At 37.0% G+C, this 576,716-nt stretch overlaps 3 protein-coding genes and 2 pseudogenes across 3 annotated transcripts; 4 read left to right on the forward strand and 1 right to left on the reverse strand.

Moving 5' to 3' along the window:
- Positions 1–15,160: 15,160 nt before the first annotated feature.
- Positions 15,161–16,705, forward strand: LOC132272389 (G-type lectin S-receptor-like serine/threonine-protein kinase LECRK4). The gene is made up of 3 exons (XM_059773547.1): positions 15,161–15,734; positions 15,894–16,416; positions 16,459–16,705. The coding sequence occupies exons 1-3, from the start codon at positions 15,161–15,163 to the stop codon at positions 16,703–16,705; spliced, it is 1,344 nt and encodes a 447-aa protein (XP_059629530.1).
- A 27,999-nt stretch (positions 16,706–44,704) lies between these two features.
- On the forward strand, positions 44,705–47,139 carry LOC132272391 (uncharacterized). The gene is made up of 2 exons (XM_059773548.1): positions 44,705–45,203; positions 46,757–47,139. The coding sequence occupies exons 1-2, from the start codon at positions 44,705–44,707 to the stop codon at positions 47,137–47,139; spliced, it is 882 nt and encodes a 293-aa protein (XP_059629531.1).
- A 421,662-nt stretch (positions 47,140–468,801) lies between these two features.
- LOC132275590 (small nucleolar RNA R71) lies at positions 468,802–468,900 on the forward strand (annotated as a pseudogene).
- A 5,963-nt stretch (positions 468,901–474,863) lies between these two features.
- LOC132273219 (G-type lectin S-receptor-like serine/threonine-protein kinase LECRK3) lies at positions 474,864–477,257 on the forward strand (annotated as a pseudogene).
- An 89,262-nt stretch (positions 477,258–566,519) lies between these two features.
- LOC132273220 (peroxidase 24-like) lies at positions 566,520–568,492 on the reverse strand. The gene is made up of 4 exons (XM_059774231.1): positions 568,280–568,492; positions 567,757–567,948; positions 567,280–567,445; positions 566,520–566,923 (listed from the first exon to the last, which is right to left on the reverse strand). The coding sequence occupies exons 1-4, from the start codon at positions 568,490–568,492 to the stop codon at positions 566,520–566,522; spliced, it is 975 nt and encodes a 324-aa protein (XP_059630214.1).
- Between the last annotated feature and the right edge of the window lie 8,224 nt (positions 568,493–576,716).

Below are 576,716 nucleotides of genomic sequence, written 5' to 3' on the forward strand. Positions count from 1 at the left end.
CAGTCAGCTTCTCAACCGACATACAAATGTTCTGGTCAGTCAAATTAGCTGATGTACCAGTATTCTAATCAGCCATATGGTTGGCCAGATGATTATCGGCATGTTCCAACAGTCGATTATCGGTAGACGCCAATAGCCGCTGATTATCTGCATGTTCCAGCAACCGATTGTCGATATGTTCTAGCAGTCGATTATTGGCAGATGCCAACAACCACTGATTATCAGTATGTTCCACCAGTCAATTATCAGCAACCAGTTGCTAATTATTGGCAGACGCTAACAGTGGATTATCAGTAAGTTCCAGCAACCAATTATCTGCAAGTGGTAAATCAGTCACCAACAGCCTATTTTAATTAACAAAGGGGAGAGTTTAATTAGATATTTGCTGAAATGAGGGAGGAGATTAAAGCAATGATGGCTCAGATATCGGCTACCCATAGTCGCCATAATCAAGCCAAAAACTCAGCATATCATGAATCAATTCTTCAACACATTTCTTTGCCATTGACACAAATCCTACAGGTGCAATAGACTACAACAGCAGGGCCTAGCCAGTCAAGTGTAACTACTAGTTTATGCATCGATAATCTGCCACTAATAACAGAAATACCATTGATGTTGATTGAGCCGTATGTAAAATCGACAAAGGTTATTCTACAATGCCCACTAGTTATGCCGATTCCCCCTTAGAGAGAACAATAAGATATGGGGGGCAATCAAAACCGAGGAAGGAACAATCCACAGGTACCATCGACGGTTGCCAGGGGACATATGATTGTAAACCCACAACGGGAATGGGTTAATCCATATACTCCGCTTTAGCCTGATGATAGGGCATTGATTTTAGCCCTAATCCAAGCCGAGGTAGCTAAAGGGCGTAGACGTCCTCACCCCGTGTATAGAAAACCCTATCTTGATCAAGTGGTAAATCAGTATGCCAACCCTTTATCACAACCTCTGTTACATGAGGGGCTGCAGATAACCAGTACCGAAATTAGCCAACCTTGCCGATCTTGGTAGGAAATTTTACCAGAAAATCGGCAGCAAAGTTTGCCAGAATATTATCAGTCATCGACTGCCGATTATTGGCAAGTTCGAACAGTTGAGTATCAGCTGGTGGTAAATCAGCCAGTTGCTCCTATAAATCAAGACAGAAAGTAGAGCAAACTCAACTTGCTCCCATTCAACATGGTTGTTATGAATGGAAGGGTACAAATCGGCTGAAAGCAAAGTGGCTTATGTACCAGAATTCTTCGTCGATTATGACATCTACTAAACGGCAAAAACAATCATCAGCTAAAAGAATTGCTTTAGCTCATTGTCCTCAGCCCAATTTCAAGAAAAGAAAAAAAGACTAGCCAATATTAATTTTAAAAAGTTATTTAGAGCTCAGTTGAGAAAATCGGTTGCGGCAAAATCAGCTAAAAGAAAATTAGCTGAGACAAGACCAGTGGCTGTCGGGGGGCATGTGATTGTTAACCCCCAACAAAAGTTAGTTAATCCATACCCTCTACTTCAGCCTGCCGATTATAATGAGGTCATGCTTGCTGATTAAAGGACTTTTGGGCATGATGCAGTCCTGCCAATTGAGCCAAATGTAAAATCGGCAAAGGTTATTCTATGACATATCTTGACTCCTGCCGATTATAGTGAGGCCATGCTTGCCGATCAATAGAATTTTGGGTATGATGTAGTCCTGCTGATAGAGCTGAATGCAAAATCGGTTGAGGCAAAATCGGCTGAAAAAAAATTAGTTGAAATGAAATCAACTAAGAAAACTCCTTCTAGCACAATATCGTAGAGATAATAGGTAGATCAGCTAGAATGATGCTTCATAATAATTTAATTCCTGCCGATTATGATCATGATTTGCTAGCAGGGTTAGAAAACGCATGGGGGGCAAGTCCTTCATGGGTTTATGGGCTAGCAATATCGGCAAACTTTCTGAGAGTTTAGGAAGAAGCCTAAATCGGCAGATTTGGCTAATATGAAATAAAGATCATCTTAGGGGTGATTCAGAAGAAATAGAGCTTTGGAGCTCATTGATTTACAATCTGATTCCAAGTGACTAGTGCAGCCTTTGTTCAAAATTTACTTCGAATGTACTTTAAATTTCAAATATCTTATTGGCTTGGGTAGTCGATAGCCGATAAGACATTTAAAATTGGGGGGTATTGTTGACACCCTTTTTGGTAAATTTTGTATTAATGATATGACAACCAATTTGGGTATAAATTGACACATGGAAATGGTAATAAAAGTTGCATGCAAAGGTGGAAGATTAGAGAAGCTTTTGAATTAACTAATGGATAGGGATCAAGTGCTAGTATTTATCTGTTAGTTTGTTTTAATTAAATATTTATGTTTATCTCTAGGATTAGTTTAATTTAAATTAATAGCTGATTAAGTGATAGAGTTGTAATGTAAGTAAAATACTTACATATAGGAGTTTGTTTCTATGATTTATTCTATAAATAAACAAGGAGGCATGTTGAGAATGAGGTCCAGCACCCTCATAATCCTTTAATTTATTTGTTTGCTTTCTCAAGCCTTTCCTAGAATAACATCCTTTCTATTTATTCTCTATCTCTATCTATCTCTCTCAATATCTTGTTCTATCTCTCTCTCTCTCTCTCAATCTTTATCTCTATATTTCTTTCATATCTATTTCTCTCCCCTCTCTATTCTCTCAATTATTACTATAAATTATTCATTGTAAAGTCCTTTTAATTAAGGCAATTCTTGAACTCAAAGAGGAGTTTACTATTCTCTTTATCCTCGCATCGCTTGAAAGTCAACCTTTCCAAAGAGACTAACATTGACAACTTACACTCGGACCACAATATTGGTTCTGGCACACCCGCACTACATCAATTTAGAATCAAATCTAAGGAACCGATTTTAGCATCAACAGTTAGAAACATAATAGCTTGCAAAAGATAGCCTTTCAGAAGAACTAACTAATTAAATTTTAAAGTAAAAGACAAGAATTAAAAAGTAGATTAGTTCGAATAAGAACAAAGAATAAGTATATTGAGAAAGTCGCCTTAATTTTGGAGACAAATGGTAACGTGATTGTAGGACAAATGCTAGCTTAGTACGAATGGTTGAATTTGAATAACTTGATTTTCAACTATAACTTGGATAATCTCCAATGACCATTTCCTTGTGTAAGATTAGAAGAGAGAGCAAACACGCACATATATATAAGCACAGAGAAGGGTCACATATACATATACACGTCACATACTTTGATCATGGCTTCTATATTTTTGTTTCTTTTTCTCGCTGCAATTTCAGTAGCAATAGCTCAACAATAAACAAACACCAACATGAGCATAGGCTCTTTTTTATCACCCATTAGTAATTCATCCTTGGCCTCACGTTCTGGCTGGTTCACCTTTGGATTCTACCCATAAGGCAATGGCTTTGCCATAGGTATCTGGTTTGCTGAAATTCCCCAAAAAATAGTTGTATGGATAGCAAACCGAGATAATCCACCAATCTCCGGTAATGCTACATTAGCCTTGAGTCCTGATGGTAATCTCATCTTACAACAATTTCCAGGTGAAGGCCAACTCTTTGTCAATGCTTCAGAGTCTGCTGTATCAGCTTCTATACTTGATTTGGGCAACTTTGTCCTCTATAATTCTAATTCGAAGATCATCTGGCAAATCTTTGATTTTCCAACAGAAACCCTTTTACCGGGATAACTCCTACCAGCTAGGCGTGAACTGGTTTTTGGTGTCTCAGAGACTGATCACTCTACCGGGAACTATAAGGTCAAAATGCAGTATGATGGGAAGCTTGTTATATACCCTATAGGTTTTCCTGATGGACCTGAAGCTGCTTATTGGGCAGGAGATACATACTTTGTAAGAGAAAATTGTAACGACCCCGACCCAAGGGTCCGAATCGCTAACCGGGTCCTTACCCGAACCCGAGGTCAACTAAAGACGTTTCCGTCCTTTCCTATATCAATACTTAATATACGTGTCATCCCAAGGTTTATAAATAAAATAAAATAAATAAATAACAATAATAAATGAGACCATGGCTACAAAGTATATCAAAACAATCTACTAACCTATCAAAACATGTGGAGGAGCGTCGTCCTCCACTTCCTTCCCGTATCCTAAAAAATGTTAAAATAATGGGGTGAGCTAAATGCTCAGTAGGAAGTGTCTAATACACACTACTTACAACCCTGTGAATCCACATAAGGAATAGAGTACAAGTAAATGGGATCATGCCTTGGGGAAAACAAGTAAAACAACGATAATATCAACAAATATATACTTAAGTCGTCTAACCACCAAATGTACAATGTATGCCAATGAAATGCCTTGTCATGCCATGTCGCTCCCTATTTCTGAAACAATACCATTTTAACTTCCCAACCGTTAGTGCAATCTGACTCAAGGCACCTCCAAGGCATCACGAATGGAGGGTTAACTAACTATCCACGACCACAAGGCACCTCCAAGGCGTCGCACCTGGCCTAATTGGCTCAACTATACTCCCTTCTAGACTACACTAACAACACGAACCGCTAGTGTAATGACCCGGTCATTTTTCTTCTTTTCATTTTCAGAAATTTCTTTTTTCGTCTTTTTTCCTATTTCGTCCTTTGTCGTTTTTTATTTTTCCTAGCATAACCTCACTTTTTGCACTTGAAATTGATTCCAGCTTTGCATACATTCATGATATTTAAATTCTATGATATCTACATTTTCACTTTTGTAGAAAAGCATGTTGAATGTTTACTTTTCTTGTAAAGGGCATGAATGTATAACTTTTGGTAATTACTTTAAACTTGAGGGGTTTTTGTGTAATTAAATAAAGTATTTATTTTTCATCTTAGGGACTATTTTGTAATTTAATTTGGAAGATATTTTCAAAAAGGACCTTTTTGCAATTTTCAAAAAATGTGACAAGTGTCACATTCCTAAGGTGCAACTTGTTGATTTTGTGGTGAAACCACTTGGAAGCCTTATTTGATGACACATGGAGGGTAGAGATTCACCCATTTGTTGGCCTAGGATTGGAGCACTTGTTGGCATGGATGGTTGACAAGTGTAGGTTGGATACTTAATCTTGGAAGTTTACATAGGATGGTGACAAGTGTAGGCTTCACAATTGGTCTTGCATTAGTGTGTGTGTGAGAGGTAGTGGAAGAGCACCTAGTGAGTGGAGATCCCCACCACTTTTAACTTAAGGTTTCCATTCTACTCTAATTCATTCACCACTTTCCTCTCAAGAACCCTAAGAAAACCACTATTGAAGCTAAGCTTGGTTTAAAGCTTTAAGCTTCATTTTGGAGCCCTTTCACTCACCTTAGAGCTTTGAACTTGGAATACTTTATTTTCCTCCATTCTCCTCTATAAAACCCTAGCTTGGTTTTCCATTTTGAGCTTTGTTGCATTGGATTATAGAGATTTAATTCTCTATTGAGGTAGGGGGTGTTCTACTTTATTTTCCTAAGTGAATACATTGTTCTTGTAATGATATATAAGTTGTATGCATGACCTATGTTAAATTAAGAAATAAATGACTAATGGTAGCTTGCTTATAATTCACTTTGAACTTGATATATGGCATGGCCATGACTTGAATGTTGTTAAGTATTAATTTGATAGGATTTAAATGAGCTTTTAAATCTAGAGAATTAATTAATTTAAGTTGATTTAAATTCGACTTGTTTGTACCATGCTTGTATTCCAATTTGGACTAGATATATGGCATGGCCATAATTTACTTCTTGTTATATATTAAATTGGAATCATTTGAACAACTCTTGAAATCTAGAGAAATTAACTAGTTAGTCTACTTAATTTATACTTTATTGATCTAATGATTTAGTCATAATTCATGGAGCTTTATTGTGTTTGTATCACATGTCATGACTTGTTGCTCAACTTGTTGATTTTGGAAACTTGGGATATTATCAAGAACTTGACTAGGCTAGGACTTGGTTCTAGTACGGGGGATTGTCTTCCTACATTATAATGCGCACTAGGGGAAAGGTACCCATGGGTTAGTAGCCCTAAAGTGATCTCAAGAGTATAGTTTTAATCCGAGCAATATCCAAGTATCCACTTTGGTTTGATTTCGCACTTCAATTTCCAAGATGATAACTTTGTGAAATTGCATCTCATTATGCTATGTTGAAAGTTCTAATGTACTTTTATAGCATGCATTGCATTATAATGAATTGTAAACCTTGTGATAAATTAAGCATATGCATGCTCATTCCCTATGAATAAACTTGTTTATTGACCCCGAAGTTACTGGGTGTTTTTCAAGTAAAGAAGCAATATTGTGGGATGCGCAACAATCTTAGACTTGCTTGACTACTTGGAGTATTTTTGCTATGTTAGAATATGCACTTGTTAGCATATCTAGTCTCACTTCGCTTATTATGACAAAATATGTATTTATTATTCAAACCATGTAATGTGCACTTAAATTCACCTTTTTATACTCTATGGATGTGTTTGTAATGAGACCAAGGGCCAAACATATTTACTTTAGCACTTGTATACACTTGGTGCATTATTTTGCCTTAAAAGCATACTTTAACTAACTTTGGAGGTTTAGCATATGAGAATCTTGTAAATGAAGAGTATGAGGCCATGAGCCATTATTTTTTTACATTCATTCATTCATATTAAGGTCGTTGGTATGCTCACACACTAGAATCTCCATGAAAACTAGATTTAAACATTCAATTTTGAACCAAATCATCATGGGAATCAAAGTATAGGTTGAACCTTAACACCTTGGGCTTACAACAGGCCTTATAGCAGCTTTTCGAGGAGTTTCGGTTGACCGAAACTCCGGTTCGGTCGACCGAAACTCCAGTTCGATCGACTGATGGCCCAAAATGGCCTATCGAACTAAGCAACCCTTAAAAATCACTGTTTATAAAGTATTCTGTGAGTTTCAGTCGACCAAAACTCACACCACCTCTATTTCAGTCAACCAAAACTCCCCCCCACGGGCCTGACTTCCAGATTTTGTTCCAGCACTGATGGTCCAACTTCGAAAGGCCATAACTTCTTCGTTTCTAACTCAAATTGGGTGATTCTTGAGCCTAAATTCATGATCTTGAAGTCAGATTTCCAATGATACCAACCATGCATTAAAAATCCAATCATAGTGAGAGTTATTCATGTTTTAGAAAGGTAGGGTCAGTTTTTGCTTAAACCGAAAAATGGCGTTTTGAGGGAACTCTTATCCAAAGTTCTTAGAACCTCTTGGAATGTTGTGAAATGATTAAATTAGGTTTTATTCACCTTGTTTGACTTGTTTAGCATCAAATTTCCCTTCTCAATTATGAATTGACCATTTTGCCCTTAATTCAAGGCTTTAGCCGTTTTAACTCTAGTTCCTCCTTTGCTCTCTTTAGCTTCCGTGGCTTCATGGAATGTCACGTTGGTATCTTAGAGATGATTTATATCTCAAAGGACTTTAGTTTCATCTTTTGCTTCCACATTTTGAATCCGTTATCGGGTTAACTTACGGGTCATCACTGACGCACCGGGTTGAAAAACCTAGGTCGCTACAGCTGGGCACCTCCTAGGCATCTGGTTTTCACAAACACTTTTCAAAAAAATCTTTTTCCAAAAGCAATTTCATTTGTTTTTCAAACAAACTTTTCCCTTTACTTTCCCAATGGTAATGCATGAATTATGCAAATCCTTCAATGCCATGACAATATAGAAATTTCATACACATCATTCACATCATTCAAGCATGTTTAAAACATAAATTTCCACACAATATCACATTCTCATATTTCTAAATCATGGCATTTTACATACTTTTAATTCGCAAGTCCAACAACTTAAATACATAAGGCATAAAATAAAGTCATTTATTTTCATAACTACAACATCACTTTTCATAGCAATTTAAAATCATAGGACATATAATTACATCAACACTAAGCATGCTTCTACACCACAAGAATTTAATCATATTCATAAGCTCACTTAACACATAGCATGCCTTTCTCACCTTAAATACCAACAACCACAACAAACATAATCAAGATAATTACAATTAAGCATGCTTAGAGTCAAATTAAAGGAAAATTTCATAAGAAATCTAAGAAATTGTGGATTAGAGCACCCCTACCTTGAATTGATGAAAAGCCCCTATTTTCCCCAAATCCAAGCCCTAGAATTTCAAAATCCCAAGGTGCACCAAACGAGGAATTGCTCCGATCAAATCGAAGATCACGATGCGCTCTTTAATTTGACGCAAATGGCACTTTAAAACTCCAAAAGATGGAGAAGAGATCAAAGTTTGAATCTTTGATGAGAAAAAGAAAAAATAAAAATAAAATAAAGAAATGCGGGAGAGAGAGAATACCTACGGGAGAGAGAGAAAATAGAGACCAAACTTGGTCTCTAAGCCCTTTAAGGATAAGTGGTGGGTCCCACCATTATTTCTTTTGAATTTTTCTTTTCTTTTCAACTTAATTTTCCACCACACTTAATTATATATATACACACATAATAAATTACAACCACACATAACACATTAAATAAATAAATGTGATGCAATTGGACTCAACCAAAACCCCTGTACTCGACAGTTCCGGCAATGGGTCCTACACTGAATCGTCCGGCCCAAAAAACAAAAAAATGTAAAAATGGCAACCTTAGCATTTCGAAGAGTCCTAGACTCAATGAAATGTCCTAACCAACTCTCGGACACAACTGGCATGCCAAACAAGAAAATACAAGAATGCCCTTGCATAAACAAAAAATTCCAAAAAAATGGAAAATGGTGAGATTCAGAAGTGTTACAGTCTATCCTCCTGAAAAGATTTCATCCTAGAAATCTACCTTCCTTAACGAAGGAAAATCATAGCCACACACCTTCCGAGAACACCTCACCAACCACGAGACTAAGAACTCAACAACCTTGTTGCCTTTGACACCCAATGCCAATAGGCAATCATACACTGTTGTCAGAATAATCCTATGATCACCACCCTATGAGGGTACTCATCACTCACAACTTTAAAACACCAGACCATCTGGTACGCCCTACGCTATACTCGACTCAAAACAGATATCGGTCCACTCTGCACTACTACACAAGACTTCGAAGCTCAAAAGAAGAACGGTCACAAGACCCCTGAACATGACAATATCCTATCTCAGCCCATCCTTTAAAAGACATACAAAATCCTAGACAAGGAACCTCATCCATCGCACAATCAAGCTCAAACTCAAATCTACACGTCCCTGTCTAGCCAAGCACTCGCTATCCACCGCATAGCTTTACCACCGCACCATATGACAATCATCATACTAAACAACTTCAAGAAGATAAAACAATAGATTTCCTAATGACTACATAACCATGAGTCATCAAAACAATAAAACATACTATCCTATATTCTGTACACAAATCCCCAAAATAAAATCCTCAATAATCAATGATTATACCACAAACCCCTTTTTTATCAGTCACTTGGTCCTAACACACCCCATAACCCGAGACAAACCATCGAAATCTACACTGTCACACCGACATAACATACAATGATATGCTCTCACTGTCCCTGACTTAACCAAAACAATCATAGACCTTTGACCGAATATTGTGCTAAAGATGGACTGACTCAGGAGGAATGGTTGGCCAGGCCATTCTCATCATCAATCCAATCTTAACATAGACGTCGTTCCTGTCCTCAGGTCCAACCTCAAACACACTCTTACATAGTCCACAAGACAACCATGAGATCCACTTACTATCAATCCATCGTCCTACGTAACCTCAACAACTATACAGTCATATAACTGCTCTAAAAATCCCAATCATACTTTAATCAAACAACCATAAAAAGCTAAAAGCAATATGGCACCAAATACCACAGTCATCAATTAGCATAAAAGATCTCTAATCTCCTCTTAACACCGATACTAGGTAACCAACTCCATAGTATTACTTGATTCAATTCTTACCTCGTCAAAACACATAATATAACTATTTCATGCCTGAGATCTCAAAACCAAAGTCAATCATTCCTATTATTCTTCAACGGAATCTCATAATCACTTTCTAGCTGCCTAACACTCAAACAATACCAACACTTGTCCTCAAGACACTGCTCAAATCATACATCAATAAAAACACCCAAGTACATGACCCACATCACATTACCTAACCATCTTCAAGCTTACAATTTATGACACACCCCTAGCCATCACCGACAGTACTGGACACCGAAAGCACAATCCCTATTCAGCAACTCGTGCCATCAAAACCACTCTCAAAATAAGCACTACGAAAAACCAATGACTTTATCTCCTTCCGTGGGAGTGAGTCGACCAAATTAGCCAAACCTTTACCGATGAACTCAATAACATAACAAATCACACACACAAGTCTGTCCACCCACAAACGTAGACAACTTCTCAATGAAGAATAAGACTTACGACGAACGACGTCGTTGCCAGGACTAGAACAAACGGAAAGGGTAACAAACCCCATTCTCACAAGAGACTGACAACTCGCATATGAATGTACCCGACACCTTGTCACATGCTACACACCAACTGTCCAACTATGGACACCCAATCTCACCTGAGATGAACTAAACTCCTTACACACAAAGAGAAGAACCAAATGGATACCCGTACAGAACTATGAACTAAATTCTAGGAGACTTCGTAACTAACGGACCATTATACACTATTAATAAAGAAACCTTGCATACGATACCCTACAACGCCCATGCTAACCAAAACCAATCAGATCCCTACCACCCATTCGTCGAGTACTAAGATCCAACTCACAACATAACCATCAGACAAGAGCATCAATGCTTATAACATACCAACACTAGAAATGATCACAACCCATTGGACACCACATCCCGTCACTCCCGAATGACAAACCATATGCCAAAAAAAGACACTTTACCACCCGTTCCATTACTACCTTCCTAGACGATACTGTCTCAATCACCATGCACACCCGACTTGTGACCTCAGTCACAACAATCAACTAACTCGTCAAAAAAAAAGGTGCCTATCTAGCAACATCATCCCCACTGGCTCAAAAAGGCTAAACAGTCCACAATCGCCTCGACTAGCGCACAACCCCATCACCTACCTGACAACACATAGCAAATAACTTACAATCTCTAATCCATCCTCGGATTATACCTGAAACCATTCTGCTCATCAGTACTAAACATCATGCCATAACGCTTCTACTACCATCATCCTCGAATGACAACTCAAACTCACGTCTCACCGACTCAACAGGCTACCGCCAAACGATCTCAACTCAAGCATCCCTAGGATAACACCATCATAACAAGAGAGTATGCCTCACCCTCGATACTCCCCATAGTAACCACTACATACCACTAGGATAGAACCCTTGCACGGCAATGCCATGCCGACAGATCCTAAAGAAAAGGAATGAGCACAAAAACCAGAATGCTCAACACCCAACTATCTCCTTAAAACCATCTACAATGTAATCAATCACCAACGCTTAATTGGATACTCCGACCATTCTTCCCAAGACACCCTACACACTCAATCAAAGAAGCCTTACGCCCTAGCGCCAACACCATCACTCTTATTCTTTACCATTCCTCAAAACACCCTTAGCCCCGACAAAAGTCAAATAGGGCTACCAGCTAAACCTACGAGGTCACCCTCGTCCCAAACATTCCAATCGTTAGTCTATCCTTTTGAATTCCTTAAACAACAAGCACTACCTCCTCCTACCCCAGACACAACATGAAATTCAACTCTAGTCCACAGCTTTCAAATTCTTAAACATTATCCATTTAGTAACACAATGCCTACCATCAATTACTTCATCTACAACAACCAAACATACCAATGACTACATACTATTTACCTTATTGTGTAATCCAATACTACACAACTAAAACTGACCACTATACCTCACCTCAAGACTCTCTCGACAACCGTGACAACCTACAACCCCACTCATCAACCGACCAATGCAATCAACTCACCGAGAGTCGATTACCCGCAACACACTCCCGTAGCTATCAAAACATGAATCACTCCTCGATAAACCAGTCCCTAAAACAGATTCTCACAACCCATGAACTGAATCACATCAAACGGTCGGTCACCCAGTACTGGAATGACTGCAGTAAATGCTTACATCACCCTAGACTCATAGAGTCCAACAAGTCCCCTTAACCACCATAACCAACACGGTTCCTTAGACTATACCAGAATACTCGAAATACACATCTACAACCTAAAGACTACACTCAAGACTCTAGTAACCTCTATAACACCCACCACAAACTGGTTTGAAGAGAACCCTTGTACTAAACCACGACCTAAGTCATAAACACTAACTTCTAAAAGTCATACATACCTCACGAAAACCTCACATTGTAGACCTAACTTCCATGATCACAGGAACCCACGCGCTAACACATAAAACTCATACGTCTCCCCCAGGACATCGCACTGTGCCGTAACAATCATTCGAAGGTCGTGCCCCAAGCACTACGCCCTAAAAACAATGAGAAAATTGAAGCAACCTTGTATTGAATAGCTCGATCCATGAGCTAAAGACCTATGCTATTCGTTCGATAAGAACCAACACTCAAAGAACCCTAGAGCAACAGAGCTCATCCCCTACTCAGGTTAAAACCTACACAACCATCAATGCTGTAACAAGTACTCTACCGTACTAGCAACCACCCCATGCTCGTCCGCATAAACACATATAAGTATATAAATATATACATATACCAAATAATTGAAACTCACAATACCATACGAAACATGCTTGCATACCCATGCTCATTACTTGTCACATTAGCATAAAAGAAAATTGAACCAACTGTGCCTACTGCTTGCCACCGTCATGCATCTCATACTTTGCACTTTATCATATATAACATGCTTCCAAATAATATAAACACTTCATTTACATATACCGACAATTTAAACACATAAGCACTTAATAAATAGGTATGCTTTCAAAACTGTAATCATATAAGCAAGTAACAAGTAGGCATGCTTCTCAAAACAACAAACATTTTAACATGCAACACCCTTAAATCACTCAAGTCCCACTTAGGTCAACCCTACTCGTCATCCTTAGGTTTTTGAACCTAACGCTCTGATACTAAATTTGTATCTACCTCGGCCCGAGGGTCCGAATCGCTAACTGGGTCCTCACCCGAACCCGAGGTCAACTAAAGATACGTGTCATCCCAAGGTTTATAAATAAAATAAAATAAATAAATAACAATAATAAAATGAGACCATGGCTACAAAGTATATCAAAACAATCCACTAACCTATCAAAACCTGTGGAGGAGCGTCGTCCGCCACTTCATTCTCGTATCCTGAAAAATGTTAAAATAATGGGGTGAGCTAAATGCTCAGTAGGAAGTGTCTAAGACCTACTTCTTATGACCCTGTGAATCCACATAAGGAATAAAGTACAAGTAAATGAGATCATGCCTCGGGGAAAACAAGTAAAACAATGATAATATCAACAAATATATACGCAAGTCGTCTAACCACCAAATGTACAATGTATGCCAATGAAATGCGTTGTCATGCCATGTTGCTCCTCATTTCTGAAACAATACCGTTTCAACTTCCAAACTATTAGTGCAATCCGACCCAATGCACCTCCAAGGCGTCACGAATAGAGGGTTGACTAACTATCCACGACCACAAGGCACCTCCAAGGCGTCGCACTTGGCCTAGTTAGCTCAACCATACTCCCTTCTATACTACACTAACAACATGGACCGCTAGGCGCCTCCTAGGCATCCGGTTTTCACAAACACTTTACAAAAAATAACTTTTCCCAAGAACAATTTCATTTGCTTTTAAAACAAACTTTTCCTTTTACTTTCCCAGTGGTAATGCATGAATTATGCAAATCCTTCAATGCCATGACAAAATAGAAATTTCATACATATGATTCACATCATTCAAGCATGTTCAAAACATAAATTTCAACACAATATCACATTCTCATATTTTTAAATCATGGCATTTTATATACTTTTAATTCGCAAGTCCAATAACTTAAATACATAAGGTATAACAATAAGGTCATTTATTTTCATAGCTACAACATCATTTTTCATAGCAATTTAAAATCATAGGACATATAATTACATCAACACTAAGCATGCTTCTTCACCATAAGAATTTAATCATATTCATAAGCTCACTTAACACATAGCATGCCTTTATCACCTTAAATACCAACAACCACAACAAATATAATCAAGATAATTACAATTAAGCATGCTTAGAGTCAAATTAAAGGAAAATTTCATAAGAAATCTAAGAAATTGTGGATTAGAGCACCCCTACCTCGAATTGATGAAAAACCCTAATTTTCCCCAAATCCAAGCCCTAGAATTTCGAAACCCCAAGGTGCACCAAACGAGGAATTGCTTTGATCAAATCGAATATCACGATGCACTCTTTAATTTGCCACAAACGGCACTTTAAAACTCCAAAAGATGAAGAAGAGATCAAAGTTTGAATCTTTGATGAGAAAAAGAAAAAAAAAAAATTCAAGAAGAATACCTATGGGAGAGAGAGAAAATGGAGACCAAACTTGGTCTCTAAGCCCTTTAAGGATAAGTGGTGGGTCCCACCATTATTCCTTTTGAATTTTTCTTTTATTTTCAACTTAATTTTCCACCACACTTAATTATATATATACACACATAATAAATTACAACCACACATAACACATTAAATAAATAAATGTGATGAAATTGGACTCAACCAAAACCCCCGTACTCAACAGTTCTAGCAACGAGTCCCACACGGAATCGTCCGGCCCGAAAAACAAAAAAATGTAAAAATGGCAACCTTAGCATTTCAAAGAGTCCTGGACTCAATGAAATGTCCCAACCAACTCTCGGACACAACCGGCACGCCAAATGAGAAAAGACAAGAATGCCCTTGCATGAACAAAAAATTCCAAAAAAATGGAAAATGGTGATATTTAGAAATATTACAAAAATGCAACATTAACTCTAGACTCTAATGGGCTCCTATATGTGCTTAATAAGACAGGTACCAACATAAAGAACATAACCAATAGCGGAAGCTCATCCGTGGGGAAGATGTTCCGTTCAACGATGGGTTCAGATGGTTTATGGAGGTTATATTCTTATAGTTCGAATCAGAATGGTAATTGGACAATTGAGTGGTCTGCACCAGATGATAGGTGTAGTATTAAAGGCATGTGCGGCATTAATGGGTTTTTTGTTCTCATGGATCAAGAGCCTTCTTGCACTTGTCCTCCTGGTTTTGTATACATTAATCAGGGGCAAAAGAATTTGGGCTGCAACAAGAATTTCAGTACAGAGAGTTGTGTTTTCAAGTATGGAAACATAAATTATACAATTTATGAATTGGATAATACCATGTGGGAGGACAGTGTATACTTTACTTATCTGTCCATGACCAAAGAAGATTGTAAACAGGCCTGTTTAGATGACTGCAGCTGCGAACCCACGACATTTCAAAACCAAGAGTGCAGAACACAAAAACTTCCATTGAGATTTGGGAAGAGAAAAGTAGATGACTCCACTGGAACTCTTGTAAAAGTAGGCACTAGGGGATCGACCGGCAGGAATGAAACTCCTACTGTGACTAATCGGGTTCCTAAATCAAGCAAGAAAGGACAGAGAATGGATATTCTAATTATTGGTATTGCATGCTTAACTTTTGCATTTATTGTTCTAATACTCACTGTTGTTATATATAGACATCGCATTGGGGCATATAAAGAGCTTCTTAGTGCACAGGATGATGGGTTAATTGAGGATGTAACCCTGTGATCATTTTCCTATGATGAACTTGAAAAAGCAACCAGTGGCTTTAAAGAAATATTGGGCCAAGGAGCTTTTGGAACAATTTTTAAAGGGGTGTTATCAGATAGGCAAAAGGCAATTGCTGTCAAGAGATTGGAGAAGGTGGTAGCTGAAGAAGACATAGAATTCCGTAATGAGATGAGAGCTATTGGGAGAACCAATCACAGGAATTTAGTCCGGTTGCTTGGCTACTGCCATGAAGGATCCAATAGGCTTTTGGTGTACAAGTACATGAGCAACAGTTCATTGGCAAACTTTCTTTTCAAATCTGAAGTACAACCAAATTGGGATCGAAGAATTCAGAATGCTCTTGACATGGCTAAAGGCATCTTATATCTGCACGAGGAGTGCAATAGACAGATCGTTCATTGTGACATAAATCCCAAAAACATACTCATGGTTGAGCATTGCAGAGTAAAAATTGCAGACTTTGGATTGGCAAAGTTACTAATGCCGGAGCAAACCAGGACATTCACCGGCAGCTTCAAAGGAACAAGGGGATATGTTGCCCCTGAGTAGTACAGGAGCTTGCCCATAACTGCAAAAGCTGATGTTTACAGCTATGGGATTGTGTTCTTGGAGATCATATGTTGTCGCAAGTGTGTTGATATAAATTTTGCACAGAATGAGGCAGTCCTCGCTGACTGGGTGTACACCTGTTTCAAGGAAAATGAGTTGAGAAAGCTAGTTCGTGAGGAAGAGGTGGACGAGCAACAATTGGAGAGGATGGTCAGGATTGGACTTTGGTGCATCCACGATGAGCCGTCGCTCCGCCCCTCAATGAAGAAGGTCGTATTGATGTTATAAGGGACTATAGAAATACCAGTTCCTCCTAGTATTACTACTTCCTTTGGTGTTGTCTAAGTAGTGTTAGGCTTAGTGACACAACAATGGCTATTACTTATATGCTTTGTAATCAAAGATATGATAAACTATCAACATAAAATCTTCCAAAGTATGTTTCCTTTTCTTGCTCATTTCTGTTTAGTGTTGTTATATGTATCTACAAATTCCTGCAATAAAAAAAGAGTTTCTTTGTTGATCTCATTCTATTACAATGTATAATAAATACTTCTCTGCATATAACAAAAGTCTTCCAATGTTACCCCAAGAAGTTGACTTAGTGGTAAAATCATCTGACTTGGGTGCTTACTAGCATCAAGGTCTGGGGTTCGATTCCCACTAGGAACTTTCGACAATTTGGGGCCAATCCTCTGCTGCCATAGTCAGCGACTTACCAATCCAAGTATAATATATAACTATATAATCCTTCATCAACTAATCGATTGTGGGGGCAATGGGGGCATAGCTCAATATCTTAATTAAATAGGTGCAAGATAACTTTTGTGTTTTTGTTTTTTTTCAAAGCATAGTAAATAAAACAACTCTACATTAATTGATATTATCATCCAATACATTTACAATTATCTTCGACAAGTTTTCAGATTTTGAATAAGTCATATGATATATACCATTATTATCTATACTGCCAAATATGTCTTAATCAATATATGAAATCAAGCTATCACTTAATCTCACATCCAATTGCCAATTGATTCTTCACAATATTCATAGCAAGAAAATATGCGTCATCTTTAGACTGACAGTCTGGTGTGAGATTTATATGTACCACTCGCAAGTGTCGTATCCAAGGGACTTGGGTAAAATAAGTTTGTCAACAGATTTCTTAAAATTCAAATTAACTTGTGATAGGGAAAAATAAACCTAACCTATCTTGACCTAACGATAGAGGCAACTAAGTGATGACCAGATGCCAAATCTCTTCTACTTTCGAAAGATAATATTTCGTTATCAAGGATAACGATTTCCATTGGATAAATTCCATGGGATAATGACAAATCTTATTAAGGATAAGATTTCCATGGGATAAGTTCCATGGGATAACGATTATGATATTTCCTCATCAAGAATAAGGGAAGTGACAATAAATAAGAAAACGACTCGGGAATAAGGTACGATGAAAAAACTATTATTAAATCCCTGCCTTCTTTTTAGACCTCTGGTGACTAACTTGATCATTGGAGAGCTCTTGGCAGGCACCACACCGGTGCTGTCAAGGTTCATCGATCTTTTCCTCTTCCTTGCAGGAAAACGACGTCGTATCGGACCGCGTGAATTTCACCCTCAACAGTTCGCGCCATCTATGGGAACGACGATTCCTTTGAATCAATTAATTACTCAATTGGGTATATACATTTGCGGTCTGGTATGGTCACCGAAGGAACACCGTCGCCGGGATCTGGTCAAAGAGTCCGGTGAAAACCTAGACGTCCCAAACGACCAAACATGGCTTGCAGCGTTAGAACTCAAGCTCCAAACTCTGAGTCAGGGTATGGACCAGATGATTCAACAAAATGCAACGCTCCTGCAGCATCTTGTTCCACCGGTTCAACAAAACTTGCCACAACAAGATCTCTCAAATCCAAACGGAGGTAATAAGAATCTTGAAGAGCAAGATAATCATCCTCCCTGAAGTGAGACCAAAGTGGAACAAAGCCAGGTGGGAAACTGACATAGAGAGGTGGTCCACCCATCTCTCCCATAGAGGTCCTGACCTTACGAAGGCACAGCTTTTTGTCTTAAAGAAAAGACAAAGATAGTTACCTATTTCGACTTGCAGATTGAGGATCTCAAGGGGAAAATGGAAGATGTAATGCGGGCTATGAAAAGGAAAGGTCTTGCCGCCATAGACGACTTGGTACAAAGGACCAACTTGCTATTCAGCCCTGCCATTATGAAATGTCCATTGCCTAGCAAGTTCAGGATGCCCTCGTTCGAAAGCTTTGATGAGACCAAAGATCCCCTCGATCACCTAGAAACCTTTCAAGCTCTTATGCATTTGCACGCTATGCCAGATGCAAATATGTGCCGAGCTTTTCCCACTACACTTAAGGGATCGACAAGAGTTTGGTTCAACAAGCTAAAGCCAGGAACCATCAACACCTTCGAAGAACTGAGCAAGCAATTTGTGAGCCACTTCATTGCAGGTCAGAGGCATAGGAGGCCGGCCACCTACCTGCTTACTTTGAAGCAACGAAGGGCAAGCCGATCCAGGAATACATCACCCAGTTTGACACAGAGATGTTACAGGCAGAAGAGGTGGATGACAAGGTGGCTTTGACCATTTTCATCGGAGCACTCCAAACCTTGAGATTCTTATTCACCTTATCCAATAAACCTCCCACCAACATGGCAAAGTCATTGATCAGAGTGCAGAAAAATATAAACGCTGAAGACGCCATGAATGCATGGAAGGGAAAAGAAGGAGAGAACAAGAAGAGGTCAGCCCCTCTCACATGGGATGAAAAGGATACCTGTTATAAGATATCATTCTTCAGCCAAAGTTATAGGCTATATAGTGAGGAGGACTCAGATAGGTATACCGACTAACAGTTGTCTCACAGTTGGAATTAACCTTATCAAGTCATTCAAAATAAAGACTAGGGGCATCTTAGTTCATTATTTCACATGTTATTTCATTTTATAATAAAGTCACCATCACCAGTGAGATGGATGACCCTCAATTCCTACGTAATAAAATATTATGGTTTCAGTTACCTACTTATGTGGTAATATCAAGCTGAAAATAATCTATTTATCTCCTTAAAGGGACGAAGGGCCAACAACACATTCTTCCTTTATTAAAGGGACAAGAAGCCGACTACTCCTTCGACACAGAAGGGTGAAATAATTAAAGCTTCCTTCATTTACTAGAGAGACAAGACGACTATCTCCCGTACTATAAGGGATCATAAATAAGTGTCCTATATTATAAGGACCCGGGCTGAGTGAATCCCGTAATCAATATCCCTGTACTACAAGGGATAGTAAATAAGTGTCCTGTATTACAAGGACTCGGGCTGAATGAATTCCGTAATCCATATCCCCATACTATAAGGGATAGTAAATGAGTGTCTTGTATTAGAAGGACTCGGGCTGAGTGAATCCCGTAATCAATATCCCTGTATTTTAAGGGTCCTGTATTATAAGGACCCGGGCTGAATGAATCCCGTAATCCATATCCCCATACTATAAGGGATAGTAAATGAGTGTCTTGTATTACAAAGACCCGGGTTGAGTGAATCCCGTAATCAATATCCCCGTATTATAAGGGTCCTATAATCACTATCCCCTTACTATAAGGGGTAGTAAATAAAAATCCCTTACTAAAGGGACGAGCTGAGTAAAGCTTGTAAAATTTAATCCCCTTATTAAAGGAGTAGCGACCTAAGTGAAGCTCGTACAATTTATTCCTTTACCAAGGAAAGATTACCCAAGGGTGTCAAAAATAATACCCAAGAGAAGAGTACCCAAGGGTGCCAAAAATAGTAACTAAGGGAAGAGTACCTAATGATACTAAAAATAGTACCAAAGGGTACCAAAAATAGTACCCAAGGGAAGGTCACCCAAGGATACTAAAAATAGTACCCAAGGGTACTAAAATTAGTACCCAAGGGAAGACTACCCGAGGGGAGATTACCCAAAGGAAGACTACCAGAGAGGAGATTACCCAAGGGAAAAGTATCCAAGGGTTAAAAAAAAAAAAAAAAAAAAAAAAAAAAGGTGTTACTGTTCATGTGAACAGTTTCGCGGGAATAGTCCCCGTGGGTACTGTTCCCAGGGCAAGGAAAAAAAAAAAAAAGTTTTTAATGTTCATGTGAACAGTACCACATGAATAGTTCCTGCGGGTACTATTCCCAAGGTAAGAAAAAAAAAATTAATAACATTCCCAAAGCTGGACGAGCAAGCTTGGGAATGGGGGCATCTGATAGGGAAAAATAAACCTAACCTATCTTAACCTAACGATAGAGGCAACTAAGTGCTGACCAGATGCCAAATCTCTTCTACTTTCGAAAGATAATATTTCGTTATCAAGAATAACGATTTCCATTGGATAAATTCCATGGGATAATAACAAATCTTATCAAGGATAAGATTTCCATAGGATAACTTCCATATGATAAGTTCCATGATATTCCCTTATCAAGAATAAGGGAAGTGACGATAAATAGGAAGACGACTTGGGAATAAAGTACGACGAAAAAACTATTATTAAATCCCTACCTTCTTTTTAGACCTCCGGTGACTAACTTGATCGTTAGAGAGCTCTTGGTAGGCACCACACTGGTGTTGTCAAGGTTCATCGATCTTCTCTTCTCTTCTCTTCCTTGTAGGAAAACGATGTCGTATTGGACCGCGTGAATTTCACCCTCAACAACTTGAAAGTAAAATAAAATAAAAAAACAATAATTAAATAAGATGTAGAAAATGAAGAGAGAGGACTAGGGGTATGATTTCACCACTAATGTTGCACCACCAGTCAATTGCATCAATTTATTGGAGATATATTATACATGCATAGGGAATTAATCATGGCTACAAGCACATATTAATTCAGCTGGAAAATAATATAATTTAAAGTTAATCATGGACTATCTTCGATTGGTATAAACCATCTACCTATCTACTTTACTCTAGGGTGTAGCATGGTCAATCTTTTCTAGGCATAATCCATCAAATCTCTAACATTATATTAAGAGAAATACCATTGTGTAATCATCTCATTTGCAACTACAAGAAGCGAATGAGTTGTGTTCAATCACACGATTAAAATATCTAAGACAAGATCGAAAAATATTTGTAATTGAATTAAAACTTGAAAACCGATTTTTATTGAAAAGTCAATTAAAAATCTCATAGATTACACAATCATGCATGATAAAAATTGTTCTCCAATAATTAAATACAATCAAACCAGTGTGCTAAGCTAGGGCTACATCACAACCCTAGCAAAGCGTTTTAGCCAAGTATGACTGGAATTTATTTCTTCATGGTTAAGGAAGATATCTTTACCGCCATGGATCGATCTCTTCTTTTTTCTGAATGCTCCTCTTCTAATCTCAGCCTCAAGCTCCTCTGTATGATGATTCAATATTGTAGAGGACTCTCTTTAAATAATAAAAGATCAGCCCTAAAGTTCCTTTTTTTATATAAAAGACATACATAGAAATTCTCTCAAATATAGACTCCGAAATTCGTACAGACTACCAAGCTAATTTGGACAAGGTAAACAACTGTTTTATGGAATCCTCGTGAAATACAAAATTGTAGCTCTTCAAATTTCCTTTCAGTTCGTGTGAGAATTTAGCTATTTTGACACTCGAGGGGAGAGATACAGCCAGATTACCAAAACGGGGTTCAAGTTGCCAACTTTGGCGAAAGTTTCTTTTTTAGAGAAGGATTTTTCATTTTCTTCTTCTTTCTATTCTCATCAATTTGCAGCTTCTTTTGAACTACTTTTTAAATATAATTGACTTGGATCTTCAACATTGCTCGGTCCTACGGAATGTCATCTTTTAAAGTTCAGAATCACTGGTGTTGACTGATTTTACAATTAAAGCCCAGAAATAAATAAAAATAATAAAACAATGTAAAATCACAAATAAACTATTATTAAGAGAATAAAACATGCAAGTAAAGGGGCTAAAATGTATAACATTTAGCGCCTAACACAATCGCAACGTGTATGATCAATGCCAATGTTAATTGCAAATAAACTAATGAATACACATCATCTCTTCGTGATTTCAACCATTGTTTCCAAGTACAATGGATGTAATGAGGTAGCGAGTGAAGAAACAAGAAGCGGATTAGTTTACTATCATTTGGACCCCCAAACCCCCAAACATAGCATTAAATCACAACAAAGTTACAATATGGCTAAAATTAATTTAAACATTTTTTTTTATTATTTTCTAGGAGATAAGGGCACATTTTGGTAATTTTCACATTCAACACATAAAAGACCATCTATTTTGGTCTTTAAAAAAATTCTTGGTTAATATTACTTCGCAAATCAAATTATAGTTTTGGTTTTTTTTAAATGACAACAACATGATGTCACTTTTCTATTGTCTCATCTTTGTTGTTTTTTTGTCGATGCTTCTTTGTTACAACTGATTTTAATACTTTCTGAAGTAAAAAAGGATGGTAATTGGTAAGTAAAGGACTATATTTATGCATTTGGCATATTCCCAGGCTAGCAAGCGCCGCCTATTCCCACATTTGGGACACAAAATTCTACCAATTTCAGTGCTCACCTTAATCATTTCAGGCATCTCATTTCAATTAGTATCCACCTGAAAATATTCATGTGTCATAAATGAAGATATGTTTTGTCCATTAATTATTTTTAATTTATAATTATTAACTTTGCGATACACATAGCATCGATATATTCACAATGAAATGGTCGATATAAATGCAGAGTCAAAATACAGAGTCTAATGAAGCAACCAAAGCCAAAGAATGACACCCATCCAAGTTTAACAATTCAGTTGGTAGTTTAAAGATGTGTATAAGTATCCATCTAGTCCAATTACTGATTCCATCTTTTACAAACAACAAAGAAAAAGAAATAACACATGAATATAGTGATTTGAATCAAATAAACAAGCTTATAAGTCACAACAAATAAACCCAAGAATATCAAAGATTTATAATTGGAAAAAAAAATTTCTTTAATGAAATGAGATAACAGGCCAAGTGTGTAAATTAACAAGAGATAACATCAGCAATTGAAGCCAAAAATCTGAATTATCTGAACAACAGATAATATGAAATTTCCTGATCACAAATAAGAGAGTTGGTGTGATTGAACACATAAAATAATAAACTATTCTTCACCATGTATAATAAATTTCCTGATCAAAAATAGCAATTGAAGCCAAAAATCTGCTTCTCCTATTTTATTTTTTTTATGTACTTGCATATATGACAAAAGTGAAGAGTTGTTCTAGAGGTCTTTCAGTGTTTTAGTATTTTTTAAAATAATATATATAAAATATCTTTAGCGGAAAAGATTTTTTAAATAGCGAAGAGTTGTCCTAGAGTCTTTTCAATGTTTTACAGAGAGAATAAGAGATTTTCTATATAAAGGGAATGTAGTCTCTTTGTATATGACGAGTTCTATAGAGATATGGCCCCTGCGCTTGCAGTCCGTGTAGTAGTGTGTCCCAACAACAAAGTTCAGTAGGTACTCGCCCTTGTTTTTATTGTCACATATTAAAATACTAAAATCTCTATCAAGTGAAAAGACTAAATTGTCCACTCTACAATTATGGTGGCCCAATCATGTATTATACATGGTAAAAAAATTTAATTATGAAAGAAAAACTGTTGGCCTAAGGATTTTATCTAAAGGTCGATCTAATGTTTTGATGATTACAAACCATTAATGATATTTAAGTACTAATATTTTTATTGAGTAATGTATAGATGATCAATATTCAAACCTCAATGATGAGCTATAAGGTCCATTCAAAGCATTCCAAGTAATGGATACAAAGTGATGAGTTATAAAGTTTATTCCAAGCATTTCAAGCAATGGATTCAAGGAAGCCTTAAAAGTTGCAATAAATCAAAGGCATATCCAATCAAAGAAAAACTCGGACTTTAAAGATCATTCAAGCATTTCAAAAAAAGAAATCAAGTCTTCATCAAACATAAACGATTATGGTCAAAGGATGAAGAAAATGGTAGATAGAATGGTGAGAGCTTAAGATTTGTAACGACCCGGTTATTTGCCTTCCTTTCCTTTTTCCTGAAATTTTACGGATAATTTTTTTTCGTTTAATTTTCTTTTCTGAGCTCTGTTTCGCATCACTTAGTGTCATCTCGAGTGCTCGGAATTGGTTTCTGAGACTCTTTCATATGAATTGACAACTTCCTTTGAGAACCGAGTCATTTCTACATTTTCACTTTCGGACACAATGCGCTATTTCGTCCTTTTCCCTATTCTGTCTTATCTCCGTTTGTCAGTTTTTGGCACAACCTCACTTCTCATGCTCAGAGTTGGTTTTTGATTTCACGTGCCTTCATCTTGAGTGGTTTTCTCGAAATACGTATCTTTACTTTTGCAAGAAAGTACTCTGGTTACTCCCGGTGCCCAAAGGGGCATGGATACACAATTCTTTAGAATCTTTTTCATTTCTTGGGGTGTTTTTCATAAATATCTTTTGAAAATATTTTATTTCAGGGGTATCTAAGAAAATATCTTTTGGAAGATATTTTCATTCTGGGGCAGTTTCGTAGTTAAACCCTTTTTGTAGGGGCTATTGTGCAATTAACGAAAGTTATTGCAAAATATCTTGTCTGGAGCCTAGATCCTCGTACAGGATTTATTTTCACATTTCGTTGGGTCGTGGACTCTTAGAATTCCGTTCTGGTTGTTTTTCTCCAGTTTCAGAGTTTCTGAACCCGGTTGCCGCCGAACTTGTTCGGGGCATAACTTTCTACTCAAGACTCAGTTTTTGACGCCGTTTCTTCCGTTGTTCATATTTTCTCATTTTGAATCTTTTTTGTTCATGGAATTTTGCCGTTTGAGTGCGTCTACTCAAAATCCACTTTTCTAGACCCGGCGGGGCCCTTTCGGGGCACTTTTTGTGATTTTCTATAAATGGGGGGTTTGAAAAATTAAAACATAATTTTCCTCTTCTTCCCCACACGTCCTGGACTAGATCTCACAGCCTTCCATTGCTGCCATCTTCTCTCTTCTCTTTTGGTTCACTTTTCTTTGATGAAAAGTATTCGGCCTTAACGTTTAATGTTTGTCTTGACGCCGCGCGTCTTATGCCCTTATTAGAATCCATTTTCGATGATTTTTTGAGTTTGGGTTTGGAGTCAAGTTGGGTTTTTCATGGGGCTTCTTACGGATTCTTGTTCACAGTGTTGTCCCCGACAAAACCTCTCGGTATCGTTGGATTCGGAGCACTTTCGTTTCGGTGGGGATTTGAAATTTTCATCTCAAATTGAGGTAGGGGATGTACTAGGTTTAAATTCTTGTTATATAGCATGATTGTGATGCTTATACTACTTGTTTGCATGATTAAATATAAAATCTGGAGATTTTATTATTTATTTTTCTTGTACGGGATCTAATTTTTCCGATTGCTCGTGACTTGGTTTACACATGTAGCATGATATTATATTGCCCCATGATATGCTCATTGTCGTGTATTAAAATTAGAGCATTTAAATAAGTACTAAAGCTTTTATTTAATATTTATCTTAGGTAAAAGATTAATTCACATGGCCTTAACTAGCTCGAAATCAATATATGTTAGCATATTATATTAGGCCCTAGCATGCTCTTCAACATAGATTAAATTGAGAGAAATCGGAATTGTTTTGAAATCTAGTAATATTTAATTAATTTGATTAATTAATTTATTCCGGATGTACTATTCACCCCATTGGAATTCCGACTTGACATTCTTGGTATGCATGCTATATGGTTTCACATATATTAAATCTAGAATATTTGGTTAGGTTTTGAAATCTATCATTTATTATTTTTCTAGTATTAAAGTTTAATGCTCATGGCCATTCATCGCATGGAATTCATATGACGACCCAGGTTTTTAGGCCAGCGTGTTCTGTGATGAACCGTAAGGATGATCCGATAACGGATCCGAATGCGGAAGCAAAAATAGAAAATAAGACTTTAAGAAGTCAAAGTGACCTTCCATGAGGTCGTGGAACTCAACAAGAACTGATGTGGAAGCAAAAGATCAAAAATATGACAAATAAACCCCCAGGGGCAAAATAGTCATTTCTAAAAATTATAGATTCAGGTGCCATCGAGCACACCGCTAGAAGGACAACGAAAAAGTAATCAAGATGGACTCAAGAATCGCATGATTCGGAGTCCGGACGAAGGAGAAACGGCATGACGAATAAAAACGAGCACTTAAGGCAAAAAGGGTAAACTGGTAATTATCCAGGAAGAACGGGTGCAACCGAGCACACCGTTGGAAAGACAGCGAAAAATTAGTCAAGTTCAAAAAAAAAATTCACTTGAATCGGAGTCCAGACGAAGGAGAAAAGCCCAAAAGAAGAGTTGACGTCGCGGAGGCCCGACGAGGGGCCATGGCGCACACGGCGCCCATGCACGAGCCCACCGGCGTGCATGCCGGCGCCCAAAGACATGGAATGGTGGCAGCCCTTGGCTGCTGCTACATTTTTTTTGATCTGCCCAGAACTGAGGCTTGAAACGGAGGTCAAGACGAGTTTTTCTGGAAAAACACGAAGAAGAAACCCCCCCTAAAATCGAGTTTTCTACCCGACAGCGTCGATGGAATCCAAAAAAACTCACTGTGAAATCCCAAAAATGCCCCTAGATCAGAACTGAACAAGAGGGTCATAAAGCTGCTAAATGAAAACTGGAAGCTGAAACTTCACGAGGGATTTTTGTTACCAAGACGACATTTTCTCGAAAAACACGAAGAAGAAACCCCCCCTAAAATCATGTTTTCTATTCAACCATATCAAAAGAAGAAAATAAAACTGATGTGAAAGGTCCATAATGCCCCTAGATCAGAATATGCAAAAAAAATGCGAAATAAATTCACAAGAGGCTCAAAACACAAACGATAAGGTTTTGCCTGGAAATGACCAAGCACGCAAATGTAACTTACCTATTTAGACGCGCTACAATGGTCCATGGCTTAAAAATATAGTCGATACAAATCCGACCCCCTAACGGGCAAAAAGGCAAAAATGGACTTGGAATGGAAAACATGGAATCTAAAAAAGTAAAATGACTATTTGGCCCTTGGTCACACTTCATACAAGATTAATAAGACCCTATGAAAGAATGAAAATGGAATTCAGACACCCAATGCAACCATGGTGAAGCAATGACTTACGATTTTTCAAGGTTTTCATAATATTTCATGAAGTTAAAAAGTTGCATAGAATACAATATACATGTCATTGGCCTCCGGCCTCATTTCCATACATATCAAATACATTGAAAGGAGTGTACTTAAGTACACATTCCATACATGGAATCAAATATACATATTTTGACATATAAGTCTACAAAATGACATTTCATGCTAACATTTGCATGAAATGAAAACTTGAAAGCTATACGACATCCAAGGAATGCTAGGCGTCATGAACCAAGTCTTCGTACCTGAAATATGCCCTAGTATCGTAGGGGTGAGTAACATAAAGCTACTCGTAGGAGATGAGCATGCATCGACCTAGCATTTTACAAATTTATCACCTTAAGGAGAAACATGTTAAAGGGGCTCATGTCACCTAACGTCTATGTCCAAGTGAGACTCGGGGAGCATCCTAGGCTACCTTAGAGTCTAAGCAACAAGAATCATGATACACATGCGTGTATGAAACGAATCATGGTTAGGATAATCCAAAGAACACGACAAGAAGAATACTTGAGCATAGATTAACATGAATTGCATTTTCAATACAATTGAACTAAATCTAGAGTAATCCATACAATATGACAAAAGCATATTTGAATACAAGTTAACAAGAATCACATTATCCATGCAATTCAACAACAAAAGAGCATGTTATACAATACAACAAGGTTTAAGTTCTCAAAGCCATCAACTTAGAATCTAAAGCACAAAATAACAGTAGTGGTTCATGCCACCTAACGTCTATGTTATAAATGAATCTATAGGATCAATCCTAAGCTTTATTAGAACGTCAAAACATGATTTTCAATATCGATGCAATTTAACCAACATTGGAACTTCCAATACAACGCATAAAGCACAATTTCACAAAGTTAACATCCTGTAACTTAAAATGGAACGACAAATAAGAAACAACAAGTTATAACATCATCTAGTTATCAACTTGAAAATGAAATGCGAAATCAAATAAAGTGGATACTCGGACGTCACGCCGGATCAGACCGACAACATAGTTACTTTGGGTTACTAGCCCATGGGTAACCTCCCTATGTGCGCACTAGACCATATAGAGGGACTATCCCCCGTACTAGAACCACGTCCTAACCATAGTCAAACAACGACATCCCCAAGTTTCCAAAATCAACAAGTTGTGCAACAACGCATATATCAACAGGAATATGCAAGATAATCAACTATCTGCCAAGCACAACCAAATTTGGAAACCTATACAATACATGCTCTAAGTCCACAACTAATATGATGTGATGAATGTCGAATCTTCAGTGTGCGATTCGTTACACGCTATGTATGGATGATATTAAACACGAAGTGTGAAAATCATTACACAAGCAACAAATAATTCAATAAGGAAAACATATTCTCATGAATATAAACATAACAACTATGTTATCCAATGTTCAAAACATAACCAAATGAATATACAACAAGTCCAAGTCCATGATTTGAATATAGAAACCACTTCTAAAACACAAGTAGATCATAGAGCAAATTGATAGAATTTAAATAGATAAACACAATTAAATTCTCTAGATTTCCGATTCAATTTCAATTAACCTCAATTTAATACATGTTAAAGGGCATGGCAAGGTCATCACCTATATCCATTCTAAAACTCAATTAGGTTGTTGGAACAACAAAGTAGAACTTTAATTAAATCATACTAATTTAATCACCAATGTTCTAAAACAACTTCTAATAGTCCCAAATTAATATATACTAGTAAACAAGTCATGGCCAATACAAATATCAAGTTAAAACCTTAATTAAGCTAATGGGACCACGAAATAGATTTTAATTAATTTTTTTAATTAAAATTTCTAGATTTTTTCAAACTTAACCAAATGCTCTCAATTTAATATATCTTAGAGAACATGCCAAGGACTAATGTAATATCATATTTCAAGCTTATTTCATGCAAGTTACACCTATGTAAATTAAACTTTCACTAAAGTTAAATATAAACTAAAGGTTGCAATTCTCATGCAATTAATCCTAATTTAATACATGTGAACAACCACACCAAAGCTTAATTTTCTAGCATGCCACAATTCAATTCCAAGTTGTATATCACCATGAGAATTAAATCTTAAACAGGGAAATTAATTAAATGAAAGGTTTCAAAACCTCACCAAATATTCTAAATCAAATATATGTGAAGCTATATGGCATGTAGATCAAGAATATCAAGTCGGAATTCGAATGGAGTGAATAGTGCACTCGGGGCAAATTAATTAATCAAATTAATTAATAATTACTAATTTTCAAAACACCTCCAATTACTTTGAAATTCAACTATGTTGAAAAGCATGCTAAGGCCTAATATAATATGCTAACACATATTAATTTCAAGCTAGTTAAGGCCATGTGAATTAATCTTTCACCTAAGATAAATATTAAATAAAATCTTTAATACTTATTCAAACGTTCCAATTTTAATACATGACAATGAGCATATCAAGGGGCAATATAAAATCATGCTACATGTTTAAACCAAGTCATGAGCAACCGGGAAAATTAGATCCCGTACAAGAAAAATAAATAATAAAATCTCTAGATTTTATATTTAATCATGCAAACAAGTAGTATAAGCATCACAAGCATGCTATATAACAAGAATTTAAACCTAAAACATCCCCCACCTCAATTTGAGATGAAAATCCCAAAGGTCCACCAAAATAAAAGTGCTCCGAATTCAACGATAACGAGAGGTTTTGTCGGGGACAACACCGTGAACATAAGCCCCATCAAAGCCCCATCAAAATCATAACTTGACCTCAAAACCAAACTCAAGAAATGGTCAAAACCGAATTCTAATAAGGGGGAAAGGTAGAGCACTGCGAGGGGAACAACAAATGTTAAGGCCGAAGACTTTCCATCAAGGAAAAGTCAACCAAAAGAGGAGAGAGAAGATGGAAGCACCCCTTGGGCTGCCATGGGAGCTCCAGGTCATGCATGAAGAGGGGAGAAGATGAAAAATAAAATATCTCACCCCCCTTTTATAGAATCTCAAAAAGTGCCCCGAACGGGCCTCGCCGGGTCCGAAAAAGTAAAATTTGAGCAGTCTCACTCAAATGGCAAAACTTTGTGAATGAAAAAGATTCAAAATGATAAAATATGAACAACGGAAGAAATGACATCAAAAACTGAGTTCCTAGCAGAAAGTTATGCCCAAAACAAGTTTGGCGAAAACCGGGGCCAAAAACCCTGAAACTGGAAAACATCGACCAGGAGGAAATTCCAAGAATACACAACTCGACGAAATGTGAAAATGAATCCCGTACGAGGATCCAGGCTCAAAACAAGACATTTTGCAATAACTTTCATTAATTGCATAATGGCCCCTCCAAAAAGTGAAAACTGCCCTTATGACCCAGAATGAAAATATCTTCCAAAAATATTTTCTTAAAAACCCCTGAAATAAAATATCTTCAAAAGATATTTATGAAAAATACCCTAAGAAAAGAAAATAATTTCAAAGAACTTTGCATCCATGCCCCTATGGATACCGGGAGCAACTAGAGTACTTTCTTACAAAAGTAAAGATACGTATTTCATGAAAATCACTCAAGATGAAGGCACGTGAAGTCAAAAACCAACTCCGAGCATGAGAAGTGAGGTTGTGCCAAAAACTGACAAACGGAGATAAGACAGAATAGGGAAAAGGACGAAATAGCGCATAGTGTCCAAAAACGAAAAATGTGAAAATGACTCGGTCCTCAAAGGAAGTTGTCAATCCACGAAAAAGAGTTTCAGGAACCAATTTCGAGCACTCGAGATGACACTAAGCGACACGAAACAGAGATCAGAAAAGAAAATTAAACGAAAAAAATTCATTCGTAAAATTTCAGGAAAAAGGAAAGGAAGGCAAATGACCAAGTTGTTACGATTCACTTATATCGTGTTTTTAAATCATGTCTTGGCATGTTGTATAACATATTTAAATTTGAGATCATTTGGATGAATTTCAAAACTTAGAGATTTTAATTAAATGAAATAATTAAAATCCATTTAATAGCTCATTAGTCTTGATTAAGTTTCTAACTTGGAATTCATGCTTTCCTTGACAAGTTCCTTCTCGTGTATCAAATTGAGAATAATCGGATAAGTTTGGAAACTTATATTTATTTATTTCCTTTGTATGGAACTTAAATCACTTGGTTGTATCTAGTATGAAGTGAACTTGTAACTTGACATTGGACTTGCCTTGTAATCTTGACAATTTAATCCCTTAAGTAGATTAAATTTCCCTGTATGCTTCCATCGAGTTAATCATGCCTTGATATGAATCCTTGTTAAACGTGTGAACTTGACTTGAATTTCATTAACTATTACCTTTTTATCAAGCATCGTGATCCCTTATATCTAGGTTTCATTAATGTGTTTAATGAACTTGCTCATTTGTCTTGGAATGGTTTACTTACACATGTGTTGCTTAGTAAGTACTTGAATTATGTATCTTATACTTGTGGTATATTTACTTCAATGAATCTCTTATGCTTTGTATCTTGGTTATAATGTATGTAGATGTATACTATGAATTCTTGACATTTCACATGCCACTATAGTCGATGAACTTAGGGCATGACTTGTATGTTCCAAAATCCTAGTTGTGCATGGAATGTGGTTTAATGCATTACTTGTATTTTGATACAATCTTGACTTGCACAACTTGTTAATTTTGGGACTTGGGATATCAATCAAGAATTGACATGGCTAGGACTTGGTTCTAATATGGGGGAATGTCCTCCTACAACTATAGTGCACACTAAGGGAAAGGTACCCATGGGTTAGTAGCCTAAAAGTGATCTCAAGAGTACAGTTTTAATCTGGGAGATATCCGAGTTTCCACATTGGTTGATTTCACTCTTTAAATTTCAAGTTGCTATTCCTTGAAGATTTAAACTTGTCGTGTTATGTGAAATGCTCCAATCTTGTTTCATTGCATAGATATTATGCCCTATTCGTGTTTCATTGCATCGATAATGTAATTCTTGTTAACATATGTCCGAGCATACTTATTGTCATGTTCTATAGAATGTTCCATCCTTGTATACTTGCATAGATATTATGCCTTATTCTTGATTCCGCGTATAATTTTCATCGTGTTAATTGGTTTAATTCCACTCATGTAAATTGCATTGATAATGTGACCCTTATATTCCATTGTTTTCTTATCGTGTTCCTTGGATTATCCCAAACTTGACTTGTTTCATATGTGTATATGTATCATGATTCTTGTTGCTTATGCTCCATGATAGCTTAGGATGCGCCCTAAGTCTCACTTTGACATAGACGTTAGGTGGCATGAGCCCCTTTGACATGTTTCACCTTAAGGTGATAAAATTGTAAAATGCTAGGTCAATGCATGCTCATCTCCTACGAGTAGCTTTATGTTGCTCACCCCTACGTTACTGGGGTATATTTCAGGTAAGAAGACTTGGTTCGTGATGCTTAGCATTCCTTGGATATCGTGTAGCTTTCAAGTTTCCATTTCATGCAAATGTTAGCATGAAATGTCATTTTGTAGACTTATATGTAAAACTTGTATTCTTTGATTCCATGTATGTAATGTGTACTTAAGTGCACTTCTTTCAATGTATTGAACATGTATGAGATAAGGCTGAAAGCCATTGACATGTATATTGAATTTTTTGTAACTTCTAACTTCTTGTAATATTAGGAAAATATGGAAAAACGCCAAGTCATTGTCTCACCATGGTTGCATCGGGTGTGGGAATTCCATTTTCATTCTTTCATAGGGTCCTATAAATCATGTTTGAAGTATGGCCAAGGGCCAAATGGTCATTTGATCCCGTTTTGTATTTTTGGATTCCGAGTTTTCATTCCAAGTTCCATTTTTGCCTTTTTGCCCGTTGGGGGGTCGGATTTTGTATCAGTGGTATTTTTAAGTCGTGGACCATTGTAGCACGTCCAAATAGGTAAGTTACGTTTGCATGCATGGTCGTTTCCAGGTAAAACCTTATCGTTTGTGTTTTGAGCCTCTTGTGAATTCATTTCGCACTTTTTTTGCATAATCTGATCTAGGGGCATTTTGGAACTTTTACATCAGTTTTATTTTCTTCTTTTGAAATGGTCGCTTAGAAAACATGATTTTAGGGGGGGTTTCCTTTTCGTGTTTTTCCAGAAAATGTCGTCTTAGTGCTGGAAATCGATCGCAAAGTTCAGTTTTCTGTTTTTTTTTAGCAACTTTTTGGACCTCCATGACCAGATTTCATGGAGGGGCATTTCGGGCATTCTACATTGCTTTTTTTCTTTTTTTTTAATTCTCTCACGAGCCACGTAGAAAACTCAATTTTGAGGGGGTTTCTTCTTTGTGTTTTTCTAGAAAAATTCATCTTCTAGCCCGTTTTTGCTCTCAATTGTGGGCAGATTCTGAAAAATTTCATGTAGCAGCTTTTTGGGTCCATCTTGACCTATGTTGTTCAAGGGACATTTTAAGGACTTTACATCGTGTTTTTTTTTTTTTGTTTCTTCTACTATGTCGGGTAGAAAACATGATTTTAAGGGGGGTTTCTTCTTCGTGTTTTTCCAAAAAAACTTGTTTAAGGGTCCATTCATAACCTCAGTTTTGGGAAAAAAATCAAATGTGGCTTGCTGTTACAACACTATTCATACCCAGATTTTTTACCCAAAAAGTGAGTCAATTTTTTTGAAACTTTGAGACTTCATATCTTCATCATCCGGATTCCAAATCAAGTGATTTTTTAGTCTAAGTTTACAAACTTTTGCTTGTCTATCCAACGGTATGCATGGTTGCATCCAATTCTGTCTGAAAAGACCATTTTACCCCTTGCAAAATACCCTTACCGCGTTGATTTGAAACCCAAAAGTCTTTTTTTTTTTTTTTTTTGTAACTTTGACGTTTCATATTTTCTTCATCCGGACTCCGAATCAAGATATTCTTGAGTCTAGATTCATTAATTTTTCCTGGTTTATCTAATGGTATGCTCGGTTGCATCTAGTTTGGTATGAAATGACCATTTCAACCCATGTAAAGTACCATTGCCGCATTGATTTCAAACCCAAAAGTTTGATTTTATGAAACTTTGAAGTTTCATATTTTCTTCATCCGGACTCCGAATCAAGTGATTCTTGAGTTCACTTTCATTAGTTTTTCGTTGTCTTTCCAGCGGTGTGCTCAGTGGCACCGGAATCCATTGTTTCAGAAATGACCATTTTGCCCCTGGGGGCTTAATTGTTATTTTTTTGATATTTTGCTTCCTCGTCAGTTCTCATTGAGTTCCACAACCTCATGGAAGGTCACTTTGACTTCTTAGAGTCTTATTTCTTGCTTCCGCATCTGGATCCGTTATCGGGTCAATCTTCGGTTCATCACAGGACACGCTGGCCTAAAAACCAGGGTCGTCACAAGATTAAATGTCAAAGTTTATTTGAATATATTTTGTGGCCCAAAATTATAGGATCATGCATATTCATTCTAATTCATTTTTTTTTTTTTAAAGGCCTAAAATTTGCTCATAAACTTCATATATGCATTCTTACTCAAGCTACACATAATCGGAAGTGCATAGGACTTAGTTAAATCCATTTTTAGTCTTGAACAGCAATAGAGCCGCCTCCATTCAAAGTAGAGCATGCTCCTTTTTATCCATTAGCCAATTTTAGCTCTTACACAACAATGGAGCCGCCTCCACTCAAGATAAAGCATGCTCCTTTCAGTCCAGTAACTTATTTTGGCTCATGAAACAATTTTTTCAGAAAAGAGCCGCCTCCCATTTTTGGGAGCCGCCTCTACTTGAAGTAGAGCTTGCTCCACTCATAGTGGAGCCGCCTCTTGAATGTAATGGAGCCACCTCCTCTTTTAGGTAGAGCTGGCTCCTTCTAAGGATTTGAATTCCAACAGGAATTTTTGCATTTAATGTTCTCCACCCACCTCTAACAGCTATATTAAGCTTCATATCTCTATAAATATAGATGGTTGGTCTGCTGAATATTAACACCACTTGAAAGAGCATTCAAGAGCCATAAATACTTTCCCTTAGGCATTCATTTACATCATTATATTCTCTCTCATCATCCTATAATTTGAGCTTCATTTATATTCTTATCTACTATAGTTGAGAGATGAAATTGTACATATTTTTTTTGGGAGGGAAACAATCTTGTATTTCACTTATATTACTTCAAACTTGTAAGGGTTGGTGTAACCCAAAAGAAGCCTAGGAGAATGGTGTTCTCCTAGTAAGGAAGAGAAGTAAGGTCTTGCTTTAATTGAAGGTTTGTTCTTCACCATTAAGAAGAAGCTCTAGTGAATTTGGGAAGTCTTAAGGGGGACCTTGAGTCGAGGAGTAAGAGTTTTCGAACCTCGCTAAACCGTCGAGTCATTGTTTGCAATTTCCTTTCTCTATCTCTTTTATAATTATGCGATATATTGCTTAAATATTTCAATTGATTATTATATGATAGTTAGTTGGAAATAATTTTTATAAATTGCAAAAATTGGCCATTGACTCTATTCACCCCACCTCTAGAGTCAATTAGTGGTTAACAAAAACTTTCATTTGTTTATATTCTTTTTCTACTAGATTTTGGAAATTCTTCATACTGTGTTCTAAGTCATAGAGTATGTAGATTGTAAATAATACTATTTTACTTTCTCCTTTCTCTGTTTTCTTAATCTAAATTGGGCGCTGTACCTAGGTCTCCCAGCCATTGAATCCCGAAATATTTTAAAGTTTTCCATTCTTAGGAGTATAAGCAACTAAAATCTTAAAACTATGTTAACAAGTACACGAACAAAATAGTAATTTAAAAAGGTGTGGCACTCGGAAAAAAGTCTGAAGTGTGCCCACCCTATGATCCTAGTTTCAAATCTTCTTCCCTCTAACTCCACTAACTACTAAAATCTCCTTGCGAGGTCAAAAAATGTAGTGCTAATAATAAATAAATACTATAACACAGGCCTCCATTATTTAACTGGTTTAAATAGCTCAATTACCATTTCACCCTCCATATTTATCACCTAAAGCTGCTGATCAACACTTTAGATAAGAGTTTTTCAAAGATCTAAAGAAATAAAAGTAAGTAAAAAAGCCAGCTAAAGAAAGAAACAGGTAATGCAACATCTTAAGATTTATTACTATTATAAGTCTTTTCAATAAACCAAAACATGAAAAATAAGAAGAAGAAAAACGTAATCAAAATTGGTAGATAAATTGCCATCTCTAAAATTAGTAGTATATAGCAATTTTATTTAAAAGTAATAATTAAAAATAATAATAATAAAAAGAATGAATGACATCCATCCAAATTTTCAATTACTTTAAGAATATGTTATGTTTTCGTGTATCCAAGTAGCCAATTACTGGTAACATTTTTTAAACACCTGAAAAAAAATAAAAATAAGAATACTCATGATAGCACGATTGGAAATTTTAATTTTACTTTTTATGATTTTTTTTTTCCAACTAATATGCTACTAGATTAATCAACATTTTAACTTTAAAGTTTTTAGTAAAGAGACACTGGATCATTTGTTATCTCAAGTTAAATATTTTTATAGACAAGCATATAGATAGATACTTGTATAACATTAAAATCACCATAAAACAAAGAATTCTTTAATTGAAATAATATTATAAAATTAAAATCGAAGCCTAATAATAAAAATGATTAGAGAATATAGTAATTTTAAACACACCAAGTGCATAACTTAATAAAAGATAACATCAGCATTTGAAACCAAAAATTTGAATTATGTCACAAGTTGGATTTGTAAACAAAACAGGCAATATATATATGAAATTTCAATTTCACAAACACGAGTTGATATAATTGAATATTGTGGGTACCTACATTTCAAGTCCATATGGCAAACGCCACATCATCAATAATGGCCCACACAGTTCGGTTAAGCAGTCAATGAGTTATGCCACATTAGTAGCGATGGCCCACATAACCTGGTCAACGGTGAAAATTACCATGACATCAATATACTTCAAACAGAAGAACAAAAACTTGAGTTGGGAGTAGGATTCAGGATTTCCTGAGATTTGAGGAGGTTTGGTTTGGTGGCTGAAGTTTAGGGATCGTCGAGTCGATACTCGACCTGACTTGTGGAGAGAGAAATACCATTTTGAATCTCAAGCTTTTAACCCCATCTTATCTAATATTGCTTGATAATTATTTGAGAAATATACTCTTTTAATTATTTTGTTAATTGACCCATATGTGATGTCATTGATGACATTACCCATTTTCACTTGACCTATAAAAGGACATGACCTAAGGCCAAGAGAAAGGTAGATACCAGAGGGAGGAAAATACTGTAAGATTACTTATTTAATTGTGGCGCACATAATTTGGACATGTGACATATTACTTGGTGGCTAAGTTAATAGATATCAATTAATATTATTTATTTTTGGTCAACTTATAATTACCTTTTTGGTAATTACTTATTGGAGAAGTGTTTTCCTTTCTTACTTTTTACTTTGATCGAAAGTAGAATTATGTTACTAAAAGGAAAACTGGTCCTCTCTCTGCCTTTATAAAAGTGCATATCTCCATCAATTATGTATGATTAAGGATACAACACGTAAAAGTTTTATGTCTGCAAAAGGCCAAGAGAGAGAAAGTAGTTTCCGCCTTTGCCTATTGATCAGAGTTGCAGATTGGTTCGTGATTAAAGGATCTCGTCGTTGGATTTAATCTCAACAAAGTTTGATATCATGAATAGAGGTATGTATATCTAACTATATTTATTTATGCGTTATAAGGATGTGAAATTAATTGAAGTTCTAAGATCTAGGAATTTATGATAATTTGTGATTAATGTTTAACACAAATTAATTAGAGTTTGTATGTGGTATCAGAGCCCGCAGTTTTGGAACTCATTATTTTTCCATTATACTTGCATAAATAATATATTTAATTTTAAATTAAAATTACATAATTATATAATTTTAATTTATTATATATTGGGACACTGTTTAAGAGAGATCCGCCTGATAGATCAATTTTTCTAATTCATGTACTCGTTTTTGAATGAGTGTTAAGAATCTATATAATGATCAGTTTATTTCGCTTGATTTCCGAATTTAAAGATGGAAGTTACATGCTTGAATATAGATCTGTTTGTAAGTGATTAGTTTGGTCTCTTTATTGTTATATATATATATATATATATATATATATATATATTTAATGTGATATATTAGTTTTGTCTCTTTTTTTTAATTGTTTCATAAATTAATCAAATATCTTAATCAGTTTTGTTGATTATTATTAAATATAACAAAATGAGATAAAACAAGCCAATTGTAATTTTCGTACACTAATACAGAATGGAAAATTGTATGTTTAACTTGCATAATGATTAGTATACAGTATAGTGGTTATATATATAAGTAGAATGAGACAAAACAAGCTAAAAGAGACATTAATTTTTTTGTGCGCCAGTATACAGTAACGAGACAAGTAAAAAAAAAAAAAAAGATTGTTATCTGGTGCATCAGTATATTGAATGAAATTTTTTATTATGATTCCGCAAATAGGCAATGATGTCTTTTTTGTTTTGTACTTAATTGAATATATGCTTATTAATATATTCTAGAGTATATGTATTTATGAAATTTTAGGACACCCACTAGCAGTTTAATTAATTGACTTTGTAAATTAAATGTGCATAATATGGTGGGTAATTTAATGTTGAATTTATTACTAGATAATTTAATATTCATATTATAGAAAGGTTGGTAGCTACCAAAGTGGCCTAACCATAATGATTAATGGATATTAATTTTAGTGGTAGACATAATTGCAATATTTCATGAATAATTATGCTTATAATTTTTTATAAAATTCATGAATATTGGGTTTATTCAATTATTAGAAATAATTCCTCAAAATGAATTAATTTTCAAGTGATTAAATAAACATTAAGGGGTTGTATGTAATTTTTAATTGGGTAGATATAGGATATCCAAAGGTAACTTGTCTATTTAATTAATTAGTCCATCTCCAATAAAGCTGTATATAAATAAATAAATCTAAGCATCATTTTTTTTTGTATTTTGTGGTTACTACCCAAAGGGGTGCCATAGTTGTACAATGTATTTATTTATTTTTATATGTGTTGTTATCTCAAAGTATTAATGTTATAAGTATTTACCTTATTATGATTATTTTATTGCAGTATCTCTTCCTGTTTCATTGAATTCGCATGCTTCATCTGTTCCAATTCTCAATGGGACTAACTTCTCAGAATGGAATGAGCAAGTTCAGTTCAACTTAGGTGTGCTAGATCTTGATTTAGCATTTTAAATTGAGAAACCTACTGAGACAGCCTAAGTTTTTCAACCCGGTGCGTCAGTGATGAACCGAGAGATGACCCGATAACGGATCCAAAATGCGAAAGCAAAAGACAAAACAACAGTCTCTAGAGATACATCATGGCTTTAAGACACCATTATGACCCTCAACGAGGTCACGGAACCCAAAGGAATTAAATGGGGAAGCAACGTTTCAAAAACGAACAAGATTGAACCTAGGGGCAAAATCATCATTTCCAACTTAAAAGTGGGTGCCATCGAGCACACCATTGGAAAGACAATGAAAAATTAATGAATTTAGACTCAAGAATCACTTGATTCGGAGTCTGAATGAAGAAGATATGGCTTACGGAAAAAGAAGGGGCAAAACGGTCAAAAAGTGCAAATCCTAGATCATCTAACTGGTTAGGAGACCTTCTTAACCGGTTAGGAGGCCAAAAATCATGAGAAAAACACTGCCCATGCACATGTAATCGGTTACGAAACCCCTCGTAACCGTTTACATGTGAAGGAGGCAGAATGGGCAGCTCAAAAACCTGGTAGCAGGGGTTTTTTCGGGAAAAATGGAAATTTGAGGGCCAAGATGACATTTTATGGAAAAACTGAAGAAGAAACCCCCCTCAAAATCGAGTTTTCTACATGACTCGCGAGGAAAATCAAAAAATACGCAAACTGAAATGCCCAAAATGCCCTCCCAAGAAAACTGGTCCAGAGGGTCCAAAAAGCTGCTAAATTTTAAAACTAAGAGCTGAACTTCGGATGAGATTTCCAATACCAAGATGGCGTTTTTTGGAAAAACACGGAAAAGAAATCCCCCCTAAAATCACATTTTCTAAGTGACCATGTGAAGAATGGAATTTATTTCCCGAAGAAAATTCCCAAAATACCCTTAGGTCAGAATATGCAACAAAAGTGTAAAATGAGTCCGTAGGAGGCTCATTTCACCAAAGAAGAAGCTTTGCCCTTAAACGACCATGCACGCAAATGTATCTTACCTAATAAGATGTGTTACAATGGTCCATGACTCAAAAATATGGCCGAAGAAAAATATGACCCCCCACCGGCCAAAATGCCAAAAATGAAGTTTGGAATGAAAACTTAAAACCTAAAATCATAAAATGATTTCGAAATGCCGTTGGGCCCTTGGCCACACTTCATGCATGTTAAATGAATGCTAATGGAAGAAGTTCATACACAATGCACGCTTCGGTGCAAAATAGCATACTAAAATGCATGGTTTTCCATATGTTCTCATCGAAGGCAAAAATGAACATCCTTGACATAAACGTAATTTCAAAAGGAGTTTGGCCATTGGCCTCATGTCATATACATAAAATGAGAATCAAAAAGTGTGCTTAGGCACACATTACAAGTCTAGAAGCAAATATACACATTTGACATATAAGGTTACAAATGGCTTTTCAAGCCAACCTTCACAAGAATTGAACCTTCAAGTTCCCAAATCATCCAAGCATGGTGAGAATCTCTAACCTTGAATCCTGTACCTGAAATATGCCCCAGTATCGTAGGGGTGAGTAACATAAAGCTACTTGTAGGAAATGAGCATGCATCGACCTACGTTTTACAAGTTTGCATGATTAATTATTGTGATTCATTCCACCTAACGTCCATGTCAAAGGTGAGACTCAAGGAGCATCCTAGCTACCTAAGATCATTTATAGCATCAATCACCTCATTCATGCAATTTTAGCAACATAGGGTCATGCTTACACAAAGCAACAACATAGGAGCATGCTTACATAAAGCAACTAACATAGATTCTCAAAGTCATCAATTTGAAATCTAAAGAACGAAAACGACATAACTGATCATGCCACCTAACGTCTATGTTCCAAATGAATCTATAGGATCATTCCTACTTTACATTTAAACAACACAACATGAATGTACTTGATAACATCAAAAGCTTATAATGATTCATTAAAATCATAAAACAAGAATGTACTTAACAACATTAAAAGCTCACAATGATTTATTAAAAACCATGAACATGAATGTACTTAACAACATTAAAATGATTTATTAAAATCATAAAACATGGATGTACTTGGCAACATCAAAATCTACAAAGATCATAAAGCATGGGTGTACTTAACAACATCAAAATCGCCGATAACCAAAACCACAAGTCACAATATAAACATGATTGCTAACTTGAAATTGAATGCGAAAATAAATAATGGAAGACTTGGACATCTAGACTCGGAATTCTGCCGAGATCAATGGTTGTTCCGGGCACTAACCCGCAGGGAAAACCACCCTAAGTGCGCACTATCTCAATTGGGGAGAACTCATACCTCCCGCACTAAAGCCAAACTTTAGCCATATTATAGTAACCATGTCCCAAGTGACTCCAAAATAAATAAGTTAACAACTTATATATATACGAAACTACATCCCATGCACAAGTAGTTTGTAACCACACATTACTTGCTCTAAATCCACAACTACTATAGGATGACAAATGTCGAATCTTCAGAGCGCGATTCGTTACGCGCTATATAGCATCACATGTCGAACCTTCAGTGTGCGATTCGTTACACGCTATGACAATATAATCTAATAGTGAAATCCCAAATTCATGAATCCATTACAAGTCAAAAAATCATGCTTTAACATACAACCATTGTTAAATACATGATCAAATCATTAATGCAATAGAAACGAAATTTTATCAAATAACCAAATTAATTTCCCTAAGCTTCATACCTCAACCAAATGGTCCCTAATTAAAACATGTTATACAACATATCATGGTATCCACATATATTCACTAAAATCTCAAGTAGGACAATGGTACAACAAGGTAGAATTTAATTATATCATGATAATTAAACTTCTAAATTTCAAGCAACTTCAAATGGTCCCAATTTAATACATACTAGTACACAAGTCCTAGTCCTCATGATTATCAAGTTAAAAGCTTAACTAGGCCTAGGGAACCATTAAATAGATTTTAATTTATCATTTAAGTTAAAATCTCTAGATTTTCATACTTGTCCAAATGCTCTCAAATTAAAGTATGTTAACAAACATGCTTAGACTTAATTGAAAAGCATACTACAAGTTCATTTCATGCAAGGTACGGCCATGGAAATTTATCTTTCACAAAAGAAAAATATTAAATAAAAAGCTCAACTCTTATTCAAATAATCCCTATTTAATATATATTAACAAACATATTAAAGTTTAATTTATCATCATACCACAATTCAAATCTAAGCTATACACATCCTTGAAAATTTAAATCTTACACAAAGAAATAAATAATACTAACTTTCTAGATTTAATACAAGGCATACATATGAGTTGTATAATCATGAAAAATACTCAATACAACATACAAACAATCCTAAAACATTCCCTACCTCCATTTGAGATGAAATCTCAAATCCCCACCAAAATGAAACGGCTCCGAATCCGACGAAACTTCTAGGTTTTGTCGGGGACAACACGATCTACATGAACCCCCAAGAAGCCCCATGAAAATCCAAACTTGACCTCAATCCTGAACTCAAAATTTGGTCAAAAATGGTTTCTAATAAGGGGAAAAGGTGCACGGCATCAAGGCAAGCATTAAACGTTAAGGCCAAAGACTTTTCATCAAAGAAAAGTGGATCAAAGGAGGAGAGAGAAAGTGGCAGCCATGGGAGGGAGCTTGGTCGGCCATGGGAGAGGAAGAAGAAAAAGAAATCTGATTTTTTTGTTCTTAAGTCCCATATTTATAGTAAGTCTCAAAAAGTGCCCCGAAAGGGCCCCGTTGGGTCCGGAAAAGTGGATTTTGAGCAAACGAGCTCAAACGGAAAAACTCTATGAACGAAAAAGATTCAAATGAGAAAATATGCACAATGGAAGAAACGGCGTCAAAAACTGAGTCCCGAGCAAAGAGTTATGCCCCAAACAAGTTTGGCACAAACCGGGGCCAGAAACCCTGAAACTGGAAAACATCGACCAGGAGGAGAATCTAAGAGTCCACGACTCGACAAAATGTGAAAATGAATCCCGTACGAGGATCCAGGCTCAAAACAAGGCATTGGGCAATAACTTTCATTAATTGCACAATGGCCCCTCCAAAAGGTGAAAACTGCGAAACTGCCCCAGAATGAAAATATCTTCCAAAAGATATTTTCTTAGATACCCCTGAAATAAAATATCTTCAAAAGATATTTACGAAAAACACCCCAAGAAAGGGAAATGTTTCCAAAGAACTTTGCACTTATGCCCCTATGGGCACTGGGAGCAACCAGAGTACTTTCTTGCGAAAATAAAGATACGTATTTCGAGGAAACCACTCAAGATGAAGACATGTGAAGTCAAAAACTAACTCCGAGCATGAAAAGTGAAGTTTTGCCAAACAAGCGACAAACGGGGAAAAGATAGAATAGGGAAAAAGACGAAACAAGGAAAAGGACGAAAGACGCATAGTGTCCGAAAAGTGAAAATGCAGAATTGACTCGGTCCTCAAAGGAAGTTGTCAATCCACGGAAAAGAGTCTCGGAAACCATTTTCGAGCACTCGAGATGACACTAAGCGATAAGAAACCAAACTCAGAAGGGAAAAGACAACGAAAAAAATTTATCCGAAAAATTCGGGTCATTACATCTACTGCTATTACTGGTGAAAGCCGTGAGGAAGAAAAGTCTCTCCATAAATTTTGGGAGAAATCAAACAGATTGAGTATTATGTTTATGCGAATGACTATTGCAAACAATATCAAAATAACTCTTCCCCAAGCTGATAATGCTAAGGAATATTTGAAAAATATTAAAGAACGTTTCTGTACTGCAGATAAGTCTCTTGCAGGGAAATTAATGGCTGACCTCACTACTATGCATTTTGATGGTACTCGTAGTATGCATGAGCATGTTCTTGACATGACTAATCATGTTGCGAAATTGAAAACTTTAGGGATGAATGTGGATGAGACTTTTCTCGTTCAATTTATTCTCAATTCCTTACCTACTCAGTATGGGCCATTTCAAATTCACTATAACACTATTAAGGACAAATGGAATGTGAATGAATTGGCTAGTATGTTAGTTCAGGATGAAGGAAGGTTTAAGCAACAAGATAATCATAATGTTCATCTCATGACTCAAGAAGGAAAGAAATTTGGGAAAAGGCCTGGAAAAGGCATTAAGCGAGCAACACCCCAAAAAAAGGATTCTGATCAAGCTACTCAAAAGAAGGAACGTAAGAATGATAAGTGTTATTTTTGTAACAAATCTGGACACTTTCAGAAAGATTGCATAAAACGTAAAGAATGGTTCGAAAAGAAGGGTAAGCCTTTGGCTTTTGTATGTTTTGAATCAAATTTAATTGAAGTTCCTTCTAATACTTGGTGGGTTGATTCAGGCTCTAATGTTCATATTTCCAATACGATGTAGGGATTCCTTTCAACCCAAACCACAAATCCAAATGATGATTTCTTGTTCACAAGGAATAGGGAGAAAATTCCAGTTGAAGCCATTGGGACATTTCATTTAGTTTTAGACAGTGGATTTCATTTAGAATTGTTTAAAACTCTTTATGTTCCTTCAATTTCCCATAATTTAATTTCTTTGTCCAAACTTGATGTTGATGGTTTTTCATTTAAATTTGGTAATGGATGTTTCATTTTGTTCAAAAAATCCCAATTTGTTGGTTCTGGTATTCTTGTTGATGGTTTATACAAGATAAAACATGATGATTTATTTTCAGAAACACTTTTGACCTTGCATCATAATGTTGGGACCAAACGTAGCTCAATTAATGAAAATTCGTCTTTCTTGTGGCATAAAAGATTGGGTCATATATCCAGTGAAATGTTAAAAAGATTAGTAAAAGATGGAATTATTTGGAATCTAGATTTTACTGATTTTATTGTGTGTGTGGATTGTATTAAAGGTAAATAAACCAAACACACAAAGAAAGGAGCCACAAGGAGTATAGAGCTTATTGAAATTATTCATACAAACATTTGTGGACCTTTTGATGTTCCATCTTTTGGTGGAGAAAAATATTTTATCACATTTATAGATGATTTTTTACGTTATGGATATATCTATTTGTTGCATAATAAATCTCAAGCAGTGAATACTCTTGAAGTATACTTAAATGAGGTTGAAAGGCAACTAGATAAAAAAGTGAAAATAGTAAGGTCAGATAGAGGTGGAGAATATTATGAAAAGTATGATAAAACAGGTTAATGCCCTAGACCGTTTGCTAAATTCCTTGAAAATCATGGCATTTGTGCTCAATACACTATGCCAGGCATGCCACAGCAGAAAGGTGCAACTGAAAGACGTAATCGTACTCTTATGGAAATGGTTAGGAGTATGTTAAGTAATTCCTCATTACCCATATCATTGTAGATGTATGCTCTTAGAATTGCTATGTATGTATTAAACAGGGTTCCTAGTAAGGCAGTTCAAAAACTCCATTTGAACTATGGACAGGAAGGAAACCTAGTTTAAGGCACTTGCATGTTTGGGGTTGCCCAGCGGAAGCTAGGATTTATAATCCACATGAAAAGAAATTAGATTTTAGAACAGTTAGTGGGTACTTTATTGGTTACCCAGAAAAATCCAAAGGGTATAGGTTTTACTGTCCTACACATAGTACAAGAATTGTTGAAACCGGTAATGCCAGATTCATTGAGGATGGTGAAATCAGTGGGAGTGATAGAAATAAGAATGTGATCATTCAAGAAGTTAGGGTACAAATCGCTTTACCCACAACTTCTAAAGAAATAATTGTTTCTCCAGTTGTTGAACTGCATAGCAACGAAGAACAATTAAATGATCAACAACTCGATAATGAAACTATCACCAATGAAGTTATAGAAGAACCACAAGGAATAACATTAAGACGGTCTCAAAGAGAAAAAAAGGCTGCTATTCCGAATGATTATGTGGTATATCTACATGAATCTAATTTTGATATAGCGATATGTAAGGATCCGGTTACATATTCACAAGCCATTAACAGTACTAATTCTATTAATTGGATTAATGCCATGAATGAGGAGTTGAAGTCAATGGAACAAAATAAAGTTTGGGAACTCATTGAATTGCCTGAAGGATTTAAACAAGTCGGGTGTAAATGGATCTTTAAGACCAAACACGACTCTAATGGCAATATTGAATGATATAAAGCCAGACTTGTAGCCAAGGGCTTCACTTAGATAGGAGGCATTGATTATAAAGAAACTTTCTCTCCTGTATCTAAGAAGGATTCCTTTAGAATTATCATGGCATTTGTAACTCATTATGATTTAGAGTTGCATCAAATGGATGTGAAAACAACTTTCCTAAATGAGAGTTTAGAAGAAGAAGTCTATATGGATCAACTTGAAGGCTTCAGATTAGAGGGTAAAGAACGCATGGTCTATAAACTTAAGAAATCAATATATAAACTCAAACAAGCTTCCCGACAATGGTATATTAAGTTTAATGATACTATTACTTCTTTTGGTTTTAATGAAAATACTGTTGATCGGTGTATATACCACAAGGTTAGTGCGAGTAAGTTTATATTTTTGATTCTATATGTTGATGATATTTTGCTTACTAGTAGTGATCTTGGTTTATTGCATGAAACTAAAAATTATGTCTCTAAGAATTTTGAGATGAAAGATATGGGTGAGGCATCCTACATGATAGGAATAGAAATATTTCGTGACAGGTCACGTGGATTGTTATGATTGTCTCAGAAAACATATTGAGAGAATTCTAGAGAGATTTGGTATTTAACACTGTTCAGCTAGTGTTGTTCCAATACAGAAAGGGGATAAATTTAGTTTGATGCAATGCCCAAAGAATGAATTAGAACATAAAGAAATGCAAAATATTCCTTATGCATCTATTATGGGAAGTTTGATATATGCACAGGTTTGCACTCGTCTAGATATTGGTTTTGTAGTTGGAATGCTAGGCAGATACCAAAGCAATCCAGGAATGCATCACTGGAAAGCTGCAAAGAAAGTCATGAGATACTTATAAGGAACAAAGAATTATATGCTCACATTTAGAAGGACTGGTGACTTAGAGGTTATTGGTTACTCAGACTCAAATTTTACTGGATGTGTGGATAGTAGAAGATCCACTTTTGGTTATTTGTTTCTTATATCTGGAGGGGCAATATCATGGAAAAGCGCAAAATAGTCTATTATTGCTTCATCTATTATGGAGGCTTAGTTTGTAGCATGCTTTGAGGCTACAAATCATGGTTTGTGGTTACGGAACTTTATTTTGGGATTTGGTGTTATGGATTCAATTTCTAGACCGCTGAAAATTTATTGTGATAACACCGCAGCTGTCTTCTTTACTAAGAATGATAAGTATTCTAATGGCATTAAGCATATAGAGCTGAAATATCTTACCATTAAAAAAGAAGTTTAGAAATAACGAGTGTCTTTTGAAAATATAAGCGCACAACTTATGGTTGCAGATCCATTAACAAAAGGATTACTGCCCAAGACATTCATAGGGCATGTTGAAAGAATGGGTCTTGAATGTAATCAAAGTTAACTATTATTTTTTGTTATGGATTGCTTAACAATGCTTATATATATTTGACATTTTGAGCTCATTAAAATGTGTTTATGTTATTTCCTGTTAATTTATGTATGTACATGCATGTATTACTTTAAATGATAAAAACAGGAATAGTCTTAGAAAAGACATTATTGCTAAACCTTTATTGTTTCTTCTCACTTATAGACTATGTTAAATGCGTTACAAGTGTTGTGGTACATGGAAGGGACTATGTCATTTAGTGACATGCAACCGCCATGACTCGCATTGGTAGTTTGTTTACCATAGTATTTATGATGACCAACTTAATACCTTAATTTGATTTATAGTGCACACTAATGACTATTTTACTAAACCACTACAGAAATTATTATATGTGGCAAGTGGGAGAATGTAAGATTATTTATTTAATTGTGGCCCACATAATTTGGACATGTGACATATTACTTGGTGGCTAAGTAAATAGATATCAATTAATATTATTTATTTTTTTTCAACTTATAATTAACTTTTAGGAAATTACTTATTGGAGAAGTGTTTTCCTTTTTATTTCTTATTTTGATGGAAAGTATAATTATGTTACTAAAAGGAAAATTGTGACGACCCTGGTTTTTAGCCCAGCGTGTCCTGTGATGAACCGTAAGGATGATCCGATAACGGATTCGAATGCGGAAGCGAAAATAGAAAACAAGACTCTAAGAAGTCAAAGTGACCTTCCATGAGGTCGTGGAACTAACAAGAACTGATGCGGAAGCAAAAGATCGAAAATATGACAAATAAGCCCCCAGGGGCAAAATAGTCATTTCTGAAAAATATAGATTCGGGAGCCACTGAGCACACCCCTGGAAGGACAATGAAAAACAAATCAAGATGGACTCAAGAATTGCATGATTCGGAGTCCAAACGAAGGAGAAACGACATGACGAAGAAAAACGAGCACTTAAAGCAAAAAGGGTAAACTGGTAATTATCCAGGAAGAACCAAGTGCAACCAAGAACACCATTGGAAAGACAGCGAAAAATTAGTCAAGTTAAAAAAAAAATTCACTTGAATCGGAGTCCGGACGAAGGAGAAAAGCCCAAAAGAAGAATTGACGTCGCGGCGGCCCGACGAGGGGCCATGGCGCACAAGGCACCCATGCGCGAGCCCACCGGCGCCCAAAAACATGGCTGGTGGCAGCCCTTGGCTGCTGCTACATTTTTTTTGATCTACCCAGAACTGAGGCTTGAAACAGAGGTCAAGACGAGATTTGCTGGAAAAACACGAAGAAGAAACCCACCCTAAAAACGAGTTTTCTACCCGACTGCGCAAACAGAATCGAAAAAAACTCACTGTGAGATCCCCAAAATGCCCCTAGATCAGAACTGAACAAGAGGGTCAATAAAGCTGCTAAATGAAAACTGGAAGCTGAAACTTCACGAGGGATTTCCGGTACCAAGACGACCTTTTCTGGAAAAACACGAAAAAGAAACCCCCCCCTAAAATCACATTTTCTAACCGACCATGTCGAAAGAAGAAAATAAAACTGAGGTGAAAGGTCCATAATGCCCCTAGATCAGAATATGCAAAAAAAATGCAAAATGAATTCACAAGAGGCTTAAAAGAAAAACGATGAGGTTTTGCCCGGAAACGACTATGCACGCAAACGTAAAATACCTATTTAGACGCGCTACAATGGTCCATGGCTTAAAAATATAGCCGATGCAAAATCCGACCCCCCAACGGGCAAAAAGGCAAAAATGGACTTGGAATGGAAAACATGGAATCTAAAAATACAAAACGGGATCAAATGACCGTTTGGCCCTTGGCCACACTTCATACAAGATTAATAAGACTCTATAAAAGAATGAAAATGGAATTCCCACACCCGATGCAACCATGGTGAAGCAATGACTTGCGATTTTTCAAGTTTTTCATAACATTTCATGAAGTTAAAAAGTTGCATAGAATACAATATATATGTCATTGGACTTCGGCCTCACCTCATACATATCAAATACATTGAAAGGAGTGTACTTAAGTACACATTACATACATGGAATCAAACATACATATTTTGACATATAAGTCTACAAAATGACATTTCATGCTAACATTTGCATGAAATGGAAACTTGAAAGCTACTCAACATCCAAGGAATGCTAGGCTTCACGAACCAAGTCTTCGTACCTGAAATATGCCACAGTATCGTAGACGTGAGTAACATAAAGCTACTCGTAGGAGATGAGCATGCATCGACCTAGCATTTTACAAATTTATCACCTTAAGGTGAAACATGTTAAAGGGGCTCATGCCACCTAACATCTATGTCCAAGTGAGACTCAGGGAACATCCTAAGCTACCTTAGAGTCTAAGCAACAAGAATCATGATATACATACGTGTATGAAACGAATCATGGTTGGAATAATCTAAAGAACATGACAAGAAGAATGCTTGAGCATATATTAACATAAATTGCATTTTCAATACAATTGAACTAGGTCTAGAGTAATCCATACAACATAACAAAAGCATATTTGAATACAAGTTAACAAGAATCACATTATCCATGCAATTCAACAACAAAAGAGCATGTTATACAATGCAACAAGGTCTAAGTTCTCAAAGCCATCAACTTAGAATCTAAAGGACAAAATAACAGTAGTGGTTCATGCCACCTAACGTCTATGTTATAAATGAATCAATAGGATCAATCCTAAGCTTTCTTAGAACGTCAAAATATGATTTTCAATATCGATGCAATTTAACCAACATTGGAACTTCCAATACAACGCATAAAGCACAATTTTGCAAAGTTAACATCCTGTAACTTAAAATGGAACGACAAATAAGAAACAACAAGTTACAACATCATCTAGTTATCAACTTGAAAATGAAATGCGAAATCAAACAAAGTGGATACTCGGACGTCACGCCAGATCAGACCGACAACATAGTTACTTTAGGGTTACTAGCCCATGGGTAACCTCCCTATGTACGCACTTGACCATATAGAGGGACTATCCCCCGTACTAGAACCATGTCCTAGCCATAGTCAAACAACGACATCCCCAAGTTTCCAAAATCAACAAGTTGTGCAACAACGCATATATCAACAGGAATATGCAAGATAATCAACTATCTACTAAGCATAACCAAATTTGGAAACCTATACAATACATGCTCTAAATCCACAGCTAATATGAATGATGAATGCCGAATCTTCAGTGTGCGATTCGTTGCACGCTATGCATGAAAGATGTTAAACACGAAGTGTTCAAATCATTACACAAGGCAATAATATATTCAATAAGGAAAGCATATTATCACGAATACAAACATAGCAACTATGTTATCCAATGTTCAAAACATAACCAAATGAATATACAACAAGTCTAAGTCCATGATTTGAATATAGAAATCACTTCTAAAACTCAACTAGATCATGAAGCAAATTGAAAGAATTTAAATAGATAAACACAATTAAATTCTCTAGATTCCGATTCAATCCCAAATAACCTCAATTTAATACATGTTAAAGGACATGGTATGGTCATCACCTATATCCATTCTAAAACTCAATTAGGTTGTTGGAACAACAAAGTAGAACTTTAATTAAATCATGCTAATATAATTACCAAGGTTCTAAAACAACTTCTAATAGTCCCAAATTAATATATGCTAGTAACAAATCATGATCAATACAATTATCAAGTTAAAAACTTAATTAAGCTAAGCGGACCATTAAATAGATTTTAATTAATTCTTTTAATTAAAATTCCTAGATTTTCAAACTTAACCAAATGCTCTCAATTTAACATATCTTAAAGAACATGCCAAGGACTAGTGAAATATCACATTACAAGTTTATTTCATTCAATTTAAGACCATGTGAATTAAACTTTCACTAAAGTTAAATATAAATTAAAAGTTGCAATTCTCATGCAATTAATCCCAATTTAATATATGTGAACAACTATATACCTAAGCTTAATTTTCTAGCATGCCACAATACAATCCCAAGTTGTTTATCACCAGGAGGATTAAATCTTAAACATGGAATTTAATTAAATAAAAGGTTTCAAAACCTAACCGAATATTCTAAATCAAATATATGTGAAACTATATGGCATGTAAATCAAGAATATGAAGTCGAAATTTAAATAGAGTGAATAGTGCACTCGGGGCAAATTAATTAATAATTACTAATTTTCAAAATACCTCCAATCACTTTCAAATTCGACTATGTTGGAGAGCATGCTAAGGCCTAATTTAATATGCTAACGCATATTGATTTTAAGCTAGTTAAGGCCATGTGAATTAATCTTTCACCTAAGATAAATATTAAATAAAATCTTTAATACTTATTCAAATGTTCCAATTTTAATGCACGACAATGAGCATATCAGGGGGCAATATAAAATCATGCTACATGTTTAAACCAAGTCATGAGCAATCGGGAAAATTAAATCCCGTACAAGAAAAATAAATAATAAAATCTTTAGATTTTATATTTAATCATGCAAACAAGTAGTATACGCATCAGAAGCATGCTATATAACAAGAATTTAAACCTAAAACATCGCCTACCTCAATTTGAGATGAAAATCTCAAATGCCATAAAAAAGGAATGGCTCCGAATCCGACGAAACTACTAGGTTTTGTCAGGGACAACGCCGTGAACATAACCCCCATGAAAGCCCCATCAAAATCCTAACTTGAACTCAAAACCAAACTCAATAAATGGTCAAAACTGAATTCTAATAAGGGGGAAAGGTAAAGCGTGGCGAGGGGAACAACAAACGTTAAGGCCGAAGACTTTCCATCAAGAAAAAGTGAACCAAAAGAGGAGAGAGAAGATGGCAGCACCCCTTGGGCTGTCATGGGAGCTCCAGGTCGTGCATGAAGAGGGGAGAAGATGAAAAATGAAATATCTCACCCCCCTTTTATAGAAATCTCAAAAAGTGCCCCGAACGGGCCCCGCCGGGTCCAAAAAAGTAAAATTTGAGCAGACGCTCTCAAATGGCAAAACTTTGTAAATGAAAAAGATTCAAAATGATAAAATATAAACAGCGGAAGAAACGGCGTCAAAAACTGAGTTCTGACCAGAAAGTTATGCCCAAAACAAGTTTGGCAAAAACTGGGGCCAAAAACCCTGAAACTGGAAAACATCGACCAGGAGGAAATTCCAAGAGTACACAACTCGACGAAATGTGAAAATGAATCCCGTACAAGGATCCAGACTCAAAACAAGACATTTTGCAATAACTTTCATTAATTGCACAATGGCCTCTCCAAAAAGTGAAAACTGCACTTATGGGCCAGAATGAAAATATCTTCCAAAAATATTTTCTTAAAAACCCCTGAAATAAAATATCTTCAAAATATATTTACGAAAAACACCCCAAGAAAAGAAAATAATTTCAAAAAACTTTGCGTCCATGCCCCTATGGACACCGAGAGCAACCGGAGTACTTTATTGCAAAAGTAAAGATACGTATTTCATAGAAACCACTCAAGATGAAGGCACGTGAAATCAAAAACCAACTCCGAGCATGAGAAGTGAGGTTGTGCCAAAAATTGACAAACAGAGATAAGACAGAATAGGGAAAAGGACGAAATAGCGCATAGTGTCGAAAAACGAAAAATGTGAAAATTACTCGGTCCTCAAAGGAAGTTGTCAATCCACGAAAAAGAGTCTCAGGAACCAATTCCGAGTACTTGAGATGACACTAAGCGACACAAAACAGAGCTCTATAAAGAAAATTAAATGAAAAAGATTCATTCGTAAAATTTCAGGAAAAAGGAAAAGAAGGCAAATGACCGGGTCGTTACAACCTACCCTCCTTAAAGGAATTTCGTCCCCGAAATTAGGAACACACCAGAGAGAACAGAATCATGACCGAACAAAAGGTCATATCAAAGGACAGCTCACAACGCATTGAAAGACAAATCCTGAAGTCTAAAGATCAACTGAAGGAACGCGAAACCAAGAACTGAGGCAACACCTCATACGAATCGGCACGTTAACTCAACGTCAACTACCGAGAGAATCCCAAGACAACGAAACGTTGAAACATGATAGAAGAAGAGAGTGATAAGGCAGTACAAACAGTGACCAGAACCCGCCCACACTAACTCGTCAACAAGGTAGCATGACAGTATAAGGCACTAGTTCATAACATGCCCTAGAAGGGAACTTTTCGATACCAATGACATCAATGTCGAAAATGATCATTACCAAAAGCACCACGGGAACCAGGCATTTGCGAGAGTTGGGGTAGCAAATCCCAAAACTATGACAATGATGACACTGGCACCATACGTTAAGGCCTTAGATCTAGAAGCCACAAAGGAAAAAGAAATGAAACGGTGTCTCCCTGGCACACGTCTCACTCCACCAGACAAGGAAAAGGAAATGAATCGCAGTCGTCTACGCTCACATGAGCCTCACTCGCATCAACCAACAGAACAGACAAGAAGGTTCCCTACATGGGTCCTCACGGAATGAATTTCTCCTATCCAAGGAAGAAACTCGTGAAACAAGAACGCATCCAAGGGATACGACAAATCCTAAGAGAATGCAAAAACCTGACATAAGGTAAACAAGTAGCATGCAACATAGCATAACTATCTACTCACACAAGTAGTAAACAAGTTGCCACATAAGTAAATAGGCATGTTATCAAATCAAACATGTTATCAAGAAGCACACAGACATGTTATCACACCAGAACATGATAGTGACACAGAACATGTTATCAGGAAGCATATATACACAAAAGCAAGCTCAACCAATGATAGATGTCTCAAAACACCTGAACATGTGAACATGTTATCATACAAGATATGTTATCAAGATACAAATGACAAATCAAAGCAAAACAACATGAGCATGATATGCACCAAAAACCCGTCGTCCAAGGTAATCGAACCCGGACGCTCTAATACCACCTGTGACGACCCTGCTTTTTAGGCCAGTGTGTCCTGTGATGAACCGTAAGGATGATCCGATAACGGATCCGAATGCGGAAGCGAAAACAGAAAATAAGACTCTAAGAAGTCAAAGTGACCTTCCATGAGGTCGTGGAACTCAACAGGAACTGATACGGAAGCAAAAGATCGAAAATATGACAAATAAGCCCCTAGGGGCAAAATAGTCATTTTTGGAAACTATAGATTCGGGTGCCACCGAGCACACCGCTGGAAGGACAACAAAAAACTAATAAAGATGGACTCAAGAATCGCATGATTCAGAGTCCGAACGAAGGAGAAACGGCATGATGAAGAAAAACGAGCACTTAAAGCAAAATGGGTAAATTGGTAATTATCCAGAAAGAACCAGGTGCAACCGAGCACATCGTTAGAAAGACAGCGAAAAATTAGTCAAGTTCAAAAAAAAATTCACTTGAATCGGAGTCCGGACGAAGGAGAAAAGCCCAAAAGAAGAATTAACGTCGTCGCGGCCCGACGAGGGGCCATGGCGCACAAGGCGCCCATGCACGAGCCCACCGGCGTGCATGCGGGCGCTCAAAAACATGGCTGGTGGCAGCCCTTGGCTGCTGCTACATTTTTTTTGATCTGCCCAGAACTGAGGCTTGAAACGGAGGTCAAGACGAGATTTTCTAGAAAAACACGAAGAAGAAACCCCCCCTAGAATCGAGTTTTCTACCCAACATTGCGGATAGAATCGAAAAAAACTTATTGTGAGATCCCCAAAATGGCCCTAGATCAGAACTGAACAAGAGGGTCATAAAGCTGCTAAATGAAAACTGGAAGCTGAAACTTCACGAGGGATTTCCGGTACCAAGACGACCTTTTCTGGGAAAACACAAAAAAGAAATCCTCTCTAAAATCACATTTTCTAAGCGACCATGTTGAAAGAAGAAAATAAAACTGAGGTGAAAGGTCCATAATGCCCTTAGATCAGAATATGCAAAAAAAATGCGAAATGAATTCACAAGAGGCTCAAAACACAAACGATGAGGTTTTGCCCGGAAACGACTATGCACGCAAATGTAACATACCTATTTAAACGCGCTACAATTGTCCATGGCTTAAAAATATAGCCGATGCAAAATCCGACCCCCCAACGGGCAAAAAGGCAAAAATGGACTTGGAATGGAAAACATGGAATCCAAAAATGCAAAACGGGATCAAATGACCATTTGGCCCTTGGCCACACTTCATACAAGATTAATAAGACCCTATAAAAGAATGAAAATGGAATTCCCACACCCGATGCAACCGTGGTGAAGCAATGACTTACGATTTTTCAAGTTTTTCATAACATTTCATGAAGTTAAAAAGTTGCATAGAATACAATATACATGTCATTGGCCTCCGGCCTCATCTCATACATATCAAATACATTGAAAGGAGTGTACTTAAGTACACATTATGTAACGACCCGGTCATTTGCCTTCCTTTCCTTTTTCCTGAAATTTTACGAATGAATTTTTTTTCGTTTAATTTTCTTTTCTAAGCTCTGTTTCGTGTCACTTAGTGTCATCTCAAGTGCTCAAAATTGGTTCCTGAGACTCTTTTCCGTGGATTGACAACTTCCTTTGAGGACCGAGTCATTTTTCACATTTTTTGTTTTTCGACACTATGCGCTATTTCGTCATTTTCCCTATTCTGTCTTATCTCCGTTTGTCAGTTTTTGGCACAACCTCACTTCTCATGCTCGGAGTTGGTTTTTGACTTCACGTGCCTTCATCTTGAGTGGTTTTCACGAAATACGTATCTTTACTTTTGCAAGAAAGTACTCTGGTTGCTCCCGGTGTCCTTAGGGGCATGGACGCAAAGTTCTTGGAAATTATTTTCTTTTCTTGGAGTGTTTTTCGTAAATATCTTTTGAAGATATTTTATTTCAGGGGTTTTTAAGAAAATATTTTTGGAAGATATTTTCATTCTGGGCTATAAGTGTAGTTTTCACTTTTTGGAGGGGCCATTGTGCAATTAATGAAAGTTATTGCAAAATGTCTTGTTTTGAGCCTGGATCTCTATACGGGATTCATTTTCATATTTCGTCGAGTTGTGTACTCTTGGAATTTCCTCCTGGTCGACGTTTTCCAGTTTCAGGGTTTCTGGCTCCGGTTTTCGCCAAACTTGTTTTGGGCATAACTTTCTGCTCGGACTCGGTTTTTGACGGCGTTTCTTCCATTGTTCATATTTTATCATTTTGAATCTTTTTCATTCACAAAGTTTTTCCATTTGAGTACATCTGCTCAAATTTTACTTTTTCGGACCCGACGGGGCCCGCTTGGGGCACTTTTTGAGATTTCTATAAAAGGGGGGTGAGATATTTCATTTTTGATCTTCTCCCCTCTTCATGCATGACCTGGAGCTCCCATGGCAGCCCAAGGGGTGCTGCCATCTTCTCTCTCCACTTTTGGTTCACTTTTCCTTGATGGAAAGTCTTCGGCCTTAACGTTTGTTGTTCCCCTCACCGCGCTTTACCTTTCCCCCTTATTAGAATTCAGTTTTGATCATTTGTTGAGTTTGGTTTTGAGGTCAAGTTATGATTTTGATGGGGCTTTGATGGGGGTTATGTTCACGATGTTGTCCCCGACAAAACCTCTCGGTATCGTCGAATTCGGAGCACTTTTATTTTGGTAGGCCTTTGTGATTTTCATCTCAAATTGAGGTGGGGGATGTTTTAGGTTTAAATTCTTGTTATATAGCATGCTTGTGATGCTTATATTACTTGTTTGCATGATTAAATATAAAATCTAAAGATTTTATTATTTATTTTTCTTGTACGGGATCTAATTTTCCCAGTTGCTCATGACTTGGTTTAAACATGTAGTATAATTTTATATTGCCCCTTGATATGCTCATTGTCGTGCATTAAAGTTGGAACATTTGAATAGGTATTAAAGATTTTATTTAATATTTATCTTAGGTGAAAGATTAATTCACATGGCCTTAACTAGCTTGAAATTAATATGTGTTAGCATATTATATTAGGCCTTAGCATGCTCTTCAACATAGTTGAATTTGAAAGTAATTGGAGGTGTTTTGAAAATTAGTAATTATTAATTAATTTGATTAATTAATTTGCTCCGAGTGCACTATTTACTCCATTTGAATTCCGACTTGATATTCTTGATCTACATGCCATATAGCTTCACATATATTTGATTTAGAATATTCGGTGAGGTTTTGAAACCTTTCATTTAATTAATTTCCCTATTTAAGATTTAATCCTCATAGTGATATACAACTTGGAATTGAATTGTAACATGCTAGAAAATTAAGCGTAGGTATAGTTGTTCACATATATTAAATTGGGATTAATTGCATGAGAATTGCAACTTTTAATTTATATTTAACTTTAGTGAAAGTTTAATTCACATGGTCTTAAATTGAATGAAATAAACTTGTAATGTAATATTACATTAGTTCTTGGCATGCTTTCCAACATAGGTTAATTTGAGAGAATTTGGTTAAGTTTAAAAATCTAGAGATTTTAATTAAAAGAATTAATTAAAATCTATTTTGTGGTCCCATTAGCTTAATTAAGGTTTTAACTTGATATTTGTATTGGCCATGACTTGTTTACTAGTATATATTAATTTGGGACTATTAGAAGTAGTTTTAGAACCTTGGTAATTAAATTAGCATGATTTAATTAAAGTTCTACTTTGTTGTTCCAACAACCTAATTGAGTTTTAGAATGGATATAGGTGATGACCATGCCATGTCCTTTAACATGTACTAAATTGAGGTTATTTGGAATTGAATCGGAATCTAGAGAATTTAATTGTGTTTATCTATTTAAATTCTATCAATTTGCTCCATGATCTAGTTGTGTTTTAGAAGTGGTTTCTATATTCAAATCATGGACTGAGACTTGTTGTATATTCATTTGGTTATGTTTTGAACATTGGATAACATAGTTGCTATGTTTGGATTCGTGATAATATGTTTTCCTTATTGAATATATTGTTGCCTTATGTAATGATTTGCACACTTCGTGTTTAACATCTTTCATGCATAGCGTGTAACGAATCGCACACTGAAGATTCGACATTCATCATATCATATTAGTTATGGATTTAGAGCATGTATTGTATAGGTTTCCAAATTTGGTTGTGCTTAGTAGATAGTTGATTATCTTGCATATTCCTGTTGATATATGCGTTATTGCACAACTTGTTGATATTGGAAACTTGGGGATGCCGTTGTTTGACTATGGCTAGGACGTGGTTCTAGTACGGGGGATAGTCCCTCTATATGGTATAGTTCGCATATAGGGAGGTTACCCATGGGCTAGTAACCCTAAAGTAACTATGTTGTCGGTCTGATCCGGCGTGACGTCCGAGTATCCACTTTGTTTGATTTCACATTTCATTTTCAAGTTGATAACTAGATGATGTTGTAACTTGTTGTTTCTTATTTGTCGTTCCATTTTAAGTTACAGGATGTTAACTTTGCGAAATTGTGCTTTATGCGTTGTATTGGAAGTTCCAATGTTGGTTAAATTGCATCGATATTGAAAATTGTGTTTTGACGTTCTAACATAGCTTAGGAATGATCCTATTGATTCATTTAGAACTTAGATGTTAGGTGGCATGACCCACTACTGTTATTTTGTGCTTCAGATTCTAAGTTGATGGTTTTGAGAACTTATACCTTGTTGCATTGTATAACATGCTCTTTTTGGTTGTTGAATTGCATGGATAATGTAATTCTTGTTAACTTGTATTCAAATATGCTTTTGTCATGTTGTATGGATTCCTCTAGACTTTGTTCAATTACACTGATAATGTGATCCGTGGTAACTATAAACTCGTTGTATTAATCGGATTACTCCAACTTTGATTTGTTTCATTCATGTATTTATATCATGATTCTTGTTGCTTCGTATAACATGTTTCTATGTTGTTGAAATGCATGGATGATGTGATTTATGCTAGAAACACTCTAAGGTAGCTTAGGATGCTCCCTGAGTCTCATTTCGATGTAGACGTCAGGTGGCATGAGCATCTTTAACATGTTTCACCTTAAGGTGATAAATTTGTAAAATGCTAGGTCGATGCATGCTCATCTCCTACGAGTAGCTTTATGTTACTCACCCCTACAATACTGGGGCATATTTCAGGTACGAAGACTTGGTTCGTGACGCCTAGCATTCCTTGGATGTCGTGTAGCTTTCAAGTTTCCATTTCATACAAATGTTAGCATGAAATGTCATTTTGTAGACTTATATGTCAAAATATGTATATTTGATTCCATGTATGTAATGTGTACTTAAGTACACTCCTTTCAATATATTTGATATGTATAAGATGAGGCCGGAGGCCAATGACCATTATATTGTATCCTATGTATCTTTTGATTTCTTGAAAAGCTATGAAAACCTTGAAAAATCGCAAGTCATTGCTTCACCATAGTTGCATCGGGTATGGCAATTCCATTTTCATTCTTTTATAGGGTCTTATTGATCTTGTATGAAGTGTGGCCAAGGGCCAAATGGTCATTTGATCCCGTTTTGCCTTTTTGGGGATTTTGTATCGGTGGTATTTTTAAGTCGTGGACCATTGTAGCACGTCCAAATAGGTAAGTTATGTTTGCGTGCATGGTCGTTTCCGGGCAAAACCTTATCGTTTGTGTTTCGAGCCTCTTGTGAGTTCATTTCGCATTTTTTTTGCATATTCTGATCTAGGGGCATTATGGACCTTACACATCAGTTTTATTTTCTTCTTTTGACATGGTTGAATAGAAAACATGATTTTAGGGGGGATTTCTTCTTCGTGTTTTTCCAGAAAATGTCATCTTGGTACCGGAAATCCCTCGTGAACTTTCAGCTTCCAGTTTTCATTTAGCAGCTTTATGACCCTCTTGTTCAGTTCTGATCTAGGGGCATTTTGGGAATTTCACAGTGAGTTTTTTTTTATTCTGTTCGTGAGGTCGGGTAGAAAACTCGATTTTAGGGGGGTTTTCTTCTTCGTGCTTTTCCAGAAAAACTCGTCTTGACCTCCGTTTCAAGCCTCAGTTCTGGGCAGATCAAAAAAAATGTAGCAGCAGCCAAGGGCTGCCACCAGCCATGTTTTTGGGCACCGGCATGCACGCCGGTGGGCTCGCGCATGGGCGCCGTGTGCGCCATGGCCCCTCGTCGGGCCGCCGCAACGTCAATTCTTCTTTTGGGCTTTTCTCCTTCGTCCGGACTTCGATTCAAGTGAATTTTTTTTTAAACTTGACTAATTTTTCGCTATCTTTCCAACGGTGTGCTCGGTTGCACCTAGTTCTTCCTAGATAATTACCAGTTTACCCTTTTTGCTTTAAGTGCTCGTTTTTCTTCGTCATGCCGTTTCTCCTTCGTTCGGATTCCGAATCATGCGATTCTTGAGTCCATCTTGATTAGTTTTTCGTTGTCCTTCCAGTGGTATGCTCGGTGGCACCCGAGTCCACAGTTTTCAGAAATAACTATTTTGCCCCTGGGGGCTTATTTGTCATATTTTCGATCTTTTGCTTCTACATCAGTTCTTGTTGAGTTCCACGACCTCATGGAAGGTCACTTTGACTTCTTAGAGTCTTGTTTTCTGTTTTCGCTTCTGCATTCGGATCCGTTATCGGATAATCCTTACGGTTCATTACAGGACACGCTGGCCTAAAAACCAGGGTCGTCACACATTACATACATGGAATCAAACATACATATTTTGACATATAAGTCTACAAAATGACATTTCATGCTAACATTTGCATGAAATGGAAACTTGAAAGCTACTCGACATCCAAGGAATTCTAGGCTTCACGAACCAAGTCTTCGTACCTGAAATATGCCCCAGTATCGTAGGGGTGAGTAACATAAAGCTACTCGTAGGAGATGAGCATGCATCGACCTAGCATTTTACAAATTTATCACCTTAAGGTGAAACATGTTAAAGGGGCTCATGCCACCTAACGTCTATGTCCAAGTGAGACTCGGGGAGAATCCTAAGCTACCTTAGAGTCTAAGCAACAAGAATCATGATATACATGCGTGTATGAAACGAATCATGGTTGGAATAATCTAAAGAACATGACAAGAAGAATGCTTGAGCATAGATTAACATGAATTGCATTTTCAAAACAATTGAACTAGGTCTAGAGTAATCCATACAACATAACAAAAGCATATTTGAATACAAGTTAACAAGAATCACATTATCCATGCAATTCAACAACAAAAGAGCATGTTATACAATGCAACAAGGTTTAAGTTCTCAAAGCCATTAACTTAGAATCTAAAGCACAAAATAACAGTAGTGGTTCATGCCACCTAACGTCTATGTTATAAATGAATCAATAGGATCAATCCTAAGCTTTATTAGAACGTCAAAACATGATTTTCAATATCGATGCAATTTAACCAACATTGGAACTTCCAATACAACGCATAAAGCACAATTTCGAAAAATTAACATCCTGTAACTTAAAATGGAACGACGAATAAGAAACAACAAGTTACAACATCATCTAGTTATCAACTTGAAAATGAAATGCGAAATCAAACAAAGTGGATACTCAGACGTCACGCCTGATCAAACCGACAACATAGTTACTTTAGGGTTACTAGCCCATGGGTAACCTCCCTATGTGCGCACTAGACCATATAGAGGGACTATCCCCCGTACTAGAACCACGTCCTAGCCATAGTTAAACAACGACATCCCCAAGTTTCCAAAATCAACAAGTTGTGCAACAACGCATATATCAACAGGAATATGCGAGATAATCAACTATCTACTAAGCACAACCAAATTTGGAAACCTATACAATACATGCTCTAAATCCACAGCTAATATGATATGATGAATGTCAAATCATCAGTGTGCGATTCGTTACACGCTATGCATAAAAGATATTAAACACGAAGTGTGCAAATCATTACACAAGGCAACAATATATTCAACAAGGAAAACATATTATCACGAATACAAATATAACAACTATGTTATCCAATGTTCAAAACATAACCAAATGAATATACAACAAGTCTAAGTCCATGATTTGAATATAGAAACTACTTCTAAAACACAACTAGATCATGGAGCAAATTGAAAGAATTTAAATAGATAAACACAATAAAATTCTCTAGATTCCGATTAAATCCCAAATAACCTCAATTTGATACATATTAAAGGACATGGTATGGTCATCAACTATATCCATTCTAAAACTCAATTAGGTTGTTGGAACAACAAAGTAGAACTTTAATTAAATCATGCTAATTTAATTACCAAGGTTCTAAAACAACTTTTAATAGTCCCAAATTAATATATGCTACTAACAAGTCATGATCAATACAATTATCAAGTTAAAAACTTAATTAAGCTAAGGGGACCATTGAATAGATTTTAATTAATTCTTTTAATTAAAATCCCTAGATTTTCAAACTTAACCAAATGCTCTCAATTTAACATATCTTAGAGAACATGCCAAGGACTAGTGAAATATCACATTACAAGTTTATTTCATTCAATTTAAGACCATGTGAATTAAACTTTCACTAAAGTTAAATATAAATCAAAAGTTGCAATTCTCATGAAATTAATCCCAATTTAATATATGTGAACAACTATACCTAAGCTTAATTTTCTAGCATGCCACAATTCAATTCCAAGTTGTATATCACCATGAGGATTAAATCTTAAACATGGAATTTAATTAAATAAAAGGTTTCAAAACCTAACCGAATATTCTAAATCAAATATATGTGAAACTATATGGCATGTAAATCAAGAATATCAAGTTGAAATTTTAATAGAGTGAATAGTGCACTCGGGGCAAATTAATTAATCAAATTAATTAATAATTACTAATTTTCAAGACACCTCCAATCACTTTCAAATTCAACTATGTTGGAGAGCATGCTAAGGCCTAATTTAATATGCTAACACATATTGATTTTGAGCTAGTTAAGGCCATGTGAATTAATCTTTCACCTAAGATAAATATTAAATAAAATTTTTAATACTTATTCAAATGTTCCAATTTTAATGCACGACAATGAGCATATCAAGGGGCAATATAAAATCATGCTACATGTTTAAACCAAGTCATGAGCAACCAGGAAAATTAGATCCCGTACAAGAAAAATAAATAATAAAATCTCTAGATTTTATATTTAATCATGCAAACAAGTAGTATAAGCATCACAAGCATGCTATATAACAAGAATTTAAACCTAAAACATTCCCTACCTCAATTTGAGATGAAAATCTCAAATGCCATCAAAATGGAACGGCTTCGAATCCGACGAAACTACTAGGTTTTGTCGGGGACAACGCCGTGAACATAACCCCCATGAAAGCCCCATCAAAATCATAACTTGACCTCAAAACCAAATTCAAGAAATGGTCAAAACTGAATTCTAATAAGGGGGAAAGTTAGAGCGCGGCGAGGGGAACAACAAATGTTAAGGCCGAAGACTTTCCATCAAGGAAAAGTGAACCAAAAGAGGAGAGAGAAGATGGCAGCACCCCTTGGGCTGCCATGGGAGCTCTAGGTCGTGCATGAGGAGGGGAGAAGATGAAAAATGAAATATCTCACCCCCCTTTTATAGAAATCTCAAAAAGTGCCCCGAACGAGCCCCGCCGGGTCCAAAGAAGTTAAATTTGAGAAGACGCGCTCAAATGGCAAAACTTTGTGAACAAAAAAGATTCAAAATGATAAAATATGAATAGCAAAAGAAACAGTGTCGAAAACTGAGTCTCGAGCAGAAAGTTATGCCCAAAATAAGTTTGGCAAAAACTAGGGCCAAAAACCCTGAAACTGGAAAACATCGACTAGGAGGAAATTCCAAGAGTACGCAACTCGATGAAATGTGAAATTGAATCCCGTACGAGGATCCAGGCTCAAAACAAGACATTTTGTAATAACTTTCATTAATTGCACAATGGCCCCTCCAAAAAGTGAAAACTGCACTTCTGGCCCAGAATGAAAATATCTTCCAAAGATATTTTCTTAAAAATCCCTGAAATAAAATATCTTCAAAATATATTTACGAAAAACACCCCAAGAAAACAAAATAATTTCAAAGAACTTTGCGTCCATGCCCCTATGGACGCCGGGAGCAACCAGAGTACTTTCTTACAAAAGTAAAGATACGTATTTCGTGGAAACCACTCAAGATGAAGGCACGTAGAGTCAAAAACTAACTCTGAGCATGAGAAGTGAGGTTGTGCCAAAAACTGACAAACGGAGATAAGACAGAATAGGGAATAGGACGAAATAGCGTATAGTGTCGAAAAGCGAAAAATGTGAAAATGACTTGGTCCTCAAAGGAAGTTGTCAATCCACGAAAAAGAGTCTCAGGAACCAATTCCGAGCACTCGAGATGACACTAAGCGATACGAAACAGAGCTCAGAAAAGAAAATTAAACGAAAAAAATTCATTCGTAAAATTTCAGGAAAAAGGAAAGGAAGGCAAATGACCGGGTCGTTACAAAAACTGGTCCTCTCTCTGCCTTTATAAAAGTGTATGTACTCCATCAATTATGTACGATTAAGGATACAGCACGTAAAAGTTTTACGTGTGCAAAAGGCCAATAGAGAGAAACCAGTTTCCGCCTTTACCTGTTGATCAGAGATGCAGATTGGTTCGTGATTAAAGGATCTGGTCGTTGGATTTAATCTCAACAAGGTTTGATATCATGAATAGAGGTATGTATATCTAATTATCTTTATTTATGCGTTATAAGGATGTGAAATTATTTAAAGTTCTAAGATCTAGGAATTTATGATAATTTGTGATTAATGTTTAACACAAATTAATTAGAGTTTATAAATACCTCCTATAGAGAGCTCTAAGCTCTCTCTCTCTTAGATGGGTGGTCTTCACAACCCTTAAAGATGGATCAAAGGAGTCAATGGTTTTTGTACATTGCCATCATTTCTGTCTTTCTCTTGCTCGTTTGCTTGGGCTTCCACCTCTCTTGATCCACCTCAGATTCCATCATGTTGCAAGAATAACCTCACCATTTATTACTTTGTTATGATTTAGAACCTACCTAAAAATTAGGTACCTATATTTGACGACTCCACTGGGGAGGTATTCTCGTGTAGATCATGGGAAGAGTCCTTTGTGGACAGGAAAGAATTCAAAAGCCCTTTGTTATTTGGGCTGCAATCTTGAACCCACTGGCATGGAAAATGGAGCTTACGCTTCATACAGTGATCTCACTCCATACTTTTTCCTTGTTTCAAATATTTGTTTTTCCTCTTACAAATATTACTTATGTCAAATATTACACCTTATTGCCTTTATTGTTCTGTGGATCTTCATATCTTTATCACTTGCACTGTCGCTGGCTTAACGAATATTTTAAATGGTAGTACAGAACAATTTTATTATTTCCTCTAATATGCTAGTAGATTAACGAACATTTAACTTTAAATTGTGTTCGGCTGTATGAAATTGTAGTTTTGGAATTAAAATTTTTAGAATTAAAAAAAAAAATTATTATTTTAATTTTTTGACTTACTTTTATTTAATTCCACCAATTTTACTTACCCAAAAAAAAAAAAAAAAAAAAAAAAAAGGGACACAAAAACGATTAATAAGAGTTGAAGTTGGTTAATTGAATCAATTCATGGTTGGTTATGTAGGGACCAGGATCACCTCCGGTCCTACAGTGTCCCATTTCCTCCATTTTGGGTCAATGAACAGTGTTAACCATGTTTGGGTAAAAAATATATTTTTTGGTGTGTGTATGTGTGTATATATATATATGTATATACTATTGAAGAATACCCATTTTGTTCCCTCTGTCATTTCTACTTCCTCTTCCCTCCCTCATTTCAAGTGACATTTGAAATAGAAATAAAATCCCGCCATAGCCTTTGTCTCTCCCAAAATATGAATGAAGCCATTTTAGAAATTTAGTTCTTTCCAAATAGAATGCAGAACCAACGATTATTATGTGAATTAACCTAAAAATTGGATGCTACAAATTGTTTCCAAATAGAAGCAGCGCTTCTGTCAGTCACAATGAAATTGCAGATTTTGATTTCCTTCCAAAAAGAAGCAGCAGTGGATTTCCAAAGCTAAGCGGGAGTGTATTTCCAAATTGAAGCATGAAATCACCTTATTTTGAACCCTAATCAGGTACGATTCATAATTTTGAGATTTGATTTTGAAGGAAATCATCTTATTTCCATAAGAACTGGATGGCAGAAACAAATATATATAGACACAATTTTGGTAAGAAACCCAGAAAAAGAAAATTATTGGTGAATTTGAATTGATCGCTATTTTATTGTGCAGTTATTAGGGGTTTTAATGTTTGTTTGTAAGGAAAAAAAAATGTGAGGATTTGTAGGGTACATGACTGGCCTGGAAAGAGTGTTTTAGAGTATTACAATGTTAAGAAAATGTTTGGTAATTGGGCTTGCATCGCAACATTTTCCTAAGTTGCATCCCAACTTTCTCCTAATAAGCATCCCAAGTTCTTCCTTATTTACATTCCAATATTTTTTTAAACTGAGTCACAACATTTTCCTAACGTACATCCTAAAACCCAAAAAAAAGTAAATTATTGGTGAATTTGAATTGATCGCAATTTTATTGTGCAGTTATTAGGGGATTTAATGTTTATTTGTGAGGATAAAAAATAAGAGGAGTTGTAGGGTACATGACTGGCCGGAAAAAAGGGGTTTCAGAGTTACAATGTTAAGAAAATGTTTGGTTATTGGGCTTGCATCGCAACATTTTCCTAAGTTGAATCCCAACGTTTTCCTAATAAGCATCCTAAATTCTTCCTTACCTACATTCCAATATTTTTGTAAAGTGGGTCACAACATTTTCCTAAGGTACATCCCAAAATTTTCGTAATATAAATCTCAAAGTATTTGTAAAGTATATCCAAAAATTTCGTTAATGTGAATCCCAAAGGTTTCGTAATTCACATCCCAACTTCTTGAAAAAGTACATTCCAAATTTTTCCTAAGGTGAGTCCTAACTATTTTGTAAGGTGACTCCCAGTTGTTTGGTAACGTAAATCCCAAATTTTGCATAATATTCATGTAATACCCCTAGTTTTCAAAAGGCTAATTTCAGAATTTTGATTGAGGATTTTATTGTATTTTTATTTAATTATCTGAATTGTGTGCTTGATTTCTTAATTGATTAAGTGAGTATTTATTTAAGTTGTATTTGTTTATTTATTTTAAAATTAATTGTTTAATTGGTATTTAGTGAATTTGTTTTAAATAAATTGTTAGATTGTTATTTGGTTTAATTATTTGATTAATTGGTGATTTAAATGACATGTTTTATTTTACAGCTTGTATGGATTATTTGTATTAAGTTTTGTGTACTTAGGTGGACTTGATTGTTTTAAACTATTATGTGTGCCGTATAGTTTAGGTTTAGGATTTTGATTAATGAGGTTGGAGTAGCCGATTTACATTGGGTTTAATTAAAGCTTATAGAGGTATGGTTACAATCAGACTTAAGATTGGGAAGCCTATATATATTCTTATACGTTGCTAGGGTTGGGAAAAACCCTATTCACGTACTTGTGTCTTGAGAGGAGAAAAACAGAGAGAGGCTGGAGAAATAAACAGAGAGGGTCTAGAGAGTTTAGTTAAGGGTGTTGCTCGTGGGTTGAGTCAAGAAGCAACAGAGGAAGAAGAACAGTGAACAGAGGATGAAGGAACGATCTTAGGATTCGCCAGAATTTAGAGACGATGTGAAAGGTTTCAAGCCGAAACCTTAAAGGCAAATTTCAGTCTATCTCTTTCCTATAAACTTGTGTTCTGTGCATTCTTTATAGACTCCAGGGTTTAATTCAACTCTTAAAACGGATGGTTGATGCATGTTTCACCGGACTGTAACTTGTGTTATATTTATTTAAACTGAAAATGGTTTCTTACTTAAACTGGTCTGTGTTTGTTTTAAACTTCTGTAAATCAGTTAAAAATTAAAATTGAGGTGTTCTAGGACTGTTGGGACTTATCCTGAACCTTAATAACTTTAAGGAAACTTTGGAACAGAGGTTAGAACTTTACCGGAATCAAGGAAGACGAATAGAGGCAACATAAACTGTTTTTGGTTTTGGTTTAGATTTTTATTGATTAATTCATACTGGAAGGAGAGGAGTTTGTAGGACAATAAGAACTTAAATTGAACCGTAGGTATGTTAAAAATATTTTGGACAGGGATGTTGAATTTCGCCGGAAGCACAGAAGATCACCGGACGAAGCAGAGACGAAGCAGAGGGGGCTCTCAGGGGGAGAGCCGGCTCCCTGAGAGCCGGCTCCCTAAGTGTGGGAGCCGGCTCCCATGAAGAGAGAGCCGGCTCTCCATGGGGGAGAGCCGGCTCTGGAAGTGTTAGAGCCGGCTCCCATGGTGGGGGAGCCGGCTCCCTTGAATAAAACCCCTACGGGGTGTTTTCGGAGTTAAGGGGCTTAAATGGAATTTTTAAAAATTGTTGTGGGGTTTTAAATATTTAAAATTAACTTGATAAGACCCTAAAATAGTTGGTTTATGCTAGGATGCTAATCCTAAGGGGCGTCATGAAACCTAATCATATAATGCGCATGCTGTCCGAGAGGAAGGAGGATTGAGTTGCTATTTGTTTTAGCAAATTAAATGAATTGATATAAAAGGGATTTTTAGGATTTTATATCAATGATATCTAAGACATACTTAAGTATCAGGAATGTTGGTTAGGTTGTGGTTATGGGCAGCATGAAATCTATACACGAATTGGCATGCTGTCAGGGATTTAGTTGGATTTAATTGCTAGTCTTGTTGTATTAATTCAAGTGATCTAGTAAGGAAGGATTGGTTGGAATTTTCTAGTATAATGTTGACCAGTTTATAATTCTAATAATCATTATATCATGGTATGAATGGTAATTGCTGAACTGTTATAAATTCTTGTTCTGTCAATTATATGGAGATGGATGGATTAAATTGTTTATTGTTTTAACAATTTCAAAAAGGAGTTTTCATTATAAATATAGTCATATATTGGATGCATAATAGGATCTTGTCTATAATTGATTTCTATTATGTCTGGTTTTGGATGGATTGGATGTTTGAGTGATTCTGTATTATACATGAATCATATGCATTATATGTACCGGTATGGGACGGTGACATATCAGGGTTGGATTAGATCAAAATGCTAAGTCCTACCCCTTCATACATAAGGAATGGATTAACTAAAATAGTTAAATCCTACATGGATGCATGTCCTGTTAACTAAAACAGTTGAACGACATAATGGATATTTGTTTTATCTTTCTGCACTAGGAAGGAATTTATATATATATTTATGGTACCGTGATACGAGCTTGAGTCTCCTGATCATGGTTAGGGTTCGTATATCGCAAAGGTTTAGTAGCTGGATATAGCTAATGTTCCCTGGTAGGTCTAGGTACTTGGCTGCTGGAAAGCGTGTTTTATATGTCACCTTCTACCCAGGCTAAACTATGTTTTAGGCTAGTGAGCATCCTATAGTGTGTATTTATATATCTATGGACTATCGTAGATATTGCCGAGCTATCTAGGATGTATCTGCGTATCGGGTTTATATACGGATTGTAGTAGGATGGAACTTGCATGTAGGCCTGACCCACCCTTATTTTTTAGGTGTTCGTGAGTACCAGGCTTAGGGTTTGATCTTGGTGATGCAGATACAGTCACTCACTCTTCCGACTACATAGGATTTTCTTTCTTATTTTGGTCTTGGATTTTAATTCTGCAAATGTTTTACCAGTTGGAATTATTAGGGGTTCACTAGATGGATTCCCGAGTTGTACAGATTTGAAGGATTTAAATGTTATTAATTTATTATTTTTAAGTTGAGGATTTTTATTTTAGAATTCTTTCAGTGTTTTGTTATTTTATTCTTACTTCAAATTTTATTCCTACTTGTTTACATATTAATTGTCTAATATCCCTCGGATCTGTGCTCGGACTTGATCACCCATGGCTCTAGAATTGAGGGGTATCACAGTTGGTATCAGAGCACTCTAGGTTCTAGTGTCCTTAGGAGTGTCTTTTGTTAGAAGTCTTCCGCGTTGTGTCTCTTAAAAGAAAAACTTAGAGCCATATTAGGATTCGTTGTACTCTTATACGGTTCATTAGAAGGAGCTCCTTATGTCAATTATATTCCATAATTATGGAATGGTTGACACTAGAAGGAGGATGGGGTCTGCGGCGACAGCAAATCAGACCGAAGGAGTAGAGGAGTACGTTATCGAGTTCTCTATCAGAAGCAGAACTTGGGATTTAAGGTTTATTTCCGGTTGGCACTACTTTTAGAAGTATAAGCCAATGAGGGATATAGGAGTGTGTTTTAGGTCCCCGTATAAAGGGACTAACATGATTTTAGTTATTCTCATAAAGGAGACAACTGAGGAATAGGAGTCCAAAGAGGATTCTAGTGGAGAAGATTTCAACAAACCCAAGAGAGAGGGTATTAAATGTTGAAAATCAAGGATCACGTGAAAGTGATCTTGTTCGCTAATAGTATAGTGAATGATACTCATAGAGTTGAGGTGGATAGTTAACTGTGTGTACTACCTTTAAATGAGGTAGATAAAGGGAACTCTTCAGGGGTTTGGGAATCGGATGAAGTTCTTCTCAGAACAAAGCAAAGATTATATAGCACGTTCAGGGGAGTATGGGGATTAGGTTTTGACGATCTAAGTTGCTTTATACAGCTAAATTAGATGGTTTGTGTCCTGTGTATAAGGAGGATGAAGGTTAAGCCTTTGGCATTTGCTGAGGCAAATGGAGTTGGTTTTGAGCTATGTTTCGAGCTTGGGTGATTACCTCCGAAACTATAGAAAGGAGATTGTGAACCAATCGGGTAAATTTGATTTCTAAAAGAGATTTTCTTTGCTGGGAGGAACGATGTTTTACGTAGGAGTTTATTGTGTTTTATTGTGTGTGCTTTATGTGTTTTTTTTTTCGTCAAGTATCAGTTAATTACCATTTTGGAGGAATAGCGTTAATTACGCTAGGAGTGTAGGCATGTGATCATAGGATTTGGTTAGTATATCTAACTTTAGTCAATCAAATGAACCTAGACATGCGTGGTTGTAATATGTGTTCAGGATGGGATAAGAAAAACCAGCAGTTTTGAGTCAAATGATATAGATTCATTGGATAAGCTGTAACGTCATGCTGGTTTATCGAAGGAACTGGCTTGGATGAATATCTTCTAGGAAAATTTTAAACAGGTGTTCCTAAGTTAGTAAGAGGATTTTGGTACTGGTTTAAGTACTTGTTGGAATGACACCGACTGAGGATAGTAGACGAATTTACTAGTCATCAGTCAATTCTTAATCAAGAATTTTATTCTCATCAGGGGGTGTCATTAGGAGGAGGTGCTGGCGATGCATATCAAGGAGGAGGTAGAGTCACTTATTTGCACAAATAATATGAAATTTTTTTTAGGTTATCGTTCGCAACAAGTAGTTGTTGCTCGAAAATTTTAGACTATTTGGAGGATGAAAAGATTTCCATATGTGGTTGCAGTTAAACGGGATGTTTAATAGACACTTACTTATGTTAGAAAAGTAAGATGTCAAAGACTTGAAGATGAGACCGAACATCTAATATCTGTCTCAAAGTCTGATGTTTGGTAAATAATCTAGATGGACCGTCAGAGATCATTAGATCATTGCGGCCACTTCTCATGCTAGAGCGGGACTGACAGAGTAGTTTCCACGAATTTAGATGAGAGATTACTGATTCTACACAAGGGTCAGGACTCTGGTTGGGAGATCGTTGACTGATAAAATTAAATCAGTTTTATTTTGTCTATTTTGGGAACTAGTAAGATATCAGTTCCTACGAATAGCGCGGATCACGAGACGGCTTAGATGGATAGATGTGGTGATTTACACTTTGCGTTAAGCTTCGTCTGGTGGAAGTAATAGGGAAGAGGATGATCTTATCAACCGGTATGGTAATTGAACCTTCGGTGGTTATTGCACAATCCATTGTGGTTTAACATATGGAAATTATAACACCTACTGTTACCAGGGAAATGGAAGTGGTTAACTTAGAATATTTGAGCTGACCCCACAGGAGGTAGTACCTTACTTAGATGAGTTTAAGGAACTGAAGGAAGATTGGTAGTTATCTTTCTGCTTCTAGGAAGGTCGGAGTGACTGAGCTGTAAAATTCATAAATTTTATGGTGCAGTCAACTGGTTATGGTTTGCATCCCGACATACAATGTTAGTTTTGGTGCGGTATGGATAGGGACATGTACATAACTGTCTCCAAGAGTATCATCTATTAGTAAGGTGGAAAATTGATACTTGGATATCACTGGAGGTTTTAGTCCTTTCTTATATCGAAATGGGAGTAGGACTAATCAGGAGGGGATGGTTGGTAGAAATTACTGACATTTGTTGGAATTTTAATTCCATATGGTTTAAGAGTAGTGGATAGAGCAAGTTCGCTTGTGGACTACACTTTAGTGGAGTTTACTATGGCATTTCTTATCAGTTGTACATTGCGCTGATAACGGAGTTATAGCATGTGGTTATTCAATATGGAAGATAACTGGTGCTATGTCAAAGGAGCTTTCTGAAGGTGTTGGAGCAATAACTATGCTTCGCATCTCTAGACGGGAAATGGGATCGTGATAATCTATTTAATCATGGCAAATATGCTTAGGATATATATCCTAGGTTGGCATGGGTAATTGAAAGTGTTACTTACCATTTCAGATATTATCTGTGCTATTGTTGGCAAAAGGAGGTTCGGGCGACAATGTTTGGGATTTTAGATAGTCGGGTTGTGTCGATCTCTTACTGGTTGGTCCAACATGGAAGCGAGGTTATCTAATAAGACCTTGACTTTATGTAAGGATACATTAGAGAACCATGCTCTCTTTTGCTAATGAGTGCTCATGATTTGGAGGCGACAGTTAGATTTGGTAGGTAGTTGAACTCGTATATGGGAGTTTTCTATCAGGGAAGGGTTGTTTGAGCGGTTTTCCGTATCAGAAGCAATGTGTTTTGGAGGAAAGTCAGTTTTATGTATCGCACTGACTCTTCACGGGCTTTGGTTATTGGTTTCGGCAATAGCCTATTGTTTAGTGTTACCAACTTGTTAAGCGCTGGATGCATAGGACTTTTATGTGTTAGTTCTATGGAATTGGAAGGACGAGGGATGGTTACCCTTCATTAAATATTGGGTAACATTGGATCGTTGCTAGATACAATCTAAGAGTTGCACATTTATGCTATTTCTTAAACATAGGAATCTTGTATATGGTTAGATGTGTTGGAATTTGGGTGGCGCTCATCTAAAGGGGCTGTGCCACACGAAAACGAAAATGAATTTTGCAAAGACATTAATTCAGATTTTTGTGAATTCCGAGGACGGAATTCCTTTTGTTAGGGGGGAAGAATGTAATACCCCTAGTTTTCAAAAGGCTAATTTGGGAATTTTGATTAAGGATTTTATTGTATTTTTATTTAATTATCTGAATTGTGTGCTTGATTTCTTAATTGATTAAGTGAGTATTTATTTAAGTTGTATTTGTTTATTTATTTTAAAATTAATTGTTTAATTGGTATTTAGTGAATTTATTTTAAATAAATTGTTAGATTGTTATTTGGTTTAATTATTTGATTAATTGGTGATTTAAATGACATGTTTTATTTTATAGCTTGTATGGATTATTTGTATTAAGTTTTGTGTACTTAGGTGGACTTGATTGTTTTAAATTATTATTTGTGCCGTATAGTTTAGGTTTAGGATTTTGATTAATGAGGTTGGAGTAGCCGATTTACATTGGGTTTAATTAAAGCTTATAGAGGTATGGTTACAATCAGACTTAAGATTGGGAAGCCTATATATATTCTTATACGTTGCTAGGGTTGGGAAAAACCCTATTCACGTACTTGTGTCTTGAGAGGAGAAAAATAGAGAGAGGCTAGAGAAATAAACAGAGAGGGTCTAGAGAGTTTGGTTAAGGGTGTTGCTCGTGGGTTGAGTCAAGAAGCAACAAAGAAAGAAGAACAGTGAACAGAGGAGGAAGGAACGATCTTAGGATTCGCCAGAATTTAGAGATGATGTGAAAGGTTTCAAGCCGAAACCTTAAAGGCAAGTTTCAGTCTATCTCTTTCCTATAAACTTGTGTTCTGTGCATTCTTTATAGACTCTAGGGTTTAATTCAACTCTTAAAACGGATGGTTGATGCATGTTTCACCGGACTGTAACTTGTGTTATATTTATTTAAATTGAAAACGGTTTCTTGCTTAAACTAGTCTGTGTTTGTTTTAAACTTCTGTAAATCAATTAAAAATTAAAATTGAGGTGTTCTAGGACTGTTGGGACTTATCTTGAACCTTAATAACTTTAAGGAAACTTTGGAACAGAGGTTAGAACTTTACCGGAATCAAGGAAGACGAATAGAGGCAACATAAACTGTTTTTGGTTTTGGTTTAGATTTTTGTTGATTAATTAATACTGGAAGGAGAGGAGTTTCTAGGACAATAAGAACTTAAATTGAACCCCAGGTATGTTAAAAATATTTTGGACAGGGATGTTGAATTTCGCCGGAAGCACAGAAGATCACCGGACGAAGCAGAGACGAAGCAGAGGGGGCTCTCAGGGGGAGAGCCGGCTCCCTAAGTGTGGGAGCCGGCTCCCATGAAGAGAGAGCCGGCTCTCCATGGGGGAGAGCTGGCTTTGGAAGTATTAGAGCCGGCTCCCATGGTGGGGGAGCCGGCTCCCTTGTATAAAACCCCTACGGGGTGTTTCCGGGTAAGTTTCTGAGTTAAGGGGCTTAAATGGAATTTTTGAAAATTTTTGTGGGGTTTTAAATATTTAAAATTAACTTGATAAGACCCTAAAATAGTTGGTTTATGCTAGGATGCTAATCCTAAGGGGCGTCATGAAACCTAATCATATAATGCGCATGCTGTCCGAGAGGAGAGAGGATTGAGTTGCTATTTGTTTTAGCAAATTAAATGAATTGATATAAAAGGGATTTTTAGGATTTTATATCAATGATATCTAAGACATTCTTAAGTCTCAGGAATGTTGGTTAGGTTGTGGTTATCGGCAGCATGAAATCTATACACGAATTGGCATGCTGTCAGGGATTTAGGAGGATTTAATTGCTAGTCTTGTTGTATTAATTCAAGTGATCTAGTATGGAAGGATTGGTTGGAATTTCTAGTATAATGTTGCCCAGTTTATAATTCTAATAATCATTATATCATGCTATGAGTGGTAATTGCTGAACTGTTATAAATTCTTGTTCTGTCAATTATATGGAGATGGATGGATTAAATTGTTTATTGTTTTAACAATTTCAAAAGGAGTTTTCATTATAAATATAGTCATATACTGGATGCATAATAGGATCTTGTCTATAATTGATTTCTATTATGTTTGGTTTTGGATGGATTGGATGTTTGAGTGATTCTGCATTGTACATGAATCATATGCATTATATGTACCGGTATGGGACGGTGACATATCAGGGATGGATTAGATCAAAATGCTAAGTCCTACCCCTTCATACATAATGAATGGATTAACTAAAACAGTTAAATCCTACATGAATGCATGTCCTGTCAACTAAAACAGTTGAACGACATAATAGATATTTGTTTTATCTTTCTACACTAGGAAGGAATTTATATATATATTTATGATACCGTGATACGAGCTTGAGTCTCCTGATCACGGTTAGGGTGCGTATTTCGCAAAGGTTGAGTAGCTAGATATAACTAATGTTCCCTGGTAGGTCTAGGTACTTGGCCGCTGGAAAGCGTGTTTTATATGTCACCTTCTACCCAGGCTGAACTATGTTATAGGCTAGTGAGCATCCTATAGTGTGTATTTATATATCTATGAACTATCGTAGATATTGCCGAGCTATCTAGGATGTATCTGCTGATCGGGTTTATGTACGAATTGTAGTAGGATGGAACTTGCATTTGGGCCTGACCCACCCTTATTTTTTAGGTGTTCGTGAGTACCAGGCTTAGGGTTTGATCGTGTTGATACAGATACAGTCACTCACTCTTCCGACTACATAGGATTTTCTTTCTTATTTTGGTTTTGGATTTTAATTCTGCAAATATTTTACCAGTTGGAATTATTAGGGGTTCACTAGATGGATTCCCAAGTTGTACAGATTTGAAGGATTTAAATGTTATTAATTTATTATTTTTAAGTTGAGGATTTTTATTTTAGAATTCTTTCAGCGTTTTGTTATTTTATTCTTAATTCAAATTTTATTCCTGCTTGTTTACATATTAATTGTCTGATATCCCTCGGATCTGTGCTCGGACTTGATCACCCGTGGCTCTAGAATCGAGGGGTATCACAATTAATCCCAACATTTTCAAAAATTAGCATTTGTTGGTTGAACATATATGTTCTGTTGTGGCAACGAGGATTTTTATTGTCAGTTGTCTGGGATATACTTGGTTGATACATGTAAAGAATTGAAATGAATGAGATATATGTCAAATTTAATTTCTCATATATGTAAAAGGTTTTTTATTTGATTGGTCATACATGTGAAAATGTTTTGTATTTGAGCCATTGAGATAGAACATACTTGGTATGTAGAAGTAAAATTAATTTTTTGTTAATTCAATATGTTATGCATATGTGAGAAAAGGTTTTGTATTTGAGGCGTTCAAATGGAAGGTGAAGTAAATAATATTCAAGACACAACAAACGGACGAAATGTTCCTGTTGTAGAACCGGAAGTGACTAAATGGAAACCAAGGTAAAAAATGGAGTTTGATAGTAAGGAAGAGGCATATGATTTTTACAATGCATATGGTGGTCGAATTGGTTTTAGCATCCAAAAGGAGTATGGCAATAAATTTAATGGAAGAATTACATCAAGGGTGTGATGACCCTAGTTTTTAGGCCAGCGTGTCCTGTGATGAACCGTAAGGATGATCCGATAACGAATCCGAATGCGGAAGCGAAAACAGAAAACAAGATTCTAAGAAGTCAAAGTGACCTTCCATGAGGTCGTGGAACTCAACAAGAACTAATGTGGAAGCAAAAGATCGAAAATATGACAAATAAGCCCCCAGGGGCAAAATAGTCATTTCTAAAAACTGTAGATTTGGGTGCCACCGAGCACACCGCTGGAAGGAAAACGAAAAACTAATCAAGATGGACTCAAGAATCGCATGATTCGGAGTCCGAACGAAGGAGAAACGGCATGACGAAGAAAAACGAGCACTTAAAGCAAAAAGGGTAAAATGGTAATTATCCAGGAAGAATCGGGTGCAACCGAGCACACCGTTGGAAAGACAGCAAAAAATTAGTCAAGTTAAAAAAAAAAATTCACTTGAGTCAGAGTCCGGATGAAGGAGAAAAGCCCAAAAGAAGAATTGACGTCGTGGCGGCCCGACGAGGGGCCATGGCGCACACGGCGCCCATGCGCGAGCCCACCGGCGTGCATGCCGGCGCCCAAAGACATGGCTAGTGGCAGCCCTTGGCTACTGCTACATTTGTTCTGATCTGCCTAGAACCGAGGCTTGAAATGGAGGTCAAGACGAGTTTTTCTAGAAAAACACGAAGAAGAAATCCCGCCTAAAATCGAGTTTTCTGCCCGATATCGCGGAGGGAATCGAAAAAAACTCACTGTGAAATCCCCAAAATGCCCCTAGATCAGAACTGAACAAGAGGGTCATAAAGCTGCTAAATGAAAACTGGAAGCTGAAACTTCACGAGGGATTTCCGGTACGAAGACAACATTTTCTGGAAAAACATGAAAAAGAACCCCCCCCCTAAAATCATGTTTTCTAAGCGACAATGTCAAAAGAAGAAAATAAAACTGAGGTGAAAGGTCCATAATGTCCCTAGATCAGAATATGCAAAAAAAATGCGAAATGAATTCACAAGAGGCTCAAAACACAAATGATGAGGTTTTTCCCGGAAACGACTATGCACGCAAATGTAACTTACCTATTTAGACGCGCTACAATGGTCCATGGCTTAAAAATATAGCCGATGCAAAATCCGACCCCCCAACGGTCAAAAAGGCAAAAATGCACTTAGAATGGAAAACATGGAATCTAAAAATGTAAAACGGGATCAAATGACCATTTGGCCCTTTGCCACACTTCATACAAGATTAATAAGACCCTATGAAAGAATTAGAATGGAATTCCCACACCCGATGCAACTATGGTGAAGCAATGACTTGCGATTTTTCAACATTTTCACAATATTTCATGAAGTTAAAAAATACATAGAACACAATATGATGGTCATTGGCCTTCGGCCTCATCTCATAAATATCAAATACATTGAAAGGAGTGTACTTAAGTACACATTACATACATGGAATCAAATATACATATTTTGACATATAAGTCTACAAAATGACATTTCATGCTAACATTTGCATAAAATGGAAACTTGAAAGCTACACGACATCCAAGGAATGCTAGGCTTCACGAACCAAGTCTTTGTACCTAAAATATGCCCCAGTATCGTAGGGGTGAGTAACATAAAGCTACTCGTAGGAGATGAGCATGCATCGACCTAGCATTTTACAAATTTATCACCTTAAGGTGAAACATATTAAAGGGGCTCATGCCACTGAACGTCTATGTCCAAGTGAGACTCGGGGAGCATCCTAAGGTACCTTAGAGTCTAAGCAACAAGAATCATGATATACATACGTGTATGAAACGAATCACGGTTGGGATAATCCAAAGAACACGACAAGAAGAATGCTTGAGCATAGATTAACATGAATTACATTTTCAATACAATTGAACTAGGTCTAGAGTAATCCATACAACATGACAAAAGCATATTTGAATACAAGTTAACAAGAATCACATTATCCATGCAATTCAACAACAAAAGAGCATGTTATACAATGCAACAAGGTTTAAGTTCTCAAAGCCATCAACTTAGAATCTAAAGCACAAAATAACAGTAGTGGTTCATGCCACCTAACGTCTATGTTATAAATGAATCAATAGGATCAATCTTAAGCTTTATTAGAACGTTAAAACACGATTTTCAATATCGATGCAATTTAACCAACATTGGAACTTCCAATACAACGCATAAAGCATAATTTCGCAAAGTTCACATCCTGTAACTTAAAATGGAACGACAAATAAGAAACAACAAGTTACAACATCATCTAATTATCAACTTGAAAATGAAATGCGAAATCAAACAAAGTGGATACTCGGACGTCACGCCGGATCATACCGACAATATAGTTACTTTAGGGTTAGTAGCCCATGGGTAACCTCCCTATGTGCGCATTAGACCATGTAGAGGGACTATCCCCCGTACTAGAACCACGTCCTAGCCATAGTCAAACAACGACATCCCCAAGTTTCCAAAATCAACAAGTTGTGCAACAACGCATATATCAACAGGAATATGCAAGATAATCAACTATCTACTAAGCACAACCAAATTTGGAAACCTATACAATACATGCTCTAAATCCACAACTAATATGATATGATGAATGTCGAATCTTCAGTGTGCGATTCGTTACACGCTATGCATGGAAGATGTTAAACACGAAGTGTGCAAATCATTACACAAGGCAACAATATATTCAATAAGGAAAGCAAATTATCACGAATGCAAATATAGCAACTATGTTATCCAATGTTCAAAACATAATCAAATGAATATACAACAAGTCTAAGTCCATGATTTGAATATAGAAACCACTTCTAAAACACAACTAGATCATGGAGCAAGTTGAAAGAATTTAAATAGTTAAACACAATTAAATTCTCTAGATTTCGATTTAATTCCAAATAACCTCAATTTAATACTTGTTAAAGGGCATGGCAAGGTCATCACCTATATCCATTCTAAAACTCAATTAGGTTATCGGAACAATAAAGTAAAACTCTAATTAAATCATGCTAATTTAATTACCAATGTTCTAAAGCAACTTCAAATGGTCCACAATTAATATATACTAGTAAACAAATCATGGCCAATACAAATATCAAGTTAAAATCTTAATTAAGCTAATGGGACCACAAAATAGATTTTAATTAATTCTTTTAATTAAAATTTCTAAATTTTCAAACTTAACCAAATGTTCTCAATTTAAGATGTCTTAGAGAACATGTGAAGGACTAATGTAATATCACATTACAAGCTTATTTCATGCAATTTACGACCATGCGAATTTAACTTTCGCTAAAGTTAAATATAAATTAAAAGTTGCAATTCTCATGCAATTAATCCCAATTTAATATATGTGAACAACTAAACCTAAGCTTAATTTTCTAGCATGCCACAATACAATTTCAAGTTGTATATCACCATGAGGATTAAATCTTAAACATGGAATTTAATTAAATAAAAGGTTTCAAAACCTAACCGAATATTCTAAATCAAATATATGTGAAGCTATATGGCATGTATATCAAGAATATCAAGTCGGAATTTAAATAGAGTGAATAGTGCACTCTGGGCAAATTAATTAATCAAATTAATTAATAATTACTAATTTTCAAAACACCTCCAATCACTTTCAAATTCAACTATGTTGGAGAGCATGCTAAGGCCTAATTTAATATGCTAACACATATTGATTTTAAGCTAGTTAAGGCCATGTGAATTAATCTTTCACCTAAGATAAATATTAAATAAAATCTTTAATACTTATTCAAATGTTCCAATTTTAATACACGACAATGAGCATATCAAGGGGCAATATAAAATCATGCTACATGTTTAAACCAAGTCATGAGCAACCGAAAAAATTAGATCCCGTACAAGAAAAATAAATAATAAAATCTCTAGAGTTTTATATTTAATCATGCAAACAAGTAGTATAAGCATCACAAGCATGCTATATAACAAGAATTTAAACCTAAAACATCTCCTACCTCAATTTGAGATGAAAATCTCAAATCCCATCAAAATGGAACGACTCCGAATCCGACGAAACTACTAGGTTTTGTCGGGGACAACGCCGTGAACATAACCCCCATGAAAGCCCCATCAAAATCATAACTTGACCTCAAAACCAAACTCAAGAAATGGTCAAAACTGAATTCTAATAAGGGGGAAAGGTAGAGCACGGCGAGGGGAACAACAAACGTTAAGGCTGAAGACTTTCGATCAAGGAAAAGTGAACCAAAAGAGGAGAGAGAAGATGGCAGCACCCCTTGGGCTGCCATGGGAGCTCCAGGTCGTGCATGAAGAGGGGAGAAGATGAAAAATGAAATATCTCACCCCCCTTTTATAGAAATCTCAAAAAGTGCCTCGAACGGGTCCCACCGGGTCTGAAAAAGTCAAATTTGAGCAGACGCACTCAAATGGTAGAACTTTATGAACAAAAAAGATTCAAAATGATAAAATATGAATAACAGAAGAAACGACGTCAAAAATTGAGTCCCGAGCAGAAAGTTATGCCCAAAACAAGTTTGGCGAAAACTAGAGCCAGAAACCCTAAAACTGGAAAACATCGACCAGGAGGAAATTCCAAGAGTACACAACTTGACGAAATGTGAAAATAAATCCCGTATGAGGATCCAGGCTCAAAACAAGACATTTTGCAATAACTTTCATTAATTGCACAATGGCCTCTACAAAAAGGGTTAACTGCGAAACTGCCCTAGAATGAAAATATCTTCCAAAAGATATTTTCTTAGATACCCCTGAAATAAAATATCTTCAAAAGATATTTACGAAAAACACCCCAAGAAAAGAAAATAATTTCAAAGAACTTTGCATCCATGCCCCTATGGGCACTAGGAGCAACCAAAGTACTTTCTTGCAAAAGTAAAGATACGTATTTCGTGGAAACCACTCAAGATAAAGGCACATGAAGTCAAAAACCAACTCCGAGCTTGAGAAGTGAGGTTGTGCCAACAATGTGACAAATGGGGAAAAGACAGAATAGGGAAAAAGACGAAAGATGCATAGTGTCCGAAAAGTGAAAATGCATAAATGACTCGGTCCTCAAAGAAAGTTGTCAATCCATGGAAAAGAGTCTTAGGAACCAATTCCGAGCACTTGAGATGACACTAAGCGACACGAAATAGAGCTCAGAAAAGAAAATTAAACGAAAAAAATTCATTCGTAAAATTTCAGAAAAAAGGAAAGGAAGGCAAATGACCGGGTCATTACAAAGGGCATTAGTTTTGTGATGTTTTCAATTTTCAGCATTTTTCATTTTCTTGGAATTTTTACCGTTGCAAGGGCATTTTGTCTTTTCCCGTTTTTTGTGCCGGACACTATAGAATGTGCCAGTTGTGTCCAAGAGTTGGTTGGGGCATTTCATTGAGTTCAAGACTCTTTGAAATGTAGGGATGGTCATTTTTACATTTTTCAGTTTTTTCGGGTCGGACGGTTCCTTATTTTTACCGTTACCAAAATTTTTGCATACGGGCATTTTAGTTGGGTCCATTTGCATCATATTCATTTTTATTTGTTGTGTTTCATGTGGTTGTGAATTAAGTATGTGTATATATGTGTATTTGTGGGGTGAATTAAAGATAAAAGAAAAAGAGAAAATAAAAGAAAAGAGGTGGGACCCACCACCATTGATTTTTTAAGGTTGGAGACCATTTTTTTTTAGTCTTATACTCTCAATTCTCTCATCTCTCCTGCTACTCTCTCTCTCCTCCTCTCAAACTCTTTTTTTTCCTTTTCTTTTACATCAAGACTTTGAATTTAGATCTTTCTTTCAGTACTTAGTATTTTCAATTGCCGTTTGCAGCAAATTGAAGCCCACGACGAGGTCTACGAGTTGATCGGAGCCAATTTCTGTTTGGCCACCATTTGGGGGATCTCTAATTCTAGGGTTTGAGGAGGAAATTTGGGGCTTTTCATTCAATTAGAGGTAGGGGTCTCTAATTCTCATTTTTCTTGCACCTTTGTGAACCTTTCTACTATAATCCATGTCAAGCATGTCTAATTTGAGTTTGTTGTTTCTAAATTAATTTACTTGGGCATGTGAAGCATGTTGATTGATGTATTGATGGATATGTATAGAAAACATGTCTAAATGTTAATTTTCCATGCTTTTTATGTTGTGGGTTGGTTAGAAATGATATGTGAAAAGCGTGCCTATTGTGTTGATGAAATGTTGGGATTTCTATGTGAAAGCATGTGAAATTGTGTAGTATTAATTTCCCTATACTCATATTATTAAAAAGGGCATGTGCAATGCATTCATATCAGGGGCATGAAAAAGGGATAAAATGATTTGGTAAGAATGAAAAAGGGGAATTTTGGGGAAGATTTGATAAAAGCGATTTTGAGAAAACCCGGTCGCTGAGGGGGTACCAAAGGGCCGGAGGGTTAATATAGCCTAGAGGGAACTAGGGAGATTGCCCTAGCGTGGTTGAGCTAGCTCGGCCCAAAATGACGCCGCAGGGGTACCAAGGGTCAGGAACACTAGCCAATCCTCCTCTTGTGTCGCTGCGGAGTCACCAAAGGGCGAGTCATATTAACAGTTTGTGAAAGTGATGGATGTTCCTGAAAATTGGGAGTGACATGCATTACATTGCATTCATGACACGACATTTATTTGTTTTGAATTTGGAAATATAAATTGTATTTTTCCCAGCATGGTATGACCCCAATTCCTATTGTCCTATTCTTTGTTTGGATTCACGGGGCTTCAAGAGGTGCTTCTTAGGCACCACCTACTGAGTTAATTGCTCACCCCATTAGTTAACATTTTTTAGGACCCTGGGAAGGAAATAGTTGACGCAGACCCGTCCCAAGCTTAAGGAGGACTTGGAATCTATTTGTCATTTTTGTATATTTATCACACTTTAGTAAAACTTTAAATCGTAGTGAAATGTATTCTTTTGCAAGCCGTGGCCATGTAATATAAACTAGTACTTAAGTTATAATTAGAAGTGAAATATGACTATGTAAATATCTTAAGGTGAATGGGAAAGGAAGCTGCATTTTATATCATCTATAAATGCCTTTTTATTTTGTATAATGCCGTAATTTATTACCGTGAATTCGGCCTTGTTGCAAATCAGGTTTCCTCCAATGGGTTGGCATGCAAAGGGACTTAGTATTTTGTTATTTGAGACAACAGGTAGTAGCCTCCTAGGGCCTGTCGGCCAGCTGATCTTCAGAGCCAGTCGACCCAAACCCCAGGTTTGGCTGATCGAACCCCTTTCTTCAGCCGACCGAAACGTCTACAGTGAAAGTCCTGAGAGCATGTTTTCCTCACCACTATTTCGGTCAACTGACCATGTAGGTCAGCAGACTAACCCTGCCTTGCCAGCCGGCCGATGAAGGCCCATCAGCCGGCTGACTGTCCCTTTTGACTTGTATACTTGTACCTCTTTGTAAGATGGAGTTTGGAATAGTTAAGGACCCTTAGATTTAATTCGAATTGATAATTAAGGATATAAAAAAATGGATGGTTAGATCTAGTTGACCTCGAGTCAGGGCAATGACCCAGGTAACAGTCCGGACTCACGGGTTCGGGTCGTTACAAAATTGGTATTAGAGCTTTAGGTTCGAATATCTTTCGGACGACGGATAGTGGCTTACTGATAAGCGCCTAATATTGCATATTTAAGCACCCTTATTTGCATTAATTAAGTCCATTATTTTATCATATTGCATATTCTAGCTTCGTTTGCATGCTTTTGTTTATTTTCAGGTTGGTTCCCCAAAGAGAGTTAAAAGAGATGCTTTGACGAGTTCTTAAAGAATTAAAGCACGCCGTTGCTAGGGACCTTCATTTTGGCCAAGATTAATGATCCATGGGACTCATAACACTCTATGCAAAAAGTTCTAGGAAGAATTTCTGCGTCTTCGGGCCGAGCCAAATCATTTCAGGTTAGAAGCAGCAAATTGGTGCAAGGCTGTAATAGCGCGGGCGCCGGTTCATTTTCCATCAGACTTTGGCCTCCAATTCTGACCCTTTGTATGTGCAAATTTGGTCTTTAATCAAACATAAAATATGAAGGGCTATGAGTCAGATTTCCATAGACATAAAGTTTGCCTCATTTGGAGTTCGGAGAAAAGAGTAATGTCATTTTTACCAAAGGTGCGCAGAACAGCCTGGCAGCAGTGAAGTTCAACTTTGCTCATCATTTTTGACCCAATAAGCTTGAGAACTGGACTTCTAATAAAACATGGCATACTTATATCTTTGAATTAGCTTTCTAAATCTTCAAACGGTTCATCATTTGGAGTTCGGAGCAGAAAGTTATGGCCATTTTACCAATATAGCTCAGAGCTGAACAAGTTGACTTCGAGCGCTCGAAGGGCTTACTTCGAGTGCTCGAAAATTGGGCAGAATGCTCTACGGGAACCATCATTTCAGCCCACTTGCACCTTGATTCCCTCAATTCTGATTTCTATCTTTATGAATTAGTTGGAGACGTCTTTTGGTAAGAAAAAGAGGGCCTTGTTTAGTAGGGTTTGGTGGAGAAGATGTCTACAAGGTGAGGGGAACCACACATAACATATCATATCTCATTTGGTAAGATGGGTGGAAGGAGAATGTCATACCCCTCTGATCCGAGACACGGGTTGATCAGGCCCAGGCCCAAACCCGAGGGACTATCAAACAATTAAAGTATTTTAAAACCAACACAGATGATAAAACCAATAAAGATAGAATAAAACTGAAAGAAATAATAATAGTAACATTCTCCATGTGTAACTGAAAATTTAAAACTCCAATCCTCCCAAAACATCAAAGTTACAACTTGGGAATCCACTGATGGACCCCTAACTAAAAATTTAACTGAAACTGAAACTGAAAATAGATAATACTAGAGACATCGGGGGAAGTCCTACGTAATCCGATGAAAGTGAGACTGTCCTCGACAAGCACGATCAAGCTCTAAGGCTGGAACCGTTCTGTACCTGAAAAGAATAATAAAGGAGTGGGTCAGACCCACAAGCAAGTTCTAATCTAACTACAATCCATACAGAGACCCGATACGTAGATACACCGTAGACACCTCACAATATCTATCTAGTCCATACGTATAAATATATCCACACTAAGGGACATTCGCTAGTCTATAATAGGGGTCTCAACCTGAATAGAAGGCAACATGCGAATACGCACCCAAAGGTGGGCATGAGTACCTAGACCTAACAGGGTACACCTCAACCTATTATAACCAGCTACTTATCCACTGCATATACGCACCCTAACCAACGAGTCTGAGACTCAAGCTCAACTCGTGGTACAACAAACATATATATAAAGTCCGTCCAAATCCAGGGTAAGCAGTTTAACAATTTATTAAACTGACCTACAATAAACCAACTAGTTAGTCACTCAACTTATTCAGTAGATATGACTTAACTACCATCCGTTAATCCAGGAAGTCATCCAACTTGGTTACAGCTGATCTGACTTAGTCACAATTAGGATTCGATATCTTACAATCCATTCCATTAATCCATTAGGTTAGGTCTTAGCGTTTTGAAGCTAAACCATCCCTAGTAAGCCACTGTCCCATACCGGTGCATATAATCCTCCATATCAATGCCAATTACAATATAGAAATCATAATTTAGTAAATTACATTCCAAAACATTATCCAAATAATTGCAGAAAGATATTTGATGTTCTAGCAATTAAAAATCCAAACGATAATCCATATCATTGCAGAAAGTATTTACTATTTCAACAATTAGCCTCCAAAGCATGCATAGGTCAACTTCAATACATCAATGACCCTATAATGTATTTAGAACAATTTATAAACATATTAGATCCCACTGGAATGCTCAAAAATAAGCTTGAGCAATAAAGTCTTCTTCCATCCCTTAATCGTGTACAATGTGCATAAATTTTATACAGTTTGTTCCGTTAATTTAGAGGTAAACTTTAATCAATTAAAAGACCTCTTAATACCCAAAGTTAACTTCTTAATCACCATGGCAAGTCCCAATATTTTTTTTTTAAACAGTTCCAACACACAACAGCTTCAAACAGTGCATTAAACACCTTCCGGAAGCAAACTGAGCGAGAACAGGTTATGAACAAAGGTGGAGCCGGCTCCAATTTTTATTGGAGCCTGCTCTACTTGGGTAGAGCCGGCTCTACACCTCCTAGAGCCGGCTCTACACTAGGGGGGAGCCGGCTCCCTCCTCCATGGAGCCGGCTCTCTCCCTCTCTGAGAGCCGTCTGTCCGTCTGTGACTTCTGCGACTTTCTTGTTCAATGCCGGCCGCTTCCCATCCATTTTATTTAGTTTTAGACTGTTCCCAAGGGTCTTAACTATGTCTAGTATAATCCCTATGGAGTGTTTACATCAGTTGAAATCAAAAACAAAAACTACAAGTTCCACAGACAAATCATACTTAGGAAAACAACTACTGTAATGAACTTTAAAAAACCGTCACCGAATTTATTCAAGGCAAAGATAAGGTTAAATTGACATATAAAAACATGCTTAATTCAATTATTGATCCATTAGAACCCTAGAGTATGTCTAGGTGCACAGAACACAGGCCAACGGGAAGGAGGAAGAAAAGAACTTGCCTGAAGTTTTGGACTCCAAACTTGTCGCCGTCTTCCCAACGTCCGGTAACCACTGCAACACTATCTAGCCTCCTAATACCTCTGCCCTTCCCTTCTCCTAGGTCCAACCCTAAAATCCCCGTCGAATCCCACACCAAACGAAAGCTGTTCTCTCAAAACCTCACTATGTATCTCTCTGTTTTTATGTTACGCGAGTAGAGTTGTTTTTCCAATCCTTAATAACAAGAAGCATGTATATATATAGGCGTACAAATCCCAAACCCTAATCCTTGTTTAATAGAGACAGAGCCCTCCTTGGCCCATAAACTGACCTATGATATATATATTCCTGGCTATAACTGAAACCCTAATATAACTATATGTGTCCCATACAGTCACGTGAAAACCAAATTAAACAAAACAAAGAAATTTACCACTTAAATAATTAACTATAATTAAATAAATTAAATCAAAACAATTAACTCAAATAAATTAAAACAATTAAATCAATTTACTACCACTTAAATAAGTAACTAGAATTAAATATATTAAATCAAAACAATTAACTCAAATAAATTAAAACAATTAAATCAATTTACTAATTAAAACACTTAAACAATTAAATAATCAAATTAATTTAACTAATCACACATAATCAAATAAAATGCAATTAACTACTAAATTAAAATCCCCGGGATATCCTTTTTAAAATTAGGGGTATTACATTCTTCCCCCCTAACAAAAGGAATTCCGTCCTCAGAATTCGCTCTTACCTTCTTCCAGTATTTCAGGAAACTGCGAGTGAATGACATCCTCCCGTTCCCAAGTAGACTTAGCCTCATTGTGATGACTCCACTGCACACGAACTAATGGGATAACCTTATTAAGAAGGATTTGATCCCGACGGTCGACAATACGACACGGTGGCTCCAAATAAGTTGCATCCGGCTGCAACTCAATCTCCCCAACATCAATATACTGATACCGATCCTCATCGCGCAGAAATTTCCGCAACATGGACACATGGAATACGTTGTGTACGCGGTCCAAATTATCCGGCAGTGCCAACCGATAAGCAACAGCTCCAACTCGATCCGTAATCATGAATGGACCGACAAACCGCGGAGACAACTTCCCTTTTTTCCCAAAGCGCATAACACCCTTCATAGGAGATACTTTAAGAAGAACCTGATCCCCAACCTGAAACTCCAAAGCACGAGTGCGACGATCAGCATAGCTCTTCTGCCTACTTTGGGCAGTACGCATGCGATCTCGAATAAGAGCAATCTTTTCAGAGGTATCCTTGATGAACTCAGGACCTAAGAATCGATTCTCTCCAACCTCCATCCAACAAACAGGTGATCGACACGGTCGACCGTATAACGCCTCAAAAGGTGCCATCCCAATAGTCTTCTGGAAACTATTATTATAAGCAAACTCCACAAGTGGCAAATAGTCCTCCCAGTGGCCCTTGGAATCCAGAACACACGACCGAAGCATATCTTCCATAATCTGATTCACCCTCTCAGTCTGTCCGTCAGTCTGAGGATGATAAGTAGTACTAAGGTGTAACTCCGTACCTAAAGCCTGCTGAAAACTCTTCCAAAATCCAGATACAAAGCTCGAATCCCTGTCCGATATAATAGACAATGGAATGCCATGTAGCTTCACAATCTCTGAAATGTAAAGCCTCGCCAACTGCTCCGAAGTGTAGTCAGTGCAAATAGGCAAGAAATGAGCTGACTTGGTCAACCTATCCACAATGACCCATATGGAATTATGCCCCTTGAAAGAATTTGGCAACCTTTCCACAAAATCCATAGATATGCTCTCCCATTTCCACTCCGGAATCGGTAGTGACTGTAGAGCTCCTGGCGGCCTCTGATGATCAATCTTAACCATCTGACAAGTACTACACTAAGAAACAAAAAGAGCAATGTCCCTCTTCATACCTGCCCACCAAAACTGCCGCTTCATATCTTGATACATCTTATCGCCTCCTGGATGAACAGAGAACTCAGAGTGATGAGTCTCAGTCATCACATCCTTCCTCAAATTATTAGCAGAAGGTACCACTAGCCGTCCCTTGTACCTTAAACCTCCATCAACCCCAACATAGTAGAATGGAACCTCTCCGGAAGCTATCTTTGTGACCTTCTCGACACATTGCTGATCAGTGAGTTGTGCTTGTAAAACCTTGCGAATGATGGAAGGTGTAACCACCATGCAAGCCATAAAAGCATCTGACAACTCATCTACATTCTTTAAAGCATTCCACTCAGTAGTGAATAGAGCAGAAAGACTACCAACAGGTCGGCGACTGAGTGCATCCGCCACCACATTCACTTTCCCTAGATGGTACTGTATAGAAAAATGATAGTCTTTTACAAACTCCAACCATCTGCGCTGTCTCATATTCAGCTCCCGCTGAGTGAATAAGTACTGCAGACTCTTGTGATCACTGAATAATCTGAAGGAATCACCCAACAGATAATGCTTCCAAATACGCAAGGCAAAAACCACTGCTGCCAACTCCAAATCATGTGTTGGATAATTAAGCTCATGAGGCTTAAGTTTCCGGGATCCATAAGAAATCGGTCGCTCCTCCTGCATCAATACACATCCAAGACCCTGCAACGAAGCATCCGTGTAAACAAGATACTCTATCCCGCTCTGCGGAGTAGCCAGAATCGGTGCAGAAGTCAGCTTCCTTTTCAGCTCATCAAAAGCTCGCTGACAGTGTTCATCCCACACGAACTGTACACCCTTCTTGGTCAGATGAATGAGTGGCCCTGCTATCTTGGAGAACCCCTGGATGAATCTCCTGTAATATCTTGCCAGACCGAGAAAACTCCGAATCTCTGTAGGTGATGTAGGCTTTCCCCACTCAACCACCGCTGAAACCTTGGCCGGATCCACTGCTATCCCCTTTTCTAACACCACGTGACCCAGAAATTTCACCTCCCGCTGCCAAAATTCACACTTCTCGAACTTGGCATACAACTGATGTTCACGAAGCGTCTACAAGACTATGCAAAGATGTCTAGCATGATCGTCCTTCGACCGAGAATAAATCAAGATGTCATCAATAAAGACAATAACAAACTGATCCAAATAAGCCCGGAAGACTCTATTCATTAAGTCCATGAACACTACAGGTGCATTAGTTGTCCCAAACGGCATAACACGAAACTCATAAGAACCATATCTCGTGAGAAACGCTGTCTTAGGAACATCCTGCTCCCTAACCCTCAGCTGATGATACCCAGAACGCAGATCAATCTTGGAGAAATATGTGGCTCCCCTTAACTGATCAAACAAGTCATCAATCCTGGGCAAAGGATACTTGTTACGAATCGTAACCTTGTTCAGCTCCCTGTAATCTATACATAAACGAAGTGAACCATCCTTCTTCTTCACAAACAGAACCAGTGCTCCCCAAGGTGATGTACTCCTATGAATAAAACCCTGGCTGAGTAACTGCTGAATCTGATCCCTCAGCTCTCTCATCTCTACCGGTGCCATCCTATAGGGTGCTCTAGCAATAGGCATAGTGCCTGGAGCTAAGTCTATCACAAAATCAATCTCGCGACTAGGTGGCAACCCTGGAATCTCCTGAAATACATCCGGGAAATCCTGTACAATTGGTATGTTATCCAATGACACAGCAATCCCCTCATCCTTTTTCTCCTCCACATGGAACAAATAGGTGCTACCACCTCCTTTAGAACATGGCATAGCTACTACATACATATCTTGACCAGGTATGGTAAAAATAATAAATCTATCAAAACAATCAACTTGGGCATAGTAGTGAGACAACCAATCTATCCCAAGTATCACATCATAAGTGTGCATGTCCAGGACCAATAGATTGGCTAGAAATTTGAGCCTGCCAATATCTAGTGCCACAGGCCCATCACTCTCATGTATAATAGCTGTATCACCCAATGGTGTAGAAATACCCTGAGGTCTAGTGCATACCCTCATCCTTATCCCAGATAAAGCAACAAAAGTCCTAGCTACAAATGAGTGTGTAGCACCCGTATCAAATAAAACACGTCCATGTAAACCATGAATAGGAAACTTACCCTCAGTGGTCTGAGGTGCCTAAACATCCTGTGGCTTGGGGTTATACACCCTGCCATAATGCAACTGCTGTGGTGCCTGTCCCTTAGTTTGTGGCGGTGCCGGTAAAGCTAGATGTGTCTGTCCCTGAATCCGTGGAACCTGTGGAGCTGGTAGAGGCACTGGCGCCCTCTGTCCCTGCTGCACATACTGTCCCTGTCCCTGTCCCTGTCCTACTTTAGGACACTGCCTGGTGGTATGACCATACTCTCCACAAGTGTAACAACTACCCTGGAAAGTACCAAATGGCCTCCTCTGTCGGTTAGCCTGTGGCTGACCCTGTCCTGCCTGTGGTCCCCCATTCTGTTGCCTCTGAATAGGTGCCCCATTCCGATGAGCATCTGAACCACCCTTGTGCTTCTTCCAAGGCTGTTGCCCTTGGAACTTGCCTTTGTCATTCTGCCGGTGACCATTGCCATTCCCCTTTTCAGCTGTTTGGTTAGTAGAGTCTTTATCACCCCGCTTCTCACCACTAGCCTGTCTGATGTCCACAGTCAACTGATACTGTTGTAGCGCGGCGTCTACCACCTGAGCATAGGTAGTATAGGCTGGACTACCTGTAATAGCTCTCTTGATAGACCACATCAGTCCCTTGACGAAACTGTTACGCTTCTTCTCCTCTGTATCCACCTCCTCCGGTGCAAAGAGAGACAAGCATGTGAACTGCTACTCATACTCTGCCACTGTCATGTTTCCCTGCTACAGACTTAGAAACTCGGTCTTCATAGCTGCCCTGACTGCATAGGGAAAATATTTTTCCTCAAAGCAAACACTGAACTCATCATAAGACAATGTCATCCTCTCCTCTGGGGTGGTAACTGACTCCCACCACTGTAGTGCATCACCAACTAGCTTGAAAGTAGCAAGCATCTGATTTTGAACCTCCGTGTACTGAATCAAACGAAGATGACGCTCAATGTCTTGTTTCTACTGGTGAGCTGCTCTCGCATCGGTTGAGCCTGAGAACACAGGTGGACTCCCCTTTGTGAAAGAACTCCTAGCCTTTCCCCAAGAATCCGTCTGAACCACTGGTGCTAGTACAGGTGCCTGCTTAACCTGTGGTTGGTTCCGGAGTGCAGCTGTTAACCCAGCCTCTATAGCCCGAGTAACAAGGTCATTGAGGTGTGGAGGAATCTCTGGATCTCTGTCCCGACCCTGAGTCTGTTGAACTTCCTCCTGCTCCTGAAACCCTGGCATTTGCTGCTCTTCTTCCATTTGTCGACGTTATAGACGTTCCTGCTGTCTACGTGCCGCTCTCCTCTGTCGACTGTTCATGTTCTGTCCTCTTCCAGTGTTAACCATGCTGTTAACATAGAAAGACAGACATCAATACAAGTTTAACCGAACCGTAAAAGAATTCAACGAATCCTAAACATGAGCTCTATAAAAAAACGCTACGCGAAAGTCTTAATACGAAACGTCCTAGAGACACTTGAACCTGGAGTGCTCTGATACCAACTGTCATACACCTCGGATCCGAGATACGGGTTGACCAAGTCCAGGCCCAAACCCGAGGGACTATCAAACAATTAAAGTATTTTAAAACGAACACAGATGACAAAACCAATAAAGATAGAATAAAACTGAAAAAAATAATAATAGTAACATTCTCCATGTGTAACTGAAAATTTAAAACTCCAATCCTCCCAAAACTTTAAAGTTACAACTTGGGAATCCATTGATGGCCCCCTAACTAAAAATTCAACTGAAACTGAAACTGAAAATAGATAATACTAGAGACATCGGGGGAAGTCCTACGTAATCCGATGAAAGTGAGACTGTCCTCGACAAGCACGATCAAGCTCTAAGGCTGGAACCGTCCTGTACCTGAAAAGAATAATAAAGGAGTGGGTCAGACCCACGAGCAAGTTCTAATCTAACTACAATCTATACAGTGACCCGATACGTAGATACACCGTAGACACCTCACAATATCTATCTAGTCCATACGTATAAATATATCCACACTAAGGGACATTCGCTAGTCTATAATAGGGGTCTCAACCTGAATAGAAGGCAACATGCGAATACGCACCCAAAGGTGGGCATGAGTACCTAGACCTAACAGGGTACATATCAACCTATTATAACCAGCTACGCATCCACTGCATATACGCACCCTAACCAACGAGTCTGAGACTCAAGCTCAACTCGTGGTACCATAAACATATATATAAAGTCCGTCCAAATCCAGGGTAAGCAGTTTAACAATTTATTAAACTGACCTACAATAAACTAACTAGTTAGTCACTCAACTTATTCAGTGGATATGACTTAACTACCATCCGTTAATCCAGGAAGTCATCCAACTTGGTTATAGCTAATCTGACTTAGTCACAATTAGGATTCGATATCTTACAATCCATTCCATTAATCCATTAGGTTAGGTCTTAGCGTTTTGAAACTAAACCATCCCTAGTATGACACTGTCCCATACCGGTTCGTATAATCCTCCATATCAATGCCAATTACAATATAGAAATCATAATTTAGTAAATTACATTCCAAAACATTATCCAAATAATTACAGAAGGATATTTCATGTTCTAGCAATTAAAAATCAAAACGATAATCCATATCATTGCAGAAAGTATTTACTATTTCAACAATTAGCCTCCAAAGCATGCATAGGTCAACTTCAATACATCAATGACCCTATAATGTATTTAGAACAATTTATAAACATATTAGATCCCACTGGAATGCTCAAAAATAAGCTTGAGCAATAAAGTCTTCTTCCATCCCTTAATCGTGTACAAGGTGCATAAATTTTATACAGTTTGTTCCGTTAATTTAGAGGTAAACTTTAATCAATTAAAAGACCTCTTAATACCCAAATTTAACTTCTTAATCACCATGGCAAGTCCCAATATTTTTTTTTTAAACAGTTCCAACACACAACAGCTTCAAACAGTGCATTAAACACCTTTCGGAAGCAAACTGAGCGAGAACAGGTTATGAACAAAGGTGGAGCCGGATCCAATTTTTATTGGAGCCTGCTCTACTTGGGTAGAGCCAGCTCTACACCTCCTAGAGCCGGCTCTACACTAGGGGGGAGCCGGCTCCCTCCTCCATGGAGCCGGCTCTCTCCCTCTCTGAGAGCCGTCTGTCCGTCTGTGACTTCTGCGACCTTCTTCTTCAACGCCGGCCGCTTCCCATCCATTTTATTTAGTTTTAGACTGTTACTAAGGGTCCTAACTATGTCCAGTATAATCCCCATGGAGTGTTTACATCAGTTGAAATCAAAAACAAAAACTACAAGTTCCACAGACAAATCATACTTAGGAAAACAACTACTGTAATGAACTTTAAAAAACCATCACCGAATTTATTCAAGGCAAAGATAAGGTTAAATTGACATATAAAAACATGCTTAATTCAATTATTGATCCATTAGAACCCTAGAGTATGTCTAGGTGCACAGAACGCAGGCCAACGGGAAGGAGGAAGAAAAGAACTTGCCTGAATTTTTGGACTCCAAACTTATCGCCGTCTTCCCAACGTCTGGTAACCACTGCAACACTGTCTAGCCTCCTAATACCTCTGCCCTTCCCTTCTCCTAGGTCCAACACTGAAATCCCCGTCGAATCCCACACCAAACAAAAGCTGTTCTCTCAAAACCTCACTCTGTATCTCTCTGTTTTTATGTTACGTGAGTAGAGTTGTTTTTCCAATCCTTAATACCAAGAAGCATGTATATATATAGGCGTACAAATCCCAAACCCTAATCCTTGTTTAATAGAGATAGAGCCCTCCTTGGCCCATAAACCGACCTATGATATATATATTGCCGGCTATAACTGAAACCCTAATATAACTATATGTGTCCCATACAGTCCCGTGAAAACCAAATTAAACAAAACAAAGAAATTTACCACTTAAATAATTAACTATAATTAAATAAATTAAATCAAAACAATTAACTCAAATAAATTAAAACAATTAAATCAATTTACTACCACTTAAATAATTAACTAGAATTAAATATATTAAATCAAAACAATTAACTCAAATAAATTAAAATAATTAAATCAATTTGCTAATTAAAACACTTAAACAATTAAATAATCAAATTAATTCAACTAATCACACATAATCAAATAAAATGCAATTAACTACTAAATTAAAATTCCCGGGATATCCTTTTTAAAATTAGGGGTATTACAGAGAAATAGGGGGAGAAGATAGAGTTCTTGTGACCAAGAATAGGGAGCTCAAAAATGGAGGGATCTTCCAAGCTTCTTCCTTCTTCTAGGGCTTCCATGGGTAACTAATTCCTCCTCTAGGGAGGTGATGAAGCCCCTCCCTTGTAAGCATGATCTAGTATAGCTCTATTTTGGGGATTACAATGTATATTCTATGGTCTTTTCATAACCAAGAGTACTTCATTTGTTGTAATGAATGTTGATATTTGTATGGATGTTTTCTTTAAGTTGATTATCTTGTTTTAGATGATGTCTTATATTAATCATATTGCTTGAGTTTTCATGGTGGTGAGAATGGAGACAAGGTTATGAAATGGTTTAATGGCATGTTGATAAGTACTTTGATAGATCATTGCTTAGGCGATGCCTTTGATGGTTTATGCTTATTTCTTACCTTCATGTGCTTCATCATTTTATCTAGGGCTTGATAATCTTTCATTCAAGTAAATGTGGTTAAGCTACACCTTAGTTAGGTAGTCTAAACATGTTCACCTTTGATGGATCATGCTTGCTTGAGATTTAATGTACATCTTGTTGATTATATGGCAACTATGTGTTGCTATATATTTCTTGACCATCATATATTGTTTTTCCCCTAATTTAGCTCCAATCTAGCATGTGTATAGGGATGGAGGCGGATTCATTTCCCTAGTCCTCTTTACTTGTATTTCATCTCCTTTAAATTCTTGCAAGCTTTTATTTTATGCATCTTAATTTCATAGCTTAAGTGACAACCAACAAATCCTCTATGAACACCCCTATCATTCTAAAAGACTCTAGACACTTAGGTTGCTATAGATTAGCGCAGTCCCAGTGGTTCGACTTACCCGACCAATAGCCCTATTTTACAATGATTCATGCTATTGCGAATGTTGATTTATTATAGATCGAATTCTCAACTGATCACTTACCTAGAAGGGGTAGAGAGTTGACTTGCATTGTCTATGTGCCTATGTGTTAAAGTGCTTAAGTGTTTAAGAAGCATGTGTACTTGTTATCTGTTTAAATGTTTACTGTTTTGAAAGGCATGCCTATTTGCTACGTGCTTACGTGTTTAAGTGTTGAAATTTATGTTGCATGACCATGCATGTGAAATAGTTATATGATCTAACTATGAAAATGAAATGGGAATGAGTTAGAAAACATGTTATACGTAATAAGATGGCAAGCTGTGAGTATGGATTATGTAAGTGCGTAGTGCATGAAATGATAATGAGGATGGAAGGGATATCTAATTTCACCTAATAATTTAATGGACTTATTGCTTAAACTTATGTGATTAGACATGATCATGCTAAGGGTTATGCTTCGGTTACTATATATATATAAGTATGCGTTGCATGTATACCAATGTACTTTTATGCACGTATGCAGTCGATTATGGGATTGTTGTTAGTAAGGTGGGGTACTTGATACGGCATTAAGGGTTGTGTAAGTTTTGACTCGAGTAGGAGAGGAACTCGGTTGCTCCAGGGTTGTTTGGGTGCCAGTACTTGTCAAACTAATGGCGTGGACTTCTAGCTCGTGGATTGAGCCATTTGACGTGTAGTCATCCTGAGTTTCTCAGTTGTATTTTGTGTGGTGCTTAGGGCACGGCTTCGAATGAGTTGTATTTCATGGTATAGTGACTGTGTTGTGTGTGAGTTTCATGCTTTGGTGTGTGGGTTCTGGTGACCTATAACGACCCGGTCATTTACCTCCCTTTCCTTTTTCCTGAAATTTTACGAATGAATTTTTTTCGTTTAATTTTCCTTTCTGAACTCTGTTTCTTCTCACTTAGTGTCATCTCGAGTGCTTGGAAATGATTTCTGAGACTCTTTTCTGTGGATTGACAACTTCCTTTGAGGACCGAGTCATTTTCGTATTTTCACTTTTCGGACACTATGCGCCTTTCGTCCTTTTCCCTATTCTGTCTTTTCCCTATTTGTCACATTATTGGCGCAACCTCACTTTTCATGCTCGGAGTTAGTTTTTAACTTCATGTGCCTTCATCTTCAGTGGTTTCCTCGAAATACGTATCTTTACTTTTGTAAGAAAGTACTCTGGTTGCTCTCGGTGTCCATAGGGGCGTGGATGCACAATTCTTCAGAATCTTTTTCATTTCTTGGGGTGTTTTTCATAAATATCTTTTGAAGATATTTTATTTCAGGGGTATCTACGAAAATATCTTTTGGAATATATTTTCATTTTGGGGCAGTTTCGCAGTTAACCCTTTTTGTAGGGGCCATTATGCAATTAACGAAAGTTATTGCAAAATGTCTTGTTTGGAGCCTGGATCCTCGTACAGGATTCATTTTCACATTTCGTTGAGTCATGGACTCTTATAATTCTGTTCTGGTAATTTTTCTCCAGTTTCATAGTTTCTAGACCCGGTTGCAGCCAAACTTGTTCAGGGCATAACTTTCTGCTCGGGACTTTTTTACGCCGTTTCTTCCGTTGTTCATATTTTCTCATTTTGAATCTTTTTTGTTCATAGAGTTTTGCTGTTTGAGTGTGTTTACTCAAATTCCACTTTTTCGGACTCGGCGGGGCCCTTTCGAGGCACTTTTTAAGATTTCTATAAATAGGTTGACCTAATCTTAAAAATCAGATTTTCAACCTTCTTCTTCCTCTTTGGCCGGCAGCCATGGGAGCTCCTTGAGCTACCACTTTCTCTCTCCTCTTTTGGATCACTTTTCCTTGGTAGAAATCCTTCGACCTTAGCATTTGTTGTTCCCCTGGTCGTGCTCTACCATTACCCCTTATTAAAACCCATTTCTGACCAAATTTTGAGTTTGGGTTTGAGGCCAAGTTTGGATTTTCATGGGGCTTCTTGGGGATTCATATAGATCGTATTGTCCCCGACAAAACCCTTCGATCTCGGTGGATTCGGGACACTTTTTTTTCGGTGGGGATTTGGGATTTTCATCCCAAATTGAGGTAGGGGGTGTTATAATTTAAATTCTTGCTATATTACATGCTTGTGATGCTTATACAACTTGATTACATGCTTGGATGTAAAATCTAGAGATTTTATTATTTATTTTTCTTGTGAAGGATTTAATTTTCCTGGTTGTCCATAGCTTTGTTTAATCACGTGGTATGATAGAATATTACTCCTTGATATGTAGATTGACATATAATAAATCTAGATTATTTGGACAAGTAATGAAGATTTTATTTGATATTTATCTTGAATAAAATATTAAATCATGTGGCCTTATCTAGCTTTAAATCAACATGTGATAGCACATTATAATAGGTCTTAGCGTGCTCTTCAACAAAGATTAATTTGAGAGTAATCGGAGAAGTTTTGAAATCTAGTAATATTTAATTAATTAGATTAATTAAATTGCTCCGAGTGTACTATTCACTCCATTGGAATTCTGATTTTAAATTCTTGATGTGCATGGCATATAGTTTCACATATATTAAATCTATAATATTTGATTAGGTTTTGAAACATTTTATTTATTATTTTTCTTGTATTAGAGTTAATACTCAATGTCGTAACTTGCTTGAAATGTACTTGTATTGTGTTCTTAAATCAAGTTATGACATGTTATATAACATATGTTAACTTGAGGTCCTTTGAAGGACTTTCAAAATCTAGAGATTTTAATTAAATAAAATAATTAAAATCCATTTAATGGTTCTATGCCCTTGATTAAGTTTCTAACCTTGTATTCATGATTTTCTTGATAAGTTCCTTCACGTGTATTACATTGAGCATAATCGGATAAGTTTTGAAACTTATATTTATTCATTTCCTTTGTATGGAACTTAACTCACATGGTTGTGTCATGTATGAAATGAACTTGAAACTTGACATTGAACTTGGCCTTGACATGATCATTGACATAACTTGTTCGTAGAACATTTGGATTTGCCATGTAACCATGATAATTTAATCCCTTAAGTAGATTAAATTTCCTTTTATGTCTCCCTCGAGTTAATCATGCCTTGATATCATGTATCTAGACTTCTTGTATTTTGGTTTCATTAATGTGCTTAATGAACATGCTCATTTGTTTCGGAATGGTTTATTCACACGTGTTGTTTAGTATATAATTGAATCATGTATCTTATACTTATGGTATATTTGCTTCGATGGATTCCATGTGTTATTTATCTTGGTTGTGGTCTATATAAATGCACACATTGATTTCTTGATATTTCACATGCCATCATAATTGAGAACTTAGGGCATGACTTGTGTGTTCCAAAATCTTGGTTGTGCATGATATGTGGTCAATGCATTTCTTATATTTTGATACAATCTTGACTTGCACAACTTGTTGATTTTGGAACTTGGGATATCAATCAAGAATTGACATGGCTAGGACTCAGTTCTAGTACGGGGGAATGTCCCTTTACACTATAGTGCGCACTAGGGGAAAGGTACCCATGGGTTAGTAGCCCTAAAGTGATCTCAAGAGTACGGTTTTAATTCGGGTGATATCCAAGTTTCCACATTGGTTGATTTCACTCTTTAAATTTCAAGTTGCCATTCCTTGAAGATTTAAACTTGTCGCGTATGTGAAATGCACCAATCTTGTCTCATTGCATAGATTTTATGCTTCATTCGTGATTTAACTCCTTAAATTCTAAGTGTTGTATTCTTTGAAGATTTAAGACTCTTTTCGTGTTATGTGGTAGATTCTACCCATGTTTAAATGCATAGATATTATGCCTTGCTCCTGACTCCATGTATCTTCCTTTTTGTGTTTTATGGAATATCTTATCTTTTTTTAATTGCGTAGATATTATGCATTATCCTTGATGTCATGCGTAACTCTTTTTGTGTTATGTGAATGGTTCCAACTTTGTCTAATACCATAGATATTATGCCATGTTCTTGATTTCGTGTATTAACCCTTTAATTGGAATACTCCAATCATGTTAATTTTATTGATAATGCAATTCATGTTAATCTATGTTCTAGCATCCTTTTGTCGTGTTGTATGGAATTATTCCAAGCCTTGCTTAATTGTATTGATAATGTAATTCATGTTAATCTATGTTCAAGTAACCTTCTTGTCATGTTCTTGGATTATCCCAACTTTGACTTGTTTTATATATGTATATATATCATGATTCTTGTTGCTTATACTCCATGGTAGCTTAGAATGATTCCTGAGTCTAATCTTTGACATAGACGTTAGGTAGCATGATCCCTTTTGAACTATATTATGTTAGTCCTAAAAATCTCTAAAGAAATCGAGTCGATGCATGCTCATCCCCTACGAATAAACTTGTTAGTCTTGTTTATTCACCCCGAAGTTACTGGGTGTTTTCCAGGTAAAGAAGCTTTGTTGTGGGATACACAACACTTTTAGACATGCTAGAAGTCTTGAAGTATTTTTGATGACATTGAATATGCACATGTTAGTATATCATGTTTGCTTTTGTTTATTTTGACAAAGCTTGTATCTTTTGATTCCATGAATGTATTGTGTACCTAAGTACACTCTTTACAATGTATTTAATATGTATGAGATGAGGCCGGAGGCCATTGACATTTATATTGAATTCTATGTATATTTTAACTTCATGAATATTATGAAAATATTGAAAATGCCAAGTCATTGTCTCACCATGGTTGCATCAGGTGTGGGAATTCCATTTTCATTCTTTCATAGGGTCTCATAAATCATGTTTGAAGTGTGGCCAAGGGCCAAACGGTCATTTCAAACCATTTCCAAATTATGGTTTTCATTTTTCCCATTTCAAGTCCATTTTTGTCTTTTTGGCCGTTGGAGGGTCGAATTTTGCATCGGTGGTATTTTTAAGCCAAGGACCATTGTAGCACGTCCAAATAGGTAAGTTACGTTTGCGTGCATGGTCATTTCCGGGTAAAACCTCTTCCTTGGCAATTTGAGCCTCCTAGGGATTCATTTTGCACTTTTATTGCATAATCTGGTTTAGGGGTACTTTGGGGTTTTCCTTCCGGAAATAAATTTTGGTCTTCACATGGTCGCTTAGAAAACTTGATTTTAGGGGGGGTTTCTTTTTCGTGTTTTTTCAGAAAATGTCGTGTTGGTGCCGGAAATTGATTGCAAAGTTCAGTTTTCTGTTTTTTTTTAGCAGCTTTTTGGACCTCCATGACCAGATTTCATGGAGGGGCATTTCGGGCATTCTACATTGCATTTTTTTTTTTTATAATTCTCTCACGAGTTACGTAGAAAACTCAATTTTGTGAGGGGTTTCTTCTTTGTGTTTTTGCAAAACAAATCGTTTTGATGCCGAAAACAACTCGCAGATCTGGGAACCTGGTGCGTTTCAGGTTTTTCCGGAAAATGTTCTGATCTTAGGGGAATTTCGAGTATTTCACTTGGAGAATAAAATCTTCTCTTGACATGGTCATGTAGAAAACATGATTTTGGGGGAGGGTTTGTTCATAACTTTTTGCCAAAAAATGTAGTTTAAGCCTTCAAAACCACATTTGAAGTCCGAAAATCTGTGCAGACCCTGCACATGCTTGAAACCCAGAAAGTTGTTTTTTTTTAAATTTTGAGGCTTCATATCTTCTTCATCACAACTCCAAATCAAGTGATTTTTGAGTCTAAGTTTATTATTTTTTGCTTGTCTATCCAACGGTATTCACGGTTACATCCAATTCTATTTGAAAAGACTATTTTACCCCCTGTAAAGTACCCTTGCCGCACTGATTTTAAACTCAAAAGTTAGTTCTTTTGAAACTTTGACATTTCATATCTTCTTCATCCGGACTCCGAATCAAGTGATTCTTGAGTCTAGATTCATTAATTTTTCCTAGTCTATCTATCGGTATACTCAGTTGCATCCAATTTTGTCTAAAAAGACCATTTTACCCCCTGTCAATTACCTTTGCCGCACTGTTTTGAAACTTGAAAGTTGGTTTTTATGAAACTTTGGAGTTTCATATCTTCTTCATCCGGACTCTAAATCAAGTGATTCTTGACTCTAGATTTGTTAATTTTTCTCTATCTTTCCAGTGGTGTGCTCGGTAGCACCCGATTTTATATTTTTAAAAATGACTATTTCGCCCCTGGGGGCTTGTTTGTCATATTTTTAACCTTTTGCTTCCCCATCAATTCTCATTGAGTTCCACGACCTCATGGAAGGTCACTTTGACTTCTTAGAGTCTTGTTTTCTATTTTCGCTTTCGCATATCGGATCCGTTATCGGGTCAATCTTCGGTTCATCACAGGACACGCTGGCCTAAAAACCAGGGTTGTCACATAACCATGGAGGTCAGGTGTGCGAGTGAGTGTTTTGGTGTGACCATAGGAGGTTGGTGTTAGCGACTTAGGTCATGGAGTGGTACGGAGGTTCTTATCGAACTGGTTGTGGTAGGTGTGACAGGGATTGTTTAAGTCACGATTGCAGTCTATGAGTTGCAGATGTGTGTCCTTTGGTATGGTCTGAGGAAGTGTGTTGGTTCTAACAGTAGTGGGGACTTGTTGGACCTTGTAGGTCTAGGGTGACGTAGGACTGATTGCATATGTGGATCATTTCGTGGTTTCGTAAGAGTTTGTTTTAGAAATTGATTTGTCGAGGGGTGATCCCCGCTTTGATGAACTGCAGAAGTGTGCTTTGGGTAATTGACTCTCGGTGAGTTGATTGCATGGCTCGGTTAATGAGCGGAGTTCTGGGTTGATGCGGCTGTCTAAAGAGTTTCGAGGTGGCGTATAGTGGTTAGTTTTAGTTGTGTAGAGCAGGATTGCACTATAAGGTAGAAAGTATCGGGTCATTGGAGTGTTTGGTTGTTTATGGATAAAGTGATAGCTAGTGAGTATTGTGTTATCAAATGAACTGTGTTTTTGAATTTGAAAGTTATGGATTAAGGTTATGTTTCAGATTGTGTCTGACATATCAGGAGATAGTGCCTCGTGTTTGAGGATTCGGAAAGATAGACTGATGATAAGAATGATTGGGATGAGGTTGATCTTATAGGTCTGGTTGATAGGTCATTTGACTTTTGTCTGGGCCAAGAGTATTCTGGGGAACAGTGCGGAGGAGAAGTAATGGTGTTGAACCTAGGTTATGAAGTTCTCTTGTTAGACATGCAGATTATATTGGAATGAATGGCTTAAGTAGTTGGTTAAGCGTATATAATTGGTTGCATCGTTGATGATTTTAAGGAGGCAGTTGGGTGTTGAGCATTCTGAGACTTGTGCTTACCCTGTTTGAGGATTTGTTGGCATGACATTGCCTTGTGGATGTTCTATCCTGGTGATAAATAGTGGTTGTTGTGGGGAGTATTAAGAGTAATGGTCATCTTCTTGTTACGATGGTGTTGTCTTAAGGATATTCGAGGAAAAATCCTTTAGTGGAGGCTTAAAGGTCTGGTGGGATGATAGGATAGAACTGTGGTTGGAATGATTGGCAGTAGAAGTGTTAAGGTGTTGCAGTGTGATGCATAGTGCTGATAAGCAGGGTGGTTTAAGGTATGATCCAACTGTGGTTTGGAAATTTTGAGTTGTTTGTTGTGTGTTGTCAGGTAGGTGATGGATTGTGTGTTGAGGCGATTGTGGATAGTTGAGTTTTTAGAACCAGCGAGGGCGATATTGCCAGATAGGCACCCTTTTTCTTTTGACGAGTAATGGTTCATTATGACAGAGGTTGCTGGTTGGAGGTGATCGATCCTAGGTAGGGAAGGATGCAGTGTCCGAAGGGCTCTGATTGTTTTAGAGTTAGTGTGTCGTGAGCGCTGGTGCTCTTACTTGATTGGTTTTTATTAGCAAGGTTATAACGGTGTATTGTATATGAGGTATTGTGTTGATAGAGTATGACGGTCCGTTTGTGGCGAGATCGCCTAAGTTTGAGGTAGTAGTCCTGTGTGTGTTTCCGGTTTGTTCTCCTCCTTATGCGTAGGAAGTTCAATTAATCTCAGGTGAGATTAGGTGTCCATAGTTGGACGATTGGTGAGTACTGTGTGATAGGGTGTCTGGTTCATTCAAGTGCGAGTTGTTGGTCTCTCGTGAGAGCGGGGTTCGTATTTTTTTTTTATTTGTTCTAGTTCTGGTAAGGACGTCGTTTGTCATGAGTCTTGTTCTCCGCTTAGGAGTTGTGCGTGTTTGTGGATGGACGGATTAGTAAGTGGTTTGTTATGCTGTTGGGGTTCACCGGTAAGGTTTGGTTGTATAGGTTGACTCACTCCCACGGAGGGAGGTGGAGTCTCGAGTTTTATAGTGCTTGTTCTGAGAATGGTTTTGACAGGTGGTATGTGAGGCACGGGTTGCCCAATAGGGATCTTGTTTCTGGTATAAGGTGCTATCGGAGATGGCTGGAGGATGTGTAGTGAACTACAGCCTAAGGATGGCTAGGTGATTTAATGTGAGTTGTGTACTCGAATGCTTTTATTGATGTCTGAATTGAGCAGTATCTTGAGGACAAGTGTTGGTATCATTTGAGTGCTAAGTGGCTAGAGAAAGAGAATTTGTTGTTTTACTGAAGATTAATAGGAATGATTGACTTTGGTTTTGAGGTTTCAGGCATGAGACGGGTGTATTGTGTGTTCTGAAGAGGTAAGAATTGAATCGAATGATGCTATGAAGTTATTTATCTGGTGTGGGCGTTATGAGGAAATTAAAGATCTTTTGTACTGGTTGATGATTGTGACGTTTGGTGTCGTGTGGCCCTTAGCTCGTTATGATTGTGTGATTAGGGCATGATTGGGATCCTGAGAATAGGTATATGATTGTATGGTTGTTGAGGTTACGTAGAGGAATGGATTGTTGGTGAGTGGATCTCGTAGTTATTTTGCGGACTACGTGGGTTTGTGTTTGAGGTTTATACCTGAGGACAGGAACGACATCTGTGTTGAGGTCGGATCGATGATGAGAATGGCTTGGCCAACCATTTCTCTTGAGTCAGTCCTTTTTAGCACGATGTCGGGTCAAAGGTCCTTGATTGTTTTAGTTTATCAGAAGTAGTGAGAGCACAAAATTACGAATTGTGTCAGTGTGAGGTAGGACCAAGTATCCGATAATGGGCCTTGTGGTACAATCATTGATTATTAAAGATCTCGTTTTGAGGATTTGTGACTTGAGTACACGATGATCTGTTTTATTATTTTGATGACTCATGGTTATGTAGTCATTGGGAAATCTGTTGTTTCGTCTCTTTTAAGTTGTTAACTGTAATGATTATCATATTGTGTGATTAGTAGTTGTTGGTATGGTCATGTAGTGGTGTAGCTATGTACTAGGTAACAAGTGTTTGGTCTGTGAAGGACGTGTAGATTAAAGATGAGATTGATTAAGAGATGGACTGGATTTCTTGTTTGGGGTTTAGTGTGTCCCTTAGAGGATGAGTTGGGTTAGACATGGTCATGTTCGGTGGTCTGGCGACCATTCATTTCTCGAGTTTTGGAATATTTCGTGACTGTATAGAATAGACTGAAGTCTGTTTTGAGTTAGGCACAAGGTCTAGTTGGTTTTGTGTTGTGATAAGGTGAGATATGGGTACTCGAATCGGGTTTTGGTGGCAGTGGTATGTGATTGCCTGGTGACGTCTAGTGTCAAAGGCAATAGAGTTGGTGCTGGGTTTCGTGAGGTTTCTCAGGGAAGTGTGTGGTTGTCAACCTTCTTCTTAAGGAGGGTAGATTTCGAGGACGAAATCTCTTTAAGGAGGGTAGATTGTGATGTTTTCAATTTTCAACATTTTTAATTTTTTTGAAATTTTTACCGTTGCAAGGGCATTTTCGTCTTTTACTATTTTTCGTGCCGAACACTATAGAATGTACCAGTTGTGTCCGAGAGTTGGTTGGGGCATTTCATTGAGTTCAGGACTCCTTGAAATGTAGGGATGGTCATTTTTACATTTTTCAGTTTTTCTGGCTGGACGGTTCCGTGTGGGACCCGTTACCAGAATTTTTGCATACGGGCGTTTTAGTTGGGTCCATTTGCATCATATTCATTTTTATTTGTTGTGTTTCATGTGATTGTGAATTAAGTATGTGTATATATGTGTATTTGTGGGGTGAATTAAAGATAAAAGAAAAAGAGAAAATAGAAGAAAAGAGGTGGGACCCACCACCATTGATTTTTTAAGGTTGAAGACCATTTTTTTTAGTCTTATACTACCAATTCTCTCATCTCACCCGCTGCTCTCTCTCTCCTCCTCTCAAACTCTTTTTCTTTATCTTTGAATCCCGCGATGAGGTCTACGAGTCGATTGGAGCCAATTTCTTTTTGGCCACCATTTGGGGGATCTCTAATTCTAAGGTTTGAGGAGGAAATTTGGGGTTTTTCATTCAATTAGAGGTAGGGGTCTCTAATTCTCATTTTTCTTGCACCTTTGTGAACCTTTCTAACATAATCCAGGTCAAGCATGTCTAATTCTCATTTTTGGCCATGTGAAGCATGTTAATTGATGTATTGATGAATATGTATAGAAAACATGTTTAAATGTTAATTTTCCATACTTATTATGTTGTGGGTTTGTTAGAAATGATATGTGAAAAGCATGCCTAATTGTTAATTTTTCTATGCCTATTGTGTTGATGAAATGTTGGGATTTCTATGAGAAAGCATGTGAAATTGTGTAGTATTAATTTCCCCATACTCATATTATTAAAAAGGGCATGTGCAATGCATTCATATCATGGGCATGAAAAAGGGATGAAATGATTTGGTAAGAATGAAAAAGGTGAATTTTGTGGAAGATTTGATAAAACCGATTTTGAGAAAACTCGGTTGCTGAGTGGGTACCAAAGGGCTGGAGGGTTAATATAGCCTAGAGGGAACTAGAGAGATTACCCTAGCGTGGTTGAGCTAGCTCGGCCCAAAATGATGCCGCGGGGGTACCAAGGGTCAGGGACACTAGCCAATCCTCCTCTCATGTCGCTACGGAGTCACCAAAGGGCAGGTTATATTAATAGTTTGTGAAAGTGATGGATTTTCCAGAAAATGGGGAGTGACATGCATTACATTGCATTCATGGCTCGACATTTATTTGTTTTGAATTTGGAAATATAAATTGTATTTTTCCCAGCATGGTATGACCCCAAATCCTATTGTTCTATTCTTTGTTTGGATTCACGGGGCTTCAAGAGGTGCGTCTTAGGCACCACCTACTAAGCAAATTACTCACCCCATTATTTAACATTTTTTAGGACCCCGGGAAAGAAATAGTTGACACAGACCCATCCCAAGCTTACGGAGGACTTGGAATCTATTTGTCACTTTTGTATATTTATCATACTTTAGTAAAACTTTAAATCGTAGTGAAATGTATTATTTTGCAAGCCGTGGCCATGTAATATAAAATAGTGCTTAAGTTGATAATTAGAAGTGAAATATGACTATGTAAATATCTTAAGGTGAATGGGAAAGGAAGCTGCATCTTTTATCATCTATAAATGCCTTTTTATTTTTTAGAATGCCGTAATTTGTTGCCGTGAATTCGGACTTGTTGCAAATCAGGTTTCCCCCAATGGGTTGTCATGCAAAGGGACTTAGTATTTTGTTATTTAAGACAACAGGTAGCAGCCTCCCAGGGCCTGTCGGCCGGCTGATCTTCACAGCCAGTCGACCGAAACCCCAGGTTTGGCCGACCGAACCCCTTTCTTCAGCCAACAGAAATGTCTACAGTGAAAGTCCTGAGAGTATATTTTCCTCACCACTGTTTCAGTCGACCAACCATGTAGGTCAACCGACTGACCATACCTTGCCAGCCAGCCGATGAAGGCCCATCAGCTGGCTGACTGTCCCTTTTGACCTGTATGCTTGTACCTCTTTGTAGGATGGAGTTTTGAATAGTTAAGGACCCTTAGATTTAATTTGAATTGATAATTAAGGATATAGAAAAATGGATGGTTAGATCTAGTTGACCTCGGGTCAGGGCAAGGACCTAGGTAACGGTCCGGACCCAAGGGCTCGGGTCATTACAAGTTTGTAGCAAGGAAGGTGTGAAGGGGACTGACAAACAGGATGTATTTAGAAAGACTTCCCGAGTTGAAACACGAACCAATTGCGGTGCACAAATGGTTATTAGATATGACAAGACAAAGGCAAAGTACGTAGTTTCTAAATTTATAAAAAGTCACAACCATCCATTCATAATTGCTGGATGCAGTCACATGATGCCATCCTAGCGATGAATTTCCTTAGTCCAGGCCATCGATGTTGAGTTGGTTTCAAATTTAGGAGATCCTGCTTGTAATGCATATGAGTTAATGGGAAGGCATGGTGGCAAAAAGCCAGTTGGGTACTTGAAAGTGGATCTTAAAAATTATCTATGGACATGAAGACAAAAGGAACTTCTTCATGGAGAGGCGGCATGGCTTATGGATTATTTTGAGATGCGTGGTTGTGAAGATTCTTCGTTCTTCTATTCCTTGCAACTAGATATTGAGCAAATGATTACGAACATATTCTAGTCAGATTGTAAAATGATCATTGATTTTGGCCAGTTTGAAGATGTTATCAGTTTCGACACAACGTACAAAGTGGTACATGACAACAGACCATTTGCAATTTTCTTGGGTATGAATCATCACTGGGAGATCGCTGTGTTTAGAGCAGCCTTAATGTATGATGAGACAGTGGATTCATTTGTCTAGTTATTTGAAACGTTCATGAAAGTGATGGACAGAAAAGTGCCAAAGACGATTATTACGGATCAAGACGTTGCAATGGCGAAGGCATTGAAGCAGGTGAATAACTTTAATGCATCTCCATTCTTGTATCGTCTCATGCTGAAAACAATCGTATTATTTAGTCGTATTTTTTGGATTTGCATGTTTGCAACAAAGGTATTAAGTATTAAGTTAATTAATCGTGCAGGTTATGCCGGTGACGAAGCATCATTTATGTGTTTAGCACTTCATGAATAATGCACAGAAGAACCTACTATTTCTGTTTAAATGCGTTGAAGGAATAAAGAAGGTCATCTCAAAATTAATGTTCCAAATTGAGGTGGAGGATGATTTTATTAGGGAATATGATTTAATGATTGCAGAGTATGGTGTTGCTGGTAATAAGTGGCTTTCCACTTTATTAGATTTGAGACATAAATGGGTCCTGGCATTTGTTGAGCACGACTAGTCTGTAGGAATGAGTAGCACACAATTGAGTGAAAGCTTCAATGGTCAATTGAAGTATTACTTTTCTAGACAACTTATTCTACTAGAATTCTTCACACACTTTGACAGATTGTTGTTCGACAAGCGGTACAAGGAGTATGAAGTCGAGTATGGCTTGGTGGTGAGGCAACCGGAACTAAAAACAAAGTGCCACATATTACGTCAAACGGGGAAGGTGTACACTAAGGTAATATTTCAGCTTTTCCAGGAGGAGTTTTTAGCTGCTCTTGCGAGCCAGGCTGTTATTAGTTGTAGTGACTTGGATAACAATGGACACCGTGCTTATAAAGTTACTGGTGAGGCCGGGGTGCAACATCATGTGAGTAAGACATTTGAAGATGAATTGTCATGCTCATGTTGTAAATTTGAAAGAGAGGGCTATTTGTGCAGGCACAGTCTGAAAATCCTTAAAGACTGCATATTTGTGAATGAGGTTCCTTCCCGACATATAATAAAAAGGTGGACTAGAAATGCTAGAGATGGCTGGTTGGAGGAAATTGTTTCCACCGACGTAAATTTGGATCCTCAACTTGAGATTAGGCAACGGCATAGGAGGCTTTACCGTATATTGACTGAAATATCGTCCATTGCATTGCACAACGCCGAAGGATATAATGATCTATTAGAAAAAGCACTGCACTGGAAAAGAACAATACAAATAACTTGTTGTTGTAGGTTTGCGGAGAAAATTGCAAGGGGTAAAGTGAAAATAAGGGTGAAAAACAATAGTGGAACAATTCCCATGTCCCTGAAAGTTAAAGATACCTCTAAAGGATGATTTAAGAGGTTGAAACCAGCCATAGAGTTAAATAGTAGGAAAAAGAGGAAGTCAACGAAAGCAATATGCCAGGTATACGTTACTATCGCACGCACAGCTATTTCATTGTTTAACTATTTGAACATGTGAACAAAATAAATTCGATTTCATAACATTATATCCTTCGTCATAAAACACTTGTGAGTGGAAGAAATTAGCAGTTTTTTATGTTTTAGATATCAAATGAAACCGTTGTTTTGGGAGACATCGGTGGCAACGATAGTCCGTCAACCCCGTCCTACGTATTAGTGAATGTGAGTATTATTGCAAGTATATTATATATAAGCAATTACTATTGATTTATGAATGTTGGTTAACATGTTATTATGTTTAAAAGTGCATTGACAGTGTTTATATGAAATATTTTAGGGTACAGAAATTACCGTCGAATTTCTCAATGAAGAATCTTACGTAACACCACCAGTTGTATTCCACAACAGACAGCTTAATATTGGTGAACCATGTACTTCATCAACTAACCATGTAAGTGTGTTAATTAAAATGCATTATTTTCTTTATTTTTCCAAAATGGACCAAATATTTTTTACATCTACACAATATATTACAAAGGTCATATGGGACATATCCTACACCAAACTCTGCCCAGACCGGGCAACTTCCGAAAAAGTCACACTAAAACCTAATGCAAAACACTGATGTAGATCAGTTGTAATATTATCCATTTTCTATTGACCTGGAGCAATAAAATCCCTAAACTCTTGATCGAAAACTGTATGTGATAAAAAAAATATATATATATTGACATCATTTTACCATCACACGAAGGATGAAGAAAAATGTTGATTTCAGTTCCTTTTTCCAGTAACATACTTACAGTTGATCTTCATGAAGTCCCCCAAATAGCAACTATACTCTTCCATATAGAAGAATCTGAAACCTTTGGAATGACGATGTATTCCTTAGGTAACATGAACAATGTTTATACCCAACCACCGAAATCCTATATTTGGACAGTAAATAATCCGAAGTGAATACACAGTTTTCAGGTAAATCAATATCCAAAACTTTTGTCACCCCCAAACCACCTTTTTCTTTAGGAGCAGCAAGCTTCGTCCATTTTAAATTCCTCGTATCTTCATAATATCTTCATCATACCCCAAAATGAAGTTCCTCATTGTCTTTCATATGCCCATAATCATGTATAAAATTCCCTGTCGCATCCTGAATGACAGTGATATTAGTTTTAGTCGTATGCTCTTTAATTTGCTAATGCAAAAACCTTCTGCACCTGTCTTGGTCCTTCATCCATCTAATTATTGTTGTGAGATAGAAGAATTGCTTCATTAGAGCTAGCACATTCAAATTTTTGTTTAATATCCTACTCCTCAATGAAAACATCATTCATAAGATTCTCGGCTAAACCCAATTACACTTGCTCAAGAGACTTCCTAATACCAATAACCTAAAATAAAACAAACCCGAACTTTACAAAAATTCCTATTTTTTACAGCCCTTTTAACCAATGTAAAATAGTACAAAAGCTTATGGATTGGATTCCCACCCATGACTATAAATCAAAGATAATGTTACGAACCACGCCCTGTTTATTCCAAACCAACAAAAATCCGAAAGGCTGTAGACCTTCACCAATGTGCAAAGGAATTTGCACTTGAAGTCCCTTATGATATGTAATGAATGTTGTGGAGTAAGAATAATATGTGAACTTGGAAATACATTATCCCAATCCTGGTTCATAAGACCTTGATCCAACGTTGTATAAACTCTTGTCTGACTAAACCTTTTAGTACCCCATGTAAATTATCTATTATTCAATGGAATATCAGATAAAATGGTGTGGTTAAAATCATATAGCAGTGAATTATGGGGGTTGCCTAAGGCCTCTGTTCATCCTACCTTAATATGTATTGTCAACAATATAAATGTTTCAGGCTAATATTGGCGATCCAGCCATGTTGTCATCTCAATTGTTCAGTATGCCCTCTTCATACGATGAATCAAGTGCTCATCGTTTGGGAGGTGATAAGGTAATCATTTATTCCTTCTCCACTAATGTTTTTGTCATTATTCTCATTATAAATGTGCTGACAGAGAACAGTTTGCAAAAATTATTTGGATTACATTTGTTGTCATTGTGGTTAATTGCAAACACCTGGGTAAGCAAATGTGACGCCAACATCTAGAATGGCAATGATGTTGGGGATGAATTATCCAATTCAGCATCAACTATTTTAATATTGAGAAGAAACTTCTGATGTAATTGACTTATCATTGATTGTGTATATCCTTGTAATCTTTTGGACATATTCAATAAAGTTTATGGCCTACTTTGGCTGCCCTTGTTACCTTTAGCTATCATGTAATTGACCTTGTATTCATTGTGTGCATGCTTGTAACATGTTCCACATATTGAGTAGCACCGTGTTTTGTAAATCCACTGTTCGAACATTACAAAATGTATGTCTTCTTTTAGGTATAACCATGTTTTCGAAGCAAGAAATATATAATAGAATCACTGTCAAATTGGATAGACTATTTGTTCAGAAATATTAATGTAACCCAAGGTACTGAAAGCACAAAAAATGTACCAACAGAACACTGAGACCAACAATGGACTCTTGGCTTAGGCGTTGGCAAATGTTGACCCTTTGTCCTGGGTTCGAATCTCAGTATGAATGAGTGGCAATGTCAGAAAAGAGGTATTCTAAAATACCTCATTTTTCGTGTAATTATTGTTTTTTGAGGGCCTGTTGGACAACAATAAAGTAATATGTACAAAACATTCGTACATTGTTTTACCTACATGGATCAAAGACATCAATCAATATAATATGTAAATATAATCCCAACACAATAACTGGCGATGCTAATGGGGTAGTTGAATATTAATTCATGGATCAGAAATATTAATGTAACTCTAGCTACTTAAAGCTTAAAAAATGTACCAATCAAACACTGAGACTAACAATAGGTTCTTCGTTTAGGTGTTAGCAAATGTTGACCCTTTGTCCTAGGTTCGAGTCCTAGTATCATCGAGTTCTGTACAATAAGAAGTATTCTAAAATACCTCATTTTTCTTCTCTTTTTTTTTTAAAAATTATTTTTTACTACAAAACATTACAAGGTATGACAAAAATAAAGTAATATGTAGAAAACGTGCCTAGATTGTTTTACCTACATAGATCAAAGACATGTTGAATCATTTATGTCGGCAATTGTAAGTGGACAATAGCACATTATTGTACAAAATTTCACTCTAATTTTAACACTCACCTTTGCACAAGTTTCACTATGTTACTTAAAGGATAATAAATGTACCAATCAAACATTTTCCATACATATACATACATAATAGCTCAAGAAATTCATGCATTAAATCGCAATAAATACGTACAGAAAATCCCAATACCTATAGTACATAAAATCACAATACCTATAGTACATAAAATCACATAAAATCAATATAATATGTAAATAGAATCCCAACAGAGTAATAAATGTGTAGTGGGGTGGTTGAATATTAATTGAACTATGGATTAGAATCATAAATGCCTTCAACAACCACTCTCACCCACAGCGCCACCACTTCTGCTATAAATATATGTCATAAGGCTTAGCTAGAAGGACCCACGAAGGAATGTCTTCCTCTAGGCCAACCAATGGTGCGCTACCAAACCATAGAAGACACAAATCCAGCCCCAATTACCCCACCTTTAGTCCCATTTCTGTGCGTCAAGCACCCTCTGTTGCAGATCCTCCCCTTACCCTGCAATACCTTATTATGCGCATAGATAATTTCGAGAGTGACCTGAGTCACCTGTCAAGTATGGTGAGGAGGGTGGATTGGCGCATTAAGAGGGTTGAAGCACTGTGGAATGAAGAGTCTGATGACCAGGTCATGGAAGTTCTCAACTTTTCTGACGCCACAAGCGACGACGGAACCTGATGAAGGACGGCTGTTTTGGAGGCGGTTGGTTGTGAAGGACCCCTTATCGATGTGCGGAAGTTTGGTGTGAAGTAGTGTTTGGAAAGTTTCTGTTTTGCTATGTTGGATTTGGACCTTCTATGTATGTTTATGTGATGGTGTTTTTTTGTATGTTTTTTATTGTATAATAATTATGTATATGATTTACGATATTAAATGATATATGAAGCCATATATATGTATAAATTCACGTTACTATATATATGCATGGGGGCAGTGTGAAAAAAAATGATGAATAAGAATAATATTTGCAAGTGATGAGGAAAAAGGACAGAAAAATTACATACGTATGATGTCTTAAAGTGTGACTAAACTACCATAAATGGGGAGTTAAATGCTGACAATTTGGTTTATAAATTGATAGGAAATGGTTGTCAATTTGCAGTCACTACAAAATCTCTACCATTAAAGCCGTCATAATTATATGGAAAGAGGTATTCTAAAATACCTCCTTTTTGTATTTTTTTCTATGTTTTATTGTAGAAAACATTACAAGGAATCACCAAAATAAACTAATGTGTACAAAATATTCCTACATTGTTTTACCTACATGGATCGAAAACATGAATCATTCACCCTTTGCCCTGGGTTCCAGTCTCAGTATCCTTCGCTGCCAACCTCTAAAAAGAGGTATTCTAAAATACCGGCCTCCTCCTCGTTGAATTTTTTTGGTAAATGAAAGGCAAGGATATAAGTCCATAATCCTATACAACTTATATCCATTATAAATATATAAATTTAAAATTATGATCGTCAAATTTAGATATAAAATTTTATGAAATATAAAATAAAGACTATATATTTAGGATATGAGACAAACAGGGCAACTACTTCGTTCTGCCTGAAATTATACATATGTATTGTAAACAACATCCCAATAAGTACCTAAAAGAATATAAGAAGTACATACATAAATTCCCAACTACCACAAACATAAAATCAATTTAATTTGTATTATCAATCCCAAGAACTGGGGTGGTTGAATATTTCTTCATAGATTGGCTTATAAACATAAATTGGTTCAACCACCAGTCCCACCTATAGTGCCACGACTTGTGCTATAAATATATGAGTTGAGTAATGTTCCAAGCACCCACGAACATCATGTCTTCGTTTAGGCGAACTAGTAATGGTGCACTACCAAACCACAGACCAAGCAGACCTATGCCTAATTACCCCACTTTCAGTCATTTCTCCGTTCGTCAAGCACCCAGTGGTTAAGATCCTCCACCTACACTGCAAGACCTGATCATGCGAATTAACAATTATGGGACTGACCACACTCGCCTCTGGAGGTTGGTGATGAGGGTGGAACAGCACTTGAGGAGGCTTGAAGAGCTATGAAACGCCAAGTTTAACAACGACAAAATTGTCAAAGTTCTCAACTTTTCTGACGCCACAAGTGACGATGGAACTTAAGGAACGACGAAGGATTCAGAGGACCCTTTCTGCGTGGTTGTGAAGGAATGTTTTAGAGGGGGGTGGGTGTCCTTTTGTATGTGCGGATGTTAGGTGTGATGCAGTTTTTGGAAGGTTCACAACCAGTGTTGCTGGGTTAGGTTTAAACCTTGTATGTCTATTTATATTATGGTGTTTTCTTTTCAGTGTTCAGAAATATGTGTGTATGATGTGCGATGTTGAATGAAATATGAAGCCATATATATTTAAAAGTTGACGTAAATATATATATATATATATATATATATATATATGCGTGGGGGCAGTGTTCAAAAAAATAAAGGTAAATAAGCATCCATATATAGATGCCTTAAATTGTGGCAAAAGTACCATAAATGGGGAGTTAAATGGCGACTACCGCTGACTTAAATGGATCGAAAATGGGTGTCAATTCGTAGTGACTCCAAATTTCGGCCCATTAGGGTACAACAGTTGAGAAGGACATTTGACAATTTATTGAAGTATGAATTAGGATGACTACTAATTAGGGCATCTTTTGTGGATTGATTGATTAGGTCTGGGTCTTTATTTAGAATATTAATTCCTATTAACTATGATAAGCAATATATATAATTCATACACAATATATATAAGTCGTTTATTTTTATTGTGTTTGGTAAATTAAAGGTAAGAATATAATTTTATTATTCAACTTGTATAATTCACATCAATTAATCTCAATATCTGCGAAATTATGTATTTCAAATTTAGATTGAAATTATGAATTGATATATAATTAAGACTATATATTTATGATATGAGACCAGGAAGGCAACTATAGAAAGCTACCTCATAATATATATTGTGCATTACATCCCAATAAATACATACTTTAATAAATATAATTCATAGTAAGTATCCCAACATAATCCCAAGCCAAATCCCTTGAAGGTAACCAACATAAATTTGCAACATATACAGATCTGTCTGAAATTAAAACTGCAGACATATAGTAGTTTGTTTAATACATCATAAGTCCCAACAAGCCCAATAACATTTCACTTTCTTTTGGACGTACGACTACTTGGCGGTGGAATTTCAAAGTCATCATCTCCGGAGTCGGAAAAATCTGACAAATCGGAATCCGATTTTAGCTCCGGGTCAATCATTATATTTTTAACCTCTACATCCAGATCCTCGCATGTGTTCATCACCTTTGTCAGTTTCTTACCTTTACGCCATCTTACATTTAGTTGACAGATCTCACGTTTAAGTTAGAAAATGACAGATTCCATATTTGCGGCATTCGAATCTTGTATTTTGAGATACCGTGCTCTATGAATGGTCACCCCGTGTCATCTGCACTCTACCACAATCACAGTCCTTGCACCCACCAAGTCGTTATACCTGATACGTTGCTGAGGTTGAACTGGTTGATTGACGTCTACTACTTCGACTTGACAGTTTGACGTGGACCCAAGCTCGTGCATGTGCCATCGATGAACTGCTTCAACGGCCTCTGCATGGTTATGGTAAGGATAATACTTGCCATTAGGAAACCCTCGTGTCTGTGCTTTCGCTTTGGCCCGGTTCGTGTATATCCCTACTTTTTTACCTACAAAAACAGCGTAATATCAACGTCCAGCCATTAATGTGGACAAACTTTGTGTATGAGTTTCGTTGGATTGGCCCTAGGGTACAATATATAAAACACCCACTTACAAAATATATAGCTATTGAGAAACCATTTACTTCTTTACTACATTGATTGATTAGGGCTGGGTCATGTTAGGTTTATTAAACTAATAATTCCAAGGATATACTTTCACTTCTTTAGTACATATAGCAATATATATGCACTAAATTATAGATATGTCGAGTTTGGTAGGTTTGGAAGTTTATGATTAGGGGTGGGTCATTCAGAACTTAATGAACTCTTAATTCCTTTCAACTACTTTTACTTCTTTAGTACATATAACAATATATATATATGGTAGCAGTGAATTTTTGATATGCCGACTTTTGTAGGTTTCGATTGATTGATTACCTCTGGGTCTTTCAGAATTTATTAAAGTCTTAATCCCTTTCAACTACTTTCACTTCTTTCCTACATTTACCACAATATATAGCAGTTAATATTGTATATGCACTTTTCATTATTATGAAATAGTTTGACTTCTTTATTATAATAATAAACCATATATATATAGTAGTGAATATTAAAAAAATAATATTATATGAAACGTTGTTTCAAAACCTATTTCAATAGGTGTCCTATTAATAAAGAATCACTGAGTAATTTGACTTCTTCAGAAGCCATGCAGTAGCAGTTAATTTTGTATATGCCGATTCATGATGGTATGAAGCATTGTTTACAGATGTATTTAAGTAGGTGTCGTATTAATAACAACCCACCCATAATTTAAAAATAAAAAATAAAAATCCCAAACTTTTGCGTTTATAGAGTAGTGATCCAATGGATAAAGAAACGCAATATTGGATTGACGATGTCATTCGCAGAGTTGTTGCTTTATGCTTCAACCATTTAAAGGACAAGCATGAATGGTTTGTTCTTAATTTTCAGTACCCATACATGACAGAATATATATTTCAATAAAGGTTTGTACTAAAATTTACATATGATGTTGAAGGGAAATAGAACAACTTGGAAATGCATCGTGGACGCTGACATTGTAATGACCCAGTCATTTCTCTTCCTTTTCCTTTTCCTTAAATTTTGCGGATAACTTTTTTTTCCATTGTCTTTCCTCTTCTGTGTTCAGTTCCTCATCGCTTAGTGTCGTCTTGAGTGCTCTGGAGTGATTTCTGAGACTCTTTTCTTTGGATTGACAACTTCCTTTGAGGACTGAGTCATTTCCACATTTTTCGTTTTTCGACACTATTTACTTTTTGTCTTTTTCCCTATTTCGTCATTTTTCCTATTTTGTCTTTTCCCCATTTGTCACTTTGTTGGCATAACCACACTTCTTGTGTTTGGAGTTGGTTTTTGACTTAACGTATCTTCATCTTGAGTAGTTTCCATGAAATACGTATCTTTACTTTTATAAGAAAGTACTTTGGTTGCTCCAAGTGTCCATAGGGGCATAGTTGCAAAGTTCTTTGGGAACTTTTTCTTTTCTTGGTGTGTTTTTCATAAATATCTTTTGAAGATATTTTATTTTAGGGGTATCTAAGAAAATATCTTTTGGAAGATGTTTTAATTCTGGGGCAGTTTCGCAGTTTTCACTTTTTGGAGGGGCCATTGTGCAATAAATGAAAGTTATTGCTAAATGCCTTATTTTGAGCTTAGCTCCTCGCATGGGATTTATTTTCACTTTTTGTCAAGTCGTGTACTCATAGAATTTCGTCCTAGTCGTTGTTTTCCAGTTTTAGGGTTTTTGGCCCCGGTTGACGCCGAACTTGTTCGGGGCATAACTTTTTCTTGGGACACAGTTTTTGACACCATTTCTTCCATTATTCATATTTTCTTATTTTGAATCTTTTTCATTCACGGAGTTTTGCCGTTTGAGCGCGTCTGCACAAATTTCACTTCTCCGGACCCGGTGGGGCCCTTTCGGGACACTTTTAGGGTTTTTCTATAAATACGAGCACTTAAGAGAAAATATCAGATTTTTCTCCCTCTCTTATCTCTTCTGGCTGGAATCCATGGTAGCCATGGCTGCCATATTCTCTCTCCTCTTTTGGTCCACTTTTCCTTGATGTAAAGTCTTCGGCCTTAACATTTATTATTCCTCTCGACGTGTTCTACCATTTCCCCTTATTAAAATTCAATTTTGGCCATTTCTTGAGTTCGGGTTTGAAGTCAAGATGTGAATTTGATGGCGCTTCCTTTGGGGTTATGTTCACGGTATTGTCCCTGACAAAACCTATAAGTTTTGTCGGATTCGGAGCACATTCATTTTGGTGGGGTTTTGAGATTTCATCTCAAATGGAGGTAGGGAATGTTTGTGTTTCCAATGGTTATAAAACCTATATGTTTGCCTTGTATCAAATCTAGAAAGTTAGTAATATTTAATTCTTTGTATAATATTAAATTTTCATGATGATGTATAACTTGGATTTGAATTGTGGCGTGCTAGAAAGCTTAGTTTTAATATGTTTATTAACATATATTTAATTGGGATTATTTGAATAAAATTTGCATCTTTTATTTAATATTTTTCTTTGTGAAAGATTAATTCCCATAGCCATACTTTACATGAAATGAACTTGTGTTATACTATTAAATTAAGTTTTGGCATGTTCTTTAACATATATTAAATTGAAGTTATTTGGAACTGATGCAAAATCTAGAGAGTATAATTATTTTGATTTAATTAAATTCTATCTTGTTTATCAATGGATTTAATCATGTTTTAGAAGTTGCTTCTATGTTGAGATTAAGGATTTGGACTTGTTGAGTATTCACTTGATTATGTTTTAAGCATTGAAGAGCATTGTTGTTAAATTTATATTCATGAGAACTTGTTTCCAATATTGAATATATGATTGACTTGTGTAATGAATTGTACACTTCGTGTTGACATTATGTATGCCATTTTAGACTTGAATTCTAGGACATAGTTTGTGTAGATTCAACCTTACTTGTGCATGTACATTGATTCCTAGACATTATTTGAAATGTATAAGTTTGGTTTAACTTATTGATTTTGCATAAGTTTTGAACTTATTGTCTTTAGAGGCTTGTAAGGATCATGTTCATGTGATGGCTAGGGTTTGCCCCTAGTACGGATTCATGAGTTTCCTAAGTCATACGAAGCGTGCATAGGTAGTACCTTGTGGGTCGTAATTACCCGGAATAACTTATACACGTGCACACTACCTTGCGGGCTAGTAACCCGGAATAACTCGATTGGTCTGCAGCCAAGGATCCTAGTCTTTCCACTACTTGATTTCGCATTTAATTCCAAGTTGTTAATCATGGATTACTTGGAGCTTGAGAATTGATGCTTACTTTGGGTATTTGAATCCTATTTTGTATACTTGAAACTGTATACTTGCTCCTTGTATTTAGATCTTATTTAGTATACTTGAAACTATATACTTGTCTTGTGTATTTAGATCTCATGTACCATGCTTGAACTTGTATCTTTGGTTGTGTATCTAAACCCTTGATAGTATACTTACGCTTTGTAAGTTTGATTTGTGCAATCGGACTTCATTATGTATACTTGTGTCGTATATGCTTGTCTTATGCGTAATTCATTTAATTTAGTATACTTGTGCCTTTATACTTGATTTATAAGTTTTTCATGTTAATTGTATCTTTTGTATATGCATTCTTAGACAATGCATAACTCGTTTAACATGATTTAGTGTACTTGAGCATGTGTACTTGTATGTCGTTGTTCATTTCAATTGCATGAGTACCTTAGGATGCTCCCTGAGTCTCACTTGACATAGACATTAGGTGGCATGAGCCCTTTAGCATGTTTCACCTTAAGGTGATGAAATTGTAAAACGTAGGTCGATGCTTGCTCATTTCCTACGAGTAGTTTTATGTTACTCACCTACGTAGTGGGGACATTTTTCAGGTACAAGAATTAAAGTTGAGGCTCTCATTATGCTTGGATGACTTGTGGACTTAAAGATTTCCATTTTTGTGATGATTAGATTGAAATGCCTTTGTAGCTTTATATGTCAAAAACATGTATATTTGATTCTAATCATGTAAAGTGTACATGAGTACACTCCTTTCAATGTATTTGATATGTATGATTTGTGGCCAAAGGTCACCAACCTTAAAGTTCAAGTGTATGCTTTTAAGTTTCAAGTTTTGCCATTGAAATGTATTCTTTTCTAACTTGAGTTTTAGCATATGATTTTGAGTAAATGTCATGCAATGAGGCCATGGGCCATTGTAATATATTTCAATATATAAAGTACACTTGCGAGCATGCTTATATAGCTTAAAAACATGTTTTTGGTTCATATTCATGTTGGGGTTTGAGACTTGGATGAAGTCTCAACAATTCTTGATCATAGCAGGTTTTTATGGTGTTTCGATCGTCCAAAACTTCATTTTGGTCGACCGATGGCATTTGGAATCATCAAGGCACAGTAAAAATCATTTCCAGTAGCTATTTCTACTGTTCAGGGCCATTTCGGTCGACCGATGGCTTATTTCAGTCGATCGATGGTTTATTTCGGTCTACCGAAGTAACCACACCTCAAAAACATGTTTTTAGTATAAATTTTATTCATTTCAGTCGTCCGATGGCTCATTCTGGTCGACCGGAATAGGTAGATCCCGAGCACAGCTTCAGTTCAGTTTCGACACTATTCTTCCAACTTTGAATGGTCATAACTTCTTCGTTTTAAATCCAAATGGGGTGATTCTTGAGCCTAAATTCATGAATTTTGAGTTAGATTTCCAATAATACCAATTCCATTCTCAGATGCCAATCACAGTAGGAGTATTCATATTTTAGTGAGAGGGTGTCAGTTTTTGCTTAAACCGGGAAAGGGCATTTCGTGGGATTCTTGTCTAATGTTCTTAGAACCTCTTGGAATGTTGTGAAATGAATAAATTAGGTTTTTTTCACCTTGTTTGACTTGTTTAGAGTCAAATTTATTCTTTTAATTGTGAGGTGACCATTTTGCCCCTTGGTTCACGATTTTTGGCCGTTTTGACCTTTGTTTCCCCTTTCGACCTCTTTGAATTCCGTGACTTCATGGCAGGTCACATTAGTGTCTTAGGGATGATTTATATCTCTATAGACCTTGGTTTATCTTTTGCTTCCGCATTTCAGACCCGTTATCGGGTTAACTTTTGGGTCATCACTGACGCACCAAGTTGAAAAACTTGGGCCATCTCAAGTGGTATCAGAGCTCCTTGGTTTGAATACCTTAGATGATGGGTTTGGGTGCATATCATGCTTTTGTTGCCATGCTCTATGTGTTTATATGTTTCATGATAACATGTTTTGGTTTGATAACATGTTTATGTGCTTACGTGCTATATGTGGTATGCTATCCGTTTAGCTTGTTTTAATTCTAATGTAAAGAGCATGACATGTGACGTATGCTAGATTAGAATTGTATATGCATAACTGTGTTGCATATTTAGCATGAAACGGGATTGGTCATCGAGGCACGAGTTGAGGTTGATGGTGATTGTAGTCATAGTTTCGTGGTAGTGTAGGTCGCTGTCAACCTAGCATTGGTTCGAGGTAGGTGTTGAGTCACCTTTTGTTTAGGCTCTCGTGAAGTGAGTCATTTAGCGTTGCCATAGTGATGGATTTGTTGGTTTTGAGCCATGATGAGGTTATGGACCTCTTAGGATCCTTGATTGTTTAGGATGATTCCTCTGGAACTTGTCTTTTTCATGGGTGGGTACGTAGTTGGGAGGGTGCATGGCACTGTCATGTTACCATACTGGCTAGCTACAATTGTAGTTCAGATGGAATCAGGGTTAATTTTTATTTTGATAGGTGTTGTCCTTTTGATCAATGATGATGATGGTTGTTTTGGGGATCAGTCGTAGTGATTGATTTGGTTTATTGTTGGTATGGCTATAGTTGCCTTTTTCTTGAAGAGTTCTTGCGTGATGACGCTTTTGGGATCAAGTCGATTAATTAATGTTTCGAGTAGAGAGAGCATTGCATTGTTAGTGTCACCTCTAGATTCAAAGATGGATTGTTAGAGTCTTACCATTGTGGTAAGGGCTCACGTTTGTTTTGAGACAGGTTGTTGTCGCATTAGTTTTGTAGTCAGTTTATGGCTAGGAATAGTCCTTCCTTTTACCTAGACACTCTAGGACACGATATCCATAGGGTTCATTGTTGCATCATTTTATCTTATGCAATTTCGTTTACTACCATGTTAGTAGTATGATTTATGTTATTATGATGCATGAGTAGGTGGAAGTCTATCCATATTTGCCTTTTTGTCACGTCGTATTAGCATGCCTTCTTTATATACTTAGAGATGCCATGTTGTTATTGCGCTTTAGTGACATACTTTTGTGCTTACGTGGAGACGTGTTGCATGTACCTTTGATTTTTTTTTTTTTATCTATGTGAGTAGATTTACTTCTTGGTAGTTGCATTTCCTTGTCATACGCATGACTTCCAGGTTTGGTTTCCTTTTTGTTCTTCCCTCGGTTGCACATAGTGTGTATGTGGGTTTCTATAATGGTTCGTTGTGAAGTTCCTTGTAGAGGAGTTGTCATATTTGTTTTATTTTGAGCTGTCCAGTTCCCTAAGGTGGGAAGGATACTCCATTTTCGTGGTTGTCATATCGACACTTATGGGAGGATGGGGTTTTTTCTCTTTTCTGGTTTGTGTTAGGGACCTCACAAGGAATGAGTCTCTTTTCTTCATTGCATTGTGCACTGTTTTGGGGTTGGTTGGTCCGTGAGGATCACTATCGTTGTCTTGAGTCCTTGGTGAGGATTTGATGGATTTTGGTTAACTTACTTCCATGTAGGGGGTGAAGTCCTTGACTTTGTTATCTTTCATTTCAGAGATGGAGTCGTGGTGTTGTCTTTTTTAGGACTGGTGGTTCCCTTTCTTTCGTGTCTTCCCTTGGGGAGTTTCTATCGTGGTTGTTGACGGTTGTGGTGCTTAGAGTGAATTGATTGGTGTGAGATCATTTTATGGGGACTTGTGTCCGTACCATCAAGGATTTGTTTAATCCGAGAGGTGAGCTCGATGCTCTTTTGAGAATGTCTTTTGGAGACTTGTTTCCGTTTTGGAAACCTGGAGGTAGTTGACTCTTAGAAGGAATTTTAGAGGATCGCTGTTGGATATAGCTTGTTTGTAGAGTTTCTCGTCCTAGTTATGACTAAGCGTGGTTTTGAGGAATCGTAGTTCCGATAATTGGTTGTGGATTGAAATTGAGGAATTTTGATTTAGCTTGGTGTTGTCAAGCACGGCTTTGAGAGATTCATTTTATGACCATGGTTGTTGGTATTTTGATGTGTGTGCCACTTGGTGGATTTGTATTTTGAGGATTTAGTTATCCGTGATAGGGATGTGGATCTGATGTTTGATTATGGTGATTGGTCTTGTAGTTGATCTGTTTCAGGGAGAAATGTAGGACTTTCAATGAAATGTCTTGTGGTGAGATTTGTTTGATTTCTGGAGGTTTTGATTGCTTATCGGGCTTTGGATTCTTGATCGATGTTATTAATAAGAGAATTTTGAGACGTTAGAGTTATTAATTATTGTGTTGAGGATTTGAGACCTTAATCATAATGGTACCTATGACATTGTTGTCAGAGTTTGGAATTGGCCAGGATGGTCTAGAACGTCTTTGGGCCATATTCCAACTCTCATAGATGCCTGGTTCCCACATTACTTTTGGCCATGATTGTTTTGTGACATTGATGTCATTGGTATCGAGAGTTCCATGGGTAGACCTAGTGGGGGCCAGGTTATGAATTAGTGCCTTATACTGTCATGCTACCATACAAAGTTGTGTGTTGTGGGTGAGTGCTAGTTGCCGTCGATGTTATCTTACTGACGAGTAAGTGTGGGCGGGCACTAGGTACTGTCATTGCTACCGCACATTTGAGTACGTCGTGGGCGGGTTTTGGTCGCTATTTGTACTACCACTTTGTCTTGTTCGGTACCCTGATATGATAAATGGTTATCTTGGAGTTCTCTTGCTGGTTGTTTTTGGATCGGTTTGGAGGTTCAACAGGGGGGACACTTACGGTTGTTGTTTTTCGTTCTTTTGCCTGACCTTGGGTTCTGTGTGTGAGTTCAGACTTATCGTGTGGCCATGTGGTCACTTTTCCTTTGAGAGGTTATCTTGTCATGAGCACGTGGGTGCAAATGACCCTGGTTTATGTGTTCCTTTTAGCTTTGAGGTCGCTGGTATGGCGTGTTGTGTGGGATACTCGGAGATGTACTCCGTAGTTATCCTGGTTTCGCCTTTTGTTGGTTGGGGCTGGATTTTGGGGACGAAATCCCTTTAAGGTGGGAAGGTTGTAATGACCCGGTCATTTCTCTTCCTTTTCCTTTTCCTCAAATTTTGCAGATAAATTTTTTTTTTTCCGTTGTCTTTCCTCTTCTGTGTTCAGTTCCTCGTCTCTTAGTGTCATCTCAAGTGCTCTGGAGTGATTTCCGAGACTTTTTTCTTTGGATTGACAACTTCCTGTGAGGACTGAGTCATTTTCACATTTTTCATTTTTTGATATTATTCACTTTTTGTCTTTTTCACTATTTCGTCATTTTTCCTATTTTGTCTTTTCGCCATTTGTCACTTTGTTGACATAACCACACTTCTTGTTTTCGGAGTTGGTTTTTGACTAAACGTATCTGCGACGGCCGAAGTTTTTCAACCAGGTGCGTTAGTGAGGAACCAAAAAATGACCAGATAACGAATCTGAAATGCGGAAGCAAAAGACAAACAATGGTCTCTAGAGATACAACATGACTCTAAGACACCAATGTGACCCTCAACGAGGTCACGGAACCCAAAGGAATCAAATGCGGAAGAAACGATTCAAAAACGAACAAGAATGAACCTAGGGGAAAAAACGTCATTTTTAGCTTAAAAGTGGGTGCCACCGAGCACACCATTGGAAAGACAACGAAAAATTAATGAATTTAGACTCAAGAATCACTTGATTTGGAGTCTGGATGAAGAAGATATGGCTAACGGAAGAAGAAGGGGTAAAACGGTCAAAAAATACCAACCCAAGATCATCTAACAGGTTAGGAGGCCAAAAATCACGAGAAATACACTGCCCACACTCATCTAACCGGTTATGAAACCCCTCATAACCGTTTAGATGTGAAGGCGGCAGAATGGGTAGTAAGAAACCCTGGCAACAGGGGTTTTTCCAGAAAAAATGGAAATTTGAGGGCATAGATGACATTTTTTGGAAATATAGAAAGAAGAAACCCCCCTCAAAATAGAGTTTTTTACGTGAAATGCCCAAAATGCCCTCCCAAGAAAACTGGTCCAGAGGGTCCAAAAAGCTGCCAAATTTAAAAACTGAGAGTTGAACTTGGGAAGCAATTTCCGAGGTCAAGACGACATTTTCTGGAAAAACACGAAAAAGAAACCCCCCCTAAAATCATATTTTATACTCAACCATATGAAGAACGGAATTTATTTCCCAAAGAAAATTCCCAAAATACCCTTAGGTCAGAATTTGCAACAAAAGTGAAAAATGCGTCCGTAGGAGGCTCATTTCACCAAAGAAGAACTTTGCCTGGAAACGACCACGCACATAAATGTAACTTACCTAGTAAGATGTGCTACAATGGTCCATGGCCCAAAAATATGGCCGATACAAAATATGACCCCCCAACGGCTAAAATGCCATTAATGAAGTTTGAAACGAAAACTTGGAATTTAAAATCATGAGATGGTTTCAAAATGCCGTTTGGCCCTTGGCCACACTTCACACAAGATTAATAAGACCCTAGGACAGAATCAAAATAGAATTCCCACACCCAATGCAAACATGGTGAAGCAAAAACTCAATATTTTTCAATACTTTCATAATATTCCATGAAGTCAAAAATTACATAGGATACAAATTACATGTCATTGGCCTTCGGCCTCATCTCAGACATGTCAAATACATTGTAAAGAGTGTACTCATGTACATATTACATATATGGAATCAAATGTACACATGTTGACATATAAGACTATAACTGGCATTCGAAGCCAACCTTTACAAAAATGGAAGTCTCCAAGTCCACAAACCATCTAAGCATAATGAAGACCTCAACTTTGATTCTTGTACCTGAAATATGCCACAGTATCGTAGGGGTGAGTAACATAAAGCTACTCGTAGGAAATGAGCATGCATCGACCTACGTTTTACAAGTTTGCATGATTTAATTATTGTGATTCATTCCACCAAACGTCTATGTCAAATGTGAGAGTCAAGGAGTATCCTGGCTACCTAAGATCATTTCTAGCATCAATCACCTCATTCATGTAATTTTAGCAACATAGGGTCATGCTTACACAAAGCAACAACATAGGAGCATGCTCATACAAACCAACAACATAGGGGCTTGCTTACATAAAGCAACAACATATAGATTCTCGAGGTTATCAACTTGAAGTCTAAAATGCAACATCAACTAAATATAATAATTTAGCATAATTAGAATATATATTACCACACATCAAGACATAGATTCTCTAGGTTATCAACTAGAAATCTAAAAGTGTGAAATCAACTAAATATAGCTATTTAGTATGGATGTACTTAACAACATTAAAATCACCAATAGCCAAAACCACAAGTCAACAAGGTAAATATGATTGTCAACTTGGAATTGAATGCGAAAACAAATGGTGGAAGACTTGGACATCACGCTCGGAATTCTGCCGAGACCTCAATGGTTATTCCGGGCACTAACCCGCAGGGAAGACCACCCTAAGTGCGCCTTATCGCAATGACTTAGAGGACTCACGTCCCCGTACTAGAGCCAAACCCTAGCCATCTCAACTCAACAATGTTCTAAGATTCCAAAATAAGCCAAATAAGTTCATAACTAATACATATTTGATAAGCGCCGAATATTATATATTCAAGCGCCCTAAATTGCATTAGTAAAGTCCGTTGTATGTTAATTTATGTAGATTATCTTCATTTCTATGTTTTTATGCATTTTCAGGTTCATTGGCCAAAATGGAACAAGAATAAGGCCTTGTGGAATCTTGAGCAACAAAAGGTGCCAATGCTGAATTCTGGCAGCAGTAGAACCTGGACTTTTCACGCCATTTTGACCTTCCAAACTCGAGAACTGGACTTCCCTCATAACATGAAAGCTTTAGAGCTCTGAATCAGCTTTCCAAATCTTCAAACGGTTTGTCATTCGGAGCTCGGAGCAGAGAGTTATGGCCTTGTTACCAGAGGTGCGCAGAACTGCCTGGCAGCAATGAAATTCTGCCTTGATCTTCATTTTCGACCAACCATCCTTGAGAATTGGATCTCCACCAAAACATGAAATATTTAGAGCTCTGAATTATCTTTCTAAATCTTCAAACGGTTCATCATTCGGAGTTCGGAGCGTAAAGTTATGGCTGTTTAACCGAAGTAGGTCTGGGCGGAGCAAGTGAAGCATGGGCATTTTTACACTAAATTCGAGTGCTCGAGGCCTTGCTTAGAGTGCTCGAATTTTGGGCAGAATGCCCTTCGGAAATGGCTCATTTCAGCCCACTTGCACCTTGGTTTCTTCACTTTGCTTTCCTCTTTAATGAAGTGGTTGGAGATGTTGGTTGGTGACCTTTTGGTGGTAGATAAGGCAAGGAAGGCCACACATATCATTATCCCATATTCTACAAGATTAGAGAGAGAGAAGAGAGCAAGGAGATAGAGTTCTTCAAGCTTGAAGAAGGGAGCACGAAAATGGAGGAGGTCTTCAAGCTTCTTCCTTCTTCCATTGCTCCTATGGGTAACTAAATCTTCTCTAGGGAGGTGATGAAGCCCCTCCCTTGTAAGCATGTTCTAGTGTAGATTTTACTTTTGGGATTTCAATGTATTAATGTTGGTGATTTTATGATCTAGAGCATCATATGTGTTGTAATGAATTCTAATGTCTATACATGATTATTTTGAGCTATTCATCTTGTCTTAGATGGTTTCTCTTCCTAATCATATTGCTTGCATTTCCATAGTGACAATGGAAGTTAGATCATAGAATGGTTTTAATGGCATGGAGTTTGAGAACTTTGATAAATCATTGCTTAGGATGCCCTTTGATGGTTTATACTTGATTCTTAACTTTGTGTGCTCTCATCATTTAATTAAGGGCTTGATAATCTTTGGCTTAGGGAGCATGTTGAAGACTACACCCTAGTTTAGGTAGTTCAAGCATGTGAATCTTTGATGGATTATTCTTGTTTTTGATTTAATGAACCTCTTGAGGATAGTATAGCAACCAAGGGTTGTTATGTGTCATGACCATCATTTATGTTGATTTTCCCAATTTAATCTCAATCTAGAATTTGTATAGGGTTGGAGCGGATTCATTTCCCTAGTTTCTCTCTACTTGTATTTCATTTCTTTTTAATTCTTGCAAGTTTCTAATTTATGCAATTTCAATATTCTTAGCTTAAGTGACCATCAAACAAACCCTTATTACCCCTTATCATTCTAAGAACAATTCTAGACACTTAGGTTGCCATAGACTAGCGCAGTCCCAGTGGTTCGACTTACCCGACCAATAGCCCTATTTTACAATGATTCGTGCTATTGCGAAGGTTGATGTATAGTTGATCAACCGATCAATTTTTGGCGCCATTGCCGGGGACTGCAAACGGTTTAGCAACCAAAGTTTAGGGTTAATTTTAGTTTGATTGTGAATATTGTGTTTTGTGAATATTCCTTGTGTGTTTTAATCATCTTTAAGTTGTAAGTGAGATTCTAGGAACTCGAAGCTCGCCGTGGGAATGCTAGCAAATCGTAAGTCTAGAGGATCCCGGGTAAGTCTCTTGACCTTCTAGTTTCGAATTGTGAATATCGTGCATGTGTTAAGCTTAGAAGTAGATAAATTGCAAGCCCTTGTCGTGGCTATTTCAATTGTGTATTTTCAATTCCAAGCATCGGTCCTTGTCGTGGCCATTTTAATTTTTGTCTTGATAATTGAGGAGAAAGGGAATATCATTGTATGTGGAGTTGATGATAAATAATTGTTGTGTTGATTATGTTGTGTGTTGTTGATGTTTAACTCCTAGATGGAGAATAATTATCTCCCAACTCAATTCTACACACCACATGCGTTTTGTGCTTTTTGCTCTAGTAATTCACATCATACAAGAGATTGTCTTCCAACGAGACAATTCTCGGATTTTTATCTAGAGCAACCAAATGAAAATTTCTTTGAACTGGGTAGTGATCCATACTTCAATGGTTACAACTCGGGTTGGGGAGACCAACAAAACTTCTTGTGGCATGACATAGGAAATTCAACCCCACAATCTCATATGCAACCTTTTCAACCCAATGATCATTCTTTCCCGCCCTCTTCTCCTTTTCCACCGTCTCCATTGGATGAGCTAATTATTGCTAACAAACAAATGATGGAGTCTATGCACACGCAAATGATGGACTCCAATAATCAACTATTGGCTTCCCTTGCTAGCATGCAATCCACAGTAGAGTCTATCAATCAAGTGGTACCATATCACCAGTCCCAAGTTAGTGCAATGATAGATGACCAAATATCTCAAATTCAACAAAGGATTAATGCTAAAAATCATGAAGAGGAGGAAACATTTTCATTTGAATTTATGGCCAATCCAAAAGAAAATTCTATGAATGATGAGATTACTCCTAGTAACTTTCATCATGAGAATGAACAAGTGGTTATTACATGTGAAAATGATGAAATGGTGGTTGAAGATCAAATTGTTTCCACTCATAAAATGGAAGAATTTGTGGTTAAAAAGGAGGAAAAAGATTATGAGATTGCATCCTTTAAAACTCCAAAACAACCCCTAAATAATCCTTTGCTTGATGCACCTCCTTCAATGGAGGATCCTCTAAAAGCTTGTTTGGCTCATTTCAATTGTGAGGATTTTAATGTTGACAATTCCATTTCGGAGGTGAATTCTTTGCTTAATATTCATCCACCTATTCATTCTCTTCCTTGGTCAACATCAAATGTATCTCTTTCTTGGGAGCTTGCATCTCATCCCATTCCCTCACTTGAGTTATCTCAGGCTGTTGAGCCCGAACCGCCGGATAAGTGTGAGGAGGATGTTGAAAGTCTGAAGGATAACTTGTTGAGCATTCCCGTGCTCAATATGACCCTTCATAAGTCGTTGCTTGGTGCACCTTCACCTAATCCATATTCCCATAATCCAAATAAGCCCCATAATCCAAAGTTCTTCATTGAGGATGAAGAGTGGGTTGAGGTCTTTCCGCTACCTCTTTTCCACTTTTGTCTTCAAGCTCTTCCCCCTTCGCTTTTAAAAGAATTATCCTATTTGGGGAAGCTTGAATCTCTTAAGAGACATGGTATAGGTTAAGGAGGACTAACCTGATCTCGGTGTGTCTAGCTATCGAGATTTTTGAGGATTAGTACCTGCTCTAACTTCGTCTAGCTATCGACATTAAATTTAGCAAAGCAAGGAAGAAATTCTTTCGATGTTCCAAGCTTCCCTACCTTCTCAAATTGCTCGTGCCTTGAAATTTTTTGGGAAATGGTTTCGAAAAGCCAAAAATTTGATTTTCCTGAAATGGTCTTAAGTTGTGTTCTACATTTTTAGACTGGCTTCTTAGACCTTCTCAACTCTAATTTTCATTCCCGGAAATTTCTATCACTTCCTAGCAATTTCACCGGATCTTGGGAATGCTACTCATGTGCATAATGTCTCATTTGTAATACATTCTTGAAAATTTTCGCAAAATCATCCATGCATTGAAATTCTTGCACTGTTTAAAAATTTTCCATGCATTTAAAATGTTTGAAAATTTTTCAAAATTCCCCATGCATTGTCCCATGCAAAATTTCAATTTCTTTCCATGCATGCAAAGCTTCAAAAATCCATCCATGCATTAGATTGGAATAATGTGCAAAGTTTTAAAATTTTCCATGCATGGCTTGAATTGAAGCTGCTGCTTGCAATGATTTTTCAATGCATGGGAATGACATGAAAAATTTTCGATGCATGGAATGGCATGCAAAGTTTTCAAATATTTTTCCAACTGCCATGCAAAGCTTTAAAAATCTTTCCATGCATGGGAATGGCATGCAAAGTTTTCAAAATTTTTCTAAAAATCCATCCATGCATTGGATTGGAATAATGTGCAAAGTTTCAAATTTTCCATGCATGGCTTGAATTTAGGACTGACATGCAAATTTTCAAAAATTCTCTATGCATGAAAATTTCATTTTTGCAAATTCCATCCAGTTTGCATAAGGTTGCAATGTTTTGAAGCTTGAAAATTTCATTTTTGAGATTTCCATCCAATTTGAATAATGTTGCTATGTTGCATAATGTTCCTCACTTTACAACTTCCATCTCAATGTTGCATAAGTCCATTTCAATGCGTCAATAGCCTGTTCACTGCCTCTAGTTTGAGAGCTCTAGCACCCATTTAGAGTGCTCGAAAGTTCTAGCGCCCATTCCGAGTGCTCAACATTTCATCCCACAATCCTCCTCATTTCCCCGAGCTTACTGATCCAATTTCGAGCACTCGAATTGGCATTTCGAGTGCTCGACATTCCTACCACATCTTGGCCAATCTCACTGCCCAGAGCTCGAGCACTCCAGCTCCCATTTAGAGTGCTCGAGCCTAACCAACATCTCACCACCCAACTTTCTTCCTCTCTCTCTCTTAACCCAAGCAACCTAACCACACACCATGTATGCATGCGACCATGCAGGTGCCACCACAAACCTGCATGCCGAGTGCTCGAACACTCCCTAACCATCAACTTCCCTAACACAAGTCCTCTCGGCTTCAACTTCCACCACCATCAACCCTCACCCCAACCCCAACCCCACCCTCTCGGCATCTTGCATGCACCATCAACTTCCACCACCTCAACCCACAAACTAATCTCTCGGCATCTCCACACACCAACACCATGCAACCCCCATACATGCCCCTCTCAGCATCCTCTATTTTCCCAACCATCCAACCAACCTCACCAAACTTCCTCATCTCACCCCACCATGCATGCCACTCGGAACCTTCACTCTCTAACCACCCACCACCCTTCACACTCAATCAACCCCATCCTCAATTCCTCCACAAAACCCTCATGCATGCCATTCAAAAAAAAAAAAAAAAAAATGGCACACTTTTGGCATTCTTTTGCTATCTATTTTAAACTTGTGGCTAATGTCTGCATTTGTGTTTTGTTTGGATTTTTATCTTGCACTACAATTCAGGTTAGTGTTTTTAATTTTGTTTTGATTTTTCTTAAGAGCCTATGCTTTTACATGTGTATATTAGTTGTGTTTTGCTAGGTCTTCATGTCCAAGTTTGGGGGAAACACTTGCACATTCACATAGATGTAAACCTTTGCCTTCCTCACTCTGCTTGGTATTATTGTTCTTTAACCCTCTCTGTTCTTATTTTCATTTACTTGTCTTCTCACATTGAGGACAATGTGACATTCAAGTTTGGGGGTGCATTTATGCATTTTTGGTTTTGCATTTTTGCTAAGCAATGATATTATAATTTGAAACCTGTTGGAGATGAAGCATATGTTTAATACCTTGTGTATAGAAGCAATTGTGACATTTTTGAAAATAAAGAAAAATTTGAGTTGAAATGATCATGTATATTCAAATTAGTCTGTATAAATGTCTCAATTAGATTCTCGCTGGATTTGACACTCTTTTAAGCTTCACAATACACAGATGCCCATTGGAAACTTAACTGTGAGGCATGCAACTTGATTGACCTTGATCTTGGCCTAGTTAATCTGATTTGATGAACCTAATGGATGAATACTTTTGGCATGAATCTAAAAAAAAAAAAAAAAAAAAAAACTGAGAAGAAAAGAAAATAATGACCAGTTGACATTCGTAGCCTTTCCAACTCGAGCTATTAAGCCCTAGGAGTGTCTCTACACTTAACACCCTAAAGCCGTCTGGTTTGGGAGATGTTGGCCTAACGCTTGCTACAGGAGTTGGTTAGAAAGCTTAAAGGACTTAAACATTGCACGGTCATTCAAAAAAAAATAAACTGGTAATAAACATGGTTCGTTGGAGTTCGTAGCCTTTCCAACTTGAGCTATTAAGCCTTATGGAGTGTCTCTACACTTAATACCCTAAAGCCATCTGGTTTGGGAGTTGTTGGCCTAACGCTTGCTACATAGGTTGGTTAGAAAGCTTAAGGGACTTCAGCATTGCACAACCATTCTATGTTTCGCTTATGAGTTACAATAAATTGTCAATAAGCAACAAAAGTTCTCTTGTAAATAAAATCATGCCTTAGGGACCTCATTTAAAGGGGAATTCAATGATTTGAAAACTTGTGCTTTGGAATTGGAAAAGAAAGTAAAAGCCGCATGTTGAGAATCCAATTCACTTTCACTGAAGCTAGAGTTGATTTCCATTCAAGAGATGATAATTGAGTTATTTATATAGACTTTGATGTTGATGCATGTATGTGGAAATGTATTTAGCCAATTTTTGTATCAATGCTTCATATATGCAAGGTAGTTTTCCCAATAACCCCATCTCCAGTTTTTGTCTGTTTCAAGTTGTATTTGAGCTATGTATCTATCTCATTTTACCATGGATGATATTTTTGTACTAGCATGCCCATGGTTGTCTTTTCATTGAAGTATTCATTGTAGTTTTGCTAAGGGACTAGCAAAATGTAAGTTTGGGGGTGTGATAAGCGCCGAATATTATATATTCAAGCGCCCTAAATTGCATTAGTAAAGTCCGTTGTATGTTAATTTATGTAGATTATCTTCATTTCTATGTTTTTATGCATTTTCAGGTTCATTGGCCAAAATGGAACAAGAATAAGGCCTTGTGGAATCTTGAGCAACAAAAGGTGCCAATGCTGAATTCTGGCAGCAGTAGAACCTGGACTTTTCACGCCATTTTGACCTTCCAAACTCGAGAACTGGACTTCCCTCATAGCATGAAAGCTTTAGAGCTCTGAATCAGCTTTCCAAATCTTCAAACGGTTTGTCATTCGGAGCTCGGAGCAGAGAGTTATGGCCTTGTTACCAGAGGTGCGCAGAACTGCCTGGCAGCAATGAAATTCTGCCTTGATCTTCATTTTCGACCAACCATCCTTGAGAATTGGATCTCCACCAAAACATGAAATATTTAGAGCTCTTAATTAGCTTTCTAAATCTTCAAACGGTTCATCATTCGGAGTTCGGAACGCAAAGTTATGGCTGTTTAACCGAAGTAGGTCTGGGCGGAGCAAGTGAAGCATGGGCATTTTTACACTAAATTCGAGTGCTCGAGGCCTTGCTTAGAGTGCTCGAATTTTGGGCAGAATGCCCTTCGGAAATGGCTCATTTCAGCCCACTTGCACCTTGGTTTCTTCACTTTGCTTTCCTCTTTAATGAAGTGGTTGGAGATGTTGGTTGGTGACCTTTTGGTGGTAGATAAGGCAAGGAAGGCCACACATATCATTATCCCATATTCTACAAGATTAGAGAGAGAGAAGAGAGCAAGGAGATAGAGTTCTTCAAGCTTGAAGAAGGGAGCACGAAAATGGAGGAGGTCTTCAAGCTTCTTCCTTCTTCCATTGCTCCTATGGGTAACTAAATCTTCTCTAGGGAGGTGATGAAGCCCCTCCCTTGTAAGCATGTTCTAGTGTAGATTTTACTTTTGGGATTTCAATGTATTAATGTTGGTGATTTTATGATCTAGAGCATCATATGTGTTGTAATGAATTCTAATGTCTATACATGATTATTTTGAGCTATTCATCTTGTCTTAGATGGTTTCTCTTCCTAATCATATTGCTTGCATTTCCATAGTGACAATGGAAGTTAGATCATAGAATGGTTTTAATGGCATGGAGTTTGAGAACTTTGATAAATCATTGCTTAGGATGCCCTTTGATGGTTTATACTTGATTCTTAACTTTGTCTGCTCTCATCATTTAATTAAGGGCTTGATAATCTTTGGCTTAGGGAGCATGTTGAAGACTACACCCTAGTTTAGGTAGTTCAAGCATGTGAATCTTTGATGGATTATTCTTGTTTTTGATTTAATGAACCTCTTGAGGATAGTATAGCAACCAAGGGTTGTTATGTGTCATGACCATCATTTATGTTGATTTTCCCAATTTAATCTCAATCTAGAATTTGTATAGGGTTGGAGCGGATTCATTTCCCTAGTTTCTCTCTACTTGTATTTCATTTCTTTTTAATTCTTGCAAGTTTCTAATTTATGCAATTTCAATATTCTTAGCTTAAGTGACCATCAAACAAACCCTTATTACCCCTTATCATTCTAAGAACAATTTAAGACACTTAGGTTGCCATAGACTAGCGCAGTCCCAGTGGTTCGACTTACCCGACCAATAGCCCTATTTTACAATGATTCGTGCTATTGCGAAGGTTGATGTATAGTTGATCAACCGATCAATTTTTGGCGCCATTGCCGGGGACTGCAAACGGTTTAGCAACCAAAGTTTAGGGTTAATTTTAGTTTGATTGTGAATATTGTGTTTTGTGAATATTCCTTGTGTGTTTTAACTAAAGACCAGGAGACAGGAAAGAGAGAGTGAAATCTGATTTTTTCACTAAAGACCCCCTATTTATAGAAAAACTCAAAAAGTGCCCAGAACGGGCCCCGTTGGGTCCGGAAAAGTGAAATCTGAGTAGACACGTTCAAACGGCAAAACTCTATGAACAAAAAAGATTCCAAATGAGAAAATATGAATAACAGAAGAAACGGTGTCAAAAACCGAGTCTCGAACAGAAAGTTATGCCCAAAACAAGTTTGGCGCAAACTAGGGCTAAAAACCTTGAAACTGGAAAACATCGTCCAGGAGGAAATTCTAAGAGTTCATGACTCGATGAAATGTGAAAATGAATCCCATATGAGGATCTAGGCTCAAAACAAGGCATTAAGCAATAACTTCCATTAATTACACAATGGCCCCTCCAAAAAGTGAAAACTGCGAAACTGCCCCAGAATGAAAATATCTTCCAAAAGATATTTTCTTAGATACCTCTGAAATAAAATATCTTCAAAAGATATTTATGAAAAACACCCCAGGAAAAGAAAAAGTTTCTAAAGAACTTTGCATTTATACCCCTATGGACACCAGAAGCAACTACAGTACTTTTTCACGAAAGTAAAGATACTTATCTCATAGAAATCACTGAGAATGAAGATACGTTAAGTCAGAAACCAACTCCGAACACAAGAAGTGTGGTTACGCAAACAGAGTTACAAATGAGGAAAAGATAAAATAGGGAAAAGACAAAAAGTGAATAGTGTCAAAAAACGAAAAATACGGAATTGACTCGGTCCCCAAGGAAAGTTGTCAATCCACATAAAAGAGTCTCGGAAACCACTCCAGAGCACTCGAGACGACACTAATTGACAAGAAACCAAACTCAGAAGGGAAAAGACAACGAAAAAAATTTATCCGAAAAATCCGGGTCATTACAACCTTCCCACCTTAAAGGGATTTCGTCCCCGAAATCCAGCCCAAACAAAACAAAAAAGCGAAACTAGGATAACTACGGAGTACATCTTCGAGTACCCCACAGAACACGCCACACTAGCGACCTCAAAGCAGAAAGAAACCCCTAAACCAATGTCGTTTGCACCCACGTGCTCATGACAAGATAACCTCTCAAAGGAAAAGTGACCACATGGCCACACGACAAGTCTGAACTCACACAGAGAACCCAAGGTCAGACAAAAGAACGGAAAACAACAACCGTAAGCATCCCTCCTGACAAACCATCATATGGAACGAAAAATAACCACTAAAAGAACTCCAAGATAACCACATATCAAATTAGGGTACAGAACAAACACAACGTGGCAGTACGAATAGTGACCAAAACCCGCCCACGACGTACTCAAATATGTGGTAGTAATGATAGTATCTAGTGCCCGCCCACACTTACTCGTTAGTAATGTAGCATCGACGGCAACTAGTACTCACCCACAACACACAACTTGTATGGTAACATGACAGTATAAGGCACTAGTTCATAACCTGCCCCCTACTAGGTCTACCCATGAAACCTCTCGATACAAATGGCATCAACGTCAAAATTGATCATTGCCAAAAGCACTACGGAGACCAATATTTTGTGAGAGTTGAGATATGGTCCAAAGATGCCTGGCCAGACCATCCTGGCTAATCCCAAAGCTCTGACAACAATGCTATAGGTACCACTATGCTTAAGGCCCCAAATCCTTAATACAGCAAAACCAAGATCTCCAATATCTCAAAATACCCCTATTAACAGCATTAATCAGGAATCCAAAACCTGACAAGCAAATCAACGCCTACAGAAATCAAAACGAACCTCACAATAAGACATTTCATCGAAAGTCCTTCATATCTCCCTGAAACAGATCAACTACAAGACTACACCAAAATTAAACATCAGATCCGCATCCCTATCATGGATAACTAAATCCCCAAAATACAAATCCACTGAGTGGCACATACATCAAATGCCAACAACCAAGGTCACAAGATGAATCTCTCAAAACCATGCTTGGCAACACCAAGGTAAATCAAAATTCTTCAATTTCTATCGATCCATAAACAACCACTTAAACTACGATTCCTCAAAACTACGCCTAGCCATAACTAGGATGAGAGAATTCCATAAACAGTCATATTGAATAGCGATCCTTCAAAACTCCTCCTAAGAGTCAACAACATCAAGATTTCCAAAACTGAAACAAGTCTCCAAAAGACGTTCTTAAAAGAGCATCGAGCTCACCTCTAGAATCAAACGAATCCTCAATGGTATGGATACAAGTCCCCATAAAATGATCTCACACCAACCAACTCACTCTGAGTACCACAACCGTCAACAACCACGGTAAAAACTCCCCAAGGGAAGACACGAAAGAAAGGGAACCACCAGTCCTAAAAAGGACAACTCCATAACTCCATCTCTGTAACAAAAGACAACAACGCCAAAGACTTCACCCACTACATGGAAGTAAGTCGACCAAAATCTAACAAATCCTCACTAAGGACTCAAGACAACGATGGTGACCCTCACGGATCAGTCAACCCCAAAACAGCGCACAACACAACGGAGAAAAGAGACTCACTCCTTGTGAAGTCCCTAACACGAACCAACACAAAACCCTTGTGGAAACCCACATACACACTACGTGCGATCGAGGGAACGAATGGGAAAACCAAACCTGGAAGTCATGCATATGATAAGGAATACAACTACCAGAAAGAAAATCTACTCATATAGATAAAAACCAAAGGTACATGCAACACGTCTCCACGTAAGCACAAAAGCATGTCACTAAAGCGCAATAACAACATGGCATCTCTAAGTATATAAAGAAAGCCTGTTAATGCCACACAACAAGAAAGCAAATGTGGATATATCTCCATCTACTCATGCATCACAATAACATAAATCATACTACTAACATGGTAGTAAATGAAACTGCATAAGACAAAATAATGCAACAATGCACCCGATAGACATCGTGTCCTAGAGTGTCTAGGTAAAAGGAAGGACAATTCCTAGCCATAAACTGTCTCTAAAACCAATGCGACAACAACCTATCTCCAAACAAACGTGAGCCTTTACCATAATGGTAAGATTCTAATAATCTAACTCCGAATCTAAAGGTGACACTACAAGTGACACTAACAGTTCAGTGCTCTCACTATCCGTAACATCAATCAATCGACTTGATCCCAAAAGCGTCATCACGCAAGAACTCCTCAAGGAAAATGGCAACTACAGCCATACCAATAACAACTAAATCAATCACCACGACTGATCCCCAAAACAACCATCATCATCATCGATCAAAAGGACAACGCTTATCAAAACAAAACCAACATTGATTCCATTCGAACTGCACTTGTAGCTAGCCATTACGGTAGCATGACAGTGCCATGCACCCGCCCACAAACGTACCCGCCGATGAAAAACGCAAGTTCCAGAGGAATCATCCTGAACAATCAAGGATCCTAAGAGGTCCATAACCTCATCATGGCCCAAAACCAACAAATCCAGCACTACAGTAATGCCAAATGACTCATCTTATAAGAGCCTAAACAAAAGGTGACCATCCACCTACCTCAAAACCAATGCTAGGTCGACAACAACCTAAATCACCACGAGACTGTAACTACAATCACCATCAACCTCAACTCGTTCTTCAATGACCAATCCCGTGTCATGCCAAGTATGTAACATAATTATACATATACAATTCTAATCTAGCATACGTCACATGTCATGCTCTTTACATTCGAATAAAACAATGCTAAACAAACAACATACAACATGTAGCACGTAAGCACATAAATATGTTATCAGAAAGCATATAAACACATAGAGTATGGCAACAAAAGCATGATATGCACCCAAAACCCGTCGTCCTAAGGTTTTCAAACTTAGGAGCTCTGATACCACTTGTGACGGCCCAAGTTTTTCAACTCGAGGCGTTAGTGATGAACCAAAAGATGACCCGATAACGGATCCAAAATGCGGAAGCAAAAGATAAACAATGGTCTCTAGAGATACAACATGACTCTAAGACACCAATGTGACCTTCCACGAGGTCACGGAACCCAAAGGAATCAAATGCGGAAGCAACGTTTCAAAAATGAACAAGAACGAACCTAGGGGCAAAAATGTCATTTCCAGCTTAAAAGTGGATGCCACCGAGCACACCATTGGAAAGAAAATGAAAAATTAATAAATTTAGACTCAAGAATCACTTGATTTGGAATCCGGATGAAGAAGATATGGCTAACGGAAGAAAAAGGGGCAAAACGGTAAAAAAATACCAACCCAAGATCATCTAACCGGTTAGGAGACCTTCCTAACCGGTTAGGAGGCCAAAAATCACGAGAAATACACTGCCCACACTCATCTAACCGGTTACAAAACCCATCATAACCGTTTAGATGTGAAGGCGGCAGAATGGGTAGCAAGAAACCCTGGGAGTAGGGGTTTTTCGGGAAAAAATGGAAATTTGAGGGTCTAGATCACATTTTCTGGAAAAACATAAAGAAGAAACCCCCCTCAAAATCGAGTTCGCTACATGCAATTTGAAAAAAATTGAAAAATACGCACTGTGAAATGCCCAAAATGCCCTCCCAAGAAAATTGGTCCAGATGGCCTAAAAAGCTGCTAAATTTAAAAACTGAGAGCTGAACTTCGGAAGCAATTTTCGATGTCAAGACGACATTTTCTGGAAAAAAACAAAGAAGAAACCCCCCCTAAAATCATATTTTCTACTCAACCATGTGAAGAACGGAATTTATTTCCTAAAGAAAATTCCCAAAACACCCTTAGGTCAGAATATGCAACAAAAGTGAAAAATGAGTCCGTAGGAGGCTCATTTCACCAAAGAAGAAGCTTTGCCCATAAACGACCATGCACGCAAATGTAACTTACCTAGTAAGATGTGGTACAATGGTCCATGGCCCAAAAATATGGCCGTAACATAATATGACCCCCCAACGGCCAAAATGCCATTAATGAAGTTTGAAACGAAAACTTGGAATTTAAAATCATGAGATGGTTTCAAAATGCCGTTTGGCCCTTGGCTACACTTCACATAAGATAAATAAAACCTTAGGGAAGAATCAAAATAGAATTCCCACACCCAATGCAAACATGGTGAAGCAAAAACTTAATATTTTTCAATACTTTCATAATATTCCATGAAGTCAAAAATTACATAGGATACAAATTACATGTCATTGGCCTCCGGCCTCATCTCATACATGTCAAATACATTATAAAAAGTGTACTCATGTACACATTACATATATGGCATCAAATGTACATATTGAGATATAAGACTATAATTGGCATTCCAAGCCAACCTTCACAAAAATGGAAGTCTCCAAGTCCACAAACCATCTAAGCATAATGAAGATCTCAACTTTGATTCTTGTACCTGAAATATGCCACAGTATCGTAGGGGTGAGTAACATAAAGCTACTCGTAGGAAATGAGCATGCATCGACCTACGTTTTACAAGTATGCATGATTTAAGTATTGTGGTTCATTACACCTAACGTCTATATCAAATGTGAGACTCAAGGAGCATCCTAACTACCTAAGATCATTTCTAGCATCAATCACCTCATTCATGCAATTTTAGCAACATAGGGTCATGCTTACACAAAGCAACAACATAGGAGCATGCTCACACAAAGCAACAACATAGGCGCATGCTTACATAAAACAACAACATATAAATTCTCGAGGTTATCAACTTGAAGTCTAAAATGCAACATTAACCAAATATAACAATTTAGCATAATTAGAATATCTAATACCACACATCAAGACATAGATTCTCTAGGTTATCAACTAGAAATCTAAAGTGTGAAATCAACTAAATATAGCAATTTAGTATGGATGTACTTAACAACATTAAAATCGCCAATAGCCAAAACCACAAGTCAACAAGGTAAATATGATTGTTAACTTGGAATTGAATGTGAAAACAAATGGTAGAACACTTGGACATCACGCTCGGAATTCTGCCGAGACCTCAATGGTTATTCCAGGCACTAACCCACAGGGAAGACCACCCTAAGTGCACATTATCTCAATGACTTAGAGGACTCACGTCCCCATACTAGAGCCAAACCAAGGCCATCTCAACTCAATAATGTTCCAAGATTCCAAAATAAGCCAAATAAGTTCATAACTTATACATATTACTACTACATAGTAATAAGTTAGCAATATAACTTTCAATTGTGCATAATAAGCATTTCATATCCATAATGCTATGAAATTACAAGCCAACAATATATTCATATTAGAAACATACTCTCATGAATATCAACTTAACCACAATTCTCTTCAATACTTAAAACATCATCAAGTGAATACATCACAAGTCCAAATCCATGGTCTTAACATAAAAGCAACTTCTAAAACATGATTGAATCCATGGATAAACAAGATAGAATTTAATTACATCAAAATAATTAAACTCTCTAGATTTCAAATCAAATTTAGCGCGTCTACTCAAATTTCACTTTTCCGGACCCGACAGGGCCCTTCCGGGATACTTTTAGGATTTTTCTATAAATAGGAGCACTTAAGAGAAAATATCATATTTTTCTCTCTCTCTCCTCTCTTCTGGCCAGAATCCATGGCAGCCGTGGCTGCCATCTTCCCCCTCCTCTTTTTGTCCACTTTTTCTTGATGAGAAGTCTTCGGCCTTAACGTTTATTGTTCCCCTCGACGTGCTCTACCATTCCCCCTTATTAGAATTCAGTTTTGGCCATTTGTTGAGTTTGGGTTTGAAGTCAAGATGTGAATTTGATAGGGCTTCCTTGGGGGTTATGTTCACGGTGTTGTCCCCGACAAAACCTAGAAGTTTCGTCGGATTCGGAGAACATTCATTTTGGTGGGGTTTTGAGATTTCATCTCAAATGGAGGTAGGGAATGTTTTAGGATTAATTGAGTGATGTATTATGTGTTTCCCATGATTATACAACCTATATGTATGCCTTGTATCAAACCTAGAAAGTTAGTAATATTTAATTCTTTGTATAAGATTAAATTTTCATGATGATGTATAACTTGGATTTGAATTGTGGAATGCTAGAAAGCTTAGTTTTAATATGTTTATTAACATATATTTAATTGGGATTATTTGAAAAAAAGTTGCATCTTTTATTTAATATTTTTCTTTGTGTGAAAGATTAATTCCCATGGCCATACTTTACATGAAATGAACTTGTGTTATGCTTTTAAATTAAGTCTTGGCATGTTCTTTAACATATATTAAATTGAGGCCATTTGGAAATGATGTGAAATCTAGAGAGTTTAATTATTTTGATTTAATTAAATTATATCTTGTTTACCAATGGATTTTATCATGTTTTAGAAGTTGCTTCTATGTTGAGATCATGGATTTGGACTTGTTGAGTATTCACTTGATTATGTTTTAAGCATTGAAGAGCATTGTTGTTAAATTTATATTCATGAGAACTTGTTTCCAATATTGAATATATGATTGACTTGTGTAATGAATTGTACACTTCGTGTTGACATTATGTATGCCATTTTAGACTTGAATTCTAGGACATGGTTTGTGTAGATTCAACCTTACTTGTGCATGTACATTGATTCCTAGACATTATTTGAAATGTATAAGTTTGGTTTAACTTATTGATTTTGCATAAGTTTAGGAAAATATTGGGATTCAAATTAGGAAAATGTTGGGATATAAATTAGAAAATTGTTGGGATTTTAAGTAGGAAAATATTGGGATTTTAAATAGGAAATTTCGTGATTTAAAGTAGAAAATGTTGGGATTTAAAAGACAAAAATGTTGAGATTTAGATATACGAAATTGTTGGGATTTAAAGTAAGAAAATGTTGGGATTTAGAGCATCTCTAACACTAAAATATACACCACCACATATACACCGGCACATATGATTTGTAATTTTTTTTCATCTCCAGCAGTCTATTACGATATACCGCTGCATTTAACCAATGTGTAAGAGGTGTGTTTAGTTTACAGTGCCTTTTTACACAGTCACGTAAGCATATTTTTTTGTCTCAGTGGATTGACTAATATGAAATGCATGTTTAGCGGCATACATTTACATGTCTATTAAAGGCGAGCTAAGAATGATATAAAGTCATGACATGAAGTTTGTTTGAAAATTTTACATCTTCTGAACTTTGTTTTTTGAATGTTATTATTACCATTATTATACGACATTATTACTTTATATAATATAAAAAATTCCTAACATATCGTGCATATATCCCTTATTAGTAGTCCACTATATCATGTTTACCTTTTCCTAATTAGTTGTCCACTTTGAAAAGTGAAACCAAATAATCCAATCATTTACCATAATTGGCAAATGCAAATTTCCACAAATACATAATATAATACTTTACAACAATTGCCAAATGGCAGAAATTTCAAATAATCCAATCCATTCATTACCTAGGCTAACCTACCAAACCAGGAACCATATACAGAGACATTGCTTACTGAAATTTTATCTTTTCGAAACAGTACCACAAAATTAAAGGAACTGGACATGGATCCAATCAAATACATCAACATTGCTTACTGAATCTTTTAACAACTGTTGCTTTTACTAATACATCATTGTATCCCGAATGTGTAAAACCGTCACCATAGCCGTTGATCCTTCATCGACACTACCTGCAAAAACATTTTCTCTATTTTACTATCAACCTTAACTTATACAAATCAGGAAGTACTATCATAGATATGCCAACCGAATTTGGATTGGGAAAAGAAAGTAAGGGGTAACGTACTTCATACTTCACTGCCATTCCACATAGACATCATTATAATAATACATAACATATGGAACTGAACAAGTTTGAATCCCCCATTACAAAACTTGAGACAACAATTGCGGACCGGAATTTGGATCAATATTTTCAAAAGACGGACATCATTATAATCATGCATCAATCATGTAATACTCCACAAACCATACTCCAATCATCCCCAAATCCATAGTCGTCTGTCCATTATCATTCTCCACAGCAGTAATTGGGTTAAAATTTCTATGTTGTTTTAGCTTACTATAAAAATACCAAATACTTCTATCATTATCTTTCAACCAACGTACACGAGATTTCTGGGCTACAATAATTTCTTCATCACTGACTGTATAGTGGTAAGCCAGTCTAGCTTCTTCTTCAATTTGGAAGGTTGTATCACTGGTATCATTCAATATTTTGAGCTGGACTTCATCCAAATGGTCCTGAGTTATAATCACTTTCTCACCAATATTACCAAAACAATTCTTGTTCCAATCTTTTATGATCAACTTCACATAAAAGAGCTTCTTCAGCAGAACATGGATTGGATTTCCTAAAACCTCAATATCTCAAGCTTTCTCCCAAGCTTTCTACACCATAGGAGGCATACAATCCTGCATATACCACAACTTGAGCATTTTTAAAGGTTTGGGACCTGCTGCAAAAACTTTGGAGATGTGAATAGCAATTCCATAGTCATCAGAACATGAAGCAGTAATATACAAAGCCTTAGTACAAGGCAGCTTGTCCAACCAACTCTCATTAAGATGCATTTTTAAATTTGTTCAATGTTTGTGCGTTTGTACAATTCATCTCGTTTTGCATTCCCAGGATAGTCGAGTAGATCCAAGATAAACTGTGAACGCAGGGGCTTAGGCTCTTCCTGTATCATATAAAAAGTATACAACAGTATGTTATGTGCTTTACACATTACGACGCATGAAATAAAGTTTGAATAAATAACCCAACTTACATGAAAGGTACTTGATAATTCATTGCCATTCCACAACTCCATGTGCCTCATCACGAATAATCCACAAGTATTTCTAACATCCAATGAATAAATTACATAAATATTCAGTGATTTATAGAATACTAAAATATGTAAATTTTTATCACATTTTCATTAAATAATTATATTTAAATTTAAACTACACATACCCATCATTCTGAACTAGTATTTTCTTTGAAGGCTTTGGTTTGTATGATGGACACTTTTCCCCTATTGCAATCTTAACAAATTGTTTCTGTCAGATATAACATGATCCCATTTACGATTCTATTCAATATGATGTTTCAAAAAGCATGTATTGCTTAATAATGCTAGTAGAAGACATAGATTAAAAAAATATAATATGTAAGCATAAAGTTGTACCACGTAGTCAGCATATATAGTGTATCTATATGGTCGGCCTAACGAACATAGGTACTCAACTGACTTATTCAATCGGTTGACGATGAGCAAAAACCAGTGACTCTCGACAAGTGCAGGAAAGAAATACTGTGTCACAGTGAATCAAGATGAAGTAAGGACATAAAGGACAGCACATACAACCGACTAAAATAAAATTAATGACAAAAAATGAAACAAACCAAATCACACTTCTTCAGCACGTCTACATCGATTTTCATATACTTTTTGTAATTTTCCCACACTTCTTCTAAGGCTACCCGCCGCTCATCAACAGTTTTAAAATTCACCAACTGTTTTGCCACAAGGAACTGCACGACTGTACTTGTGAAGTACTATTTCGTCATACGGTCTCCTCGTTGTTTGTTCAAAACATTTGCCCAAAATAGTATGACTTGAAATAAGTTAACACTTATATTCACTAAGTATATTCATAACAATAAAGATTAATTACAAATAACATGCGATTACAATCACTCACAAAGTTACACACCCAATTCTGGTCAAACAGCTAAGCTATCTTCATCCTTGAAAGGGCCCCACCATACATTTCTACCAGTATCTCCCTGCATAGATTAATTAAAATTAATACATTCATTCCAATGCAATATTATATTAATTAAAAATAAATGCAGATGGAAATATCATGACACATATAGAATTGCAAAGGATTTTGACAAGTGTGTGCTGCAATTACTCTTCATCAAGCTCACGCGATGTCGTATAACTCAACAATTTCTTCTGCTTTATGCCCAATTTGATCTTCTTACCTCTTTTATACATAAACGGAGAGAAGTAATATTTTGTTAGCTTTTTTGTCCTCTTACTTCATCTCAGATTTGCCAAAACTTCATCCTCTCCAATGTCCGTAACATTAATGGCATTTTGAGGCACTACAACATTTATGTCTGCCTGACTACTGGAAGCTGCAACTACTGCTGCACTTAAGTCCTGCTCTATAGCCATGGCAATAACCATATCACCCTCTTCCCTTTATTGGTCATTCATTAGGAGTAAGGTGGCCTGTATCTCTCTCCAATACATCCCCATCAACTGATTCCCCCTCACCACATGTTTCCCTATCCTCCCTATCCTCTTCATCTCTTGGCTCATCAGCAGACTGTTGTTCCTCACCTCTACAATCCTTTCTTAACTTCTTCTTTATTAAAATCTCTATTTCCTTAACCTTTCTCTTCAACGTCTTTGTATTTTTTGCATCTTTTCTTATTTCCTTTTCTATATCTTTAATACAACGCTACATACAAATGTAGTAATTGGTGAACACTAATTGAAATACAATTATGAGGCAGTCTATTCATACATATATCATCATCTCCAGCATTAAAATATTTATTTATCTCTAATGCAGCATTCGACAAGCCTGGCCGTATTGGGACAGACCACATGCAGATGGGCCAACATTGACATTGCTCAGATTTACTGTACCCCAATCTGTGATCAACTGTTCCAAATTCAAATTACATACAATATGCAACTATTGTTCTACCTGATGCTGGAATGATAAAAGAAAGATACACAAGCACTAAAATTTGCAACGTCGCTAACAAATACTACATTACCTGACCATTTCCAAACCCTCTCATCTGTTCCTCCCATTTTAATTGATCACGTACGAGGCCATCATCCCAATAACCTAGGCTATTTCTATCTCCAGTAGGATAGATGGGTACTTCAATTGACATCTCATCAAATAAAGTAGCTATTTTGTATGAAAAAAAATGTAGCAGATTAGGCATGATGCATATTATACATGAAACAATTTAAATTCATAACTTTCAATTTGCAAATGGAGTAAAATTCAAAGTCGTATACCTACAAGAATAGCAACCAACCAACATACTCTCTTTTCAACTTGCCATCACCCAAACTACCAACCACATGGTCCACCACATACAGGCACCAATTATAAGAACTTATTGCTTTGACATTGTCAACGGCCAATAATTCTTGTACATGCGCATGATAATGAACATTTGGGGTTAGTATAGTCGCACATGCGAATAATATAAAGACCCTTTTGAAGTCATCTCTAACTTCACATTCTACAACCCTTTTCATCAATTTGCCTACAGACAAGGACTCCCGATATACTGGCAGGTAAGCCCAAAATGTTATGCACCTCAAACGCATTTATGGGCAAAAACTGACTGCCCTTTAATTTTATGCCACATTTGTCTGTGTCAAAGTGCTCTATCAAGTAGTTGAAGAGTGGAGTCGACAAATGGGAATAATTGAGGTCCAACAAAAATCTGAAACCGATATCCTCCATATCCTTCCTCTTCTCAGAGTTCAGTTTCACAACTATTTCTATGAATTTGGGAATGGAGCTTCTATGGAAACCGGCCTTAATCTTGTATTCTATCTTCTTCTATACCATTCAAAAACTAATAACAATATCATTCAATTTTCAAGTCTATGTTATATGAAATAAATACAAATAATTCAATTTAACGTATTACATTTTTCCTTCTTTTACTTACAACTTTACATCCAGACCTTCGGAACTCCATTTCAAGTCTACTTTTTTCCTCATAATATGAGGCCTTCTCTTCACTGCTCATTATTTTCCATGCATGCGTAGCTTCAGTCTCTATGATGAGCACTGAAAAGTGCGTATTTAAACCCTTTAAGCTTAGGCATTCTCGTACCTTTATCTATCTTACTTTACCGTTTTAGATTGATTTCGTATTATTTTCATTTTCAGGCACTTATCCCGAAAATAAGCTAACTCAGTCAAATAAGAGCAGAAATGAAACAATTCTGGGATGAATCAAAGAAAGGAGCCAAGTGGAAGCCAAAGGAAGAAAAAGGTGGAAATCAACATCTTCGATCGATCTCAGATCAAAGTTCGAACGATCCAACATGATTGATCTCAGCACTTCAAGATGGATTAGAGCCATAATGACATTTTCAGAGATCTCAAAAGTTCAATTGATCCAACATCATTCTTCGATCAATCGAACTGCCTTGTCCTTATCCAAATGATTGATCTTATCTAGTTATACCACCCTACCAACCACCTTTGTCCTTTTCTCAAAAATATCTTCAAAATATTTTAGATATGTCTTTATCCAAAAAGTGCCGCCATTGAAGATTGATCCAGCCTAAGTTCGATAGATCTCAGCCATGTTCGATCGATCCAAGTCCAAGGTTCGATCGATCGAACTTCCTCCAGTGCGAAAAGTTTAAATTTTCAGCTCACAAAAAGTTATCCTTTATCCATTCATTAGGGAATATTTTGTGCACGACCCCAGCTCATTTTGTATGTCATTTGACCTACCTATATAAGGATAACGATTACTTTTTACATCATATCATCATATCATCTCATACCTAGTAAGAACTCTTAGAGAGCAAGCTTAGTGGAGGAGGAGGCTAGAGACGCCATTGGAGACTCTTCATCAACCAAGGAGCAAATCTCTACCATAGAGTTAGCCCTTGAGGGTTGGAGAAGCACTACCATGAGTGGCTAGACATCCTCTTGGGGCTAGAGTTAGCCCCAAGCATGCTTTCTACATCTTGATTTTGTGTATTATTGAGGGATTAGTGTTGTAATACATGTTTTGGCACTTTTATATATATAGATTTTGTTTATTCAATGATTTATGTGGTTTAATGCTTCCAATTGATCATTTCATTCTATCCATATGTCTATGTATGCTAGAATAGATGTTCATGTGTTTGTCTCTATTTCTTGTGTTATTGATGCGTGTCTATGTGTATTAATGCCATAGATCTAGAGATTGTCAAAAGATTGTGCATAAAGGAATGCTCTTGTAATTTTCTAGATGGTTCATGCTCATTTCTTAATGGATTATGCCTCTCCCTTAGCTTAATTAGTTTAATTTCATGTCATTAGCTTAATTGTAGTGTAGTGGTAGCATAGTTGTTAGATAGGAGGACAATCCATGCTTGTTGTTTGATTGTCCATACTTTTGAATGCAAGTGACATATGTCTCTAACCTTGTGGTGTATTTGGCTTGCGAGCTTAATGAAAGGATTAATGACTTGCTAGATATATTATGCTTTTCACATGCTATTTAGACAATATATACTTAATTGCTAGATATATTGTGCTTTTCACATTTTGATTAGACAATGTATGCTTAATTGGTCACCCTTGCTAATTAAATCAACCAAACAAACACACACATCAATATTGCAACACACATTTCCCTCATTAGTCACTTGTTAAGGGTGTAGAAAAACATTGTTTGGTGGTGACCTCTAAACCCCAAGATCTCTCTCTATCTTACTTACTCTTTACTGCATTCAATTATTTAGTTTAATTTGCTCTCTAGTTTAATCAACCAACCAACTATTTGTTTGATCACTCGACCTACTAACCCTAATAGCAATTCCACAACCAAATTCGACTCCAATCCCTTAGGACGATCCCTACTCGCCCTAACTATATTTTTAGTGAAGGTAGTAGTGGCTTTTATAAATGTAAAACTTGGCCCTCGCCTTAATGCACACTCTTAAGCTTGTGGTGTGGCGACACATCATAGTTTTTGGTGCCGTTGTCAGGGATTAGGCAACGTCGTACTTGTGGAATCCATTAGGAATTAGTACTCTTTTGATCGTGTCTTTACTTTGTTTTTATTTTTCTTTTTGTTACTTATTGTGTTTGTTCATCTTTGACAAGGAGCATTGAGTTAGGAGGTAAGCAAAGGAGCATTCAAGCAAAGGAGCTAAGCAAGAAAGGAAAAATTCTAAAAAAATTTTAAAAAATTGCTAAGCTAAGCTATAAATTTGGAGTTAAAGTGCTATAGGACCTTTGTGAGACTTTCTTTACTCAATCCCTTAGTTAAATCATCGGCCCGTGTGGAGGCTTGTTGTTTTTAAATTCTTAGATAAATTGTGAGCCCGCGTAGAGGCAATCTTAATTGTTCTTTGCATCATTGTTGTTAAAGCATAGGAGTATGGAGTATGGTGTAGCGACCCACCACTAAGTTTATGGCGCCGTTGCCAGGGATTAGGCTACGTCGTATTTGTGGAATTCATTAGGAATTAGTACTCTTTTGATCGTGCCTTTACTTTGTTTTTATTTTTCTTTTTGTTACTTATTGTGTTTGTTCATCTTTGACAAGGAGCATTGAGCTAGGAAGCAAGCAAAGAAGCATCGAAGCAAAGAAGCTAAGCAAAAGCATAGAAAAAGGCTAAATTCTAAAAAATTGCTAAGCTAAGCTAAAAATTTTGGAGTTGAAGTGCTATAGGACCTTTGTGAGACTTTCTTTACTCAATCCCTTAGGTAAATCGTTGGCCCGTGTGAGGGCTTGTTTTTCAATTCTTAGATAAATCGTGAGCCCGCGTGGAGGCATTCTTAATTGTTCTTTACATCACTGTTGTTAAAGTATAGGAGTATGGGTTAAGTGTTTGTGGAGGAAGATTCATTGAATTGTTGTGAAGTCGAAGTGTTTGTTTATTCATTGTGTTTATGTGTTTTTATATTGTGCATGCATGGTCGTAGAACACTAAGACCAACTCTTGTCCCTCTTGATTTGCATCTTGAATCCGTAGTTAGAAATCCTAGGGGAAGAGGAAGTTCTAGTTCTACCCAATCCATTACATCAATGGAAGGCCATAACAAAGAGCACGTAGAGGACCTTGGTCACATAGACCAACAAGGTATCCTCTATCCAAATGTGCATCATGAGAACATCCAAGCACCATTAGACATGCTTAGGCCATTCATTCACCAACTACAACAACAACAAGGCCAAGTTCCATTTGGAATGCCAAGGCCAATGTATGCTCCACAACCTCCCATCATTCAAGGAAATCAAAATCAAGGTGCCCACGTTGCACCTCAAATTGTCAATCCTCCACTTGCTTTAAGAGATCACTATGTGCCTAATGAATGCAATGCACCCACATGCATTCAATTGCACCATTTAGAGCACATCACTATGAAATTAAGCCACAAACCATTCAAATGCTTCCTAACTATCATGGACTTCCAAGTGAAGAACCTTAAAAGCATTTGGATGAGTTTCTAGAAGTATGTTCTACCGTAAAATATACGGACATGCCAAAAAAGGTCTTAAGACTTAAACTTTTTCCATTCACCTTAAAAGACAAGGAAAAGTATTGGTTTAACAATCTTAGGCCTTTTTCAATCACATCTTGGGCAGAAATGCAACAAGAGTTCTTGAAGAAGTACTATCCGGTTTCTAAGACCAATGCCATGAGAACCTCAATTCAGGAATTTTCACATGGGGATGGAGAAACATTTCATGAGGGATGGGAACGCTTTAATGAATTGCTTAGGAAGTGTCCACATCAGGACATACCCAAATGAAAATTAGTTTAATATTTCTTTGAGAGCTTATCAGACAATTACAAAGGCATGGTTGATGCTTCCATGGGTGGCTCATACATTGATAGGCTTGAGGATGATGTATAACGTCTTAATGAGAGCATGAGTGAAAATTCTTTGCATAGAACATTATCATCCAAGAATGGTAGAAATTCACAGGATAGGAATAGTGTTGGCTTACATCAAGTCGACCATTCAAATGAAATAGCCGCCGAAATGAAGTCTTTGTCTCAAAGGTTTGATCAATTTTTGATTAACCAAAACTCGGCGAACCAAGTATCTTCCTTCCCTAACCACTCTCATCGTGCATCAAATGAAATATGTATGACTTGTTCTAGTGTTCTTCATTCTACTTCTCATTGTCCTCACGGACAAGTGCAAAATGAACCTAATGAACAAGTCAATGCAGCTTTTGTGAACCAAGGGAACAATCCTTACGGTACTCATTATAATCCAAGTTGGAGAAATCATCCTAATTTCTCTTGGAAAAACCAAGAAGAGGGCTCAAACCCTTCCCAAGGCGGTTTTTAAGGGAAGTACATTCCACCTCCACTTCAAAACCAAGGATCCCAAGGTTATAGACCTTATAAATCACAAGGGAATCAATTTTCTAACACTCATTTTCCCAACCAATCTTATTCCCAAGGAAATGCTAGAATTCCCGCCTTTGAAGAAAAAGTTTTAAATGATTTAGGTACTTTAGAGGCTAACACTCAATTGTTTCATTCCCACTCTTGATCTATTGCGAAGCTAGAAACCCAAGTATGGCAAATAGCAAGCACTCTTAATGCAAGAAAGAAGGGAAAGATGCCTATGAATGCCCCACCTAAGCAACAATGTGTTGTGAAAACCCATTCCTCATCGGAAGGCCACACCATTGAGTATGTTAATGTGGTGACTACCTTGCGGAGTGGTAGGATTCTGGATAATCAAGTTGAAATGTCCAATGGAGAGAGTGAACCGATGCAACCTCAAGTTGTCACCCGTCCCGTTTCACATCCCATTCCTCCTTCATTGAATATACATAATCTTGTGAATGAGAAAACTTCAAAATGTGATTTGAAGAGTGATTTTGAAAATGATTTGAAGAAAGATTTGCCGAAAAATGAGTTTGAACAGATTTTGTTGAAAAATGATTTGAAACAAAGTTATTTAAAAACTTCTTGTGTTGAAGAGACTTCAAAGAAAAATTTGGAAAAGAGTTTTGAACCAAAAGTTCCATTTCCGGATGCCTTAAAAGGATCCATTTCAAAAGACAAGCAAATGGCAAAAACCAATGAAATCATGGAAATGTTTAGGTAAGTGAAAGTCAATCTTCCACTTTTAGATACAATCAAGCAAATTCCGGCTTATGCCAAATTCTTGAAAGACTTGTGCACCCAAAAGCGGAAGAACAAGAGCCAAGCACCAAGAAAAGTGGTTTTAATCGAGCAAGTAAGCTCAATTTTGCAACATAACACTTTACCAAAGTTTAAGAACCCCGGTTCACCTACCATTTCATGCATTATTGGTGATCATATCATTAATCGGGCGCTTCTTGACTTAGGAGCAAGTGTTAACTTTCTTCTATACTCGGTTTATGTCAAATTGGGCCTAGGTGAATTGAAACTGACGTCGGTAGTTTTACAACTTGCCAACTGATCCATTAAGAAGCCTAGGGGTATAACTATGGATGTATTGATTAAGATTGACAAATTCTTTTTCCCCGTTGATTTCATTGTCATTGACACGGAACCGGTTCCCAATCCTAAAAGCCAAATTCCCATTATCCTTGGCCGTCATTTCTTGGCAACTGCTAATGCCAACATCAATTGTAGGACCGGGATAATGAAGATCTCATTTGGCTATATGAAGGTGAAGTTGAATATCTTCAATCCCACACCCAATTCATTTGACAAATATGAAGGAGAGGTTAATGTTGTAGATAAATATCATGATCTTCAATGTCAAGGAAGTGATCTTTTGTGTAAGACCAAAACTTCAAAGGGATCATCTTCAACCTTGCATTCTCAAAGTCTTGTTTCAAATTCTTGCCATGAAAGGGCATAGAAGCCCAAAGGTTATGATTGCATTGACAAGGGATCAAAATTTTCTTTTGAGCTTAATCCAACAAGTTCTTCAAAGAACTATTTGTTAGGTGGATTTCAAAGCATCTATCACCCCAACAAGGAGGGGATGCATTACAAGATCTTTGATCCGGGCTAAAAGAGCCCAACGTCTAGCTAGAGACGTTAAAGACTAGCACGACATTTCGTAGGGTGTCAAAACCCTACTCCTCCCTTATTTCTATCTTGAATTTCATTTCTTGCGAAGTCTAGATACTTGTTTTTGGTTCATATGCATTGCTAGGAACTGTGATTAGGATTGCATGAATTTTTATGTTGTGATTGAGCATTTTGCATAAGTTCGATCGATTTTAAATGAGAGTTCAATCGATCGAACTTCCACTTGCATCCAACACTTAGAAAAAATTTTGACCTGCATTCACCTGCATCCAAATCACCTCTCTGTCCCATCGTTCGAACTTATTCTCAGATCGATCTGAAGACCTTAGATCGATCCAACTTCAAAGTTTGATCGATCTTGAGATCCAACACTTAGAAAAATTTTGAGCCTGCACCAACCTGCATATTTCAGCTCTCTGTCTCATCTATCGAAAACATTTTAAGATCGATCTGAAGTTCTTAGATCGATCCAACTTCAAAGTTCGATCGATCTGTAAGTTCCAACACTTAGCCAAATTTTTGAACAAAAAACCTACATATTTTTGCTCTCTATCTGATCGATCGAACATTTTGTTCAGATCGATCTCAGTTCTTCAATTCTCTATTTTGACCTTTGTTTGACTTTATTTGCCTTTTTAATTTTAACAAAAATTCAAAAATATTTTTATTTTATTTTATTTTCCAAAAATCACAAAAATATTTTACTTTATTTTAAATAAAAAAAAAAGAAGAAAAAAGATTTTACTTTATTTATTTCGAAAATCCAAAAAGATTTATTTTATTTTATTCTATTTTTCAAAAATCCAAAAATATTTTATATTTTTTAATTTTTATTTTTAATTTTTAATTTTAGTTTTTAACTTTTCAAAAAAATTTCAAAAATTCCAAAAACACTTTAAAGGGATATCATTAAAGTTCGATCGATCTAACATCTCAGTTTGATCGATCGAACTAATCGGGAAAAGTTTTAAAAATAGACCTAGAGGGTCTTAAGATCGATTCATTAAATCGATCCAACCCTCCAAACCCTTGTCCCTCATCCTTCATCGTTGCTGCACTCACCCATCTTCATCATCTTCTCCGGCGAATCTCTGGCGAGATCCAAACGTTGATTCTCTTTCTCCCTTCTCGAATTCTCATCTCCATCTTCTTCTCATCTTCTCTCGCGACTTGAGGTGAGATCTATGCCACATCTTGTGATTTCAAGCTTCAACTTGTTCAATACATGTTGCCTACATGCTAGATCTAGGATGAATGATGATGAAATCCACCATTGATGAGCTTGAAGCATGTTTGTATATATGTATATATAAATTTGTATATATGTTTATATATTTTGAGTTTTGAATTGATTTTAGGAGTATGGGCTTTGTATAGTGACTAGGATTGATGATTTGATGAGTTGATGGGCCCACGACACTATTCGTGTGGCCCCCATGCTTCCAAAGTCATAGATTTGTTACCTTTTAGTTTTCACCTTCACATAGTTCGATCGATCGAACTTCAATCTTAGATCGATCATGACAGATCGATTGAACTCAGTTTTATAAATTTCTCAGATCGATCGAAGTTTTTAGATCGATCTCACATTTTTTTTTGTGATCGATCGAACTTCACATATCTCTTACACACACTTTATTCATCATGTATTATGTTAATGCTATCTCATATATACCCAATGCCTGTGATATTCCACATTGGATGCATTTCATACTTACATTATTTAACATGCTTCATAACCTGTCACTTGCATAGATTCATGTCATCTATATGTTTTGTCTATCTTACTTGACATGCATGTTTCTATTTTGTGCTTTCAATTCTTTATTCTAGCACTAACTCCCCTTGCAAGTTTTTAAATTATTTTTCAGGCCATGACTAAGTGTAAGACTATTGCTAAGAGGCAACACGGGCCTCAGAGACATATCCGACCTAGGTTAGAGGAGCCAGCAGAGCCCTCCCATGCACAGGAGGAGCCATTGCAGCCTACTCCACCTCAGTCACTTGCTCATCAAGCTGAGGATGATCATATTCCATCTACTTCTGCGGCTCAGCCAACATTTACAGCATCACCATCTCCATCGCATACTGGAGCTGAGCATTCACCATTACCATCTCCACCACACCAGCCAGCTCCACCAGCTCAAGAGCGTGATAGGCCCGCGCCTAGATATGCGCATATGACAGTGGACCATAAGTCAGTGTTCGACATAGATTTCTTCTCTAGATCGGTGCTGGCCCAATCAGCTTACCATGATATTATCCAGAGGGGCCTTGCAGCTATTCTTGCCCCAATTACTAAGCCAGTCTACCCGCGGCTAGTACGAATGTTCTTTCAGAACCTCCGACTGTCCCCCCATACCACAGTAGAGCTAGTCACTTCCATAGATAGCCATCAGATTACTATTACTGTGGACACACTAGCCCGATCATGCCATTATCCACACCGATGCCCTCCGGAGCTACATGAGCTATATCCGAGGCTATATAGGCCTTCTTATGCTGACATGACAGTTTTCTTGGCAGGTCACCATGCCGATGGCGAGACTTTCGCCACCCGTACTTTTCTTCCAGATGACCTATGGTTCTTTGATTCCGTTCTCTTTCAGAATATATATATAGCCGGGCACAAGATTCAGCGGCGAGGAGACTATCTGATAGCCCTCTACGCATTTTATACAAGCCACTGGGTATCTATCCCCGCTCTCATCTGGAGCGTGATGGGGAAGCTCTTCGACAAGTATATCAGTAAGGAGAAGCCCGAAAGGGCTAAGTCTCTCCCTTTTGGCCACCTCATCACCTAGATACTGATTGACCAATGCTACCATTTCCATCCTCGGGAGCACCCTGAGAGAGGTTCCTGTCACTCATTGAATAAGGATTGGGACAAGAGTTACAATGCTATTATCACTAGATTGCAGAACCACGCAGTAGTGGCTGCAGAGGAGCTCGAGGCTAAGGAAGTAGCAGTAGTAGACCCCACAGTGGACGATGTACCAGTAGGTCTAGCTATTGAGCACATAGACATTGATTTAGAGTCACCTACAGATGACGCAGAGTAGCACTCTCCAGTTGGGTCGCCAGTACATGAGAAGGAGCAAACTCAGGATCTTTCTTCTGATTCATCCGTACCTAAGGCTACTAGTCAGACCCCCGGCTTTGGAGAGTGTCTTCAGACTCTTAGGGATGCAGTAGTTGCTATTAGAGCTGATACTGCTGCCATTCGAGCCGATGTTGTAGCCCACCAAGGTGATTTTGCTATATTCTTCACGGATGTCATGACTGCACTCTGAGACTTATCTCGCGATATCCGCGGAGCTCACCCAGCCCATCCTACCTCGTCCACCTGAGATTTCCAGTTCTTCTATCTTTTTTATACTACACCTCTATGCTCTATACTTCATTTTTGTCACTGTATATTATTTGCAGCCGGTCTATCGGATTTGATCTTTTGATGTATCCAATACTCTATTTTCCTTATATATGCTTTTATTATAGATGTCATGTGTTATATTCTTATCTCTATATGTTTGACTCCATCAGGTGCATCACAGAGACTACAATGAGAGATAATATTACAAAATTTTCAGGACCACCCTTATACCTCTCTCACTGCTTTATTTTATTTACACTTATATGTCCACTGTGCACTGATTATCCTTTTTTGTTATCTGATGAGTTTATCCGAGTGCCAAATTTCAGGACCACAGTTAATCCCAAGTTTGGGGGGGTCATGCCACCCACTTTGGATACTTCAGTCCCAACCATTGAGGACATTGTGCCGTTTAAGTTTGGGGGTAATGGTATACATTACAGTGTTAGCTTTAAACTTCAAAATTTTGAGCATGACTTGTGTATTTGAGAAATTTTCTATGATTAGTCCATATCTAGCTATAATTTTGATCTTTTGAGGACTATATTGCTTAAAATTTAAAAATTGCTTGACTTGAGAGTCTAATACTCCTTGTATACCTTATGGATGCCATTTAAGAGTAAATTTTTTGAAAGATTGATATCTTGCTTGTACTTGTGGTCCACATCATCTTGATTTTGTTATTGTTTTGAGATTCACTTTAGAATTCTACACTAGCACAGGCACACACTAGCATTCACTTGTAGGGTACATGCTTTGTTGATTATTGAATTGGTTATATCCCAATTGGACTAGTAGTGCATTGAAAGCTTTCATTCTTGATAAAGGTGGATAACAACCCCTTTTCACTAAGAAGTTGGGATTCTAGCCTCATTAAGCACTGAACTTCTCGCGCCAAAAGGTGGAGGGCCCAAACTCTAGGTTAATAATTGAAATTGCTTACAAAAAAAAAAAAGGAGCAAAAGCAAAAGCAATAAAAAAGTGAGGACTTCTCCCAAATGGTGAGAATTGGGAATTGATTAGATGGAGGTTGTCTTGATTTGTAGCCTAGTTAATTTGAGCTTGTAAGTCTGTAGAGGTGTTTGAACACCTAATGCCCTAAAGCCGTCTGGTTTGGGAGTCATTGACCTAACGCTCGATCTCATAAATTGCTAGAAAGCTTAATAGATCAACACATTACACCAAGCTTCCATCTTTGATCCTATAAAAAAAAATTAAAAATAAAAAAAGAAAAATTGAGTGAAAAGAATAAGCGCACCTAGATGAATAAAACTTTAATAAAAGGTCCACTTTTTGTCTTGATGATAGGTACTAGATTTGTGTGCTAGTTTGAGGGTAAGGATGTGATTAATTCTTTAGTTGGCTAAGATAACAACATATTTGATGCCAGTCCACTCAAAAGGATTCTAGAGTTGTTTTAATTTACATGATCATTTTCTTGATGTGTGGAGGACCATATTTGTTTGCTTGATGTTGAGATTTTGGGAGATTGCTTAGAAATGTTTGAAAAATTGCATACTTGAGGTAGTTTTCTCCCAATGCTTGTTTGCAATATTGGTGTCTCTTTTGTAAGAATGAGCTTAATGTTTGTGGGTACTATTTCTGGAAACCCTCACGAGACTTCACTCTTCCACTAGGGGTAACCTAGGGGTTTAAAAGGCTTGTTGCATGTGCTAAGTGCAATCATGTTCCCTACGAAAGTGGCGTTATCCATTTATTGTTTTCTAGTTCATAGTTGTATAGTTGTTCATTTCATTCCTTTACTTTCTAGTTCATTGCTAGGGACTAGCAATATTTAAGTTTGGGGGTGTGATTAGCGCTGAAAAGTGCGTATATAAACCCCTTAAGCTTAGACATTCTAGTACCTTTATCTATCTTAATTTACCGTTTTAGATTGATTTCGTATTATTTCCACTTTCAGGCATTTATCCCGAAAATAAGCTAACTTAGCCAAATAAGAGCAGAAATGAAACAATTCTAGGATGAATCAAAGAAAGGAGCCAAGTGGAAGCCAAAGGAAGAAAAAGGTGGAAATCAATATCTTTGATCGATCTCAGACCAAAGTTTGATCGATCTAACGTGATCGATCTCAGCACTTCAAGATGGATCAGAGCCATGATGACATTTTCAGAGATCTCAAAAGTTCGATCGATCGAACATCATTCTTTGATCGATCGAACTGCCTTGTCCTTATCCAAATGATTAATCTTATCTAGTTGTACCACCCTACCAACCACTTTTGTCCTTTTCTCAAAAATATCTTCAAAATATCTCAGATTTGTCTTTATCCAAAAAGCACTGCCATTAAAGATTGATCCAACCTAAGTTCGATAGATCTCAGCCATATTCGATCGATCCAAGTCCAAAGTTCGATCGATCGAACTTCCTCTAGTGCGAAAAAGTTAAATTTTTAGCTCACAAAAGGATGTCCTTTATCCAATCATTGGGGAATATTTTGTGAACGACCCCAACTCATTTTGTATGTCATTTGACCTACCTATATAAGGATAAGGATTACTTTTTACATCATATCATCTCATACCTGGTAAGAACTCTTGGAGAGCAAGCTTAGAGGAGGAGGAGGCTAGAGACACCATTGGAGACTCTTCATCAACCAAGGAGCAAATCTCTACCATGGAGTTAGCCCTTGAGGGATGGAGAAGCACTACCATGAGTGGCTAGACATCCTCTTGGGGCTAGAGTTAGCCCCAAGCATGCTTTCTACATCTTGATTTTATGTATTATTGAGGGATTAGTGTTGTAAACATGTTTTGTCACTTTTATATATATAGATCTTGTTTATTCAATGATTTATGTGGTTTAATGTTTCCAATTGATCATTTCATTCTATCCATATGTCTATGTATGCTAGAATAGATGTTCATATGTTTATCTCTATTTCTTGTGTTATTGATGCATGTCTATGTGTATTAATGCCATAGATTTAGAGATTGTCAAAACATTATGCTTAAAGGACTGCTCTTGTAATTTTCTAGATAGTTCATTCTCATTTCTTAATGGATTGTGCCTCTCCCTTAGCTTAATTAGTTTAATTTCATGTCATTAGCTTAATTATAGTGTAGTGGTAGCATAGTTGTTAAATGAGAGGACAATCCATGCTTGTTGTTTGATGTTCCATACTTTTGAATGCAATTGGCATATGTCTCTAACCTTGTGGTGCATTTGGCTTGTGAGTTTAATGAAAGGATTAATGACTTGCTAGATATATTGTGTTTTTCACATGCTATTTAGATAATATATACTTAATTGCTCGATATATTATGCTTTTCACATGTTGATTAGACAATGTATGCTTAATTGGTCACCCTTGCTAATTAAATCAACCAAATAAACACACACATCAACATTGCAACACACATTTCCCTCATTAGTCACTTGTTAAGGGTGTAGAAAAGCATTGTTTGGTGGTGACCTCTAAACCCTAAGATCTCTCTCTCTCTTACTTACTCTTTATTGCATTCAATTATTTAGTTTAATTTGCTCTCTAGTTTAATCAACCAACCAACTATTTGTTTGATCACTCGACCTACTAACCCTAATAGCAATTCCACAACCAAATTCGATTCCAATCCCTTGGGACGATCCCTACTCGCCATAACTATATTTTTAGTGAAGGTAGTAGTGGATTTTATAAATATAAAACTTGGCCCTCGCCTTAATGCACACTCTTAAGCCTGTGGTGCGGCGACACACCACTCTATTTCTCTTTTTAGAGACATTTTGATTTTTTCCATCAATCCATGATCATCTCGGTATTTCCTCATATATGCCGCTCTGATCAACCTTAAATAAACCAAGCATAAGGATTTAAATACATATACATCACAAGTTACTTTTAATGTTCTCCACTCTCAAATTCATATATCTTCCATTTACGGAAAACCAAAAATTTCATATAACTTCCCAATTTGTTCGTACTTTTCCATGACTTTAGACTTCAAACCAAATTTTAATTACAAAATTAACATTAATACATACATACTTGAACATAACAAGCACTCCAGCAGGACGATGTGGCATACTTTCTTTGGTCTTAGAGGATGTAGTAGTGTTTGCCTCCGGCTTAAATTCTTCTTCATATTCATATTCATCTTCATGTACCTACTCTTCACTTGGCACATAATCAGAATCGCTCTTAGACGACATTCTCGTACTCTTACCAACCTCACCACTTTTAGGGATACTTATCTTCTTTGGAACCGGTATCATTTTCCTTTTCCCTTTCCCTTTGTTACGCGCTACAGTCTTCAACCTACCCATTTAAAAACCTAAATTTGATTCAAGCCATAATTAGATATGATAGACAAAGACTATTAATGTACATTGCATGCTACATAGCCACAACATGTTAACTGCCAAGTATATAACACAATGCATCAGTATTTTGCAATTAAACTGCTAAAACATGTCCAACATAAGTATTTGCTTTCAATCCAAAATTACAAAATACTAATATCACTATTACACAATCTGTCAAACTATGAAGTTTCATCAAGCTACATGTGTACAAATAACAAGTTTTTTGACAAGTGTTGTGTATTTGGAGGTTGATTCACTAATATGAAGAGAATTATTGTGAAAGATATAAGCCAACAATAAATAGTGGATTATTTGACAAAGCTGTATTATCTTCAAAATTAATACTCCTACTACACAGCAAAATATACGGAGTATATGATATAAACATAGTTTTTTTCTCTAGGAAGGCATATTACATAGGTAATATCAACAAATCAAGGCATACTGCCTCTTCTACGCAATTTGCCAACCAGAAAATACTCAAAAACAAAAAAAAAAAATGTATGCAACATAAGTTAAGTGGGCAAAAATTATATAACCATAAACCAAATTTATACACACTAACTTTATAATCATATACATGTGACAAATTTTAAATATATACAAGATCATCACTAAAGAAGAGCAAAGCAAATTATGCTCACAACTCAACTGCAGTGAAGATGAGCAATTTAATCACTAAAAAATTACGAAATCAAATACATTTACGATTTATGATATCGTATGTATGTTAATGGACATATGTGAATGTAAACATCAGGCACCTCATCTACTATGCTCAAAACATTAGGCAACATTATTAAACTAAAAATGGCTAATTCACACTCCCCCAACTACAGAACCTCAGACTTTTGGAACAGCCGCTTACTATTGATGAAAGTAGGACTCCAAATCAAGAATATATACTTTCTTCACTTTGTGGTTTTTTAGGGTGATCGGTTATGGGGTTCTCTTTAATCATCGAAAAGGAATGAGGGAGAAAAGGCAAGACAAAAGTTTTGGTTTTCTTGAATCAAAGAAAGAGCAAGAGAGGTTAAGATTTTCTTTAATGTAACGATGGTTCGCTTCACAGACCCAAACCTCAGATGCAGAAGAGAAGTTAGGGTTTTCTTCAAAGGAAAATGTTAGGTTACAATTTACATATACTTTGGGATTTATATTACGAAAATGTTAGGATGTACATTAGGAAAATGTTGTGACTCACTTTATAAAAATAATGGAATGCAGATAAGGAAGAATTTGGGATGCTTATTAGGAAGAATTTGGGATGCAACTTAGGAAAACGTTGCGATACAAGCCCAACGACCAAACATTTTTTTAACATTGTAACACTTTGAAACACTCTTTTTGCGCCACTCATGTACTCTACAAATCCTCCCATTTTTATCCTAACAAACAAACACTCATACCCCCAATAACTGCACAATAAGAAAGCTATCAATTCAAATTCACCAATAATTTTCTATTTCTGTGTTTCTTATAAAAAATGTGCCTATATATTCTTACTAATTATATTTATTTTTGCCATTTACTTCTTATTGAAATAAGACGATTCCCTTCAAAATCAAATCTAAGAGTTATGATTCGTACCAGCTTAGGTTTAGCAACCAAATTTTGGGTTCATTCACAAAACAATCGCTGCTTCCGGCTTCTATTTGGAAAGAAAGGTTAGGGTTTCTTACAAAAAATGTGTCTATATATTCTTACTAATTATATTTCTTTCTGCCATTTAGTTCTTATGGAAATAAGACGATTTCCTTCAAAATCAAATCTTAAAATTATTATTCGTACCTACTTAGGTTAGGGTTTCTTACCAAAAATGTGTCTATATATTCTTACTAATTATATTTGTTTCTGCTATTTAGTTCTTATGGAAATAAGACGATTCCCTTCAAAATCAAATCTAAAAATTATTATTCGTACCTACTTAGGTTTAACAACCAAAATTTGGGTTTATTCACAGAACAATTGCTGCTTCCGGCTTCGATTTGGAAAGAGAGGTTAGGATTTTCTTTAATGTAGTGAGGTTCTCTTCGCAAACCCAAGCCTTAGACGCACAACAGAGGTTACGGTTTTCTTCAACTACAAAATCGGCAACATAGGACCTTCGTCTTTCTTTCTTCTTCGCAGATGCAATGACCCGATATTTTCTTCCTTTCATTTTTCCTCAAATTTTACGGATAAATTTTTTCCGTTATTTTTTTTCTTCTGTGTTTGGTTTCTCGTCACTTAGTGTCGTATCGAGTACTCAGAAATGGTTTTTGAGACTCTTTTCTTTGGATTGACAACTTCCTTTAAGGACCAAGTCATTTCCACATTTTTCGTTTTCGACGCTATTCACCTTTCGTCCTTTTCCCTATTTTTGTCTTTTTTCCCATTTGTCACTTTGTTGGCACAACCTCACTTTTTGTGCTCGGATTTGACTCTGACTTTGCATGCATCTATGATATTTGATTTCCACGATATCTACATTTCCACTTTTGTAGAAAAGCATGATAAATGTTTACTTTTCTTGTAAAGGGCATGGATGTATAACTTTTTGGTAATTTTTCTAACTTTTGGGGTTTTAGTGTAATTATGTAAAGTAATTATTTTTCGTCTTAAGGACCATTTTGTAATTTAGTTTGGAAGATATTTTCAAAAATAATCTTTTTGCAGTTTTTGGAAAGTGTGACAAGTGTCACACTCTCATTGGTACCACTTGTTGGCATTAGGGTGGAGCAACTTGTAAGCTTAATCTCTTGATACATGGAGGGTGGAAATTCACCCACTTATTAGCCTAGGATTGGAGCACTTGTTGGCTTGGATGGTTGACAAGTGTAGACTTAGGATTAAACCTAGGAGGGAGTCATGGATGAGTGACAAGTGTATGCTTCAAATTAAGTCTTGCAATTATTTTTGGGCTACTTTGGGATTATGTTGTTAAAGAGGTATTTTTGTGCAATTGACCATAGATATGTGTGTTGGCCATGGTGTAGGATCACATAGTGAGTAGAGGATTTCTATTTGCTCCACTCACACTTAATCATTTTATTTCATTCTCTTCTTCACTATAAACCCTAGCCACCATTAGAGAAGCTTGATGCTTAGGTCTTGACCTTGATTTTTGAGGCCCTTCCACTCACCTTTAATTATGAAGCTTGGAATATTTTTTGTTCCCCTCATCCTCCTCCACATAACCCTTAAAGGGTTGGCCATTTTGTGTTGATTTGCCTTGGATTCTAGAGAACCACTTCTCTAGTGAGGTAGGGGGGGTGTTATAGTTTATTTTCTAAGTGAATTACTTACTTATGCAATGATATATAAGTTGTATGCATGCTTTATGTTAAATTGAGAAATTAATGATTAATTATAGTTTGCATATAACTCACTTTAGACTTGGCATATGGCATGTCCATGATTTGATCATTATTGTATATTAATTTGAGATGATTTGAGTGAGTTTCCAAATCTAGAGATATAATGAATTTAATTTGATTTAAATTCTACTTAGTTGTACCTAGCTTGTATTCCATTTTAGACTTGATATATGGCATGGCCATGGCTTAATCCTTGTCATATATTAATTTGGGTACATTTGAACAACTTTTGAAAATTAAAGATTTAATTAATTTAAATTAATTAAATTCTACATGATGATGTCTTGCTCATTTTGCTCTTTTGATTTGATATATGTAATGAGCAAGCTATATTGTATAACATATAATAATTCGAGGCTATTTGAAGTTGATTTCAAATCTAGAGAATTTAATTATTTGTGTTTAATTAAATTCTATCTAAAGGATGGATCTAATTATGTTTTAAAAGTTGTTTCTATATTCCAATCATAGACTTGGACTTGTTGTATATTCACTTAGTTATGTTTTGTGTAACGACCTGGATTTCTCAACCCGGTGCATTAGTGATGAACCGGAAGTTGACACGATAACGGACCCAAAATACGGAAGCGAAAGAAGCCAAATGACCTCAAGAGATGTACGTCATCCCTAAGGCCCCAAAATTACTCTCCATGAAGTCACAGAACTCAAATGAGCCAAGCAAATGAAGCAAGAATGCCTAACCCGAAAAGAGATGAACTAAGGGCAAAATGGTCATTTCTCACTGAAAAGGGTGCCAGCGTGCACACCATTGGAAGGACAACGAAAAATGAACAAAATTAGACTCAAGAATCGTCTGATTCTGAGTCCGGGCAGAAAAAATATGAAATTCCAACACCCGATGCGAAAGTTATAAAGCAATGACTTAACATTTTCCAATATTTTCATAATAAACTTTGAAAACAAAAGTGCATAGAAAATGAGATACATGTCATTGGCCTCCGGCCTCATTTCATACATGTTAAATACATTGAAAATAGTGCACTTACGTACACCTTACATATACGAATCAACGAATACAAGTTTAAATAAATAGGGTTTACAAAGAGGCATCTTATGCTAACACTTGTATAAAATAGAAACTTAGAAACTGTAAGCCATCCAAGGAGCAATGGAATCTTCAAATCTTGAGTCCTGTACCTGAAATATGCCCCAGTATCGTATGGGTGAGTAACATAAAGCTACTCATTAGAGATAAGCATGCATCGACCTAACATTTTACAATTTTATTACCTTATGGTGAAACATGTTAAAGGGGCTCATGCCACCTAACGTCTATGTCAAGATGAGACCCAGGGAGCATCCTAAGCTACCTAGATCATTTCTATCATAATCACATTGTTCATGCAATTCAAACAACATGGAAACATGTTATACAAGGCAACAAGAAATAGATTCTCAAAGTCTTCAACTTGAAATCCAAACTGCGAAAACAACAAGTGTGGGTCATGCCACCTAACGTCTATGTTCAAAATGAATCTATAAGGTTATTCCTAAACTACATTTAAACAACAAAACACAAATTATGATATCGATGCAATTTATCCAACAATGGAACTTCCAATATAACGCATGAAGCATGCTTTCACAAAGCTACATCTTAAGCTCACAATAGGAAATCAAATAAGGAACAACAAGTTACGATATCATCTAGTTATCAACTTGAAATGAAATACGAAATCAAACAAAGTGGATACTCGGACGTCATGCCGGAGCAGACCGATAACATAACTACTTTAGGGTTACTAGCCTATGGGTAACCTCCCTATGTGCGCACTAGACTATATAGAGGGACAATCCCCCGTACAAGAACCAAGTACTAGCCGTAGCCAAACAATGACATCCCCAAGTTTCCAAAATCAACAAATTGTGCAACAACGTATACATATCAACATGTATATACAAGATATCAACTATTTACCAAGCACAATCCAAATTTTGGAAACTTATACAATACATGCTCAAAATTCACAACTACTATGGCATGTAAGATGTCAAATACAAAGTGTGCAATTCCTTACACATACCAACAATATATTCAATAAGGAAAAACATATTCTCATGAATATAAAAGTAACAACTATGTTATCTAAGGCTCAAAAGTAATCAAGTGAATATACATCAAATCCAAATCCATGATTTAAACATAGAAACAACTTCCAAAATGTAATTAAATCCATGGAGTAATAAAGTAGAATTTAATTAAACATAAATAGTTAAATTATCTAAATTCCAAGTTAATCCAAATAACCTCAATTTTATATATATTGAAAGACATGTCATGGTCATAATATATAGAACATCAAATGACAAGTTAAGTGATTAAAACACTTAAAACAAAATTAATCAAGCTAATTAATTAATTTCCTCTAGATTTTTAAACAATTCCAAATGCCCTCAATTTAATCTATGTTAGAAAACATGCCAAGGCCTATTTAAATACCACATTACAACTTGATTTAATGGTTGATACGACCATGTGAATTAAACTTTCACTAAAGATAAATATTAAATAAAAGTTGTAATTCTTAATCAAATAATCCAAATTTAATATATGTTAACTAACATATCTAAGCATAATTTCCTAGCGTGTTACAATTCAAATCAAAGTTATACATCATCATAAATTTAAAATCTTATACAAAGAAATTAAAATTATTAACTTTCTAGATTTGATACAAGGCATACATATATGTTGTATAATCATTGCAAACACACAATACAACACACAAATAATCCAAAAACATTCCCTACCTCAATTGGAATGAAAATCCCAATTACCACCGAAATGAAATCGCCCCAAATTTTCGGTCTGCAAAACAGATTTTTCAGCTTGCTACCTTCAACTTGTAAAATTAATAAAAAATTCAATTCTAACCCAAATTGAATGAATCCAAAGCCCAATGAAAGCTTTAACACTTTAATTTGATACGATTAATTTAGTTTAACAAAATATTTTCCCAATTGAAACAGTTTTGACCCACAACTTTGAAACAAATTTTGCCCAGAAAACACATTTTCAGCCTGTAGCTTCCAACTTTGAAAATTCATGAAAAATTCATTTGACATCCAAATTGGGCGAACCTAATTTATTTTGGAAGCAAACATATGAGAGTGTAAAACTAAAAATTTAATCCATGATCCAATGTCAAAAGGTTAGTGAAATAAATCATCTAAAAATATGTTTTCCAGTTGCAATAAAAACAGAGATAGCAGATAGTTTCGGATTTGAAAAAAAAATTTGAAATGCTTTAAAATCGTGAAAAAATTCTGAGTAGTGTAAAACCCATGGGGGAAGTTCCAGTAAAAATTTCGAAGCAATTGAAGCACCAAAGCTCCATATAAAAATTTATTTCCGGACCGAAAAGGAAAAGCTTCAAATTTCCAGTAACTAACTTGCAACTTCAAAAATTCATAACTAATTCATTTTAGATCCAAATTACATTAAACCAAAACTAAATGAAATTTAATTGAGTATATTTTCATATTCTATACTTAATTTAACAAGATTAATTTCAAGTTAAAACAGTTTAAGGGAAAAATACAAGTCCTTCTCTTCTATGCATGTAAAACACTCAATAATGACATAAAAATACTTCAAAATAATAGATCAATACCTCACTAGAGAATTGAATATCTGGATACCAAAGCAAAACTAGGAGTTAGGCTAGATCCTTCAAGGGTTTTGAAGAGGAGGATGAGGGGAACAAAAAGTATTCCAAGCTTTATGGTCTAAAGTAAGTGGAAGGGCCTCAAAAATCAAGTTCAATGCCTAAGGCTTCAAGCTCCATCCATGGAGGCTAGGGTTTTCTTGTAAGGAAGAGAATGAAATAATGTAGTTAAGTGTGAGTGGAGGAAATAGAAATCCTCCACTCACTATGTGCTCTTACACCATGGTCAACACACACATCTATGGTCAATTGCACAAAAACCCTCCTTTAAAACCATAATCCCAAAGTGGCACAAAGATATTTGCATGACTAAATTATGAACCTACACTTGTCACCAATCCATGGCTCCTTCCTAGGCTTAATCCCACACCTACACTTGTCAACCATCCAAGCCAACAAGTGCACGAATCCTAGGCCAATAAGTGGGTAAATCCTCACCCTCCAAATGTCATCATCCAATGCATTAAAGTGTTTCAACACAAATGTCAACAAGTGGACCAATGAGAATGTGACACTTGTCACACTTTTCAAAAATTGTAAAAAGGTCCTTTTTGAAAATATCTTCTAAATTTAATTGTAAAATGGTTCCCAAGATGAAAAATAATTACTTTATTTAATTACACTAAAACCCCACAAGTTAAGAATAATTACACTAAAGTATGCATTAATGCCCCTTTATGAAAGAAGTAAGCAATCAACATGCTTTTCTAGAAAAGTAAAAATACCACTATCATGGAAATCAAATATCATGAATGCATGCAAAATCGGAATCATATCCGAGCACAAAAAGTGACATTGTGCAAGGAAAAAGGATAAACGAGAGAAAGACAAAATGTAAATAGTGTTCGGAAAAATAAAATATGGAAATGACACAATCCCCAAAAGAAGTTGTCAATCTAAGGAAAAGAGTCTCGGAAATCATTCCAGAGTACTCGAGACAACATCAAGTGATGAAAAACTAAACCCAAAAAGGAAAAGACAACGGAAAAAAATTATCTGTTAAAATCTGAGAAAAAGAAAAGGAAGAAAAATGACCGGGTCATTACAACCTTCCCACCTTAAAGGGATTTCGTCCCCAAAATCTAGCCCCAACAAAACAAAAAGGCGAAACCAGGATAACTATACATCTCTGAGTATCCCTCACAACATACTACGAAAGCAATACCAAAACTAAAGACAACGTACAACCCCATGTTATTCGCACCCACGTGCTCACGACAGGACAACCCCTCAAAAAAAAAGTGATCATATGGCCACACCACAAGTTGAAACTCACACGCAGAACTTAAGGCCAGACGAGGGAACAGAAGACAACAATCGAAAGCACCCCTCCTGACGAACCATCATAAGGAACCAAAAACAACCACCAACAGAACTCCAAGATATCCATGAATCAAATCAAAGTACTAAACAAAGATGACATAGCAGTATGAATAGCAACCAGAACCTGCCCACGACGTACTAAAATGTGTGGTAGTAATGACAATTCCTAGTATCCGCCCACACTTACTCTTCAGTTAGGTAGCATCGACGGCAATTAGCACCCGCCCACAGCACACAACTTGTACGGTAGCATGACAGTATAAGGTACCAATTCATAACCTACCCCCACTAGGTCTACCCATGAAACCTCTCGATACAAATGACTTCAATGTCAAAAATGATCATTACCAAAAGCACTACGGAAACCAACATTTTGTGAGAGTTGAGATATGCTCCAAAGATGTCCGGCCGGACCATCCTGGCCAATCGCAAAACTCTGACAACAATGCCATAGGTACCGCTACGCTTAAGGCCTTAAATCCTCAATACAAAAAGACCAACAACTTTAACATCTCAAAACACTATTATCAACAATATCAATTACGAATCCAAAGTCTGACAAGCAAAACAGCATCTCCAAAATCCCAGATATCATCCTAAAATAGATCAACTATAAGACTACTCACCGTAATCAAACATCGGATCAAAATCCCTATCATGGATAACTAGATCCTCAAAATACAAGTCCACGAAGTGGCACACACATCAAAATCTTGACAACCAAGGTCATAGAACGAGTCTCTCAAAATCGTACTTGACAACACCAAGCTAAATCAAAATTCCTCAATTTTGATCCATCTATAAACAACCACTGGAACTACGATTCCTCAAGGCCATGCCTAGACATAACTAGGTCGAGAAAACTCTATAAGCAAGCCATATCCAACAACGATCCTCCAAAACTCCTCCTAAGAGTCAACCACATCCAGGCCTCCAAAACTGGAACAAGTCTCCAAAAGACATTCTCAAAAGAGCATTGTGCTCACCTCACGAATCAAATAATCCTTAAAGATATGGACATAAGACTCTATAAAAAGATCTCACACCAATCAACTCACTTGAGCACCACAACTGTCAATAACCATGGCAGGAACTCCCCAAGGGAAGACACGAAAGAAAGGGGACCACCAGTCCTAAAAAGGACAACACCACGATTCCATCTCTGAAATGAAAGACAACAAAGTCAACGACTTCACCCCCTATATGGAAGTAAGTCGACCAAAATCTATCAAATCCTCACCAAGGACTCAAGATAACAACGATGATCCTCATGGACTAACTAACCCCAAAACACTGCACAATGTAATGGAGGGAAGAGACTCACTCCTTGTGAAGTCCCTAACACGAACCAGCACAAAACCATTGTGGAAACCCGCATACAGACTACGTGCGACCAAGGGAAACGAATGGGAAAACCAAACCTGAAAGTCATGCATATGACAAGGAATGTAACTACCAGAAAGAAAATCTACTTACATAGATGAAAATCAAAAGCACATGCTGCACGTCTCCACATAAACACAAAAGCATGTCATTAAAGTGCAGTAACAACATGGCATCTCAAAGCATATAAGAAAGGCATGTTATTGTCACACAACAAGAAGGCAAATGTGGATAGACCTCTACCTACTCATGCATCACAATATCATAAATCCTACTACTAACATGGTAGTAAATGAAACTGCAGAAAACAAAAGTGATGCAACAATAAACCCAATGGACATCGTGTCCTAGAGTGCCTAGGTAAAAAGGAAGGACCAGTCCTAGCCATACACTTACTCCAAAAACCAATGCAATAATAACCTGTCTCAAAACAAACATGAGCCCTTACCACAATGGTAAGACTCTTACAATCCATCTCTGAATCTAAGGGTGACACTACAAGTGACACTAACAATACAATGCTCTCTCTACCCCAAGCATCGATCAATCGACTTGACCCCAAAAGCGTCATCGCGCAAGGAGAACATAAAGAAAATGGCAACTCTAGCTATAAAATCAGACAACCAAATCGATCACTACGACTGATCCCCAAAACAACCATCATCATTATCGATCAAAAGGACTACACCTATCGGAACAAAACCTAACGCTGATTCCATCCGAACTACACTCGTAGCTTGCCAGTACGGTAGCATGACAGTGCCCTGCACCCGCCCACAACGTACCCTCCCACGAAAGTTGCAATTTCAGAGGAACCTTCCGAAACAACCAAGGATCCCAAAAGGTCCAAAACCTAACTATGGCCTAAAATCAACAAATCCAGTACTACGGTTGTGCCTAATGGCTCACCCCACGAGAGCCTAAACAAAAGGTGTCTCTCCACCTACCTCAAAACCAACTCTAGGTCAATAACAACCTAAACTACAATACAACCGTGACTACAATCACCAATAACCTCAACTCGAGCCTCAATGACCAATCTCATGTCATGTCAAATATACAATATAGTTATGCATATATAAATCTGATCTAGAATACATCATATGTCATGCTCTTTACATAATAATTAAATCATGTTAAACAAACGGCATACCACATGTAGCACGTAAGCACATAAATATGTTATCAAACAAAAACATGTTATCATGAAGCATATAAACACATAGAGCATGGCAACATAAGCATGATATGCACCCAAAATTCGTCGTCTAAGGTATTCAAACCTAGGAGCTCTGATACCACCTGTAACGACCCGGATTTCTCAACCCGGTGCGTTAGTGATGAACCTGAAGTTGACCCGATAACGGACCCAAAATGCAGAAGCGAAAGAAGCCAAATGACCTCAAGAGATGTACGTCATCCCTAAGGCCCCAAAATGACTCTCCATGAAGCCACAGAACTCAAATAAGCCAAGCAAATGAAGCAAGAATGCCTAACCCGAAAAGAGATGAACTAAGGGCAAAATGGTCATTTCTCACAAAAAAGGGTGCCACCGTGCACACCATTGGAAGGACAACGAAAAATGAACAAAATTAGACTCAAGAATCGTCTGATTCTGAGTCCGGGCAGAAAAGATATGAAATTCCAACACCCGATGCGAAAGTTATGAAGCAATGACTTAACATTTTCCAATATTTTCATAATAAACTTTGAAAACACAATTGCATAGAAAACGAGATACATGTCATTGGCTTCCGGCCTCATCTCATACATGTTAAATACATTAAAAATAGTGCACTTACGTACACTTTACATATACGAATCAACGAATACAAGTCTAAACAAATAGGGCTACAAAGAGGCATCTTATGCTAACACTTGCATAATATAGAAACTTAGAAACTGTTAGCCATCCAAGGAGCAATGGAATCTTCAAATCCTAAGTCATGTACCTGAAATATGCCCCAGTATCGTAGGGGTGAGTAACATAAAGCTACTCGTAGAAGATGAGCATACATCGACCTAGCATTTTACAATTTTATCACCTTATGGTGAAACATGTTAAAAGGGATCATGCCACCTAATGTCTATGTCAAGATAAGACCTAGGGAACATCCCAAGCTACCTAGATCATTTCTATCATAATCACATTGTTCATGTAATTCAAACAACAAGGAAACATGTTATACAAGGCAACAAGATATAGATTCTCAAAGTCTTCAACTTGAAATCCAAAATACGAAAACAACAAGTGTGGGTCATGCCACGTAACGTCTATGTTGAAAATGAATCTATAAGGTCATTCCTAAACTACATTTGAACATCAAAACACAAATTATGATATCGATGCAATTTAACCAACAATAGAACTTCCAATACAACCCATGAAGCATGCTTTCACAAAGCTACATCTTAAGCTCAAAATAGGAAATCAAATAAGGAACAAAAAGTTACGATATCATCTAGTTATCAACTTGAAATGAAATACGAAATCAAACAAAGTGGATACTCGGATGTCACGCCGGATCAGACCGATAACATAGTTACTTTAGGGTTACTAGCCCATGGGTAACCTCCCTATGTGCGCACTAGACTATATAGAGGGACAATCCCCCATACTAGAACCAAATCCTAGCCGTAGCCAAACAATGACATCCCCAAGTTTCCAAAATCAACAAATTGTGCAACAACGTATATATATCAACATGTGTATACAAGATATCAACTATTTACCAAGCACAATCCAAAATTTGGAAACTTATACAATACATGCTCAAAATTCACAACTACTATGGCATGTAAGATGTCAAATACAAAGTGTGCAATTCCTTACACATACCAACAATATATTCAATAAGGAAAAACATATTCTCATGAATATAAAAGTAACAACTATGTTATCCAATGCTCAAAAGTAATCAAGTGAACATACATCAAATCCAAATCCATGATTTAAACATAGAAACAACTTCCAAAATGCAATTAAATCCATGGAGTAATAAAGTAGAATTTAATTAAACATAAATAGTTAAATTCTCTAAATTCCAAGTTAATCCAAATAACCTCAATTTTATATATATTGAAAGACATGTCATGGTCATAATATATATAACATCAAATGACAAGTTAAGTGATTAAAACACTTAAAAGAAAATTAATCAAGCTAATTAATTAATTTCCTCTAGATTTTTAAACAATTCCAAATGCCCTCAATTTAGTCTATGTTTGAAAATATGCCAAGGCCTATTTAAATACCACATTACAACTTGATTTAATGCTTGATACGACCATGTGAATTAAACTTTCACTAAAGATATATATTAAATAAAAGTTGTAATTCTTAATCAAATGATCCAAATTTAATATATGTTAACTAACATATCTAAGCATAATTTCCTAGCATGTTACAATTCAAATCAAAGTTATACATCATCATAAATTTTAAATCTTATACAAAGAAATAAAAATTACTAACTTTCTAGTTTTGATACAAGGCATACATATATGTTGTATAATCATGGCAAACACACAATACAACACACAAATAATCCTAAAACATTTCCTACATCAATTGGAATGAAAATCCCAATTACCATCGAAATGAAATCGCCCCAAATTTTCAGTCCACAAAACAGATTTTTCAGCTTGCTACCTTCAACTTGTAAAATTCATAAAAAATTCAATTCTAACCCAAATTGAATGAATCCAAAGCCCAATGAAAGCTTTAACACTTTAATTTGATACTATCAATTTAGTTTAACAAAATATTTTCCCAATTGAAATAGTTTTAACCCAAAACAAATTCTGCCCAGAAAACACATTTTTAGCCTGTAGCTTTCAACTTTGAAAATTCATGAAAAATTCATTTGACATCTAAATTGGGCAAACCTAATTTATTTTGGAAGTAAACATATGAGAGTATAAAACTGAAAATTTAAGCCATGATCCAATGTAAAAAGGTTAGTGAAATAAATCATCTAAAAATATGTTTTCCAGCTACAATAAAAACATGGATAGCAAATAGTTTCAGATTTGAAAAAAAAATTAGAAATGCTCTAAAATCGTGAAAAAATTCTAAGTAGTGTAAAACCCATGGGGGAAGTTCCAGTAAATATTTCAAGGCAATTGAAGCACCACAGCTCCATATAAAAATTTATTTCCGGACCAAAAAGGAAAAGCTTCAAATTTCTAGCAACTAGCTTCAACTTCAAAAATTCATAACTAATTCATTTTAAATCCAAATTACTTGAAACCAAAACTAAATGAAAGCTAATTGAGTATATTTTCATATTCTATATTTGATTTGACAAGATTAATTTCAAATTAAAATAGTTTAAGGGCAAAATACAAGTCCTTCTCTTCCATGCATGTAAAACACTTAATAATGACATAAAAATACTTCAAAATAATAGATCAATACCTCACTAGAGAATTGAATATCTAGATACCAAAGCAAAACTAGGAGTTAGGCTAGATCCTTCAAGGGTTTTAAAGAGAAGGATGAGGGAAACAAAAAGTATTTCAAGCTTTATGGTCTAAAGTAAGTGGAAGGGACTAAAAAATGAAGGTCAATGCTTAAGGCTTCAAGCTCCATCATAGAGGCTAGGGTTTTCTTGTGCGGAAGAGAATGAAATAATGTGGTTAAGTGTGAGTGGAGGAAATAGAAATCCTCCACTCACTATGTGCTCCTACACCATGGTCAACACACACATCTATGGTCAATTGCACAGAAACCCTCCTTTAAAACCGTAATCCGAAAGTGGCCCAAAGATATTTGCAAGACTAAATTGTGAACCTACACTTGTCACCAATCCATGGCTCCTTCCTAGGCTTAATCCCACACCTACACTTGTCAACCATCCAAGCCAACAAGTGCACCAATCCTAGGCCAACAAGTAGTTAAATCCTCACCCTCCAAATGTCATCATCCAATGTATTAAAGTGTTTCCACACAAATGTCAACAAGTGGACCAATGAGAGTGTGACACTTGTCACACTTTTCAAAAATTGCAAAAAGGTCCTTTTTGAAAATATCTTCTAAATTTAATTGCAAAATGGTCCCCAAGATGAAAAATAATTACTTTATTTAATTACACTAAAACCCCATAAGTTAAGAATAATTACACTAAAGTATGCATTAATGCCCCTTTATAAAAGAAGTAAGCAATCAACATGCTTTTCTAGAAGAGTAAAAATACCACTATCATGGAAATCAAATATCATGAATGCATGCAAAACCGGAATCAAATCCGAGCACAAAAAGTGAGGTTGTGCAAGGAAAAAGGATAAACGAGAGAAAGACAAAATGTAAATAGTGTTTGGAAAAATAAAATATGGAAATGACACAATCCCCAAAGGAAGTTGTCAATCCAAGGAAAAGAGTCTTGGAAATCATTCCAGAGCACTCGAGACGACATCAAGTGATGAAAAATCGAACCCAAAAAGGAAAAGACAACGGAAAAAAAAATATCCATTAAAATCTGAGAAAAAGAAAAGGAAGAAAAATGACCAGGTCATTACATTTTGGGCAGAGGATAGTATTATTGTTATATTTATATTCATGGGAGCATGTTTTCTGTATGAAATATATTGTTATCTTGTGTAATGAGTTGCACACTTTGTTCTTGACATCTTTCATGCCATAATAGTTGTGAACTTAGAGCATGTATTGTATGTGTTTCCAAATTTGGTTGTGCGTGGTAAATAGTTGATTATTTTGTATATACATGTTGATATATACGTTGTTGCACAACTTATTGATTTTAGAAACTTGGGGATGTCGTTATTTGACTACGACTAGGACATGGTTCTAGTACGGGGGATTGTCCTCCTATAGTCTAGTGCGCACATAGGGAGGTTAGCCATGGGCTAGTAACCCTAAAGTAACTATGGTGTCGGTCTAATCCGGCGTGATGTCTATATATCCACCTTGTTTGATTTCGCTCTTCATTTCAAGTTGATAACTAGATGATGTTGTAACTTGTTGTTCCTTATTTGATTTTTCCCATTTTAAGTTTCAAGATGTTAACTTTGAGAAATCATGCTTTATGCGTTGTATTGGAAGTTCCAATATTGGTTAAATTGTATCGATATCGTGATTTGTGTTTTTATGTTCAAATGTAGCTTATGAATGATCTTATAAATTCATTTGAAAGATAGACGTTAGGTGGCATGATCCACTTTAGTTGTTTTTTTTTTTTGTTTTAGATTTCAAGTTGAGAACTTTAAGAATCTACATCTTATCGCTTTGTATAACATGCTTCTATGTTGGTTAAATTGCATGAATGATGTGATTTATGCTAGAAATGATCTAAGGTAGCTTAGGATGCTCCCTGAGTCTCATCTTGACATAGACGTTAGGTGGCATGATCCTTTTGAATTGTTTAATATTAATGTAAAAATCTATAAGAAATAGAGTCGATGTATGCACATTCTCTACGAGTAAACTTGTTTACTCACCCCGAAGTTACTGGATGTTTTGTTCAAGTACGAAGACTTGGTTCATGATGTTCATCATTGCTTAGATGATTGTAGACTTGAAGGTTTTTAATTCTTGTAAAGGTTGGCTCGAAATGCCACTTGTAGCCTTATGTATCAAAACTTGTATTCCTTGATTCCATATATGTAATGTGTACATAAGTACACTATTTTCAATGTAAGTGACATGTATGAGATGAGGCCAGAGGCCAATGACATGTATCATGCATTCTATGCACTTTTGCTTTTAAGGTTCATTATGGAAATATTAAAAAATCGCAAGTCTTTGCTTCACCATATTTGCATCGGGTGTGGGAATTCCATTCTTTTTCTTTCATAGGGTCTCTATGATCATGTATGAGGTGTAGCCAAAGGCCAAACACCATTTTGTTATAGGTTTTGCATTTTGGTTTTATTAATTGCATTTTTAGTCATTTTTGTCCGTTGAGAGGTCATATTTTGCATTGGGGTTATTTTGAGGTCATGGACCATTGGGACGCATCTTAAATGTCTTTTTACGTTTGTGTGTATGTCCACATTTCACAAAAATCTTAAGTTTAAACTTTGGAACTATTTTTTGAAGATTTTATGAATTTTTATGAAAAATTCATGCATTGGGGTGTCATTTGAAGTCCCTCCTTCTTTTGGCATGTTTTGGATGTTTGTTTGAGTCTATAAGAGGTTTCTAAACTTGTTTGGATCATTTAGGAAGCATGCATAGCTTTAGGTTTTAGCCAAGCATCTTCCCTATGGTTTGCAGCAACTTTTTCTGCTGCTACCAGGTTCATCGGTCAGCTTATAGCAGAAATCAGTCGACCGATGAGTGTCCACAGTGTTTTTCCCGAGAGTTGCATTCTTAAAAGGGCATTTCGGTCAGCTCGAACTATACATCAGCCAGCTGATGATTGAGTTTCAGCCAGCTGGTACTGTACATCGGCTGGCTGATCCTCCCTAGAGCTTGGTTACCTTTCAGCTTCTTGGACAAATTTCTTAGGTCAACTTCAGAGGGCCATATCTCCTTTGGTTATAACCCAAATTAGGTTATTCTTGAGCCTAAACTCAAGATCTTGAAGTTAGATTTCCAATGATACCAACCAAACTTAAAAAATCCAACTGTAGTGAGAGTTATACCAGTTTTAGTAAGATAGGGTCGTGTTGTCTCTTAAATAGAGGATGCCTCTTCGTTCTATTTTCATATCTTTTCCATCCGGACTCCGAATTAAGTGATTCCTGAGTCTAAATTTATTAATTTTTTATTGCCTTTCCAATGGTGTGCATGGTAGCACTCATTTATGGGTGAAAAAAGCATTTTTCGCTTGGTCCATTTCTTGTAGGGTTTTGGAATCCTTGTTTCCTTCTTGCTTTCCTTGAGCCTCGGGACTCCTCAGGAAGCCACTTTTGTGTCTTAGTGATAAGCGCTGAATATTGCATATTCAAGTGCCATTATTTGCAATAGTTAAGTCCATTAGTTGATAATAATGTATAGTTTAGTTTTATTTGTTTGTTTTTGTTTACTTTCAGGTCGGTTCCCCCGAATGTAGCTAAAGGAACGACTTTGACAATCTTTTGAAGAATCAAAGTAAGCCATTGCTGGGGACTATTACTTGAACCAAGTTCATTGAGCAATCATGTGTATGAATGTTGCGGCATTGTATTCAAAATGACGATCGCATCACTTGACCAACCAAGGAGGCTAAAGAGAAGGTTGAGAACTTTTGGAAGTTAAGCCTCCATGAGCGCCCGCCAGCTCCCCGCGGGCACCCGCCAATCATCACAGGAGCAAGTCCTCATCCGCAGGGCACTGCAGCTCCCGCGGGCCCCTACCACATGCTCCCGTGTCCGCCCACCGCCCCACTGCGGGAGCCTGCCAAAACCCCCAGTACGCCACCTCCGGATGCAAGCACCCGCGGGCGCCCACCGATCTGCAAAGAGCAGCTTACCTGCTCTTGCTTTTGTGCTAATCTTTGTTCCCTCTGCATTTTGTGTGGTCTAAATGACCTCTAGGGTGGTTGGAGCTCGTGATGGAGTGGATGGAAGTAGGTTTTTGCCTAGATAAGAGGGGGAAGGCTTGTATTGAGGCGTATCTCACATTTGGCTAAGTTCTAGAGACAGAAAGAGTGAGTTTGGAGGGTTTTGGGTGTTCTTGAGCTTAATGTGAGAAAATGGAGAAAGATTCTTCATCAATCTCTTCATTCCTTATTCTTATGGGTAACTAAATCCTTCTATAGGGAGGTGAAGAAGCCCTCCCTTGTAAGCATGTTCTAGTTTCAATTCTATTTTGGGGTAATGATGTATAGTTTTGGTTTTTCCATGATCTAGAGCACCTTACTTCTTGTAATGGATTTTAATGAATATAAATGATTATTTTGAGTTGATTATCTTGTTTTAGATGGTTTCTTCTCTTAATCATATTGTTTGCACTTTCATAGTGACAATGGAAATGAGATCATGGAATGGATTTATTAGCATGAAGATGGAGAACCTTGATAGTCCATGGCTTAGGTTCCCCCTTTGATGGTTTATGCTTGATTCCTAGCTTTATGTGCATTCATTATTAAATTAATGGCTTGATAATCTTTGACTTACTGCGCATGTTTACGGCTACACCTTAGTTTAGGTAGTTTAATCATGTGGACCTTTGATAGGTTATTCTTGCCCTTTTAATTTAATGAACTTCTTGAAGATATTATAGTAACCAAGTGTTGCTACATTTCATGACCATCATATTTGTTGTTTTTCCCCAAATTAGATTTAATCTAGTATGTGAATAGGGTTTGAAGTGGATTCATCTCCCTAGTTCTCTTTATTTTTCTATCACTTACTTCCTAGCACAAATATTATTTTATGCATTATTCAATTCTTAATTTTAGTGACAAACCAACAAACCTCTTTACACCCCTTTCATCATTCTAAAAGTGGTTCTAAGTATCTTAGTTGTCATAACCTTGCAGTCCCAGTGGTTCGACTTACCCGACCAATAGCCCTATTTTACAATGATTTGTGCTATTACAAATGTTGATGTATAATTGTCATACCAATCAATTTTTGGTACCGTTGCCGGGGATTGCAAATGGTTTTGCAACCGAGGTTTTAGGATTACCTTTGGTTTTATTGTTAATATTGTGTCTTGTGAATATTTTCTTGTATGGTTTTGATCATTGTGACATTTTAAGTGTTTGTGAGATTCTAGGTATTCAAGGCTTGCTGAGGAAAGCTATCAAATTTGTAAGTTTAGACGACTTCAGGTAAGTTTTTGAAGCTCTAGTTTTAAAGTTGTGAAAATCTTGCATGTGTTTAGATTAGATTTAGTTAAGTTGTGAAGCCCTTATCGAGGCTATTTATTGTCCTTTTCAATTGCAAGCATTGGTCCTTGTTATGGCCATTTACATTTCTATCTTGATAATTGAGGAGAATGGGAACATTGTATGTAGATGTGATGGTAAAGGGATATTATATTTGTTGTGAATTGTGTAGTTGATGTTGGGTCGTAGGTCACTATCCTTGCCTACTCTTGAAGTGCCAATTGATATAAATTCACTTGAAAGAACTCTTAGAAGAAACCTTAGGGAATCAGAAACTTTAAGAGGACTTGATCTTGAAATTAATACAATAGCCAACAATAAGGGAAATGTCGGGAATGCGGGGATCCATGATGATAGGCTGAAGTTCCAAATGCTCCTATGACTCTTAGGGACCATTTCATCCCTACAACTTATACCTCTCCCTCTTGCATAGTGATGCCAAACATCAAGGCAGCCCAATATGAGATCAAATCTAGCACCATCCAAATGCTTCCATCTTTTCATGGCTTTGAAAATGAGGACCCCTATAAGCGCCTTGATGAATTTCTCAAAATATGTTCTACCATCAAGCTGAGGGGCTTCCCTGACAATGCTTTCCATTTGCATCTCTTTCCATTCTCCTTAAAAGAAAGTGCAAAATATTGGTTGAACTCCATTACTGCAAATTCCATCATTACATGTGTAACGACTCACTCCACCACATGGTATGATACTGTCCGCTTTGGGCCTAAGCCCGCATAGTTTTGCTCTTGGGCTTTACCCAAAAAGGCCTCATACCAATTGGAGATGACACACTTACATATAAGCATTTCACCTTTCCTCTACCCAGGCGATGTAGGACTTGTGCACCCGTAGCTCGCCAGTGTGGTAGCTTGACAGTGTCTCTTGCACCCGCCCACAACACACCCGCCCACAGGGTCATCACAATCCACCCCCTTGGAGGCCCAACGTCCCCGTTGGCACACTTCCGGCTGGGTCAGGCTCTGATACCATTTGTGATACCCCCTAATTTCGGAACACGGGTTGATCAAGTCTATGCACAAAATCAGGGAAATATCAAAACAATTAAAGTATTTAAATAAGCACGGATTACAAAAAGAATTAAAAAGAATAAATGATTCGCTGAAGAAAAACTAATAAATAAAAATTAATTAATAATTCATTTAAAATATCGGGGTATTACAAATTGTAGGACATCGATTTGAAAGGTATTTGAGGAGGCAATAGTGTAAATGCCAGGATCGTGTATTGAATCAGTATGTGGGGAGATAGACAATATTTATTATGGAAATTGATTCAATAGACTACGAAGGTCGATAGTTTACGTTCATATAGTAAACACAAGGGAGAGATAGAGTAGATAACTGAATTGTAGAAAGTTATTACTTCTACACTCAATATTGTTCAGGGAGGATGAATGTAGTTGTAGATATTCTCAAATGTCAACACAATACTAAATGGCTAGTCTGTTGATAAGTTATCTGGTTTAGGTATAGTGGGAACGCCGATACACCAGTGATTACTCACAAGGAAATTATTGGTCAACTTGAGAATAACGAGTTGCCTTTCGAATGAATTGTTTTTTCTTAGTAGAGTCTGACATGGTATGGGTTATAGGAATTGACTAATAAGTCTTTGTGATAACTTTTAAAGAAAGTGATATGACTGACGAACTTCATTCTCAGTTTTTGTTTATTTAGGAGGGCAGGAGAAAATCATGGAGTTAATGTAACCACTTTATATACTAAAATTGATATGAGAGGGTACTTTCATGCAATAGAGTATGGGAGTACCGACGTTGTGATGAGATTTTTATTTTCATATGGGTCATAAATGATAGTTCGACTAAGATTAGTTGAGAGCATTAAATAAAGCTTTCGGAGTTGCCTATTGGTATGGCTTTGCTTAAGGATTTGGATAGACGATCTTTTAAGATTTTTCATTCATGCATCATTGTTTAAAAGGAGTTGACTTATGAGTCATACATTAATTAAGGACATATTTATAGATATTACTCTTTTTAGAGATCTTATGTGCACTGTCAGAACGGGCGAAACAGTTAGGATATCGTAAACTCATATATTAGAGTTCGAAAATGGGAAGCAGGTTAATATCTAAAGCATTTTTTCGTGAATGGTCTAACGTGGTGTAGCAATAAAGAGGAGGTTATTACCTCATTATATGGGTTATTCATATTTTGTTTGATTAGGAAATTACCTATTGTTGGCAAGGATATAAATATGTATTTTGCACCATATATGTAAAAGAGTTTTTATGTGTTTTACTGCAAGAAAATACAGTAATGGGGATAATTCCAGCGTATGTCAGTTGGTGAGGTCAGGTTGCAAACAAATGCAAATTATATGGATTAGCTTAACATCGTCTTAATAAATTCTGAGATATGAGTAGGTGTGGATGGGTTGATTCCACACTGATAAAGGAAGAATGAAAATTTGGATTAAATAACCAGAGTTTCATGTCATGGATTCGTGAATTCCGATAACGGAATTCCTTTTGTTAAGGGGGAAGAATGTAATACCCCGATATTTTAAATGAATTATTAATTGAAATTAATTACTTTTATTTTATTTTAAATGATTTATTTGATTTAATTTGAATTAATTGTGTTTATTTTATTTTATTTGTTTTATTGAGTGCTTAGATTAATTGTTTTATTTATTTATATTTCGTGAATTATTGGTATAATGATTGATTGTTTGTGTACTTAATTATTGATGGAATTATTGGCATGTTGATATGATGTGACTTAGTTGTACATTCTTGTTTGTTTATATGCTTCATGTAATTAGTTAGTGTTATAGAAGGATATATATATAGATATATATTTATGGATATATATAGGATATATGATTTAATTAACTAATAGTTAATTATGGAAGATATATATATATATATATATATATATATATATATATAGGTAATATAATATATGTTTATATATATTATATTATTTAAAACATATATTATATTATTTAAAAGATAATTATTATTATTTTTAGTTGGTAATCCTAGTAGGAATAAGATTAGGGTAATTATTGTGTATAAATATACACATAAGGTTTTATTGTTAAAAATTTTACACGTTAGAAAAATAAGAGAGACAAAGAAAGAGAAGAAGAAGAAAAGGCTGATAAGGAGGGTCAGATCTGAGAAAGAGGATGTCGGGGTTGGAAGAGTCAATCAAAGATTGAAGCATCGGTTTCATTTCGAAACCTTCAGGCGAGTTCTTCCTAACTTTTCTCTTAGAACTCATAAAGATTTCACATTGAGTATCCATATTAAAATTAAATTGTTGGTTTAAAATCATGGTTAGATTTGATTAATTAAAAGAATAAATTATTATATTTTACTTTCTTTTAATTTTTGGATTTTAAATTATTAATGTATGTGTTGTATTTATTTTTAAATTCAACTATTATGTTTGTTTTATGACCCAGGAGGGTTATTTTGGATTTATAGATTTTCTGGGAATTTTCTATAATTTTTGGAATTTTCTAGGTTGGTTTTATATTTTTTTTAGCCTTTTGTTTGAATTGTTTATATTTAATTTGGGTATATTTTTATGAATAATATTATACTGGGGGCTATAATATATGGGCGTGTGCAAAAAGGGCCAATGGATTCCATGCGGCAAGGTGCACAGCACCTTGGTGCGCTGAAATCAGGACCTTTGGATGGTCCTGATGGTCATCTGATGTTCCGGTGTAGTGCGGTGCATGGAGAGATGCTGCACTGCTGATCTGGATCATTGGTATGGTCCAGTCAACAGCTGGAAGTTCTGGTGAGGCACGGTCCATGGAGAGATGGTGCAGCTGCAAGATCTGACCGCTAAATGTAATTAATGGGTGGAAGAGGATTCGGTATGGATGGGTTCACAAGACAAGAGAGAAGCAAACAACCAGAGCACGCCACATCATCCAGAGGAGTAATCAGGTGCGTGGGCAGCGCGTGAAGCCACGTGGCTGCTAGTGGTGGCGCGTGGAGGAGCGTGCAGAAGCTTTGGGCGCGTTTGGCGGCACATGGGGGCGCGTAAGGGGGTGTTTGAGGCCACGAAAAGCTCCTATGGGGTCCAGCGAATTCTTAGAATTTATTTTTAAGCTTTTTGGGTTGAAAGCAACCACCAAAGGATACGTTGGTGGTGTTTTGAGAGCCATACAATATCACTACGATATTTAATGGGTTTAATCTATATTTAATTATTAATTGGGGATGAAAGGAAGTGCAGATATATATTTATATGTATATAAATATTATATGTATATATATGGATTAATTAATATATGATTAGTATGGAAGGACGTATAAATATGTATATATATATATATTATTTTAATAATCATTGATTATTAAGGAAGGTGTTATACACATATATATATTAAATAATATATATATGTATATATCATTTAAGATAATTAATGTTATTATTCTTATTTGCTATATCATGTTTTTCTAGGAGCATGATAGATTAAATTATAATAGATTGGTTATAAATTTATCTTATGCATATAATATGCATGAGATGGCTATGTATGAATTAGCATATTATTTAAGTTTAAAGTTGATACACAGTTGAGTTGTAGGTATGGATGAATTGTCATAGGCGTAAATATATTGCCTGAGTATTTGTAGGAATAAAATACATACATAGAAAGCATGGATGAGTTGCTAGTTTATTAGTATAAATATATATACTTGTAGAGGCATGGTTAAATTGCCAATGTATAAATAAATATACTTGTGGAGGCATGGTTGAATTGGCAATATATAAATAAATAGATTTGTAATGGCATGCTTGATTTGCCAAAGTGTAATTATACTGCTATTTATTAGATGATTAAAATATATCATCTATGGTTATTGTATGGATAAGTTGGATTAAGATTAGATATTCTTAAACGAGAATAGTCTAGTCTTTACAGGTTAATGTATTATTTTATACATATTAATAAAATAATACTGGTGGTGACATGGATGATTTGTCAGAGCCTAAATATTGGCTGTGTGATTTAAATACTTAAAATCATTATTGGTTTTGGAATTAAATATAATGTTCCTTTAATTATATGTTATTGTTAAATTATTAAATTGTTATCTAGGATGGAATTAAGATTAGAGGAGTTTCTTTAAAAAGAAAATTGGATTGGACTAGGTGTGAATTATTTAATCTTTGATAATGGTTTTGGAATTAATGCACTTAGTTATAGATGTTATTGTTATAATGTATATAATTGTTTATATATATATGTATATCATGGTATATTGAGGTTAAAACTTTATTAGGTTTGGTTTTGATCAGAGATGATTTACTTGTCGGTTTTCAGAGGTCTGGTAGAGAGAACTTGCTCGTAGGGTTTAACCCATGATTTATTTTTCAGGTTATTATAGGTTCCAGTCTCGAGGTTGAGGATCTGCAGCTGGGAGACTGTCATTCATCTATCCATCTTGTGTATTTTTTTTAAGCAGTATTAGATTATTAGATAATGTTTTAAGGGGTCCTTGAGTTATGGAATTCCCGAGTTGTAATTGTTGGAGAATCATTAATTAATTTTTATTTATTAGTTTTTCTTCAGTGAATCATTTATTCTTTTTAATTCTTTTTGTAATCCGTGCTTGTTTAAATACTTTAATTGTTTTGATATTTCCCTGATTTTGTGCGCGAACTTGATCAACCCGTGTTCCAAAATTAGGGGGTATCACAATATAGGCTCAATTGCAACAAGAATTTTTAAAAAAGTACTACCCAGTGAGCAAAACCAACCTAATGAGGCATTCCATTCTTAGCTTTTCACAAAGCGAGGGGGAACAACTCCATGAGACTTGGGAAAGACTTCAAGACGTCCTTAGGAAATGTCCGCACCACCTAATTCCAAAATGGCAATTGGTGCAAGCCTTCTATGCTGGTTTAACTAATACCCATAGATTCATGGTTGACTCATCTTGTGGAGGAATGTTCATGTCTAAAAGTGCGGATGAAGCATGGACCCTACTTGAGAATCTGAGTGAAAACTCACTGCAACATAATTTTCGTAGTGCTCTAATCTCAACCAATATAAAGAACACCAACCCTTGTCAACCAAAGACAATGAGGGAAGAGTCTTCTTAAGTTGGTGCCATAGCCCATAAATTCTATCAATTGATGGCACCACATCTCTTTCCTTCATTGTCTCAAAATTCGACAAGTGCGGTGTGTGCATCATGCACTAGTCCTTTCCATCTCTTCGAAGATTGTCCCACACCAGAACAATTTCCTAATCCTAATCAAGAGCAAGCAAATGCGATGTTTTCAAGGCCCGAAAATAATCCATATTCTAATACTTACAATCTGGGATGGAGAGATCATCCTAATTTCTCGTGGAGGCAACAAAACCCACAAAATTAGCAATTTCAAAATCAAGGGCATCAAAATCAGTCCTCTTCTCAATTTCAAAATAGGCCATTTCAGGCCTCGTCAAGCTACCGTCCTTTGTATAACCCAAATGTCTCTAATCAACCTTCTGTGTTCCCAAATGATGAGATTTTGGCTGCAAACAAGCAAATGATGGAATCTCTAAAGAAGCAAATGATGGAATCCAATAAGCAACTATTGACATCGTTGCAGCCAACTCTCCAAATGGTTTATTCTCACACTCAGTCTATTGCTAAACTTGAGAATCAAGTGGGGCAAATAGCCACTTCAATGGACTAACTCCTTCAAAGGGATAAGGGGGAAACTTCCCGCTCAACCATTTGAGAAGCCTAAAGGGATTCATGTGATTGACAAAACCCTTCCTCCGAGTGGGCCAACTCATGAACAAGTCCAAGCAATCACCACTCGTAGGAGTGGTCGAGTTGTGGATAACAAGGTTGATGGAAGTAGCAATGACGAAGTTCTTCATCCCAAAATTCCAAATCTCCTCTCTTCTAATCCAAAGTTGTGATACCCCTCGGATTCGAGACACGGGTTGATCAGGCCCAGGCCCAAACCTGAGGGAATATCAAACAATTAAAGTATTTTAAAACGAACACAGATGACAAACAGAAACAATATAGATAGAATAAAGCTGAAAGAAAAAATAATAATAAAACCCTCCATGTAACTGAAAATTGAAACTCCAATCCTCCAAAACTTCAAGGTTACAACTTGGGAATCCACTGATGGACCCCTAACCAAAAGTTCAACTGAAACTGAAAACTGAAAATAGATAATGCTAAAAACATCAAGAGAAGTCCTACATAATCAAATGAAAGTGAGACTGTCCTCGACAAGCACGATCAAGCTCTAAAGCTGGACCCGTCCTGTACTTGAAAAGAATAATAAAGCAGTAGGTTAGACCCACGAGCAAGTTTTAATCTAACTGCAATCCATACAGTGAGCCGATACGCAGATACATCGTAGACACCTCACAATATCTATCTAGTCCATACGTATAAATATATCCACACTAAGGGACATTCACTAGTCTATAATAGGGGTCTCAACCTGAATAGAAGGCAACATGCGAATACGCACCCAAAGGTGGGCATGAGTACCTAGACCTAACAGGGTACACCTCAACCTATTATAACCAGCTACGCATCCACTGCATATATGCACCCTAACCAACAAGTCTGAGACTTAAGATCAACTCATGGTACCATAAACATATATATAAAGTCCGTCCAAATCCAGGGTATGTAATTCAACTATTTATTAAACTGACATACAACAAATCAACTGGTTAGTCACTCAACTTATTCAGTTGATATGACTTAACTACCATCTGTTAATCCAGGAAGTCATCTAACTTGGTTACAGCTGATCTGACTTAGTCGCAATTAGGATTCGATATCTTTCAATCCATTCCATTAATCTATTAGGTTAGGTTTATGCGTTTTGAGCTAAACCGTCCCTAGTATGTCACCGTCCCATACCAGTGCATACAATCCTCCATATCCAGGTAAATTACAATGTATACATAATGAACAAGTAATTTACAGTCCAAAACTACCATCTAAATAATTGCAGAAAAGTATTTAAGATTTCAGCAATTAAATCCCAGAATTAAACCATGTAATTGCAGGAAACAGTTTAATAGTTTACACAACTAGCATCCAAAGCATGCATAGACCCAATCCAATATATCAATGACTCTATCATGCATTTAGAACAAATTTTATAATCTTATTATAGTCCAATAAATTGCTAAATTAACCTAAACAATTTATTTCGTCCTATCCGATAACTGTGTATTAAGTCATACACTTTTATACTGTTTTATCTTTTATCTTAGAGACTTAAACCATGCATCAACTAATTTAATCACACTTAAAATCAAGTAATTAAATCCTCTGTAAAGTCCCCACAATCCATTAGGATCATCCAAAAGCTCAAACAGTGCCCAGAATACCAAACAGTACCTTAAAAACTAAAAAATAAAATAAAATAAAATCGTATATTGGAGAGGGAACCTGCTCTAAATTTTGGGAGAAGGCTCTTTCAGCCTAGAGCCTGCTCTAGGAGTCCTTAGAGATGGCTCTACTTGTTGTGGGAGCCGGCTTCCACATCCATGGAGCCGACTCTCACCTCCTTTGAGAGCCCTGTTCCCCGTTGCTTTGTTTCAGTCCGTCTGCTCCCTCTCTGATCAGTTCCTACCACTCTGTTGGTTTCTAAAACTAATCTTAGGAGTCTTAATTTAGTCTAGAAGCATCCCCCAAGGTTGTTTACAATAATTTTGAAAACAATTACAGAATTTAATCAAGCCACTTAAACTAGCATGCTTGGAAGACAATACTGGAACAGGTTTCAGAAACTTTCAGGTCTCTACTGAACCCTCTGTTCCTCTTCACCACTGAACCTATGGATCTTATATCAATCCCAATAACACCCCCTTGGTTCATTTACAGAGTAAAAAGATAATCCAAATACTAGAGTTACAACAGAGCAACATGCTTAAATAACAGAAAACTGAAACGAGCCATGCATGAACTGTAACAAAACGGTTTTCAACATAAACAGATTGTTCATATGACATATATTAAACATATATCTTCCAGTTATTGATTGATTAAATCCTAGAGATTATCTAGGTGCACAGAACACGAGCCAAAGAGAAGGAGAAAGAAAAGAACTTGCCTGCAGTTTTGGACTCAAAACTTTGTCGCCGTCGTCCTAACTTCCGGCAACCACTGCAACACTATCTAGCCTCCTATTACTTCTGTTCTTCCCTTTTCCTAAGCCAAATCTTGAAGCCTCGGTTGGAAACCTCACAAACTTGCTCTGCTCTCTCAAAGCCTCACTTTATAACTCTCTGTATCTATGTTACGTGAGTAGGTTTTTTTTCCAACCCTTAATGCAGATTATAACTATGTATATATAGGCATAAAAATCTTAAACCCTAATCCGTGTTTAATTAGAGACAGAGCCCTAATTCTAAACCTAGTCGGCCCATGAAACTATCTCTGTTACGGCTTACCCATACGTGAAATTCCAACCCCAAAGTTAACTGTAACTTAAAACATAATTAAATTAAAACTCAATTAAATAATTAAATACACTTAACCAACTAAATAATAAAAGATAACACATGTCACATAGGTAAACAATTAAATCAGATTAATAAATAAAATAAACACATGTCACATAGGTAAACAATTAAATCAGATTAATAAATAAAATAAACACATGTCACATAGGTAAACAATTAAATCAAATTAATAAATAAAAAATAATAATTAAACCAAATAATCACGCAAAAATACAATAAATAAATGCCGAGACTATCCTTTTAAAATTAGGGGTATTACAAAAGTTCATTCCTTAAAATCCAAAGTTTAATGCTGAAAATTCTAAGCTTGTCAACCCAAATGTGGAGACGTCATATGAGCCTAAGGCTCCATTTCCTAAACGTCTCCAAGAGTCGACACATTTTGGGAACAAGAATTGCAAAATTCAAGACATGTGGGAAGTTTTCAAGCAAGTAAAGATCAACTTACCTCTCTTGGATGCTATAAAGCAAATTCCCCCCTATGCAAAACTTCTCAAGGATTTGTGCACTTAAAAGCACACTTCTAAAAATCATTTGCCAAAGAAAGTAAGATTGACTGAAAATGTGAGTGCAATCATTAAACACAGTGCTCCTCAAAAGTATAAGGATCCGGGCGCCCCAACTATCTCGTGTGTCATTGGCGACAACAAGATAGAAAGAGCCCTCCTTGATTTAGGAGCTAGTCTAAATTTGATTCCATATTCAGTTTACTTACAGCTTGGGTTGGGAGATCTAAAGCCAACCTCCGTGGCCTTGTAGCTTGCCGATAGATCGGTTAAGCACCCACGGGGTATTCTTGACAATTTCATAATCAAAGTGGACAAATTCTACTTCCCGGTAGACTTTGTGGTTCTTGACACGGAATCGGTCCATGATCCAAAGAAACATATTCCCGTGATCCTCGGTAGGCCTTTCTTAGCCACGGCTAATGCCTCAATTAATTACCGAACCGGGGTCATAGACATTGCCTTTAGAAATATGCAAGTCAAACTTCACATTTTCCATGCCACTTAACATCCTTCCGAAGAGGATGATTGTTTCCTTATTGATATGGTCGATGAAATGGTTGAAGATTCTCTCCCCTTCATTCTAAGCAAAGATCCTTTGGAAACTTGCATGTCTCATTTTGACCTCTCGAACTTTGATATTGACCAAGCCATCTAAGAAGTAAATTTGTTGCTCGACATAGGTGCTATCATGGATTTTCCTCCTTGGAAGATGCCAAAAGAACCACTTCCTTAACTCTCTACTACTCCTCCGGTCCCTTCCTTGAAATCTCCACCACAACTTGAGTTAAAGCCGCTTCCGGCCCACTTCAAGTATATGTTTCTTGGTGTCAATCAAACTCTTCCAGTCATCATTGCATCAGACCTTTTAAAAGACCAAGAAAATAGCCTTTTAGCGATGCTTCAAGAGTACAAAGAAGCAATTGGCTGGGCAGTGGTTGATTTGAAAGGAATTGATCATTCTATTTGTATGCACCGCATTCATTTGAAGGATGCCGCTAAGCCTTCTAGAGAGGTGCAGCGCCGGTTAAATCCCAACATGAAAGAAGTGGTCATGAAAGAAGTGATCAAATTGCTAGATGCGAGAATCATCTACCCCATCTCTGATAGTAAGTGGGTAAGCCCCACTCAAGTGGTCCCCAAGAAATCCGGCCTCACCGTTATTGAAAACTCAACAGGTGAGCTTGTGCCACAACGAATCACCACCGGGTGGCGTGTGTGCATTGACTACCGGAAACTCAATTCTACCACTAGGAAGGATCATTTTCCACTTCCATTCATTGATCAAATCCTAGAAAGGCTAGCCAATCAAAGCTATTATTATTTTCTCAATGGTTATTCCGGCTATAACCAAGTGGCAATCGCCCCCCAATATCAAGAGAAAACAACCTTCACATGTCCCTTTGGAACTTTTGCCTATAGACGTATGCCCTTTGGGCTATGCAATGCACTGACAACATTCTAAAGGTGCATAATGTCCATATTCTCTGATATGGTTGAAAAATTCTTGGAAGTTTTCATGGACAATTTTTCTGTCTTTGGCTCCTCCTTTGATTCATGTCTCCACAATCTATCTCTTATACTTCAAAGATGCAAGGAGACAAATTTAATTCTAAGCTAGGAGAATAGTCACTTTATGGTCCAAGAGGGCATTGTTCTAGTTCATATTAATTCAAAAAGAGGAATTGAGGTTGGCAAAACCAAAGTAGAGTTAATTTCTAATCTTCCTCCTCCAAATTCTGTCCGTCAAATCCGCTCCTTCCTTGGTCATGCCAGATTTTATCACCGTTTCATCAAGGATTTTAGTAAAATCTCTCGGCCCTTGTGTAATCTTCTTGCCAAGGATGCTCCGTTTGATTTTGATGACACTTGTATGGAAGCTTTCATGACACTTCGCACTTTTCTCTCATCCGCCCCAATCATGAAACTGCCTAATTGGTCTCTTTCATTTGAGATCATGTGTGATGCATTCGATTATGCATTAGGCGCAGTTTTGGGCCAGCGTGTGGAAAAACTTTCACATATCATCTATTATGCTAGCAAAACTCTCTCCGATGCCCAACTCAATTACACCACCACTGAAAAAGAATTGCTACCTGTGGTGTATGCCTTGGATAAATTCCGCTCTTATCTTCTTAGATCCACGGTCATTATCTTTTCGGATCATGCTGCCCTTAGGCACTTGCTCGCAAAAAAGGAGACCAAGCCCCGCCTAATTCGATGGATACTCTTACTCCAAGAGTTGAAATCCGGGATAAAAAAGGGACCGACAATGTTGTCATCGGTCATCTCTCTCGCCTACTCATTGAGAAATCCTCTGAATTTGCTACATTTCGAGACTTATTTCCAGATGAGCAACTCTTTCAGATTTCCCATTCAAGTCTCCCTTGGTTTACGGATATTGTCAACCATCTTGTGGTAGGCAAATTTCCATCCAATTGGTCCAAACAAGAGAAAGACCGGTTCTTCTCCCAAGTCAAAATTTTCTTTTGGGAAGATCCGGAGTTGTTCAAATATTGCCCGGATCAAATCATCCGGTGATGCATTCCTGAAACCGAAACTACAAGTGTCCTAAATTTTGCCACACTCTTGCTTGTTCAGTGCCAAAAAGACCACTGACAAAGTCCTTCAAAGCAGATTTTATTGGCCATCCATGTTTCAGGATGCCTACAACTTCTGCAAGTCTTGTGAGCGTTGCTAAAAGCTTGGCTCCATGTCTAGAAGAGACATGATGCCCCTCACCCCCACCTTAATCATAGAAATTTTTGATGTGTGGGGGATTGACTTCATGGGACCATTTCCATCTTCTTATGGCTATGAGTATATCCTTGTAACGGTGGATTATGTTTCCAAATGGGTTGAGGCCGAGGCTACCAGAACTAATGATCATAAAGTCATGATCAGGTTCATTCAATCCAACATTTTTAGTCATTTTGGTATGCCCCGAGCAATCATCAGTGACGGTGGATCTCATTTCCAAAATCGTTACCTTAAATCCGTCCTCTCCAAGTACCCTGTCATTCATAAGGTTGCCACACCTTACCATCCTCAAACGAGCAGTCAAGTGGAAGTATTTAATCGAGAAATCAAGCATATCCTAGAAAAAATGGTTCAACCGGACTGCAAGGATTGGTTATTAAGACTAAACGATGCACTTTGGGCCTATCGGACAGCGTATAAGATACCAATTGGCATGTCGCCATATCGACTTGTTTTCGAAAAAGCTTGCCATCTCCCAGTTGAACTAAAGCACCGTGCTTATTGGGCCATAAAAAGGCTTAAGTTTGATCTCAAACAAGCCAGCTCTACTCGTAAATTACATCTCAACGAGCTTGAGGAAATTTGAAATGATGCATATGAAAGCGCCAAAATCTATAAGGCAAAGACTAAAGCATTTCATGACAAGCACATTGTCAACAAGTCTTTTACCCCTGGACAAAAAGTTTGGATTTTCAATTCTTGATTAAGACTCTTTCCCAGTAAACTTCGTTCACGGTGGGATGGTCCATATGTCATCACCTCTGTCTTTCCTTATGGTGCAGTCAAACTCCAAGATCCTACTGATGGATCTCTCTTTAAGGTGTAATGACCCGGATTTTCGGATAATTTTTTTTCCGTTGTCCTTTCCCTTCTTAGTTGGTTTCTTGTCGATTAGTGTCATCTCGAGAGCTCTTGAATGACTTCTGAGACTCTTTTCTTTGGAATGACAACTTCCTTTGAGGCCGAGTCATTTCGACATTTTGCGTTTTTCGACACTATTCACTTTTCGTCCTTTTCCCTATTTCGTCTTTTTCCCTATTTCATCTTTTTCCCGTTTGTCACTTTGTCGGCGTAACCATACTTCTTGTGTTCAGAGTTGGTTTTTGACTTCACATACCTTCATTCTCAGTGGTTTCCAGGAAATACGTATCTTTACTTTTGCAAGAAAGTACTCTGGTTGCTCCCGGTGTCCATAGGGGCATGGATGCAAAGTTCCTTGAGAATTTTTTCTTTTCTTGGGGTGTTTTTCATAACTATCTTTGAAGATATTTATTTTAGGGGTTTCTAAGAAAATATATTTTTGGAAGATATATTCATTTTGGGGCAGTTTCGCAGTTTTCACTTTTTGGAGGGGCCATTGTGCAATTAATGAAAGTTATTGTTCAATCTCTTGTTTTGAGCCTGGATCCTCATACAGGATTCATTTTCACTTTTCTTCGAGTTATGTACTCATAGAATTCCGTTCTGGTCGATGTTTTCCAGTTTTAGGGTTTTTGGCCCCAATTTGTGCCAAATTTGTTTGGAGCATAACTTTCTGCTCGGGACTCAGTTTATGATGCTATTTCTTCCATTATTCATCTTTTCTCATTTTGAATCTTTTTTGTTCATGGAGTTTTGCCGTTTGAGCGCGTCTGTTCGAATTTCACTTTTCCGGACTCGGTAGGGCCCTTTCGGGGCACTTTTTGAGATTTTCTATAAATAAGAGCACTTAAGAGAAAATATGTGATTTTTTTCTCTCTCTCCTCTCTTTTGGCTTGATCTCAAGGCAGCCATGGCTTCCATGCTTCTCTCTTCTTTTTCGGTCACTTCCCTTGGTTGAAAAGGTGTAGTACCTTTGTGTTTATTGTTCCCCTCACCGTGCTTTACCTTTCCCACTTATTAGAACTCAGTTTTGGCCATTTCTTGAGTTTGGGTTTGAAGTCAAGATGTGTTTTTGATGGGGATTTCTTCAGATTCTTGTTCGTGGTGTTGTCCTCGACAAAACCTATGAGTTTCGTTGGATTCGGAGCGGTTTCCATTTGGTGGGGATTTGAGATTTCATCTCAAATGGAGGTAGGGGATGTTTTAGGATTATTTGTGTGTTGTATTATGTGTTTTCCATGATTATACAACATATATGTATGCCTTGTATCAAATATAGAAAGTTATTAATTTTTATTTCTTTGTATAAGATTTAAAATTTATGATGATGTGTAACCTTGATTTGAATTGTGGCATGCTAGAAAGTTTAGTTTTAATATATTTGTTAACATATATTAAATTGGGATTAATTAAATAAGAATAGCACTTTTTAATTAATATTTCTCTTTTGTGAAAGATTAAAGTTCATGACCTTACCTTGCATGAAATTGAGTTGTATTATGCTTCTAAATTAAGTTTTGGCATATTGTTTAACATACTTAAATTTGAGAGCATTTGAACAAGTATAAAGATCTAGAGATTTTAATTTAATTGATTAATTAAATTCTACTTTGTTGTACCATTGGTCAAATTGAGGTTTTAGTGAATGTATGTATCTACCATGCTATGTTGTGTAACATGTATAAATAAGGGACCATGTGGTTGAGATATGAAACTTGAAGAAATTAATTAGGTTATGTAATTAATTTCTGTTTCTTTTGCGTTATTGATTGAATCATGAAATTGACGTTGATAATATGTTTAAAGCATGATTTTGGACTTATAATGAATTTATGAGTTTGTCTTTCAACATTGGATTATATTGTTATAGCGTGTAACGAATCGCACTTGAAGATTCGACATTTGTCATCCTTTAGTAGTTGTGGATTTGGAGCATGTGTTGTGTGGTTACAACCTACTTGTGCATGGAAGTTAAATTCATGTATTGTATAATTATGTATAAGTTGTGAACTTATTTGGATTATTTTGGAGTCTTGGGACATTGTTTTGTGAGATGGCTAGAGTTTGGCTCTAGTACGGGGATGTGAGTCCTCTAAGTCAAAAGTTCGCACGTTGGGTAGGCTGCCTGGGGGTTAGTAGCTCCAAATTAGCCCAAAGGAGTTCACGCGTTGGGTAGGTTGCCTGGGGGTTAGTAACTCCAAATTTTCCTTGTCTCAGTGGAGATCCGAGCTTTAATGTCTAAGTCTTCCACTATTTGTTTTGGCATTCAATTCCAAGTTGACAACTAATGTTTAATTGTGACATGTAATTTTGGTTATTGGTTATTTGATGTTGTTAAGTGCATCCATACTAAAATGTTATATTTAGTTGATTTCACACTTTTAGATTTCTAGTTGATAGTCTAGAGAATCTATGTCTTGATGTGTGGTATTAGATCTTCTAATTGTACTAAATTGCTATATTTAGTTGATTTAGCATTTTAAATTTCAAATTGATAACTTTGAAAATCTATATCTAGTTACTTTGTCTAAGCATGTTTCTATCTAGTTGCTTTGTCTAAGCATGTTTCTATCTAGTTGTTTTGTCTAAGCATGTTACTATCTAGTTGCCTTGTGTAAGCATGTATATCTTGTTGCTATGTGTAGCATGCTATTGTGTTGTTGAAACTACATAATGGATGTGATTTGTGCTAGGAATGATCTTAGGTAGCTTAGGATGCTCCCTGAGTCTCACATCGACATAAACGTTAGGTGGGATGAACCACAATGATTAAATCATGCAAACTTGTAAAACATAGGTCGATGCATGCTCATTTCCTATGAGTAGCTTTATGTTACTCACCCCTACGATACTGTGACAACCTGGTTTTTCAAGCCAGTGTGTCCTGTGATGATCCGAAGATTGACTTGATAACGGATCCGAATGTGGAAGCGAAAATAGAAAACAAGACTCTAAGAAGTCAAAGTGACCTTCCATGAGGTCGTGGAACTCAATGAGAACTGAAGCGGCAACGAATGATCAGAAAAAGACCAAACGGGCCCCCAAGGGCAAAATGGTCATTTCTGAAAATATAAAATCGGGTGCTACCGAGCATACCACTAGAAAGACAGCAAAAATTTAATAAAATTAGACCCAAGAATCACTTGATTCGGAGTCCGGATGAAGAAGATATGAAACTTCAAAGTTTTATAAAAATCACATTTTTGGGTTTGAAATCAATGCAACATGGGTACTATACAAGGGGTAAAATGGTCTTTGCTGACAAAACTGGATGCAACTGAGCATAATGTTAGATAGACTAGAAATAAATTAAAGAATTTAGACTCAAGAATCACTTGATTCGGAGTCCGGACGAAGAAGATATGAAGCGTCAAAGTTTCATAAAAACCCACTTTTGGGTTTAAAATCAGTGCGGCAAGGGTACTTTACAAGGGGTAAATTAGTCTTTTAAAACTAATTTGATGCAATCGTGTATACCGTTATATAGACCAGAAAAAACTAATAAACTTAGACTCAAAAATCACTTGATTTGGAGTCGGGACGAAGAAGATATGAAGCCTCAAAGTTTAAAAAAAAAACAACTTTCTGGGTTCAAATCTGGGCAGGACGTGTACAAATTTTTGGACTTCAAATGTGGTTTTGAGGGCTTAAACCACATTTTTTGGCAAAAAGTTATGAATAAACCCTCCCCAAAATCATGTTTTCTACATGACCATATCAAGAGAAGATTTTATTTTACAAGTGAAATACCCGAAATGCCCCTTAGATCAGCACTTTTTTCCGGAAAAACCTCGAACAACCAGATTTTCCAGATCTGCGAGTTGTTTTCGGCATCAAGATGATTTTTTTTTGTAAAAACACAAAGAAGAAACCACTCCCAAAAATCACGTTTTCTACCCGATCCAAGGACGAAAATGAAAAATAAACACAATGAAGTACCCAGAGTGCCCCTAGATCAGAAAAGGCCAAGAGGATTAAAAAGCTGCTATATGCATAACAGAAAGCTGAACTTTGCATGGGATTTCCGGCACCAAGGCAACATTTTCTGGAAAAACATAAAGAAGAAACCCCCCCTAAAATCATGTTTTCTAAGCTATCATGTCAAGGCCGGAATTTATTTCTAGAAAAAAAATCCCAAAATGCCATTAAATCGGATTATGCAAGAAAAATGTGAAATAAGTCCATAGGAGGCTCAAATCACAAAGGAAAGGGTTTTTCTTGAAAACGACCATGCACACAGACATAACTTACTTATTAGGATGCGCTACAATGATCAATGGCGTAAAAATACCGCCGATGCAAAATCTGACCCCCCAACGGGCAAAAAGGGAAAAATGGAACTTGGAATGAAAACTCGGAATCCAAAAATACAAAACGGGGTCAAATGACCGTTTGGCCCTTGGCAACACTTCAAATATAATTTATAAGACCCTATGAAAGAATGAAAACGGAATTCCCACACCCGATGCAACCATGGTGAGACAATGACTTGGCGTTTTTCAATATTTTCCTAATATTTCAAGAAGTTAGAAGTTACAAAAAATTCAATATACATGTCAATGGCCTCCGGCCTCATCTCATACAAGTTGAATACATTGAAAGGAGTGCACTTAAGTACACATTACTTACATGGAATCAAATTTACACATTTTGACATATAAAGCTATAAATGGCATTTCAAGCCAACATTTACATGAAATGAGAACTTCAAGTCTACAAATCATCCAAGCATGATGTGACTCCCAAATCTTCATCCTGGTACCTGAAAAATGTCCCCACTATGTGGGTGAGTAACATAAAGCTACTCGTAGGAGATAAACATGCATCGACCTAGCATTTTACAATTCTATCACCTTAAGGTGAAACATGTCAAAGGGCCTCATGCCACCTAACGTCTATGTCAAGTGAGACTCAGGGATCATCCTAAGATACTCATGCAATTTAAAGTGAATAACGGCACACAAGGATACATGCTCAAGTATACTAAACAATGTTAACCACGTGATACAACATACAAGCATACATTTCCAAGTATACTAAACCACATTAAGATAAGTCATGCAATGTCTAAGCATATTTACACAAGTATGCATTTTATATGAAAATCTCGTAAATCAAGTATACGAACACAAGTATATTAAGCTAAAAGAGATACGCCTAAAACAAGTATACACGGCACAAGCATACTAAATGAAATCTAAACTCACAGAGCAAGCATACAAGTTCAAGTACACTATATGAGATCTAAATGCACAAAACAAGTATACAGTTTCAAGTATACTAAGTAAGATTCAAATATCCAAAGCAAGCATTAATTCGCTAGCTACAAGTAATCCATAATTAACAACTTGAAATTGAATGCGAAATCAAAGTAGAAAGACTAGGACATGTGGTCACTAGACCAAGCAAGTGTTTTCGGGTAATTACGACCCACAAGGCACTACCTAGTGCGCACATGCATAAGTTATTCCGGGCAATTACGACCCATAAGGTACTACCTAATGCGCACTTATGACTTAGAAGACTCTTGTCTCCGTACTAGAGCCAAACCCTAGCCATCACGTGAAATATGTCCTTACAAGCTTTCCAAAATCAATAATTCCAAAACTTATTCAAAAATCAATAAGTTAGACCAAACTTATACCAAATCGACTAATGCATAAAACCATCTTCCATGCACAAATAAGGTTGAATCCACACAAACCATGTCCTATAATTTAGGTCTAGATAGCATATGATATGTCAAGCCTCCAATATGTAATTTATACACCAAAACAAGGATATTTTACAACAATTGAACCACATTACAACACTAAGCCACAAGTACTAAATAAGTCCCAATTTATTAACTAGGTTCCAAGGTAAACAATTGTAATATTCTAACAAGCTATACACCTACACAAGATATATCTAAACAAACTATGCAAGTTAATGATATTCTATATAATGCTAAGTCCAATTACCATTTCAAGATGTCTCAAGTACTAATTCTACTTCAAATTAGTAACATGCTCACAAGGTGATTAAATGGACTACATTTCATGGGATTATCAACCTATTACATCCAACAACAATTTAAGTGGCCAGTACACTTAAAATAAAATTAATTAAGCTCATTAATTAATTTTTCTCTAGATTTTCAATCAATTCCAAATGTTCCCAATTTAATATATGTTAGAGAGCATGCCAAGACATATCCAAAAACCACATCATATATTGATTTCGTGCTTACTAAGACCATGTGAATTAAACTTTCACCAAAGATAAATATTAAATAAGTTTTGCAATTCTTAATCAAATGCTCCAAATTTAATATATGTTATTCAACATACCAAGGCCTAATTTACTAGTAAGCTACAATTTAATTCCAAGTTATATACACTAACATATGAATTAAATCCCAAATATAGAAGTTAATTAAATTAAATTCTAAATCTTAAACAAAGGCATGCTCACAAGTTGTATATGCTTATATATCAATCAATACAACATAAATATAATCCTAAGACACCACCTACCTCAATTTGAGATGAAAATCTCAAAAGCCATCAAAATGAAACGGCTCCGAATCCAACGATACTTCGTGGTTTTGTCGGGGACAACGCCATGCACGATAAACTCCAAAGAGGACCCATGAAAAACACAACTTGACCTCAAACCCAAACTCCAAAATTTGGCCAGAAATGGGTTCTAATAAGGGTGAAAGAAGCGCGTAGTCAACACGAACACAAAACGTAAAGGCACTTCAACTTTTTAACAAAGAAATGAAGTTCAAAAGAGGAGAGAGGAGATGGCAGCCTCCCTTGGGCTGCCATGGGAGTTCTGGTCGTGCTAGATGAGTGGGGAAGATGAAAATAAAAATATCTCATCCCCCTTTCATAGGAAAATCCAAAAAAGTGAAATTCAAGCAAACGCGCTCAAATGGCAAAACTCTGTGAACGAAAAAGATTCAAAATGAGAAAATAAGAATAACGGAAGAAACAACGTCAAAATCGAGTCCCGAGCAGAGAGTTATGCCGCAAACAAGTTTGGCGCAAATTGGGGCTAGAAACCCTGAAACTGGAAAACATCAACCAGAAGGGACTTCTAAGAATTTACGACTTGACGAAAAGTGAAAATGAATCCCGTACGAGGATCCAGGCTCAAAACAAGATAATTTGCAACAACTTTCATTCATTGCACAATGGCCCCCACAAAAAGGGTTAACTGTAAAACTGCCCCAGAATGAAAATATCTTCCAAAACATATTTTCTTAGATACCCCTGAAATAAAATATCTTCAAAAGATATTTACAAAAAACACCTCAAGAAAAGAAATTAATTTCAAAGAATTATGCATCCATGCCCCTGTGGACACCAGGAACAACCAGAGTACTTTCCAGCAAAAGCAAAGATACGTATTTCGTGGAAACCACTCACGATAAAGATACGTGAAGTCTAAAACCAACTCTAAGCACAAGAAGTGAGGTTTTGCCAACAAAGTGACAAATGGGGAAAAGACGAAATAGGGAAAAGGACGAAAAGTGAATAGTGTTGAAAAACGATAATTATGGAAATGACTCGGTCCTCAAAGGAAGTTGTCAATCCAAAGGAAAGAGTCTCAGAAACCATTTCCGAGCACTCGAGGCGACACTAAGCGATGAGAAACTGAACTCAGAAAAGAAATTTCAACGAAAAAAATTCATTCGTAAAATTCTGAGGAAAAAGGAAAGGAAGGAAATGACCGGGTCATTACAACCTACCCTCCTTAAAGAGATTTCGTCCCCGAAATTGGGAACATTCCCAGAAGAACCGAAGAAGGACTGTACACAAGGTCACACCAAGGAATAAATCATAAAGTACCCAAGGACAACTACAAAGGTCACAAGATCGACGAAAGGACACGAAACCCCGAACCTTGAGACACCTCTCCAACAAGGAACACAACCAGAAGCAACATAGCAGCATGAATACTGACTAGAACCCGCCCACAATGTACCCAAGGTGTGGTAGCATCACAGTGTCAAGTGCCTGCCCACACTCACATTACTAGCTAGGTAATGCAAGGTAGCATCGACGGCAACTAGCACTCGCCCACACATAACCTGTATGGTAGCATGACAGTATAAAGCCCTAATTCATCACCTACCCCCAACAAGCTTACCCATGAAACCTATCGATACAAATGACATCAATGTCAAAATGATCATTACCAAAAGCACAACGGAAACTAGGCATTCTGTGAGAGTTGCAATATGGTCCAAAATATCCGGCCGGACCATTCTGGCCAATCCAAAACTTTGACAACAATATCATAGGTACTGCTACGCTTATGGCCTTAAATCCTCAATAATGGAAAAACTGACAACCACAAGTCTCAAAACACTGTTGTCAACCACACCAGTCACGAATCCAAAGCTTGATAAGTCTATGCCCTCAAGCCAATGGATCGGACTTTACAAATCAAATAACATCATCATCGCCTTAGTCACAATGACTCTTAACAAGACAATGCACCCAAAATCCTCCACGTCATACTAAAGCTGACCTATTATAAGGCTACGTCTAAGAATCAAGACATCGGATCAAGCTCACACACAGAATCCCGACAACCAAGGTTATACAACCCCAAGTACAGTACATGAATAATAAAAGAAATGAACTAATTAGGGAATTAGTCATGAAACATATATATATATATACAAGTATACATTCAGAAGTATACTAAGAAATATGAAAATGGAAATACAATATATGTATATGCACAAGTATACACTCTGCAAGTATACTAAGCAGTACTAAATCCATGGTAGACACGTATACGGCTCAAGTATACTAAACCAAAACGAAATGAAATAAGCAACGTACAAGCATACTAGGTACAAGTATACTAAACGTAATGAAAATCCATGCACCGAACAACTAAACACATAGTGTACAAGGGCAATTAAGTATGCTACCTATCACATAAGGGTCAAGCATCAGAGACATACTATACATCACCTATGACGCTAGCATGACAAACAGATATAGTAAATAGAAAACACACCATCTATACCAGCACATAGCCATCAAATAGTCACATCACCTAACATGTTTCTAAGGTATGCTTAAAACGACAAGACATATAAACATGTAAGAATGACTATGCAAATAACAATCCCACAAAATCAAAAGTAAGAAAGGATGAAATGCCTCTCAGAAGAACAAACGCACTAAAGTGAATCCCAAAACCCGGATGAGTCCAATCCCTCACAGCAAGGAAGTGAATCATCTCCTAGGATGAACACTAAGGTTCCTGAAACAAAGTGTATACAAGTCTTTCCCAAGACTGGCTCAAACACAAGGTGGGATCCTAAAGCCACACAAGATAAAACCACCATTCTTAGAAGAAAAGGCATAAGAACCTCGCCGTTGAGGCCCACGAAGACAAAACTTCCAATCCCTAAGGAAGGACTTGAGTCAATCTGACTCATTACCCCATAACGCTAGAAATAAGACCTCAATGATGTCACCACATCAAGGTCACCACGAAACCCCAAGAGATTATGCCCTAGCATCAGTCTCAACCAACCAAGCTGGAACAACCCACAATGCCTAAACAAGACATAAAAGTAAGCAGTTGACATGTAACATAACAATAGACTTCATACTTACACAAGTAGTAAGGTCATATAAGGCATGCTAATGTATGCATCATACTATCATGCTAAGAATAACAAGTACATGTAATACGCTAAAGTGGACAAGCATAACCAACATGCTAAGTAGACAAGCATAAGTCAATATGCTAAAACAAACAAACATATACAATGTACTGAAGCCGACAAACATATACTATATGCTAAGGCAGACAAGCATATACAACATGTTGAGATCTACAAGTATATACAATGTACTAAAGTAAACAAGCATATGTATCATGTTGTGATAGTTAAGGTAAACTTCTAAACATACGTCCACAACAGCACTTAAACAAGTTATCAATAAGCAACTAAACACATAGAGCATGGCAACACAAGCATGATATGCACCTAAAAACCCGTCGTCCTAAGGTTTTCGAACCTAGGAGCTCTAATACCACCTGTGACGACCCTAGTTTTTCAAGCCAATGCGTCTTGTGATGATCCGAAATTGACCCGATAACGGATCCGAATGCGGAAGTGAAAATAGAAAACAAGACTCTAAGAAATTAAAGTGACCTTCCATGCAGTCGTGGAACTCAATGAGAACTGATGCAGGAACGAATGATCAGAAAAAGACTGAACAGGCCCCCAAGGGTAAAATGGTCATTTCTGAAAATATAAAATTGGGTGCTACTGAGCACACCACTAGAAAGACAGCAAAAATTTAATCAAATTCGACCCAAGAATCACTTGATTCGAATTCCTGATGAAGAAGATATGAAACTCCAAAGTTTCATAAAAATCACATTTTTGGGTTTGAAATCAATGCAGCAAGGGTACTTTACAATGGGTAAAATGGTCTTTTCTGACAAAACTGGATGCAACTGAGTATACCGTTAGATAGACCAGGAAAAATTAAAGAATTTAGACTCAAGAATCACTTGATTCGGAGTCCGGACGAAGAAGATATGAAAAGTCAAAGTTTCATAAAACCAACTTTTGGGTTTAAAATCAGTGCGGCAAGGGTACTTTACAAGGGGTAAAATAGTCTTTTAAGATATAATTTGATGCAATCGTGTATACCGTTATATATACCAGCAAAAACTAATAAACTTAGACTGAAAAATCACTTGATTTGGAGTCGGGACGAAGAAGATATGAAGCCTCAAAGTTTCAAAAAAAACAACTTTCTGGGTTCAAATCTGGGCAGGACCTGTACAGATTTTTGGACTTCAAACGTGGTTTTGAGGGCTTAAATCATATTTTTTGGCTAAAAGTTGTGAACAACCCCCCCCCCCCCCCCCCCCCCAAAATCATGTTTTATACATGACCATGTCAAGAGAAGATTTTATTTTACAAGTGAAATACCCGAAATGCCCCTTAGATCAGCACTTTTTCCGGAAAAACCTAGAACAACCAGATTTTCAAGATCTGTGAGTTGTTTTCGGCATCAAGATGATTTTTTTTTTTTTTTGTAAAAACACAACGAAGAAACACCCCCTAAAATCACGTTTTCTACCCGACTTAAGAACAAAAATGAAAAATAAACACTATAAAGTACCTAGAGTGCCCCCAGATCAGAAAAGGGCAAGAAGATTAAAAAGCTGCTATATGCATAACAGAAAGCTGAACTTTGCATGGGATTTCTGGCACCAAGATGACATTTTCTGGAAAAACATAAAGAAGAAACCCCCCCTAAAATCACGTTTTCTAAGTGACCATGCCAAGGCCGGAATTTATTTCCCGAAAGAAAATCTCAAAATGCCCTTAAACCGGATTATGCAAGAAAAATCTGAAAGAAGTCCATAGGAGGCTCAAATCACAAAGGAAAGGGTTTTTCTTGAAAACGACCATGCACGCAGACGTAACTTACTTATTAGGATGCGCTACAATGATCCACAGCGTAAAAACACCGCCGATGCAAAATCCGACCCCCCAATGGGCAAAAAGGCAAAAAATGGAACTTAGAATGAAAACTCGGAATCCAAAAATACAAAACGGGGTCAAATGACCATTTGGCCCTTGGCCACACTTCAAACATAATTTATAAGACCCTATGAAAGAATGAAAATGGAATTCCCACACCCGATGCAACCATGGTGAGACAATGACTTGGCGTTTTTCAATATTTTCCTAATATTTCAAGAAGTTAGAAGTTACAAAAAATTCAATATACAGGTCAATGGCCTCCGTCCTAATCTCATACATGTTGAATACATTGAAAGGAGTGCACTTAAGTACACATTACTTACATGGAATCAAATTTACACATTTTGACATATAAAGCTATAAATGGCATTTCAAGCCAACATTTACATGAAATGAGAACTTCAAGTTTACAAATCATCCCAGTATGATGTGAATCCTAAATCTTCATCCCGGTACCTGAAAAATGTCCCCACTACGTGGGTGAGTAACATAAAGCTACTCGTAGGAGATGAGCATGCATCGACCTAGCATTTTACAATTCTATCACCTTAAGGTGAAACATGTCAAAGGGGCTCATGCCACCTAACATCTATGTCAAGTGAGACTCAGGGATCATCCTAAGCTACTCATGCAATTTAAAGTGACTAACGGCACATAAGGATACATGCTCAAGTATACTAAACAATGTTAACCACGTTATACAACATGCAAGCATACATTTCCAAGTATACTAAACCACATTAAGAAAAGTCATGCAATGTCTAAGCATATTTACACAAGTGTGCATTTTATATGAAAATCTCGTAAATTAAGTATACTAAGCTAAAAGTGAAATGCCTAAAACAAGTATACACGGCACAAGCATACTAAATGAAATCTAAACTCACATAGCAAGCATATAAGTTCAAGTACACTATAAGAGATCTAAATGCACAAAACAAGTATATAGTTTCAAGTATACTAAGTAAGATTCAAATATCCAAAGCAAGCATTAAATCTCAAGCTACAAGTAATCCATAATTAACAACTTGAAATTGAATGCGAAATCAAAGTAGAAAGACTAGGACATGTGGTCACTAGACCAAGCAAGTGTTTTCGGGTAATTACGACCCACAAGGCACTACCTAGTGCGCACATGCATAAGTCATTCTGGGCAATTACGACCCATAAGGTACTACCTAATGCGTACTTATGACTTAGAAGACTCTTGTCTCCGTACTAGAGCCAAACCCTAGCCATCACGTGAAATATGTCCTTACAAGCTTTCCAAAATCAATAAGTCCAAAACTTATACAAAAATCAATAAGTTAGACCAAACTTATACCAAATCCACTAATGCATAAAACCATCTTCCATGCACAAATAAATTTGAATCCACACAAACAATGTTCTATAATTCAAGTCTAGATAGCATATGACATGTCAAGCCTCCAATATGTAATTTGTACACCAAAACAATAATATTTTACAACAATTGAACCACATTACCACACTAAGCCACAAGTACTAAATAAGTCCTAATTTATTAACTAGCTTCCAAGGTAAACAATTGTAATATTCTAACAAGCTAACACCTACACAAGATATATCTAAAAAAGCTTTTCAAGTCAATGATATTCTATATCATGCTAAGTCCAATTACCATTTCAAGATGTCTCAAGTACTAATTCTACATCAAATTAGTAACATGCTCACAAGGTAATTAAATGGACTACATTTCATGGGATTATCAACCTATTACATCCAACAACAATTTAAGTGGCCAATACACTTAAAATAAAATTAATTAAGCTCATTAATTAATTTTTCTCTAGATTTTCAATCAATTCCAAATGTTCCCAATTTAATATATGTTAGAGAGCATGCCAAGACATATCCAAATACCACATGTGAATTAAACTTTCACCAAAGATAAATATTAAATAAGTTTTGCAATTCTTAATCAAATGCTCCAAATTTAATATATGTTATTCAACATACCAATGCCTAATTTACTAGTAAGCTACAATTTAATTCCAAGTTATATACACTAACATATGAATTAAATCCCAAATATAGAAATTAATTAAATTAAATTCTAAATCTTAAACAAAGGCATGCTCACAAGTTGTATATGCTTATATATCAATCAATACAACATAAATATAATCCTAAGACACTCGCTACCTCAATTTGAGAAGAAAATCTCAATATCCATCAAAATGAAACGGCTCCGAATCCGACGATACTTCGGGGTTTTGTCAGGGACAACGCCATGCATGATAAACTCCAAAGAGGACCCATGAAAAGCACAACTTGACCTTAAACCCAAACTCTAAAATTTAGCCAGAAATGGGTTCTAATAAGGGTGAAAGAAGCACGTAGTCAACATGAACACAAAACGTAAAGGCACTTCAACTTTTTAACAAAGAAATGAAGTTCGAAAGAGGTGAGACGAGATGGCAGCCTCCCTTGGGCTGCCATGGGAGTTTTGGTCGTGCAAGATGAGTGGGGAAGATGAAAAAAAAAATATCTCATTCCCCTTTTATAGGAAAATCCAAAAAATGCCCTGAACGGACCTCGCCGGGTCCGAAAAAGTGAAATTTCAGCAGATACACTCAAATGGCAAAACTCTATGAACAAAAAATATTCCAAAAAGAGAAAATAATAATAATAGAAGAAACGGCGTCAAAAATTGAGTCCCGAGCAGAAAGTTATGCCCCAAACAAGTTTCGCGCAAACTAGGGTCAAAAACCCTGAAACTGGAAAACATCGACCAGAAGGGACTTCTAAGAGTTTACAACTCGACAAAAAGTTAAAATGAATCCCGTACGAGGATCCAGGCCCAAAACAAGATAATTTGCAACAACTTTCATTAATTACACAATGGCCCCCACAAAACGGGTTAACTACAAAACTGCCCCAGAATGAAAATATCTTCTAAAAGATATTTTCTTAGATACCCCTGAAATAAAATATCTTCAAAATATATTTACAAAAAACACCCCCAAAAAAGAAATTAATTTCAAAGAATTATGCATCCATGCCCCTATGGGCACTAGGAGCAACCAGAGTACTTTTTTGCAAAAGCAAAGATACGTATTTCGTGGAAACCACTCACGATAAAGATACGTGAAGTCAAAAACCAACTCTGGGCACAAGAAGTGAGGTTTTGCCAACAAAGTGACAAACAAGGAAAAGACAAAATCAGGAAAAGGACGAAATTGGAATAAAGACAAAAAGTTCATATTGTCGAAAAACGAAAATTATGGAAATGACTCGGTCCTCAAAGGAAGTTGTCAATCCAAAGGAAAGAGTCTCAAAAACCATTTCCGAGCACTCGAGGGGACACTAAGCGACGAGAAACTGAACTCAGAAAAGAAATTTCAACGAAAAAAATTCATCCGTAAAATTCTGAGGAAAAAGGAAAGGAAGGAAATGACCGGGTCATTACAGATACTGGGGCATATTTCAGGTACAGGGTTCAAGATTGGAGATTCCAATTGCTTGGGTGATTTGGTAAGTTGAGATTTTTTAGAAGCATTCTTGTTCACATGCAAGTGTTAGCATGATTAAGTTTTGTCTAAGAAATGTAAATTTTCTAACTTGGAGGTTTGACATGTCAAATGTTGTAAATAAATTGTAATAAGGCCTTGGGCCATTGTAACATGTTTAGAATGTTATTTTACACTTGCGTGGATGTTCACATCATCACACACTTGCATATAATGTAATTTGATCATGCTATGGGGGATTCAAATGAGACTTAAGGTCAAATTTCAGAATTTGTGTATAGCAGGTTCATTCTCAGTAATTCAGTCTATTTCGGTCAGCCGGTGGGTTGTTTCGGTCGACTGAAACTCCTCGAAATTTTTTTGTGAATAGTAACAACTCCATTTCCAGTAGCTTTTTTTACTGTAGAGGCTTATTTCGGTCGACTAATTGGCCATTTCGGTCGACCGAAGTGAAGGTTCCTTTCCTTCTCTTCCTGGCTCATTTCGGTAGACCGAAGCTCCATTTCGGTCGACCGAAATGGAGCTGTTTTGCTGATTCTCTTTGGTTGTTACTTCTTCTAGCTTGTACCAATTTGATTTGCTTCCACTCGATTTTGTTAATCTTATTCAAGCCATTTGATGGTGCATTTGGTCTAGTTTGAACTAGATTTTGTTCCCTTGGTTGTCATTGGTACTATGGGGTACCGTTTGACCTTTCATTCTAGTTTTTGCTTCCGCATTTCGGATCCATTATCGGATTAACTTTCGTTTCATCATTGATGCACCAGGTTGAAAAGCTTGGCCGTCACAAGTGTTATCAGAGCTCCTAGGTTTGAATACCTTGGACGATGGGTGTGGATGCATATCATGCTTATGTTGCCATGCTCTTTGTGTTTATATGTTTCATGATAACATGTTTTGGTTTGATAACATGTTTATGTGCTTACGTGTTGTGTGTGGTATGCTATTTGTTTAGCTTGTTTTAATTCTAATATAAGAAGCATGACATATGATGTATGCTAGATTTGATTTGTATATGCATGTGTGTTTTGCATATGGTAGGACTTGGGATTAGTTATGGGCTGTTTGAGTTGAGGTTGAGTTATTTTGTGAGTTGCACTTAGTGCAATGTTTGGTGTTTTTTAGTGTTGTTTAGGCATTCTTCCTTGAGGTTGTTGGTGATTGTCCATATGGTTTTGTGGTAGTATAAGTTGTTGTCGACCTAGCATTGGTTTTGAGGTTGGTGGTGAGTCACCTTTTGTTTAGGCTCTCGTGAAGTGAGTCATTTAGCGTTGCCGTTATGCAGGATTTGTTGGTTTTGGGCTATATTGAGGTTATGGATCCTTGATTGTTCGTGATGATTCCTCTAGGATTACGTTTTTCGTAGACGGGTACGTTGTGGGCTGGTGCATGGCACTGTCATGCTACCGTACTGGCAAGCTACAAGTGTAGTTCGGATGGGATCAGTGTTGGTTTTGTTTTGTTAGGCGTTGTCCTTTTAATCGATGATGATGATAGTTGTCTTGGGGATCAGTCATGGTGATTGTTTTGGTTGTTGTTGGTATGGCTATAGTTGCCATTTTTTTGGAGTTCTCCTTGTGTGATGTCGCTTTTGGGATCAAGTCGATTGATTGATGCTTCGGGTAGAGAGAGCATTGCATTGTTAGTGTCAATTGTAGTGTCACCTTTAGATTCAGAGATGGATTATTAGAGTCTTACCATTATGGTAAGGGCTCACATTTGTTTCGAGACAAGTTGTTGTCGCATTAGTTTTGGAGACAGTTATGCTTAGGAATTGTCCTTCCTTTTACCTAGACACTCTAGGACACGATGTCCATAGGATTCATGGTTACATCATTTTTATCTTATGTAGTTTCGTTTACTACCATGTTAGTAGTATGATTTATGTTATTGTGATGCATGAGTAGGTGGAGGTCTATCCACATTGCCTTCTTGTTGTGTGGTATTAGCATGCCTTCTTTATATGCTTAGAGATACCATGTTGTTACTGTACTTTTATGACATGTTTTTGTGCTTACGTGGCGACGTGTTGCATGTACCTTTGATTTTTATCTATGTGAGCAGATTTCTTCGTGGTAGTTGCATTTCCGTGTCATATGCATGACTTTCAGGTTTGGTTTTCCCATTCATTTCCCTTGGTCGCACGTAGTGTGTATACGGGTTTCCACAATGATTTTATGTTGGTTCGTGTTAGGGACTTCACAAGGAGTGAGTCTCTTCTCTTCGTTGCGTTATGCACTGTTTTGGGGTTAGTTGGTCCGTGAGGATTACAATCATTGTCTTGAGTCCTTGGTGAGGATTTGATGGATTTTGGTCGACTTACTTCCATGTAGGGGGTGAAGTCTTTGACCTTGTTGTCTTTCATTTCAGAGATGGAGTCGTGGTATTGTCCTTTTTAAGACTGGTGGTTCCCTTTCTTTCGTGTCTTCCTTTGGGGAGTTTCTGCCGTGGTTGTTGACGGAATTGTGGTGCTCAGAGTGAGTTGATTGCTGTGAGATCATTTTTACGGGGACTTGTGTCCATATCATTGAGGATTTGGTTGATTGTGAGGTGAACTCGATGCTCTTTTGAGAATATCTTTTGGAGACTTGTTTCCGTTTTGAAGACCTGGATGTGGTTAACTTTTAGGACAAGTTTGGAGGATTGTTGTTGGATATGGCTTGTTGTAGAGTTTCTCGTCCTAGTTATGGCTAGGCATAGTTTTCAGGAATCGTAGTTCCAGTGATTGTTTTTGGATTGAAATTAAGGAATTTTGATTTAGCTTGGTGTTGTCCAGCACTGTTTTGAGAGATTCATTTTGTAACCTTGGTTGTTGGCATTTGGATGTGCGTACCTCTTAGTGGACTTGTATTTTGAGGATTTAGTTATCCGTGATAGGAATGTGGATCTGATGTTTGATTATGGTGATTGGTCTTGTAATTGATCTGTTTCAAGAAGAAATGTAGAACTTTCGATGAAATGTCTTGTGGTGAGGTTCATTTTGATTTTGGAGGTCTTGATTCGCTTTTCAGGTTTTGGATTCTTGATTGACGTTGTTGGTAGTAGCATTTTGAGACATTAGAGATGTTGATTTTACTATATTGAGGATTTAAGGCCTTTAGCATAATGGTGCCTATGACATTGTTGTTAGAGTTTAGGATTGGCCGGGATGGTCCGGAACGTCTTTGGACCATATTCCAACTCTCACAGATGCCTGGTTCCCATATTGCCTTTGGCCATAATCGTTTGTGACATTAATGTCATTGGTATTGAGAGGTTTCATGGGTAGACTAAGTGGGGGGCAGGTTATGAACTAGTGCCTTATACTGTCATGCTACCGTACTAAGTTGTGTGTTGTGGGCGAGTGTTAGTTACCGTCGATGCTACCTTACTGACGAGTAAGTGTGGGCGGGCACTAGGTACTGTCATTGCTACCACACTTTTGAGTACGCCGTGGGCGGGTTCTAGTCGCTATTCATACTGCCATGTCGTCTTTGTTCGGTACTTTGATTTGATCTGCGATGATCTTGGAGTTCAATTGGTGGTTGTTTATGGATCGGTTTGGAGGTTCATCAGGAGGAATGCTTACGGTTGTTGTTTTCCATTCTTTCGTTTGACTTTGGGTTCAGTGTGAGAGTTCTGACTTGTCGTGTGGCCATACGGTCACTTTTCCTTTAAAAGGTTGTCTTGTCGTGAGCACGTGGGTGCAAATGACATTGGTTTGGGGGTTTCCTTTCAGCTTTGAGGTTGCTGGTGTGGCGTGTTGTGTGGGATACTAGGAGATGTACTCTGTAGTTATCCTAGTTTTGCCTTTTTGTTTTGTTGGGGCTGGATTTCGGGGACGAAATCCCTTTAAGGTGGGAAGGTTGTAATGACTCGGATTTTCGGATAATTTTTTTTCCGTTGTTCTTTCCTTTCTGAGTTGGTTTCTTGTCGATTAGTGTCATCTCGAGTGCTCTGGAATGACTTCCAAGACTCTCTTCTTTGGAATGACGACTTCCTTTGAGGGCCGACTCATTTCCACATTTTTCGTTTTTTGACACTATTCACTTTTCGTCCTTTTCCCTATTTCGTCTTTTTCCCTATTTTGTCTTTTTTCCGTTTGTCACTTGGTTGGCCTAACCACACTTCTTGTGTTTGGAGTTGGTTTTTGACTTCACGTACCTTCATTCTTAGTGGTTTCCAGGAAATACGTATCTTTACTTTTGCAAGAAAGTACTCTGGTTGCTCCTAGTGTCCATAGGGGCATGGATGCAAAGTTCCTTGAGCAATTTTTCTTTTCTTGGGGTATTTTTCATAAATATTTTTTGAGGATATTTATTTCAAGGGTTTCTAAGAAAATATCTTTTTGGAAAATATTTTCATTCTAGGGCAGTTTCGTAGTTTTCACTTTTTGGAGGGGCCATTGTGCAATTAATGAAAGTTATTGCTTAATATCTTATTTTGAGCCAGGATCCTCATATAGCATTCATTTTCTCTTTTCGTTGAGTCATGTACTCTTAGAATTCCATTCAAGTCAATGTTTTCCAGTTTCAGTGTTTCTGGCCCTAATTTGTGCCAAATTTGTTTGGGGCATAACTTTCTGCTCGGGACTCAGTTTTTTATGTGCTTCTTCCATTGTTCATCTTTTCTCATTTTGAATCTTTTTCGTTCACGGAGTTTTGCCATTTGAGCACGTCTGCTCGAATTTCACTTTTCCGGACTCGGTGGGGCCCTTTCAGGGCACTTTTTGATATTTTCTATAAATAGGAGCACTTAAGAGAAAATATCTGATTTTTCTCTCTTTCCCCTCTCTTCTGGCCGGATCTCATGGCAGCCATGGCTGCCATGCTTCTCTCTTCTTTTTCGGTCACTTCCCTTGGTTGAAAAGGTGTAGTACCTTTGTGTTTATTGTTCTCCTCGCCGTGCTCTACCTTTCCCCCTTATTAGAACTCAGTTTTGGCCATTTCTTGAGTTTGGGTTTGAAGTCAAGATGTTTTTTTGATGGGGCTTTCTTCAGATTCTTGTTCGTGGTGTTGTCCTCGACAAAACCTATGAGTTTCGTCGGATTTGGAGCGGTTTCCATTTGGTGGGGATTTAAAATTTCATCTCAAATGGAGGTAGGGGATGTTTTAGGATTATTTGTGTGTTGTATTGTGTGTTTGCCATGATTATACAATATATATGTATGCCTTGTATCAAATCTAGAAAGTTAATAATTTTTTATTTCTTTGTATAAGATTTAAAATTTATGATGATGTGTAACTTTGATTTGAATTGTGGCATGCTAGAAAGTATAGTTTTAATATATTTTTTAACATATATTAAATTGGGATTGATTAAATAAGAATAACACTTTTTAATTAATATTTCTCTTTTGTGAAAGATTAAAGTTCATAGCTTTACCTTGCATGAAATTGAGTTGTATTATGCTTCTAAATTAAGTTTTGGCATGTTGTTTAACATACTTAAATTTGAGAGCATTTGAAAAAGTATAAAGATCTAGAGATTTTAATTAAATTGATTAATTAAATTCTACTTTGTTGTACCATTGGTCAAATTGAGGTTTTAGTGAATGTATGTATATACCATGCTATGTTGTGTAACATGTATAAATAATGGACCATGTGGTTGAGATATGAAACTTGGAGAAATTAATTAGGTTATGTAATTAATTTCTGTTTCTTTTGCGTTATTGATTGAATCATGAAATTGACATTGATAATATGTTTAAAGCATGATTTTGGACTTATAATGAATTTATGAGTTTGTCTTTCAACATTGGATTATATTGTTATAGCGTGTAACGAATCGCACTTTAGGATTCGACATTTGTCATCCTTTAGTAGTTGTGGATTTGGAGCATGTGTTGCGTGGTTACAACCTACTTGTGCATGGAAGTTAAATTCGTGTATTGTATAATTATGTATAAGTTGTGAACTTATTTGGATTATTTTAGAGTCTTGGGACATTATTTTGTGAGATGGCTAGAGTTTGGCTCTAGTACAGGGACGTGAGTCCTCTAAGTCAAAAGTTCGCGCATTGGGTAGGCTGCTGGGGGTTAGTAGCTCCAAATTAGCCCAAAGGAGTTCACGTGTTGGGTAGGCTGCCTGGGGGTTAGTAGCTCCAAATTTGCCTTGTCTTGGCCGAAATCCGAGCTTTGATGTCCAAGTCTTCCACTATTTGTTTTGGCATTCAATTCCAAGTTGATAACCAATGTTTAATTGTGACTTGTGATTTTGGTTATTGGCGATTTGATGTTGTTAAGTACATCTATACTAAATTGTTATATTTAGTTGATTTCACACTTTTAGATTTCTAGTTGATAGTCTAGAGAATCTATGTCTTGATGTGTGGTATTAGATATTCTAATTATACTAAATTGCTATATTTAGTTGATTAAACATTTTAGATTTCAAATTGATAATTTTGAGAATCTATATCTAGTTGCTTTGTCTAAGCATGTTTTTATCTAGTTGCTTTGTCTAAGCATGTTTCTATCTAGTTGCTTTGTCTAAGCTTGTTTCTATCTAGTTGTTTTATCTGAGCATGCATATCTTGTTGCTATGTGTAGCATGCTCTTGTGTTACTGAAACTGCATAAAGGATGTGATTTGTGCTCGAAATGATCTTAGGTAGCTTAGGATGCTCCCTGAGTCTCACATCGACATAAACGTTACGTGGGATGAACCACAATAATTAAATCATGCAAACTTGTAAAACGTCGGTCGATGCATGCTCATTTCCTACAAGTAGCTTTATATTACTCACCCCTACAACACTGGGGCATATCTCAGGTACAGTATTCAAGATTGGAGATTGCAATTGTTTGGGTGATTTGCTGAGTTGAGCTTCTTTAAAAGCATTCTTGTTCACATGCAAGTGTTAGCATAATTAAGTTTTGTCTAAGAAATGTAAATTTTCTAACTTGGAGGTTTGACACGTCAAATGTTGTAAATAAATTGTAATAAGGCCTTGGGCCATTGTAACATGTTTAGAATGTTATTTTACACTTGCGTAGATGTTCACATCATCATACACTTGCCTATAATGTAATTTGATCATGCTATGGGGGATTCAAATGAGACTTAAGGTCAAATTTCAGAATTTGCGTATAGCAGGTTCATTCTCAGTAATTCAGTCTATTTCGGTAGACCGGTGGGTTGTTTCGGTCGACCGAAACTCCTCGAAATTTTTTGTGAATAGTAACAACTCCATTTCCAGTAGCCTTTTTACTGTAGAGGCTTATTTCGGTCGACCAGTTGGCCATTTTGGTCGACCGAAGTGAAGGTTCCTTTCCTTCTCTTCCTGGCTCATTTTGGTAGACCGAAGCTTCATTTCGGTTGACCGAAATGGAGCTATTTTGTTGATTCTCTTTGGTTGTTACTTCTTCTAGCTTGTACCAATTTGGTTTGCTTCCACTAGATTTTGTTAATCTTGTTCAAGCCATTTGATGGTGCACTTGGTCTAGTCTGAACTAGATTTTGTTCCCATGGTTGTCATTGGTACTATGGGGTACCGTTTGACCTTTCATTCTAGTTTTTGCTTCCGCATTTCGGATCCATTATCGGATCAAATTTTGGTTCATCACTGACGCACCGGGTTGAAAAATTTGGGCCATCACATAAGCTTAGTGGCCAACGGCTTAAGCCTTATGTTGACGGCATAGTCCTTATCTGCAAAGTGGAGAAAGTCCTATTAACGGACCAAATTTACGAGGACTGATGCGCGATCTTAGGTAGTCTAGCTATCGACGTAAAATTTAGTATTCATGGGAAGCAATTCTTCCATCTTCCGAGCTTCCCTCTTCTAAATGTCCATTGCCTAGAAATTTCCCGGGAATTCACTAAGTTTCACCAAAATGTGCACTTCTCCGAAATTGTCTCATCTTGTACTCCGTGGTCACATTCGGTTTTCTTAGTCGTTTTCTGGTCTCCATGCCACCATGGGAAATATTCAAGGTCATTTAGGCATATCTCCCATTTTATCCGAAGTTTTAATGACTTTCTCTTAGGCCATTGAGCGCCAAAATTCCGTCCTGGTGATCATACACAGTGATTAAGATCTCCGCGATTCAAAATTTATGTTTGAAGTTGATGAAGATCACGTCCCGGCCCTTGCAAGCTGTAAATACTGCACAAGGCAGCATTTGAAGAGGCTTCATGGGCGCCCGCCGTTTTAGGCAGTGAGCTAGGAGTTTTCGCAGGCGCCCGCAAATTCTCGCGGGCCCCCGCCAAGCCTCTGCCGCCGCCCGCCGCCCCGTCGCGGGCACCCGCCAAATCCCACAGTACGCCTAAGTCGCCTCGCGGGTGCCCGCTGCGCTACCGCGGGTGCCCGCGCCCCCTCATAGCTGGATGATAAATGGGCTTTCAAGCCCATTTCTTTACTTTTAACCTCTCATTCTCCCTTTCTCTCCTCGCCCCAAACCTCTGCAACCCTAAAAACCTCTCTCCAACCCTATCTTCCCATCTCAATCTCAATCTTTTCCATCATCCATCATCCTTCCATTGTCCATCTCAATCTTCCCTCCAATCCTTCTCTCATCAAGCGAAAGAGGACTTTCCTCCTCCAAAGTGGGTAAGTTTCTTCTCTTTTCTTTTTCTTTGAATTTTCGCATCAAGGAGGATGGGAATCTATTGTTGGAGGATTGGTGATTGTTGGGTATTGAATGCATATCATTTGCAAGTTGAAATTTTGGGAGTTTTTTATATCTAATATCATTTTGTCCCTCTTCCCCATTCTTGTGCACGCCAGGTGTTCGTAGAAATTCCTAAACCAAATTTCCTCACTCCAATGGCTCCCAAAGTTGCGTTCAAGCGTGCTCGCTCGTCCGAGGGCCCTTCTAATGTCCCTCTAACTCCAAATTAGGCGAAATGGCCAATTATCCCAAAGCAAAATTTAACATTGCCAATGATTTTGAGCAAAATCAAGAAACTGCATAATCCATCCGCGAATTGCGAGCATGTGGCCTCGCATCGCTTTTCAAACCACGCGCTCATACCTACTACCCGTGTGTGGTCCGTCTGTTCTATGCAAACCTATTCCATTCATGTGCGGAACCTGACGTCTTCAAAACCACCATTAATGGCGACGTTTATGAATTTGGCCTGGATGACCTTACTATGGCTATGGATTGTCCATTGCCTTCGCCGGTGGATGTGGCAGGCCTCCTTCTTTATGTTGACCCACCGACTCAGCTTCTTTTGGCAGACATTGTGGGAGAAAATTTTCACGGTCAATTTACCGGCAATGGAACCACAAGCACCAATAAATCCTTCTTACCATACTGGCTATGGTTTCTTTATTCGGTCCTGGCCAAGAACGTCCTTCCGTGCCAGGCCACTCCGTACGTAAGGGGGATTTTCTAAAAGCCCTCTATGCTGCTAAAAAAGAGTACTAGTTTTGCGTCCCACAGCTTGTTCGGGACCAAATTCTCAAGATTTATAATGAGTTAATCTTGGTGAGGTCTAGTAGTGCCACTGCAACGTCCCGAACCCGGGGGTCCAAATCGTTAACCGGGTCCTTGCTCAAACCTGAGGTCTCCTACGCCAAACTCGATCCTTCAAAAGTCAAACACCACCACAACACTTGCATTTCACCCTCAGCAAGCCTTAAGGTCCAATCCGTCGTTGAATCAAACTATTTCCGGGAGGAAAAAGGAAGATGATCAAGGAGTTTCATTTCGGTCGACCGAAATGAAGCTTCGGTCGTCAGAAATGGAGATCTCGAGAGCAACAAAGAGAAGAAGGAAGCTTGATCACAAGGCTTCATTTCGGTCAACCGAAGTGAAGGTTCGGTCATCCAAAATGGAGAAGCTGAGAGTGAGCTGGAGGTTCGGTTCGGTCATCCGAACATGAGATTCTAAGAGCCAACAAATCTATTTCGGTCGACTGAAATGGAGATCCCGAGCCTAGATCCCAAAGCCAACCTGCTATGCTATGAGAATGGAAGGGAAGCTAGAATGGAAACTTGAAGATGATCCAAACTCATTCTATACAATCAAGTTATGTGCCATTTCATAGTCATGATCAAAACACTAACCCTTGATCCCGTAAATCAACATTTTCTTACGATTACATAAGGCCATACATCATGCTTACATTATTTCCAATTACTTCACTTGAAGTTAAACCTTACTCTTAGGTTACAAGATTAAATATGTTAACATAGTTACATGTCCAAAAGTCTGTGAATATACAAGAGAATGACAAATTACAAAAGTCGCAAAAATGGTCTTCTAGTAACTTTCAATTTTGAGGTGGATTATCATCCGTCGGATCTTTCCCAAGACCTGTAAAAAATTAAGTATGAGGGGTGAGCAATTTGCTCAGTAGGTGACGCCTAAGACGCACCTCATGAGACCTCGTGAATCCAAAACAAAGAATAGGCCAATAAGAGTTGGGGTTACACCACATAGGGGAGAATACAACAAGGTTAACCTTCTCAACACAAATAATAAGATACGATAGAGATGCAATGCATGCCGATGTCGCTCCCCATTTTTCACAATCAGAATCATCACTTTCAAACTGTTAATGTAACACCCTTTGGTAACTCAGAAGCGCCGAGAGAAGGATTGGCCATTGTCCCTGACCTTTGGTGACTCCGCAGCGTCATTATGGGGCCCAGATGGCTCAACCACGCTAGGGCAATCTCCCTAGTTCCCTCTAGGTTACATTAACCTACCGGCCCATTCGTGACTCCGCAACGACCGGGTTTTCCAAAACACTTTCATCAAAATATTCTTTCCCAAAACTCCCCATTTTCGTTTCAAAAGCAATTTCTTCCCTTCATGCAGCCCAATAGTGTACATGCATGTCTCATGATCTCAATACTATGAAAATGAGGAATTTGACACCACACAAGTAAGCATGTTCTCACACTTTAAATATTTAAACAATAATGTATTATCACTAAATACAATAGGACATGCTTCCATACATCATTCATAGCATGTGAAGAATACAATAGGCAGAAAACTCATTATATAAGCTTGCTTCTCATATAGCACAATCAAGACAAGTCTTCACATAATCACATATATACAATCAAGACATTATAAGCTACAATTAACACCAATAAGCATGCTATAACACAATTTGTAACGACCCGGTCATTTGTCTTCCTTTCATTTTTCCTGAATTTTTACGAATGAATTTTTTTCGTTTAATTTTCCTTTCTGAGCTCTATTTTGTGTCGCTTAGTGTCATCTCGAGTGCTCGAAATTGGTTTCTGAGACTTTTTCATGTGAATTGACAACTTCCTTTGAGGACCGAGTCATTTTCGCATTTTTCGTTTTTGGACACTATGCACTATTTCGTCTTTTCCCTATTATGTCATTTTCCCTATTTCGTCTTATCTCCGTTTGTCAGTTTTTGGCACAACCTCACTTCTCATGCTCGGAGTTGGTTTTTGACTTCACGTGCCTTCATCTTGAGTGGTTTCCTCGAAATACGTATCTTTACTTTTGCAAGAAAGTACTCTGGTTGCTCCCGGTGTCCATAGGGACATGGATGCAAAGTTGTTTGAAATTATTTTCTTTTCTTGGGGTGTTTTTCATAAATATCTTTTGAAGATATTTTATTTCAGGGGTTTTTAAGAAAATATTTTAGGAAGATATTTTCATTCTGGGCCACAAGTGCAGTTTTCACTTTTTGGAGGGGCCATTGTGCAATTAATGAAAGTTATTACAAAATGTCTTGTTTTGAGCCCGGATCCTCGTACGGGATTCATTTTCACATTTCGTCGAGTTGTGTACTCTTGGAATTTCTTCCTGGTCGATGTTTTCCAGTTTCAAGGTTTCTGGCCCCAGTTTTTGCCAAACTTGTTTTGGGCATAACTTTCTGCTCGGGACTCAGTTTTTGACGCTATTTATTCCGTTGTTCATATTTTATCATTTTAAATCTTTTTCGTTCACAAAGTTTTTCCATTTGAGTGCGTTTACTCAAATTTTACTTTTTCGGACCCGGCGGGGCCTGTTCGGGGCACTTTTTGAGATTTCTATAAAAGGGGGGTGAGATATTTCATTTTTCATCTTCTCCCCTCTTCATGCACGACCTGGAGCGCCCATGGCAGCCCAAGGGGTGCTGCCTTCTTCTCTCTCCTCTTTTGGTTCACTTTTCCTTGATGGAAAGTCTTCGGCCTTAACGTTTGTTGTTCCCCTCGCCGTGCTCTACCTTTCCCCCTTATTAGAATTTAGTTTTGACCATTTCTTGAGTTTGGTTTTGAGTTCAAGTTACAATTTTGATGGGGCTTTCATGGGGGTTATGTTCACGGCGTTGTCCCCGACAAAACCTAGTAGTTTCGTCGAATTCGGAGCTGTTCCATTTTGATGGCATTTGAGATTTTCATCTCAAATTGAGGTAGGAGATGTTCTAGGTTTAAATTCTTGTTATATAGCATGCTTGTGATGCTTATATTACTTGTTTACATGATTAAATATAAAATCTAGAGATTTTATTATTTATTTTTCTTGTACGGGATCTAATTTTTTTGGTTGCTCATGACTTGGTTTAAACATGTAGCATGATTTTATATTGCCCCTTCATATGCTCATTGTCATGTATTAAAATTGGAACATTTGAATAAGTATTAAAGATTTTATTTAATATTTATCTTAGGTGAAAGATTAATTCACATGGCCTTAACTAGCTTGAAATTAATATGTGTTAGCATATTACATTAGGCCTTAGCATGCTCTTCAACATAGTTGAATTTGAAAGTAATTGGAGGTGTTTTGAAAATTAGTAATTACTAATTAATTTGATTAATTAATTTGCCCCGAGTGCACTATTCACTCCATTTGAATTCCGACTTGATATTCTTGATCTACATGCCATATAGTTTCACATATATTTGATTTAGAATATTTGGTGAGGTCTTGAAACCTTTCATTTAATTAATTTCCTTGTTTAAGATTTAATCCTCATGGTGATATACAACTTGGAATTGAATTGTGGCATGCTAGAAAATTAAGCTTATGTATAGTTGTTCACATATGTTAATTTGGGATTAATTGCATGAGAATTGCAACTTTTAATTTATATTTAACTTTAGTGAAAGTTTAATTCACATGGTCTTAAATTGAATGAAATAAACTTGTAATGTGATATTACATTAGTTTTTGGCATGCTTTCCAACATAGGTTAATTTGAGAGCATTTGGTTAAGTTTGAAAATTTAGAGATTTTAATTAAAAGAATTAATTAAAATCTATTTTGTGGTCCCATTAGCTTAAGGTTTTAACTTGATGTTTGTATTGGCTATGACTTGTTTACTAGTATTTATTAATTGTGGACCATTTGAAGTTGCTTTAGAACCTTGGTAATTAAATTAGCATGATTTAATTAGAGTTTTACTTTGTTGTTCCAATAACCTAATTGAGTTTTAGAATGGATATTGGTGATGACCATGCCATGTTCTTTAATATGTATTAATTTGAGGTTATTTGGAATTGAATTAGAATCTAGGGAATTTATTTATTTTTATTTAATTAAATTCTATCGAATTAAGCCACGGATTTAATTGTGTTTGAAAGTCGTTTCTATATCAAAGTCCTGGACATGGACTTGTTGTATATTCACTTGGTTATGTTTTGAGCATTGGATAACATAGTTGCTATGTTTATACTCATGAGAATATGTTTTCCTTATTGAATATACTGTTGCCTTGTGTAATGATTTGCACATTTTGTATTTAAAATCATTCATGCATAGCGTGTAACGAATTGCACACTGAAGATTCGACATTCATCACATCATATTAGTTGTGGACTTAGAGCATGTACTGTATAGGTTTCCAAATTTGGTTGTGCTTGGTAGATAGTTGATTATCTTGCATATTCCTGTTGATATATGCGTTGTTGCACAACTTGTTGATTTTGAAACTTGGGGATGTCGTTGTTTGACTATGGCTAGAACGTGATTCTAGTACGGGGGATAGTCCCTCTATATGGTCTAGTGCGCACATAGGGAGGTTACCCATGGGCTAGTAACCCTAAAGTAACTATGTTGTCGGTCTGATCCGGCGTGACGTCCGAGTATCCACTTTATTTGATTTCGCATTTCATTTTCAAGTTTATAACTAGATGATGTTGTAACTTGTTGTTTCTTATTTGTTGTTCCATTTTAAGTTACAGGATGTTAACTTTGCGAAATTATGCTTTATGCGTTGTATTGGAAGTTCCAATGTTGGTTAAATTGCATCGATATTGAAAATCGTGTTTTAACGTTCTAATAAAGCTTAAGATTGATCCTATTGATTCATTTATAACATAGACGTTAGGTGGCATGAACCACTACTGTTATTTTGTGCTTTAGATTCTAAGTTGATGGCTTTGAGAACTTAAACCTTGTTGCATTGTATAACATGCTCTTTTGTTGTTCAATTGCATGGATAATGTGATTCTTGTTAACTTGTATTCAAATATGCTTTTGTCATGTTGTATGGATTACTCTAGACCTAGTTCAATTGTATTGAAAATGTAATTCATGTTAATCTATGCTCAAGCATTCTTCTTGTCGTGTTTTTTTTAGATTATCCCAACCATGATTCGTTTCATACACGTATGTATATCATGATTCTTGTTACTTAGACTTTAAGGTAGCTTAGGATGCTCCCCGAGTCTCACTTGGACATAGACGTTAGGTGGCATGAGCCCCTTTAACATGTTTCACCTTAAGGTGATAAATTTGTAAAATGCTAGGTCGATGCATGCTCATCTCCGATGAGTAGCTTTATGTTACTCACCCCTGTGATACAGGGGCATATATCAGGTACGAAGACTTGGTTCGTGAAGCTTAGCATTCCTTGGATGTCGTGTAGCTTTCAAGTTTCCATTTCATGCAAATGTTAGCATGAAATGTCATTTTGTAGACTTATATGTCAAAATATGTATATTTGATTCCATGTATGTAATGTGTACATAAGTGCACTCCTTTCAATGTATTTGACATGTATGAGATGAGGCCGGAGGCCAATGACATGTGTATTATATTCTATACAACTTTTTAACTTCCTGAAATATTGTGAAAATCTTGAAAAATCGCAAGTCATTGCTTCACCATGGTTGCATCGGGTGTGGGAATTCCATTTTCATTCTTTCATAGGGTCTTATTAATCATGTTTGAAGTGTGGCTAAGGGCCAAAAATGTCATTTGATCCCGTTTTGTATTTTTGGATTTCGAGTTTTCATTCCAAGTTCCATTTTTGCCTTTTTGCCCGTTAGGGGGTCGGATTTTGCATCGGCTATATTTTTAAGCCAGGGACCATTGTAGCGCATCTAAATAGGTAAGTTATATTTGCGTGCATGGTCGTTTCCGGGCAAAACCTTATCATTTGTGTTTTGAGCCTCTTGTGAATTCATTTCGCATTTTTTTGCATATTCTGATCTAGGGGCATTATAGACCTTTCACATCAGTTTTGTTTTCTTCTTTTGACATTGCTGAATAGAAAACATGATTTTAGGGGGGGTTTCCTCTTCGTGTTTTTCCAGAAAATGTCATCTTGGTACCGGAAATCCCTCGTCAAATTTCAGCTTCCAGTTTTCATTTAGCAGCTTTGTGACCCTCTTGTTCAGTTCTGATCTAGGGGCATTTTCAGGATTTCACAGTGAGTTTTTTTCGATTCCGTCCACGCTGTCGGGTAGAAAACTCGATTTTAGGGGGGGTTTCTTCTTCGTGTTTTTCCAGAAAAACTCGTCTTGACCTCCGTTTCAAGCCTCAGTTCTGGGTAGATAAAAAAAAATGTAGTAGCAGCCAAGGGCTGCCACCAGCCATGTCTTTGGGCGCCGGCGGGCTCGCGCATGGGCACCGTGTGCACCATGGCCCCTCGTCGGGCCGCCACGACGTCAATTCTTCTTTTGGGCTTTTATCCTTCGTCCGGACTCCGATTCAAGTGAATTTTTTTTTGAATTTGACTAATTTTTCGTTGTCTTTCCAACGGTGTGCTCGGTTGTACCCAGTTCTTCCTAGATAATTACCAGTTTACCCTTTTTGCTTTAAGTGCTCGTTTTTCTTCGTCATGCCATTTCTCCTTCGTTCGAACTCCGAATCATGTTATTCTTGAGTCCATCTTGATTAGTTTTTCGTTGTCCTTCCAGCGGTGTGCTCGGTGGCATCCGAATCTACAATTTTTAGAAATGACTATTTTGCCCCTGGGGGCTTATTTGTCATATTTTCGATCTTTTGCTTCCATATCAGTTCTTGTTGAGTTCCATGACCTCATGGAAGGTCACTTTGACTTCTTAGAGTGTTGTTTTCTATTTTCACTTCCGCATTCGGATCCGTTATCGGATCATCCTTACGGTTCATCACAGGACACATTGGCCTAAAAACCAGGGTCGTCACACAATTCAAGTAGAATAACTCACAAAGGTGCATGAATAATGTGAATTAGGAAGCCCGTACCTTAAAATGAGCAAAACCCTAGAAATGGGTCAAGAATTTTGAAATCCAAAAGGGACACCAAAGTTGTAATTTCTAGTACTAGTGCGTAGAGCTCGTTGTGCTCTTCTTTTTGCCACAAACAGCACTTAAATTCGGCAAGAATTGAGTGTGAAATCAATGATCAAAGCTTGCTTGAAAAAGAAAAGGAAAATGTAGTTTGAGAATAAGAGAAAGAGAGTAGCGGGGAGAGAGAAAATGAGAGAAAGAGAGTGGTGAGAATAAGAGAAAGAGAGTAGCGGGGAGAGAGAAAATGAGAGAAAGAGAGTGGTCTCTAGACCACTTTGAGGTTAGTGGTGGGTCCCACCACCCATTGTCTTTTCTTTTCACTTTTTCTTTCAATTAAAATTACACCTCACACATATAAATGCACCACCAAGCATATACTACATGATTCTATAAATTAAAATGCACCAAATGCAATTGGACCCAACCACAATCCTGTACGCAACATGTGAAAAGACCAAAATACCCTTGCGCTGATGAAATTCTGAAAAATGAAAAATGACGAATATCGAAAACGTTACAATCTACCCTCCTTAAAGAGATTTCATCCTTGAAATCTACCCCCCTTAAAAGAAGGAGGCTCGCAACCACTGTCATTCCGAGAACACCTCACAAAATCCCGAGACTAAGAACTTAACAACCATATTGCCTTTGACACCAGCGTCGACAGACAATCACACACTGCCACCAGAAAACTCAATGATCACCACCCCATAAGGGAACTTATCGCTCACAACATCATACACAAAACCCACTGAATCCTATGCTTGACTTAGGACCAACATTGGTCTCCTTTGCACCACTACATAAAACTTTGGGGCTCGAAGGAGAATGGTCACAAAACCCCTGAACATGACAACATCCTATCACACTTATCTTTCTAAAGGGCAGCCCAGACCCTAAACGAGGAACCCTATCCATCACACAATCAGACTCAAACTCAATCTACACATCTCTACTCAACCAATACTCGTCATCCAACATACAGCTATACTCCTACAAAATCATACGATGACCACCAATCGCCCCAACCGGCAATTATCACACTGATCAACCACAAGATAACTAAATGATAAATCTCCCAACAATCATACAATCATGAGTCACCGAAACAATGAAGTGCACTATTCTGTATTCTGAACACAAATCCTCAAAATGAGATTCTCTATAATCAATGATTGTACTACTAACTTGATGTTAAACACTCAATACCACCTAACACCTTTCGTCACCCGAGATAAATCATGTAAATCCACATTATCACACCAACACAACATATAGTACCCTACTCTCACTGTCGTTAAAAAGTCAGAACGATTGTTGACCTTTGACCCGATATCGTGCCAAAGAAGGATTGATTCAGGAGAAATAGTTGGCCAGGCCATTCTCATCCTCAATTCGTTTCCGACATAAACATCATTCTTGTCCTCAGGTCTAAACCTCAAACATAATCCTACATAGTCCACAAAACAACCACAAGATCCACTCTCTAATCAATCCATTGCTTTATATTGTGACGACCTTGGTTTTTAGGCCAGCGTGTCCTGTGATGAACCGTAAGGATGATCCGATAACGGATCCGAATGCGGAAACAAAAACAGAAAACAAGACTCTAAGAAGTCAAAGTGACCTTCCATGAGGTCGTGGAACTCAACAAGAACTGATGGGGAAGCAAAAGATCGAAAATATAACAAATAAGCCCCCCAGGGACAAAATAGTCATTTTTAAAAACTGTAGATTCAGGTGCCACCAAGCACACCGCTGGAAGGACAACGAAAGACTAATCAAGATGGACTTAAGAATCGCATGATTCGGAGTCCGTACGAAAGAGAAACGGCATGACGAAGAAAAATGAGCACTTAAGGCAAAAAGCATAAACTGGTAATTATCCAGGAAGAACCGGGTGCAACCAAGCACACTGTTGGAAAGACAGCAAAAAATTAGTCAAGTTCAAAAAAAAATTCACTTGAATCGGAATACGGACGAAGGAGAAAAGCCCAAAAGAAGAATTGACGTCGCTGCGGCCTGACGAGGGGCCACGACAGCCCCATGCGCAGGCCCATGCGCGCGCCCATGCACACCGCGCGCACGCTGGTGCACACATGACTGGCAGCAGCAACCCATAAAGCTGTTGTGGGTTTGTTTTTCAGAAAAATCCGGAACAGAGGCTGAATTTGGAGGCCTAGATGATTTTTTTTGCAAACGCACAAAGAAGAAACCCCCCTCAAAATTGAGTTTTCTATGTGACTCTCAAGATAATTAAAAAAAAAAAAGCAATGTAAAATGTCCAAAATGCCCTCCCAATAAATCTGGTCCAGAGGGTCGAAAAAGATGCTAAATAGAAAACTAAAAGCTGAATTTTGCAATCGATTTCCGGCACCAAGACGACATTTTCTGGAAAAACATGAAAAAGAAACCCCCACCAAAATCACGTTTTCCATTCAACTATGTTAAAAGAAGGAAATAAAACCACCATAAAAAGTCTATAATGCCCCTAGATCAGAATATGTAAAAAAAGTGCGGAATGAATTCACAAGAGGCTCAAAACACAAACGATAAGGTTTTGCCCGGAAACGACCATGCACGCAAACGTAACTTACCTATTAGGACGTGTTACAATGGTCCATGACTTAAAAATACCACCGATGCAAAATTCGACCCCCCAATGGGCAAAAAGGCAAAAATGGAACTTGGAATGAAAACTCGGAATCCAAAAATACAAAACGGGGTCAAATGACCGTTTGGCCCTTGGCCACACTTCAAACATGATTTATAAGACCCTATGAAAGAACGAAAACGGAATTCCCACCCCCGATGTAACTATGGTGAACCAATGACTTGCAATTTTTCAAGGTTTTCATAGCTTTTCAAGAAATCAAAAGATACATAGGATACAATATAATGGTCAGTGGCCTCCGGCCTCATCTTATACATATCAAATACATTGAAAAGAGTGTACTTAAGTTCATATTACATACATGGAATCAAATATACATATTTTGACATATAAGTCTACAAAATGACATTTCATGCTAACATTTGCATGAAATGGAAACTTGAAAGCCACACGACATCCAAGGAATGCTAGGCATCATGAACTAAGTCTTTGTATATGAAATATGCCCCAGTATCGTAGGGGTGAGTAATATAAAGCTTCTCATAGGAGATGAGCATGCATCGACCTAGCATTTTACAAATTTATCACCTTAAGGTGAAACATGTTAAAGGGGTTCATGCCACCTAACGTCTATATCGAAATGAGGCTCAGGGAGCATCCTAAGCTACTTTAGAGTGTTTCTAGCATAAATCACATCATCCATGCATTTCAACAACATAGAAATATGTTATTTAAAGCAACAAGAATCATGATATAAATACATGAATGAAACAAATCAAAGTTAGAGTAATCCGATTAATACAATGAGTTTATAGTTACCACGGATCACATTATCAATGTAATTGAATAAAGTCTAGAGGAATCCATACAACATGACAAAAGCGTATTTGAATACAAGTTAACAAGAATCACATTATACATACAATTCAACAACAAAAGAGCATGTTATACAATGCAACAAGGTTTAAGTTCTCAAAGCCATCAACTTAGAATCTAAAGCACAAAATAACAGTAGTGGTTCATGCCACCTAAATTTTATGAGATGAGGCCGGAGGTCAATGACATGTAAATTGTATCCTATGTAAATTTTGACTTCATGGAATATTATGAAAGTATTGAAAAATATTGAGTTTTTGCTTCACCATGTTTGCATTGGGTGTGAGAATTCCATTTTGATTCTTCCATTAGCACTCATTAATCATGTATGAAGTATGGCCAAGGGCCAAATGGCATTTTGAAACCATCTCGTGATTTTAAATTCTAAGTTTTCGTTTCGAACTTCGTTTTTGGCATTTTGGCCGTTGGGGGGTCATATTTTGTATCGACCATATTTTTAGGGTATGGATCATTGTAGCACATCTTACTAGGTAAGTTACGTTTGTGTGCATGGTCGTTTTTGGGTAAAGCTTCTTCTTTGGTGAAATGAGCCTCCTACGGACTCATTTTACACTTTTGTTGCATTTTCTGACCTAAGGGTATTTTGGGAATTTCCTTCAGGAAATAAATTCCATTCTTCACATGGTTGAATAGAAAATATGATTTTAGGGGGGGTTTATTTTTGTGTTTTTTCCAGAAAATGCAATCTTGGCATCAGAAATTGCATCCGAAGTTTAACTCTCAGTTTAGAATTTAGCAACTTTTTTGACCCTCTGGACCAGTTTTCTTGAGAGGGCATTTTGGAAATTCCACATTGCGTATTTTTTGATTTTTCTCTTAAATCACGTAGAAAACTCGATTTCGAGGGGGGTTTCTTCTTTGAGTTTTTCCAGAAAATGTCATCTTGGCCCTCAAATTTCCATTTTTCCCGGAAAAACCCCTGCTGCCAGGTTTTTGGGCTGCCCATTCTGCCTCCTTCATAGGTAAACGGTTACGAGGGGTTTCGTAACCAGTTACATGTGTATGGCCAGTGTTTTTGGTGAGATTTTTGGCTTCCTAACTGGTTAGGAAGGTCTCCTAACCGGTTAGATGTTCTTAGTTGCCATTTTTTTGACCGTTTTGCCCCTTCTTCTTTCGTTAGCCATATCTTCTTTATCCGGACTCCAAATCAAGCAATTTTTGAGTCTAAGTTCATTGATTTTTCGTTGCCTTTCCAATGGTGTGCTCAGTGGCAACCACTCTTAGGCTGGAAATGACGATTTTTCCCCTAGGTGCATTCTTGTCCGTTTTTGAAATGTTGTTTCCGCATTTGATTCCTTTGGGTCCCGTGACCTCGTTGAGGGTCACAATGGTGTCTTAGAGTCATGTTGTATCTCTAGAGACCATTGTTTGTCTTTTTCTTCTGCATTTTGGATCCATTATCGGATCATCTTTCGGTTCATCATTGACGCACCAGGTTGAAAAACTTGGGCCGTCACAAGTGGTATCAGAGCTCCTTGGTTTGAAAACCTTAGGATGATGGGTTTTGGGTGCATATCATGCTTTTTTTGCCATGCTCTATCTATTTATATGTTTTATGATAACATGTTTTGATTGATAACATGTTTATGTGTTTACGTGCTATATGTTGTATGCCGTTTGTTTAACATTGTTTTATTCTAATGTAAAGAGCATGACATGTGACGTATGCTAGATTAGAATTGGATATGCATAATTGTGTTACATACTTGGCATGACACGACTTTGGTCATTGAGGCACGAGTTGAGGTTGATGGTGATTGTAGTCACAGTCTCGTGGTGATGTAGGTTGTTGTCGACCTAGCATTGGTTTTGAGGTAGGTGGATGGTCACCTTTTGTTTAGACTCTTGTGAGATGAGTCATTTGGCATTACCTTAGTGGTGGATTTGTTGGTTTTGGGCCATTATGAGGTTATGGACCTCTTAGGATCCTTGGTTGATAAGGATAATTCCTTTGGAACTTGCATTTTTTTTGTAGGCGGGTACGTTTATGGGCGGGTGCATGGCACTGTCATGCTACCGTACTGGCGAGCTACAAGTGCAGTTCGGATGGAATCAATGTTGGTTTTGTTTTGATAGGTGTTGTCTTTTGATCGGCGATGATGATGGTTGCTTTGGAGATCAGTCGTGGAGATTGATTTAGTTGTTAGTATGGCTGTAGTTGCCATTTTCCTTAAAGAGTTCTTACTTGATGACGCTTTTAGGATCAAGTCGGTTGATTGAGGTTACGGATAGTGAGAGCACTGCACTGTTAGTGTCACTTGTAGTGTCATCTCTAGATTCGGAGATGGATTGTTAGAGTCTTACCTCTGTGGTAAGGGCTCACATTTATTTGGAGGCAGGTTGTTATCACATTGGTTTTGGAGACAGTTTATGACTAGGAATTGTCCTTTCTTTTCTTAGACACTCTAGGACACGATGTCCATAGGGTTCATTGCTGCATCATTTTATCTTATGCAGTTTCATTTACTACCATGCTAGTAGTATGATTTATGATGTTTTGATGTATAAGTAGGTGGAAGTGTGTCCACATTTGCCTTCTTGTTGTGTGGCATTAGCATGCCTTCTTTATATGCTTAGAGATACCATGTTGTTACTGTATTTTACTGACATAATTTTTGTGCTTACGTGGAGATGTGCCATATGTACTTTTGATTTTTATCTATGTAAGTAGATTTTCTTTCTGGTAGTTGCATTCCTTGTCATATGCATGACTTCCAGGTTTGGTTTTCCCATTCGTTTCCCTCGGTCGCATGTAGTGTGTGCGGGTTTCCATAAGGGTTTTGTGTTTGTTCGTGTAAGGGACTTCACAAGGAGTGAGTCTCGTCTTTTCGTTATGTTGTGCGTTGTTTTGGGGTTGGTTGGTCCATGAGAATCACCATCATTGTCTTGAGTCCTTGGTGAGGATTTGTTGGATTTTGGTCGACTTATTTCCATGTAGGGGGTGAAGTCTTTGGCCTTGTTGTCTTTCGTTACAGAGATGGAGTCGTGGAGTTGTCCTTTTTAGGACTGGTGGTTCCCTTTCTTTCGTGTCTTCCCTTGGGGAGTTTTTGCCATGGTTGTTGACGGCTGTGGTGTTAGAGTGAGTTGATTGGTGCGAGATCATTTTGTGGGGACTTGTGTCCATATCATTGAGGATTTGTTTGATTGTGAGGTGAGCTCGATGCTCTTTTGAGAATGTCTTTTGGAGACTTGTTTCCGTTTTGGAGACCTGGATGTGGTTAACTTTTAGGAAAAGTTTTGGAGGATTATTGCTGGATATGGCTTGTTGTGGAGTTTCTCATCCTAGTTATGACTAGGTATAGTTTTGAGGAATCATAGTTCTGATGATTAGTTATGGATCAAAAATTGAGGAATTTTGATTTAACTTGGTGTTTCCAAGTACGGTTTTGAGAGATTCATTTTGTGACCTTGGTTGTTGGTATTTTGATGTATGTGTCGCTTGGTGGATTTGTATTTTGAGGACCTAGTTATCCATGATAGGGATATGGATCTGATGTTTGATCATGGTGATTGGTCTTGTAGTTGATCAGTTTCAGGGAGAAATGTAGGCTTTCGATGAAATGCCTTATGGTGAGGTTCGTTTTGATCTTTGGAAGTTTTTATTTGCTTGTCAGCTTTTGGATTCCTGATTAATGTTGTTAATAGGGGTATTTTGAGACATTGGAGATGTTGGCTTTGCTGTATTGAGGATTTGGGGCCTTAAGCATAGCGGTACCTATAGCATTGTTGTCAGAGTTTTCGGATTGGCTAGGATGGTCTGGCCAGACATCTTTGGACCATATCTCAACTCTCACAAAATGTTGGTCTCCGTAGTGCTTTTAGCAATGATCATTTTTGACATTGATGTCATTTGTATCGAGAGGTTTCTTGAGTAGACCTAGTGGGGGACAGGTTATAAATTAGTGCCTTATACTATCATGCTACCGTACAAGTTGTGTGTTGTAGGCGAGTACTAGTTGCCGTCGATGCTACCTTACTGACGAGTAAGTGTGGGCGGGCACTAGATACTGTCATTGCTACCACACATTCGAGTACGTCGTGAGTGAGTTCTGGTCGCTATTCGTACTACCACGTTGTGTTTGTTCTATACCCTGATTTGATATGTGGTTATCTTGGAGTTCTTTTGGTGATTGTTTTTGGTTCCTTATGATGGTTTGTCAGGAGGAATGCTTTCGGTTGTTGTTTTCCATTCTTTTGTCTGACCTTGGGTTCTCTGTGTGAGTTCAGACTTGTCATGTGGCCATGTGGTCACTTTTCCCTTGAGGGGTTGTCTTGTCATGAGCACACGGGTGCAATTGACACTGATTTGTGTGTTCCTTTCAGCTTTGAGGTCGCTGGTATGGCGTGTTGTGTGGGATACTCAGAGATGTACTCTGTAGTTATCCTGGTTTTGCTTTCTGTTTCGTTAGGCTGGATTTCGGGGACGAAATCCCTTTAAGGTGGGAAGGTTGTAATGACCCGGATTTTTCGGATAAATTTTTTCCGTTGTCTTTTCCCTTCTGAGTTTGGTTTCTTGTCGATTAGTGTCATCTCGAGTGCTCTGGAGTGATTTCCGAGACTCTTTTCTGTGGATTGACAACTTCCTTTGAGGACCGAGTCAGTTCCGCACTTTTCATTTTTCGACACTATTCACTTTTTATCTTTTTTCCTATTTTGTCTTTTCCTCGTTTGTCGCACTGTTTGCGTAACCACACTTCTTGTGTTCGGAGTTGGTTTCTGACTTCGCGTATCTTCATTCTCAATGATTTCTATGAGATATGTATCTTTACTTTCGTGAGAAAGTACTCTGGTTGCTCCCAGTGTCCATAGGGGCATAAATGCAAAGTTCTTTGGAAACTTTTTCTTTTCTTAGGGTGTTTTTCATAAATATCTTTTGAAAATATTTTATTTCAGGGGTATCTAAGAAAATATCTTTTGGAAGATATTTTCATTCTTGGGCAGTTTCGCAGTTTTCACTTTTTGGAGGGGTCATTGTGTAATTAATGAAAGTTATTGCTCAATGCCTTGTTTTGAGCCTGGATCCTTGTACAGGACTCATTTTCACATTTCGTCGAGTCGTGGACTCTTAGAATTTCCTCCTGGACGATGTTTTCCAGTTTCAGGGTTTTTGGCCCCGGTTTGCGCCAAACTTGTTTTGGGCATAACTCTCTTCTCGGGATTCAGTTTTCGACACCGTTTCTTCCGTTGTTCATATTTTCTCATTTGGAATCTTTTTCATTCATGGAGTTTTGCCATTTCCGGACCCAGCGGGGCCCGTTCGGGGCACTTTTTAAGTTTTTCTATAAATAGGAGGTCTTAGAAAGAAAAATCAGATTTTTTTCTCTCTCTCCTCTCTCATGGCCGGTCCAAACTCCATCCATGGCTGCCATCTTCTCTCTCCTCTTTTGGACTTCTTCCCTTCATTAAAAAGTGGTGATGCCTTTGTGTTTATTGTTCCCCTCGGCGAGGCCTTCGATTCCAACCGATTGGAATCTCGTTTTGGCCATTTCTTGAGTTCAGTTTTGAAGTCAAGTTGTGTTTTTGATGGGGCTTCCTTGGCATTCATGTTCGTGGTGTTGTCCCCGACAAAACCTAGGAGTTTCGTCGGATTCGGAGCCGATTTATTTTGGTAGGGATTTGAGATTTCATCTCAAATGGAGGTAGGGAATGTTTTAGGATTTTATATGTGTTGTATTGTGTGTTTTCCATGTTTATACAACCTATATGCATGCCTTGTATCAAATCTAGGAAATTTGAAATATTTAATTCTTTGTATAAGATTTAATTTTCATGATGATGAGAAACTTGGTTTTGAATTGTGGCAGGGTAGAAACTCTTGTTTTAATATGTTGGTTAATATATATTAAATTGGAATTAATTAAATAAGAATTGCTCTTTTAAATTAATATTTATCTTTTGTGAAAGATTTAAGTTCATGGCCATACCTTGCATGGAATTGAGTTGTATTATGCTTTTAAATTAAGTTTTGGCATGTGTGTTAACATACTTTAATTTGAGAGCATTTGGTTGAGTTTGAAAATCTAGAGACTTTAATTAAGGGTATTAGTTAAAATCTATTTTTGGTGGTTTTATGGGCCTAATTAAGCTTGTGTGAACATATGTAATGACCATGATATGTCTATTAACATATATTAAAATGGTGCCAATTGGAAATGATTTGAAATCTAGAGAGTTTAATTATTTTGATGTAATTAAATTCTATATTGTGTATCCATGGATCTAATCATGTTTTAGAAGTTGTTTCTATTTTAAGAGCATGGATTTAGACTTGTGAAGTATTCACTTGATTGTGTTATATGCATTGAAGAGCATTGTTGTTAAGTTTATATTCATGAGAGTATGTTTCTAATATGAATATATTATTGGCTTGTGATTTCGTAGCATTATGGATATGAAATGCTTATTATGCACAATTGAGAGTTATATTGCTAACTTGTTACTATGTAATAGTAATATGTATAAGTTATGAACTTATTTTGCTTATTTTGGAATCTTGGAACATTGTTGAGTTAAGATGGCTAGGGTTTGGCTCTAGTACGGGGACGTGAGTCCTCTAAGTCATTGAGATAGTGCGCACTTAGGGTGGTCTTCCCTGTGGGTTAGTGCCCAGAATAACCATTGAGGTCTCGGCAGAATTCCGAGCGTGATGTCCAAGTATTCCACTATTTGTTTTTGCATTCAATTCCAAGTTGACAATCATGTTTACCTTGTTAACTTGTGGTTTTGGCTATTGGCGATTTTGATGTTGTTAAGTATATACATACTAAATTGATATATTTAGTTGATTTCACACTTTTGGATTTCTAGTTGATAACCTAGAGAATCTATGTCTTGATGTGTGATATTAGATATTCTAATTATGCTAAATTGTTATATTTAGTTGATGTTGCATTTTAGACTTCAAGTTGATAACCTTGAGAATCTATATGTTGTTGTTTTGTGTAAACATGCTCCTATGTTGTTGCTTTGTATAAGCATGCTCCTATGTTGTTGCTTTGTGTAAGCATGAACCTATGTTGCTAAAATTGCATGAATGAGGTGATTGATGCTAGAAATGATCTTAGGTAGCTAGGATGCTCCTTGAGTCTCACCTTTGACATAGACGTTAGGTGGAATGAACCACAATGATTAAATCATACAACTTGTAAAACATAGGTCGATGCATGCTCATTTCCTACGAGTAGCTTTGTGTTACTCACCCCTACGATACTGGGGCATATTTCAGGTGCAAGAATCAAAGTTGAGGTCTTCATTATGCTTGGATGGTTTGTGGACTTGAAGACTTCTATTTTTGGTGAAGGTTGGCTTGGAATGCCAATTGTAGTCTTATATGTCAACATGTGTACATTGGATTCCATATATGTAATGTGTACATGAGTACACTCTTTACAATGTATTTGACATGTATGAGATAAGGCTAGAGGCCAATGACATATAATTTGTATCCTATGTGAATTTTGACTTCATGGAATATTATGAAAGTATTATAAAATATTGAGTTTTTGATTCACCATGTTTGCATTGGGTGTGGGAATTCCATTTTGATTCTTCCATTAGCATTCATTCACCATGTATGAAGTGTGGCCAAGGGCCAAGCGGCATTTTGAAACCATTTCATAGTTTTGAATTCCAAGTTTTCGTTCCAAATTTCATTTTTGGCATTTTGGCCGTTGGGGGGTCATATTTTGCATCAGCTATATTTTTGGGCCATGGACCATTGTAGCACATCTTACTAGGTAAGTTACGTTTGTGTACATGGTCGTTTCCGGGCAAAGCTTCTTCTTTGGTGAAATGAGCCTCCTACGGACTCATTTTACACTTTTGTTGCATTTTCTGACCTAAGGGTATTTTGGGAATTTTCTTACAAAAATAAATTCCGTTGTTCACATGGTTGAATAGAAAATATGATTTTAGGGGGGGTTTATTTTTCGTGTTTTTCCAGAAAATGCCATCTTGGCATCGGAAATCACATCCGAAGTTCAGCTCTCAGTTTTTAAATTTAGCAGCTTTTTGGACCCTCTGGACAAGTTTTCATGGGAGGGCATTTTGGGATTTCCACATTGCGTATTTTTTGGATTTTTCTCACATGTCACGTAGAAAGCTCGATTTTGAGGGTGGTTTCTTTTTCGAGTTTTTGCAGAAAAGGTCATCTTGGCCCTCAAATTTCAATTTTTTCCGAAAAAACCCCTGCTGCCAGGTTTTTGGGCTGCCCATTCTGCCTCCTTCACATGTAAACGGTTACGAGGCGTTTCGTAACCGGTTACATGTGCATGGGCAGTGTTTTTGGCGAGATTTTTGGCTTCCTAACCCGTTAGGAAGGACTCCTAACCGGTTAGATGTTCTTGGTTGCCATTTTTTTGACCGTTTTGCCCCTTCTTCTTCCGTTAGTCATATCTTCTTCATCCGGACTCCGAATCAAGCAATTTTTGAGTCTAAGTTCATTGATTTTGCGTTACCTTTCCAATGGTGTGCTCGGTGGTACCCACTTTTAGGCTGGAAATGATAATTTTTCCCCTAGGTGCATTCTTGTCCGTTTTTGAAATGTTGTTTCTGCATTTGATTCCTTTGGGTCCCGTGACCTCGTTGAGGGTCACAATGGTGTCTTAGAGTCATGTTGTATCTCTAGAGACCGTTGTTTGTCTTTTTCTTTCGCATTTCGGATCCGTTATCGGATCATCTTTCGGTTCATCACTGACGCACCGGGTTGAAAAACTTGAGCCGTCACAGAATTTCTCCTATCCAAGAAAGAAACTCATGAAACAAGAATGCATACAAGGGATACGACAGATCCTAAGAGACACTGTCAAAACCAGACATAAAAGTAAACAGCTAGTATACATCATAGCAATGGACTATCTACTCAATGTGCCATATAAGCAAACATGTCAAACAAAGATTCTTTTAAACACACAAGCATATAAGTACAGAAAACATGTCATCACACCGAGCATGTTATCAAAGAAAGCACGTAAACATGTTATAACACCAAAACATGTTATCATAGGCATATAAATAAATCAAGGTACACCAACAAAAGCACGATATGCACCCAAAACCCATTATCCTAAGGTTTTCGAACCCGAACGCTCTGATACCACCTGTGACAACCCTAGTTTTTAGGCCAGCGTGTCCTATGATGAACCATAAGGATGATCCAATAACGGATCCGAATGCGGAAGCAAAAACAGAAAACAAGACTCTAAGAAGTAAAACTGACCTTCCATGAGGTCGTGGAACTCAACAAGAACTGATGCGGAAGCAAAAGATCAAAAATATGACAAATAAGCCCCCCAGGGGCAAAATAGTCATTTTTGAAAACTGTAGATTCGGGTGCCACTGAGCACACCACTGGAAGGACAACGAAAAACTAATCAAGATGGACTCAAGAATCGCATGATTCGAAGTCTGGACGAAAGAGAAACGGTATGACGAAGAAAAAAGAGCACTTAAGGCAAAAAGGGTAAACTGGTAATTATCTAGGAAGAACCGGGTGCAACCGAGCACACCGTTTGAAAGACAGCAAAAAGTTAGTCAAGTTAAAAAAAAATTCACTTGAATCGGAGTCCGGACGAAGGAGAAAAGCCCAAAAGAAGAATTGACGTCGCGGCGGCCGATGAAGGGCCACGACAGCCCCATGCGCACGCCCATGCGCGCGCCCATGCAAGCCGCGCGCGCGCTGGTGCACACATGGCTGCCAGCAGCAGCCCATAAAGCTGCTTTGGGTTTGTTTTTCAGAAAAATCCGGAACAGAGGCTGAATTTGGAGGCCTAGATGAATTTTTTTGCAAAATCACAAAGAAGAAACCCCCCTCAAAATTGAGTTTTCTTCGTGAGTCGCAAGATAATTAAAAAAAAAATGTAATATAAAATGCCCAAAATGCCCTCCCAAGAAATTTGGTCCAGAGGGTCGAAAAAGCTGCTAAATAGAAAACTGAAAACTGAACTTTGCGATCGATTTCCAGCACCAAGACAACATTTTCTGGAAAAACACAAACCCCCCCCCCCCCCCCCCCAAAAAATCATGTTTTCCATTCAACCATGTTCAAAGAAGGAAATAAAACCACCGCGAAAAGTCTATAATAACCCTATATCAGAATATGCAAAAAAAGTGCGAAATGAATTCACAAGAGGCTCAAAGCACAAACGATAAGGTTTTGCCCGGAAACGACCATGCACGTAAACGTAACTTACCTATTAGGACGTGCTACAATGGTCCACTACTTAAAAATACCACCGATGCAAAATCCGACCCCCCAACGGGCAAAAAGGCAAAAATGGAACTTGGAATGAAAACTCGGAATCCAAAAATACAAAACGGGGTCAAATGATCGTTTGGCCCTTGGCCACACTTCAAACATGATTTATAAGACCCTATGAAAGAACGAAAATGGAATTCCCACACCCGATGCAACTATGGTGAACCAATGACTTGCGATTTTTCAAGGTTTTCATAGCTTTTCAAGAAATCAAAATATACATAGGATACAATATAATGGTCAGTGGCCTCCGGCCTCATCTCATACATATCAAATTCATTGAAAGGAGTGTACTTAAGTACACATTACATACATGGAATCAAATATACATATTTTGACATATAAGTCTACAAAAAGACATTTTATGCTAACATTTGCATGAAATGGAAACTTGAAAGCTACACGACATCCAAGGAATGCTAGGCGTCATGAACCAAGTTTTCGTACCTGAAATATGCCCCAGTATCATAGGGGTGAGTAACATAAAGCTACTCATAGGAGATGAGCATGCATCGACCTAGCATTTTACAAATTTATCACCTTAAGGTGAAATATGTTAAAGGGGTTCATGCCACCTAACGTCTATATCGAAATAAGACTTAGGGAGCATCCTAAGCTACCTTAGAGTGTTTCTAGCATAAATCACATCATCCATGCATTTCAACAACATAGAAACATGTTATTCAAAGCAACAAGAATCATTATATAAATACATGAATGAAACAAATCAAAGTTGGAGTAATCCGATTAATACAACGAGTTTATAGTTACCACAGATCACATTATCAATGGAATTGAACAAAGTCTAGAGGAATCCATACAACATGACAAAAGCATATTTGAATACAAGTTAACAAGAATCACATTATCCATGTAATTCAACAACAAAAGAGCATGTTATACAATGCAACAAGGTTTAAGTTCTCAAAGCCATCAACTTAGAATCTAAAGCACAAAATAACAGTAGTGGTTCATGCCACCTAACGTTTATATTATAAATGAATCAATAGGATCAATCCTAAGCTTTATTAAAACGTCAAAACACGATTTTCAATATCGATGCAATTTAACCAACATTGGAACTTCCAATACAACACATAAAGCACAATTTCGCAAAGTTAACATCTTGTAACTTAAAATGGAACGACAAATAAGAAACAACAAGTTACAACATCATCTAGTTATCAACTTGAAATGAAATGCGAAATCAAATAAAGTGGATACTCGGACGTCACACCGGATGAGACCGACAACATAGTTACTTTAGGGTTACTAGCCCATGGGTAACCTCCTTATGTGCGCACTAGACTATATAGAGGGACTATCCCCCGTACTAGAACGACGTCCTAGTCATAGCCAAACAACGACATCCCCAAGTTTCCAAAATCAACAAGTTGTGTAACAACATATATATCAATTGGAATATGCAAGATAATCAACTATCTACCAAGCACAACCAAATTTGGAAACCTATACAATATATGCTCTAAGTCCACCACTAATATGATGTGATGAATGTCGAATCTTCAGTGTGCGATTCGTTACACGCTATGCATGAATGATGTTAAATACGAAATGTGCAAATCATTACACAAGGCAACAATATATTCAATAAGGAAAACATATTCTCATGAGTATAAACATAGCAACTATGTTATCCAATGCTCAAAACATAACCAAATGAATATACAACAAGTCCATGTCCAGGATTTTGATATAGAAACGACTTTCAAACACAATTAAATCCATGGCTCAATTCGATAGAATTTAATTAAATAAAAATAATTAAATTCCCTAGATTCTAATTCAATTTCAAATAACCTCAAATTAATACATATTAAGGAACATGGCATGGTTATCACCTATATCCATTCTAAAACTCAAATAGGTTATTGGAACAATAAGTAAAACTCTAATTAAATCATGCTAATTTAATTACCAAGGTTCTAAAACAACTTCAAATAGTCCCAAATTAATATATACTAGTAACAAGTCATCGCCAATACAAATATCAAGTTAAAACCTTAATTAAGCTAATGGGACCACGAAATAGATTTTTATTAATTCTTTTAATTAAAATCTCTAGATTTTCAAACTTAACCAAATGCTCTCAATTTAACATATCTTAGAGAACATGCCACGGACTAATGTAATATCACATTACAAGCTTATTTCATGCAAGTTACACCTATGTAAATTAAACTTTCACTAGAGTTATATATAAATTAAAAGTTGCAATTCTCATGCAATTAATCCAAATTTAATACATGTGAACAACCATACCAAAACTTAATTTTCTAGCATGCCACAATACAATTCTAAGTTGTATATCACCATGAGGATTAAATCTTAAACATGAAATTTAATTAAATAAAATATTTCAAAACCTAACCGAATATTCTAAATCAAATATATGTGAAGCTATATGGCATGTAAATCGTGAATATCAAGTCGAAATTCAAATATAGTGAATAGTGCACTCGGGGCAAATTAATTAATTAAATTAATTAATAATTACTAATTTTCAAAACACCTCCAATTGCTTTCAAATTCAACTATGTTGGAGATCATGCTAAGGCCTAATTTAATATGCTAACACATATCGATTTTAAGCTAGTTAAGGCCATGTGAATTAATCTTTTACCTAAGATAAATATTAAATAAAATCTTTAATACTTATTCAAATGTTCCAATTTTAATACACGACAATGAGCATATCAAGGGGCAATATAAAATCATGCTACATATTTAAACCAAGTCATGAGCAACCGGGAAAATTAGATCTCGTACAAGAAAAATAAATAATAAAATTTCTAGATTTTATATTTAATCATGCAAACAAGTAGTATAAGCATCACAAGCATGCTATATAACAAGAATTTAAACTTAGAACATCTCCTACCTCAATTTGAGATGAAAATCCCAAAGGCCCACCAAAATAAAAGTGCTCCGAATTCGACGATACCGAGAGGTTTTGTCGGGGACAACACCATGAACAAGAATCCGCAAGAAACCCCATGAAAATCTCAACTTGACTCCAAACCCGAACTCGAAAAATCGTCAGAAATGGATTCTAATAAGGACAAAAGGTAGAACACGTCGAGGGAAGCAATAAATGCTAAGGCCGAAGGATTTCTACCAAGGAAATCAATTGGAGGAGAAGAAAGAGTGAAGGCAGCCCCTTGGGCTCCCATGGCTACTAGCCAAGAGGAGGAAGAAGGTCTAAAAATCTGATTTTAAAAATTAGGGCAACCTCTTTATAGAAAAAGTGCCCCGAAAGGGCCCCGCCGGGTCCGGAAAAGTAGATTTTGAGCAAACGCTCTCAAACGGCAAAACTCCGTGAACAAAAAAGATTTAAAATAAGAAAATATAAACAATGGAAGAAACAGCATCAAAAAACAAGTCCCAAGCAGAAAGTTATGCCCCGAACAAGTTCGGTAGTAACCGGGTCCAAAAACTCTGAAACTGGAGAAAAATGACCAGAAGGAAATTCTATGAATTTACGAGTCAACGAAAAGTGAAAATGAATCCTGTACGAGGATCCAGACTCCAGACGAGACATTTTTGCAATAACTTTCATTAATTGCACAATGGCCCCTACAAAAAGGGTTAACTGCGAAATTGTCCCAGAATGAAAATATCTTCCAAAAGGTATTTTCTTAGATGCCCCTGAAATAAAATATCTTCAAAAGATATTTACGAAAAACACCCAAAGAAATGAAAAAGATTGTAAAGAATTGTACATCCATGCCCCTATGGACACCGAGAGTAACCAGAGTACTTTCTTGCAAAAGTGAAGTTACGTATTTCGAGGAAACCACTCAAGATGAAGACACGTGAAGTCAAAAACTAACTCCGAGCACGAATAGTGAGGTTGTGCCAAAAACTGACAAATAGAGATAAGACGAAATAGGAAAAATGACAGAATAGGGAAAAGACAAAATAGCGCATAGTGTCCGAAAAACGAAAAATGTGAAAATGACTCGGTCCTCAAAGAAAGTTGTCAATCCACGGAAAAGAGTCTCAGAAACCAATTCCGAGCACTCGAGATGACACTAAGTGACATGAAACAGAGCTCAGAAAAGAAAATTAAACGAAAAAAATTCATTCGTAAAATTTCAGAAAAAAGGAAAAGGAAGGCAAATGACCGGGTCGTTACATATATAACCCCAACAACTATACAATCATAAAAATTTCCTCAGAACCCCAATCATATTATGATCACACAAGCTATAACAACTGTGTGTATCACAACACAAAGTACATTAATCGTCAACTAGCTCATAAAATCCCTGATCTCTTCATAACACCATACCACACAATCAACTCTCTAAGATCATTCAATTCAATTCTTACTCCTTCAAAACACCCAATATGACCATATCATACTTGAAACCTCAAAACCAGAGTCATTCATCTCATTATTCTTTAATGGAGTTCCATAATCATTCCTCAATCACGTAATTCTAAGGTAACATTATTACTTATCCTCAGAGCGCTGCTCAAATCAGACACCTATAAAGTCATCCGATCACATGAGTCACATCACATCACTTATTCATCCTCAATCTTTCATTCATGACAATATCTTCGCTGCCACCGCAATTAAAAACACTAGAAACAAAATCCCCATTCGGCAACCCGTCCCTCATATCCTACCAGTCAAAACCATTCACGGAACAAGCATTACAAAACCTAAAGACTCCACCTCCCTCCATTGGAGTGAGTCGACCCATTTAACTAAAACCTCTACTGACGAACCGCCACAGCATAACAAACCATGCCTAAACCTGCCCACCCACGGACGTGCACCACTCCTAATTGAAGAACAAGGCTCACAACAATTAACGTCCTTGCCAGGACTAGAACAAACGGAAAGGGTAACAAGCCCCACTCTCACAAGAGACCAACAACTCGCACCTTAATGAACCAGACATCCTATCACGCACTACTCACTAGTCGTCCAACCATGGGCACCCAATCTCACCTGAGGTGAAATGAACTCCTTACATACAAGGAGAAGAACCAACCGAAAACACATACGGAATTACAACACAAATCTAGGCAACCTTGCCACAAACAGACCGTCTTACACCATCAACACAAAAACCTCGTACACACTTATTCGCAACACTGTGCTGATCGACACCATTTAGATAAAAACACCAGCGCCCTCAACATGCTAACACTAGGAACCATCATTACACATTGGACACCGCATCCCATCCTGCATGATAATCTCCCAATGAGAAACTCTAGGAAATACAGTGACACCTGATCACCTGTTCCACTATTACCCTTTAGAGTCGACACTGCCTCAATCACTGCATGCGCAAGACTAGTGACCTCAGTCACAATAGTCCACTAACTCATCAAAAGAAAAAGATACTTACATTACAACACCCAGCAATCTGGCCTTAAGGACTAAGCTGTCCACCATTACACCGATTAATACATAATCCCATTGCTAACCCGTCAGCACACAACAACACTCATAATTCTTAACCTACATTCAGATCATACCTCAAACTATTATGCTCATCAATGCCAAACATCACTTCATAACACGTCAACCACCATCCTTCCCAAACAACAATCCAAACCTATCGTCCCACCGGACCATTAAGCCATTCCAAAGCGATTCTTCCTCAAACATCCTTATGACAACACCATCATAACAAAAGAATAAACATTACTCCCGATACACCCCATAATGGTCACTGTATAACTCTGGAAAGGAACCTCAATACAATAATATCATGCGGATAATTTCTCAAAATGAAAATGAGCATAAAATCCCAAAATACTCGACACCCAACTGTCACCTCAGTGCCACCAATGATGCCATCAATCGTTAACGCTTAACCGACAACTTAATTCACTCCCCCTAAGGTGATCAACAGGCCGAAACAAGAAAACTTTGTGTCCTAGGTTCAACATCATTATTCCCATTACCGTTAGATCAAACACTTATCTAAAAGAAAACACCAATAAAATGCTAAAAATTAATGCAATTACATACCCTTGACTACAGGAGGTCCCTCTAGTGACTCAACAGGAAAAACAACTGGATTGACTATACGATCCTGAGACTGCCATTCATGTGACTTTCCAAGCTGAACACCGCTCTGTGATACTGAAGGTTGAGTAGGTCCTTGCCCTGAACCTACCTCACCAACTGGAATTCCACCTCTTTTGGGACAATCCTTCTTCCTATGATCAGGCTGACCACATTTAAAACAAACTCCAGAACTGGGCCGATCCCAAGGGCACTCTGTTCTCAAATGACTTGTCTGCTTGCACTTATAGCAAGCCTTCTCGATCTTAGAAGATGTCTCCAGTGATGACATAAAAATAATAGGGGATTCAGAAGAATCACCCTTTAACACCTTTCGTACATGACTATTGGACAACATCTCCACTTCTTTAACCTGATTACACAAATCCCTATCTCCGGATCCGTCCCTACCCCCTGTTCTCTCTGACTGTGCCATCGACCATTGAGTTTCTATGACTATTGCATGTACAAAGTTTTTCATAGCCTCAACCAAATTCTTAACCAAAAGATTCCCTTTAAAGAGCTCGTCCTGCTCCTATCATTATTTGCTTATCTACATCTCTTCGGAGGCATGACTCTAAAAATAGAAAGAAAAAAGGTCAATACAATACAATCATGCGACTCTGACTCAAAGCTACGAACACTCTCACGTAAGAAGGACACCTAGCCATGAAATATGAACCTATTCTACCGTCGTGCTCTAAGCACTTCACCGAATGTGACAAGAAGATTCAAAATAATTGCATAAAAAAAAAATAGCTCAATCCACAAGCTTGGAACCCACGCCTTTAGTTCGACAAGAACCAACACCCTAGCAACCCTGGAGCAACCGAGTTCCTCACCTACTCAGGACAAAACACACAACTATCCTATGTTTGACCGCATACATGAATAAAAGTACATAGGTATACAAACAAGGCATACTTATATACATAAACAAAATAGCTAGAACATAAACCTTGACACAGCCGTGTCCTAACACAATAGTTTAAATAACAAATTTACTAATTTATTATGTAAAATTAATTATCCCTTCTATTCTCATCATCATTTTTCAAACCACACACTTGTACAATCTGTACTTATAGCTTGCCATTAACATACTTCTCATACATGCCATCATATCGAAGTGAACATGTTTTTCAATCCTTAACATGATAACAATATACATTACTTTAAACATATAGGCAGGTGATCACATAGGCAAATAAGCAAGTAAGCAAGTAAGCATGTTTTCCAAATCGTAAACACATAATCAACTAAACAAATAAGCATGCTTCTCAAATAATAACCACTTTAACACCTAAGCATGTAAACAACGTAATTCAACTTCCCCATATAATACTAGGTAGGCCTCTACTCGCCGTCCTAAGGTTTTCGAACCATCGCTCTGACACCATTCTGCAACGTCTCGAACCTGGGGGTCAGAACCGTTAACCGGGTCCTTGCTCAAGCCAGAGGTCTCCTACGCCAAACTCGATCCTTCAAAAGTCAAACACCACCACAACACTTGCATTTCACCCTCAGCAAGCCTCAAAGTCCAATCCATCGTTGAATCAAATTATTTTCGGGAAGAAAAAGGAAGATGATCAAGGAGTTTCATTTCGGTCGACCGAAGTGAAGCTTCGGTCGTCCGAAGTGGAGATGCCGAGAGCAACAAAGAGAAGAAGGAAGCTTGATCACAAGGCTTCATTTCAGTCGACCGAAGTGAAGCTTCGATCGTCCGAAATGGAGAAGCTGAGAGTGAGCAGGAGGTTCGGTCGTCCGAACATGAGATTCTGAGAACCAACAAATCTATTTCGGTCGACCGATGCACCATTTCGGTCGACCGAAATAGAGATCTCGAGCCTGGATCCCAAAGCCAACCTGCTATGCTATAAGAATGGAAGGGAAGCTAGAATGGAAACTTGAAGATGATCCGAACTCGTTCTATACAATCAAGTTATGTGCCATTTCATAGTCATGGTCAAAACACTAACCCTTGCTCTCATAAATCAACATTTGCTTACGATTACAAAGGGCCATACATCATGCTTACATTATTTCCAATTACATCACTTGAAGTTAAACCTTACTCTTAGGTTACAAGATCAAATATGTCAACATAGTTACATGTCCAAAAGTCTGTGAATATACAAGAGAATGACAAATTACAAAAGTCACAAAAATGGTCTTCTAGCAACTTTTAATTTTGAGGTGGATTGTCATCCGCTAAATCTTTCCCGAGACCTGAAAAATATTAAGTATGTGGGGTGAGCAATTTGCTCAGTAGGTGACGCCTAAGACGCACCTCATAAGACCCCGTGAATCCAAAACAAAGAATAGGCCAACAAGAGTTGGGGTCATACCACATAGGGGAGAATACAACATGGTTAACCTTCTCAACACAAATAATAAGATACGATGGAGATGCAATGCATGCCGATGTCGCTCCCCAATTTTCACAATCAAAATCATCACTTTCAAACTGTTAATGTAACCCCCTTTGGAAACTCCGCGGCGCCGAGAGAAGGATTAGCCACTATGCCTGACCTTTAGTGACTCCGTAGCGTCATTATGGTGCCCAGATGGCTCAATCACACTTGGGCAATCTCCCTAGTTCCCTTTAGGTTACATTAACCTACCGGCCCGTTGGTGACTCCGCAGCGACCGGGTTTTCCAAAACACTTTTATCAAAATATTCTTTCCCAAAACTCCCTATTTTCATTTCAAAAGCAATTTCTTCCCTTCGTGCATCCCAATGGTGTCCATGCATGTCTCATGATCTCAATACTATGAAAATGTGGAATTTGTCACCACACAAGTAAGTATGTTCTCACACTTTTAATATTTAAACAATAATGTATTATCACTAAATACAATAGGACATGCTTTCATACATCATTCATAGCATGTGAACAATATAATAGGCATGCTTCTCATACAGCACAATCAAGACAAGTCTTCACATAATCACATATATACAATCAAGACCTTATAAGCTACAATTAACACCAATAAGCATGCTATAACACAATTCAAGTAGAATAACTCACAAACGTGCATGAATAATGTGAATTAGGAAGCCCCTACCTCAAAATGAGCAAAACCCTAGAAATAGGTCAAGAATTTTGAAATCCAAAAGGGACACCAAAGCTGTAATTTCTGGTACTACTGCATAGAGCTCGTCGTGCTCTTCGTTTTACCTCAAACGGCATTTAAATCCGGCAAGAATTGTGTGAGAAATCAATGATTAAAGCTTGCTTGAAAAAGAAAAGGAAAATGTAGTTTGAGAATGAGAGAAAAAGAGTAGCAGGGAGAAAGAAAATGAGAGAAAGAGAGTGGTCTCTAGACCACTTTGAGGTAAGTGGTGGGTCCCACCACCCATTTTTTTTTCTTTTCACTTGAAATTGCACCTCACACATATAAATGCACCACCAAGCATATACTACATGATTATATAAATTAAAATGCACCAAATGCAATTGGACCCAACCATAATCCTGTGCGCAACATGTGAAAAGACCAAAATACCCTTGTGCTAACGAAATTCTGAAAAAATGAACAATGACGAAAATCGAAAACGTTATAATCTACCCTCCTTAAAGAGATTTCGTCCTCAAAATCTACCGTCCCCCACCCCTTAAAAGGAGGCTCATAACCACTGTCATTCCGAGAACACCTCACAAAATCCCGATACTAAGAACTCAACAACCATATTGCCTTTGACACCAGCGCCAATAGGCAATCACATACTGCCACTAGAAAACTCAATGATCACCACCCCATGAGGGAACTCATCGCTCACAACATCATACACAAAACCCACTGAATCCTATGCTCGACTTAAGACCAACACTGGTCTCCTCAGCACCACTACATAAAACTTCGGGGCTCGAAGGAGAATGGTCACAAAACCCCTGAACATGACAACATCCTATCACACTTATCTTTCTAAAGGGCAGCCCAGACCCCAAATGAGGAACCCCATCCATCACACAATCAGACTCAAACTCAATCTACACATCTCTGCTTAACCAATACTCGTCATCCAACATACGGCTATACTCCTACAAAATCATACGATGACCACCAATCGCCCCAACTAGCAATTATCACACTGATAAACCTCAAGATAAGTAAATGATGAATCTCCCAACAATCATACAATCATGAGTCACCGAAACCGTGAAGTGCACTATTCTGTATTCTGAACACAAATCCTCAAAACAAGATTCTCTATAATCAATGATTGTACTACTAACTTGATATCAAACACCTAATACCACCTAGCACCTTTCGTCACCCGAGATAAATCATGTAAATCCAAATTATCACACCAACACAACATACAATACCTTACTCTCACTATCACTAACAAGTCGGAACGATCGTTGACCTTTGACCCGATATCGTGCCAAAGAATGATTGATTCAGGAGAAATGATTGGCCAGGCCATTCTCATCCTCAATCCGATTCTAACACAGACATCGTCCTTATCCTCACATCTAAACGTCAAACACTACCCTGAACAGTCCACAAAACAACCACAAGATCCACTCTTGAATTAATCCATTGCTTTACATAACCCCAACAACTATACAATCATAAACCTTTCCTCAGAACCCCAATCATATCACAATGACACAACCTATAACAACTGTGAGTATCACAATAGAAAGTACATTAATCGTCAACTAGCTCATAAAATCCCTAATCTCTTCATAACACCATACAACACAAATAACTCTCTAAGATCATTCAATTCAATTCTTACTCCTTCAAAACACCCAATATGACCGTATCATACTTGAAACCTCAAAACTATAGTCATTCATCTCATTATTCTTTAATGAAGTTCCATAATCATTCATCAATCGCATAATTCTAAGGTAACATTGTTACTTATCCTCAGAGCTCTGCTCAAATCAGACACCTATAAAGTCATCCAAGCACATGAGTCACATCACATCACTTATTCATCCTCAATCTTTCATTCATGACAATATCCTTGCCGCCACCGCAATTAAGAACACTAGAAACAAAATCCCCATTCGGTAACCTGTGCCTCATATCTTACCAGTCAAAACCATTCACGGAACAAGCATTATAAGACCTAAAGACTCCACCTCCCTCTATTGGAGTGAGTCGACCCATTCAACCAAAACCTCTACCGACGAACTGCCACAGCATCACAAAGCATGCCTAAACCTGCCCACCCACGAACATGCACCACTCCTAATTGAAGAACAAGGCTCACAACAATTAACGTCCTTGCCAGGACTAAAACAAACGGAAAGGGTAACAAGCCCCGCTCTCACAAGAGACCAACAACTCGCACCTTAATGAACCAAACATCCTATCACGCACTACTCACCAGTCGTCCAACCATGGGCACCCAATCTCACCTGAGGTGAAATGAACTCCTTACATACAAGGAGAAGAACCAACCGAAAACACATACGGAATTAGGACACAAATCTAGGCAACCTTGCCACAAACAGATCGTCTTACACCATCAACACAAAAACCTCGTACACACTTCTTCGCAACACTGTGCTGATCGACACCATTTAGATAAAAACACCAACGCCCTCAACAAGCTAACACTAGGAACCATCATTGCACATTGGACACCGCGTCCCATCCTGCCCGATAATCTCCCAATGAGAAACTCTAGGAAATACTGCGACACCTGATCACTCGTTCCATCACTACCCTTTAGAGTCGACACTGCCTCAATCACAACACGCGCAAGACCCGTGACCTCAGCCACAATAATCCACTGACTCATCAAAAGAAAAATATGGCTACGTGGCAACACCTAGCAATCTGGCCCTAAGGACTAAGCTGTCCACCATTACCTCGATTAATGCACAATTCCATCGCATACCCGTCAGCACACACAACACTCATAGTTTTCAACCTACATTTGGATCATACCTCAAACTATTACGCTCATCAATGCTAAACATCACTTCATAACACGTCAACCACCATCCTTCCCAAACAACAATCCAAACCTATCGTCCCTCCGGACCATCAAGCCATTCCTAAGTGATTCTTCCTCAAACATCCTTGAGACAACACCATCATAACAAAAGAACAAACATTACTCTCGATACACCCCATAATGGTCACTGTATAACTCTAGAAAGGAACCTCAATATGACAATACCATGCGAATAATTTCTCAAAATGAAAATGAGCATAAAATCCCAAAAATACTCGACACCCAACTATCACCTCAATGCCACCAATGATGCCATCAATCGTTAACACTTAACCGACAACTTAATTCACTCCCCCTAAGGTGATCGACAGGCCGAAACAAGAAAACTTCGTGTCCTAGGTTCAACATCATAATTCCCATTACCCGTTAGATCAAACACTTATCCAAAAGAAAACACCAATAAAATGCTAAAAATTAATGCAACTACATACCCTTGCCTACAGGAGGTCCCTCTGGTGGCTCAATAGGAAAAACAACCGGATCGACTATACGATCCTGAGTCTGCCATTCATGTGACTTTCCAAGTTGAATACCGCTCTGTGATACTGAAGGTTGAGTAGGTCCTTGCCCTGAACCTACCTCGCCAATTGGAATTCCACCTCTTTTGGGACAATCTTTCTTCCTATGATCAGGCTGACCACATTTAAAACAAACTCTAGAACTGGGCCGATCCTAGGGGCACTCTATTCTCAAATGACTTATCTGCTTGCGCTTATAACAAGCCTTCTCGACCTTAGGAGATGTCTCTAGCGATGACGTAAAAACAACAGGGGATTGAGAAGAATTACCCTTTAACACCTGTCGTACATGACTCTTGGACAACATCTCCACTTCTTTAACCTGATTAAACAAATCCCTATCTCCCGATCCTTCCCTACCCCCTGTTCTCTCTGACTGTGCCATCGACCACTGAGTTTCTATGACTATTGCACGTACAAAGTTTGTCATAGCCTCAACCAAATTCTTAACCAAAAGATTCCCTTTAAAGAGCTCGTCCTGCTCCCCATCATTTTCTGCTTCTCTACGTCTCTTCGGAGGCATGACTCTAAAAATAGAAAGAAAAAAGGTCAATACAATACAATCATGCGACTCTGACTCAAAGCTATGAACACTCTCACGTAAGAAAGACACTTAGCCATGAAATATGAACCTGTTCTACCGTCGTGGTCTAAGCACTTTACCAAATACGACAAGAAGATTCAAAATGATTGCATAAAAAAAATAGCTCAATCCACGAGCTAGGAACCCAAGCCTTTAGTTCGACAAGAACCAACACCCAAGCAACCCTGGAGCAACCGAGTTCCTTACCTACTCATGACAAATCACACAACTATCCTATGTTTGACCGCATACATGCATAAAAGTACATATATATACATATAAGGCATACTTATATACATACACAAAATAGCTGGAACATAACCCTTGACACAACCGTGTCCTAACACATTAGTTTAAATAACAAATTTACTAATTTATTATATGAAATTAATTATCCTTTCTATTCTCATCATCATTTTGCATACCACACACTTGTACAATCCGTACTTATAGCTTGCCATTAACATACTTCTCATACATACCATCCTATAGAAGTCAACATGTTTTTCAATCCTTAACATGATAACAATATACATTACTTTAAACATATAGGCAGGTGATCACATAGGCAAATAAGCAAGTAAGAAAGTAAGCATGCTGTCCAAATCGTAAACACATAATCAATTAAACAAATAAGCATGTTTCTCAAATAATAACCACTTTAACACCTAAGCATGTAAACAACGTAATTCAACTCCCCCATGCAATCCTAGGTAGGCCTCTACCCGTTGTCCTAATGTTTTTGAACCATCGCTCTAATACCATTCTGCAATGTCCCGATCCTGGGGGTCCGAACCGTTAACCAGGTCCTTGCTCAAACCCGAGGTCTCCTACGCCAAACTCGATCCTTCAAAAGTCAAACACCACCACAACACTTGCATTTCACCCTCAGCAAGCCTCAAGGTCCAATCCGTCGTTGAATCAAACTATTTTTGGGAAGAAAAAGGAAGATGATCAAGGAGTTTCATTTCGGTCGACTGAAGTAAAGCTTCGGTCATTCGAAATGGAGATCTCGAGAGCAACAAAGAGAAGAAGGAAGCTTGATCACAAGGCTTCATTTCGGTCGACCAAAGTGAAGCTTCGGCTGTCCGAAATGGAGAAGCTGAGGGTGAGCTGGAGGTTCGGTCGATTGAGCCTCATTTCGGTCGTCCGAACATAAGATTCCGAGGGCCAACAAATCTATTTTGGTCGACCGATGCACCATTTCGGTCGACCGAAATGGAGATCCCGAGCCTGGATCCCAAAGCCAACCTACTATGCTATGAGAATGGAAGCTAAGCTAGAATGGAAACTTGAAGATGATCCGAACTCGTTCTATACAATCAAGTTATGTGCCATTTCATTGTCATGGTCAAAACACTAACCCTTGATCCCGTAAATCAACATTTGCTTATGATTACATAAGGCCATACATCATGCTTACATTATTTCAAATTACATCACTTGAAGTTAAACCTTACTCTTAGGTTACAAGATCAAATGTGTCAACATACTTACATGTCCAAAAGTCTGTGAATATGCAAGAGAATGACAAATTACAAAAGTCACAAAAATGGTCTTCTACTAACTTTCAATTTTGAGGTGGATTATCATCCGCTGGATCTTTCCCAAGACCTATAAAATATTAAGTATGTGGGGTGAGCAATTTGCTCAGTAGGTGATGCCTAAGACGCACCTCATGAGATCCCATGAATCCAAAACAAATAATAGGCCAATAAGAGTTGGGGTCATACCTCATAGGGGAGAATACAACAACGTTAACCTTCTCAATACAAATAATAAGATACGATGGAGATATAATGCATGCCGATGTCGCTCCCTATTTTTCACAATCAGAATCATTGCTTTCAAACTATTAATGTAACCCCCTTTAGTAACTCCGCAGCACCGAGAGAAGGATTGGCCACTGTCCCTAACCTTTGGTGACTCCGCAGCGTCATTATGGGGCCCAGATGGCTCAACCACGCTAGGGTAATCTCCCTAATTCCCTCTAGGTTACATTAACCTACGGGCCCATTGGTGACTCCGCAGCGACCGGGTTTTCCAAAACACTTTCATCAAAATATTCTTTCCTAAAACTCCACATTTTCGTTTCAAAAGCAATTTCTTCCCTTCATGCAGCCCAATGGTGTATATGCATATACCCTTGCACTAACGAAATTCTAAAAAAATAAAAAACGACGAAAATCAGAAACATTACAGCCACCACCTGGGCATTTCCATTTCCATACCTTATGACTAGGTTGCTTAAAGATGCCAAATTTAAAGCACCTCGTGGTGAGGGGAAAGAAAAGACAGTGGCTAACTTTAAACTCGGGGTCTAGAAGTCCAGCACATTTCAGCTTAAGACGTCCCGACAGGCCCGAATTAGAGATGACTTAGATTGGGGTGCTCCAGCCCCTTCTATGGCTCCGGCCCCTAGCCCCCGCTGCTCCAACTGCCCCTCTTGCTCTGCCGTTGGATGTCATGACCCGTGCTGATTATCTTGCCCTCAATGCTCGTCTTGATGCATTTGACATGCGTTTTAGCAACATAGAGGGCGCCATTCAGAAAACTCAAGAGAGCCAGGAGGTTTTGCAGGCTATGCTTCAGACTTTGCTTGACAGTGCACCAGGCGAACCTGGCTGTTCCTCCACCACTCTGATGATGGAGTGATTTTATGCTTCTAGTCTTATTTCCCTTTTCAGTAGTACTTTTTAGACTTCATTTGGGCCGCGTTTGGCAATTGCTTTCTATCTTCTTTTGAACTTACAACTGCATCGCTTTTGCTACTTTGCATGGATTATAGTTTTTAGTTGAATAAATTGCAGTTATTTTCATTCATTTTGGATTCATATGATTCTTGCTATGTATAGATGCTTTTAACAGGTTTTTGCAACCAAGTTTGGGGGTATGCTCATGGAATTCACAAAGTGGCCTATTTTTACACCGCCACTCAATTCCTCTTCAACTTGGTACTATTGTTTTTGTTGCACTCTTCCTTTTTCATTATTTATCCTTTGTCTTCTCACATTGAGGACAATGTGACATTTAAGTTTGGGGGTGCATTGCAATTGTTGCATTTTTAAGATAACATTTTTACTTGCATGTCCATATTTTGATTCATGTAAGTTAATAAAGTCATTTTGTTTGAAGCAATGATAATGTAATCATGGAACTCATTGGAGATGGAAGCATATGTTTAAGACTTTATGTATAGAGGCAAATAATATTTTTGAAAATAAAGAAAAATTTGTAATGACCATGTTGATTCTTATCAGTTTGTATAACAACTTCAATTAGATTTTCGTTGGATTTTAAACTCTTCTATGCTTCACATTGTACAGATGCACACCGTGAACCTAATTGTGAGGTATGCACCCCAATTGACCTTGATCATGACTCAGCTAATTTGAGGTGATGACCCTAATGAATGGATATCTTTGAGTTCGTAGCCTTTCCAACTCGAGCTATTAAGCCCTAGGAATGTCTCTACACTTAACACCCTAAAGCCATCCGGTTTAGGAGTTGTTGGCCTAACACTTGCTACAAAGGTTGGTTAGAAAGCTTAAGGGACTTAAGCATTGCACAGTCATTCACAAAAGTTATAAATATGGTTTGTTGGAATTCGTAGCCTTTCCAACTCAAGTTATTAAGCCCTAAGAGTGTCTCTACACTTAACACCCTAAAGCCATCCGGTTTGGGAGTTGTTGGCCTAACACTTGCTACAAGGGTTGGTTAGAAAGCTTAAGGAGCTTCAGCATTGCACAACCATAGTATGTATCATTTTGAGCTATTGAATAAGTCATGCCTTAGAAACCCCATTTAGAAGGAAATTCAATTATTTGAAGGCTTGTGTTTCTGAGATTGAAAAAAGAGGGTAAAAGCCACATATTGGGAATCCGGTTCACTTTCACTGAAGCTAGAGTTCAAATCTCTTTGAGAAATGACAATTGAAGTGTTTATATAAGCTATGATGATTGATGCATAAAAGTTAAAATATGTTCCAGTAAAAATTTCAAGGCAATTGAAGCACCACAGCTCCATATAAAAATTCATTTCCAGACTAAAAAGGTAAAGCTTCAAATTTCCAGCAACTAGCTTGCAACTTCAAAAATTCATAACTAATTCATTTTAAATCCAAATTACATGAAACCAAAACTAAATGAAAGCTAATTGAGTATATTTTCAAATTCTATATTTAATTTGACAAGATTAATTTCAAGTTAAAACAATTTAAGGGCAAAATACAAGTCCTTCTCTTCCATGCATGTAAAACACTCAATAATGACATAAAAATACTTCAAAATAATAGATCAATACCTCACTAGAGAATTGAATCTCTAGATACCAAAGCAAAAGTAGGAGTTAGGCTAGATCCTTCAAGGGTTTTGAAGAGGAGAGTGGGAGGAGCCTAAAGTATTCCAGGTTCAAAGTTCTAAGGTGAGTGAAAGGGCACCAAAAATGAAGTCAAAGCTACTAGTCAAGCTTTTCTCCAATGGTGGCTTCCTTAGGGTTCTTGAGAGGAAAGTGATGAAAGAATTAAAATGTGTAAACCCTAAGCTAAATTGGTTGGCTTCTCCACTCACTAGGTGTTCTTGCACTACCTCTTACACACACACTAATGCAAGACTAAAGGTGAGTCCTACACTTGTCATGAATCCAAGTAAGCTTCCAAGATTAAATATTAACCTTACACTTGTCAACCATCCATGCCAACAAGTGCACCAATCCTAGGACAACAAGTGGGTGAATCTCCACCCTCCATGTGTCATGAGATTAAGCCTCCAAGTGGTTCCACCACAAAATCAACAAGTGGCAACCATAGGAATGTGACACTTGTCATATTTTTCAGAAATTGCAAAAAGGTCCTTTTTAAAAATATCTTCGAATTTAATTTATAAAATGGTCCCTGAGACAAAAAATAATTACTTTACTTAATTACCCAAAAACCCCTCAAGTTATGGATAATTACAAAAAGTCTTATTTTCATGGCTTTTACAAAGAAAGTAAGCATTTAATATGCATTTCTACCAAAGTAAAAATGTAGATGTCATGGAATTTAAATATCATGGACGTATACCAAGCCGAAATTAAATCCGAGCACAAAAAGTGAGGTTAAGCAAGGAAAAATGAAAAACGACTAAAGGACGAAAAAGGGAAAAGAAGTAAAAAATTAATAGTGTCAAAAAAACAAAAAATGTGGAAATGACTCGGTCCTCAAAGGAAGTTATCAATCCAGAGGAAAGAGTCTCAGAAACCATTTTTGAACACTCGAGACGACACTAAGAGGCGGGAAATCGAACCCGAAAAGGAAAAGACAATGAAAAAAATTTATCCGCAAAATTTGAAGAAAGGGAAAGAAATGAAAATGACCGGGTCATTACAAGCGGGAAGCTTACCCTTGTCTTTTTGGAGCAATTGATTCATGGAGTTAGCTATTTGACCCACTTGATTCTCAAGCTTAGCTATGGACTGAGTATGAGAGTGAACCATCTGGAAAGTGGGCTGCAAAGATGTCAAGAGTTGTTTGTTGGAATCCATCATTTGCTTATTTAAAGATTCCATCATTTGCTTATTTGCAGCCAAGATTTCATCGGTTGGAAACACAGTAGGTTGATTAGAGACATTTGGATTATACGGAGGACGGTAACTAGAAGAGGCTGGAAATTGCCTATTTTGAAATTGAGAAGGGGGCTGATTTTGATGCCCCGGATTTTGGAATTGAGAATTTTGTGGGGCTTGTTGCCTCCACGAGAAATTCGGATGATCTCTCCATCCAGGATTGTAAGTATTGGAATATGGATTATTCCCGGGCCTCGAGAACATCACATTTGCTTGCTCTTGATTGCGATTGGAAAGTTGCTCGGGTGTGGGGCAATCTTCCGAGAGATGAATGGACTAGTACATGATGTGCAAATCGTACTTGCCAAATTTTGAGACAAAGAGGGGGAGAGATGTGGTGCCATCAATTGATAAAATTTATAAGCTATGGCATCCACTTGAGATGATTCTTCCCTCAATGTTTTTGGTTGACAAGAAGTGGGGTTCTTTGCATTGGTTAAGGTCTGGGCCCTATGATAATTATGTTGTAATGAATTTTCACTTAAATTCTCAAGTAGAGTCCAAGCCTCATCCGCATTCTTAGACATGAACATCCCTCCACACGATGAGTTAACCATGAATCTATGTGGTTTGGTTAAACCGGCATAGAAAGCTTGCACCAATTGCCATTTTGGAATCAGATGATTCGGACATTTCCTAAGAAGATCTTGTAACCTTTCCCAAGTCTCATGGAGTTGTTCTCCATCAATTTGAGAAAAACTAAGAATGGAACGCCTCATTTGGTTGGTTTTACTCACTGGATAGTACTTCTTGAGGAATTCTTGCTGTAATTGAGCCCAAGAAGTGATGGAATTTGCAGCAAGGGAGTTCAACCAATACTTTGCCCTATCTTTTAAGGAAAATGGGAAAAGATGCAAATGGAGTGCATTTTCAGGGAAACCTCGCAACCTGATGGTTGAACAGATCTCAACTCACTCATCAAGATATTTATATGGATCTTCATTATCAAAGCCATGGAAGGATGGAAGCATTTGAATGGTACTAGATTTGATCTCATATTGAGCCGCATCGATGTTTGGCATCACTATGCATGAGGGTGAAGCATAGGTGGTAGGGATGAAATGGTCTCTGAGGGTCATTGGTTCTACATTTGGAATTCCAGCCCTATCATTATTAACCCCCGCATTCCCCAGATTTCCTTCATTATCCGCCATTGTATTAAACTCAATTTCAAGTTCTCTTATATGAGAAGATTCCATATGGTTTCGTCTAAGAGTTCTTTCAAGTGAATTTATATCAATGGGCAAGTCAATTGTGGGTAAGGAAAGTGATCTACGACTAAACATCAACAACACATAATACAATCAACACAACAATTCATCATCATCAACTCCACATACAATGTTCCCTTTCTCCTCAATTATCAAGACAGAAATTAAATGGCCACGACAAGGACCGATGCTTTACAATATAAACAAGACAATAGCCTCAACAAGGGCTTCACAACTAAATAACACTAAGTTAAACACATGCAAGATATTCACAATTTTGAAACTAGAAGGTCAACAGACTTACCTGGAGTCCTCTAGACTTACGAATTTGTTAGCGTTCCCCCGGCGAGCATCAAGTCCCTAGAATCTCACAAACAACTTACACACAAAGATGGTCAAAACCACACAAGAAATATTCACAAATCACAATATTAACAATCAAACCAAAGTTAACCCTAGAACTTCGGTTGCTAAACCATTTGAAGTCCCCGGTAACGGCGCCAAAAATTGATCGATGGATCGATTATCAATTATAAATCAACCCATTTGCAATAGCACAAATCATTATAAAATAGGGCTATTGGTCGGGTAAGTTGAACCACTGGGACTGCTAGTCTATGACAACCTAGGTATCTAGAAACTTTTTAGAATGATAAAGGGGTTTATAGAGGATTTATTGGATTGTCACTAAAACTAAGAATGTAAATTGCATAAAACAAAAGTGTGCAAGGAATAAAAGAGATAGAAATACAAGTTAGAGAATACTAGGGAAGTGAATCCGCTCCCAACCCTATACGCATGCTAGATTAAGATTAATTCGGGAAAAACAACATATATGATGGTCATGATACATAGCAACACTTGGTTGCTATAATATCATCAAGAAGTTCATTAAATCAATAAGCAAGAATAATCCATCAAAGGTTCACATGCTTGAACTACCTAAGCTAGGGTGTAGTCTTCAACATGCTCACTAAGCCAAAGATTATCAAGCTCTTAATTAAATGATGAAAGCATATAAAGCTAGGAATCAAGCATAGACCATCAAAAGGAAAACCTAAGCCATGGACTATCAAGGTGCTCTAACCTCATGCCATTAAAAACCATTTTATGATCTCATTTCCATTGTCACCATGAAAATGCAAGCAATATGATCAAAAGAGAGAACAAGCTAAGACAAGATATTAAACTCAAAATGATCATTTATAAACATTATAATCCATTACAACAAGTATGGTGCTCTAAATCATGAAATGACCAAAGATTATACATTGTTATCCCAAAATAAAATCTACACTAGAACATGCTTACAAGGGAGGGCTTCATCACCTCCCTAGATGGAGAATAGTTACCCATGGATGGACTAGAGGAAGGAAGAAGCTTGGATGCCGCTCCCATTTTCGAGCTCCCCTTCTAGCCACAAAAACTCTATCTTTTCTTCCTTTCTCCCTCTAGAAAATCTTGCAAAATATATGTGATAATTGATATATGGTTCCCCCTTCCTTTTGTAGACAAAATGTCTACCAAACCTCCTCAAAATAAGGCTCCACTCCTACTAAAAGACATCTCCAACCAACTCATAAAAGAGGGAAATCCGAAGTTGAGGGAATCAAGGCATAAGTGGGTCTGCATGCTCCTTCGAACGCTCGAAGAATGGATTTCGAGCGCTTGAAGATTGCCGTGGACCATTCTGTCTTGATTTCAAGCGCTCGAAGGTTCTCCGAGTGCTCGAAAATGCATCATAATGCATTTTCTTCTTCTTCTGCTCTGAATTCTTCTACATAGATTTAGCCTTGGCCTATTGAGAATCATTCACCCCTTTTTCATTGTAGAAGGACTTTGTAAACTTGTTTTAGTAGATTCCTCTTGGAGATTTCCGGATGCAAAAGCCCAGAATGATTTGCTCTTCAACAAGCCTTCTGAGCTTCCATTTTATTCAATTAGAACCAAAAACATCACAATCTTGACAAACTAGGGAAAAGGTGTCAGTTATAGTCAAGATCACATCGGACAAGTTTTTCAGCAGTCTTGCCTTTTCTTCACCATCAAATTACAATATATATATATATAATAATAAATTCCATTGCAACAAAATCCAATTAACCCATTAAATATCACAAATGGGTAAATCTTCAATTTAAAATCAAACAGTCAATCTTGACAACTAAAAATCATCAGATAAAATATAATTTAAAATCTTAAAAATCCGAGTTGTCATAAAAGTTGTCTCTTGTTATTGAGTTTCCTTCTTTAGTAAATTGCTTGTTTATACAATCATGTATTACTTACTAATTTAATTGTTTGTATTTTTATGTGTGCATCCAAATTGATTTTTTTTTTCTTTCATTATTCAATTATTTTTTCCCAGATATATATATATATTTTTTTCGGAAGGTCTGAAATTTGTTACATCTTTTTTTTTATAATTGATAATGATTAAGAATTAATATATATATAAAAACTATTTGTTGATAGCAAGTGTTAGGGAAAACTAGGTTTATGTTGGGATAATCTATCCATGACTTTTAATTTTCTCATTCTTGTCGGTGAGAAAGTGAGAAAGTTGTAATTAAATATAATTAGATATATAGTATATATCTAGTTACATCATTTACAAATAAATAATAAAAATAAATCTAACTTAAGGAGAAAACGAAAACTTAGAACTCCAATTTACTAAAAGTTTATTATTTTCTCATCCTCCAAAATAAATGGTCGAGGATTCAAGGGACAAGTGAATATATATAAATATAGAGGAGAATGGAAAAAAATGTATTATTACTATGCAGATGCCTATCTGTAGTGGACTTTGGAGTGTCAGGCTTCGATTCTTTACATCTACTAATCTAACTTCTAACCTTTCTTACCTTGTAAAAAAAAATTTATCACATACTATTTTATTCCATATTTCACTACTTTGTTGTTAAAATAAATAATTAAGTATAAATAATATTCATTGTGATAGCCCCAAGTTTTTATAACCCGATGCGTCGGTGATGACCAAAAGATGACCCGATAACGGGTCTAAAATGCGGAAGCGAAATGTGTAAAATGAACTCTAGAGATGTATGTCATCCCTAAGGTACTAAAAGGACTCCCCATGAAGTAATAGAACTCAAATAAGTCAAGCAAATGAAGCAAGAATGGTAGACTCTAACTAAAATGGATGCTACCGTGCATACCATTAGAAGGGTAATGAAAAATGAATGAAGTTGGACTCAAGAATCGCCTGATTCGGAGTCCAAACGGAAAAGATACAAAAAGAACAAAACGGCGTTCTCCATTTAAGAGATGCCATGCACCTATCTCATTAAAATAGAAATAACTCTCACTATAGGTGGAGTTTTGAGATGTGGTTGGTACCATTGGAAAGCCAACTTCAAGGTCTTGAATTTAGACTTAAGAACGACCTAAATCGGATTAGGAATGTAGGAGTTATGATTATATGAAGTCGATGCAACAAAACTGTCCAAGGGGAATGAAGTGAGTTGCTCCCAGGGAGGATCGGTCGACCAAAAGGCTCTCATCAGTTGGCTGAAACTCCATCGTTGGTTGGGTAGACCCCAATCATATTGACTTCAACAGCCGACCGATGCCTCTGCTTCAACAATTTAAAAGCTGCTGTAGAGAATGAAAAAGCTAACCTCGGTCCAACCTTGATGCATGTATGTATTCCAATTAACCCAAAATGAGTTTGAAAATTTTTCCTAACCTTAATCAAGCGTAATCAACATGTTAAACCAAAGAGAAACATAAAAGTTGCTTCCATGCATGAATTTTTGTATAAAATCCACAAATCATTCCATAAATAGTTCAAAACTTACAACTTGAGAGTTTTATGAAATGTGAGCATGCCCACAAGTGTAAAATGATGTTTTAGACGTGCGATAATGGCTTACGGCCCCATTTCAATTCATTTACAAAATTTGACCCTTCAACCGTCATTTTTATAAAATAGGCAAATAGGGCAAAACATAAGCTTTCAAAAGCATACATGTAAAATTGAAATTTAATGGCCCATGGCCTTATGTTATACATACCAATAAGCCCTAAAAGTATGCTTAAATATGCATTACATTTTAAAGAAGTCATCTTAGCTTGCAAAATACCATACATCCGTGGTATACAAAATATATAACATCCAAAAGTAAGCATGCTAAACAAGTGCATGTCCAAAAGCAAAAATGTTCTAAAGTGCTCATAAGCCTCTAAGGATGATGAGCATCCGAGAACATTGTCTCCTTACCTGTAAAATAACCCACACAACTAGGGTGAGTAATCAAGTTACTCGTAGGAAGAAACATATGCGTATACCCTAAAGTTTCAATGTCATTGCAAGATCAATATAGATGAATACAAGGGAACATTCCATTTAACATCTATGTTCAAGGTATTCTAAGGAATCATCTTAAGCTAACTTAATGATTCTATAGCAATGCAATAACCATATCAATGTACTTACAACATCAATTTGCAATTAACCAAAATCACAAGTCACAATTAAACATTAGTTGTCAACTTGTAAATGAATGCGAAATCAAATAGTGGAATACTTGGACATCATGCCTTGGATAAAACCAAGACCTAAATGGTTATTCCGGGCATTAACCCACTAGGAATACCACCCTAGTGCGTACTATAAATGAGGAGAACTCATACCTCCCGCACTAGAACCAAATTCTACTCATGTCACTTGTAACAATGTCTCAAGATAATCTAAAGTATATCAAGTTCAAAACTTATACACAATATTAAGGCATATATACTACCTTCCATGCACAAGTATTTGAAACCACACAAACTATGTCTTAGGGTTCCAAGTCTAGAATGGCAATATAAATGACAAGTCTTCATCATGATACAATGTATAAAACAATGTCACAACTTATCAATTTAAACCACGCCTCAATAATAAGCTTTACCTACTAATCTTTAACATAATCATAATAAGTTTATAAAATAATCATAATAAGTCCTCAACAAAAATGTAGAATTATCACTACCATAATATAACAATTCAAGTCAAAAGAAATTATATATAGCATCTATAATACTACAAGAGTTCTATATCACTACCACATATGAAATTCCTAGAATTTAGCATTCTACTAAATCATGCAATCTTTCTACACATGGTATATATATATATATATATCATACATGCTCAAATCAATAAACCCTAATTCATAAAGTGAGGGTTTCCTATAATATGCAAGACTATCATATTAAAAGCATGTACACAATATATATTAAACCCCAAAGGACTTAAAACACTCAAAATATAAATATAGTACCACCCCTACCTCAATAGAGAATTGTATCTCTATAATCCCAAGCAACCAAGCTCAAAATGGAAAACAATTTAAGGGTTTCGAAGAAGAGAGTGAAAGGAAACTTTTGTCTCCTAAGGTTAATGGTCTAAGGTGAGTGGAAGGAGACCAAAATGAAGGAATAAGGTATTAACCAAGTTTTCCTCCAATGGTGGCTAGGTTAGGGTTTTGAAGAACAAAAGAAATGAGAAAGGTAAAGTGAAAATGGTGAGTAGAAGGTCTAGAAATCCTCCACTCACTATGTGTTTTTACACTACTTCTCTCACACACACAATGTAAGACACAATTATGAGCCTACACTTATCACAAATCCAAGGCTCCTTCCTAGGCTTAATTTTAAGCCTACACTTGTAAACCATCTAAGCCAACAAGTGCACCAATCCTAGGCTAACATGTGGGTGAATCTCCACCCTCCAAATGTCATAAGATGATGCATCCAAGTCTCTCCACCACAATGCCAATAAGTGGCTCCTCACATTTTCCAAACATTACAAAAAGGTCATTTTCCAAAATATCTTCCAAATTAAATTGCAAGATGGTCCCTAAAACGAAAAATAATTATTTTCCATAATCACACTAAAACCCCAAAATAAAAAATAATTACAATAAAGTATGCATCCATGCCCTTTTACAAAAGAGTAAGCAACTAGAATGTATTTTCTACAAAGGTAAAAATACAAATATCATAGAATTCAAATATTATGGATGCATGCAAAGTCGGGATCAAATCCAAGCACAAAAAGTGAGGTTATGAAAAGAAAAATGCTAACGGGAAAAAGACGAAATAGGGAAAATGATGAAAAAATAAATCACTAGAAAAAAGAAAAGAAGGGAAATGACCAGGTCATTACATTCATCTAACACAAATTTATTTATTTTTATTTTTTATTTTTTTCCATTTCATACTATCCAAACTAACAAAATAATATTTTCTCACAATTTTTCAAAAAAAATTCCGGCAAACCAAATGCATAATGGAAACTTGGGCTTGCTTAGTTTGTAACCTTAAAATAGTTTTCTGTTCTCAGAAAATAGAAAACTGAAAACTGTACAAAAAAACTCTACTTGGTTTAGTTTTTTGAAAACTGTTTTTTGAAAACTCAGTTATAAAAAGACATGATTTTAGAGAACGTTCTTTTATTGTTCTCTGAAAACTGTTATCTATTTTCTGAGTTTTCGAGAACTGTTTTCAGAGTTACAAATAAAGCGAGCCAAGATTTTCTTTTCTTCCACTTTCACTTTCTATAAAAAAAAATTCGTCCAACCAAACAGACCCTTAAAGTTTACATTTTTGGCAAATAACACTCTTATACTTTATTTGGGTATATAATACTAATCTTTTTTTAAAAATTGTTTAATTCATCTAGACCCCCTTAATTTGTCAATACTTCAAAGAAAGCCCCTCAGATTTGCAAAAATTCAATATTCAGACCCTTTATTTTTCTGACACACATTAATCTCCCCTTTCTTTTGGTCAAAGCTGGTCAAAAACACTTTTTACTGATATCATCAAAAAAAAAAAAAAGAGTAAATAATAATATCCAAATTTCCCTCCAATGATCATGTTTGGCTAGGTTGTATATATCACATTTAATTTGGTTATGGGGGTTACATATAATTTAGAATAGGGTACAATGCCAAAAAAACCCATGAACTATACAAATTCGTTGTAGATCACTCCATCCGGCTATCGGCCGTCCAAAAATGACTGCGTGGTTCTCACGTGATAGACAAACTGAATTTTTTAGACAATAATGCCCTTCCGTATATGAAAATACCAAATTGTTCTTATCTTATTTTGTGCTAGTATAGATACACACCCCTTTTATATATATATATACACACACACACACATTACCAAAATCAATAGAACCCTAACCAAATTCGGATTGGTCGAAGTGAGGGTCATAACCACCGCCACCGTCTGCGACCACCACCATAACCATCACCACTATCTGCGACCACCACCACCACCGTTCCTCTCGCCATTACAACTGTAATCAAAAGTAAGAGTGATACCAACCACCACTGGAGCAATAGTGAACCGCCTTGTTAATTTACACCACCCCTCTACGCTAATTAGCAAATGATTAATAAATGTCACCATTTTAATTGCATAATTAACCTTAATTTACTCTTTGATCATTCCGTTTATTCACATAACAAAATACCAACCGCTTGGATTTACTGTGATTAAACTAATCAAGGTAAAATTAAATGACCATATAGATGTACTATTGAGAGTATGTTCCAAAGTCAATGATTCAATAACTACCCAAAATACCCTATCTAAGGACTCTGGAGTTCGCCGAATAAATTAAAGTAAATACCGAAGTAAAGCAAGAGTTCATAACTCCCTCATGCTTACTAAGCAAAAACAATGATGAGGAATTAATTGCTACGATGACAGTTGCAATTTATTGACTCATTGTGATCCATTTTAATTCTTTGCAAATAGAGAGTCCATCTTCTATTACCAAATTAAAATATATAAATGATAATATGGTTTGTTCCTGATTTATTTTTGGCCCGCATATGAACACCCATCGTATACATAAATCAACCCATATTATCATAGGACACGTTAATTTATCTTATAAATTGATCAATACACTTTATTCACAATATATATATTGAAACATTTAATCTCAGATTCCATTATAATAAAATGCCAATACAATCCATTCTCTATGAAGGGCATACAAAGAATCCCAACACTTTCTTGTTTGGTTTAGGAACATAACCAGTGCCTACTTTGAAAAGAGATGTAGTGGAGTTATCTGCATTTCTCTTCCCAAATCTCAATGGAAGTCTTTGTTTTATGCACTCCTTGTTTTTAAATGTCGCGGCTTCGCAGCTGCAGTCATCTAAACAGGCCTGTTTACAATCTTCTTTGGTTATGGACAAAGAAGTAGAGTATTGATAAGCGCCGAATATTGTATATTCAAGCGCCCTAAATTGCATTAGTTAAGTCCATCATTTGATTATTTAAGTAGATTATCTTCATTTGTGTGTATGTATATATTTTCAGGTCCATTTGCCAAAAAAGGAGCAAAATCAAGGCTTTGTGGAGTTTTAGCCATCAAAAGGCACAAGGCTGAATTTCTGGCAGCAGTGGATCCTGAACTTTGCTCGCCATTTTGACCTTGAAAACTTGAGAACTGGACTTCCATCATAACATGACATATTTAGAGCTCTGAATCAGCTTTCCAAATCTTCAAGTGGTTCATCATTCGGAGTTCGGAGCAGAGAGTTATGATCTTCTTATCATAGGTGCTCAGAACTGCCTGGTAGCAATGAATTTCTGCCTTGGTCTTCAATTTCTACCAACCAGACTTGAGAATTGGATCTCCACCAAAACATAAAGTTTTTAGAACTCTGAATTAGCTTTCCAAATCTTCAAACATTTTATCATTCGGAGTTTGGAACACAAATTTATGGCCATTTTATCAAAGTAGGTCTGGGCGGAGCAAGGCAAGAATGGAGCATTCTGCTCCAATTTCGAGTGCTCGAGCCCTTATTTCGAGTGCTCAAAATTAGGGCAGAATTGCATCCGGAAATGGCCCATTTTCAGCCACTTGCATCTTGGGTTCCTTAATTCTAATTTCCCTCTTTAATGATTGGTTGGAGATGTTGGTTGGTGGGGGTTTTTAGAGGCTTATCTCTAGAAGATAAGGGAGGGAGGCCACACATATCATTAAGCTTCATATTTTTACAAGATAGAGGAGAGAGAAGAGAGCAAGAAAGGTGTGTTCTTGAAGCAAAGAAAGGAGCATGAAAATGGAGTCTTTCTTCAAGCTTCCTCCTTCCTCTAGTGCATCAATAGGTAACTAAACTCTATCTAGGGAGGTGATGAAGCCTCCCGTTGTTGTTCATGTTCTAGATTAGGTTCTATTTTGGGGATTTTAATGTATAGATTTTGGTCTTTTCATAGTTTAGAGCATATTACTTCTTGTAATGAACTCTGTTATGTTTAAATGATTGATGTAAGTTATTTAGCTTGACTTAATGATTCTTACATTAATCTTATTGCTTGTATTCTCATGGTGACAATGGGGAGAAAACTATGAAATGTTTTCAACGCATGTTGATAGAAAAATGGATAGTCTATTGCCTAGGAACTTCCTTTGATGGGTTATGCTAGTTTTCTACTTCATGTGCCTTGTCATTTGCTTGAATGCTTGATGGTCTTTAGCTTAAGATAATATATTTGACTCTACATCCTAGTTTAGGTAGTTCAATGTGTTAGCTTTTGAAGGATCATTCTTGTGCCAATTTAATGGATCTCTTAACAAATACATGGTAGCTAAGTGTTGTCATGTATTTCTTGACCATTGCATATATTGTCCATCCCCAATTTAGACTTAATCTAGCATGTACTTAGGGTGTAGTGTGAATTCATCTCCTTAGTCTTCTCTACCTAGATCTCTCTTTCTAAATTTCTTACAATTTTATTGTTAATGTATCTTTGAATTCCTAGTTTAGTGACAAACAAACAAACCCTTATTACCTCTTATCACTCTAAAAGTATTCTAGACTCTTAGGTTGCCGTAGACTAGCGCAGTCCCAGTGGTTCGACTTACCCGACCAATAGCCCTATTTTACAATGATTCGTGCTATTGCGAAGGTTGATGTTAATTGACCAACCGATCAAGTATGCACTGTCCTCCCACATGGTATTATCCAATTCATATATGGTATAATTTATGTTTCCATACTTGAAAACACAACTCTCTGTGCTGAAATTCTAGCTGTAGCCCAAATTCTTTTGCCCCTGATTGATGTATACAAAACCAGGAGGACAAGTGTAAGAAGGCTCTTGATCCATGAGAACACAAAACCCATTGATGCCGCACACGCCTTTAACATCACACCTATCATTTGGTGCAGACCACTCAATTGTCCAATTACCATTCTGATTAGTAGTATAGGAATACAACCTCCATAAACCATCTGAACCCATCGTTGAATGGAACATCTTCCCCACGAATAAGCTTCCGCCATTGGTTATGTTCTTTATGTTGGTACCTGTCGTATCAAACACATACAGAATGCCATTTCCATCAAGAGTTGTAGGTGTCCAAAATATGTTAGCCCACACGGCCAACACAGCTTGGTCAAACAGTCAAAGAACTATGCCACATCATCAATAATGACCACATAGCTTGGTCAAATAGTCAACAGACTATGCCCCATCAGCAACAATGGCCCACAAATCTAACGGTCAATGGTCAAAGATATATGCTATTTACCACGTTATCACTATACCTCAAGCAGAAAAGTGAAGACTTAAAGACCTGAGTTGGGTGCAGGACTTAGGATTACCTGGGATCCAAGAGGTACTTGGTTTGGTGACTGAAGTCCAGGGCTCATCGAGTTGACCTTGACCTGACTTGCAAAGAGAGAAATACCATTTTAACTCCCAAAATTATCAACCTCATTTTAATATAGCTTTATAATTATTTGAGATATTTCTCTCTTTTAATTATTATATTAATTAATTCATATATGATGTCATCCAATGATGTCATCTAAGACAAGATAATACATTTAATACAATCATTTATTGAATTGAAAAACATTTACAACATGTGTAAGTCTCTAGAATATGAAAAGATTACATACAGACTTCATTCCCTAAATCAAAACAATATTATAGCATGCTTACAAAGAGTGGCTTCATCACCTCCCTAGGATAGGGAGTTAGTTGCTCATGGATGCTAGAGAGGAAGGAGAAAGGATGAAAACCCCCTCCATTTTCGTGCTTAGAGGACACCCACAAGCCAAGAACTCAAGAACACTCCTTTCTCTCTCTAGAACCTTACAATAAATGAGAGAGATCCATATACATGGTCTCCCCCCTCTTATCTTGACAAAATCCTCTTTTTAACCACACAATCCTGAGCTCCAACTCCCTAGAAGCCATCATGACCACACAAAATGCATAGGGGACAAAATGCAGCCCAAAAACAAGGGTAGGTGGTCTGCTACCTGCAAATCGGCGAGGGCCCGCGGTGCACTGGCGGGCGCCCGCGGGCGCACGAGCTCGCTGACCGTTTTGGCGGGCGCCCGCGAGAAACGGGGATGTTCCTCAACTCTGTGCACCTTTGGTCAAAAGGCCATAACTTCCTATTCCGAACTCCAAATGACAAACCGTTTGATGATTTGGAAAGCTAACTCAAAGCTCTAAGTATGTCATGTTTGATGGTAGTCCATTTCTCAAGTTTGGTGGGTCAAAAATGAAGAGCAAAGTCGAACTTCACTGTTGCCAGGTTGTTCTGTGCACCTTTGGTTAAAAGGCCATAACTCTCTGCTCCAAATTCCAAATAAAGAAACGTTTGATGATTTGGAAAGCTAACTTAAAGCTCTAAATACATCATGTTTTGATAGAAGTCCAGTTCTCAAGTTTGGTGGGTCTAAAATGAAGAACAAAGTCAAACTTCACTGCTGCCAGGCTGTTCTGCGCACCTTTGATATTCAAGAACTCATCAAAACATCATTTTTATTCCTTTTTGGGAAACAAACCTGAAAATATATGAAAACATGCAAATAAAGATAATCTATATAAAATAATCAAATAATGGACTTAACTAATGCAAATAAGGGTGCTTGAATATGCAATATTCGGCGCTTAACTAATGAAAACACTTAATGAAATGACAACAAATCTCCTCTTTCGTGAGAGCGACGGTTGCATTTAGCATATGCAACAAGCCTTTTAACCCCTAGGCGTCCGTAGAGGACGAGTGAAGTGTCGTGAGGGTTTAACAGGAATGTTACCCACAAACATCAACATGGTGCATGAAGATGCACAAAGCTCATTTTCAAACTTGGAACATAGAGAACATTGGAGATGAAATCATTATGAAGACTACCTTATGTATATGAAGCATTGATAGAATAAAATGGCTAATCATCTTTCAACTCTTATGTATTAACATCATAGCCTATATAAATACTTCAATTGTCATATCTATAATAGAAATCATCTCAAGCTTCAGTTAAAGTGAACCGGATTCCTAATATGCAGCTTTTACCTTCTTTCTCCAATTTCAAAACACAAGTCTTGAAATCATTGAATTTCCCTTTTAAATGAAGTCTCTCAGGCATGATTTATTTAAAATACACACACATTTTTTATTTTTTTATTTTATATACATACATTTTATGGTCGTGCAATGCCGAAGTCCCTCAAGCTTTTTAACCGATCCCTGTAGCAAGTGTTAGGCCAGCAACTCCCAAACCAGATGGCTTTAGGGTGCTAAGTGTAAAGACACTCCAAGGGCTTAATAACTCGAGTCAACAAGGCTACGAACTTAAACAAGTCATTTTCATTATTTGACTTCATTTTTTTTTTTTAATTTATTTCAACATGCCAAAGGTATCCATTCATTAGGGTCATTAATTTAAGTCAACTGAGCCAAGGTCAAGGTCAATCAGGTTTCATGCCTCACAATTAAGTTTCCGGTGTGTATATGTGAAGTGTGAAGCATAGAAGAGAGTGATACTCGAAGATAATCTAATTGAAGCATTTATACAACCATTTGGAACCCACATACTCATTTCAGTTTTTCCTCATTTCATAACTATCCTTTACCTCTATACACAAGGTATTCAACACATGCTTCAATCTCTAACAAATTCCAAAATTCTAAAATCATTGCTTCCATTTTTTTTTTTTTTTAAATTTCAGTTTTATACAAATTTATTTGAACAAAATAGTAAATGCAAACACTCTACAATACACAATACCATACAATATACCCCCAAACTTGAATGGCACATTGTTCTCAATGTGTGAGACAAAGATGTATAAATAAAGAGCATAGGGGATAAAAGGAACAATAATACCAAGTGAGTGAGGTAACTCCGGGATTGTAGCCGCATGCAATCCCATGAAAAGGTGCCAAGATGATCTTTCCCCAAACTTGGACATAATAACCTATCAAAACAACACTAAAGCACACAAGTATAAAAGCATAGGCACACAAAAACAAACTGAAAATGGACAAATGAAACTAAACTATGCATATCCACAAGTTCATGAAATCAAATCAAAAATTGTCTAGTAAAATCAAAACATCTAAAAATTAAAATGAAATAAGATAAAATCTAAAATAAAATAAAATAAAATCTAACTACGAATCTCAAAGTAGGTTTTACCCTACACCAAGTCTCTCTAGAGAGTTATACTTCCCCAAATAAGAAAGTTCTTTTAAAAGTGGAGGAAAAAGAGCTTGAAGATAAGATTTGAAAAGAGGTAACGTAAAGACCTCAACCCATTGTTCACCCTCAATGAAGAACTTTGGACTATGGGGCTGCTTTGGATTATAAGAAGGTGGATCAAGTGAGGGCACATTAAGCAAAGACTTGTGAAGGGTCATATTTAGAGCGGGAATGTCTGAGAAAATATCTTTCACAGTTTCAACATCCTCCTCACACTTATCCGGTGGTTCGGGCTCAACAGTTTGAGATAACTCAAGTGAGGGAATGGGAGGAGACGCAAGCTCCCAACAAAGAGATACATTTGATGTTGCCCAAGGAAGAGAGTGAATGAGTGGAGGACTATCAAGTAAGGAATTTACCTCCCAAATAGAAGTGTCAACGTCAAAATCCTCACAATTGAAATGAGCCAAGCAAACTTTTAGAGGATCCTCCATTGGAGGAGGTGTATCAAGCAAAGGATTGTTTAGAGGCTATTTTGGATTTTCAAGGGAGACAATCTCTTTATTATTAATTTCCTCATTTTGAACCACAAATTCTTCAATTTTTTGGGTGGCAACAATTTGATCTTCAACCATCATTTCATCATTTTCACATGTAATAACCACTTGATCATTTTCATGATGGAAGTTACTAGAAGTAAACTCATCATTCATAGAATTCTCTTTTGGATTGGCCATAAATTCAAATGAACATGTTTCCTCCTCTTCATGATTTTTAGCATTAATCCTCTGTTGAATTTGAGATATTTGGTCATCTATCATTGCACTAACTTGGGACTTGTGGTATGGTACCACTTGATTGATAGACTCTATTGTGGATTGCATGTTAGCAAGGGAAGCCAATATTTGCTTGTTGGAGTCCATTATGGACTCCATCATTTCTTTGTTGTTATTGGCAATCACTTCTTCAAATTGAGAGGGTGTTTGAGATAAAGGCTGGAAAAAATGATCAGGGGCTGAAAATTGGCTTGAAAATGTTGCCCATGAGATTGTGGTGCTGAATTTCCCATGTCATGCCACAAGAAGTTTTGATGATCTCCTTAACCCGAGTTATAACCATTGAAGTATGGATCATTGCCCGACTCAAAGAAATTTTCATTTGGTTGCTCTAGATAAAATTCTGAAAATTGTCCCGGCAGAGGACAATCTCTTGTATGATGTGTATGACTAGAGCAGAATGCACAAAACTCATGTGGTGTGTAAAATTGAGTTGAAGGAAAATTACTCTCCATTTAGGACTAATTCAACCTTTTGTTAAGATACACAAAAAAAAAATTTCACACATAACATATATACAACACAAACAAGATACACAACAACCCTTCACCAAAACATCCACATTCAATGATCCCTTTCTCTTCAATTATCAACAAAACAGAAAATAAATAGCCACGACAAGGACCGATGCTTTGTAAAATAGTAAAACAGGAATAGCCTCGATAAGGGCTTCACAATTCAAAAATCTCTAACTTAACACATGCAAGATATTCACAATGTCGAAACTAGAACTTTGAAAAACTTACCGGGAGTCCTTAAGATTTCAGATTTTCAGCTTCTCCTTAGCGAGTTTTGAGTTCCTAGGATCACACAGAAACACACAAAACCCAAAAACACAAGAACAAAAACTATACACAAAATAAAATATTCACAATCAAGCTAAAGGTAATTTTTAAAACCTCGGTCACAAAACCGTTTGCAATCCCTGGCAACGGCGCCAAAAATTGATCGGTAGATCGATTACAATTATAAATCAACTGATAAGCGCTGAATACTGTATATTCAAGGGCCCTAAATTACATTAACAAAGTCCATTAATTGATTATTTTATGTAGATTAACTCCATTTGCATGTTTTTGTACATTTTCAGGTTAAAGTGCAAAAAGGAAGCAAAAATGATGCCTTGTGGAATTTTGAACAAAAAGGTGCCAATTCTGAAATTCTGGCAGCAGTAGAACCTGACTTTTGTCGCCATTTTCGACCTATTAAACTCAAGAACTGGACTTCCATCATAACATGAAAGATTTAGAGCTCTGAATTACCTTTCTAAATCTTCAAACGGTTCGTCATTCGGAGCTCGGAGAAGAGAGTTATGGCCTTGTTACCAGAGGTGCGCAGAACTGCCTGGCAGCACTGAAGTGCTGCCTTTCTCCCCATTTTCGACCAACCAGACTTGAGAATTGGGTCTTCATCAAAACATGAAGTTTTTAAAGCTCTGAATCAACTCTCCAAATCTTTAAACAGATCATCATTCGGAGTTCGGAGCATAAAGTTATGGTTATTCTTCCACAGTGGGTCAGAGATGGGCAAGAATTGCATGTTGCTCATTACACTAATTTAGAGTGCTCGAGAGCACCCTTCGAGTGCTCGAAATTCAGGCAGATTGCACTCGGAAATGGCTCAATTTCAGCCACTTGCACATTGGTTTCCTCAATGCCATCTTCCTTCTTTATGAAGTGGTTGGAGGTGTTCCTTGGAGGAGAGAGAGCCTTGACTTGAGCTTGATAAGAGAGAGGGAGGACCACACAAAATCATTATCCTATATTCTAGCAAGATAGAGGAGAGAGAAGAGAGCAAGGAAGAGGGTGTTCTTGAGTGCTACAGTAGGTGCACGAAAATGGAGTCTTGGATGGAGCTTCTTCCTTCTTCTAGCTTAGCAATGGGTAACTAACTCTTTCTCTATGGAGGTGATGAAGTCCCTCCCTTGTAAGCATGTCCTAGGATAATCTATTTTGGGGATTTGCCATGTATATTTTATGGTCTTTTCATAACCAAGAGCACCTCATTTGTTGTAATGAATGTTGATACATGTATGGATGATTTCTTTAAGTTGATTATCTTGTTTTAGATGATGTCTTAAAGTAATCATGTTGCTTGAGTTTTCATGGTGAGAGTGGAAGCAATGTTATGAAATGGTTTCATGGCATGTTGATAGGTGACTTTGATAGACCATTGCTTAGGAAATCCTTTGATGGTGTATGCTTAATCTCTAACTCCATGTGCTTTATCATTTTGTCAAGAACTTGATAGTCTCTCATTTAAGTAAATGTGTATAAGCTACACCTTAGTTAGGTATCCTAAGCATGTTTATCTTTTGATGGATTATACTTGTTTGAGACCTAATGTACCTCTTGATTACTTACATGGCAACCATGTGTTGCTATGTAAGTCTTGACCATCATATGTTGTTTTTCCCCCAATTTAGGTCTAATCTAGCATATGTGTAGGGATGGAGGCAGATTCACTTCCCTAGTCTCCTCTTCTTAATTTTTTAATCCTAAATTCCTTGCAAATTAGTGTTTTATGGACTTTGAATTCCTAATTTAAGTGACAACAAACAAAACCTCTATGAACACCCCTTCATCATCCTAAGAATGACTCTAGACACTTAGGTTGCCTTAGACTAGCGCAGTCCCAGTGGTTCGACTTACCCGACCAATAGCCCTATTTTACAATGATTCGTGCTATTGCGAAGGTTGATGTTTAATTGACCAACCGATCATCAACCCATTTTACAATAGCACAAATCATTGTAAAATAGGGCTATTGGTCAGGTAGGTCGAATCAGTGGGACTACTAGCTTATGGCAACCAAGGTGTTTAAAATCACTTTTAGTTTAATGAAAATGGGATATAGAGTTTTGTTGGTTTCTCACTTAGTTATTAGAATTGAAATGTACTTAAAGTAATAAATGCAAGGAATTTAAGAGGAAGAAATCTAGAAAGAGAGGTCTAGGGAAGTGAATTCACCATCAACTATGTAAACATGCTTGCTTACAAATAACTTGGGGGACAAAATATACATGTAACCATGATATGTAGAAATGCAAGACAACTACAATATCTTCAAGAAGTTCACACATTCAAGAATTATATATAATCCATCAAAGGTTGGTATAATTAATCTATCTAAACTAAGGTATAGCATGAAATATCATTCCTAAGCTATGAACCATAAAAGTCCTCAATTTGTGTGATAAGTGCACATGAAGTCAAAAGTTAAAAATAATCCATCAAAAGAGAGACCCTAAGCTATGGACTATAAGGGAGGAAATGAAAAATGATGAAGATGAAATGTGAGTGAAGGGGATAGAGATCCTTCACTCACTATGTGCTCTTACACTACCTCTCACACACACACTAATGCAAGATCAAATTGTGAGCCTACACTTGTCACAAATTCAAGGCTCCATCCTAGGCTAAATCTCAAGCCTACACTTCTCAACCATCCAAGCCAACAAGTGCACCAATCCTAGGCCAACAAGTGGTTAAATCTCCACCCTCCACATGTCCTCATCTAAGGCCTCAAAGTGTTTCCACACAAATGCCAACAAGTGGACCAATGAGAGTGTGACACTTGTCACACTTTCCAAAAATTGCAAAAAAGTCCTTTTTGAAAATATCTCCCAAATGAAATTGCAAAATGGTCCCTAAGACGAAAAATAATTACTTTACAGTAATTACACAAAAACCCCTAAAGTTTGGAAAATTACAAAAAGGTCATGCATCTATACCCTTTACAAGAAAAGTAAGCACGTAGCATGCTTTTCTACAAAAGTGAAAATGCACATAGGATGGAATTTAAATATTGTGGATGCATCCAAAACCGGAATCGAATCCAAACACAAAAAGTGAGGTTATGCCAACAAGTGACAACCCAGAAAAAAATGAAAGGTGAATAGTGTCACAAAAGTGAAAATACGAAAATGACTCGGTCCTCAAAGGAAGTCGTCAATCCAAGGAAAAGAGTCTCGCAAACCATCCCTGAGCACTCAAGATGACACTAAGTTACAAGAAACCGAACTCAGAAAGGAAAAGATCAACGGAAAAAAAATATCCGTGAAAATCTGAGAAAAGGAAAGGAAAGAAAATGACTGGGTCATTACACGTAGTGTTTGGGGCACGACTTTCGAACGATTGTGTATGGCACAATGTGATGTCCAGGGTGAGACGTATGAGTTTCTTGGGTTAGCGCGTGGGTTCCTGTGATCGTGGAGGCTAGGTGTATGATGTGAGGTTTTCGTGAGGCATGTATGACTTTTGGGGGTTAGTGTTTGTGACTTAGGTCACAGTTTAGTACAGAGGTTCTTTTTGAACTGGTTTGCGATAGGTGTAATGGGGATTGGCAGAGTCTTGAGCATAGTCTGGTGCTCGTGGACATATATTTTGGGTATTTTGGCATGGTCTGAGGAAGCGTGTCGGTTACGACTGTTAAGAGAACTTGTTGGACTTTGTAGGTCTAGGGTGACGTAGGCATTAACTGGAGTCGTGTCAGTGCCAGATGACCGATTGCAGGATGTGGATCATTTTGTGGCCTTGTTTTGTATGCCAAATACCGTGGGGTGTACCGTGTGAGTCCCGAAAGTTGGTTGGGGAATTTCTTCGAGTTCAGGATTCTTAAAAATGCATTGTTGGTCATTTTGACATTATTCAGATTTTCGGGCCAGGAGTTCCCGGGTGGGACTCGCACTTGGATTTTTCATGCTTGGGGTTACTTTTGGGATCATTACACTGTATTATTTTTATTTGATGCATATTTATATAATTGAATACTTATGTGTGTAATTATATCATGTTTAGTGGGTGTATGCACAAAAAGGAGGCCCTTTTAGATATTTGTGGTCAACAGGACCCACTTTGACCTTATAGTCACTTGAGGACCAAAAACCACATTCGCAGGCCATTTACTCTTTCCCCATTCTGCTGAGATCCTCTTCTTTCTCTCTTTTCCTTTTCTTTCTTTTGATCTCACATTTTAAACCAAGAATTCATCCCTCTCCTCTAGGATTTTGGCTTTGCTAGTGAAGGCAAAGTTAATAAGCATGACGAGGGCTACAATTTGATCGGAGCTGATTTCCATTTGGGCCACTTTAGTGATTTCGAATTTTAGTGAAATTTGGGGCTTTTTTTTAATTTTGAGGTGGGGGTTTCTAAACATTCATTCTTTGATTTTGGTGAGTTAATTCTATAAAATTTTGTTAAAGCATGCTTAATATTGTGAATCTTATTTATGAAAATTAGGGTTTATATATATGAAGTGTGATGGTTTTATTTTATGTGATAAGTGTGTTGATATGCATCTTTACTTGAATTGTGTAAAGATGTATGCTTGATTTAAGTTGTTATATGCCTTACATGTTCAAAATGCTATAAACGATGAATAGATTGTATGTGAAATTATTGTATCATTTATCTTCAAAGCATGTAAATATTATTGTGGTTTAAATGTATGACATTTCATAGCATTGAAAAATGCATGTAACGTTCATTCATAGCATTGGGAAGTGTTGATGTGGTTTGCTCTTTGAATGACAAAAATGGCAAATGCTTAGCCTTGAAGCTAAATGGTATCACCTATCTTGAGGTTTACCCTTTGAATGACAAATACAAGTCTTAAGGACTAAAGGCTTTGAAGCATAATATCTTTTACTTACAAGGGTATATTAGTCTTTCTACTTATGGGAACAATCTTGTCTTACTTGTCTTTGATATTTCATTAATATTATATTAAAGGTTGAATTGCTAATTCAAGGGCTGCAGCAAGTAACATTTGATTTACATGACATGTATCAATCAAGGGGCAATTCTGGTATTACAGTGAGATTTATGGTGTATTGATGGATTCTCCATGTTGTGCTACGTTGACAGTGGTCCTAGTGAAAAGAGGATAATGACAGCAATGTATAGTCTTGGATGTATACACATATAAAGCAATATTGTACAGAAGACACAAGTAGGCTACAAAAAGGTGTATGTTTGTATCAAAAGCTAAGAGTGGTGCAGGGGCAATGTGGTCCTCTTGATTACTGAAAATGCCAAAATATTATTGTTACAAGGATTGGATGACGTCAGCTAAGCTTATCTACATTTCTTGGGCTGTGTCACTGATATATATAGCATATATAAATAGTCTTTATAGTGAGAAGCAGCTATAGCACAAGAGAGAGCCCAAAAACTGTCTGTGAGTAAAAATGTGCAAAAAGACCACGAAAGTAAAAAGTCCTAGATGATTTCAGAGTGTTCTTTTGAGGATTTATGATGAAATTAATCTCTGGAATCAACCCAAAATGTTGTTAATCCACTGAAGATGTTCAAGGTTGTTTGCTGCTGTTTTTCTGGTGCAAAAAGGAGGCTGTGGGTGTTCAAAAATTGATGTGGCTGCTTCTGGGGTTCGAGCAAGGTTTTAGCAAGTTTGATTGAAGTTTTTACATCTGCAGAAGGTGCTCACTAGTACAAAGTTGAGCTGGAGTAAGATTTCATATCTCAAACCTTGATTAAAGCTGTCTTTCTGTTTTAAGCCTTTAATCTGAGTACTTAGTGACTGTATCTTACTATGAACCACCTGTTAATCATTCTAGCAAGTTTCCATGACTGGTTAAAGGCTATTGAAGTTCAAGATTTAACAGAAATGCCATCAGTTATATGTTTGACCTAATAAACCTCACTTGTTAGGGTTTTAGGCTTGGTATGGGATTAAACTTGATTAGTGAAGATTCTTTGAAATAACTTGCTATATAAGAGCTGAACATCATGTGAGCAAGTTTATATATGTGATTCAAGTTTGACGAAATTGATTTAAGAACAGTGCAGCCACAAAATTACAGATTCACCCTTTGATAACAAGCTTTTGCAGAAATTGTCTGAGAACAGCTTTGGGGCTTAAAATTTTATATATCTTGATGGAATTGACATCTATGATTTTGTGTGAAGATGATACAAAATTGTAAGAGTATTTCTCAAGCCTGAGGCAGTGCAAAATAACTATTATACCCTTTAATTAAAACCACTGAAGTTGCAACAAAACTGAAACTGCCGAGAGACTTTATTGGTCGCTGTATTATACTACATTGATCTAATCTTGCTGTGTTATAAGAGAACATTACTTTTGCAACTGTGTAATGATTATTTGAAGCTGAGGGAACATGAATTAGCTCTAGTTTCAGCTTGTGTGACTGAGTTACCCCTGTTAGCTGGAAGACTAGAGTTTAATGAGTTCCAAACCTTTTATGCTCTGATATTGTTATATCCTACTCTATTCATTATTTTATTCCTTTGAGCATTGTTGTATGAAGATTTCAAGGTTGTGGTAACAGAAGAAGAATTTGGATTGAAGCTATACACTGAATTGACAGATTTACCCTTGAAGAGGGTTTGAAGCCTTGTTAACAGCAATCTGTTGTATATTTGTTGTATATTGCCCAAGATTGATCTGAACAAGCTTGTTGGGCTGAGATAAGGTTGTGTGAACCTAGTTTGATATTCAAGTGAAGCTGCATTGAGCCAAGGGGGAGTTTTCCATTGATTGCAGAAAAGTAGAAGCTATGAATAAAAATTGTGTTCATTACTTAAGGCTGTGTATTAACTCTTATTTTGTGTAGCAGCTTAAGTAGATTGTGCCTGGAGTATTGACAATTCATTATAAATGGTAGTGGGGCTGCAAAACCTCATCCCATTGTTGATTAAGCTATTTAAAGCTTTAGAGTCCTAGCAAGGTTGCTTAGGACAGGGGGAGTACATGTGTGCACATTGATGACCTAGTGTGTGAGTATTGGTTGTGAAAACTAGTGTCTATTCTTGTACAAGGGAGTGTGCAGAGAGTGAGACAGCTGAGTGTGTAACAAGGTACTTGGCTGAGGCCAAGAACCAAGGTTTTTCCTTATTGAGAGGGTTTCCTTGTATACCTTGTGTTATGTGCTTTATGTGTGAATGATTGGCTTTCTTGTTATCAAGTAAGAAGTTTAATTAGACCAATTCACCCCCCTCCTGGTCTAACAGGAAGGAAAAAGGGAAATTGATTTTGGAAAAGAAAAGAAAAGAAAATTTGTTTTTGGAAAAAGGGTTTGGAAAGAAAGGATTTTGAAAGATGTTTACGAAAACCCGGGCAGCTGGCAACTGCCTAGTGTCCGTGGCGTTAATGGGACCTAGAGAGAACTGGGGAGACTGACCTAGTGTGGTTGAGCTACCTGGGCCCCAAATGTCACTAAAGTGTTGCCTTAGGTCAGGAATAGTTATCCAATCCTTCTCTCGTGGCGGCATGGAGTTGCCATGGGCCGGGTTGCATTAATGGTTGAAAAATGTAATGAAAGGAAATGGTTTTGTAAATGGGGAGTGACATTAGTATCGCATTACACAATGCGGATTGATTAAGTTAAAATGTTAATTTATACTCCCCTAAACAAGCATAATCCCATTCACTATTTTCTATGCTTTATTTGGATTCACTGGGTTATTAAGAGGTGTATTTTAGGCACCTCCTACTGATCCGTTGTGCTCACCCCTTCATTATAATTTTCAAATCACGGGAAAAAAGTGGTGGACGAAGTTCCTCCATAAGCATAGGTTGGACTAGTAGACTGTTTTGACATCTCTCGTAATCAAGAATTTCCTTTTGTAAAACTTTGGCACATGTCATGTATAAGCTTGTAAATTGTGGCTTCATAATTATACAACCTTGCTCTTTTGGACATGTACATGTATAATCCATGGGATGATGTATAGATTATGTATTGACATTGGAAAGGACCTTAATACCCTTAGATGACCTCGGATTTGGGTAAGGACCCAGAAAATGATTCGGATCCCCGGGTTCGAGTCGTTACAATGACTATATAAAGTTAGGATTAATTACAATCACACCTCCTGAAGTTTGATCATAAAAGTAAGTCCATTTTCGAACAATGACAACCCCTCCTAAGTTTGGTAAAGCTAACAAAGACTCACCAATCAACCCTTTCTACACCCGACACTCAATAAAATGACCTAAATACCCTTTGACTTGTCAAAGGATATATTTAAATCATTAAATGACTTGAATGCCCTTACTATCCAATTTTAATTCCATGTACCAAAAAAAAAAAAAAAAAACACCTAATTTAGTCTCTCTCGCTTTATTCACCTACACATCACCACAAAATATACAAAATTGTATATATACATATACATACATATATATATATATATACATATACATACATATATATATATAAGTATTTAGTGAGAGATTCTCCATTGATCACAAACTGATTCCATATTCAAAACAATAAATTTCGTATGCAATTTTATAGATCTCATGTATCCAATTCCAATCACATCATTATTAGCACATTAAATTCAAAAAAGTGATTTGAATCCATAACAAAATCATGAAGATTAACACCATTACAATAACATGTACATGAGATAAATGTAGAAATAGAGAGTATGACAGATATCAAAAAAAAAAAAAAAAAAAAAAATTAATTAAATGACAAAGATTTATAAAATTTAAATCTAAATTTAAAAATTTTCAACAGAAAAATTCAACCTAGGGTAGGTGAGATCTATAGCCAATATGTGAAAGGCAAAAGCGTACTTTCTAAATTTTTGTATTTTATAATTAACATCAATTAAATATTGAAGGGTAATAGAGTCTTTTTTTAACTTTTTAGGGACTGTTTATTTGCAACTTCTGACAGGGGATGTCATTGTTAAAAAATAGACTAATTTTCATCTCACTGTCAATATGGCAAACCTCAAGAGTGTGAGTCTAATTAACCCAGTATATGTTTTTGTGAAGTGGACTGGAGTGTTTGGGTAGAAGAATAAAAGATGTTTGATTCAATAGATAGGATAGTTATTGGTTGAAGAAATTCCCTAAAAGGTGTGTGGTTAAGCCTACATAGGAAAACGACAATATGGGTAGATTAGTCATTTCCTTCACTTATTTGGCATTGTCAGCCGACAATGTATGATAGGGTCTGACTGAATTTTTGCAAATGTGGGGATATTGACAAATCACGAGGGGTGTAAAAGAATTAAACCCTTAAAAAAATGTTGCAAAGAAGTCCCTGACATTACTGTTCCGTTAGAAATTGACTGTGAATAAGTCATGTGCAACGCACATGGATATAAAATTTCAGAAGTTCCCTTGCTGTCCTTTGAAAATGCCTTTTTATATATTAGGGTTGTATGCATAATAGTTACACACACATAAATAATATGTATATTCCCCAGCCACAGGACTGGTTGGACCCTTAGGCGATCGCCTAAGGCCCTAGCCAATAAGAAGCCCTACCAAATTTTCCTTTTTTATATTACAACCTTCCTAAAAATTTTATTTCATTATATTATTAGACTCCCGCTAATGAAAAGGCCCCCCAATACTTTTATTTCTTTATACTACAAGCTTCCTAAATTTTTTATTTCATTCTATTACTAGACTCTAGTGAATGGAAAGGCCTCAAAATTTTGTATTCCCTTATATTATGACCTCTATGAAAATTTATTTCCTTCCATTATTAAACCCTAATCATTAGAGACTTAATAGTCGGCCTAAAAAGGTTTATATCCCAATCCCAACCTTTTTATTTATTTATTTTTTTCACCCTCTCTTCTCATTTTTTTTTTTTCATTATCCTTACGCGAGCCTTAAATATTGAATAACTTTTCCATATTCTCTTTAACTTTATCTTCTTCTTTTTTCTTTTTTTTTATTTATAAATAAACAGTCAACCAAGCTATTTCTTTAATTCATTGTAGGTTTGAACAATTTAAATATGAAGATGTATATTTTTTGTTTTTTGTTTAATTTTAAAAAATTAAAATCATTATATGATGATGGTTTGAGAAAATATTGGCTTAATTTAGAATTCTTTCCAAAATATGATGAGTCTTCTAATATTAATGATTTAGATTTATTTTTAGAATTAAAAGTTTTAAAGAAAAAAAAATATTGTAATGCAACATAAAGGAGTTTTTTAAAATTAAAATTGATAAAATCACTTCTAATATGTCACAAGAAATTTTAAATGAATTGACTATATTATGTATTGAAAAAGACAGATTAAGAAAACTTCAATACAATAATCTAATTAATAACTTTGCATCTGAAAAAATAAAAGTGTAATATTAAAATAAATATTATTAATTATTATTTAATACTAATATATTAGATATTAAAAAGTACTTTTATTTTTTTTCACCTAAGGTCTCAAATTGTATTGAGCACCATCACAATCACCCACTCCCTACAACCACAACTGCCAGCAACTCTATGTCTCTCTTCCATCACCATCCCCCTCGACCCTCTCTACCCACAATCACCACTGATGGCCCCTTCCACCATCACTCTTGCTCCACCCATTTATCTCTCTAGCATGTTCGCCGCCAATTCCTCCACCGTCATTATCACCACCACTAGCCTTAAACCGCGCCTCCACCATGTTCGATTTCAATGTCTCTCAATAGCACCAGTGATAGTGGCACTACTACAGAAAGTTGACTTTACAGATTGTTAGTTTATTTTAGCGGACATTTAGGTTTTATTTATGTACTGCAATGTACTCGCAGGGTGGAATTCAATCTAGGTTATATATATATGTAATAAAATTACATATCGACCTTGGCAATCAGCGACAAATGTATGTAGTATTGTAGTGTAAGCAAGTTGCAAAAATTCCGATCATTTGATTTAAGTTTGGGTCCAATTCAAAAAGAGACCAAACCAATCAAATTATATCCATTAACTGGCGGAAGCAAACATAAAACATATACACTATATAGAAGGGCGTTTTAGTCTGTTCAGTGTACATTTAACAACAGTTGACATGAAGCCCTTGTTTGCACCTAAATTGAATGTTAATGAGTTTAACGTACTAAGAGTTATATACACTATATGAAAATTATAGGGGTGTTTTTTGGCTCGCGACTCTAAAAAGAATATTGATTCCTCCGCCCAAGCCTTCAGCGCACCATGCATTGTGATTGGCCAAAATCTTCGGTTGAAGATTTTGACTCCAATAGCACGAGAAATTATTCATTGCAACCGTTATAACGATGACATGGTGCAAGTGCAACAGACGACTACAAACACTCCACCAAAGCAAAACGAACCTACAATATAATCAAAAAGCTGACATATGTGCTTTGGTAGAGTCTTTATAGCCATCTGTTGCACTATGCCATCGTTACAACCAAAAAGTCTATGAGTTTCCATACTTAATAAACTTCACAAGTACAAAGGAAAAGAAAAATACTAACTCAAAACATTATATAATTTATACCTTATTATTTCTATTACTACTCTAGTGTTATGTTCTTTAATTCAATTGAAATTCTTCTTGTGTTAACATTAATATATATAAAAATTATTTTAGTTCGATTAATGTTAGTATCCTAAGTTCCTATATTTACTAAGTTGTTTATTTATTTATTTATTTTAAAGATACTAGTAGTACGGATTTTAATTGTAACTTAATAACAAAATTAAGCTATAAGATTATGACTAAGTTTCATACAGTGACAATCAAAGAATAGTCTCATGTGTATTGTGACAAAATTAGGCTAAAAATGATAATTTCTCTCATGAGCAGCATTAGACTCCGAAAGTAACGCTGTTGTTCTCAATATCGTTGTTCTTCTTTGTTATTCAAATTTATCATTCCTAATAATACATCTATGAAAATATGCCTTCAATTTTCCATTTACTTTTCAATTCTTGTCTTTTACCTTAAAATTTTATTAGTTCGTTCTTCTTGAAAGCTATATTTTTGCATACTATTATGTTGCTAACTTTACATCCAAAGAACATAAAGACTATTTGGTGGTAATAAAAAAATGATCTCGCACGTGTTGCGGTAAAGTCTCAAAAGAAAAAGATATTTTCGCTCATGAACATCAATGCAAAAAAAAAAAAAAAAGGCGATTTTCTCAAGATCCCTTTTTTTCATTCCTAGTCAAAATTGTCATTCTTAAAATTCAATTAGTTAGTTTATTTTTTTTTATTGAAATTTATATTTTTTGCATGCTATTGTGTTCCATTAGTGGATGTGTACTATTGAATCTCTAATGAATGTTGGTGTTTATTGTTCTGCAATCGGATCATATAATTTGTAGAAACCATTCTAAGTGTATACAACTGAGATGTTGACAAACGCGCATAAATTTTTATGCGTCGGCTCATATATATAAATGTTTATACAACTATTTTGATGGATAAAGAAATGAGTAAAATTTACATGAAAATTTACAATATAAGGGTCCAACTCACGTGATCATGTTAGTCTTAAAAATTCTAACTAAAAATCTTAGCTTCCGCCTCAAATTTTATTGAGCCGCCCTACTTTGTTCTTATTGCAACCCTATTCCATTACATTTTTCTTGGCTTTCTTTTTTTCTATTTTTGACCCCCAATTTTCTTGTGTCCTCCTTGAAGGTTTAGACTAAAAAAAATTGTATTTTGTGAGATCTTGTATTCTTTGGTTATTAATCTTTTAATATTATTGCATTTAATTATATCTTTGGTTTTCCAACTATTGTTTTTCTTTTTATATATCAAACCTAAAACAAATATTGTTGTAGCCATAAAATGTTTATCCCAATAGGATATGTTGATAGCGCCTATACTCTTGTTGTAGTAGGTCCAGTAGTAGTGTAAATTATTAACTTTTTTTAATTATGAAACAACAATTTCAAGATTATGGAAGGCATACCCCTAACTGAACAGAAAAAACAAGGCTATGATATAAAAAGAAATTCCCAAAAATAATAACAAAAACCAGTACAGAAAATAGAAAAAAAAAAGAAAAGGAATAAAGAAATTAGAGCATTAGAAGCTAAACAGGCTAAAAATTGACAAAAATCTCTAGGAAAGAATCATCCATAATTTCTCTCATGAGCACCACTAAACTCCAAAAGTAAGACGACTTTTCTTAATATCCTTATTCTTCATTCTTATTTAAACTTATCATTCTTAATAATTATATAGTGACAATCAAACAATAGTCTCAGAAGTGTTGCACAAAGTCTCACTAGGATGTTTCCGCTCATGAGCATCATTGGATTCCATGTGCTACTGCCTTTACTCACCAAAAGTGCTCTTTCCGTTATGGAAATTTGTAATAGGGAAATTTTCAACAGAGTTATAGCATATTACTTAATTGTCAAAATTGAAATAGAAATTGTTCATAACTTTAGTTTGAATTCTATAATAATAATCAATTAATCACCAAATATCTTTGGCTTTCTTAAATTAGGTGCTATACTCTTGTGGTACTGTCCGGTAGTACCGTAAATTCCTGAAAAAAAACAATTTCAGGATTATGGAGGGAATACCCCTACAAAAAGTGATTCACAAAAAAAAAAAAAAAAAACGAAGAAGAAAAAAAGTAACAAAAACCAGTTCAAAAAAAAAAAAAAATTAGAGCAATCGAAACAAAACAAGCTAAAAATTGGGAATAATTGCTAAGAAAGACTCACTCTAAATCCCAACACCAACTAGACAAAAACGATGGGGTTGACACCACCTGCATAAGCAATCAGATCAAAAGTCAATTCAAAAAAAAAAAAAAAAAAAAAAAAAGTAAACAATGTGGGCTAGGCAATATGAGCAATTAAAGGAAACAAAATATTCCCTTTTTTTATGTGGAAATAAAATGATTGTTACAACATATTTTAAAAATAATTCAAAATTTAAATTGAAGATTTGATGACCATGTAGAGAGAATTTTTCCTCCCCATGTTGAGTCAGTCAACCACGAAAGAGAGGAGAATTCCATAATATGGCCCACAAGAGAACTGTTGCATCATGAACTTATCTTGGATATGTGAAAATCAAACATTTGACGAGGTAGACTTTTGTAAGTACAAAATGGAAATCTATCTCAAATGCTTGGTGCCGGAGTGAAAAATCAAATTTGTCCTCATGTAAGTGACACCAATGTTTGCAAGTTGTGCGCACGGAATATATCGTGAAAAGTAAGAGTTTTATTTGAAAGAACACTTAATTACGTGTATTTCTATTCAATTAATTTTATTAAAATTATTGATTAATTAAATAATTACATATAAAATAAAAGCAAGTAAAATTTAGAGTCACACCGAATTTTAGTGAGGAAATCAATTGAAAAGCCTCAAGGTTTTGTGCGCTATCCCAAACGTAAAAAGATCCACTATGTATTAAGTAAAGTACACTGAACTTTGACTTAGACTCAAACCCCCTCATTCTACCCAAACTCAATCCGCTGAATGCCCACGACTTTACGACTTCCCGTCCAACAGCTCTTGACTTCACACTTATGACTCGAACCTTGTAGAAGGATCACTGGTAGATCAACGACACCCCGCAAGTGCCTTGATCCCTTCCAAGTGTGATATGAAATTCTTCTTATTTGAATCTGGAATTGATATAGAAGAAATAGATCTATTTTCTCTAATCATTATAGATGCAATCTTCAATAGACTCGAACACGATCAGGACGCAAACAACACCCTAAATTCACTTGTGTGTATATAGTGTGTATGCTCTTAAAGAAAATCTCACAAAAAGGCTTTTAATAGAAATCATAATTTTAATGCAAAAAGCCACACAAACCCAGATGAGAAAATATATTTATATAGACTTCAAAACCCTAGTTATACTTAGAAAATAAGTCAATTTCATGCGCAGGCTTTTGGAAAGAAGTCTATACAAAATGGGAACTTAAAACAGAGTAGGAAATAAGTTACCTAAATCTGCAGAAACACTTGAACCGGTTCAGGGACCTTGAACCGGTTCAAGTTCCTGAACCGGTTCAAGTTGGCCAGTATGGGTTTTTGTGGGGTTTTTGTGTTTTTTTTTAAAAAAATGAAGCTTTACATCTTGAACCGATTCAAGTTGGCCAGACTTGAACGGTAGATTTAAACACTTAGAAAAATTTCGACAACATGCATTTTTGAAAATCCTATGATTTATGCAAGTGTCCTGATGTGTCCTCAAGTGCGAGTGATAAAATGTTGCCAAGTTTAAATTTATAGAATGCCACTACTACTACTAACTACTAATGTAGGAAGAGTGGGTAGGGATCGTCTCAAGGGAAAGACAAGGTATTCTTGGAATCAATATTGGATTGGTAGGTCGAATGATCAAAAGAGGGGTTTGATTTGATTAATTAAACTATTGGTTCAATTAAAACAATGCAATTAACCACCTTATCCACCTCGCCTACTATTCTGTCTACCGATCCTGCTGATGCAGTGCTGGCGGAGGGGGACGATGATGAGGAGTTTGATGATGAGGCTACAGAGGAGGAGATGGATCTCTCCGATAGCCTGCCCTCACTGAGGAGGAGACCCACTCCTATACTCCAGCCTGAGAGTTCTTCTCAGGCTAAGATTAGAGCTTTACAGGCCAGAGTGGCCGAGCTGCAGGATGGCCAGATGGTGCTACGGCAGATGTTGACTGCACAGCAGAGCATATTGGAGGAGTTACTGCGCCGCACTCTGTCCGTTTCATCTAGTTCCTCTGATCCACCACCACCACCACCTATGGATTAGATTTTTAGGGCTTTTCTGTATTTTTGTTAACTAGGCAGTCTTTTTGATGTATGTATTTCCATATGATGTATACCTGCCCTAAGTCTTTCTTTCGAAAGCATTGTACTGATTTCTTATATATATACATGCTTTTTGCTTATATTCTCCTTGTGTTGATATTTCTCTATGCTTACTCCATATACTTGATACTCTGATGTGTGCTGGAGTTTATTAATTTTGCTAGATACTATAGATTAAGTTTCGTGGTGATTTTGAGAGGAACCACTATGTTGAAGGAGACGATCTTGAAAACTCATTTTTACCCATCTGTGCAGTATTTTGTCATATCTTTGCTGGTCTACTTGTATGGTAATATCTTTCTCACCCTCTTTTGTTCTCACCCATTAAGGACAATGTGCATAATAAGTTTAGGGGTAAGGTTGTGTTGGGAGTTGTGTTGGGAAATTTAAAAAATTGTTTACACAAGGATATGATTCGATAGTTGATGATATAAGTATGAGTTTGCATCTGTTGATGGTTATATACTCTGTATGCAATCTGATGTTAGTTAGGCATGATTTGTATGCTAAAATACTGTGAAAGGGATTCCTTGAAATTTTTTGAAATCAGTTGGTGGCCTGTGTTCCACTTTGTTAGGATAATTATTGTTTAATGATGTTGATCTTTGAGATGCTACACTTTGCACATATTCATACTTGCATGAATTCTGTGTGGTAGAAATTGGAAGTCTTGTTTTGTTTTAAGTTAGACTGAGATGATCAGGTAGATTTGATAATTCTGATGATCGAGGCATAGAAAAAAAAAAAAAAAAAAAAAAGAAGAGAAAGAAAGAAACAGAGAAAAATTTGGTATGTATGCAATGCAATAAAGGAAAAAATCTTCACCAATATGAATGCAAAAGACAAAAAAAAACTGGATGAAAAAGAAAAAAAAAAATAGAAAAGGATCAAGTTTAGGTTTATAGTTAGATTACTTGAGTGATTAAGTCCTTAGGGATGTGTTCTGACACCTAATTCCCTAAGATCATCTGGTCTGGGAGTCATTGGCTGAAAGCTTGTTACATAAGGGGTTTAGGTTACCTAGATTACTTGAACAATTAAGTCCTTAGGGGTGTTTTAACACTTAATGCCCTAAAATTGTCTGGTCTGGGAGTCATTGGCTGAAAGTTCGTTACATGGGTGATTTAGAAAGCTTAATAAACCTGAACATTGTATAGTATTCTTTTTGAAAAAATGCATACCTAAAAAAAAAACATAAAATGCCTTGGGAATCGGACTTTGAAAAGTTTGCCTGTGAATTGAGGAATAGCAAGGAATAAATGCAAGTATGGATAGTAAGCCACACATTGAATTATAGGATCACTTTCAAAGTATTTTTAGAGATTAAAATTGTTGAATGAATGATTAAACTGATATATGGGGACTATGGTTGCTTAATTGAAATTGGAAGTTGAAAGTTTTTCTGATTACATGATTGGTGTACTTGTTGTATTTGACTGATTAATGAACAACAGGGATGCTATGATTTGAAAATAGACTCGAATAAGCTTACCAGGCAGTTAAGACACTGATTTGAGAAGTTTGTGGGTATCTTCACTAGAAACCCTCATGAGACCATAACTCGTCCACTAGGGGTAACTTAGGGATTTAAAGGCTTGTTGCATAAGCTAAATACAACCGTAATTCCCACGAAAGCAGCTTTTCAGTTCTGTATTACTAAGGGACTAGCAATATGTAAGTTTGGGGGTGTGATGAGTGCTGAATATATGCATATTCGAGCCCCTAAATACGTGTATGCTAAGGCCTAAAGTGATACTTCTATCCATAGTTAGACTAATTTATGTTTAATGTGTGTTTGTAAGTACTTTCGCTGAGAAATGGTTAAAACCGGGACTTTATGATGATATCGAAGCTTACAAAGTCGTTGCCGGTCATTCAGCGCAAGCTGAGAGCTTAAATGTTGAATTTTGAAGCAATTCCAGCCCCAAAGCTCGAGCCCAAGTGTTGAGGCTTGAGCATCACAACAAAGAAGAGAAGAAAAGTCAACAAGGCCTAAAAGCTCGAGCCTTGTACCTTGGTGTTTGAGCCCTAACTTAGAGTACTCGAGCCTTACCTAAAGGTGCTCAAGCCTTGACCCTCAAGCTTGAGCATGAGGTTTCAGAAATTAAAGAGTTTATTTTAATTGAAAGGCAATGCTCCCAGGTCTCGTGCCTCACCTCCAAAATCGAGCACCATCCACTGATGCTCAAGCCTTGAGCCTCAAATGCTCAAACCTGGTAACTAATGCTCGAGCCCATGAAGTTTGGATCGAGCAATGTTAAAAGAGATGAACCCCAAAAATATTGTAAATGTTATACTGACGCTTCGGAAAATAGTTGAAGAAAATTGGCGAAGTGTGAAAATGAAGATTGAGCACTAATTCTTAAAGCCCGAGCATTAATTCAGATAAGCTCGAGCCTTGTTCCTAAAGCTTGTAATGACCCGGTCATTTTCCTTCTTTTCTTTTTCCCTATTTCGTCCTTTAGTCGTTTTTCATTTTTCCTTGCATAACCTTACTTTTTGCACTCGAATTTGATTTTGACTTTGCATACATCCATGATATTTAATTTCCATGATATCTACATTTTTACTTTTGTAGAAAAGCATGTTAAATGTTTACTTTTCTTGTAAAGGGCATGGATGCATAACCTTTTGGTAATTTTTCATAACTTGAGGGGTTTTGTGTAATTAAATAAAATAATTATTTTTCACCTTAGGGACCATTTTGTAATTTAATTTAAAAGATATTTTCAAAAAGAACCTTTTTGTAATTATTGAAAAATGTGACAAGTGTCACATTCTCATGGTGCCACTTGTTGGCATTGGGGTGGAGTGACTTAGAAACATAATCTATTGACATTTGGAGGGTGGAGATTCACCCACTTGTTGGCATAGATGGTTGATAAGTGTAGGTTGGATATTTAATCTTAGAAGCTTACTTAGATGCATGACAAGTGTAGGCTTCACATTTAGTTTTGCTTTAGTGTGTGTGTGAGAGGTAGTGCAAGAGCACTTAGTGAGTGGAGAATCCCACCATTTTAACTTAGGGTTTTCACTTTTAATTCATTTATCTCTTTCCTCTCAAGGACCCTAACTTAGCCACCATTGGAGCAAAGCTTGACTTAGAGCTTTGACTTCATTTTTGATACCCTTTCACTCACCTTAGACCATTAAGCTTAGAATACAAAAGCATTGCCTCATCTTCTTCTTCATAACCCTAGAAGGAAAACTTGAAATTCTTTTATTTCCCTTGGATTCAAGAGGAACAATCCTCTTGTGAGGTAGGGGTGGTTGTATGTTTATCCTCTTTGGGTTATATACATATTGGAGCTTGATATATATTGATTACATACTTTTTAAATTCTTGTACTTGCATATAAATAGAGGTTTGATATGCTTGACTTAGGATTTGTAGATTTAAGTATGTATATGACTATTAAATTGTATAGGTAGATTATTGTTTAATGATTTGCCTAATACTTGTAATTTCATTGAGGGTTATTATGAATATCTTGAAATTACACTTATGTTATTAAGTGATATAGATTTCATTGAAAGCTTACTATGAAAATCTTGCACGTGGCACTTATAACTACTTATAGGTATATTACTATATTGCATGATTTGCAATTGTGGCCTACATTGATAGTAAATCGATATAACATGATGTGTAGTATCATTAACTTGCCACTTTAGACATGTAACCTTAAGACATGGGTTGTATGGTTTTACCCTACTTGTGCTTGGTAGGTAGTTTCATGCATTAAGATTGCATAAATGTTATGAACTTGTTGATTTTTGGAAGCTTATAAAGATATGAAATGTTTGATGGCTAGGGTTTGGCTCTAGTATGGAGGATAGGAATTCTCCTAAGTCATAGTGCGCATTAGGTAGTACCTTGTGGGTCGTAATTACCCAAAATAACTTATATGGTCTCGTGGCCACATATCCTAGTCTTTCTATTATTTGATTTCGTATTACTTTCCAAGTTGTAAATCATGGATTTCTTGTAGCTTGTGATTTGGTAATCTTAGTTTTAATGTGGTTAGTATACTTATCTTGTATACTTGGATGCTACGTGTTTATCGTTTCAAACATTTGTATAGCTTAAGCTGATCCCTTAGAGTACCATGGAAACATAGACGTTAGGTGGAATGCACCCTTGCGATGGTCTATGTTTGGTTCACATTATACTTGAAACTATAGGGTATGTGCATGCACCACATCCTACGAGTAACTTGATTACTTACCCTAGTTGTTTGGATTATTTTGCAAGTAAAGAAACTTTGTTTTGGGATATATCACAATCTTAAGTTGCTTTGAAGTCTTGATGTATTTTGTTGTATTTTTTAAAACATGCAAGTGTTAGTATGTAGTATCATTTTGGTGTAAAATGCTATTTTCGTCTTGAAATATGTAATGTGTACCTAAGTACACTTTTTTATACTTAAATAACATGTATGTATTGAGGCCAAGGGCCAAGAATGTTTAATTTAGCACTTATAGTCATTTGGTACTATCTTTTGCTTTAAGAATGTATTTAAACAAACTTTGGAGGTTTAGCATGTGAGATTCTTGTAAATGATGTGTATGAGGCCTTGAGCCATTGTTCTATGTATAAATAATTCATATTAAGGTTGTTGGCATGTCCACATATCCATATCTCATTGAAAATAAGTTTTAAAAATTCAATTTTGAACCAAATCATCATGGGATTCAAAGCATAGGTTGAACCTTAACACCTTAGGCTTATAGCAGGCCTTACAACAGCTTTTCGAGGTGTTTCGGTCGACCGAAACTCTATTTCGGTCAACCGATGGCCTCAATTTGGTCTACCAAACCAACCAACCTTTAAAAACATGTCTTCAGAAAACATTGTATCCTATTCGGTCTTCAAAAACTCTATTTCGGTCGACCGAAATAGCATACATTCTTACAGTCTCTCTATTATGTTTCAGTACTGAAGTTCCAATTTCAAATGATCATAACTTCTTTGTTTCTAACCCAAATGGGGTGATTCTTTAATCTAAACTCAAAGATTTTGAGTCAGATTTCCAATGGTACCAATTCCATTCTTAGATTCAAATCACAGTGGGAGTTATTAATGTTTTAGAGGGATAGTGTCAGTTTTTGCTTAAACCGGGAAAAGGGCATTTTGTGGGATTCTTGGCCAATGTTCTTGGAATCTCTTGGAATGTTATGAAATGATTAGATTAGGTTGTATTAACCTTGTTTGACTTATTTACAGTCAATTCTCCCCTTTTTAATTGTGAATTGACTACTTTTCCCTTAATTAACGGATTTAGCTCGTTTTGACACTAGTTTCCTCATTCACTTTTCTTGAGTTCCGTGGCTTCATGGAATGTCACGTTGGTGTCTTAGAGATGATTTATGGTTTAAAGGACTTTAGTTTCATCTTTTGCTTTCACATTTTGAATCTGTTATCGGGTTAACTTTCAGGTCATCACTGACGCCCCGGGTTGAAAAACTTGGGTCACGACAAAGCTCGAACCTGAACCCAAAAGCTCGAGCCTCTGTTCCTAAAGCTCGAGCCTTCCATGACATGTCAGATTTAAAGTATGGGATTGCTCTCTGTATTAGCCGTATCTCATCCCAGATGGGCGAGAAGACCTAAAAGCCCACCAAATCCTTTTTTTTTTTTTTTTCTATAAAAGAAGGAGTAAGCCTTGATAGAAGAGGTCTAGAAATTTCAATTCCTTTTTATGGTGCTATTCAGAAGGCTGGTAATGTGGTGTCTTTTAAGGTTCCTACAACCTTGAAAGTGAAGATCCTGAGAAGAGAAGTGTCGTCCGTGACGATGGAGATAACTCCAACACAGATGATATCCAACCTCGTTATGAGTAGCTAATTCTTCTCTTAGGGCACTGAAGTTACCCAATCTGATATTGTAGTTTAATTATTTTAACTCTGGGATTTTATTTTAATATATGATGTTTTCTCGATTATATGACTATGAGCACTTGAGACAACTCAAGTGGTTTTCATGCTTTAGTAGAATATAAACTATTTTTCCCTTGTCTTAGATGTAATAGTTTATATTCTATTTCCAACCTATCTTGTTGTGCGGTATATAGCAGAGCCCTGTCAGACATAAGAATAGAGGTCATATAATGGTATTTTAACATTTTTTGTAAAAGAATGTTTTCATAGTCTATGCTTAGGAAAGGTGGATTGTTTACAAAGTAGTTAGAGTAGGTAGGTGGATAATCCTCGCTAACCGCAGATAGGTTATAGTTAACTAATTTTGTAAAACATCTTTCTTTAAACTCCAAATTGAATGAATGTTATTGAGTTCAATTCATTTGAAAACATAATTAGTTAAATTCCCAGAGTTGATTCAATTGACCATAATATGATGATTGTGGTGAAGTCAAAGCACTAAGACTTTCTCTTTTTGATAATTTAATTTAGTTTAATTCGCTCTATTTAAATATTTTGTTTTAATTTTCGTTTGTTAAATCGTGACAACCAACAAACTTTCTAACCAAGTTACCTGTAAACCATTAGGACTAAAATAAAGACTAATGCAAATTTCATCTCCCTGTGGGTTTGACATCCACTTTACGTAGAGCTATCCTACACGAAATCATTCTATTATGAGACATAGGTAATGGCAGAGGGTCACAGCAGAGACAGTCACAGTCAGCTATCGCTCAGTCAGGTTTCAGACCACCGCCACCACCACAGCCTGCCATGTCTTCACAAGGTTCACGACCAACTAGGAGGGATACTCCTACTATGTTAGCACAGTAGTCAGGTGTTCAGATCGGTAGTTCTCAGGTACAGACACCACTGAGGCGTGTCTATGTAGTTATTTAGGCCGATACTTCTTCTGGTCCATCAGTTTTTTAAGGTATTTTCCCAATGTTTAGTACTTGGGCCCGTGTTTTGTTTAACTTTTCTGCATCTCATTCCTTCATATCATCATCATTTGCACTTGTATCAGGCTTAGAGGTCAGTGTCTTGGATCGGGCATTGTGTGTTAACACGCTAGTTGGGGTTTCAGGGTCCTTAAACAGAGTTGTGAGGGATTGTTTCTTTGTGATCGACAGACGAACTTTTGTGTTTGACCTCATCCTCCTGGAGATGACTAACTTTGATGTCATTCTCGGGATGGATTGGTTAGCTTCATTTCGTGCCACGATTGATTGTTTTAGAGGAAGGGTCACAGTTTGCACTCCCAAGGGAAACTATTTCTTTTTTATGGTAGATCGAAGTGATTCCCAACCTTCATCGTTGTATGGGGGTCGTGGACAAGGTCGTGGTGATTACTTCTTGGCTAGTTTGTTAGCCAAAGAAGATGATGTTGTGGGAGGAGTTTATCCGACAGTTGTTCATGATTTCTTGGACGTTTTTTCGAAGGACTTGACAGAGTTGCCTCCATACTGAGAAGTGGAGTTTGCACTTGATTTGATGCCCGGTACTGCACCGATGTCTATGGCACTGTATCGAATGGCACCTATTGAATTGGAAGAACTGAAGAAGCAGCTCGATGATTTGAGGATAAAAGGTTTCATCCGACCGAGTGTGTCACCGTGGGGCACACCGGTCCTATTTGCTAAGAAGAAAGATGGTTCTTTGAGGTTGTGTATTGATTACCAAAAGTTGAATCATGCCACCATCAAGAATAAATATCCTTTTCCAAGGATATATGATTTGTTCGATCAGTAGAAGGGAGTCGGTTGCTTTTCGAAGATTGACTTGAGGTCAGGCTACTATCAGTTACGGGTTAGCGATATCCCAAAGACGGCGTCCCGTACTCGGTATAGACATTATGAGTTCCTTTTTATGCCTTTTGGCTTGACTAATGGGCCAACAGCATTAATGGACTTGATGAACCACGTCTTTCACAATTACTTGTGCCAGTTTGTGGTAGTTTTATGGATGACATTCTTATGTATTCACGATCTTGGGAGGAGCACGAGATCTATTTGAGCATTGTAAGGCAGATTTTGCAAGAGCACCGCTTGTATGCCAAATATGAAAGTGTGAGTTTCAGTTACAAGAGGTGAAGTTTTTAGGGTACGTTGTCTCAAAAGGTGGAGTATCAGTGGATCCAGCAAAGATTGAATCGGTTTTGAATTGGGAGCCTCCCAAGAATGCTTTTGAGATCTGAAGTTTTCTTGGCCTAGTGGGTTACTATCATAGATTTGTGAAGGATTTTTCCCGTTTGGCAGCTCATATGACCAGATTGACTCAGAAGGGGATTAAGTTCGTGTGGAATGAAACCTATGAGTCTTCCTTTCAGGAATTGACGACAAGGTTGACTATAGCTCCAGTGTTGGTGATACCCGAGCGTTGCTTGGGTTATGTGAATTATTGTGAAGCTTCATGTGATGGTTTGGGTTGTGTGCTAATGCAGAGTGGTAGAGTAGTGGCTTATGGGTCTCGACAGTTGAAGACTCATGAGTACAACTACCCTACTCAAGACTTAGAGTTGGCAGCAGTTGTTTTTACCTTGAAGTGTTGGAGACACTACTTGTATGGTGAGAAATTCGAAGTGTTCTCAGATCACAAAATTCTCAAGTACATTTTCTCCCGAAAGGACTTGAACAACAGACAGAGGTGATGGGTTGAGTTCTTGGAGGACTATAATTTTTACTTGCAGTACCATCCGGGCAAAGTAAATGTGGTAGATGACACCTTAAGCCGGAAATCTCGTGGGACTATAGTTGGGTTAGCCATTCGGAAGTGGAAGATGCTTGTAGACTTGGCAGAGATGGGATTGTGTTGTTTCGATGATGATGTTGACAGTGAACCAGCATTTTTGTTTAGTCTTGTGGCTTAGCCTACTCTTATTGTACGAGTGATTGAGTTACAGAGACAGGATCAAGATTTGGATGCCATTCATGCTTTGGTCTTTAGTGGTGAGATAGTGAAAGATTGGACCTTGCATGTAGATGGGGGTCTATGGTTCAGGGGTTTGTTGGTTGTTTCCATAGCCTGTCGTGAGGACGTCTTACGAGAGTTTCACACTTCCCATTTTGTAGTTCATCTAGGTGGCACTAAAATGTATCATAATTTAAGACGTCTGTATTGGTGGAACGGAATGAAGAAAGATGTTGCACAGTTTGTGGCTAAGTTCCTTACCTGTCAGTAGGTGAAGGCCGAACATCAGAGACCAGTAGGTTTATTGCAACCATTACCTATAGCGCAGTGGAAATGGGAACAGATTGCTATGGATTTTGTGATAGGTTTTCCAAAGTCCCGAAGGGGCAATGAAGCCATATGGGTCATTGTTGATAGATTGACCAAAACGGCTCACTTCTTGTCTATTAAGGCAACAGATGACACAGAGGCACTTGGTGGGTTGTATGTGAATGAGATTGTGAGGTTGTATGGAGTTCTAGTAGCCATTGTTTCGGATAAGGATGCCAAGTTCACTTCGAAGTTCTGGGAAGGATTTCAAGCAGTGTTTAGCTCAACGCTACACCTTAGTATAGCATTCCATCCACAGACGGACAGCTAGTCGGAGCGTACCATCCAAATCTTGGAGGATATGCTTTGGGCATGTGTACTTGATTTGGAAGGTAGTTGGGAGGATCACCTCCCACTCATTGAGTTTGCCTACAACAACAATTATCAGGCGAGCATTGAGATGGCTCCATTTGAGGCGTTGTATGGCAGACCTTGTAGGTCTCCTATTTGTTGGACTGAGGTAGGAGAGACAGCCGCCTTAGGACCCATCATTGTACTCGAGACTACTAAGAAGATTAAGTTGATCAGACAGAGGTTGCTTACAGCGACAAAAGAGCTATGCGGATAAGCTGAGATGACCGCTATCCTTTGAGGTGGGAGACCACGTTTTTCCATGAGTTTCTACACGAAAGGGTTTGTTGAGGTTCAGGAAGAGTGGCAAGTTGTCGCCACGATTCATTGGACCTTTTGAGATCTTGGACCGTGTAGGAAAGGTGGCTTACAGACTGGCATTGCCACCATAGTTGGACAGGGTCCACAATGTTTTCTATGTGTCGATGCTATGGAAGTATAAGCCGAATCTGTCTCATGTTTTGAGTTGGGTTGATGTGGATATCAATGAGGATGTCTGCTATGAAGAGGGACTAGTTCAGATCCTTGACACACGGCAGAAAGTTTTAAGGGACAAAACGATACCGTTAGTAAAAGTTCTTCGGAGGCATCACAGAGTTAAAGAGGCTACTTGGGAGCTTCAACAGGAAGTTCGCCCCAAGTATCCAATGTTGTTCTCTCCCATAGGTAAGATTTCAAGGACAAAATCCTTTTAAGTTAGGGAGATTGTAACGTTTTCAATTTTCATCATTTTCCAATTTTGGAATTTTTCGTTATTGCAAGGGCATTTTTGTCTTTTCATGTTTTGGCACGCCGGACACCGTGGGGTGTGCCAAGTGTGTTTGAGAGTTGGTTGGGGCATTCCAATGAGTTCAAGACTCTTAGAAATGCAAGGGTTACCATTTCGGCATTTTTTCATTTTTCTGGCCGGACGATCCCGTGTGGGACCCACTATCGGAATTGTCGAGTACAGGGGCATCGGTTGGTTCCATTTACATGTCATCTAATTTATTTAGGTGCATTTTTATGTGGTATTTGTGTGGCTTATGCACATATATGTGTGTGGTGGACAAAGGAAAAAGAAAAGTAGAAAATTTGAATTTTTTGGTGGAACCCATTTTCCACTAACTTGAATTAGTGGCCAAGAGGCCATTTGTGCCTCATTTTTCTTCTCTATCTCCTCGGTTCACTCCTTCTCTCCCTCTTTATCTTCATTTTTCTTTTTCTTTTCCACTAATCTTTAACCTTCAATCACTTCTCAATCGGTGTGAATTTTTGGGTGCCGTTTACGGCAAAACGGAGAGCTCGGCGAGATCTTCAAGTTGATATAAGTGGTGTGCTTCTTCCTAAGGTCGTGTTAACACTAACAAGTTGCAATGAAAGTGTGGCAAGTTTAAATTTAGAAAGAGCCACTACTACATCTAACTACTAATATAGCTAGGGTGAGTAGGGATCATCCCAAGGAATTAGGGGTTATGTTAATATAGAAACAAGGTCGGATTAGTAGGTCGAGTGATCAAAAGGTGTTTTGATTGGTTAATTAGACTACAATGTAAATAAATACAATACAAGACAATTAAAATAAATAACAGGGTAGAGAACAAGAGAGGGAGGTCTTGGGATCTAGAGGTCACCACTAAACATCACCATTCTAGATACTCAATGTGTAATGAATGAGGGGAAACATATGTTGCAATACAAAGAGGTGTGATTAATTGAATCAACAAGCATTGATTGACTAATTAAGCATATAATGTCTAGACAACCTAATGAATAGCACAATAAATCAAACTAAGCCATTATTCCTTCCTTTAAGCTCACAATCAACACAATAACAAGTTAGAGAATTATACTACTTGCATTCATAAGTATAGAACATCAAACAACAAGCATGGATTGTCCTCACATCTAAGAAAGTAAAGCAACTACACTACTTCCAAGCTAAAGACATGAAAATTAAACTAATCAAACTAAGGTAGAGGCACAATCCATCAAGAAATGAGTATTAACCATCAAACAAACCACAAGAGTATTCTATTTAAGCACTATGCCTTGACAATCTTTAGATTCATAGCATCAACACATATAGACATGCATCAATATCACAAAACCAAGAGATAAACACATGAACATCTACTTTAGCATACATAGACATATGGATATAATGAAATGGTCAATTGGAAGTATTAATCAACACAAATCATTGTAAGAACAAGATTTATATATAAATCAAGTGTCAAGACAAGATTACAACACAAATTCCCTCAAAATACAAAGCATTAAGGTCTAGAAGGCATGCTTAGGGCTAACTCAAGCCCTAAGAAGATGTTTAGCCACTTATTGATGTAGTCATCCAACCCTCTAGGGCCATCTCCATGGTAGAAATGCTCTTTTCCTTGATGGAATCCCTAGAAGAATGGAAGAACTCCCAAAATAGTGTATGTCTCTCTAAACTCTAGCCTCCTCTCCAAGATATGTGATATATGATTCTAAGTTATGTTGAGATATGAAGATATGATGTAAAAATGGTTCAAAATCCTTATATAGGTAGCTCAAGTGTCATACCCAATGGTCAGGTCTTGTGTATTAGGGTCCTTTCAATGATTGCACCACGAGCCATCTTTTAATGAGCAAGACTTTGTTTTATTTCGGACTTGAGGAGGTTTGATAGATCGAATTCAGATGAGATCGATTGAACTGTGGCCTGATCCATCAAATTAAGGCCAGATCGATCAATCCATGGCGGCGCCTTTTTGGAATAAGACAAATCATAGATATTTCTGGGATATTTTAGGAAAAAGACAAAAGTGGTAGGTGGGGATAAGATCAAGGAAGTTCGATCGATCTGAAGAAAGTTGGATCGATCGAAGATGGAATTTCTTTGAGGATAAAGACAAGGGGTCTGATCCATCTTGGTGAAGTGAGATCGATTGAAAATATTCCTGATCGATCGAAGATTGATGATTTCTACCACTTTGCTTTATTCTTTCATTCAGCTTGAGATTACTTCTTTTATGCTCTAATTTAGCTGAATTAACTTATTTTGGGGATAAGCATCTGAAAAGGGCAATAACATGAAATTAGTTCAAACGGGAAAGTAAGATAGATAAAGGTCCTAGAATACTCGAGTTTAAGGGGTTTAAATGCGCACTTTTCAGCGCTCATCACACCCCCAAACTTAAATATTGCTAGTCTCTAGCAATGAACTACATACTAAAGGAATGAAATGAACGACTATACAAGTATGAACTAGAAAGCAATAAATGAATAACGCCACTTTCGTAGGGAACACGATTGCATTTAGCATATGCAACAAGCCTTTTAAACCCCTAGGTTACCCCTAGTGGACGAGTGAAGTCTCGTGAAGGTTTCCAGAAATGATACCCACAAACATTAAAGCTCATTCTTACAAAAGAGGCACCAATATTGCAAATAAGCATTGGAAGAAAACTACCTCAAGTATGCAATTTTTCAATCATTTACAAGTAATCTCCTAAAATTTCAACATTAAATAAACAAGTATGGTCCTCTACACATCAAGAAAATGATCATGCAAATCAAAACAACTCTAGAATCCTTTTTGAGTAGACCGGTATCAAATATGTTGCTATCAAGCCAACTAAAGAAATGATCACATCCTTACCCTCAAACTAGCACACAAATCTAGTATCGATCATCAAGACAAAGAGTGGACCTTTTATTAAAGCTTTATTGATCAAGGTGAGCCTATTCTTTTCACCCAATTTTTTTTTTTTTTTTTTTTTTTTTTTTTTTTTTTTTTTTTTTTTTTCCTATCCCAAGGATCAAAGATGGAAGCATGGTGCAATGTGTTGATCTATTAAGCTTTCTAGTGACCCATGAGGTCGAGCGTTAGGTCAATGACTCCCAAACCAGATGGCTTTAGGGTATTAGGTGTTCAAACACCCCTAAGGACTTACAAACTCAGACCAATTAGGCTACAAATCAAAACAACCTCCATCTAATCATTTCCCACTTCTCACCTTTTGGGAGAAGTCCTCACTTTTTTTTATTGCTTTTGCAACCCTTTTTTTTATTTTATTTTTTTTATCTTTAGCATTCAATTATTAACCTAGAGTTTGGGCCCTCCACCTTTCGGCTCAAGAAATTCAGTGCTTGATGAGGCTAGAATCTCGGCTACTTAGTGAAAAGGGTTTGTTATCTACTTTTGTCAAGAATGAAAGCTTTTAATACACTACTAGCCCAATTGGGATATAACCAATTCAATAATTAACAAAGCATGTACCCCACAAATGAATGCTAGTGTGTGCCTGTGCTAGTGTAGAATCCTAGAGTGAATCTCAAAACAATCACAAAATCAGGATGATGTGGACCACAAATGTAAGCAAGATATCAATCTTTTGAAAAATTTACTCCTAAATGGCATCCACAAGACATACAAGGAGTATTGGATTCTCAAGTTAAGCAATTTTTAAATTTTAAGCAATATAGTCCTTAAAAGATCAAAATCATAGCTAGTCATGGACTAATCATAAAAAATCCCTCAAATACAAAAGTCATGCTTAAAATTTTGAATTGAAAGCAAACACTGCAAATAACACCCATTACCCCTAAACTTAAACGGCACAGTGTGCTCAATGTGCAAAGAGAACAAAGGAAAAAGTATACCAGTGTAGCTAAGGCAAAGAATGGCCGAGACACAAGTATCCAAAGTGGGTGGTACAACCGCCCCAAACTTGGAATTAACTGTGGTCCTGAAAAGATGGCACTGGAAGAAAAGCTGATCAGATAACAAAGAGGATAATAATAGTGCACAGTGGACATGCAAGTGTAAATGGGATAATAAATGAACTAAGGAGAGAGGAAAAAGGATGGTCCTAAAGAATTTTAGGCAGCACTCCCTCGCTGAAGTCACTGGAATGCACCTAATAATGGAGTCAAGAACAGATAGATGTATCAATATAAGAATCTGACATCCAAACATAGCATGCATAGAAAGAGAAAATAATGTATAGTACATCATAGTATCAGGGCCAACAAACTGGCCTCAAAAATATCATAACAATATCGAAAATAGCAGGTATCACAGATATATATAAAAAGATGAAAGAGAGGTATAAAGATCAGGCAGAGGAAGTAGGGTGAGCGGGGCGTGATCCCCGGATATCTCTGGATAAATCCTACAGCACAGCCAAGATATCTGAGCAGAGAGTAGTCACATCAGTGCTGAGGGACACCATATCTGACCGAAGAGAGACAACCGCGTCCTCTAAAGTCTGTATACGCTCTCCTAAGCCAGGTGTCAGAACTAGAGCGTCAAGGATGACTGGGTCATGAAACTGAGGTACATCCTGAGCCTGTTCGTGAGAGTGTAATGGCAACCCTGCCAGAGAGTGATGTGGTGACTCCTCTAGAGGCTCTCACTCTAGATCTATATCCATATGTGCGTTCACAGCCACCGGTGGGTCTGTTGGATAATCAGCTGTTGCTGCTGTCGGCTCTGCTATCTCTGCCTTGGTAGCCTCCTCTACTGCCAAGATGGCCTCATCCTCTAAGCTCTTGATAAAAGCATTGTAGCTCATGTTCCAATGCTTCTTGCCATAGTGGTACACCCCTGACTCAGTATACTCCGCTGGATGGAAAGGGTAATGCTGATCTCGTAGGATCTGAGTAATAAGATGTCCGAAGGGGAGAAAAGTGGCTCAGCTAGGCTTGGCCTTGCTAATGTAGCTCGCATATAATCTCATCATAACACTCCAAATGAATGCAGGAACAGAGAACCAATGGCCTGTATAGAAGGTATAGAGGGCTGCAAGAAAGTCTGAACACCGCTGGATCTTATAGCCCGCCATAAATATGTTTCGGTATAAGACCGAATCAAAGAACCATAAATCGTCAGGCAGATAAGTCTGAGTGGTGAACGTCTTGCCATAGCTATAATGGCCTATTAGAGCAACGGCCATATCTGCATCAGATGGCCGCCTAAGAATATGATAATGAAGGCCAGAAGGGCAGACAAGTGGGCAGTAAGAAGATATGGCCAATGACTCAATAGGTTGCTCAGGGCCTGCTGAAGGTTCTGGAAGAACAACCAGACGAGCCTCGGCTAAACTGGATAAGTGATTAAAGCAAAAATAGCTGAAATGCCACGCTGCTCAATATCATCAAACTCCGCCCGGGTCAGAATCGACAGGGAAAAAAAGGCAATGTTAAAGACCGACTTATGCGCCACCTGAAGGCGTGTATATCTACTACTAGGTCTGTCTTGGATCTGGCATGGCAGTGCTAGTGGTGGTGAAGGAGGTGGTACATGCTCAGCCACATCAGAAGAAGATGATGCAAAAGTAGAAAACTGTAGTCTAGTATCGGTTGATAAGGACTGAGCTGTAGCTGGCTCTAAAGCTGGGTCCTGAGCATGGGACGGCTCTGCGGGCTCTTCTATATGCTATTAAATTTGACGTACATACTGCCAATTGGCCAGAGTCTTAACTCGGGCTATTGTCTGCAAAAGAACGAAAACACTCGCAACTGAAGTCAGTAATAGGAATAGTGTATGAAATATAGAATTGAAAGCACACAAATAGAAACATGTTTGTCAAGTAAGATAGACAACTTAGAATAATCAACATGAATCCATGCAAGTGGTAATGCAACCAGGCATGGATAGTGAATGTTCAAATAAGTGAAGCATGTTGAACAATATGAGTATGAAATGCATCCAACGTGGAAAATACAGGCATTGGGCATAAATAAACTAGCATGAACACTGTAAAGGGTGCAGAGATATGAAAATGCAAATTGATGAAATTCGATCGATCAGGAAAAAGATGAGATCGATCCAAGTTGGATCGATCTGGACATAGTGAGATCGATTGTAACGACCAAAGTTTTTCAACTCGGTGCGTCAGTGATGACCCGTAAGTTAACCCGATAATAGATTCAAAATGTGGAAGCAAAAGATGAAACTAAAGTCCCTTGAGATATAAATCATCTCTAAGACACCAACGTGACATTCCATGAAGCCACGGAAGCTAAAGAGAGCAAAGAAGGAACTAGAGTTAAAACGGCTAAATCTGTGAATGAAGGGCAAAATGGTCAATTCACAATTGAGAAGGGAAATTTGACTCTAAATAAGTCAAACAAGGTGAATAAAACCTAATCTAATCATTTCACAACATTTCAAGAGGTTCTAAGAACTTTGGATAAGAGTTCCCTCAAAACGCCCTTTTTTGGTTTAAGAAAAAACTGACCATACCTTTCTAAAATATGAATAAATGTCATTACAATTAGAGTTTTAATGCATGGTTGGTATCATTGGAAATCTGACTTCAAGCTCACGAATTTAGGCTTAAGAATCACCCCATTTGGGTTAGAAACGAAGAAGTTATGGCTTTTCGAAGTTGGACCATCAGTGCTGGAACAAAATCTGGAAGTCAGGCGCGTGGGGGGGAGTTTCGGTCGACCGAAATAGAGGTGGTGTGAGTTTCGGTTGACCGAAACTCATAGAAGACTTTATGAATAGTGATTTTTAAGGGTTGCTTGGTTCAGTAGGCCGTTTTGGGCCATCGATCGACCGAACTGGAGTGTCGGTCGACCGAAACTACTCGAAAAGCTGCTGTAAGGCCTGTTGTAAGCCCAAGGTGTTAAGGTTCAACCTATACTTTGATTCCCAAGATGATTTGGTTCAAAATTGAATGTTTAAAACTGGTTTTCATGGAGATTCTAGTGTGTGAGCATACCAACAACCTTAATATGAATGAATGAATGTAAAAAAATAATGGCCCATGGCCTCATACTCTTCATTTACAAGATTCTCATATGCTAAAACTCCAAAGTTAGTTAAAGTATGCTTTTAAGACAAACTAATGCACCAAGTGTATACAAGTGCTAAAGTAAACATGTTTGGCCCTTGGCCTCATTACAAACACATCCATAGAGTATAAAAAGGTGCACTTAAGTGCACATTACATGGTTTGAATAATAAATACATATTTTGTCATAATAAGTGAAGTGAGACTAGATATGCTAACAAATGCATATTCTAACATAGCAAAAATACTCCAAGTATTTTAGTAAGTCTAAGATTGTTGTGCATCCCACAATATTGCTTCTTTACTTGAAAAACACCCAGTAACTTCGGGGTGAATACACAAGTTTATTTGTAGGGAATGAGCATGCATATGCTTAATTTATCACAAGGTTTACAATTCATTATAATGCAATCCATGCTATAAAAGTACATTAGAACTTTCAACATAGCATAATGAGATACAATTTCACAAAGTTATCATCTTTGAAATTGAAGTGCGAAATCAAACCAAAGTGGATACTTGGATATTGCCCGGATTAAAACTATACTCTTGAGATCACTTTAGGGCTACTAACCCATGGGTACATTTCCCCTAGTACGCACTATAATGTAGGAGGACAATCCTCCGTACTAGAACCAAGTCCTAGCCTAGTCAAGTTCTTGATAATATCCCAAGTCATGACATGTGATACAAACACAATAAAGCTCCATGAATTATGACTAAATCATTAGATCAATAAAGTAGAAATTAAGTAGACTAACTAGTTAGTTTCTCCAGATTTCAAGAGTTGCTCAAATGATTCCAATTTAATGTATGAGAAGAAGTAAATTATGGCCATGCCATATATCAAGTCCAAATTAGAATACAAGCATGGTACAAATAAGTAGAATTTAAATCAACTTAAATTAATTAATTCTCTAGATTTAAAAGCTCATTTAAATCCTATCAAATTAATACTCAACAAGATTCAAGTCATGGCCATGCCATATATCAAGTTCAAAGTGAATTATAAGCAAGCTACCATTAGTCATTTATTTCTTAATTTAACATAGGTCATGCATACAACTTGTATATCATTACAAGAATAATATATTCACTTGGGAAAATAAAGTAAAACACCCCCTACCTCAATAGAGAATTGAATATCTATAATCCAATGCAACAAAGCTCAAAATGGAAAACCAAGCTAGGGTTTTATAGAGGAGAATGAAAGGAAAATAAAGTATTCCAAGTTCAAAGCTCTAAGGTGAGTGAGAGGGCTCCAAAATGAAGCTTAAAGCTTTAAACCAAGCTTAGCTTCAATAATGGTTTTCTTAGGGTTCTTGAGAGGGAAGTGGTGAATGAATTAGAATGGAAACCCTATGTTAAAAGTGGTGGGGATCTCCACTCACTAGGTGCTCTTGCACTACCTCTCACACACAAACTAATGTAAGACCAATTGTGAAGCCTACACTTGTCACCATCCTATGTAAACTTTTAAGATTAAGTATCCAACCTACACTTGTCATGTAATGACCCGATCATTTTCATTCATTTCCCTTTTCTCAGATTTTCACGGATATTTTTTTTCCGTTGATCTTTTCCTTTCTGAGTTTAGTTCTTCGTCGCTTAGTGTCATCTCGAGTGCTCTGGAGTGATTTCTGAGACTCTTTTCTTTGGATTGACAACTTCCTTTGAGGACCGAGTCATTTCCACATTTTTTGTTTTTTGACACTATTCACTTTTCGTCCTTTTCCCTATTTCGTCTTTTTCCCTATTTTGTCTTTCCCCGTTTGTCACTTTGTTTGCAAAACCACACTTCTTGTGTTCGGAGTTAGTTTTAACTTCATGTATCTTCATTCTAAGTGGTTTCCACGAAATACGTATCTTTACTTTTGTAAGAAAGTACTCTAGTTGCTCCCAGTGTCCATAGGGGCATGGATGTATAGTTCTTTGGAATTATTTTCTTTTTTTGGGGTGTTTTTCATAAATATCTTTTGAAGATTTTATTTCAAGGGTTTTTAAGAAAATATTTTTGGAATATATTTTCTTTCTAGGGCATTAGTGTAGTTTTTACTTTTTAAAGGGGCCATTGTGCAATTAATGAAAGTTATTGCTAAATGCCTTGTTTTAAGCCCGGATCCTCGTATGGGATTCATTTTCACTTTTCGTCGTGTTGTGTGCTCATAGAATTTCTTCCTGGTCGTTGTTTTCCAATTTCAGGGTTTCTGGCCCCAATTGCCGCTGAACTTGTTTGCAGCATAACTTTCTGCTCGGGACTCAGTTTTTGATGTTGTTTCTTCTGTTATTCATCTTTTCTTATTTTGAATCTTTTTTGTTTATAGAGTTTTGCCATTTGAGTGCGTCTGCTTGAATTTCACTTTTTCGGACCCGACGGGGCCCGTTCAGGGCACTTTTTGATATTTCTATAAAAGGGGGATGAGATATTTCAATTTTTGTCTTCCCTACTCTCCTTGCACGACCAATAGCTCCCATGGCAGCCCAAGGGAGGCTGCCACCTTCTCTTTCCTCTTTTGAGCTTCATTCTTTTGTCAAAACATAGTAGGGCCTTTATTAGAACCCATTTTTTTTTGCCACATTTTGAGTTTAGGTTTGAGGTGAAGTTGGGATTTTGGTAGGTCCTCTTTGGAGTTTAATGTTAACGGCGTTGTAACTGACAAAACCCCGAAGTATCATCGGATTCGGAGCCGTTTCATTTTGGTGGCTTTTGAGATTTTCATCTCAAATTGAGGTAGGGGATGTTTTAGGATTGTTTATGTGTTATATTAAGTGTTTCCCATGATTATACAACTTGTATGCATGATTTTGTTTAAAATCTAGAATTTAATATAATTAATTTCTATGATTAAGATTTAATTCTCATGATGTTATATTACTTAGAATTAAATTGTGGCATGCTATAAAATTGAGTTTTGATATGTTTGTTAATATATATTAAATTGAAATTATTTGAATAAGAATTGCACTTTTTATTTAATAATTATCTTTTGTGAAAGTTTAATTATCATGGATGTACCTTGTATGAAATTAACTTGTAACATGCTTTTAAATTAAGTCTTGGCATATTGTTTAACATACTTTAATTTGAGAGCATTTGGTTAACTATGAAAATCTAGAGTTTTTAATTAAAATCTATTTAAAGGTTCCGTTGGCTTAATGAAGTTTTTAACTTAATATTTGTGATGACTAGGACTTGTATACTGGTATGTACTAATTTGAGACCATTTGATGTTGTTTTAGAATTTAAGGATTTAATTATCATGTTTTAATTAAATTCCATCCTATTAATCTAATGACCTAAGTAAGCTTTTAATTTGATTCATGTAATGAATAAGTTATGTTATTTAACATGTGTTAATTAGGGTTCATTTGATTGAGATATTAAACTTTGAGAAATTAATTAGGTTATATAATTAATTTCCGTTTCTATTGCATTATTGATTAAATCATGTGTTTAACATTGATATTATGTTGGAAGCATGATTTTAGACTTGTAATGGATTTATGCGATTATGTTTCAATATTGAATTATATTGTTATAGCGTGTAACGAATCACACACTGAAGATTCGACATATAATGTTATTATAGCGCGTAACGAATCGCGCTTTGAAGATTCAATATTATCATCCTATAGTAGTTGTAGATTTAGAGCATGTATTGTGTGGTTTCAACCTACTTGTGCATGGAATGTAGTTTCGCGCTGTGTATATATATTTCATATATGTGATACCCCTCGGATTCGAGACACGGGTTGATCAGGCCCAGGCCCAAATCCGAGGGAATATCAAACAACTAATATTTTATAATGAACACGGAATACAAAATAAATTAAGAAATGAAATTAAAGATGGAAGGAACTAAAAATAGAATCCACAAAATATTATAATTATTAAAATCCATCAAACCCAAACTCCAAAACTCCATCAGTTTACAACTTGGGAATCCATCTCTAGTGGACCCCTATTAAACATCCAAACGGAAGATAGAACAACTGTAATAAACGTCCAGAAATAAAACTATAGAGAGAGCCCTACATCGTCGGAAGAGTGAATAGAGACCTCTGCTCAGCACGAACACGTCTAAGCCTAGAACTGTCGTGTACCTGAAAAAATAGAAGTGGGTCAGGCCCACGAGCAAGTTCTATACTACTACAATCCAAACAGAGGCCCGATACGCATGTACATCCTAAACAATTCAACAATAGTTGATAGTCCGTAAATATATATATATAGTCACACTAAAGGACTCTCACTGGACTACAGGCCGGTCTCAACCTGAATAGAGGTAACATGCTAAAACGCACATGAAGTGGGCATATGTACCTATACCTAAACAGGGTACACCTCCAACCATCGTAGCCTGCTACACATCCCGATGCATATACGCTCCCTAGCTATCGGTCCTGAGGCTCAAGCTTATACCGAGGCACCATAACAGTACATATATAAAATCCATCCAAAATCCCTGGTATTACCGCTCAACAAGTAGTTGCCATAACAATACAAATCCACGGGACTTAAATTTTAGTTAATCCCATCCTTATTCTAAGTAGGTGGGTAATGGTATTGTTTTAAAAACCAAACCCATCCTTAGTATGCCACCGTCCCATACCGGTGCCTACTTTCCAATCCTCCAGTAGTCAATAATACCAATAAATCAAGTATATATCAACTAAATTCCAACATCCAACATTCAATGTTAGCAGTGATAAAATAAGCATTGATAAACAGGGTCATAACAACAACATATACATGCCCAATTTAAGTTGTTCCCTTTAGTCTGATATAAAGACAGAATTAATTAAAACTTCCATTTAACACCTTACAAATGACATACAGATATGTAGGGTATGTATCACAAAATCCTAACCTCCACAGTTGATACTAACTGTGATAATGTAAGCATCAAAACAATATTCACAGTATGTATGTAGACATGCTCAAATTATAGTGTTCTACAAAACCGATCTAGTGTTAAACTCAAATCCTCCTAGTATTTAAGTTCCAACAGTTGCTATTACAGAAGTTAAGATAGCTTTCATCTAGACCCATCCTTCCAATAATTTATACCAGCAGTGGTAAGGAAAAACGTGAACCATAGAACCACAATGCATCCACAAACATGCTTAGTCTAGGTTGAACAAGCATACAACACTACTGTAACTACTAGTTTCATAGCAAAACAGATATCATTTTAGTTTGGTTTAATCTTCATTAATTCTGGAATCATTTAAGAGTGCAAAGAGTATGAAGCCTAAGGGAAAGAGTAAGGATAGAATCTTGCCTCAGAAACTTTTGTTCAAAGTTTCAACATCGTCTTCTTAAAAAAAAATCCCGGCGAGTTCCAAAACCCGGTTACTGTTCACGGGTACGAAACACTATTCTTGAACTCAAAATCTAATCTTCACCGTTCAGATTGTGCGACACTGAGTCATGAACCAATCCTCCAAATTTCAGCTCGATCGGACTACGGACGAAGCAGGATCGGATGTTTGATGAAATCTGGGCAGAATGGAAAAAAACTTGTGCGACCCAGTTACTGTTCACGAGTACGAATCACTGTTCCTGAGGTCAAACTCTAATCTTCACCATTCAGATTTTGCATCACTGAGTCGTGAACCTCTCCTCCAAAATTTAGCTCGATCGGACCACGGACGAAGCGGGATCTAATGTTTGATGAAATCTGGGCAGAATGGAAAAAACCTGTGCGACCCAGTTACTGTTCAAGAGTACGAATCACTGTTCCCAAGGTCAAACTCTGATGTCCACCGTTCAGATTGTGCGTCACTGAGTCATGAATCTCTCCTCCAAAATTCAGCTCGATCGGACCACGGACGAAGCAGGATCGGAGCTTTGATCAAACTTTGGCAGAATGTGAAAAACTGCGTTTTTCCTTCTCCACTTCCACAAAACGTGTGCTTTGTTTAAAAAACCCTACACAGACGTCTACCTTATACTTATAGAGTTTTCCTAAACCCTAGGTTCATTTAAGTCCAACTCACAATCCTAACCGGCCCATCCAATTAACGTAGAAACCTACGACAGTTATAATATAAAACCCTAATTTATACTGTAATTAAAACCCTAGTTAGATGTATTTACCTAATTACCCTATTCACCATTAAATACTTAACAAATAATCTAATTGAACAAAATAATAATTAGTAAACCCAATTAAACCAAATAAGACACACATAAAATAAGACACACATAGAATAATTAAACTAATTACACTTAAACCATTAATGCAAATTAAATAATTAAAACACTAACAAGTAATTCCAATCAAATAACTAAACCAATTACACATAAACCATTAATGCCAATTAAATAATTAAAACACTAACAAGTAATTCCAATCAAATAACTAAACCAATTACACTAAAACCATTAATGCCAATTAAATAATTAAAACATTAACAAGTAATTCCAATCAAATAACTAAAAATAAATATCATTTAAATAAATTAAATCACCACAAAAGAAAACAATTAAGCACCTAATAAAAAAAAATAATGACACATAATCAAATAAAATGCACTTAAATAATAAATTAAATACCATTAAATACCAGGAATATCCTTTTTAAAATTAGGGGTATTACAATATATAAGTTGTTAACTTATTTATTTTGGAGTCACTTGGGACATGGTTACTATAACATAGCTAGAGTTTGGCTCTAGTGCAGGAGGTATGAGTTATCCCCATTGAGATAGTGCACACTAGGGGTGGTATTCCAGCAGGTTAGTCCCGTAATAGCTATTGAGGTCTCGGCAGAATTCCGAGCTTAGATGTCCAAGTGTTCCACTAATTGGTTTTGCACTTTTATATTTCTAGTTGATAACCTAGAAAATCTATGTCTTGATGTGTGGTATTAGATATTCTAATTATACTAAATTGCTATATTTAGTTGATTTCGCACTTTTAGATTTCAAGTTGATGACTTTGAGAATCTATATCTTATTGCTTGGTATAGCATGCTTCTATGTTGGTTAAATTGCATAGATATTGTGATTATGTTTTGTTGTTCAAATATAGCTTAGGAGTGATCCTATAGATTCATTTGGGATATAGACATTAGGTGGCATGACCCACTTTGGTTGTTTTCGTATTTTAGATTTCAAGTTGGTAACTTTGAGAATCTATATCATGCTGTTTTGTATAGCATTATCCTATGTGGTTTGAATTGCATGGATAATGTGATTGATGCTAGAAAAGATCTAGGGTAGCTTAGGGTGCTCCCTGAGTCTTATCTTGACATAGACGTTAGGTGGCACGAGCCCTTTTAGCATGTTTCACCTTAAGGTGATAAAATTGTAAAACGTTAGGTCGATGTATGCTCATTTCCTACGAGTAGCTTTATGTTGCTCACCCCAAAGTTACTGGGGCATATTTCAAGTACAGGATATAAGATTGGAGATTTGCACTTGCTTTGGTGATTTGTAGAATTGAAGTTTCTTTAGAAGCATTCTTGTTCACATACAAGTGTTAGCATGTCTAAGTTTTACTTATTAAATGTAATTTTTCTAACTTGGAGGTTTGACATGTCAAATGTTGTAAATGAATTGTAATAAGGCCATAGGCTATTTCAGCATGTTTAAAATGTTATTTTACACTTGCGTGTATGTCCACATCATCACACACTTGCATACAATTCATTTTGATCATGCAATGGGGGATCCATTTGAGACTTAGGAATTTCTTTTCAATTTTGGTGCTTAACAGATTCATTCCTTGCATTTCTACCTATTTCGGTCGACCGGTGGCTTGTTTCGATCGACCGATGGCCTTTGAATTTCAATTGAACAGTAAAAGTCCAATTCTAGAAGCCATTTTCCACTTCAAACCATAAACCGGTTTGTCATTTCGGTTGACCAAAATGAAGGCTCATTTCCCTTCTCTTCCTGGTCCATTTCGGTAGACCGAAGCTCCATTTCGGTCGACCGAAATGGAGCTATTTTGTGGGTTTTGCTTAGTCAGTTGTTTCGGCTGGTTAGCTTTATTTATTTGTTCCAACATAACCTTGCCGATCTCGTTTAAGCCATTTAATAGTGTACGTAGTCTAGTTTGAACTAGATCACATTCCTTTGGTCGTCATTGGTGCCATAGGGTATCATTTGACCTTTTTGTTCTAGTTCCGCTTCTGGTTATTTCTTTGAGTTTCATGACTTCATGGAAAGTCATTTGGGTGTCTTAGGGATGATTGATATCTCTACAGATCTTGTTTTTGGTTTCACTTCCGCATTTCGGATCCTTTATCGGGTCAACTTTCGGTTCATCACTGACGCACCGGATTGAAAAACTTGGGCCGTCATATGTCAACCATCCATGCCAACAAGTGCTCTAATCCTAGGCCAACAAATGAGTGAATCTCCACCCTCCATGTGTTATCAAATAAGGCTTCCAAGTGGTTTCACCACAAAATCAACAAGTTGCACCTTAGGAATGTGACACTTGTCACATTTTTCAGAAATTGCAAAAAAGTCCTTTTTGAAAATATCTTCCAAATTAAATTGCAAAATAGTCCCTAAGACGAAAAATAATTACTTTATTTAATTACACAAAAACCACTCAAGTTTAAAGTAATTACCAAAAGTTATACATTCATGCCCTTTATAAGAAAAGTAAACATTCAACATTCTTTTCTACAAAAGTGAAAATATAGATATCATAGAATTTAAATATCATGGATGTATGCAAAGCCGGAATCAATTCCGAGTATAAAAAGTGAGGTTATGCTAGGAAAAATGAAAAACAACAAAATGACGAAATAAGGAAAAGACGAAAAAAGAAATTTCTGAAAATGAAAAGAAGGAAAATGACAGGGTCATTACATCAATCTTTCTCTGATCGATTAGAGAAAAATGTGATTGATCGAACTCTGCAAAAATATGAAAAGTCACAGATTTGTGATGTGGACAACACAGGGTGCACCTGAGCAAGCTCGTGGGTCCCTTTACACTTCAACACATCAAGATTGGTCATTTACGTAGGCACGTGACCCCCGAAAACAAAATTGGAATCAAATATATATATATATGTGTGTGTGTGTGTGTGTGTGTGTACATATATTACATGCTTTGAGACTTCAAAAATAGGTAGAAATCAAGCATAGAAACTCAAATCTAACATGAAAAACACAGAAGAATCAAGATTGAAGCTTAAAGCTGAAAATAAAACTTAGAACTTACCAAACCGAATAAGAGAAGTGGAGATGAAGAGACGAAATGAAATCAGAGGCGAGAGATGGAGTTCAAATACTTGGGATGGTCGTCAGAGGTTCACCGGAGATGGAAGAGATGACGGATAGTGGTGGAAGAAGCTAGGGTCTGAGATCGATCTTGAAATCGCTCCAAATGACCTTTGGTTTCTATTTTTAAAAATTATTTCCAATGAGTTCGATCGATCACTAAGAAATCAGATTAATCGGACATCGATCGATCAGGAAGAAATTCAGATCGATCGAATCCACAAAACGACACAGTATTTTTTAAAATTTTTGAAAGTAAAACAAATTTCAAAATTAAAAATATTTTTGGAGTTTTTGGAAATTAAAATGAAATGTTTTTGGATTTTTGGAAAAATAAATAAATAAATAAATAAAAACATAAAATAAAATATTTTTGGATTTTTTTTTTTATAAAAATAATTAAATTAAATTAAAAACAAAATTTAAAAAGAAGTCAAAGTCAACAGGAAGTAATGAGATCGATCAAATATAGATCGATCAAAGTTCGATCGATCCAACAGGTGAAAATCTGCAGACAAGTTCGATCGATGCACAGAGAGGTGATTTTTCATGGGTTCAAAAATTTTTCTAAGTATAGAATGAAAATCGATCTGAGGAAAATCTCGATTGATCTTGGAACACTTAGATCGATCAGAAATAAAGTTCGCATGATACACAGAGAGCAGAAATATGCTGGAAAATTACGCTCGATGGGACAGAGAGATGTTTGGATGTAGGGATGGCAGTTCGATCGATCGAACCTCTTTCGAGATCGATCGAACAGGCACAAAATGCTTGATTTGAAAATGACAGTGCATGCATTCTCAACCAAAGTCCTTAGCAATGTGTATGAACCTAGAACATATCTAGTCGACGCAAGAAATGAAAGGTAAAATAGAAATGAGGAAGGAATAGGGTTGTAAACCCTACAAAACACTAGTGTTTAACGTCTCTAGCAAGACATTGGGCTTTTTTAGCCCAGATCGAAAATCTTGTTATGCATCCCCTCCTTGACGGGGTGAAAAGCACTTTGAATCCCACCCAACAAATTGTTCCCTAAAGAACTTATAGGATTTAAATCAAAGGAGATTGATGGTCCTTGGTCTATGCAATTCTTGGGCTTCCATGCCCTTTCAACACTTGGTTTTAAAACAACATTCTTGGAAATCAAATTGGAAGATGAACCTTTGGAAATATAATTTTCAAGCAATGACTCAACTTTGTCAAATTCAATGCCAATACACTTTTTCACAACACAAACTTCTTCATGTTTATCCATTGAATTCAGGGTTGGGTTGAAAATGTTCAACTTCACTTTTATATGCCCAAATGATATTTTCATTATCCCCGTCCAACAATTTGTGTTGGCATTTGGGGTTACCAAGAAGGGACAACCAAGGATAATGGGAATTTGGCTCTTGGGATTCGGAACCGGTTCCGTGTCAATGACAACGAAATCAATGGGGAAGAAAAACTTATCAATCTTAATCAAAACATCCTCAATGATACCCCGGGGCTTTTTAATGGATCGGTCGGCAAGTTGTAAAACCACCAACATCGGTTTTAAGTATCCTAAGCCCAATTTAACATATACCGAATATTGAAGAAGGTTTACACTTGTTTCTAAGTCTAAAATAACCTGATTAATGACATGGTCACCAATGATGCAAGAAGTAGTAGGTGAACCGGGGTCCTTCAACTTTAGGAGAGTGTTGTGTTGCAAGATGGAGCTTACTTGCTCGGTCAAGACCACTTTCTTTGGTGCTTGGCTTTTCTTCTTCCTCTTTTGGGTGCAAAGGACTTTTAAGAACTTGGCATAAGCCAGAATTTGATTAATTGCATCCAAAAGTAGAAGATTGATCTTCACTCGCCTAAACACTTCGATGATTTCATTTACTTTGGTCTTTTACTTTTCAAGAGAAATGGACCCTTTGGCTCAAAGTCTTTTTCAAAATCTTTTGTCACAACATCTTCAACACAAGTATTCTTCAAACCATTGTTCAAATCACTTTTCAAATCATTTTTCAACATTTTCTTACAAAGATGATCATGCACATGCAATGAAGGAGGAATAGAATGTGAAATGGGACGGGCGTCAACTTTTGGTTGCACTAGTTCACTCTCTTCATTGGAAACACCAATTTGATTGTCCATAATTTTCCCATTTCTCAAGGTTGTCACCGCATTAACATGTTCAATTGTGTGACCTTTATTGTTTTTAACAATGAATTATTGTTTTGGTAGGGCATTTAGAGGCATCTTCCCTTTCTCTCTAGCATTTAAGGTACTAGTTATTTACCCGACTTGGGTTTCTAGCTTAGCAATGGATTGAGAATGGGAATGAAGCAATTGAGTGTTTGCCTCTAGGGTTCCCAAAGCGGTCAACATTTTCTCCTCAAAAACGGGAGTCCTAGAATTTCCTTGGAAATAAGATGATTGATTAAGAAAATGAGAATTAGAAAATTGGTTTCCATGTGATGATTGAAACAAAGATCTATATCCTTGGGAACTTGGCTTTGCATTGGAGGTGGAATATAATTACCTTGAAAACCACCTTGGGGAGGGTTTGAGCCTTCCCCTTGGCTTTTCCAAGAGAAGTTTGGATGGTTCCTCCATTCGGGATTGTAATATGAGCCATAAGGATTATTCCCTTGGATTACAAATGCAGCATTAACTTGTTCATAATGCTTAATTTGCACATGTCCATGGGGACAATTGGGAAGTAGTATGTAAGACACTAGAACAAGTCATACAAGATTCATTAGATGCATGATGAACATGAGTAGGGGAGGAAGACATTTGATTTGCCGAATTATGGTTGACTAAAAATTGATCAAACCTTTGAGTTAAGGATTTCACCTCGGCGGCTATGTCATTCGAATTGTCAACTTGATATAAGCCGAAATTCTTCCTTCCACCTAGAATTCTACCATTTTTAGAGGACAAAGATCTATGCATGGAATTTTCACTCATACTTTCATACAATTGTCAAACATCATTCTCATGTTTATCAAGGTAAGAACCACCTATAGATGCATCTACCATTCTTTTTTTATTATCTAACAAACTTTCAAAGAAGTATTAAACTAATTGCCATTTAGGAATATCATTATGTAGACACTTCCTAAGCAATTCATTAAATCTTTCCCATGCCTCATGAAACAGTTCTCCTTCCCCTTAAGAAAATTCACGAATGGAAGTTCTCATAGCATTGGTCTTTGATATCGGGTAGTACTTCTTCAAGAACTCTTGTTGCATTTTTGCCCAAGAAGTTATCGAAAAAGGCTTAAGATTGTTGAACCAATATTTTGCCTTGTCCTTAAGGGTAAAAGGAAAAAGTTTGAGTCTTAACACTTCTTCTGGCATGTCTATGTATTTCATAGTGGAACACACTTCAAGAAACTCATCCAAATGCTTGTATGGTTCTTCACTTAGAAGTCCATGATAGTTAGGAAGCATTTGAATGGTTTGCGGTTTAATCTCATAGTGATGTGCTCTAAATTGGGGTAATTGAATGTATGTCGGTGCATTGTATTCATTTGGAACATAATAATCACGCAAAGCAATGGGAGGATTCCCAACCGGTGGTGCTAAACGAACACCGTGATTAACTTGAACCATGGGAGGTTGTGGAGCAAAAATTGGCCCGAGGCATTCCTAATGGAATTTGGCCTTGTTGTTGTGGTGGAATGAATGGTCTAGGCATGCCTAATGGTACTTGGATGTTGTTATGATGCACATTAGGGTAGAGGATGCCTTGTTGGTCTATGTGACCAAGGTCGTCCACATGGTCGTCATGTTGTTCCTCCATTAATGAAATGGAGTGATAAGAACTACCTCTTCCCCTAGGATTATGAACAACCGATTCAAGATGGAAATCAAATGGGACAAGGGTAGGATTTAATGACCTACGACCATGCATGCACTAACAAAACAAATAGCAATCACTTCACCCCTTCAACAAATCAATCAACAAATCTCCACATACAATGATCCCATACTCCCATGCTTGAATAATATGCAAAGAAAAGTAAATTGCCTCCACACAGGCTCACGATCCATCGAAGAATTTAAGAACTTGCCACCATGCGGGCCGATGATTTAACTAGAGATTGAGTTAGAAAGATCTCTGATGAGCGCTGAAAAGTGCGCATTTAAACCCCTTAAGCTTAGGTATTCTAGAACATTTATCTATCTTATTTTCCTGCTTTACATTGATTTCGTGTTATTTCCAATTTCAGGTACATATCCCTAAAATAAGCTAACTCAACCAAATAAGAGCAGAAAGGAAGCAATTCCGGGATGAATCAAAGAAAGGAGCAAAAGAGAAGCAAAAGGAAGCAAAGGATGGAATTTCAGCAACTTCGATCGATTGCAAGAAAAGTTCGATCGATCGAACTTTTATCGATCTCAGTACTTCAAGATGGATCTAGGCCATGTTTGTCCCTATTCAGAGATCTCAAAGTTTGATCAATCCAACTTCATTCTCTGATAGATCGAACTATCTTGTCCTTATCCAAATGATTGATCTTATCCAGCTGTACCACCCTACCAACCACTTTTGTCATTTTTCCAAAAATATCTTCAAAATATCTCAGATTTTTTTTTATCCAAAAAGGTGCCGTCATCGTGGATCGATCCAACTTCAGTTCGATAGATCTCAGCCATGTTCAATTGATCCAAGGTCAAGGTTCGATCGTTCGAACTTCCTCCAGTGCGAAAAATTTAAATTGCCAGCTCATAAAAAGTTACCCTTGTCCAATCATTGGGAGAATATTGGAGTACATGCCAGATCATTTTTGGGTGTCACCTAACCTACCAAAAAGAAGGATTTGAGCAACTTTTGAGGGGGGATTCACACATAACCATATAAGGATATTTTGAGAGAATTCTTAGAGGGGAAGCAAATGAGAAGAAGAGGCTAGAGACACTATTGGAGGCTCTTCATCAACCAAGGAGTAGATTTCTTCCATGGAGCTTGCCCTTGAGGGTTGGAAGACATCATCCATGAGTGGCTAGACATCCTCTTGGGGCTTGAGTTAGCCCTAAGCATGCTTTCTACATCTTGATTTATGTATTTTTAGGGGATTTGTATTGTGATACATGTTTTGACACTTTTATATATAGATCTTGTTTATTCAATGATTTATGTGGTTTAATGCTTCCAATTGATCATTTCATTCTATCCATATGTCTATGTATGCTAGAATAGATGTTCATGTGTTTATCTCTATTTCTTGTGTTGTTGAAGCATGTCTATGTGTATTAATGCTATAGATCTAGAGATTGTCAAAACATAATCCTTAATGGAATGCTCTTGTGATTTACTTGATGGTTCATACTCATTTCTTGATGGATTGTACCTCTCCCTTAGTTTAATTAGTTAATTTCATGTCATTAGCTTAGTTGTAGTGTAGTTGTTAAATGGGAGGACAATCCATGCTTGTTGTTTGATTTTCCATGCTTTTGAATGCAAGTAGCATATGTCTCTAACCTTGTGATGTGTTTGGATTGTGAGCTTAATGAAATGATTAATGGCTTAGTTTGATATATTGTGTTTTTCACTATGTTGCTTAGACAATATATGCTTAATTGGTCATCTTTGCTAATTGAAACAACCAAACACACACACACAAATATTGCAACACATATCTTCCCCTCATTAATCATTCATTAAAGGTGTAGAAAAGTATGGTTAGTGGTGATCTCTAAACCCCAAGATCTCTCTCTCTCTTTTATTCTCTTTATTGCATTATTGTTTACTTTAGTTTAATTTGCATCTAGTGTAATTCAACCAACTAACCACTATTTTGATCACTCGACCTACTAACCCTAATCTTGATTCCTCAACCTAATACGACCCACCAATCCCTTGGGACGATCCCTACTTGCCTTAACTATATTTTTAGTGAAAGGTAGTAGTGGCAATTTCTAAATGTAAAACTTGGCCACATTCATCATAGCTCTACACCACTATCTTTTAGTGCACAAAGTTTGGGTCGGTGTGCGACAAACCACCAATCTCACAAAGGGTCCTTAAGCAACTTCAATTCATTTTTCAATTTTCCGCTTAGCTTTGCAATTTTTAGATTTTATCCCATTTTATACTTAGCTTAGCTCCTTACTTTTCAATTCTCCCATTGCTCAACTTCCTTTGCTCAATTCACCTAGCCAATCAAGAACAAACACAATAAGTAACTAAAAAGAAAATAAAGTAAAAACACGATCAAAAGAGTTCTAATTCCTAATTGTTTCCGAAACACGGCCTTGCCAAATCACTCCGCGGTAACGGCGCCAAAACTTGGTGTGTTTCTTCATAAGGTCGTGTTAACACCAACAAGTTGCAATGAAAGTGTGGCCAAGTTTAAATTTATAAAGAGCCACTACTACCTCTAACTACTAATATAGCTAGGGTGAGTAAGGATCGTCCCAAGGGATTGGGGGCTATGTTAATATGGAAACAAGGTCGGATTAGTAGGTCGAATGATTAAAAGGTGTTTTGATTGGTTAATTAGACTACAATGTAAATAAATTCATTACAAGGCAATTAAAATAAATAAAAGGGTAGAGAACAAGAGAGGGAGGTCATGGGATCTAGAGGTCACCACTAAACATCACCATTCTAGATACTTAATGTGTAATGAATGAGGGGAAACATGTGTTGCAATACAAAGAGGTTTGATTAATTGAATCAACAAGCACGGATTGATTAATTAAGCATATAATGTCTAGATAACCTAGTGAATAGTACAATATATCAAACTAAGCCATTATTCCTTCCTTTAAGCTCACAATCAACACACTAACAAGTTAGAGAATTATACTACTTGCATTCAAAAGTATGGAACATCAAACAACAAGCATGGATTGTGCTCACATCTAAGAAAGTAAAGCAACTACACTACTTCTAAGCTAAGGACATGAAAATTAAGCTAATTACACTAAGGTAGAAGAACAATCCATCAAGAAATGAGTATGAACCATCAAACAAACCACAAGAGTATTCTATTTAAGCACTATGCCTTGACAATCTCTAGATTCATAACATCAATACACATAGACATGCATCAATATCACAAAACCAAGAGATAAACACATGAACATTTACTCTAGCATATGATAAGTGTCGAATATTGCATATTCAAGCGCCCTTATTTGCATTAGTTAAGTCCATTAGTTGATCATATTGTACATATTAGCTTCATTTGCGTGTTTTTGTTTACTTTCAGGTTGGTTCCCCAAAGATAGTTAAAAATGCGGCTTTGTTGAGTTGTTAAAAAATCAGAGCATGCCATTACCAGGGACCTTCATTTTGTCCAAGACCAGTTCGTCGGCTTTCCATAGACATAAAGTTTGCCTTAATTAGATTTATATCTAAAGAGTTATGCCATTTTTACTCCAGGTGTGCAATGCCAAAATTTACAGCCTGGCAGCAACAAAGTTCAACTTTGTTCTTCATTTTTAACCCACCAAACTTGAGAATTGGACTTCCATTAAAGCATGACATACTTAGATCTTTGAGTTAGCTTTCCAAATCATCAAACGGTTCATCATTTGGAGTTCGGAGTAGAGTTATGGCCTTTTTACCAAAGGTGCACAGAGCTGAGGACAACTTGCGGGCGCCCGCAAGAAAGCTACGGGCGCCCGCCAAAAGAGGCAGTAGGTTCGCAAAGATGTGGGCACTAGCCATTGCATGCGGGCCCCTGCTAAGTACCGCAGCCAGCCCTCTTGACACCCCATGGGTGCTCGTCCTGCGCTGCGGGCACCCACCAATCTGCAGACATCAAAGCATGGGCCTCATTTTCTCACCTAATGTTATCCCCTTAATTGAAAGGATTGCTCTGCACTTGTCTGGGAGTTTTGGACCACGAAAATAGAGTTGTTGGATGGCTATGGTTGATTATTAAGGGCTTGATTCAATGTATTAGATATCTCACATTTTGTAAGGTTCTAGAGAGAAAGATTGTGAGCTTGAGGGTTTGTGTGTCTTGGAGCTCCTAGGTGCGAAAATGGAGGTGAAGATCACTTCTTCTCCTTCCTCCTTTACATCCACGGGTAACTAACTCCATTTCTAGGGAGGTGATGAAGCCCTTCCTTGTAAGCATGCCTTAGTTTTGGTTTAAATTTGGGGGAATGATGTATGCATGTGGTTATTTCATAATCTAGAGCACTTTACATGTTGTAATGGATACTAACTTCTATAAATGATCATGTTAAATCTATTATCTTGTCTTAGATTATATATTCTCATGGTTGTATGGCTTGCATTTTCCTAGTGACAATGGAAATGAGATTGTGAAATGGTTTTAATAGCATGGTTTATAAGAAACTTGCTAATCCGTAGCTTAGGGCCTTCCTTCGATGGATTAATCTTGACTCTTGACTCCATGTGCTTCTATCATTTGATTGAGAGCCTGATAATCTTTAGCCTAGTGAGCATGTCCAAGGCTACACCCAAGTTCAGGTAGTTCAAGCATGTGTAACTTTGATAAGTTATTCTTGCCTTTTGATTTAATAAATTTCTTGAAGATAATGTAGCAACCATGTGTTGCTACATATCATGGTCACATATAAATGTTGTTTCCCCAAGTTAATCATAATCTAGCATGTGTATAGGGTTGGTAGTGGATTCACTTCCTTAGTCCTCTCTACCTAGATTTCCTTCCTCTTAATTTCCTTCAATTTAATGTTTAATGCACATTGTAATTTCAAGTCACCTATTGACAAATGAAACAAAAACTCTACACCTCTTTCATCAAACTAAAAGTGATTTTAGAAGATCTTGGTTGCCATAAACTAGCAATCCCAGTGGTTTAACTTACCCGAACAGTAGCCCTATTTACAATGATTTGTGCTATTACAAAGGATTGATTATTATAAATTGTGATAGTCGACGAGACCGATCAATTTTTGGCGCCGTTGCCGGGGATTGCAAATGATTTTGTAACCGAGGTTCAAAGATTAACTTTGGTTTGATTGTGAATATTGTGTCTTGTGAATATTTTCTCGTTGGTTTTGGGTAACATTGTGTTTTAAGTTTTTTGTGAGATTCTAGGGACTCAAGGCTTGCCTAGGGAAAACTGAAAATATCATAAGTTTAGAGGACTTCAGGTAAGTTTTTCAAAGTTCTAGTCTCAACAATTGTGAATATTTTGCATGTGTTTAACTTAGTGATATTTAACTTGTGAAGCCCTTGTCGAGGCTATTCCTGTTTTACTGTCATACAAAGCATCGGTCCTTGTCGTGGCCATTTATTTTCAGTCTTGTTGATAATTGAGGAGAAAGGGAACATTGCATGTGGATGTTTTGGTGAAGGGTTGTTGTGTATCTTGCTTGTGTTGTATATATGTTATGTGTGAAATTTTTTTTTATGTATCTCAACAAAAGGTTAAATTTGTTCTAAATGGAGGCTAATTTTCCTTCAACTCAATTTTACACACCACATGAGTTTTGTGCATTTTGCTCAAGTCATACACATCATACAAGAGATTGTCCTCCACCGGGACAATTTTCAGATTTTTATTTAGAGCAACCAAATGCAAATTTCTTTAAACTGGGTAATGATCCATACTTTAATGGCTATGACTCAGGTTGGGGAGATCATCAAAACTTCTTGTGGCATGACATGGGAAATTCAGCCCCATAATCTCATGGGCAACATTTTCACGCTAATTTTCAACCCTCTTCTCTTTTTCCACAGTCTCAATTGGATGAGTTAATTGCTTCCAACAAACAAATGATGGAGTCTTCCAACAAGCAAATGTTGAATGACATTGTTAACATGCAATCCTCCACCTATTCTTATTCCCAATCTAGAGTTAAGCTTGATGACCAAATAGCCCAAATTCAACAAATGGTTAATGCTCTAAATCATGAAAAGGAAGAAGAATTTCCAATTAAACTTTTGACCAATCCAAAAGAAAATTCAATGAATGATGAGATTACTCCAAGTAACTTTCATCATGAGAATGATCAAGTGGTTACCACATGTGAAAATGAAGAAATTGTGGTTGAAGATCAACTTGTTGCCATACAAAAAATTGAAGAATTTGTGGTTCAAAATGAGGAAAATAATGATGAAGAGATTGTCTCCCCTAATCCAAAACAGCCCCTAAAGAATCATTTGCTTGATATACCTCATTCAATGGAGGATCCTCTAAAAGTTTGCTTGGCTCATTTCAATTGTGAGGATTTTGATGTTGACAATTCTATTTGGGAGGTAAATTCTTTGCTTGATATTCCTCCACTTATTCACTTTCCTCATTGGGAAGCATCAAATGTATCTCTCTTGGGAACTTGCACCTCCTCCCATTCCTTTACTTGAGTTATCTCAAGATGTTGAGCCCGAACAACCTGATAAGTGTGAGGAGGATGTTGAAAGTTCGAAGGATATTTTTCTGAAAATTCCCGTGCCAAATATGACCCTTCACAAGTCTTTGCTTGATGCGCCCTCACTTGATTCACCTTCCCATAATCCAAAACAGCCTCATAATCTAAAGTTCTTCATTGAGGATGAAGAATGGGTTGAGGTCTTTCCTTTACCTTTTTTCATTTTTTCTCTTCAAGTTCTTTTTCCTTCACTTTTACAGGAACTTTCTTATTTGGGAAAGTATAACTCTCTAGAGAGACTTGGTGTAAGATAAACCCTACTTTGAGATTCGTAGTTAGATTTTAGTTTGTTTTTCTTTGCATTTTAATTTTTAGATGTTTTGATTTTACTTGACAATTTTAGATTTGATTTCATGAACTTGTGGATATGCTTAGTTTAGTTTCCTTTGCACATTTTCAGTTTGTTTATGTGTGCCTATGCTTTTATACTTGTGCGCTTTAGTGTTGTTTTCATAGGTTCTTATGTCCTAGTTTAGGGGAAGATCTCTTCACGGGATTACATGCGGCTACAATGCTAGAGTTGCCTCACTCACTTGGTATTATTGTTCCTTTTACCCCCTATGCTCTTTATTTATACATCTTTATCTTCACACATTGAGAACAATGTGCCATTTAAGTTTGGGGGTATTGCGTATTGTATTGTGTTTGCATTTGCTATTTTGAGATTGGTATAAAACTAAAAATTAAAAAAAAAAAAATGTAAGCAATGATTTTGGAATTTGTTGGAGATTGAAGCATATGTTGAATACTTTGTGTATAGAGGTAAATGATAGTTATGAAATGAGGAAAATTCTGAAATGAACATGTGGATTCAAAATGGTTTGTAAAAATACTTCAATTAGATTATCTTCACGTATCACTCTCTTCTATGCTTCACACTTCACATATGCACACCGGAAACTTAATTATGAGGCATGCAACCTGATTTACCTTTACCATGACTCAGTTGATTTGAATTAATGACCCTAATGAATGGATATCTTTGGTATGAAACTGAAAAAAAAATAAAATAAAATAAAATAAAAAATGAATAGGGATAATGACTAGTTTGAGTTTGTAGCCTTGCTAACTCAAGTTATTAAGTCATTGGAATGTCCTTACACTTAGCACCCTAAAGCCATCTGGTTTGGGAGTTGCTGGCCTAACACTTGCTACGTGGGTCAGTTAGAAAGCTTAAGGGACTTAGGCATTACACGGTCATTCACGAAATAAAAATAAATAAATATGGTTTGTTGGAGTTCGTAGCCTTGCCAACTTGAGTTATTAAGCCCCTGGAGTGTCATTACACTTAACACCCTAAAGCCGTCCGGTTTGGGAGTTGTTGTCCTAACACTTGCTACATGGGTTGGTTAGAAAGCTTAAGGGACTTCGGTATTGCACGACCATAATATGTAATAATAATAAAAAAAAAAATGTGTGTATTTTGAATAAATCATGCCTTAGAGACCTCATTTAAAAGGGAAAATCAATAATTTGAAGACTGGGTTTTGAAATTAGAAAAAGAAGGTAAAAGCCACATATTGGGAATTCGGTTCACTTTTAATAAAGCTTGGGATGATTTCTATTATAGATATGACAATTGAAGTATTTATATAGACTATGTTGTTAATACATGAGAGTTGAAAGATGATTAGCCATTTTGTTCTATCAATGCTTCAAATACACAAGGTAGTCTTCATAATGATTCCATCTCCAGTGTTCTCTATGTTCCAAGTTGCAAATGAGCTTTGTGCATCTTCATGCACCATGTTTGATGTTTGTGGGTAACATTCCTGTTAAACCCTCACGAGACTTCACTCGTCCTCTAGGGATGCCTAGGGGTTTTAAAAGGCTTGTTACATATGCTAAATGCAAACGTCACTCCCATGAAAGAGGAGATTTGTTGTCATTTCATTAAGTGTCTTCATTTTGGTTTTGCTATGGGACTAGCAAAATGTAAGTTTGGAGGTGTGATAAGCGCTGAATATTGCATATTCAAACCCCCTTTTTTGTATTAATTAAGTCCATTAGTTGATCATATTATACATATTAGCTTCATTTGCGTATTTTTGTTTACTTTTAGGTTGGTCCCTCAAAGATAGTTAAAAATGCGGCTTTGTTGAGTTGTTGAAAAATCAGAGCATGCTGTTGCTGGAGACCCTCATTTTGTCTAAGACCAGTTCGTCAGCTTTCCATAGACATAAATTTTGCCTCAATTAGATTTGTATCTAAAGAGTTATGCCATTTTTACCCCAGGTGTGTAATGTTGAAATTTACAGCCTGGAAGCAGCGAAGTTTGACTTTGTTCTTCATTTTTGACCAACCAAACTTGAGAATTGGACTTCCATTAAAACATAACATACTTAGATCTTTGAGTTAGCTTTCCAAATCATCAAATGGTTCATCATTTGAAGTTTAGAGCAGAGAGTTATGCCCTTCCAAATCATCAAATGGTTCGTCATAACATTAGGTTCGTAAAGATGCGAGCGCCCGCCATTGCGTGCGGGCGCCTTCCAAGTGCCGCGGCCAGCCCTTTTGACACCCCGTGGGTGACCGCCCTACGCTGCAAGAAACCGCCAATCTGCAAACATCAAAGCATGGGCCTCTTTTTCTCACCTAATGTTATCCCTTAAATTGAGGGGATTGCTCTGCACTTGTTTAGGAGTTTTGGACCACGAAAATGGAGTTTTTGGATGGCTATGGTTGATTATTAAGGGCTTGATTCAATGACAATAAAAAACTCCAAAACACCACAAATTCTGTTAATAAATCAAAGGGTCTCCTACTCCCCTCAAATATCTCACATTTTGTAAGGTTCTAGATAGAGAAATATTGTGAGCTTGAGGGTTTGTGTGTTTTGAAGCTCCTAAGTGTGAAAATGGAGGTGAAGACCACTTCTTCTCCTTCCTCCTTTGCATCTATGGGTAACTAACTCCCTTTCTAGAGAGGTGATGAAGCCCTTCCTTGTAAGTATGCCTTAGTTTTGGTTTAAATTTGGGGGAATGATGTATATAACCTGCTATTTCATAATCTATAGCACTTTACACATTGTAATGGATACTAACTTCTATAAATGATCATGTTAAATCTATTACCGTGTATTAGATTATATGTTCTCATGGTTGTATAGCTTGCATTTTCATAGTGACAATGAAAATGACATTGTGAAATAGTTTTAATGGCATGGTTTATAAGAAACATGCTAGTCCATAACTTAGGGCCTTCCTTCGATGGATTAATCTTGACTCTTGCCTCTATGTGCTTCTATCATTTGATTGAGAGCTTGATAATCTCTAGCTTAGTGAGCATGCTTAAGGTTACACCCTAGTTTAGGTAGTTTAAGCATGTGAAACTTTGGTAGGTTATTTTTGCCTTTTGATTTAATAAATTTCTTGAAGATAATGTAGCAACCATGTGTTGCTACATATCATGGTCACATATAAATGTTGTTTCCCCAAGTTAGTCATAATCTAGCATGTGTATAGGGTTGGTAGTGGATTCACTTCCCTAGTCCTCTCTAGCTAGATTTCCTTCCTCTTAATCTCCTTCAATTTAGTGTTTAATGCACATTGTGTGACGACCCTGGTTTTTAGGCCAGCGTGTCCTGTGATGAATTGAAGATTGACCCAATAACGGATCCGATATGCGGAAGCGAAAACATAAAACAAGACTCTAAGAAGTCAAAGTGACCTTCCATGAGGTCGTGGAACTCAATGAGAATGGATGCGGAAGCAAAAGATCAAAAATATGACGAATAAGCCCCCAGGGGCAAAATAGTCATTTTTAAAAAATGTGGATTCGGGTGCCATTGAGCACACCGCTAGAAAGACAACAAAAAAATAATCAGGGTGGACTTAAGAATCACATGATTCGGAGTCCGGATGAAGGAGAAACGGCCTGACGAAGAAAAACGAGCACTTAAGGCTAAAAGGGTAAACAGGTAATTATCTAGGAAGATCTGGGTGCAACCGAGCACACCGTTGGAAAGACAGAAAAAAGTTAGTCAAGTTCAAAAAAAAGTTCACTCGATTTGGAGTCCGGACGAGGGAGAAATGAGGGTTTGAAGTTGAGACGTCGCGGCGGCCCGACGAAGGCCATGGCGCACATGACGCCCATGCACGAGCCCACCGGCGCCCAATGGCATGCACAAGCTGACATTAAGAAAAAAAAAAGTGGGGTTCCAGAACTGAGGCTTGAAACGGAGGTCGAAACGAGTTTTTCTGAAAAAACACGAAGAAGAAACCCCCCCTAAAATTGAGTTTTCTACCTGACATCGTTGACGGAAATGAAAAAAACTCAATGTAAAATGCCCAAAATGCCCCTCCAAGAAATTTGGTCATGAGGGTTATAAAGCTGCTAAATGAAAACTGGAAGCTGAAACTTCATAAGGGATTTCCAGTATCAAGACGACATTTTCTGGAAAAACACAAAAATAAACCCCCCTAAAATCACGTTTTCTAAGCGACCATGTTGAAAGAAGAAATAAAACTGATGTGAAAGGTCTAGAATGCCCCTAGATCAGATTATGCAACAAAATTTCAAAATGAGTCCCTAGGAGGCTCAATTCACAAAGGAAGAGGTTTTTCATGAAAAAGATCATGCACACAAACGTAACTTACCTATTAGGATGTGCTATAATAGTCCACGACTTAAAAATACCACCGATGCAAAATTTGACCCCCCAACGGCCAAAAAGGCAAAAATAGGCTTGAAAAGGAAAATATGGAAACCAAAATTAGGAAATGGTTTCAAATGACCGTTTGGCCCTTGGCCATACTTCATAAAAGATAAATGAGACCTAGTGGAGGTGCCGGAACACACTTTGCACCACCCGATTTGAAAATGAACCCTTAAAGGCTCGGATTCTACTATTTTAGCCCAAAAATGCAATATGTGAACTAAAATACAAAAATGAAAACTAAATGGTGTTTGGCCCTTGGCCACACCTCACATATGGCAAATGAATGCTAAAGGATGAATTACATATACAATGCACACACCGGTGTGAAAATGACATATCAAAACCCTAATTTTCATATTTTTCTCATTAAAGGCAAAATTCAACATTCATGAATATTCATGGATTTCAAATAAAGTTTGGCCCTTGACCACAAATTATATACATAGAATGAATACCAAAAAGTGTGCTTAAGCACATAATACAAGTTAAAGGCGAAAAATGACATTTTGGCGTAATTACACAATACAATTCAAAAACTGAACTCAAGCATGCTAACACTTGCATGTGATCAAGAATGCATTTAAAAGGACTTCAAGTCTCCAAACCAGCCAAGGAATGCTAAATATCACCTTCGTACCTGAAATATGCCCCAGTAACTTTGGGATGAGCAACATAAAGCTACTCGTAGGAAATGAGCATGCATCGACCTAGCATTTTACAAATTTATCACCTTAAGGTGAAACATGTTAAAGGGGCTCATGCCACCTAACGTCTATATCAAAGTGAGACTCAGGGAGCATCCTAAGCTACCTTAGAGTCTAAGCAACAATAATCATGATATACATACGTATATGAAACGAATCATGGTTGGGATAATCCAAAGAACACGACAAGAAAACAATGGAATATAAGGATCACATTATCAATGCAATTTATATGATTGGAATTAAACCAATTAACATGATGAGAATTATACACAGAATCAAGAACACGGCATAATATCTATGCAAGTATACAAGGATGGAATATTCCATATAACATGACAATAAGTATACTCGGACATATGTTAACAAGAATTACATTATTGATGCGATTAACATGACAAGGAGTATATTTGAAATCACAAATGAGGCATATTATCTATGCAATGAAACAAGATTGGAGCATTTCACATAACACGACAAGTTTAAATTTTCAAGGAATAACAACTTGAAATTTAAAGAGTGAAATCAACTAATGTGGAAACTCGGATATCGCTCGGATTAAAACCGTACTCTTGAGATCACTTTAGGGCTACTAACCCATGGGTACCTTTCCCCTAGTGTGCACTATAGTTGTAGGAGGACATTCCCCCATACTAGAACCAAGTCCTAGCCATGCCAATTCTTGATTGATATCCCAAGTCGCAAAATCAACAAGTTGTACAAGTCAAGATTGTATCAAATACAATAAATACATTAACCACGTTTCATACACAACCAAGATTTTGGAATATACAAGTCATGCCCTAAGTTCATCAACTATAATGGCATGTGAAATGTCAAGAAATCATAGTATGCATCTATATACATTATAACCAAGGTACATAGCATAAGGATTCCATTGAAGTAGATATACCACAAGTATAAGATACATGATTCAAGTAATTACTAAGTAACGCATGAGTAATTAAAATCATTTTAAGACAAACGTACTAGTTCATTAAACATATTAATGAAGTCATGATACTAGGGGTCATGATTAAACCGATGGGAGCATAAAAAGGGAACTTAATCTACTCAAGGGATCAAGTTATCAAGATTACAAGGTAAGTCCAAGTGTTCTACAACAAGGCATGTCAAGGATCATGTCAAGGACAAGTTTAAGATCAAGTTACTAGTTCATTTCATACAAGATTCAACCATGTGAATTTAGTTCTATACAAAGGAATTAATTAAATATAAGTTTCAAAATTTATCCTGTTATTCTCGATTTGACACATGTGAAGGAATTTGTCAAGGAGATCATGAATACCAAGTTAGAAACTTAATCAAGTTCCAAGAATCATTGAGTAGGTTTTAATTAATCCTTTTAATTAAAAACTCTAGATTTTGGAATTCATCCAATTGCTCTCAAGTTAATGTATAACATACAACATGTCAAGACTTGATTTAAAAACACGATACAAGTGAATTACATGCAAGATATGGCCATGAGTTTTAAACTTTAATACTAGAAAATTAATAAATGAAAGGTTTCAAAACCTAATAAAATATTCTAGATTAAATATATGTGAAACTATATGGCATGTACATCATGAATATCAAGTCGGAAATCAAATGGAGTGAATAGTACACTCGGAATAAATTAATTAATCAATTAATTAAATATTCTCTAGATTTTAAAACATCTCCGATTACTCTCAAATTTACCTATGTTGAAGAGCATGCTAGGGCCTAATATAATATGCTAACACACATCGATTTCAAGCTAGTTAAGGCCACATGAATTAATATTTTATTTTAGTAAAATATTAAATAAAATCTTTGTTACTTGTCCAATTTCTCTCAATTTAATATATGTTAATCTACATACCAAGGGGTAATATTCTGTTATGCCACATGTTTAAACAAGGCTATGAGCAACCAGGAAAATCAAATCACATGCTAGAAAATAAATAATTAAAATCTCTAGATTTAATATCCAAGCATGTAAACAAGTATCATAAGCATCACAAGCATGCTATATAACAAGAAAACAAGCTAGAACACCCCCTACCTCAATTTGAGATGAAAACCTCAAATCCCCACTGAAAAAAAAGTGTCCCGAATTCGCCGAAACCGAAGGGTTTTGTCGGGGACAACACGATCTACATGAATCCAAAGTAAGCCCCATGAAAATCACAACTTGACCTCAAACCCAAACTCAAGAAATGGTCAGAAATGAATTCTAATAAGGGGGAATGATAGAACACGTCGAGGGGAACAAAAAACGTGAAAGCTGAAGACTTTTCACTTAGGAAAAGTAAATCAAAGGAGGAGAGAGAAGGTGGCAGCTCCATGGACATCCATGGCTGCTTCAGGTCGTGCATGGAGAGTAGGGAAGATGAAAAATGAAATATCTCATCCCCCTTTTATAAAAATCTCAAAAAGTGCCCCGAAAGGGCCTTGCCGGGTCCGAAAAAGTGGATTTTGAGCAAACGCGCTCAAATTGAAAAACTCTGTTAATGAAAAAGATTTAAAATGAGAAAATATGAACAACGAAAGAAACAGCGTCAAAAACTAAGTCCCGAGCAGAAAGTTATGCCCTGAACAAGTTTAGTGGCAACCGGGTCCAGAAATTCTGAAGCTGGAGAAAAACGACCAGAACGGAAATCTACGAGTCCACGACTCGACGAAGTGTGAAAATGAATCCCGTACGAGAATCCAGGCTCCAGATGAGACATTTTGCAATAACTATCGTTAATTGCACAATGGCCCCTACAAAAAGGGTTAACGGCGAAACTGTCCTAGAATGAAAATATCTTCCAAAAGATATTTTCTTAGATGCCCCTGAAATAAAATATCTTCAAAAGATATTTACGAAAAACACCCCAAGAATTGAAAAAGATTTTGAAGAATTGTGCACTATGCCCCTATGGACACTGGGAGCAACAAGAATACTTTCTTGCAAAAGTAAAGATACGTATTTCAAGGAAATCACTCAAGATGAAGACATGTGAAGTCAAAAACTAACTCCGAGCATGAAAAGTGAGGTTTTGCCACACAAGTGACAAACGGGGAAAAGACAGAATAGGGAAAAAGACAAAATAAGGAAAAGGACGAAAGGCGCATAGTGTCTGAAAAGTGAAAATGCAGAAATGATTCGGTCCTCAAAGGAAGTTGTTAATCCACGAAAAAGAGTCTCGGAAACCATTTCCGAGCACTCGAGATAACACTAAATGACAAGAAACAGAGCTCAGAAAAGAAAATTAAACGAAAAAAATTTATCGGTAAAATTTCAGGAAAAAGGAAAGGGAGGTAAATGACCGGGTCATTACACATTATAATTTTAAGTCACCTAGTGACAAACCAAATAAAAACTCTACACCTCTTTCATCAAACGAAAAGTGATTTTAGAAGATCTTTGTTGCCATAAACTAGCAATCCTAGTGGTTCGACTTACCCAAACAATAGCCTTATTTTACAATGATTTGTGCTATTGCAAAGGGTTGATTATTATAAATTGTGATAGTCGACGAGACCGATGAGCATACATAGACATATGGATAGAATGAAATGGTCAATTGGAAGTATTAATTAACACAAATCATTGTAAGAACAAGATTCATAGATAAATCAAGTGTCAAGAAAAGATTACAACACAAATCCCCTCAAAATACAAAGCATTAAGGTCTAGAAGGCATGCTTAGGGCTAACTCTAGCCCCAAGAAGATGTTTAGCTACTCATTGATGTAGTCATCCAACCCTCAAGGGCCATCTCCATGGTAGAAATGCTCTTCTCCTTGATGGAAATCCTAGAAGAATGGAAGAATTACCAAAATAGTGTATGTCTCTCTAAGCTCTAGCCTCCTCTCCAAGATATGTGATATATGATTCTAAGTTATGTTGAGATATGAAGATATGATGAAAAAATGGCTCAAAATCCTTATATAGGTAGCTCAAGTGTCACACCCAATGGTCAGGTCTCGCGCATTAGGGTCCCTTCAATGATTGCACCACGAGCCATCTTTTAATAAGCTGGACTCTATTTTATTTCAGACTTGAGGAGGTTCGATCAATCGAATTCAGATGAGATCGATCGAACTATCACCTGATCCATCGAATTAAGGCCAGATCGATTAATCCATGGTGGCACCTTTTCGGAATAAGACAAATCTGAGACATTTCTGGGATATTTTGGAAAAAAGACAACAGTGGTGGGTGGGGATAAGATCAAGGAAGTTTGATCAATCTGAAGAAAGTTGGATCGATCGAAGATGGAATTTCTTTGAGGATAAGGATAAGGGGTCTGATCCATCTTGGTGAGGTGAGATCGATCAATGTGAGATCGATCGAAAATATTATTGATCGATCGAAGATTGCTGATTTCCACCACTTTGCTTCATTCTTCCATTTAGCTTGAGATTGCTTCTTTTATGCTCTAATTTAGCTGAATTGACTTATTTTGGGGATAAGCATCTGAAAAGGGTAATACCATGAAATTAGTCTAAAACGGAAAAGTAAGATAAATAAATGTCCTAGAATACTCGAGCTTAAGGGGTTTAAATGCGCACTTTTCAGCGCTCATCAATAAGCAATTTCAGTTTTGGTGCATCCTAGGATTTTTGAAATTTTGGGTTTGGAATTAGGGGTTTTACATTTAAGTGAGGTAAGGGTTCCTAATTCACTAAACTTTTTGTTCCTTGATAAATTACTCTCCTTAATTTGTTGTCTAGCATGTTATTTTTATATTGATTCTTTTAAAATGAATTAATTATTGTGTATGGGGCATATGATTATGTGTATGTGATAATGTTGTATGAGAAAACATATTTAAATGATTTTATTTCATGTCTATTGTGATATATGTGTTGAATTTTGTGACTAAGAATTATGTTGTAAAATTTTAGAAATTTTCCTTCAAGGTATGCATATTTTGAATATTTAACTTACACAGAATGAGATTCATGATTGTCATGACATTATGAAGCATGATGCATTCATGCATAAGCATTGGGAAAGAAATGGGAAATTGGTTTTTGAAAGAAAAGAATGCGTTTTTGGAAAAAGCATTTGAAAAGAGTTTATAAAAACCCGGCCACCTAGGAGTTGCCTAGGGAATGCGGTTTTGGTGTGGCCTAAAGGGGACTAGGCCCCAAATGATTCCATGGAGCTATCATGGGTTAGGGACAGTTAGCCAATCCTCTTCTCGTGCCGCAATGGAGTTGCCATGGGATGAGTTGCACTAATGGTTTGTAAATGATGATGGAAATGGTTATGGAAAATGGGGAGCGACATTTCATAACATTACATCCCATTGCACGATATAGCTTACTTGTAACCTGGATTGTTAATTCTTGTTGCTAAGTTTATTTCCCGTGTAGCATGATCCCACTTCCCTATTTTCTATTCAATATGTGGATTCACGGGGTCTCAAGAGGTGTGCCTTAGGCACCTCCCACTGAGCAATGTGCTCACCCCTTACATTAACATTTTTCACATCACGGGAAGGAGGTGGCGGATGACAATCCACTACAAGTTTGAAGGGGACTAGGAGTTCTTTTCTTTTGCTATCTTTATGTATTGAACCCTTCTTTTGTAAATCAATATTTTGAAATGTATCAAGTTGTAAAGCACGGCAATGTAATGTAAATGTACTCCCTTGGTAATACTTTGATGTACTTTGTAACTATGTTGTTATTTTTGTAATGAATGGGACAAATGATGTTGTAGTTTTATCAATTCACAGTGGTTTAGAGCATGTTTGGAGTAAATTACAAAGTTTCCTATAGACCATTACTCATTTTCAAGTTCAAAGCATTCTAATTGCTGAAAACCCTTTTCGCAGAGCCATTTTGGCTAGTTGAAATTCCTGTTTCGGCTGACCAGTTCTTCCAGTAGCCTCATCTACTGTAGAGGATGACAACTGGTCGACCGGTTGGCTACTTCGGTCGACCGAACTGTGTTGCCTTGTTCCATTTTGTTCCTTTCTCCGACGTGATCCATCCTACGTCAAGGGAAGTTGCTTAGGGCTTTTATAAAGCCTAAATATGACCTAAGAATCATGTTTTGACACTAGACATAATGGGATTGACTTAAGTGACCTCGGGTCCGGGCAAGGACCTGGTTAAAGGTTCTGACCCACGGGTTCGTGTCATTACAATATCAAAGACCGGACATGAGACATTATCATTGATCTGTTTGTCTAATTTCCCAAGTGGATCGTCTCTCATAACAATATAAACATCCCCTAAAAGAATGACTTGAAAAGAAATTATGAAAGATGCAATTTGTTCCCTTTCATCCACGGTCTTGAAAATAAAATCAGTGATAAGCGGCCTTACACTTGGCAAGGCATAGTCTTTCAAAGACTCAATTGGATTAATAGAAATTACACTCTCTTCATCCCCTTTCTCTTCCTCAATAATCACTATCTCCTCACTTTCCAAGTTAGCTAAGGAGTCCATTAGAGAGTTCACTTCATTTTTGGAGTTTTCAAGGTTAAAACCACAATTTTTATACATTTCAAAAAGGCATATCTCAAGAGGATCTTTGGAGATAATAGAAGGAATGATCTCTTCAACAAATTCATCCTCCTTATCTCCTACCTCTATAGTGGTCACAGTCTTCTCACTCTCTAAAGTAACAATGGCCGGGATAAAATCATGATCAAAACAAGGAAAGTCCTCATTAATCATGTTGTGCTCTATTGGACTAGTAATTGGTGGACTCATTAATTCCCTAAATTGCTCACTTACTACTTCTTCCTCATCACTCTCATCATCCTTATCTATATAAATTGAAGTTCTTGCCATTTTTTTATTTGCCTCTTCCTCTTCCTCTTGACGAGAAAGAGTGCTTGCAATTTGCTCAACTTAAGCTTCCAACTTGGCTAAAGTTTGAGAATGAGAATTAATAAGTTGAGTTTATGAAATATGCACGTCAAGTAAAGCTAACACTTTTTCTTGAAACTCGGGTGAATAAGGTGATGGAGGTGGTTCTTCATAAAATGGTGGGGGAGGGTAATAGTCATAAGAAGGATTAAAAGGGTGATTAAGTCCATAATAAAATGATGCATGTTGAACATTGGACTCAATCTCATAAGGATTAAAATATGATGGAGGGGCATAAGGTGAAGGGAAGAAATTCCCCCCCAAACTTAGATCAAACAATTCCTCCATTCACAATTAAAATCCAAATGCAAGAAAATATTGGCCTCCACATAGGCCAATGCTTGGACAAAAATTTAAGCAATATAATGAGCCTCAACATGAGCTATCACAAGCATGCAAAGAAGTGAAACAATTAAACTACAAGATTTTTAAGAAATGCTAACAAAGGTCCTTAAGCAACTTAAAATTTCAATGCTAGCTTTAAGCTCCAATTAATGCTTTAAGATCCAATGTTTGCCTTCCTTGTAGTCAAGTACCTAATTGAAAAATAATATCAAGAATGAGAAAAGAATATACAATGGAAAATAAAATAAAAAATAGAAACAATCAAATGAACACTATTGTATAGTCTAATTCCAACAAAATTGTTAATCCCCGGCAACGGCGCCAAAACTATGATGCGACCCGAACGTGTGCACAAAATAATACACAACACTTTGAGTTTAGAAATTAGGGTTAAGTGTGCATCATACTTTAAATTTATAAACCTCTTAACACCTATACTATGTAGCATGAGTGAGAAGGGATCGTCCCAAGAGATTATACATATTGGAATTTAATTTCGACTCTAATTTACCAAATGATTGTAAAGGAAGGTTGGTTGTTTGATTACGTTAAGATGCAATTAACTAAAATGTGATTAAAATAAATTAAGTTGAGTTAGGGATTTAAGAGAAGAGAAGAGAGGCTTAGGGTGTTGGAATTGCCACCAAGCTCGTTCACCAAACAACACATTTTTCAACTAACTGGGGAAAACATTTTTGTGAACAAAATGCGACTACCAATTGCTATATTAAGCATGGACAATCAAGTTCAAGAATGAATTATCCACCTAACCGTCAATTAAACTAAGTGTAGCATAACCTATCAATTCTAAGCATGACCCATCAAATTAGTAACAATTGTAGCACACATCAATCTAGAGAACCATGGAATTTGCAATAATAAGCCATGGAATATCAAATCAAGCATAGATTGTCTACCTACCTATAAGTATGAATTAAATTATAGAACAACCCATCAAGCATAAGCATAATCCATCAAATTAATTGACAAACCTATCTAATGAAAATCATGTCTAGCCATCACTAGATCCTTAATTCATCACACATGGAGAAACTAGTGTAGAGATCAATTCCCAAATAATCACACATAAGACAACATGTAATCACAAACAGAATCAATAAGAAGAATTAAACCATAGAAATCAAAGGAGAACCCAAGATTCATTTTATACACAAGGTTAAAACACTAATCACAAGATATTATTTCCCAAAAAGTATGAAAGAGATAGAGGTTTAGATTACAAGCTTGGGGCTCATCCAAGCCCCAATGAAAAGTCTAGCCAATCATGGAGGAGGTGGGTGTGATCTTGGAACCCTCAAGGGTAATCCTAAAACATGGCTCCATCTTCTTCCTCTTCTTCTTTGTTGAATTCTAGAGAGAGAGTGTGTGTGTGTGTGTAGATCTTGAGATGTGTTCTTGGTGCCTCCACTCTTCTCTTTTCTTCTAATCCTAATCTCTATCTTTTTTAGAGAGAAAAACTATCTATTTCTATATTTGGTAAAATATGAAATTGAACCCCTATATACAAATTGGCTCATTTAATTTAAATACAAGCCTCTTAGAGTAGGCAACAAGTCAGAAATAAGGCCTTTCATTGGTGCAAACTTGCAGCTTCAAAAGTTGGTGGAGTTCGGGAGTGCTCGAGAATTAAAACAGCTCACTGCCAGCAAGGGCTTCGATCGATCGAACAGGGGTTCGATCGATCCAACACTTGCTTCGATCGATCGAAGCTGACATGGCAAAGATATTTTGACAGTTGGCAACCTTATCCATTGAGCTGACACCGCCTTCTTTTTTATCGATTGTAGCTTCCTTCGATCGATCGAGACTTCCTTCGATCAATTGAAGCTTTAATAGTGCAGATTTTATGACTTTTTCTGAATCTTCTCCTTAGCTCCAAAACTAAGCTAAAAGGCTTTTTTTAGCCTGTTTGAACCTTATTGACTTGAAATAGACAAAAACACAAATAAGAACTAAAACGTGAAAATAAGATAGATGAATGGACTAAAATACCCTAACTTATGTGCTAAAATGCATCACATTCGAGCATTTATCACAAAACACCAATTTCAATATGAACTTTCATCTTATTCATGAAATCTGCTACATACAACAATGTTTCCCCAAATTAAAATACAAGAATTACATGCTTAAATCAATTAAGGCTACCTCAATCCCCTAGAAGGAGATTTAGCTCATCCTGGTGATGGTTGAAGCCAATGGTTAAAGAGGAAGCCTCCATCTTCAGCTCCATAGCATCCCCTCTCAAGAACACTTAAGGACCCTAGCTATCCTTAATTTTCTCTCTCTAAAAATATACAATCTTTAAATATGAAATGATATATGATATGTATTACAACATGAGAGGTGCATACGTGAGTTGTACGCAGCGAAATATTTAGAAAGTTTTGTATTTTTAGAAACAGATCTGTGTCTTTCCAACTTTACTTATTTTAGCAATTAAATAATTAATCTCATGCAAGATAAAATAAAGCAAAGTAAAGAGTTAGAGATGACAATAGGATTTTTAGTGAGGAAACCACAGTTGATAAAATACGTTAACTGTTTGAGTGGGAAAAACCTTGTGGACTGTGCAGTCCAAAGTAAACCGATCCACTATGTATGAAACAAAGTACACTGAACTTTGACTCTGGCTCACACCCTATCAGTCTACCAAATACCAATAGCTGACAATATTTTGGCTTTGCGACATCCCGTCCAATAGCACTTGACCTCAGGCTTATGCTTGATCATTGTAGAAGGGTAGCAAACAGATCAAACAACACTCCTCGAATACTTTGACCCTTTCAAAGTGTGATCCCTTTTACTTCTGTTCTTCAATATCTAAGTTCGATGTAGAAGTAGATATGATTTTCTCTAATCGTTGTAGATTCAAGGCTTTGATTACGATCAGGATTTGAACAACACACTAAACTCATTCTTGTGTTTATGTGTATGTTCTAGAAAGACTGACAGAGAAATCTCTTGGATTTTCTACAAAGATAATCTTCCTATAGCTTTTAAGAATAATGAATTGATAGTGCAAAAGTCTTGAATAAACTTAGATGTGTATCCGGGTTTATATAAAATTTTCAAAGACCTAATTATTCAGAAAATAAAGGAAATTTTTTGCATAGGACTTTTGGTATATTTCTAAACCAACTAGGAAGTTTGAAACTGAATTGAATGAAGTTACCTAAACTTGAAACAACAGTGGTACCGGTAGCCAAATGTGGAACCGATTCCCATTGGACATATAAATGGTTATGTCCAGTGATGAAGAGACATATATAAATGGTTGTGTCCAGTAATGAAGAGACACATATAGATGGTTGAGTCCAATAAAGAAAAGACACACCCAATCCGAAAAAGCACTTATATTTCTATAAATAACCCCTTGGGCTGCCATTTGTAATTCATTCAATTCAATTTCTACTCTCTCCCTCTCTAGACTTGAACCAAACCTAAGTGGGTTCAAACCATAGGTCAAGTGGTCCGAGCCACTTAGACTCTAATCCAATTTCATCGAACCATATTAAGATTGGTCCGAATCATTTGGTTCGGATTGCATCCAATTTAGCATTTGTATAGTATAGATGCATTTTTGAGTTAGAGAGAGTATTACACAGAGAATGTTCACCATATCCACGAGTTTGTGGTGCTGCTACTGGTTGAAGTAGACCATTGTATCCTGAGAGACAACGCCATAGAGTCCGTCAGCACCATACGAGGCGTAAATTGTTTTAAGGACATAGTATTCAATACTAGCCTCGGTCCAGGTTTTTTTATTTATTATTTATTAATTTATTGCTTTATTTTGAATATTTAATTAAATATATAGTTGCATATTTAATTAATAATTTCTTAGCATATTGTTAATTATCTCATAGCATATTAGTATAAGGGTTGTTATATCTTAAATGTCACATCAAGCATATAATTTTCCAAGAAAACACCCACATATTTCCTTAGTCTTTAAATCACTAGTTAGGAACAATATCGCGTGCATATATTTTCCTAGTCTTTAAATCCCTTAGTTAGGACCAAGGGCCTTGTAGCCTAGTGGTACCTCCCAAAGTGGATGGTGAGGGTTACTGTGCAAGAGGGATGGGGAGTCAGTGTATCACCTCCTCATACATTGCAATGTCGCTTAAGACTCTTGGAACCTTACTTTTGTTTTGTTTGACATCTAGTGGGTTACGCCTCGGTCTCCGAGGGAGCTGATTGATGCTTGGAGAGACTGCTCAATGGGAGCCCATGCTCGTGATATTTGGAGGGCTTCCCCCCTTTGTGTTTTGGTGGTGTGTTTGGAAGGAACGGGATAGAAGATCTTTTGACAGGGAGGAATCTTGCATTGGGGCTTTGAAATTTATTATTATTATTTCATTTTTTAGTTGGGCTATGGGGAGAATTGTAATTCTATAGAGGAGATTATTAATTTTTGTGGGCTCCTTAGGTCCTTAGACCCTCTTTTTTGGCTTCGATCATTGTAAAGCTTCCAAGATGCAAACACTTGCTAATATATTTTTACTTCACAATAATAATAATAATAATAAACCTATATCATATGCATATCTATTTTTTCTAGTCTTTAAATCACTTAATCAGAAAATTTATTAAGAATGTGTTTATTCAAACTTCTGTAAACTATGGATAAATTCAATTCTAAAGACATGGATCATGCATTAACTCTACTCGCCTTGATGTATGAGCTCAAAGGGGAATATTATACTTTTACCTTGATGTATGAGCCAAGGTTTGCTTCCCACCTACAAGGGAATATTCCAATAGTAGCTTTTAGAATCCACAAGAAGAGCTCTGGGGGACGTGGACGTAAGCAACAAAGCCGAGCCACATAAAAATCCCCGTGTTTCGGATGTTTGCAAATTTCTCTTTACGTATCTTGCTCTCTTACTGATTCTGTCCTTGTTGCGTAATAATATGTTTAGTTAGTTGAATATTTGCATATATACCTTCCATATAAGTCAGTAGACTCACTAGCCATCAATCAACTAAATAACTAATTTTATAGCATCAATAATTGTTTCAATAAGAATAAATAAATTATATTCCAAATAAATTTAATTAACCAAATTAAATTGCATTGTTTGCTAATCATATACTTTTTCTTTTTCTTTTTCTTTTTTGCTTGTTATATTTCATTCTAAGAAATACGGACACTACTATAAAGGCACTACACCGACATTTCTTGGACACTTTATGTATGTGTCCACAAATTAAAAATTAAATTTAATTATTTTGAACACTTAGAAGAAACTTCTCCAATACTTCCCTATCACTTAAACAGCACTTTCCGAACATCTCTGTTATATCCCGGATTTTTCTTTATTTATTTATTTTGTGTAAATTTTGTTTTTTTTTTTTTTTTGTATTTATTATTTTGCGTATCGTTTTGCATGCCACATGGTCCTACTAGTTAGTTGGGACGTTTCTTTGACTTCAAACTCTTGGAAATACAGTTAGGATCATTTCGAATCATTTCTAGCATTTTGGATTTTTGCACTAGAGAGGTCTCGTGTAGGCCCCACTTGGGGTTTAGTGTTCGAATTTTTTCCTGACGTTGTTGTCTCAGAATCCAATTCAGAGGTGTTTGCATTTTGACCCATTTTGGGGGGTTTTGCTAGAATTTGAGGTAGAGGTGCCTAACCCACAATTTTCTTGATTATTGTGAGTAAATTAGTTGTTATTCACGTCAAAGCATGCTTAAGTGTAGGATAATTATGTTATTTGTTTTGGATAGCCTCCGATGTGATCAAATTCATTGTTGTCTTGATTTTAGTTAATGAATTCATGCTCTATTCTTGTTGAATCTTGCTGACTATGATTCACTTATTGATGAAATGTTTTACCTTGTGAATATGTCAACCTTCTTTGGAATGAATTTTGATTTAAATGCTGTGTTACTCCAATTGAAACGAAATATTTACTGGAACTTCTTCTTTGAGTCTAGTACATATCATAAAAATTTTATCATTTTAGAGCATGTACATATTTTCTAAAAATCTGGAAGTATTTGCTGTCCAGTTTTATGTCACTACTGGAAAATGAAGTTTTGAGAAAATTGTTTAACTAATTTTCTCACATGGAACAATTCTAAATATTTTATAACAAGTTCCCACATCAGTCTAGTATGGTTATGTAATTTTTGATGATTCTAAACTATGTACTTAGTTTTATAAATATTGGAGAATAGCTGCTATGTAATTTCCGGTCATTGTTTGAAAACAGGTTTTGACAAAGTTGTTTAGCTGACTTTCTAATGTATAAAAATTCTCAAATTTTTATCCCAAGTTCTAACACCAGTCTAGTATGTTGCTGCCAATTTTTATGATTTTAGACCATGTATTATGTTTTGAAAAAATCAGACGGTAGTTACTGCTCAGTTTTCTACCACAGCTTAAAAACAAATGTTTATGAAATTATTTGGGCAATATCCTGATATCGAATGATTACAAATATTTTCAGTTTTATACTCTCATGATATAAAATTCAAATAAATTTAATTTCCCACATTCCGGTGTCGGATGAATTTTCTATAAATTTTCTCTTTAAGCTGCCCAGATTTTCTTCGAGTTGAGGATTATTGCTTTACTTGTAAAAACTGATTTCATTGGAAATGCTTAAGCTATTGGGAGTGAATTTTTCATGTAATTTTCTGAGTTTAGATTCCAAAGAATTTTGGTTTGCTCGATTTCATTTTAAAATGAATTATTTATGAATTGTTTTGTGAGGATTGTGCAAATATTGTGGAAATTATATGAATTGTATGAAATTATGTTCACAATTATTGTTCATACCTGTATGCTTGCTAAATTTGTAGAATCATACTTAAATTCTAAAATTGGGACATTATAATGCCATGTTCATTTATCACACATGCATGGTATGGGTGTGTGTGTGTCGTGGTTTGTGTGTAGAACTCATTTCATTCATGGCATTCATATTGGCATGGTGTGGTTGGTCTGGGTTGGTCAAATAAAGTATTGATTTCCAAAAGTTTGCAGAAAGGATTTGAAAAAGGAAAATTTTCTTTTTAAAAGTGAAGTTTTTGATAATGGAAGTGAAGTTTTTTTTTTAAAAATTTTTAAAATGAACCGGATTTTGCAAGTCCGGGGCTAGCTTGACCTAGAGGGAGCGCGGCCCGGTGTAGGGCGTGAAAAAGTTGATACTAGGCCCTTTAACGATTACCAGATTTGGAACTAGGGATAACTATCAATCTCACCTCGGTAAAGTCGGTTAGTGAGTTTTTTGAAAAGTGAAGGTTGGGTCAGTATAGACCAAATTTGGGATGGGATGCATTATGATTCATATCATCCATATTCATTACTAAATTGTTCTTTGTGACCAATGATCTTGCATTGAATTAAATTGGAATTACTCTTAGATATTGCTATTTCTATCATCCTCTTCTTTTTATTACTATACCATATGATGAAACATGACTTTCCCTTTCAAAGTATAATCCCTTCCCCTTTAGTTCTCTTATTTGTTTGTGTAGCTCACGTGGTTATAGGAGATGTGTTTTAACCACTCTTTACTGGGCAAGCGTTACTCACCCATTCCTTAGCATTTTCAGGAAATGGAAAAAATGTGGAGGAACATGTGTTGCAGATCTATTTTGCTTATTTGAAGATTTATTTTGGACATGTATTTTTAGTATTGATTTATGTATATTGAGGATGTTTTGATGAAATTGATTAGGTCTTGGGAGTTTTATTTATTTATTTATTTTATGTATGTGAGATTATTAATGTAATTATTGTATTATGAATTTTTTTAAGACGTTACAATCTTTGACACAAATCTTATATAACATAAACAAATCTAGCGTAGCCATTTTTCGTGATAATGAAAATAATATGAATTTATTTCAAAGTGTCAAACTTTATTTTTCAAGAAAAATTAACATTATACACATGATGACAAGTGAAAGTATGCAATGAAACTTTCATATAGAGAAAAATAATAATTGTAATGACAAAATAATGGAATAGTAGCATATATGATATAACAATCATTACAATAATCGTATTTCAAATTCTAAATTATGTTGGAGTAACTTAACCCCAAGGGTTGGTTCAAATGAATAAGAACTTAGTCCTGGTGCCTCGTGAAGTATCATGTCTAAGATTTGAATAATCTTATGTACACATAATTCCTTAAGAGGGGGAGTGTATGAGTACCAACTAGGAAAAAAAAATTATGTCCGAGTAACTTTTAGTAGAGAAATTATGCATGAATTAATAGTTTATAATAATAACGCTAAATGTAATGACCCAGTCATTTGCCTCCCTTTCCTTTTTCTTGAATTTTTACGAATGAATTTTTTTTCGTTTAATTTTCTTTTCTGAGCTCTGTTTTGTGTCGCTTAGTGTCATCTCGAGTGCTCGGAATTGGTTCCTGAGACTCTTTTTCGTGGATTGACAACTTCCTTTGAGGACCGAGTCATTTTCACATTTTTCATTTTTTGACACTATGCGCTATTTCGTCCTTTTTCCTATTTCGTCTTATCTCCGTTTGTCAGTTTTTGGCACAACCTCACTTTTCAAGCTCAGAGTTGGTTTTTGACTTCACGTATCCTTATCGTGAGTGGTTTCCACGAAATACGTATCTTTACTTTTACAAGAAAGTATTCTGGTTACTCCCGGTGCCCATAGGGGCATGGATGCATAAATCTTTAGAATTAATTTCATTTCTTGGGGTGCTTTTCATAAATATCTTTTGAAGATATTTTATTTCAGGGGCATCTATGAAAATATCTTTTGGAAGATATTTTCATTCTGGGGCAGTTTCGCAGTTAACCCTTTTTGTAGGGGCCATTGTGCAATTAACGAAAGTTATTGCAAAATGTCTTGTTTGGAGCCTGGATCCTCGTACGGGATTCATTTTCACTTTTTGTTGACTTGTAAATTCATAGAATTTCCTCCTGGTCGAGGTTTTCTAGTTTCGGGGTTTCTGGCCCCGGTTTTCGCCAAACTTGTTTTGGGCATAACTTTCTGCTCGAGACTCAGTTTTTGACGTTGTTTCTTCCGTTGTTCATATTTTATCATTTTGAATCTTTTTCATTCACAAAGTTTTGCCATTTGAGTGCGTCTGCTCAAATTTTACTTTTTCGGACCCGGCGGGGCCCGTTCAGGGCACTTTTTTGAGATTTCTATAAAAGGGGGGTGAGATATTTCATTTTTCATCTTCTCCCCTCTTCATGCACGACCTAGAGCTCCCATGGCAGCCCAAGGGGTGCTGCCATCTTCTCTCTCCTCTTTTGGTTCACTTTTCCTTAATGGAAAGTCTTCGGCCTTAACGTTTGTTGTTCCCCTCACCGTGCTCTACCTTTCCCCCTTATTAGAATTCAGTTTTGACCATTTCTTGAGTTTGGTTTTGGGGTCAAGTTATGATTTTGATGGGGCTTTCATGGGGGTTATGTTCACGGCGTTGTCCCCGACAAAACCTAGTAGTTTCGTCGGATTCGGAGCCATTCCATTTTGATGGCATTTGAGATTTTCATCTCAAATTGAGGTATGGGATGTTTTAGGTTTAAATTCTTGTTATATAGCATGCTTGTGATGCTTATACTACTTGTTTGCATGATTAAATATAAAATCTAGAGATTTTATTATTTATTTTTCTTGTTCGGGATCTAATTTTCCCGGTTGCTCATGACTTGGTTTAAACATGTAGCATGATTTTATATTGCCCCTTGATATGCTCATTGTCATGTATTAAAATTGGAACATTTGAATAAGTATTAAAGATTTTATTTAATATTTATCTTAGGTGAAAGATTAATTTACATGGCCTTAACTAGCTTAAAATCAATATGTGTTAGCATATTAAATTAGGCCTTTGCATGCTCTCCAACATAGTTGAATTTGAAAGTAATTGGAGGTGTTTTGAAAATTAGTAATTATTATTTAATTTGATTAATTAATTTGCTCCGAGTGCACTATTCACTCCATTTAAATTCCGACTTGATATTCTTGACTTACATGCCATATAGCTTCACATATGTTTGATTTAGAATATTCGGTTAGGTTTTCAAACCTTTCATTTAATTAAATTCCTTGTTTAAGATTTAATCCTCATGGTGATATACAACTCGGAATTGAATTGTGGCATGCTAGAAAATTAAGCTTTGGTGTTGTTGTTCACATATATTAAATTGGGATTAATTGCATGAGAATTGTAACTTTTAATTTATATTTAACTTTAGTAAAAGGTAAAGTCACATGGTCTTAAATTGAATGAAATAAACTTGTAATGCGATATTACATTAGTCCTTGGCATATTCTCTAATATATGTTAAATTGAGAGCATTTGGTTAAGTTTGAAAATCTAGAGATTTTAATTAAAAGAATTAATTAAAATCTATTTTGTGGTCCCATTAGCTTAATTAAGATTTTAACTTGATATTTGTATTGGCCATGACTTGTTTACTAGTATATATTAATTGTGGACCATTTGAAGTTGCTTTAGAACCTTGGTAATTAAATTAGCATGATTTAATTAGAGTTCTACTTTGTTATTCCAATAACCTAATTGAGTTTTAGAATGGATATAGGTGATAACCATGCCATATTCTTTAATATGTATTAATTTGACATTATTTGGAATTGAATTAGAATCTAGGGGATTTAATTATTTTTATTTAATTAAATTCTATCGAATTGAGCCATGGATTTAATTGTGTTTGAAAGTCGTTTCTATATCAAAATCATGGACTTGGACTTGGTGTATATTCATTTGGTTATGTTTTGAACATTGGATAACATAGTTGCTATGTTTGTATTTATGAGAATATGTTTTCCTTATTGAATATATTGTTGCCTTGTGTAATGATTTGCACACTTCGTGTTTAATATCTTTCATGCATAGCGTGTAACGAATCGCACACTGAAGATTCGACATTCATCATATCATATTAGTTGTGGATTTAGAGCATGTATTGTATAGGTTTCCAAATTTGGTTGTGCTTAATAGATAATTGATTATCTTGCATATTCCTGTTGATATATGCGTTGTTGCACAACTTGTTGATTTTGAAAACTTGGGGATGTCGTTGTTTGACTATGGCTAGGACGTGGTTCTAGTACGGGGGATAGTCCCTCTATATATAGTCTAGTGCGCACATAGGGAGGTTACCCATGGGCTAGTAACCCTAAAGTAACTATGTTGTCGGTCTGATCTGGCGTGACGTCCGAGTATCCACTTTGTTTGATTTCGCATTTCATTTTCAAGTTGATAACTAGATGATGTTGTAACTTGTTGTTTCTTATTTTTCGTTCCATTTTAAGTTACAGGATGTTAACTTTGCGAAATTATGCTTTATGCGTTGTATTGGAAGTTCCAATGTTGGTTAAATTGCATCGATATTGAAAATCGTGTTTTGACGTTCTAATAAAGCTTAGGATTGATCCTATTGATTCTTTTATAACATAGACATTAGGTGGCATGAACCACTACTGCTATTTTGTGCTTTAGATTCTAAGTTGATGGCTTTGAGAACTTAAACCTTGTTGCATTATATAACATGCTCTTTTGTTGTTGAATTGCATGGATAATGTGATTCTTGTTACCTTGTATTCAACTATGCTTTTGTTATGTTGTATGGATTACTCTAGACCTAGTTCAATTGTATTGAAAATGCAATTCATGTTAATATATGCTCAAGCATTCTTCTTGTCGTGTTCTTTAGATTATCCCAACCATGATTCGTTTCATACACGTATGTATATCATGATTCTTGTTGCTTAGACTCTAAGGTAGCTTAGGATGCTCCCCGAGTCTCACTTCGACATAGACGTTAGGTGGCATGAGCCCATTTAACATGTTTCACCTTAAGGTGAAAATTTTGTAAAATGCTAGGTCGATGCATGCTCATCTCCTACGAGTAGCTTTATGTTACTCACCCCTACGATACTGGGGCATATTTCTGGTGCGAAGACTTGGTTCATGAAGCCTAGCATTCCTTGGATGTCGAGTAGCTTTCAAGTTTCCATTTCATGCAAATGTTAGCATGAAATGTCATTTTGTAGACTTATATGTCAAAATATGTATATTAGATTCCATGTATGTAATGTGTACTTCAGTACACTCCTTTCAATGTATTTGATATGTATGAGATGAGGCCGGAGGCCAATGACATGTATATTGTATTTTATGCAACTTTTTAACTTCATGAAATATTGTGAAAATCTTGAAAAATCGCAAGTCATTCCTTCACCACGGTTGCATCGGGTGTGGGAATTCCATTTTCATTCTTTTATAGGGTCTTATTAATCTTGTATGAAGTGTGGTCAAGGGCCAAACGGTCATTTGATCCCATTTTGCATTTTTGGATTCATGTTTTCCATTCCAAGTCCATTTTTGCCTTTTTGCCCGTTGTGGGGTCGGATTTTGCATCGGCTATATTTTTAAGCCATGGACCACTGTAGCACAGTTGTTTCCGGGCAAAACCTCATCGTTTGTGTTTTGAGCCTTTTGTGAATTCATTTCGCATTTTTTTTGCATATTCTGATCTAGGGGCATTATGGACCTTTCACCTCAGTTTTATTTTCTTCTTTTGTTATGGTCGCTTAGAAAATGTGATTTTAGGGGGGGTTCCTTTTTCGTGTTTTTTCAGAAAAGGTCGTCTTGGTACCGGAAATCCCTCGTGAAGTTTCAGCTTCCAGTTTTCATTTAGTAGCTTTATGACCCTCTTGTTCAGTTCTGATCTAGGGGCATTTTGGGGATTTCACAGTGAGTTTTTTTCAATTCCGTTCGAGCTGTCGGGTAGAAAACTCAATTTTAGGGGGGGTTTCTTCTTCGTATTTTTTCAGAAAAACTCATCTTGACCTCCGTTTCAAGCCTCAGTTGTGGGCAGATAAAAAAAAAATGTAGCAGTAGCCAAGGGCTGCCACCAGCCATGTCCTTGGGCGCCGGCATGCACGCCGGTGGGCTCGCGCATGGGCGCCGTGTGCGCCATGGCCCTTCGTCGGGCTGCCGCGACGTCAATTCTTCTTTTGGGCTTTTCTCCTTCGTCCGGACTCCGATTCAAGTGAATTTTTTTTTTAACTTGACTAATTTTTCGCTGTCTTTCCAACAGTGTGCTTTGTTGCACCCGGTTCTTCCTGGATAATTACCAGTTTACCCTTTTTGCTTTAAGTGCTCGTTTTTCTTCGTCATGCCGTTTCTCCTTCGTTCGGACTCCGAATCATGCGATTCTTGAGTCCATCTTGATTAGTTTTTCGTTGTCCTTCCAGCGGTGTGCTTGGTGGCACCCGAATCTACAATTTTCAAGAATGACTATTTTGCCCCTGGGGGCTTATTTGTCATATTTTCGATCTTTTGCTTCCGCATCAGTTCTTGTTGAGTTCCATGGCCTCATGGAAGGTCAGTTTGACTTCTTAGAGTCTTGTTTTCTGTTTTTGCTTCCGCATTCGGATCCGTTATCGGATCATCCTTATGGTTCATCACAGGACACGCTGGCCTAAAAACTAGGGTCGTCACACTAAATAAATGTATATAAGTAAAAAAATTACTTTATATATAGTTGTGTCCATGCCGTGTATTTGTGTTGTATTCTTTTAAGATTTAATGTGTCAAAAGTCAACGCATGTCATATCGTGCTCGTGTCTATGCTACTTAGATTTCATCACTCCATCATCATGTTTCTGTTTTTTAAAAAAATGTCCTTCCCTTAGTCTAATTATTTCCTTTACTTCCTTCTTAATCCAACGCTCCATTTTTAACCAAATCAAAGTTATATATATTGTCATTCCAATCTAATTATTTTTCTTGATATATATATATATATATATATATATATATATATATTTGTCTAAAAGTTTTTCTTTTATTATATTTCAATTCTTTCCACTTTATGATGTCCTTTCATGCAAATGCCTCGATAACTCAGTAGGTTAGTGCATCCGGTGAACTTTAGAGTGCCAGACTTCGACTCTCTACATATAATAATCTAACTTCTAACTCTTCTTACTTTTAAAAATAATGTCCTTTTATTAATTTTTGACCATTTGATTCTTTAATAAATAAGTCTAATACTAGAATCAATGTTGGTTCGTTGGACTTCCTCTAGAGATTACCTAACAATCTTTAAATGTTTCCCATTCTCCTCTTCTACATAAGTAATAATTGATTTGTGTTTTAGTTGTGTCTCTCTTAAAAGTGATTAAATGCTCTTTTCTTTATATATATATATATGCCCCCATGAATTTGTGGGTATCACATTCGTTTTTCCCTACAGGTCAATTGAAATCGCCACCAACAAATACACTTACTTGGTATATTTTGTATGATTAATCTAAATATTCCCAAAATGCCTTCTTTGTGTAATTTTCAACTAGTGCTTCCTGTGGTGCAACCACTTATTGTATTTAAAATCATTCTGTCGAACACTTGTTTAATTGTTACTAACATATTTCCTTTTCTTTTAAATTCCACAACTTTTTCTCTTTCACATCAACTTACTACCATACGTGCTCTATTTCTGTAATTATCTTTGCTACCGGTATGAAAAAGTTTGTATGCCTTCCCAATTTCTATTTCCTTTTCCATTCTCCGGGTAAAATAATTTTTTTGGAAAATAATTTCCTTTATCAGGTAAAATATATATATATATATATATATATATATATATATATATATATATATATTATTTTTAGTTTTACTTTTTCGGTATTTAGTAAAGGTTTAGGTCGAGGTTAAGGACGAGTTCATCACGCATGACGTGTAAAATAAGTTGCAGAAAATTTATGGGTGAGTTATTTTTTGTTAGGTGTTAATATTTTTTTTCTTAGTATATATTTTATGACAATCAAACACCAAAAAATAAAAAAATATTTTACATCCAAACAAAAGAAACTAGTTTCTTGTAGACTACTTATTTAATTTTTTCTCCTTTTAAGTGTCTATGAGTTCAGTACCCTTACCCATTAATTGTTAAATTTAGGATACGAAAATATATGATGTAAAATAGGAAGATGGAAGAGAGAAAGATAACACAACATATATACATGGTTCGGCACTAAGCCTACATCCATGGATCAGGAGCCACCAAGGCTATATTTCTCTTATTGCTTTCTTGATATGTTTACATTGTATTGATACATAATATATAGAAAATAAAGTTGACAAAATGAATAAATCCTAGAGGAGAGAAAGGAAACAAAAGAAATAAATCAAGAAGTAAATCAAGGAGGAAAGAAAGGAAACCGAATATAATATATTATACATATATAGAATATGTATTTCAATATTCTCCCACAAACTCAAGATGGTTTCTCGAAGCCAACTTGAGTTTGGAGATGAAATATTGAAAACGGTGGTGGAGCGAAAAGCATCCGAAAGGCTGGAACAATGCCAAGGAAATGGTCCGAACAACGCTGAGAAATGGCAGAACAAAGCGGGGGAAGTGGCCGGAATAAAGCCGGGGAAGTGGCCAGAACAACGCCTGGAAAATGAACGGAACAACGCTGGGGAAATGGGCCAGAGCAACACTGGGAGACATCCGAGTAATCTATCTGAGAAATGAAAAAAAAAATCTGGAACAAAACTGGTAAAAGGCAAGAACTAAGTCGGTAAAATGTCAGAACTTAGCCGATAATCAACAACAGGGCCTGAAAACTTAGGTGGAACGAGAGTCGGCAACGCCGGTGAAAAAACTACACCGACAACGCCAAAACTAGGCCAAAGCTGAACCGGGCCAAGGCGTCTGAAGCCAAATATCTGAAGAAACTGTGTTTGGGACAATCCAAACAAGGAAAACATATATTTTTTTTTTTTTTGTTTTTTCTTTTAAACTGTCAAGCTTGGTATAATGGGGTCCCACATCCCCTTATCAGTGCAGGCCCAAAGCTCTTTTCTCTTTTGCAAACAAAAAGGAACAATCTACCAAAAGAGATGACAAAAAAAAAAAAAAAAATTAAAAAAAAAATAAAATAAAAATAAAAATTACTAACCCACCAAACATAGAGCAAGAGGAAGGTGCAGAGGGCGGGGAAGAGAAAGCCTTTGTAAAGTAGAACAAAGACCAAAATGATATTGCCGGCCAAGGGGAATAGAACTTCGGCAAGGGTAGAGCAAGAGGAAGGTGCAGACGATCTCGGATCGTTGCTCTAATACCATGTTAACTTTGTGATGTGGAAATATAAGATAAAAAATAGGAAGATGAACATAGAGAAAGATTAAGAACATCAGTATATACATGGTTCAGCACTAAGGCCTACATCCACGGATCAAGAGCCATTGAGGTTACATTTCTCTTATTATTTCTTGATATTTTTATATTGTATTGATACACAATATATAGGAAATAAAAAGAATAAATCAAGGAGGAAAGAAGGGAAACAAAAGGAGTAAATCAAGGAGAAAAGAAAGGAAACCGAATATAATATATATATATATATAACACATATAATATGTTATACATATATAGAATAAATATTTCAATATTAATGTCCCTATTTTGGTGATTATTTGTTATATTTGAAAAAGGATTAACGACAAAGATTTGACAAAAATTTTATGGTCTATTGTCTACTTATACTAATTCACTCTTTTTTATATCCGGTCTTGAGGACCGGCAAAGGTGTCTATAATAACAATTAAATTTAATTAGAATCAAATTTGTAAATCAAATCTATCGAAGAAGCTAATTTTTTTCCTTAATCATAAATAAATAAATAAACAGTTAACTCAATTTAAGAGTGACATATAAAAGAAAAACAAGAGGATATACCAATAGAAAAATATAATCAGGTTACTTTGTAATACTACTCAGAAAATGTGTGTAATATATATATATATATATATATATATATATATATATAGCTTATGCATATGGGAAAATGTGTGTGTATAAATGAGATGAACCTCACTCCTCTGTAGTATAACACAAATGTTGTACTGCACTACTGTATAAATTGATATTAGCCGTCCAATACAGTACAACAAATGTACTCTCCTGTAGATGGTCCTTTCCTATATGAGATACATGTATATCTGGTTTTGAAGGTATCGAAAATGAACCAGGCCACATATGAACAGATCCACTGGACTTAGAGCTCAGAAGGGTTATAAGTCCACTCGAAGAACGGCCCAACAAGCCCAAAGCTCATTAAGACAACGTCCAGGCCCAACCTCCCCATGATGTTGAGAGTTCTCCTTTCATGACGGCCCGAATAGAAGGCTGAAGAAAGATGAGCCCAGCCCAGAGGGTTTTGAGATAGATTCCTAGAACAAATGTATACTTCTATAAATAGAAGCTAGAGAGAGAAAATAAAGGATTATTGAGTGAATTGTATTGAAATTCCTTTACGAAAATAGAGAGCAATTTATGGTACATTCATCTGGCGCCATCTGTGGGAAACGACAAGGAGATTTGATCAATTCTCGGCAAGAAAGGTCTTATCTGATCAATTTTCAGTGAAGAAGGATAGATTTGATCTATTCTCAGCGAGGAAGGTTAGATCTGATTAATTTTTACGTAAGGAATTCTAGATCTGATCGATTTCCAGTAAGGAAGGATAGATCTGATCGATTTTTAGTGAAGAAGGATAGATCTGACCGATTCTCAGTGAGGAAGGTTAGATCTGATTAATTTTTAGGTATGGAATTTTAGATCTGATCGATTTCTAGGAAGGAAGGATAGATTAGATCGATTCTCGGCGAGGAAGGTCTGATCTAATCAATTTTTAGTAAAGAAGGATAGATCTGACCAATTCTCAGCGAGGAAAGTTAGATCTGATTGATTTTTACGTAAAGAATTCTAGATCTAATCGATTTCCAAGAAGGAAGGATAGATCTGATCGGTTCTCAGTAAGGAATGTTAGATCCGATTGATTTTTAGTACCAGATGACCCAACTCCGTTTAGGAACAATGATTGGAGGAGAAGGCTTCCATTAACAGGAAGACGAACAGCGAACGAAGCTCGATGAGATGATGAACATGATCGAAACCTTAAGGTAAGAGAACACCGAGCTAAGAGCCGGATTGGAACGAAGAAATGTTTCGTTGATTCCTCGACCACCACCAGCAGACGAAAGGCAGGTGCCACCGAACGTCGACCATTGGGTAGATAGAGAAGGATCCGTTCATATGGATCCGAATCATGGAGATCTCATATAGGGCGACAAGATTAAGCGTAATGAGAATGATCTTACATGGTGTAAGGAATCAACTGCAGGCAAGTTATTCAATACTATGCTACAGTCAACAACAATCACACCGGACCGAAGGAGCACCGGGAAAAGACAGACCGAGCAAAATGAGGCCCTCCATACGTCGACTCAGATGGTTGATTCACACAGACAAGATCTTGAATGCATTGAAGCCAAAGAAGTTTTCTATGCCGGTATTCACTCTGTTTGACGGGATGAAAGACCCGATTGAATATGTCTACCATATTCAGTTGAAGATGGCCTTGGACACAGAAGGCGTTGCACGACAATGCCCTGATGTGCAAAGTCTTCCCAACAAGCCTCACTGACCAGCACTTAATTGGTTCAAGCATATACCAAGAAGATCGATTGGGAGTTCTCAAGATCTCTGTGACTAGTTTATAAGCCAGTACTTCGGTAACAAGCGCTTGGCTAAGGACATATCGTACCTGTTCACCATGCGGCAATAGGAAGGCGAGCGCCTTTAGGCCTTCCTCACTCGTTTTAACCTTAAAAAGAGCATGGTGATGGAGTATCATCCTTCCTCCGCAGTACAGGTGTTCAAGCTCGCCTTGATCCGAGGGACTCCATTCCACATGAGCCTCGTTATGCAGACCCCAAAAACTATAGATGAACTGAATACCAGCGTAGAAGGTTTCTTGCGTCTTGAGGAGGATGAAGCTGTCAGCACAAGGAAAGCGACAATGGTCGCAGTGGAAGGCAAGTTGAAGACAAAAATGACAAATCAGAGACAAGCTGCACAAACTCAAAAAGCCCCCTGGAGAGCAGAGAAGAGGCCATGAAAGGAAGAAATGGTCACTCCACTTAAGGTAACCTTGGCACATCTGTACCAAGAGAATAAGGACTTGTTTCGACAGCCCCAACCGATTAGGCAACTGCTCGAGCAAAGATAACAGTCCAAGCACAGCGCATTCCATAGCGATTTTGGGCACCTAACAAATGATTGTAGGAACCTAAAGAGGCAAGTTAAGATGCTGATTGTAAGAGGAGAATTTGCCAATTATGTCAAGGGCCAAACGAAAGAGCAGAACCATCCGGCCGAGCAAGTAAAGAGAAATTAGAGGCCAAATTACCAGGATGCCTAACCTGTCCGAAGTGTTAATGTTATCCATAGCAGGCCTGAGGCAACAGATGACTAGGAAGAGCTGTGCTGAACGCGCCTACATTAAGCTCACATGATGAAGAGGATAGGCAGTGTCAACATAGTGCGCTAGAAGGGCAACACAACCCAAATTAAATTTGATAGAGCTAACCTTCAAAGAATTCAGACTCCGTATGAGGACCCACTGGTGATAAGCTTGTTGGTGTCAAACTGTATGGTTAGGAAAGTCTTTGTTGACCCAGGTAGCAGTGCAAACATTATGACAAAGGTGGCATTCGAACAGTTGAGAATAGACCCAAAACAGGTCAGGCCCACTGGAAATCCTTTGCTAAGGTTTGATGGAAAACGAGTAGAGCCGATTGGAGTGGTCAAAATGTCGGTTTATGCTACAAAAAGGAGCTTGACAGAGAGTTTTGTGTTATAGATGTCCACCCTTCTTATAACCTCTTGATGAGAAGATGTTGGATTCACCGAGTCCTAGAAGTTCCATCCACTTTACACCAAGTCATGAGGTGTGATGGCAATAATTTCTTACCACTTAAAATTACCACTTGTAATAGCACATATATCAATGTAGAATAGGGCTATTATAAGGGTTTGTCGAACCACAAGGATTGCTAGTTTATGGCAACCTAAGTTGTAAAATCACTTTTTAGTTTGATAAAAGAGATGATAGTTTGATTAAGGTGTCACTTTAAGCTACGAATTGAAATTTAACAAAAACATAAAATAAATGAATTTAAATGGAATTAAACTTATAAAGATAAAGCTAGGGACTTGAATCCACCACAAACCTCATAAACATGCACAATTGCAATTTACTTGGGGAACTAGCTATGTATGATATGTAGTAATGTATGATTACCACATTCTCTTCAATAATTTCATATAATTAAGAATTAAGTATAACCCATCAAAGATTGGCACGCTTCCTCTAGCTAAACTAGTGTGTAGATTAAAACATGTTTCCTAAACTATGGACTATCAAATTTCTCAACATATATGGTATATGCATATGAAGGTAAAAACTAAGTCATAATCCATCAAAGGCATCCCTAAGTTATAGACTATCAAATTCTTCACACAACATGCCATTAAAAACCATTTCATAGTCTCATCTTTATTCTCACTATAAAGGTGCAAGGAATATAAATATGCATAACTGAAATCTAAGGCAAGATGAACAATTCCACATATTTATTTATTTGAATGAAATCCAATTTACAACATGTGTAAGTCTCTAGACTACGAAACTTATCATATACGTACATTATTCCCTAAATTTATATACAATCAAGACATGTTTACTTGGAAGGGCTTCATCAACTCTCTAGGAAGGGAGTTAGTTCCTCATGGACACGACAGCAGCTTCAATGATTAAATGAGTAGAAGATGAATACCACTCTGGCCCTATGAATATAATATAACACATGAACCCTCAGAAAAATCCCCTCTCTCTCAATATATCTTTCTAAAAAAAATTAATGATATTTTTCCTTAGCCTTTTGCCCCCACTTAATCCCAAAATGGGTTGCCAAACAACCCAGCCCATTGAAATTCAAATTCCCTAGTAAAAGGAAACAAACTTTGACCAAAGAAAAGTGGGGACTTGTAGGTTGTCGTCCGGACGCAAGGTGACAGTGCACGGCGTCCGGAAGCGAAGTCCTGCGTCCAGATGAGAGGTTCATACTTGAATTCTTTCTTTTCTTCTGCAATGCTGAATGTGTCCATTAAATATTTGGGCCATCTCTTCTTGAAAATCACTTGATATTTAGACCTGATATGACTTGTTCTACAAAAGTCCTTAAAACCTTATTTTTATTTCTTTTTAATAAATAAACCTGCAAAAACACAAAAATACGAAAATGAAGATGTGATATACTTTGGATTCGAGACATGGGTTGATCAGGCCCAGGCCCAAACCCGAGGGAAATATCAAACAATTAATACTTTAATGAACACAAAATAGAAGATGAAATAATAAGAAGTAAATAAAAATGGCTGAAAAGAACTCTAACTGAAAATTCTCAAAATAATAATATAAAATCCAACTCCAAAACCTCCAATTAATTAACAACTCGGGAATCCATCTAGTGGATCCCTAACAAAAATCCCAACTGTAAATTGAAATAACTTAAATAAGATCCAAAGCTAATAAGTAAGCAGTCTTACGTAGTCGGTGGAATAGAAGTCTGTATCTGCTCTGCATGACTAAGCTCTAACCTGGGAACTGACGAGCACCTGAAAATAATAAAAGAGTAGGTCAGGCCCATATGCAAGTCCTGATCTACTACGATCCAAACAAGAATCCGATACGCAGATACATCTTAGATAGACTCAACAATATCTAGAGTAGTCCATATATGTATACATTACACACTATAGGACGCTCACTAGTCCAATAGGTCTGTCTCAGTCTGAGTAGAGATACCATGCAAATCGCACAATACATGGTCATGTGTACCTAGGCCTACCAGGGAACAACACCTCTGTCCAGCTATCCATCCTAGGCGATATACGCACCCTAACCATGGTCATGAGACTCAAGCTCATACCACGGCATCATAACATATATATATATAAAGTCTGTGTCCTCCTAATACAAAATATCATCCATTTGATATATTGACGTGATATCTGTATAACAATTCATCCTAGAAATCCAATTTTGCCATTCAGTTATTTACTGACTTGACATTAATAGAAGTCGGACTTAACTTTTATTGTTAATCCGAACCTCAATCCAGATTAGGTAGGCTTAGTGTCTGAACTAATCCATACCTAGCACGCCACCATCCCATACCGGTGCATACTATCCTCCAACTAACATAGTTGACAAAGACAGTATAATTATCTATCAACCACACTCCAAAATAAGCATAAATACAGTTCACATATGTACAACTATGTTATGTATCCCATAAAAGATTTAGAATCCCAATTACAGTCCATTAAATTTACAAAGTAAGGTTATGCAATTTACTCCTCCAAACGGTACCACAACTGATGCATTTTATAGCAAAGTTAGACCATTAGTTAATTCCATCCAAACATACACATAATTAAACTATTATATGCTTGTACCACAACTAAAAATATGATTCGCAATTTAATATCATGCATAGAAACCAAATTTCCAAAACAGAAACCAACCTAGGTTAATTAGCCAATTCTGCACATACGGGTTCTTTGTTTAACCTTATGTGAATCCCGTCCCCAATAACTAATTGTAAACATGCTTCTCAACATTTTTCTAAGTCTTGAGCAATGAATTACACCATCCAGTGGCCATTACACAGTTTTAGAAAATACAGTTTCGCCAAATAGTCCCTAAAAACCTCATTTTTGTGCATTTTAAAAGAGAGCAGGCTCTCAAAATTGGAAGCTTGCTCTACCTTTCATCTAGAGCTAGCTCTAGGCTCTTAGAGCTGGCTCCATAACACCAAGAGCTGGCTCTCCCCTTTGGGAGCCGGCTCTAAGAGGTTTGGGAGCCCTCTCTCCTTCCTCTTAGCAGCCTCTGTTCGTTTTATCTTCCTCCTCTCCAATTTCGATGATCACCAGTCCTCTGTAGTAGTTTTTAATACATGTTTTAAGGTCCATCCAGATTCCATATTGATCACATAACAAGAATATACAACCAATACTTGAATTTAAATACAAGACATTACATAACAGCAGTAAGTTTTCAGATTAAATTTTTATAGTAACTAAGAGCAGATTAATTTCACGAGTTTAAATACAGAATAAACATACATAACAGATATAATTAAGCCTTAGTTTAATCCTGGAGTCATTCTAAGCATGCACAGTACACAAATTAAAGGGATAGAATAGAACAGAACTTGCCTTTGTGTTTCAGATTTGAAAGTCTAATTCACCGTCTCTGAAGGTTCTGTTAATATCCTAGACTGTAGTTCCACACAACCACGCTCCTTCCTCCTTGAACTGCTCTGTTTAGCACTCAACTCCACTCTGTGTTTATTTCTCTATATTTCTGTATCTCTCTATCTCTCTGTTTTACAGAACGTTGTTATATTGTTCTTGTTTTTCTGTCTCCAAACCCTAAACCACGGTAATGCACATATTTATAGGTTTATCCCAACAACCCTAGTCCATGTTTAATTTAGAGACCAAGACCTAATTCCCCTCCTAATCAGCCCATGAAACTATCTAAGTTCTAACCTACGGCGGCTCACGTATACGTGAATTATAAGACAAAGTTATAACTATAATCCCTAAGTTACGATAAACAAAATAAATCACCATTAAATCAAATATCACAAATAAATAATATAACAGATGTAATAATACAAATAATTCAAATAATACAAATAATTCAAATAAAACAATTAATTCAAATTAGACAAATAATTCAAATTAAATAATAATAATTTAAAGCACCACAATATAATTTAAATTAAACAAATAATCCAATAAAATGACACATAATCAAGTAAAATGCAATCAAATAATAAATTTAATTCTAGAAATATCCTTTTAAAATTTAGAGGTATTACATTCTTCACCCCTAACAAAAGGAATTCCGTCCTCAGAATTTGCTCTTACCTTCTTCCAATATTTTAGGAAACTGCGAGCGAATGACATCCTCCCGTTCCCAAGTGGACTTAGTGGTGGTGTGTCACTACACCATAAGCTTAGAGAGTGTGCATTAAGGCGAGGGCCAAGTTTAACATTTATAAAAGCCACTACTACCTTCACTAAAAATATAGTTAGGGTGAGTAGGGATCGTCCCAAGGGATTGGAGTCGAATTTGATTATGGAATCACTATTAGGGTTAGTAGGTCGAGTGATCAAACAAATAGTTGGTTGGTTGATTAAACTAGAGAGCAAATTAAATTAAATAATTGAATGCAATAAAGAGTAAGTAAGAGAGAGATCTTGGGGTCCAGATGTCACCACCAAACAATACTTTTCTACACCCTTAACAAGTGACTAACGAGGAAAATGTGTATTGCAATATTGATGTGTTTGTGCGTTTGGTTGATTCAATTATCAGGGGTGACCAATTAAGTATATATTGTCAAAGCAATATGTGAAAAGCACAATATATCTAACAATTTAGTATATATTGTCTAAATAGCATGTGAAAAACACAATATATCTAGCAAGTCATTAATCCTTTCATTAAGCTCACAAACCAAATATACACCACAAGGTTAGAGACATATGCTACTTGCATTCAAAAGTATGGAACATCAAACAACAAGCATGGATTGTACTCCCATCTAACAACTATGCTGCCACTACACTACAATTAAGCTAATGACATGAAATTAAACTAATTAAGCTAAGGGAGAGGCACAATCCATCAAGAAATGAGTATGAACCATCAAGAAAATTACAAGAGCATTCCATTAAGCATAATGTTTTGACAATCTCTAGATCTATGGCATTAATACACATAGACATGCATCAATAACACAAGAAATAGAGACAAACACATGAACATCTATTCTAGCATACATAGACATATGAATAGAATGAAATGATCAATTGGAAGCATTAAACCACAAAAATCATTGAATAAACAAGATCTATATATATAAAAGTGCCAAAACATATTTTACAACACTAATCCCTCAATAATACACAAAAATCAAGATGTAGAAAGCATGCTTGGGGCTAACTCTAGCCCCAAGAGGATGTCTAGCCACTCATGGTAGTGCTTCTCCAATCCTCAAGGCTAACTCCATGGTAGAGATTTGCTCATTGGTTGATAAAGAGTCTCTAATGGTGTCCTAGCCTCTTCCTTCTCTAAGCTTCCTTTCCAAGAGTTCTACAAGGTATGATATGATATGATATAAAAAGTAATCCTTATCCTTATCCTTATATAGGTAGGTCAAATGACACCCAAAATAAGCCGGGGTTATACAGTAAATATTCCCCAATGATTGGATAAAGGACAACTTTTTGTGAGCTGAAAATTTTTCTTTCTCACACTGGAGGAATTTCGATCGATCGAACCTTGGACTTGGATCAATTGAACATGGCTGAGATCTATTAAACTGAAGTTGGATTGATCCTCAATGGCTGCGCTATTTTAATAAAAACAAATCTGAGATATTTTGAAGATATTTTTGGGAAAAGGACAAAAGTGGTTGGTAGGGTGGTACAACTAGATAAGATTAATCATTTGAATAAGGACAAGGTAGTTCAATCAATCGAAGAATGATGTTGGATCGATCGAACTTTTGAGATCTCTGAAAATGTCATCATGGCTCTGATCCATCTTGAAGTGCTGAGATCGATCATGTTGGATCAATTGAACTTTGATCTGAGATCGATCGAAGATGTTGATTTCCACCTTTTTCTTCCTTTTGCTTCCACTTGGCTCATTTCTTTGATTCATCCCAGAATTGCTTCATTTCTGCTCTTATTTGGCTGAGTTAGCTTATATTCGGGATAAGTGCTTGAAAATGGAAATAATATGAAATCAATCTAAAATGGTAAAGTAAGATAAATAAAGGTACTAGAATGACTAAGCTTAAGGGGTTTAAATACGCACTTTTCAGTGCTCATCACACCCCCAAACTTAAATATTGCAAGTCCCTAGCAATGAACTAGAAAGTAAAGGAATAAAATGAACAATTATACAACTCTGAAATAGAAAGCAATAAATGGATAACGCCACTTTTGTAGGGAACACGATTGCACTTAGCATATGCAACAAGCCTTTTAAACCCCTAGGTTACCCCTAGTGAACGAGTGAAGTCTCGTGAGGGTTTCCAGAAATGATACCCACAAACATTAAGCTCATTCTCACAAAAGAGACACCAATATTGGAAACAAGCATTGGGAGAAAACTACCTCAAGTATGCAATTTTTCAAACATTTCTAAGCAATCTCCCAAAATCTCAACATCGAACAAGCAAGTATGGTCCTCCACACATCAAGAAAATGATTATGCAAATTCAAACAACTCTAGAATCCTTTTGAGTGGACCGGCATCAAATATGTTGCTATCTAAGTCAACAAAAGAATGAATCACATCCTTACCCTCAAACTAGCACACAAATCTAGTACCGATCATTAAGACAAAAAGTGGACCTTTTTAGTTAAGCTTTATTGTTCTAGGTGCGCTTATTCTTTTTACTGGATATTTTTTTTTATTTTTTTTATTTTTTAGGATCAAAGATGGAAGCATGGTGCAATGTGTTGATTTATTAAGCTTTTTAGCGATTTATGAGGTCAAGCGTTAGGTCAATGACTCCTAAACCAGACGACTTTAGGGCATTAGGCGTTCAAACACCCCTACAGACTTACAAGCTCAAATCAACAAGGCTACAAATTAAAACAACCTCCATCTAATCATTTCCCACTTCTCACCTTTTGGGAGAAGTCCTTACTTTTTTTTTTTTTTTTTTTTTTTTTTTTTTTTTTTTTTTTTTTGTAATCAATTATTAACATAGAATTTGGGCCTTCCACCTTTCGGCGCGAGAAGTTCAGTGCTTGATGAGGCTAGAATCGCGGCTACTTAGTGAAAAGGGGTTGTTATCTACCTTTATAAGGAATGAAAACTTTCAATGCACTACTAGCCCAATTGGGATATAACTAATTCAATAATCAACAAAAGCATGTACCCCACAAATGAATGCTAGTGTGCGCTGGTGCTAGTGTAGAATTCTAAAGTGAATCTCAAAACAATCACAAAATTAAGATGATGTGGACCACAAGTGCAAGCAAGATATCAATCTTTCGAAAAATTTACTCCTAAATGGCATCCATAAGGTATACAAGGAGTATTAGGCTCTCAAGTCAAGCAATTTTTAAATTTTAAGCAATATAGTTCTCAAAAGACCAAAATCATAGCTAGATATGGACCAATCAGAGAAAATCTCTCAAATTCACAAGTCATGCTCAAAATTTTAAAGTTTAAAGCTAACACTGTAAAGTACACCATTACCCCCAAACTTAAACGACACAATGCCCTCAATGTGCAAAGAGAACAAAAGGAAAGAGTATACGGGTGCAATTACGGCAAAGAATGGTTGGGACTGAAGTATCCAAAGTGGGTAGCATGGCCCCCCCAAACTTGGGATTAACTGTGGTCCTGGAAAGATGGCACTCGGATAAATTCGTCAGATAACAAAAAGGGATAATCAGTGCACAGTGGACATACAAGTGTAAATGAAATAAAACAGTGAGAGAGGTATAAGGGTGGTCCTGAAAATTATGTAGCATTCTCTCTTACTGTAGTCACTATGATGCACCTGATGGAGTCAAACAGATAGATATAAGAACATAATAGATGACATCCATAGCAAAAATATATATAAAGAAAATAAAGTATAGAGTACATCAAAAGAGCAAAGCCGACATATCCGGCTGCAAATAATATATAGTGACAAAAATAAAGTATAGATCATAGAGGTGTAGTATAAAAAGATAGAAGAAATTGAGAATCTCAGGTGGACAAGGCAGGACGGGCAGGGTGATCTCCGCGGATTTCCCTGGATAAGTCAGCAAGTGCAGCTATGATCTCTACACGGAATGAAGTAATGTCAGCTCTAATGGCAAGCAGGGTATCCTCCAAAACCTGTATTTGTGCTTCAAGGCTAGCTATTTGATCAAGAGCCTCAGATGCAAGTGGAGCAGAAGAATGGGCAGTCTGAGCTTGGGAGGACTCTGTAGGCTCATGTGTCCGAACATACTTTTGTTTAGTCATGTCTTAAAATATGAGAGAAGTGGATGAGATGCGAAGGGGGTGATGGAATTCGAGAGAAGAGAGAAGTCAACGCCCATCGGATCTCGTCGGAGATTTGCCGGAGAAGATGATGAAGATGGGTGCACAATGGTGACAGGAATGAGGGACAAGGGTTTGGAAAAAGGGGTGGATCGATCTAATGAATCGATCGTGAGACCCTCAGTATCTATTTTTTTTAAAAAAACTTTTCCCTTCCAGTTCGATCGATCGAACTGAGATTTTAGATTGATCGAACTATGATGATCTCTCTTCAAAGTATTTTTGGAATTTTTAAATTTTTGTAAAAATTAAAAACTAAAATTAAAAATTAAAATTGAAAAATAGAAAATATTTTTGGATTTTTTTTTTGAAAAATAGAATAAAATAAAATATTTTTGGCTATTTTTTTTTTTTTTTTTAAATTTTAAAATGAAAAAGTCAAATGAAGTTAAACAAAAGTCAAAATAGAGAATTGAAGAACTGAGATCGATCTGAACAAAATGTTCGATCGATCAGATAGAGAGCAAAAATATGCAGGTTGATGCAGGCTCAAAATTTTTCTAAGTGTTGGAGCACGAGATCGATCAAACTTTGAAGTTGGATCTATCTAAGGTCTTCTGATCGATCTGAGAATAAGTTCAAATGATGGGACAAAGAGGTGATTTGGATGCAGGTCAAAAAATTTTCTAAGTGTTGGATGCAGGTGGAAGTTTGATCGATCGAACTCTCATTTGAGATCGATGGAACTTATGCAAAATGCTCAATCACAACATAAAAGTTCATGCAATCCTAATCATAGTTCATAGCAATGTATATGAACCAAAAACAAGTATCTAGACTTCGCAAGAAATGAAATTAAAGATAGAAATGAGGGAGGAATAGGGTTTTGACACCCTACGAAATGTTTTGCTAGTCTTTAACGTCTCTAGCAAGACGTTGGGATCTTTTAGCCCGGATCAAAGATCTTGTAATGCATCCCCTCCTTGTTGGGGTGATAGATGCTTTGAACTCCACCCAACAAATTGTTCTTTGAAGAACTTGTTAGATTAAGCTCAAAAAAAAACTTTTGATCCCTTGTCAATGCAATCACAATTTTTGGGCTTCCATGCTCTTTCAAAGCAAGAATTTGAAACAAGACTTTGAGAATGCAAGGTTGAAGATGATCCCTTTGAAGTTTTGGTCTTACACAAAAGCTCACTTTCTTGATATTGAAATTTATCTACATCATTAACCTCTCCTTCATATTTGTCAAATGAATTGGGTGTGGGATTGAAGATATTCAACTTCACCTTCATGTGGCCAAATGAGATCTTCATTATCCCCATCCTACAATTGATGTTGGCATTAGCGGTTACCAAAAAGGGACGGCCAAGGATAACATGAATTTGGCTTTTAGGATTGCGGACCAGTTTCGTATCAATGACAATGAAATCAACGGGGAAGAAAAATTTGTCAATCTTAATCAAAACATCTTGAATTATACCCCTAGGCTTCTTAATGGATCGGTCGGCAAGTTGTAAAACTACCGACGTCGGTTTCAATTCACCTAGGCCCAATTTGACATAAACCGAGTATGGAAGAAGGTTAACACTTCCTCCTAAGTCAAGAAGTGCCCAATTAATGATATGATCCCCAATGATGCATGAAGTAGTAGGTGAACCGGGGTCCTTAAACTTTGGTAAAGTGTTATGTTGCAAAATTGAGCTTACTTGCTCGGTCAAAACCACTTTTCTTGGTGTTTGCTCTTGTTCTTCCATTTTTGGGTGCACAAGTCTTTCAAGAATTTGGCATAAGCTGGAATTTACTTGATTACATCCAAAAGTGGAAGATTGACTTTCACTTGCCTAAACATTTCTATGATTTCATTGGTTTTTGCCTTTTGCTTGTCTTTTAAAATGGATCCTTTTAAGGCATCCAGAAATGGGGCTTTTGGTTCAAAACTCTTTTCAAATTTTTTCTTTGAAGTCTCTTCAACACAAGAAGTTTTTAAATCACTTTGTTTCAAATCATTTTTCAACAAAACCTTTTCAAATTCTTTTTTTGGCAAATCTTTCTTTAAATCATTTTCAAAATCATTCTTCAAATCACATTTTGAAGGTTTCTCATTCACAAGATAATGTATATACAATGAAGGAGGAATGGGATGTGAAACGGGATGGGTGACAACTTGAGGTTGCACCGGTTCACTCTCTTCATTGAACTTTTTGACTTGATTGTCCACAATCCTACCACTCCGCAACGTAGTCACTGCATTAACATGTTCAATGGTGTGGCCTTTTGATAAGGAATGGGTTTCCACAACACATTGTTGCTTAGGTGGGGCATTTATAGGCATCTTTCCCTTATCTCTTACATTAAGAGTGCTTGCTATTTGCCTTATTTGGGTTTCTAGCTTCGCAATAGATTGAGAGTGGGAATGAAGTAATTATGTGTTTGCCTCAAGAGTGCCCAAAGCATTCAAAACTTTTTCTTCAAAGGCTGGACTTCTAGCATTTCCTTAGGAATAAGATTGGTTGGGAAAATAAGAGTTAGCAAATTGATTCCGTTGTGATTGATAAGGTTTATAACAATGGGATCCTTGGTTTTGAAGTGGAGGTGGAATGTACTTCCCTTGAAAACCGCATTGGGAAGGGTTTGAGCCCTCTCCTTGGTTTTTCCAAGAGAAATTCGGATGATTTCTCCAACTTGGATTATAATGAGTACCATAAGGATTGTTCCCTTGGTTCACAAAAGCTGCATTGACTTGTTCATTAGATTCATTTTGCATTTGTCTGTAAGGACAATGAGAAGTAGAATGAAGAACACTAGAACAAGTCATACATGTTTCATTTGATGCATGATGAGAATGGTTAGGGAAGGAAGATACTTGGTTCGCCGAGTTTTGGTTAATCAAAAATTGATCAAACCTTTGAGACAAAGACTTCATTTCGGCGGCTATTTCATTTGAATGGTCGACTTGATGTAAGCCAACACTATTCCTATCCTGTGAATTTCTACCATTCTTGGATGATAATGTTCTATGCAAAGAATTTTCACTCATGCTCTCATTAAGACGTTATACATCATCCTCAAGCCTATCAATGTATGAGCCACCCATGGAAGCATCAACCATGCCTTTGTAATTGTCTGATAAGCTCTCAAAGAAATATTAAACTAATTTTCATTTGGGTATGTCCTGATGTGGACACTTCCTAAGCAATTCATTAAAGCGTTCCCATCCCTCATGAAATGTTTCTCCATCCCCATGTGAAAATTCCTGAATTGAGGTTCTCATGGCATTGGTCTTAGAAACCGGATAGTACTTCTTCAAGAACTCTTGTTGCATTTCTGCCCAAGATGTGATTGAAAAAGGCCTAAGATTGTTAAACCAATACTTTTCCTTGTCTTTTAAGGTGAATGGAAAAAGTTTAAGTCTTAAGACCTTTTTTGGCATGTCCGTATATTTTACGGTAGAACATACTTCTAGAAACTCATCCAAATGCTTTTAAGGTTCTTCACTTGGAAGTCCATGATAGTTAGGAAGCATTTGAATGGTTTGTGGCTTAATTTCATAGTGATGTGCTCTAAATGGTGCAATTGAATGCATGTGGGTGCATTGCATTCATTAGGCACATAGTGATCTCTTAAAGCAAGTGGAGGATTGACAATTTGAGGTGCAACGTGGGCACCTTGATTTTGATTTCCTTGAATGATGGGAGGTTGTGGAGCATACATTGGCCTTGGCATTCCAAATGGAACTTGGCCTTGTTGTTGTTGTAGTTGGTGAATGAATGGCCTAAGCATGTCTAATGGTGCTTGGATGTTCTCATGATGCACATTTGGATAGAGGATACCTTGTTGGTCTATGTGACCAAGGTCCTCTACGTGCTCTTTGTTATGGCCTTCCATTGATGTAATGGATTGGGTAGAACTAGAACTTCCTCTTCCCCTAGGATTTCTAACTACGGATTCAAGATGCAAATCAAGAGGGACAAGAGTTGGTCTTAGTGTTCTACGACCATGCATGCACAATATAAAAACACATAAACACAATGAATAAACAAACACTTCGACTTCACAACAATTCAATGAATCTTCCTCCACAAACACTTAACCCATACTCCTATACTTTAACAACAGTGATGTAAAGAACAATTAAGAATGCCTCCACGCGGGCTCACGATTTATCTAAGAATTGAAAAACAAGCCCTCACACGGGCCAACGATTTACCTAAGGGATTGAGTAAAGAAAGTCTCACAAAGGTCCTATAGCACTTCAACTCCAAAATTTTTAGCTTAGCTTAGCAATTTTTTAGAATTTAGCCTTTTTCTATGCTTTTGCTTAGCTTCTTTGCTTCGATGCTTCTTTGCTTGCTTCCTAGCTCAATGCTCCTTGTCAAAGATGAACAAACACAATAAGTAACAAAAAGAAAAATAAAAACAAAGTAAAGGCACGATCAAAAGAGTACTAATTCCTAATGAATTCCACAAATACGACGTAGCCTAATCCCTGGCAACGGCGCCATAAACTTAGTGGTGGGTCGCTACACCATAAGTTTAGTAAGTGTGCATTAAGGCGAGGGCCAAGTTTTACATTTGTAAAAGCCACTACTACCTTCACTCAAAATATAGTTAGGGTGAGTAGGGATCGTCCCAAGGGATTGGAGTCGAATTTGGTTGTGGAATCACTATCAGGGTTAGTAGGTCGAGTGATCAAACAAATAGTTGGTTGGTTGATTAAACTAGAGAGCAAATTAAACTAAATAATTGAATGCAATAAAGAGTAAGTAAGAGAGAGATCTTGGGGTCTAGAGGTCACCACCAAACAATACTTTTCTACACCCTTAACAAGTGACTAATGAGGGAAATGTGTGTTGCAATATTGATGTGTGTGTGTGTTTGGTTGATTAAATTAGCAAGGGTGACCAATTAAGTATATATTGTCTAAGCAACATGTGAAAAACACAATATATCTAACAATTAAGTATATATTGTCTAAATAGCATATGAAAAGCACAATATATCTAGTAAGTCATTAATCCTTTCATTAAGCTCACAAACCAAATACACCACAAGGTTAGAGACATATGCTACTTGCATTAAAAAGTATGGAACATCAAACAACAAGCATAGATTATCCTCCCATCTAATAACTATGCTACCACTGGACTACAATTAAGTTAATGACATGAAATTAAACTAATTAAGCTAAGGGAGAGGCAAAATCCATCAAGAAATGAGCATGAACTATCAAGAAAATTACAAGAGCATTCCATTAAGCACAATGTTTTGACAATCTCTAGATTTATGGCATTAATACACATAGACATGCATCAATAACACAAGAAATAGAGACAAACACATGAACATCTATTTTAGCATACATAGACATATGGATAGAATGAAATGATCAATTGGAAGCATTAAACCACATAAATCATTGAATAAACAAGATTTATATATATAAAAGTGCCAAAATATATATTACAACACTAATCCCTCAATAATACACAAAATCAAGATGTAGAAAGCATGCTTGGGGCTAACTCTAGCCCCAAAAGGATGTCTAGCCATTCATGGTAGTGCTTCTCCAACCCTCAAGGGCTAACTCCATGGTAGAGATTTACTCCTTGGTTGATGAAGTGTCTCTAATGGTGTCTCTAGCCTCCTCTTCCTCTAAACTTCCTCTCCAAGAGTTCTACAAGGTATGATATGATATGATGTGATATGATGTAAAAAGTAATCCTTATCCTTATATAGGTAGGTCAAATGACGCCCAAAATAAGTTGTGGTCGTACAACAAATATTCCCCAATGATTGGATAAAGGATAGCTTTTTGTGAGCTGGAAATTTAACTTTTTCGCACTGGAGGAAGTTTGATCGATCGAACCTTGGACTTGGATCGATCAAGCATGGCTGAGATCTATCGAACTGAAGTTGGATCGATCCTCAATGGCGGCGCTTTTTGGATAAAAACAAATCTGAGATATTTTGAAGATATTTTTGGGAAAAGGACAAAAATGGTTGGTATGGTATTTGAATAAGGATAAGGTAGTTCGATCGATCGAAGAATGATGTTGGATCGATCGAACTTTTGAGATCTCTGAAAATGTCATCATGGCTCTGATCCATCTTGAAGTGCTGAGATCGATCATGTTGGATCGATCGAACTTTGATCTGAGATCGATCGAAGATGTTGATTTCCACCTTTTTCTTCCTTTTGCTTATACTTGGCTCCTTTCTTTGATTCATCCCAAAATTGCTTCATTTCTGCTCTTATTTGGCTGAGTTAGCTTATTTTCGGGATAAGTGCCTGAAAATGGAAATAATACGAAATCAATCTAGAACGGTAAAGTAAGACAGATAAAGGTACTAGAAGGCCTAAGCTTAAGGGGTTTAAATACGCACTTTTCAGCGCTTATCACTCAGCCTCATTATGATGACTCCACTGAACACGAACTAATGGAATAACCTTGTTACGAAGGATTTAATCCCGCCGGTCGAGAATACGACACGGTGGCTCCAAATAAGTTGCATTTGGCTGCATATCGATGTTGGGGCTCAATGTCCCCAACATCGATATGCTGATACCGATCCTCATCTCGCAGAAATTTCCATAACATGGAAACATAGAATACGTTGTGTACACAATCCAAGTTATCCGAAAGTGCCAACTGATAAGCAACAGCTCCGACTCGATCCGTAATCATGAATGGACTAAAAAATCGCAGTGACAACTTCCCTTTCTTCCCAAAGCACATGAGTCCTTTCATAGGAGACACTTTGAGTAGAACATGATCCCCAACCTGAAACTCCAAAGCCCAAGTACGACGATCAACATAGCTCTTTTGCCTACTCTGAGCAGTACGCTTGTGATCCCTAATAAGAGCTATCTTCTCAGAAGTATCCTTGATGAACTCAAGACCCAAGAATCTGCTTTCGTCAACTTTCATCCAACAAACAGGTGATCGACACGGTCGGCCATACAATGCCTCAAATGGTGCCATCCCAATAGTCTTCTGGAAACTATTGTTATATGCAAACTCCACAAATGGTAAATAATCCTCCCAATTGCCCTTGAAGTCAAGAACAGACGACCAAAGCATATCCTCCATGATCTGATTAACCCTCTCAGTTTAGCTATAAGTCTGAGGATGATAACCAGTACTAAGGTGTAATTCTATACCCAAAGCCTGCTGAAAACTCTTCCAGAATCCTGATACAAAGCTTGAATCCCTGTCCGATATAATAGACAATGGAATGCCATGCAGCTTTACAATATTCGAAATGTAAAGTCTCACCAACTGCTCCGAGATGAAGTCAGTGCGAATAGGCAAGAAATGAGCTGATTTTGTCAATCTGTCCATGATGACCCAAACATAATTATGATCCTTGAAGGAATTAGGCAATCCCTCCATAAAATCCATTGAAATGCTTTCCCATTTCCACTCCGATATCGGTAGTGGCTGTAGAGCTCCTGGCGGCCTCTGATGATCAATCTTAACCATTTGATAGGTACTATACTGTGAAACAAACACAATAATGTCCTTTTCGTACCTACCCACCAAAACTGCCGCTTCATATCCTAATACATCTTTTCTCCTCCTGGAGGAACAGAAAACTCAGAGTGGTGAGTCTCAGTCATCACATCCTTCCTTAAATCATCAGCAGAAGGTACCACCAAACAGCCCTTGTGCCTCAAACCTCCATCAATCCCAACATAGTAGAATGGAACCTCTCCAGAAGCTATCTCTGTAATTTTGTCAATGCACTGCTGATCGATGATTTGTGCCTTCAAATCTTTGTGAATGATAGAAGGTGTAACTACCATGCAAGCCATGAAAGCATTTGATAATTCATCCACCTTCTTCAATGCATTCCACTCAGTAATGAATAGAGTGGAAAGACTACCAATAGGTCGGCAACTGAGTGGATCCACCACCACATTCATTTTCCCTGGATGGTACTGTATAGAAAAGTGACAGTCTTTCACAAACTCCAACCACATGCGCTGTCTCATATTCAGCTCCCACTGAGTGAACAAATACTGTAGACTTTTGTGATCGTTGAATAATATGAAGGACTCACCTAATAGATAATGCCTCCACATACGTAAGAGAAAGGCTACAGTTGCCAACTCTAAATCATGTATTGGATAATTAAGCTCATGAGGCTTAAGCTTCCGAGATCCATACGAAATCGGTCACTCCTCCTGCATTAAAACACATCCAAGACCCTGTAAAGAAGTATCCGTGTAAACCAGATATTCTATTATGCTCTGTGGGGTAGACAAAACCGGTGCAGAAGTTAACTTAGTCTTTAGCTCATCAAAAGCTTTCTAACAATGTTCATCCCACACAAACCATACACCCTTTTTAGTTAGATGAGTGAGCGGTCCCACTATCTTTGAGAACCCCTGGATGAACCACCTGTAATATCCTGCCAAACCAAGGAAACTCCGTATCTCAGTAGGTAAAGTAGGCTGTCCCCACTCAACCACCACTGAAACCTTGGCCGGATCCACTGTTATTCCCCTTTTTGACACCACGTGACCCAAAAACTTCACCTCCCATTTCCAAAATTCACACTTCTCGAACTTAGCATACAACTGGTGCTCACGAAGTGTCTGTAACATAATCTGTAGATGTCTAGCATGGTCATCCTCTGACCTCGAGTAAATCAAAATGTCATTTATAAAGACAATGACAAATTGATCCAAGTAAGCCCTGAAGACTCTATTCATTAAATCCATGAAAACCGCTGGTGCATTAGTCAACCCGAACAGCATCACACGAAACTCATAAGATCCATATCTAGTGAGAAACGCTATCCTCAGAACATCCTGCTCTCGAACCCGAAGTTGATGATATCCAAACCGCAGATTAATCTTAGAGAAATAAGTAGCTCCCCTCAACTGACCAAAAAGATCATCAATCCTGGGCAAAGGGTACTTGTTACGAATGGTAACCTTGTTCAACTCTTTGTAATTTATACACAGCCGAAGTGAACCATCCTTCTTCTTCACAAACAGAACTGGTGCTCCCTAGGGTGAAGTACTCCTACGAATAAAACCCTGGCTGAGTAATTGCTGAATCTGATCCCTCAGCTCTTGCATCTCCACTAGTGCCATCCTATATGGTGCCCTAGCAATAGGCGTAGTGCCTCGAGCTAAGTCTATCATAAAGTCGATCTCGCGACTAGGCGGCAACCCTGGAATCTCCTGAAATACATCTGGGAAATCCTATACAATTGGTATATTATCCAATGATATAGTAGTCCCCTCCTCCGTTTCCTCCTCCATATGAAACAAATAGGTGCTAGTGACCTCGCTAAAATGCGGTATAGCGACGACGTACATGTCCTGACTAGGTATGGTGAAAACAACTGACCTATCATAACAATTAACTTGAGCATGGTAATGCATAACCAATCCATCCCAAGTATCACATCATAAGTGTGCATGTCTAGGACTAAAAGATTGGCTAGAAATCTGAGTCTACCAATATCTAGTATTATAACCCCATCACTCTCATGAAGAATGGCTGTATTACCTAATGGTGTAAAAATTCCATATGGTCTATTACATACCCGAGTCATCATCCTAGACAAAGCAACAAATGATCTAGCTACAAATGAGTGTGTAGCACCCGTATCAAATAAAACACGTCCAAGTAAACCATGAATAGGAAACTTACCCTCAACAGCCTGAGGTGCCTGCATATCCTATGGCATAGGGTTGTACACCCTGCCATAATGTAACTACTGTGGTGCCTATTCCTGAGGCTGCGGCGGTGCTGGTAAAGCCGGATATGTCTATCCCTGAATCCGTGGAACCTATGGAGCTGGTAAAGGCACTAGTGCCCTCTGCCCCTGCTGCACATGCTGTCCCTGTCCCTGTCCCTGTCTCTGTCCCTGTCTTGTTATAGGACACTGCCTGGAAGTGTAACCGTACTCTCCACAAGTGTAGCAACTACCCTGGAAAGTACTAAATGGCCTCCTCTGTCGGTTAGCCTATGGCTGACCCTGTCCTACCTATGGTCCCCCATTCTGCTATAGCTGAATAGGTGCCACATCCCTGGGAGCATCTGAACCACCGTTGTGCTTCTTTCAAGGCTGCTGTCCCTGAAATTTGCCCTTGTCATTTTGTCGGTGTCCGTTCCCATTTCCTTTCTCAGCTGACTGATTAGCGGAGTCTCTATCACCCCGCTTCTCACCCTTGGCCTGTCTGAAATCCACCGTCAACTGATACTGCTATAGAGCGACATCTACCACCTGAACATAGGTAGTATAGGCTAGACTACCTGTAATAGCTCTCTTGATGGACCATATCAGTCCCTTGATGAAATTGTTGCACTTCTTCTCCTTTGTATCCACCTCCTCCAGTGCAAAGAGAGACAAGCGTGTAAACTGCTGCTCATACTCCGCTACTGTCATGTTTCCCTGCTGCAGATTCAGAAACTCAGTCTTCATGGCTGCCCTGACTGCATAAGGGAAGTACTTGATCGATGGTCAAAATCAATTATAAATCAACCCTCTTCGCAATAGCACGAATCATTATAAAATAGGGCTATTGGTCGGGTAAGTCGAACCACTGGGACTGCGCTAATCTATGGCAACCTAAGTGTCTAGAGTCATTTTAGAGTGATAAGGGGTGTTCATAGAGGGTTTGTTTTGTTTGTCACTAAACTACAAATTCAGAATACATAAAATAATAATTTGTAAGGAATTTAGGATGAAAAGATTAAGAAGAGGAGACTAGGGAAGTGAATCCGCCTCCATCCCTATACATATGCTAGATTAGACCTAAATTGGGGGAAAAACAACATATGATGGTCAAGACTTACATAGCAACACATGGTTGCCATGTAAGTAATCAAGAAGCACATTAGGTCTCAAACAAGTATAATCCATCAAAAGACAAACATGCTTAGACTACCTAACTAAGGTGTAGCTTATACACATTTACTTAAATGAGAGACTATCAAGTTCTTGACAAAATGATAAAGCACATGGAGTTAGAGATTAAGCATACACCATCAAAGGATTTCCTAAGCAATGGTCTATCAAAGTCACCTATCAACATGCCATGAAACCATTTCATAACCTTGCTTCCACTCTCACCATGAAAACTTAAGCAATATGATTACTCTAAGACATCATCTAAAACAAGATAATCAACTTAAAGGAATCATCCATACATGTATCAACATTCATTACAACAAATGAGGTGCTCTTGGTTATGAAAAGACCATAAAATATACATGGCAAATCCCCAAAATAGACTATCCTAGGACATGCTTACAAGGGAGGGACTTCATCACCTCCCTAGAGAAAGAGTTAGTTACCCATTGCTAAGCTAGAAGAAGGAAGAAACTCTATCCAAGACTCCATTTTTGTGCTCCTACTGTAGCACTCAAGAACACCCTCTTCCTTGCTCTCTTCTCTCTCCTCTATCTTGCTAGAATATAGGATCCTCTAAAATGTGTGGCCTCCCTCTCTCTTATCAAGCTCAAGTCAAGGCTCTCTCTCCTCCAAGGAACACCTCCAACCACTTCATAAAGAAGGAAGATGGCATTGAGGAAACCAATGTGCAAGTGGCTGAAATTGAGCCATTTCCGAGTGCAATCTGCCAGAATTTCGAGCACTCGAAGGGTGGTCTCAAGCACTCTAAATTAGTGTAATGTGCAACATGCTCTTCTTGCTTAACACTAACCTACTTTGGTAAAACGGCTATAACTTTGTGCCCCAAACTCCAAATGACGATATGTTTGAAGATTTGGAGAGCTGATTAAGTGCTTTAAAAACTTCATGTTTTCATGAAGACCCAATTCTCAAGTCTGGTTAGTCGAAAATGGGGAGAAAGGCAGTACTTCAGTGCTGCCAGGCAGTTCTGCGCACCTCTGTTAAGAAGATCATAACTCTCTACTCCGAACTCCGAATGATGAACCGCTTGAAGATTTGGAAAGTTGATTCAGAGCTCTAAATCTTTCATGTTAAGATGGAAGTACAGTTCTTGAGTTTGCTAGGTCAAAAATGGCGACAAAAGTCAGGTTCTACTGCTACCAGAAATTCAGAATTGGCACCCTTTTTGTTCAAAATTCCACAAGGCATCATTTTTGCTTCATTTTTTCACTTTAACTTGAAAATGTACAAAAACATGCAAATGGAGTTAATCTACATAATATAATAAGTTAATGGACTTTGTTAATGTAATTTAGGGCGCTTGAATATACAGTATTCAGCGCTTATCAGTACTTCTCTTCAAAGCGTGCACTGAACTCATCATAAGTCAATGCCATCCTCTCCTCTGTGGTGGTAATTGACTCCCACCACTGTAGTGCATCCCCAACTAGCTTGAAAGTAGCAAGCATCTACTTCTGAACCTCTGTGCACTGAGCCAAGCGAAGATGTCACTCGATGTCTTGTTTCCACTGGTGAGCTGTTCTCGCATCGGTGGAGCCTGTGAACTTAGGTGGGCTCACCTTTGTGCAAGAACTCCTAGCCTTCTCCCAAGTATCAGTCTGAACAATCGGTGCTGGTAATGGTGCTGGTAACGGTGCCGGCTATTCCTGAGGCTGATTCCGAAGTGCAGCTGTTACCCCTGCTTCTATAGCCCGAGCAATAAGGTCATTGAGGTGAGGAGGAAACTTTGGATCTCCTCCTTGATCCCTAGTCTGCTGAACTTCCACCTGATCCTCATAGAACTGACCCTCATCCTCCTGAGGCTGCCTACGGGCCGCATCCCTTCATTGCTGATTGTTCCATCTGGTTCTTACGTTAACCATACTGTCAACACAGAAAGACAAACATCAGTACGATTAAACCGAACCATAAAAGAATACAACGAATCCTAAACTTAAGCTCTAAACAATAGAGAATACACTACGCGGAAGTCTTAATACGAAACATCCTAGAGACACTTGAACCTAGAGTGCTCTGATAGCAACTGTGATACCTCTCAAATCTGAGACATGGGTTGATCAGGCCCATGCCCAAACCCGAGGGAAATATCAAACAATTAATACTTTAATGAACACAGAATACAAGATGAAATAATAAGAAGTAAATAAAAATGGCTGAAAAGAACTCTAACTAAAAATCCTCAAAATAATAATATAAAATCCAACTTCAAAACCTCCAATTAATTAACAACTCGAGAATCCATCTAGTGGACCCCTAACAAAAAATCCCAACTGTAAATTGAAATAACTTAAATAAGATCCAAAGCTAATAAGTAAGTAGTCCTACGTAGTCGGTGGAATAGAAGTCTGTCTCTGCTCTACACGACCAAGCTCTAACCCTAGAACTGACGAGCACCTGAAAATAATAAAAGAGTGGGTCAGGCCCACATGCAAGTCCTGATTTACTACAATCCAAACAAGAAACTGATACGCAGATACATCTTAAACAGACTCAATAACATCTAGAGTAGTCCATATATGTATACATTACACACTATAGGACGCTCACTAGTCCAATAGGTCTGTCTCAGCCTGAGTAGAGATACCATGTAAATCGCACAATACGTGGTCATGTGTACCTAGGCCTACCAGGGAACAACACCTCTGTCCAACTATCCATCCTAGGCGATATACGCACCCTAACCAAGGTCATGAGACTCAAGCTCATACTATGGCATCATAACATATATATACAAGTCCGTGTCCTCCTAATACAAAATATTATCCATCTGATATATTGGCGTGATATCTGTATAACAATTCATCCCATAAATCCAATTATGCCATTCAGTTATTTACTGACTTGACACTAACAGAAGTCAGACTTAACTTTTATTATTAATCCGAACCTCAATCCAGATTAGGTAGGCTTAGTGTCTGAACTAATCCATACCAAGCACGCCACCGTCCCACACCGGTGCATACTATTTTCTAGCTAATATAGTTGACAAAGACAATATAATTATCTATCAACCACACTCCAAAATAAGCATAAATAAAGTTAACATTTGTATAACTACGTTATGCATCCTAAAAAAGATTTAGAATCCAAATTACAGTCCATTAAATTTACAAAGTAAGATTATGCAATTTACTCATCCAAACGGTACCACAACTGATGCATTTTATAACAAAGTTAGACCATCAGTTAATTCCATCCAAACATACACATAATTTAACTATTATATGCTTGTACCACAACTAAAAATATGATTCGCAATTTAGTATCATGCATAGAAACCAAATTTCCAAAACAGAAACCAACCTAGGTTAATTAGCCAATTCTGCGCATACGGGTTCTTTGTTTAACCTTATGTGAATCCCGTCCCCAATAACTAATTGTAAACATGCTTCTTAACATTTTTCTAAGTCTTGAGCAATGAATTACACCATCCAGTGGCCATTAAACAGTTTTAGAATGCATAGTTTCGCCAAACAGTCCCTAAAAACCTTGTTTCTGTGCATTTTAAAAAAGAGCAGGCTCTCAAAATGGGGAGCCAGCTCTACCTTTCATCTAGAGCCAGCTCTAGGCTCTTAGAGCCGGCTCTACAACACCAAGAGCTAGCTTTCCCCTTTGGGAGCCGGCTCTAAGAGGTTTGGGAGCCCTCTCTCCTTCCTCTTAGCAGCCTCTGTTCATTTCATCTTCCTCCTCTCCATTTCCGATGATCACCAGTCCTCTGTAGTAGTTTTTAATACATGTTTTAAGGTCCATCTAGATTCCTTATTGATCACAGAACAAGAATATACAACCAAGACTTGAATTTAAACACAAGACATTACATAACAACAACAAGGTTTCAGGTTCAATTTTTATAGCAACTAAGAGCAGATTAATTTTGTGAGTTTAAATACAGAATAAACATGCATAACAGATATAATTAAGCCTTAGTTTAATCCTAGAGTCATTCTAAGCATGCACAGAACACAGATTAAAGGGATAGAATAGAACAGAACTTGCATTTGAGTTTCAGATTTGAAACTCTAATTCACCATCTCTGAAGGTTCTGTTAATATCCTAGACTGTAGTTCCACACAACCATGCGCCTTCCTCCTTGAACTACTCTGTGTAACATTTAACTCCACTATGTGTTTCTTTCTCTGTATTTCTGTATCTCTCTGTTTTACAGAACGTTGTTATATTGTTCTTGTTTTTCTGTCTCCAAACCCTAAACCACAGTAATGCACATATTTATAGGTTTATCCCAGCAACCCTAGTCCATGTTTAATTTAGAGACCAAGCCCTAATTCCCCTCCTAATCGGCCCATGAAACTATCTAAGTTTTAACCTATGGCGGCTCACCTATACGTGAATTATAAGCCAAAGTTATAACTATAATCCCTAAGTTATGATAGACAAAATAAATCACCATTAAATCAAATATCACAAATAAATAATATAACAGATGTAATAATACAAATAATTCAAATAAAACAATTAATTGAAATAAACAAATAATTAAAATTAGACAAATAATTCAAATTAAATAATAATCACTTAAAGCATCACAATATAATTTAAATTAAACAAATAATCCAATAAATTGACACATAATCAAGTAAAATGCAATCAAATAATAAATTTAATTCCAGAAATATCCTTTTAAAATTTAGGGGTATTACAGAAGATAATCTATATAGAAATATCAAATAATGGACTTAACTAATGCAATTAAGGGTGCTTATTACACCCCCGAACTTACATTTTGCTAGTCCCTTAGCAAAAATAATATGAAAAACACAATGAACTATCCACATTTCTCCTCTTTCATGGGAGTGACGATTGAATTTAGCATATGCAACAAGCCTTTTAAACCCCTATGTATCCTTAGAGGATGAGTGAAGTCTCGTGAGGATTTACCAGAAATGATACCCACAAACATTAAGCAACAAGGCTTATTCTAAAATAAATTGAAACATGTGACTTTGGGGGAAAGACTCTATCATAAAGAGTACAACAAGTATGCATACAATGACATCTCAAAATAATATTTAATTCCCAACATTCATGCATCAACAAACTAGTCCACATACATGATCCTCAACATCTCATTTATAATAGAATTTCATCTCCAGTTCCTTAAAAATGAACCGAAATTTCATTTTCTTTTAAAATACACTTTTAACCCTTTTATGGCTCATACAATGTCTTCCACATCCTTATTTTATCTTTTGAAATCATAATCTGAAGATACCAAGAGGGGGGGTGAATTGGTATCTTATGAGATTTTTGCAACTTTTTATCTTAAAGCACGATGATGGAAACTCAAATGAAATGCCAAGATTGTCTCACACCAGATATACGAGGTAAAACCCCCAGTGTAGGGAAAACGTCCTCGGGGCTGTGAAACCCAACTCATAAACCACTATAAATGAAATAGAGTACACCAACTCTCAATCACACTCACCAAACTCACATATAAGTCACTCTTGCACTCTTCCGTGTCCACAACACCCTGTGTTAGGACCACGCACCAATCTCACAACAATCACTCCAGCACTCCCTCTATTCACAGCGACCCAATGCTTAAACCAAGAGCTCACCAAATTACTCAACAAGAAAATATAATAAACTAATGGTGTTCTCTCAAGTTATACAAGATAAGAGTTAAATAAGCATAAAACTTGAAATATAGATTTCACAGCCCTTACATGATAAGCATTGCACTTCTGGATTTGATCTTCTCAACTTCAAAGCTTTAACTGAAGATGGTGTTTGAGTGAACGGATCTGGACTGAAGCTCACTTAAACTATTTTTGTAGGATGAACTGCACCAGAACTTGGATACAAGCTTAAAGATTTTGCCGGACTGGTACATTGCTGATTGGGCTTGCTAGACTGAGAATGAATATCGCCAAAATGATGGAAACAGTTCTAAAGGTCACCGGAATGAGGTCTTCTCACTGATAGAGATTTAGACTCGCTGTAATGAAGTTTTCACGCAGGTGTGGTTGCTGTAGCTCTCCGGTGATGGGTTCTTCAATGAAGTGTCACCTATTTATCTTCAACAGGACTTCGGCCAAAATGGGTCTTCATATTTGCTCTGAATTGGCCTGCAATCAGGCTCACTCTTTGGTCTTCAATATATGAACATCACAGGTTATCTCAGATTGTCAATGAAGCATAAACCCACTCAATCTTTCTTGGTTCTTCCTTGCGCACCGTTATATCACTTTTGATTTTTCTCTGGAGCTCATAACATTTTTGTGCACTTTTCACAACCACACTTATGATCTACATATATCTCTAATCTATGAAGCCATTAGAGAAAGAAAGCATCAGCTTCTCATAGCCACACAAAAACTATCCAAACAATGAATTAATCACAGCCCTTGACTTCAAATAAAAGTCAACCAGATAACTTATGGCCGTTGGATCACTTTAGTTAGCAGATCATATACTCTTATATAATAAGCTTCATTTAAGCACAAATAGCAAACATTCCATGTCCTGGATATTGAAGTATGTGGAATTAATGGACATAGAAGACACTTGGTTATCCTTGCAATACATCTGCATACACGCACATAGACTAAAAGAAATATTGAAACAATTGTTAGTGCACACCTGATAATGACATATAAATATAACTAAAATAATACCCAACAATACTTAAGATAAAAATGAGATGTCTAGTAAAATTGATTTTACATTAAATGAGCAAACATGATAGACCTATGGATCAATAATCTCTCCCTTTTGCCTTTTAATGTCAAAAATCAATATACAATGCATACAAGAAATATAAGGCAAATAGTGACCAATTACTACTCTAATACACTCCACACCAACTCTAGCTGCCATATTTCAGGCACTCTCGGTCATTTTATCCCCCTTTTTGATAAAAAAAAGTCAAAAGGCAAGGAATAGACCATAAACATTCTTACTAGAGAGAGGGGGCATGAATGCCTAGTATAGCTCGCAGGGTGGTAAACCTAGCTGCAGGTAATGGTTTGGTCATAATATCCACCAATTGGAAATTAGTTGAGACATATGCCATCTTAATAGATCCTTTTTGCACATTATCTCGTAAAATAATGATATTTGATGTCAATAAGCTTGCTGCGACAGTGAAGTGTGTGATTTTTGCTAATGGCAATAGCACTTTGATTGTCACATAAGATGGTGGTAGGATTGGTAAAAGTTATTCCTAAATCAGTCAAGGTGGACCTTATCCATAGTGCTTAGGAGCATGCCTGAGCAGTTGAGATACACTCAGCTTCTGAAGTGGATAGAGCAACACTATCTTATTTCTTGCTTAACCAAGAAACCAAATTGTCTCCCAACAAATAACAACACCTAGAAGTGCTTTTCCTATCACGTAATAACCCTCCCCAGTCGGCATCAGAATAAGCAAGAATATCAAGGTTTGGTAAAGGTGTATAATACAGTCCATAATTAAGTGCCCCTTTGATATATCGCATTATTCTTTTAGCAGCAACTAAATGAGATGCTTTAGGAGAACTTTGAAATCTAGCAACTAAACCAACAGCATGCATGATATCAGGTCTGGAAGCAGTTAAGTACAACAAGCTACCTATGATAGACCTATAAAGAGTAGAATTCACCGTTTCACTAGTGCATTCTGTGGTTAATTTAGTGGATGTGCACATAGGCGTAATCATGGGTTTACAATCATGCATATTAAATTTTATTTGGAGCTCCTTAGCATACTTTTCTTAGGAAATGAATATGCCTTTCTTAGATTGACAGATTTGAAGGCCTAAAAAATACTTTAGGGTGCCGAGCATAGACATTGCAAAACTTGGTTTTCATAAGATCAACAAAGTGTGCAGTTAAGCTAGCATTTGAGCCACAAAATATGATATCGTCAACATAAATCTGTAAAATAAGAAAGTTTGAGTTTAAGAGTTTTACATATAGTGTGCTATCTATTTTACCTCTCGTGAACCCTTGTTCAATGAGAAATGAGTGAAGCTTATCATACCAGGCTCGAGGTGCTTGCTTGAGACCATAAAAAGCTTTCCTAAGCTTGTAGACATATTGTGGATGCACTGAATTTTCAAATCCTTTAGGCTGCTTAATGTACACTTCTTCATGAAGATCACCATTTAAGAAAGCTGACTTTACATCCATCTGATAGACCATGACTTTTTTGTACCAAGCAAATGAGAGAAGCATTCTAATGGATTCTAGTCATGCCACTAGAGCAAAAGTTTCATCATAATCAAGTCCAGCTATTTGAGCAAAACCTTTGCAAACCAATCTTGTTTTGTTTCTAATCACAATGCCCTTCTCATTTAACTTGTTTCTGAAGATCCATTTTGAGCTAATAACATTCTTGTGTTCTAGTCTAGGAACAAGGATCCAAGTGTCATTTTTCTCAGTCTTTTCCAGCTCTTCTTTCATAGCAATGATCTAGTCTTTATCATCCTTAGCATCTTGGTAGTGTTTCGGCTCAACAGAGGACAACATAGCTATATGAATATACTCATCTATCTCAAATATTTCAGTGGCATTCTTCTTAGATCTGGTCATGACACCTATATCTTTGTTACCAATGATGTTGTGTTGCTGCACATGTTTTTGAATAGTGGGATACAAAGTTTCTCTTTTATCTTGCTGAATCTCTGTTGAAGTGCTAGCACCATCATTTTCCAAACTGGGTTGCTTTGTTGTAGTGATGATCTCATCTTCTTCATCTACTTTGACATCACCCCCTTCATCAATCTTTACATGAATTGATTCCACTATCTTCTTTGTTCTCAAGTTGTAGCATCTGTAAGCTTTGCTCTTTGTGGAATAACCTAGAAAATTTCCTTCATCTGACTTAGCATCAAATTTTCCAAGATTGTCGAGATGATTGAGAATGTAGCACTTGCTTCCAAAGACTTTGAAGTAATGAACTATTGCAAGCCTTCCATACCATAACTCAAAAGGAGTTTAATAGATGTTGGTCTCAGAAGTACTCTGTTGATGATATAAACAACTGTGTTTGTAGCTTCAGCCCAGAAGCCTTTTGAAAGACCTCTTTCCAACATTAAAGTCCTACCCATTTCTTAAACGGTCCTGTTTTTTCTTTCAACAACCCCATTTTGTTGCGGAGTAGCAACTACTGAGAATTCTTTCTTTATGCCTCTTGAATCACATAAAACCTCAAACTCATTCATTGTGAATTCAATGCCAAAGTTCGATCTTAGTCTTTTGACCCTGCAATTTTTCTCATTTTCGATAATGTTGACAAACTTGATAAAATGGTTAATAGCATCAGATATTTCTTTCAGAAAATATATCCATGTTATTCTACTAAAGTCATCAATAAGAAGCATGAAATATCTACTTCCACCTATGTTGTGGTCCTAGTAGGCCCACATAAATCCATATATAGAATCTCAAGTGTTTGTGAAGTATTAATTTCTTTAGATTTAAATAAAACTTTAGTTTGTTTACCAAATTAACATGCTTTGCATACATGATTTTCATCAAATTTTAACTCAGGGATGCCTCTAGTAGCTTTATACTTGACTACATTCATGATATTCTTAGTACACACATGACCAAGCCTTTTATGCCATAAAATGCCATCTTTAGATTTAGACAAATTGCACACATTTAAATATGTGTCCTCAGCAATGGTGTAAACATTTGTAGGAGATCTACTTGCAGAAAATAAAGCTTTTCCAGATTGCTCATCAATGACTTTACAATCATTCTTATCAAAGCATATCATACATCTAGCGTCGCATAATTGACTAACACTTAGCAAATTATGTTTAAGGCCCTCAACATATAAAACATCTTTAATTTTAGGGATGTCAGCAGTTTTAGATATGATTCATTTTCCCACAATTTTTGCCTTTTTGTTATCTCCAAAGATAACTATGCCACCATCATACTTTTCAAGTTTTTCAAATTTTAACATGTCACCTGTCATGTATCTAGAGCATCCACTATCAACATACCATTTATTGCTAATATTGCATGCTTTAAAAATAGTGTAACTTAGAAGACTAACTGCATTTTGTTTCTTAGGTATCCACATCATTCTAGTTTTCACAAATGACTTGTTTATCTTCGATACACTATCATGCTTCAATTCAGATTTATTTACATATGCAAGTTTAGCTTTAGAATTTCCATTTACATATGATGCAACATCTAAGTGATCATGCTTTAAATTAAAGCAAGTGGACTGAAGTAATTCATACTTGGGTCTATATGCACTGACTGTAATAGGATAAGCAGCATAAATTTTACCACTTTCAGATTTAACAAAGATAGAGTGTGATGAGGTTTGTTTTACCTTCTCATGTGAATTTAGATCATAGCCAATACCTATCCTTCCAATTTGCTTAGTTGAGTTAGTCCAGATCTCAGTCATCTTTTTGGACCTTTCGTCTAATGCTATAGCCAATTCCTCTTTACATCTTTTAGTGCTCCATTTTGTATCACCTATCCTGTCTTTGGTACACTGACACATAATTAAGGAAATAGAACAGAAAAGAGAGAGTTTTACTTTGATGTGTTTCATGAGTAGATCTTTAGTTATTTCTAACTCATGGCTGATCAGCTTCAATTCTTCTTCAGTTAATTACATTTTCTTATAAGCCTTCCACATTCAGTAAGGACTTCATCAAGATCATCTTCTTCATCTTCATTTACCTCTTTATTAATTTAAAATGAGGGAGGCTCATGAATAGCCATAAATAAACAGGTTCCTTTGTCCCCTGAAACTATTTTTTCTTCTTCTTCTTTAGAGCTTTATTCCCAACTAGTGAGGAACGCCTTCTTCTTGCCTTTGTTTCTATTGTTGAAATTTTCCCCTTTTTTTATATGTTTGAGCCCTTGTGTTACTTGGACAAGTTGTAATAAAGTGACCAATTTTTCCACATCCAAAACAAGTCTGACCTGTGACTGTCCTCTTTTCTTAAACTTGAACTTCTTGAATTTCTTAGCTAGATAGGCTACATCATCATCAGATAAGTCACCATCAGATTTTTGAACTTCTTCTTCCATAGTTTCCTTAGCCTTTAGAGTAGCTTCTCTTCTATATTGAGTCTGAACACCAATTCTCATCTCATAGGCAGTCTAGGAGGCTTGCAAATCATCAATAGTCATTTTGGATATGTCCTTATCTTCAAGAATAGTCACTTTTGAATTGAATCTAGGTGTTAGTGACCTGAGTATCTTTTTGCACACTTATGAGTCCTTCATGTCTTCACCAAGAGCTCTAATATTGTTGATAATCGTATTAATTCTAAACATGTATTCTGCCACATTCTCCCTCTCTTCCATTTTGCATCTTTCGTATTGAACCTTAAGAAGCTGAATCTTGTTCTCCTTAATAATATTATTTCCCTCAATAATATTGTTTCCCTCATGAGCAGCTCTTAAATAATCCCATAATTCTTTTGCAGTTTTATAATTTTTCACTCTGGTGAACTCTTGTTGCTTCAATGCACAATACAGATCATGCTTCACTCTGTCATCATTTGACAAAGCTGTTATGTCTGCAGTTGAAGGGTTATTAGGATCGAGCACAACAATTCCTATTGTAGTAGCTTGCCAAACCTTATAGGCTTGAGACACTAAAAATGCCTCCATCCTAATCTTCCATGAGTCATAGGCTGTCCCATCAAATCCTGGAGCTTTATTAATAGCCTGACCTTCATCTGCCATGATTTATGACCTTTTCTACAGGTGGTGAAACTTGACACAAGTAGACCCTGCTCTGATACTAATTGAAGTTACCAAGAGGGGGGTGAATTGGTATTTTATGAGATTTTTGCAAACTTTTATCTTAAAGCACGGTGATGGAAACTCAAATGAAATGCTAAGATTGTCTCACACTAGATATACGAGGTAAAACCCCCAGTGTGGGGGAAACATCCTTGGGGTTGTGAAGCCCAACTCGTAAACCACTATGAATGAAATAGAGTACACCAACTCTCAATCACACTCACCAAACTCACATACAAGTCACTCTTGCACTTTCCCGTGTCGACAACACCCAGTGTTAGGACCACTCACCAATCTCATAACAATCACTCCAGCACTCCCCCTGTTCATAGTAACCCAATGCTTGAACCAAGAGCAAACCAAATTACTCAACAAGAAAATATAATAAACTGTTGGTGTTCTCTCAAGGTTTACAAGATAAGAGTTAAATAACCATAAAACTTGAAATATAGATTTCACAGCCCTTACATGATAAGCATTGCACTTCTAGATTTGATTTTATCAACTTCAAAGCTTTAACCGAAGATGGTGTTTGATTGAATGGAGCTGGACTGAAGTTTGCTTGAACTATTTGTGTAGGATGAACTGCACCGGAACTTGGATACAAGCTTAGAGATTTTGCCGAACTGGTACGCTGTTGATTGGGCTCGCTAGACTGAGATTGAATATCACCGAAATGATCGAAACAGTTCTGAAGGTCACCGGAATGAGGTCTTCTCGTTGATAGAGATTTAGACTCGCTGTAATTCTTCACGCAGGTGTGGTTGCTGTAGCTCTCCGGTGATGGGTTCTTTAATGGAGTGTCACCTATTTATCTTCAACAGGACTTTGGCCAAAATGGGTCTTCATGATTGCTCTGAGTTAGCCTACAATCTGGCTCACTCTTTGGTCTTCAATAGACGAACATCACAAGTTATCTCAGATTGTCAATGAAGCACAGACCCACTCAATCTTTCTTTGTTTTTCCTTGGGCACCATTATGTCACTCTGATTTTTCTCTGGAGCTCACAATATTTTTGTGCACTTTTCATAACCACACCTATGATCTACATATATCTCTAATCTATGAAGCCGTCAGAGAGAGAAAGCACCAGCTTCTCATAGCCACATAAAAACTATCCAAACAGTGAATTAATTACAGGCCTTGACTTCAAATAAAAGCTGACCAAATAACTTATAGCCGTTGGATCACTTTAGTTAGCAGATCATATACTCTTATATAATAAGCTTCATTTAAGCACAGCTAACAAACATTCTATGTCCTGGATATTGAAGTATGTGGAATTAATGGACATAGAAGACACTTGGTTATCCTTACAATACATCTACATACACGCAGATGGACTAAAAGAAATATTGAAACAATTGTTAGTGCACACCTGATAATGACATATAAATATAACTAAAATAATACCCAACAATACTTAAGATAAAAATGAGATGTCCAGTAAAATTGATTTTACTTTAAACGAGCAAACATGATAGACCTATGGATCAACATAATCCAATGCATGAATTTATTTGAACACATTTGGTGTTGCTTTTTTTTTTTTTCTAAATATATATATATATTTTTTATTATGCATGACCATGTTCAATGTCTAAGTTCCTTAAGCTCTCTAATCACCCCATGTAACAAGCGTTGAGCCGACGACTCTCAAACTAGATGGTCTTAGGGCATTAAGTGTAAAGACACTCCTAAGGGCGTAATGAATCAGAATGGTTAGGCTACAAACTCAAACTAATCATACATCTTATATTCTTTCCTTGTCTTCCTTTTTAATCAGTTGGCATATTGAAAGAATACAGTTTTATTCAGTTTTTTTTTAATGCCAAGGATTATTTCATTCATCCAACTTACTAATTCAGGGAGCCAATTAACTAAAACCAGAAGGAAGGGAATGCAATTTCCGGTGTGCTTAATGTGCATTGTGAAGTCACTTAGAGATGAAAGACTCCAAAATAAAACATGTAAGTCATGCAATGGACATTTTTTATTTGAACAAGCATGCTAGAAACTTTCAATCATTCCTTGATATCAATATAAGCATACAAATTGTATTAATCACATAGACCCCCCCCCCCCCCCCCCCCCCAAAAAAAAAAAAAAAAAATAAAATAAAATAATTCCATCAACTCCAAAAATCATTTGTCTAAACACATAATTTTAATTTTTTATTTTTTAATAATTGAACCACATCCGACAATGACAATATGCATATGAATAGCTAACTCTCAACACCCCCAAACTTATATGATACATTGTCCTCAATGTACGAAAACAAGTATATAAAAATTAAGCATGCATAGAAGCATAAAAAGAGAGAAACTACCGAGTGCGAAACAGTAACTCCATTACAACCAATCGCATTGAAAATGTTAAAGTTCTTCCCCCAAACTTGTACCTGATAATCTATCTACATAAATTAGGTACCAAGCATAAAAGAATAGACATAGGTAAGGATGTAAATTGAAAATAACATGTCATGCTTTATTAAAACCGGGAAAGAAATCAAAATCTGTGCACATCAAAAAGTGCACCCAATATGTCATGCCAAACATGGCCCAAAATAGTATTGAAATGAAAGATTGAAACAAATAGTATGAAATAACAATAGCAAATGTAAAGTCAGTCCGCCCTTGGAGTAGAAGACGATGTGCCTGCTCCTCCAAGAGTACGATCAATCAGTGACTGCACCATCACCTGTAAGAGCTGCAGTCCCTCTCTAGTCTCCTTACGAAAGTCTGTAAGGGTGCCCTCCATGGTACCAACCTATAGCTGAAGAGTGTCAAGCCAAGTGTTGAGAGAGTCGTACTCTGCTCTAGTCATAACAAGTGGCTGTGGGCCAACAGGTTCAGGGTGACCATCCTCAGCCTCCATAGGAACATTTATATCACCTCAATAGAAAACATCACCAATGCGGAGCTGTTGAGCTTTTTCCAGTTGAGATCGGCTTTTCTTCCATTTAGTGAGGTTGTAAAGGTACACATCCTCAATCTTGTCCTTCTTACGGTGCACCTTGTGCCCCTTGTTCTTTAGCATTTTTGTGACCAAATAGGGAAAGGGGAATGACCATGTCATGGCATTATCCAATTGCTTAACAATGAGATCACGATAGAGCTTCAAAATCTGGTCCCAAATGAGCTGTGTGACACAAAACAAATAACCTCTTTCTGCTTCATAGAGGGTATTCAGAAAAGCACCCTTTCTTTCAGAATGCTTAGCAACCGGAAAAACATTCTTAGCAAGGACAGAGTCCAAAAACCAAAGCCGGCACGGAATGTATGTAATGACCCAGTCATTTTCCTTCCTTTCATTTTTTTTTGGTAATTTCTTTTTTTTTCGTCTTTTCCCTATTTTGCCTTTTTCCCGTTTATAGTTTTTCCTTACATTACCTCATTTTTCGGGCTCAGATTTGATTCCGGCTTTGCATGCATCCATGATATTTGATTTCCATGATAATTGTATTTTTACTTTTGTAGAAAATACATTCTAGTTGCTTACTTTTTTGTAAAAGAGCATGGATGCATACTTTATTGTAATTATTCTTGATTTTGGGGTTTTAGTGTAATTATGTAAAATAATTATTTTTCATCTTAGGAACCATTTTGCAATTTAATTTGGAAGATATTTTGAAAAATGACCTTTTTGCAAGTTTTGGAAAGTGTGACAGGTATCACACTCTCATGGAGCCACTTGTTGGCATTGGGTTGGAGAGACTTGGATGCATCATCTTGTGATAATTGGAGGGTGGAGATTCACCCACATGTTGGCCTAGGATTAGTGCACTTATTGGCTTAGATGGTTGGCAAGCGTTGGCTTAAGATTAAGCCTAGGAAGGAGCCACGGATTTGCGACAAGTGTAGGCTCACAAATTAGTCTTGCATTGTGTGTGTGTGAGAGGTAGTGTAAGAGCACATAGTGAATGGAGGATTTCTAGACCTTCCACTCACCATTTTCACTTTACCTTTCTCCTTTCCTTTGTTCCTCAAAACCTTAACCTAGCCACCATTGGAGAAAAGCTTGGTTAATAGCTTATTCCTTCATTTTGGCCTCCTTCCAATCACCTTAGACTATAAACCTTAGGAGACAAAAGTTTCCTCTCACTCTCCTCTTCAAAACCCTTGTTTCGTTTTCCATTTTTGAGCTTGGTTGCTTGGGATTATAGAGATTCAATTCTCGATTGAGATAGGGGTGGTAGTATATTTATACTTCAAGTGCTTTAAGTCCTTTGGGGTTTAATATATATTGTATACATGCTTTTAATATGATAGTCTTGCATATTATAGGAAACCCTCACATCTTGACTTAGGGTTTATTGATTTAAGCATGTATGATATGTATATATCTTGTGTAGAAAGAGTATATGATTTAGTTGTATGCTAGATACTAGTATTTTCACATGTGGTAGTGATATAAGACTCTTGTAGAATTATTGATGTTATATGCAAGTCTTGCTAAGTTGAATTGCTATAATTATTGTAACGATAATTCTATATACTTGTTGGTTGCTATTTGTAATTATTTTGGAGGCTTATTACTATAATGTTAAGATTTAGTATATAAAACTTATTGTTGAGGCATGGTTTAAATTGATAAGTTGGTGGTATTGAATTACAAATTATATTATGTTAAGGACTTGTCATTTGTTATGTCATTTTAGACTTGGAACCCTAAGACATGGTTTGTGTGGTTTCAAAAATACTTGTGCATCGAAGGTGGTATATATGCCTTAATAATTATGTATAAGTTTTGAACTTATTATATTTTGGATTCTCTTGGGACATTGTTACAAGTGATATGGCTAGAGTTTGGCTCTAGTGCGGGAGGTATGAGTTCTCCCCATTTATAGTGCGCACTAGGGTGGTATTCCCATTGGGTTAATGCCCGGAATAATCATTTAGGTCTTGGCTTTATCTGAGATTCGATGTCTAAGTACTCCACTAATTGATTTTGCATTTTTTTTCAAATTGACAACCAATGTTTAATTGTGACTTGTGATTTTAATTATTTGCAAATTGATGTTGTTAAGTACATTGATATTGTTATTGTGTTATGATGGAATCATTACATTAGCTTAAGATGATCCCTTAGAATACCTTGAACATAGACGTTAAGTGGAATGCTCCCTTGTATTCGTCTATATTAATCTTGCAATGATATTGAAACTTTAGGGTATACGCATATACTTCTTCCTACGAGTAACTTGATTACTCACCCTAGTGGTTTGGGTTGTTTTACCGGTAAGGAGACATTGTATTTGGATGTTTATCATCCTTAGAGGCTCATGGGCCATTTGAAGCATTTTTGTATAAGGACATGCACTTTTTTAACATGCTTTACTTTTAGATGATATATTTTGTATGCCATGGACATATAGTATTTTAGAAGCTAAGATGGCTTCCTTCTTATAATATGTATCTAAGTACATTTGGAAGAGTTCATTTTACATGTATGACATGAGGCCAAGGGCCATTAACTTGAAGGGTTACAAGTATATTTTCCTTAAAACTGAAGTATTGCCATTGTAGCTTATTTGTGAGAATTCGAGGCTTAATATGCTAAAACTTGTAAATGCATTGTAATGAGGCCATAGGCAATTGTAGTACATCTATTTTATCATGTTACATACACTTACATGCTCACTTTGGCAAACAATACCCTTCTTGATGAAACAAAAACTTAAGGTTGCATTTTTTTTAGTTTTTACCCTTTTCTGTTCCGGGGGCATTTCGGGTATTTCATAGAAAACTCGATTTCGGGGGGGCGGGGGGGTAGGGGGGTTTCTTCTTTTTGTTTTCCCAGAAAACATCATCTTGGCCATTAAAAACCCATATTTTTCTGAAATATCCTTGCTGCCAGGTTTTTGCTGATTTTTAGTACAAGTGCACTTAGTACTATTCATCGACTTTTTTAAAAAAAATGTGTCGACTGATCTGAAACTTCCGGGGGTCTTATGGGTGTATTTTAAGATTTTATTTTCAATTTAGGCAATTTAAAAACCTCCCGAAGCCCCATTTCCTTTCCTTGGGCAGTAGCTCAGAATGATTTTTACCCTCTTGACCTGGTTTTCTTGGGGGCATTCTGGGCATTTTTTAATGCTTTTTTTTTTTTTAATTTCTCTCTAAGTTTCTGGGTAGAAAACTTTATTTTAGGGGGGGGGGGGTTTCTTCTTTGAGTTTTTCCAAAAAAGTCCGTTTAGATGGCTGTTTTTACTCTCAGTTGCAATAAAAGTGGGCTGCCCTCGTCGGGCCACCTCAACATCATTTTGTTTTTGACCTTTCTCCCCTGTCCAGACTCTAAATCGAGTAAAAAAAATTTTGAACTTGTCTAATTTGTCGTCGTTTATCCAACGGTGTGCTCAGTTACACCTAGATATTTTTAACTAATTACCAGTTTACCCTTTTTGCTTAATATGTCCGTTTTTCTTTGTTTTGCCGTTTCTCCTTCGTCCAAACTCCAAATAATGCGATTCTTGAGTCCACCATGATTAGTTTTTCATTGTATTTCCAGTGGTGTGCTCGATAGCACTTGAATCCATTTTTTTACAAAATGACTATTTTGCCCTGGGGGCTTATTTGTCGTATTTCTGATCTTTTGCTTCCGCGTCAGTTCTCATTGAGTTCTACGACCTTATGGAAGGTTATCAAAGTGTCATAGAGGTGTGTTGTGACTTGGGAGACCATTGTTTTATTTCTTGCTTCTGCATCTGGATCTGTTATTGGGTCAATCTTTGGTTCATCACAGGACGCACTGGCTTGAATATCCAGGGCTGTCACAGGTGGTATCAGAGCTCCTAGGTTTGAATACCTTAGGATGATGGGTTTTGGGTGCATATCATGCTTTTATTGATCTACTTTGATATATTCACATGCTTTTGATGACATGTTTCGGCATTATAACCTGTTTATGTGTTTCTTGATAACACGCTTGGTAGTATGAGATGTCTTTATGCTTATATGCCTATGTGGTTAAGAGCATCCTTGTTTGACATGTATGCTTATTTGCTGAAGTGCTTAACTATTTTAAATAACTTTCTTTGATTGCTTTAGCATGACCGTATGTTATATACCGTGTCTTACTTCATATTTTGTGCATTCATAGTGTGAGTTGCACTCGGTCATAATAGCTTGTGTTATTGTTAACCTCTTTCCTTACATATATTTAGCATCATGGTTGTCACGTGTGGAGAGTCTTCACATCAGGGCATTGAGGAACAGGTGAATAACACAGAGTTTACGAGGGGTCCTGGGAGACCCAAGATTCTAGTTCATGGCGTGGATGCTAATCCGCCACGGGCACCGACTTATAAGGAGCGAGTGACTCAGGGAATCAATCAGGGGATCACTGAATTCCTACAAGAATTGATATGCAGGAAGGTGGCAGGGATACAGATTCCTGCACCGGCACTGGCATCGGCATCGATAGTCAATGAGGCAATGGAGTACTTCATCCAACTACAGAGGGTTAAGATTGATCCATTTGTAGGGAGTTCAGATCCGCTAGTCTCAGAAGCTTGGTTGGACCTTATGGTTTGCAAGTTGGACAGTATAGCGGTACCCACGGACTAGTTGAGGATTTCTTTGACTGCCTCTATGTTCATGGGAGACGCAGATATCTGGTGGAAGTTTATGACTAATGTCCATGTTAAGTTGATGACTTGGAATGAGTTCAGAGATTTATTCTTTAAGCACTTCTTTATGAGGGCTATGAGGCGGGAGATGAGGATATAGTTCACAGGTCTTTATCAGGGCACTATAAGTGTCATTGAGTATGAGACACGATTTACTTCTCTCTCTCGTTATGCCGAGGATATGGTAGTGACAGACAAGGCCAGGATAATGAAGTTTCAGGATGGGCTACATCTTGACATCAGGCCACGGGTCCCAATTCTTGATTTGAGGACTTACAGAGAGGTGGTCCAGAGGGCTATGCTAGCTGAGGTAGAGGAACGAGATCAGTTACGGATCAGGGGTTCACATAAGCAGCCTCGCGCAGACACTCCGTCATCTTCTGGGAGTCAGTGGAAGAAGGCTAAGGCAGGGAATAGTACACACTCACAGGGGGTACCACACTAGACTCGTTCTGCACCTATAGTTCCTGTATCTTCAGGATCAATCCGGGGTGTGATTTGTCACCATTGTCAATAGTCGGGGCCCATCAAGCCTCGTTGCCCATAGCTTCGACCACAGGCCAGTCAGACATCAGTTTCTACGAGAGCAGGGCAGGGAGCTTGCTTCTATTACAGGCAACCAGGTTATCTCAAGAAGGATTGTCCGAAGTTGTTAAATAAGTTACGTAGTGGGATGGATTCACAGATAGTACCGGCACAGTCTACGGTGGTTCAGTCTGGTTTCAGAGTTGCTCAGGCACCACAGCTAATGTGGCCAATTGGCACTTATCCAGCTAGGGGCTCTGCACCTACTACTTCTACACATCATTCAGGCTATCATGGCAGTTTACAGCAGGGCTCAGTGGCTCAGGGATGAGCCTACGCTCTTCCACAGGCAGATGCTTCCATAGGGACCTCTTCAGTTCGAGGTATCTTTCCAGTTTTTAGTTTTTAGGCACGGGTTCTTGTTGACACAGGTGCATCACATTCTTTTATTTTTACATCATTTGCACATTCTTTGTGTTTGGAAGTCACACTTCGGGATAGTCTTCTCTGTGTTGACACACCAGTTGGGGGTCCAGTGTTTTTGGATCATGTTTGTCAGGGTTATGCTATTGAGATAGCTGGGTAGACCTTAGAGTTTGATTCTGTTATTCTCGATATGACGGGCTTTGACATCATTCTCGGGATGGATTGGTTGTCATTCTTTCGGGCTACGATTGATTGCTTCTGCGAGAGGGTGTCCATTTGCACTCTCAAGGGAGATTGTTTCCATTTTATGGGAGATTAGAGCGATTCCCACCCGGTGATGGTATTTAGCATTGGTGACTGGAGTCGCCACAGATCCTACTTGGCTAGTTTGCTAGTTGATGAGGATAGCAATTTGGGCCATGTCCTTCCGGTAGTTGTTGAGGATTCTGTTGATGTCTTTCCAGAGGAACTGACAGAGTTACCTCCTTTAAGGGAAGTTATTTTTATCATTGATGTCATTGCCGGTACAGCACCCATCTCTATGGCATCGTACCATATGGCACCAATAGAGCTTGATGAGCTGAAGGGTCAGTTGGATGATTTGAAAGCTAAGGGCTTTATTCATCCTAGTGCTTCACCATAAGGAGCACCAGTTCTTTTTACGAAGACGAAGGATGGGTCTTTGAGACTTTGCATCGAATATAATAAGTTGAATGACGCTATGATCAAGAACAAGTATCCTTTGCCAATGATTGATGACTTGTTTAATCAATTGAAGGGAGCGACATGTTTTTCAAAGATTGATTTGAGATCGGGTTACTATCAGTTAAGGGTTAAGAATGAGGATATATCCAAGACCGCTTTTTGTATATGGTATGTCCATTATGAGTTTCTGGTGATGCCATTTGGTTTGACCAATACTCTAGCAGCTTTCATGGATTTGATGAACCGTGTATTCAGTGACTATCTTAATAGATTTGTAGTGGTGTTTGTTGATGACATTATCGTGTACTCAGCTTTGAGGGAGGAGCACGAGTGTCACTTGAGAGTAGTTTTGTAGATCCTTAGGGATAACCAATTGTATGCCAAGTTCGAGAAATGTGAATTTTGGCAACCAGAGGTGAAGTTCCTTAAACATGTTGTGTTAGGGGGCGGTGTTGCAGTGGATCCGTCAAAGATTGAGTCTGTAATGGATTGGGAATGTCTGAAGACAATGTTTAAGGTTTGGAGCTTTCTTGGCCTAGTCGGCTATTATAGGGGATTTGTTTGGGATTTCTCTCGTTTAGCGGCACCTATGACTCAACTTACTCACAAGGGGGTTAAGTTCATATGGAATGAGGCTTGTGATTTTGCTTTTCAGGAGTTGAAGGTTAGGTTCACATCAGCTCTAGTTTTGATCATACTTGAACGTGGTTTAGGTTACATGGTCTATTGTGATGCTTCGTGAGAAGGTTTAGGGTGTGTTCTAATGTAAACTGAACGGGTGGTAACTTATGGGTTTAGACAGTTGAAGACTCATGAGTTAAACTATTTGACACATGATTTGGAGTTGGCAGCAGTTATATTTGCCCTGAAAGGGTGGAGACATTATTTGTACGGGGAGAAGTTCAAGGTTTTCTCCGATCACAAGAGTCTCAAATATCTTTTCTCTCAGAAGGATTTGAATTTGAGACAGTGCAGATGGGTCGAGTTCATGGAGGACTATGACTTTGAGTTATAGTATCATTCGGGAAAGGCCAATGTGGTGGCCAATGCATTGAGTATGAAGTCACGGGGTACTCTTGTTAGCATTTCCATTCACAGGTGGAAAATGCTAGAAGAGCTTAGAGATCTTGGTTTGCAGTTGTATGAGGATATTTCACTAGGCTATTTTGTTTAACCTTGTGGCTCAACCGGCTCTTGTTAGCAGCGTTATTGAGGCACAACAGGAGGATGGGGAGATGAAGTCCATCCATGTTCGAATTTCAGATGGTGAGAATGTAGAGGGTTGGACTTTGCATTCAAATAGTGGTCTTAGGTACAGATGGAAGATATTTGTTCCTTTGTCTTGTCGTGATGTTGTTCTTCAAGATTTTCACCATTCTCGACTCGTAATTCATCCTGTTGGTACGAAGATGTATCACAATTTGCGGAGACAATTTTGGTAGAAAGGCATGAAACGAGATGTTTCTCAGTTTGTGGCTAAATGCCTTACTTGTCAGCAAGTGAAGGCAGAGACCGGCAGGTTTGTTGCAACCACTACCAGTAGAAGTGGGAGCACATCACTATGGATTTCGTGACGGGACTTCCGAGATCCAAGGCAGGGAATGATGCCTTTTGGGTCATTGTTGACAGATTGACTAAGATAACTCACTTTTTACCTATGGCAGTAACGGATGATGCAAAGAGACTTGGTGGATTGTATGTGGGACAGATTATCAGGCTTTATGGGTTCTAGTATCCACTATTTTGGATAGGGATCCCAGATTAACATCTCACTTTTGGTAGAGTTTTCAAGAGGCTCTTAACACGGGGCTTCATTTCAGCACAACATTCCATCCTCAAACTGATAGTCAATCAGAGCATACCATTTAGATATTGGAGGATATGCTACGAGCTTACATCTTATATTTTGGGTGAAGTTGGGAAGACTACTTACCCTTGGTTGAGTTTGCCTATAATAATAGTTACCAGACCAGTATTAGCATGGCACCTTTTGAGGTGTTGTATGGCAGACCTTGCAAATCTCCAATTTGTTGGACTGACATAGGTGATGCAGTTGCCTTGGGTCCCGACATTGTTTTTGAGACTACATAAAAGATTAAGTTGATTCGACAGTGGTTGGCTATAGCTCAAAGTAGGCATAAGAGTTATGCTGATAGGAGGAGGAGATCCTTATCTTTTGAAGTAGAGGACCACGTCTTTCTTAAGATTTCTCCGCGGAAGGGACTTCTGAGATTTCGACAGATGGGCAAGTTATCTCCTAGGTTCATTTGACCATTTCAGATTTTGAAGCGCATCGGTGAAATTGCTTATCGTTTGGCATTGCCGCCAGACCTGGATAAGGTTCACGACGTCTTTCATGTCTCTATGTTTAGAAAGTAAGAGTCAGATCCATCGCATGTTTTACGGTGGACAGATGTTATTGTTGATGAGGATGTGACCTATGAGGAGGGTCCAGTCCAAATTCTTGATTCACGGGAACAGGTCTTGCGGACCAAGACCATTCCATTGGTTAAGGTCTTGTGGAGACATCACGGCATTGAGAAGGTTACCTAGGAGCTCGAACAAGAGGTTCGCTCTTGATATCCCAATTTGTTCTCTCTTTTAGGTATGACTTGATTTCGGGGACAAAATCCTTTTAAGGAGGGTAGGTTGTAATGACCCGGTCATTTTCCTTCCTTTCTTTTTTTTTCGGTAATTTTTTTTTTTCGTCTTTTCCCTATTTTGTCTTTTTCCCATTTATCATTTTTCCTCACATAACCTCATTTTTCATGCTCGGATTTGATTTCGACTTTGCATGCATCCATGATATTTGATTTTCATGATAATTGTATTTTTACTTTTGTAAAAAATACATTCTAGTTGCTTACTTTTTCGTAAAAGGGCATGGATGCATACTTTATTATAATTATTCTTGATTTTGGTGTTTTAGAGTAATTATGTAAAATAATTATTTTTTGTCTTGGAGACCATTTTGCAATTTAATTAGGAAGATATTTTGAAAAATGACCTTTTTGCAATTTTTGGAAAGTGTGACAAGTGTCACACTCTTATAGAGCCACTTATAGGCATTGGGGTGGAGAGACTTGGATGCATCATCTTGTGACATTTGGAGGGTGGAGATTCACCCACATGTTGGCCTTGGAATGGTGCACTTGTTGGCTTAGATGGTTGACAAGTGTCGGCTTAAGATTAAGCCTAGGAAGGAGCTAAGGATTTGTGACAAGTGTAGGCTCACAAATTAGTCTTGCATTGTGTGTGTGAGAGAGGTAGTGTAAGAGCACATAGTGAGTGGAGGATTTTTAGACCTTCCACTCACCATTTTCACTTTACCTTTCTCATTTCCTTTCTTCCTCAAAACCCTAACCCAGCCACCATTGGAGGAAAGCTTGGTTAATAGCTTATTCCTTCATTTTGGCCTTCTTCCACTCACCTTAGACCATAAACCTTGGGAGACAAAAGTTTCCTCTCACTCTCCTCTTCAAAACCCTTGTTTTGTTTTCCATTTTTGAGCTTGGTTGCTTGGGATTATAGAGATTCAATTCTCTATTGAGGTAGGGGTGGTAGTATGTTTATACTTTAAGTGTTTTAAGTCCTTGGGGTTTAATATATATTGTGTACATGCTTTTAATTTGATAGTCTTGCATATTATAGGAAACCCTCACATCTTGATTTAAGGTTTATTGATTTAAGCATGTATGACATGTGTATGTCTTGTGTAGAAAGAGTATATGATTTAGTTGTATGCCAGATACTAGTATTTTCACATGTGGTAGTGATATAGGACTCTTGTAGAATTATTGATGTTATATGCAAGTCTTGGTAAGTTGAATTGCTATAATTATTGAAATGATAATTCTATATACTTGTTGGTTGCTATTTGCAATTATTTTGGAGGCTTATAACTATAATGTTAAGATTTAGTATATAAAACTTATTGTTGAGGCATGGTTCAAATTAATAAGTTAGTGGTATTGAATTGCACATTATATTATGTTAAGGACTTGTCATTTGTTATGCCATTTTAGACTTGGAACCCTAAGACATGGTTTGTGTGTTTTCAAAAATACTTGTGCATGGAAGGTGGTATATATGCCTTAATAATTATACATAAGTTTTGAACTTGTTATATTTTGGATTCTCTTACGACATTGTTACAAGTGACATGGCTAGAGTTTGGCTCTAGTGCGGGAGGTATGAGTTCTTCCCATTTATAGTGCGTACTAGGGTGGTATTCCCAGCGGGTTAATGCCCGGAATAACAATTTAGGTCTTGGCTTTATCCGAGATTTGATGTCCAAGTATTCTACCAATTGATTTCGTTTTTTTTTTCAAGTTGACAACCAATGTTTAATTATGACTTGTGATTTTGATTATTTACGAATTGATGTTGTTAACTACATTTATATTGTCATTGTGTTATGATGGAATCATTGCATTAGCTTAAGATGATCCCTTAGAATACCTTGAACATAGACGTTAAGTAGAATGCTCCCTTGTATTCGTCTATATTAATCTTGCAATGATATTGAAACTTTAAGGTATACGCATATGCTTCTTCCTACGAGTAACTTGATTACTCACCCTAGTGGTTTGGGTTATTTTACAAATAAGGAGACAATGTTTTTTCATGTTCATCATCCTTAGAGGCTCATGAGCCATTTGAAGCATTTTTGTATAAGGTCATGCACTTGTTTAACATGCTTTACTTTTGGATAAAATATTTTATATGCCACGGATGTATGGTATTTTAGAAGCTAAGATGGCTTCCTTCTTGTAATGTGTATCTAAGTACATTTGGAAATGTTCATTTTACATGTATGACATGAGGCCAAGGGCCATTAACTTGAATGGTTACAAGTATGTTTTCCTTAAAACTAAAGTATTGCCATTGTAGCTTATTTGTGAGAATTTGAGGCTTAGTATGCCAAAACTTGTAAATGCATTGTAATGAGGCCATAGGCCTTTGTAGTACATCTATTTAATCATGTTACATTGTAGTACAGGTTGCATTTTTTTAGTTTTTACCCTTTTCTGTTCCAAGGGCATTTCGGGTATTTCATATAGTGTTTTTTTCATTTTCATCGGCGTTGTCGGGTAGAAAACTCAATTTTGAGGGCAAGGGGGGGGGGGGGGGGGGTTTCTTCGTTGTGTTTTCCTAAAATACATCATCTTGGCCCTCAAAAAACTATATTTTTCTGAAAAATCTCTGCTTCCAGGTTTTTGCTGATTTTTAGTACAAATGTACTTGGTACTATTTATCGACTTTTTTTAAAAAATTATGTCGACCGACTCGAAACTTTCGGAGGTCTTGTGGGTGTATTTTAACATTTCATTTTCAATTTAGGCAATTTAAAAACCTCTCGAAGCCCCATTTCCTTTCCTTGGGCAGTAGCTCGTAATGATTTTTACCCTCTTGACCTGATTTTCTTGGGGGCGTTTTGGACATTTTTTAATGCATTTTTTTTGTTTCCGTCCAAGTTGCTGGGTAGAAAACTTGATTTTAGGGGTGGGTTTCTTCTTTGAGTTTTTCCAAAAAAAGTCCGTTTAGATGCCCGTTTTTACTCTCAGTTGCAACAACAGTGGGCTACCCTCGTCGGGCCGCCGCGACATCGTTTTTGTTTTTGACCTTTCTCCCCCGTCCGGACTCCAAATTGAGTAAAAAATTTTTTGAACTTGACAAATTTGTTGTCATCTATCCAAAAGTGTGCTCGGTTATGCCCAGATATTTTTGAATAATTACCAGTTTACCCTTTTTGCTTTATATGACTGTTTTTTTTTTTTTTTTTTTTGCTATTTCTCCTTCGTCCAGACTCTAAATAATGTAATTCTTGAGTCCATCATGATTAGTTTTTCATTGTCTTCCCAGAGTTGTGCTCAATAACACCTAAATCCCTTTTTGTGAAAAATGACTATTTTGCCCCTGGGGGCTTATTTGTCATATTTCTGATCTTTTGCATCCGCGTCAGTTCTCATTGAGTTCTACAATCTCATGGAAGGTCATCAAAGTGTCTTAGAGGTGTGTTGTGCCCTGGCAGACCATTTTTTTATTTCTTGCTTCCGCATCTAGATCCGTTATCGGGTCAATCTTCGATTCATCACAGGACGCACTGGCTTGAAAATCCAGGGCCGTCACAATGTATGACTTGTTAGTACTGGTTGTGCGATGAGTTATGAAATTGTTATGACATATTTCATGTACAATGTCCGATAAGGTAATGGTGTCCGGGAAACCTCCATAGATTGGCTCATCCTCCTCATTCAAAGGAGAAGCCCAAGCTGTGGCAATGTCATTGATGGTAAACGCATAAGGAGTGCCATCAATTGTTGTCCTTATTACATTTGGCTCTACGCATGAGTAGAACATGTTGGAATAAAATTTCTGAACGATACGTGAAAAGAAAACATGAGCATATGGCTTAAATAAAGCTTCGAGGCCACGATTCTTCAATTCCAAAACTGACCACACTGTTTCCAGGTGGGTTTAGAATTCATGCTCAATGGTGAATTCGGACTCAAATTCAATTGGCCATTCAGACCAATCTGGAGTAGGAGCCTCCTCAGAAAACCCTTCGGAAGTGTAAGGATGCTTGAAAGTAGCTTTAGGAGCCTTTGGAGTGAAGAAATTTGGTTCAAGACTTTTGTCAAACACGTGGTATGCAAGACTGAAAAGTAGAGAACAAGTAGGAAGATTAGAATAAGGAAAACCAAAAATTTATGAACCTATAATTGAAGCACAATAATTTCCCAAACAATATATAAATCCTCCACAATATCAAGCCACCCACCTCTATGAAATATCAAAGAATTAAAGGATGGAAGAGAAAAGAAACTTACCTCAATTTAGAATTCTAAATCTTACCCTTTTTGATGGAATGATGATGATGGAAGGTGAAGAAAAGGGAAATAATAGAGATGAAGAAAGTGGGAGAAAAGATTTAGTTGGTGGGGAAGGTAAGGTGTGAAGGTAGGAAGTGTAGGGAGAAAAGATGGAAGGAATTAAATGAAGAATATAGAGAAGGGGGTAACTTATAACAAATTAAAGCATGGGCTCGGGTTCCTTGCTGGGCTGTGGCGTCCAAACACAAAGGCTGGCGTCTGAACGTGGGGAGCCATAGGGCACGTGCGGCTTTACTCATGCGCGCAACTGTGGGAGCAATGTGAACATGGCGTCCGGACGTGAAGAATGGCGTCCAGACGCGATTACGCCCAGGTATTGGCGCTCGGATGTGAAGGCTGGCGTCCAGACATGGGAGGACTCAGAAATAGGCGTCCAGAAGTGAAGATTGGCATTCAGACACGGAATTGCCCATAGATTGGCGTCTGGACCCAAAGGATGGCGTCCAGATGCAATTGTGCCCAGGTCTTGTTCTGGAGATGAGTCTAAAAATTCCCAAAGATGTTACCGAAACCATAATATGACTATAGAAACCTACGATCACCACTGGAATGAAAATCTAGATGATTCTTGAAGAATGCAAAGTAGAGTCTCTACTTAGTCATTTTCAAAGATTTTTGGTTTACAGTAACAAAGAAGTAAGGAAGCTTGGAGTAGAAAGAATTGCTTCCTTGGAGTGCTAAATTTAACGTCGATAGGTAGACGATATAGGAATCTAACTCGTCCTCAAAAATTGGATCCGTCAAGATGATGGAATCCACATATCTGACCGAGACTAGGTTGTCAATATATGGCTTAAGCCGCTTAAGCCTCTGGCTATTAACCTTAAAAAGATTCCCATTCTTTGGATCTTGTTACTAAACTGCACCATGAAGGAAGACAGAAATGATAAAGAAATGACCTTCCCACCGTAAACGGAGTTTCCCAGGAAAGAGTTGCAACCGGGAACTGAAAAGCCAAACTTTCTGACTCGAAGCAAAAGATTGCTTGACGATATGCTTATTATGGAATGCTTTAGTCTTCGCTTTGTAAATTTTGGCACTTTTATAAGTGTCATTCCGGATTTTCTCTAGCTCATTGAGCTGCAATTTCTGGTTAGAGCAGGCCTGATCAAGATTAAAATTGAACATTTTTATGGCCCAAAAGGCATGATGCTCTAATTCAACCGGGAGGTGGCATGCCTTACCGTAGACGAGCTGGTATGGAGACATGCCAATTGGCATCTTAAACGCAGTTCGGTAAGCCCAAAGCGCATCATTTAGTTATAATAACCAATCTTTGTGGTCCAGTATAATCGTCTTTTCAAGGATATTTTTGATTTCTCGATTTGAGACTTCCACTTGACCACTCGATTGAGGATGGTAAGGCGTGGCAACCTTGTGAGTGGCAGAGTAGTTAAGGAGGACAGATTGAAGATAGAGATTACAGAAATGAGATCCTCCGTCACTTAAGAGTGCTCTAGGTGTACTAAACATACTGAATATGTTCGTTTGAATGAACTTGACCACTGCATCGTGGTCATTGGTTATGTTTGCCTCAGCCTCTATCCATTTAGATACATAATCCACCGCCAAGAAAATGTAAAAATAGCCATAGGAAGATGGAAATGGTCCCCATAAAATCTATCCCCATACATCAAAGATTTCAACAATTAAATTGAGTTCAATGGCATCAAGTCACTTTTAGACATGGCCCCAAGCTTTTGACATCGCTCACAAGACTTGCAAAAATTTTAAGCATCCCTGAATAATGAAGGCCAATAAAATCCACTTTGAAGGACTTTAGATGAAGTCTTTTTATCACTGAAGTGTCCTCCATAATTGAAAGTGTGGCAGAATTTTAAAATATTTTGGACATCATTTTCAGGAATGCATCTCCGGATTATTTGATCCGGGCAATACTTGAATAGTTCCGGGTCTTCCCAAAAGAAATTTTTGATTTGAGCGAAGAACCGATCTTTCTCCTGTTTAGACCATTGGGATGGAATTTAAGAAAGAGACCAAACCTCAACTCATTAGTTGGATACTCTTACTCCAAGAGTTTTACCTTGAGATTAAGGACAAGAAAGGCACTGACAATGTTATAGCAGACTATTTCTCTCGGCTTCTCATTGAGAACACTTCTGATTTTTCTCTAGTTCATAATTCCTTTCTAGATAAGCAACTGTTTCAGATTTCTCATGTGTCACCCCCTTGGTTTGCTGATATTGTCAATTATCTTATCATATGGAATTAAACAAAAAACATTCATTTAATTTAGATTTAAAGAAAGATATTTCATTGAATTTAGCTAACTATAACCTATAAAAAGTTAGCACGAATTATCCCCCTATCTACTTCTAACTAATGTTGTAGTATAACTCGTCTTCCCTAAGCATAGATTATGAAAGAGTTCATTCAAGAAAAACATTTAAACACTATTACATGATCTCCATTCTTATGTCCGACAGGGCTCCGCCAGATATCATCCAATAAGAATGGGTTGAGAATAATTTATGAGTAGTTATATCTAAGACAAGGTAATAACTATTCAAAAACTATTAATTCATTAAAACACCAATTGAGTTGGCTCAGTTGCCCATAATCATGTAATCAAAATACATAATTGTTGCCCAAGTATAGACTCTAGAGGGGGGTGAATAGAGTCTATGGCAAACAATGACAAATTTTTGGATTTACAAATTCTACTAAACCCTTCTAACAATTATGCAATTATTAAGATTTAAACATGAGCAATTAATAGCAAAAATGTAAAGGAGATAAGGGAAAAGAGATTGCAAACATTCACACGGCGATTTTAGCGAGGTTCGGAAACTCCTACTCCTTGACTCAAGACCCCTCTTGAGACTTCCAAATCCACTATGTCTTCTCCTTACGGGTGGAGAGCAAACCTTTACATGAAGCAACTCCTTGCTTCACTTTGCTAAGAGACAACCTCTTTTAGTCTTCCTTTGGGTCACACCAACCCTTACAAATTTGAAGCCAACTAGCTTCTTCTTCCTTTGCTAAGAGAACACCTTCTCTTAGGCTTTATAATAGATTTGAATATCAGATTTTCAGTACAAGATAATCTCTCACAGATTTGTAGTACTAAGTTTAAGCTCACAAGCTCACTCTAAAGTATATATATGAATATAATGAAGCTCAATACTCTTATAATGATATAAGATGTTATGAGATGAAGAACAAAAGCTCTTTGGATGTTAGAAGATGTTTCTATATGGTAGCAACAACAAATCCCGAAGTCCCCAACTCTATTTATAGAGTTCTAAAGCAGTTATTCAAAAATATAGCTGTTGTGCATGGAGTTCAAGGCAAAATAGCCGTTCAGATTCAGATCTGGGCAAGGTTCGGTCGATCAAAATGAAACACCCTTGTGTTTCGGTCGTTCGAAATGGTTTTAAGATTGGTCATCATCCTCAGTATCTCTGTTTCGGTAGACCGAAGTAAAACCCTTCTCTGTTTCGGTAGACCGAAATGGTTTAGGTAGGCCATGATTCCTTATTTCGATAGACCGAAATATAATGGTCCTAAATTTTAGTAGACCGAAATAGACCTGTTGCCTCATGAATTGTTTAAAGTTAATAGGTGTGACAGTCTGTGCAAAGGACATCTGCACATACTTTAATTTATATGCCTATTTACTTTAAGTTTACAATGTAAATAAGGAAGTACCCCTCATTTGGATTCAATAAAAAATACTAAAAAATTGAAATTCAACTAAATCAAAATGTAGAAATTTAGTTTTAGTACAAATTTGGATTTCCGACAGTTTTGGTAAAATTGAATCCTTATGTAGACCAATGTAGACTTGGTCAAAAATTCTGATAAAATCAGTTTAGGCTAGTTTATGTATAAAGAGTTATTACAGGGAAAAATTATTTTGAAATAATCATTATTTCAAAAATTCATTTTTCACACTTAGCCAAAAACACAATTTTTCATGACGCCCATTCTAGGGTCCTAATGTCCGTTACCAACTCATGGTAATGAAGGCCTCTCATGCCTTAATTGTTGACCAATATGAATTATATGATTGATGTGCATGGTCTTAGCATTTCTAGCATAAGTGATGAGTTCTTTCAAAGCTTATGCAAGCTTGAACTAACTCACTCTTTAGCAATGACTTCATGTGTAATATATGAATAAATTGTATAGTTTATTGTTAATAGATATAGGAGCATATGAATGATGATATGATATACATGGTCCTATAGAGATGAGCTTCAAATGGATTCATAAATACTTTGACATTGAATCCTAAACACTCACCATTCTATCTACCCTTTTCTTCAAGCTTTGTCCATGATCGTGTAGGTTTTCAGGTAGACTTGCTTCTTCCTTTCTTTGAGTTACTTCCTTGCTTGTTATAGTCCAAGCTATCTTTGGATGGACTTTGCATTTGCTTCTTTGCAACTTCATGTCTTCTTTGTATCCATTGCTTTCCTTGATGTGATCTTAAATAATGGAATACTTGGAATTGACTTTATGATCTTCATTGAGGTCATCCTTTGAATGTGAATAATCTATAACACTCAATGTAAACATTAGTCCTTAAACACCATTAATGGTTTGTTATCATCAAAACCTTTAGATTGTCCTTGGATGGAATCATTAAGGTCAAGAATAATTTATTAAATTCCCAAAGTACAGAACAATCAAACCATAGTATTCGGATTCGGGCTACATTAATGCCCTAAGAGAGGAATTAGCTACCCATGACGACACAAGATATCATCTGTGTTATTGTGGTCTTCATCGCCATAGACTGCCAAAACTCCTTTTGGATCTTCTTCTTTAAAACCCTAAAAGCCACCGTGAGAGAAACATTGATGGATGAGAGTTATGAGAGAGCTTGATGGACGGCCTTTTGCCTCCTCTTATAGAAGAATTAACTTCTAATAAGGGTTGGATGGGCTTTTAGGTCTTCTAAGGTAATCTGGGCCCATTTGGGATGAATTATGACTAAATTAGAACAAATCCCACAACTTGAAAATTCTTACTTAATAGCAAAGCTCAATCTTTGGGTACAAGGCTCGAGTTTTTTGTACCTAAGGCTCGAGCTTTGGGTACAAGGCTTGACCTTTTGGTATAGGGCTCGAGCTTTCATGAATGGTGCTTGATCCCTACTTCTTTACTTAGCCAAATTTCTTTCAATATTTTTCGAATCGTCTTTTTCATCAACACTTAGAATACTTTTTGGTTTTTCCTTTTAATAGTGCTCGATCCCCTTCCATGGTGCTCAATCCTTTATTTTTGGATTAAGGCTCGAGCTTTTGGTACCTAAAGCTCGAGCTTTTGGTACCTAAAGCTCGAGCTTTTGGTACCTAAAGCTCGAGCTTTTGGTACCTAAAGCTCGAGCTTTAGGTACAGGGCTCGAGCTTTCAAGAATAGGGCTTGAGCCCAAGCGATTTTAACCCATTTAGAGTTTGAATTTAGAGCTGGCTATTACAGACAAAAACATCGGGCTTCGAATCTTTTTTCTAGAGCCGCTGAGTTTGCTCAATTTGGAGTTTTGAGTGAAAAGTTATTGCCCAAAATACTAAAGTAGGTCCAGAATTCTCATCATTTTTACTCCAAGCTTGCTTTAGATGACCGGCAACGGCCCTGTAAGCTTTAATATAAGTCTTTTCATCATAAAATCACAGTTTTAACTTGTTCTTTGGGAAAATACCTACAAACACGAAATAAACATAAATCAGTTTAACAATGGATAGAAGTATCACTTTAGGTCTTAGCATACATATATTTAGGGGCTCGAATATGTAATATTCAGTACTCATCACACCCCCAAACTTACATAATTCTAGTCTCTTAGCAATACAGAACTAAAAAACCACTTTCGTGGGAATCATGATTGCATTTAGCTTATGCAACAAGCCTTTAAACCCCTAGGTTACCCCTAATGGACGAGTTGTAGTCTCGTGAGGGATTCTAGTGATGGTATTCACAAACATCTTAAATTAGTGTAATTGACTGAGGGATTCCAGTGATGGTAGTCTCGTGATGGATTCCAGTGATGCAATTAAGACACTAATTTAAGCAATCTAGATTTAAGCAATCTAGATATAGACCTGAACTTGACCATTTTCTACTTCTTTTCTTCACTTCTCCACTTTTTTTTTTTTTTTTTCTTTTTCTTTTTTTTTTTTAATTCACATTGGTGAAGAATTTTTTTTTTTTTTTTTTTTTTTCATTTATTGCATACATACCATTTTATTTCTTTCATTTTTTCTTATACCTTGATTCTCAAAATCACCTACTCATTTCATTTTAACACAAATCAGAATATGATTTCAATTTTATACCCCACAGAATGCATGTAAGTGTGAACATGTGAATAGTGAAGTATTCTAGGAATCAAAATCATCAAATTGTAACTACCCTGCCACCAACTGATATCCAAAATTTTTAAAAGTCCTATTCATGAATTCGGCATACAAGCCATTTTTAACCAATATTAGACTACATATGGACATTACAACAATCAACAAACTTAAAATCATGCTTAAACAATTAAATTGCATCCTCTTATGCACAATATATCAACAGCAAAATTTTGAAGGACACAGTCTTACCCCCAAACTTAAGATGCACATTATCCTCAATGTGTGAAAACAGATGTAGAGATAGAAGATATTACCAAATATGCAGAACCAGCAAGGATCAAGAATCGATAGCTCAGAGGAATGAAATCGTCACCTCACCCCCAAACTTAATCCTTTGTACCTGACAAAATAATCACACTCCATAACACACATCAGAGTATCAAGTGTATGGAGTAAAACATATATATATCATTATACACAAGCCAGTCAAATTTTTTTTTTTAATAAAACAAAACAAAACAAACCTAATCTAAAAATAAAAGAAAAATACACAAAGAAACTAACCTATTTTTTTTCCTTTTTTTTTTTTATAAAAACAAACTTAAACTAACTTAATCGAAAAATAAAAAGAAAAATACAAAAATGAACTAAAAACCTAGAAAAACTAAAAAGAAAAAAAAAATCAAATCAAATTAAAGTACAAACCTACAAGTTCTATGTTTAACGTCGATAGCTCGACAGCATGCTAAGTTTAACGTCGCTAGCTCGACTGTACACTACTCCTTAGCCTGTATCCAACAATTCAACTACCTCCCTCATCCTAAAATCAATCCTATGGGTGATTGTGAAATTTGAAATAGGAGGAACTAATGTGGTTCCATCAAGACCCAAGAAAGAATACTCAAGCTTAGCAGTGGTAACTTAGGCTCAAGTTTATGAAAAAAACTCACAAGAAGGATAAGAAATATTTGAAATCAAAGGAGGACGATCTTTTGTTGGAAAGATGGTGACTGAATTCTCATCAATAACATCAATAAAGAAGCACTCATCTTTCTCTAAGGAATATGGAGTGACATTGAAGATGTTTAATTTGAACTTCATGTTCCCAAAAGAAATATCCATAGCCACAGTCCTACAGTTGATGGTGGCATTCACTGTAGCTAAAAATGGATGACTAAGGATTACAGGAATATATTTATTGGGATCGTGAACAGGTTCTGTATCAGGGACCAGAAAGTCAACCGGAAAATAAAACTTGTCCACTTTAGTGAAAACATCTTCAATAATCCCACGTGGTTGCTTGATAGATTGATCAACAAGTTGCAACACCATTGACGTGGATATAAACTATCCCAAGCCTAATTGCTCATACACGAGTAAGGAAGAAGATTAACACTCACTCTAAGATCAAGAAATGCTCGGTCTATCATATTGTTTCTAATGATGCAAGATACGATAGGAGCACCATGATCTTTAAACTTAGGAGGAGTGTTGTGCTGAATGATTGCATTGACTTGCTCAGTGAGATAGATTTTTTTAGAGACTTGGCTTTTTAATTTTCTCTTTTGAGTGCACAAGTCTTTTAGAAATTTAGTATAGGCAGGGATTTGATTGATAGCATCTAGGAGATGAATATTGACTCTTACCTGTTTGAAGACATCCATCATGTCTTGGATTTTCTCTCCTTGCTTACCAAAGTAAGAGGGTCCCTTGAGACATTCAGGAAAAGGTGTTCTTGGCTCATAAGCTGTCTCAAGGTCGAGAGTAGATAAAGAAGTGACTTCACCTTCAACTCCTTTGGAGCTTAATGGAATAGGATGTGAGGGAACATCTGTAGGATGTGGAGTTTGAAGAATGGGATTGATATGAATCCCACGCCTCTCTTTCTCTACCTCTTTTTCCTCAACTTGATTATCAATGATCTTTCCACTCCTCAAAGTAGTGATGGTATTAACTTGCTCATGATGAGTACTTGATTAATTAGTCTCATCAATCGTGTAAGTTTGCCTGACTGGATTTACAATTGGCTGACTAGGTAGTTTTTCTTCCTTTTTTTGAGTCAACACTTTAACTATTTTGTAATGACCCGGTCATTTTCCCTCCTTTCATTTTTCTCAGATTTTTACGGATATTTTTTTTTCCGTTGATCTTTTCTTTTATAAGTTCGGTTTTTCGTCATTTAGTGTCGTCTTGAGTGCTCGAGGATGGTTCTCGAGAATCTTTTATTTGGATTGACAACTTCCTTTAAGGACCAAGTCATTTCCATATTTTCACTTTTTGGGCACTATTCGCTTTTCATCTTTTTCCCTATTTTGTCTTTTCTCCGTTTGTCACTTTGTTAGTATAGCCTCACTTTTTGTGTTCGAAGTTGGTTTCTGACTTCACGTATCTTCATTCTAAGTGGTTTTCATGAAATACATATCTTTACTTTTGAAGAAAAGTAAAGATATGTATTTCGTGAAAACCACTTAGAAAAGTATTCTGGTTGCTCTCGACGTCCATAGGGGCATAGATGCATAGTTCTTCAAAAACTTTTTCTTTTCTTGGGGTGTTTTTCATAAGTATCTTTTGAAGATATTTTATTTTAGAGGTTTTTTAGAAAATATTTTTGGAAGATATTTTCATTCTGGGTCATTAGTGTAGTTTTCACTTTTTGGAGGGGCCATTATGCAATTAATGAAAGTTATTGCAAAAATGACTTGTTTTGAGCCTGGATCCTCATACGTGATTCATTTTCACTTTTCGTTGAGTCGCGTACTCTTAGAATTTCCTTCTGGTCGTTTTTCTCCAGTTTCAGGATTTTTGGCCCTGGTTGCCGCTAAACTAGTTTGCGGCATATCTTTTTGCTCGGGACTCAGTTTTTTATGCCGTTTCTTCTATTGTTCATCTTTCTCATTTTGGTTCTTTTTCATTCACGGAGTTGTGCCGTTTAAGCGCGTTTGCACGAATTCTACTTTTCCGAACTCAGTGGGGCCCGTTCTGGGCACTTTTTGAGTTTTTCTATAAATAGGGGGTCTTAAATTAAAAAATTAGATTTCTCTCTCTCTTTCCCCTCTCTTGGCTGGATTCCATGGCAGCCATGGGCTACCATCTTCTCTCTCCTCTTTTGAGCCTCTTCCCTTCAGTGAAACGCCGTAGTGCCTTTGTGTTTTATGTTCACCTTAGCGAGGCCTTCAATTCCACTGATTGAAATCTCATTTTGGCCATTTTTTGAGTATAGGCTTTAAGTCAAGTTGTGATTTTGATGGGGCTTGCGGTTTTTGTTCACCGCATTGTCCCCAACAAAACCTCGAAGTATCGTCGGATTTAGAGCGGTTTCATTTTGGTGGCTTTTGAGATTTTCATCTCAAATTAAGGTAGTGGGTGTCTTAAGTTTATATTAATGTTGTATTGATGATTTTAGAAGTTTATACAGCTTGTATGCATGCTTTGGTTTAAGTTCTAGAATTTAATTTAATTATTTTCTATGGTTAAGATTTAATTCTCATGATGATATTCAACTTAGAATTAAATTGTGGCATGCTAAAAAGTTTGGCTTTGGTATGTTTGCTAACATATAATATATTGGGATTATTTGAATAAAAATTGCACTTTTTATTTAATATTTTCTTTTTATGAAAGTTTAGTTCTTATGGACGTACCTTGCATGAAATTAACTTGTGATATGCTTTTAAATTAAATCTTAGCATGTTCTTTAACATACTTTAATTTGAGAGCATTTGGATAAGTTTGAAAATCTAGAGATTTTAGTTAAAAGGATTAATTAAAATCTATTTAATGGTTCCATAGGCTTAATTAAGTTTTTAACTTGATATTTGTGATGACTAGGATTGGTATACTAGCATATATTAATTTGGGATCATTTGATGTTGTTTTAGAATCTAGGGATTTTAATTATCATGATTGAATTAAATTCTACCTTATTGTTCCAATGATCTAATTAAGTTTTTAATTGATATATGTAATGATCAAGTTATGTTGTTTAGCATATATTAATTAGGGATCATTTGGTTGAGATTTGAAACCTAGAGAAATTAATTAGTTATTTGATTAATTTTTGTTTCTATTGCATTACTGATTTAATCATGTGTTTGACATTGGGAGTATGTTTAAATTAAGATTTTAGACTTGTAATGGATTCATGAGTTTATGTTTTCAATATTGAAATACATTATTATAGCGTGTAACGAATCGCACACTGAAGATTCGACATGTGATGTTATTATAGCGTGTAACGAATCGCACTCTGAAGATTCGATGTTGTCATCCTATAGTAGTTGTGATTTAGAGCATGCATAAGTCACAATTAAACATTGGTTATCAACTTGGAATTGAATGCGAAACAAATACTGGAAAACTTGGACATCAAATATCGGATAAAGCCAAAGCCTAAATGGTTATTCCGGGCACTAACCCGCTGGGAATACCACCCTAGTGCGCACTATACAAAATGGGGAGAACTCGTACCTCCCACACTAGAGCCAAACTCTAGCCATAAAAAGCGTAAAAATGTCCCAAGTGACTCCAAAATCAAAAGAAATAAGTTCACAACTTATACACAATTTAAGTAACGCACGAAACTACCTTTCATGCACAAGTAGGTTGGATTGTTGGTGAGTGGATCTCATTGTTATTTTGTGAACGGTGTGGGGTTGTGGCTGAGGTTTGGACCTGAGGATAGGAACGACGTCTATGTTGAGATTGGATCGATGATTAGAATGGCCTGGCCAACCATTTCTCTTGAATCAGTCTCTCTTTAGCACGATGTCGGGTCAAGGGTCAATGATTGTTTTAGCTTGTTAGGGAACAGTGAGAGTATGGTTTTGGGCGTTATGTCGGTGTGATAGTGTGAATTCTGGTGGTTGATCTCGGGTGATGAGGTGTGTTAGGTAGCACCAAGTGTCCGATAAAGGGTTTGTGGTACGATAATTGATTATTAAAGATCTTGTTTCGAGAATTTGTGTCTTGGGTACTAGATAGTACGCTTACTGATTTGGTGGCTAGTGTTTATCCAGTCATTGGGAGACTCATTGTCTAATCATCTTAAAGTTGTTGAGTATAATGATTGTCATACAGTTTGATTAGTAGTCGTCGATACGGTTATGTGGTAGGGTAGCTACATGCTCGATAGCGAGTGTTTGGTCAGCCAGGGATGTGTAGATTAGAGTTGTGGTTGATCGAGAAATAGATAGGATTCCTTGTTTGGGGTTAATGTGTCCTTTGAAGGATGTGTTGAGGTTAGATGTTGTCTTTTTTGGTGGTCTGATGACTGTCCTTTTCTCGAGCTTTGGAGCCTTTTGTGACTGTATAGAATAGACTGATGTCCATTTTGAGTCTGGCGTAAGGTCCTGTTAGTCTTGTGTTTTGATGAAGAGAGAGATAGGTAACCATATTAGGTTTTGATCGACTGGTGACGTCTGGTGTCAAAGGCAATAATGCCTATGAGTTCATAGTCTCGGGCTTTTGTGAGGTGTTATCGGCAATTGTGTGGCTGTAGCCTTCTCATTAAGGAGGGTAGATTTCGAGGATGAAATCTTTTTCAGGAGGATAGATTGTAATGTTTCCAATTTTCTCCATTTTTCATTTTTTTCTGGAAATTTTATTGATGCGAGGGCATTTTTGTCTTTTCACGTTTTGAGTAACTGACACTGTGGGGTGTGTTGGTTGTGTCTTAGAGTTGTTTGGGGTATTTCATTGAGTTCAAGACTTTTTGAAATATAAGGGTGATCATTTTTGCATTTTTCAGTTTTTCGGGCTGGACGTTCCCATGTGGGACCCACTACTGGAATTGTTGCATCTTGTTTATGCTTATATGAGTCATGTGTATGTAATATGACAATTGTATATCATGTGATAATTGAACATATGTGTATTGCCAATTTGAATTGTATAAGATGACATGCTTAAGTTGAATTTATATACTTGAATTTTATATGAAGCTACATGATCCTATATGTTATTAAATGTATGTGACATGTTGTTGATCCTATGTGCTATTTGGTGTGTAGCTATTTTCATCCTCTTGTTGCATTTTGTGTGGTGCTTAAAGCATGACTTTGAACGGGTTGTATTTCAAGGCATCGTGACTATGTCGTGTGTGAGTTTCATGTTTTGGTGTATGGGTTCTGGTGAGCATGGGGGACAGGTGTGCGAGTGAGGGCTTTGGTATGCCCATAAGAGGTTGGTGTTAGTGACTTGGGTCATGGTTTGGTGCGGAGGTTCTTATCAAACCGGTCGTGGTAGGTGTGACTGAGATTGTTTAAGTCAGAAATGTAGTCTACGAATTGTAGATGTGTATCTTGTGGTATGGTCTAAGGAAGCGTGTTGGACCTGACTGTCGTGGGGACTTGTTGGATCTTGTAGTCTAGGGTGACGTAGGACTGATTGTAGATGTGGATCATTTCGTGGTCTTGTAAAAGTTTGTTTTAGAGATTGGTTTGTCAAGGGGTGATCCTTATTTCAGAGAGCTATAGGAGTGTACTAAGGGTAATTGACTCTCGGTGAGTCGATTGCATGGCCGGTCGGAGAGCGGAGTTCTGGGTTGGTACAGCTGTCTAGGGAGTCCTGAGGTGGTGCATAGTGGTTAGTTTTAGTCATATAGAGCAGGATTATACTATAAGGAAGGTTGTTTGAGGTCATTGAAGTGCTCGGTTGTTACGGATGAAATGATCGATAGCAAGTGTGTGTTACCAAATAGACTATGTTTTAAATGTTGGAAGTTGCGGGCTGGGGTTGTATTTCAAATTATGTCTGATGTATCAGGATATAGTGCTTGGTGTTTGAGGATTCGGAAAGATAGACTGATAATAAAAATGATTGGGATGATGTTGATCTTATAGGTTTAATTGATAGGCCATTTGACTTTTGTCGGGGCCAAGGGTGTTTTGAGGAACATTGTGAAGAAGAAATGATGATGTTGAACCTAGTGTGTGAAGTTTCCTTGGTTAGGCATGTAGATCACATTAGAAATAGTGGTTTAAGTAGTCGGTTAGGCATTTGTGAATAATTGCAGCATTGATGATTTTAAGGAGACAATTGGGTGTTGAGCATTCGAGATCTTGTGCTCATTTTGTTCGAGGATTTGTCGGCATGGCATTACCGTATGGAGATTCTTTTTTAGTGGTAAATAGTGGTTGTTATGGGGAGTATCGAGAGTTGTGCTTGTTCTTTTGTTACGATGATATTATCTTAAGGATGTTCAAGGAAAAACTCCTTTAGTAGTGACTTGATGATCCGATGGGATAAGAGGTTTGAACTGTTGTTGGAATGAGTGATAGTGAAGGTGTAATAGTGTGGAGTTTAGTGTTGATGAGTGGGACAATTTGAACTATGTTCCGAATGTGGCTTAGAGATCATGAGTTATTTGTTGTGTGCTAACAAGTATGTGATGGGATTGTGCTTTAGTTGAGGTGATTGCAAACGATTTAGTCCTTAGAGCCAGTGAGAGCGATGTTGCCATGCAGGCATCTTTTTATTTTGAATAGTTAGTGGGTTGTTGTGACTGAGGTCACGGGCCTTATGCGCACGATGATCGAGGCAGTGTCGCCTTCAAAGGGTAGAGGTGCAACGGTTGACCATGTATCATTATATTTCATAGATTTTCTTATTGGAAGATTATTGGGTAGGATGGGATGCGGTGTCCAACGTGTAGTAATGGTTCCTAGTGTTAGTATGTTGAGGGTGTTAGTGCTTTTATCTGATTGGTTTTGGTTAGCATAGTGTTGCGGGGAAGCGTATGCGAGGTTTCTATGTTGATTGTGTAAGACGGTTTGTTAGTGGCAAGGTCGCTTAGATTAAGTGTCCATGGTTGGACGAACGATGATTAATATGTGACAGATTGTCGGGTGCATTTAGGTGTGAGTCGTCAGTCTTTTGTGAGAGCTGGGTTCGTTACACTTTTCTTTTGTTCTGGTCCTGACAAGGGCATCATTTGTCATGAGTTTTGTCCTCCATTTAGGAGTTGTGCACATCCGTGGTTTGACGGATCTGTGTGGGATTTATTGCATTGTTAGAGTTTATCGGTGGAGGTCCTGATTGAATGGGTTGACTCACTTCCATGGAGGGAGATGAAGTCTTGGGTTCTTGTAGTGCTTGTTTTGAGAGTGATTTTGATTGGTAGAATGCGAGGTACGGGTTGCTGAATAGGAGTTATGTTTTCAATGTTTAGTACTAGCAATGGTGGCTAGGGGATATGTCGTGAACTGTACATTCGATGATGATTAGGTGACGTAATATGAGTCATGTACTCGGGTGTTTTTATTGATGTTGATTTGAGCAGTGTCTTGAGGACAAGTGTCGGTGTTGGTTGAATGGTATGCAATTAGAAAGTTAATGTGGGATTTTATTGAAGAATAATGGGAGTGATTGACTTTGGTTTTGAGGTTTCAAACATGAGATAGTCGTATTGTGTGTTTTGACGAGGTCAGAATTGAATCGAATGATGTTATGGAATTGTTTACCTGGTATGGGTATTATGAGAAGATTAGGCAGCTTGGATGCTGATCGATGATTGAGACATTTGGTGCCTTGTTATTTTGTTTGTTATGGTTATATGGTTAAGGCATAATTGGGATTCTGAGAATAGGTATATGACATTATGGTTGTTGGGGTTACGTAAAGGGATGGATTGTTGGTGAGTGGATCTCATTGTTATTTTGCGAACTATGTGGGGTTGTGTTTGAGGTTTAGACCTGAGGACAGGAACAACATCTGTGTTGAGATTGGATCGATGATGAGAATGGCCTAGCCAACCATTTCTCTTGAATCAGTCCCTCTTTAGCACAATTTCGAGTCAAGGGTCAATGATTGTTTTAGCTTGTCAGGAATAGTGAGCATATGGTTTTGGGCGTTGTGTCGGTGTGATAGTGTGAATTCTGGTGGTTGATCTTATGTAGCACCAAGTGTCCGATAAAGGGTTTGTGGTACGATCATTGATTATTAAAGATCTTGTTTCGAGAATTTGTGTCTTGGGTATAGGATAGTACGCTTACTGATTTGGTGGCTAATGTTTATCCAGTCATTGGGAGACTCATTGTCTAATCATCTTGAAGTTGTTGAGTATAATGATTGTCATATAGTTTGATTTATAGTTGTAATGACCCGGTCATTTCCTTCCTTTCCTTTTTCTCAGAATTTTGCGGATGAATTTCTTTCGTTGAAATTTTCTTTTCTGAGTTCAGTTTCTTGTCACTTAGTGTCATCTTGAGTGCTCGAAGATAGTTTCTGAGACTCTTTCCTTTGGATTGACAACTTCCTTTGAGGACCGAGTCATTTCCACATTTTTATTTTCCGACAGTATTCATTTTTCATCCTTTTCCCTATTTTGTCTTTTCCCCGTTTGTCACTTTGTTGGCATAACCTCACTCTTGTGTTCGGAGTTGGTTTTTGACTTCATGTACCTTCATCCTAAGTGGTTTCCACAAAATACGCATCTCTACTTTTGCAAGAAAGTACTCTGGTTTCTCCCGGTGTTCATAGGGGCATAGATGCATAATTCTTCAGAAATATTTTTGTTTCTTGGGGTGTTTTTCGTAAATATCTTTTGAAGATATTTTATTTCAGGGGTTTTTAAGAAAATATGTTTGGAAGATATTTTCATGCTGGGTGGGTCATTAGTGCAGTTTTTACTTTTTGGAGGGGTCATTATGCAATTAATGGAAGTTATTGCAAAAATGCCTCGTTTTGAGCCTGGATTCTTGTATGGGATTCATTTTCACATTTCGTCGAGTTGTGTAGTCTTAAAATTTCCTTCTGGCCGTTTTTCTCCAGTTTCAGGGTTTCTGGCCCCGGTTGCCGCTAAACTTGTTCGGGGCATAACTCTATGTTCGAGACTTGGTTTTTGACGCTGTTTCTTCCGTTGTTCATAATTTCTCATTTTGAATCTTTTTTGTTCACATAGTTTTGCTATTTGAGTACGTTTGCTCAAATTCCACTTTTTCGGACCCGGCGGGACCCTTTCGGGACACTTTTAGGGCATTTCTATAAATAGGGGACTTAAAGATGAAAAATTAGATTTTTCCCTCTCTCTCCTCTCTCTTGGCCGGTAGCCATGGCAGCCAAGGGGCTGCCACCCTTCTTCTTCATTTTCCGGCCACCTCCCTTTGTTGAAACATCGTAGTGCCTTAGCGTTTAATGTTTATCTTGACGACACGCATCTTTCACCCTTATTAGAACCCGTTTTTAGCCAAATTTTGAGTTTGGGTTTGAGGTCAAGTTAGGATTTTGGTAGGTCCTCTTTGAAGTTTAATGATCACCTTGTTGTCCCCGACAAAACCCAGAAGTATCGTCGGATTCGGAGCGGTTTCATTTTGGTGGCTTTTGAGATTTTCATCTCAAATTGAGGTAGGGGATGTATTAGGATTATATATGTGTTGTATTGATTGTTTTATGAACTTATACAACTTGTATGCATGCTTTGTATAAATCCTAGAATTTAATTTAATTATTTTCTTGTATAGGATTTAATTCTAATGGATGTATGTGGCTTAGAATTGAATTGTGGCATGCTAGGAAATTAAGCCTTGAGATATTGAGTAACATATATTAAATTTGAAGCATTTGAATAAGAATTGCAAAACTTATTTAATATTTATCTTTTATTAAAGTTTAATTCACATAGTTGAAACAAGTATGAAATCAACTTGTAATGTGAGATTAAAATAGGCCTTGGCATGTTCTCTAACCTATGTTAAATCGAGAGTATTTGGATATGTTTAGAAATCTAGAGATTTTGAATTAAATGAATTAATTAAAAATCTAATTAATGGTTCCACTAGTTTGATTGAGTTTTTAACTTAATAATGGCAGTGACTTGGGCTTGTTCACTTGTATATACCAATTTGGGGCCATTTGGAAATGCTTTAGAGTCTAGAAATTTAATTACCGCATTTTAATTAAACTCTATTTTGTTGTCTCAATGATCCAATTTGGTTTTGAGTTGGTTTATGTAGTGACCATACCATGTTGTTTAACATATTTAAATTAGGGATCATTTGGATGAGATTATATTTTAATTCTGAAATGAAATTATCATAGTGTGTAACGAATCACACACTGAAGATTCGACATTGTGAATGTCATTGTAGACTTGAACTCTAGGACATGGTTTGTGTGGATTCAACCTTACTTGTGCATGTAAATTGATTCCTAGACATTATTTGAGATGTATAAGTTTGGTTTAACTTATTGATTTTGCATAAGTTTTGAACTCATTGTTTTTGGAGGCTTGCAAGGATCATGTTTATGTGATGGCTAGGGTTTGGCCCTAGCATGGATTCATGAGTTTCCTAAGTCATATGAAGTGCGCAGTAGGTAGTACCTTGTGGGTTGTAATTACCCGGAATAACTTATACACATATGCACTAGGTAGTACCTTGCGGGCTAGTAACCCGGAATAACTCGATTGGTTTACAGCCAAGGATCCTAGTCTTTCCACTATTTGATTTTGCATTTAATTTCAAGTTATTAATCATAGAATACTTGTAACTTGAGAATTGATGCTTACTTTGGGTATTTGAATCCTATTTAGTATACTTGAACTTGTATACTTGCTCTATGTTTCATTTTAGTATACTTATGTTTGTATACTTGATTTATGAGTACTCTATATGTATATCAAATACTTGTGCATGTATGTTGGATATTGCTTTTCTTGTTCAACATGATTTGGGGTACTTGAACATATATGATTGTATGTCGTGAATCTTGTTTTAATATGGTTTAGTGTACTTAAGCATGTATACTTGTATGTCGTTGTTCATTCCAATTGGATGAGTAGCTTATGATGATCCCTGAGTTTCACTTTGACATAGACGTTAGGTGGCATGAGCCCCTTTAACATGTTTCCCCTTAAGGTGATATAATTGTAAAATGCTAGGTCGATGCATGCTCATCTCCTACGAGTAGCTTTATGTTACTCACCTACGTAGTGGGGACATTTTTAAGGTATAGGAATCAAGGTTCAAGATTCTCCAGGCTTGAAGTTCTCATTTCTTGAAAAAAGGTTGGCTTGAAATGCCATTTGTAGCCTTATTTGTCAAATGTGTATAATTGATTCCAAACTTGTAATGTGTGCCTATGCACACTTTTTGATGCTTATTTTGTGTATAAGATATGAGGCCAAGGGCCGAACTTCATTTGAAATTCATGTATATTCACAAATGTAGGATATTGCCTTAAATGAGAATATTATGAAAACTATGCGTTTTAGTATGCTATTTTGCACCGGAGTGTGCATTGGGCATGAAATTCATTATTTGCCATTCATTTACCATATATGAGGTGTGGCCAAGGACCAAACACCATTTTGTTTTAGGTTTCACATTTTAGTTTCATATTTTGCATTTTGGGCTAAAATAGTGAAATCCGAGCCTTTAAGGGTTCATTTTCAAATCGGGTGGTGCAAAGTGTGTTCCGGTACATCCACTAAAACCTATTTGGTATGTATGAAGTGTGGCCAAAGGCCAAATGGCCTTTTGAAAGCATTTAGGTCCGGTTGTAGCATGGTTTGTCCTTAAAAGGCATTTTTCTTGCGTTTGAGGTTTGAGAGGTCAAATTTTTCATCGGTGGTATTTTTAAGCCATGGATCATTGTAGCGCGTCTTAATAGGTAAGTTATGTTTGCATGCATGATCATTTTTGAGAAATGACCCTTCCTTGGTGAAATGAGCCTCCTTTGGATTCATTTCACATTTTTCTTGCATATTAGGGTTTAAGGGCATTTTGGGTTTTGCTTTAGGAAATAAATTCCGGTTTTGACTCCGTCACATAGAAAATGTGATTTTAGGTGTAGTTTCTTCACAGTATTTTTCCAGAAAATATCGTCTCGGCCTTGAAAATCCCAAATCTATTTCATTTTTGGTTTTCTGCAATTTTTTTTCCAAAATAGCAGGTTGCAGCATGCCTCAGCCCAAAAGAGCCTACTCGGTTCCAAAAGAACCGACTCTTTCATCAACTCAGCCAACTGGGTTCACAAATGAGCCAACTGAAGTCATCTACGCATCAATTTTGATGCTCTCGGCCTAACTCAGCCGACTAAGTTCTCAACCGAGCTGACTCAATTGCTCTCGGCCTAACTCAGCCGACTAAGTTCTCAACTGAGCCGACTAAGTTTGGCTGCAGAGATAACCTATTTTAAAATGGTCATAACTTGCTTATCTGAGGTCCAAATTAGGTCATTCTTGAGTCTAAACTCAAGAGCTTGAAGTCAGCTTTCCAATGGTACCAACCACACCCTGAAAATCCAACAGTAGTGAGAGTTATGATGGTTTTAGTGAGATAGGTTCCCGGTGTCACTTAGTTGCAGGACGCCGCTTTGTTCTATCTTCATATCTTTGTCATCCGGACTCCAAATCAAGTGATTGTTGAGTCTATCCTTGTTGATTTTTCGTTATCTTTCCAATTGTGTGCACGGTGGCACCTATTTCAGTGTGAAATGGCTATTTTGCCCTTGGTTCATTTCTTTTCAGGTTTGACATTCTTGCTTCATTGCTTGGCTCATCTGAGTCCCATGGCTTTATGTGGAGTCATTTTGGTGCCTTAGGGATGATGTACATCTCTAGAGGTCACCTTTCTTCTTTTGCTTCTGTATTTTGGATCCATTTCGGGTCATCACAGGACACACTAGGTTGAAAAATCCAGGGTCGTCACAGGTGGTATCAGAGCTCCTAGGTTCGAAAACCTTAGGACGACGGGTTTTGGGTGCATATCATGCTTGTATTGCCATGCTCTATGTTTTTAGTTGTTTTTTGATCAGATGTTTACGTGCTTATGTGGACGTATGTTTAAAAGTTTACCTTAACTGTATCAGCATGACATATGTACTTGTTTACCTTTGTACATTGTATATACTTGTAGGTCTTAGCACATTATATGTGCTTGTCTGTTTTAGCATCTGTTTAGCATTAGGGTTATGCTTGTTTGCTATAGCGTATTGTATGTGTTTGTCATTCTTAGCATGATTGTATGATGCATACATTAACATGCCTTATGTGATTTTTTTCTACTTATGTGAGTATGTAGTCTATTGCTATGTTACGTGTCAACTGCTTACTTTTATATCTTGTTTAGGTATTATGGGTTGTTCCAGCTTGGTTGGTTGAGATTGATGCTAGTATATCATCTCTTGGAGTTTTGTGGTGACCTTGATGTGATGACATCATTGGGGTCTTGTTTCTAGCATCATGGGATGATAGGTTGGATTGACTCGAGTCCTTCCTTGGGGATTGTTAGTTTTGTTTTTGTGAGCCTCAATGGCGAGGTCCTCGCGTTTCTTCTTCTTAGAGTGATGGTTAGAGATTTGATAGGTGCGTTGACCTAGAATTCTTTTTGTCTTGCCTTGGACAACTCTTACGAGCTTAGGTTGGGGTGTGAGTGTTTTTGTGTAATTAATTGCATTGGTGCAATCAATTACTCTCCCTCGTTGTTGGAGTCTTGGGGTTATGTTTAGGGTTCCAATAGAATCCTTTAGAGTTCCTATCGAACTCATCGGTGTCTTGAGCTGATTTCTACTGTTGGTGTCTCTTAATGGTTAGTGTTGAAACTATTCATTACATTGTTGTTTATTTTGTGTGGCGTTAGGATTCCACCTTATGTTTAAGCCAATCTTAGGAAAGACTTATAGACTTTTGTTTCAGGGATCTTAATGTTCATTCTAGGAGATGATTAACTTCCTTGCAGTGAGGGATTGGACTCATCCAGGTTTTTGGGATTCACTTTCAGTGAGTTTGTCCTTCTGAGAGGCATTTCATCCCTTCTTGCTCTTAATTTTGTAAGATTGTTAATTACATAGTCATTCTTACATGTTTATATGCCTTGTTGTTTTGAGCATGCCTTAAAAACATGTTAAGGGATGTGACTATTTGGTGGTCGTGTGATGATATAGATGATATGTTTTTCAATTACTATATCTTCTTATCATGCTAGCGTCATAGGTGATATGTAGCGTGTCGCTATTGCTTGACCCCTATGTGATAGTAGCATATTTGATTACCCTTGTACACTATGTGTTTAGTTGTATGGTACGTGGATTTTCATTTACGTTTAGTATGCTTGTACGTTGTTCATTTCATTTCATTTTGGTTTAGTATACTTGAGCCTATGTACTTGTATGCCATGAATTTAGTACTGCTTAGTATACTTGGGAATATATACTTGTGTATAGTTATATATGTGTTTTCTGACTAATTGCTCTAGTTAGTTCATTTCTTTTATCTCCTGTACTATGCTTGGGGTTGTATGACCTTGGTTGTCGGGATTGTGTGTGTGAGCTTGATCCGATGTCTTGATTCCTAGGCATAGCCTTGTAGTAGGTTAGCTTTAGGATGACGTGGAGGATTTTGGGTGCATTGTCTTGTTAGGAGTCATTGTGACTAGGGCGATGATGATGCTGTTTGATTTTCTAAAGTCCGATCCATTAGCTTGAGGGCATAGACTTGTCAGGCTTTGGATTCGTGACTGATGTGGTTGACAACGATGTTTTGAGACTTGGGGTTGTCAGTTTTTCTAGTATTAGGGATTTAAGGCCTTAAGCATCACAGTGCCTATGACATTGTTGTCAGAGTTTTAGATTGGCTAGAATGGTCCGGCCAGACATTTTGGACCATATCGCAACTCTCACACAATGCTTGGTTCCCGTGGTGCTTTTGGAAATGATTGTTTGATATTGATGTCATTTATATGATAGGTTTCATGGGTAAGCTTGTGGGGGGTAGATGATGAATTAGGGCTTTATATTGTCATGCTACCGTACAGGTTCTGTGTGGGTGAGTGCTAGTTGTCATCGATGCTACCTTGCATTACCTAGCTAGTAATGTGAGTATGGGCGGGCACTTGATGCTGTCGATGCTACCGCACCTTGGGTACGTTGTGGGTGGGTTCTAGTCGCTATTCGTTTTGCTATGTTGCTTCTGGTTGTGTTCCTTATTTCGATGTGTGGTGGCCTTGATCTCTTTTGGGTGGTTGACATTGGGTTAGTATGTCAATTTGTTAAAGAAGTGTCTCACGGTTCGTGGTTTGGTGTCTTTTCGTCGATCTTGAGACCTTTGGAGTTGTCCTTGGGTACTCTATGATCTGTTCCATGGTGTGACCTTGTGTGCGGTCCTTGTTCGGCTCTTCTGGGAATGTTCCTGATTTTGGGAATGAGATCTCTTTAAGGAGGGTAGGTTGTAATGACCCAGTCATTTCCTTCCTTTCCTTTTTCCTCAGAATTGTGCGGATGAATTTTTTTCGTTGAAATTTCTTTTCTAAGTTCGGTTTCTTGTCACTTAGTGTCATCTCGAGTGCTCGAAGATGGTTTTTGAGACTCTTTCCTTTGGATTGACAACTTCCTTTGAGGACCGAGTCATTTCCACATTTTTTGTGTTTTCTGACACTATTCACTTTTCGTCATTTTCCCTATTTTGTCTTTTCCCCGTTTGTCACTTTGTTGGCATAACCTCACTCTTGTGTTCGGAGTTAGTTTTTAACTTCATGTACCTTCATCTTAAGTGGTTTCCACGAAATACGTATCTTTACTTTTGCAAGAAAGTACTCTGGTTGCTCCCGGTGTCAATAGGGGCATGGATGCATAGTTCTTCAGAAATATTTTTATTTCTTGGGATGTTTTTCGTAAATATCTTTTGAAGATATTTTATTTCAGGGGTTTTTAAGAAAATATTTTTGGAAGATATTTTCATGCTGGGTCATTAGTGCAGTTTTCAGTTTTTGGAGGGGCAATTGTGCAATTAATGGAAGTTATTGCAAAAATGAATCGTTTTGAGCCTGGATTTTCGTACGGGATTCATTTTCACATTTTTCCAAGTCGTGTACTCTTAGAATTTCCTTCTGGTCATTTTTCTCCAGTTTCAGGGTTTCTGGCTCTGGTTGCCGCTGAACTTGTTCGGGGCATAGCTCTCTGCTCAGGACTTGGTTTTTGATGTTGTTTCTTCTGTTGTTTATATTTTCTCATTTTGAATCTTTTTTGTTCATAGAGTTTTGCCGTTTGAGTGCATTTACGCAAATTCCACTTTTCCGGACCTAGCAGGACCCTTTCGGGGCACTTTTAGGGTTTTTCTATAAATAAGGGACTTAAAGATGAAAAATCAGATTTTTCTCTCTCTCCTCTCTCTTGGCCAGCAGCCATGGCAGCCAAGGGGCTGCCACCATTCTTCTTCATTTTTTGGCCACCTCCCTTTGTTGAAGCATCGTAGTGCCTTAGCGTTTAATGCTTGTCTTGACGACGCGCATCTTTTACCCTTATTAGAACCCATTTTTGGCCAAATTTTGAGTTCGGGTTTGAGGTCAAGTTAGGATTTTGGTAGGTCCTCTTTTGACTTTAATGATCACCTTGTTGTCCCCGACAAAACCTAGAAGTATCGTTAGATTCGGAGCGGTTTCATTTTGGTGGCTTTTGAGATTTTCATCTCAAATTGAGGTAGGGGATGTATTAGGATTATATATGTGTTGTATTGATTGTCATATTGAGATTATCATATTGCTTGGATGATTTGCAGGCTTGAAGTTCTCATTTCTTGTAAAAAGGTTGGCTTGAAATGCCACTTGTAGCCTTATTTGTCAAATGTGTATAATTGATTCCAAACTTGTAATGTGTGCCTAAGCACACTTTTTGATGCTTATTTTGTGTATAAGATATGAGGCCAAGGGCTAAACTTCATTTGAAATTCATGTATATTCACAAATGTAGGATATTGCCTTAAATGAGAATATTATGGAAACTATGCGTTTTAGTATGCTATTTTGCACCAGAGTATGCATTGGGCATGAAATTCATTATTTGCCATTCATTTACCATATATGAGGTGTAGCCAAGGGCCAAACACCATTTTATTTTAGGTTTCACATTTTAGTTTCATATTTTGCATTTTGGGCTAAAATAGTGAAATCCGAGCCTTTAATGGTTCATTTTCCAATCGGGTGGTGCAAAGTGTGTTTCGGCACATCCACTAAAACCTATTTGGTATGCATGAAGTGTGGCCAAAGGCCAAAAGGCCTTTTGAAAGTATATAGGTCCGGTTGTTGCATGGTTTGTCCTTAAAAGGTATTTTTCTTGCATTTGAGGTTTGAGAGGTCAAATTTTGCATCGGCGGTATTTTTAAGCCGTGGATCATTGTAGTGCGTCCTAATGGGCAAGTTACATTTACGTGCATGATCGTTTTTGAGAAAACCCCCTTCCTTGGTGAAATAAGCCTCCTTCGGAATCATTTCACATTTTTCTTACATATTAGGGTTTAAGGGCATTTTGGGGTTTTCTTTCAGGAAAAAAATTCCAGTCTTGATTCCATCAGATAAAAAATGTGATTTTTGGGGTAGTTTCTTCATGGCATTTTTCCAGAAAATGTCGTCTCGGCCTCGAAAATCCTAAATCCATTTCATTTTTGGTTTTCCGCTTTATTTTTTCCAAAATAGCAGGTTGCAGCATGCCTCAGCCCGAAAGAGCCGGCTCGGTTCCAAAAGAGCCGACTTTTTCATCAACTCAACTGACTGGGTTCACTAATGAGCCGACTAAATTCATCTGGGCATCAATTTTGATGCTCTCGACCTAATTCAGCCGACTAAGTTCTCAACCGAGCCGACTCGATTGCTCTTAGCCTAACTCAGCCGACTAAGTTCTCAACTGAGCCGACTAAGTTTGCTGCAGCGATGACCTATTTTTAAATGGTCATAAGTTGCTCATCGGAGGTCCAAATTAGGTCATTCTTGAGTCTAAACTCAAGAGCTTGAAGTCGTCTTTCCAATGGTACCAACCACACCCTGAAACTCTAACCGTAGTGAAAGTTATGATGGTTTTAGTGAGATTTATATCTTTATCATCCGGACTCCGAATCAAGTGATTCTTTAGTTTATCCTTGTTGATTTTTTGTTGTCTTTCCAATGGTGTGCACGGTGGCACCCATTTTAATGTGAAATGACCATTTTGCCCTTGGCTCATTTCTTTTTGAGTTTGACATTCTTGCTTCATTGCTTGGCTCATTTGAGTCCCATGGCTTCATGTGAAGTCATTTTGGTGCCTTAAGGATGATGTATATCTCTAGAGGTCACCTTTCTTCTTTTGCTTCCGCATTTTGGATCCGTTTCGGGTCATTATAGAACACACTAGGTTAAAAAATCCAGGGTCGTCACAGTAGTCGTTGGTACTATTATGTGGTAGGGTAGCTACATGCTAGATAGCCAGTGTATGGTCAGCCCGGGATGTGTAGATTAGAGTTGTGATTGATCAAGAGATACATAGGATTCCTTGTTTGGGGTTTAATGTGTCCTTTGAAGAATGTGTTGAGGTTAGACGTTGTCTTTTTTGGTGGCCTGATGACTGTCCTTTTCTTGGGCTTTGAAGCCTTTTGTGACTGTATAGAATAGACTAATATTCGTCTTGAGTCAGGCGTAAGGTCCTGTTAGTCTTGTGTTTTGATGAAGAGAGAGATAGGTAACCACATTAGGTTTTGATCGACTGGTGACGTCCGGTGTCAAAGGCAATAATGCCAGTGAGTTCAGAGTCTCGGGGTTTTGTGAGGTGTTATTGGCAACTTTGTGGCTATAGCCTTTTCCTTAAGGAAGGTAGATTTCGAGGATGAAATCTTTTTAAGGAGGGTAGATTGTAATGTTTCCAATTTTCCCCATTTTTCATTTTTTTCTGGAAATTTTATTGATGCGAGGGCATTTTTGTCTTTTCACGTTGTGCGTACTGGACACCGTAGGGTGTGCCAGTTTTGTCCGAGAGTTTTTTGGAGCATTTCATTGAGTTCAAGACTCTTTCAAATGTAAGGGTGATCATTTTTGCATTTTTCAGTTTTTTGGACTGGATTGGAATTGTTGCATCCGGGAAATTTAGTTGGTTCAATTGCATCATATTTAATTTATTTAATGTGTTACCTATGGTTATGATTTAATGTGAACAGAAGTATGTTTGTATGTGGTGTAAAATAAAGACAATAAGAAAAAGCAAAATTAAAAAGAAAAAGGTGGGACCCACCATTTTGTCTCATTCTCTTCCTCTCCCCGCTAGTAGTTCTTTCTCTCTCTCTAGCCTCCATTTTTCTTTTTCTTTTTCTATCAAACTTCAATCCTAGATTTCTCTCTCAAAACTTAGTAATTTTAAGTACCGTTTGTGGCAAATTGAAGCCCACGATTTCAGCTTTTGGCTACTCTAGGAAGTCCGAAAATTGAGACCCATTTTGAGGGTTTTTGCATAATCTTGAGGTAGGGGTTCTTAATCCACAACTTCTTGCTCCTTTGTGAGATTTCCTATGTGTTTTGTTATATAGTATGCTCAATTGTGTTGAATCCTCCTTTAAATGACTTAATTATGTATTTAAAGCATACAATTATGTGAATTAATTGATGTGGTATGTAAAAGCATGTTTTAATTTCATGAAAAATTGTTTATTCTTATATGAGTCTTATGTATGTAATATGATAATTGTATATCATGTGATAATTGACCATATGTGTATTGCCTATTTGAATTGTATAAGATGACATGCTTAAGTTGAATTTATGTACTTGAATTTTATATGAAACTACATGATCCTATGTGTTATTAAATGTAGGTGACATGTTGTTGATTATTGTGTTGAAAAAAAAAAAACATGCTCTAGGTGATTTTATTCCATGCCTTGTGTATTTAAATTACTGTAATTAAAATGTGAAAGCGTGGTACATTTATTACACATATTTCTCTCAAGTGTGATATGTGGTTTAAATGTGAATATGTAAAGAATTATGGCATGGAAAGACATGATGCATTCATGCATAGCGTTGGGCAAAAAAAAAAAAAAAAAAAAAAAAAGGGGAAAGAAATGTTTTGAAATGAAAAAGGGGTGTTGGGAAAAAGATTTGAGAAAAGAATTTTGTAAAAACCCGGACACCAAGGGGGTACCGAGGGTCCGTGGCGTTAATGTAGCCTAAAGGGAACTAGGGAGATCACCCTAGCATGGTTGAGCTATCTAGGCCCCAAATGACACCGCGGGGGTACCAAGGGTCAGGGACAGTAGTCAATCCTTCTCTCGTCGCTGAGGGTTTACCAAAAAAGGATACATTAATGGTTTGAAAAGTGAAGAATGGAAGTGATTTTAAGTATGGGGAATGACATTCATGGCATCACATATCATGTCACGGCATTGTTATTTTGAAATTGGATTTAATGTTGTATTCTTTCCCAGCATAGTATGATCCATATCCTCTATTCCTATTCATTGCTTTGATTCACGGGGTCACAAGAGGTGTGTCTTAGACACCACCTACTGAGCAATTTGCTCACCCCTTATATTTAATATTTTTTAGGACACGGATGGCAAGTGGCGGACGACGCTCCTCTACAGAGTTCGATGGGTTAGTAAACCGTTTTGACATACTTTGTAGCTATAATCTCATTTTATTATTTATTTATTTATTTATTTATTATTACTTATTTTTTTATAAACCCGGAATAACACGTATAGTATGTATTGATGTAAGAAGGAATGGTGTTGTCCCTAGTTGACCTCGGGTTCGGTTAAGGACCCGGCTAATGGTTCGGACCTATGGGTTTGGGTCGTTACAGAAATAAATGTCGGATTAGTAGGTCAAGTGAGCAAAGATGGTTGGTGATTGATTAAGTAAACTAAAATGCAATTAAAAACAATGCAAGTAAATAGTAATCTAGAAAATAGGGAAAAGATATAAGAGAGAGGTCTTGGGACTTAGAGTTCACCACTAAGCTTCACTTCATCAAACACTAGCAATTCTACATTAATGGGGAAATTTAAGTTGTAACTTGTGTGTGTGTTCTACTAATTGAAACTAAGCATAAATGACAAATAAGTATAGAATGTCTAGCCAATTTTAATGAATAGCACAACCTATAAAATGAGACCAATAACATTCAATTAAACCACAATTAATGCACACACAAATATCTAGAGACATACACTCTTTGCACTCATAAGTATGGAATATCAAACATGTAATGAACCGGTCATTTACCTTCCTTTCCTTTTTTTGAAATTTTACGGATAAATTTTTTCCGTTTAATTTTCCTTTCCGAGTTTTGTTTCTCGTCACTGAGTGTCGTCTCGAGTAGGGGTGGCAATGGGGCGGGTTGGGGCGGGTTTATCATTCCAATCCTCATCCCTGTTTAAATTTGGCACCCCCAAAACCGCCCCATAACCGATTATTTTTTTTACCCCTAATCCCCATAACCGCCCTCGCCCCATCCCCACGTGCCCCGCCCTCGCCCCGCCCCTGCCCCATAATCGATTAATTTTGAAAATTCCAAATTTTTTATTCTACAGAAGTTCTATAACAAAACCACATAAATCTTAAAATCTCTAAGAGATCCACATAAATTTGATATTTTAAGCAACATCATCCAACATCATCATTAATCAACCAAAAATAACATTCTTCCAAGAAAAAAGAAATTCCAAAAAAATAGCCAAAAAACAACCATAAGAGTTTCCAACAATAGCCTTAATTAAGAGGAATAAAACTATGCAAAACCGTAGCCATAATCTAAGCCTAAACATCCTGAATCTGAAATCATTCTCTATGATCTCTTCAAAACCACCAATTGCCACCAACCTAATCTGGAATAGAATAAAAACAATAATTTTTTAATAAAAAAAACAACGTTAAGTTAAGAAAAAACAATAAGGTATAATACTAAGAAACTAATGTAATACCTTAGTCCAAAACTTCATAATTTAGAGAATCATCTTCATCACAATCACAAAATATATTGTCATTAGATGGGTCTTTGTCTGAATGAGCTCCTAAAAACAAAACAAAACATTTTAGATAGTTATTACATTAAAGAGAATTTATTTAACCAAAAAAATTAGATTTAATAAAAATTAGATTTAATTACCATTCGGTCCATTCTCTTCACTCAAGAGCCAACTTTGAGCACACATCAAAACCTCCAAAGTAGTTGGATGAAGTCTACTACGATGAGGACTTACCAATCTACCACCGATGCTAAAAGTAGACTCCGATGCAACTGTAAACACCAGGATAGCTAAGATATCCCGAGCAATCCTTTTCAAAAGAGGATACTTAATTCCATGAGTTTTCCACCAACCCAAGACATCAAAATCAATTTCTCTAGGCAGCACTTTTTTTTCCAAGTAAAAGTCCAACTCAGTCATTGTTTGTACTTCATATGAACTCGAGTCTACAAATCGGTCAAACTTTAACAAATCATCCTCCTCCACAACTTCCACTTGTTTACTAAGAGAAGTAATATTAGAAGATGAACCACCCACGCTGCTTCTATTTGAGCTTGACTTGTTTTGGTACTCGAAAAGTAAATCAATACAAATTTGTCGAACTCTTTGAACTTCAACCAATGCTTCTTGTCCATATATTTTATTAAAATAATATTCAACTAGCATCATCTTGTATCGTGGATCTAAAACCACCGCCACTTCCATCACCTCATGACAAACATTCCAATATTTCTCAAATTTAACCAACATTTTTGATGCCATCACTCTAATGATCTCAAGTGGGCTTTCAAGCCAAGTAGACAATGCAACTCTGATTTCACAAACTTTTTGGAAATAACAATTTGAAGTAGGATAAGAAGACCCAGAAAACAACTCTGTAGTAGTGTGGAATAATTTCAACTTCGCACAGATTTCTTTCCCCCTTTCCCAATCTTCATTAGTTGGAACTTTAGTGTAAAGCCTATCGCGTTGCTTTGACCGTGCAAACACATCTTTATATATTAAAGCGACTTGAAGCATAAGATATGTAGAGTTCCAACAGGTTTTACAATCCATAACTAACTTTTTCTTATATGGAATCTTCAATTGGCAAGCTGCCTCTTCAAACTTTTCAAGTCTACTTGGTGTTGCTGTCCAAAAATACACATTATCACGTATCCTTTCAATTCCATCCCCCATTACTTCTAACCCATCTTTCACAATCAAGTTCAAGATGTGTGCACAACATCTCATATGAAGAATCTTCCCATCAAGTAAAAATGTACTTGAATCAACCTTGTCTAAGATAGAACCAATGATGGCATCATTTGTGGTGCAATTATCTAAGGTAATGGTGGACAAATTTCTATCAAAATTCCAATCTAACAGGGTATCAATAAGCAACTGAGAAAGAACTTCCTTATTGTGTGGAGCAGGCACATAGGTAAATCTAAAACATAATAAAATGAAAATATGCATAATTAATAAACATATATGAAGTGAAACAAAAAAATTGCATTATATGAAATAAACAATAAACATATATATTGCATTATATAAAATAAACAATAAACATATTAAAATTATGAAAAAAAAATAAGCATATTAAAAATTAAATTAAAATTACCTCAAAATTCTTCGTTGTAATTTCCATGAGTCATCGATAAAGTGAGCTGTTACTGCCATGAAACCTTTCTTTGAATGGTTACAAGTCCAAATATCAAAAGTGATTGCAACCCTACAATTAAGACTCTCCATAAATGTCAATGTTTTATCCTTCTCAGAATTGTAGATCTTTAAGATGTCACTCTTGATTGTGTTTCGAGAAACCATGTTAAACATAGGTTGAAGGCTATTAACAAAACTTCAAAAGTGACAATGGTTAACCATGGCAAGGGGATACTCATGTACTATGATCATGCAAGCAAGCTCATGTCGGGAGATATTTTGATCAAACACAAAATTATGATATTCCACTTGACCTTCAATCTTTTTAAGATTGCCTTGCAAAACATATTGTCTCAAGTCACCATTTTTTTTATGTCTCTTATATCTTTTTAAATGATCACGCAAACTACTTGTTCCATAACTAGTTGGTGCTTTCAATTTTTTTTTACAATGATTGCAAACACCATATTGTACACCATCAATTATTTCTTAGAAAAGTCATTCCAAACAATTGATGTCAATTTTCTCTTCCTACTTGTATCATCTGCTACATCTTCATCAGGGACATCAACAAATGAGGAGACAACTGGAGTTAAATTAGCATTTGTTGAGACTCTCGAGTGCTCAAAAATGGTTTCTAAGACTCTTTCGTTCGGATTGACAACTCTTTTAAAGACCGAGTCATTTCCACATTTTTCATTTTTCAACACTATTCACTTTTCGTCCTTTTCCCATATTTCGTCCTTTTCCCCATTCTGTCTTTTCCCCGTTTGTCACTTTTTGGCATAACGTCACATTTCATGCTCAAAGTTAGTTTTTAACTTCACGTATCTTCAGTCTAAGTGGTTTCCACGAAATACGAATCTTTACTTTTGCAAGAAAGTACTCTGGTTACTCCCGGTGTCCATAGGGGCATAGATGCACAGTTCTTCAGAATATTTTTCTTTTCTTGGGGTGTTTTTCATAAATATCTTTTGAAGATATTTTATTTTAGGGGTTTTAAAGAAAATATTTTTGGAAGATATTTTCATTCTGGGTCATTAGTGCAGTTAACCCTTTTTAGAGGGGCTATTGTGTAATTAACGAAAGTTATTGTAAAAATACCTCATTTTGAGTTTGGATCCTTGTACGGGATTCATCTTCACATTTTTTTGAGTCGTGTACTCTTAGAATTTCCTTCTGGTCGTTTTTTTCCAGTTTTAAGATTTTTGGCCCTAGTTACTACCGAACTTGTTCGGGGCATATCTCTCTGCTCAGAACTTAGTTTTCGATGTCGTTTCTTCCGTTGTTCATATTTTCTTATTTTGAATCTTTTTTGTTCACAGAGTTTTGTCATTTGAGCGCATCGGCTCAAATTCCACTTTTCCGGACCCGACGGGACCATTTCGGGACACTTTTTGAGTTTTTCTATAAATAGGGGGTCTTAAGTCAAAAAAATCAGATTTCCATCATCTTCTTCCCCCTCTTGGCCGGCAGCCATGGGAGACCAAGGGGCTGCCTTCACTCTTTCTTCTCCTCCACTTGATTTCCTTTGTGAAAAGTCTTCGGCCTTAACGTTTATCGTAGGCCTCGACGTGCTCTACCTTTCCCCCTTATTAGACCCCATTTTTGACCATTTTTTGAGTTCAGGTTTGAGGTCAAGTTGTGATTTTCATGGGGCTTCCTTAGGATTCTTGTTCACCGTGTTGTCCCTAACAAAACCCCGAAGTGTCGTCGGATTCGGAGCACTTTTCTTTCAGTGTGGATTTGAGATTTTCATCTCAAATTGAGGTAGGGGGTGTTATAAATTATTTTCTTAATGTATTGCATGCTATTAATGCTTATACAACTTATATGCTTATTTTTGTTCAAGATCTAAAAATTTATTTAAATTTGATTTAAATTCTACTTAATTGTACCTTGCTTGTTTTCCAATTTTGACTTGATATATGGCATGGCCATGACTTAATCCATGATATATATTAATTTGAGATCGTTTGAATAACCTTTAAAATCTAGAGATTTAATTAATTCTAAATTAATTAAATTATACATGTTTATATCATGCTCATTTTGCACTTTTGATTTGATATATGCAATCACCATGGAATGGTCACTCATATATGTTATTTTGAGAATCTTTGGGTAATTATTGAAAATTAGGAATTTAATTATTTTTATGTTAATTAAATTCCACATGTTTATATCTTACCCACTTTAAGAAATTGATGTGATATTTGTAATCACCATGGAATGGACATTCACATATGTTATTATGAGAAGTTTTGGAAAACCTTGATTTCTAGAGAAATTAATTAATTAGGTTAATTAATTTCTACTTAGTGTTCTAATGAATTAGACTTGTATTTCATGTGGCTTTTGCCTTTTTATCTGTATTGTGACTTGTTGCAACTTAGCTTTATTAATATAGTTAATGAACTCGCACCCTTACATTGGAATGATTTAATTGTTCAAGAGTTGTTAAACAAATGATTAAATCGTTAATCTTATACTAGCGGTATGTTTGCATCAATGGATTCCTTGTGTTTTAAATCCTAATTTGTAGTCTATATAGATGCACTTTATGATTTCTTGATATTTCACATGCCATCATAGTTGAGAACTTAGGGCATGACTTGTGTGTTCCAAAATCTTGGTTGTGCATGAAACGTGGTTCAGGTCTTTATTGTACTTTGACACAATCTTGACTTGCACAACTTGTTGATTTTAGGACTTAGGATATCAATCAAGAATTAACATGGCTAGGACTTGGTTCTAGTACAGGAGATAGAGAGCTCCTTACACTATAGTGCGCACTAGGGGAAGGTATCCATGGGTTAGTAGCCCTAAAGTGATCCCAAGAATACGGTTTTAATCCGGACGATATCCGAGTATCCACATTGGTTGATTTCACTCTTTAAATTTCAAGTTGCTATTCCTTGAAGATTTAAACCTTGTCATGTTATGTGAAATGCTCCAATCTTGTTAATTGCATAGATATTATGCCTTGTTCTTGATTTCATGTATAACTCTTATCGTGTTAATCGGAATATTCCATTTTTGTTTACTTGCATAGATATTATACATTCTCCTTGATTTCACGCCTTGTGTTTGTCGTGTTAATTGAATTGTTTCAATCTTGTTAATTTTCTTAGTTATCTCGTTCCGTGTTACTTTATGCTATCGTGACTTAGGAACGATCCTATACATGTAACTTGACTTAGATTCTAGGTGGCATGGTCCACATGTAATGATTTATATCAACATGCAAAATCTCTAAACCCTTAGATTTCAAGCGATATCACTTGAAGATATAAGGACCTTGTCGTGTTATATGGAGTATTTCCTAACTTGTTTAATTATATAGACATGATTCTTACTTCGTACATTTAGACCTCATTCGATATACTTGAAATTGTGCACTTGCTTCTTGTATCTAGATTCCATTTAGCACACTCGTGTTTTGTATACTTGCCTTGTGTGTTTCTAATCTCGTTAGTATACTTGTGCTTTGTATACTTACCTCGCATGTTTTCATCTTCGTTTAGTACACTTGTAACCGGTATGCTTGTATGGCGTGCATCTCATTTCAATCGCATGAGTAACTAAGGATGATCCCTGAGTCTCACTCTGACATAGACGTTAGGTAGCATGTCCTTTTACAATTGTTTCAAGTTAATGTAAAAATCTGTAAGAAATCGAGTCATGCATGCGCATTCTCTGTGAGTAAACACTCACCCCGAAGTTACTGGAGGTATTGTTCAGGTACGAAGACTTGGTTCGTGATGCTCATCGCTCCGTGGATGACTTATAGCTTTTAGTTTCTATTTCATGTAAGTGTTAACATGAAAATGCCATTGTCGTAGCCTTATGTATCAAACTTGTATTCTTTGATTCCATTTATGTAATATGTACATAAGTGCATTCTTTTCATTGTATTCAACATGTATGAAATGAGGCCGGAGGCCAATGACATATATCTTGTATTCTATACACTTTCATTTTCAAGGTTCACGATGAAAATATTGAAAAATCACAAGTTATTGTTTCAAAACTTTTGCATCGGGCGTGGGAATTCCATTCTTTTTCTTTCATAGGGTTTCCATGATCATGTATGAGGTATGGCCAAGGGCCAAACACCATTTCATTCTAGGTTTTGCATTTTGGTTTCAGTTATAGCGTTTTTAGGCATTTTTGGCCATTGAGAGGTCATATTTTGCATTGGGGTTATTTTGAGGCCGCAGACCATTGGGACACGTCTTAAATCTCTTTTTACGTTTGCATACATGTCCACATTTCACAAAACTCTTAAGTTTCAACTTATGACTTATTTTTGGAAGATTTTATGAATTTTTATGAAAATTCATGCATGAGGGTGTCGTTTGAAGTTCCTCCTTGTTTTGGCATGTTTTCGATGCTTAAACAGGGCTAGGAAATGTTTTCAAACATGTTCGGATCATGTGGAACCCTAGGATTGGCCTAAGTACCTCACACACACATTGCAGCAGCTTTTTCTACTACAGCAGATGTGTCGGTCGGCTGATGAGGATCCATCAGCCGGCTGACGAGGATCCATCAGCCGGCTGACAAGCCTTGAGGGTCCATTCCAGTAGGCTTTTCTTGAAAAATGGCATTTTAGTCGGCTGAACATTAGGGTTCGATTGGCTGATGATTGAGGTTCGGCCGGCTGACCCTTGCCTTCGGTCAACCGATCCTCCCTGGAAGCTTCTCCTTCCAGTTTTCTTGGACAATTTCCTTACACCGACTTCAGAGGGACTCATCTCCTTCATTTCTAATTCAAATCTAGTTATTCTTGAGTCTAAGTTCAAGAGCTTGAAGTTAGCTTTCCAATTGTACCAACCACACTTTAAAACTCCACCTATAGTGAGAGTTATAAAAGTTTTAGTGAGATAGGTTCGTGGTAACTCTTAAACAAAGAAGGCCACTTCGTTTTAATTTCATATCTTTACCATCCGGACTTCGAATCAGGTGATTCTTAAGTCTAACCTTGTTCATTTTTTGTCGTCTTTCCAATGGTGTGCTCAGTAGCACCCACTTACATCTTGAAAATGACCATTTTGCACTTAAGTTCATTTTTGTCTATTTTTTATACGTCGCTTCCGCATTTATTTTTCTTAGGTTTCGTGACCTCATTAAGGGTCATATTGATGTCTTAGAGACATGTTGTATCTCTATAGACCATTGTTTCATGTTTTGTTTCTGCATCTCGGATCCGGTTCGGGTCACTACAGGACATACTAGGTTGAAAAATCCAGGGTCGTTACAAAACAACAAGAATGGATTGTCCACCTACCTGAGAAATTAAAGCAATTACACTACTACTAGGCCAGAGACATGAAAATTAAACTAATTAAACTAGAGAGGTGGTACAATCCATCAAGAAATAAGTATGAGTCATCAAATAAACCATAAGAGTGTTCAATTAAGCACCATGCCTTGACCATTACTAGATTAACATCATTAACACACATAGACATGCATCAATTTCATTAAATCTAGAAACAAAAACATGAACATCAATTCTAGCATACATAGACATATAAATAGAACCAAATGATCAATTAAAAGCATTAATCCATTTAAATCAAGTAGAAATTACAAGATTTATATTTATTCATTTTCAAAACATCTATTAGAACTAAAATCCCCAAAAATACACAAAAGCTAGGTTTAAGAAGCAAGCCTAGGGGCTATCTCTAACCCCAAGAGAATTATTTAGCCACTCATTGTAGTGGTCATGGAACCCTTAAGGGTTAGCTTGGAGGTTGGTATCATCATCTTTATCTTTGCTTTCTTCCCAAAACCCTAGTTATAGAGAGAGGAATATTTTTCTATAATTGGTAATATCTATCTATCTTGATATGATACAATATGGTTCAATAAATCAATTACATACTCCTTTGAATAAGGACCAAGTCAAAATTACAGCCTATAATTGGAGGAAATTCGCAGCTACACAAGTTAGGTAGAAATCGGCACACTCGGGATTTAGACAGCTCACTGCCAATAACAATTTCGATCGATTGAAGATTCTCGATCGATCAAACACTTAGCTTCGATCGATCGAAACTAACGTTGCATCAAAATATCTTTTGGGCCTTTTCCACTTTGTTGAGCTGGCACCGCCTCATTTCGATCGATTGTAGACCTCTTCGATTGATCGGGATTTCCTTCGATCGATCGAAGCTCCTCTGGTGCAATTTTCTTGGCTTCTTTCCAACTTTGCTCCTTAACTCCAAAAATGGGCTAAATGGCTCTAGTTAGCCTGTTTGAACTTTATTAACCTGAAATAGGCAATAACATAAATAAGTATCTAAGAAATGAAAGTAAGATAGATGAATGGACTAAATTACCCTAGCTTAGGTGCTAAAATGCGTCTCATTTGAGCACTCATCATACTCCTAAACTTAGATATTGCTAGTCCCTAACAATAAACTACAAGGAGAAGAAAGAAATAAACGACTTAGCAACTATGAACTAGAAAGTAATAAAAGGATAACGCCACTTTCGTAGGGAACACGATTGCATTTAGCATATGCAACAAACTTTTTGAACTCCTAGGTTACCCCTAGTGGACAAGTAAAGTCTCGTGAGGGTTTCTAGAAATGATATCCACAAACATTGAGCTATTTCTCACAAGAGAGGCACCAATATGCAAAACAAACATTGGGAGAAAACTACCTTAAGTATGTAATTTTTCAACCCTTTCTAAGCAATCTCCCAAAATCTCAACATTAAGCAAACAAGTATAGTCCTCCACACATCAAGAAATTGATTATACAAATCAAAACAACTCTAGAATCCTTTTTAAATGAACTAGCATCAAATATGTTGCTATCTAAGCCAACTAAAGAAATGATTACATCCTTACCCTCAAACTAGCACACAAATCTAATACCGATCATCAAAACAAAGAGTGGACCTTTTATTAAAGTTTTATTCATCTAGGTGCGCTTATTCTTTTCACTCGATTTTTTTTTTTTTAAAAAAAAAAACTAATCTTAAGGATCAAAGATGGAAGCATGGTGCAATGTGTTGATCTATTAAACTTTCTAGTGATCCATGAGGTCGAGCGTTAGGTCAATGACTCCCAAACCGGATGGCTTTAGGGCATTAGGTGTTTAAACACCCCTAAGTATTTACAAGCTCAAGTCAACTAGGCTACAAATCAAAACAACCTCCTTTTAATCATTTCCTATTTCTCACCTTTTGGGAAAAGTCCTCACTTTTTTCTTTTTTCTTTTTTTTTTTTTTTTTTTTTAACCTAGAGTTTGGGTCCTTCACCTTTCGGCGCGAGAAATTTAGTGCTTGATGAGGCTAGAATCCCGGCTACTCAATGAAAAGGGATTGTTATCCATTTTTGTCAAAATGAAAGCTTTCAATGCACTACTAGCTCAATTGGGATATAACCAAATCAATAATCAACAAAGCATGTACCCCACAAATGAATGCTAGTGTGCGCCTATGCTAGTATAGAATCCTAGAGTGAATCTCAAAACAATCACAAAATCAGGATGATGTGGACCATAAATGCAAGCAAGATATCAATCTTTCAAAAAATGTACTCCTAAATGGCATGAGGCATACAAGGAGTATTGGACTCTAAAGTCAAGCAATTTTTAAATTCTAAGTATCATGGTCCTTAAAGGATCAAAATCATAGCCCAGGACTTTCAAATCATATCACATGCATAGAAAGTAAGTGCAACATGTAAAATATGCAAATACACCCCCAAAGTTAATCTATGCATTGTCTTCAATGTGTAAAGAAGAAACAGATAATGGAAACAGTATACCAAATGGGTGAAGCAAAAGGGATCCGGCAAAGGAAGCTTAGCTTTGGAAGGCGCACCCCCAAACTTAGATTCCAAAAACCTGTCTGAAAATGGTCACACTAACTACTGTCAAAGCATATGCATCAATAATATAAATGAGAAGAAAAAGACATGTAGCATATAAGTGAGACAAAGCATGGGATATAATAAAGAAGAAAGGGAAAAAGGAAAACAATTTTTTTTTTTTTTTTGGATTGATCGAAAACTTCCTTAATTGATCGAAAATCCCATGATCAATCGAAAATCTCTGAAATACTGAGTCCTGGGAGCAAAAATTTTTGACGCTAAAACGAACGATCAAAATTCATTTCAATTGATTGGAGTCCCTGTTAGATCGATCAAAGAAAAGGAAAAATGGGAACTGGAAAAGAGATTCACAAATAGAGAGAGAAGATATAGATTCTGTAATGAACTTAAGGGCATTAGTCATGATATATTATGATGGTGGGCCCCATGCTTTATAAAAATCATTTTCCTTTTAACATTATATATATATAAACACTAAACATAACACCACCACACATTTAAACATCTAACCATGCATATAAGTATCAAATAATATTGCATGAAATGTGATGGACGCAAAATCAAATCACGAATGTCCTGGAGGAAGTCTTAAAAATGAAGATTTTCCCTTTCTCTCTTCGAGACAAGGCAAAATAATGGTTTAATAACTTGGGGGCAAACATAATCACATCTTGGGCACAATTGCAACAAGAATTTTAAAAAATATATTACCTCGCAAGTAGAACCAATGCAATGAGAACTTCTATCGGTGAATTTTTCCAAGGTGATGGAGAGCCTTTGTATGAAGCATGTGAGCATTTGAATGACTTGCTACGGAAGTGTCCTCATCATAAACTTCCTAAATGGCAACTTATTCAATGCTTCTATGAAAGCTTATCCAATACCCACAAAGGTATGGTTGATTCTTCATATGGAGGCACATATTTGGAGAGGCATGAAGATGACATTTGGAATCTTTTCGAAAAAATGAGTGAAAACTCAATGCATCGATCTTCATCTTCTAGGTTAGGTCATAATTCAAATGTGGGAGGGAAGACAACCTCCAATCTATATCAAGTGGAGAGTTCTATGGAGATTACCACCAAGGTAAAAACTCTTGCTCTAAGGTTTGATAAATTCCTTTTGAGCCAAAACCTGGCAAATCAATCATCCACCTCTTCCTATCCTCAAAATGTGATGTGCATGACTTGTTCTAGCTATACTCACAATACTTCCAATTGTCCTCTTGGACTAGTTTTTCTAAGTGAGTCTCAAGAACAAGTTAATGCCGCCTTTACTCATCCGGGGAGCAATCCATATTCTAACTCCTACAATCCCGGATGGAGAGATCACCCAAACTTTGCTTGGAAAAATCAAGAAAACGGTGCAAACCCTCCTCAAGGTCAAAGTTTCCGAGCAAAATATATGCCCCCTCACCTCCAAAATTCAAATTCTCAAGGCAACCATCCTCCATCGTATTCTCATCACAATGTGAATCAATATTTCAATCCTCAAGCTTCCAATTCTTAATCTTACTCTTATCCACCTCACCTCGTAGGAATTCTGCCTTTAAGGACAAGGTTTTGGTGGTATTGGGTAGCTTAGAGTCCAACACTCAATTGCTTCACTATCATTCTCAATCCATTTTAAAGCTTGAAGCCCAAATTAGGCAAATAGTTAATTCAATGAATGCAAGAGAGAAGGGGAATTTGCTTAGTCAACCCGAGCCTAACCCTAAGAAGACCTACATGGTGTAATCAAATCTTTCATCGAGATTTTCCATTCATAAGCAAGTGAATGCCATAACCACCTTGAGAAGTGGTAGAGAGGTTGACAATAAGGTGCAATTGCCTAGTGAAGATAGTGATCTAGTGTAACCAAGTAGTTGTGCACATTCCATTCCCAAATCTATTCCTACTTCACTAGAGAAAAGTGGTCACATTAAGGAAAAATTATTATCATGATCTTCTTTCTCCTAAGTAGAGAAGCCTTATGAGCCAAAGGCTCCGTTTCCTCAAGCATTGAAAAACTCTACTCCTTTTGGAAAACAAAAGGGCAAGATCCATGAGATGATAGAAGTGTTTAGGCAAGTAAAAATCGACCTTCCTCTTCTTGACGCAATCCGTCAAATTCCCATACATGCCAAGTTTTTGAAGGACTTGTACACCGAAAAGAGGAAGTCTAAAAGCCAAGCACCAAAGAAATTACTTCTCACCAAGTAAATAAGCTCAATTATTCAACATAACACCCCTCTTAAGTTCAAAGATCCCGAATTTCCCATGACTTCATGCACCATTGGTGATCATGTAATCCATAGGGCTCATTTGAACTTACGAGTGAGTGTCAATTTTCTTCCTTACTCGATGTATCTCCAATTAGGTTTAGGGGAGTTGAAACTCACGTCGGTTGTCTTATACCTTGTCGATAGATCCATTAAGAAACTATGTGGGATCATTGAAGATGTTCTCATCAAAGTGGACAAATTCTACTTTTCGGTAGATTTTGTGGTCCTTGATACGGAACCGGTCCATAACCCTAAGAGTCACATACCTATCATTCTTGGTAGTCCTTTTTTTGCTACCGCCAATGCAAACATTAACTGTAAAATGGGGGTGATGAAAATCTCTTTTGGGCACATAAAAGTTAAGTTGAATTTTCAATCCTACTCCCAATTCTTCCGATAAAAATGAGCAATTTTGTGTGAATGTCATTGAAAAAGTGGTCGAAGATTCCCACCTTATTCATCCACAAAAGTCATCTTCTCTGTTGATCTCAAGTACTCTCATTCTCCCTTCTCATGGCTTCAACCATAAACTTGAGTTTGAATCATCAAATAAGCTTAAATGTGCTTCCTTGTGTGTTGATAGAGATCCATCAATCGTCATGTAATGACCCGAATCCGTGGGTTCGAATCACTAACCGGGTCCTTACCCGAACCCGAGGTCAACTAAGGACACTATCGTCCTTTTCTATGTCAATCCATATTATACATGTTATTCCAGGGTTTATAAAAAAAAAAATAATAATAATAATTAAATGAGATCATAACTACAAAGTATGTCAAAACAGTCCACTAACACATCAAGACCAGTGGAGAAGCGTCGTCCGCCACTTCCTTCCCTTATCCTGAAAAAATGTTAAATAATGGGGTGAGCTAAATGCTCAATAGGAAGTGCCTAAGACAAGCCTCTTATGACCCCGTGAATCCACGTATAGAATAGAAATCAAGATAATGGGATCATACTATATCGGGGATATAATCCATAACCACAACGTCAAATATAACCACAATTGTCATTCAAGTCATAATTATACCATGTATGCCAATGAAGTGCAATGCCATGCCCATGTCACTCCCCACTTTCCGAAACATTACCTTTTCAACTTCCAAACCATTAGTGCAATCCGACCCAAAGCACCTCCAAGGCATCACGAAGGGAGGATTGGCTAACTATCCACGACCACAAGGTAACTCCAAGGCGTTGCATCCGGGCCAGTTAGTTCAATCTCTAGTCCCTTCTAAACTACACTAACACCACGGACCACTAGGCGCCTCCTAGGTGTCCGGTTTTCGCAAACACTTTTCTAAAATAATTTTCTCAAAACGATTTCATTTACTTTAAAAAAACAGTTTTCCCTTTCTCTTTCTTTCTCAATGGATGCATAAATGCTTCATGCTTCTAAACACAATTCAACTTTTGAATTTCACACATGCTTTCCATAATAAATTTCAAAAATGCATAATTCATGCTTTCATTCAACATTGATTTAACATGGTAAACATACAAGGCACAAATTATATTCCACATAGGCATGCTTATACACAAAACATCAACTAACACATAATCACTTTTCTTATATACATCATTTAAGCATGCTTTCTCCTCAAATAACAATTAACACATAACCACACATCACTTGTATAACAATTAAGTCAACTTTGCAAGAATCCACAAAATTTAGGCATACTTTACAACAATTAATGAAAGATAATTCACTAAAATCCAATAAAATGTGAATTAGAAACCCCTACCTCAATTTTGTAAAAAAATCCTCAAAATGGGTCCTAAATTTGAAATTCCTAAAGTGCACCAAAACCACTTTTGCTCTGATCAAATCGTAGATCTCGATGCGCTCTTTGTTTTGCCGCAAACGGCTCCCAAAAATACCAAAAGATGAAGGAGAAATCAAGGATTAAAATTTTGTTTTGAAAAGAAAAAGAAAATGGATCAAGAAGGGGGAGAAATAGAGAGCTTACGGGAGTGAGTGAAAATGTGAGGCCAACATGTCCTTTTGGCCACAATTTGTATAAGTGGTGGGTCCCACCACTTTTAATTTAACTTTTCCTTTAATTTTTTTCTATCACAAAAAAAAATAAAAATAAAAAATAAAAAATAAAATAAAACATATATATACCATAAACATTACACGCCATTGCTTCAAATGCAACAAATTCCCAAGGAAGTTAATTGTTAAATGAGATTCAAGGGTATAATCAACCCATGGTGAGGAGGGTGGCAACCAAAGTGTTTGATCCGGGCTAGAAAGTAGCCCTCCGTCTTACTAGAGACGTTAAACACTAGTTTCATAGAGTTTTCCAACTCTATTTCTTCCTCATTTCTTTTTATTTTTACTTTCTTGCGTCGCCTAGATAGTTCCATTGTACTCCATTGCAAAATTTCATGCATTTAGTGCCTTTGCACACAAAAATCCAGCTTTTTGTGCCTTGCCAATAGCAGGTGCGATCGATCACAAGGCAGGTGCGATCAATCACACCTGCACCCCAGAAAATTTGGCCTATGAAAATAGTAGGTGCGATCGATCGCTAAACTTTGCAATCGATCGTAATGCAGGTGCAATCAATCGCACCTACACCTGCACTTATTCCAATATATATATATATATATTTCACTTGCATTCTTTATTTTTCTTGCATTTTGTTTTCTTACATTTTATTTCTCTTGTATTATATTTAATTGTGCATACATGCTTTCTTTTTCTAAAAAATAAAAAATAATAATAAAAAAAAATGGAAGCTTGTTCTCATATCTCTCTTTCATATTGTTCTCTATTGCCTTAGAGTTTATGAATTGCTTCTTCTTTATCCCATTTTGACATTTGATGTGAGTTTGCTAGTGTGGTTAATTCAATTAAGTTTTTAATCCTAAGTTTGGGGGAGACGTCTTTCCAATTGGATCATTGCCAGGCTTTATTGGCTTTTGCCACCTTGGCATATTATTTCAATTTTTTCCATTGTTCTCATTGCACATTGAGGACAATATGCGGCTTAAGTTTGGGGGTAAGATGACTTTGTTGCATTCTACTCAAGTTTTGAGCTTTAAAGATTTGAGATCCATTTTAACTATGATTTTGATCTTTTGAGGACTATGTTCCATTGAATTGAAAATTTTCATGTCTTGAGAGTTCAATACTCCTTATATGCCTTTGAATGCCATTTAGGAGCAAATTTTTCAAAATTTTGATAACATGCTTGCTGTTGTGGTCTACATCATCTTGTTTGTGAGAATGCTTTGAGATTTAGTTCTAGAGTATTACATTTGCACATGCGCACACTAACATTCAAATTATGGGGTGCATGCTTAGTTGATTATTGTTTTGGTTATATCCCAATTGAGGTAGTAGGTTTTGAAAGCTTTCATTCTTGAAAAAATGACCATGCATGCTAAATAACAAACCCTTTTCACCGAGTAACCGGGATTTATGCCTCATTAAGCATCGATTCCCATGTCAAAAGGCGAAGGGCCCCAATCTAAAAAAAAAAATGCTCTCACCAAAAGAAGTGAAGAGTCGGGAAATGATAAGTGAGAGTTGTTTTGATTTGTAACCTAGTTTATTTGAGCTTATAAGTCCTTGAGGGTGTCTTTACACCTAATGTCCTAAAACTGTCCGGTTTGGGAACCATTGACCTAACGCTCGTTACATGAATCTTCTGGAGAGCTTAAGAAAACTTTATATTGCACCATACTCTTATGTTTGATCCCATTAAAAAAAAAAAAATTGAAATTAATTGAATAAAAGGTTCATTTCTTTTTCTTGATGATTGGTACTTGATTTGTGTGCTAGTTTGAGGCCGGTTGTACCGATTTCATTGATTTTGCTAAGATAGCAACATATTTTGATGTCGGTTCACTCAAAAGGATGCCCGAGTTGATTTGATTTGCATACTTATCGTATTTGATGTGTGGAGGACCACATTTGCATGCTTGATATTAGAAATTTGAAAATTTCTTAGAGATGGTTGAAAATGGCATACTTGAGGTGGTTTACTTTCAATACTTGTTTGGAAAATGTTTGGTTCCTCTTAAATGAGAAAAAGCTTGATGTTTGTGGGTATTATTTCTGGAAACCCTTACGAGACTTCACTCGTCCACTAGGGGTAACCTAGGGGTTTAAAAGTCTTGCTACATATGCTAAATGCAACCGTGATCCCTACGAAAACGGTATTATCCCTTTATTGCTTTATATTTCGTAGTTGTATAGTTGTTCTTTTCCTTTTTATTTCGTAGTTCATTACTAAGGGACTAGCAATATCTAAGTTTGGGGGTGTGATAAGTACAGAAATATTCACATTTCAGATATAATCTTAGATATTTTAGACCTTTCATCTATCTTTACTTTTCCGTTTTAGTCCTAATTTATGTATTTGTCAATTTTAGGGCAATAAGGTTCAAATGAGCTAAAAACAGTTCATTAATGTCCTTTTGGAGTCAAGCAATTGCAATCGCAAAAAGTTCATAAAAATGCCCTCACAACGGATCAAGATCAATCGCAACCTTCCACGATCGTTCGCAAGCGGATAAGCTAACGAGGCCGCTTGATATACGCCAAAATAATGTAATGAATGTGCAGTTCAAGAAAAACCTTTTGGGTCAAGTTTAAATTTATAAAAACCACTACCAACACTACTACTAAAATAGCAAGAGTGAGTAGGGATCGTCCCAAGGGATTATACGTATTGGAATTTAACTTCAACTCTAGCGTATCATAAGATTGCAAAAGATAGAGATTGGTTGATTAAACTAAAAACAATTAATTAAAATGAAAGTGAAATAAAACTAATTAGAGATAGGGATTTAAGAGATATGAAGAGAGGACTTAGGGTATTGGAATCACCACTAAGCTCATGTAATTAACCACTTGTTTTTCATTAATAGGGAATACACTATTGTGAACAAAATGCGACTACCAATTGTAATATTAAACATGGACCATCTAATTTACGTATGAATTGTCTACCTAAACTAAGTGTAGCACAACCCATCAATTTTAAGCATGACCCATCTAAGAAGCAACAATTGTAGCACACATCAACCTAGAGAATCATGGAATTTGCAATAATAAGCCATGAAATATCTAAGCAAGCTTAGATTGTCTACCTACCTACAAGCATAAATTAAATTGTAGAATAACCCATCAAGCATAAGTATAAACCATCAAATTAATTGACAAACCCATTCAATGAAAACCCATGCTTAGCCATCACTAGATTTTCAATCAACCACACATAGATATGGTATTAATATAGAAAAACTAGTATAAAGATTAATTCCCAAATAATCACACATAAGACAACATGTAATCAAATGGAGAATCAATAGAAAGAATTAATCCATATGAATCATATAAGAAATAATTCCTAATTTAATCACACATAGACATGTAAATAAACTAGAGAATTAATAGGAAGAATTAAACCATAGAAATCATAGAAATATACCAAGATTCATGAAATTCACAAGACTAGAACACTAATCACAACATTATATATTAATCCCCAAAAATAGAAATACAAGGGTTTAGATTACACAAGACTTAGGGCTCATCCAAGCCCTAAGTGTAGATTTAGCCAATCATGGAGGAGGTAGATGTGGTCAAGAAATCAAGCTCCAAATATGGCTCCATCTTCTTCTTCTTCTTCTTCTTTGAAGCTCTAGAGATGGAGAGAGAAAGTGGTCTAGAGATGGATCTTGAGATGTGCCTCCACTTCCCCCTTTTCTTCTAACCCTAATCTCTAACTTTGCTAGAGAGAGAAATATAAATTACAATGCAAAAAAATAAAATGATAAAAAGCTTCTTTACAAGTGGGTCACTTCCCTTTATATAGAAGGTCATTTTCTTAGTCACTAAGTCAGGAATATAGCCCCAAAAATATCTAATCCCGTACTATGTGGTAGGTGGACTTTTGGGCACGCACGGGAATAAGACAGTTCACTGCCAGCAAATGTTCGATCGATCCAACTTTGATTTTCGATCAATCTGAGAAAAGTTCAATCGATCTCACTTTTTTTGCGATTGATCTCAGAAAGTTGGATGGATCCAACTTGAGAGTTGGATGGATCCAACTTGGCAGATTTTCAGCATCAGCCTCTTTTTGCTCCAAATCAGCCTCCTTTTGCTCTGGATCATCACTAAGACTTAGTTTGACACCAAAAAGGCCTTAAGCAACAATTTTTAGCTCGTTTTAGCTTTATTGACCTAAAAAGGGAAATAACACGAAATTAGTCTAAAACGGGAAAATAAGATAGATAAAGGTTCTAGAATACTCAAGTTTAAGGGGTCTAAATATGTACTTTTCAGCACTTATCACACCCTCAAACTTAAATATTGCTAGTCCCTAGCAATGAACTACAAAGTAAAGAAATGAAATGAACAACTAATTAACTATGAACTAGAAAGCAATAAAAGGATAATGCCACTTTCGTAGGAAACACGATTACACTTAGCACATGCAACAAGCCTTTTAAACCCCTAGGTTACCCTTAGTGGATGAGTGAAGTCTCGTGAGGGTTTCCAGAAATGGTACCCACAAACATTAAGCTCATTCTTTTAAAAGAGGCACCAATATTGCAAACAAGCATTCGGAGAAAACTACCTCAAGTATGCAATGTTTCAAACATTTCTGAGCAATTTCCCAAAATTTCAACATCAAGCAAGCAAGTATGGTCCTCCACACATCAAGAAAATGATCATGCAAATCAAAACAACTCTAGAATCCTTTTGAGTGGACTGGCATCAAATATGTTACTATCTAAGCCAACTAAAGAATTAATCACATCCTTACACTCAAACTAGCACACAAATCTAGTACCGATCATCAAGACAAAAAGTGGACCTTTTATTAAAACTTTATTGTTGCGCTTATTCTTTTCACTCAATTTTTTTTTTTTTTTTTTTTTTTTTTTTAGGATCAAAGATGGAAGCATGGTGCAATATGTTGATCTATTAAGCTTTCTAGCGATTCATGAGGTCGAGCGTTAGGTCAATGACTCCCAAACCAGACAGCTTTAGGGCATTAGGGGTTCAAACACCCCTACAGACTTACAAGCTCAAATCAACTAGGCTACAAATCAAGACAACCTCCATCTAATCATTTCCCACTTCTCACCATTTGAGAGAAGTCCTCACTTTTTGTTTTTTGCTTTTGCAACTTTTTTTTTTTTTTTTAATATTCAATTATTAACCTAGAGTTTGGGCCCTCGACTTTTCAGTGCGAGAAGTTCAGTGCTTGATGAGGCTAGAATCCCGGCTACTTAGTGAAAAGGGGTTGTTATCCACCTTTATCAAGAATGAAAGCTTTCAATGCACTACTAGCCCAATTGGGATATAACCAATTCAATAATCAACAGAGCATGTACCCCACAAATGAATCCTAGTGTGCGCCGGTGCTAGTGTAGAATTCTAAAGTGAATCTCAAAACAATCACAAAATCAGGATGATGTGGACCATAAATGCAAACAAGATATAAATGTTTCAAAAAATTTACTCCTAAATGGCTTTCACAAGGCATACAAGGAGTATTGGACTCTCAAGTCAAGTAATTTTTAAATTTTAAGCAATATAGTCCTCAAAAGATCAAAATCATAGCTAGATATGGACCAATCATAGAAAATCTCTTAAATACACAAGTCATGCTCAAAATTTTGAATTTAAAAGCAAACACTGTAACATACAGCGTTACCCCCAAACTTAAACGGCACAATGTCCTCAATGTGGAAAGAGAACGAAAGGAAAGAGTATACCGGTGCAATTAAGGCAAAGAATGATGGGGACTGAAGTATCTGAAGTAGGTGGCATAGCCCCCTCAAACTTGGGATTAACTGTAGTCCTGAAATTTGGCACTCGGATAAACTTATCAAATAACAAAAAGGGATAATCAGTGTACAGTGGACATATAAGTGTAAATGAAATAAAGCAGTGAGAGAGTTATAAGGGTGATCTTGAAAATTGTCTAGCATTCTCTCTCACTATAGTCACTGTGATGCACCTGATGGAGTCAAACAGACAGATATAAGAATATAACACATGACATCCATAACAAAAGCATATATAAGAAAAATAGAGTATAGAGTACATCAAAAGATCAAATCCGACAGACCGGCTGCAAATATAATATACAGTGATAAAAATGAAGTATAGAGCATAGAGGTGGAATATGAAAAGATAGAAGAACTGGAAATCTCAGGTGGACGAGGCAGGTCGGGTAGGGCGAGCTCCGCGGATATCGCGAGATAAGTCTCACAGTGCAGTCATGACATCCGTACGGAATGTAGCAAAATTAGCTCGGTGGGCTACAACATCAGCTCGAATGGCAGCAATATCAGCTCTGATAGCAACCACTGCATCCTTAAGAGCCTAAAGACGCTCTCCAAAGCCGGGGGTCTGACTAGGAGCCTCACGTATGGATGAATCAGAAGAAAGATCCTGAGTCTACTCCTCCTCATGTACTGGCGACCTGGCTGGAGAGTGCTACTCTGCGTCATCTGCAGGTCGCTCCAAATTGATGTCTATGTGATCGACAGCTAGACCTACTGGTACATCATCCACTGTAGGATCTGTTGCTGCTGCCTGAGCTGCTGCCTCTGCCTCCTCAACCTCAAGCTCCTCTGCAGCCACTACTGCGTGGTCTTATAGTCTAGTGATGATGGCATTGTAGCTCTTGTCCCAGTCCTTCTTTAAGAAGTGACTGGAACCTCTCTCAATATAACGACCCTGGATTTTTCAACCCAGCGTGTCAGTGATAACCTGAACCAGATCCAAGATACGGAAGCAAAAGAATTAGAATGGCCTTAAGAGATGTATGTCATCCCTAAGGCACTGAAGTGACTCCCCATAAAGCCACTAAACTCATATGAGCCAAACAAATGAAGTAAGAATGCTTAATCCGAAAAGAAATGAACCAAGGGCAAAATGGTTATTTCTAAACTGAGATGGGTGCCACCGTGCACACCATTGGAAAGACAACGATAAATAAACAAAGATAAACTTAAGAATTGCCTGATTCTAAGTCTAAACGGAAGAGATATGAAATTAAAACAAGGTGGCCTTCGCCGTTTAAGAATTTCCATGAACCTATCTTACTAAAACTGGAATAACTCTCATTATAGATGGAGTTATGATGTGTGGTTAGTACCATTGGATAGCTAACTCCGAGCTCTTGAATTTAGAGTCAAGAATAACCCAAATCGGATTCGAAATGAAAGAGATATGATCTCCCAAAATTGGAACAACAAAGTTGTCCAATAGATGCTGAAAGAGAGAGGGTTCCAGGGAGGATCGGTCGACTAAAATGCAATGGTCAGCCGACCAAAACTCAACCGTCGGCTGGCCGAACCCCAATCATCAGCCGGCCAAAACAAGGTTTTTCAAGAAAAGCCTATTAGAATGGTCTCAAGGGAAACGTCAGTCGACTGATGTAGCTCCATCAGCCGACCGACACATCTGCTGCTGCTCTAAAAGCTGCTGCAATGTGTGTGTGTGATGCTAGGTCCATTTCTAAGGCTCTCTAAGCTTTATACATGATCCGAACATGATTGAAAATACTTTCTAGCCCCGTTCAAGCACCTAAGACATGCCAAGACAAGGAGGAACTTCCAATGACACTCCAAGGAGGAATTTTCCATGAAAATTCATAAAATTGCCCAAAAATAAGTCAAAAGTTGAAACTCAAGGGTTTTGTGCTATGTGGACATGCACGCAAACGTAAAAAGGCATTTAAGACGCGTCCCATTGGTCCGCGGCTCCAAAATGTCAAGAATGCAAAATATGACCTCTCAACGGCCAAAAATGCCTAAAAATGGAATAAATGAATCCTTAATGAAAAACCTAGAATGAAATGGTGTTTGGCCCTTGGCCATACCTTATACATGATCATAGAAACCCTATGAAAAAAAAATAATGGAATTCCCACACCCAATGCAAAAGTTATGAAGAAAAGACTTATGAATTTTCAATGTTTTCATAATAACTTTGAGAATAAAAGTACATAGAATACAAGTTACATGTCATTGGCCTCCGGCCTCATCATATACATGTTGAATACAATGAAAAGGAGTGTACTTATGTACACTTTACATATTTAGAATCAAAGAATACAAGTTACATACATTAGGCTATGAAATGATAGTTCATGCTAACATTTGCATGAAATGGAAACTGGAAAGCTAGAAGCCATCCCACTAAACAGCAAGCTTCACGAACTAATTCTTCGTACCTAATCAAAACCCCCAGTAACTTCGGGGTGAGTAAACAAGTTTACTCGTAGAGAATGAGCATGCATCTACTCGATTTCTTTAGAGATTTTTACTTTGACTTGAAACAATTCAAAAGGGGTCATGCCACCTAATGTCTATGTGAAAGGTTAGACTCAGGGAGCATCCTAAGCTACTCATGCAATTGAATTAAAGCATGGCATACGAGTATACATGCTCAAGTATACAAGTCAATATTAAAACATGATATACGATATAGAAGCATACATTTACAAGTATACTAATCCATATTAAACAAGTTATGCAATGTCTAAGCATGCATATACAAATATACAATTAACATGGAAAACTCATGAATCAAGTATACAGGCACAAGTATACTAAGCTAAATGAATTACGCATAAGACAGGCATACACGACCCAAGTATACAAAATGAAATCTGATTGCATAAATCAAACATACAATGCATAAGTATACTAAATAGGGTTTAGATATACAACCAAGGATACGAGTTCAAGTATGTTAAGTGAGATCTAAATACACAAAACAAGTATACAGTTTCAGGTATACTAAATAAGATCTAATACACAGAGCAACTATACAGTCTCAAGTATACCAAATAAGATCTAAAATGCAAGATAAGCACAAATTCACAAGTTACAAGTAATCCATGATTAAGAACTTAAATTTAAATACGAAATCAAATAGTGGAAAGACTAGGATCCTTGGCTGCAGACCAATCGAGTTATTCCAGGCTACAAGCCCACAAGGTACTACCTAGTCCACACATGTATAAGTTATTTCGGGTAATTACGACCCACAAGGTACTACCTACTGCGCACTTCATATGACTTAGGAAACTCACGAATCCGTACTAGGGCCAAACCCTAGCCATCACAAGAACATGATCCTTACAAGCCTCCAAAAACAATAAGTTCAAAACTTATACAACATCAATAAGTTAAACCAAACTTATACATCTCAAACAATGTCTAGGAATGAATTTACATGCATACGCAAGGTTGGATCCACACAAACCATATCCTAAAGTTCAAGTCTAAATAGCATACGACATGTCATGTTCTCAATATGCAATTTACATACAAAGTAAGAATATTTTTCAACAATTGAACTACATTACCATTATAAGCCATAAGTACTAAATAAGCTCCAATTTAGCAACAAGCTTTCAAGGTAAACAATTGTAATATTCGAACAAGCTATACACCTACCCAAGATATATTTACACAAGCTATGCAAGACAATGATATTACATATCATACTAAGTCCAATTACCATTTCAAGATGCCTCAAATACTAATTCTACATTAAATTAGTAATATGCTCCCAAGGTGATTAAACGGACTACATTTCAAGGGATTATCAACCTACTACATCCAATATCAATTAAAGTGACCAACATACTTAAAATAAAATTAATTAAGCTCATTAATTAATTTTTCTCTAGATTTTCAATCAACTCCAAATTTCCTCAATTTAACATACGTTAAAGAACTCATCAAGGCCTACTTTAATATCACATTACAAGTTGATTTCATACTTGTTTCAACTATGTGAATTAAACTTTCATAAAGGATAAATATTAAATAAATCTTGCAATTCTTATTCAAATGCTCCAAATTTAATATATGTTAACAAGTATACCAAGGCCTGAATTACTAGCATGCCACACTTTAATTCCAAGTTGCATGTCATCATGAGGATTAAATCTTAAACAAAGAAAATAATTAAATGAAAGGTTTCAAAACCTAATCAAATATTCTAGATTAAATATATGTGAAACTACATGACATGCACATCAAGAATATCAAGTCGGAATGAGATGAATAGTGCACTTGGAGCAAATTAATTAGTCTAATAATTAAATATTACTAGATTTCAAAACACTTCCGGTTACTCTCAAATTCACCTATGTTAAAGAGCATACTAGGGCCTAATATAATATGCTAACACATATAAATTTCAAGCTAGTTAAGGCCTCATGATTTAATATTTTATTCAAGATAAATATTAAATAAAATATTCAATACTTGTTCAAATGATCTAGATTTAATATATGTCAATCAACATATCAAGGGGTAATAATCTATCATGCCACATGTTTAAACAAAGCTATGGACAACCGGGAAAATTAAATCCTTCACAAGAAAAATAAATAATAAAATCTCTAGATTTTGTTACTCAAGCATGTAATCAAGTTGTATAAGCATCAAAAGCAAGTAATATAACAAGAAAGTAAATTATAACACCCCCTACCTCAAATTGAGATGAAAATCTCAAATCCCCAACGGAAGAAAAGTGTTCCGAATCCGCCGAAACCGAAGGGTTTTGTCGGGGACAACACGATCTACATGAATCCGAAGGAAGCCCCATGAAAATCACAACTTGACTTCAAACCCAAACTCAAGAAATGATCAGAAATGAATTCTAATAAGGGGGAATGGTAGAACACGTTGAGAGGAACAAAAAATGTAAAGGCCGAAGACTTTTCACTTAGGAAAAGTATATTAAAGGAGGAGAGAGAAAGTGGCAGATCCATGGACATCCATGGCTGCTTTAGGTCATGCAAGGAGAGTGGGGAAGATGAAAAATGAAATATCTCATCCTGCTTTTATAGAAATCTCAAAAAGTGCCCCGAACGGGCCCCGCCGGGTCTGGAAAAGTGGATTTTAAGCAAACGTGCTCAAACGGAAAAATTCCGTGAACAAAAAAGATTCATAATGAGAAAATATGAACAACGGAAGAAATGGTATCGAAAATTGAGTCCCAATCAGAGAGTTATGCCCCGAACAAGTTCGGCGGGAACTGGGTCCAAAAACTCTGAAACTGGAGAAAAATGACAAGAAGGAAATCCCAAGAGTCCACGACTCAACAAAATGTGAAAATGAATCTCGTACGAGGATTTAGGCTCCAGACGAGACATTTTGCAATAACTTTCGTTACTTGCACAATGGCCCTTACAAAAAGGGTTAACTGCAAAACAGCCCCAGAATGAAAATATCTTCCAAAAGATATTTTCTTAGATACCCCTAAAATAAAATATCTTCAAAAGATATTTACGAAAAAGACTCTAAGAAAATAAAAAGATTCTGAAGAATTGTGCATTCATGCCCCTATGGACACCGGGAGCAACTAAAGTACTTTTTTGCAAAAGTAAAGATACGTATTTTGAGGAAGCCACTAAAGATGAAAACACGTGAAGTCAAAAACTAACTCCAAGCATGAAAAGTGAGGTTGTGCCAAAAACTGACAAACGGAGATAAGACAGAATAGGGAAAAGGACGAAATAGCGCATAGTGTCCGAAAAGTGAAAATGCTGAAATGACTCGGTCCTCAAAGGAAATTGTCAATCCATGTAAAAGAGTCTCAAAAACCAATTCCAAGCACTCAAGACGACACTAAGCCACAAGAAACAGAGCTCAGAAAGGAAAATTAAACGGAAAAAAATTTATCCGTAAAATTTCAAGAAAAAAGAAAAGGAAGGTAAATGACGAGGTCATTACACTCAGGGTGCTCCCGAGGATGAAAAGGGTAGCGCTGGTCAATAAGTATCTAGGTGATGAGGTGGCCAAAAGGGAGAGACTTAGCCCTTCCGGGCTTCTCCTTGCTAATATACTCGTAAAAAAACTTCCTCATCACGCTCCAGATGAGCACGGGGATAGATACCCAATGGCCTGTATAAAATGCGTAGAGGGCTGTCAGATAGTCTCCTCGCCGCTGAATCTTGTGCCCGGCCATATATATATTTCGAAAAAGAACGGAATCGAAGAACCATAGGTCATCTGGAAGAAAGGTGCAGGTGGCGAAAGTCTCGCCATCGGCATGGTGACCTATCAGAAATACTGCCATGTTAACATAAGAAGGCCTGTATGGCCTCGGATATAGCTCATGTAGCTCCGGAGGGCATCTGTGTGGACAACGGCATGAGCATGCTAGTGAGTCCACAGTAATCATGATCTGATGGCCATCCATGGTAGTGACCAGCTCTACTGTGGTACGTGGGGACGGTCGGAGGTTCTGGAAGAACACCCGTACCAGTCGCTGGTAGACTGGCTCTATAACTGGGGCAAGAATAGCTGCAAGGCCCCTCTGGATAATGTCATGGTAAGCTGATCGAGTCAGCACCGATCTAGAGAAGAAATCTGTGTCGAACACTGACTCATGGTCCACTGCCATATGCGCATATCTAGGCATGAGCCTATCACGCTCTCGAGCTGGCTGAGCTGGCTGGTGTGGTGAAGATGGTACTGGTGAATGCTCAGCTCCAACATGTGATGGAGATGGTGATAATATAAATGCAGGCTGAGCTGGAGAGGTGGATGGAATATGATCATCCTCAGCCTCATGAGCAGGTGACTAAGGTGGAGTAGGCTATACTGGCTCCTCCTATGCATGAGAGGGCTCTACTGGCTCCTCTATCCTCAGTCGGATATGTCTCTGAGGCCTATGTTGCCTCTTGGCAACAGTCTTGCGCTTAGTCATAGCCTAAAAAATAATTTAAAAACTTGCAAGGGGAGTTAGTACCAGAATTAAGAATTGAAAACACAAAATAAAAACATGCATGTCAAATAAGATAGACAAAACATATATGACATGAATCTATGCAAGTGACAGGATATGAAGTATGCTAAACAATGTAAGTATGAAATGCATCTAATATGGAATATCACAGGTATTGGACATATATAAGATAGCATGAACATAATATATGATGAATGAAGTGTGTGTATGAGATCTATGAAGTTCGATCGACCATGAAAAGGTTTGAGATCGATCTCAAAACTTCGATCGATCTCTCAAGATCGATCTGAGATTAAAGTTTGATCGATTGAACTGTGCGAAGGTGAAAACTGAAGAGTCCCAGATCTGTGACTTTGGAAGCACGGGGGCCACACAAACAAGGTCGTGGGCCTATCAACTCATCAAATCAATCAATCCTACTCACTTAGCATGGCCCATACTCCCATAATCAATTCAAAACTCAAAAATATATAACCATATATACACATATATATGCACATATATACAAACATGCTTCAAGCTTATTAATGGTGGATTTCATCATCAATATAACATGGATTCAACATTTAAAACATATATTGAACAAGTGGAGGCTTGAAATCATAAGATGTGGCTCGGATCTTACCTCAAATCGTGAGAGAAGATGAGAGGAAGATGGTGATGCAAATCCGAGAGGAGAGAGAGAAAATCCAAGTTTGGATCTCGTCTGAGATTCGCCGGAGAAGATGATGAAGATGGATGAGTACAGTGGCGATGAAGGATGAAGGACAAGGGTTTGGAGGGTTGGATCGATCTAACAAATCGATCTTGAGACCCTCCAGGTCTATTTTAAAAAACATTTCCCAATTAGTTCGATCGATCGAACTGAGACTTCAGATTGATCGAACTTTGATGATCTCTCCTCAAAGTATTTTTGGGATTTTTTGAAATTTTTGAAAAATTAAAAACTAAAATTAAAAATTAAAAGTAAAATTAAAAATTAGAAAATATTTTTAGAGTTTTTGAAAAATAAAATAAAATAAAAATATTTTTGGATTTTTGAAAATTAAAAAGTCAAATAAAGTCAAACAAGGGTCAAAATAGAGAAGTGAAGAACTGAGATCGATCTGAACAAAATGTTCGATCGATCAGACAGAAAGCAAAAATATGTAGGTTTTTGGTTCAAAAAATTGGCTAAATGTTGAAACTTGCAAATCGATCGAACTTTGAAGTTGGATCGATCAAAGAACTTCAGATCGATCTTGAAATATTTTCGATCGATGAGACAGAGAGCTGAATATGCATGTTGATGCAGGCTTAAAATTTTTCTAAGTGTTGGATCAGGAGATCGATCAAACTTTAAAGTTGGATCGATCTAAGGTCTCTTGATCAATTTGAGAATAAGTTCGAACGATGGGACAGTGAGGTGATTTGGATGCAGGTAGATACAGGTGGAAAATTTTTCTAAGTGTTGGATGCAGGTGGAAGTTCGATCGATCGAACTCTCATTTGAGATCGATCGAACTTATGCAAAATGCTCAATCACAACACAAAATTTCATGCAATCCTAATCACAGTTCCTAGCAATGCATATGAACCAAAAACAAGTATCTAGACTTCGCAAGAAATGAAATTTAAGATATAAATGAGGGAGGAATAGGGTTTTGACACCCTACGAAATGTTTTTGCTAATCTTTAACGTCTCTAGCAAGACATCGGGCTTTTTTAGCCCGGATCAAAGATCTTGTAATACATCCCCTCCTTGTTGGGGTGATAGATGCTTTGAACTCCACCCAACAAATGGTTCTTTGAAGAACTTGTTGGATTAAGCTCAAAAGAAACTTTTGATCCCTTGTCAATGCAATCACAACCTTTGGGCTTCTATGCCCTTTCAAAGTAAGAATTTGAAACAACATTTTAAGAATGCAAGGTTGAAGATGATCCTTTTGAAGTTTTGGTCTTATGCAAAAGCTCACTTCCTTGACATTGAAGATTATGACATTTGTCTATAACATTAACTTCTCCTTCATATTTGTCAAATGAATTGGGTGTGGGATTAAAGATATTCAACTTCACCTTCATGTAGCCAAATGAGATCTTCATTATCCCCATCCTACAATTGATGTTAGCATTAGTGGTTGCCAAGAAAGGACGGCCAAGGATAACGGGAATTTGGCTTTTAGGATTGGGGACCGGTTCCGTGTCAATGACAACGAAATCAATGAGGAAGAAGAATTTGTCAATCTTAATCAATACATCTTCAATTGTACCCCTACGCTTTTTAATGGATTGGTCGGTAAGTTGTAAAACTACCGATGTTGGTTTCAATTCACCTAGGCCCAATTTGACATAAACCGAGTATGGAAGAAGGTTAGCACTTGCTCCTAAGTCAAGAAGTGCCTGATTAATGATATGATCACCAATAATGCATGAAGTAGTATTATTGGTGATCATATCACTTTTCTTGGTGCTTGGCTTTTGTTCATGCCTTTGTAATTGTCCGATAAGCTCTCAAATAAATATTAAACTACTTGCCATTTGGGCATGTCATGATGTGGACACTTCTTAAGCAATTCATTAAAGCGTTCCCATGCCTCATGAAACGTTTCTCCATCCCCATGTGAAAATTCTCGAATTGAGGTTCTCATGGCATTGGTCTTAGAAACCAGATAGTACTTTTTTAAGAACTCTTGTTGCATTTCTTCCCAAGAAGTGATTGAAAAAGGCCTAAGATTGTCAAACCAATACTTAGCCTTGTCTTTTAAGGTGAATGAAAAAGTTTGAGCCTTAAGACCTCTTCCGGCATGTCCGTATATTTTACGGTGGAACATACTTCAAGAAACTCATCCAAATTCTTGTAAGGTTCTTCACTTGAAAGTCCATGATAGTTAGGAAGCATTGGAATTGTTTGTGGCTTAATTTCATACTGATGTGCTCTAAATGGTGGCAATTGAATGCATGTGGGTGCATTATATTCATTAGGCACATAGTGATCTCTTAAAGCAAGTGGAGGATTAGCAATTTGAGGTGCAACATGGGCACCTTGATTTTGATTTCCTTCAATGATGGGAGGTTGTGGAGTATACATTGGCCTTGGCATTCCAAATGGAACTTGGCCTTGTTGTTGTTGTGGTTGGTGAATGAATGGCCTAGGCATGCCTAATGGTGCTTGAATGTTCTCATGATGCATATTTGGATGAAGGATACCTTGTTGGTCTATATGACAAAGGTCCTCTACATTCTCTTCATTATGGCCTTCCATTGATATAATGGATTGGGTAGAACTAGAACTTCCTCTTCCTCTAGGATTTCTAACTACGGATTCAAGATGCAAATCAAGAGGGACAAGAGTTGGTCCTAGTGATCTACGACCATGCATGCACAAGGTGAAAACGCATAAGCACAATGAATGAACAAACACTTCAACTTCACAACAATTTAATGAACTTTCTCCACAAACACTTAACCCATACTCCTATGCTTTAACAATAATGCAAAGAAAAGTAAATTGCCTCTACGCGGGCTCACAATTTATCTAAGAAATTAAAAACAAGCCTCCACGCGGGCCGATGATTTAACTAAGGGATTGAGTAAGAAAAAGCTCACAAAGGTCCTATAGCACTTCAACTCCAAATTTATAGCTAGCTTAGCAATTTTTTAAAATTTTTAGCATTTTTCCTTGCTTGCTTAGCTCCTTTGCTTGAATGCTCCTTTGCTTGCCTCCTAACTCAATGCTCCTTCTCAAAGATGAACAAACACAATAATTAATCAAAAGAAAAATAAAAACTAAGTAAAGACATGATCAAAAGAGTACTAATTCCTAATTGATTCCACAAATACGACGTTGCCTAATCCCCGGCAGCGGTGCCAAAATTTGACAAGGCCGCTTGATATACGCCAAAATAATGTAGTGAATGTGCGGTTCAAGAAAAGCCTTTTAGGTCAAGTTTAAATTTATAAAAACCACTACCAACACTACTACTAAAGTAGCAAGAGTGAGTAGGAATCGTCCCAAGGGATTATACGTGTTAGAATTTAACTTCAACTCTAGCGTATCACAAGATCGCAAAAGATAAAGATTGGTTGATTAAATTAGAAAACAATTAATTGAAATGAAAGTGAAATAAAACTAATTAGAGATAGAGATTTAAGAGATATGAAGAGATGACTTAGGGTGTTGAAATCACCACTAAGCTTGTGTAATTAACCACTTGCTTTCCATAAATGGGGAATACATTGTTGTGAACAAAATACGACTATCAATTGTAATATTAAGTATAGACCATCTAATTTATGTATGAATTGTCTACATAAACTAAGTGTCGCACAACCCATCAATTTTAAGCATGACCCATCTAAGTAGCAACAATTGTAGCACACATCAATCTAAAGAATCATGAAATTTGCAATAGTAAGCCATGGAATATCTAAGCAAGCTTAGATTATCTACCTACCTACAAGCATAAATTAAATTATAAAACAACCCATCAAGTATAAGTATAAACCATCAAATTAATTAACAAACCCATTCAATGAAAACCCATGCTTAGCCGTTACTAGATTTTCAATCAACCACACATAGACATGCAATTAATATAGAAAAACTAGTATAGATATTAATTCCCAAATAATCACACATAAGACAACATGTAATCAAATAGAGAATCAATAGAAATAAATAATCCATATGAATCATGTAAGAAATAATTCCTAATTTAATCACACATAGACATGTAAATAAACTAGAGAATTAATAGGAAGAATTAAACCATAGAAATCATAGAAATATACCAAGATTCATGAAATTCACAAGGTTAGAACACTAATCACAACAATATATATTAATCCCCAAAAATAGAAATACAAGGATTTAGATTACACAAGACTTAGGGCTCATCCAAGCCCTAAGTGTAGATCTAGACAATTATGGAGGAGGTAGATGTGGTCATGAAATCAAGCTCCAAATATGGCTCCATTTTCTTCTTCCTCTTCTTCTTCTTCTTCTTTGAAGCTCTAGAGATGGAGAGAAAGAGTGGTCTAGAGATGGATCTTGAGATGTGCCTCCACTTTCCCCTTTTCTTCTAACCCTAATCTCTAACTTTGCTAAAGAGAAAAATATAAATTACAATGTAAACAAATAAAATGATAAAAATTTTCTTTACAAATAGGTCACTTCCCTTTATATAGAAGGTCATTTTCTTAGTCACTAAGTCAGGAATATGGCCCCAAAAATATTTAATCCCGTACTATGTGGTAGGTGGACTTTTGGGCGCGCACGGGAATAAGACAGCTCGCTGCCAACAAATGTTCGATCGATCCAACTTTTTGATCGATCTGAGAAAAGTTTGATCGATCTCACTTTTTCTGCGGTAGATCTCAGAAAGTTGGATCGGTCCAACTTGACAAATTTTCAACATCAACCTTTTTTTGCTCTAAATCAGCCTCTTTTTGCTCCTAATCATCACTAAGACTTAGTTTGTCTCCAAAAAGGCCTTAAGCAACCATTTTTAGCTCGTTTTAGCTTTATTGACCTAAAAAGGGAAATAACATGAAATTAGTCTAAAACGGAAAAATAAGATAGATAAAGTTTCTAGAATACTCAAGTTTAAGGGGTCTAAATACGTACTTTTCAGCGCTTATCATAAGCCCAGTCAGCCATGCCACGTCATCATGATCGATCCGACCAACATCACGATCGATTGTAGCATATTCACGATCGATCACAATGCCTAGTCAACAGTGGATAAGCTTTATCATCAATGACAGCTCATCATCCTGATTGGTCCTGGGAACAGATTTTTATTTCGGTTTCGCTCAGATCTCACCTACCAAATGGCTACGGGATTGCATCAGTTTGGGGTATATTTCTGAACTGTTTTGGGCACCAAGGGTCTGGTATGAAAGGGGAATTGGACCATTTGTAAAGGGTGAACTTTTATATTATTTAGTTAGCTATTATTTCATTTTGTTAGCTTTAGTTTTGTAGAAAAATCTCTAGGTAGAAATTAAGGTTTTGAAATGGAGGCAAGAACATCTTTAGATCTCTAGGGTTTCAAGCAAGAAGACCAAGAAGAAGAAGAAGATGAAGATGAAGCAAGGCACGAGGATGGATCTCGAAGCTACCTTGACCACATCTACACCCTCCACGAGAAGCTAGTCTTCTCCTTAGGGCTTGGATGAACACTATGCTTGTAATCTAAACTCTTAGCTTTCATCTTTTTAAGAATTTAAATGTTGTAATTTGTGCTATAGTCTTGTGTATATGTGAAACTTGGTTGTACCAAGTATTTTTGTGGTTAATTCTTCCTATGGATTTTCTATGTTGGTTGCATGTTGTGTGATTAATTAAAAATCAATCTTTACACTAAATACTTTTTGTAAATGGATTTAGTGATGGCTATGCATGGTTTTTATTGGATACAATTGTTAATTTATTTGATGGATTATGCTTATACTTGATGGATTGCACTACACATTTAGTTTAATTGGAGTTTAATTGAATTTTAATTATAGTTAGGTACACAATCCATGCTTATTAGTGCAAATTGTATTATTCTCTAGATTGATGTGTGCTTGTAGCCACATCTTGATTACAACATTGTTTTTTCCCAATTAGTTGAAAGCATGTGGTTTAGTGAATAAGCATAGTGGTGATTCCTATGCCCTAAGACTCCTCTCCTATCTCTTAATCACCAACCAAACCACTTTTCAATCTCATTAGCATTAAAATCAAGTTAGATTCTAGCACGTGTTCAATCCTTCAGGCCAATCTCTTCTCATTTCTAAATATCAAAAAGTACACATTTATTTGTGCACACACTAAGGTCGCATCATAACCCTCTACTTGTCACTAACTTTCACAAATTGTAAAAGTTGATGCCCATTTGACACATTTCTAAATATCAAAAAGTACACATTTATTTGTGCACACACTAAGGTCGCATCATAGCCCTCCACTTGTCACTAACTTTCACAAATTGTAAAAGTTGATGCCCATATGACACATTTCTAAATATCAAAAAGTACACATTTATTTCTGCACACACTAAGGACACATCATAGCCCTCCACTTGTCACTAACTTTCACAAATTGTACAAAAGTCCCCATATAAAAATATCTCAAAAGATAATCGCACAAATGCATCAAAATGATAATATTTCAAAAGATAATCGCACAAATACCCCAAAATGAAAATATCTAAAAATAAATAAATAAATAAATAAATAATGTCGCAAAAGCCTCAAAGTAAAACATGATGTCCAATGTGTCTCAAATGAAATATATATGTCCTCAATGTCCCAAAAATAATAAATGCAAAGTGTTGAAAAACACCAGAACACTTAACCCTCCAAAATAAAAGGGGAAATTGATCTATGGTTCTGGTCCCACATGACCCGAGACCTAAAAATGTCGACAAAAAACAAATAGGAAAAAAATGAAAAAGAGGACAAGTCCTTACAATTTTTTTTAACGGCTATATTAAAAAGAAATTAAACAATACAATATCCATTTTGAATTAAATGAGCTTAAAACAATACAATATGCATTAAAAATATATATATAATGGATATCGCCATTAAGACACTGTTATGTCAGCCAAATAATGTCTTAACAACTATAATATAAGTCTTGTGGAGAAAAAGTAAATAAATATATTTATTTTTTTATTTAAACTTTTGTTGGTTTTTTTTTTTTTTTTTTTTTTTTCCTGCCCAAAATAACCACCATTTTGGCTTTATTTGTGTTTGCCATAACGGCTCTTCATTTTAGAATTGTTCAGGGAAAAAAAAAAAAACGAAGCCAAAAAATTTATTTTTGGCAATTTTTTTTTGACCGAGGCCCTTATGCACAGTGCTCTGGGCCTGTTTTTTTTTTTTGTTAAAAAAATAAAAATAAAAATTTGCTTGGGAATTGAAAAATACAAAGCAAAGAGATGCTTCCTCCTTCCTTATTTCTTCCTCTCTTCCCTTCTATATGTAAAAAAAAGTCCTTATTCATCCCCCCCACCGAGTGTGTGTGTGTGTGTGAGAGAGAGAGAGAGAGAGAGTTGATGAGAGGGTTTGTTTTTGGGTGTAGCTAAGTGTGAAATTGTTGTTACTCTATGAGGATAACTTGTATTTTCAAGCCAATTGGAAGACTTCAATTCCACAATTTGGGCGAAAAGTCAAACGTTTCAGGTCTTTGTGTGGACAAAATCACTTTCCACAATCTGTAACATCAATGAATGTTCATAAGAAGAATCTCAGTTTCTTATGAAAACTACTCGTAATATCTTGTATTTTCAAGCCAATTGGAAGACTTGAATTCCACAATTTGGGCAAAAAGTCAGACGTTTCAGGTCTTTGTTTGGACAGAATCACTTTCCACAATCTGTAACATCAATGTTTGTTATCAAAACTACTCATGCCATCCACCACAAAAGTCCTTAGTTTCTTGAAAGAATGGCCGTTTTATTTTGACTTCAAAGTCAGAGGTGAGTCTAAAGACTCAAAAGTCCAGAACAATGAATCATGAGAAAGCATTTATTCTCTAACTACATAATCACATTCTCTTGAATTGGAACCTTCAAATTACAATTCTAAGTCTTTTAATTTATTCACAATACAACAGCACCAAAGTTCCACAGAACACTCAATCCTATTCATGGCTGTAGTCTTTCTGTTTCTTCTTTTGATCACTGAATTTTCATTAGCCACAGCTCAACAAAGAAACTCCAACATAACCCTAGGATCTTTTCTATCTCCGGCATCTGGCAACTCATCTTGGTTCTCAGATTCTGGCCAATTTGCATTTGGGTTCTACCCAAATGATCATGGCTTCTCCATAGGCATCTGGTTTGCCACAATTGCCCAGAAAACAGTTGTATGGACAGCAAACCGAGATGATCCACCATTATCCAGCGACAGTAAATTGCTTTTGGGTAATGATGGAAGGCTCATATTGCAACAGAAGGGTGTCCCTGAGAAAATAATTGCCAATGTGCCCAAGCTTGCTTCATCAGCTTCCATGCTGGACACCGGCAACTTTGTTCTCTATAATTCAAATTCACAGATCATATGGCAGAGCTTTGACACTCCAACAAACACCCTTTTACCCGGTCAGCAACTACTGGAAGGACGTGAATTGATCTCTAGCCTTTCTGAGGCGGATCACTCAAGTGGGAAGTTTCAGCTCATAATGCAGGGGGATGGGAACCTGGTGCAATATCCAGTAGACAGCCCGAAAACAGTTGAATATGCCTATTGGTATCCCAAAACAGATGGAGCCGCCAAAACATATGGAGCCGGAGTGAATGCGACGCTAAATCTTGATGACAAGGGCCAATTATACTTGCTGTTTCTTAACAACAGTGGCTTCGATATAAAGAGTCTGTATGACGGAGGAAATCCCTCTGATAAATTGATGTATCGCATGACAATCGATGCAGATGGAATATTGAGGGTCTACTCACATGGCTTGAATCAGAGTGGTGATTGGACAATCGAGTGGTCGTCTTCCAATAACAAGTGTGATCCTATAGGCTTATGTGGCCTGAATGGATACTGTACCTTGATGGATCAAGAACCTACTTGTACATGTCTTCTTGGTTTTGTTTTCATCGACGAGAGCCAGAAGGACTTGGGCTGCAAGAGAAATTATGTTAGGAATGAGAATATTTCATACAATTTTTACGTGTTAGAAAATATTGTTTGGTTAGATGACTCGTATTCCACACTCTCCACATGAGCAGAGTTACTTGTGAAGCAGAATGTTTGAAAGATGACAACTGTGAAGTTGTGCTCTATAAAGATGAGAAGTGCATGAAACAAAAGCTTCCACTAAAATTCGGAAAATTTCAGCTGAATGATCGAGTAACTACGCTAGTCAAAGTAGGAAACAAAAAATTCAAAAAAGAAAAGAAAATGGAAGTTCTTATTGCTAGTGTTGCAGTTCTAACTATTGCTTTTACTGTCCTAGTAATATCTGGGGTTATGATTTACAAATATCGTGTCAAGGGATACAAGAAAATATCAAGTCAGGGGAATGTTGAATTGATTGAGGAGGTTATTCTTCGGTCTTTTACTTATGGCGAACTTGAGCAAGCAACCAATGGTTTTGTGGAAGAAGTGGGTAAAGGAGCTTTTGGGACTGTGTTTAAAGGGTTCATATCAAACGGCCAGAGAGTTGTTGCCGTAAAGAGACTAGAGATAGTGGTGGCTGAAGGCGAAAGAGAATTCCGAAATGAGATGAAAGTAATTGGCAGAACCCATCACAAGAACCTAGTAAAGTTGCTCGGTTATTGCCACGATGGAACTAATAGGCTTCTGGTATATGAGTTCATGAGCAATGGGTCACTTGCTGATTTCCTTTTCCGGTCTGAAACGAAACCAAGATGGGAGGAAAGAATTGGAATTGCTGTGAATGTAGCCAGGGGCATTCTCTATCTGCATGAGGAGTGTGAGACTCGTATCATCCACTGCGATATAAAGCCTGAAAACATACTAATGGATGAGAGTCATTGTGCAAAAATTGCGGATTTTGGATTGGCAAAGCTGATGACCCCCAACCAAACCAGGACTCATACTGCACAAAGAGGAACGAGGGGTTATGTTGCGCCTGAATGGCACAGGAATTTGCCCATAACGGTGAAAGCAGATGTGTACAGCTTTGGGATTGTGTTGTTGGAGATCATATGTTGTCGAAGAAGCCTGGATATGGACCTTGCTGAGGATGAAGTAGTTCTTGCAAATTGGGTCTGTGACTGTTTCGAGGCTAGTGAGTTGGACAAGCTGGTGCAGGATGAGGAGCTGGATAAGAGCAAACTGGAGAGGATGGTTCGCGTGGGAATTTGGTGCATCCAGGACAACCCATCGCTTCGCCCTTCCATGAAGAAGGTGGTGTTGATGTTGGAAGGGACAGTGGACATACCAACTCCTCCCTCTCCTACTTCCTTTCTTAGTTCCATCTAGCATTTCGTTTCATTTGGTATGGTCCAATTCATTTACATTTTAAAGTTTGGTAAACCGAACAACAAAGGATTCAAACTCTTTTTTCTATCTGCTTTCTTCATGTCTAGGATGCTATATTGAATAATGCAACCACCTTATGTCAAGTTCCTTTTGTTTCAGAATGATATATTCCTTCTGTTAAGGGCTTCTTTGCATATGAAATGGCACAATTAAATTCCCTAACTAAAATTCAACAGATAGTCTGGGTATCAAATCTATTAGTTTGAATAAATATTCTCATGAATGTGCATTTTCTTATGCAATTTCTTCTAGTTTCCTGATGGGCAAGACATAAATTTTTTTTTTGGGTAAAGTTGTTTGTCCCAATTCCGTAGAACTACCCTCTAAATATATTATTTGAGCAAAATTGATGAACTTATTGTGTATTTATGAGAATTTAAGGCTTGTAATTTGGGAATCGTTGGGGTTGAGAATCTGATTTTTTTTTGTTATTTTTTATTATTACACTGTTATCTAATCTTGCATACAGGTAATTTGCTTTTCATGTTCTCAGTGGAATATGTTTCTCATATTCACATGAGAGGTTTTATATTTATGTTATCATCTATGTGTTTTCGAAGTTCGCACCATAGAGCTTAACTAGCAGATAGATGTGATTAGGGATGACTGGTACATGACCTGCCATTAAAAAACTTTAAATGATTTCCCTGTCTCAGAGGTGTGTTCTTAATTTTGTCATAACCAGCTAATGTTATTATTATATCTAATGAACATTTCTAAAACAGGTATTATTATATCTATTACTATTAGTGCATAATAAAGATATGAATGGTATAATCATTTATTGTTTGAAGATTCTGCTCATTGTTAATTGCGCTAGTGCATTGCTATTCCATGAACAAGTGGATGTTAGACATATTGATGTATATAAGATTCAGCAACTTCACGCTTTGATATGACTTTTCTACGTATCAATGCATGTATAAAATATATTTGTTTTTTGTTTTTGTTTTTGTTTTTTTTTTTTGTTTTTGTTCTGTTATTTTTTTATTGTTTTCATCAACCAAAGTTTGTTCTTTTGTCTTCTTGATCTTCTTACTGAAGTTGTTCTTGTGCGGACTCTTTAGTTCTATCATTAATTTCAAGTCCATCTAATTATTTTTTTCAGTTCAATAACCTCATCTTCCATATACTCTCCTTCAATCTAGTGTTCTTTTGTTGAACACTCTATATGCTTTGCTATTCATTGAATAGCTTAGAAAGACCTCCAGTCATTTTACCATCGAATTTGCCTAGGTTTTCTTTGTCATTCAATAAAAAGCATTTACACCTGAATACTTTGAAATAACCTATATTGGGTTTTCTACTGACTGTAGAATTGCTGTTAATACTTCTAATGTTCTTAGCTATTTTGAATCCTTGTCTGGTCTTACTATCAATACGGAGAAGAGTCTTTTATTTTTCTCTAATTCAGTAAAGAAGAATATCAGGTATTTTTCAGGTGTAATTCAGGTAATTTTCCAGCTACATGTTTAGGCTTGCCTTTGATGTGCAATGGTTTGAAGAGTAGCTTTTGTTCTGCTTTGATGAGCAATTGATTGATATGAATAAGGCTTATGTTTGTGGATTGAATGGTTTGGTAGGAAATATACTAAACACACCAATTTCTGGAATTGCTCTTACTCTGTTTCATAGTCCATAGTACAGAAGAATATGCGATACGAAAGAATTTATGAAACAACATACTCAATTTAAGATTGGCATTGGCAATACCATCTGTTCGGCTCCTAAAAACCGGGGTTCTACTTTCCAGGTGAATGAAAAGTAGGGGTGGATGTCGGGCGTGCCAGGAACTGCTGTCGTTCCAAAGTGGATATCCAAAAAACTATCCAGTAGGAGATTATAGGGATCAGGCGATTGAATGAAGGATTGGAATTACCACCTTCAAAGGTTCTTTTTGCCTTGAAAAAGGACTTTTGGACTATTCTATGGCTAGTGGAAAGGAAAGCAATATTGAAAGTGCAGGACTTCAAAGTAAAGTATTGAAAAGTAAGAATAATAAGTGCAAGACTTGAATTAAATATATTAAAAGTGCATTACATGAATGTAAAGATAAATGAATGTAAAGAAATTGAAGTGTTGATGGGCTGTGTAATTTGAACAGGGTTTGCAAGTAAAGCATAAGTGCTCTAGTTATAGAGCTTTCTGTAATGTTTCCAATTTTCGTCATTTTCTATTTTTCGGTATTTTCTGATTTTTTTAGGGTATTTTCGTCTTTTTCTCGTTTTGCGTGCTGGACACCTTGGAGTGTGGCAGGTGTGTCCGAGAGTTGATGGGGTATTTCTTTGAGTTTAGAACTCTTGGGAATGTAAGGGTTGTCATTTCGACATTCTTTCGTTTTTCGAGCCGGATAGTCCCGTATGGGACCCGCTGCCGGAATTGTTGCATACGGGAGTTTCATTTGGGTCCATTTTCATCTCACCCATTTTTATTTATTGTGTTTCATATAGTTGTTATATGATTTGTGCATATATGTGTAGGTATATAGATGTGTGATGGGAAATTAAAGATTTAAAAGGATTTTTTTTAAAACGGGGCCCACATCTTTTCATTTTAATGGCCTAAAGGCCATAGCAAGCATCCATTTCTCTCACTCTCTCCCTCCCTCACAAATATCTCTCTTCTCTTAACTTTTTCTTTTTTTTTTTTTTATTTTTATATAACACACAATTGAAGCTTGATTTCTCTCTCATCTTTGAGAGATTTTTTATGTCGTTTGCGGCAAATTGAAGAGTGCGTCAAGACCTTCGATTTGATCGGAGCAAAGGAGGTTTTGGCGCACCTTTGGATTTTGAATTAGGGCTAGGAATTGGGCAAAAATTGGGGCTTTTCTCTCATTTGAGATAGGGGTGTTCTAATACATGATTTCATATGCTTCTTGTGAGTTAATTCTTTAATTGCATGCTTAATTAATTTAAATTCTTACAAATTGTTTAAATATTATGTTTGGAATGTGTGTGTATGTGAAAGTTGATATAATGTGTATGAGCATGCCTATGTGTAATGAAATTTGTATCTTGTATACCTAACTAGCTTGAATTATTGCAAGTTACTTATGTGTTGTACATAGGAAATATGGGGTTATGTGCTAGTTGTCAATTTGTGTAATAGCATGCACTTGTGAAATGAAAATTTCTCTTTATAAGATTAATATGCTAAATTAATGTTGAATGAAAGCATGAGGTACTTGTTTTAGAAATTTAACTTGCAAGCATGTGTGATGTTCTATAGTGGGATTAACAATTAGAAGCATGAGGCATTCATGCATCCATTGGGAAAGGAAAAAGTGAAAAAAATTTTAAAATCAAGAGAAAGGATTTTGGGAAAATTGTTTTTGAAAAGTGTTACGAAAACCGGATGCCTAGGAGGCGCCTAGTGGTCCGTGTTGTTAATGTAGTCTAGAAGGGAGTAAGGTTGAGCTAACTAGGCCGAATACGATGCCTTGGAAGTGCCTTGTGGTCATGGATAGTTAGTCAACCCTTCATTCGTGACGCCTTGGAGGTGCCTTGGGTCGGATTATACTAACGGTTTGGAAGTTGAAACGAAAATGTTTCGAAAAAATGGGGAGCGACTTGAGCATGGCATTACACTTCATTGGCATACATAGCATAATTGTGACATGGGTGGTATATGTGTTTATATCAGATGTTGTGGTTATGGTATACATTCCCGGTGTAATATGATCCCGTTCTCTTATTTCCTATTCTATACGTGGACTCACTGGGTCATAAGAAGTGTGTTTTAGACACTTCCTACTGAGCTTATGCTCACCCCTTATTATTTAACATTTTTCAGGATACAGAAAAGAAGTAGCGGATGACAATCCACCCCGACCTTAGCTTGGAGTAGGAAAATGTCTTTTATTACTATTTTTTGTATTTGGGCTTAATTTTGTATAATGTTGACTCAAAATATATTATTTTGCAACATGAGATGTATTTAGATTCATTTTGGTGTATGGCCATTCGGGAAATATAATTAAGTTTTAATCACACTAAATCCTTTAGTGGATTTTAAGTAACGTGTGGTAAATTATGTTAACAATGTGTTGTTGTTATTGTATTAGGTGTTGAAATGTATTTAAATATGTACATGAGTGTAGTGGTGTGGATGGTTGGGTATCAAAGTTGGTGTATCTCAGTTTCCTTCTGACAGTGGCAATTTGGGTGAGGATAACCCAACCAGTTGACGTAAAAACCCATTCATCGACCGGATGACTTGAACCAGTCGACGTGAATTTCCCACACGTCGACCGGTATCTTGGCAATGAGCATATTCACTGTACAAGTCTTGAACCAGTCGACGTGTAGCCTTCTATACGTCGACTAGTATCCTGGCAGTGGGTTTTTCCACTGTACACGTCCCAAACCAATTGACGTGTGATTTCCCATACATCGACCGGTTCCTGTGTGGTAAATATTTGTGACTTATTTTCCTATTTTGCCATTAACCACTCACTCAAGTGTATTGTTACACATTATAAGGTCCAGTAAAATACAATAATTATATTTTAGTCATGGGAATGACTATATTGCCCCGGACTTTATCTTATTTGTTATGTGGTACAAGTAAATGACTATTTTGCCCTTGAGTCTCAAACCATTAGAATTGTGATAAATGACCATCTTGCCCTTATTGGACTTTAGTATACAAATTTAACGTGAAAGGACCATATTACTCTTGGATAATTTTGGGTCGGATAAGGACCCATTTAATGATCCGGATCCAATGGATTTGGGTCATTACACTTTCCATGCATGTAACAGCTTGATGTGGCAGCTTCCACATGGCCAAATCTCGGACTACCATGTGTCTCATGATCTTTCAACCTTCTCTAAATGTTGCCAAGTGTAAAATCATATTCTCCCATGACTTATAACTAATAAATGGTGGACTTAATGGTTGAATACATGCTTGCAAGCCTTCTCCCACATTCTGGAACTGCCGAGATGGAAAGGCAGCAGTTACAACAGTAGTTGAGAACTTTCACCTGGAAGGTCCGGATCTTGCCACGTGTCCCATGCCTTCTTTAGTCTTCTCATAATATTGACACATGTAAGAACATGTTCTCCTATGATTTATAACTGATAAATAGTGGACTTTGGCGGTTGAATGCATGTTTATAGGCCTTATCCCACATTTTATAACTGCCCAGATGGAAAGGCAGCAGTTCCAGCAGTTGAGATATTCTATCTGGAAGGTCCAAATCATGCCACATGTCCCACATTTTCCTCATCTTCTCATAGTATTGACACATGTAATAACATGTTCCCCCATGATTTATGTAACACCCCTAAACTGATACCCTTTTTTAAAAAAAATTGGCATGACCTCTCCTAAAAAGGGGCCTACAATCACCTGTTCAAATAAAAAAACGCAATGGTCCTTCCTGACCTTTCAAGACATATTTAACCTATCCCAACACACAATACAAATAATATATTCCAGCATCCCTTTCCTCCAATCATTATGCCTTAACTTAGTTCATTCCATGGTGGTAAAACCACATACCATTTCATCCAAATATCATAATTACAGTCCCAAAGTACAAGATTAAGATCAAATGTCCATGCTTTATAACATTCAAACAACTTATATAAAAGTTATAGCCCATAGGTATAATTATAATAGTAAGAGTCCATAAATCTATATACTGAATATAACAACTAAGGTTTTACAAAAAAAAAAAAAATTAAGACTTAGATACAAAAATAGCAAAATGGCCTTCTAGTCCAAATTAGGCCTATGGTGGAACGTTATCCGCCACTTCTTTCCCATTTCCTGAAAAAAATATTAAATGTAAGGGGTGAGCAAAATTGCTCAGTAGGTGGAGCCTAAGACACACCTCTTGTAGCCCCATGAATCCAAAGAATGAATAGGAATAAAGGAAAAGGGATCATGCCATACAGAGGAAGAGTACGATACAATTACAAAGCTCAAGACAGACAATGTCGTGCCATGAAATGCAATGCCGTGTTATGTCGCTCCCCATTTTTTTTCCAAGATCGCTTCCATTCATCAATTTTTAAACTATTAACGTAACCCCCTTCGGTAACCCCTCAGCGCCGAGAGAAGGATTGGCTTCTGTCCCTGACCCTTGGTATCCTCGCGGCGTCATTTGGGGTCCAGATAGCTCAACCACGCTAAGGCGATCTCTCTAATTCCCTCTAGGTTACATTAACTCCACGGATTGTTGGTACCCCCGCGGCGTCCTAGTTTTCATAAAAACCATTTTATCAAAATTTCTTCTCTCAAAATTTCCCTTTTTCATTTCAAAGTAATTTGTTCCCTTTTTCTTCCCAATGCTATGCATGAATGCTTCATGCCATGCAATTCATCATTCTACGACAAATTAAAAATTTAATCTCACATTACACCTCCCAAGAATTTTAAGAATACATAACATGCTTTCATATAACAATTTTATCAAGTTAACAACATTATCGGCTAGGGAAAATAACACATAGAACATGCTTTTCACACATAACATAAATTTAACACATATCCACATACTCAAATTTCAAGGTTTAGTCACTTTAAAACAAAATCAACTTAATCTAGCATAATAAGCAACAAATAACAAGAATTATACTCACTAAGGCACAAAAATATATGGATTAGAGACCCCTATCTTAAATTGATGCAAAACCCTCAAATGGGTCTCAAATTTCGAAGTACTAGGGAGCACCAAAACTGAAATTGCTGGTATGGATTCGAAGGCCTTGTTGTGGGCTTCTATTTGCCGCAAACGGCTTCTAAAAACTCCAAGTATTGAAGAAGAAATATAGGATCAAAGTTTGGAAGTAAAAAAAAAAAAAAAAAAAAAAAAAAAAAAAAAAAAATAGACTGGCAGAGAGCTTCGGGAGTGAGAGTGAGAATTGAGAGACGAAGTGGTCTCTAGACCACTTAATGTGCTAGTGGGCCCCACCAAAGAAAAATAATTTCTTTTCTCTTTATTTTTATTTTCTTTTTACACCACACACATACATATATATATATGTATATACATACACCTATTAAATTACAACCATATAAAACACATTAAATAAAATAAATATGATGTAAATGAACCCAATTAAAATTCTCGCATGCAACAATTCCAGTAGCGGGTCCCACACAGGACTGTCCGGCCCGAAAAATGAAAAAAATGCAAAAATGATCACCCTTTCATTTTAATGAGTCCTAAACTCAATGAAATGCTCCAAACAACTCTCGGACATAACCGGCACATTCCGCAGTGCCCGACACGCAAAACGATAAAAGACAAAAATGCCCTTGCAACAACAAAAATTCTAGAAAAATAGAAAATGATGAAAAATGGAAATATTACAATCTACCCTCCTTAAAAAGATTTCATCCTCGAAATCTACCCTCATGAGAAAGGCCCATAGCCACACACCTCTTTTCGAGAACACATCACAAAACCCCAAAACCATAAACTCACCAACATTATTGCCTTAAAAACCGGACGTCATCAGGCAATCACACACCACTGCCACCATAACCTAATGCGGGTACCCATCTCTGCCTTTATCATAACACAAGACCAACTAGACTTTACGCCTGACTCACAACGGACATCGGCCTACTCTACACTACCACGAAAGGCTCCAAAGCCCAAAAGAAAAATGGTCACCAAACCACCAATTAAGACAACATCAAACCATAACTCATTGTTCAAAGAACACACGTAATCCCAATTCTATACATCTCTATCAAATTAAGCACTCGCTATCTAACACAAAATTACATCATCACAAAACCGTACCAATGACTACTAATCGCGCTATACAACAATCACTATGCTTATCAACCTCAAAATAACGAAACAATAATTCTCCCAACAACTGCATAAACATTTGTCACCAAATCAATAAGCGTACTATCCTGTACCCAAGACACAAATTCTTGAAACAAAATCTTTAATAATCAAACGGATCGGGCATTGGGTCCCATCCAACGCACCTTGTCACCCGAGACAAATTACCTAAATCCACACTATCACATCCACACATCCCGTAATACCCTGCTCTTACTATCTCTAGCAATCAAAACAATCATGGACCTTTGACCCGACATCGTGCTAAAAAGGGATTGATTCAGAAGAAATGGTTAGCTAGGCCATTCTCATCATCGATCCGATCTCAACACAGACGTCGTTCCTATCCTTAGGTCCACACCTCAAATACAATCTTACACAGTCCACAAAATAATAATGAGATCCACTCACTATCCATCCATCATTATACGTAACCTCAACAACTAAGCAATCACACACCAGCTCTAAGAATCTCAATCATGCCTTAATCACATAATCATAACAAGTTAAAAGCAACACGACACTAAACATCACAACCATTAACCCGTACAAAAGATCTCTAATTTCCTCATAACACCCACACCAGATAATCAACTTCACAGCATCATTCGATTCAATTCTTACCTCTTCAGAACACACAATACACCCGTCTCATGCCTAAAACCTCAAAACTAAAGTCAATCACTCCTATTATTCCTCAGTGAAATCACACATTCTCCCTTCTAGCTACTTGGCACTCAAACAATACCAACACTTGTCCTCGAGGCACTGCTCAATTCAACCATCAATAAAAGCATCCGAATATACAACTCACATCATATCACCTAATCATCCTCAAACTACCGTTCACAACACATCCCCTAGCCACCACCGCTAGTACCAAACATTAGAAACACAATCCCTATTCGACAACCCATGCCTCATATCCTACTAGTCAAAACCATTCTCAAAATAAACACTACAAAAACTAAAGAATATTCCTCCCTTAACGGAAGTGAGTCGACCCCTTCAATCAGAACCTCAATCGATGAACTCTAACAGCGCAATACCCGTTCACAAATCCGTCCGCCCATGGACGCCCACAACTCCTAAACAGAGATAAGACTCACAACAAACGACGTCCTTACCAGGACTAGAACAAGCGGAAAGGGTAACAAGCCCCACTCTCACAAGAGACTAATGACTCACGCCTGAGTGTACCCGACCACCTGTCACACGCTATTCTTCAATTGTCTAACCATGGACACCCAATCTCACCTGAGACAAAAAGAACTCCTTACGCACAAGGAGAAAAACTAACTAGAAACACATACGGAACTACGAACACTAATCTAGGCGACCTCATCACAAACAGACCGTCACACTCTATCAACACAACTACCTCACATATAAAACATCACGGTAGCCCTGCTAATCAAAACCAATCAGATAAAAGCACCAACACCCTCAACATACTAACACTAGGAACTATCATTGCACGTTGGACACCGCATCCCATCCTTCCCAATAATCTCCCAATGAAAAACTCTATGCAATACAATGACACATGATCACCCGTTCCACCTCTGCCCTTTGAAAATGACACTGCCTCGGTCACAGTGCACACAAAACTCGTGACCTCAGTCACAACAACCCACTGACTCTTTAAAAAAAAAAAGGATGCCTACATAGTAACGTCGTCCTCACTGACTCTAATGACCACACCATTCAAAATCACCTCAACTGGCACACAATCCATCACTTACCTGACAACATGCAACAGATAACTCGTAATTTCTAAACCGCATTTGGATCATACCTTAAACCACTCTGCTAATTAGCACTAAGCATCGCGCTACAACACCATAACACCACTACTACCACTTATTCCAACCACAGTCCTATTCTATCATCCTACTGGACCATCAACCCATAACTAAAGGATTCTTCTTTAAACATCCTTCTCGATATTCCCCCCACAACAACCACCATTTACCACTGGATAAGAACCTGCAATGCCATGCCAACAAATCCTTAAAATAAAATAGGCACAATCTCAGAATGTGTAACACCCAACAGTCTCCTCAAAACCACCAACTATGCAATCAATCATTAATACTTAACCAACTACTTAAACCACTCTTTCTAAGGCGATCTACATTCCTAAACAAGAAAACTTTATGTCCTAAGTTCAACATTATTATTTCTCCTCATTCCTATTCCAATATTATTGGCATTACCATCACTATCCCCATTACCACTTAAACAGAACACTTACCAAAAGAAAACACCAATAAAATGCTAAAAATAAATGCAATTACATACCTTTGACTACAGGGGGTCCCTCTGATGACTCAACAGGAGAAATAACCGGACTAACTATATGACCCTGAGTCTCCCATTCTTGCAACTCTCCAAGTTGAACACCAATCTGTGATACTGAAGGTCGAGTCAGTCCTTACCCTGAACTTACCCCGCCAACTGGAGTTCCACCTCTCTTGGGGCAATCCTTCTTCCTATGATCATGCTGACCACATATAAAACAAACTCCAGAACTAATCCGACTCCAAGGGCACTCTGCTTTCAAATGACCTGTCTGTTTGCACCTATAGCAAACCCTCTCAACTTTAGGGGATGTCTCCAGCGTTGACGTAAAAACAATGGAGAATGAGAAGAATCACCCTTTAATATCTTTTATACATGACTCTCGGACAACATCCCCACCTCCTTAACCTGATTCCACCAGCCCCTATCTTATGATCTGTCCCTAACCTCTGTTCTCTCCGACTGTACCATTGACCTCTGAGTCTCTATGACTACTGCATATACAAAGTTTGTCATGGCCTCAACTAAATTCTTAACCAAAAGGTCCCAAACAAAGAGTTCATCCTGCACCCCACCATCATCTGCTTCTCTGCGTGTCTTCGGAGGCATGACTCTAAAAAATGGAAAGAAAAAAGTCAAATACAACATAATCATACGACCCTGACTCAAAGCTTTGAACACTCACATAACTCGAAACTGAGACACAACATTTAAGAGCACACCAAACAACTTACCCTATAAAACCGTACCCTTCCCAAGCATGTACACCTATCACAAAATCGTATACAAAGCCGCATACTAACCAGTTCTAAGTATACAAGATGTACGACACCATCATCATAACTTAAGCCTATAATGGGTGATTAAGTCATAATTTCTTAACATGAAAACACATAACAAATAAACATGCTTTCACTTAATATATACGCTTCATTTACATATACCGATATTTAGACAGGGAAGCACATAGCAAATAGGAATGCCTTCAAAACTGTAAACATACAAGCATGTGATCACATAAGCAAATGAACAGGTAAACAAGTAAACAAGTAGGCATGTTTCTCGAATTGCAAAACACTTAGCAATTAGTCAAAAAAGAAATGCAAACAACTTCCCACACAACCCTAGGTAGGCCTTTACTCGTCGTCCTATTGGTTTTCGAACCATTACTCTGATACCAAATTTGTAACACCCCTAAACTGATACCCTTTTTTTTTAAAAAAATATTTTTTAAAAAAATTTGGCATGACCTCCCCTAAAAAGGGTCCTACAACCACCTGTTCAAATAAAAAAATGAAATGGTCCTTCCTGGCCTTTCAAGACATATTCAACCTGTCCTAACACACAATACAAATAATATATTCTAGCATCCCTTTCCTCCAATCATTATGCCTTAACTTAGTTAATTCCATGGTGGTACAACCACATACCATTTCATCTAAATATTATAATTACAGTCCCAAAGTACAAGATTAAAATCAAATGTCCATGCTTTACAACATTCAAACAACTTATATAAAAGTTACAGCCCATAGGTATAATTATAATATTAAGAGTCCATAAATCTCTATACTGAATATAACAACTAAGGTTTTACAAAAAAAAAAAAAAAAAAAAAAAATGGGACTTAGATACAAAAATAGCAAAATGGTCTTCTAGTCCAAATTAGGCCTGTTGTAACGACCCACTCCACCACATGGTATGGTATTGTCCGCTTTGGGCCTGAGCCCGCACGGTTTTGCTCTTGGGTTTTACCTCAAAAGGCCTCATACCAATTGGAGATGATACACTTACATATAAGCATTTCACCTTTCCTCTACCTAGGCGATGTGGGACTATGCACCCGTAGCTCGCCAGTGTGGTAGCCTGACAGTGTCTCTTACACCCACCCACGACACACCCGCCCACAAGGTCATCACAATCCACCCCCCTTGGAGGCCCGACGTCCCCGTCGGCACACTTCAGGTTAGGTCAAGCTCTGATACCATTTGTAACGACCCACTCCACCACATGGTATGGTATTGTCCACTTTGGGCCTGAGCTCGTACGGTTTTGCTCTTGGGCTTTACCACAAAAGGCCTCATACCAATTGGAGATGACATACTTACATATAAGCACTTCACCTTTCCTCTACCCAGGCGATGTGGGACTGTGCACCCGTAGCTCGCCAGTGTGGTAGCCTGACAGTGTCTCTTACACCCGCGCACGACACACCCGCCCACAAGGTCATCACACCTGTAGTGGAATGTCATCCGGCACTTCTTTCCCGTTTCCTGAAAAAAATATTAAATATAAGGGGTGAGCAAAATTGCTCAGTAGGTGGTGCCTAAGATACACCTCTTGTGGCCCTGTGAATCCAAATAATGAATAGGAATAAAGGGAAAGGGATCATGCCATACAGAGGAAGAGTACGATACAATTACAAAGCTCAAAATAGACAATGTCGTTCCATAAAATGCAATGCCGTGTTATGTCGCTCCCCATTTTTTTTCCAAGATCGCTTCCATTCACCACTTTTTAAACTCTTAATGTAACCCCCTTCGGTAACCCCTCAGCGCCGAGAGAAGGATTGGCTACTGTCCCTAACCCTTGGTACTCTCGCAGCGTCATTTGGGGCCCAGATAGGTCAACCACGCTAGGGCGATCTCCCTAGTTCCCTCTAGGTTACATTAACTTCATAGACCGTTAGTACCCTCGCGGCGTCCGGGTTTTCATAAAAACCATTTTATCAAAATTTCTTCTCCCAAAATTTCCCTTTTTCATTTCAAAGTAATTTGTTCCCTTTTTCTTCCCAATGCTATGCATGAATGCTTCATGCCATGTAATTCATCATTCTACAACAAATTAAAAATTTAATCTCACATTACACCTCCCAAGAATTTTAAGAATACATAACATGCTTTCATACAACAATTTTAGCAAGTTAAAAACAATTATCGGCTAAGGAAAATAATGGATAGAACATGATTTTCACACATAACATAAATTTAACACATATCCACATACTTAAATTTCAAGGTTTAGTCACTTTTAAAAAAAATCAACTCAATCTAGAATAATAAACAATAAATAACAAGAATTATACTCACTAAGGCACAAGAATATATGGATTAGAGACCCCTACCTTAAATTGATGCAAAACCCTCGAATGGGTCTCAAATTTTGAAAGTACTAGGGAGCACCAAAACTAAAATTGCTGGTATGGATTCGAAGGCCTCGTCGTGGGCTTCGATTTGCCGCAAACGGCTTCTAAAAACTCCAAGTATTGAAGAAGAAATCTAGGATCAAAGTTTGGAAGTAAAAAAAAAAAAGACTGGCAGAGAGCTTCGAGAGTGAGAGTGAGAATTGAGAGGCCAAGTGGTCTCTAGACCATTTTATGTGCTAGTAGGCCCCACCAAAGAAAAATAATTTCTTCTCTTTATTTTTATTTTCTTTTTATACCACACACATACATACATATATATATATATATATATATATATATATATATATATATATACATACACCTATTAAATTACAACCATATAAAACACATTAAATAAAATAAATATGATGTAAATGAACCCAATTAAAATTCCCGCATGCAACAATTCCAGTAGCGGGTCCCACACGGGACTGTCTGGCCAGAAAAATGAAAAAATGCAAAAATGATCACCCTTGCCTTTCAAATAGTCCTAAACTCAATGAAATACTCCAAACAACTCTCAGACACAACCGGCACACTCCGCAGTGCCCGGCCCGAAAGCGGTAAAAGACGAAAATGCCCTTACAACAACGAAAATTCTAAAAAAATAGAAAATGATGAAAAATGGAAATGTTACAATTTATAACTGATAGATAGTGGACTTTGGCGGTTGAATGCATGTTTGTAGGCCTTATCCCATATTTTGTAGATGCCCAGATGGAAAGGCAGCAGTTCCAGCAGTTGAGAAATTATATCTGGAAGGTCCAGATCATGCCACGTGTCCCACATTTTCCTTATCTTTCTTTAGTAAATGCATCATGTTTTTAGCCCACTTTCCTGATTTTTAGCAACATCTTCACCTAAATAAGGCAAGTGGTTGCCTTGTTCTTGGAGTGACTCCTACAAACTAGGAGATATTATAGGAGTGGGGGAGTTATCATTCTTGATGACTAGGTCAAAGGTACACATGGCTTTCCAGATGTTTGCCACATGTCCCCTTGGAAAGTGCATGTCTTTCCAGCTGCAAATTTTATACCAAATGGCTTCATCAAATGAAGCCACACGTTGTTTCATGATTGCGCTTTTACATATCACCTTTCTAATGGGATTGGCCAGGACAAACCTTTCTAGCCAAAAAATGTTTATGATGTACACATATGCCCCCCAAATTCCATGCCTTGTCGAACAACTTGATAATAAGGCATGAGATTTGAATTCTGCCATCATGAAGAAGAAGAAAAAGAAATTGAAGAAGTGGAAGTATTGGAAGAATGAGTGGATATTTTGTATAAAACAAAGGGATAAGAAAAAGTTTCTGAAATATTTTCAATATGGCTGGACTTAACTTTGAATTGCTAACATTCAAATGCATGTATAAGCAAGATGAGTAATTTCCAGTATAAATAAAACCTGGACCATGTAATGTAGCATCTTCTCAATGAAATGCTCCATACTTAGGAAATCAACTGATCTTAGAAATTTAGCTAAGTCTGCTTCATAACTTTAGCCAATGTACTTTTCCAAGTACTTTGCTTTTCCTTCTTGGAATAGCTAAAGTATGGCCATCACACTTCCTTTTCAACTTTCTGGTTTACTTGGAAAGGAAGATACCAACCACTCTACATGGCTAGTTGAATGATTGTGGATTTCCAGTTTTCATAGATGGAAGGGTGATACTCTTTCAAGTTTACCCCATTCACAGGATGTTTGTTCGATCCTCCATCAATCAAAATGTAATGTGGCGCCAAAAGCTGAACACTCTTGTCCACATTGGTACTAGGCTCCTGTAAGAATTGGATAATTGGTGTTCTCCAATCTTCCAAGTCTAATCCATTTATATCAACATTGAAAATCTCCCATGTCTTCTTGGCAGGTTTGATTATTTCTGGCTCGTCAGCTTGGAAATGACGTGCTATCTCATGCCATGACTCTATAGAAGGGGGAGTCCTTCTTTTGATTGTGATCATGGTCTCTTCTACACCCAGTGGGACTTTCACTCGAGAGGCTAGTTATGGTAGATCATCAGCCTCCGTGTTCAAATATCTTGGCCAATATTTTAGTTAGAAATCATCAAAATGGTAAAGTAATTTCAATGCCAAAGAATGGAAAGGCCTCAAATGCCAGTTGTAAGTAAATTCACCTGAAAAGCTCCCAAAACAGATCTTCTTACTGCTGTTGGAACTGTTAGAGATTTCCAAATTTGTTCTATCTCTTGTAGGAGAGTCGTCTACAATCAAGGAATTTCCAACTTCTGAAGCCAAGTCCAATAAATCGTCAAGATCCCTAACTTCTCCTTTAGTTGGAAGTTCTGATAAGTTTGATTGTTTAGCCATCTTCTCCGGCCAGTTGGACCGGCCATGGTCTTTCTCCCATAACTTCCTTCTATCAGCCCTCTTTCTTTGTTGCCTTCGCTTTTGTGTGCGGGCCATATAGGAATCGTCATGAACAGGGAACTTGGGATGATCAAGCCTCTTCCACCTGTTATTTTGTAAGGTAGGATGCTTAACTATTCTTGATTGGAGATGCTCATTCCCCTTTCTGACCCATACTTCTGAGGCCAATTTTAGCCTGGAACACCTATCACCTTCAACACCTTTGCCTTACCATCTACTACTTTCATACTTTCTACTAGGAGGGAAACTTGCTTTATAAGGAACCCTATTCCTTTCCACGCTCCTTGGAAGGAATTCTGGTTTCCTTATTTTTGCCCTTCTTTTTGTATAGACCCAGTTTTCTTTCTCTAGAATGGTCACAGTAACTGAGTTTTCCACTTTCTGGAAAGTTAGCCGGTCATAGACCTTCCTTTTTTGGCCTCGGTCATCATTGGACAACTTCTCCTTTGGAACATCTCTATAACAACCTTCATTCTGAATTTTACACTTGGGGCAACAACCTTGCTGGATTAAGGCTATTTGAGCCTTATGGAGTTGCTTTTCCAACTTGGCCACCGTTTTCTCCAAGGATGCTGCAGCTTCAGGACTTTCAAGTTTTCCACTAACTTTTGAATTTGCCAAGTCCACCTTCTTCTTAGGGTGTTCCGCGACAAGAAAAGTAACATTTGTGGCAACAACCTTGGGGAATGGATTTTCATCAACACCCATGACTTCTATTTTTTCTAGAAATTTTAACCTGCCATCTTCAATCGCCTTTTGCACTATGTTATGAAAAATCACACAATTATTACTGGAATACCTCCATGAATTGTGAAATTTACAATACTCTTTCTCGGCCATTTCGGAGGCTGATGGCATCTTGTGGCCTGTTGTGAAAATCAGTTGCTTGTCAGCCATGAGCAAATCAAAAATTTGCTTGGCTTTAGAGATGTCAAAAGAGTAACTTCTGGAAGGGTCTGCCCCCTTCAACTTGGAACCAGAGGCGGCCTGCGAATTGGCCGTGGCTGATTTTGGTTTTGTCAAGACCTCACAAGTATAGGCCTTCTTTATATTGAGCTCGGCTACATTTACTTCAAACTCCCCTTCAGTTTCAATGGTATACACCTCATAATTAGGATCACGATAGCAAGAGCCCTTAGAAGAACTTTTCCGATCTTGTTCCTCACGAAGGAGCTCTGGTGCGGAAGAGCTGCAAGCATCGAAGCTTGCAAAGTGGACTAAGATGAGTGTGGCCAAGTTTTACATTTATAATTTGCCACTACTACCTTTCACTAAAAATATATTTAGGGCGAGTAGGGATCGTCCCAAGGGATTGGTGGGTCGTATTAGGTTGTGGAATCGAGATTAGGGTTAGTAGGTCGAGTGATCAAAAGATTGGTTGGTGATTGAATTATACTCAGATGCAATTTAAACTAAAGTAAACAATTAAATGCAATAGAGAGAAAATAAGAGAGAGAGAGATCTTGGGGTTTAGAGATCACCACTAAGTATAGCTTTTCTGCATCCTTAATGAATGATTAATGAGGGGGAAAACATGTATTGCTACAATAGTGTGTGTGTGTGGTTGTTTTAACAAACATGGATGACTAATTAAGTATATATTGTCTAAGCAACATAGTGGATAGCACAATATATAAAACTAAGCCATTAATCATTTCTTTAAGCTTACAATCCAAACACATCACAAGGTTAGAGACATATGCTACTTGTTTTCATAAGTATGGAACATCAACCAACAAGCATGGATTGTCTTCCCCTTTAACATTTAAACTACAACTACACTACAATTAAGCTAATGACATGAAATTAAACTAATTAATCTAAGGGAGAGGCACAATCCATCAAGAAATGAGTATAAACCATCAAAAAAACCACAAGAGCATTCTATTAAGCACTATGTCTTGACAATCTCTAGATCTATAGCATCAATACACATAGACATGCATCAATAACACTAAATCTAGAGACAAATATATGAACATCTATTCTAGCATACATAGACATATGGATAGAATGAAATGATCAATTGGAAGCATTAAACCACATAAATCATTGAATAAACAAGATCCATGTATATAAAAATGTTAACACATATATTACAATACAAATCCCCTCAAAAATACATAAATCAAGATGTAGAAAGCATGCTTAGGGCTAACTCTAGCCCCAAGAGGATGTCTAACCACTCATGGATGGTGTCCTCCAACCCTCAAGGGCTATCTCCATGGTAAAAATTGCTCCTCTTCTTGGTTGATGGAAGAGCTCCAAGCTTGTGTCTCTAGCCTCCTCTCTTCTTTTCTTCCTTACTAAGAATATGATATGGAAATCATGTCAAAAGTCTTCTTATAAAAGTGGCTCATATTCCTTATATAGGTAGGATAAATGTCACACCCAATAGTCTAGGCTCATATGTGACGGCCCAAGTTTTTCAACCTAGTGCGTCAGTGATGAACCGAAAGATGACCCGATAACGGATCCAAAATACGGAAGCAAAAGACGAACAACGGTCTCTAGAGATACAACATGACTCTAAGACACCATTGTGACCCTCAACGAGGTCACGAGACCCAAAGGAATCAAATGCGGAAACAACATTTCAAAAACGGACAAGAATGCACCTAGGGGAAAAATCGTCGTTTCCAGCTTAAAAGTGGGTGCCACTGAGCACACCATTGGAAAGACAATGAAAAATTAATGAACTTAGACTCAAAAATCGCTTGATTCGGAGTCCGGATGAAGAAGATATGGCCTACGGAAGAAGAAGGGGCAAAACGGTCAAAAAGGGGGCAACCAAGAACATCTAACCGGTTAGGAGACCTTCCTAACCGGTTAGGAAGCCAAAAATCTCACCAAAAATACTGCCTATGCACATATAACTGATTACGAAACCCCTCGTAACCGTTTACATGTGAAGAGGGCAGTAAAGTGCAACCAAAAACCTGGCAGCAGGGGTTTTTCCGGGAAAAATGAAAATTTGAGGGCCTCAATGACATTTTCTAGAAAAACTGAAAGAAGAAACCCCCCTCAAAATTGAGTTTTCTATGTTTCGTGAGGAAAATCAAAAAATACACAATGTGAAATGCCCAAAATGCCCTCCTAAGAAAACTGGTCCAGAGGGTCAAAAAAGCTGCTAAATTTAAAAACTGAGAGCTAGACTTTGGATGCGATTTCCGATGCCAAGATGGATTTTTCTGGAAAAACACAAAAAAAAACCCACCTAAAATCATATTTTCTATTCAATCATATGAAGAACGGAATTTATTTCCCAAAGGAAATTCCCAAAATACCCTTAGGACAGAAAATGCAACAAAAGTGTAAAATGAGTCCGTAGGAGGCTCATTTCACCAAAGAAGAAGCTTTGCCTGGAAACGACCATGCATACAAACGTAAATTACCTAGTAAGATGTACTGCAATGGTCTATGGCCCTAAAATATGGTTGATGCAAAATATGACCCCCCCCCCCCCCAACAGCCAAAATGCCAAAAATGAAGTTTGGAACGAAAACTTGGAATTAAAAACTATGAAGTGGTTTCAAAATGCCACTTGGCCCTTGGCCACACTTCATACATGGTGAATGAATGCTAATGGAAGAATCAAAATGGAATTCCGACACCCAATGCAAACATGGTGAATCAAAAACTCAATATTTTACAATACTTTCATAATATTCCATGAAGTCAAAATTTACATAGGATACAATTTACATGTCATTGGCCTTCGGCCTCATCTCATACATGTCAAATACATCGTAAGGAGTGTACTCATGTACACATTACATATAAGGAATCAAATGTACACATGTTGACATGTAAGACTACAATTGGCATTCCAAGCTAACCTTCACAAAAGTGGAAGTCTCCAAGTCCACAAACCATCCAAGCATAATGAAGACCTCAACTTTGATTCTTGTACCTGAAATAGGGGTGAGTAACATAAAGCTACTCGTAGGAAATGAGCATGCATCGACCTACGTTTTACAAGTTGCATGACTTAATCATTGTGGTTCATTCCACCTAACGTCTATGTCAAAGGTGGGACTCAAGGAGCATCCTAGCTACCTAAGATCATTTCTAGCATCAATCACCTCATTCATGTAATTTTACCAACATAGGGTCATGCTTACACAAAGCAACAACATAGGAGCATGCTTACGCAAAGCAACAACATAAGAGCATGCTTATATAAAGGAACAACATAAGAGCATGCTTATATAAAGAAACAACATATAGATTCTCCAGGTTATCAACTTGAAGTCTAAAATGTAACATCAACTAAATATAACAATCTAGCATAATTAGAATATCTAATATCACACATCAAGACATAGATTCTCTAGGTTATCAACTAGAAATCTAAAAGTATGAAATCAACTAAATATAGCAATTTAGTATGGATGTACTTAACAACATCAAAATCGCCAATAGCTAAAACCACAAGTTAACAAGGTAAACATGATTGTCAACTTGGAATTGAATTCGAAAATAAATAGTAGAAGACTTGGACATCACGCTCGGAATTCTACCGAGACCTCAATGGTTATTTCAGGCACTAACCCGCAGGGAAGACCACCCTAAGTGTGTACTATCTCGATGACTTAGAGGACTCACGTCCCCGTACTAGAGCCAAACCCTAGCCATCTTAACTCAACAATGTTCCAAGATTCCAAAATAAGCCAAATAAGTTCATAACTTATACATATTACTATTACATAGTAACAAGTTAGCAATATAACTCTCAATTATACATAATAAGCATTTCATATCCATAATGTTACGAAATCACAAGCAATAATATATTCATATTAGAAACATACTCTCATGAATATCAAATTAACAACAATGCTCTTCAATGCATATAACACAATCTAGTAAATACATCACAAGTCTAAATCTATGCTCTTAAAATAGAAACAACTTCTAAAACATGATTAGATCCATGGATACACAAGATAGAATTTAATTACATCAAAATAATTAAACTCTCTAGATTTCAAATCATTTCCAATTGGCCCCAATTTAATATATGTTAATAGACATATCATGGTCATTACATATATTCACACACAAGCTTAATTAGGCCCATGAAACCACCAAAATAGATTTTAATTAATTCCCTTAATTAAAGTCTCTAAATTTTCAAGCTCAACCAAATGTTCTCAAATTAAAGTATGTTCACAAACATGCCAAAACTTAATTTAGAAGTATAATACAACTCAATTCCATGCAAGGTATGGCCATGAACTTAAATCTTTCACAAAAGATAAATATTAATTAAAAAGAGCAATTCTTATTTAATTAATCCAAATTTAATATATGTTAACCAACATGTTGAAACAAGATTTTCTACCATGCCACAATTCAAATCAAAGTCATATATCATCATGAATTTTAAATCTTATACAAAAAATTAAAAATTACCAACTTTCTAGATTTGATACAAGGCACATATATAAGTTGTATAATCATGCTAAACACTCAATACAACATAAACAAAAGCCTAAAACATTCCCTACCTCCATTTGAGATGAAATCCCAAATCCCCACCAAAATAAATCGGCTCCGAATCCGACGAAACTCCTAGGTTTTGTCGGGGACAACACCACGAACATGAATCCCAAGGAAGCCCCATCAAAAACACAGCTTGACTTCAAACCTGAACTCAAGAAATGGCCAAAACGAGATTCCAATCGGTTAGAATCGAAGGCCTCGCCGAGGGGAACAATAAACACAAAGCCATCACCACTTTTTAATGAAGGGAAGAAGTCCAAAAGAGGAGAGAGAAGATGGCAGCCATGGATGGAGCTTGGACTGGCCATGAGAGAGGAGAGAGAGAGAAAAATCTAATTTTTCTTTTTAAGACCTCCTATTTATAGAAAAACTCAAAAAGTGCCCCGAACGGGCCCCGCTGGGTTCGGAAAAGTGAAATTCGAGCAGACGTGCTCAAACAACAAAATTCTGTGAACAAAAAAGATTCCAAATGAGAAAATATGAACAACGAAAGAAACGGCATCAAAAATCGAGTCCCGAACAGAGAGTTATGCCCAAAACAAGTTTGGCGCAAACCGGAGCCAAAAACCCTGAAACTGTAAAACATCGTCCAGGAGGAAATTCTAAGAGTCCACAACTCGACAAAATGTGAAAATGAATCCCATACGAGGATCCAGGCTCAAAACAAGGCATTGAGCAATAACTTTCATTAATTGCACAATGACCCCTCCAAAAAGTGAAAACTGCGAAACTACCCCAGAATGAAAATATCTTCCAAAAGATATTTTCTTAGATACCCCTGAAATAAAATATCTTCAAAAGATATTTATGAAAAACACCCCAAGAAAAGAAAAAGTTTCCAAAGAACTTTGCATTTATGCCCCTATGGACACCGGGAGCAACCAAAGTACTTTCCCACGAAAGTAAAGATACGTATCTCATAGAAATCATTGAGAATGAAAATACACGAAGTCAGAAACCAACTCCGAACACAAGAAGTTTGGTTACACAAATAGAGTGACAAACGAGGAAAAAATGAAATACGGAAAAAGACAAAAAGTGAATAGTGTCGAAAAACGAAAAGTGCGGAACTGACTCGGTCCTCAAAGGAAGTTGTCAATTACAGAAAAGAGTCTCAGAAATTACTCCAGAGCACTCCAGACGACACTAATCGACAAGAAACCAAACTCAGAAGGGAAAAAAAAACGGAAAAAATTTATCCGAAAAATTCGGGTCATTACAACCTTCCCACCTTAAAGGGATTTCGTCCCTGAAATCCAGCCCAATGAAATAGAAAGCGAAACCAGGATAACTACAGAGTACATCTCTGAGTATCCCTCACAACGCGCTACACCAGCGACCTCGAAGCTGAAAGGAACACACAAACCACTGTCAATTGCACCCGCGTGCTTATGACAAGACAACCCCTCAAGGAAAAAGTGACCACATGGCCACACGACAAGTCTGAACTCACACAGAGAACCCAAGGTCAGATAAAAGAACGGAAAACAACTACCGTAAGCGTCCCTCCTAACAAACCGTCATAAGGAACCAAAAACAACCACCAAAAGAACTCCAAGATAACCACATATCAAATCAGGGTACAGAACAAACACAACGTGGCAGTACGAATAGCGACCAGAACTCGCCCATGACATACTCGAATGTGTGGTAGCAATGACAGTATCTAGTGCCCGCCCACACTTACTCATCAGTAAGGTAGCATCGACAGTAACTAGTACTCGTCCACAACACACAACCTTATATGGTAGCATGACAGTATAAGGCACTAATTCATAACCTGCCCCCCACTAGGTCTACCCATGAAACCTCTCGATACAAATGACATCAATGTCAAAAATGATCATTGCCAAAAGCACTACGGAGATCAACATTTTGTGAGAGTTGAGATATGGTTCAAAGATGTCTGGCCAGACCATCCTGGCCAATCCCAAAACTCTAACAACAATGCTATAGGTACCGCTATGCTTAAGGCCCTAAATCCTCAATGCTGCAAAACCAACATCTCCAATGTCTCAAAATACCCCTACCAATAACATCAATCGAGAATCCAGAGCAGCCTGAGAAGCGAATCAAAACTTCCAGAGGTCAAAACGAACCTCACCATAAGGTATTTCATCGAAAGCCTACATTTCTCCTTGAAACTGATCAACTACAAGACCAATCACCATGATCAAACATCAAATCCACATCCCTATCACAGATAACTAAGTCCTCACAATACAAATCCACCAAGTGGCACAAACATCAAAATGCCAACAACCAAGGTCACAAGATGAATCTCTCAAAACCATGCTTGGCAACACTAAGCTAAATCAAAATTCCTCAATTTTTGATCCACAACCAATTATCGGAACTACGATTCCTCAAAACTATGCCTAGTCATAACTAGGATGAAAAACTCTACAACCAGTCATATCGAACATCGATCATTCAAAACTCCTCCTAAGATTCAACAACATCAAGATTTCCAAAACTGAAACAAGTCTCCAAAAGACATTCTCAAAAGAGCATCAAGCTAACCTCTCGAATCAAACGAATCATCAATAGTATGGACACAAGTCCCTACAAAATGATCTCACACCAATCAACTCACTCTGAGCACCACAACTCCGTCAACAACCACGGCAAAAACTCACCAAGGAAAGACATAAAAGAAAGGGAGCTACCAGTCCTAAAAAGGACAACACCTCGACTCTGTCTCTGAAACGAAAGACAACAAGGTCAAAGACTTCACCCCCTACATGGAAGTAAGCCGACCAAAATCCAACAAATCCTCACCAAGGGCTCAAGACAACGATGGTGACCGTCATGGATCAGTCAACCCCAAAACTATACACAACGCAGTGAAGAGAAAAGACTCACTCCATGTGAAGTCCCTTACTCGAACCAACACAAAACCCTTGTAGAAACCCACCTACACGCTACGTGCGACCGAGGGAAACGAATAGGAAAACCAAACCTGGAAGTCATGCATATGATAAGGAATGCAACTACCAGAAATAAAATCTACTCACATAGATAAAAATTGAAGGTACATGCAACACGTCTCTACGTAAGCACAAAAGCATGTTACTAAAGCGCAATAACAACATGGCATCTCTAAGCATATAAAGAAGGCATGCTAATACCACACAATAAGAAGGCAAATATGGACACACTTCCACCTACTCATGCATCACAACATCATAAATCATACTACTAACATGGTAGTAAACGAAACTGCATAAGACAACATGATGCAATAATGAACCCTATGGACATCGTGTCCTAGAGTGTCTAGGTAAAAGGAAGGAAAATTCCTACTCACAAACTGTCTCTAAAACCAATGCGACAACAACCTATCTCCAAACAAACGTGAGCCCTTACCACAACAGTAAGACTCTAACAATCCAACTCCGAATCTAGAGGTGACACTACAAGTGACACTAACAGTGCAGTGCTGTCACTACCCGTAACATCAATCAATCGACTTGATCCCAAAAGCGTCATCATGCAAGAACTCCTTAAGGAAAATGGCAACTACAACATACAAATAACAACTAAATCAATCACCACGACTGATCGCCAAAACAACCATCATCATCACCGATCAAAGGACAACGCCTATCAAAACAAGACCAACATTGATTCCACCCGAACTGCGCTTGTAGCTAGCCAGTACGGTAGCATGACAGTGCCATGCACCCGCCCACAAACGTACCCGCCCACGAAAATTGTAATTCCAGTGGAATCATCCTGATCAACCAAGGATCCTAAGAGGTCCATAACCTCATCATGGCTCAAAATCAACAAATTCACCACTATGGTAACGCCAAATGACTCATCTCACAAGAGCCTAAACAAAAGGTGACCATCCACCTACCTCAAAACCAATACTAGGTCGACAACAACCTATACTACCACGAAACTATGACTACAATCACCATCAACCTCAACTCGTGCCTCAATGACCAATCCCGTGTCTTGTCAAGTATGCAACACAATTATGCATATACAATTCAAATCTAGCATACGTCATATGTCATGCTCTTTACATTAGAATAAAATAATGTTGAACAAACGGCATACAACATGTAGCACGTAAACACATAAACATGTTATCAACCAAAACATGTTATCATAAAGTATACAAATAGATAGAGCATGGCAACAAAAGCATGATATGTACCCAAAACTCGTCGTCCAAAGGCTTTCGAACCTAAGAGCTCTGATACCACTTGTGACGGCCCAAGTTTTTCAACCCGGTGCGTCAGTGATGAACCGAAAGATGACCCGATAACGGATCCGAAATGCGGAACCAAAAGATGAACAATGGTCTCTAGAGATACAACATGACTCTAAGACACCATTGTGACCCTCAACGAGGCCACGGGACCCAAAGGAATCAAATGCAGAAACAACATTTCAAAAACGGACAAGAATGCACCTCGGGGAAAAATCATTGTTTCTAGCTTAAAAGTGGGTGCCACTGAGCACACCATTGGAAAGACAATGAAAAATTAATGAATTTAGACTCAAAAATCGCTTGATTCGGAGTCCGGATGAAGAAGATATGGCTTACGGAAGAAGAAGGGGCAAAACGGTCAAAAAGGGGGCAACCAAGAACATCTAACCGGTTAGGAGACCTTCCTAACCGGTTAGGAAGCCAAAAATCTCACCAAAAACACTGCCCATGCACATGTAACCGGTTACGAAACCCCTCGTAACCGTTTACATGTGAAGAGGGCAGTAAAGTGCAACCCAAAAACCTGGCAGCAGAGGTTTTTACGGGAAAAATAGAAATTTGAGGGCCTCAATGACATTTTCTGGAAAAACTCAAAGAAGAAACCCCCCTCAAAATCGAATTTTCTATGTTTTGCTAGGAAAATCGAAAAATACACAATGTGAAATGCCCAAAATGCCCTCCCAAGAAAACTGGTCCAGAGGGTCCAAAAAGCTGCTAAATTTAAAAACTGAGAGCTGGACTTCGGATGCGATTTCGGATGCCAAGATGGAATTTTCTGGAAAAACACAAAAAAGAAACCCCCCCTAAAATCATATTTTCTATTCAATGTGCAGAACGGAATTTATTTGCCAAAGAAAATTCCCAAAATACCCTTAGGTCAGAAAATGCAACAAAAGTGTAAAATGAGTCCGTAGGAGGCTCATTTCACCAAAGAGGAAGCTTTGCCCAGAAACAACCATGCACACAAATGGAACTTACCTAGTAAGATGTGCTGTAATGGTCCATGGCCGAAAAATATGGCCGATGCAAAATATGACCCCCCAACGGCCAAAATGCCAAAAATGAAGTTTGGAACGAAAACTTGGAATTCAAAACTATGAAGTGGTTTCAAAATGCCGCTTGGCCCTTGGCCACACTTCATACATGGTGAATGAATGCTAATGGAAGAATCAAAATGGAATTCCCACACCCAATACAAACATGGTGAATCAAAAACTCAATATTTTACAATACTTTCATAATATTCCATGAAGTCAAAATTTACATAGGATACAATTTACATGTCATTGGCCTCTGGCCTCATCTCATACATGTCAAATACATCGTAAGGAGTGTACTCATGTACACATTACATATAAGGAATCAAATGTACACTTGTTGACATGTAAGACTACAATGGGCATTCTAAGCCAACCTTCACAAAAGAGGAAGTCTCCAAGTCCACAAACCATCCAAGCATAATGAAGACCTCAACTTTGATTCTTGAACCTGAAATATGCCCCAGTATTGTAGGGGTGAGTAACATAAAGCTACTCATAGGAAATGAGCATGCATCGACCTACGTTTTACAAGTTGCATGATTTAATCATTGTGGTTCATTCCACCTAACGTCTATGTCAAAGGTGGGACTCAAAGAGCATCCTAGCTACCTAAGATCACTTCTAGCATTAATCACCTCATTCATGCAATTTTAGCAATATAGGGTCATGCTTACACAAAGCAACAACATAGGAGCATGCTTACACAAAGCAACAACATAGGAGCATGCTTATATAAAGGAACAACATATAGATTCTCAAGGTTACCAACTTGAAGTTTAAAATGTAACATCAACTAAATATAACAATCTAGCATAATTAGAATATCTAATACCACACATCAAGACATAGATTCTCTAGGTTATCAACTAGAAATCTAAAAGTGTGAAATCAACTAAATATAGCAATTTAGTATGGATGTACTTCACAACATCAAAATCGCCAATAGTCAAAACCACAAGTTAACAAGGTAAACAAGATTGTCAACTTGGAATTGAATGCGAAAACAAATAGTGGAAGACTTGGACATCACGCTCGGAATTCTGCCGAGACCTCAATGGTTATTCCGGGCACTAACCCGCAGGGAAGACCACCCTAAGTGCGCACTATCTCGATGACTTAGAGGACTCACGTCCCCGTACAAGAGCTAAAACCTAGCCATCTTAACTCAACAATGTTCCAAGATTCCAAAATAAGCCAAATAAGTTCATAACTTATACATATTACTATTACATAGTAACAAGTTAGCAATATAACTCTCAATTGTGCATAATAAGCATTTCACATCCATAATGCTACGAAATCACAAGCCAATAATATATTCATATTAGAAACATACTCTCATGAATATAAACTTAACAACAATGTTCTTCAATTCATATAACGCAATCTAGTGAATACATCACAAGTATAAATCCATGCTCTTAAAATAGAAACAACTTCTAAAACATGATTAGATCCATGGATACACAAGATATAATTTAATTACATCAAAATAATTAAACTTTCTAGATTTCAAATCATTTCTTATTGCCCCAATTTAATATATGTTAATAGACATATCATAGTCATTACATATATTCACACACAAGCTTAATTAGGCCTATGAAACCACCAAAATAGATTTTAATTAATTCCCTTAATTAAAGTCTCTAAATTTCCAAACTCAACCAAATGCTCTCAAATTAAAGTATGCTAACAAACATGCTAAAACTTAATTTAGAAGCATAATACAACTCAATTCCATACAAGGTATGGCCATGAACTTAAATCTTTCACAAAAGATAAATATTAATTAAAAAGAGCAATTCTTATTTAATTAATCCAAATTTAATCTATGTCAACCAACACTCAAACCAAGATTTTCTACCATGCCACAATTCAAATCAAAGTCATATATCATCATGAATTTTAAATCTTATACAAAGATTTAAAAATTACCAACTTTCTTGATTTGATACAAGGCACATATATAAGTTGTACAATCATGCTAAACACTCAATACAACACACACAAAAGCCTAAAACATTCCCTACCTCCATTTGAGATGAAATCTCAAATCCCCACCAAAATAAATCAGCTCCGAATCCGACGAAACTCCTAGGTTTTGTCGGGGACAACACCACGAACATGAATCCCAAGGAAGCCCCATCAAAAACACAGTTTGACTTCAAACCTGAACTCAAGAAATGGCCAAAACGAGATTCCAATCGGTTGGAATCGAAGGCCTCGCCGAGGGCAACAATAAACACAAAGCCATCTCCACTTTTTAATGAAGGGAAGAAGTCCAAAAGAGGAGAGAGAAGATGGCAGCCATGGATGGAGCTTGGACCTGCCATGAGAGAGGAGAGGAGAGAGAGAGAAAAATCTGATTTTTCTTTCTAAGACCTCCTGTTTCAAAAAGTGCCCCGAACGGGCCCCGCCGGGTTTGGAAAAGTAAAATTTGAGCAAACGTGCTTAAACGGCAAAACTCTATGAATGAAAAAGATTCCAAATGAGAAAGTATGAACAACGGAAGAAACGGCGTCAAAAATTGAGTCCCGAGCAGAGAGTTATGCCCAAAACAAGTTTAGCGCAAACCGGGGCCAAAATCCCTAAAACTGGAAAACATCGTCCAGGAGGAAATTCTAAGAGTCCATGACTCGACAAAATGTGAAAATGAATCCCATACGAGAATCCAGGCTCAAAACAAGGCATTGAGCAATAACTTTCATTAATTGCGCAATGACCCCTCTAAAAAGTGAAAACTGCGAAACTGCCCCATAATGAAAATATCTTCCAAAAGTTATTTTCTTAGATACCCCTGAAATAAAATATCTTCAAAAGATATTTATTAAAAACACCCCAAGTAAAGAAAAAGTTTCCAAAGAACTTTGCATTTATGCCCCTATGGACACCGGGAGCAACCAGAGTACTTTCTTACGAAAGTAAAGATACGTATCTCATAGAAATCATTAAGAATGAAGATACGCGAAGTCAAAAACCAACTCCGAACACAAGAAGTGTGGTTACGCAAACAGAGTGACAAACGAGGAAAAAATGAAATAGGGAAAAAGACAGAAAGTGAATAGTGTCGAAAAATGAAAAGTGCGGAACTGACTCGATCCTCAAAGGAAGTTGTCAATCCATAGAAAAGAGTCTCAAAAATCACTCCAGAGCACTCGAGATGACACTAATCGACAAGAAACCAAACTCAGAAGGGACAAGACAACGGAAAAAATTTATCCGAAAAATTCGGGTCATTACATCACACATCAATATTCCTCTAATGATTGCACCATGAGCCAACCTTTAATGAGCTGGATTTTGTATTTTTTTCGAGCTTGAGGAAGTTCAATTGATCGAACTTGTGGTGAGATTGATCGCACGTGGTTGAGATCTATCAAACTTTGGCTGGATCGATCTTCCCATGGCGGCACCTTTTTGGATAAGGACAGATCTGAGATATTTTGGGGAATGAAACAAAAGTGGTAGGTAGGGTGGTGCAATAGGATAAGATGCAATCTTTTCGATCGATCTGAGAATTGTTGGATCAATCGAACTTGTGGGATCTTTGGATAAGGACAAAAGAGCTTGGATCCATCTTGAAATGTCTAAATCGATGAACTTTCGATCGATTGAAATATACTTGTGATCGATCGAACCTGCTGAATTCCATACTTTGCTTCAATCTGCTTCCACTTTACTCCTTTCTTCCATCCAGCTTGAGTTAGCTTCTTTTAAGCTCTTATTTGGCTGAATTAGCTTATTTTGGGCATAAGCACCTAAAAAGGGCAATAACACGAAACTAGTCTAAAACGAGAAAGTAAGATAGATAATGGTCCTAGAATACCTAAGCTTAAGGGGTTTAAATGTGCACTTTTCAACGCTCATCACACCCCAAAACTTAAATATTACTAGTCCCTAGCAATGAACTACAAAGTAAGGAAATGAAATGAATAACTATACAACTATGAACTAGAAAGCAATAAATGGATAATGCCACTTTCGTAGGGAACACGATTACATTTAACATATGCAACAAGCGTTTTAAACCCCTAGGTTACCCCTAGTAGACAAGTGAAGTCTTGTGAGGGTTTCCAGAAATGATACCCACAAACATTAAGCTCAATATCACAAAAGAGGTACCAATATTGCAAACAAGCATTGGGAGAAAACTACCTCGAGTATGCAATTTTTTAACCCTTTCCAAGCAATCTCCCAAAATTTCGACATCAAGTAAGAAATTATGGTCCTCTACACATCAAGAAAATAATCATATAAATCAAAACAATACTAGAATCCTTTTTAAGTGGACCGGCATCAAATATGTTGTTATCTAAGACAACTAAAGAAATGATCACATCCTTACCCTCAAACTAGCACACAAATCTAGGCAACCTTCATCTAATCATTTCCCACTTTTCACCTTTTGGGAGAAGTCCTCACTTTTTATTGCTTTTGCAACTTTTTTTTTTCTTAAGTTCAATTATTAACCTAGAGTTTGGGCCCTCCACCTTTCGGCGCGAGAAATTCAATGCTTGATGACGCTAAAATCCTGGCTACTCAATGAAAAGGGTTTGTTATCCACCTTTATCGAAATGAAAACTTTCAATGCACTACTAGCTCAATTGGGATATAACCAATTCAATAATCAACAAAGCATGTACCCTACAAATGAATGCTAGTGTGCGTCTGTGCTAGTGTAGAATCCTAAAGTGAATCTTAAAACAATCACAAAATCAGGATGATGTGGACCACAAGTGCAAGCATGATATCAATCTTTCAAAAAATTTACTCCTAAATGGCATCCACAAGGCATACAAAGAGTATTGGACTCTCAAGTCAAGCAAATTTTAAATTTTAAGCAATATAGTCCTCAAAAGATCAAAATCATAGCTAGTTATAGACCAATCATAGAAAATTCCTGAAATACACAAGTTATGCTCAAAATTTTGAATTGAAAGCAAATACTGCAATTAACACTATTACCCCCCCCCCCCTCCCCAAACTTAAATGGCACAATGTCCTCAATGTGCAAAGAGAACAAAGGGAAAGAGTATACCAGTGCAACTAACAAGAATGACCAGGACAGAAGTATCCAAAGTCGGTGGCATAGCCCCCCCAAACTTGGGATTAACTGTGGTCCTGAAAAGATGGCATTAGGATAAAACTCATCAGATAACAAAAGGGATAATAACAATGCACAGTGGTAATGCAAGTGTAAATGGGATAGTCAAATAAATTAATGAGAGAGAAATAAGGATGGTCTTGAAAATTTTGTAGCACTCTCTCACTGAAATCACTGGAATACACCTGATGGAGTTAGACAGATAGATATATCAATAGACAATATGACATCTAAAAATAAAGCATATATAAAATAAGAACAGTATATGGTACATCGCAGTAGAGGACCGACAGACCGGCCGTAAAAATATAACAGTATCAGAAATATAATAGTCAAATCACAGATATAAAATGAGAAGGAGATATAAAAATCATGAAGAGGAGGTAGAACGGGTAGGGCGTACTCCGCGGATGTCTCTAGATAGATCTCGCAATGTGGCTATGACATCCGTACAGAGTGAAGCAATATCTGCCCGGATGGAAACCACGCCATCCTCCAGAGTCTGAAGACGCTCTCCAAAGCTGGGTATCTGAACTGGAACCTCAGGTGCTGCTAGATCAGGAGAATGATGATCCTGAGCCTGCTCCTCATCATGAACGGGCGACCCAACCATAGAGTGATGCTCTGGGCCTTCTGCGAGCTATTCTAAATCAATGTCCATATGCATGGCAACCAGATCGACTGGTACATCGTCCGCCGCCTGCTCTGCTGCTGCTGTCGCTCCCTCCTGCTCCTCAAGCTCCTCAGCTGCCTCTGCAGCATCCTCCTATAGACTCTTGATAAGAGCCTTGTAGCTCTTATCCCAATCCTTCTTCTTGAACGAGCAGGCCCCATCCTCAATACGTTCCCGATGTTAGAAGGGAGCGCTGGTCCCGCAATATCTGTGTAATAAGATGGCCAAATAGGAGATGGCCTTGCTGATATAATCAACATATAACTTCATCATAACGCTCCAGATGAGCGCAGGAATGGATAGCCAATGCCCTGTATAGAAGGCGCATAGAGCTGTCAGATAGTCACCGCGCCTCTGTATCTCGTGGCCGGCCATAAATACATTTCGGAATAAAACCGAATCGAAGAACCACAGGTCGTTTGGCAGATAAGTGCGCGTGGCAAAAGTCTCGCCAGCTGCATAGTGACCTGTTAGTGCCACTGCCATGTCGGCATAGGAAAGCCTCTATAGAGTAGGATATGTAGCCTCAAGATCAGGAGGGCAGACATGTGGATATCGGCAAGATCTGGATAAAGTGTCCACAGTGATACTGATAGGGTGACCGTCAATGGTAATCCGCAGCTCCCTCAGGTTACTCGGGGCAGGTCGGAGGTTCTGGAAGAACATCCGGACCAACCTCGAGTACACTGGATATGTAACAGGGGCTAATATGGCTGAAATGCCCCTCCGGTTTATGTCATCATATGTTGCTCTGGTAAGAACAGACCAGGAGCAGAAGTCTATATCGAAGACCGACTCATGCACCACTTGAAGGCATGAGTATCTCAGCAATGGTCGGTCTAAGTCCTAGGTTGGCTGAGCTGGTGGTGGTGAAGGAGATGGTACATGCTTAGCCTCAGCATCAGCCTGTGAAGAAGGTACCTCAGTCGAAGACTGTAGTCTAGAGTCAGCAGATGGGGACTGAGCTGTATCTGTCTCTGACTAGTCCTGTATCTACTCTGGCTCAAGCTCAGGAATGGGGTCATGGACGTGAGATGGGCTGGCCTGGTTGTCTAATCTCCGCCTGACTCTGTGATGATAATGTCCACGGGCAATAGTCTTGACCCTAGCTATGGCCTACAAAATAAAAGGAAACTCAAAAAGGAAGTCAGTGCCGGTGTGAAGAATTAAAGCACAGTTTATAGAATCATGTATGTTAAATAAGATAAACAAAATAGATAAGAAACATGAATCTATGCAAGTGACAAGGAATAAGTGACATGATGTGAAGCATGCTAGATAGTATAAGTACGAAATGCATCCAATGTGGAAAACACAGACATTAGGCATGCATGAGATAGCATGAAACACAAGAGATGGTGTGTGAAATGTGTGATGCAAATCTGTGAAATTCGATTGATCACAAAAATGTGAGATCGATGTAAGTTCGATCGATCTTGAATAAGTGAGATCGATCTATTACAAATCGATCTAAGAAAAAGTTCGATCGATCGAACTATGAGATGAAATTCGAAAAGTCACAGATCTATGACGTAGATGGCACGGGGGCCTCACAAGCAAGCTCGTGGGCCTCTCTACATAACAAATCGACAATTTTGGTCACTTGATTAGGCCCATGACCCCCAAAATCAAAAATCAAAATCAAAAATATAAAACCGATATATATACATATATACACACATATATACAATGGGTCAAAGCTTCAAAAATGGCAAGATTAAACACGGAAAACTTGAAATCTAGCATTGAAAGCAGGGATTCATGAATATAAAGCTTGAAATCAAAAGGGAAATCTCGAATCTTACCCCAAAACTGAGAGAAGTGGATCGAAGGAGAGAGAGGTAAAATCTGAGATCCGAGATGAGGGAGAGAGAATCAGGATGAGATGAAATCGCCAGAGCACTCGCCGGAGATGGAAGGGATGGGCTTTGCAGCGGCGATGGGTTCTAGGGTTTGAAGATTGATTTCTTCGAAATCGATCGAATGACCCTAGGTTCGATTTTTAAAAACATTTCCTTTTCAGTTCGATCAATCCAACTGAATCTTCAGATCGATCGAACTGGAATCGATCTCTCCTCTTAAATGACAAAATTATTTTTGAAATTTTTGGATTTTTATGAATTAAAAATAATTACAAATTAAAACTATTTTTGAATTTTGGAAAATTAAAAATCAAAAATGTTTTTTGGATTTTGTTTGGAAAATGAATAAAATAAAATAAAAATAAATGGAAAATTAAAAATATTTAAGTTTTTCAAAAAAAAAAAAATTAAATAAAATTAAAAATAAAATAAACAGAAATATTTTTGTACTTTTGACAATTTCTCTTTCTTTTCTTTTTTTTTTTAAATTCGAAACAAGAGTCAAAGTCAAAGTCCAAATAGTAAATCAAAGAACAGAGATCGATTTCTCCAAGATCGATCTCAGAAGTACTCCGATTGATCGAACATGCAAAAATCTGCGGACATGTTCGAACAATAGGATAGAGAGATGATTGGATGCAGGTTGGATGCAGGTTCAAAAATTTTCTAAGTGTTGGGACTGTAGATTGATCCAAGATGAATCTGGATCGATTGAAGAATTTATGATCGATCAGACAGAGAGCTGAAATATGCAGGTTTTCTTTGAACGATTGGACAGAGAGGTGATTAAATATAGGTATGGAGTTCAATCGATCGAACCTCTTTTGAGATTGATCGAAAAGGAACAAAATGTCCATTTTCAGCATGAAAGTGCATGCAATCCTAATCACAGTTCCTAGCAATGTATATGAACCTAAAGCAAATATCTAGACTTCGTAAGAAATGAAATTTAAAATAGAAATGAGGGAGGAATAGGGTTGTGATACCCTACGAAATGTACTAGTTTTTAATGTCTCTAGCAAGTTGTTGGGCTCTTTTAGCCCGGATCAAACATCTTATAGTGCATCCCCTCCTTAATGGGGTGATAAGTACTTTAAACTCCACCCAACAAATGGTTCCCTAGAGAACTTGTTGGATTAGGCTCAAAGGAACTTGTTGGTCCTTTTTCAATGTGATCTTTGGGCTTCCATGCCCTTTCAAAACAAGATTTTGAAACAACTTTTTTCGAATTCAGGATTGAAGATAACCCTTTTAAAATTTTGGTTTCAGACAAAAACTCTATTCCTTCACATTCATTAGCATGACATTTCTCTACAACATTCACTTCTTCATGGTTGTTAAATGAATTCAGGGTTGGATTGAAAATATTCAACTTCACCTTCATGTGGCCAAATGAGATCTTCATTATCCCCGTCCTACAATTAATGTTGGCATTCGCAGTTGCCAAGAAAGGACGGCCAAGGATAACGGGAATTTGGCTCTTAAGATTCGGGACCGGTTCCGTATCAATGACAACGAAATCAATAGGGAAGAAAAACTTATCAATCTTAATCAATACGTCCTCAATGATACCCCTAGGCTTTTTAATGGATCGGTTGGCAAGTTGCAAAACCACCGACGTCGGTTTCAAGTCTCCTAAGCCTAATTTGACATATACTGAGTATGGAAGAAGGTTAACACTTGCTCCTAAGTCTAAGAGAGCCCAATTAATGACATGGTCACCAATAATGCATGAAGTAATAGGTGAACCGGGGTCCTTGAACTTTGGAAGAGTGTTATGTTGCAAAATAGAGCTCACTTGCTCGGTCAAGACCACTTTCCTAGGTGCTTGGCTTTTGTTCTTCCTCTTTTGGGTGCAAAGATCTTTTAAAAACTTGGCATAAGCCAGAATTTTCTTGATTGCATCCAAAAGTGGAAGGTTAACCTTCACTTGCCTAAACACATCAATGATTTCATTTGTCTTTGTCTTTTGCTTGTCAAGATAAATGGATCCTTTTAAGGCATCCAGAATGGAGCTCTTGGCTCAAAAAATTTTTTAAAGTCCTTCTTTGAAACATCAACAACATAAGAATTTTTCAAATCATGCTTTGATTCATATTTCAAATCAGTTTTGAACTCACTTTTCAAATCACTTTTTGACACTCTCATTTGAATGATCATGCATATGTAATGAAGGAGGAATATGATAAGAAACGGGACGGATGTCAACTTTGGGTTGCACTAGTTTACTTTCTTCATTGGACACACCTACTTGGTTGTCAATGATTCTCCCACTTCTCAAGGTTGTCACCGCATTGACATGCTCTATTATACGACTTTCCGATGAGGAATGAGTCTCCACAACACATTATTGCTTTGGTGGGGCATTCAATGGCATTTTCCCTTTCTCTCTAGCATTTAAAGTACTAGCTATTTGCCCTACTTAGTTTTCTAGCTTAACAATGAATTGAGAATGAGAATGAAGCAATTAAGTGTTCGTCTCTAGAGTGCCTAGAATGGTTAAAACTTTCTCTTCAAAAGCGGGAATCCTAGAATTTCCTTGAGAATATGATGGTTGATTAGGAAAATGAGAATTAGAAAATTGATTTCCTTGTGATTGATATGGTCTATATCCTTGTGATCCTTGGCCTTGCTTTGGAGGTGGAATGTACTTTCCTTGAAAACTACCTTGGGAAGGGTTTGAGCCTTCCCCTTGGTTTCTCTAAGAGAAATTTGGGTGATTCCTCCAACTAGAATTATAGTGATTGCCATAAGGATTGTTCCCTTAATTAACAAAAGCTGCATTAACTTATTCATGCTGCTCAGTTTGCACATGTCCTGTAATGACCCGGTCATTTCCTTCCTTTCATTTTTCCTCAGAATTTTACGGATGAATTTTTTTCGTTAAAATTTCTTTTCTGAGTTCAGTTTCTAGTCGCTTAGTGTAGCCTCGAGTGCTCGGAAATGGTTTCTGAGACTCTTTCCTTTGGGTTGACAACTTCCTTTGAGGACCGAGTCATTTCCACAATTTTCGTTTTTCGACACTTCACTTTTTGTCCTTATTCCTATTTCGTCCTTTTCCCTATTTAATTTTTTCCCCGTTTGTCACTTTGTTGGCAAAACCTCACTTCTTGTGCTCAGAGTTGGTTTTTGACTTTACGTATCTTTATCGTGAGTGGTTTCCACAAAATACGTATCTTTGCTTTTACAGGAAAGTACTCTAGTTGCTCCCGGTGTCCATAAGGGCATGGATGCATAATTCTTTGAAATTAATTTCTTTTCTTGGGGTGTTTTTTGTAAATATCTTTTGAAGATTTTTTATTTCAGGGGCATCTAAGAAAATATCTTTTGGAAGATATTTTCATTCTGGGGCAGTTTTGCAGTTAACCCTTTTTATGGGGGCCATTGTGCAATTAATGAAAGTTATTGCAAATTATCTTGTTTTGAGCCTGGATCCTCGTATGGGATTCATTTTCACTTTTTGTCGAGTCTTAAACTCTTAGAAGTCCCTTCTGGTCGATGTTTTCCAGTTTCAGGGTTTCTGGCCCCAAGTTTGCGCCAAACTTGTTTAGGGCATAACTTTCTGCTCGGGACTCAGTTTTTGACGCCATTTCTTCCATTATTCTTATTTTCTCATTTTGAATCTTTTTTGTTAATAGAGTTTTGCCATTTGAACGCGTCTGCTCGAATTTCACTTTTTCGGACCCGGTGGGGTCCGTTCGGGGCATTTTTTGGATTTTCCTATAAAAGGGGGATGAGATATTTTTTATTTTCATCTTCCCCACTCATCTTGCACGACCAAAACTCCCATGGCACCCCAAGGGAGGCTGCCAACTCCTCTCTCCTCTTTTGAACTTCATTTCTTTGTTAAAAAGTTGAAGTGTCTTTACGTTTTGTGTTCGTATTGACTACGCGCTTCTTTCACCCTTATTAGAACCAATTTCTAGTCAAATTTTGGAGTTTGGGTTTGAGGTCAAGTTGTGTTTTTCATGGGTCCTCGTTGGAGTTTATCGTGCACGGCGTTGTCCCCGACAAAACCCCGAAGTATCGTTGATTCGAAGTCGTTTCATTTTGATGGCTTTTGAGATTTTCATCTCAAATTGAGGTAAGGGGTGTCTTAGGATTATATTTATGTTGTATTGATTGATATATAAGCATATAAAACTTGTGAGCATGCCTTTGTTTAAGATTTCGAATTTAATTTAATTAATTTCTATATTTGGGATTTAATTAATATGCTAGTGTATATAACTTAGAATTAAATTATAGCTTACTAGTAAATTAGGCCTTGGTATGTTGAATAACAAATATTAAATTTGGAACATTTGATTAAGAATTGCAAAACTTATTTAATATTTATCTTTGGTGAAAGCTTAATTCACATGGTCTTAGTAAGCATGAAATCAAGATATGATGTGGTATTTTGATATGTCTTGGCATGATCTCTAACATATATTAAATTGGAAACATTTGGAATTGATTGAAAATCTAGAGAACAATTAATTAATGAGCTTAATTAATTTTATTTTAAGTGTATTGGCCACTTAAATTGTTGTTCGATGTAATAGGTTGACAATCCCATGAAATGTAGTCCATGTAATCACCTTGTGAGCATGTTACTAATTTGATGTAGAATTAGTACTTGAGACAGCTTAAAATGGTAATTGGACTTAGCATGATATAGAATATCATTGACTTGCATAGCTTGTTTAGATATATCTTGTGTAGGTGTATAACTTGTTAGAATATTACAATTATTTACCTTGGAAGATAGTTACTAAATTGGGACTTATTTAGTACTTGTGGCTTAGTGTGGTAATGTGGTTCAATTGTTGTAAAATATTCTTGTTTTGGTGTATAAATTGTATATGCTATCTAGAGTTGAATTATAGGACATGGTTTATGTGGATTCAACCTTATTTGTGCATGGAAGATGGTTTTATGCATTAGTGGATTTGGTATAAGTTTGGTCTAACTTATTAATTTTTGTATAAGTTTGGACTTATTGATTTTGGGAAGCTTGTAAGGACATATTTCACGTGATAGCTAGGGTTTGGCTCTAGTACGTAGACAATAGTCTTCTAAGTCATAAGTGCGCACTAGGTAGTACTTTGTGGGTCATAATTGCCCAGAATAACTTATGCATGTGCGCACTAGGTAGTGCCTTGTGGGTCATAATTACCCGAAAACACTTGCTTGGTCTAGTGACCACATGTCCTAGTCTTTCTACTTTGATTTTGCATTCAATTTCAAGTTGTTAATTATGGATTACTTGTAGCTTAAGAATTAATGCTTGCTTTGGATATTTGAATCTTACTTAGTATACTTGAAACTGTATACTTGTTTTGTGCATTTAGATCTCATATAGTGTACTTGAACTTGTATGCTTGCTCTGTGAGTTTAGATTTCATTTAGTATGCTTGTGCCGTGTATACTTGTTTTAGGCGTATCTCTTTTAGCTTAGTATACTTGTGTTCGTATACTTAATTTATGAGATTTTCAAATAAATTGCATACTTGTGTAAATATGCTTAGACATTGCATGACTTGTCTTTATGTGGTTTAGTATACTTGGAAATGTATGCTTGTATGTTGAATAACGTAGTTAACATTGTTTAGTATACTTGAGCATGTATCCTTGTGTGCTGTTGTTCACTTTAAATTGCATGAGTAGCTTAGGATGATCCTTAAGTCTCACTTGACATAGACGTTAGGTGGCATGAGCCCCTTTGACATGTTTCACCTTAAGGTGATAGAATTGTAAAATGCTAGGTCGATGCATGCTCATCTCCTACGAGTAGCTTTATGTTACTCACCCACGTAGTGGCAACATTTTTCAGGTACCGGGATCAAGATTTGGGATTCACATCATGCTTGGATGATTTGTAGACTTGAAGTTCTCATTTCATGTAAATGTTGGCTTGAAATGCCATTTATAGCTTTATATGTCAAAATGTGTAAATTTGATTCCATGTAAGTAATGTGTACTTAAGTGCACTCCTTTCAATGTATTCAACACGTATGAGATGAGGCCGGAGGCCATTGACATGTATATTGAATTTTTTGTAACTTCTAACTTCTTGAAATATTAGGAAAATATTGAAAAATGCCAAGTCATTGTCTCACCATGGTTACATCAGGTGTGGGAATTACTTTTTCATTCTTTCATAGGGTCTTATAAATTATGTTTCAAGTGTGGCCAAGGGCCAAACGGTCATTTGACCCCGTTTGGTATTTTTGGATTCTGAGTTTTCATTCCAAGTTCCATTTTGGCCTTTTTACCCATTGGGGGGTCGGATTTTGAATCGACGGCATTTTTACACCGTGGATCATTATAGCACGTCCTAATAAGTAAGTTACGTCTGCGTGCATGGTCGTTTTCAAGAAAAACCCTTTCCTTTATGATTTGAGCCTCCTATGGACTCATTTCACATTTTTCTTGCATAATCCAGTATATGGGCATTTTGGGATTTTCTTTCGGGAAATAAATTCCAGTCTTGACATGGTCACTTAGAAAATGTGATTTTAGGGGGGGTTTCTTCTTCGTGTTTTTCTAGAAAATGTCGCCTTGGTGCCGAAAATCCCATGCAAAGTTCAACTTTCTGTTATGCATATAGCAGCTTTTTAATCCTCTTGCCCTTTTCTGATCTAGGGGCATTCTGAGTACTTCATAGTGTTTATTTTTCATTTTTGTCCATGATCCGGGTAGAAAACGTGATTTTAGGGGGGGTTTCTTCTTTGTATTTTTACAAAAAAAATCATCTTGATGCCGAAAATAACTCGCATATCTGAAAAATCTGGTCATTCCAGGTTTTTCCAGAAAAAAGTGCTGATCTAAGGGGCATTTCGGGTATTTCACTTGTAAAAGAAAATCTTCTCTGGACATGGTCATGTAGAAAACATGATTTGGTGGGGGGGGGGGGGGGGGGGGGGTTTGCCAAAAAATGTGGTTTAAGCCCTCTAAACCACATTTGAAGTCCAAAAATCTGTGCAGGTCCTGCCCCGATTTGAACCCAGAAAGTTGTTTTTTTTTAAACTTTGAGGTTTCATATCTTCTTCGTCCCGACTCCAAATCAAGTGATTTTTGAGTCTAAGTTTATTAGTTTTTGCTGGTCTATATAACGGTATGCACGGTTACATCAAATTATATCATAAAAGACCATTTTACCCCTTGTAAATTACCCTTACCGTACTGATTTTAAACCCAAAAGTCAGTTTTTATGAAACTTTGATGTTTCATATCTTCTTCGTCCGGACTCCGAATCAAGTGATTTTTGAGTCTAAATTCATTAATTTTTCCTGGTCTATCTAACGATATGCTCAATTGCATCCAGTTTTGTCAGAAAAGGCCATTTTACCCCTTGTAAAGTACCCTTACTGCATTTGATTTCAAACCCAAAAATGTGATTTTTATGAAACTTTTGAGTTTCATATCTTCTTCATCCGAACTCCGAATCAAGTGATTCTTGGGTCTAATTTGATTAAATTTTTGCTGTATTTCTAGTGGTGTGTTGGGTAGCACCCGATTTTATATTTTCAGAAATGACCATTTTGCCCTTGGGGGCCTGTTCGGTCTTTTTCTGATCATTCATTCCCACATCAGTTCTCATTGAGTTCCACAACCTCATGGAAGATCACTTTGACTTCTTAGAGTATTGTTTTCTATTTTCACTTCCGCATTCAGATCTGTTATCGGGTCAATCTTCGGATCATCACAGGACGCACTGGCTTGAAAAACCAGGGTCGTCACAGGTGGTATCAGAGCTCCTAGGTTCGAAAACCTTAGGACGATGGGTTTTTGGGTGCATATCATGCTTGTGTTGCCATGCTTTATGTGTTTAGTTACTTCTTGATAACTTATTTACGTGCTTTTGTGGACGTATATTTAGAAGTTTACCTTAACTATCACAGCATGATACATATGCTTGTTTACTTTAGTACATTGTATATACTTGTAGATCTCAACATGTTGTATGTGCTTGTCTGCCTTAGCATATGGTATATGTTTGTCAACTTCAGTACATTGTATATGTTTGTTTGTTTTAGTATCTTGACTTACGCTTGTCTGCTTAGCATGTTGGTTATGCTTGTCTACTTTAGCGTATTGCATATACTTGTTATTCTTAGTATGATAGTATGATGCATACATTGACATGCCTTATATGACCTTACTACTTTTGTAAGTATGTAGTCTATTGTTATGTTACATGTCAACTACTTACTTTTATGTCTTGTTTAAGCATTGTGGGTTGTTCCAGTTTGGTTGGTTGAGACTGATGCTAGGGCATAATCTCTTGGGGTTTCGTGGTGACCTTGATGTGGTGACGTCATTGAGGTCTTGTTTCTAGCGTCATGGGACAATGAGTCAGATTGACTCAAGTCCTTCCTTGGGGATTGGAAGTTTTGTCTTCGTGGGCCTCAACGACGAGGTTCTTATGCCTTTTCTTCTAAGAATGGTGGTTTTATCTTGTGTGGCTTTAGGATCCCACCTTGTGTTTGAGCCAGTCTTGGGAAAGACTTGTATACACTTTGTTTCGGGAACCTTAGTGTTCATTCTAGGAGATGATTCATTTCCTTGCTGTGAGGGATTGGACTCATCCGGGTTTCGGGATTCACTTTAGTGAGTTTGTTCTTCTGAGAGGCATTTCATCCTTTCTTGTTTTTGATTTTGTGGGATTGTCATTTGCATAGTCATTCTTACATGTTTATATGCCTTATCGTTTTGAGCATGCCTTAGAAACATGTTAGGGGATGTGACTATTTGATGGCTATGTGCTGGTATAGATGGTGTGTTTTCTATTTACTATATCTGTTTATCATGCTAGCGTCATAGGTGATATATAGTATGTCTCTAATGCTTGACCCCTATGTGATAGGTAGCATACTTAATTGCCCTTGTACACTATGTGCTTAGTTGTTTGGTGCATGGATTTTCATTACGTTTAGTAAACTTGTACCTAGTATGCTTGTACGTTGCTTATTTCATTTCATTTTGGTTTAGTATACTTGAGCTGTATACGTGTCTACCATAGATTTAGTACTGCTTAGTATGCTTGCAGAGTGTATACTTGTGCATATACATATATTGTATTTCCATTTTGATATTTCTTAGTATACTTGTGAATGTATACTTGTATAGATATATATATGTTTCATGACTAATTGCCTAAATAGTCCATTTCTTTTATTATTCCTGTACTGTACTTGGGGTTGTATAACATTGGTTGTCGGGATTGTGTGTGTGAGTTTGATCCGATGTCTTCATTCTTAGGCGTAGCCTTGAAGTAGGTCAGCTTTAGCATGACGTGGAGGATTTTGGGTGTATTGTCTTGTTGGGAGTCATTGTGACTAAGGCGATGATGATGTTATTTGATTTGTAAAGTCCAATCCATTAGCTTGAAGGCATAGACTTGTCAGGCTTTGGATTCGTGACTGGTGTGGTTGACAACAGTGTTTTGAGACTTGTGGTTGTCAGTTTTTCCAGTATTAAGGATTTAAGGCCTTAAGTGTAACAGTACCTATGACATTGTTGTCAGAGTTTTGGATTGGTCAAAATGGTCCGGCCGGACATTTTGGACCATATTGCAACTCTCACAGAATGCCTGGTTTCCGTGGTGCTTTTGGTAATGTTCATTTTGACATTAATGTCATTTGTATCGATAGGTTTCACGGGTAAGCTTGTTGGGGGCAGGTGATGAATTAGGGCTTTATACTGTCATGCTATCATACAGGTTGTGTGTGGGCGAGTGCTAGTTGCCGTTGATGCTACCTTGTATTACCTAGCTAGTAATGTGAGTGTGGGCAGGCACTTGACACTGTGGATGCTACCTGTAACGACCCGGTCATTTGCCTTCCTTTCCTTTTTCCTGAAATTTTACGAATGAATTTTTTTCGTTTAATTTTCTTTTCGGAGCTCTGTTTCATGTCGCTTAGTGTTATCTCGAGTGCTCATAATTGGTTCCTGAGACTCTTTTCCATGGATTGACAACTTCCTTTGAGGACCGAGTCATTTTCACATTTTTCGTTTTTCGATACTATGCGCTATTTCGTCCTTTTCCCTATTCTGTCTTATCTCTGTTTGTTAGTTTTTGGCACAACCTCACTTCTCATGCTCGGAGTTGGTTTTTGACTTCACGTGCCTTCATCTTGAGTGGTTTCCACGAAATACGTATCTTTACTTTTGCAAGAAAGTACTTTGGTTGCTCCCGGTGTCCATAGGGCCATGGATGCAAAATTCTTTGAAATTATTTTCTTTTCTTGGGGTGTTTTTCGTAAATATATTTTGAAAATATTTTATTTTAGGGGTTTTTAAGAAAATATTTTTGGAAGATATTTTCATTTTGGGCCATAAGTGCAGTTTTCACTTTTTGGAGGGGCCATTATGCAATTAATGAAAGTTATTGCAAAATGTCTTGTTTTGAGTCTGGATCCTCGTATGGGATTCATTTTCACATTTCGTTGAGTTGTGTACTCTTGGAATTTCCTCCTGGTCGATGTTTTCCAATTTCAGGGTTTTTGGCCCCGGTTTTCACTAAACTTGTTTTAGGTATAACTTTCTGCTTGGGACTCGGTTTTTGATGCCATTTCTTCCGTTGTTCATATTTTATCATTTTGAATCTTTTTCGTTCACAAAGTTTTGCCATTTGAGCGCGTCTGCTCAAATTTTACTTTATCGGACCCGGCGGGGCCCGTACGGGGCACTTTTTGAGATTTCTATAAAAAGGGGGTGAGATATTTCATTTTTCATCTTCTCCCCTCTTCATGAACGACCTGGAGCTCCCATGGCAGCCCAAGCGGTGCTGCTATCTTCTCTCTCCTCTTTTGGTTCACTTTTCCTTGATGGAAAGTCTTCGGCTTTAACGTTTGTTGTTCCCCTCGCCGTGCTCTACCTTTCCCCCTTATTAGAATTCAGTTTTGACCATTTCTTGAGTTTTGTTTTGAGATCAAGTTATGATTTTGATGGGGCTTTCGTGGGGGTTATGTTCACGGCGTTGTCCCTGACAAAACCTAGTAGTTTCGTTGGATTCGGAGCCGTTCCATTTTGATGGCGTTTGAGATTTTCATCTCAAATTGAGGTAGGGGATGTTTTAGGTTTAAATTCTTGTTATATAACATGCTTGTGATGCTTATACTACTTGTTTGCATGATTAAATATAAAATCTAGAAATTTTATTATTTATTTTTCTTGTACGGGATCTAATTTTTCCGGTTGTTCATGACTTGGTTTAAACATGTAGCATGATTTTATATTGTCCCTTGATATGCTCATTGTCGTGTATTAAAATTGGAACATTTGAATAAGTATTAAAGATTTTATTTAATATTTATCTTAGGTGAAAGATTAATTCACATGGTCTTAACTAGCTTGAAATTAATATGTGTTAGCATATTATATTAGGCCTTAGCATGCTCTACAACATAGTTGAATTTGAAAGTAATTGGAGGTGTTTTGAAAATTAGTAATTATTAATTAATTTGCTCCGAGTGTACTATTCACTCCATTTGAATTCCGACTTGATATTCTTGATCTGCATGCCATATAGCTTTACATATATTTGATTTAGAATATTCGGTGAGGTTTTGAAACCTTTCATTTAATTAATTTCCTTGTTTAAAATTTTATCCTCATGGTGATATACAACTTGGAATTGAATTGTGGCATGCTAGAAAATTAAGCTTAGGTATAGTTGTTCACATATATTAAATTGGGATTAATTGCATGAGAATTGCAACTTTTAATTTATATTTAACTTTAGTGAAAGTTTAATTCACATGGTCTTAAATTGAATGAAATAAACTTGTAATGTGATATTACATTAGTTCTTGGCATACTTTCCAACATAGGTTAATTTGAGAGCATTTGGTTAAGTTTGAAAATCTAGAGATTTTAATTAAAAGAATTAATTAAAATCTATTTTGTGGTCCCATTAGCTTAATTAAGATTTTAACTTGATATTTGTATTGGCCATGACTTGTTTACTAGTATATATTAATTGTGGACCATTTGAAGTTGCTTTAGAACCTTGGTAATTAAATTAGCATGATTTAATTAGAGTTCTACTTGTTGTTCCAATAATCTAATTGAGTTTTAGAATGGATATAGGTGATGACCATGCCATGTTCCTTAATATGTATTAATTTGAGGTTATTTGGAATTGAATTAGAATTTAGGGAATTTAATTATTTTTATTTAATTAAATTCTATCGAATTAAGCCATGGATTTAGTTGTGTTTTAGAAGTGGTTTCTATATTCAAATCATGGACTTAAACTTGTTGTATATTCATTTGGTTATGTTTTGAACATTGGATAACATAGTTGCTATGTTTGTATTCGTGATAATATGTTTTCCTTATTGAATATATTGATGCCTTGTGTAATGATTTGCACACTTCGTGTTTAACATCTTTCATGCATAGCGTGTAACGAATCGCACACTGAAGATTCGACATTCATCATATCATAGTAGTTGTGGATTTAGAGCATGTATTGTATAGGTTTCCAAATTTGGTTGTACTTAGTAGATAGTTGATTATCTTGCATATTCATATTGATATATGCGTTGTTGCACAACTTGTTGATTTTGGAAACATGGGGATGTCGTTGTTTGACTATAACTAGGACGTGGTTCTAGCATGGGGGATAGTCCCTCTATATGGTCTAGTGCACACATAGGGAGGTTACCCATGGGCTAGTAACCCTAAAGTAACTATGTTGTCGGTCTGATCCAGCGTGACGTCCGAGTATCCACTTTGTTTGATTTCGTATTTCATTTTCAAGTTGATAACTAGATGATGTTGTAACTTGTTGTTTCTTATTTGTCGTTCCATTTTAAGTTACAGGATGTTAACTTTGCGAAATTGTGCTTTATGCGTTGTATTGGAAGTTCCAATGTTGGTTAAATTGCACTGATATTGAAAATCGTGTTTTGACGTTCTAATAAAGCTTAGGATTGATCCTATTGATTCATTTATAACATAGACGTTAGGTGGCATGAACCACTACTGTTATTTTGTGCTTTAGATTCTAAGTTGATGGTTTTGAGAACTTAAACCTTGTTGCACTGTATAATATGCTCTTTTGTTATTGAATTGCATGGATAATGTGATTCTTGTTAACTTGTATTCAAATATGCTTTCGTCATGTTGTATGGATTACTCTAGACCTAGTTCAATTGTATTGAAAATGCAATTCATGTTAATCTATGCTCAAGCATTCTTCTTGTCGTGTTCTTAGATTATCCTAACCATGATTCATTTCATACACGTATGTATATCATAATTCTTGTTGCTTAGACTCTAAGGTAGCTTAGGATGCTCCCCGAGTTTCACTTGGACATAAACGTTAGGTGGCATGAACCCTTTTAACATGTTTCACCTTAAGGTGATAAATTTGTAAAATGCTAGGTCGATGCATGCTCATCTCCTACGAGTAGCTTTATGTTACTCACCCCTACGATACTGGGGCATATTTTAGGTACGAAGACTTGGTTCGTGAAGCCTAGCATTCCTTGGATGTCGTGTTGCTTTCAAGTTTCCATTTCATGCAAATGTTAGCATGAAATGTCATTTTGTAGACTTATATGTCAAAATATGTATATTTGATTCCATGTATGTAATGTGTACATAAGTGCACTCCTTTCAATGTATTTGACATGTATGAGATGAGACCGGAGGCCAATGACATGTGTATTGTATTCTATACAACTTTTTAACTTCATGAAATATTATGAAAACCTTGAAAAATCACAAGTCATTGCTTCACCATGGTTGCATCGGGTGTGGGAATTCCATTTTCATTCTTTCATAGGGTTTTATTAATCTTGTATGAAGTGTGGCCAAGGGCCAAATGGTCATTTGATCCCGTTTTACATTTTTGGATTCCATGTTTTCCATTCCAAGTCCATTTTTGCCTTTTTGCCCGTTAGGGGGTCGGATTTTGCATCGGCTATATTTTTAAGCCATGGACCATTGTAGCGCGTCTAAATAGGTAAGTTACGTTTGTGTGCATAGTCGTTTCCAGGCAAAACCTCATCGTTTGTGTTTTGAGCCTCTTGTGAATTCATTTCGTATTTTTTTTGCATATTCTGATCTAGGGGCATTATGGACCTTTCACCTCAGTTTTATTTTCTTCTTTTGACATGGTCGCTTAGAAAACGTGATTTTAGGGGGGGTTTCTTTTTCGTGTTTTTCCAGAAAAGGTCGTCTTGGTATCGGAAATCGCCTACGAAGTTTAGTTCTCAGTTTTCAAAATAGCAGCTTTTTGGACCTCCATGACCAGATTTCATGGACGGGCATTTCGGGCATTATACATTGCGTTTTTTCTTAATTCTTTCAAGGGTCACATAGGAAACTCATTTTTGAGGGGGGTTTCTTCTTTGTGTTTTTGCAAAAAAGTTCATCTAGGCCTCCAAATTCAGCCTCTGTTCTGTCTTTTTTCTGAAAAAAATCACATAGCAGCTTTTAGGCTGCTGCTGGCAGCCATGTGTACACCGGCGCGCGCGCGGCGTGCATGGGCGCGCGCATGGGCGTGCCCATGGGGCTGTCGTGGCCCATCGTCGGGCCGCCGCGACGTCATTTCTTCTTTTGGGCGTTTCTCCTTCGTCTGGACTCCGATTCAAGTGAATTTTTTTTTGAACTTGACTAATTTTTCACTGTCTTCCAATGGTATGCTCGGTTGCACCCGGTTCTTCCTGAATAATTACCAGTTTACCCTTTTTGCCTTAAGTGCTCGTTTTTTTCGTCATACTGTTTCTCCTTCGTTCGGGCTCCGAATCATGCGATTCTTGAGTCCATCTTGATTAGTTTTTCATTGTCCTTCTAGCGGTGTGCTCGGTGGCACCCGAATCTATAGTTTTCAGAAATGACTATTTTGCCCCTGGGGGCTTATTTGTCATATTTTCGATCTTTTGCTTCCGCATCAGTTCTTGTTGAGTTCCACGACCTCATGGAAGGTCACTTTGACTTCTTAGAGTCTTGTTATCTATTTTTGCTTCCTCATTCGGATCCATTATCAGATCATCCTTACGGTTCATCACAAGACACGCTGGCCTAAAAACTAGGGTCGTCACACTACCACACCTTGGGTACATTGTGGGCGGGTTCTAGTCAGTATTCATGCTGCCATGTTGCTTCTGGTTGTGTTCCTTGTTTTGTTATGTAGTTTCCTTGATCTCCTTGGGGTGGTTGACATTGGGTTAGTATGTCAATTTGTTGGAGAGGTGTCTCACGGTTCATGGTTTCGTGTCCTTTCGTTGATCTTGAGACCTTTAGAGTTGTCCTTGGGTACTTTATAATCTATTCCTTGGTGTGACCATGTGTACGGTCCTGCTTCGGTTCTTCTGGGAATGTTCCTGATTTCGGGGACGAAATCTCTTTAGGGTATGTTGTAATGACCCAGTCATTTCCTTCCTTTCCTTTTTCCTCAGAATTTTATGGATGAATTTTTTTCGTTGAAATTTCTTTTCTGAGTTCAGTTTCTCGTCGCTTAGTGTCGCCTCGAGTGCTCGGAAATGGTTTTTGAGACTCTTTCCTTTGGATTGACAACTTCCTTTGAGGACCGAGTCATTTCCACAATTTTCATTTTTCGACACTATTCACCTTTTGTCCTTATTCCTATTTCGTCTTTTCCCCATTTGTTACTTTGTTGGCAAAACCTCACTTCTTGTGCTCAAAGTTGGTTTTTGACTTCACGTATCTTTATCGTGAGTGGTTTTCACGAAATACGTATCTTTGCTTTTGTAGGAAAGTACTCTAGTTGCTTCCGGTGTCCATAGGGGCATGGATGCATAATTCTTTGAAATTAATTTCTTTTCTTAGGGTGTTTTTTGTAAATTTCTTTTGAAGATGTTTTATTTCAGGGGTATCTAAGAAAATATCTTTTAGAATATATTTTCATTCTGGGGCAGTTTTGCAGTTAACCCTTTTTGTGGGGGCCATTGTTCAATTAATGAAAGTTGTTGCAAATTATCTTGTTTTGAGCCTGAAACCTCATACGGGATTCTATTTCACTTTTCGTCGAGTCATAAACTCTTAGAAGTCCCTTCTAGTCGATGTTTTCCAGTTTCAGGGTTTCTGGCCCCGGTTTGCGCCAAACTTATTTGGGGTATAACTTTCTGTTCGGGACTTGGTTTTTGATGCGATTTCTTCCATTATTCTTCTTTTCTCATTTTGAATCTTTTTCGTTCACAGAGTTTTGCCATTTGAGCACGTCTGCTCGAATTTCACTTTTTCGTACCCGACGGGGTCCGTTCGGGGCATTTTTTGGATTTTCCTATAAAAGGGGGATGAGATATTTTTATTTTCATCTTCCCTACTCATCTTGCATGACCAGAACTCCCATGGCAGCCCAAAGGAGGCTGCCATCTCCTCTTTCCTCTTTTGAACTTCATTTCTTTGTTAAAAAGTTGAAGTGCCTTTACGTTTTGTGTTCGTGTTGACTACGTGCTTCTTTCACCCTTATTAGAACCCATTTCTGGCCAAATTTTGGAGTCTGGGTTTGAGGTCAACTTGTGTTTTTCATGGGTCCTCTTTAGATTTTATCGTGCACGGTGTTGTCCCCGACAAAACCCCGAAGTATCGTCGAATTCGGAGCGGTTTCATTTTGATGCCTTTTGAGATTTTCATCTCAAATTGAGGTAGGGGGTGTCTTAAGATTATATTTATGTTGTATTGATTGATATATAAGCATATACAACTTGTGAGCATACCTTTGTTTAAGATTTAGAATTTAATTTAATTAATTTCTATATTTAGGATTTAATTCATATGATAGTGTATATAATGTGGAATTAAATTGTAGCTTACTAGTAAATTAGGCCTTGGTATGTTGAATAACATATATTAAATTTGGAGCATTTGATTAAGAATTGCAAAACTTATTCAATATTTATCTCTGGTGAAAGTTTAATTAACATGGTCTTAGCAAGCATGAAATCAATATATGATGTGGTATTTGGATATGTCTTGGCATGCTCTCTAACATATATTAAATTGGGAACATTTGGAATTGATTGAAAATCTAGAGAAAAATTAATTAATGAGCTTAATTAATTTTATTTTAAGTGTATTGGCCACTTAAATTGTTGTTGGATGTAATAGGTTGATAATCCCATGAAATGTAGTCCATTTAATCACCTTGTGAGCATGTTACTAATTTTATGTAGAATTAGTACTTGAGACATCTTGAAATGGTAATTGGACTTAGCATGATATAGAATATCATTGACTTGCATAGCTTGTTTAGATATATCTTGTGTAGGTGTATAGTTTGTTAGAATATTACAATTGTTTACCTTGGAAGCTAGTTACTAAATTGGGACTTATTTAGTACTTGTGGCTTAGTGTGGTAATGTGGTTCAATTGTTGTAAAATATTCTTGTTTTGGTGTATAAATTGCATATTGGAGGCTTGACATGTCATATGCTATCTAGAGTTGAATTATAGGACATGGTTTGTGTGAATTGTAGCTTGTAAGGACATATTTCACGTGATGGCTAGGGTTTGGCTCTAGTACGGAGACAAGAGTCTTCTAAGTCATAAGTGTGCACTAGGTAGTACCTTGTGGGTCGTAATTACCCAGAATAACTTATGCATGTGCGCACTAGGTAGTGCCTTGTGGGTTGTAATTACCCGAAAACACTTGCTTGGTCTAGTGACCACATGTCTTAGTCTTTCTACTTTGATTTCGCATTCAATTTCAAGTAGTTAATTATGGATTACTTGTAGCTTGAGAATTAATGCTTGCTTTAGATATTTGAATCTTACTTAGTATACTTGAAACTGTATACTTGTTTTGTGCATTTAGATCTCATATAGTGTACTTGAACTTGTATGCTTGCTCTGTGAGTTTAGATTTCATTTAGTATGCTTGTGCCGTGTATACTTATTTTAGGCGTATCTCTTTTAGCTTAGTATATTGTGTTCGTATACTTAATTTATGAGAATTTCAAATAAAATGCAAACTTGTGTAAATATGCTTAGACATTGCATGACTTGTCTTAATGTGGTTTAGTATACTTGAAAATGTATGCTTGTATGTTGTATAACGTGGTTAACATTGTTTAGTATACTTGAGCATGTATCCTTGTGTGCCGTTGTTCACTTTAAATTGCATGAGTAGCTTAGGATGATCCCTGAGTCTCACTTGACATAGACGTTAGGTGGCATGAGCCCCTTTGACATGTTTCACATTAAGGTGATAGAATTGTAAAATGCTAGGTCGATGCATGCTCATCTCCTACGAGTAGCTTTATGTTACTCACCCACGTAGTGGGGACATTTTTCAAGTACCGGGATCAAGATTTGGGATTCACATCATGCTTGGATGATTTGTAGACTTAAAGTACTCATTTCATGTAATGTTGGCTTGAAATGCCATTTATAGCTTTATATGTCAAAATGTGTAAATTTGATTCCATGTAAGTAATGTGTACTTAAGTGCGCTCCTTTCAATGTATTCAACATGTATGAGACGAGGCCGGAGGCCATTGACACGTATATTGAATTTTTTGTAACTTCCAACTTCTTGAAATATTAGAAAAATATTGAAAAACGCCAAGTCATTGTCTCACTATGGTTGCATCGAGTGTGGGAATTCTGTTTTCATTCTTTCATAGGGTCTTATAAATTATGTTTGAAGTGTGGCCAAGGGGCAAACGATCATTTGACCCCGTTTTGTATTTTTGGATTCTGAGTTTTCATTCAAAGTTCTATTTTTGCCTTTTTGCCCGTTGGGGGGTCGGATTTTGCATCGGCGGTATTTTTACGCCGTGGATCATTGTAGCGCTTCCTAATAAGTAAGTTACGTCTGCGTGCATGGTCGTTTTCAAGAAAAACCCTTTCCTTTGTGATTTGAGCCTCCTATGGACTCATTTCACATTTTTCTTGCATAATCCGATTTAAAAGCATTTTGGGATTTTATTTCGGGAAATAAATTCCGGCCTTGACATGGTCACTTAGAAAACGTGATTTTAGGGGGGCTTTCTTCTTCGTGTTTTTCCAGAAAATGTCGCCTTGGTGCCAGAAATCCCATGCAAAGTTCAGCTTTCTGTTATGCATATAGCAGCTTTTTAATCCTCTTGCCCTTTTCTGATCTAGGGGCATTCTGGGTACTTGATAGTGTTTATTTTTCATTTTTGTCTATGGTCCGAGTAGAAAACATGATTTTAGGGGGGGGGGGTTTCTTCTTCGTGTTTTTACAAAAAAAATCATCTTGATGCCGAAAACAACTCGCAGATCTTGAAAATCTGGTCGTTCCAGGTTTTTCCGGAAAAAGTGCTAATCTAAGGGGCATTTCGGGTATTTCACTTGTAAAATAAAATCTTCTCTTGACATGGTCATGTAGAAAACATGATTTAGGGGGGGGGGGGGGGGGGTTTGTTCACAACTTTTTGCCAAAAATGTGGTTTAAGCCCTCAAAACCACATTTGAAGTCCAAAAATCTGTGCAGGTCCTGCCCAGATTTGAACCCATAGAGTTCTTTTTTTTGAAACTTTGAGGCTTCATATCTTCTTAGTCCCGATTCCAAATTAAGTGATTTTTGAGTCTAAGTTTATTAGTTTTTGTTGGTCTATATAATGGTATGCACAATTTTATCAAATTATATCTTAAAAGACCATTTTACCCCTTGTAAAGTACCCTTGCCGCACTGATTTTAAACCCAAAAGTTGGTTTTTATGAAACTTTGACGTTTCATATCTTCTTCATCCGAATTACGAATCAAGTGATTTTTTAGTCTAAATTCATTAATTTTTCCTGGTCTATCTAACAGTATGCTTAGTTGCATCCAGTTTTGTCAGAAAAGACCATTTTACCCCTTGTAAAGTACACTTGCTGCATTGATTTCAAACCCAAAAATGTGATTTTTATAAAACTTTGGAGTTTCATATCTTCTTCATCCGGACTCCGAATCAAGTGATTCTTGGGTCTAATTTGATTAAATTTTTGCTGTATTTCTAGTGGTGTGCTCGGTAGCACCCGATTTTATATTTTCAGAAATGACCATTTTGCCCTTGGGGGCCTGTTTAGTCTTTTTCTGATCATTCGTTCCCGCATCAGTTCTCATTGAGTTCCACGACCTCATGGAAGGTCACTTTGACTTCTTAGAGTCTTATTTTCTATTTTCGCTTCCGCATTCGGATCCGTTATCGGGTCAATCTTCGGATCATCACAGACGCACTGGCTTGAAAAACCAAGGTCGTCACATGTCTATGAGGACAATTGGAAGTAAAATGTAAAACACTTCAACAAATCATACATGATTCATTGGATACATGATAGGGATGGTTAGGGAAGGAAGATACTTGATTTGCTGAGTTTTGGTTGATCAAGAATTGATCAAACCTTTGAGATAAGGATTTCATCTCAACGGCTATTTCATTGGAATGGTCAACTTGATACAAGCCAACATTCTTCCTTCCACTTGAATTCCTACCATTCTTAGAAGATAAAGTTTGATGCAAAGAATTTTCACTTATGCTCTCATAAAGACGCCACACATAATCCTCATGCCTATCAATGTAAGAGCCACCCATGGAAGCATCAACCATGCCCTTGTAATTATCGAATAAACTCTCAAAGAAATATTAAACTAATTGCCATTTAGGTATGTCATAATATGGACACTTCCTAAGCAATCCATTGAATCTTTCCCATGCCTCATGGAACATTTCCCCATCCCCGTGTGAAAACTCTCGAATTAAGGTTCTCATGGCATTGGTCTTAGAAACTGGATAGTACTTTTTCAAAAACTCTTGTTGCATTTCTGCCTAAGAAGTTATTGAAAAAGGCCTAAGATTTTTAAACCAATATTTTGCCTTGTCTTTAAGGGTGAATGGAAAAAGTTTAAGCCTTAAGATCTCTTCCGGCATGTCTGTGTATCACACGGTGGAACATACTTCAAGAAACTCATCCAAATGCTTGTAAGGTTCTTCACTTGGAAGTCCATGATAGTTAGGAAGCATTTGAATGGTTTATTGTTTAATTTCATAATGGTGTGCTCTAAATGGTAGCAATTGAATGCGCGTGGGTGCATTATATTCATTAGGCACATAGTGATCTCTTAAAGCAAGGGGAGGGTTAACAATTGGAGGTACAACATGGGCACCTTGATTGCCTTGAACTATAGGAGGTTGTGGAGCAAGCATTGGCCTAGGCATTCCCAATGGAACTTGGCCTTGTTGTTGTGGTGGGTGAATGAATGGCCTCGGCATGCTTAATGGTACTTGCATGTGATCATGATGCACATTGGGGTGGAGGATACCTTATTGGTCTATGTGACCAAGGTCCTCCACATGGTCCTCATTATGTACTTCCATTGTAGAAGTAAAATGATTAAGATTACCCCTTCCCCTAAGTGTACGAACAATGGATTCTAAATTCAAATTAAGAAGGACAAGAGTAGGATTTAATGACCTTCGACTATGTATGCACAAGCAAAACACAAACAAGTACCAAACAATCAACAACCACTTCACCTTCGTAACAATTCAACAATCAACAAACTTCCTCCACATACAATGATCCCATACTCCCATGCTATCAATAATATGCAAAGAATAATAAAATTGCCTCCACGTGGGCTCACGATTTATCTAAGAATTGAAATACAAGCCTCCACACGGGCCGACGATTTAACTAGAGATTGAGTTAAGAAAGAGCTCACAAAGGGTCCTTTAGCACTTCAATTCAATTTTCAATTTTAGTCTTGCAAATTTTTTTAGATTTTAGCTTTTTCCTTGCTTTTGCTTAGCTCCTTGCTTAAAATGCTCCTTTGCTCACCTTCTAGCTCAATGCACCTAATCAAACAAGAACCAACACAATAAGTAACCAAAATGAAAATGAAAATAAAGTAAAGATACGATCAAAAGAGTACTAATTCCTAATTAGTTCCACAAATACAACATTACCTTCAATCAATCCCCAGCAACGGCACCAAAAACTTGATGCGGAAGAGCCACGAGTACCGAAGCTTGCAAAGTGGACTAAGATGAGTGTGACCAAGTTCTACATTTATAATTTGCCACTACTACCTTTCACTAAAAATATAGTTAGGGCGAGTAGGGATCATCCTAAGGGATTGGTGGGTCGTATTAGGTTGTGGAATCGAGATTAGGGTTAGTAGGTCGAGTGATCAAAAGATTGGTTGGTGATTGAATTATACTATGATGCAAATTAAACTAAAGTAAATAATTAAATGCAATAGAGATAAAATAAGAGAGAGAGAGAGATCTTGGGGTTTAGAGATCACCACTAAGCATAGCTTTTCTACACCCTTAATGAATGATTAATGAGGGGAAAAAACATATATTGCAACAATAGTGTATATGTGTGGTTGTTTCAACAAGCATGGATGACTAATTAAGTATATATTGTCTAAGAAACATAGTAGATAGCACAATATATCAAACTAAGCCATTAATCATTTCTTTAAGCTCACAATCCAAACACATTACAAGGTTAAAGACATATGCTACTTGTTTTCAGAAGTATGGAACATCAAACAACAAGCATGGATTGTCCTCCCATTTAACATCTAAACTACAACTACACTACAATTAAGCTAATGACATGAAATTAAACTAATTAAACTATGGGAGAGGCACAATCCATCAAGAAATGAGTATGAACCATTAAATAAACCACAAGAGTATTCTATTAAGCACTATGTCTTGACAATCTCTAGATCTATAGCATCAATACACATAAACATACATCAATAACATAAAATCTAGAGATAAACACATGAACATCTATTCTAGCATACATAGACATATGGATAGAATGAAATGATCAATTGAAAGCATTAAACCACACAAATCATTGAATAAACAAGATCTTTGTATATAAAAATGTCAAAACATATATCACAATACAAATCCCCTTAAAAATACATAAATCAAGATGTAAAAAGTATATTTAGGGCTAACTCTAGCCCCAAGAGGATATCTAGCCACTCATGGATGGTGTCCACCAACCCTTAAGGGCTAACTCTGTGACGACCTTGGTTTTTAGGCCAGCGTGTCCTGTGATGAACCGTAAGGATGATCCGATAACGGATCCGAATGCGGAAGCGAAAATAGAAAACAAGACTCTAAGAAGTCAAAGTGACCTTCCATGAGGTCGTGGAACTCAACAAGAACTGATGTGGAAGCAAAAGATCGAAAATATGACAAATAAGTCCCCAAGGGCAAAATAGTCATTTTTGAAAACTATAGATTTGGGTGCCACCGAGCACATCGCTAGAAGGATAATGAAAAACTAATCAAGATGGACTCAAGAATCGCATGATTCGGAGTCCGAACGAAGGAGAAACGGCATGACGAAGAAAAACGAGCACTTAAAGCAAAAAGGGTAAACTAGTAATTATTCGGGAAGAACCGGGTGTAACCGAGCACACCGTTGGAAAGACAGCAAAAAATTAGTCAAGTTCAAAAAAAAAATTCACTTGAATCGGAGTCCGGACGAAGGAGAAAAGCCTAAAAGAAGAATTGACGTCGCGGCGGCCCGACGAGGGGCCATGGCACACACGGCGCCCATGCGCGAGCCCACCGGCATGCATGCCGGCGCCCAAAAACATGGCTGGTGGCAGCCCTTAGCTGCTGCTACATTTTTTTTGATCTGCCCAAAACTGAGGCTTGAAACGGAGATCAAGACGAGTTTTTCTAGAAAAACACGAAGAAGAAACCCCCCCAAAAATCGAGTTTTCTACCCGATAACACGAACGGAATCGAAAAAAACTCCCGGTAAAATCCCTAAAATGCCCCTAGATCAGAACTGAACAAGAGGGTCATAAAGCTGCTAAATGAAAACTGGAAGCTGAAACTTCACGAGGGATTTCCGATACCAAGACAACCTTTTCTGGAAAAACACGAAAAAAAAACCCCCCTAAAATCACATTTTCTAAGCGACCATGTCGAAACAAGAAAATAAAACTGAGGTGAGAGGTCCATAATGCCCCTAGATCAGAATATGCAAAAAAAATGCGAAATGAATTCACAAGAGGCTCAAAACACAAACGAAGAGGTTTTGCCCGGAAACGACTATGCATACAAACGTAAGTTACTTATTTAGACGTGCTACAATGGTCCATAGCTTAAAAATATAGCCGATGCAAAATTCGACCCCCCAACGGGCAAAAATGCAAAAATGGACTTGGAATGGAAAACATGAAATCCAAAAATGCAACACAGGATCAAATGACCGTTTGGCCCTTGGCCACACTTCATACAAGATTAATAAGACCCTATAAAAGAATGAAAATGGAATTCCCACACCCGATGCAACCGTGGTGAAGCAATGACTTGCGATTTTTCAAGTTTTTCATAACATTTCATGAAGTTAAAAAGTTGCATAGAATACGATATACATGTCATTGGCCTCCGACCTCATCTCATACATATCAAATACATTGAAAGGAGTGTACTTAAGTACACATTACATACATAGAATCAAACATACATATTTTGACATATAAGTCTACAAAATGACATTTCATGCTAACATTTGCATGAAATAGAAACTTAAAAGCTACTCGACATCCAAGGAATGCTAGGCTTCACGAACCAAGTCGTCGTACCTGAAATATGCCCCAGTATCGTAGGGGTGAGTAACATAAAGCTACTCGTAGGAGATGAGCATGCATCGACCTAGCATTTTACAAATTTATCACCTTAAGATGAAACATGTTAAAGGGGCTCATGCCACCTAACGTCTATGTCCAAGTGAGACTCGGGGAGCATCCTAAGCTACCTTAGAGTCTAAGCAACAAGAATCATGATATACATACGTGTATGAAATGAATCATGGTTGGAATAATCTAAAGAACACGACAAGAAGAATGATTGAGCATATATTAACATGAATTTCATTTTTAATACAATTAAACTATGTTTAGAGTAATCCATACAACATAACAAAAGCATATTTGAATACAAGTTAAAAAGAATCACATTATCCATGCAATTCAACAACAAAAGAGCATGTTATACAATGCAACAAGGTTTAAGTTCTCAAAGCCATCAACTTAGAATCTAAAGCACAAAATAACAGTAGTGGTTCATGCCACCTAACGTCTATATTATAAATGAATCAATAGGATCAATCCTAAGCTTTATTAGAACGTCAAAACACGATTTTCAATATCGATGCAATTTAACCAACATTGAAACTTCCAATACAACGCATAAAGCACAATTTCGCAAAGTTAACATCCTGTAACTTAAAATGGAACGACAAATAAGAAACAACAAGTTACAACATCATCTAGTTATCAACTTGAAAATGAAATGCGAAATCAAACAAAGTGGATACTCGGACGTCACACCGGATCAGACCGACAACATAGTTACTTTAGGGTTACTAGCCCATGGGTAACCTCCCTATGTGCGCACTAGACCATATAGAGGGATTATCCCCCATACTAGAATCACGTCCTAGCCATAGTCAAACAACGACATTCCCAAGTTTCCAAAATCAACAAGTTGTGCAACAACGCATATATTAACAGGAATATGCAAGATAATCAACTATCTACTAAGCACAACCAAATTTGGAAACCTATACAATACATGCTCTAAATCCATAGCTAATATGATATGATGAATGTCGAATCTTCAGTGTGCGATTCGTTATACGCTATGCATGAAAGATGTTAAACACGAAGTGTGCAAATCATTACACAAGGCAACAATATATTCAATAAGGAAAACATATTATCACGAATACAAACATAGCAACTATATTATCCAATGTTCAAAACATAACCAAATGAATATACAACAAGTCTAAGTCCATGATTTGAATATAGAAACCACTTCTAAAACACAACTAGATCATGGAGCAAATTGAAAGAATTTAAATAGATAAACAAAATTAAATTCTCTAGATTCCGATTCAATCCCAAATAACCTCAATTTAATACATGTTAAAGGACATGGTATGGTCATCACCTATATCCATTCTAAAACTCAATTAGGTTGTTAGAACAACAAAGTAGAACTTTAATTAAATCATGCTAATTTAATTACCAAGGTTCTAAAACAACTTCTAATAGTCCCAAATTAATATATGCTAGTAACGAGTCATGATCAATACAATTATCAAGTTAAAAACTTAATTAAGCTAAGGGGACCATTAAATAGATTTTAATTAATTCTTTTAATTAAAATCCCTAGATTTTCAAACTTAACCAAATGCTCTCAATTTAACGTATCTTAGAGAACATGCCAAGGACTAGTGAAATATCACATCACAAGTTTATTTCATTCAATTTAAGACCATGTGAATTAAACTTTCACTAAAGTTAAATATAAATTAAAAGTTGCAATTCTCATGCAATTAATCCCAATTTAATATATGTGAACAACTATACCTAAGCTTAATTTTCTAGCATGCCGTAATACAATCCCAAGTTGTATATCACCATGAGGATTAAATCTTAAACATGAAATTTAATTAAATAAAAGGTTTCAAAACCTAACCGAATATTCTAAATCAAATATATGTGAAACTATATGGCATGTAAATCAAGAATATCAAGTCAAAATTTAAATAGAGTGAATAGTGCACTCGGGGCAAATTAATTAATCAAATTAATAAATAATTACTAATTTTCAAAACACCTCCAATCACTTTCAAATTCAACTATGTTGAAGACCATGCTAAGGCCTAATTTAATATGCTAACACATATTAATTTTAAGCTAGTTAAGGCCATGTAAATTAATCCTTCACCTAAGATAAATATTAAAAAAAATCTTTAATACCTATTCAAATGTTCCAATTTTAATGCACGACAATGAGCATATCAAGGGGCAATATAAAAGCATGCTACATGTTTAAACCAAGTCATGAGCAACCGGGAAAATTAGATCCCGTACAAGAAAAAAAAATAATAAAATCTCTAGATTTTATATTTAATCATGCAAACAAGTAGTATAAGCATCACAAGCATGCTATATAATAAGAATTTAAACCTAAAACATCTTTTACCTCAATTTGAGATGAAAATCTCAAATGTCATCAAAATGAAACGGCTCCGAATCCAACGAAACTACTAGCTTTTGTCGGGGACAACGCCGTGAACATAACCCCCATGAAAGCCCCATCAAAATCATAACTTGACCTCAAAACCAAACTCAAGAAATGGTCAAAACTGAATTCTAATAAGGGGGAAAGGTAGAGCGCGGCGAGGGGAACAACAAACGTTAAGGCCGAAGACTTTCCATCAAGGAAAAGTGAACCAAAAGAGGAGAGAGAAGATGGCAGCATCCCTTGGGCTGCCATGGGAGCTCCAGGTCGTGCATGAAGAGGGGAGAAGATGAAAAATGAAATATCTCACCCCCCTTTTATAGAAATCTCAAAAAGTGCCCCAAACGGGCCTTGCCGGGTCCAAAAAAGTAAAATTTGAGCAGACGTGCTCAAATGAAAAAACTTTGTGAACAAAAAAGATTCAAAATGATAAAATATGAACAACGGAAGAAACGGCGTCAAAAACTAAGTCCCGAGCAGAAAGTTATGCCCAAAACAAGTTTGGCAAAAACTAGGGCCAGAAACCCTGAAATTGGAAAACATCGACCAGGAGGAAATTTTAAGAGTACACAACTGGACCAAATGTGAAAATGAATCCCGTACGAGGATTCAAGCTCAAAATCAGACATTTTGCAATAACTTTCATTAATTGCACAATAGCCCCTCCAAAAAGTGAAAACTGCACTTATGGCCCAGAATGAAAATATCTTCCAAAAATACTTTTTTAAAAACCCCTGAAATAAAATATCTTCAAAAGATATTTACGAAAAACACCCCGAGAAAAGAAAATAATTTCAAAGAACTTTGCGTCCATGCCCCTATAAACACCGGGAGCAACCAGAGTACTTTCTTGTAAAAGTAAAGATACGTATTTCGTGGAAACCACTCAAGATGAAAGCACGTGAAGTCAAAAACCAACTCCGAGCATGAGAAGTGAGGTTGTGCCAAAAACTGACAAACAAAGATAAGACAGAATAGGGAAAAGGACGAAATAGCGCATAGTGTCGAAAAACGAAAAATGTGAAAATGACTCGGTCCTCAAAGGAAGTTGTTAATCCACGAAAAAGAGTCTCAGGAACCAATTCCGAGCACTCGAGATGACACTAAGCGACATGAAACAGAGCTCAGAAAAGAAAATTAAACGAAAAAAATTCATTCGTAAAATTTCAGGAAAAAAGAAAGGAAGGCAAATGACCGGGTCGTTACAAACTCCATGGTAGAAATTGCTCCTCTTCTTGGTTGATGGAAGAACTCCAAGCTTGTGTCTCTAGCCTATTCTCTTCTTTTCTTCCTTACTTAGAATATGATATGGAAATTGTGTCAAAAGTCTTCTTGTAAAAGTGACTCATATTCCTTATATAGGTAGGTTAAATGTCACACCCAATAGTCTGGGCTCGCACATCAATATTCCTCCAATGATTGCACCATGAGCCAACCGTTAATGAGCTGGATTTTATCTTTTTTTCGAGCTTGAGGAAGTTCGATCGATCGAACTTATGGTGAGATCGATCGCACATGGCTGAGATCTATCAAACTTTGGCTAGATCGATCCTCCCATGGCGGCGCCTTTTTGGATAAGGACAGATCTGAGATATTTTGGGGAATGAGACAAAAGTGGTAAGTAGGGTGGTACAAAAGGATAAGATGGAATCTTTTTGATCGATCTGAGAATTGTCGGATTAATCAAACTTTGTGGGATCTTTGGATAAGGACAAAAAAGCTTGGATCCATCTTGAAATGTCTAAATTGATGAACTTTCGATCGATCGAAATATACTTGTGATCGATCGAACCTACTAAATTCCATACTTTGCTTCAATCTGCTTCAACTTTACTCTTTTCTTCCATCCAACTTGAGTTAGCTTCTTTTAAGCTCTTATTTGGTTGAATTAGTTTATTTTGCGGATAAGCACCTAAAAAGGGCAATAACAGGAAACTAGTCTAAAACAGAAAAGTAAGATAGATAAAGGTCCTAGAATACCTAAGTTTAAGGGGTTTAAATGCGCACTTTTTAGTGTTCATCAAGCTCTTCATACTTAGCCACTCTGCTGGCCAAGTTAAATAAGTCATGAAATTGTACACCTTCAAACTTCTTGCAAAGTTCAAATTCTAGACCATTCACAGCCATCTTCACATATTCTTTTGGTGGCAAAGATAAATTACATTTGAACTTGGGCCGCCTGAATCTGGAAAGGAAGCTCATCACAGACTTTCCAAGTAGTTAATGAAGTCTGGAAAGGTCTACTATGGACACTTCAGGCTTAGCTCTATGGAACTGAGTATGGAATGAATCCTCAAATTGCTGCCAACTTTGAATGGAGTTGGCTGGCAAGTTGGAATACCACCTGAAAGCATATCCAGTCAGTGTGTTAGGAAATAAACATACTTTCAGCCATGGATTGGCTGCGGCTTCCCCACATTGGACAGTGAACCGACTGATATGTTCCAAAGTAGACTGTTTGCCCTCTCCATTAAACGTTGCAAACTCTGGAATTCTGAAATTCCTTGAAAATTCAACTTCATCAATAAACTCTGGATAGGGCTTTCTGTAAGTTGGCCTTCCACCCCTTCGAGTTAGGCTAAATTCCTATTGAAGGAATTCTACAAATTGGCCTCTATCAAGCATCTTAGGCTATGGAGGGTTGTTGTCTGGCTAACCTTGAGGTTAATTGGCCACTTGATGCCCCTCACCCACCATAAGCAAGGGGTTGGCATCTGCATAGTTATTCCTACCAAGGTTCCTTCCTCCTTGGTCAATAAGTGGCTCCCTTGGAAAAGGTTTCCCCCCAACTGCCATAGGAATGACCATAGGTGGCCTTGCTGGAACATGTATGGCTGGCTGAATATTCACAGGTGGAACAATCTATTATGCTTAAGGGTTGTGGTATGGCCATGGTTGGCCAGGCTAATCATGCCAAGTCTACTGTGGAAATGCCACAGGTGGAGGATTCTGGACTTGCTAGATGGTTGGCATGAGCGCAGCTTGCGGAACAGTCATCTGTGCCACTGGTGTAATATTATGCTTTATTATATATATATATATATATATATATATATATATATTAAATGGAAAAGTTGGTGGAGCCCACCCTTATCATAAGTGACCAAGACTTCTTTTTTTTATTCAGTTTTCTCTCTTTGTTCGCGACAGTTCTCTCCCTCTCACTGGTTCTTTTTTTTTTTTCTTTTTCTTTTTGACGTCAATTAAGCTTAATCTCTCCTTCAATACTTGATATTTTTAAGTGCCGTTTGTGGCAAATTGAAGCCCGCGACGAGGTCTACGAGTTCATTGTGGCCAATCTCCATTTGGCCATCATTTGAAGGATCTCTAAATCCTATGGTTTGAGATGAAAATTGGGGCTTTTGGCTTAGATTGAGGTAGGGATCTCTAATTTGCATTTTCTTGTTCCTTTGTGAGTTAATCCTTGTTATTTGATGCCAACATGCTTAATTGAAATTAATTACCTCTAGAATAATTTTATTGTGGGTATAAAGTTCATAATTATATGTGTAATTATTAATTTGTATGAAAAGCATGCTTCATTATTAATTTCTTTATGTTATTGTGTTGACAAAATTGCTAAAAATGATACATAGAAGCTGATGGAAATTTTCTTAGAATTATTGTAACTTCTTTATGTTATTGTGTTGACAAAATTGCTAGAAATGATACATGGAAGCTTATGAAAATTTTCTTAGAATTATTGTAAAGTATGCTTAATATGTTAATTCTTCCATGCCTATGATGCTTAATAATTTATTGAAAATTTTATGTAGAAGTATGTTAATTGTGTAATAATAGTTCCCCCCATTTCCATAGTGTTAAAAAGGCATGTGATATGCATTCATAGCATGGGCATGAGGAAGGGTACAATGATTTGATAAGAATGAAAATGGGGATTTTTGGGGAGAATTTAATGAAACGGTTTTGAGAAGACCCGGTCGCCGCGGAGTCACCAAAGGGCCAGTGTGTTAATATAGCTTAGAGGGAACTAAGGAGATTTCCCTAGCGTGGTTGAGCTATCTGGGCCCCAAATGACGCTACGGAGGTACCAAAGGTCAGGGATAGTAGCCAATCCTTCTCTCATGTCATTGCGGAGTCACTAAAGGGCAGGTTATATTAATAGTTTGTGAAGTGATGGAAGTTTTCTGAAAATGGGGAGTGACATGCATGACATTGCATTCATGGCAAGACATTCATTTGTTTTGAACTTGCAGATTTACATTGTATTTTCCCCGGTTTAGCATTACCCCTCTCCCTATTGTCCTATTCATTTTTTGGGTTCACGGGGTCACAAGAAGTGCGTCTTAGGCACCACCTACTGAGCCTTTTGCTCACTCCATTATTTAACATTTTTCAGGGCTCGAAAAAGAAGTGGCGGATGACAATCCCCCGCAAGCTTGAAGAAGATTAGGAGTTGTATTTTGTTATCGTTTGTATCTTAGCCCATTTTTTTTTGCATAGTCTCAAAACTAGAATGTCGTGTATTCATTTTTGCAAGCCAAGGTCATGTATTATAAATCATAACTCTTATTGGTATTTTGAAGGGAAGTGAGACTATGTAAATGCTTATGTTGAATGGGATGACGATGATGGGCTAACTTGGAGGTTATTGATGTTGTGGTATTGGGGAATGTATTATAATTTTTTTTGTATTGTGTGTTTGGACATGTTGGATAGGCCAAGAAAGGCCATTGCATTGAATTTTTGTTTTAGCACGTTGTTGTGGGCCCTTTTTTAGCAGAGGTCATACTGAAATTTTTTTTTTTAAATGGTATCAGTTTAGGGTCGTTACAAAATTTGTATTAGAGCATTGATTCGAAAATAATTGGGACGACGGGTAGAGGCCTACCTAGGGTTGTTTGGGAAGTCATTTGTATTGTTATTTCCTTATTTGCAAAAGTGTTTTGTTATGTGAAAAAGCATGCTTAACTGTTTACTTGCTTACGTGCTTATGTGCTTATATGCTTATATTAATGTGTTCATGCTAATTGTTAGTATAATATCCTTTTATGTTAAGTTGTTCACAGCTGGACCTTAGTGTTATCGTTATTGAATCATTTTCTTTGTTTTATAGAACGATGTCACAGCGTGAAGAACCAAGGGAAGTTGGCCCTAGGCCAACAAGGGGTGATGTTGGCAAATGCTCTAGCTCCAATCTGGAGGAGCCAGTTGATGAGGACACACTTTTTAGGGATTTGATTGCCCCAAGAGTTGTTCCTACAAGGAGGCACTTGCATTGAATCGCTTGTTGCAGAAGGCCTTGAGGGCTACAATTGCTACTCATCTACAGCTGATACCGCAGCCGGTACCACAACCAGTAATTCAGGCAGAGGAGACGCCAGCATAGAAACGTCTCAAGATTATTAAAGGGTTTTCTCAGTTGTTCCCAGTGATGCTTGAGGGTGGTGCAGATCTAATAAAGGTGGATGACTATATGGATCAAGTTGAAACTCAATTGACTTCTATGGATGTGACGAATGATCACTTGAAAATCATCCTCGCCACTTACAAGTTTTCAAAGGATGCCAAGTGTTGGTGGAAATCGATCACAAATCAGTATAAGATTGAAGAGATAAGTTGGGATAGGTTCAAGGAGCTGTTCTATGAGAAGTATTTCTTTGCTCCCAAGAGATGGGAGTTAAAGGATCGGTTTATTGGCCTTATCCAAGGCAATATGTCGGTAACAGAGTACGAGAATAAGTTCACTTCTCTTTCCCGCTTTGCCCCAAAGATGGTGAGAGATGAAGTTGATAAGACTCGAAAGTTTATTTTTGGTCTTGATTACAAAATGAGGCCGTTGTTAATGGCACAGGGCATCAAGGTTTATTTTGAGGTAGTGGAAAGGGCATTAATGTTAGAGGCGGAGGCCAAAGATAAAGATACAAGAAGGGAACAGTGGAAACAAAAGAGGAATGCAGGACCATCTTTAGAGGAACCTTCAGGGAAAAGGAACAGGGGTGGTTTATCTCAGTTTCAGGGGAAACAGTTTGCACGATCCGCTCCTACCACTCCTATGCCAGCTGGGTCTGATAGGAGTGGAGTTTTTGCTTTCAGTGTCAGCAGCCTGGACATTACAAGTCCAATTGTCGCATGAGATCATCTTCAGTTTCTTCAGCTCCAAGGGCTTGTTATGGGTGTGGCCAGCAGGGCCATTTGATTCGAGACTGTTCGAGTCAGGGAGTAGGGACCACTAGTGGCAGAGGGTTACGGTAGAGGCCATCACAGTCGGCTACAGTTTAGTCAGGTTTTAGACTACCGCTATAACCACAGCCTGCCATGTCTTCTCAGGGTTCACGACCAGCTAGGAGGGATACTCCTACTGTGTCAGTGCAGCAATCTGGTGTTCATATTGGTAATTCTCAGGCACAAGCACCGCAGGGACGTGTCTTTGTACTTGCCAACTGATGTATCTTCTGGTCTATCAGTTCTCTGAGGTATATTTCCAGTGTTTGGTTCTTGGGCCCATGTTTTGTTTGACTCTAGTGCATCTCATTCCTTCATTTCATCATTATTTACACTTGCATCGGGGTTAGAGGTCAGTTTCATGGATCGGGCATTGTGTGTTGATACGCCAATTGGGATTTCAGTGTCCTTGAGCCGAGTTGTGCAAGATTGTTCCATCGTGATAGCCGGGCGAACCTTTGTGTTTGACCTTATCCTCCTAGAGATGACTAGTTTTGATGTCATTCTCGAGATGGAGTCGTTAGCTTCATTTCATGCTACGATCGATTGTTACAAAGGAAGGGTTACAGTTTGCACTCCCAAGGGAGACTGTTTCTTTTTCATTGGAGATCAGAGTGATTCCCACATTTCATCATTTTATAGAGTTCGTGGATGGAGTCGTGGTGATTACTTCTTGGCTAGCCTTATAGCCGAAGAAGATTATCCTGCAGTTGTTCATGATTTTCTGGATGTGTTTCCGGAGGATTTGATAGAGTTACCGCCACACCAAGAAGTGGAGTTCACTATTGATTTAATGCCAGGTACCGCACCGATTTCTATGGCACCGTATCATATGGCACCAGTTAAATTAAAAGAATTAAAAAGGCAGCTTGATGATTTGAGGATGAAAGGTTTTATCCGACCAAGTGTGTCACCGTGGGGCGTACCGGTCTTGTTTGCGAAGAAGAAAGATGGTTCATTGAGGTTGTGCATTGATTACCAGAAGTTGAATCATGCCACCATCAAGAACAAGTATCATTTGCCAAGGATAAATGATTTGTTTGATCAGTTGAGAGGAGCCAGTTGTTTTTCAAAGATTGACTTAAGGTCAGGCTACTATTAGTTATGGGTTAGGGATGAGGATATCCCAAAGACAGCGTTCCGTACATAGTATAGACACTATGAGTTCCTTGTTATGCCTTTTGGCTTGACTAATGCGCTAACGGCATTCATGGACTTGATGAACCGCGTCTTTCATGATTACTTGGACCAGTTTGTGATAGTTTTTGTGGATGACATTCTTGTGTATTCACGATCTCGGGAGGAGCACGAGGTCCATTTGAATATTATTTTACAGATTTTGCGGGACCACCGATTGTATGCCAAATATAAGAAATGTGAGTTTTGGCTACAGGAGGTGAAATTTTTGGGGCAGGCTGTTTTAGAAGGTGGAGTGTTAGTGGATCCATCAAAGGTTGAAGAAGTTTTGAATTGGGAGCAACCCAAGAATGTTTTTGAGATCCCGAGTTTTTTTGGCCAGGCGGGTTACTATCGGAGATTTATGAAAGATTTCTCCCGTTTGGCAACACCTGTGACCCACTTGACCCGGAAAGGGATCAAGTTTGTCTGGAATGAAGCCTGTGAGTCATCTTTTCAAGAGTTGAAGACAAGATTGACTACAGCTCCAGTTTTGGTGATACCCGAGCATGGCTTAGGTTATGTGATCTATTGTGATGCTTCACGTGATGGTTTGGGTTGTGTGTTGATGTAGGATGGTAGAGTAGTGGCTTATGGGTCTCGAAAGTTGAAGACTCACGAGCTTAACTACCCTACTCATGATTTAGAGTTAGCGGCAGTCGTGTTTGCCTTGAAGTGTTGGAGAAATTATTTTTATAGTGAGAGATTCGAGGTGTACTCAGATCATAAAAGTCTCAAGTACCTTTTCTCCCAAAAGGACTTAAACAACAGACAAAGGCGATGGGTTGAATTCTTGGAAGATTACAATTTTGACTTACAGTATCATTCGGGCAAAGCAAATGTGGTAGCAAATGCCTTAAGCCGGAAATCTCGTGCAACTTTGGCCGGGTTGGCTATTCGGAAGTGGAAGATGCTTAAGGATTTGGCAGAGATGGGATTGTATTGTTTTGATGATGATGTTGACAGTGAGCCAGCATTCTTATTTAATCTTGTGGCTCAGCCTACTCTTATTGTACGAGTGATTGAGTCACAGAGACAAGACCTAAATTTAGATGCCATTCACGCTTTGATCTCCAGTGGTGAAACAGTGAAAGATTGGGCCTTGCTTACAGATGGAGGTGTATAGATCAGGGGTTTGTTGGTGGTTCCCACGGTTTGTCGTGAGGACAACTTACAGGAGTTTCACACTTCCCGCTTTGTAGTTCATCCAGGTGGTACTAAAATGTATCACAATTTGAGACGTCAGTATTGGTGGAATGAGATGAAAAAAGATGTTGTACAGTTTGTAGCTAAGTGCCTTACCTGTCAACAGGTGAAGGCTGAGCATCAGAGACTGGCTGGTTTGTTGCAACCATTGCCTGTAGCGCAGTAGAAATAGGAACATATTGCTATGGATTTTGTGACAGGTCTTTCAAGGTCACGGAGGGGAAATGAAGCTGTATGGGTCATCATTGACAGATTGACCAAGACGGCTCACTTTCTACATATTAAGGCAACAGACGATGCAAAGAAGCTTGGTGTACTATATGTGAAGGAGATTTTAATGTTACATGGAGTTCCTGTAACTATTGTTTAAGATAGGGATGCCAAGTTCACTTCGAAGTTCTAGGAAGGACTTCAAGCAGCATTTAGGTTAGCATTACATCTTAGTATGGCGTTTCATCCATAGACCGATGGCCAGTCGGAGCGTACCATCTAGATCTTGGAGGATATGCTTCGGGCATGTGTACTTGATTTGGGAGGTAGTTGGGAGGATCACCTTCCACTTATTGAGTTTGTCTACAACAACAGTTATCAGACGAGTATTCAGATGGCTCCATTTGAGGCGTTGTATGGTAGACCTTGTAGGTCTCTTGTTTTCGACTGAGGTGGGCGAGACAGCCGCCTTAGAACCCGACATTGTACTCTAGACTACCGAGAAAATTAAATTGATCAGACAGAGGTTGCTCACAACTCAGAGTCGACAGAAGAGCTGTGCGGATAGGCAGAGACGACCGCTATCTTTTGAGGTGGGAGACCATGTTTTTCTACGAGTTTCTCCACGGAAGGGATTGTTGAGGTTTGAGAAGAGTAGTAAGTTATCGCCACGATTCATTGGACCTTTTGAGATCTTGGACCGAGTAGGAGAGATTGCCTACAGACTTGCTTTGCCACCACAGATGGACACCACAGATGGACAGAGTCCATAATGTTTTCCATGTATCGATGCTACGGAAGTACGAGCCGGATCCATCTCACACTTTGAGTTGGGTTGATGTGGACATTGATGAGGATGTTTCCTACGAGGACGGACCAGTTCAGATCCTTAACACACAGCAGAAGGTGTTGAGGAACAAGACGATATCATTTGTAAAGGTTCTATCGAGGCATCACGATGTGAAGGAGGCTACTTGGGAGCTTGAACAGGAGGTTCGCTCCAAGTATCCAGAGTTATTTTCTCCCTCAGGTATGGCTTGATTTCAAGGACAAAATCTTTTAAAGTTGGGGAGAATGTAATGTTATGCTTTATTTTATATATATATATATATATATACCTTGGGTGATTGGAACTTTCTGAGAAGCCATGGTGAGAAGCTAGGTGGCAATAGGATTCCCCAGAGGTTGCTTGATGATTTTAACGATGTTATCAATTCAGCTGGCCTGGTGGACCTTCCAATTATGAATGGTGACTGGACATGGACTGATAAACAGAAAATTCTATATCGAATTCATCACAAGCTGGACAGAGGAATGGCTAACATGAACTGGTTTTTAGAGTTTCCAAACTCAAAGATTTGCCTTTATGCAGCAAGAACTTCTGATCATTATGCTCTAGTGGTGATGTCTGCCCTTGATATTGCTTCTAAACCAAAACCTTTTAAAATTTAAAATGTATGGAATTTTCAGGACGGGGTCAAGGACATTGTGAATCAGGTATAGGATTCTGAAATTCAAGGTGACGCCATGTTCAAATTCACTAAGAAATTATAGCTAGTCAAAACTGCCATGAAACAGTGGAACAAGACTCAATTTGGCTCAGTGTTTGAGAATGTCAACAAGGCCAGGTAGAAATTAGATGGTATTCAGATGAAATTACTCCATGATCCTCTCAATCAGGACCTCATTGATTCAGAATCGACCGCTCAACATCAACTAGAGGTAGCCCTTAGTAATGAAGAATTGTTGATGGCTCAAAAAGCAAGAGCGGGATGGCTGCAAGGTTTGCACCAAGTATTTTTATCAAAAGGTAGCTCAACACAAATGTTACAATTCAATCATTGCTCTCGAAGATGACAATGGAGCTATGGTTCACAACCAGGAAGGTATTAGCAATATATTAGTGAATTTCTACAAAAACCTATACTCTCCTGCTGGTGTGAAAACAGGTAATCTCTGTCTTCCTACTCCTCATACATGGGGTTTCAAGCTTATGAGTAGCTTCTGCATCTGGCCCTGATTGAGGATTGAGGCAAGGTTGCCCATTATCGCCTCTCTTATTTACTTTAATAACTGAGGTCTTCTCTACTCTTATGGAAGATTTAGTTCAGAAAGGTGTTATTCAGGTGTCAAGATCAGTTGCCAACGCTAGTCTAAATGTCTCACACATGTTCTTTGCAGATGATTTATTGGTTGTCCTATAGGCCAATGTTAGATCAGTTGTCAACTTGTCCAGAATGGTGAGGGAGTTCTCAAACATCTCTGGTCTCCATGTTAACACAGACAAGAGCACTGCCATCTTCTCCGGAGCCGTGAGATGTATAAGAAGAATTTCTAACCTCTTTCAATGCAAAACATGCTCTTTCCCATGGCTTGAAATGACATTCTTGTGCAGCACTAATCGAAAAAATGTCTAGAAAATTATCCACTTGGAAGGGGTTGAATCTTTCCCTTGCAGTAAGGTTAAGCTGATAAGATCAGTACTGTCATCCTACACCTTTTCCTGGTGTGCAGTATTCAAATTGCCTGCATCTGTTATCCATAACTTAGAGAAAAAAATTAGAAACTTTCTGTGGGGATCATCTGACACTAGTAAGAAGATCCACGCATTACAGTAGGATAAGGTGTGCTCCTAAAAATAAGGGTGGGTTTGGGCTTCGGAGAATTGTAGACATTAACAATGCCTCTCTACTCAGGCTAGCTTGGAGGTTTTCCACCTCAAAGGACACTCTGTGGGTGGCTTGGTTCTAGAACAATAATGACAGGAACTCTACTTACCAGACTAGTACCTCAACGATGTCTCACTCAATCATCTGGAGGAACCTACTTTCAGTAAGACATACCCTACTGCAGAACATCAATTTTAAGGATGGTGATGGCCTGAATATTAAGCTATTCACTGACCCTTGGTGCCACGGCCAAAGCTTACTGAACAGATTCCACAATAGGTTTTATAGAGAGCTAGACTTACCTAAGAATGCTTTCATTGCATCTATCATCCTCAATGGTAGATGGACATTACCACACGGTACATCTGCTACTGTCCAACAATTCAGGAATTTCCTGCTTTCTTATAAGTTGAATCACGGAAAAGACTCTGTACTATGGAAGCATGGTCCATTCACATTTCAAGCCGCTTGGAATGCTTGTAGGGTTCAACACCAAAAGATTACTCACTTGCACAAATCTAAGAAGGAAAGGTTTATGTATGCCAGCCATTTGTCACAACTGCTGGCTGAACGAGGATACTACTGATCATCTTTTTGTTACCTGCAAGTTTGCATGGCAGATATGGACTTGGTTCGATAGTATGTTCCATCGGAACATGCCAATCTTTCACACTCTGACACAGCTAAAGAATTGGTTCCTGCAACAGCACCTATCTAAGTTCCAATGCAGCCTTTTTTCTACCACTATTTGGAGCATTTGGAAAGAGAGAAATTCCAGAATCCACCACGGTAAGTCTAGCACAACAGAAGATGTGGCAAGACAAATTTGGTGGGAGATCACTGATGTTCACAAGCTGCACCTTGCTGACAATCTTAACACTTGATTCTTTACTATTATTCCTCCTAATTTGTAATTCTTTCTACCTTTGAGGTCATTGTTTGTGTGATCCTTTTGGACACTATTTTCCTAGAGGCATGCCCCTGTTGTAGTTTGTATTTAACTGATTATCTATAAAAATAAAAATAAAAAAATTCCCTCTACCCAGGAGGAAAAAGAAAAAAAAAAATATATATATATATATATATATATATATAAAGCACACCAGATTGGAAGGCCACGATTATTGATAAGAACGGAGGGAGTATTTAGATTGTACCAGCTTAAGTTAGGAGTATGAGTAATTACAAATTGTAGCGGAAACGAAGAAAGATCTGGTGAGAATAACATCATTATTATAAGGAAGGTGAAAAAAAAAAAAATAGTACCCCATGCACAACGAAGAATAAACAAAGAAATTAAACTCAATAGATCTCATCATTTATCACTACAGGTAATATTTCTGGTTTATGGGTGCGCGCGAGTTCACAAGTTCATATGTACAAGGAAGATGATTCACTAGCATTTGATATTCTGTTTATGGTTTTGGGTGAATTTTTGTCTTTCCAGCGAGAGGCAGACAAAACACGATTTAATGCAATACAGGACAAAGGCAAGATGCATTTATTAAAGGAGGACATTCGGACTTTGGCAGTGGACTATAACAGCACGAAAATATGAAGATCAAAGACTCATTGAAGGAGGAAAATAGGGACCAAGAATTTCGATCATGTTGTTTCTTTCTCTCAGATTTCAGGAGCTGGTTTCATATAGTCAATATCGGCTTAAGAGGCTCAATTATGTTTTATCGGTATTTTAATGAGCAGTTAAAAGATTTTCTAACATCTGGCATCAAACTCATGGAGATTTTAAAAGAAAATCTGCATAAGTTGAGTACTATTAGAAAATCTCATAAGAGATGAAGCAATGGAGAAGGATATGAGCAAGGAAAGTAAAACAATAAGGAAATTAGTGCAGAAAGAAGATCATGGAGGATTTCAGACAAAATGGAAGCTTATGAAGGGAAATCAACTATTTTGATTTTTTGATGTTTCCATTTTAGTGTTATCACATTTTTTTTCTTTCCATAATTATTCTAATTTCCTTTTCTGGCCTATTCATTCTCCTATATAAAGTACAAACACTGAAAATATTGAAAAAAGAGATATTCAGTTTTAATAAGACCAGATTTTAGAGGATAGGATAGGAGTGTAAATATAGATAGTCAATGACTAAGATTAGGAAATTATGTTACTGTACAGCCTGTAGTCACAGCGTGTAGTTTCCTGTTATAGCCTGTAGTCACAGCCTGTAGTTTCTTTTTTTAACTCCTTGTATTTCCTATTTAACTAAAGCATTGTAAACCATTCTTTGTACGGCAATATACAAATTCTTTTTCAATCTTGAAATCGCCTATATGGTATAAGAGCATCTTACCGATTTTTCTGAAAAAAAAACCCCTAGCCGTCTCTTTTTTTTCTCTCTTCCAAACAACCCTAATCACCATGTCTGATGACGTACCTAAGTCCAAGACCAAGACCTTTGAGTCCCAAGTCCAAAACTCTCAGACACACTCGGTCCAGATTACCACAATTCGGCTAAACGGTGAAAACTTCCTTCGTTGGTCCAGTCCATGCGGATGTACATCCGAGGCAGAGGCAAAATCAGCTACTTAACAGGAGAAAAGAAGGAACCAAAACCTGAAGATCCATCCTACTCGACCTGGATGCAGAGAATTCGATGGTGATGACCTGGTTGGTGAATTCTATGGAGGAGGACATTAGTTCTAATTATATGTGTTACCACACAGCAAAAGAACTCTGGGATAATGTCAACTAGATGTATTCAGGCCTGGGAAATCAGTCTCAAGTCTATGAACTAACGCTGAAACTCGGAGAGATCCGTCAAGGAGATAACAGTGTTACAAAATATTTCAACTCTCTAAAACATTTATGGCAGGACCTTGATTTGTTTAGCGATTATGAGTGGAAATCGCCTGAAGATTGCAATCATTACAAAAAGAAGGTGGAAGACAACCGCATCTTCAAGTTTCTCATTGGACTCAATGTCGAGTTTGATGAAGTGAGAGGCAGAATAATTGGACAACAACCCCTGCCTTTAATCGGTGAAATCTTCTCCGAGGTTTGAAGAGAGGAAAGTCACAGGCTGGTCATGCTTGGAAAAAAGTTATCAAATGGTGTTGTTGAGACCTCTGCCCTGGTCGCATCTGAAGCGAATATTGGCAGGAAACATAATGAAAAGCCCCGTCTTTGGTGTGACCACTACAACAAGCCTCACCATACCCGTGAAACCTGCTGGAAAATTCATGGTAAACCAACGAATTGGAAGAGTAAGCAGGAAGGCAGATTCAACCAAGAAGGCAGATTCAACCGAGCCTCATTAGCTCATGAAGCCGAGGCACTTCCCTTCAGCAAAGAACAGATGGATCATCTTCTAAAATTGCTAAAATTCAATTCCTCATCTGGTACTCCTAATGCTTCTCTTGCTCAAACAGGTAACAACCCGAAGGCCTTATCTTGTCATTCAAATTCTAGTGTTACCCCATGGATCATTGATTTAGGGGCTTCTGACTATATGACAAGTTTTTCTCATTTATTTCAAACTTATTCACCCTGTTCTGGCTTTGAAAAAATCAGAATAGCCAATGGTTCTTATTCTCCTATTGCAGGTAAAGGTTTGGTAAAACTTTCAAAAATTATTGATCTCAAGTCTGTCCTTCATGTCCCTAAGCTTGCTTGTAACCTTTTATTAGTTAGTAAATTGTCTAAAGACTCTAATTTTCATGTTATCTTTTTTGAATCCTATTGTGAATTTCAGGACCAGAGCTTAAAGAAGACGATTGGCAATGCTAAGATGATAGATGGTCTCTACTATTTTGAAGATGATATTTCAAGTAATAAAAAGGTTCAAGGTTTGAGTAGTTTTCGTTCTATCCCTGTTAGAGAACAAATAATGCTATGGCATTTTAGACTAGGGCATCCTGGTTTCCCTAATCTTAAAAAATTATTTCCTACTTTGTTTAAAGGATTGGATTGTTCATCTTTTTATTGTGAGAATTGTTTTTTATCAAAAAGTCATCATACTACGTATTCTCCCAAACCTTACCAAACATCAAAACCATTTTATTTAATCCATAGCAATGTTTGGGGCTTTCTAGGATCACAACTCTTTCTGGAAAAAAATGGTTTGTGACTTTTATTGATGATCATACACGTTTGTGTTGGGTGTATTTAATGAATGAAAAATCTGAGGTTGGAAAATTATTTAAGGATTTTTATATGATGATTGAAAATCAATTTCGAACAAAAATTGGCATTCTTCATACTGATAATGGCACCGAATACTTTAATGAAGTTTTAGGAAGTTTTTTAATAGAAAAAGGAATTTTTCACCAATCCACTTGTGTTGACACGCCCCAACAAAACAGAATTGCTGAAAGAAAGAATAAACATTTACTTGAAGTTTCTCGTGCCATCATGTTTTCAATGAATGTTCCTAAGTATTTGTGGGGTGAAGCTGTTTTATCAGCAACATATTTGATTAACAGGATGCCGACTCGTGTTCTTAACTATTTTACACCCCTTGAAAGCCTTAAAAAATCTTTTCCTTAGGATTTATTCCAACCTGCCTTTGAAAGTATTTGGGTGCACTGTCTTTGTCCATTTACCTAGTAGACTTCGGTCTAAATTGGATTCTCGGGCTGAAAAATGTGTATTTGTTGGGTATGCCCTGAATAAAAAGGGGTACAAATGCTTCAATCCGAAAACAAAAAAAAATTTTATCAGTATGGATGTCTTTTTTCTAGAAAATCATCCTTATTTTCAGAAAACTTTTCTTCAGGGGGAGAAAGAGAGTGAAGAAATTTTTTGGGAGATTTCTACTAATATTCCCTTACCTAAAACTATTGTCTCACACTCCATTACTCCGAACACTGATCTTTTTAAACAGGGAAATGATGTTCTAGAATTAGGAAACCCGGGGCCTCCTAGTCCTAATCTGCCGACCCTTACTGTATCTCCAACAGGGGGAGAAATCCCACCAACGGTTCCAAAAAAACCGAATCCTGAGCTTCTGGTTTATAATAGGAAAAAGACTCATCAAAAGAGTAGAGAACCTATTATTGTACCTGAGCAAGGCCAATCAGAGGTCCCGAGCAATGACTCCATGAACACTCAAGGTACTCTAAATCCTAACTTGTCTGCAATTGTCCCTACTATTTCTGATCGTACAAAGTCACCTAGCCAAGTTCCTGTAGACCTTGATATCCCTATAGCTATTAGAAAGGAATCCGAACCTGTACACAGCATCCCATTGCCAAATACTTGTCTTATGATAAACTTCCTATAAACATAGGGCGTTTACTTCAAATATTTCTCACTTGTTTGTTCCAAAAAACATTCAGGAAGTACTAGATGATCCGAATTGGAAATCAGCAGTGTTAGAGGAGATGAATGCTCTTAAAAGGAGTGGAACGTGGGAGATAGTTGACTTACCCAAAGGAAAGAAAACTGTTGGGTGTAAATGGGTTTTCACTATTAAGTGTAAAGCTGATGGTAGTGTGGAAAGGTACAAGGCAAGACTTGTGGTGAAAGGTTTGACGCAAACGTATGGCATTGATTACCAAGAGACGTTTGCTCCTGTAGTAAAAATAAATTCTATCTGAGTCTTATTGTCCCTGGTAGTCAATTCTAACTGGCCATTACATCAGTTGGACATAAAAAATGCCTTTTTAAATGGAGACTTGGAAGAAGAAGTGTTTATGAGCTTGCCACCTAGGTTCGAAGAAAAACACGGTCAGAGCAAAGTCTGTAAACTCAAAAAATTCCTGTACGGTTTGAAACAGTCTCCAAGAGCGTGGTTTGAATGCTTCGGAAAGGCTGTGAAGAGTCATGGGTATCATCAGAGTCAGGCAGACCATACCATATTCTACAAACACGGTGAGGAAGGGAAAATTGCCCGTTTTAATTGTGTATGTGGATGATATAATTTTGACTGGTGATGACATTGAAGAGTTAACCAGACTGAAGAAGAAACTTGCTAAAGATTTTGAAGTCAAAGATCTGGGAGCATTAAAATACTTCCTTGGAATGGAATTTGCCAGGTCAAGAGAAAGAATTTTCGTGAATCAACGAAAATATGTACTTGATTTGCTTAATGAGACAAGACTACTCAGGTGTAAAGCTGCTGACACTCCAATTGAAGTCAACTTGAAGTTAGAAGCTGCCGAACCCGAGAATATGGTTGATCATGAAAGATATCAGAGATTAGTGGGAAGACTAATTTACTTATCTCACACACGCCCAGATATAACATTTGCAGTCAGTATGGTGAGTCAGTTCATGCACTCTCCTAGACAGGAACACTTTGAAGCAGTGTACAAGATTTTGAGGTACTTAAAGGCTCACCAAATAAAGGACTTATGTTCAAGAAACAAGGTCATTTGCAAGTGGAGGTGTACACAAATGCTGATTGGGCAGGCAGTATAATCGATAGACGATCTACCTCAGGATATTACACCTTCGTTGGAGGAAACTTAGTCACGTGGCAAAGCAAGAAACAAAATGTAGTAACGAGGAGTAGTGCAGAAGTCGAGTTCAGAGCACTCGCCCATGGGATTTGCAAAGCTATGTGGTTAAAAAGACTCCTTGAAGATTTGAAGGTTACTGTTTCTCCTCCAATGAGAGTCTACTGTGACAACAAGGCTGCCATTTCAATTGCTCATAATCCAGTCCTCCACGACAGAACCAAACACGTGGAAGTTGACAAACACTTTATCAAGGAAAAGCTTGACTGTGGTATGATTTGCATTCCTTATGTCTCTACTACTGAACAAGCTGCAGACATCCTTACTAAAGGACTACACAAGAGACAGTTTGAAGTTTTAAGAAGCAAGCTAGCTATGGAAGACATCTACAAGCCAGCTTGAGGGGGAGTGTTGAAAAAAGAGATATTCGGTTTTAATAAGACCAGATTTTAGGGGATATAATAGAAGTGTAAAAATAGATAGTCAATGACTAAGATTAGGAAATTATGTTAGTGTACAGCCTGTAGTCACAGCCTGTAGTTTCCTGTTACAGCCTGTAGTTTCTTTTTTTAACTCTTTGTATTTCCTCTTTAACTAAAGCATTGTAAACCATTCTATGTACGGCAATATACAGATTCTTTTTCAATCTTGAAATCACCTATTGAAACACACCTGCATTCGAGTCATTCATGGATAAATTCAGTCCTTCTACAGTACCTCATTTACTATTATTACTTTTTTCAATTTTAAAGTATTCTAGCATCAATATGTGGGAATTGTTATTTCATACCTCTCAAAAAGCAATGGTTAATTTCCTCAGCTGATAAACCTGTTTTTCACAAAAATATTTTCTTCAGACAATTGTTTCAACCTTATGGATACATATATGACATCAGTTAATTTGCATCAGTAGTATCTTTTACCTTTACATATTGTTGTTAGCGAGGTTCCACAGTATAAAGTCTTCCTTGGCAGATCCCGTATTAATGCCATGGGAACACTAATTGGGCGTTGAGTGGATTCATCGTCTGCAAATACCTGCAGCAAAATGATATTGTTGTTTAAGTACAAGGTAGATGATTTTAAGATATGGTGAATAAGAGTGTTAGAACATGAACCAAGTCCATGAAGAAATTCACCTCATTAAGTTGAAAATGTGTTCCGTTGAGTGGAAAATTCCCTTTTAGTGCTGTTCGACAAGGTATCTGTTCATGCATTCTTGTTTGTCAATATCTAGTTTCTTCTCCTATCACAGTATAGTACATATAAATTGTTGCTACAAAAAAACTGTCATGTGGGTTCTGTTTTTTCTCACCAGAAGTGTTCCAGGCACTTTTTGTTTTTTTCTTTTCTTACTGCCTGATAAGCACTGCTTCACATTGCAGAATTCTCCTAATGTATTGCTATCACGTCCTTCTGCAGATGGTTAAGAGGAATTTTCAATTTCACTGAATATTATCAAGCAGAATGAGGTCACATTTTGTGCTCGCGACACCTTCAAGCTCCATTTTGTGCTAGCAATACATTTTGTCTTCTATCATTGTTGGTACTCAAATAGGAGGAATGGAATCATGTATTTAACATGATATAACATCCGTATCATAAATAAAGTGGAATGTCTCAGCCATCCAACCAAACCAAGTCAGAAAAATGAGTTGGAAAAAAAAAAAAGTTTGGGCAAGTGCTTGTGCTTAACTAGACCAGATATGTTTGGACAAGTTCTTGTACCTGCTGTCCATATAGCAAGAAGGTATGAACATGTATCACCAGGTTCTTTTTTATCTAGCTGCTTCAGAAAAAATAAATAAATAAAAGAAAATAAAGAAAACTAGAAATTCATATGCTAATACATTATTTGTGTTGTGGAAGATGTGCAAGGTGACTTACCCTTTTCAAAAGACTGTGTGAATCTTGAAGCTCGTAGCTGCATCAGAAAATAGATTAGTTAGCATGCGTACCCCATTATGGTTTGATCTACTGTTACATTTTCTTGATGTTATTGAAATAGATTTGGCACTTTTAGTAACATAATGGTGTGCAAACATTAAAGTTTTACTAGAAAAGCCTTCCAGCTCTAGAAATTGGCATCTTATAATAGCAGTGAATTAGAATAGTACTGGGTAGTGTTTTCTTAGCACAAGCACATAAGCATTCCACATGGTAATGTGTCCTCTGAATTCACTTGTAGAAATTTAGACTCGACAGTTTTGCTTCCTTTTAATTTGCAATTTATTTTTGAACCATACTCGATTTGATTTGCTCAACTTGTCTTGTATTTGTGTAGGCACAACTTTTGAATGATTCTGTAGTAATATAAATACAAAAAATGCATACGTACACTTGGTGTTCGGTCCTGAACCGGCTTCCATTCTTCAGTTTTCGCAGAGGGATGGAAGCAGCTTCTGAAGTTAAACCAACTAAAGCTTTACATGTTTCATCCTCAATTAAAAAATCTTCAATATCCCTTTCAATTATTTCTGTACATTTAGATGGTGGAACTCCCGCAATAGGTCGCCAATTCTTGCTTTTCTCCTCTGGCTGTGGCAGGGCAAGGCTTGAACTGCATTCATGATATTAGAAAGAGTAAGAATTTTATAACCAGCCTCTCCCCACTGTATGTTCCTAATATAAATGGTCAAAAACCATTCCTTTACGTGTGTTCAGGATTAAAAAAAAAAAACACAGAACTAGGGACATAACAATTCTATTTGTGAAAAATTATAATGATTTTCATAATATTACCAATAAATGATATTCCACTTCTTTCACATTCTGAGAGCTTACAATTTTCTGCTTTCTTACACACAAAAGTCTAGGATACTAAACACTAGATATTAATCCACTGCATCTATAGTTGGGAGCAAAAGAAGAAAGTGAACGTTCTTCTCTCTCTTTACACATGGTCCAATAAAAATCTACAAAATATTGGGCAAACTACGACTCCTTTCTTTGCAAAGGAGAATATAATAATAATAAATAAATAAAAAAAAATCAAAATAAAAAAAATACTGAGAAGCACATGCAATAAAAACCTTGTAAATTCACTCGCATAGTGTTTGCAATTCCCTTTCATTGGACAAGATTTGCAATTAGGTTTTATCTTTGTGCAGAAGACCTGCACAATTTCAAAATTATTGTATCTGTTAGCATTTCCACTGGTGATAACACAAATTGATGAAAATATGAATTAGAAAGTCATTGTTAATCATAGCAGAAGTATACCTTTCCTAAAGTAATCATTTGAAAATGCAGTTCATATCTGTATTAGAAATTCTGTTATGATTAGTTAACAGCTCCAGTTGACATTATGCTAGAATAACTAATACAAGAAATATAGCAATTAAAGAAATAATTCCAAGGGAAACATTGAATTTACAATGTTTTATGATCAAGGTTGCACAACATCGACCAGAGATATTCTTGAATGGAATTCATCGACGGGTACCTAAATGCGAGAAACATCAGAATTTTACCTCAAAGTTGGAAATTTAGTGGTATCGATCAGGTTATATGTATACTAACTGTTTCCGAAGATGTATTTGAAGTCCTTCAGGAAGTGGTTGGAGGGGAACCCATCCCAAACGTATCACTATCCGACCAACATTTGTGTCGACCTTATTATAGCAACAAATATGCATGGAACATTGAGAATGCATACAATTTCGATTAAGATATTAAGTACTTTCAATATTATCTTACTGGAAATGCAGGTTGATGGAGTGTCAAAAGCCGTATGCACTCCACACTTTTCATCCCCAGCCCTTCAATGCCCAACAAATATCTCCTACAGGCATAGACAGTGCAATAATCAAATATGAGGAGCGTGCAACGTACATAATGCAATAATGATGTTCAGAAAGTATATAAACTTGTGATACATAATAAACGATTTTAAGTTGGCTTACTTCGCTTCATTTAGATCATCTCTTAACCTTTCAAGCGCTATACTTCCATCTTTCTCAGCTAGAAGGTTAAGGAAATTCTGCAGGAATTAATAAATTATTGATAGCTATTATTAAGAAATTTCACTGATAAGGAATACGAGAATCATTTTTTAAAAGTATTTTCTTGGTTGTGAATTTATGGAACCTGGATTCTCCCTGCAAGTCTTCTGTTCATTCCTCTCACCTTGATTGCTTCCGAAATCTCACCAACTTTTCCACGTCTAACAGTTGTCCAGTCCAAAGCATCCACAGCTTGAACAGTTGAAGGACCAACATAATTTTTGTTATCGTCTTTGTGTGGATAACGTTGGGCGAGAGACATGAAGGCAGAGCTGCAACAAATATGAAATTTTTTCTTTTCGACTTTCTATATCTTCCATCAGCAAAATTATTGACTACACTCTATAATAAAGAAACAGATGCTAATCATTATCTAAGAAATTTAAGTTTACCTTGAATGCTTGTCTGACGCATTTTGAGTAAGGAAAGCTCCAACCACTGAATCTACAACTGAACCTTTCCGTTGTGAGAATTGTCTGCCCCCTGTGAACATTGTTATTCGGCTAAGAAATCGACTTTCTTTTCCTAGTGTCATACTAACTTATAGTTCACACTCCATCATGTCCCTAATATGATGAAGAAATATCAGTTGTTTTCATATTAGTTTTAAGGGAGTGTTTGGATGTCCCACAGAAATGGAGACTATTCCATTGTGTGCATGATTTCATCTGTTTAATATTATGTTTTATAATCCATTAGCATGATCACAAGTTCATAACAGCATATTAATGATCAATTCTCCTTTGTGTTATTACCAGCTAAAGGGAGAGAGCTGCACTGCGTTATGGTGGGTGGACCTAGTGTTTCCTACCTGCTGTTAAACCATATAATTGTAGAAAGCTGCCTAATTGTCATACCTATTTTGAAGTGACACTAAATTATGGGAAACTCATTATATATTTTTTCACAGGGAGGCACATTAAGCATAATTAAAAAAATATACCTTGAGCAAGACGCATACGAGCTATGAATGACACCACCCGTCCTCGGAACAATTCTCTTTGTTCTTCCAACCATTTCTTTTTATGCTGGCCTTCTTCCTCACTACATTCATTGTTGTCGTTTTCCCCTCTCTTAGCACAAGCATCAACCACATCTATGCCAGTTGAATCTGGAGCAGAATTGAAGTTCAAAACTCGCCTGCATGAAATTGGAGCAGGTCCAATTGCTTTTTCTTTAACAAGTTCTGGAGTGCAAGGTTTTGACTTCTCATTTTCCATCTCTATGTCTTCTATGTATCTCTTTTTCACAATTTTATGTCCTGACCGTGTAAAAGTGACAATAGAGACAAGCCCACTGTTCTCACTCCCAGCACAATTTGATCCACCATCTACATACAAAAAATTAATTACCATTACATTGCACGTGGGTTTTAATTTTTCAAGATCAATCCACTTACGTATGAATTCTAAAATATGAATTAGAACAAAAAAAAAATTAATTAACATGAATCACTTACATAGCTGAGACTTCTTGATTTGGACGCACAAAAAACAAAAGATTGAGTGGTCATGAATCAAAATTTTGATACTTCAATTTGACAATTTGACCCACCAAAAAAAAAATATTTGTGCAGTTGCAGTCTTTGATCTAAAAAAAATTACAATTGTCTTTAAAAAAGTACATATTTGCATGTTTATTACACATATATTGTATTGTGTGTGTGTGTGTGTGTATATGTATACCTTGAGATGATAAAGGAGTAGAAATACTGTAATAGGCTCCTGCGTATCCCTCACATTCTACTTGCTTTCTTCCTAAGTTGGCCTCCATAGTAGACTAGTATAGTAGTGCTATTGCTATTGCTCTAAAACTCTCTTCTTCCTATCTTCCTGCAAGGACGGAATAGGGCTAGCTTATCATATATTGATCTATATATATAATAATATGGGTATATATATGTCTATGCATACCTTGATTTCAATTTCGTACAAGTGCAAGTGGATGGATCAAGTTCCTCTCTCTCTCTCTCAAACACCGTTCTGTGCAAGTGAACTGGAGGGATCAAGTTCTCTGGAACTACTAATTCTCTGGAACTACTATCTCACGCAACTTAATTGCAAGTTTTCAGCTGATGTCATGCCCAGCATGCCATGCTGAAGTCATTATATTATATTGATCTGTATAATACATGTCTTCATAAATAGATTACCGATGGTGCTCTAATATATATGAAATTTTTTATATAATGCCTCCTAAATATAATGCCTCCTAAAATTATTAATTTATAAAATTATCTCTTCTTCTTCTTCTTCTTCTTCATTATTTATTTATTTTTATTTATTTATTTATTTTTTCTTCAATAGGTCTCGACTCGACTCAAAAACCCAACATTCTTTAACAAATATTTGAAATTATTTATTTCAACTCTGATTCAATATCAAAAATCATATGAACGTGCACGACTTTGGAAGAAATTCATATGAAAGTGAATGACTTTGGAAGAAATTGGGTTCAACTTGTACAACTCATACATAGAGAATTTAAGAGAATGAAGTTTGATTTTATGGAGCCAAATCCAAATGATCGAAAGAAAGCATTGGAGACTATCTCCAGAATCTTGAATCTAATACTGTCTCTTTTTTTATTATTATTAATTTTGTTTTAGAAAACTACACTTTGGTTGAGTTAAGAGTCCAAAATAACTAATGGTCTAGTTTAAAAGTTTAATTTTTATTTTAATTGAATTAAGTAAAGTAATTACATTTACATTGAGAATCACATTTCTTAGGTCCAGAATGTCCTTCAAACTATTATTTCAAGGTGGGTTTCACGCCCCATGGTAATTTGACAATAATTGGTGACCTTGAGCGCAGGGCCAGCCCTGGGCCTAGGCAGCCCAGGTTGTTGCCTAGGACCTCCAATTTGAAAAAAGAAAAAAACTAGGCCAAGGGCCTCTCAAAATCTGCAGTTGGCACGAATTATCTATTTATCAACTTTTAACTAATTTTACAGTATAACTCATCTTTCCTAGGTATAGATTATGAAAATATTCATTCATAAAAAACGTTAGAACACCATTGCATGATCTCCATTCTTATGTCTAATAGGCCTCCACCAAATACCGTCCAATAAGAATGGGTTGAATATAATTTAAGAAACAATGTATTAATTATTCAAAAACTATTTAATCATTAAAATCCAATTGAATTAAGTCAATTACTCATAATCATGCAATCAAAATACATAATATATTAAATTCCCAAAGTACAGATCAATTAAACCATAGTATTCAGATTCATGCTACATCAATTCTCTAAGAGAGGAATTAGCTACTCATGACGACGCAAGGTATCATCTGTGTTGCTGTTGTCTTCATCGCCATGGACCGTCAAAACTCCTTTTGGATCTTCTTCAAACCCAAAAAGCCGCCGCAAGAGAGAGATATGAGATGATGGCCTAGATGATGGATCTCCCTTAATGTGTCTTCTCATCTTCTTTTATAGTGGAGAACAAGTCCTAATCCCATTTGAATTGGTTTTACAGCTTTTAGTAACAATTGGGCTCATAAGGAAATAAAGAAGGGTGATTTTGCACAATTCCCGCATATATTTTTAACCTCCAAGTTGTCAGGGCTTGAGCTCCACCTGTTAGCAACTTGTCCTGACGTTGTAACGCGATTTTGACACATTTAGAGTGCGAATCTCAAGATTGCTATTATGAACAAAAACATCGGGCTTCGAGTCACCTTTCCATAGCAGCTGAGTTTTCTCAATTTAGAGTTTCGAGTCAAAGGTTATGCCCAAAATACTGAGGTAGGTCTAGACTTTTCTAAGTTGGGCTCGAGCTTGCTAAGTTGGGCTAGAGCTTTTGAAGCAAAGCTTGAGCTTTTTGGAACATGGGTCAAGCTTTATGGAATGGTGCTCGAGCATCACTTTAATACTTAGCCAAATTTCTTCAACTATTTTCCGAAGCGCATTTTTTCCATCAACACTTAGAATATTTTTGGGTTTTTCCTTTTAACAGTGCTCGATCCTATCTTCATGGTGCTCGAGCCCTAGGTCTAGAGCTTAAGCTTTTTGGCTCAGGGCTCGAGCTTTGTGGAACAGTGCTCGATCCCTTGAGTCTTGGCACGAGGTCTTAGGAGCATGGCTTTTCTGAAATCAGCTTTTCAAATTTTGACGCCTCATAGGCTCGAGCACCCTAAGGTTGAGCTTGAGCTTTTAAGGTCAAGGCTCGAGCTTTGCTACCTTAATTGAATTTCTTGTTTTTTTACTAAGCTCGAGCTTTAGAACTGAAACTCGAGCCTTGGCATAAATTCTTCCAAACTTCATTATTTTGACTCTCGGCTTGCTTTGGATGACCGACAACGACTTTGTAAGCTTTGATATCAGTCTTTTCATCATAAAATCCCAGTTTTAATTATTTCTTTAGGAAAGTACCTACAAATACGAAATAAACATAAATCAGTATAAAACTGGATAAAAGTATCACTTTAAATCTTAACTTACGTATTTTTAGGAGTTCAAATACGCAATATTCAGCGTTCATCAACTGCCAAATAAGGCTTTTGCTTATTATGGAAGACTTGAGACTAAAGGTTGGGATGCGGAGCATAAGTTTAAAGGTTGATCGCTAAAGGTTGACCACCGCCGCAGGATGGGGCTAATGGTGCCATCCCCGGTGATGACTATGATAAATTGGTAGATTATTTGCCAGAGATCATAAGGCTCTGATATCATGTTAGAAATAAAGAGAGTATAATTGTATATATATATATTTGTTAAAAGTGAGAAACTATATTGTATTGATGTATGAGATATTACATAAAGGTCTTATATATAGGAAAAGGTTTGGAGGTAGTTGAGTAATGAACAAATAACCTATATATACTAATATAGTAGAAATATTCATATATGGTAATTTGTAATATACAATAAATCTAAATGGTAGGTAAATGGAACTTGTAATATAACAATATGTAAATGTAAATGTAAATGGATTGTGGGTTCTGGACAAATCCAACCCATAGTCTGACCGATGCATTGAGTTTTTGTTTCAATGGGGATTGTTAATGATTGTTCCAAAAAGTTGTGTTACATAATATTGGGTGTATGTCAATGTTTTTTATTTATTATTTATTTTTCATGGCATGTCAATGGTCATCCCCTTTTTTCTTGTATTTTATTCACAAAATTATAATTTTAATCATAATGTTAATGAAAAAAACTCATTTAGGGTTTTTTTTTTTTTTTTTCATTAGTTCTAATGAGAAGGAAAAGTACTCTTGCACAGCTGATTAAGATACTCTTTCATTATAATTTTTCCCCTTTATTTTATTATTATTATTATTATTTAAAGTTAAAGCAAACACACAGACTCATTATTGAACTTCCAATCTGCCCCTTTGGAGAGGAGAGGAGCTCGTAAGATCCATTAATGGTCCACAGTTTTAAAATGAGCCTAGGTGTGGGTGTATTTCTTATCCATGGTATATATATATATATATATATATATTTCTTCTTTTTCTTCTTCTTCTTATTATTATTATATATATATATTTTCATTTTATATTCTTTTCACTTTGTCCTTAAGGAGACTTGAACACTTAACCTTTAAATTTTTTTTAAAAAAGTACCATTTTCGTGGTGGGAATAGTGAATTAATTCAGTTTTTTGTAGTTTTGTTTCCACAATTAGTATAAATCAGGTTAATTCGCCACAAAGACAAGTACGTGAGTGTATCAGTAGGTAGGGTACTATATTTATATAGACATACATAAAAAAAAGAAATATTTATGAATATATACTAATGCAGGAGTAGATGCATTGCGTCTTGTCGTAGCATGGATAAGAAAGTGTAAGGTCTTATAATGGTGGCCGGACGTTATAAGTTTGAATGTAAGAAAATGCCAGGAGGTCTTGTCCCACATAAAATATTTTTATAAATATTTTATTTTATTTAATCAAAGTAATTTCAATTTTAAATAAAGTTTGGTGAAGCACAAAAAATTTATAAGTTTGATATATTAAGCTCATTAACGTCCATAGCCAGAGCCAAAAACTAGAAATTTTCATCTATACATGTCGTTCAAGAAAAGATGTGGTTTACAAAGGTTAAGCCAAATTATCCAATCAAACTATATGTATACATCAGTACAACAATCTAATTTATTAAGGCATCATACTGCAGATAAGTATCAAATTAAGGTAACAGCATGCAGTGTAGCTTTTGCACTACATGCAACAATTCACTCCTGTGATGAACCATATACAAATTAAGATGATCAACAACATATATAATCAATCAAAAATTATTAATTCACAATGCGACATTTTTTCCTAATCTCTCCAGCATTTCCTGTAAGCACTTCTATAGCTGCCATCTTCTTCATAGATTTACCAAACTCAGAGAAAAAAGCATCGGATGACTGCAACTGTCTCACTATCTTGGCTGAACTCCTGTCTGTGAGGAGCGCCACGTCGGATTGGAACAGTCCCATGTTCTTGTTAAGGATGCTATAGTAGTTACTATCGAATGAAAGCGAGCTCTGAGTGTCCATTTCTACAGTTGTCGCGGAGTTGGCTGGATTTGGACACTGCTTCTTCAAGGACTCAGCATAGCTTGCATTCAGAGAAGGATCAGCATCACCTTTACCAGTAAAATTATAAAGCCTTCTCGAAAAGGTACCACAATGAGCTACCCCAATTGTGTGTGCACCTGATAATTAAATCAAACTTATTGCCTTTAGATTTATATATAATTAATATATTCCTGTTCAATTAATTTGTTGCATATATATATATATATATATATATATATATATATAATAGTGTTCAATTGCTTTCTGAAAACAAGAAATTATATATTCACTTTTAATTGTAGCCTTAAGAAAAATGGCAGAATTAGACAATTTATTAAAGGAAACATGAATAAAATAAAAAGTGAGTATATAATTTATTTAGATCTTAAGGCTAGTTACAATTAAAAGTGAGTTTAGCAGTTCAACAATACTGATATATATATATATATATAAGTAAAGTTATCGTATAGATATAACCTACAATTAGTTTTACCTGATAATACTACAAGATCATTAACATTGAGACCTTTCTTGGCAAAATTTTGCCCAAGTGTGGTGAAATCCGAGAACGGTGATGGTATGTTTCCATTGGCCTCTGATGCCATAGAAATTCTGCCGTCTCTTCTTCCAGTGAGAACATCCCACTTGGGCTGCTTAAACTGCAAAAATAGTAGGCATACAGATGCATAAGTGAACAAGGAACTACACACGAAAAATAAAAAAGAAAAAGTGTGTACGTACTTATATTATCTAATTCAAAATATAACCGAGGGATAATATTCCTTTTATATATATATTTGTATATATATATTCTAAGGCTTAATAGTCTAACCGAATGAGTTTTATCTTATCAAATTTATCTAAGGTAAAAAACTCTTAGTTAGGACTTTCGATTAGACTATTAGTTTAGAATAGCATTGTGTCAACTCCCCAATATTGTTCACAAAAAAAAATATATATATATACTTACTGGAAAGGAAACGCAATCGCGAGCGGCCAAGGTTAAAATATCAGCACAGGAAACAATGCCTTGGCAAATTTGCTCAAGTTGAGTCTTGATGTCATCAATTACATCAAAACCCAACAGTGAACGATTAGGTGTTGCAACCTTCTCAGACTGGTTATTTCCAACTGTGTCCAACAGTATAGATGCATCACATCCCTGCATGCACAATCACAAACAACATTATGCATGAAAACATGCATGTATATAAATATACATATGCATGTGTGTATAAAGTATGTATGAGATATGCATGTTGCATGCCATTTGATCTCAAAGCTTTGAATGATAGTCATGAACCTTAATTACAAATTCTATGACACGGTAGCATTAATGAGAATTAGCCTAAATGGTATGATCTCTCATTTTTCAACTACGTCTGGACTAGGAATCAAATATTGTAGAGATGTGTGTTAGCTTAAACTTTAAAAAATAAATAAAATAATATATATGCATGGTTACATGAAGTGTGCAGTAGTGATGGACGTACTCTAACAAAGCAATCATGGAACTGCATTCTAAGCAGTTTAGCACCCAAAGTAGGGTCATTTTGAGCTTTGCCCCATGTGATGTTCCGAACAAGATCTTCAGCTTGAGGACAGCTTTTCTTATAGAAATTTTTCCTCAACCCATCTGCATCAACAACTCCAACCACAGCTAGAGTACTCACCAAGATAATGAGAGAGATTTCTCTAGCCCTCATTTTCTCTCTAAAGAAAGATTAAACACCAAAGAAGTAATAACAATAGTACTAGGAATTGAAAACAAATAAGCAAGGAAAAACCTAGGCACATGCTAATAACAACCCAAGAGATCGAGTTTCCTTTTATATGCAAAATAATAATAATAATAATAATTAATAAATGAACCCATAAGAGCAAGAGGTTTGTTGGAGTATCAGAATATAAAAATCCACCACCACCTTAATTTCCTTGGCCTTGGCTTGAGGGTTTTGTCAAACATTTGATAATTTATTTAGCTTCCCAAAGCTTTTACTTTGCATTTGTCACCATTTGTTTAATGGCTTTGAGCTCCTTCCTTGAAGATGCATGATTGCATAAGACACAGAAAGTGATCCATGAAGGTGATGATATACACAATCTCATTTAAATATAAGGGTAAATTAAACTGACCTCTTCTAAACAACAAACCATGCAGTTTCATTTTGAGCGAAGCTTGGGAATTTGGGAAAATCTCATAAGTGGGATATTTAAAATTTATTACTTTGATCCCTCTTAAAATTTAGGTATATGCTCAACAATCTTCCTCTTCATCAAAACTTGGAAAAAAAAAAAAAAAAATCAAAATTTTTTTATAAAATAATCAAGTTGCCCTTACATTCATTTTTTTTTTTTAATTTATAAGATATTTTTCAAGAGAGGATAGGCGGTGATGAAGAGGAGAGAGAAAGTATTAAGAGAGACTTGACAGAATAATTATTTTTTTAACATTTTATAATATATTTTTGTATTATAAAATTATAAACTTAAAACACTCTACTCACGTAAGATTTGCACAAATCTCAAAAAAAGTAAATATAATTTATTCTAAATATGCCCTAACGGTGATTTGGAAGGATATATATACAACACAATCACTTGAAGTTTAAGTTAGGGGCTGTTGGACTCTTTCTTTTTTTTCTTATTGTAAATGACCGTACTCTGAAAGTTATGTGTTTGACTCAAATTTTGCAATTTTATTAGCGCTTAGAAGATAGTGTGTAATTAAATAAAACTAGAGGGTATTTGAGTAATTAATGCAACTCACAATTGGGCCATCTTATTATAATCCAACTGTAGACAGGGTGGCACGCGGCGCCATGATTCTCCGTGTTCAAATAGTTGGCTCAATCAAACCCCTTTGGTTTATTTGACTTTGACGTTTGAACATAAATCTGATTTCTCACGAATTTTGGATATCATTAATTATTTCTTTTTCAGCTCGATTGTCAAATAGTTCCGGCCAAATAGACCAATTACACAACTACTAGTGTATATATATAAATTAAGTTAACCACCGAGAAGAGGATGACAGATTAACCATTAAGAAATGTTTCCCTTTTCGTTTATCATTTTGTATTAGGGCTATAACCGGACAAGTTAAACGAGTTTGAAGTATAATTTGAAATCAATTTATTATATAAAATGTTAAATTTAAGTTCAATTCTAACCCTATTTTTAATTTTAACTATTCAACCCGAGCTCAACCCATCCTTTTACTTTTAAATTCGGGCTTGTAACTCGGACTTAGATTCCGAGTTACTCATATGACTAATCTTTATACCGAAAATTTAATATAATCTTGAATTAGTTTTACATTAAATAAAAAATTTAAAGACTTTTTATAAATTTTTAATAAATTACAGACAAATTTTTAGAAAATTAATTCTCTTAAATGCTAACATACAATAAGTTAAGATTTAATAAAAATAAAAATAAAAAAAAGTTGAAAAGAATGTAATCATAGTTTAAATTTTATATATAATGTATTTAAAAATAAAAAATATATATATAAATAATATTATAATTTGGGTTCGGATTGACTTGGGTTGCTAGCACTTCAACCCAAGTCCAACCCTAATTACTTTTCGGGTTGAGATTTTTCAACCCAAGCCCAACCCTAATTATAAAAATAATTGTCCAAGCCCGTGAAAAATCGGGTTGGGCTCAGGTTAACCAACCCAAGTTGCACCCCTACTTTTTAGGTTATTTTCAGAAAATTAAAAATTAAAAAATTATACAAAAACTCTACTTGATTTAATTTTTTTTAAAATTATTTTATGAAAAGGGTTGTTTGGTAATGTTTTTATTTATATATTCCTCATTTTTTATTAATATTTCTTGGCGTTTCTATGTTTTTTAAGTTTTTTTTTTTTTAAAACAAAATCAGCCTTTAGTGACGTTCATTTGTTAATTAAATTATGTAAACAATAAAAAAGAAACAAATTTGGTTTACACAAAATAATCAAGATCTAGTCCATTATTCTGAATTTTTTCGAGCGTTTAAGTAGAAAAAAATAATAATAAAAAATATATAAATGAGCACATTCTAAAAAAGTAAAATTATATTTATTACCCATTTTCTAAGCTATCAATCATCATATATCTATGGTTTGATTTGGTCAATTTCTAAGTTTCAATCATAATAAGAAAGAGATATCAGGTATGATTAAGAGTACATAAAGTGGGAGTAAGTGATTGGCCAAATATTTAGGGTTTTTGGGGAGAGTAAGCATCAAACACGGTGAGAATGATAGAAGTTAATTTTTTGAAAAGAAAAGAAAAAATAAAAACAATTAAAAAAAAAAAAGATTGAGGAAGAAGAATTAGTAGTTGCCCTGTTTTAAGTTGTTGTCGTTGCCGACGAGAGTGAAGTGAGAACATTGTGTGAATATCAAGAGAGAATATGGAGTAAGTTTAAAAAGTTTAGGAGAGAGATATAAATAACGTGTTAGTAATAGACGTACAAGTTTGGAATAGTTTCCCCGTAGTTTAGTTGGGAACAAATGGATTTTTTTTTTTTTTTTTTTTTTTTTTTTTTTTTTTTTCACAAAATGGGAACTTTTGAGAACATGTTTCCAAAAATTAAAATTAAAAAAAAATAAATTACTAAACATGTTTATCAGGCTTATTTTTATTTTTTAGGGTTTTGGAAACAAGAAACATGAAATAGAAACATTACTAAATGACCTCTATATTTTTAATATATTTCTCTATGTTTATGGAAACATAAAAAAATATTTTATATATTTTTAATAAGTTGTGTATGCTTATGGAAATATTAAAAATATATTGTTAAAGAAAAATATCCTTTTTTAGGTTATAATAATAATAATAATATAAAAGAATAATTTTGTCTTGCAAAATATGTTTTTAATATTTCCAAAATATGTTTGTCTTGCAAAATATGCTTTTGCTAGACAGTCCTTACCACTCCTCTCTCAAAATTGACTCAATATGGATGCAATTGCGCAGTTGGATGATTGAAATATGCTAGAAGTCGGAATAGCAAAAAGGGATGAATCCGAGTGAGACTCAAAAGCACATAGAGATGCAAATCATATCTGCTAGGATTTTAAGGATTTTCATTATTCTTTTTCTTCTTTCCTTGCTGAAATTAATTAAATATTATAGGTGCAGGTGCAAAAATTCGTTTAACTAAAAAGCCAAAAGAATAAATACAACTCACTCAAATAAAAGAACAAAAACAATTCAGAGAAAAGCTTGTAATGCTTGATGATCTTTATTGGAGGTCTATGCCTCTATTTATATACAAATTGAGGAAGAATTATGGTAGGATTCGCTATGTTTGTCCCCCACGTTTCTTCCATACAAATTTCATTCCATATACAATTCCTTACATACAAGGTTCTTTCCTTATATAATTCTTTCCATGTAGAACTTTTCCTATGTAGAGTTTCTTTTTATAGAGGATCCTTTGCTAAGTAGGACTTGATTGATTTGAACAGGACTTGGATTATAATGTGAGTGGGCCGGATTGGTCTTTTAGCAGGCCGAGAGGTTAACGTTAATAACCTTGGGCCGATAATGACTTTTCTTGGGCTTGATCAAGACTGGGCTTTGGAGGGCTAATGGAGAAATAATGGGATAATACTTTTTTTTAATGACGTGGCTAATTTTTATTAGTGGGGGATTTTTCCCTCCATAGTAGGGGTTTGTTTTCATAACATAATAAAACAAATATGTAAGGGGGATATCTTGAACACAAATATGAAGGATGCAGAGAAGGTGTTTGATTACGGAAGAGAATGACACCAATCTAACGAAATCTAAATGGAGGTAGGGAGAATATGCAGTAGTTGTGACAGAGTTTCAATCTTTTTTAGTCCTGCCTTATTCACTGTGGGAGAGTGATATTTATAGACCATGAACCATCTTGGGTATTAACTAATGGTCCGTTGTACAACTCACTCTTGTTTATGATAGCCTGAACAGTCATGATAGACCTAGGAATTTAAGTGGTCAAATCCATTTATCGAGCCATGCATTATATTGCGTCTTTCTTGTTTAAGGCATTAAATGCACTTTGTCATTACTTGACTGTCGGTTGGTCAAGCATGTAATGAATGATGTCAAAGCATTAAATGTGATAGTAAGGTTTTTTGTCACAGTATATTTCCATCATCTTGTTGATCAGACCTCGCTACAAGTGGAGGCATTTCTTTGTTTCTAATCCACTGGCCCAAGATCCTTCAAGGCATCCTAAGGTAGAGTCCCAAACAGCTAAGAAGGCCTTATATTCATTTTGTACTATTGTTTGGCTAATGCGGTTACGGTGGTCCGAGGGTGAGCTCCTCGGGGGTTTATTGTCCTGGCGCACCACCGGGGTTAGAGAGACTCGAGGTTTAGTGACCTAGTGCAATGCTTGGGTTTGAGAGACTCAAGAGCTAAATCCTCAAGGTTTAGTGACCTGGTGCAATGCTAGGGTTTGTGAGACTCGAGGGCTGAACCCTCAAGGTTTAGTAACTTAGTGTGATGCCAAGTTTTGAGATTGACTCGAGGGTTGAATCCTCAAGGTTTAGTGAACTAGTGTGATACCAGGGATTAAAAGACTTGAGGGCTAAACCTTCAAGGTTTAGTGACCATGTGTGATGCCAGGGTTTGAGAGACTTGAGGGCTAAACCATCGAGATTTAATGACCTGGTGCGATGCCATGGTTTCTGTGATACCCCTATATTTCGAAACACGGGATGATCAGGTCTGCGCACAAAATCAGGGAATATCAGTCAATCAATAATAAACAAGCACAAATTTACAAGAGGAATAATAACAAAACAAATAAATATCGCTGAAAGGGAAATCTAAAATAATGATTAAACGATAAATCCTCTAATACCATAATGTCCAATAAAATCTCAAAATAATAATAAAACCTCCAGAGTACAACTTGGGAATCCATACAATGTGGACCCCTAATAAAAATCCCAAACTAATAGATGAAATAAATAAATGTCTAACTCAAAAGTAATAAATAATAAAGAAAAATGTAGTGTAGGGTCCTATTTTGATGATACCGGAATAGCGATGAAGACTAGCCTCTACTCTGCACGAACTGACTCTACGCCCGGAACTGATGAGGATCTGAAAAAATAATAAAAAAGGTGGGTCAAAACTCATGAATAAACCCTTTTTACTACATCACAAATAGAGACCCGATAAATGATGCATCCTAGTCCGACTCATGCAATAACTACGTAGGTCAATATATATGACGGCCAAGTTTTCAAAACTTGGTGCGTCAGCGAATGACCTGAAACTAACCCGACAATGGATCCCAAATGCGGAAGTGAAAAGATAAGAGAGGTCTCTAGAGATGTACATCACCCTTAAGACATTAAAGTGACTTCCCATGAAGTCACGGAACTCAAAAGAGAACGAACGCGGAAGCTAGGGTTTAAAATGGACAAAATGAACCACTAGGGGTAATATGGTCATTTCACAAAGAAATATATGCTGCCGTGCATACCATTGGATAAACAATGAAAAATTAATAAAGTTAGGCTCAAGAATCACTTGATTCGGAGCCCAGACGAAGAAGTTACAGCCAAAACAAAATCAGGATTCAAAGTTGCCAACATTCAGGACTTAAAGGTTGCGGGCGGACGCCAAGACCCACGGGAACCCGCCAAGGTACTACAGCGGGTGGACGCCAGAACTTGCGGGCCCCCGCCAAATTGTTGAGATGCTGCCCAAGAAAAAAAAATGGGGCTTCGGGTGGTTTTCTTAAAACCTAAATTGATTTTGCAGCATACTAATACGCCCTATAGACCCCCGGAAGTTTCAGAACGATCGACACAGTTTTCAAAAAAAAGTCAATGAATAGTGACCATACCCTAAATTTCAAAAGAGGGGTTTTTGTTTCATTTTGGAAAATGTTGGTTTTTAAGGCCAAATATGAACTCTTTTGGAGGAAGCTTGTGCAGCAACCCCCTTTCCCCTATAAAAATGAGTTTTCTAATCAACTATTGTCTAAAACCAAAATAAAATGCGATATAGAATGCCCAAAATGCCCCCAAGGTAAAATAGGTCATTGAAGTAAAAACATGTTGCGACTTGCATACATTCAAATACCATAAGTGAATAGTCCTTGGCCTTATTACATACATGTTGAAGTGCAATCAAAATATGCTATTTAGGTTCACATTACATGTCCAAAAAGAGAAGCAAGCCATGCTTCTACACAAGTTAAATATATTACAACTTCAAAAGTAAGTTAAACCTATCAACACTTGCATATATACAAAATCACATAAAATATCCAATGTTGCTCAAGCTGATCTAGGGATGTTGTGCATCCCAAACAAGGTCTCCATACCTGAAAAGAACCCAATCAACTAGGGTGAGTAACTTGCATAACTCGTAGGAAAAACATATGTGTATAACCTAAAATTTTAATGAATTTGCAAATTCAATATAAACCGAATTCACACGGATCATGCCACCTAATGTCTATGTTCAATGGGGAAGCTAAAGGACATCCTAAAGCGACAATTGAAATATAATATAAATCATTCAAAACAAGTGAACTCAACAAGCTATAACTTCAAAAGTAATGTCAACATGTAAATGAAAACAAAATCAAACAATAAGTATATACTTGCAATAAAAACAACCACAAAGCTAGTAGGATAACAATGTATACATAATTCCAAGAGCTACCAAATAATTTGTATATAGACTCCACTATGATGCAATTCACACATGCAACTACATAACGCAATGTAATGAAAAACAACATTAGAATCAAATCCCGGATATGAAAACGAAATTGGTGCACTTCCACACCCCATTGGCCAATATTTTATGGGACCTTCCACCCACTAGACGCGATATCCACTATTTTTCAATGTTCGGATGGTGTCCATCCTTTAAACTTGTTATGCATGCCATGTATACATAACTTAAAACATCATGAACCTCATGAACAATAATGATAACCACCATGCTCCTAAAGACATAGTGGCACACACACCATGATTTACACTCAAGGATTTTATCTCTACAAGTTCACAATACTAAAATGATATAGAGTCTTTAACTACAATGGCATTTATAAGAATGCAAGTCTAATAATGTAAATCGATTAAGCTACTACAACTTGTTAACTTATGAAATCCATCCATCTCATTACATAATAAGTTTCAAGTTCTCATTTCAACATCAACAAAGCATTGAATATCCAACAATTCATAGGCATGCTTTATACACAAGTCAAATAATCTCTACAAATGAAATTGTAAGAATCAAGTAATCTCCATACATGAAAATCACTAATTTATAAACTACCTCACATGAAACAACATCAACACATGATATAGGCTATATACAAGCTATAAATAACATGAAACCCTAGGTTCATCATATACAAAAGCAAACTATATGCAAGTCCTAGAAGTTATAAGCACGCAAACAATATATATTAACCCCAAATCAAACATTAAATCACTTAGGGTATAAACATAGGACATCCCCTACCTAGCTAGAGTAAAGAGCTCTAGAATCCTTAAGAAAAGCAAGCAAATCCAAATCCAAGAACAAGGCCTTGATGGTGGTGTTCTAAGGAAGCAAAAGCCCTTCTATGGTTAGGTGAAAAGGTGAGGGGAAGGAGGTGAAAAGTGAGGTTAAAGGTGTAGGCAACAATAGTGGGTAGAGAGGATTTGGGGAAGAAGATGACTTAGTGGAAAAAGTTATATTTTTCCACTAACTCAAGCATATACACACACACTTTCACTACACTAGCACTACCTCTCACACATTCGCACCTAATCTCCACCCTCTACTTGTCACAATCTCACACACTCTCACAAGATGAAATCCCAACCTTACATTTATCACCATCTTAGGTCTCCTCACAAGACCAAATCCAAGCCTTACACTTGCCCTCATCCTAGGCCAACAAGTACACTA

This window comes from Cornus florida, unplaced genomic scaffold (assembly GCF_030987335.1).
Source record: "Cornus florida cultivar Cherokee Brave unplaced genomic scaffold, ASM3098733v1 CherokeeBrave_3.0.0_Hap2_Chr09, whole genome shotgun sequence".
Lineage (NCBI taxonomy): Eukaryota > Viridiplantae > Streptophyta > Magnoliopsida > Cornales > Cornaceae > Cornus > Cornus florida.

Bases quoted from the DNA above. Each gene is read 5' to 3' on its own strand.
- LOC132272389 (XM_059773547.1), top strand. From the start codon at position 15,161: ATGGGTTCAGATGGTTTATGGAGGTTATATTCTTATAGTTCGAATCAG. The intron at 15,735-15,893 runs GTATTGCATGCT...AACTTGAAAAAG, and splicing joins AATGGATATTCTAATTATTG to CAACCAGTGGCTTTAAAGAA. The intron at 16,417-16,458 runs GTACAGGAGCTT...TGATGTTTACAG, and splicing joins GGATATGTTGCCCCTGAGTA to CTATGGGATTGTGTTCTTGG.
- LOC132273220 (XM_059774231.1), bottom strand. From the start codon at position 568,492: ATGAGGGCTAGAGAAATCTCTCTCATTATCTTGGTGAGTACTCTAGCT. The intron at 567,949-568,279 runs GTACGTCCATCA...TTGTGCATGCAG, and splicing joins TCCATGATTGCTTTGTTAGA to GGATGTGATGCATCTATACT. The intron at 567,446-567,756 runs GTAAGTATATAT...CTATTTTTGCAG, and splicing joins GCGATTGCGTTTCCTTTCCA to TTTAAGCAGCCCAAGTGGGA.
- LOC132272391 (XM_059773548.1), top strand. From the start codon at position 44,705: ATGACTATTGCAAACAATATCAAAATAACTCTTCCCCAAGCTGATAAT. The intron at 45,204-46,756 runs GTAAGAATGATA...TTGTTTCTCCAG, and splicing joins AGCTACTCAAAAGAAGGAAC to TTGTTGAACTGCATAGCAAC.